This window comes from Bombina bombina, chromosome 2, assembly GCF_027579735.1.
Source record: "Bombina bombina isolate aBomBom1 chromosome 2, aBomBom1.pri, whole genome shotgun sequence".
In the NCBI taxonomy this organism is placed as follows: Eukaryota; Metazoa; Chordata; class Amphibia; order Anura; family Bombinatoridae; genus Bombina; species Bombina bombina.
The window spans coordinates 1,019,816,855-1,020,393,570 of NC_069500.1; positions in this window are offsets into that span (position 1 = coordinate 1,019,816,855).

Here is a 576,716-nt window from a genome sequence, read left to right on the forward strand (position 1 = left end):
CTCCATCGAAAACCTCACCTCCCTAGTCGCCTTGGCCTTCCCCTGTGACGATGCCCTCTGTTTCCCGGACTGTGAAGCCCTACTCTGTCTGCCACTGGGCCCAGCCACTTGTTCATCTTGAACCAAGTGGCTAGGTCCACCCACCGTTTCCACCCCCGCTTCCTGCCCCCCTTCCTGCCCCCCTTCCTGCCCTGTTCCTCTCCCCCTCCCTCTCCTCCCCCCCCTACCTCTCCCCTGCCTGCCCTCCATCTCTTCCCTAAACTAAACCCCAACTAAGCAAACAAAAAGTGAGTGTGATCAAATGAAAGGGGGTCAAAATAAAGAACTAAAAAGACCAAAAAAAGTGCTGAAAGTGTGAAAGGGATATAAATAAAAGAGGGTAAGGAGTATTTAAATGAACAAAATGAAGAAGAAGACTAAAAGGAGGATATGTAAACTAAATGTAACTTGGGGATGGGTATGGGATGGGGTATGGGATAAGAGTAAATGGGATGAAAGGGAATGGGACTACAGGGAATGGGGTATGGAGTTTAGTATGAGAGGGTATGGGGTATGGAGTGTATGTAGTGTTATTGATAAGTGTATGTATGTATTGAATGTGTTTGCGTGTAAATGTGTTAAGTGTACAGAAAAAACACTCGCTCGCTAACTCACACTACTACTAATTCTCACTAACTCACACTACTACTAATTCTCACTAACACACTACCACTAACTCTCACTAACTCCCACTACCACTAACTCTCACTAACTCCCACTACCACTAACTCTCACTAACTCCCACTACCACTAACTCACGCTCCCACTAACTGACTCTATCACACTACCACTAACTCTCACTAACTCCCACTACCACTAACTCACTCACGCTCCCACTAACTGACTCTCTCCCACTACCACTAACTCCCACTCACTCACTCACTCACGATAACACTAACAACTGACTCTCTCACACTAACACTAACTCACTCACAATAATGCACAAACTCTCTAATCTTAAACCTCCAATCTCCAAAGACCCACCAGCAACACAGTCAAAGAAGCCATGCTTGTGTGGTGCTTATATACCATGTGTAAATGTTTAATGATGTACCGATTTGCGTTGTAAATTGTGTTCAGGTGTGCTTTATTAGCAATTAGTATTTGTGCAATGTGTATTAGGTGTGTGAATTTGCGCATGCTCATTTGGAGTTAGTATTTGTGGAATGTGTAGAATGCGATGATGTCATAGTGCTCGTTTTCTATAACATTGACCAATAGTATTATGTTTAAATGTGAATTTGCGATGGTGTGGTATTAGTGAAGTGTTGTATATGTATGTTTGTCCTAATATATAGTGATATTGAATGCGATTATTTTGCTAGTGTATTTTTTTTTTTTTTTTTTCCTTGTTGTTATTTTGCGTATTTCCGCATCTTAAAGTATATGCGTATTCCCTGTATTTTATTTTATTAAAATTTCCCCCACTTGTGAATGTGTAATGCTTATGTGCTTTGTTTAGTGATTGTTGTTGTGACATTTGCGGCGTGTTATTGTTGTGCATGATGTGGTATGCGTCATATGACCGAGCCGTGCGTATTTCTCGCGAGATCGAGTGTTAGGTGAAAAAAGCGTGTTTGTTTGTTTTTCCATTGATCTCTATGGGAGACTGTCAAACGCGGGCAGGATTCCGCGTGTGAAATACACGCGTTAGGAGTATCATTAGAAGGTTTTGTTAGAACTCTAAATACCGGAGTCAAACAATGCCGTGCGTTAGACATAAACCACGCGTAGCGTTAGCACCCCATCTACCGCCAAACTCCAAATCTAGCCGTATGTGTTTTCTTGTTGCTATTATTATATCCCCTTAAAAGCTACATATTTTATTACAGGGAGTGCAGAATTATTAGGCAAGTTGTATTTTTGAGGATTAATTTTATTATTGAACAACAACCATGTTCTCAATGAACCCAAAAAACTCATTAATATCAAAGCTGAATAGTTTTGGAAGTAGTTTTTAGTTTGTTTTTAGTTATAGCTATTTTAGGGGGATATCTGTGTGTGCAGGTGACTATTACTGTGCATAATTATTAGGCAACTTAACAAAAAACAAATATATACCCATTTCAATTATTTATTTTTACCAGTGAAACCAATATAACATCTCAACATTCACAAATATACATTTCTGACATTCAAAAACAAAACAAAAACAAATCAGTGACCAATATAGCCACCTTTCTTTGCAAGGACACTCAAAAGCCTGCCATCCATGGATTCTGTCAGTGTTTTGATCTGTTCACCATCAACATTGCTGGAGCAGCAACCACAGCCAACCAATCAATGTTCAGAGAGGTGTACTGTTTTCCCTCCTTGTAAATCTCACATTTGATGATGGACCACAGGTTCTCAATGGGGTTCAGATCAGGTGAACAAGGAGGCCATGTAATTAGATTTTTTTCTTTTATACCCTTTCTTGCCAGCCACGCTGTGGAGTACTTGGACGCGTGTGATGGAGCATTGTCCTGCATGAAAATCATGTTTTTCTTGAAGGATGCAGACTTCTTCCTGTACCACTGCTTGAAGAAGGTGTCTTCCAGAAACTGGCAGTAGGACTGGGAGTTGAGCTTGAATCCATCCTCAACCCGAAAAGGCTCCACAAGCTCATCTTTGATGATACCAGCCCAAACCAGTACTCCACCTCCACCTTGCTGGTGTCTGAGTCGGACTGGAGCTCTCTGCCCTTTACCAATCCAGCCATGGGCCCATCCATCTGGCCCATCAAGACTCACTCTTATTTCATCAGTCCATAAAACCTTAGAAAAATCAGTCTTGAGATATTTCTTGGCACAGTCTTGACGTTTCAGCTTGTGTGTCTTGTTCAGTGGAGGTCGTCTTTCAGCCTTTCTTACCTTGGCCATGTCTCTGAGTATTGCACACCTTGTGCTTTTGGGCACTCCAGTGATGTTGCAGCTCTGAAATATGGCCAAACTGGTGGCAAGTGGCATCTTGGCAGCTGCACGCTTGACTTTTCTCAGTTCATGGGCAGTTATTTTGCGCCTTGGTTTTTCCACACGCTTCTTGCGACCCTGTTGACTATTTTGAATGAAACGCTTGATTGTTCGATGATCACGCTTCAGAAGCTTTGCAATTTTAAGAGTGCTGCATCCCTCTGCAAGATATCTCACTAGAGCCTGTCAAGTCCTTCTTTTGACCCATTTTGCCAAAGGAAAGGAAGTTGCCTAATAATTATGCACACCTGATATAGGGTGTTGATGTCATTAGACCACACCCCTTCTCATTACAGAGATGCACATCACCTAATATGCTTAATTGGTAGTAGGCTTTCGAGCCTATACAGCTTGGAGTAAGACAACATGCATAAAGAGGATGATGTGGTCAAAATACTAATTTGCCTAATAATTCTGCACTGCCTGTAATATACATTTTTTATCAATATATGTTTTTTTTATTAATATATAATATATATACAAAAACAGGAAAGGGAGGGCACTCTCAGGATTTATATGAATAAAGAATCATTTATTTTTCATCACAGCAACATTGAAGCCTTCATCAGGACACATAAGAAACTCCAATCGGCACTCCGTGCCATATCAACGCACCAGGATAGATAGATGTATATATATACACAGTATATTCAGTTCACGTATGAATTGCTACTATTTAATCTTATCAGTTATGCAATACATTTTTAAACATTCAAATGTTTAGTGTTTTCTAATCCGATTGGCTAATGCAGTGTCTTTAAGGGTATATAAAAGTTGTAAGATTTTATTATTCTTAGAGTTTGAAAAAGGCCTTCTGTGAGCTGAAATGCGTTACTCCTTGAACTGTCTAATTTGGGCTTCCGTAGTCCACATCTGAATGCCGCTAGGCGCTTTTTTATTTCACACTGTGATATCTGAAAACTGCTTCAAAGACGCCGGGAGGTGTTTGTTCCAGTCCTTCAAGGATTACCATCTGCTGCACAGACGCTGTGCGGTGTCCAGCTTTATTGGCAGAAACAACTATTTGGCGGAGACTTCTAATACAACACCTGGTGTAAGTAAGACTTCCCACCTTTTGTTTTTGGTCCTGTTTTCTCTCCTGATTGGAATCTTCTTATATTCCAGCACTCTCGATTTCCACTATATCAAAAGAAATTTGTCAAAGACTCTCTGGCATCTCTAACCGGATCAATTGCTTCGATGTTCCTTTCATTGTAACAACATTTATAATTTTGTTTCTGTCATAATTTTATGGTTTGTTCTAAATGTATCAACTTTTCGCTGATACTACATATATATGAGATTTTTTAGCCCTTTGAAGTTATATTTTTATGAAATTGTGCACAGATTTTAATTTTGTTTGTTCATTAAATAATACTGATGTTTTATCTCACACTTTGGCATCACATTTCCCATTGACAATTTTGGTTCACATTCATTATATATTTATAGGATTATATGTCTTATTGAAATTATTATTTATCCACTACTTCTGAAAGATTAGATATCTATTCACATTTATTTTACATTTTTATTTTTATTTTGTGTTATTCACTCATCCATTCAACACACCACTTTGTCACATACGCATTTGTATTATCATACCTGTAACTATTTTAGCCACATTTCAGTAGCACATAGTATTTCTCTTCTGTTGTAAAAGAAAGATCACTTTTCGATTTACCTATTTAGGGAGGTATAGGGATTCCCCTTTTTTATACTGTGCTTTTAGTTACTATTCAACAGCGCAAATATCTACACACCTTCACTTCACAACTTCTAAAGGGTATCAATAGTGTTGACTAGGTCATTTTAGAATGTCTTTATAGAATAAGAAAGAATTGTGCACAATTTCACAATGTATGGATGACAAAAGATATTTTAATTTCAACACTTCTCAGAACGAATGGTGCATTATCTGATTAAAATGCAAGCTACCAATACAAGCTACAAATGCAATTACTATCAGACACACAAATACAAATCTCTCACTCACTCTTTCACTCTCTCACTCTCACTCTCTCTCTCCTAATTCTGCTGCGAAGCTAAAGCCTTTTCTGCCCAGCGTGCATACCAAATAGTCAATACAGATTCTAAATAAAAACAAAGTATCACTCACTGGGTCTTAACCAAATTTATATTTTTGATTAAGACCCAGTGAGTGCTACTTTTTTCATTACTTGTACTTATATTTTATGACTCAGGACCCCAAATGTATCATGATTATATTATTACAGAAGTCAGACTAGGGTACACATAACTTCTACATTATAGTATACTATATGAATCAAAAAAGAGGGGCACGGTTGAGTTAAAGGAACAAATTAATGAAACAAATTACAGTCCTTATTGTATTAAAGAGACAGGATTCAATTGGAAGAATCTAACCTCGCCAACCCTGAACTGTAATGCATTGTGGTACATAGGCTGGTTAAGACCAATATATGTCTCTTATCTTAAAGGGAACCTACAGACCTCATATGTTTTATAATTATATTATTATAGAAGTCAGACTAGGATATACAAAACTCCTCTATTGCAGTATACTATGTGAATCAAATTAAAGGGATAGGGTCAAGTTAAAGGAAAAATGCACAATCCAGATTATATTAAAGGGATAGGGTCCAATTAAGAGGATAGAATCTAACCAAGCCAACCCTGAACTGCAATGTATAATGGTACATAGGCTGGCTAAGAACATTATATCTTTAATGTAGCCCATTTCAATTTAAACAGAGGAAAAGTATATACAAATTAGTTTAGTCATAATTGTACCCCTATATCCACTAATATGAAGTATTACTTAGTGTAGAGTTCATCATGTCCTAAAGTGACATGGCAGGTCTACTCACTAAAATAAAAATAACCTAATAAGAGGGCATGATAAGGAAAATAGTGGATGCCATCTTGAATGGGGTTAATAAGCTAAGTCATAATGTGTATTGAAACAAATATTATATTAGAGATGAATCCATTAGGAGTAGATGCACATACCTACCATAGTAGAAAACTAGCACTAAATGAAACATAAATATTATAAGTAAGGCATAATTAAAACTAAATAACACTAGACTATTTGTGTGACTTTACAGGAAACAGTGGAAATATACTTAGCTATTCAGTCCATGTGGTGTTTAAATGAAAAATTGATCTGCTTTAAACCTGGAGTAGCTTCACTTGTCTGTCTCCTCCCTTTTTAATGGCAGGACATGATCTATGAGTGTGAATTGTAGGTCACTAAAATTATGTCCCGCCTCAAGAAAATGTTTTGCTACTGGTTGATTGCTTTTATTGTTTGAAAGTTCACTCCTTATAGCTTATCTGTAATTGGCCATTCTTACTCTAGCGCCATCAGAGGTTTTACATAAAGTTTTCCACATTGGCAGCTCATTAAGTACATTACAAGCTTTGTAGTTCAGGTAAGGAAATAGGGAATCTCAAATTTTCTGTTTGTGTGGGGATGGCAAAATATAGAGCCTTGAATCATTTCTTTGCAGGTGGCACAACTTGAACACCAATAAGCTCCTTTCTTAGTGGGTTTTAGCCATCTTGTTGTTTTGTAGCAATGTTCAGGGTCTGTCAACATCATACAGTCTTGCAGGTTTATTCCCCTTCTGTATCCGATGCTTAGTATTTTCCAATTTTTTAAAGAAAGGCTCAGATCACTACATATTATATCCCAATGATCCTTTAAATCTGAAGAAATCTCATATCTGGATGATAAGTTGTAGTGAAGGTCAGTCTAGGAGATGTATCCTGTGTAGGTTACTGTGATAGAAAAGCGGGAGGACCAAACATTCCCAAGTCATGGGCACGGTACACTCGGTATCACCGTTATGTTGATATTTAAACCACCACTAACTACTATTAGCCACCTTGAAAAATTATTATCATATCATGTAACCCCAAATTATATTAAAGGTATGCTCCTTTAACTTATCTATACTGCCAATTAATATAATTTGGGGTTACATGATGTGATAATAATTTTTCAAGGTGGCTAATAGTAGTTAACGGTGATACCAAGTGTACCGTGCCCATGACTTGGGAATGTTCGGTCCTATCGCTTTTCTATCACGCTAACCTCATGTAACATATTATGAATCATAAATGCTCTTACTGTATATTTATTTCTCAATTAAATAGAGACAGGTTTCTTTCCCATGGGTAATAGGAGAAGCTAGTTGTTACATTTAAGCATTTTAGTGTGTTCTTCTTTAACGCACGGTTTTAACACTTTTTTGTTTCTTTGTATAGTTAAGATGGTTTTATGCCATCCACTATATACATATGCACTCACACTTGCCCTACCTAATTCAATTGGTTTCTGATGTATGGTCATATAAGGACATTTAGTAAGGCTCACTAGATCGATTTAGATCCTAAGTCTCTAATTATTTGACACTATATACCTGATAAGTATACAGTTTGTTTTGCGATCCTAGACTGATAGGATTTACGCTAATAACATGTAACAATATATTATAGAGGCATTTCAATCAGTGTCCTGAGATTAGCTGGTGGGTCTCACATTTGTCTAAATTTATAAGAAAGCATCCAAATATATTTTGTGAGGGCATTTTGGTGTGTTTACTATTAATAAATATTTTATACTTATGTTCACACATTTTAACTGTGCTATATTAATAAAAGTTATATTTTATGTTTACTTGCCCTCCAGCTCAATAAAACAAGCTTTCTAGGCTATTTCCCCAAGTGTGCCCAATAATACCTCTATCCCTATCTCTCCATTATTATTAGTTACTTAAATGTTCACTTAGTCATGTTCTTATTTCCCTTGTTGACATGGCAACCTACCCCAAACTGCATGTATATTGCAGACAGCATACAATATTCTTTGTTCTGCCACTGAAGAAGCCTTGTATCTGTTTAACCTCACATGGGAATATTTTGATAGACTTAACATTCAACATGTATATGCAAAAAGAGCAGGATCTGTACATGTGGGTCCCCCTTCCACCAATATTCCCATTAAGATCACTGTTTTGTACAAAATGACTGCTGACTAATTTGTATCTTAATGTAAGTGGTCTCCACCAGCTGGTTTGGATCCTACCACCGATTGCTTATGCAAATACAGCATCACTTTCCAATGCTGGTCTGTGTGTATTTAACCCCTTCGCAACCAAGGACGTGCCAGGAACGTCCTACAAAAAAATACTCTTAATGACCATGGACTTTCCTGGCATGTCCTCTGGGGTTTCAAGTGGTGGAAGCAATCCTGATCGCTTCCAGCTGCTTTCATGGTATTGCAGTGATGCCTCGATATTGAGGCATCCTGCAATACCATTTTTTTACACACCAATGCACCGGTAGCTATGGTGCCAAACATTGGTGGGTGGGAGCCTTAGCAGGGAGGTGGGTGGGCAGCCCATCGCTTCCCGGCATCTGGTTCCTGTATGTGCAATGTGCATGACGGGTGCAAGCAGGGGGCCTGCGGGGGGCGGGGGCACATGCACGTGCGTGTACAGCAACTACTGCCACCAATGTAATTGAATGGGAAGGAGGGAAAGGGAGGGGGAAAAAAAAGATCAAATGATCTGGGAGGGGGTATTGAGGGGGGCAGCTACAATACAGAAAAAACTATATTTTATTTAAAAAAAAAAATTAGGGGGCAAACTGGGTACTGGCAGACAGCTGCCAGTACTCAAGATGGCAGCAAATAGGTAGTGGGGGGAGGCTTAGAGAGCTGTTTGGGGGGGATCAGGGAGGTTTTAGGCTAAGGGGGGTCCATCACAGCTAAATAGATAAAAAAAAATAAAAAGCCTTTTATTTTAGTACTGGCAGACTTTCTGCCAGTACTTAAGATGTCAGGGAAAATTGTGGTGTGGGGGAGGGAAGAGAGCTGTTTGGGAGGGATCAGGGGGTGGGATGTGTCAGGTGGGAGGCTGATCTCTACACTAAAGTTAAAATTAACCCTACAAGCTGCCTAATTAACCCCTTCACTGCTGGGCATAATACACGTGTGATGCACAGCGGCATTTAGCTGCCTTCTAATTACCAAAAAACAATGCCAAAGCCATATATGTCTGCTATTTTTGAACAATGGGGATCCCAGAGAAGCATTTACAACCATTTGTGCCATAATTGCACAAGCTGTTTGTAAATAATTTCAGTGTGAAACCTAAAGTTTGTGAAAAAGTAAATTTTTTTTTTTATTTGATCGTATTTGGCGGTGAAATGGTGACATGAAATATACCAAATGGGCCTAGATCAATACTTGGGGTTGTCTACTACACTAAAGCTAAAATTAACCCTACACACTCCCTACAAGCTCCCTGATTAACCCCTTCACTGCTGGGCATAATACACGTGTGGTGGGCAGCGGCATTTAGCGGCCTTCTAATTACCAAAAAACAATACCAAAGCCATATTTGTCTGCTATTTCTGAACAAAGAGGACCCAGAGAAGCATTTACAACCATTTGTGCCATAATTGCACAAGCTGTTTGTAAATAATTTCAGTGAGAAACCTAAAGTTTGTGAAAAAGTGAACGATTTTTTTTATTTGATCACATTTGGCAGTGAAATGGTGGCATGAAATTTACCAAAATCAATACTTTGGGTTGCCTACTAAAATAAAATATATACATGTCAGGGGATATTCAGGGATTCCTGACAGATATCAGTGTTCCAATGTAACTATTGCTAATTTTGAAGAAAAAAAATGGTTTGGAAATAGCAAAGTGCTACTTTTATTTATTGCCCTATAACTTACAAAAAAAGCAAAGAACATGTAAACATTGGGTATTTATAAACTCAAGACAAAATTTAGAAACTATTTAGCATGGGTGTTTTTTGGTGGTTGTAGATGTGTAACAGATTTTGGCGGTCAAAGTTAGAAAAAGTGTGTTTTTTCCATGTTTTCATCATATTTTATAATTTGTTTTATAGTAAATTATAAGATATGAGGAAAATAATGGTATCTTTAGAAAGTCCAATTAATGGCGAGAAAAACGGTATATAATATGTGTGGGTACAGTAAATGAGTAAGAGGAAAATTACAGCTAAACACAAACACAGCAGAAATATAAAAACAGCCCTGGTCCCAAACGGTCAACAAATGAAAAAGTGCTGTGGTCATAAGGGGTTAAAAAAATCAATATCACTTGAGTTTGAGTTAAAAGAACTAACAAAATGAACAGTATTTCCATGATTTGTTACATCCCTAATTTTAGGTGTAAGTAGAATGTCCCTTGGAGTCTGTAATGCTCTATGATAAGTTTTTTTAATTAGTTTTTCATTCTTTGTCATGACATTTAAAGTCTATGACCTGAGAACAGTTTCTCTGTATCTTAAGAAATTTGTCAACTGGTATAACCTTCTTGGTAGCATAATGGTGACTGATTCCAAACCTTAAGATACTTAGTAGAAGTCTCCTTCCTATATACATCAGTTATTAAAAATCTATCTGATGCTTTTTAAATATTAAAATCTACAAAATAAATGCATGGTTAATTTAAGATTGTAAAATACTTAATGTTATTGACCAGCACAGAAATCACACCACACAAGAAATCAAGTTATTAAGGTTCTCCCAAAAATACCTTAAATAAAATAACTAATGAATTTGAAAGGAACTTAATTGTGCAAAACAATGCTTAAGGTGGATAGAACCGGGTGTAGATAAAGGTCTAAAAATTACACTCTTAAATCTAAGCCAAGGGCTATGATATAATCTCTTGTTATATAGGTTGAAAATACTATAACAGTTTAATCATACATATAAAAACAATTTAAACATTTCATCAAACACAGTTAAAAATCAATTGATACAATACATATAAAAACCGACATTGAAAAAAACTTGAAATTCAAAGTGCTGAATACAATATTACAAACACATGGATGGTATGATTGATGTACAAAACTGGCCGTTCGACCAGAAAATAAAGTCCAAATCCAATAGTCACGCTGAGACTATATTCCCACATAGACTATAATCCGGTCCTGTTAAAGGGAGAAAGAAATCTCCTTAGGGCGATATCAAAGCACAGAAACAAAAGGCCAATCCATATTCTCACATAGGAACGTGATGTCCTGCTCACAGAAATCCTATGTCAGCTGTATGTCACTCAACAGTTGTGTCGGCAATCTGGAACAGGTTTTTAGGATTCCAATACATTTATTACACAGACTCGCTGGCAAGCTTATCTTAAAATCCGCTCATTTTGATTACTAAGCTGAACCTCAGATTGGCCATAAATCGTCCGTTAACACGCTGTTTGCAAGCTGATTCAAAGACAACACAATCAGGCGTGCTTTACTACCGAAGCGCTGGGATCTGAGCAACACGTTTCAAATTTCTTTTTCAAGATTGAAGAGTAATTTTTAGAATGAAAAAGGTGTGGAAGGGAGCGCTATGAGCTAAAAGGCTATTGTGGTCTGTGTTAACAATTTAATACATATACATCCAATTCAATACATAAAATTGCAATAGCAATAAAAACATACAATGACAAAAACAATACAATGGCTAAAAACTGCATGGATCCATGGTGATATCTAAAAGTCAATACATGTAATAAAAATGATCTCTCATAAGAATCAACAGTAGTATAAAAACAGGTATGAATTCAGACTTAAGGTATATGCGACAATCACAGTTGGTGTAAAAGCTAAATAAACATCAAAGAAATCAAAAAGGCCAATGCATAGGAGTGTCCAAATATAAAGTGCAATGTGTGCTACAGTGTCCAAAAAATACGCAAAAAGTAAGCGATGAATGTCCAAAAATATGTGTATCCAAATAATAATCTCCAACCAGTGGTATATGATATTCAATGCAAAATTAGGCGTGTAGTTAAAAAGTGAAAAAAGTTGAAAAAATGATTGTGGTTTGTTACTGTGAAATGTTACAAGAATCCCCAAGAATAATTCCAAATTGTACAGTTTGTTGCTGACTCCTCTAGAAGTGTATCCAGATGAAGAAAAAAGTACCAAAACATTCAATGGAAAGAAAAAATAATAAGAATGGAAATGAAAAAAAGGAAAAAAATGAAAAAATGAAAAAATAGAAAAAACAAAAAATAATAATAAAAATCGATATCCTGGACCTGTGAATAAAATCAATGGAAATAAGCTCACCAGTATGTCAATGCATTTTTGCCTTACCCAGGCCTTTCTCAAGACTATACTGTTATATTCCTGCTGGGAGCTTATATAGGGTAAATTGTGTCAGTTTTGGCGCCACATTTTTTAGCTCCACCCCTTCCTGTTGGCCCTATTGCATTTTTGGAATTTAACTTGGTTAACGATTTTAAGCCTTATTTCTAGCTCCTGTATTGTATGTAGAATGTGTATAAGTTTATGCTTAACATATAGCAGTGTTCATTTATATAAGAAGGTTATAGCCCCGTTAGTTTGTTGTCTAATTTGCCGTTATTGTATTACCGGTATTAGGCATCACTTCCGGTATTTCGTGTCACTTCCGGTATCAGTGTTTATTACGTCACTTCCGGTTCCTGTTTATGTACTTACTACGTCATTTCCGGTTTCAGTATAACTGGATGTTTTGCTTATATCAGGCTACCTCTAGGATCGGGAATTATTTGTGCCTCAATCTAAATATCTAGGGATAAAATAAAATCTGTAGTGCTTCCTATCAGGTAGATTTTGAGGGGAGAGTCATCTGTTTACAGAAGTAATGGTACATCTTAGGATATATCGTATATGTCAAACCAGCATTTATGATAATCTGTCAAAATAGCAAAACTAGTGTACAGCGAGGTACATTTTCCAAAGTAGAATTAATGAAATATAAAATAGCATAAGGCAATGTGAGTGTCATAAATATCTAACATGAGTATAGATTAAACAAACATTTGCTGGAGTTTGTACAGTGGTGAATAGGCTTCTTATTTGGAGGTCATAATAAACCTATAAATAGTTGTAATGAAGATCATATTGAATGTAAAGAATCATCATGCATGTTACAGACAGAAGTGACTCGTCATAAATATAATACAATATCATGGGTCACAATTTTTAGACCTTTATCTACACCCGGTTGTATCCACCTTAAGCATTTTTTGTGTGCAATTAAGTTCCTTTCAAATTCATTAATTTAAGTGTAAACATGTGTTAGGAATTTGAAAAAATTCCCTTACGACATATACATCTCCCTTCCACAAGATAAACAAGTCATAAATATACCGTAACCACAATAACATGTGGTCAGTATATTTGGACCCCAAATAAATATTGGTGTAGGGCAGAGTACAAGCCATGTCAATTACTGTTTCTCTGAATTGAAGATAGTACCTACCATGAAAAACAACTTTATGTGTAAGTACAAAATATAATAATTTGTTCATAAAATAATTTCAGTGATATATGATATATGATATGTATACATCCTGAAAATACCACAAAACATTATTGGCGTAGTCGGCAGGATTTGTAATTGTCTATCATTTGAGCAAAGAAACTAACAACTGCTGACTGCATGTGCGGTGTATGTGAGCAGAGCTGATAGACGCACCTGTGCCCTTTGCTAGCTGAAAGGCTGTGACTGAAGGGAGGCAGAAAGCCAGTGTCAGCTCCTGAGCAAAAGTGAAAGTACAAGTGACTGATTAATGTCAGCAATAACTGAACGTATTACACAAATGTTTAGAAAGAAAACATGAACGGCTTCCCCCTCCAAATTATAGAACTCTGTTGTTTGGAGCGGGACGCCATACCAAGAATTAGCAGGGGAAGTGTTGTCTGGAACTGACCTCCCAGATAAAACTGAAATCTTAGAACCTTGTGAAGTATTAAATAAATTGCAGAATTTAAAGGTTAAAACAAAATCAGACACAGAAAGGATTCATAAGAAATTATGGGTGTTATTACAAGCATACAGAAAGACACACGAGCAGTTAGAAGAAGCTGTAGAACAGACTGTGTGCTTGCAGAGTGCTATTAAAAAAGAGCAAGTGTTATGAAGACGTAGCTCAAAAGGGGGATAAAAGAGAATACGGTCCCCATGGCCCTGGCCAATGCCTTGGAGGCCCAAGGACCTGATTTGGATGTGCTTTCCTTGGGAGACATAGAAGAATTATTCCAGGACCCATAGGAAACAGGCCAAACTCCCAGTATCAAGCCCACCCACTTTGACTGGCCTTTGATTGATACAGGAGTGGAGGCCACTTAGATACAGGGAAATCCTCAGGCATTTAAAGGAGAAAAGACAGTAATTACAGACCTGTGAGGGAAAACCATAGAGGCAAAAAAGGCATGGGTGGATTTGAATTTAGGACATCTTCCTAAATGGCGATGTTCTGTTTTATTCGTACCCATCCCTTAGTACATAATTGGCATTGATGTACTAAAGGGATTGACATTACAGTTAGAAGATGGAACATATAGCTTTGGAATAATTAGGACAATTGTTGATGCCCCCTATTCAGGTCCCATTGGCCTTGAAAAGGGTACACATTCAACAATATCGAATACCGGGAGGGCATAAAGAAATAGGTGACACCATTAAAGACCTAATAGCTGCAGGGGTGGTGAAACCTTTTACCACCTCTTGGAATAATCCAGTATGGCCGGTCAAGAAAAGTAAAGGGACCTGGCGTATGACAGTGGATTATAGGGAGTTAAATAGCAATACTCCCTCATTAATTGCAGCTGTGCTTGACATGGTTATGCTGATAGAAAACATACAGCATCACCCTGGAACTATGTATGCCGTAATTGACCTGGCAAATTCTTCTATACAATACCTATAGAGGAGCAGTGCCAGGAGCAATTTGCGTACACCTGGCAGGGACGGCAATTCAAGTTCACGCTCCTCCAAATGGGCTACGTACATAGCCCCACGATCTGCCACAGGATTGTAGCAGAACAACTGGAGGAGGTAGCTCTACCCCCCAACATGCAGGTCTCACATTATATAGATGATTTAATGGTACAGGGACCTAATGAGCAGATAATACAACAGGTATTAGATAACCCCTAAAGCCAAGCAGAAAATAGTGGAGTTTAAATCCCCTAAATGTTAAAAGGAAGCTTACAGCTTCATTGGGTTATTTGGCTTTTGGCAGCAGCATATGCCCCACCTGAGCCAAATGCTGGCCCCCATCTACAAGGTTACTAGAAAAAAAGCATAACTTTGAGTGGGGGCCCAAAGAGGAATTGGCCTTCGAAACTGCAAAACAGGCCATCCATGGCAATGGACCTGTGGCCGGTTTAGGAGGGACCAATAGATCTAAATGTCTCTGTCCATAATAAGCATGCTAACTGGAGCCTATGGCCGAAGCAAGGGAGGGAGAAAGTCCTCCTGGGTTTCTGGACAAGGAAATTACCTGAGGCAGGTGATAGGTATACGCCCTTTGAGTGCCAGTCATGTGCTTGCTACTGGGCGTTTTGGTAGAAACTGAGGAGTTAATGTTAGAGCATGATGTATTCCTGAGGCCTGAGATTTCCATCATAATCTGGGTAATGGGCAGCCCCAAAACCCATAAGATTGGACACGCTCAGGAATCAAGCATCATAAAGTGGAAATGGTACATACAGAACAGGGTAAAAACAGATGCCAAAGGGGTTGCCGCGCTGCATGAAAAAGTCGCTGAGCAACCCCTTCAGGGCACAGCCCCTGTTCAGGGGAGATTCACAGAGGAGTCTCTGTGCCATTTGATCAACTGTCAGAGGACAAGCAAGCCCATGCTTGGTTCACTAACGGATCCGCAAAATACGTGGGTACACAGAGGAGTTGGAAAACTTTATCTTACAACCCTGTAACCAAACAAATGCTGGTGTCCATGGGAAAGAACAAGAGTAACCAATATGCTGAGTAAGTGGCTGTGCACCAGGCCATAGCAAGTGAGGAAGGTGAATGCCACATATACATTGACTCATGGTTGATGGCCAATGGGCTAGCCACCTGGCTCCCCACCTGGGAACAAAAAGATTACCAGATATACTCAAAGGAGGTGTGGGGAAAACAGATATGGCAAGAACTTAGTTAGGGAAAAAACAAACAGTGACCATTTACCATGTAGATGCTCACACCAATCAGGATTCACTAGAATGGCTGTTCAATTCTATTGCAGATGAAGCAGCCAAAGTCTCAGCTGTGGAAAGTAAGGATGTGGATAAGGAGGCAGATGATCAAAAAAGAAGATACCTTGGAGAAAAGGTGACTCATATGTGGGCATTGCAAAGGGGTATTAAGCTATCTATGGAGGTAATAAAGACAGAAATAGCAAATTGTCCTGTCTGTCAGCATGTCAGGAAAATGACAGATTCCTGGCATGGTGCAAGGGCATATACAGAGAGGCAAGCTGCCAGGTCAGATCTGGCAGATAGATTTTATAGGACCTCTCTCCTTCAGCAAAGGCTGCCAGTACATATGCATGACTGTGGTCATGTACTCAGGCTACTTTATAGCCTACCCATGTAAGAAAGCAATACAAACAAATACCATTAAGACCCTGGAATTGATCACCAAATTAGATGGTATTCCATTGCAAATCCAGAGTGATAATGGTACTCACTTTACAGGACACATATTGGGAAGAACAATACAGTGGATATATCACATACCCTATTATCCCCAGGCAGCAGGTTTGATTGAATTAATGGTTTATTAAAACAGCAGCTAAAGAAGTTAGGGGATGTGTTGAATAACCGTCCTATTACAGAAAGTGTAACCCCGCTGTCTAGAATGATAAGCAGACAGGAGTTCAGACAGGAGTACACTGAGTCTCAGGCTCAACATACTGTGGTAACATGCTGGGAAACTAGCCCTGAGGGTTTAGCGTCAAGCAAACTAGTCTGTTCTAGTGGTGGGATATGCTTGACCATCCAGAACCACGTATCAATACCCCCTGATAGTTCCCAAACAGTATCTACAGGAATACGGGTCCAAATGCCGGACTGACATGTTGCTTTGGTAATTCCAATGCCCTATCTCATAGCCAGAGGCATTAGCATAGTAGAAAGAACCCTAGATCCTGGGGGAACTGAGGAAGTAAAGCTTTCCCTCTTAAATAGGGGGAAAGAACAGGGAGAAATGTCAGCCTTAGAAGCAGTAGCAAAGTTGATAGTTACCTCTACATGGGCCAAGGGCTGTTTGAAACAAGTAAAGGGACTCCAGTACCTGCAGAAAAAATAGCTAAATAAAATAACAATGTGGTAATTGTGGTGAAGCAGGGGAGCAATGATTGGTTGCATGTGCCTGCTATTTTACGGAATTAAGTGAAGTATGTTTCCTTCATAGAGTCTTGTTGGCATGACTTCTATTGTAACAGGTGCTCTGTTGGGACTCCTTTTGGTCGCATGCATAAGCCAACCACTGATGAGCCAGAGTATGAAGCGTGAAGTGTCTGGTGCCAGATATCACACCTTCTATGAGGTAAGCATGGCTGTTCCGTACTGCACAACCTGGGTACCCTGCTTCATCCCATTTACCTTTGATGATGACGTAACTTGCCTCACCAAGAATGAACACGGACGCTGGATGTTCCTTACCAAGCGGGAAAGGGTGGTATTTAACCTATCAGAGGAAAAAATGATTACCTTTGACATCCCTTATACTCCCTCCACTCTCCATTGTCTAACTAAAGACTTTTGCTCTTTCCCAATAACCAGGGAAGACTGTAATGATCATGATGATACGAGCTGGACAATTATTTTGCAGAATGAGAACTTAATATTTTAATAGCAAGAAAAAATAACAGTGGGAATTAAGAAACGCATTTTGGGATGTAAAACAGCCACTGACAAACAGATTTGTGCTGTAATGTTAAACATATCATACACTGAGGGAGAACCAGATGGTCTGACATATGTGTGCACAATTAGAGGACCAGAATAATCTGAACCCCTTCTAATGTATATCAGGTGAACTGTGATAAATTGGAAATTGCCAAAAAGCCAGCCCAAGGGGAAAGGTGACCATGCACCGCTCCACTTAGACTCCCTGCATGCCTCCTCATGGGAACTTAACAATACTTATTTAAAAACTGCTAAAGATGTCTTTAATGTGACCAATTCTCAGGGACCATGTTGGATTTGTGGATTTGTGCCCCACGGGCAGACCAGAGGTTACCCTTATGTAGGTGTCCCTTTAACCATGAGTATCCTTGCAGAAATGATTGGGAATAACACTATCTGGAATTTTAAAGGTGTTAATACACCAGGTAAAGATGACTTACTTTATAAGTTACATTGAGCTAATAATGTGACTACAAGTGCTATTATGTTCCAAAATTTGGACGGAGCTATATATAGTACTAATAACCTAACGCAACTACCAGACATGATAATATTAATGTATAACATAGGGCTACTAGCTAGACATAAGATAGGGGTGTTTAGTATTAAACTAACATTTTAGGATGATTAATACCTGACTTATGCCCATGAGAGGTAAAGTGACAAGTTTGGTGAACCCAGAGACCTTATAAAAGACTGGTACCAAATTAATAGCGAAACTTTCAGCTAGATTATGAGTTGTGTGTTAGGCTGAAAAAGCAGCGATAACAGGTCCTAACGCTGCTTTTTCCCTACCGCTGCTATTACAAGTCTTCCAGGTTTAGGGGCACCGCACACTTCTTTGGCCTTACCGCAAAATGACTTACGTAAACTTTGTAAAGTCTTTTTTCTATGGGACTTCCATAGCGCTGGTATTACGAGTCTGTCCTGGGAGGCCAAAAAGTGAGCGGTACACCCTCTACCTCCAAGATCCCTAATGCATTTAAAAGTCAGTAGTTAAGAGTTTTATGGTACAACGCCGTAACATAAAACTCATAACTAAAGTGCTAAAAAGTACACTAACACCCATAAACTACATATCAACCCCTAAACCGAGGCCCTCCCGCATCGCAAACACTAAAATAAAATTTGTAACCCCTAATCTGCCGCTCCGGACATTAACCCCTAAACCGCCGCACTCCTGCTTTGCAAACCCTAGTTAAATATTATTAACCCCTAATCTGCTGTCCCTAACATCGCCACCACCTACCTACATTTATTAACCCCTAATCTGCCGCCCCCAACTTCGCCGCCGCTATACTAAATGTATTAACCCCTAAACCTAAGTCTAACCCTAATCCTAACACCCCCTAACTTAAATATAATTTAAATACATCTAAATAAAAATTAATATTATTACCTAAATAATTCCCATTTAAAACTAAATACCTACCTATAAAATAAACCCTAAGCTAGCTACAATATAACTAATAGTTACATAGTTGTAGCTATCTTAGGGTTTATTTTTATTTTACAGGCAAGTTTGTATTTATTTTAACTAGGTATAATAGTTATTAAATAGTTATTAACTATTTAATAACTACCTAGCTAAAATAAATACAAAAGTACCTGTAAAATAAAAGCACTGGTATTGAAGTGTGGTAAGGAGCTCAATTTTGCTCAACGCTCACTTCTTGCCTTTTTTGTAAAAACCCGTAATACCAGCGCTGTAGGTAAGTGAGGGGTGAGAAAAAACTGCTTGTTAGCACCTCATAGCCTCTAAAGAAAAACTCGTAATCTGGCCTATTAGCAGGTAACACACGGACTAAGGATGGGAAGAAGCGGATGAATAGGATATGTCCTCCTTTTGTTAAGTTACCAGTGGGATATTATTGGTTTTGTGGGAGGTGGGCAGTGAAGGTAATACCTTATACCCATTATGGCCCATGTTATTTAGGATATATTTTTCCTGCTTTTAACATAACCACAACGCTTCCACCATCCATACTACATAGACATACCAGTATCCCACAAAAGTGAGTACACCCCTCACATTTTTGTAAATATTTTATTATATCTTTTCATGTGACAACACTGACGAAATGACACTTTGCTACAATGTAAAGTAGTGAGTGTACAGCCTGTATAACATTGTAAATTTGCTGTCCCCTCAAAATAACTCAACACACAGCCATTAATGTCTAAACAGTTGGCAACAAAAGTGAGTACACCCCTAAGTGGAAATGTCCAAATGTGGCCCAAAGTGTCAAGTGTTAACTGTCTTAACCCTCTTGGGCATGGAGTTAATCAGAGCTTCACAGGTTGCCACTGGAGTCCTCTTCCACTTCTCCATGACATTATCACAGAGCTGGTGGATGTTAGCAACTTTGTGCTCCCCCACCTTGCAGATGCTTTGGGCTTCAGCTAACCTGCAGGGAGTGTCTAGGGGGTCTGTGAATTTGTGCCAGAACTGTTACATAAGTTAACAGTATAAAGAGAGGTACCTGTGAGCAATCTGATTAGGAGACTTGTGACCTGTCGATGGATGCATTGTCAGTGTTGTTCCCAAGACCATCTTCTCCTGTTCAGATTTCCCAGATGTCTTCTCCAATCGAGCCATAGGACAGGATGATGAAATGGGAGATCACGGCGATGTGTTTCTTATTTGTTTAAAGCTAACTAGGATTGTTTAAGCAGTAGTATAACATAAGATTGTTATCAGTAGTTGCGCAAGCAAGTTAGTTATAATTATTATTGCCAGTAACAGTAATTATAACTACATAGATGTTATAAAGAATAGTAAAGGTATGTGGTATTATGTTATTGTAAATAACAAGGAAAGGAAAGAGGCATGAATGCCTGATGAAACTGTGGTAACCGTGAAACGTGTTGCATTGCTTTATTATGCACATTACCGCATGAGTTGTTTTTAATTTTGTTTTTAATTTGTTATATTAAACAATTTTTAATCAGTAACTCTCATTGCTGTGTGCATTTTACTAGGCTACCTTGGAAAGGTGTGATTTAACCTCTCTCTTTATTCCCCTGTCTGCTACTGTTGGTAGTAGTAAAGCAACACCTGGGCTCAGTCTTCTTTCAAAGCAACACCAAACCTGTGTTTCCAGCGATTGCCTTGGTTCAACTAGCCGGTCTGCTGTTGAAAATCAGCCGGCATCCACTGGCACAATTGGGTGCCTTTACATCATGTGAGTAACTTGGATATTCCTTGTGCTTATACCTAGTGGGTGATTGATTCACACATACGGCGTCTCTTTTATATTGATATTGATATTTTACATATGAGAGTCTGCATATCCATTTAAGATATTGTGGAATTATATATAGCTCCTCCTAAAGACCCTGTCCTCCTAAAGACCCTGTGTCTAGACCCTGTCCTACCTTTATTATTGTTATCATAAGCATTGCAAAAACCTGTGTGACCCGTCATTCATTTCCTTTGCTCTAAGTGATATATATGTATACATCCTGAAAATACCACAAAACAAGTAAGTAACTGAATCAGATACTGAATAATCTGTTACTCTCTAGGGATCTCTTCAGGTGACAAGAAAAATTTCTAGCTAATATCTGAACAAATAATTACAAATTCTTAACTATTTCAAAGATATCTAATTTGGAAGTACGGAAAAAGAAAAGCTCTCTTTTTAAGTGGCGTGTTAACAGTTACGTGCAAGCGATAAGGGGTTTATCGTGGCTGTTTACGCACATCATGTTTTCTGCTTGTATTACAAGATTAAAGTAAATGCAATTGCTTGAGAGTAATTGAAGTTAACACGCATTGGGTTAGCGCAACCTTAGAGATCTAGTTAACTGTTTTGCAAAGCAAAAAAGTCTCACAAACACAAAAACAAAAATACATTACAAAGTACAGTTACACTCATAATAACACCATCTAATGACATTGTAAAAAAAAATATTGTGTCTGAGAAAATATTTTCAGATGATAAAGGAGCATTATCACTCAGCTCTCTTTTTGATACAATGGAACGCCTACTTTCTAAGGAGGTAAGACATCTGTACTTTTGACAGATATATCAAGTCAAAGATGATACCAAGAGGTTTAAGAATCTTCAAGTTTCCAACATTTGAAGTGGATACAAAAGATACGGACTTTGTTGAGGCTTGGAATCAAGTATTATCAGAATGCTCCTCTAGGCTCATGTTATTGCTAATTGAGTATAAAGAAAAATTAGAAAAGAAATCGAACTAACACAATGTGAAATGAACAAAAGGAGCTCAGGTGTGGACTTTCTTATATTTGACAATCTGTTAATGAATACAATATCTACTCTAAAATCTAACATTATGGAGAATAAGCACACAAAATATATAAGGGACAAATCAGATTATATCAATAAAACAGTCTATATATGGCAAAGAAAATAAAGGTTATTTAACAGACGCAGAATACACACAAACACAATAAACAATTAATCCAACAAGAATAAAAATACTAACAAAAATAAAAATAAACAGAATAGTAACAAGGGTTACTATGCACGTAGAGGCAGCAATAGTGGCAAAATAGTATCTTTCACAGACAGTGAAGGTTACTAATCCTCTGATGATAAATCCTCAGGGAATGAGGATATTCCAACTATACAAACAGGAATCCTCAAAAATAGTACACAACATAATACAGTTGAAACAACACAGATAGTAAGACCAAAGGAAAATACGGAGACTAACAGATATATCCCTACAAATATAACTACCAATGTATTCAATATTTCTGGACCCGGGCCCTCCAGCACCCAATTTAGAAACAGCACAAGGGCAGGACAGATATCCACTTCAGGGGGTGAGGTCACATTCCAAATACAAGTAGGCAATGTGATTAATTTATCCCATACAGTTCTAACTGAAGAACAATACAGTGTCTTGGGGTATGGTTTGTCTTTTTCACCAACAGCAAATTTTGATGTTTTTCAGAAAATCATAGATGTGAATCGTCTAGTAAAAAATATCACTCTTACAAAAATTTTTAGTGATGTAAGAGTCACAGATCGACTGGACATATCCACACCCTCTAATGTAATGTTGGGTGAAACTAACAACCTTACCTTTAAAGAAGTATGTGACCTAATTACCTTACAGGAGTTGGCTACTGGCACTATAGAAAAAGGGTACATTGGCAAGAAATCTGGATTTAGACCAACATCAAAATTTTACCCCATACACAGTAGGGGCAATATTGTGGAAACTTTCTTTAATAGGGTCGTAACAGATTTAATTAATCTCAGTATTGACTCTCCACCAACTCAATTAAATTTAACTAATAAGGAAAGGATGGACCTTAAAACCCTCCAGTTGAATATAGAAATAGTCTTCAAAAATTCGGACAAGGGGGGCACAATAGTGGTATTGGATAAGTCAGAATATATCAGAGAGGCTTATAGGCAATTGAATAATGAGGATAATTATTTGATTCTAACTAGAGATCCAACTGGGGATTTTAGTGAGAAATTGCCCCATATTTTGGACGATGGGATGGAGGAGGGTTTCCTAGATGAAAATACGGTTAACTTCATCATAGTACAAAATCCAAGGATTCCCCTCTTCCACCACCTCCCAAAAACACATAAATCACTTGAAAATGTTAAAGGGCATCCAATAGTCAGTGGGATAGGGTCTCTGACTGAGCACCTATCCCAGTGGCTAGACTCCATTCTTCAGCCGCTTGTAGTGCCTCTCCAGTCTTATGTGAGGGATACAAAACACATTCTGAATATTTTGGAATACAAACACTGGCATGACCAAAGCATTTGGGTTACAGTAGATGCCATTTCCCTCTATTCATCAGTATCCCATGAAGAGGGAATTAGGGCAATCAGTTTTTTTCTCCAGTCCTTTACAGATTACACTGTTGATTTTCAGAATTTCATTGTGAGGGTGTCAGGGTGCCAGGAATCAGACTGAGATGAGAAGTGCAAAAATAAACACACCTTTATTAATAGCTAAAAATAATAAAAAGTCCACAAGTCAAATAACAAGCCAGGAGTCAAAACCAGAGCTGGTAGTCAGACAAGCCGAGTCAGGAGCCAAAGCAAATAGTCAGGTGAGCCGGAATCAGGAAAAAGGAGAACAGCAGAGTCAGGAACAAGCCAGGGATCAGGAACCAGGAGGGACATCAGACAGCCAGGTAATACACTGGAACTCACAAACAGGTCTAAGAGAATGCAAGGCCAAAGCATACTGAACAGAGGCCCTTTAAATAATAAGTGATGACATCACAATTCTGAGACTGCAACCTGTCTCACATGGATGATGTACACCAGTCTGGCCATGAAAGTGCATTCAGGAAATGAGCAGCATCACACACTATGCACCAGAGTCAGCAAGAGAGGTGAGTAAAATGGCTGCCAGCAGCACATGGGAAACAAAGCAGGGAAAAACCCTGACAGTACCCTTCCCTCAACGACCCCTCCCCCGCGGGAGGACAAAAGGCTTATTGGGGAAATGGGCATAGAGGGCACGAACTAGGATGGGAGCATGAACATCAGAGGAGGGAACCATGAACGCTCCTCTGGACCGCAGCCCCTCCAGTGAACCAAATACTGTACGCAGCCCCTGGACATACAAGAGTCAATAATGCTGCTGACCTCATATTCTTCATGGTTGTCAACAAAGATAGGATGGGGACGAGGCAACACAGTGGTAAACCGATTATAAACCAATGGTTTCAAGAGGGAGACATGAAAAACATTGGAGATGTGCATTGTCCAAAACATTGGAGATTGTGGAGTATTCGAAAAGGTTCAACATAACGGGGAGCCAGTTTATTGGAAGGCACATGAAGGTTCAAGTTGCTGGAGGACAGCCAAACCCTCTCACCATCCTGGTAGGAAGGCACAGACAGACGCCTACGATCAGCCTGGAACTTTTGACGCTGCATAGAACGATGAAGGCAATCCTGAATCTGCACCCACGTTGAACAGAGTTGCCGGAGATGCTCATCCAAAGCTGGAATACCCTGAGACATGAATGAATCAGGCAACAAGGATGGTTGAAACCCATAATTTGCCATGAACGGGGATAACTTGGAGGAAGCATTAATAGCACTATTACAAGCAAACTCTGACCAAGGTAACAGTTCAGACCAATTATTGTGGTGATCTGAGACATAGCAATGGAGGAACTGTTCCAGAGCTTGATTAGACCGTTCCGCAGCCCCATTGGATTGAGGGTGATATGCCAAGGAGAAGGAAAGCTGGATCCTCATTTGAGCACAAAAGGAACGCCAAATTCTGGAGACAAACTGGCTACCCTGGTCCGACACTATCTCCTTGGGTAACTCATGTAAACGGAAGACCTCCCGGGCAAAAATTCATGCAAGCTCCTGAGTGGTAGGCAGCTTCTTCAAGGGAATGCAATGTGACATTTTAGAACAATGGTCAACCACCATAAGGATAACAGTATTGTCATTGGTAACAGGGAGCTCGACAATGAAGTCCATGGAAAGATGTGTCCAAGGATGCTCACCATTAGCAATAGGTTGAAGAAAACCCACACGTCGAGGAGTCTTATTCTGTGCACAAATTGAGCAGGAATCAACATACGCAGCAACATCAGAACGAAGACCTGGCCACCAGAATTGTCGAGTGACAGACCAAATCATTTGGTTCTTGCCTGGGTGACCTGCAGCTTTAGGATAGTGGTAAGTGTGCAAAAGTTCAGTTCGAAGATTCTCAGAAACAAAACACTTACCGCTAGGTTTCTCAGGAGGTGCATTGATTTGTGCAGCCAGGATCTCCTCTCCCAAGGGAGAAGTCAAATTAGTACATATGGTAGCCAAAATATGGTCAGGAGGTATAACTGGAGTAGGTACAGACTCCTCCTTGGACAGAGGCGAAGATTGTCGAGAGAGGGCATCAGCCCTAACATTCTTACTACCAGGCAGGTAAGAGACCACATAATTAAACTCAGACAAAAATAGCGCCCACTTGGCCTGTCGGGGCAACAAACGTTTGGCTTCAGATAGATAAGTTAAATTCTTGTGGTCAGTAAGAATGAGCACTGGTACGCTAGTACCCTCGAGAAGATCCCTCCATTCCTTGAGTGCCAAAATTATGGCCAGTAATTCCCTGTCGCCAATTTATTAATTTCACTCAGCTGGAGACAATTTCTTAGAGAAGAAACTGCACGGATGCAAGGAACCGTCAGGCGTAGGATGTTGAGACAAGAGGGCACCTACTCCAGTCTCAGACGCATCAACCTCAAGAATGAAAGGCAGGACAGGGTTAGGATGAGCCAGAACTGGAGCGGCAGCAAAGGCAGTCTTAAGACTATTGTTGAAAATAATAAGCAATATCTGTAACTGTTTTTTCTGCAGTGCTTTGTGAGGTCTGAATGGGTTCATTTCTATGCGGGCATTGTTAGTCAGGAGAGGCCAGTCTTGCTTAAGGGGGCAATGTTTTATGGAAGCTAGTGTATGTCTGTTTATTTTTCTCCTAAATCTAATCCCTTCCTATCCTTGTATCTGAGCACTCAAGTCCCTTGTTGTCCTGGTAGGCCAAATATATGTGAGTATATGAATGTATGTATACGATAAATTAGTAAGCTTGTAGAATGATATGCTTTTTACACAACTCTCTGTTAACATAAGAGCAGACATTAGTTCATCCCTGACCTTTGCCCTTTTTTGATATACGGTCAGACAGTTAAAAAAGCTACTTTGAGGAATAGAACTTAGTGAATAGAATTGTGTCTAAAGTGTATTTTTTACTTATGTTATAACCATATTTGGTAAAAACCCTTGCATTTTAGCTAGCCAATCATAAACTGTATTAGTCTAGATATGGAGTCCAGGAATGCCATGTCTCCTGTGTATAAATGCCTGGGAAGGGGACTGACCCCCCAGAGAAAAACTTTGTATTCATTCTCTCCTCACTGCAGTGTGATTTTTCAATAAACAAACCCTCTTTAACCTGTCGTGGTCCTAAGAGTTATTCAGTCCAGGGTGAATATCACCAACAAATGGCTTCATGTACAGGATAGCACAATCTCAGATACCAGTCCAAGTGGCGAAAGATTTTCTGCTCCATGAGGCACTCAATTAAGACTGGTCTTCTGAATGGTAAAGCATGTTTGCTTTTAGTGTAACAGTAATTGAGTGTCTCTGGGTAAGGAGTCAGAGCTGTTTGGTGTTCTGGGTGATGCTATCCTAAGAGGCTCCATTTATTAATTTATTGATGTTATGTGTTGTATTGTGTAAATTTTTTTTGTAAAAAAGTTAAAACTTGTGACCTAGGAGGGGGTCTATTAAAAGGCAACTGGGATTAGGAGACTGGATTTACAGTTCTAGCCGCCCCAACGTGACTGCAAGTCCCACCGGACATTAACCAGTCAGTGTTTGAATGCAAGGGGGACTGTCAAACCCATATCCGAAACTGTGACCTGGCAGACACCCTAAGAGGACACATAGTTACCTGTTATCTGATTATTTGTTTAGGAAAACCTCCTGGATAAGCCCTGATTAGACAGCTTTATTTCTTGTATGAGCACTGATAGTATTCCCAGTGAAGAAAATATTGTTAGTCTTAGTGAAGGGGCTATCCTGGGTAGACGTAGGACTGCAGAGGTCATTTAAGGGCAGACACATGGTGTAGTGTTGCCAGGTTGGGGTGAAGGCTCCCCTGATACAATACAATTCTCTTTTGTTCTGTTTCATTTGTTTTGTTGTTTTAGTTTGTTAAAATTTGTGTTAATCGTAAGTAAAAACCCAAGTGACATTTAAAAAATATAAAAAATAAAAATAGTAAAAAATAAAAAGTCAAATTAAAATGAGACATAGTTCCTCTAAAGGCTGTTCCACTAATCCTAAATGGCTAAAAGGTTCTCCAGCAGAATATATGAATCAACACCATGGCCCTTTTTGTAATATGTATCATACTAAATGGTCCCGACTAACTGAAAACAAAGGGTCCAATATATGACCAGAGGGTGGCTCTTGGAACCTAGATAAAATAAATACCCTAAGTAATGTTTTAACAGAGGTTTCAAAAAAAGAACAACCCTACATCAGAAGAGTAAAAAGCATATTTTAAATGGAATACTGAGGCAGTAAAAAGATAATGTGAGTCGTTAACCCCTTAATGACCGGACCATTTTTCAATTTTCTTACCCTTAATGACAATGGCTATTTTTAAATTTCTGCGGTGTTTGTGTTTAGCTGTAATTTTCCTCTTACTCATTTACTGTACCCACACATATTATATACCGTTTTTCTCGCCATTAAATGGACTTTCTAAAGATACCATTATTTTCATCATATCTTATAATTTACTATAAAAAAATATATAAAATATGAGGAAAAAATGGAAAAAAAACACTTTTTTTAACTTTTAGCCCCAAAATCTTTTACACATCTGCAACCACCAAAAAACACCCATGCTAAATAGTTTCTAAATTTTGTCCTGAGTTTAGAAATACCCAATGTTTACATGTTCTTTACGTTTTTTGCAAGTTATAGGGCCATAAATACAAGTAACACTTTGCTATTTCCAAACTACTTTTTTTCAAAATTACTGCTAGTTACATTGGGACACTGATATCTTTCAGGAATCTCTGAATATCCCTTGACATGTATATATTTTTTTTTAGAAGACATCCCAAAGTATTGATCTAGGCCCATTTTGGTATATTTCATGCCACCATTTCACCGCCAAATGCGATCAAATACAAAAAATCGTTCACTTTTTCACAAATTTTTTCACAAACTTTCGGTTTCTCACTGAAATTGTTTACAAACAGCTTGTGCAATTATGGCAAAAATGGTTGTAAATGCTTCTCTGGCATCCCCTTTGTTCAGAAATAGCAGACATATATGGCTTTGGCGTTGCTTTTTGGTAATTAGAAGGCCGCTAAATGCCACTGCACACATACTTGTATTATGCCCAGCAGTGAAGGGGTTAATTAGGGAGCATGTAGGGAGCTTTTTGGGGTAATTTTAGCTTTAGTGTAGTGTAGTAAACAACCCAAAGTATTGATCAAGGCACATTTTGGTATATTTCATGCCACCATTTCACCGCCAAATACGTTCAAATAAATTTTTTTTTTACATTTTTCTACATTTTTGGTTTCTTACTGAAATTATTTACAAACAGCTTGTGCAATTATGGCACAAATGGTTGTAAATGCTTCTCTGGGATCCCCTTTGTTCAGAAATAGCAGACATATATGGCTTTGGCGTTGCTTTTTGGTAATTAGAAGGCCACTAAATTCTGCTGCGCATCACACTTGTATTATGGCTAGCAGTAAAGGGGTTAATTAGGTAGCTTGTGGGGAGCTTGCAGGGTTAATTTTAGCTTTAGTGTAGAGATCAGCCTCCCACCTGAAACATCAGACCCCCTGATCCCTCCCAAACAGCTATATTCCCTCCCCCACCCCACAATTGTTCCCGCCATCTTAAGTACTGGCAGAAAGTCTGCCAGTACTAAGATAAAAAGGTATATATTTTTTTTTTATAGCATATTTACATATGCTGCTGTATAGAATCCCCCCTTAGCCCCCAAACTTACAGATCCCCCATCAAACAGTTCTCTAACCCTCCCCCTCTAACTTAATGGGCACCATCTTGGGTACTGGCAGCTGTCTGCCAGTACCCAGTTTCTTAAAAAAAAATGTGCTTTTGTGTTTTTTTGTGTTTTTTTTCCCATTTTCTGTAGTGTAGCTTCCCCCCCCAACCCACCCTAACCCCCCCCTTCCCCAACCCCCCCCCCCCCCGATCGTTTATTGAATTAAAATCCGTGTTTTCTGTAGTGTAGCAGTTCCCACCCGCTACCGCCCCGTGCACGCGCCCGCCCGCCGCCCACGTGCACGCCCCCGGACACTGCCGCATCCGATCCGGCCTCCGATCCCGCCCCCCTCCAAATCACAGGCCCTTGGCAGGCCGCCCACCCACCTCCCTGCCTTGCTCCCACCCACCAACGACGCTCCGGTGCAGAGAGGGCCACAGAGTGGCTCTCTCTGCATCGGAGGCTTGTAAAGGGGTATTGCAGGATGCCTCCATATGGAGGCATCACTGCAATACCCTCAGAGCTGCTGGAAGCGATTGTGATCGCTTCCAGCACTCTGTTAGACAACTGACGTACCAGGTACGTCTATTGTCATTAACTGATTGTTAATGCATGACGTACCTGGTACGTCAGTTGTCATTAAGGGGTTAAAGGCTTCGTTAGAGGATATTTATCAAAAAGAAATTAAAAAAATTTGAATTAAATCTCCCAGTAAGGGAAGAAAAAGAAAAAAAAAACAAGCAAAAACCACCTCCTTATTGTGAACCAGATCCTATAATAGAACAGACAATCATGCAGGCACATAACATATATCCTGAACTGCCTCCCCAAGATGCAGAGCCAATATATCAATCTGAAATACCAACTGCTCCTGAACCACAAGCTGAAACATCAGTTAGACACTCTAACAGGCATATAACTGTATCACATAAACTAGCTAACACAGTAGTTCCCAACAACATTGCTAAATCACTACATAAATAGACTGGGGGTGGGAGTCCCACATCAAGCTATTCAGACAGTAGTGATGAAGGGGGATGAGTACTCACTTAATAGCTCCCCTAAGAGAGGTATCCCACAGTGAAGAGGGAGAAGTTAGGAGAATACACTTACCCTGGACCCCCCAGGACATAATGGCTATGCAGAGTAATTTCCCTTCAGCTACCACAAATCCCCAAAAATTTGTAAAAAGATTAAGAATAGTATGTTGCTCGTATTCCCCGACAACTAGGGATATATGGCAACTGATGGAGTCAGTTTTGACCCCTTCAAAGCGAACTAAGTTCATTGCCAGATATTATGCAGATCCTTACAATTGGGGGGATGCAGTTAATCGTGCTACCCCCAATTGGAACAGTCTGCGTGATGAAAGAGATACAACAAAATTGGGTTTGTGGTATACACATTTGCAAACTCTAATTCAAAATACTTATAAAATTGAGGTGAACTGGGGCAGAATTAAAAGTATGAAACAAAGAAAGGATTAGACCCCAGATTAAATTGCAGAAGAGATTCTAGAAGCTATGAAACAGTATGGGGGCAATGAGGATGTTGAGGGAAATGCCACCCCACTAGTTGTGAGTGCTTTCGTGCAGGGTTTACTCCCAAAGGTGGCACAACAATTGCGGGTATCATTACTGGGTTGGCAGTCCTTGCAAAATGTGAGAACAGCAGCTGGTCAAGTATATAGAGAACTTGAGGAAAAAGAACAGAAAAAGACACATAAACTGATGCAGGCACAGGAAGAAGCAGCTAAAATGCAAACAGTTTACTATGCCCAACAGACAAATTTAAATAAAACTCAGATGACACATAACGAAAAGAGAGAAAGAGGTAAAAGAATAAAATGTTTTAACTGTGGGAAGGTGGGACACATGAGAAAAGACTGCTGGTCACTCCAGCAGCATAAAAACACAGACACAAGAGCTGCATGCAAAAGGGATGGGGGAGAGGAGGACAAGGGACTGTTTGACCCTGAGAAATATGCAAACTATGATTGACTAGTTGACACACATACTTTTGTTTCCGTTCCTGTTAGAAAAGGCACAGAAACCCTTGTAGATATAGCGATAAATGGGGTGCAATATACATTTTTAATTGACACTGGAGCTTCACGATCCACTTTGTCTAGTAAATTGTCATCTCATATAAAAATGTCAGATGAGGGGCGGAGCCGGCTGGCGTGAGACATGGCCGCACTTTAATGTGAGCTCCGAGTGCAACTGCCCCTTATCGCATATACAGGGACATATAGAAGCCATCCGGTGCTGCAATCGGCTACAACTAACTCCGGAACGGATGGGGAAATAAAAAGTCGCGGACTTTGCTGCAAATACCCGGACTTTATCACAGCTCCGTTTTGAGGCCTTGAGAACGGCCGCAATCTTTGAAGCCTGAAGGCAGTGTCTCTGCTAACGGACTCATCGGAATAAGCAGCTACTCTGGGGATATTAGAGGCTGCATCGGCACTTACCTGGAGCACTGCTGGGAGCTTATATGCCGTGAGGTACGTTGACCCTTGAGGCGTTTGTTACTGGCGCCATCCCTTTAGTCCATGGGCTATGTCAAACCGGAACTTTCCGGAATAACACCGGAAACTAAGCGAATGATCTAGGACACTGAGGAAAGCACAAGTCATGATATATTCTATATTAACTGTTGTGGATTACACACGTAACATTTTTAATATAAGATCGCCATCTTTGCAGCCTGGAACAGACTGTTGCACATAACCAACATATCCTGCAAAGGGAAATACAGAAACTTCAATAAAAGCAGAGACATTCTTGCATATAATCATACCACTGTGCCTTACATGAATATGTTTTATTACAGAAGATCTGCTTAATGCGTGCCATGCTGCTGTGATATAACTTGTTAACCTCATCACAGCTCACAGTCAGTGAGGGAGAATTCCACACTCACACACCTTTCAGTATCACAGCCCTTGTTAACCACTGTGCCTTACATGAATATGTTTTAATAAAGATGACCTGCTCAATGCATACCATGCTGCTGTGACACAACTTGTTAACCTCATCACAGCTCACAGTCAGTGAGGGAGAATTCCACACTCACACACCTTTCAATATCACAGCCCTTGTTAACTTACTTCTTTTCAAGTCTGAGAGGTGAGTGTGACTGCAAATAAAGAGAAATAAGAAGCAATCTGCAATATCATATAAAATATTATATAAAATGTCTCCAAAAAAGATAAAGTCAGGTAAAGATGCTAAAAAACCTGCTGCCTCACGCAACTCAGTGAGCTCCTTTTTTAAATCTGCAGAACCCTCACAGCTGATTTTGCCTGATCCCCCTACACCAAAGAGGTCTGAGATGTCGCCCTCAGAGAGTGAGGAAAGGGATATAGATGATTCTGTCCAGCTAACTAAGTCCTTCTTGGCCACCATACCATCTAAAAGTGATTTGGATAACATTGTTGTCAAAATGCGAGACTGTATTAAAGAAGAACTAGCTAACCTAAGAAAGGACATGTCAGAGATTGGTAACAGGGTGGAAGCATTAGAGGAGGACAATGAGTTTAACCAACAAGAAATATCTAACTTGCAGACTACAGCCCAGATACATGACTCGCTATTTACGCAGCTACAAGATAAACTAGAAGACCTGGAGAACAGAGAACGGTGCCAAAACCTCAGGGTCAGAGGCATTCCAGAAACAATCCTGCCGAATTCTGTTCCAGAGTTTCTCAAGGATCTCTTTTCCTTTCTACTAGGCCCCTCTTCTACTGCTGACATATCTATGGATCGGGCCCATAGAGAACTCAGGCCGAGACCTTCAGACCAAGCGCCTCCAAGAGACATTATACTCAAATTAACACATTTTCAAACCAAAGAAGACATCTTAAAAGCTGCAAGACAACTTAAAGACATCAACTTTCAGAACTGCCACTTACAAATATTTACAGATCTTGCCCCTTGCACTCTGTAGAGAAGGAAAGAATATCAACATCTGACAATACTGCTTAGATCAAAAGGGATCCCATATCGCTGGGGTTTTCCCTGTTCTCTCAACATATCCCACAAAGGTAATAAGTTTACCTGTAAGACAATGGATGACATACTGGATTTATGTGCGGCATTGGGGATTTATCCCCCCCAACCAACACTACCCACTGATGGCTTAGGATGACCTAAGAGGAGCTAGATGGGTGAGATAATTCCATGTTTCATAACTCTATAGTTGTCAAGGAAAGTTAGCCTTTTAACTGCCTCCTGGACTTTCCCAGTAAAGAGACTGAGCGCTTTAGTACACCTATTCTATAGTTGATTAGAACTGGTTGCCTTAAAATGCAATAATACCCTTGTATTTAATCCCTGTTTATTTAAATATCTAATTTGGGGGTAAGCTATTCTTCCCCTGTGCGGTGACATATTATGTCAAATTGTTTGTTTAAAGTTTATATTACTGTTATTGTTCTTTATGTTCATGTTTTTTTTATTGTTATTAAGGTTTGTGTCTATGCATGTAAACAACAGACTTCGGGAATGGGACTTTTTTACACCATATCAGATCAGATTCTGCTATTTTATGGTTTTATAATAAAACATGCTAATCAAATAGACCCTGACTTAAGGAGTAGGCATGACAGGCTCTAAACCAATTACATTTATGACTCAAAATGTAAAAGGCTTCAATATACCACACAAAAGACGGGTAGCATTCAATGATATCAAACACAAGCATGTTGAAGTTCTATTTTTACAAGAGACACACTATCTAGAAGGACAAGAGCCTAAGTTTTTCACGTCCACTTATTCAAATCACTACCACAGTAGCCACCCGACAATAAAGATCTTAGGTGTCAGTATCCTACTCCACAATTCCCTACAATTCCATGTCCAACAAATAGATAGAGATAACGAGGGGAGGTACTTGGCCCTACTAGGTCTGCTTCATGGGAAACCAATTATGCTAGTAAACATTTATGCACCAAATACACCCCAGGCATCATTCTTCTGTAGGATATCTAATAATATCATGGCTTTTTGCAAGGGTTCTCTCATTCTAGGAAGTGATCTAAATACACCACTAGACCCACTTGGATAGCTCTACTACACAATCACAACTGTCTAAAAAGGCGGGTCCATGACGTATGGCGAGTCCAGCACCCAACTAGTAAGAATTTTATCTTCTACTCAGCACCACATAGTACACATTCCCGTATAGATTATATTTTCATAGACCACAATAGTATTACCTCGGTATTATCTAATGACATCACACCCACTAGTTGGTCTGATCATTCAGCAGTAATTTGTAAGATGCAATGGTCCTCCCTCCCCTTTAAACCATATCAATGGTGCTTTGATGATACGGTGCTTAAGGAAGACCTCATATCCCAACAAGTAGAGAAGTCTATAGCGGAATATTTTGAACACAATGACACCTCAGATGTAGACCCGTTTACTTTGTGGGAGGTGCATAAATGCGTTATAAGAGGCGAGATGATAAAACTCAAATCCCTGCAAAGTAAAAATCATAGACAACAGCATGTGACTCTCACTGATACCTACCAACACATAGACAGTTTATATAAAAACAACCCACATGATCAATCCTTAAAATCCCAACACGAGCAAGCTAGGCATAAACTTATAAAAGTTTTGGAAAACTCAGCCCAAAAACAGGCATTGAAATTACGCCAAAAGTTTTTTTTAAAAGGCAATAAACCAGGTAAACTCCTGGCAAGAGCACTTAAGACACAGCAATTGACACATTATATCACTACGCTGCAAGACACCTCAGGTGCACTCACTGTGGAGACCCAGAAGATGACGGAGATATTTAGAAAATATTATGCTGCTCTATATGACCTGACACCACATAGAAATAATATAACACATCAAACGCATTGCCACCGATACCTAGACACTATAACATTACCCACAATACCTAAAGATGACCTAGAATCTTTCAGTTTGGCAATAACAGTTGAAGAGATTGAGAATGACATACACTCACTAAAACAGGGGAAAAGCCCTTGGCCCGGACGGTCTTACAAGTGGCTATTACAAAAAATATAAACATCTCCTCCTCCCACATTTGCTCTTAGTTTTTAATCATATTGATAAGTCCCATGAGTTACCCCCTTCTATGCTTGAAGCAATAGTAACAGTCATACCGAAACCAGGTAAAGACCCGGCGATCCCATCAAATTATTGTCCAATATCCCTTTTGAACGTTGATATAAAACTTTATGCTAAAATATTGGCCACCAGAATTAATAAAGTACTACCCACACTGATACATCCAGACCAGGTGGGCTTTGTGCCGCAGAGGGAAGCTAAAGATAACACGGTAAAAGTTCTTCACTTAATACAGTACGCAACCACTAATGACTGACGCTGAAAAAGCTTTCGACAGGTTGGACTGGACTTTTCTAAAACTTACCCTACAGAAATTTGGCTTCCCTGACAGTTTTATTTATAAAATCCTAGCCCTCTACTCCAATCCGACTGCCAAAATCAAGGTTAACGGTGCATTATCTAGCCCTTTTTATATCCGGAACGGTACTAGACAAGGCTGCCCTCTATCGCCCCTGCTATTTGTGCTTTCAATGGAGACTCTGGCCACTAAACTACGTGATAACTCTGACATAACTGGACTTTCCATAAACACCACCCAGCATAAATTAGCACTCTATGCAGACGACCTATTACTGACAATAACTCACCCAACTACATCTCTCTCTGTGGCGCAGAGCACCCTGGAGGAATTTGGCCTTTGCTCCAATTATCTAGTTAATAAACACAAATCCGAGATACTTCCCATTAACCTAAGCGAGGCGGACATCCACACACGCAGTTCACAAATACCATACTCGGTACAGCAATCTTCCCTAAAATACCTAGGTGTTTATCTGGCTAAAAACATCCAGCAATTACATGAACTGAACTATGAGCCACTTTTGACGGCTATCTCCAAGGATACATCAACATGGCTAAAAAAGCATATATCCTGGTTAGGCAGGATAGGAGTAGCTAAAATTACCATTCTCCCTATGATTCTTTACCTATTCCAAACACTCCCTATACCGCTCTCAGATCCACTTTGTTCTTGTCGAAAACATATGGAGGGTTGGGTGTCCCGGATATATGTAGATATTGTACCACTGTCTTTTTGAGAAGAATAGTGGATTGGTGTACACTTCCCATAAACCATGGTAAAACCTGGATGACACTAGAACACGACCTGACTAACTCTCCCCAGCTGAGTTTATACTGTTGGCAACCTACCGGAAACCAATCAGCCTTAATAAAAACTTACCCTATAATAAAAGAAACGTTTAATGTATGGCTCCGGATGCTACATACCCACCAACATCTCTCCACAGTTCCCTCCCCCCTGACTACGGCCTTATCGAATCCCGACTTTATAAGTGGGATGTTGGTCACGCCTAAAGCACAACGCAGCCTGGATAGACTCCTTCCACTGTACACATTACTTGAGTCAGATAAGCTTCTATCTGTGCGGCAATTGGCGGAATTAGGACTCACACAATTTACAAACTGGTTTACGTACTTGCAACTTAAGCACTTTATACATACCCATAAGTTAAAACACCTAATAGTGAGAGACCGTACCCCTCTAGAAAGACTTTGTACTCTTGACATGCCCCCAACACATGCTATTTCTGTCCTGTACCAATTACTAATCACACCCTTTGAGTTCATGCAGACTTCAACTGTAATATCTTGGCATAGAGAACTCCCTTATATACTTTTGGAAAAAGAATGGTATGATATTTTTCTACACACCAGCAAATCAGCACATTCGGCCACGCTACTAGAAACTAACTATAAGTTCCTACTCTGCTGGTACCTTACCCCTCACAGGTTAAAACATATATTCCCAGAGGCATCGGATAGATGCTGGAGGAAATGCTCAGGAAAAGGCACTCCCTACCATATTTGGTGGGAATGTCCTAAAATACTTTAATGTTGTGGAAATCAGAAATGGAGACAAACTTATCACTAGAAAGATATTTTTATTACACAACAGGCACACTGGAATTTTATGCTGAAATTATGTTCTTTTGGGAATCCCACTATCACCCTAGGCAGACCTAAGCATCCTTAGTAACACCGGCTAGACTCATATGGCTATGGGTACATATATTGGTTCCAACCTGAAATGAAACCTATGCACACCTCTATTTTCCTAAAGATAGTCAATACTCTCTTAGAGACACAGGCATATAAATATATCCAAGTGCATCTACTATAAGGCAGAACGAGGGTGACGACAGACTTGATTGAGGGGTAGCACAACTTGAGTGGATGTTTACATGTACTTAAGATGACTATAATAGGTGAAGATAAGATAATTGTTGGATGGACCTTCTTCATGGGACAGTTACAAAATGTTAAAAAATTTACTCTGTATCGAACTATGATTGCAGACATGTAGACATTCTTGGAGTCATGTTTTCGATGTAATACGCAAGTTTGTTGTATTGTAAAATTTTGACACAAATAAAAGATTAAACAAAAAAAAAAAAATGTCAGATGAAAAGCCCTTAATGATTACTGGAGTTGGAAATAACAGTATTCCACACCACATTTCAGAACCCCTGAGTGTAACTGTAGGTCCTTTAACAGAGCAACATGCCTTTTTGTTAAGTCCAACCTGCCCAATAAATTTACTGTGGAAAGACTTATTGTGTAAACTAGGGTGTACAGTATACTGTACACCAGATGGAGTCTTCCTCAATGTGCCTGGAGGGAAGCAAGACAGCGTATACGCTGCCTTGGAACAACAAGAAGAAAGCAATGGTGACGTTTCACTCCCTCCTAAATTTGATCAATTGCCAGAATCCCTATGGGCTAAAGAGGATGGTGATGTGGGATTAATAAAATCAGCAGGGGGCATTGTTATTGAACTCAAAGACAATGCCAAATTACCCCGCATTCCTCAGTACCCTCTAAGTAAAGAGGCCAGTGAAGGTATTAAACCTATAATACAGCAATTGCTGAAACAAGGAGTTCTTAAAGAAACTGTAAGCCCCTGTAATACTCCTATTCTCCCAGTTCGCAAACCACATACTAACCCTCCTTTGTACAGGTTTGTGCAGGATTTAGGGCAATGAATGCAGTTGTAAAAGCATCTTTCCCGCTAACATAATGTCATCCATACCAGAAGATGCCAAATATTTTTTAGTGATAGATATGAACTCTGCATTCTTTAGTATCCCATTGCACCCTGACAGCCAGTACCTATTTGCATTCACCTACACCCTAGGGTCTGACCCCCCAAAACAATATACATATCAACATATCCCAATGGTTTACACTGAGAGTCCAGCTATATTCACTAAGATTTTAGCTGAGGATCTGAAAGATGTCCAAACCACCCAAGGAACAGTCTTAATTCAGTATGTGGATGACCTACTGGTTGCTGCACCCACACAGAAGCAGTGTTTAGAAGACACACTAACACTACTTAAAATTTTGGCAGACAAGGGACATAAAGTAAATAAAGAGAAGTTACAGGTAGCGAAGGCAGAGGTAAAATACTTAGGACACCTCATTAGCCATTACACAAGAAAGTTGAGTCAGGACCGAATAGGACCTATATTACAAGCCCCACGTTCAACCACAGTAAAGGGAGTTAGAGCATTCCTAGGAAGGGCAGGATATTGTAAACAGTGGATTCCTACTTTCTCAGAACTAGCTGCACCTCTGCAGGCACTTACACATAAGGGAGTAACACAGCGCCTCCCTTGGTCAAAGGAATGTGAGAATGCTTTCACAGCACTAAAGAAAAGTCTCTCCAGTGCTCCAGCATTAGGTTTGCCTGCATACTCTATTCCTTTCACCTTGTACTGTCATGAACATAATGGGCATGCTGTAGGAGTTCTCACTCAGTCACATGGGGGCAAACAAAGACCTGTAGCATATTTCAGCACAGCACTAGACAGTGTGGCTTTGGGATTTCCCACTTGTATGCGTGCAGTGGCAGCTGCTGCTTTACTAACAGACTCATGTCAGAATTTAGTATTGGGACATCCCTTGAATGTAAAAGTACCACATGCAGTACAGACACTCCTCATGTGCAACTCCACACAAATATCTAATGCCAGACTCACAAAATATGAGTGCATACTGACTGGGAGCGAGAATATAACTACATCTCGCTGTCTACCTTTAAATCCAGCTACACTGTTACCCATTTTACAAGAGGAGGGTGAATACCATGACTGTGTAGAGGTTACAGACATAAAAGAAACAGTTCGCCCAGACTTACAAGAAACCCCTTTACAAAACCCTGACTTGGTGTTATATGTAGATGGTTCTTGTTATTGTACAGAAAAAGGGATGAGAGTAACAGGCTATGCTGTTGTTTCTGACACTGAGATGGTAGAAATGGGACCTGTGAGTATAAACTCAGCACAGGTAGCAGAACTGATAGCTTTAACTTGTGCCTGCATCATTGCAAAAGACAAATCTGTAAACATTTACACAGACTCATGCTATGCCTTTGGGTTAGTGCATGATTTTGGAGCATTGTGGAAACCTAGAGGGTTCATAACAGCGGCAGGTACCCCTATTCAGAATGCTAAGTATGTGAGAGGGCTCTTACAGGCTCTTTTGCTTCCAAAAATGATTGCAGTCATTAAAACAGCAGCACACACACAGGGAACTGACACAATAAGCAAGGGAAATGCTTATGCAGATAAGGTGGCAAAGTATTTTAACACCATGGGTCACTAGATTTCCTTTGAAGCCTAATTAGATGCAAAGGTTGATTATACCTGCTGAGCTTTGAATACACAAAGCTCAGACATACGTCTAGATGAAAATTTAGCCAAGAGACACATGTTTTGCATTGTAACTTGGAAAATTCATTTTTGAATCACAACTTATGTTTAAATCTCAATCATTAAATATATGCCTTAGACTGTATTTAATGTCTATATATGAATTTGGGGAAATGCAATTAAAATTGCAAAGGATCTTGGTGGACAAATTTGGGTTGGTAACTGTTGCAATCCTGCTTGCTGCCATTTTGCTTATAAGAGAGACCAGTGTGCGAACACAGTTTTCAGTAAGACAAATACGATGGGACACTCTTTGTGGATAAGAGACAATCAAGATGAATTCTCTTACAAATGTGCATAATTCCTCTAAGACATATGACGATAGACATATTTGGATATTAACTGAATTCTCAAACTGGGGAACTTATAAAGTATAAGAAATTGTTAAGTATATAATTTGATATTTTAAAGCAAATACATTAATTATTGCTACAGTCAAATTACAGTTAATAGATTTAAAAGTGCACTTAGTATTTTAAGCTTGTGTTTCATAGTCCTGTGTAGTCTTAACTAGTCATTATTGCTAAATAATTTATTTATTAGACAGGGTTTTATACTCCAGATTTATAAGTCAGTTATTATAGTGAACTCTTTCAGAACTCTACACAAACTGGTTATTGTGATTATATCCCTGGTAGTTATTAATTAAGCATAGTAAGTTGGTAATCCATATTGAGCATTGAACTAGAGTTATTGGTTAACAATAGACGATTCTGGTATCTCATTGTGATATTTAAATGCAACAATGATTTGGGAGATTATTGTGAATAAGGTAATTTTTATGATCTTTGTATAGCATATTATAACAGTTTAAACTTATATAGTTTGATTCATATCTGGTTTTCTATAAATATAATTCAATGTGTCTATAAATTTTAACTAATATAAAGAATTTAGGAATTTACATTAATTTTATTGTTTTGAATATGCATTTTATTGGGGGTTTGTTTAATGAATAATTATTAAATATATTGAATTATAACCTGGCCATATACTGACAAATGACATCACAATTGTCATCACCTATGACATCATCAATGGTATAAACAGTGACATTGCCCATGATGTTATTCTACACAAAGAAATGATTGTGAAAAAATGAATTACTATGGTATCTCAGATTACATTTTCCAATATTGTTTATGACATAATTTATAATGTAATCAATGGTACCACCATATACAGCAATGTGAAGAAATGTATACATGTTTTCTTTAAACATAAAAACATGTAGAAATATATTTTATTATGTTATTTGTATTGACTGTAGTGTTTGTCACAAATCTGTTAACTGTGAGCCGAGAAGGCAAGGTGGGATCATGTTTGATAGGTTTAAGGGAGTCAGAAGGATGCTCTTCACTAGGGGGAAGGTGGAAAATGCTGTAAGAGGTAAGGTGAGGCTAATAAAAGTAAGCAAGGGATGTTGTACAAGGAAAAACAAGAGGACAGAAGACTAGTATGGGAAGGGTAGAGTAACAGAGGATTACAGGATTACATTATTATATATTAAAGTAATTAAGGGTCATCAGATGATTTTGTGATGTAGATGTGGCTGATAAAAGGAGCAACATTGAAGGCAAGGGTGTGTGTGACGGAAAGAGGGAGAAATGAGGATCTCCTCATGTGCAGATGAAGATTTGGGCTAGGGTTAGGAGAATAGGGTTAAAGAGGGGAAAGAGATTGCTGTGAGGGTGTGGTGGCTGTGAGTGAGTTATAATTTTAAAAATATAATTTCTGATTTAAATAGTAATGCCATGGGTTATGTCTCCACTGATGCCATTGATGATGTCACTAGTAATGTAATTGATTATTTAGAAAATATAAAATCTTTGTGTAGGGGTGATATCATTGGTTAAGTCACTACTGATGCTGTTAATTATGCCATAGGTGATGTCATTGATGATTTAGAAAATATAATGTCTTTGATGTATAGGATGATGTCATGGTTATGTCACTAGTGATGCCATTGATTAAGTCACTACTGACAGATAGCTCAGCATGCTAAGGCACCAAGCATTGCAGGTTCGATTCCCGGTTAGGTCCTTTCATCATATATATATATATATATATATATATATATATACACTCACGTATATATATATCATGCATGGTGTCCATTATACATTTTTCAAATTATGCAAGAGTTTTGAGATGGCTTGCTTCCTTACCCCTTGCCTTCTACACTCCCTGGTATCTTTTATCAAATCTGTAGGTACACACTGTTAACCTTTAGTGATGTCGCGAATAGTTCCCGGCGAACATAGCTTGTTCGCGTTCGCCGCGGTGGGCGAACATATGCGATATTCGGTCCGCCCCCTATTCGTCATCATTGAGTAAAACTTTGACCCTGTATCTCACAGTCAGCAGACACATTCCAGCCAATCAGCAGCAGACCCTCCCTCCCAGACCCTCCCACCTCTTGGACAGCATCCATTTTAGATTCATTCGGAAGCTGCATTCTTAGTGAGAGGAGGGACAGTGTAGCTGCTGCTGATTTAATAGGGAAATCAATAGCTAGGCTAGTGTATTCAGTGTCCACTACAGTCCTGAAGGACTCATCTGATCTCTGCTGTAAGGACAGCACCCCAAAAAGCCCTTTTTAGGGCTAGAACATCAGTCTGCTTTTTTTTTTTTCCTGTGTAATCTAATTGCAGTTGCCTGCCTGCCAGCGTGTGTGTCAGGCTCACAGCGTATACTGTGCCCACTTGCCCAGTGCAACCACTCATATCTGGTGTAACAGTAGTGTACATTTAAAAGAAACAACACTTTTTTGACTGTGAAATAATAGCAGTCAGTTTCCTTCACACGTGTGCGTTTCAGGGCCTGCCAGGGCACAGTGTCACACCAGTGCAACTCATATCTGGTGTAACAGTAGTGTACATTTAAAAAAAAAAAAACACTTTTTTGACTGTGAAATAATAGCAGTCAGTTTCCTTCACACGTGTGCATTTCAGGGCCTGCCAGGGCTCAGTGTCACACCAGTGAAACTCATATCTGGTGTAACAGTAGTGTACATTTAAAAAAAATAATTTTTTTGACTGTAATAGATTGAATAGCAGTTAGTTGTCTGCAAGCGTGTGTGTCAGGCCTTCAGCGTCTACTCTGCCAACTTCTGCCAGTGCACAGTGCCACTCATATCTGTTGTCACAGTAGCTTGCAAGCATAGTACCACTAATCGAAAAAAAAATGACAGGCAGAGGCAGGCCACCCCGCAGGGGCCGTTGTGGTCGTGGTGCTGTGATTCCCTTTGGCCCTAGAATAATGCAGTGCGGTGCATTAAACGGGGAGTTTGGTCTGTCACTGTGAAGCGGGCGTAACCCTTACACTACCTGATCGATACAACATCATACCTGATGTTTTAAAGCACGTTATTCCAAACAATTTAGGAATGTTAGGTGATTTATGCCCTTTATGGATTAAAACCAGACTCTGCATCAACTATGTAATTTTCCGTGGGAGTTTTGCAATGGATCCCCCTCTGGCATGCCATAGTTGAGGTGTTTAGTCCCCTTGAAACAACTTTTCCATCACTATTGTGGCCAGAAAGAGTCCCTGTGGGTTTTAAAATTCACCCGCCTATTGAAGTTTATGGCGGTTCGCCCGGTTCGCCCATTCGCGAACTGAAATTTTTATGTTCGCGACATCACTATTAACCTTCTGACCACACATACGTATGGCAATAGTAGAGAAGCAATACAGGCAATGAATTTGGTAATAACAATAGAGTAAAATTGAAAGCCACAGTGACCTCTAGTGGCGGGAGTACTCCACTGCACACAATATTATTAAACTTAACACTATCGGCTAGATTACGAGTTGTGTGTTAGGGTTAAAAAGCATCGTTGGCCGGTCCCAACGCTGCTTTTTTTAACGCCCGCTGGTATTACGAGTCCTGCAGGTACAGATGTACCGCTCACTTTTTTGGCCAGACTCGGAAATACCACAAATCCACTTACGTCAATTGCGTATCCTCTTTTTTCAATGGGACTTGCATAGCGCCGGTATTACAAGTCTGACCAAAAGTGAGCGGTAGACCCTCTCCTGTCAAGACTAGTACCGCATTTAGTAGTTAAGAATTTTACACTACAACGCCGTAGCATAAAACTCTTAACTTAAGTGTTAAAAAGTACACTAACACTCATAAACTACCTATTAACCCCTAAACCGAGGCCCCCCACATCGCAAAAACTAAAATACAATTTTAAACCCCTAATCTGCCGAACCAGACATTGCCGCCACTATAATAAACATATTAACCCCTAAACTGCTGCACTCCCACATCGCAAACACTATTTAAATATTATTAACTCCTAATCTGCCATCCCTAACATCGCCGACACCTACCTACATTTATTAACCCCTAATCTGCCGTCCCCATCTAAATAAAATTACTACAATTCACTAAATTATTCCTATTTAAAAGAAAATACTTACCTATAAAATAAACACTAAGATAGCTACAATATAACTAATAGTTACATTGTAGCTAGCTTAGGGTTTATTTTTATTTTACAGGCAAGTTTGTATTTATTTTAACTAGGTACAATAGTTATTAAATAGTTATTAACTATTTAATAACTACCTAGTTAAAATAAAGACAAATTTACCTGTAAAATAAAACCTAACCTAAGTTACAATTACACCTAACACTACACTATAATTAAATTAATTACCTAAGCTAAATACAATTAATTAAAATTTAAAAAAATTATCTAAGGTACAAAAAAAACAAACACTAAATTACAGAAAATAATAAACAAATGACAAGATTTTTAAACTAATTACACCTAATCTAATACCCCTAACAAAATAAAAAAGCCCCCCAAAATAAAAAAAGCCCTACCATACACTAAATTACAAATAGTCCTTAAAATGGCCTTTTGCAGGGCATTGCCCCAAAGTAATCAGCTCTTTTACCTGTAAAAAAAATTACAATTCCCCCCAACATTAAAACCCACTACCCACACAACCAACCCTTCTCTAAAACCCACCCAATCCCCCCTTAAAAAAACCTAACACTAACCCCTTGAAGATCACCCTACCTTGAGAAGTCTTCACCCAACCAGGCCGAAGTCCTCAACGAAGCCGGCAGAAGGGGTCCTCCAGACGGGCAGAAGTGATCATCCAGACGGCAGAAGTCTTCATCCAGACAGCATCTTCTATCTTCATCCATACAGCGCGGAGCAGGTCCATCTTCAAGATATCCGTCGCGGAGCATCCTCTTCATCTGAAGTCTTCTTCAACAATGACGGTTCCTTTAAGTGACGTCATCCAAGATGGCGTCCCTTCAATTCCGATTGGCTGATAGAATTCTATCAGCCAATCGGAATTAAGGTGGGAAAAATCCTATAGGCTGATGCAATAAGCCAATAGGATTGAGCTTGCATTCTATTGGCTGATTGGAACAGCCAATAGAATGCGAGCTCAATCCTATTGGCTGATTGGATCAGCCAATAGGATTGAACTTCAATCCTATTGGCTGATTGCATCAGCCAATAGGATTTTTCCTACCTTAATTCCGATTGGCTGATAGAATTCTGTCAGCCAATCAGAATTGAAGGGACGCCATCTTGGATGACGTCTTTTAAAGGAACCGTCATTGTTGAAGAAGACTCCAGATGAAGATGATGCTCCGCGTCGGATGTCTTGAAGATGGACCAGCTCTGCACCGGATGGATGGAAATAGAAGATGCCGTCTGGATGAAGACTTCTGCCCATCTGGAGGACCTCTTCTGCCCGGCTTGGATTTTTTCTACCTTAATTCCGATTGGCTGATAGAATTCTGTCAGCCAATCGGAATTGAAGGGATGCCATCTTGGATGACGTCACTTAAAGGTAGAGGATGCTCCGCGTCGGATGTCTTGAAGATGGAACCGCTCCGCTCCGGATGGATGAAGATAGAAGATGCCGTCTGGATGAAGACTTCTGCCCGTATGGAGGACCTCTTCTGCCCGGATAGGATGAAGACTTCTGCCCGTCTGGAGGACCACTTCTGCCCGGTTGGGTGAAGACGTCTCACGGTAGGGTGATCCTCAAGGGGTTAGTGTTATGTTTTTTAAGGGGGTATTGGGTGGGTTTTAGAACAGGGTTGGTTGTGTGGGTGGTGGGTTTTAATGTTGGGGGGGTATTTGTTCTTTTACAGGTAAAAGAGCTGATTACTTTGAGGCAATGCCCCGCAAAAGGCCCTTTTGTAATTTAGTGTAGGGTAGGACTTTTTTTTTATTTTGGGGGCTTTTTTATTTTGTTAGGGGGATTAGAGTAGGTGTAATTAGTTTAAAAATATTGTAATTATTTTGTTATTTTCTGTATTTTAGTTTGTTTTTTTCGTACATTAGATCATTTTATTTAATTGTAATTAATTGTATTTAATTTAGTTAATTTATTTAATTATACTGTAGTGTTAGGTGTTAGTGTAACTTAGGTTAGGTTTTATTTTACAGGTAAATTTGTCTTTATTTTAACTAGGTAATTATTAAATAGTTAATAACTATTTAATAACTATTCTACCTAGTTAAAATAAATACAAAGTTGCCTGTAAAATAAAAATAAACCCTAAGCTAGCTACAATGTAACTATTTTTTATATTGTAGCTAGCTTATGGTTTATTTTATAGGTAAGTATTTAGTTTTAAATAGGAATTATTTAGTCATTTTATTTAGATTTATTGTAATTATATTTAAGTTAGGGGGGTTAGGATTAGGGTTAGACTTAGGTTTAGGGGTTATTAACTTTATTATAGTGGTGGCGACATTGTGGGCGGCAGATTAGGGGTTAATAAATATAATATAGGGTTCGGCGATGTTGGGGGCAGCAGATTAGGGGTTCATAACTATAATGTAGGTGGCAGCGGTGTCCGGAGCGGCAGATTAGGGGTTAATAATATAATGCATGTGTCGGCGATGTCAGGGACGGCAGATTAGGGGTTAATAAGTATAAGATTAGGGGTGTTTAGACTCGGGGTTCATGTTATTGTGTTAGGTGTAGACATAAAAAGTATTTCCCCATAGGAATCAATGGGGCTGCATTAGGAGCTAAACGCTGCTTTTTTGCAGGTGTTAGTTTTTTTTCCAGCCGGCTCTCCCCCATTGTTTCCTATGGGTAAATCGTGCACAAGCATGTTTTACCTGCTCACCGCTAACGTAATCAGCGCTGGTATTGAGGTGAGATGTGGAGCTAAATTTTGCTCTTCGCTCCCTTTTTGCGGTTAACGCCGGGTTTCTAAAAACCCGTAATACCAGCGATGTCTGCAAGTGAGCGGTGAGCATAAACTGCTCATTAGCACCACACCCCTGTTAACGCAAAACTCGCAATCTAGGTGTATATTATTATACTATGTTCTAGGTTTTGTTTACAAGTTAAACCATGAATATTAATTAGTAGGAACAAGTAGAAGAAAAAGGGTCTATACCAGAGAAAACCGTACACTTAGCAACTATATATTCTTTTCTTCTGATACCAGAACTATCACTCCAGACAAACACACAAATCCTTTCTATCTTTCTTATGCAAATACCAAATTGGGTGCTGTTGTTACTTGTGCTGTTGCAGAGAGTTATAAAATGCTACTCATGCATTCACTCTTTTATACCTACAGTCCCAGTATTGACAAAGCTGAAAAGCTCAATCTATATGCACACAATATTGTTTTAACTAAAACAGTTGTGGCAGTAGGGATATTCAAGAACTCTTAATATGGGTGTCAGTATTCATTCACACCCACAGAGCATCTGTTATACATCTAAAGCAAACAGTGCAAAAATGTAACCAGCACATGTGAATGAGCATGCAAGCCATGTGATTCAATGCATAGACTTTAAACCCTATGTCACAAAGTCTTGAATTTTAGTGGCGCTGCCTATTTGGACTTTGTGATACATTTATACATCTGTTGGCATCAAACCAGGTATATTCTCTGCTGTACATTTGCAGTACTTTTGCACATGAAGAGCATCTCATTTGATTCACTTATTGCCATTATTCAAACAATATATATAATTTGTTTTACTGTTAGAGCTATTATTATTGTTAGGTTATATTATGCATCTGCTTATGGAGTTCTGTGGGATACCTGTATAGCCCAGTGATAAAACTCTATCCCTGTTGTTATTGTTTATTTTTAATGCTTGTCGACTGGCACAGCGTATATTACAGGGATCTTTTTTGTGCACAGTTTTTGACACTTAATTCTCAGATGTGGCTTATGTTTGTCAATCTGTATGTTTTTTTATCTACTTTGTATCTCTGTCTCATTCAGCGTTTTGCTGTCATTCGTTACATCTCACGTTCATGTTTGTGTTTTATGTTGGGAGGGGGTTTTAGTTTTGTTTGATACATTCACTCCCTCCTTTCTCTCTCTGTAATCCCTGCAGGTAGTTTAGAGGTTTGATCTGGCTTAGTTCATCAAGTCAGGTCACCCTAGATTGTTTTTTCGGCTCCTTATGCCCCACAAACGTAAGTCCCATTCTCTATACAGAGGTATTCATCCCACAGCCCAAATCATAGTTATCACCTTACATTCAGTGCCTCGCCTGTTATTGCCAATAAGTCTTATTTTATTTTGTCACTAAGGGCCTGTCCTTTCATGTCACAATCCTCATAGGCCAAATCATAGTTAGTGCCTCTCTCAGTCGCTTGATTATTAATGCAGGGCCTCATTTGTCACTCCCTGACCCTGATAGCTAATTCCTTTACAACTTGGCTTAGTTAGTTCAGCCATACCCCTGCTTGTGTTAATTTTTGCTGTTCCTGGTCTTTGCTTATGCACTTCTATTTGTTATGCCCTAGTAGCATAGATTTAAATTGTTATGCCTCCTCTTTTTTCCTCTCTATAATTATCATTCAACTCATTTACATCATATTATTATTACACTTTTCTATTTCCTTTTCCTGTTTTATCTGTACTTGTAAGTATCTGCTTAGCTGTATTTGTTGCTGCTTATGTCAGTCTGATGGTGAATGCTCTATGTACTCCATATGAGATGAATTGTTTGGCTTTATTCTTACATTGGTGTTAGCCTGTTTTTTTAACTTTGTTAGGCTCCTTAAAGGGCCATTATACACCAAATTTTTCTTTGCATAAAGGTTTTGTAGATGATCCATTTATATAGCCCATCTAGGAGTGTTTTTGTAACAATGTATAATTTTGCTATTTTTTAATAACATTGTGCAGATTTTCAGACTCCTAACCAAGCCCCTTGGTGTCAGAAGTAGGCGTGCTCCTCCAGCCTACCGCTGGCTTCTCTTTGTATAATCTGTCTCTCCATATGCATGGGAGGGGGGGGGGGGGTCTGCAATTTAGCCACTTTCCCTGGGTGTTCCTGCTTATCTAATCAACAGTGCTAATCTTGGAGCTTCTAAGTAAGTTTAAAAAAAAGTTTTATATTGAATTTTCAGATCAGTATCTGTGCATATTATTCTTTATAGTTGTGTCTATTACATGCAGTTATATGAAAACTGGTGTATAGTGTCCCTTTAATCACAGCTAATTTTGCGCTATACTTTAAGTTCTTAACGTGCTGGTCAACGCTCTTTCCTACCAGTGTCAGTTGCCTGCTCCCTTAGCATTAGGGCTACCTCTCCAGCCTCCATGCTTAGTGGCTGTGTTGTCATCATTAGGTTTCTTGGCTGTTGGGGGTATGTTTCATTACAGCTTGTATGTGAACGCAAATGTTGGATCTTGCTCAGTTATATGTTTTTGTGTTAAAGAGACAGTAAAGTCAAAACTAAACGTTCATGATTCAGATAGGGCATGCAATTTTAAACAACTTTCCAATTTACTTTTATCATCAAATTTTCTTTGTTCCCTTGGTGGTATTTTTGAAAAGCTAAACCTAGCTAGGCTCAAAGTGATTTTCTAAACAGTTGAAAACGCCTCCAAGCTCAGAGCAATTTGAAAGTTTTTCACAGTTAGACTGTGCTAGTTCACATGTGATATAGATAATATCGTGCTCACTCCCGTGAAGTTATTTAGGAGTCTTCACTGATTGACTACACTGCATGTCTGTCAAAGGCACTTAGATAAGGAGGCTGTCTGCAAAGGCTTAGATACAAGGTAATCACAGAGGTAAAAATTATATTAATATAACTGTGTTGGTTATGCAAAAACGGGGAATGAGTAATAAAGGGATTATCTATCTTTTTAAATAAGAAACATTTTGGTGTAGACTGTCCCTTTAAGTTTGTTGGTGGATCTTTTTTGCCCAAACATAAACATATGTAATTAAAAATCTTATTGTTTTTGATTAAATATAAGTGTAAAAATGTAAGTTTAAATAAGTGTAAATATCTATTTTAAAATGTTGTACCTCTATAATGCATTTTCAATATTTTAATTTATATTGTTTGCTCTAATATATAAATATATTTTTAACATGATATTATTAGTGACATATATTAGAGTTACATAAATAGATACAATAACTTATGTAGGAGTATTATGCAATCTTTTAGTTCAATACATCATACTATAACAGACTAAATGACTAAACTAAATAAATTATATACAATGCTTCAATCCAGTACATCATGATATTAAATATAATTATTATTTGAATTATTCATTGTAATATTATAAATATTCCTATATGATCTCTCCGTTTTTTAACAGGATGCCCTTTTAGTTATAAAACACAAAAAAATAAGCACTTGTATAAACGAATTATCAACACATCAAGCAAATTACATCTCATTTTTGTTTTTCCACAAGCAAAGCTGTTTCTTCATATTTAGGAGGTAGTCATGCACTTTATTAACATAATACACAAATCAATATCAGGCTTAACCATAAAATGATGAAGACATTTCAAAAATAGAAATAAAAAATAAATTAAAATTGTCTTGATGCCATAACTGCAATTCACATCTTTATATATTTTAAAATTTCCCTCTGTGATAAGTAAGGTTAAAAAGAAAATTAGATTAAGTAAAAAGAAACCTGACATTCTATACTTCATTATAATCAATTTTAATGATTCTTATTATAATGATGTAAATGTTTTTAGATAAACTCATTCAATTATGTCTAATTGATTGAATCACAATTTTTTTTTTCATGCAAACATATGTATTGGGAATAAATGCATTTAATTGTGAACATTTTTTTTTTTTTTTTTTTTTTAAATTAACTTTTTATTGAGGATGTAGGAAGTGAAATATACATTACAAACATTACAATTCCAGGTATATCCTTCAGTATTGCTTACAATATAATATACAGATAGAAATCACAATGAGCAATATATCATTGGTGCAAGCAGTGTAGTCCATTGCATTATGTTACATTAATTAGTATGAAAACATCTCACATATAGCTTTCCGCGTTCTTTAGTGATTAAGCTTTAATAGTAACTATAATATACCTCATCCTCATTTTAACTTTATAAACTATAACACATAGAATCCGTTAATATGAGTCTGCTGTTGACAATAGTATGCCTTCTAATTGCATCGTTGTGGTCACACTCTTCCGGCCTGAGCGATGGCGGGGGGAAAAAGATAAAAAAAAAAAAAAAAAAAAAAGAGAAAAGAAAATTATATAATGAAAGCACCTTGATATGTCTCTAATCCCTCCCTCCCCCTTCACCGCCTATTTGGTGGTATAGAAATCCCCATTCACCTCTCAGAGAGGCCGTTAGCATGAGTTCAGTATGGGCAAAGGGCGTCAGAATCCGTCTCTGATGTTCAATATCTAGTGTAGCTATATAAACCCGCCATTTATTTAGAAAATGCCATAGGCGCTTCCAAGTGTCCATTTTAGTATCTAACTGTTCTATGAGAAGCTGCCTAAAGAGACTATGTCTAAACTTCACAAAGGAGGGTGTTGTTTTTTCAGTCCAAACCTTCAGTATAATCTTTCTTGCGACTAGTATTATCGTCGTAAGTAAGGGGCTCATTTTGGGGTCTTGCTGTCCCCAGTTCAGAAAGCATACCTGTTCTATTCCAATTTCAACCCTGATCATCAAGGTATTGGTGGTCCAGTAAGCAATGCGCCCCCAAAACTGTGCAATCTTGGGACACTTAAGAAAATAGTGAAGCAAATCAGGATCATTCAGTCTGCATTTACTACACTCATTCACTACTGTGGGATTCCACTTAGATGTCCTACGGGGAGTTAGGTAATCTCTGTGTAGCATTCTGACCAGGGACTCTCTAAGTGTCATAGGGCTATTCGCGATTTGCCTCCCCTCCACAGAAAGCCCCCCACAGCTCGCGTGTATGCAGCCAGGTCTTTCTTTGATATTAATAGAGGTAGCATTAGTAATGGATACAAAATCCGCGGTAAAATCACCATTTTTATCAGGCTAACTCGTCCCGAGAGCGACACAGGGAGCTTCCTCCAGCCCTCTAAAGTCTGTTCGACTTCCCTACACACCCGCGTGATATTGGCTTTGTATAAAGTATCCACGTCTGTGGATAGTCGGATCCCCAGATAAGTCAAGGTGGGAGCGGCCTCCCTGAACGGGAAAGTATTCGGCTTAGTGCAGTGTCTGCGGAGCCACAAGATCTCCGACTTAGTTTTATTTACCCTGTAGCCCGAAAAGGACCCAAAGGCTTCAATGGTCGCCAGTATTTTGGGTATATACTTCGCCGGGTGTTCTACAAATAGAAGCATATCGTCCGCATACAGCGCCAGGTGTAACCTAGCACCCCATACGACGATACCCGGGTATATTTTACGCAGTTTAATTGCCAAGGGCTCCAAGGCCAGATTAAAGAGTAGGGGGGAGAGGGGGCATCCCTGACGGTTCCCCTCTGTAGAGTGATGCATGGTGAGAACAGGCCATTGGCCATAACATGAATCCAGGGAGCAGTATATATGTTGCTGATATAGGCCAGGAAGGCACCTTCGAAACCAAAACGTCTCATGGCGTCAAATAAATGGCTCCAGACCACCCTGTCGAAGGCCTTCTCTGCATCCAAGGATAGCAGGAAGGCCTCCGACTCTGTTTGTACTCCCGCAGTTTTCGACTCACTTGAGAAGTGTGCTATAGCATGTAATACTCGTCTCACGTTAGTCACCGAGGTTCTATTACACATGAACCCCGTCTGATCAGGGTGGATGATGTCAGTTAGTATTAGTTTTAGTCTGTCGGACAGGATTTTCATGAGTACCTTGTAGTCCGAGTTGAGGAGGGAGATCGGACGATATGACTCAGGCAATTCGGGGTCTTTCCCTGGCTTCTGAATCAAAGACACATGCGCCATGGTGAAAGTCTTGGGAGGGAGGATCAGATCCCTATAATATGTATTATACAATTTGGTGAGGGTGGGGGTAACCTGTGCCGTCAGTAATTTATAGAATTCGATCGGCAGCCCATCAGGGCCTGCCGCCTTACCATTAGACATGGAGGAGATTGTCCTTGTAACCTCCTCTGGGGTGATGGAGGCATTCAAAACTGCCAATTGTTCCGCATTGACCTGAGGTAGGTCGAGGTTTTCCCAAAAAGCAGAGATTGTCTCCTCAGGGGCAAACTCTGAGTGGCATACAGGGTGGAGTAGTACTCCGCTAAGGCCTTCACGATAGATTCCGGGGTCTTGTGAGTGACATTATGGTGTTTAAGGGCCGCTATCGGCTTGCGTGCTTCGCAATGTTTTGTCAGCGAGGCAAGCAATTTGCCCGACCTGTCTCCCCCTCTATAGTACCTAGAATTGGATTTAAGGATTTGTGTGACCGCTTGGTGATGGAGGAAGGTGTCCAACTCTCCCTTACTAGTAAGATATTTATCCTGCGACAGGGGGTTCGGGTCACCACAGTATCCTTGGTAAGACTCAGTCAGGGTCTCTTGTAATTTTTGTAGCTTAGCTTGTAGTTTCCTTCGCAGCGTGGCTACATAGGATATGATATCCCCGGTAAGCACTGCTTTAGCAGTGTTCCAGAACAGCTCCAGAGTGTCCAAATGTACTTGATTCTCAGTGTAATAATCGTTCCATGCATGAGTCAAGTGTTTTACAAAGGCATCTGAAGTATATAGATGGCCAGGAAATTTTAGCGTGTTTTTGTTAGAGATAAAGGGACCCGTAGAAATCTCTACCTCAACAGGGGCGTGGTCCGAGATCACTACATTGTGGATTTTGGTCTTGGTTACATTCGGAATGAGGTTGGGTGACAACAGGAAAAGGTCTATGCGGGAGAGTGTTGGCGTTGCCCTGGATATGCATGTGTAATCTCTGCTTTCAGAGTTTCGCAGTCTCCATATATCAATCAGATTCAGAGAGTCAGAGAGTCTAGTGAACACTTTTTTTTCAAAGGCTCCCTTGCTCTTCGGTCTAGACCCTGTTCTAGAGCGTTCTGTATCCTGCAACCTATCGCACATGGGATTAGGAGCCAGGTTAAAGTCCCCTCCCAATATTATGTCCATCCCCAGATACGGTGTCAGTGTTTGGATGAGTGCGGTCCAAAAAGCTATGGATTTACAGTTTGGGGCATATATGTTACAAATTATCATCACCTTTTGGTTGATCCTGATCTTCACAATTAAGTATCTCCCCTCACTATCTTTGTATGTAGCTAGTACCTCAGCCTTCACCCGCTTCCCAATCAGAATCGCAATCCCTCTGCTTGAGCTAGTGTGTGAGACATACTCCACTGCTCCCACCCAGTCCCTCTTAAGTTTTTCGTGTTCTGCCTCCGAGAGGTGGGTCTCCTGTAGTAGTGCTATGCCCACCCCTAAGCATCTTAAATGCGTCAGAATCATGCTCCTCTTAGTCGGGGAATTAATCCCCCCTACATTCCATGTAAACAGTCTAACCGTCATTTATGTATTGGATTTGAGTCCCAGCCACCATCTATTGCGACAAGGTGAGCGTAGGAGAGCAGCAGAGAGGGGGAGGGGGAGGAAAGAAGAGAAGGAAAGAAGAGGGGAGGAGGAAAGAAGAGGAGAAAAAAAAAAAAAAAAAAAGGGGGGGGGGGCACCTACCATCCCAGTTCAGAGTGTGTTCCCCACGGTCTGAGAATGTATCATTTTGGAACGGTGTGACCTCTGCCTGAGAGAGAAGATAATTGTCAACAGTTAAACTTTGGTTAATACTTTGCATCAGCAGCAAACAAATGATTAAAATTAGGTGCTCACTAGGTTGGGGGGTACCCTCCACATTTAAAGTGTCACAAAGATCTGAGCTAAATACCTTTAATTGGTCCGCACCTTCGTGCCAAACCTTTGCCTCAAACCTGTGTGGGCAGCATTGCGATAGAGTTATGATTACACATAATAAACATTTCAACAAATTAAACAGGTTCATTGCTAGTCTTTGATATTGCAATGATTGGGGAGGTTTATTTTCATCATTACTGGCTAGATTATCTAAACTAACATTCACTGGTTGCTCTGTACCGGAGCACAGAATGTTTGTCCCAACATTGCAAGGATTCAACAACAGTAATGTACTTATAACACTTAGAAACCAACCTATAGAGAACAGGAAAAAAACATTAACATTTAAAACTGTAACATAATTTTCAACTGCCACACTCTCTCCTTGCTTACATAACAAAAACATTCCACCTTATTTTAAAGTTTTCTATCATCTATGCTGCTTAGTCGCAGTGCTCAGTGTTGCTCATCCTGGGTCTGAGCGTGAGGATCTGGGCGAGCCTGCTTCTGACCTAACTTGCTCCCTACCCAGAAACTCAGCAACCTCCCGTGGCATGTCAAAAAACTTAGGGCCTGAGGAGGTCAGGAGTTTTAATTTGGCGGGGTATAAGAGTTATACTTTTCTGCCCTCCCCATTGAGCCTAGAGCACAAGGGGGAAAATTCTTTACGCTTCCTCATAAGTTCAGAGGAGTAATCCTGAAAAATGAGTATCTTCGAATCCTCGTACATAATTGGGGAGGTTTTTCTATAGGCACGTAGGATCTCAACTTTAAGCTGAAAGTGTAATAGTTTAACCATTACCTGCCTGGGTTGGGTATTGCCTCTCTCCTGCTGCCTATCCGGACCCACCCTATGTGCCCTCTCGACACTGCCCCTGAACACCATAGGAGTAAGTTTAAGTAATAGAGGTAAGGTGTTTTCTACAAAGTGGATGAGGTCTTTAGGTTTAACGCTCTCAGGTATCCCTAATATACGCAAGTTGTTACGACGGGATCTGTTTTCTAGGTCCTCCAGTCGTTGGTGTAAGATTACATTTTCTTTCATTAAAACATCTATCTGAGTGCCATGTGTGACTGATGTGTCCTCAAGTCCTGATACTCTGTTTTCCATCTCAGTAAACCTAACAGAAAACTGTTTCATCTCCCCTGTTAAGTGATCAAGACCTTTTTTGCAAGCAATCCATTTTAGGGAGAAAGATGGAGGAGAGCTGCTGTACCACCACATGAGTATGCATGGATATCGCATGAGGATCCTGCATAGATGGTGTCATATCCTGTGTGTGATCAGCAGCTCCCCTAGTCTTTCCTGGGCCTTTATTTTTCCCGGACATTTTACCTCCCGCCAGAAATTTATCCATAAAACCCAGACAATCAGAATACAGTAATATCACTCTTATCTGTACCAATATAACACTGTAGGCATGCAAAACAAACTGACACAGGTATCAAACACCAAGGCAATGTTACTTAGCTTCTGCTCCTTTCTTAGAGCTATGTGATGTTAAGAGTTAGTATTGCAATGTTCAATAATAATTCCACAATGTCCCTTGGAGAGGTGTTAACAATAGGAAGCAGTATGATTCCTAAAGTTGTCACAGCATTGATGCCTATAGCAGTGGGATCAAGTGTTGCAGTCTCTAGTTAATAGTCCCACAGCGTCTGTTTGAAGTATGATGCCAAAAGGGTGTAAAACAGTAGGTTATGTCCCAGGGCTGAAGCAGTGTTTAATGTCTATAGTAATAAGGTTGGCTGATTCACAATTGTCCCATCAAAGTCCCACACCAGCCTGATTTTTAGCAGTGAACTCAGGTCCCAAACACCCCAGACAGCTCCCGGGCAGAAGATGGGGGAGTAACCGGCACTATGTATGAGAGATGGGGAGTATGTCCAAGGAATGCGAGGGCTTGAAGCTGTCCCTTCACCCCCCTCTCCTCTCCCCACACACTTGTGTGATACTTGTCCCCTTTACCTGCGCAAGTGAAAAGAGGTTATAGGCTGCTCTCCCACCGATCCACAGGGCCCTTCTGATCAGCCTTTAGTGCGACCTCCCAGGGGTCCGCTGCAAGAGTCTGCTCTGTCGGGGCCGAGTAATCGCCACCGCGTGGCATTGAACAGGGTCTCAGTCTCCTGTTGGAATTCTTCCTCAGCACCTCAAGAAAGATGGCAGCCGTCCTCTTACCGCTGCTTCAATTTTCGCGCCACCGAGGGTTGCCAGCTTCACGCCGCCCGGAGTCAGCCGAGTGTGGTCTTGACTCGTCTTAGCCAGGTAATCTGGGTCCGTTCCTCCCAGGCCCTCTGAAGAAGTTGTAGCAGTGGCTTTAGCGCCTTAAAGCGCCATGTGTCTAGGCCTCAGGGGGTGAGTCTTTGTCCGCTTCGGGTCCCAGCGATCGTGTCTTTGTCGCTCTGCGGGGCCAGTCACCCGGCCGTGAGTGGATGTCTCCCAAGTGTGACCGAGTACTGGTGGCTGGCCACACTCTGAATCCTGCCGACTGCAGGCGCACTTACATGTGCCGATTCACTTTCCGTGGGGGCAGATGATTTTGCCTGTGCTGGTAGCAAGCCGCCGGACACCTGCTGTGTCAAGGCTGAGAAGCACTCGGGCTGTTGTGGGAGGCAGATGCAGTGGTTTTAGGCTGCAATTAGGGTAAAAAAACCCTTTTTAATGCTCCGTTATCACGGAGCTCTCAACTCTTGCTGCCTACTCCTTAGCCCGCCCACCGGAAGTCCTCGTGAACATTTTTTTTTAATAATTTTTTTTTTTTAGATGAGGTTTATTAATATTTCATATCAGATGCAATATTGTAGAACAGGATTGAATATGAACAAACAGGCTATCATGAGAAAATATACATAACAGATACAATGCTCAGTATGATATCAGACAATACAAAAACAACATGGCTAGCATCAGTACAAATCTCCTTAGCTTCAGCATAGAACAAACCTCAACTTTTAGAACTGAGAATGAGGAATAAATAAATAAATAATAACCAGAACAATAAAAAAAAAGAAACAAAAGAAAAAAAAAATAGAAGGGAATTCCTCCATCCTAGCTTCAACTTACAGCACCCCTCACCCTTCCATCCACTTCTATCTGTTTAACTTATCTTATACTCTTCTCTTACAATAGCTTCTTGTATGTAGACTATAAAAGGGGAGATTTACTGTTTCTGGATAGCGGTGGGGTGGGTTTTTATATAGCCTCCCCATTTTTGAAAGAAGTTAGGAATCTCTGTTTGTGAATTATTTCGAGCATCATATTATTCTATTACCATTTTGCTCTTAACTATTTCTTTAAATTTCTTAAAGCTAAGAGATTTCTTTAACTGCCAGCTGGAAAAAAATTACGTTGCGTCCGCATATGAAAATAAAGTTTAGAAATTTTATATTTGGAAACTCTTTGCTTTTTTCTTTAAAAAAAAATTATATCTGATATATCGATCTGGACATTGTAGTTTAATATTTTTATGAGCCAATGCTTGACCATAACCCAAAATTTCTTAACTTTCGGACATGTTCGTAGACAATGTACAATATAAGCATCTGGAAAATGACATCTTTTACATGCGACTGATCTCGCCTGATTCCATTTTGTAAGTTTATCTGGTGTAATATATGTAATATTAATTAATTTCAGATGTGACTTCCTCCAGGAAGATAGTATAGTGGCTTTATGTGATCTTTGAATGCTCTTATTGAGGGGGTCATTCCCTTCTAAGTAGACCACTTTTTCAATTTTAGAGTTAATTTATTGATATTATCTATCCCTTCTTTATTTAATATTAATTTATACCAATATGAGATGGAGAAAGATTTATCCCTGTTTCAATATCTTTCCACTGATCTGGTTGAGGTTTTAATCTGATTGAGGCACAATAGTGTCTAGCTTGCAAATAAGCAAAAAAGCTCTTCTTATTATTGATATTAAATTCTTGTTTAATTTGTTAAAAAGTTTTAGCTGAATCCCAGTTGGTTTCAAGTAATTGTACTGCATAATCTAGCCCTTTCCTCTTCCAATGTCGGAAAACATATGATTTTACCCCTTCTGGAAAATCTGGATTACCATTTAAAGGGAGAAATTTGGAAAAATGAGCGGAGACATCTACAGCTTTAAAAACGCTTAGTTATGCAATGATAGGATTTTTATATACTATCATTTTTTATATAGTCTGGGAGTTTATTTGGTTGTATATGAATTAATGCTTTTATGGGAAAGGGGGACAGAATACTTAATTCATTGCTTTTTAGAGTAAAATGACTCTGCGTTTTAGAGTAAAATGACTCAACTCGGAAATCCAGTCTGGTACAAGCTTGGCCATACCGACCCAATCATATTTTGGTACTGAACGGAGATTAAACCCAGATGAGTTATATGCTTGACTCAATCTGTGTATTGATATTTTGACCTTCCCCTTCTCCCGTAAAAATTCTCTAAACGCTTTATGTAATATTTAGATATGCTTATATTTTAGTAATAATGGGAGGTTTTGAAATAAATATAAGAGTTTGGGAAAAACTATCATTTTTATCAAGTTAATTTTAACCATAAGTGATAAAGGTAACATCGCCAATCTCTTAAGATCAATACATATCCTATTAACAATTACAGGAAAATTATGTTCTTACCATTTTTCCTGAGATCTAGCAATATTAATACCCACATATTTAATATAAGTAATTTATAATCCATGTTTAGAAATGATAAGATTTGTATTATTTTTTTAAAATTACTAATGAACGTTATAAATGATTTAGTCCTGTGCTCCTACTGTGCCTCGTCCTGTGTTGAGAAGCCCTTCTGCTTCAGGAGCCTGGTTCTGCTGCAGAGTGGTGCTTCTGCCAGGTTACAGGCTATTTGGATGACTGCATCTGTGATGTAGAAACTATTGATCCTTTTAATAACAATAAACTATTCCCAAAAGTTGCAAAGGCTGCTTGAAAGAGACTATTTCCAATTCTACAAGGCGAACCTAAAAAAAACCTTGTCCATTCTGGGACGATAGTAGTCACTGTGGAGTAAAAGACTGTGCAGTAAAACATTGTGAGAATAGTGAAGTTCCTTAAGTTCCTTAAGATTTAAGTATACAAAAGATGCAAGTATTGCATATGGTGAAATTGAAGAATGTGTACAGGCCAAAAAACTTGGAGCAGTGGATGAATCTTTAAGATAGATCCCCGTTGCGGTGGTTGGTGTTCCTGTCCACGCGACCTGACGCTGGCGTGTGGTCATTCTGCCTTGAGTCTTTCGGGCGACTCTTTTGGTCCCGTACTGCTCAGTTGGGCACTCCGGTTGTGCCGCCGTGTATGTGAGTAGCCATCTTCAGGGGGTGCTCTTCTGTTATTGTTTATTGTTTCCAACTTTGTTACCCTATGTGGCTCCTCTTTTCCTCCCTGTTCTAATAGGATTTATCTCTCTACATATCCTATTAACAATTACAGGGAAATTATGTTCATACAATTTTTCTGGAGATCTAGCAATATTAATAGCCACATATTTAATATAAGTGATTTATGATCCCAAATTTTCTGGATTTTTATTATTTTTACAAATTACAAATTAACGTTATATATTATTTAGTATATTTCTGTGAGATTTTTCCATTTTTGATATAATAAGTAGTAATGTCGCGAATTGTTCGCCGGCAAATAGTTTCCGGCGAACATAGCATGTTCGCGTTCGCCACGGCGGGCGAACATATGCGATGTTCAATCCACCCCCTATTCGTCATCATTGAGTAATACTTTGACCCTGTACCTCACAGTCAGCAGGCACATTCCAGCCAATAAGCAGCAGACACTCCCTCCCAGACCCTCCTACCTCCTGGACAGCATCCATTTTAGATTCATTTGGAAGCTGCTTTCTTAGTGAGAGGAGGGACAGTGTAGCTGCTGCAGATTGAATAGGGAAATTAATAGCTAGGCTAGTGTATTCAGTGTCCACTACAGTCCTGAAGGACTCATCTGATCTCTGCTGTAAGGACAGCACCCCAAAAAGCCCTTTTTAGGGCTAGAACATCAGTCTGCTTTTTTTTTTTCCTGTGTAATCTAATTGCAGTTGCCTGCCTGCCAGCATGTGTGTCAGGCTCACAGCGTATACTGTGCCCACTTGCCCAGTGCCACCACTCATATCTGGTGTAACAGTAGTGTAAATTTAAAAAAAAAACTTTTTTGACTGTGAAACATCAGTCTGCTTGTGTAATCTATTTGCAGTTGCCTGCCTGCCAGCGTGTGTGCCAGGCCCACTTGCCCAGTGCCACCACTCATATCTGGTGTAACAGTAGTGTAAATTTAAAAAAAAAAAACTTTTTTGACTGTGAAACATCAGTCTGCTTGTGTAATCTAATAACTTTTTTGACTGTGAAACATCAGTCTGCTTGTGTAATCTAATTGCAGTTGCCTGCCTGCCACCGTGTGTGTCAGGTCCACAACGTATACTGTGCCCACTTGCCCAGTGCCACCACTCATATCTGGTGTAACAGTAGTGTAAATTTAAAAAAAAAACTTTTTGGACTGTGAAACATCAGTCTGCTTGTGTAATCTTATTGCAGTTGCCTGCCTGCCAGCATGTGTGTCAGGCTCACAGCGTATACTGTGCCCACTTGCCCAGTGCCACCACTCATATCTTGTTTAATAGTAGTGTAAGTGTACATTTAAAAAAAAAACTTTTTTGACTGTGAAACATCAGTCTGCTTGTGTAATCTTATTGCAGTTGCCTGCCTGCCAGCGTGTGTGTCAGGCTCACAGCATATACTGTGCCCACTTGCCCAGTGCCACCACTCATATCTTGTTTAATAGTAGTGTAAGTGTACATTTAAAAAAAAAAAAAAACTTTTTGGACTGTTAAACATCAGTCTGCTTTTTTGTGTCAGGCTAACAGCGTATACTGTGCCCACTTGCCCAGTGCCACCACTCATATCTTGTTTAATAGTCATGTAAGTGTACATTTGATGATGTTTTAAAGCACGTTATTTCAAACAATTTAGGAATGTTAGGTGATTTATGCCCTTTATGGATTGAAACCAGACTCTGCATCAACTATGTAATTTTCCATGGGAGTTTTGCCATGGATCCCTCTCCGGCATGCCACAGTCCAGGTGTTAGTGCCCTTGAAACAACTTTTCCATCACTATTGTGGCCAGAAAGATTCCCTGTGGGTTTTAAAATGTGCCTGCCTATTTGAAGTCTATGATGGTTTGCCCATTCGCAAACTTTTGCGGAAGTTTGAGTTCTCCGTTCGCGGACCCAAATTTTTAGGTTTGTGACATCACTAATAATAAGAGATAAACAATTCAAGCAATGGGGACTTGATTTGATCTTCCAGAATTTTGTAATATTCTGCTGGCAAACCATCAGGGCCTGTCAATTTGTTAAGAGAAGCTTTTTTTTTTGCTTTATTCACCTCATATAACTCAAATGGTTTATTTAAATTTTTCAGTTTATCTGGGTGTATCTGGGGAAGAGAACATTTATCCCAAAAATCTTCCTTTCTTTTGAATGTCTATTTTATCCTCTTTAAATATATTTTTATAATAGTCTAAGAATTCAGCTACAATTTGTAATTTTTTGTATATCTTATCCCCTTACTTATAATAGCATCTATTATATTAGAACCTCGTGCCTGCTTAAATGTACTTGCTAAATGTTTACCTATTTTACCTCCAAATCTGTGAAATTTGGTACTAACTCTGAGCGCGTCTTGGGTTGCTAACTGTGCTGGGAATACTTCTTTTTTTTTGCCAGTAAATACATTTGCCAATTCTTTGTCAGTGGATATAATAGATCTGTATTATACACATTTCTCAATAGGTTGGATAATTGTGAGTTTCGAGCATTAGTCTTTTTCATCTATTTAATTACGTATGCTTTGATTTCCCCTCTTAGCACCACCTTCAATGCTTCCAAATATATTTCAGGGTTTTTTACTGAGTTTTCATTGGTTATTTTATATTGCCTCCAAGCATTAGTTAACTAGTTTTTTAATTTAGTATTTGCCATGAGATATTTTGGGAAAAAGGAGGAAGATTGAATCACTATCGGTCTTAGAGGGATACTCAAAGTTATTGGAGCATGATCTTATATTATAATTGAATTAGTCAGTTTTTAAGTCCAGGCCAAGCATTTTCTCATTTACCAGAAACATGTAGATCCTAGAAAACGTTTTATATGTTTTCGATTCACAAGTGTAATCTCTCACATCTGAGATCTGGATCCTCCAAATATGGTTTAAATTCAGACATGATCTAAATTTTTTAAGAATTTTAATTCCCCTATAATAATTTCCATGCATCTTATATTTTTCTCCAGTCTATCAATTGAGGATTGGGCTATTAAATTAAAATCTCCCCCCACTATTAAATTTACTATCTGTATGCTCTGTAATTATTTTTGCGACTTTATCTCAAAATAATTTGTCTGGGGAGTTTGGGCCATATTCATTACATAATATAAATGTTTGGCTTTCTATTTTTATATGTAGTAATACATATCTGCTTTCTAGATCAATCTCTTTATTGACTATTTCATAGTTCAGTTCTTTATTAAATAGGATTGCCACTCCTCTTTCTTTTTTGACAGGAAGTCCTCACTACCTTTCCTACCTATCCTGTTTTTAATTTTATAAACTCATTAGATCTCAGATACGTTTCCTGTACAAATGCTATAAATGTCTTTAGACTTCTTAAATGTTTCAACATGTTTTCTTTTAATTGGAATTGCTATACCCCTGATATTTCTTAAGGTCAAATTCAGGCAAGTCATTGCCTAGTCAAATATATGGCTAAGAAGAAAGTTAAGGTCAATTTTCAAGAGTGTAGGTGGGCGAGGAGGTGCTATACCAACAGAACATAGAGAGGGAAGGTGGTCCATACCATCCAGGCCACAAAAAAAGGGAAAAAACCCCTACATATAATAACATATGAACATAACTTGTTTATACATAGTCCTTTACAGACTACTAAAAAATACTTTAGCTTCTTCTGTAGTGTGAAACATGAGGATCTCTCCTTTTTAAACCAGTAATTTAGGATATAACATATATGCTTGAATTCATATTGAACTGATGGCACCACTCATTAAATGTAATGTTGGGTCTGTTACCATTCCTAATAGGGTTAATGGCCCAGGAATTACACAAATATATGTGGTTAAGGTGCTATGTATCCTAAAAAGTTACATTACAGGCTGGTTAGCTTAAGGAACTAACCACAAAATGATACTAAATTAGCACTCAAAGAAGACCCCTAAATAATGGAGTTTGAAAGAGAATCACATAAATTAAAACATAAATCTTTATTAGAATTTATTAAAATCTGGGTAAGTTAAAACTAAAATGCTAGCACAAAATTACCAGTTAAAAACTGTATATCATGGGCTAAGACCTAATATAATATAGAGTATGCTGTCCAATGGCAGGTTAATAGGTCACTGGCTGAAGTCGAAAATCAATCGATATTGTGAATTGTAATCAAGAGGTTCAGAGATATGGTACTAAACTGTCTCTCAAATACCAGATTCTATACACTATTGTCAGGTTGGCATACAGCCAAGTATGAATTTATAATTAGTTCATATGTAGTCCCAATAATGTATAGTACGTCATAAATAAGATGAATTATAGCTGAAGAGATTTGACAAATAACCTCATAAAAATAATGCTTGTGTTAAACACTTAGGCAAAGTAGTATGAGTGGAGCAGCTATACTTTTGAATCAAATTTGTATTCCACCTATATTAGTGAACCTGATATCTTAATCACAGTCTATAGTAAGCTGGAGTAAGAAATTAATAGATAGAAAAGCAAGCATTTGCTTATAAATAATATGTTATAATCTCCTGTAGTAAAGTATTGAATCACTCTAAGATAGTGGTTACATACGATTGTCCTTGGTGAGAGTTAATCGAGGATGCTACAATAATATTATAAATCTCTATATAAGGGATTATATATGGTATATAAATGTAGCTAATACCTTTATTTTAAACACAAAGATAAATAATCAGTTGACTAAGTTTTTGATAGTATCTTGTAGGCAGTCTCCTAAAGAATGACAATAGTATTTCATTCATCCAAATATCTGGGCAAATGTACTATCTAAACTAGTCAGAATAAGATTAATGTATAATAATTACTTATCATACTAATGTGTGTTTGGTCTTATCGTATAGGGTTAATTTTCATATAACTGCCTTGGTTGTATACTGGTTATAAATTAATGTTAGTATTGCACAGTAGGTGCAATACTATAGAATAATTATATTTAAAGAGCTAAAAACAAGCCCAATAATGAATCCTATATTATACATAGTTGAATACTGTTTACCCGGAGTGATCACAAAATATGTTAAACAGCCAGTGACTAATTGGAGTTGGTATCCTTTCTGTGATACTATAATGTGGATCACTGCCAATTTTACAGATTAGGCTGCTCAGTATCAATAACATAAACCACAATGTACTATATTAGCTGCTTTATTGCAGTCTTAGGTAGATATTATGTTATGATAATCACGAAATCACCACAGTGCATTTAAGTCTTAGAGCTAACAGCGTCTTCTGGTTTAGGTAAGTATTGCCAACGCTACTAAGTATCAATAGTATGAGACACAGTATGATTGGTTAGCTGCTTCACTGCAGACTTAAGTAAATATCAGAGTATTATCATTATTGTGTCACCAAATAATATCTAAGTCTTAGAACGAGCAATGTATTTTAATATCAGTAAATAGTACCAGCAAGTATAGGCTTTATAAAACACAACAAGCTCTCATCAGCTCCCCCTCCTCCCTTGACATGTTTCGATGGGTTTCCGGGTTTATCAAAAGGCGAGGCACCGCGGACAACACGGCTATTTATGAGTCTCGCTCCTCCTCCTTGGTTTTCGCATAGTCAATCAGAATCCTCCAGTATTGTATTCACCTAAAGGAGGAATCATGCAGAGGCAGGACTTTTACACATAAGTATTTTCTGCAGAGGTATAGTAACGTTACCTTACAATACAGCCCTAACGTTAAACTACTGAAATAAGTATCGTTTTGATGTAATTCAAGTTAAACAAAAGAAAACTGATCATCATAATAACTATATGATCACTATGGTTGTAAATAAGTGATGCATACTATGAGTAATAAACGCAACTACAATAAAATCCTTGAAGCATTACTTGAGTATGTGAATTGTGTATACTTGGTTTAAGTAACGTCAAAGGATGATAGTAATATTATTAGATTTTATTAATGTGACAACATATAGGTTAAATATAGATTCTTAATAGGTGAATACCTCTAAATACCAATATAACAAAATTAATATATGACCTGTGATACAATTAAAATGTTAAATTAAAAGTGTCACCTATAGTGATGGTGAAAAGTTTGGTGTGAAAATGTGTATAACTAAATGAATTAATGATGTGTAAGTTTTGAGATTAATTCATGTGTATCTTAATAAAGTGCTAAATGTGCCTTGGGTGGTTAGGTGTTATTGTATAATAAATTAATAATACTTTGATAGTTAAATCGGAATATGTGATGTGTTGGTTAATACAGTGATACTTGATAATTAAATCGGCATATGTGGTGTGTTTGGTGTGATACTGTGAATATTAAATGAATGTGCATAAATATAAAAAACAGGGTGGCAAAAAAACTTGCTAGTAGTGAAAGACCAAAAATTCATATTACCATAGCAGGTAATTAATAACTAATAATAAAAAGTAAAATAAAATAAAATAAAAAATAAAAAAATGTTTTTAAAATTTACTAATGATAAAATAAAAAATAATAGTGGATAAAAAGTAAGGGGTCATTACGTCCCCAGAAAAATTTATGGTTTGAAGTTAAATATTACTGTATCAGCTTCCTCTTAGGTGTAATACATGCCTGCATATATGTATATATGTATATTCATATACACATGTGTGTTCATGAATGAAAGAATCAATAACTGTTTAACTATTTACAAATATGTAAAAAGTTATTATTTTCATTTAATCCATAGGGATGTAGAGAATTGAGAAGGTAAATCCAACGACTCTCTGCTCGCAGAAGTTGTTGTTCAATGTCACCTCCTCTGATTCCAAGTGTTAATGTCTGTATTCCAAAACAGCGGAAATCAGAGGTCTTAGATCTGTGTTTTTTGTGGAAATGGGATGCAACAGTGGTAATTACTTTCTTCTCTTTCAAATCTTTCTCAGCATTTCTGATGTTACTCAAATGTTCCAACATCCGAATTCTGAACTTACGTGTCGTCATGCCAACATAGAATTTTTTGCAACTACAGGTAATTCCATAGATTACAGATTCTGTATTGCAATTAATGTGGGAATTGATGGTGTGACTTTGATTAAATCTATCATTAATAGATTTGAGTGGTTGAAGATATTGACAAACTGAACAGATTCTGCACTTTAAAACAAAGCAATACGAACATTAATTTATAACCAGTATACAACCAAGGGAGTTATATGAAAATGAATCCTATACGATAAGACCAAACACACATTAGTATGATAAGTAATTATTATACATTAATCTTATTCTGACTAGTTTAGATAGTACATTTACCCAAAATATTTGGATGAATGAAATACTATTGTCATTCTTTAGGAGACTGCCTACAAGATACTATCAAAAACTTAGTCAACTGATTATTTATCTTTGTGTTTAAAATAAAGGTATTAGCTACATTTATATACCATATATAATCCCTTATATAAAGATTTATAATATCATTGTAGCATCATCGAATAACTCTCACCAAGGACAATCAAATGTAACCACTATCTTAGAGTGATTCAATACTTTACTACAGGAGATTATAACATATTATTTATAAGCAAATGTGTGCTTTTCTATCTATTAATTGCTTACTCCAGCTTACTATAGACTGTGATTAAGATATCAGATTCACTAATATAGGTGGAATACTAATTTGATTCAAAAGTATAGCTGCTCCACTCATACTACTTTGCCTAAGTGTTTAACAGAAGCATTATTTTTATGAGGTTATTTGTTAAATCTCTTCAGCTATAATTCACCTTATTTATGACATACTATACATTATTGGGATTACATATGAACTAATTATAAATTCATACTTGGCTGTATGCCAACCTGACAATAGTGTATAGAATCTGGTATTTGAGAGACAGTTTATTACCAGATCTCTGAACCTCTTGATTACAATTCACAATATCTATTGATTTTTGACTTTAACATAACTCCAGGTTCAAATTTTGGTGTGTCCTTCACCTGATGCCCGTTTGTTTTTCCTTGCTGTGGCTTTGTGAGTACTCATTTTGAAACTTTGCTGCCTGATTTACTGTTTACAAACTTTCGCCTAGATTTAGAGTTTTGTCGGTAAAAACCTGTGTAGCTAATGCTGCTTTTTTTCCCAGCGCACCCTTCAAACAACGCTGGTATTTAGAATTGTCTGAGTGGCTGCGTTAGGCTCAGAAAAGGGTGCGTTTAGCCTAATTTAGCTCCATTTCAACCCTCAATAACAGCGTTGCTTACGGTAGCGGTAAGCTAGAAAAACGTGCTTGTGCACGATTTCCCCATAGAAAACAATGGGGCAGTTTGGGCTTAAAAAAAACCTAACACCTACAAAAAGCAGCGTTCAGCTCCTAACGCAGCCCCATTGTTTCCTATAGGGAAACACTTTCTAAGTCTGCACCTAACACCCTAACATGAACCCGGAGTCTAAACACCCCTAACCTTACACTTATTAACCCCTAATCTGCCGCCCCCGCTATCGCTGACACCTGCATTATACTATTAACCCCTAATCTGCCGCTCTGGACACCGCCGCCACCTACATTATCCCTATGAACCCCTAATCTGCTGCCCCTAACATTGCTGACCCCTACATTATATTTATTAACCCCTAATCTGCTCCCCCAACGTCGCTGCTACCTCGCCCCCACTATAATAAATGTATTAACCCCTAAACTGCCGCACTCCCACCTCGCAAACACTACAATAAATAGTATTAACCCCTAATCTGCCCTCCCTAACATCGCCGCCACCTACATACAATTATTAACCCTATTCTCCCGCCCACATCGTCGCCACTACTATAATAACGTTATTAACCCCTAAAGCTAACTCTAACCCTAACCCTAACACCTCCCTAACATAAATATAATTTAAATTAAACTAAATAATAATTAATAATTAAATAAATTAATCCTATTTAAAACTAAATACTTACCTATAAAATAAACCCTAATATAGCTACAATATAACTAATAATTACATTGTAGCTATTTTAGGATTTATATTTATTTTACAGGCAACTTTGTATTTATTTTAACTAGGTAGAATAGCTATTAAATAGTTAATAGCTATTTAATAGCTACCTAGTTAAAATAAGTACAAAATTACCTGTAAAATAAATCCTAACCTAAGTTACAAATACACCTAAAACTACACTATCATTAAATTAATTAAATAAATTACCTACAATTAGCTAAACTAAAATATAATAAAATAAACTAATCTATAATACAAAAAACACTAAATTACAAAAAAATTCAAAAAAGTACAAGAAGTTTAAACTAATTACACCTAATCTAACCCCCTAATAAAATAAAAAATCCCCCAAAATAAAAAATTGCCCTACCCTATTCTAAACTACAAAAGTAATCAGCTCTTTTACCAGCCCTTAAAAGGGCTTTTTGCGCGGCATTGCCCCAAAGTAATCAGCTCTTTTACCTGAAAATAAAAATACAATACCCCCCAACATTACAACCCACATACCCCTACTCTAACCCACCCAAACCCCCCTTAAAAAAAACTATCGCTAACCCCCTGAAGATCATCCTACCTTGAGTCGTCTTCACCCAGTCGAGCCGAATTCTTCATCCAAGGTGCGCAGAGGAGATCCTTCATCCGGTAGAAGTCTTCATCCAAGCGGTACAAGAAGAGGTCCTCCATCCGGTAGAAGTGTTCATCCAGGCGGCGTCTTCAATCTTCATCCATCCGGAGCGGAGCCATCTTCAAAGGAGCCGACGCGGAGCCATCCTCTTCAACCGACGACTTCCCGACGAATGAAGGTTCCTTTAAGGGAAGTCATCCAAGATGGCGTCCCTTCAATTCCGATTGGCTGATAGGATTTTATCAGCCAATCAGAATTAAGGTAGAAAAAAATCTGAAGGTCCAAAAATCCAGTTATACCCACACACCTACACCTAGACGGAAGGACCGGCGCAAAAGCAAGGATCCATACAGCTTGCTTGCTAAAAGAGGTATGTGAGGTGGGCCCGCCGTGGCATCAACTCTTGTATCGAGTGGACTTTGTCAATAAGTTCCTGAATAACCGGGTCAGACGTCCGGTGATCTACATGTTATAATTTGTTTGTCGTGATATATTTTCATTATATGGGCCTCACATAATCCTCATCTGACGCTACCACCAGACTTGTCTTTACTGCTCTGGAATAGAGTTGCACACTACTGAATTGTGCCAAGTGCTTTACCTCTGCTAATACTAATCTGATCTCCGACTGTGAACTGTGTATATTCATGCATATTTTTACAGTATATACCATAGTTTCTCTCTTTTGCTTACTGTTTTATTAAATTGTAATCATACATATAGCCACACACCACAAATATAAAGATAAAAAGAAACAGTGAGCAATCAACTATGCCAAATTTTGATTTGTTTTATGCAACTTTTTCATTGATCATAACAGTTACAATAGAAAGTCCTTTTTTTGGCAAACAGCATTCTTCTTACTCTACTTTAAAGCAAACTATTTCATGAAATACTAAAGCAGTAAGGAACTAAAAACAATAAATTAATTTCTATCTCCAAAATAGTAGTTTTTGCATATAATATTGATAGATGTCAGTTGTTATTTTTTATTTTTAGCTTTTTGTGCTCTCAAATGACTGGGACTTACAAAACTAACTTTATATTAGTTAAAAACTAAACACTTAAGGGGCCACTAAATACAATATGGTTGAATAACTGGTAAATACACAATAAGAAGACAAGACAATAGCACTTACTTTCAATTTGAAATGAGCAGCAGAATATTGTCTTGCATGTTTCAAAGGTAATCTAGTTTTCTCTCCCCTTGTATGATGTGACAGCATCAGCCATTATCAAAATGCATATATGTATTTACTGTGAACTTTTGCACATGCTCAGTAGGAGATAAAGCCTCAGAAAGTATACATATAAAAACAATGTGCAAGTTTTGATAATAGAAATATATTAGAAATGTTATATACATTTTTTGTATTATTTCATTTTGTGCTTTATCTGAATCATGAACCTTTAATTTTGACTTTAGCAGCCCTTTAAATGTAATGTCTCTGGAGTTTAATACCAGGGTGTTCAATGCTTCCTTGCCTTATTTACTTTGTGGATTTTAATTTTAAAATAAAGGGAGACTGACCATCTTTCAGAAGTTAAAGGACCCAACCCAAGCTCAGGAGTACTTATGGCAGTGTAATAGAGTTGTTTATAAAGCCAGGGAGTCTCATTCTATTTTAAAGAGTGATGCAGGAATGATTCAGCCCATAAAGGCAAAGTATTGAAGTTTTAGGACCAGTCAACATTGGGACACCTTGAAAGTGTCAGATTCCGGTTATTCAGATCTAGGATTCTTTGAATAAGACAAGTCAACATGCACTCCAGAATAAAATGTAACCTTTACTGTAGTAATTAAAACATCCCTAAATCACTTAGGGACTCTCTGCCTCGCTCCACAAGACTTTCCCCTAGTTTTGAAAGCTTCAAGCACTCCTTAAAGACTCTTCTGTTCAGGAATGCATACAACCTACACTAACCTTTCCTAATACCTGTTCCTTTCCTTCATTTCTATCCACCATAAACCCCCTCAGAATGTAAACCTAAGAGCCCAACTGCTTGCAGATCACCTTCACAAGAGCTGACTACAATAGTGTGACTCTAGGCCGGACCCTGTACCCATTTGATCCCTATAATTGCTACCTTGTATACTGCCTATGTTTATAGCTCTGAGGAATCTGATGGCGCTCTACAAATAACTGATAATAATAATAATAATAATAATAATAATAATAATCACTATTAGAGATGTGCAGGGAAGAAAATGTAATTTGGGACAAAATTTTCATTTTGGATATTCAGGGAATTTTCTTCCCCTGAATATTTGCTGCCAGCCCTATTCGATTTTCATTTAGATTAAAACAAAATGAAAATCAAAATTTTTGTTAAACATTTTGCATTTGTTTTCGTTAAAGCTAAAGTTCACCTGTCTCTACACTCTCCAGAGCATGGAGAGCACGTTAAGGTAAGTATTAAGCACTTAAAGGAAACAAATTATGCTGATAATTTTCTCCAGTATTTATTGATTTTCTTTATTTTCATTGAGCATTCTTTCTATTTTCATTTTGTTAAAATTTTAAAGTATTTTCGATTTTCGTGACAAATGTGCATTCGTCCAAAAATGAATGCACATCTCTGCTCACTATAAAGTCTTAGTTCTGTATTAGAACTTTTGACAAATGAACCTATAAAGATGTTCTGCTAAAAAAAAAAATGCTATGGGGAAATAATGATTCTAGATTGGAGTAACCCTTTTGGATAGATATTATATAGGCCCATGTAAAGGCCGAAACATTGGCTTTAATAAATGTATTGAAAAGCTTAAGATGAGCTGAGACATTTATGGACATATTAGAGTTTTGCTGTAGTTTTTTTGTTTTGTTTTTTATCTGTGCCTTTTTAATGGGTCGGGATCTCTCAACAAATACAGGTATCCCTCAGTTTACGCCGGGGTTAGGTTCCAGAAGGAATGGTTGTAAGTCGAAACCGTTGTAAATTGAAACCCAGTTTATAATGTAAGTCAATGGGAAGTGAGGGAGATAGGTTCCAGGCCCCTCTCAAAATTGTCATAAGTAACACCTAATACATTATTTTTAAAGCTTTGAAATTAAGACTTTAAATGCTAAACAGCCTTATAAACCTTATAAAATAATCACAAAAAAAAGAATATATAATTAAACTAAGTTAAATGAACAAAAACATTTGCTAAACAACATTATAAATCTAATAAAAGAATCACACAACACAGACTTCACTTGTATTTTCTGCAAACAGTTCTTTCTATGCATTCCAATCTGGACTGATTTATAGACAGGAAGATCTTATTCCTTTGAAATCTGCTCGATAGCTCAGGTCTGGTTAAACTGATTAATTTCAGCTTGCTTGGCTTTGCTGCAACACAAGCGGACAGCTCCACCTACTGGCTATTTTAATAAATGCACTGCTGTTAAATGCTTTTCAATAGCAATCACATGACTGGAAAAAAAGGTTGTTATTCTGAAATGGTGTAAATTGAACCGTTTTTAAACAAGGACCACCTGTATTCCTTTAATTTTATATATATATCAATACTGATGACAACTTCTTAAAGATATAAAACATATTTTAACAATCCAGTATTAATTTAATCTGTAGAAAAGGATAAAAGTACTGTATATAAGTACAAAATCTGTTTTCTGGCTACTATTCATTCTGCAGCACAATCAAGCAAATATAAATCATTATTGCTTTACAAATCAATATCATGCTATATTAGCATGACATTTTGTTCTGTTTGTGCTGTTCCACACCACAAAATTACCTTACACATACAGAAAGCATAAGTTATATACAGAGTTGATAAATTACATTTAATCAACAGCTAATAATAAGTTCTCTTAAAGCTTAATAAATTTGTCTGGATATGTTTTTATCTTATCATTTTTCATTAGCTGCTGCCATTATATTCATAGCTTAAAGACTTTCAGAATATATTTTGAATACAATGGGGAAGATATTGTAAATATATCTGTTTAAAAACAGAAGGCTAGATTACGAGTTGTGCGTTAGGGTAAAAAAGCAGCGTTTAGAGGTCCTAACACTGCTTTTTTACGCCCGCTGGTATTACGAGTCTTGCAGGTTTAGGGTGACCGCACACTTCTTTGGCCTTACCGCAAAATGACTTACGTAATCTTTTGTAAAGTCTTTTTTCTATAGGACTTCCATAGCGCTGATATTACGAGTCTGTCCTGGGAGGCCAAAAAGTGAGCAGTACACCCTCTCCTAACGCATTTAAAAGTCAGTAGTTAAGAGTTTTACACTACAACGCTGTAGCATAAAACTCATAACTGAAGTGCTAAAAAGTACACTAACACCCATAAACTACCTATTAACCCCTAAACCGAGGCCCTCCCGCATCGCAAATACTAAAATAACATTTTTAACCCCTAATCTGCCGCTCCGGACGCCGCCACCACCTACATTATATTTAATAACCCCTAATCTGCCGCCCCCAATATCGCCGACACCTACATTATATTTATTAACCCCTAATCTGCTGCCACCAATGTCGCTGCCACCTACCTACACTTATTAACCCCTAATATGCCGCCCCCAATGTCGCCTCCACTATAATAAACATATTAACCCCTAAACTGCCGCACTCCCGCCTCGCAAACATTAGTTAAATATTATTAACCCCAATCTGCCGTCCCTAACATCGACGCCACCTACCTGCATTTATTAACCCCTAATCTGCCGCCCCCAACGTTGGCGCCACTATATTAAAGTTATTAACCCCTAAACCTAAGTCTAACCCTAATCCTAACATCCACTAACTAAAATATAATTTAAATAAATCTAAATAAATTCCTATCATTAACAAACACCTAGATTGCGAGTTTTGTCGGTAATGCTGTGCGGTGCTAACGAGCAGTTTTTCCTCACCGCTCACCTACAGACAACACTTGTATTACGGGTTTTTAGAAACCCGGCATTAGCTGCAGAAAAGTGAGCGGAGAGCAAACTTTAGCTCCATATCTCACCTCAATACCAGCGCTGCCTGCGGCAGCGGTGAGCTGGCAAAACGTGCTTGTGCACGATTTCCCCATAGGAATCAAAGGGGCAAAGCCGGCTGAAAAAACACCTGCAAAAAAGCAGCGTAAAGCTCCTAACACAGCCCCATTGATTCCTATTTGGAAATAAAAGTTATTTCTACACCTAACACCCTAACATGAACCCGAGTCCAAACACCCCTAATTTTACACTTATTAACCCCTAATCTGCCGCCCCCGACATTGCCGACACCTACATTATATATATTAACTCCTAATCTGCCGCCCCCAATGTCACAGCAACCTAACTACACTTATTAACCCCTAATCTGCCACCCCCAACGTCGCCGCCACTATATTAAAAAGTTATTAACCCCTAATCCTAAATCTAACCCTAACCCTAACACCCCCATAACTTAAATATAATTTAAATAAATCTAAATAAAATTACTATAATTCACTAAATTATTCCTATTAAAAATTACCTAAATTAAATTAAATTAGCTAAATTACAAAATTAAAAACAAACACTAAATTACTAAAAATAATAAACAAATTACAGAAATTTTAACTAATTACACCTAATCTAATAGCCCTATTAAAATAAAAAAGCCCCCCCCCCAAAATAAAAAAGAACCCTAGCCTAAACCAAACTATCAATAGCCCTTAAAATGGCCTTTTGTGGGGCATTGCCCCAAAGTAATCAGCTCTTTTACCTGTAAAATGAAATACAAACAAACCCCCCCAACAGTAAAACCCACCACCCACACAACCAACCCCCCAAATAAAATGCTATCTAAAAAAATCTAAGCTCCCCATTGCCCTGAAAAGGGCATTTAGATGAGCATTGCCCTTAAAAGGGCAGTTAGCTCTTTTGCCACCCAAACCCTAATCTAAAAAAATAAAACCCACCCAATACACCCTTAAAAAAACACTAACCCCCTGAAGATCAACTTACCGGGAGACGTCTTCATCCAAGCCGGGCGAAGTGGTCCTCCAGACGGGCAGAAGTCTTCATCCAAGTCGGACAAAGTGGTCCTCCAGACGGGCAGAAGTCTTCATCCAAGCCGGGCAGAAGTGGTCCTCCAGACGGGCAGAAATCTTTATCCAGATGGCATCTTCTATCTTCATCCTTCCGGCGCGGAGGGGGTCCATCTTCAAGACATCCGACGCTGAGCATCCTCTTCTGGCATCGACTAAAACAGGATGAAGGTACCTTTAAGTGATGTCATCTAAGATGGCGTCCCTTAGATTCCGATTGGCTGATAGAATTCTATCAGCCAATCGGAATTAAGGTAGAAAAAATCATATTGGCTGATGCAATCAGCTAATAGGATTAAAGTTCAATTCTATTGGCTGATCCAATCAGCCAATAGGATTGAGCTCGCATTCTATTGGCTGATTGGATCAGCCAATATGATTGAACTTCAATCCTATTGGCTGATTGCATCAGCCAATAGGATTTTTTCTACCTTAATTCCGATTGGCTGATAGAATTCTATCAACCAATTGGAATCTAAGGGACACCATCTTGGATGCTGTCACTTAAAGGTACCTTCATTCTGTTTTAATCGTCACCAGAAGAGGATGCTCCGCGTCGGATGTCTTGAAGATGGACCCGTTCCACTCCGGATGGATGAAGATAGAAGATGCCGTCTGGATGACGACTTCTGCCCGTCTGGAGGACCACTTCTGCCCAGCTTGGATGAAGACTTCTGCCCATCTGGAAGACCACTTTGCCCGGCTTGGATGAAGACTTCTGCCCGTCTGGAGGACCACTTCGCCCAGCTTGGATGAAGACATCTCCCGGTAAGTCGATCTTCAGGGGGTTAGTGTTAGGTTTTTTTAAGGGTGTATTGGGTGGGTTTTATTTTTTAGATTAGAGTTTGGGCGGCAAAACAGCTAACTGCCCTTTTAAGAGCAATGCCCATCCAAATGCCCTTTTCAGGGCAATGGTGAGCTTAGGTTTTTTTAGATAGTATTTTATTTGGGGGATTGGTTGTGTGGGTGGTGGGTTTTACTGTTGGGGGGGTTGTTTGTATTTTTTTTACCGGTAAATGAGCTGATTTCTTTGGGGCAATGCCCCGCAAAAAGCCCTTTTAAGGGCTATTGGTAGTTTAGTTTAGGCTAGGTTTTTTTTTCATTTTGTGCTATTAGATTAGGTGTATTTAGTAACTATTCTACCTAGTTAAAATAAATACAAACTTGATTGTAAAATAAAAATAAATCCTAAGCTAGATACAATGTAACTATTAGTTATATTGTAGCTAGCTTAGGGTTTATTTTATAGGTAAGTATTTAGTTTTAAATAGGAATAATTTAATTAATGATAGGAATATTTATTTAGATTTATTTAAATTATATTTAAGTTAGTGGGTGTTAGGTTTAGGGTTAGACTTAGGTTTAGGGGTTAATAACTTTAATATAGTGGCGGTGACGTTGAGGGCGGCAGATTAGGGGTTAATAAGCGTAGGTAGGTGGTGGCGACATTGGGGGCGGCAGATTAGGGGTTAATAAATATAATGTAGGTGGCGCTGATGTTCGGGGCAGCAGATTAGGGGTTCATAAGTATAATGTAGGTGGCGGCGGTGGTGTCACAATGTTGGGGGCGGCAGATTAGGGGTTAATAAGTGTAAGATTAGGGGTGTTTAGACTCAAGGTTCATGTTAGGGTATTAGGTGTAGACATAAATTTTATTTCCCCATAGGAATCAATGGGGCCGCGTTAAGGAGTTTTACGCTGCTTTTTGGCAGGTGTAAGACTTTTTTTTTAGCCGGCTCTCCCCGTTGATTCCTATGGGGAAATCACACATGAGCACGCTACACCAGCTCACCGCTGACTTAAGCAGCGCTGGTATTGGAGGGCGGTAATAAGCAAAATGTTGCTCAACACTCACTTCTTGTCTTTTAACGACGGGTTTCTGAAAACCCGTAATACCAGTACTGCAGGTAAGTAAGCGGGGAGGCAAAACTGCTCGCTAGCACCGTATAGCCTCTAACGCAAAACTTGTAATCTAGGTGAGAGTTTTGTTCATAATAATTTAGATAAATATTTTTTTCTATATGTGAGATCTGCACAGAGTATAGCACTTTAAATATTTTTGTAATAGATAACTTATGAGGGATTGAACAAAATGAGTAATTATATCATTGAAGTCCAATTCCAGTCATTTAAACAATCGGACCATGTTAAATGTTTATAATGGCTCTTGGATTTTCAATTACTTGGCTACCTGCTGCCTGGCCCAGTAATAATGACAACCGGGTAGAAAACAATTCAAATTGTACATGAATCTATAAATAATATTGATTTAAATCCACAGCATAGAACCTTCAACACATATTAGTGTATAACCTATGTTTTATGACAATAATGATCACTTTATTCTGTCTACCTTAAGTAATATAGAAGCCAAGAGAAGAAAATGTTATGCTATGATATTCAAGTAATAATGACTTGTAAAGAAACAATGATTTATATTTGCTCCAGTGCTCCACAGATGAATGCTGCTCAGTAAAATCCAAACATACTTAAAGGGATATGAAACCCAATTTTCTTTCATGATTCAGATAGAGCATGCAATTTTAAGCAACTTTCTAATTTTCTCCTGTTATCAATTTTATTTGTTCTCTTGGTATCTTTATTTGAAAATCAGAAATGTACGATTAGGTGCCGGCCCATTTTTGTTTTAGCACCCGAGTAGTGCTTGCTGATTGGTGGCTAAATGTAGCTACCAATAATCAAGTGTAAATGTGGGTTAAATATCCCTTTAATATACATTATAATTACAATTATAAAGAGTATTATTATTATAATTTATTTGTATAGTGCCACAAGTTTCCATAGGTTATCAAAGGGCCATGATACCCAAATATTGAAACAATTGAAAGTGCTACAGCATAGCTGTTAAAAGCTGACTAGAAAATATCAGCTGCACATCTCTATGTAAAAAAGAAAGATATTTTACCTCAAAATGTCCTAAGTATTCCAACCCCATTGCAAAGGACTTTAAGCAGCAAATCTGTATACCTGTCCCGGGACAGCGAAAGGAGTGAGCTTCGTGCACACTCATGTTATTTCTCTATTCAGTTTAAGGAAGTTTACTATGAAAACTCATGAGAGTTAAATTAAATCTCATGAGATCACAATAAAAGAGTTCATGACCCCAGCACTGCTGATGCTGATTGGATGCTGTTCATTTCTTCATTTATTTTTTTTCCTGCAGCTGGGCAGCAGTTGAAGTATAACTTTTTACACAGAACTTACTCTGCTGAGCTTAGGAAATTGTGGGGTAAAATATCTTCCATTTTTACATAAAGATGCTCAGGTGATATTTTCCTGTCAGCTTTTTACAGTTATAATGCATCCGTTTCAAGTGAATTAGCATATGAGTATTATGTACCTTTAAGTGCAATAAGACATAAAAAATTATTATTGGTATCAGATTCCCCTATTTATTATTGCTATGATTCATACGTTCAGTATTTATTATACATGTTCATGGGCAAAAAATATGGTTCAGCCAAATCTTTCAGGCTGAATATTCAGAAAATTAGTTTTCCTGAATATTCATCTGCCATGCTATTTGGTATTTGTTTAATTTTAAACTAAGCAAATACTGAATATTTGTGGAACATTAGCATTCGTGTTTGTTTGCTGCAGGTGAAAAAGGTGCTATAAAATTGCCTAAAGCATCCTGGAGAGCCACGGTAATCCCGGCATTTCTTCACAGAGCCCAGGACTACACTAATAGGAGGTTTAGCCTCTTATTGGAGCACCACAGGGCTCTGTGCAGAAGTATCAGCATTATATGTAAGTCTTTTTAACCCTTAAGGTAATTTAAATGAAGCAAATTAATATGTTACGTTTGTTCAGATATATCTGGCCTTTAATGTTTCAGTGTCATCATCTTTATTTTGCTTTTTTAGATGAAATAATTTTTTATTTGAGTTTTCAGTTAAAATTACAAACTTAAACATAAAAAATAAAATTAAAATAACAAGAGAATACAAGAAGAAGTGATGCATCACAGTCTTACTTTCTTAGCGTCCTCTTATAAAAGAAATAAATATACATCTGATTACCTTGTGACAAAAAAGAAAAAAAAAATGATGTCCACTAAGCATGGATGTAAAATCAGAGGTCACATTATATACTTTAATATAAGACCGCAAAACAACAGAAAAGAAAAGAGAAAGCAGAAGAAGAAGAAGTCTCCTGTAAAGGATCCAAAGAAAGTAGAATATTACCCTCAGACCTTGGCACATCTTTATAGTTTTTCATACCTTCTTGTATAGAAGCATAGCTACTAACCTCCCCTGTCTTAAAGTTTATCTATATAAGACGTTGCAGCTTCACAGGTTTCTGAGACTAGTAGAGTCAAATATAATCCAATAATACCAGATTTTCTGAAAGGCTTCTTGCTTATCCTGTAATATTGCTGCTGGAGCTGACATGTCATGGTAGTGTCTGATTTTGCGTAGTATATCATTCCATGTTGGGCCTCCCACTTTCCAGTATCGGGCTATACAGATCCTTGTGGCTGTGCAAGTGATTTTGATTTTTTAAATATGCAATTCTACTGTATTTAATGGTCCTTAAACATTTTAAGGGGAGATGAAATGATGAGCTTCACATTCATTTAATTTTCAAAAAAGTAAAGTAGTAGAGCTTTTAACATTGTCTTCCTGGAAACTTAGAAACTCACTCTCAAAATAAGTATTAAAATAAGTATTAAAATAAGTATTAAAATAAGTATTAAAATAAGGAGAACAATGGGAGAAATATCTTAATACACTGTGATAGAAACATAGAATTTGACGATAGATAAGAACCAAAAAGGCCCATCAAGTCTACCCATATTACATGTTACTTTTTCCTTAGGATAGCCTTAGACATGTCCCAGGCATTTTTGAATTCATTTACAGTCTTTGTGTTTACCACTTCAAATGGAAGTTTATTCCATGAATCCACCACCCTTTCTGTAAAAAAATGCTTCCTCAAATTTCTCCTGAATCTGCTACCCTCTAACTTTTGTGAAAAATGCTTCCAGCTTATATTTAATTAAGTTCCTTCATATATTTGAAGGTTTCTATCATGTCACCTCTTTCCCTTCTATCCTCTAAACTATAATATTTAGAACATAGAGTCTTTCTTTGTACGTTTTATATTTTAGACCACGTACCATTTTAGTAGCCCTCCTTTGGACAGCTTCAAGCTTATTTATATCTTTCTGAAGATATGGTCTCCAGAACTGTACACAGTATTCCAGATTTGGTCTAACTAATGATCTGCAAAGTGGCATAAGAACCTTGCTATTTCTGCTACTAATACCTCTTCCAATGCAACCAAATATTCAACTGGCCTTGCTGGCTGCACTGCTGCATTGTGTACCACAATTTAAATCATCTGAGATAATAATTCCCAAGTCCCTTTCTTCTTTAGTTACAGTCAGTAATGTACCATTGAGACTATAATAGGCCTTTGGGTTTTTGGATCCTATATGCATAATTTTGCTCTTGGTAATATTACATTCCAGATCCCATTTATTTGACCAGTCCTCTAGTTTTTTAATATCATTGTTCATTTGATCAACCGCTCCTGGAGCATCTACCCTATTACAATTTTTTGTATCATAAGCAAACAAGCAAACCTTCCCCTTAAGCCCACATCCAAGACTTAATTTTATATACAGCCTTGCTGCTTCTCAAGCTTTGCACACCATTGAGTGTTACCAGCAATAATCCTTTAGTGTGATAACTCCATGTTATTGAAATATTTCCTCAGTGTTTACATACCATATACTCCTACATGCTTTTATGTACATTTTCTTTCCTTTTGCAAAACCAGTGTGATTTGCTTTTCCTTTTCTCTTATTGCTGTTGTTGTTTCTATTTAAAAAATGTTTCTAACAACCAATATATAAATACCAAAAATCAAACAATAATTCTTAAAATGATAAAGACCAAACTGTAACTTCAAAATAATATTACTGTAAATTATATTGCTAGAAAGAATAAACATAGAAATTGTGGTAGAATAAAATATAGACTTGTGCATTTGTTTCACTGATAGAATAAAAATTAGATTCAGTAGTGTACATTTATTTCCTTTAATCTATCTTTTTAAGGTAAATACTTACCTATAGTACACTGGAGAGCCGTGCTAATCCTGAGCCGTCTTCACAAGACCAGGGCGGCGCTAATAGGAGGCTTAGTGCTAAAAGACAAGGTAAGTATAAGACTACAGGTGAACCTTTTTTACCTGTAACAAAGGAACATTTACATTAGTTTTTAAAAAAAAATGTTACCCAATATTCAGTATTCATTTTGTTTTAAACAAAATAAATATTGACTAGAGCAGCAGTCAAATATTCGGAAAACTAATTTTCTGAATATTCATTCTTAAAAATTAGTCTTAAATTCATTTTTTTTCGCTGCTGCACAAGTCTAAAAAATTGTTACCTATTCTTCCAAAATTTTGTAAAACTTTCCATCTGTCATCCAAAAGGTTAAAAAAATAAAATAAGTGAATTATGAGCTGACAAACTTTGTTTTGTGGGCAAACACCATGAAGACACAAATGGAGTAAGAATATTTTTGTATGCACTTATTTATCTGAATACAGTACATCTAATAGAGAGAGCAGAATTTTCTCAAACATTTAACTAAGAATCTATCTATCAAAGTAAATCATAATAATATAAATGAATTATCCTGGGATGTATATAGTTTGTCTAAAATGTGTTATTTGTAAATAATGGAAGTCATATTATTATTATCATTTATATGACATGTGCCAACAGAATCCATAGCCCTATAAACCCATATAGGTAAAATATGCAAAGGTAGTATTTATAAGAACCAAATAGGTAGAGGGCCCTGCCAAGGGTTGCCAACTGTTGTAGATCATCTGAAGGTGATCTACATGACAGCTTGTAGGCTTAAATGCTAAAGAGATTCTGTGGGATAACAGAGGAAGGAGTGGAACTTGTATGCATTCCTTAACAGTAAAGTAATTATGGCTTGAAACTTAAAATTAGGGAAGATTCTTGAGGAGCGAGGCAAAGAGTTCAACAAGACTTGGCCCATTCTGGAGTAGTCCTGTAGACGGGAATGTGAGGAGGTGAGAGAGGAGGAGAGAAGGTCGTCATGAGCAGAGCGAAACGGACAAGAGGAAATCTGGAAGCAAGGTCAGAAATACAGGGGAGAACAGTATTACTGAGGGCTTTAATATTAGGGTCAGGATTTAGTTGTTCATTCTGAAGGTTAGAGGAAGCCAGTGAAGGGATTACAAAGAGGTGCAGCAGATGAGGGGCAAGGAGTAAAGAAGATCAGCCTTAAGCTCTTAATCAGTGGAATGATATAAAATTACATTTAAATCCTGAATTAATGCACCAACCCCATAATATATAGTAGGGAGATAGTTTTCAACATCAGCTTACTGTATGCATCTTTTTAACATATAGGGCCAGATTACAAGTGGATCACTAATTAACACTCCCCCTTGAGCGTTAACTGTGCTAAAAGTTTGGCTTTTTGAGCTTTTTAAGTTGTGCTGGTATTATGAGTTGAAAGTAAACTTGTTTTGCTCACAAGCTAACCCGACAAAGTTATAATAGCGCGTGTGTGTTTCACGTATTCCCCCATAGAAGTCAAATTAGCAAAAAAATTGGGGGAAAATCCATTCAACTTGGCGAAAAAAACGATCGTATAATCTCATGTGCGCTAACCAAACATGCGAATATGAATATTTCATAGTGATGTCGCGAATTGTTCGCCGGTGAATAGTTCCCGGCAAACATAGCTTGCTCGCGTTCACTGCGGTGGGCGAACATATGCGATGTTCGATCCGCCCCCTATTCGTCATCATTGAGTAATACTTTGATCCTGTACCTCACAGTCAGAAGACACATTCCAGCCAATCAGCAGCAGACCCTCCCTCCCAGACCCTCCTACCTCCTGGACAGCATCCATTTTAGATTCATTTGGAAGCTGCATTCTTAGTGAGAGGAGGGACAGTGTAGCTGCTGCTGATTTAATAGGGAAATTGATAGCTAGGCTAGTGTATTCAGTGTCCACTACAGTCCTGAAGGACTCATCTGATCTCTGCTGTAAGGACAGCACCCCAAAAAGCCCTTTTTAGAGCTAGAACATCAGTCTGCTTTTTTTTTTTTTTTCATGTGTAATCTAATTGCAGTTGCCTGCCTGCCTGCCAGCGTGTGTGTCAGGCTCACAGCGTATACTGTGCCCACTTGCCCAGTGCCACCACTCATATATCTGGTGTAACAGTAGTGTATATTTAAAAAAAAAAACACTTTTTTGACTGTGTTAAATAATAGCAGTCAGTTTCCTTCACACGTGTGCGTTTCAGTGCCTGCCTGCCAGGGCACAGTGTCACCCCAGTGCAACTCATATCTAGTGTAACAGTAGTGTATATTTAAAAAAAACAACACTTTTTTGACTGTGTTAAATAATAGCAGTCAGTTTCCTTCACACGTGTGCGTTTCAGTGCCTGCCTACCAGGGCACAGTGTCACCCCAGTGCAATTCATATCTGGTGTAACAGTAGTGTAGATTTAAAAAAAACAACACTTTTTTGACTGTGTTAAATAATAGCAGTCAGTTTCCTTCACATGTGTGCGTCTCAGTGCCTGCCTGCCAGGGCACAGTGTCACCCCAGTGCAACTCATATCTGGTGTAACAGTAGTGTACATTTAAAAAAAAACAACACTTTTTTGACTGTGTTAAATAATAGCAGTCAGTTTCCTTCACACGTGTGCGTTTCAGTGCCTGCCTGCCAGGGCACAGTGTCACCCCAGTGCAACTCATATCTGGTGTAACAGTAGTGTAGATTTAAAAAAAACAACACTTTTTTGACTGTGTTAAATAATAGCAGTCAGTTTCCTTCACACGTGTGCGTTTCAGTGCCTGCCTGCCTGCCAGGGCACAGTGTCACCCCAGTGCAACTCATATCTGGTGTAACAGTAGTGTAGATTTAAAAAAATGGGGAGTTTGCGGTTGTGCAAATGGACTGTTTGCGGTTGTTTGCAGTGCATTAAAGGGACAGTCTAGGTCAAAATAAACTTTCATGATTCAGATAGAGCATGTAATTTTAAACAATTTTCCAATTTAATTTTATCACCAATTTTGCTTTGTTCTCTTGGTATTCTTAGTTGAAAACTTAACCTAGGAGGTTCATATGCTAATTTCTTAGACCTTGAAGCCCACCTCTTGATTGCATTTTAACAGTTTTTCACCACTCGAGGGTGTTAGTTCACGTACTTCATATAGATAACACTGTGCTCGTGCACAAGAAGTTATCTGGGAGCAGGCACTGATTGGCTAGACTGTAAGTCTGTCAAAAGAACTGAAAAAAGGGGCAGTTTGCAGAGGCTTAGATACAAGATAATCACAGAGGTTAAAAGAATATTATTATAAATGTGTGTTAGTTATGCAAAACTGGGAAATGGGTAATAAAGGGATCATCTATCTTTTAAAACAATAAAAATTCTGGTGTAGACTGTCCCTTTAAACGGGGAGTTTGGTCTGTCACTGTGAAGCGGGCATAACCCCTACACTACCTGATTGATACAACATCATACCTGATGTTTTAAAGCACGTTATTCCAAACAATTTAGGAATGTTAGGTGATTTATGCCCATTATGGATTAAAACCAGACTCTGCATCAACTATGTCATTTTCCATGGGAGTTTTGCCATGAATCCCCCTCTGGCATGCCACAGTCCAGGTGTTAGTACCCTTGAAACAACTTTTCCATCACTATTGTGGCCAGAAAGAGTCCCTGTGGGTTTTAAAATTCGCCTGCCTATTGAAGTCTATGGCGGTTCGCCCGGTTCTCCCGTTCGCGAACAGTTGCGGAAGTTCGCGTTCGTAAATGCAAACGCAAAATGTAATGTTTGCGACATCACTAATTCACATACAAATATTCGTTGCATAAAGAAATCTTTTCTATTTATTCATAAATAAATATTTCTATATATATATATATGTGTATTTATGCGTTTATATGTGTATATGTCTGTAAATACATATATACACATATAAATACATAAATACATATGTACATACATATATATATAAATATATATATATATATATATATATATATATATATATACTAGGCGATAAGCCTGCCCAGAGGGCAGTCTATGTTTAAAAAATACAAACCCCCAAGCTAAAGTTACAAAAAAATAAAAAAGTAACATTACAGAAAAAAATAAAAAAAGTTATCCAAAATAAAAAATGTAAACCTAAACTAATACCCCTATAAAATAAAAAAAAAGGCCCACCAAAATAAAAACACCCCCTAAACTAATACTAAACTACCAATAGCCCTTAAAAGGGCCTTTTGTATGGAATTGCCCTAAGTTAAACAGCTCTCTTACATTTAAAAATTACTAAATCCCCCCTAAAAGTAAAACCCCCCACCCACCAAACCCCCAAAATAAAAAAACCTAACACTAAAAAAAAACTAAACTATCCATTGCGCCTAAAGAGGCATTTGTATGGAAGTTGCCATTAAAAGGGCAATTAGCTATTTTCCAGCCCAAAAAAGCACTAATCTAAAAAAAAAAATCCACCCCCAAAAAATAAAAAAAAAACCCCTTAGACTAAGCCCCAAATAGGTACTCACCGTTCCTGAAGTCCGACGGAGAAGGAGGCTCCTCTCGGAGTGGAGGCTCCTCTCCATCCGATGTCCGTCATACACTGAAAATTGGATGCAAGGTACCGCATTCAATTTGAGGTACCTTGCATTCCTATTGGCTGGATTTGGTGGATTCTTTCACCACCCTGCCATTTTTCGGAATCCACCGGGATGGAGCTTCGCTGCTTTCAGGTGGATTCTTTTGGTTGCGCATGCAGCCAACATTCCTTTGGCTGCCTCGCACAGCCAACATTCCTTTTAGGATGCGTGCACAAATGGTGACGGCGACTGACGCGTTACAAACGCGATTATAGTATAGATATGTACAGTTGTAATCAAAATTATTTAACCCTTGTTGCAAATCAGGTTTATTATCAAAATTTACAGACTTTCAGCTGGTTGCAATGAACAAATCAAACAAAAGCAATTGAAATAGCTCAACACAATGAATGCTTCAAGTGGTTTTCCCCAAATTCAACTGAAAATGCCACTTTTAATGAATTCTGCAGTCTCAAAATTATTCAACCTCTTCATGGCAAGCATCTTTAGTACTTAGCAAAGCACCCTTTTGCTGTTATGACCTGCTGCAAATGTGATGCATTGCCAGACACCAGTTTCTGGCAGAGTTCCTGAGGAATCTTAACCCATTCCTCATGAGCAATGGTCTCCAGTTAAGTAATATTCTTGGGTTTAAGTGTTGCAATCGCCTTCTTTAAATTTCACCAGAGATTTTCTATGGGGTTGAAGTTAGGTGATGGTGATGGCCACTGTAGAATCTTCCAGGATTTCTTCTGCAACCAAGCCTTGGTGGAATTTGAGGTATGCTTGGGATCATTGTCCTGTTGGAAGATCCAATGACGCCCAAGCTTCAGCTTCCTAACAGATGGCATGATGTTTTCTCCTAGTATTTCCTGATACTTCAATTAATCTATCTTGCCTTCCACATGCTGCAGGTTTCCAGTGCCAGAGGATGCAAAGCAGCCCCAGAGCATCACCAAGCCACCACCATGCTTAACTGTAGGCAGAGTGTTCTTTATAGCGTATGCTACATTCTTCTTCCTCCACATATACCGCTCATCCATCGGGCTGAAGAGCTACAGTTTTGATTTATCACTCCACAGAACAGAATCCCAAAACTTCTGTGGCTTATTTATGTGATTTTGAGCCTATTGGAGCCGACTTTTCTTGTGTTTTTAGGTCAGTAGTGGTGTACGCCTTGGAGTTCTGGCACAGAAACCTTCTGTGCAAACTGAAACCTCAGTGCCTGTTGCCATCAAGTCTTCCTGCGCGTCTTTTGCAGTCACTCAAGGGTTTTTTTCAACCCGCTTTCTCAGAAATCTGGTTGCAGCTGTAAATAGCTTACTTTTTCTGCCCTATCTAGGTAGTGTAACCACTGTTCCTTTAACTTTGAACTTGGAAACTATGCTTCCAACAGTTTCTCTATGATCATTCAGTGCCTTTGCTATGTTTTTGTATACTTTTCATTGTTTGTGAAGAGTGATAATCTCTTCTATTAACTTTTTGGACCATTATTTCTAGCATACAGTCAAAAGTGACACTCAGCAAACCCCTAGTCAGTTCACGTATTTCATGTGTTTTAGCTCAAGCACACCTGGTGCAACCAATGAAGCTCTTGATAAGTTGCATAAGATGTGCTTGAGAAAACACTTGTTTTTGCATATTTGTGCTGTTGTGCTCTATTTAGGGGTTTGAATAATTTTGAGACTGCAGAATTAATTAAAAGTTGCATTTTCTGTTGAATTTGGGGAAACCACTTGAATCATTTGTTGTGTTGAGCTATTTTATTTGCTTTTCTTACATTTGTTCATTGCAAAAAGCTGAAAGTCTGTAAGTTTTGACAATAAACCTGATTTGCAATAGGGGTTGAATAATTTTGATTCCAAATGTTTATATATATATACATTTAAACAAGAAAACATAGACCCTTATTTCTCCAGCACCCAACCATGTCTGGAAAAATATATACTTATAGACAAGGAAAGATTTTAGAGTGAATAATACACATACTATTTGAAAATGCGTTATAATAAGATTTATATATTGATTTCAGCATAACAATAAATCATAAGCATGACCCCCAAATAATAAAGTTCAAAGTCCACAACCCGGGTTGTTAATGGAAATTGGTGAGTTGGTCCATTCATTGACCAATATTGAATAATTTCAAAATGCCTGAATTGTGGCACATTTGTAATCCCAGAATTGGAAACCAACGTTAATGCAAGGACAGCACCAATTATTGTGTAACACTAACACTGCAGGTGTAACTTGTATCTTCGTACTCCCAATGCAAATTGTAACTGTATCACTTTCAGCAGAAAAAATGGCAACTCTTCCATACCACATTTAACTCGCTGTGACAGTTCTATGTTGCGTGTAGAGGTATAATAAACAAGTACCTGCTTCCTCGATGTTTTGATAGTAACATATTATGGTGCCATATCTACCTGCTCGTTGCTTCCAATTATTTCGATTCAAACCGGGTTAGGAGATATCACCTTTGCTTTTTCCTCCGTGCTTTCTTGGCTCTTTCAGTGCATCCGCACGCCTTAGCTTACACCGGAGTATGATTATCTTTGAAAGTCAGCTGTTGGACGGTGCTCAGCTGCTGCACCACTCCAACCAAACAAACAAGCAGCTACGCGCGTTTCACCCGGGTTCCATTCGGGCTTCTTCCGGCTGTGCATGATTGGAGATTACTCTCCATAACATTTAAACAGTATGCTCCGCCTTTAATTGGCTTTTTCAGATACACAGTATATTGTAGCCGTTCAGGTGAAATGTTAGACAATTGTAAATATTTATATTGCTATGCTATTAACATTTGCAAAATCTCACATTTTCTATATACGATATTCCAATTATGTTCGTTCATACAGTGCAAAGTCTATAATATTAGTATTATATTTTATTTTGTATTCCTTTGAGGGAATGACTTTGTTTGTTATGAGTAATTTTGATAAGATACCTTAATAATGGTATTCTGTATTTATTGCTTCAGTCTCCCAGAAATGAGCCAAAATTTAACTCTTCATTTAGGCCATCTGGTTTTAGACTTTTTAGGTTAAAGATCCATTTGCTTTCTTTACATAGTAGAATCTTATCTAGATTTCCTCCTCTACCTTTCAGGTCTACTATTTCCAAGCCTCTGAATTTTAAAAGTCTTTTGTCACTATTGTGACACTCTGCCAAGTGACGTGCTACACTGCTAGTTTTTGTGCATTTGTTTTTGATATCTCTTTTATGTTCCTTTATTCTTTCTTTGAGCTCCCTATAGGTTTTACCTATGTAATATTGGGGGCAGTTGCAGGAAACCATATAGACTACTCCTTCACTTTTACAGGTTATACGTCCCTTTATTGTATGGAAGGACCCAAATTTATCACAAAAGTTCTTACCTACTAGCATATTGGTACAAACTGAGCAGTGTAAGCACTTAAAATTCCCATTCTTTTTATTGGTTAGCCAGTTTCCTGTATTTTTATTCTCAAAGTGGCTCTGAACCAGAAAATCCTTTAAATTTGGTGCTCTTTTTGGAGTCATTAGTGGAGATTTTCCTACAAATTTTCCTATTGATTTGTCAATCCACAATATGTGCCAGTGTTTATTTAGGATTTCTGTTCCCTCTAATACTGAGGGTATTGCTTCAGCTTCCTCTGAAAATCCAAGCATATACAAATCATTTAAAGAATATAAGAAAAAATTATTTAAAGAACAAAAACTAAAATGGGAGATATCTAGTTTAGAAAAGCTGAAGCAATACCCTCAGTATTAGAGGGAACAGAAAAAGTATCATCCACATCATATTGCCACTCACTTTCATTTAGTTCAGCCATTTTTATTATTTTTATTAGAGACTCTGCACTGTAGAACCACCCCAACCTGGGGTTGTACACCAAATTTATATATAAAAGACTCTAAAGAAATCTTTCGATTGCTAAATTTGTACTTAGTGTGCAAGGTACATAGGGGAAAGACTACTTAAATAGTCAGAATTTAAATTTATATAAATTGTGCCAGCACCACTAGTTTAATAAATGTCACAGTTTTATATACTGAGATAGAATATCGTGTGTCCTGTATAGGACCACACTTCTCAGTATAGTGCACGGATAAGGGTATTTAATTAATATACATTTAAACAAGAAAACATAGACCCTTATTTCTCCAGCACCCAACCATGTCTGGAAAAATATATACTTATAGACAAGGAAAGATTTTAGAGTGATTCTTAAACACTAAGGACTATGTTGATGAATGTCAAAGACAACTAAGAGACAAAAAACAATATAGCATTTTACGCTTTAACCCCACTGAAATCTATAAAGAAAAATTGTTTCAAATTTTAATGAGAGCAAAAGATGAAGGCGTTATAAATCAGAGAGAATTTGACTTTCTGTTTGTTAAATTTCCAAAAACTGCAACCTTCTATAGCATACCTAAACTCCACAAAAACAAGCTGCCACCTCCAGGTCGCCCCATTATATCGTGCAAGGGCTCTCTAACTGAGAAAATTTCACAGTATGTGGACTTTTGCCTTAGACCTAATTTATTAAACCTCCCTTCCTACATTAAAGACACGCTAGATGTATTGAAAAAACTCAATGATATAAGTGTATCTGCAAACACTTTACTGGTTGCAATTGATGTAGAGTCACTCTACTCAAGCATCCCTCATGATAAAGGGGTAGAGGCAATCAAATATTTCCTAATTCAAAGAGGTTCAGAATATGACAAACATACAAATTTTGTATTGGAACTGTTATCCTTCATTTTAAAACATAATTACTTTGTTTTTGGAAATAAATGTTACCAACAAAATCTAGGAACAGCAATGGGGACTTGCTGTGCCCCCACATTTGCTTGCCTCTACCTAGGAAAATGGGAATTTGATCAAATTTTAAATAGTGCTGAGATAAATGACTCCATCTCTTTATGGCTAAGATTCATCGATGACGTGTTCCTCCTATGGGAGGACACAGAGATGAAACTGATAGAGTTTATGCAAAAACTAAACAACAATAATTGGAACTTAAAATTTACCTACACTTATAGTAAAAATGAGATTACATTTTTAGACTTACGCATTATCAATGATAAAAACTGCCTAAAAACAGCAACATTTCGCAAAGACACTGCAGGAAATTCATTAATATCATTTGACAGTCACCACCCTAAAAAATTAATACAAAATATCCCCTATGGCCAATTTCTGAGACATAAAAGAAACTGCTCAGATATAGAACAATTTAAAATTGAAGCAGGTACTCTAAATAAAAGATTCAAAGCAAGAGGTTATACACAACAATGTTTAAAAAAAGCATTTAATAAGACCAAAAGCAAGGACAGGGACGACCTGCTATATGAAAAATTAGATGATACCTCGGAATCATCTTTAGTTCGATTCATAGGAACTTACAATCAAAAATGGCAGGATATCCGTTCAATCCTAAATAAACACTGGCACATATTGTGGATTGACAAATCAATAGGAAAATTTGTAGGAAAATCTCCACTAATGACTCCAAAAAGAGCACCAAATTTAAAGGATTTTCTGGTTCAGAGCCACTTTGAGAATAAAAATACAGGAAACTGGCTAACCAATAAAAAGAATATGAATTTTAAGTGCTTACACTGCTCAGTTTGTACCAATATGCTAGTAGGTAAGAACTTTTGTGATAAATTTGGGTCCTTCCATACAATAAAGGGACGTATAACCTGTAAAAGTGAAGGAGTAGTCTATATGGTTTCCTGCAACTGCCCCCAATATTACATAGGTAAAACCTATAGGGAGCTCAAAGAAAGAATAAAGGAACATAAAAGAGATATCAAAAACAAATGCACAAAAACTAGCAGTGTAGCACGTCACTTTGCAGAGTGTCACAATAGTGACAAAAGACTTTTAAAATTCAGAGGCTTGGAAATAGTAGACCTGAAAGGTAGAGGAGGAAATCTAGATAAGATTCTACTATGTAAAGAAAGCAAATGGATCTTTAACCTAAAAAGTCTAAAACCAGATGGCCTAAATGAAGAGTTAAATTTTGGCTCATTTCTGGGAGACTGAAGCAATAAATACAGAATACCATTATTAAGGTATCTTATCAAAATTACTCATAACAAACAAAGTCATTCCCTCAAAGGAATACAAAATGAAATATAATACTAATATTATAGACTTTGCACTGTATGAACGAACATAATTGGAATATCGTATATAGAAAATGTGAGATTTTGCAAATGTTAATAGCATAGCAATATAAATATTTACAATTGTCTAACATTTCACCTGAACGGCTACAATATACTGTGTATCTGAAAAAGCCAATTAAAGGCGGAGCATACTGTTTAAATGTTATGGAGAGTAATCTCCAATCATGCACAGCCGGAAGAAGCCCGAATGGAACCCGGGTGAAATGCGCGTAGCTGCTTGTTTGTTTGGTTGGAGTGGTGCAGCAGCTGAGAACCGTCCAACAGCTGACTTTCAAAGATAATCATACTCCGGTGTAAGCTAAGGCATGCGGATGCACTGAAAGAGCCAAGAAAGCACGGAGGAAAAAGCAAAGGTGATATCTCCTAACCCGGTTTGAATCGAAATAATTGGAAGCAACGAGCAGGTAGATATGGCACCATAATATGTTACTATCAAAACATCGAGGAAGCAGGTACTTGTTTATTATACCTCTACACGCAACATAGAACTGTCACAGCGAGTTAAATGTGGTATGGAAGAGTTGCCATTTTTTCTGCTGAAAGTGATACAGTTACAATTTGCATTGGGAGTACGAAGATACAAGTTACACCTGCAGTGTTAGTGTTATACAATAATTGGTGCTGTCCTTGCATTAACGTTGGTTTCCAATTCTGGGATTACAAATGTGCCACAATTCAGGCATTTTGAAATTATTCAATATTGGTCAATGAATGGACCAACTCACCAATTTCCATTAACAACCCGGGTTGTGGACTTTGAACTTTATTATTTGGGGGTCATGCTTATGATTTATTGTTATGCTGAAATCAATATATAAATCTTATTATAACGCATTTTCAAATAGTATGTGTATTATTCACTCTAAAATCTTTCCTTGTCTATAAGTATATATTTTTCCAGACATGGTTGGGTGCTGGAGAAATAAGGGTCTATGTTTTCTTGTTTAAATGTATATATATATATATATACTGTATATATATATATACAAACAGTATTTGTGTATATATATATATATATATATATATATATATATATATGTATCTCAATGTTAAAGCCCTTTGCCTGCCTTTTTTTTCTAACACCTGAGACCTCATATCTTTAAACCTTTATAACTTTTGTGTGCAATATTATTTTGTAATATTTTTATTAGATGGTATTATATAAGTGTAAGTGTACTTCATAATTTATTTTTGATGTGTTTTGTGACTCTTTTTAGTTTTGCAAAACAGTTAACCAGAGCACTGAGGATGCAACAGTCATTCTAGCGTAAATTGCAATTCACCTTTACTTTAAACTTGTAATACCAGCGGTAGACCCAATGAGCGCAAACACCAGCGATAAACCCCTTATCACTCGCGTACAAACTTTAGTGCTCCAACTGTGTTTTTACTCTCCCACATATATATATATATATATATATATATATATATATATATATATATATATATATATATATATACTTTATACTTATTCTTTATACTTATGTGTGCTACAGTTTAAATGACCCTGTTATATATTAAATAGTAGACTTGTGCAGCAATGAATAATTTGTTTTGGATACATCATTTTGTTTTTCAGAATATTCATTTGCTTCACTATTCAGTATTAATTTCATGTAAAACTAAACAAATACTGATTATTCGGTAACATTTGCATTTGTTTTTCTTAAAGTGTTCTTTACTACACAGTGAATAGAATGAAAGCTCAATCCTATTGGCTGATTGCATCAGCCAATAGTATTTTTTCTACTTTAATTCCGATTGGCTGATAGAATTCTATCAGCCAATCGGAATCTAAAGGATGCCATCTTGGATGACGTCACTTAAAGGAACCGTCATTCAGTAAGAAGACTCCGGATGAAGAGGATGCTCCGCGTCGGATGTCTTGAAGATGGAGTCTCTCCGCGTTGGATGGATGAAGATAGAAGATGCTGTCTGGATGAAGATTTCTGCCCATCTGGAGGACCACTTCACCCGGCTTGGATGAAGACCTCTCCCGCCTTCGTTGAGGACTTCAGCCCGGTTAGATGAAGACTTCTGCCGCTTCCTTGAGGATGGATGTCCGGTCTTCAGAACAGTAAGTCAATCTTCAGGCGGTTAGTGTTAGGTTTTTTTAAGGGTGTATTGTTTTTTTTTTTAATTTTTAGATATGGGTTTGGGCCCCAAAAGAGCTAACTGCTATTTTAAGGGCAATGTCCATCCAAATGCCCTTTTCAGGGCAATGGGGAGCTTAGGTTTTTTTAGATAGTATTTTATTTGGGGGGTTGGTTGTGTGGGTGACGGGTTTTACTGTTCGGGGGGTTGTTTGTATTTTTTTTTTACAGGTAAAAGAGCTGATTACTTTGGGGCAATGCCCCACAAAAGACCCTTTTAAGGGCTATTGGTAGTTTAGTTTAAGCTAGGGTTTTTTTATTTTGGGGGGGCTTTTTTATTTTGATAGGGCTCTTAGATTAGGTGTAATTAGTTTAAATATCTTGTAATTTGTTTTTTATTTTCTGTAATTTAGTGTTTGTTTGTTTTTGTGATTTAGCTAATTTAATTTAATTTATTTAATTGTATTTAATTTATGTAATTTACTTAATTGTAGGGTAGTGTTAGATGTTAGTGTAACTTAGGTTAGGTTTTATTTTACAGGTAAATTTGTATTTATTTTAGCTAGGTAGTTAGTAAATAGTTAATAACTATTTAGTAACTATTCTACCTAGTTAAAATAAATACAAACTTGCCTGTAAAATAAAAATAAACCCTAAGCTAGATATAATGTAACTATTAGTTATATTGTAGCTAGCTTAGGGTTTATTTTATAGGTAAGTATTTAGTTTTAAATAGGAATTATTTACTTAATGATAGGAATCTTATTTAGATTTATTTAAATTATATTTAAGTTAGGGGGGTTAGGGTTAGACTTAGGTTTAGTGGTTAATAAATTTAGAATAGTGGCGGCGACTTTGGGGGTGGTAGATTGGGGTTAATAAGTGTAGGTAGGTGGCGTTGATGTCGGGGGGCAGCAGATTAGGGGTTAATAAAAATAATGTAGGTGTCGGCGATGTTGGGGGCAGCAGATTAGGGGTTCATAAGTATTATGTAGGTGGCGGCAATGTCCGGAGCGGCAGATTAGGGGTTAATACGTATAATGCAGGTGTCAGCAATGTCGGGGGCGGCAGATTATGGGTTAATAAGTGTAACATTAGGGGTGTTTAGACTCAGGGTTCATGTTAGGGTGTTAGGTGTAGACATAAATGTTATTCCCCCATAGGAATCAATGGGGCTGCGTTACTGAGTTTTACGCTGCTTTTTTGCAGGTGTTAGACTTTTTCTCAGCCGGCTCTCCCCGTTGATCCCTATGGGGAAATTGTGCACAAGCACGTTACACCAGCTCACCGCTGACTTAAGCAGCGCTGTTATTGGAGTGAGATATGGAGCAAAATTTTGCTCTACGCTCACTTTTTTTCTTTTAACGGCGGGTTTGTAAAATCTCGCAATACCAGCACTGTAGGAAAGTGAGCGGTGAGAAAAAACTGCTCTTTAGCAATGCACCCCTGTTACCGCAAAACTCATAATCTAGCCGATAATAAATGATAGATAGAATGACGCATTCAAAGAAACTTTTTTAAAGTTTCATTAGCTGTTTAAATTATTAAATAGTGACAAAATAAGTGTAAAGGTTCAATGTCTTTAAAACAGAGGGTGCTGCCATGTTGTAACTTAGGTTACCTTCTCTGCTGTAGCCAATTAGGGACAGTAATAAATAGGTCACTAGAGTGTGCAGCCAATGATTGTGTGGAATATAGCAGTGCTCTGCATTTCCATTTCTAACAGGAACTAAAAAACTCACAATTTCAGAATGAAATAACAGAAAAAGAGGACAAAGAGTGGAGTTTAGAAGAATGCATGTGTCTTTAGTATTCTATGGCAAATGGTGTGCGTAACTATGTATAACTTTGCTATAAACATTGTTGCAAACACTGCTGACAGCTGGCTAAAGACACGTGGTCGTTACTGAGCTCATCTAGGGTTGCTTGTCAACAAATGAAACCAAAATAACTAAGCAAAATTGATAATAGATGTAAGTTGGAAAGTTGATTAATGTTTCATGCATATAGAACAACTGACTTAATGTGCCTTTAAGAGTAACTTCAGCATTTAAACTATACAATTTAAAGTGACATTGCGCACTAGATTTTTCTTTGCATAAATGTTTTGTAGATCATCCATTTATATAGCCTATACAGCTTTTTTTTAAAAAAAATAAATAAAATGTATACTTTTGCTTATTTTTAAATAACATTGCGCTGATTTTCCGACTCCTAACCAAGCCCCAAAGTTTTAGGAGAATACTGATATATCCTTACCTGTTTGTGTAAAGAGTCTTTTCATATGCAGAGAAAGGGGGAGGGGGTGTCTGCTTTTTTGCCATATAACTACTTTCAGTGGGTGTTCTAGCTAACCTTTTTAAAAGAGCTAAACTGGGAGCTTCTAAGTAAGTAAGTAATGTTTAATACTGGATTTTTAGAGCAGTATCTATGCATATTATTCTTTATAATAATGTCTATTACATGCAGTTAAAATGAAAATTGGTGTATACTGTCCCTTTAATGATCCATATTTATATCACAGAAAAACTTTTTGAAGGGTAGAAAATATGGAAATCCTGTTTGTGTTTTGGAATTTTTGTTTTAGTTGATCCTGTTAAGTTAAAGGGATAGTAAAAACATTAGTATTGTATTGTAAGACAAAATTCTTAGTTATACTGTATATAATAAAACAGCTTTGCTTTATTTGTTTCCTCTCTTTTTCTGTAATATATGAATGAAAATTGTTGATTGTGGGGGCGTGTCTGGGCAGCGGCCATGATAGGTTTGATTATCAGTTGCTGCTTCTTTACCATCGGACACTGCAAATGATAATTTCAAACAGATAATTATTTGCTCTATCGAATAATACCGATATCACCCTAAACTACAGATATATATTTGAGTTTCAACCCGTGGACATCTTGCGGTGGCTTCCTGTGTATCTAACATTCTCCCTGATACATCAGGTAAGGCAGCCTTTCTTAAATGGATCGCAAAACTACATGGGACATGGAACTACTAAAAAATTTGAATTCCCTACTGTAAGTTCATTTTATAAAATCGTCACAGCACCTTACTGAATGTATTGGAGCAAATGAAAATTCCAACTATCTTAAAGATGATGTCCTGCTCCCTACCGCTTCAAACAACATGAGGCTACTAATCAGTGAAACCTATAACCCTCCTGAAGCCTTGTTCCAGATGGAGCAGGAGGATACAGCCTTGAAGGAGCTACCTCAACATGCTTTTGGGAACCTCATAGCTATTATGGACGACGAGGACCGGGGACAGACTGAACCTGAAAAATCAACACAGGAGCTGGCCCACTCACCCCTTTTGAGAGTAGAGGAACTCTGCAAACATCTTGTAACAGCTGCGGTTCTTCTGGCTTGTGAGGGTCGGAAGGGTCGGGGTGTTGCTAACATGGACCACTAACATGAGAAACGAGCACAAACCAAATAACCCCTGTTTCTGGTCAGCATTATTTGTACGCCATGGAGAAGTCCTTTATGCGCATCAAGGTTTACTATTGCGAGGCCCAGTTGATTTTACCAAACAACAGATGCTGTACTGGAAACAAGGGATTAGTTGAGGGGCTTCTACACGTAAATAAGTATTACCCCTTAGGAAACTCTGGTGTTGAAGTGGACATGATGCCTTGGGGTAATACCCTAGATGTTTCTTATTGTCTCTGGGAAGCTATCCACTGATAAGTATTTCAATAATATATTTCCCACTAGAATTGTAATACACTTTAAAGGAGAGACGCTTATACTGTTCGCCACAGTATAAAAGTTTTACTAGCTCCTATAACCGCTCACCTCCTTTCATTTATCACCCTCCAATATAGAGGACTCTAAACGAGGTAGACTACGTTCCCCTTCCTTATTTGTTAAAAGGACCATTTAATACCATCCATTTTAATGTGCAATGTTGACTGTTTAAAAAGTGTTTTGACGTATTGTTTATCATACAGTTCATGAAAAGTATTAATGTTTTTATGAGTTTCTCCATCCTACATAAGTCCCCACACTAAACTACTTATGTTAACTCTTAATAGTTGAGAATGGAATGCTGGTATATTTCTTCCTATTATTCTAGTTAGCTATACCAGGTCTACAGTTAGATAAGCATTTCTACAGGGAAATATAAACTATACTATATTGTTACCAGATTAAAATTGTAGTAAATATAAAATGCAGACACCTAGTTCAACAAGCTACTGAACTATTTATGTTAACACTTACTAGATCAAAATAAGATGCTGCTAAAATCCCTCCTACTATCCTAGTCAGCTTTCAGATCTACAGTTGGATAAGCATTTCTTTAATGAAAGACAAACCTTACTATGACATCAACATTTTAAAACTGTAGTATATACAGACTGCGGACAAATAGTAAACTACCACTAAGACCTATCTGATTCCTAGCTGGGTATAGGGCCCATACCCAGGTGATAAATTCTGAATAGCTAAGTTAAAGGAACGCAGATCTTTATTCATTATAGTACCTCCATTTTGGTCCTTGGACAACGTAGGTTTTGCTGGAGTGTATCCCCCTGAAACTGCAGACCCATTATTTTACTCACTGTTACTTTCCTGCATTATAGCTACTAGTATAAATGGTATTATTAAGTGATTTAAGATAACTATAATCGCTATATACAATTCCCTTTAAGCGAGTATATTTACATTAAGAGGCCTATTTATCAAAGGTCTGTCAGACCTGATCCGGCAGTGTGGATCAGGTCCGACAGACCTCACTGAATGCGGAGAGCAATACGCACTCCATATTCAGCATTGCACTAGCTAACCCTGCCACATATTTGGAGTTTGTTGACCTATTGTTTCATTAGAGATTTCATGAACACAATGGAAGTGGCAAGATCTGTCTCTGTTACAGAGCAAGTTTGATAATTTCTAAACAATTGCACCAAACAAGGTCTTAAAAACTTTTCTAATAACGTTCAGACTCTGTGGATATGTTAATAAATTTAAAAAAAATATTTCAAGTTGTTTACTGTTCCATTAAGGAACATTGTATAGTGGAAACATTTCTATTAAGTCAAGATCAATGAAGGTATCTATGAAAGATAGAGGAGGGGAGGAGCCTGAAGTCATTCTTAGTTTCAGAATAGATAAATTGTTTAAGAGGGTTTTTTTTTATATATTTTTGTAATTGTATGACTATTTGGTTTAAGTTATGTACCCCAAGATATCCCAACTTTTTTAGCCAACACATGTTGCCAGTTTTGATTGCATCTCAGCTGTTGAGCATCATCTGGTATGTGCCAGAACCTAGTAACACAAAACAAGTTGTAGAGATTGTGATTATTTATGCACAAGTAAATGTATTCTACCAATCCAAGAGATAAACTAATTATCCCTTATTATATCAAATATATATATATATATATAAACATAATTTATGTAAGAACTTACCTGATAAATTCATTTCTTTCATATTAGCAAGAATCCATGAGCTAGTGACGTATGCGATATATAATCCTACCAGGAGGGGCAAAGTTTCCCAAACCTCAAAGTGCCTATAAATACACCTCCCACTACACCCACAACTCAGTTTAACGAAAAGCCAAGAAGTGAGGTTATAAAAATAAGGAGTAAAAAAGCATACAATAAGAAGAACTGGAAATATAATTGTGCCTTTATACAAAAAATCATAACCACCATAAAGAGGGTGGGCCTCATGGACTCTTGCCAATATGAAATAAATGAATTTATCAGATAAGTTCTTACATAAATTATGTTTTCTTTCATGTAATTGGCAAGAGTCCATGAGCTAGTGATGTATGGGATAGAAATACCCAAGATGTGGAAGTCCAAAGAAGAGTCACTAGAGAAGGATCAATAAAATAACGATTTCCGCTGAGAAAATTAAATCCAAACCAAAAAATAAGTCTTTCTTAAAAATTTCAAGAAAAAAACTTAAATCATAAGCAGAAGAATCAAACTGAGACAGCTGCCTGAAGAACTTTTCTACCAAAGATTGCTTCTGAAAAAGCAAATACATCAAAATGGTAAAATTTAGTAAATGTATGCAAAGAAGACCAAGTAGCTGCTTTGCAAATTTTATCAACTGAAGTTTCATTCTTAAAAGCCCAAGAAGTTGTGACTGATCTAGTAGAATGAGCTGTAATTCTCTGAGGTGGAGACTGTCCCACCTCCAAACAAGCCTTGTGAATCAAAAGCTTTAACCAAGATGCCAAATAAATGGCAGAGACTTTCTGACCTTTCCTGGAACCAGAAACACAACAAATAGACTATAGGTCTTTCTGAAATCCTTAGTAGTTTTGATATAGTATTTAAAAGCTCTTACAACATCTAAAGAATGTAAAGATCTTTCAAGAGCATTCTTAGGATTAGGACACAAATAAGGAACAACAATTTCCCTACTAATGTTGTTAGAAATCACAACCTTAGGAAGAAATTTAAATGAAGTCCGCAAAACAGCTTTATCCTGATGGAAAATCAGAAAAGGAAACTTGCAAGAGAGAGCAGACAATTCAGAAACTCTTCTAGCAGAAGAGATAGACAAAAGGAACAACACTTTACAAGAAAGTAGTTTAATATCCAAAGAATGCATAGGCTCAAAAGGAGGAGCATGCAAAGCCTTTAAAACCAAATTAAGACTCCAAGGAGGAGAGATTGATTTAACAACAGGCTTGATACGAACCAACGCCTTAACAGAACAGTGAATATCAGGAAGTTTAGCAATCTTTCAATGAAATAAAACAGAAAGAGCAGAGATTTGTCCCTTCAAAGTACTTGCAGACAAACCTTTATCCAAACCATCCTGAAGAAACTGTAAAATTCTAGAAATTCTAAAAGAAGCCAATAGATTTTATGAAAAGTACACCATGAAATATAGGCTTTCCAAATCTGATAATAAATCTTCCTTTAAACAGATTTACAAGCCTGCAACATAGTATTAATCACTGAGTCAGAGACACCTCTATGACTAAGCACTAAGCGTTCAATTTCCATACCTTTAAATTTAGCGATTTGAGATCCTGATGGAAAAATGGCCCTTGAGGCAGAAGGTCTGGCCTTAAAGGAAGTGGCCAAGGTTGGCAACTGCACATCTGGACAAGATCTGCATACCAAAACCTGTGAGGCCATGATTGTGCTATCAGAAACACATGTAATTGTTCCATTATGATCGTGGAGATCACCCTTGGAAGAAGAACTAGGGATGGAAAAATGTAAGCAGGTTGGTAAAACTAAGGAACTGCTAACGCATCCACCATCTCTGCCTGAGGATCCCTGTACCTGGAAAGGTACATGGGAAGCTTTTTGTTTAGATGCGAAGCCATCAGATATATTTCGGGAAGACCCCACATCTGTACAATCTGACAAAATACATCTGGATGGAGAGACCACTCCCCTGGATTTAAAACTGGCAGCTGAGAAAATCCGCTTCCCAATTGTGTATATGTATCGCAGAAATTTGACATGAGTTGGATTCTGCCCAAGAAAGTATCCGAGATACTTCTTTCAGCACTGAGTCCCACCCTGATGATTGACATATGCCACAGTTGTGATATTGTCTGTCAGAAAAGAATGAATGATTCTCTCTTTAATAGAGGCCAAGCCTGAAGAGCCCTGAAAATAGCACAGAGTTCTAAAATATTGATTAGTAACCTCGCCTCTTGAGGATTCCAAACTCCTTGTGCTGTCAGAGACCCCCCAGACAGCTCCCCAATCTGTGAGACTTGCATCTGTTGAAATCACAATCCAGGAAGGATGAACAAAAGAGGCCCCTTGAATAATCCGATGATGGTCAAACCCCCAACTCAGAGAGAGTTGAATGTTGGGATTTAAGAATATCAATTGTGATATCCGATTATAATCCCTGCACCATTGATTCAGCATGCAAAGCTGCAGAGGTTTCATATGAAAATGAGCAAAGGGGATCGCGTCTGATGCTGCAGTCATGAGACATAAACTTCCATGCACATAGCCACTGAAGGCAATGATCAAGACTGAAGGTTTAGACAGGTTGAAACCAACTTCAAACGTCTCTTATCTGTTAAAGACAGGGTCATGGATACTGAATCTATCTGGAAACCTAAAAAGGTAACTCTTGTCTGAGGAATCAAGAAACTCTTTGGTAAATTGATTCTCCAATCATGTCTTTGAAGAAACAACACAAGTTGATTTGTGTGAGATTCTGCTAAATGAAAAGATTGAGCCAGCTGTCGCTAAGCCAAATGAAAGAGCAACAAATTGGTAATGCTTGTCTAGAAACGAGAATCTCAGAAACCGATAGTGATCTGGATGAATCGGAACGTGAAGATATGCATCCTGTAAGTCTATTGAGGACATGTAATGACCTTGCTGAACAAAAGGCAGAATAGTCCTTATAGTCACCATCTTAAAAGTTGGGACCCTTACAAATTGATTCAAAAACTTCAGAACCAGAACTGGTCTGAATGAATTTTCCTTCTTCGGGACAATTAATAGATTTGAATAAATAACCCAGACCCTGTTCCAGAAGTGGAGCTGGTACAATTACCCCTGAAAGCTCCAGATCTGAAAAACACTTCAGAAAGGCCTGAGCTTTAACAGGAGGACATGTAATAAGAGGTGTTATTCTGAAACCTGTTTGATACCCCTGAGAGATAATATTCTGAATCCAATGATTCTGAACGGAACCTGCCCAAACATCTTGAAATAATTTCAATCTGCTCCCCACCAGTAGAACTGGATTGAGGGCCGCACCTTCATGCAGTCTTGGGGGCTGGCTTTGGTTTCTTATAAGGCTTGGATTTTTTCCAACTTGAAGATGGCTTCCAATTGGAGCTGGAGTCCTTAGGGGAAGGAGTGTTTTTCTGTTCTCTATTCTGACGAAAGGAACAAAACTGATTAGAAGCTTTAGGTTTATCCTTAGACTGTTTATCTTGGGGCAAAAAAACTCCCTTCCCCCAGTAATAGTGGAAATAATAGAATCCAACTGGGAACCAAACAAATTATTACCCTGGAATGATAGAGATAGTAACCTATATTTAAATACCATGTGAACATTCCATGATTTGAGCCATAAAGCTCTTCTAGCTAAAATAGCCAAAGACATAGATTTAACATTTATCTTGATGATATCAAAAATAGTATCACAGATAAAATGATTAGCATGTAGAAGCAAATGAACAATGCTATGCAAATCAGAATCTTTTTCCCGTTGTGCTAAGCTATCCAACCAAAAAATGTATGCAGCCGCAACATCAGCCATAGAAATGGCAGGTCTGAGAATATAGCCAGAATGTAAATAAGCTTTTCTTAGATAAGATTCAATTTTCCTATCTAAAGGATCGTATCTATAGGAATAGTAGTATGCTTAGCAAGAGTAGAAATAGCCCTATCAACCTTAGGGACTTTTTCCCAAAATTCTAACTTAGCCACTGGCAAAGGATACAACTTTTTAAACCTTGAAAATGGAACAAAAGAAGTACCAGGCTTAGACCATTCCTTAGCAATCACATCAGAAATAGCATCTGGAACAGTGAAAACCTCAGGAGTAATCACAAGAGGTTAATAGACAGAATTTAAACTTTTACTGGATTTATTATCAAGAGGACCAGACTCCTCAATATCCAAAGTTATAAACTCTTCTTTTAACAAAGAACGAATATACTCAATCTGAAAAAGAAAAGTTGATTTATCAGTGTCAATGTCTGAAGTAGGATCTTCTAAATCAGAGAGATCCTCATCAGAGGTGGATATTTCAGTATGTTGTCGGTCATTACAAATTTCATCAGTATTATGAGAAGTTTTAAAATACCGTTTACATTTATTTGAAGGTGGAATAGCAAGCATAGCCTTCTGTATCGCATCAGCAATATAATTTTTCATATCAACAGGGATATCATGTACATTAGATGTTGAGGGAACAACAGATACTGTACTAGCACTAATAGAAACTTTTTCTGCATGCAAAAGCTTATCATGACAACTGTTACATACTACAGCTGGAGATAAAATCTCCACTAGCTTACAACAGATACACTTAGCTTTGGTAGTACTGTGTTCAGGCCGTATGGTTCCTACAGCAGCTTCTGAGACAGGATCAGATTGAGACATCTTGTAAACTGTAAAAGAAAAAATAACATTTAAACAAAAATATCTTATTACCACATATAGCACTTTCAGGAATGGGAAAAAAATGCAAATGGTAAAATTGACAAAAAAGCAAATAGCATAGCCCTCTGAGCATAAAGAAGGCAAGGAGCCAAGAATGACACAATAAATAACAGCATTTTGCGTCCTCACAAGCCTAATTTGCCCGCAAGTTTTAAAAGACAAAAAAGTCAAATTGGAAAAAAGACTATACCCCAGGTAAGACAAAAACTTCGTAAAACATGATTCCCATATTGAAACTGCCAGACTGCAAAGGGAAATACACAAAGACCTGACTCATGGCAAATATAAGTAAATACATATATTTAGAACTTTATATAAATACATAAAGCGCCAAACATAGCTGAGAGTGTCTTAAATAATGATACATACTTACCGAAAGACACCCAATCCCCATATAGCAGATTGCCAAACCAGTAATGAAAATGAAATCAGCAGAGGTAATGGCATATCGTTGATCTGAAAAGGGAGATGAATCCCTACGACCGATAACAGAGAACCCTTGAAAAGATTTTCCATGAGAAAAACCATAAAAAATCAATAGGCGATACTCTCTTCACATCCCTCTGACAAACACTGTACTCTGAGCGGAATTGGGCTTCAGAATGTTTAGAAGCGCTTATCATAGAAGAATTCATAAAAATCAAGCACAAACTTACTTCACCACCTCCATAGGAGGCAAAGTTTGTAAAACTGAGTTGTGGGTGTGTTAGGAGGTGTATTTATAGGCATTTTGAGGTTTGGGAAACTTTACCCCTCCTGGTAGGATTGTATATCCCATACGTCACTAGCTCATGGACTCTTCCCAATTACATGAAAGAAATATATATATATATATATATGCAGAAGAGTCAAAATTTCTTTAACATTAAAGGACCAGTCAACACAGTAAATTTGCATAATCAACAAAGATAACAAGACAATGCAATAACACTTAGGCCTCTAGTTATCAAGGTCTGTCGGACCTGATCCGACAGTGCGGATCAGGTCCGACAGACCTCGCTGAAACCTCGCCAGAAACACAGAGCAGAAACACATTCGGAGCTTGATACATATGCCCCTTAGTCTGAACTTCAAATGAGTAGTAGATTTTTTTCTGACAATTTTTTCAACCCCTGACTAGTAAATCAAATAAATATTTTGAAACCTCTGTATATACAGTATATATATATATATATATATATATATATATATATATATATATATATATGTATATATATATATATATATATATATATACATACATATTTTCTTGCACTGTGTATGTTTACTGTCTAAAGCCCTTTCATATATACAGTATATAATTTGGATTTTTACACTAAATACATTGTTTATTGATATATAAACTAGATAGCTTGGAATATTTGTTTTGTAATTCATTTAAAGTATTTTCATTTAAAGTATTTTCATTTAAAGTATTTTCACTCTATTTGACAGTAATTTGAAAATATATATTAGGGTAAATACAGTAGATAACAAGCTTTTATGCATCCCATCTTTCTAAGAAGCTTAGTAAATCTTGGCTAATGGCTTAGTGGGTGTATTTATTTCAAGCTCTACAGATTTACATATTTTATCATAAGATTACTAACACCTTCAGTGCTTTCTATAAGCCCAAAAACAAATCTTTTAATTTTTAAGATGAATTAATTTAAGATGGGTCTCTTTTGGACTGTATTCATTTTAAATAATTGATTAAACATATAAAAACAAATACCAATAGCATATATATATATATATATATATATATATATATATATATATATACATATATATATATTCATAATTGCAGTATATATAGCTGGTTGTTTCAATAGACAGAATAAACTATTTCAAATGAAAAAATAAAGGTACATGAGCTATTTTTAAACAATGTAATACTTCCTATAAGGTAAAAAGTGGTCACTGGGAAGAAAATAAAATGGAAAAATAATGTACAGTATCCCTTTAATCTGACATGTGCAAATCAATAGCGCAGGGTATATCTTATACAGAGGGAATACACACAGGGTACTCACATTTGGCAAAGGAATTCAGTCATGCCTATAGAAGCAGGCTAGATTTCATACAGCAGTCCAGCTAGCTGAGCAACGTCCAAGTGAATACCAAAGGTGCAGGAACACAGGAACTCATGTACGGTGGCCAAACAGTCAGAGGGAATAAACACCCTATAGGTAGCATAAGCGTATAGGGTGTTTATTCCCTCTTGCTGTTTGGCTACCATACTTGAGTTCCTGTGTTCCTGCACCTTGGGGATTTGTTTAGACGTTGCTCAGCTAGCTCGACTGCTGAATGAAATCCAGCCTGCTTCTATAGGCATGACTGAATGCCTTTGCCAAATGTGAGTACCCTGTGTGTGTTCCCTCTGTATAAGATATCCCCTGCATTATTGATTCGCATATGTGACGTCTCTTTCTGTTCTATTATCTTATCGCAGAGTTTCCATCCCTGATGAAGTAAGAGTGCTGCCTATCTTCCTCCTATATCAAGTTTATCATAGTTGGGTTTCCTGTGAAAAGACCCCAGAGATATCTGGATTTGGAGCTATAAGTATGTAGCTTACTGACTTTATTGTTCCACACTGCTCCCAGTCTATAATTTACCTGTATATTAGGCTGTTGGGACTTTATTTTGATTGTATTGAATTTGTCATTTTTGCATGTACTGCTCATATTAAACTTTTACTTATCATATATAACTTGTATTGGTTATTTGTTTAGAGCGCCTCCTATAGGATTCATATTAGTACTATATCCTGCTGGTTTCCCTTTAATCTGATAATATGAAAAACGTTCATATCTCTGATCCTAAACAAATTTTACTATGTGCTGTTGGATGGTAGAAAACTGATTAGTTGCATTAAATCCAAAAAATATTTTATATATAATGAACGTGGATGAGTCATCAGTCCTGTAGGGAGCGGTTGAAAAATAAAAAAAATACAAAATGACAGTTTAATATAGCATAACTTTTATGAAGAAATCAATTAAAATAAACCGCATTAAAATAATTAAATTCTACTATGAATAAATCAAACACCTAACATGAAAACAATTTACATTGGAGAGCTTTGCTATATATATATATATATATATATATATATATATATATATATATATATATATATATATATATATATATGATGAAGGGGTTGTGAACCACGAAAACGTTCCATTAAATTGGTTTTTTGAAGAAGTCCTGAAAGTGCATTCTCTTGTTTCTTATTTGATGCTGTATCATTGCACCCAGGCGAGCTGTCTATCGCTATATATATATATATATATATATATGATGAAGGGGTTGTGAACCCCGAAAACGTTCCATTAAATTGGTTTTTTGAAGAAGTCCTGAGAGTGCATTCTCTTGTTTCTTATTTGATGCTGTATCATTGCACCCAGGCGAGCTGTCTATCGGTGGGCTGAACTGGAAATTGTTCACTATATGTATATATATATATATATATATATATATATATATATATATATATATATAATAAATACAAATATTTGCATAGGAAATTAGCACATCTAGGCAAGATTCCCCGCTTACTTTTCCCCATAAATACTCCATATACAATGTTACCAATGCACAAGAGAATTCTGGGTAAGATATGCAAATTAGATATGCAAATTCTCATTTTTTTTGCTTCAAATCAGTGACGTGCAGTAATAGGAGGCAGGGGAGGCAGTGCCTACCCTGTCCAATGAGGGAAAAAAGATTTTAATTCATATTTATTAAAAAAAAAAAAAGTGTTTGTTACTTCATTAATATTTTGTGCATTACGGTACTGCGCTTTGCGCATGCGCTGTGCAAAATATTCACTATCCATATTCCATTGTTGCGCAATTAGGAGGCAGTGAGCCGGTCCGCTGCCCTCCATTAATTGCGCAACATGGATCTGGAGCTGCGCCACCCACTGGTGACTCTTCGGGCCCTGATACAAGCTCCAATGGAGGCGGTTCTCAAAACCGCCTCCATGATGAGCTAGGTCACTTCAGCCAATCACAGCTTCAGCAGCACTGCGGGGAGGCGTGCCTGCTGGGCTGCTGATTGACAGGTGTGGGCCATGTGACCATTTTGACGTGTCACATTGAGCGCGCTGACAGATCTACTGGCGGGAAGACTCAGTGTCAGTAGTGGAGGGAGCTGCTGAGAGAGTCTTGTGCGTGCGTGCTGCAGACCACTGCTGCCTAGTGCCTACTGCCCCAGTTGTTGTGTGGCTGTCTGGTGGACTAGGACTAGTCACGAAGGAGTTGCTGCCAGTGCCTGCCCACTGCCTGGAAGAGACTGAAGTCAGACTCAGGAGGAGCCGGAGCGGAGGACTGCCTAATAGTGCCAGACCCAGTGCCATTGACTGACTACCCTGGACCTGGAAAACACTGGTAACTGTAAGTACTAGTAGTAGTGATCGAGAGTAAATGCCCTGGGGCAGCCTAGCCAGAGTGAGGTGTGTGGCTACTAGTGTAGAATTCATACATGCTGGAGATACACAATGTGTTGGCAGGGCACCCACAACACTGCACCGTTGAGTTCCATCAGGTATACTTTTATATTGGCCATGCTGTGTGCTCACTACTCAGGGCAGGTCCGGTGCAACTGCAAACTGCTGTCTGCCACACTGACTCTGCATCCATTAACTCCTGCAGTAGTACAAGGAGCCCAATTAGTATACAGCTACAGACAGCGTGTCAGTGACAGAATAATTTGTGAGTAATTTACTTACAATAGTCAGCTAATCATTTTTTTCTAACAACTTAGTTAATCACTCACAAATCATCCTGTCACTGACACGCTGTCTGTAGCTGTATACTAATTGGGCTCCTTGTACTACTGCAGGGGTTAATGGATGCAGAGTGTGGCAGACAGCAGGTGTGTAGACTAAGAGAACATAATCTTAATGTATTATTTTGAAAGATCACCTGATCTCCCCCACAGCAGTCATCAGTGAGTGCACGGAATCTTTTTACACTGGTGCTGCTGCAGGAAACATGTGGGTGGAGCTCAGCTTAGACAAGAGGAAACGCTGGAGTTAGCTGTGAGTGAGTATCAGTAACTCATATATTGTTGTCAATGTCAGGGCTATAGAGGTCTGAAGCTTCCCACAGTACCTGGTCTGATCTTTATAGTCTCCCCTCCTCCCTGCTCTCATTTCCCCCATTCTTTCTCAGGGCTGTGTTGTATCTGTCTTCCTGCTGGTAGATATGGCTGCTGTGCAGAGCATGTTTACTGAAGGGAAATCACATGGAAAAGGGGTTTCTGAGGGTAGGAGGTTGGGGATTCCTATTTAAAAATAGATATTTTCTTTACTGAGTCAGCAGCTGCTTGTATTATAGTAATCCTTTAAGACAACTCCAATGCTTCTGTCTAAAAATATGAGGTTGCCTATATGTGTATGTTTTCCCACAGTACTTGTGTTTTTTTTATATAAAGGGACATATTGAGATGTATGGGAGTTGAGAGAATCAGTGTATCTGTGTTTTGTATCTGTATGAGTGTGTGCATCTGTATGAGAGTGTGTGTGTGCATCTGTATGAGAGTGTGTGTGTGCATCTGTATGAGAGTTTTTGTGTATCTGTATGAGAGTGTGCATATCTGTATGAGAGTGTGTGTGCGTCTGTATGATTGTGTGTGTGTGTACATCTGTATGAGAGTGTGTGTGCATCTGTATGTATGAGTGTTTGTGTGCATCTGTATGAGTGTGTGTGTGCATCTGTATGAGAGTGTGTGTACATCTGTATGAGAGTGTGTGTGCATCTGTATGAGTGTGTGTGTGTGTGCGCATCTGTATGAGTGTGTCTGTGCATCTATATGTATGAGAGTGTGTGTGCATCTGTATGAGAGTGTGTGTGCATCTGTATATATGAGAGTGTGTGTGCATCTGTATGAGTGTGTGTGTGTGTGTGTGTGCATCTGTATGAGTGTGTGTGTGCGCATCTGTATGAGTGTGTGTGTGCATCTATATGTATGAGAGTGTGTGTACATCTATATGTATGAGAGTGTGTGTACATCTATATGTATGAGAGTGTGTGTACTTCTGGATGACAGTGTGTGACTGTGTACATCTATATGAGAGTGTGTGTGCATATGTATGAGTGTGTGTGTGCATCTGTATGTATGAGAGTGTGTGTGCATCTGTATGAGAGTGTGTGTGCATCTGTATGAGTGTGTGTGCATCTGTATGAGTGTGTGTGCATCTGTATGAGAGTGTGTGTGTGTGCATCTGTATGAGAGTGTGTGTGCATCTGCATGAGTGTGTGTGCGCATCTGCATGAGTGTGTGTGGGCATCTGTATGAGTGTGTGTGGGCATCTGTATGAGGGGGTCTGTGCATCTGTATGAGTGTGTCTGTGTGCATCTGTATGCATCTGTATGAGTGTGTGTGCATCTGTATGAGTGTGGGTGTGTGTGCATCTTTATGAGTGTGTGTGCATCTGTATGAGTGTGTGTGCCACTGTATGAGAGTGTGTGCGCATCTGCATGAGAGTGTGTGCGCATCTGGCTTCTCCTTTTACAAATAAGGCAAGTTGGAGTTTGACTACTGGAGAATAGCTGCAGTTAAAAGGATGTTAATTTGTTTTAAAACGTTAAAGGAACACAAAATTTTTCTTTTATGTTTCAGTTAGAACATACAATATTAAAGACTTTTACATTTTACTTATGTTATCCAATTATATTTTTTCTTTTAGTATCCTTTGAAAAGCATACCTAGGTAGGCTAAGGATCAGTAATGCACTACTGGGAGCAGCTGGTGAGTGGTGGTTGCACATATATGCCTCTTGTCATTGGCTCATTTAATGTGTTCAGTTAGCTCCCAGTTGTGCATTGCTGCATATCCTTCAACAAAGGATAACAAGAGAATGAAGCAAATGTACTATTAGCCTCCCTAGCCTCTGACCTCACCGCACGTCACTGCTTCAAATACTGTTTTAACACAGCGATCCTTTTAACAGGATTGTGTTAAAACAGTATTTGAAGCAAAAAAACTGAGAATTTGCATATCTAATTTGCATATCTTACCCAGAATTCTCTTGTACATTGGTAACATTGTATATGGAGTATTTATGGGCAAAAGTTAGCGGGAATCTTGCCTAGATGTGCTAATTTCCTATGTAAATATTTGTATTGATTTAATTTTGAGGTATGGAGGATTTTAAGCTCATAAGTTTACATACCCTGGCAGAATTTATGATTTCTTGGCCATTTTTCAGAGAATATGAATGATAACACAAAAACTTTTCTTTCACTCATGGTTAGTGTTTTGGCTGAAGCCATTTATTATCAATCAACTGTGTTTACTTTTTTTAAATAAAAATGACAAGAGAAACTACCCAAATGACCCTGATCAAAAGTTTACACAGCCTGGTGATTTTGGCCTGATAACATGCACACAAGTTGACACAAAGGGGTTTGAATGGCTATTAAAGGTAACCATCCTCACCTGTGATCTGTTTTCTTGTAATTAGTGTGTGTGTGTGTGTGTGTGTGTATAAAAGGTCAATGAGTTTATGGACTCCTGACAGACCCTTGCATCTTTCATCCAGTGCTGCACTGACAATTCTGGATTCTGAGTCATGGGGAAAGCACAAGAATTGTCAAAGGATCTGCAGGAAAAGGTAGTATAACTGTATAAAACAGGAAAGGGATATAAAAAGATATCCAAAGAATTGAGAATGCAAATAAGCAGTGTTCAAACTCTAATAAAGAAGTGGAAAATGAGGGGTTCTGTTGAAACCAAAACACGGTCAGGTAGACCAACTAAAATTTCAGCCACAACTGCCAGGAAAATTGTTCGGGATGCAAAGGCAAACCCACAAATAACTTCAGATGAAATACAGGACATATGGTGTGGCTGTCTCAAGATGCACAATAAGGAGGCACTTGAAGAAAAATGGGCTGCATGGTTGAGTCGCCAGAAGAAAGTCATTACTACGCAAATGACACAAAGTATCCCACTTACAATACACCAAACAGCACAGAGACAAGCCTCAAACCTTCTGGCACAAAGTCATTTGGAGTGATGAGACCAAAATTGATCTTTTTGGCCACAACAAGAGCAGTCAACAAGGCCTATGATGAAAGGTACACCATTCATACTGTGAAACACGGAGGTGGGTCGCTGATGTTTTGGGGATGTGTGAGCTACAAAGGCACAGGAAATTTGGTCAGAATTGATGGCAAGATGAATGCAGTATGTTATCAAACATAACGCCTCATTTTCCACTTCTTGATTAGAGTTTGAACACTGCTGATTTGCATTCTCAATTCCTTGGATATTTTTTTATATCCCTTTCCTGTTTTATATAGTTCAACTTCCTTTTTCCCACATATCCTTTGACAATTCTTGTTCTTTCCCCATGACTCAGAATCCAGAAACCTCAGTGCAGCACTGGATGAAAGATGCAAGGGTCTGTCAGGAGTCCAGAAACTCATTGACCTTTTATACACACACACTAATTATAAGCAAACATATTACAGGTGAGGATGTTTACCTTTAATAGCTATTCAAACCCCTTTGTGTCAATTTGTATGCATGTTATCAGGCCAAAATTACCAGTGTATGAAAACTTTTGATCAGGGTCATTTGGGTAGTTTCTGTTGCCATTATGATTTAAAAAGAGTAAACACAGTTGATTGGTAATAAATGGCTTCAGCCAAACACTAACCATGAGTGAAAGAAAAGTTTTTGTGTTATTATTCCTATTCTCTGAAAAATGGGCAAGAAATCCTAAATTCAGCCAGGGTATGTAAACTTATGAGCACAACTGTATATATATATATATATATATATATATATATATATAATATATATATATATATACAGTATATATATACTGTATATAGTTACTTGCTCAGGTTAATGCTACTTTATGAAATCAATGAATGCCACAACTGGCATGAGCAACCAGCAGTTATTATCTGGCACTTACTTAGTGAATACAAAAACAGAAATAATGAGAGGTTACTTTAACCAAGTTCAATTATACCATGTTAAAAAGGTCTGAAGCTATAAAAGGAAATTCTAAGAAACTTCAACATTCAATCACTAATTAATAGTATCCATGGCAATCCTCATTCTCCAGGAATGTAAAATACAATGTATTCTTTCTAACAAAATGTTGAAAATATATAAAAGTATAAATACTGTATGAATGTATTGACATTATGACCAGAATTCAGATAAATATACATTGATTTAAAAAAAAAAAAGAAATGTTGACATTAAAGTGAAGGTCAATTTGGATGAATTAGTGCCCGGTTTTTAATAAACCTATTAAAAACAAGAGCACTTTAATTCATCAAAATTGACATTTCACTCCTTTTCTTCAAAAACGTACCTTTTAATCCTGAAGGCCGCTCCAGCGATTCCCCCGGCCGTCTGAAGCCTCTTGTTACGTCAGAAATGACGATTCCAGCTTCCTCCAATCACGACTTTCCCCACGGAGGATCATGGCCTGATGCAATGCCGTGATTGGAGGAAGCCGGATTTGTCATTTTGGACCCGCAAAGAGGACTTGCGATGGGCGGAGGAAGTGCTGCAGCGGCTGACAGGATTAAAAGGTACGTTTTTGAAGAAAAGGAGAGTAATGTCAATTTTGATGAATTAAAGTGCCCTTGTTTTTAATAGGTTTATTAAAAACCGGGCACTAACTCCTCCAAATTGACCTTCACTTTAAGGGGTAGTTTTATGAAGCAGTAGATTCTGCTTCCGACCCACTTCGCTTTAGTTCTGACTGAAGCGGAAGTTAAGAAGCAGTAGTTCTTAGACCACTGCTCCTTAACTCGTCCGCCATCTCTGAGGTGGCGGACAGCAATTAGCCAGATCGAATACGATTGGGTTGATTGACACCCCCTGCTAGTAGCTGATTGGGGTCGGTATTGCACCAGCAGTTCACAAGAACTGCTGGTGCAATAATAAATGCAGACAGCGTATGCTGTCGGCATTTATCGATGTGCGGAAGACATGATTCGCTGTAGCGGATCATGTCTGTCCGCACCATGATAAATTTACCCCTAACTGTCACGATTCAGATAGAGCAAGTGATTTTAACCCCTTAGTGACCAGGCCATTTTTAAATGTTCTTACCGTTAGGTACCAGGGCTATTTTTATATTTCTGCGGTGTTTGTGTTTAACTGTAATTTTCCTCTTACTCATTTACTGTACCCACACATATTACATACTCTTTTTCTCGCCATTAAATGGAATTTCTAAATATACCATTATTTTCATCATATCTTATAATTTACTATTAAAAAATTATAAAATATGATGAAACAATTGAAAAAAATACACACTTTCTAACTTTGACCCCCAAAATATGTTACACATCTACAACCACCAAAAAACACAGATACTAAATACACAATGTTTACATGTTCTTTGCTTTTTTTGCAAGTTATAGGGCAATAAGTACAAGTAGCACTTTGCTATTTCCAAACCATTTTATTTTTCAAAATTAGAGCTAGCTACATTGTAACACTGATATCTGTCAGGAATAACTCTACATGTATATATATTTTTTTTTGTCGGCAACCCCAAATATTGATCTAGGCTCATTTTGGTATATTTCATACCACCATTTCACCGCCAAATGCGATCAAATAAAAAAAAAAAATCGCTAACTTTAGGTTTCTCACTGAAAATTATTTACTAACAGCTTGTGTAATTATGCCACAAATAGTTGTAAATTCTTCTCTGGAATCCCCTTTGTTCAGGAATAGCAGACATATATGGATTTGGCTTTGCTTTTTGCTAATTAGAAGGCCACTAAATGCCACTGCGCACCACACTTGTATTATGCCCAGCAGTGAAGGGGTTAACTAGGTAGCTTGTAAGGTTAATTTTAGCTTTAGTGTAGAGATAAGTCTCCCACATGACACATCCCACCCCCTGATGTTTTTTTCCTACTTTTCAAATACATCCGTCAAAGAGCTTTATGTATGAGTATGTCAATAGAGTGGTATGTTTGCATGAAATACATGTGCAAATTAATTTAGGTTATCTAAAAAGGCCCTTTTAAAAACAAACAGTATATAACAAACCAGACACTGCAAACAACATTTTATATTTAATGTCACAAGCCGCAGGAGACACTTCTGCCTATAACACAGAACTATCTGCCTCCATATAAATAGGCCATTACTTTAATTAGTCTTCGTGTTGATGAATTTTATCATAGATTTTATAATGCTTGCTGTCTGCATGAATAATAGTCAGTTTGTTCTAATTTATGCTTCTAGGCCTAAATTCATAACTATAACCCTTATATATAGAGGCCACAACAATATTGTATTCCACTTTATCTCTGATCTCTCTTTACTTCCCTAGCAGACTCCTTTTTCTCTGCTTGCGACCACAGCTTCTTAGTGCCTTTAATCACAAACGCTTATATTCAGAACTTTTCTCGTGCTTCACCTTTCTAAGTCTATCAGACTCACAGCTTTTATTTGTAAATGTACCTCTTCAGAGCAGCATACCAGTTAAACTAAAGTTTATCTCACTTCAGAGGTCGATTTACTCAACTTCAAACTTAGCATCTTCATCTAACCATAGTATACAATCAGCACTCAGCACAAACTAATCCCCTACCTTTTTGTCTCTAACTAGATTGTAAGCTTTCTAGGGAGCAGCTACTTTTAACTTATTTGTTCTTGTTCTTTCCTAGTATTGTTTTTATTTATTTATTGTACCACCTACAGTATATAGTTCTACAGAATCTGTTGATGCATTACAAAGATACAAATTAATGTTAATAATGACCCCAACTTCCTTTTCATGTTTTCTACTGCATTACTATTATATAATATGTTTTATAAATATATTTTTAAATTTGTATCTTATAAAACCTAGGGCTGGTTGTAAATATTGTTATGCTAGGATTATGCTTTATAATAGAATCTACATATCTGAAGAAAAAAAAAAGAATCAGGTTATTGTGTCTGTAAATAATTTTTATTTCAGTTAAACAACATATTTCTTTATTTCTTTTCAGGAGATGCCAATTGTGGGTTAGATTACGAGTGGAGCACTAACTGCAGCTCGCGAATGATACAAGGTATTTCTCGGCTTTTTGTTTACAATGGAAATAGTGTGCGTATAATGAGTTGAAAGTAGATGTGTTCACACATGTCACGTTAGTGCGACTTCAGAGCTCTGGTTAACTGTTACGCAAGATAAAAAGGTTGCATAAAACACATCAAAAACACTTTTAACAGTACAGTTACACTCATATGAACACTGTCTGATACAAATTGTTGTACAAAATTGCATTATAAAGAGCTCAAAGATATGAAAAAATGCCTGCAAAGGGCTTTAACATACATATACATGTCTAAATATTTATATATATATGTATGTGTGTGTATATATATATATGTGTATATAAATATATATATTTATATATAAATCTTTTATTGAAGTAATGCGAAAAATGAGAAAACAAAAGACATACATCAAATCTCACGTATAATACATGTCTACAGTTTTCATGAGGCATAAATCAATAACAGAAACAAAGAAAAAGAAAAAAACGGATATAGAAACTTAAAGCTCTTGAAACCTCCATTTTGTAGTTTTAGAAAGCTTCTGTGGATGACTAACTATCTGGCCTATAATGGCCCCTATGGTATACATAACACTAGTAAGGTAAGTTAGTCATATATATGATATAGATATAGTGCTTTGATCTTACATCAGATCAAAGCAGAGCAAGACAGCTGGTAAACACCGCTTTAAAATAGATGAATAATAATACCCCTAACAATCAAATTCTAAGATGGGTGAGGCCCACCAGAGGCCCACACTAGCATATGGGGGGGCGGGATATTTTGATTAAATTATTATCTAATGAAGAGTAGCCAACAGTACATAGAAAGTTTACTACCATGTTACTGGGATAACAATCATAAATAACAGATCTTGGATGTATGTGAGAATACCTCTAAAAGGCTCTAGAATATAACAGAATATATAATAAACAGCATTGGCAAAACAAAATTGTATCATTCCACATAAATAGTTTCCTCTCTTCCATCGTGGTCTCAACTATCGCGCATTGAGCTATAGTAAAGCATTTAGTAGAAAAAATAATATATCTAACTATGAGGTCACAGTAGTACTCTAAGAAACAGTAAGCTAATGCCTGCTACAAAAAGAAACCTCCCATATTGAAGACTTATTCATATGGGTATCAGGCTTTCCCACTTAGCTATATTATTTGAAGAGTGAATAGGTTATGTGCACTATCTAGCCAGGCCCCCGGAATGGTGCAGTATCATCCATCATCCTGTATGTGTGCTCTATAAATTGCTAATAGCTGGAACATTGGAGAGTTTAATGGGTTAAAGCCACGTAACATATATAGAATAGTACAACAACAAATAGATTGGAATATGGAAGCCTAGCACATTGCTGAAAATAATTTATAGAATAGGTTCCATGTATATCCCAAGTTTCATATTGCTATAAGGGGTACAAAACCTACTTGAGAATACCCTTTAATGGGCAGGAGTCCTCCTGACCTGGGAGCAAGAAAATATAGGATATAAGCATGTACCATGGGAATAGTATTAGACAATACAGTGTATGTGTACTCAAGCTATAGGTAGCGTCTAAACCATCAAACATTCTTATAGGACAGCTGTGTTCACGAATCTGTCACTTCACTCAGAAAATACCTGCAACCATTTATATGCTAGGGATCAGCACTGTTTCACCTGGTACTCTAAGAGTTAAAAAGTCCACAATAGTTCTCTATGAAGGGTTCCATGTGTACTAGGGATATACCTTCTTTACAGTTACAAACATGCCCCTTGTCAAAATGAATAAAGAAGGCTTATACGTGTGTATAATATGTAGCAAGGGGGGACCTGTCACCACACTGCATCCTTAGTTAATTTGACTAAGAGTTGCTTAAGGCCACATGTTGTTCATAGCCCCTTAACACCCTCGCCGACTGAGGAAGAGAGAGGAAATATGTCTCCCAATATTGTACAAGAGTAAGTATGTGTATCTATTATCAGAATAACCATAGCAATTTAAGATATAGTACACCCTAGGAAGGGCCCAGGCATAGATGGGGAATGCTAATGGCTACAGTGAGAGGGAGGGAAGTGTGATATGTACCATAGGTGTCTCAGAGTAACTATGGGAAATGTAGAGAACAGGAAAGTCTATGAGTGTAGATATGTAATAGATCCATTCTTTAGGATGTGTGAAGTGCTGAAAATCTATCCCACACCTACTCTCACACAATACACCTCCAGCAATGGTTGTGAGTTCCTTTCTGAAGAAAAGTCCTTCATAAAAAACACTGCTCTTTCTATCTGACGGTTCAGCAAGTTGACACAGATCCTAAGTGAGAAAATGCCAGTTTATGCCATCTGGGGAGCAGTTTCTGCACCATGTATGACAATTCCGGATTTATTAAGTCTTCAGCGCAGAGCGCAACTACCTCTGCCGTTGTCAGATCAGAAGGGGCCATTACCTGTATAGCTGAATCCAGATCCAATTGTGGTAGGTGCACAACATCTAGTGTAGGAGTTACTTCTGAAGATGTAATCTTCGTGAAAAGGTCTCTGTCTCCTATATCAGCACAATGCAAATCTGCTCCATCATTTGCTAGACAGCGGTATCGTAGGAGGGAAGTAGCGAGTTTGTATGAGTTGCATTCGGATATCAAGCACTCAAGTTCTTGAGTGAGATGCCTTTTCATGCTGCTAAAATGATCATTCAGTAGCTCTTGCACACGGGACTCCCATCTGTCTAAGATGTTCATGGGCCTCAGTATATTAGGATCGTGAGATTCATCTCTCAAAAACATGGTGAATATAACAGCTTAAAAAGGCTTTCAGCTCTTAAGTAAAATTAATGGAGTTGCTATATCTTATAAAGAAAGTGATGGGAAGGAGAGTTTTAGGATTATATCATATGCGAGTAGCACCTATATGGATCTATTATTTTATAATATTAGTGGCTAGGCACAATGGCTTTATTAAACCTGAGCTCTGTATTGTTCTATAAAATATTCTAGGGTGAGTTAGATAACAGTATCACAACTAATGCTTCGATCTATTTGCTGTTTAGAGTCCCATCACCTGGACGGCCACCATGCCGGTGTGGATTAGTCACCAGATCAGGAATCTGGGTCTGCACCGATATATGTAAGGTGGCACTGGCAGCTGGTCTTGGTTCCTTGGAAGCAGTCTGTGTGTAATTCTGCAAGTCTGTGTAGATAACAGCTGTTATCTAGCCACCCGGGAAATGTAAGTGCGTCACAGGAAGCCACACAGCTCAAAGGCCCAACCGCTGGAGTTCAATGGCTTTGTAGACAAATAGTTTACCGGTGCTTCTGTCACAAGTCAGGGTGGGTGCTACAAGGTGTGAGAAAAGTTGTAGAGGTCTCCACTAACTTGAAGCATTAATTTAACTCCAATTATCATTGTTTTCACTCAGAGCTTCACAAAGATGCGTCCATTCTCCATCCCAGTTAGCGCCGCCCCCCTATATATAAGTTTATATGGGTGTACAGATGTTTTCATGTGTATATATGTATTTACAGAAATGTATACACATAAACACATAAATACATACAGTATGTATACATAAAGAGACATGTAAATGCTTTGGAACCCTTTGCAGTCAAAATGCAGAAAACATGAAAAATCTAATTTATGCAATATTCATATTTATTTTTACTGTAAATATTTCACATTCCAATGTTCTTCACATATTCCCCTATGTGAAGAACATTGGAATGTGAAATATTTATAGGGGAATATGTTCTAAGCATTTTTAAATAGATATTCCTATATATGTCTGTAGATATCTATAGCTATATATAAATATAGCGAGAATGTCAAAAACTGAGTTGGCTCAAAACATAATAACAGGAGGGTCAGAAAAACTCTGCTTAGTGTGGCTTGATAGGATGCAGTGGATACAGTGACTGACAACACCGCAGGGTAAAAGTATGTAACAGTCACAGACATTGCCATTGCAGTCCGTGATCTACAATCAGGTAGGTATGAGCACAGATACAAAGATGGAGATGGGGCCCAATGGCAATCTGTCCTAGGAGATGAAGTGCCCTAATCTATGCAGTGATAATTGGATGAAAAATAATCACATATTATGTATAAAAAGATGACGCTACAATTGACAATGGAAAAAAATTGACAATGGAAAAAATGCAGATTCGCTTATATATGCTCACAATTAATTAACGCTATTAAAAAGAAAATGACAAATTTTATTTCACACAATATTAATCTGACAATGTTAATGGTAAAAACATCCTAAAACATATATGAGTGGAACACTGGTGTTTGAATACAGACTAATATAATAAAAAAGGAACTAAAACAATGGAACTTGACACAGTGATGCCCCGTGTTTCTGGCGAGCCTGCAGGCTCGCCAGAAACAGCAGTTATGAAGCAGCGGTCACAAAGACCGCTGCTCCATAACCTGTCCGCCTGCTCTGAGCAGGAAATCAACCCGATCGAGTACGATCGGGTTGATTGACACCCCCTGCTGGCGGCCTATTGGCCGCGAGTCTGCAGGGGGTGGCGTTGCACCAGCAGCTCTTGTGAGCTGCTGGTGCAATGCTGAATATGGCGAGCGTATTGCTCGCCGTATTCAGCGAAGTCTGGCGGACCTGATCTGCACTGTCGGATCAGGTCTGCCGGATTTTAATAAATATGCCCCGATGTGGCTACTGGGGCAAAAAATGTAAACAAAAAATGAAAACAAAAAATGTATCAACCAAATGGGTATTTAGCAGCTGCTTAATTAAAAAAAATAAATACAACTTGCAAACTGTTAGGCGATTCCAATATTTGCACCTTATTTCAGCAAATGCCTATTGACTGAAATCAGTTCTAATGTTTAAAATAGTCCAATCCCTTGAGGCAATCCTTAAATTGTTACGGATAGTTGCAGTTTTTACGGTTAATGCAGTTGAGCTACATAAGTAGTTGAACTAAATATGTTAGTGTGAAAAAGTGTGCCGATGAGTCTTGGCAATTCCTCTGGGTTTCCAAGTACATCCAGGTGTGTAAAGGGCCACTTACCCAATGGGTCTTCGTAGGATCTTAGGATTTTGCTTACCCTGTATGTCCGGGTTCACTGTGTTTGTATTACCGTCCTCTGAGCTAACCGGATTGTATGGGTCTTGCGGGAGCCAATCCCTGCAGCTCCTCCCTGGAGCGCGTTGATTCAAAATTTGAAATTAAAAAAGGTCTGATGACGGATACTCCTACCGCTCACTTGGAATAGATTCACCTTTGTCTGCTTCTGCAGTTGTTTGGGCTTCTGACAATGGCGATCCTGGGAGTCTTATTGTACACTTACTGGCCAGTAAGGATGTGGTGAAGCGGTGTGCTGGAGCTGGTTTCCTTTCTACGTGTTTCAGCTTTAGGAATCAAGCCTTTGTCAAGAGTACCAGATCCAGCTTCTCCTCGATATTTAAAGCATTTCCTGTTAACTCTTTAATTGCTTATTTTTTTGTTCCTTATGTTTTCATTCTTCCTTCATTGTTTTTTATTTCCCAAGAGTCTTTGTATAAACAGAGGAGATCAATCTCTCATTTTGCCACTTTCATTGTAGGATTGAGAAAATAATAATAAATATTAATAAATGATGAAAAATTAAATAATGAAAGAATAAACAAAATAAAGAAAAATTGAAAATAGTAACAGTAGACCACCAGGTGTCAAAAAATAGGGAATGTAAAGCCAACTTATGTCAGTGATTTTTATTATATAAGTTCAATATCTAAAGAAACATTCTGAACTTTATATAAATGTTGAACTTTGTAAGGAGTATAAAAGACTAATTTCCTAGAGAATAATTTGATTTATCTCCATTCAGTAGAAACATTCGCCTAGATTTAGAGTTTGGCATTAGCCGTCAAAAGCAGCGTTAAGGGGTCCTAACGCTGCTTTTTAACGCCCGTTGGTATTTAGAGTCATGCAGGAAAGGGTCTACCACTCACTTTCTTTCCGCGACTTGAGGCTACCGCAGATCCCCTTACGTCAATTGCGTATCCTATCTTTTCTATGGGATTTTCCTAACGCTGGTATTACGAGTCTTGGAAGAAGTGAGCGGTAGAGACTCTACCGACAAGACTCCTACCGTCAAAAAAAGTCAGTAGTTAAGAGCTTTATGGGCTAACGCGGGAACATAAAGCTCTTAACTACTGTGCTATAAAGTACACTAACACCCATAATCTACCTATGAACCCCTAAACCGAGGCCCCCCCACAGCGCCAACCCTATAATAAAATTTTTTAACCCCTAATCTGCTGCTCCGGACACAGCTGCAACCTACATTATACCTATGAACCCCTAATCTGCTGCCCCTAACATCGCCGACACCTACATTATACAGGGAGTGCAGAATTATTAGGCAAGTTGTATTTTTGAGGATTAATTTTATTATTGAACAACAACCATGTTCTCAATGAACCCAAAAAACTCATTAATATCAAAGCTGAATAGTTTTGGAAGTAGTTTTTAGTTTGTTTTTAGTTATAGCTATTTTAGGGGGATATCTGTGTGTGCAGGTGACTATTACTGTGCATAATTATTAGGCAACTTAACAAAAAACAAATATATACCCATTTCAATTATTTATTTTTACCAGTGAAACCAATATAACATCTCAACATTCACAAATATACATTTCTGACATTCAAAAACAAAACAAAAAAAAATCAGTGACCAGTATAGCCACCTTTCTTTGGAAGGACACTCAAAAGCCTGCCATCCATGGATTCTGTCAGTGTTTTGATCTGTTCACCATCAACATTGCGTGCAGCAGCAACCACAGCCTCCCAGACACTGTTCAGAGAGGTGTACTGTTTTCCCTCCTTGTAAATCTCACATTTGATGATGGACCACAGGTTCTCAATGGGGTTCAGATCAGGTGAACAAGGAGGCCATGTCATTAGATTTTCTTCTTTTATACCCTTTCTTGCCAGCCACGCTGTGGAGTACTTGGACGCGTGTGATGGAGCATTGTCCTGCATGAAAATCATGTTTTTCTTGAAGGATGCAGACTTCTTCCTGTACCACTGCTTGAAGAAGGTGTCTTCCAGAAACTGGCAGTAGGACTGGGAGTTGAGCTTGACTCCATCCTCAACCCGAAAAGGCCCCACAAGCTCATCTTTGATGATACCAGCCCAAACCAGTACTCCACCTCCACCTTGCAGGCGTCTGAGTCAGACTGGAGCTCTCTGCCCTTTACCAATCCAGCCACGGGCCCATCCATCTGGCCCATCAAGACTCACTCTCATTTCATCAGTCCATAAAACCTTAGAAAAATCAGTCTTGAGATAATTCTTGGCCCAGTCTTGACGTTTCAGCTTGTGTGTCTTGTTCAGTGATGGTCGTCTTTCAGCCTTTCTTACCTTGGCCATGTCTCTGAGTATTGCATACCTTGTGCTTTTGGGCACTCCAGTGATGTTGCATCTCTGAAATATGGCCAAACTGGTGGCAAGTGGCATCTTGGCAGCTGCACGCTTGACTTTTCTCAGTTCATGGGCAGTTATTTTGCGCCTTGGTTTTTCCACACGCTTCTTGCGACCCTGTTGACTATTTTGAATGAAACGCTTGATTGTTCGATGATCACGCTTCAGAAGCTTTGCAATTTTAAGAGTGCTGCATCCCTCTGCAAGATATCTCACTATTTTTTACTTTTCTGAGCCTGTCAAGTCCTTCTTTTGACCCATTTTGCCAAAGGAAAGGAAGTTGCCTAATAATTATGTACACCTGATATAGGGTGTTGATGTCATTAGACCACGCCCCTTCTCATTACAGAGATGCACATCACCTAATATGCTTAATTGGTAGTAGGCTTTCGAGCCTATACAGCTTGGAGTAAGACAACATGCATAAAGAGGATGATGTGGTCAAAATACTCATTTGCCTAATAATTCTGCACTCCCTGTATTTATTAAACCCTAATCTGCCCCCCAATGTCGCCCCCACCTACCTACACTTATTAACTCCTAATCTGCCGACTGGACCTCGCCGCCACTATAATAAATGTATTAACCCCTAAACCGCCGCACCCCTGCCTTGCAAATACTATAATAAATAGTATTAACCTCTAATCTGCCCTCCTTAACATCGCCGCCACCTGCCTAGAAATATTAACCCTAATCTGCTGCCCCCAACGTCGCCACTACTATAATAAATGTATTAACCCCTAACCCTAAGTCTAACCCTAACCCTAACACCCCCTTAAGTTAAATATAATTTAAATTAATCTAAATAAATGTAATATAATTAAATAAATTATTCCTATTTAAAACTAAATACTTACCTATAAAATAAACCCTAATATAGCTACAATATAACTAATAGTTACATTGTAGCTATTTTAGGATTTATATTTATTTTACAGGCAACTTTGTATTTATTTTAACTAGGTACAATAGCTATTAAATAGTTAATAACTATTTAATAGCTACCTAGTTAAAATAATTACAAAATTACCTGTAAAATAAATCCTAACCTAAGTTACAAATACACCTAACACTACACTATCAATAAATTAATTAAATAAATTACCTACAATTAGCTAAACTAAAATACAATTAAATAAACTAATCTATAATACAAAAAACAAACAAACACTAAATTACAGAAAATAGTAAAAATTTACAAGAAGTTTAAACTAATTACACCTAATCTAAGCCCCCTAATAAAATAAAAAAGCCCCCAAAATAATAAAATTCCCTACCCTATTCTAAATTACAAAGTAATCAGCTCTTTTACCAGCCCTTAAAAGGGCTTTTTGCGGGGCATTGCCCCAAAGTAATCAGCTTTTTTTCCTGTATATAAAAATACAACCCCCCCAACATTAAAACCCACCACCCACATACCCCTACTCTAACCCACCAAAAAAAAACTTAAATAAACCTAACACTAACCCCCTGAAGATCTCCCTACCTTGAGTCCTCTTCACCCAGCCAAGCCGGATTCTTCATCCAAGCGGAGCGAGAAGAGGTCCTTCATCCGGTAGAAGTCTTCATTCAAGCGGGGCAAAAAGAGGTCCTCCATCCGGTAGAAGTCTTCATCCAAGCGGGGCAAGAAGAGGTCCTCCATCCGATAGAAGTCTTCATCCAAGCGGGGTCTTCTATCTTCATACATCCAGAGCGGAGCCATCTTCCATACAGCCATCCTCTTCAACCGATGGACTAACGACGAATGACGGTTCCTTTAAGGGACGTCATCCAAGATGGCGTCCCTCGAATTCCGATTGGCTGATAGGATTCTATCAGCCAATCGGAATTAAGGTAAGAAAAATCTGATTGGCTGATTGAATCAGCCAATCAGATTAAAGTTCAATCCAATTGGCTGATCCAATCACCCAATCGGATTGACCTCACATTCTACTGGCTGATCAGAACAGTTATTCGTCGTTAGTCCGAAGGAACCATCATTCGTCGTTAGTCCGTCGGTTGAAGAGGATGGCTCCACGTCGGCTGTATGGAAGATGGCTGCTCTCCGGATGGATGAAGATAGAAGACCCTGCTTGGATGAAGGACCTCTTCTTGCTCCGCTTGGATGAAGACTTCGGCTCGGCTGGGTGAAGACGACTCAAGGTAGGGAGATCTTCAGGGGGTTAGTGTTAGGTTTATTTAAGGGGGGCTTGGGAGGGTTAGAGTAGGGGTATGTGGGTGGTGGGTTTTAATGTTGGGTGGGGGGTTGTATTTTTATTTACAGGTAATAGAGCTGATTAATTTGGGGCAATGCCCCACAAAAAGCCCTTTTAAGGGCTGGTAAAAGAGCTGATTGCTTTGTAATTTAGAATAGGGTAGGGCATTTTATTATTTTGGGGGGCTTTTTTATTTTAGTAGGGGGCTTAGATAAGGTGTAATTAGTTTAAACTTCTTGTAAATTTGTAGTATTTTCTGTAATTTAGTGTTTGTTTTTTTTGTATTATAGATTAGTTTCTTTAATTGTATTTTAGTTTAGCTAGCTAATTGTAGGTAATTTATTTAATTAATTTATTGATAGTGTAGTGTTAGGTGTATTTGTAACTTAGGTTAGGATTTATTTTACAGGTAATTTTGTAATTATTTTAACTAGGTAGCTATTAAATAGTTATTAACTATTTAATAGCTATTGTACCTAGTTAAAATAAATACAAAGTTGCCTGTAAAATAAATATAAATCCTAAAATAGCTACAATGTTACTATTAGTTATATTGTGGCTATATTAGGGTTTATTTTATAGGTAAGTATTTAGTTTTAAATAGGAATAATTTATTTAATTATAGTACATTTATTTAGATTAATTTAAATTATATTTAAGTTAGGGGGCTGTTAGGGTTAGACTTAGGTTTAGGGGTTAATAACTTTATTATAGTAGCGGCGACGTTGGGGGCAGCAGATTAAGGGTTAATAATTGTAGGTAGGTGGCGGCTATGTTAGGGAGGGCAGATTAGGGGTTAATACAATTTATTATAGTGTTTGTGAGGTGGGAGTGCAGCGGTTTAGGGGTTAATACATTTATTATAGTGGCGGCGAGGTCCGGTCAGCAGATTAGGGGTTAATAAGTGTAGGTAGGTGGCGGCGACGTTAGGGGCAGATTAGGGGGTAATAAATATAATATAGGTGTCGGCGATGTTAGGGGCAGTAGATTAGGGGTTCATAGCTATAATGTAGGTTGCTGCGGTGTCCGGAGCGGCAGATTAGGGGTTAATAATATAATGCAGGTGTCAGCGATGTCAGGGGCAGCAGATTAGGGGTTGATAAGTGTAAGATTAGGGGTGTTTAGACTCGGGGTTCATGTTAGGGTGTTAGGTGTAGACTTAGAGAGTGTTTCCCCATAGGAAACAATAGGGCTGCGTCAGGAGCTGAACGCTGCTTTTTTGCAGGTGTTAGGTTTTTTTTCAGCCAGCTCAGCCCCATTGTTTCCTATGGGGATATCGTGCACAAGCACGTTTTTCCATCTTACCGCTACCGTAGGCAACGCTGGTATTGAGGGTTGAAGTGGAGCTAGATTATGCTCAACGTTCCCTTTTCTGAGGCTAACGCAGCCATTCAGACAACTCTAAATACCAGCGTTGTCTTAAGGGTGCGCTGGAAAAAATAGCAGCATTAGCACCGCGGGTCTTTACCGAAAAAACTCTAAATCTAGGCGATTGTCTTTATGTTTAATCTATGTACAATTAATTAATAACCAACAAAAGCACAGACTATATGTAAATTAGTACATCACCAATGTACTATAGGTTTTTATGATATTTATTTGGTGGTACAAAGATTACCCATAAGTGGATTCACTAACAATGTATACAAAAAGGACTACGGGGAACTATACCTCATAGCCTATATAGCTATCAACTATTTAAAAGGCATATTTGACACTATAGGAACCCAGATGATAATTTTTAGTATAAAGGATTAAATCATAAACAATAGATAAACCCCTAAGTCTATTCATATGGGGTATTGATGGTGTAAAAAAAGAGAAGAAAATATTTTTTTGTTAATGTATAATATTGCTATATTAAGAAATTAAGGTCTAGTTCTTTGTTTAGACCTTTAGGGGGTAATGTACCAAAATTGTAAATAAATTTGGCTTCTTGTTTTAGGAGCTTCCTCTCCATGTTACCCCTTCTACCATCTTTTAATATTTTTCTAATGCCCCAGAATTTTAGTGTATTTAATCTGCCCTGATGTTTTTCTTTGAAATGCCTATACAGGACTGTATCTTCTCTCTGATGTTCTATTGCCAATAGGTGTTCTCTAATGCGGTCTTTCGATATCCTACTCGTTTGTCCAAAATATCTCATATTACAGTCACATTCTATAAGATACACAACATTAGTGTCTGTGTATCTAATAATTTCTGATATCTTAATTTCTTTACCTGTTTTTTCTGATTTAATTTTTTAAGTTTACTACTGTATTTACATTATTTACAACTATGGCATGGATAGAATCCTTCTATTTTCTCTCCTTTAAGATCTAAAATTCCTTTATTGAACATCTTTTTGTTCTCACTCTTGAATTCACTGGGGGCTATTAAAGATTTTAAATTATTGGCCCTCCTATATAAGAATCTTGGATTTATTCCCAATGTTTGACCTAATAGGGGATCTTTAAATAAGAGGCGCAAATGCTTGTTTATTATTCTCTTGAACATTTTATGTTGTGCTGAATATGTGGTGATAATTGGGATCTCTACATCAAAGCTCTTCCCTTCTTTTTCTTTATTTTAAGTATTATTCTTTAGTAAGCTTTCTCTATCCACATTCTTGATTTCTTCTACAGTTCTCTCAATTTTCTCTATGTCATAACCTTTCTGTTCTAATCTCTCTATTAAGACTTTAGACTGTTTTTCATAGTCACATATATCTGTACTGTTTTTTTTGTATACGTAATAGTTGTACCTTCAGAATTTTGTTTTTCCAATTGTCATGGTGACAACTCTTTGAAACAATATAATTATTTTTTTTAAAAAGTCAGTGTTTTAATTTCTTTTTTTATTATTTCTACCTCAACATCAAGAAAATTATTTTTTTGTGTACTACATTCATGTGTATAGGAAAGTCCAAATGTGTTTGTGTTCATATCCTGTATGAACAAGTTTAGAAGTTCCAAATCACCCCTCCAAATAAAAAACATATAGTCAATATAGCCTCTGTAGAGCAAAAGGTTCACACCCCATGGGGATTGTTCCAAGAAGTCTTTTTCGAAAAATCCCATGAATAAATTGGCGTAACTAGGTGTGAACCTTGTGCCCATTGCTGTCCCCTTAATTTGAAGATAGTATAGGTCTTCAAATTTGAAATAATTGTTTTTCAAAATGAATGCTATACATTGGCAACTATTTATCAAGCCGTCATCCGCAAATAAGCTGGAAATTCTGCAGCGTATTTGTGGCAAGCCTTATTCTCCTTAGTTATCAAACCCTACAGACCAGCAAAAGTAGAAATTTATGACGTAACATACGATCCGCCGGACTCAGTCCGTCACAGATCGATGCTTACGTCATTACAGATGTTCTGAATGCAAGTTCGGCACAATCTGACTACTTTTGTTAGTTATCAAATAACTACCAGGTACGCTCGCCACTATTCCGGCCCAGCGTACCTGGTTTTCAATCCGCCGCCCTGGAGGCGGCTGATGCCAAAGGAATCAATGGGAGTCTGAAAGCAGTGAAAGCTTCTGTTCGTTGCTGCCCGATATCCCATTGATTCCTATTGGAATGTTTAAACCGAACACCCTAACATGTACCCCGAGTCTAAATACCCCTAATCTGCCCCCCTACACCGCCGCTACCTACATTATACTTATTAACCCCTAATCTGCCCCCCTACACCGCCACCACCTACATTATATTTATTAACCCCTAATCTGCCCCCCTACACCGCTGCCATCTACATTATACTTATTAACACCTAATCTGCCCCCCCCGCCACCGCCGCCACTTACATTATACTTATTTACCTCTAATCTGCCCCCCTGACACTGCCGCCACCTACATTATATTTATTAACCCCTAATTTGCCCCCCCACACCACCGCCACCTACATTATACTTATTAACCCCTAATCTGCCCCCCCAACACCGCCGACACCTACATTATATTTATTAACCCCAAATCTGCCCCCCCTACACCGCTGCCGCCTAAATTATATTTATTAATCCCTAATCTGCCCCCCTACACCGCCACCACCTACATTATACTTATTAACCCCTAATCTGCCCCCCGACACCACTGACACCTACATTATATATATTAACTCTTAATCTGCCCCCCTACACCGCCGACACCTACATTATATTTATTAACCCCAAATCTGCCCCCTTCACTGCCGCCACCTACATTATACTTATTAACCCCTAATATTCTGCTCCCTACACCGCTGCAACCTACCTACATTTATTAACCCCTAATCTGCCACCCCCAACGTTGCCGCCACTATATTAAATTTATTAACCCCTAAACCTAAGTCTAACCCTAACCCTAATACCCTCTAACAAATATAATTTAAATAAATCTAAATAAATATTACTATCATTAAACAAATTATTCCTATTTAAAACTAAATACTTACCTGTAAAATAAACCCTAAGATAGCTACAATATAACTAATAGTTACATTGTAGCTAGCTTAGAGTTTATTTTTATTTTACAGGCAACTTTGTATTTATTTTAACTAGGTACAATAGTTATTAAATAGTTATTAACTATTTAATAACTTCCTAGTTAAAATAAATATAAATATACCTGTAAAATAAAACCTAACCTAAATTACAATTACACCTAACACTACGCTATAATTAAATAATTTCCTTAAACTAAATACAATTAAATACAATTAAATAAAATTATCTAAAGTACAAAAAACCCCCACTAAATTACAGAAAATAATAAACAAAGTAGAAGATTTTTAAACTAATTACACCTAATCTAATCCCTCTAAAAAAATAAAAAAGCCCCCCAAAATAAAAAATCCCTACCTTACACTAAATTACAAATAGCCCTTAAAAGGGCCTTTTGCGGGGCATTGCCCCAAAGTAATCAGCTCTTTTACCTGTAAAAAAAATTACAACCCCCCCAAAATTAAAACCCACCACCCACACAACCAACCCTACTCTAAAACCCACCCTTAAAAAAACCTAACACTAACCCCTTGAAGATCACCCTACCTTGAGAAGTCTTCACCCAACCGGGCCGAAGTCCTCAACGAAGCCGGCAGAAGTGGTCCTCTAGATGGGCAGAAGTGATCCTCCAGACGGGCAGAAGTGGTCCTCCAGACGGGCAGAAGTCTTCATCCAGATGGCATCTTCTATCTTCATCCACTCGGCGCGGAGCGGCTCCATCTTCAAGACACTCGAAACGAAGCATCCTCTTCATCCAGAGTCTTCTTCAACAATGACGGTTCCTTTAAGTGACGTCATCCAAGATGGCGTCCCTGTAATTCCGATTGGCTGATAGAATTCTATCAGCCAATCGGAATTAAGGTAGGAAAAATCCTATTGGCTGATGCAATAAGCCAATAGGATTGAATTTCAATCCTATTGGCTGATCCAATCAGCCAATAGGATTGAGCTTGCATTCTATTGGCTGATTGGAACAACCAATAGAATGCAAGCTCAATCCTATTGGCTGATTGGATCAGCCAATAGGATTGAACTTCAATCTTATTGGCTGATTGCATCAGCCAATAGGATTTTTCCTACCTTAATTCCGATTGGCTGATAGGATTCTATCAGCCAATCAGAATTGAAGGGATGCCATCTTGGATGACATCACTTAAAGGAACCGTCATTGTTGAAGAAGACTCCTGATGAAGAGGATGCTATGCGTTGGATGTCTTTAAGATGGAGCCGCTCCGCGCCGGATGGATGAAGACAGAAGATGTTGTCTGGATGAAGACTTCTGCCCATCTGCAAGACCACTTCTGCCCGTCTGGAGGACCACTTCTGCCGGCTTCGTTTAAGGCCTTTGGCCCGGTTAGGTGAAGACTTCTCAAGGTAGGGTGTTCTTCAAGGGGTTAGTGTTAGGTTTTTTAAGGGGGTATTGGGTGGGTTTTAGAGTAGGGTTGGTTGTGTGGGTGGTGGGTTTTAATGTTGGAGGGGATTTGTAATTTTTTTTACAGGTAAAAGAGCTGATTACTTTAGGGCAATGCCCCGCAAAAGGCCCTTTTAAGGGCTATTTGTAATTTAGTGTAGGGTAAGGATTTTTTTATTTGGGGGGGCTTTTTAATTTTGTTAGGGGGATTAGATTAGGTGTAATTTGTTTAAAAATCTAGTACTTTGTTTATTATTTTCTGTAATTTAGTGGGGGGGGGTTGTACTTTAGATAATTGTATTTAATTGTATTTAGTTTAGGGAATTTATTTAATTATAGTGTAGTATTATGTGTAATTGTAACTTAGGTTAGGTTTTATTTTACAGGTATATTTGTATTTATTTTAACTAGGAAGTTATTAAATAGTTAATAACTATTTAATAACTATTGTACCTAGTTAAAATAAATACAAAGTTGCCTGTAAAATAAAAATAAACCCTAAGCTAGTTACAATTAAACTATTAGTTATATTGTAGCTATCTTACGGCGAGATTACGAGTTTTGCGGTAACAGGGGTGCGTTGCTAACGCACAGTTTTCCCTCACCGCTCGCCTAAAGTAACACTGGTACTACAGGTTTTCTTAAACCTGGCGTTAGCCACAAAAAGGTGAGTGTAGAGCAGAATTTAGCTCCACATCTCACCTCAATACCAGCGTTGCTTTCGGTAGCGGTAAGCTGGCAAAACATGCTTGTGCACGATTTCCCCATAGGAAACCTAACAACTGCACCTAACACCCTAACATGAACCCCGAGTCTAAACACCCCTAATCTTACACTTATTAACCCCTAATCTGCTGCCCCCACTATCGCTGACACCTACATTATATTATTAACCCCTAATATGCCACTCCGGACACCGCCGCCACCTACATTATACTTATGAACCCCTAATCTACTGCCACCAAGATCGCCAACACCTACATTATAGTTATTAACTCCTAATCTGCCCCCCAACATCGCCGTCACTATAATAAATTTATTAACCCCTAAACCTAAGTCTAACCCTAACACCCCTCTAACTTAAATATAATTTAAATACATCTATATAAATTTACTAAAATTAAATAAATTATTCCTATTTAAAACTAAATACTTACCTATAAAATAAACCCTAAGCTAGTTACAATATAACTAATAGTTACATTGTAGCTAGCTTAGGATTTATATTTATTTTACAGGCAACTTTGTATTTATTTTAACTAGGTACAATAGTTATTAAATAGTTATTAACTATTTAATAACTTCCCAGTTAAAATAAATACAAATTTACCTGTAAAATAAACCCTAACCTAAGTTACAATTACACCTAACACTACACTATAATTAAACTAATTACCTAAACTACCTTCAATTAATTACAATTAAATTAAATAAACTAAATTATGAAAAAAACAAAACACTAAATTACAGAAAATAAAAAAAGTATTACAAGAATTTTAAACTAATCACACCTAATCTAATCCCCCAATAAAATAAAAAAGCCCCCCAAAATCATAAAATTCCCTACCCTATACTATATTACAAATAGCCCTTAAAAGGGCCTTTTGCGGGGTATTTCCCCAAAGTAATCAGCTCTTTCACCTGTAAAAAAAAATATAATACCCCCCCAACATTAAAACCCACCACCCACACACCCAACCCTACTCTAAAACCCACCCAATCCCCCCTTTAAAAAACCTAACACTACCCCCTTGAAGATCACCCTACCTTGAGACGTCTTCACCCAGCTGGGCACAAGTGGTCCTCCAGAGGGTCCGAAGTCTTCATCCTATCTGGCCAGAAGAGGACATCCAGACCGGCAGAAGGTTTCATCCAGGCGGCATCTTCTATCTTCATCCTTCCGGAGTGGAGTGGGTCCATCTTCAAGACATCCGACGTGGAGCATCCTCTTCATTCGACGGCCGACGACTGAATGACTGGTCCTTTAAGTGATGTAATCCAAGATGGCGTCCCTTGAATTCCGATTGGCTGATAGAATCCTATCAGCCAATTGGAATTAAGGTAGGAAAAATCCTATTGGCTGATGCAATCAGCCAATAGGATTGACCTTGCATTCTATTGGCTGATTCTAACAGCCAATAGAATGCAAGCTCAATCCTATTGGCTGATTGGATAAGCCAATCGGATTGAACTTCAATCCTATTGGCTGATTGCATCAGCCAATAGGATTTTTCCTACCTTAATTCCAATTGGCTGATAGGGTTTTAGAGTAGGGTTGGGTGTGTGGTTGGTGGGTTTTAATGTTGGGGGGTATTGTATTTTCTTTTACAGGTGAAAGAGCTGATTACTTTGGGGCAATGCCACGCAAAAGACCCTTTAAAGGGCTATTTGTAATTTAGTATAGGGTAGGGAATTTTATTATTTTGAGGGGCTTTTTTATTTTATTAGGGAGATTAGATTAGGTGTGATTAGTTTAAAATTCTTGTAATTCTTTTTTTATTTTCTGTAATTTAGTGGGTTTTTTTTCGTAATTTAGTTTATTTAATTTAATTGTAATTAATTGTAGGTAGTTTAGGTAATTAGTTTAATTATAGTGTAGTATTAGGTGAAATTGTAACTTAGGTTAGGGTTTATTTTACAGGTACTTTTGTACTTATTTTAGCTAGGTAGTTATTAAATTGTTAATAACTATTTAATAACTATTGTACCTAGTTAAAATAAATACAAAGTTGCCTGTAAAATAAAAATAAACCCTAAGATGGCTACAATGTAATTATTATTTATATTGTAGCTATTTTAGGGATTATTTTATAGGTAAGTATTTAGTTTTAAATAGGATTAATTTATTTAATAGTAGTAATTTAGTTTCGTTTTATTTAAATTATATTTAAGTTAGGGGGGGTTAGGGTTAGATTTAGGGGTTAATAAATTTAATATAGTAGCGGCGACATTGGGGGCGGCAGATTAGGGGTTAATAAATGTAGGTAGGTGGCGGCGATGTTAGGGACGGCAGGTTAATAAAATTTAACTAGTGTTTGCAAGGCGGGAGTGCGGCGGTTTAGGGGTTAATACATTTATTAAAGTGGCGGCGATGTCCGGTTGGCAGATTAGGGGTTAAATAATTTTATTATAGTGTTTGCGATGTAGGGGTGGGCCTCGGTTTAGGGGTTAATAGGTAGTTTATGGGTGTTAGTTTACTTTTTAGCACTTTAGTTAAGAGCTTTATGTTATGGCGTTAGCCCATAAAACTAAACTACTGACTTTTATATGCGGTATGAGTCTGGACAGGAGAGGGTTTACCGATTACTTTTTCAGGCGATCGTAATACCGGAATTAGGCAAATCCCATTAAAAAGATAGGATGGGTTTTAATGTTGGGGGGTATTGTATTTTCTTTTACAGGTGAAAGAGCTGATTACTTTGGGGCAATGCCACGCAAAAGACCCTTTAAAGGGCTATTTGTAATTTAGTATAGGGTAGGGAATTTTATTATTTTGAGGGGCTTTTTTATTTTATTAGGGAGATTAGATTAGGTGTGATTAGTTTAAAATTCTTGTAATTCTTTTTTTATTTTCTGTAATTTAGTGGGGTTTTTTTCGTAATTTAGTTTATTTAATTTAATTGTAATTAATTGTAGGTAGTTTAGGTAATTAGTTTAATTATAGTGTAGTATTAGGTGAAATTGTAACTTAGGTTAGGGTTTATTTTACAGGTACTTTTGTACTTATTTTAGCTAGGTAGTTATTAAATTGTTAATAACTATTTAATAACTATTGTACCTAGTTAAAATAAATACAAAGTTGCCTGTAAAATAAAAATAAACCCTAAGATGGCTACAATGTAATTATTATTTATATTGTAGCTATTTTAGGGATTATTTTATAGGTAAGTATTTAGTTTTAAATAGGATTAATTTATTTAATAGTAGTAATTTAGTTTCGTTTTATTTAAATTATATTTAAGTTAGGGGGGGTTAGGGTTAGATTTAGGGGTTAATAAATTTAATATAGTAGCGGCGACATTGGGGGCGGCAGATTAGGGGTTAATAAATGTAGGTAGGTGGCGGCGATGTTAGGGACGGCAGGTTAATAAAATTTAACTAGTGTTTGCAAGGCGGGAGTGCGGCGGTTTAGGGGTTAATACATTTATTAAAGTGGCGGCGATGTCCGGTTGGCAGATTAGGGGTTAAATAATTTTATTATAGTGTTTGCGATGTAGGGGGGGGCCTCGGTTTAGGGGTTAATAGGTAGTTTATGGGTGTTAGTTTACTTTTTAGCACTTTAGTTAAGAGCTTTATGTTATGGCGTTAGCCCATAAAACTAAACTACTGACTTTTATATGCGGTATGAGTCTGGACAGGAGAGGGTTTACCGATTACTTTTTCAGGCGATCGTAATACCGGAATTAGGCAAATCCCATTAAAAAGATAGGATACGCAATTGACGTAAGGGGATTTGTGGTAAGCTAAAATCGCGGAAAAAAAGTGAGCGGTAGACCCTTTCCTGCCTGACTCGTAATACCAGCGGGCATTAAAAAGCAGCGTTGGGACCCCTTAACACTGCTTTTTAAGGCTAATGCAAGACTCATAATCTAGCTGTTAGGGTTTATTTTACAGGTAAGTATTTAGTTTTAAATAGGAATAATTTATTTAATGATAGTAATATTTATTTAGATTTATTTAAGTTATATTTAAGTTAGGGGGTGTTAGGGTTAGGGTTAGACTTAGGTTTAGGGGTTAATAAGTTTAAAATAGTGGCGGCGACATTGGGGCAGCATATTAGGGGTTAATAAATGTAGGTAGGTGGTGGCGGTGTAGGGGGCGGAAGATTAGGGGTTAAAAAGTATAATGCAGGTTGCGGTGGGCTCCGGGAGTGGCGGTTTAGGGGTTAAAAATTTATTTAGTTGCGGCGGGGTCCGTGAGCAGCGGTTTAGGGGTTAATACATTTATTAGAGTTGCGGCGGGGTCCGGGAGCAGCGGTATAGGGGGTAAACAGTATAGTGTAGTGTGGGTGTTTAGTGACAGGGTACTAAGAAAGCTGTAAAAAAGCCGAAGAACAGCGAGATCGATGACTGTTAGTTAACAGTCCGCTGCTCATTGCCCCGTACTTGGTGCGCAGCTTTTTGACAGCTTTTTTTATAATTTTGGAGAACGTATTCAGGTCCACGGCAGCGATTTTAGGCGATCTTAGACGAGCGTATTGGTGCCGTTGAATGCAAGTAAGTTGACGGCTTGATAAATAGATGCCATTGTATAAAAAAATTACTCTGTATCTCTTTCATATTGTCATCATTAGTCAGGTAATTTTTAATGGCTTTAACACCTAAGTTGTGGTCTATATTGATGTATAGGGAACTAACATCACACGTTACTAAAATCAAATTGTTTTCCCATTTTATATACTTGATATCATTCAGAAAATGTGTTGAGTCTGAAAGGTAAGATGGTAAGTCTTTCACATAATTTTGCAGAAACATATCTATATATTGTGATAAATTTGCTGTGATGGCGTCTATTCTGCCGGCCTGGCGGGTTCTTTAAATTTTTGTGTATTTTCAGGAGAAAATAAAAGATAGATGTTCTAAAATGTGTAATCAACAAAAATTTATATTCAGAGTCTGTTAGAAGGTTAGAAGTTTTTGCTCCTTCCAGTAAAGTCACAGGTTTTTTCTGATAATTATCTCCTGGATCATATTTTAGTTTTATATAAGTCATACTTTCATTTAACAGTCTATATGACTCTTCTAAATAATAGGAGCTATTCATTATTACTACTCCTCCCCCTTTGTCTGCTTGTTTAATTACTATGTCTTTTCTTGATTGTACATCTTTGAGTATCCCTTTTTCTTTCAGAGTTATATTCCAATTTATATTTTTGTTTGTTCAATATCTAGTTTGTCTAAATCTTGTTTTACAAGTTTTTCAAAAGATTCTATGAAATTTCCCTTCTCTTGTGTCGGAAAAAAAGTAGATGTGGGCCTCAGCTCTTTATGTAGATATTCTCTACTTATAAGATTTTTATATGTTACCGGATGTTTAACAAAATATTTCTTCAAGGTTAGCTTTCTTGTAAATTGATTAATATTTATAAGGTGTTCAAATTTATTTAGTTTCTCAGTAGGGGCAAAGGACAATCCTTTGTTAAGGATATTTTCTTGTTTTTTATTTAGAGGTATATCACTTATATTGAAAATTCCTTTATTAATAATATCCTTTGTTGGTCTGATTGTCTTAGTACTCAATTCCCTATTCCCTCTCCCTCTGTTCCCTCTCTCCTTCTTTTTTCCTTTTGGGGGATCGTGGGCTCTCTCCCGCCCCCCTTCTAAAAATCTAACTGAGGGTCCTGGGTTGGAAGTAGCATTTGCTATATGATCATTATCATTTTGTAATATTTCATATCGATTTTGGACAGGTACTCTCCAATTTTGTCTCTGTTCTGTTCTCTTAATATTCATACCTCTTTGTTTCATGTATTCTCTATCTTTATTGAACCAACCCCTACTATTAGGTTTGTCTCCATCCCATCTATGATGATTCTCAATTTGTTGTTTATTGCTGTAATACTCTCTTTTCTCATTTGGTTGTCTATTATTATAATAATTTCTGTTTTCAGACTTTTGATGATAAGAATTGAAATCCCTATGATTAAATAAATGATATTCTTTCTTGTAGTGTGGTTTACGTTCCTCATATTGGGAGTGGTATTGGTCATCATAATTAGTGGACCATTGTCCAGTTGTAATTTCTCATTCCCCCTGTGGAGTTATCTCTTTCTCTATAGTCATTCCAATTCACACTTCCTGTCTGATTTTCTTGTTCTTTATTTTGTCTAGATCCCCATCTAGTGTTATCCCTAGAGTAACCCTGAAATGTTTGGTTTTCAAGGATATGGTGTGGTTTTCCTAACTCCCTTGTTTCTTTATTAAATGTTTCGAATCTTCTTCTTGTGATCTTTTTTCTTTCTTTTTACTGAATAGTGTTACATTTTTCTGAATAGTATTTTCCTGATCTTGTTCTTTATTTAGTTTATATTTATAATCATCCTGATCTCTATGGAATTTTTACCATTTGTTTCTTAACAAATCCTTATTTAATTCTTCCAAATTATGTATAATTTCTTTTTGTTTTTCTTATGAGTTACTCTTTTTTTCTTAGTATCTAGTACCATTTTATGTTTGATAATCTCTTCTCTAATATCTTTTACTGCAATCCCTCTTGATTTAATAATTATTTTAATCAAATCCAGGGATGCTTTTTCTAAGACCTCCAACCATTCTGTTTTTAGTGCTGTTTTAAGCTTGAAGGTACAATCTTTTTTCAGTCTTAGTCCTATAGGTACCATCCCTATCTTAATGTTTTTTTTCCACACATTTCAGTTCTGTTTTGATTTTTAACTCTTTAAAGTAATTTTTCCAAATTTTAAAGAGTCACAAGTCCTACTGGCACTGGTTTCAATTTTGTCATTGAAATGATTTGAATCATTATTTTCAATAGACTCATCTATTGCCAATAGTAAATTATCCCTAGTTTGGAAAATATCCATATTGTGCAAGTGGTTAAATAGTAAGTACAAATATTTGGTTATGTGTTTGTACTGTATATTTGAAATGTCGTGTCTTTGCGAGTAAAGATATAATTTTTTAAAGTGAAAATGCTAATTTATTGGTGTGTAATATTCTCAAAACTGTCTGTGCCCAAACAATAACTGAAGGTGAAAATGAATAAATATGTTAAATAAAGATAAATGAATAAGTTTGATTTCTAACAAATATTCAGTAAAGTTTTTAAAACATCAATAATTAAACATTTTAAAATAGATATGTGAAGAACATTGGAATGTGAAATATTTATAGGGGAATATGTTCTAAGCATTTTTAAATAGATATTCCTATATATGTCTGTAGATATCTATAGCTATATATAAATATAGCAAAAATGTTACAAACTGAGTTGGCTCAAAACATAATAACAGGAGGGTCAGCAAAACTCTGCTTAGTGTGGCTTGATAGGATGCAGTGGATACAGTGACTGACAACACCGCAGGGTAAAAGTATGTAACAGTCACAGACATTGCCATAGAGGACATTTAACCACCATGCCCACCACTTCTTCTGCGCAGCCACCACCGCGCTAGCAAGGATGGAAAGAACTGGTCGTCCTCATGGATCCGCAGTCCGTGATCTAAAATCAGGTAGGTACGAGCTCCAAGAGCACCCCTTCATAGTACAGTGCTGTACTCATGTCCCAATGGCGTTGCGTTGTCAGTAACAGCCTCAAATCCACACCTCCAATCACCAATCACGATTATGACACATGATCTATAGGAGCCACAAATAATACAACTGGAAACACACCTATTCAAAAGGTGCCTTGCTGGTAGGGAATGTTCACAGATGTAACAATAGTAGGAAAGCTGACACACCTTCTTTAAAAATTCAAGTCTTTATTTATACAAAACTAAAAATCAGCAGCATCAGAGATACTAGTCTGACATGTTTCTGTCTTGGGCCTTAATCATAGACACAAACTTGTTAAAATGTTCTCCATATTTAAAAGCAAATGCTGATATCCTATTGACTGTTACCTTAACAGGTGACTTAATTGTATAAACTGCCTACAGCAGAGTTAACCCTATAACCTGTGTTCTATTACTTAAAGTCAAACTTACTCAGTCTAAACATACAATGCCACTTGTGATTTAAAAAAAATATAAGTATATGTATAGAATAGAAATAAGGGCAAGTTCATATACACAACAATGTATACAGATGCTTTTGGGAAGGGAATGAATAAGGGGACTGAAGAGAGCAAATCAGTATACATTCAAAGACGAGTTATGGGAAAAGACGATCCTAAACCCATATATAAACATCAAAATAATGGTATTAATAATATTGAGTATGATGTATATAGGTACCATAAGCAATTATGTTAAACATTTACATTAAACAATAAATTAGATTAGATTTGATCAAAGGATCCTTTATCTATTTAGAAAAAGAGATAAAAGTAGCAACTATTTAATAAATTACATAATACCACCCATCACATTCTTATCCAACCAGTGTATAAAGTTGGAAGCTTGTCCTAAACATACTGATTAATGTATTATACAAAAGATCAGACACAATTCCATTTAAATAGTAGTGGAGGGGGTACTATAGTAAATTAAATTAAATAATACTACCAGTTACATAGTGCTCTCCAGATATAATAGGTGTGTTATAATAATTATGCTAACTATACTAGCTAATTAAGGGGCAGATGGATCCCATAGTCCCTCTATAAAATATTGGTACACTGATGTTATTAATACTGACTCCTTAGATAGTCTATTCCCAGAATCTAATGACATCATAGGGCAAATTATAGCCCTTAGGGATGCGTGATTCAAGTGTGAAAATCCAGTAAGCTTCCCTTTTCAGAAGGAGTTTTGAAATGTCCCCTCCGCGTTTGGATGCTTTAACTTTTTCTATGACCATCCATCTAAGGATAGTGCTAGAACTTCCATGTTCACAAATGAAATATTTTGCCATCTCAGAACAGGGATCGGACCTTTTAATATTTTACAGATGTTGTCTACTCCTTTCCCTGACCTCTCTAGAGGTACATCCAACATATTGTCTGTTTGTACAGGTACACCATATGAGATAGACAGCATTCTTAGTTCTACAATTGACACATGATGTCACTGTATAGCTCTTCCCTGTTGAATAAGATTCAAATGAACCACCTCTTTGGATAAAGCTGCAGGGTATACATGCACTATACCCACACCTGTACATGTCCTTTGAGTCAACTGGTTGCGCTTCGTGTGGGTCGAACACTAGGAGAAACTTGGTTACCAATTGTCACCCCTCTCCTATATAAGAATCTACACCCCTGTTCTATTGTTTTTACCAACCCATCATCGGCCAAGAGCATAGGCAAATTTTTGCAAATGATTTTGCATATGTCATCATAATCTGATGAATACTGAGGGACGAATGTCAATGGTTCTAATATCTTTCTTATGCCCAGAAGTCTTTCTACTTCCATTTTGACTCTCTGTATTACGTCACGTCTATAACCCCTCTGAATTAACCTTTTTGTCAGGCCATCACTTTGTGCTTCATATTTTCTTATTATTCTTTAATTCTAACAAACTGTCCTTTCGCAATCGAATAAGGGACCCATCGGGGATGGATGTAATAGTAGTACCCTCAACTAGTGTGGTTGGTATTTGGTTATTTCCCTGCCTCGCCTCAATGAATAACGGGGCTATTGTGATCTTATGCTTGGTTCTCCTCTTTTTGCCTAACCTCCTCCTCTTCCTAAAGGGATCCCTGGGGAGAGACAAAAACCTGCTACAGTAGGGATGATTCTTCCAAGCTATTCGAGGGATTAGTTTGACCTTGAGCTGTCTGATGGTATTTGTTTGTGGTTTGGTTGGGGTATTTATTCTCATCTCTATCAAAAGTGACTCCCTTTTGAGCTACCTCCTTTTGGGGTTTAAGTATAGACCTGGGTATTGCTCCTATGGTCTTTACTTGTTCAGTGTCTGTGCTACCTGGCTCAGAGTATGTAGTCTCTCCGGAGTTATTAACTCCACATGTCTCATTGTTAATACATTTGTTATCATTGTGGTATCTGTGTCTGCTGTCTCGCAACCTATTTCTATTCGATCTTTGCCATACATAAACCCTATCTTGGTTATAGTCTGTCTTATCACGGATTAATTTATCGTGTTTAGACTGTATTAACTCTTTCTTCAATAGAGCTATGCTGTTTTTTAGTATAGTATCAAACTCCCTATAGTTGGTTTTGAGAACATTGAGGTCTAATTCTCTTTGCAGACTGATTATCTGTTATCTGGTCTCTGTCTGCCAGTAACTGACTGTCTTTGAATTCTATTATAAGAGACATGAGTTTGAAAAAGGTCTGAGAGGGTATTATTCCATCTAGTAACACAATCATTGTCATCCACCAATGAGTCTGCTACAGATAACAGTATGAATAGATAAATAGTAATATTATCAATCTAACTGACTATCAGTTAAATGAAATCGAAAACAAAATATTAAGCTAAGTTTTGGGTTTAACCTGTTTCAGACGATGGTGGATGTGTATAGACTTATTAGAACACTGACCTTGAAAAAACATTTTCACTCAGAGATGGATGTAGATGGTAATACTGAATCAATTGAATAAGTTCAGGAACAAACTTTAGATCCTCCTATTTTTTCTAAATTTTCAGAAAAAAGGTATGTACATAGTTTGGCATTACTATGAAGTGAAAGTGAGCAAGAAGTGGGTTTTATCAACTCACATGTAGGATTCAAGCCCAAATCTGTATTTTATATCCTGCAATCATGAGGGGAAATTCTGGTGAATTTCCAGAAGCGCATAGAGACAAATCGAATTCAACTTTCCAAGGAATCTCCAAAGTGTATATAAAACCTGACCAGGGAAGAAAAGATGGTCAGACAGGCAGAGTTCAGCAATAGTATAGCAATCCAGAGGTTCAAGGGTTAAGCAGGCAGAGTGGTCAGACAAGCAGAGTTCATCAACACTAAAGCAATCCAGCAGTTCAGGGGTTAAGAAGGCAGAGTGCTCAGACAAGCAGTGTTCATCAACAGTAAAGCAATCCAGCAGTTCAGGGGTTAAGCAGGCAAAGTGGTCAGACAAGCAGAGTTCATCAACAGTAAAGCAATCCAGCAGTTCAGGGGTTAAGCAGGCAGAGTGCTCAGACAAGCAGTCTTCATCAACAGTAAAGCAATTCAGCAGTTCAGGGTTAAGGCAAACAGAGTAGTCAAACAGGCAGAGTTCGATAACGGTAAGTCAGCAGTAGATAAATAACACAACACTCAGGAGCACAATAAGAAACACCTATACTTGGGCAGAGTAGTGAAGAAAAGGTAGCACTTACATAGGCGCAGATTGGCGCCAAGGAGAAACTACAGGTGCGATCCAGGCAGCATCCAGGAAGAGACAGCGAGTGGTGATGACGTCATCACCGCATGCTCACCACCACTGAGTCCATGGCAATGGCCATAGCAACGGATGTGTGGTGGTAGCGTTACATAGCCCCCCTCCTAAGGGTTACCACCGGGAACCAAAGCCGGCTTGGAGGGATGTGCAGCATGAAACCTGGAGATCAAAAGATGGAGCATGCACATCACGGGCAGGAATCCAGGAATGATCTGCCATTGAGTAACCCTTCCAATGCATGAGGTACTGCAGTTGCCTGCATCTGTATCTGCAGTCTAGGATCTTAGCAACCTCATACTCAGGTTCACCATGAATCAAGAGCGGAGGAGGAAGAGGTCGGAGCTGAGTATATCTGTTCTTTATGTAGGACTTGAGTAGAGAGATGTGGAAGACTGGGTGTATGCACAGGGTTCTGGGCAAGGGCACTTTGTAGGCAACAGGAGACAGTCTTTTAAGGACTTTGTAAGAGCTGATGAACCTAGGCACTAATTTGTGACTGGGTTGACGTAGACGAATATGTCGAGTAGAGACCCAGACACGTTCACCTACCAAAAGGCATGTACAGAAGCTCTATGATGATCAGCAAACCTCTTGTATCGGGAGACAGCCCAACGTAACTGAGAGCGAATATGTTGGCAATGAGTGGTGAGGTTAGTAACGTGTCGGTCTGCAGCAGGAACCACTGTGGACTGAGCAGAAAGAGGAAAGACAAGGTTGGTAACCTGCTGCGGCTTGAAATGGAGAACATCATAGAGAAGAGTGCCAATGAGTGTTCTTTTCCAGCTCAGCTAGGGGTAACAATTCAAACCAGTTGGTATAAAGAGAATTAACAAAAGTTCTGAGATAGGCTTCGAGATCTTGATTCACTCTCTCTGTCAGCCCATTAGTCTGGGGATGGTAGCCAGAAAACAAGGAAACAGTGGTTCCAATTAATTTGCAAAAGTCTTTCCAAAAAGTAGAGATGAGTTGTGGACCTCTGTCGGACACAATATTCACAGGAATGCCATGTAGTCATACCACATGTAACAGTAAAAGAGATGATAGTTCTTGGGCAGATGGCAGTTTCTTTAGGGGTACAATATGAGCCAATCTGGAAAATTGATCCACCTCAACCCAAACAACCGTATGATGGTCAGAAGGGGGGTCCACAATGAAATCCATTGTTATGTGCATCCAAGGTTGTTTGGGAATAGACAACGGTCGTGCAGGCTTTCACATAATCCTGAGCATCAGACTTCATGGTGGGCCACTATACATGTTGGGAAAGAAGCTTAAAAGTTGTTGTCAAACCAGGATGTCCTGAAAGTTTACTATCATGAGCCCAGGATAGCACAGGGGTGCATAAGTTCATAGGTGCAAAGAAGATATTGGGAGCTGCGGGGGCTTCAGAAGGCTTTCTAGACTTGGCATGCTGCAGTCTTTGAAGAAGAGAGGTGCTAAGCTGAACAACCACAGAGGAGGGGGTATGATGTGTTCAGAAGATTCACTAGACTGAGGAAACTGACAGGAAAGGGCATCAGCCTTTTTATTCTTGGTACCAGGAAGATAAGAGACCACAAAGTTAAAACGGGAAAAGAACAAAGCCCACCTGGCCTGTCAAGGATTGAGTCGATGAGCAGTCTTTAGGTACATCAGATTATTGTGGTCAGTGAGTATCTGAATGGGATTTGCGGTACCCTCTAGCCAATGACGCCATTCAGTCAGGGCCATCTTAATGACTAAGAGTTCACGATTACCCACATTGTGATTCCTCTCTGCAGGAGTAAAGTGTTTGAAGAAAAAGGCTACAGGGTGCAACTTGGAGGTTAAAGGATCCCTTTGGGTTAAGACCGCTCCAGCTCCAATCTCAGAGGTGTCAACCTCTAAAGTCAACTACAGATCAGGATCAGGATGGTGGAGTACAGGAGCAGAACAAAAGGCCTTTTTTTAGAAGAGAGAAGGCATCCATGGCCTCAGGAGGCCAATTTTTGCAGTCTTTGTTTCGTTTAGTCAACTCAGTGAGTGGAGCAACTATCTGGGAAAAGTTCTTTATAAACTTGCGGTAATAATTGGAGAACCCCAAGAATCTCTGTAGTTCCTGTAATGAAGTGGGTTGGGGCCATTCCAGAACTGCGGTGAGCTTAGAAGGATCCATAGCAAAATCCTCCTTCGAGATGACATAGCCAAGGAAATGGATCTAAACTTGATCAAACTCACATTTCTCCAGTTTGGCTACCAGAGAATTGTCTCTGAGGCGAAGAAGTACTTGTCTCACGTGTTCATGATGCTCCTCAAGGGTGGAGGAGAAAATAAGAATATCATTCAGGTAGACAATGACAGTGCTATTGAGGAGGTCACAGAAGACATCATTAACAAATGATTGAAAGACTGCAGGGGCATTACACAGCCAAAAAGGCATTACGAGGTATTCTTAATGCCCGAATCTCATGTTGAAGGCAGTTTTCCATTTATGCCCTGGGAATATATGAATACGATTGTACGCCCCACATAGATCCAGCTTAGTGCAGTAGTGAGCATTTTGGAACAAATCATGAAGTTCAGTGATCAAAGGAATAGGATAGTTTTTTTTTATAGTGATGTTGTTTATGGCTCTGTAGTCGATACAGGGTCTGAGCCCCCATCCTTCTTACTGACAAAAAAGAAGCCAGCCCCAGCAGGAGAAAAGGAAGGGCGAAAAAAAGCTTTGGCTACGTTTTCTTGAATATAATCCTCCATGGCCTTGGTTTCAGCTTTGGAGAGAGGATAAGTCCTCCCTTTAGGAAGTGGTGCTCCAGGAAAGAGGTCTGTTTTGCAGTCGTAAGGGCGGTGGGGTGGCAGCACATCAGCTGCTTTCTTTTCAAATACATTTGTAAAATCTACGTATACTAAGGAAAGGCTAGAAGGGGTCTGAAGAGTGGCTATGGGAATGTGGTGCAGAGGAGTAACCTTAGCCAGTCAGGAGTGGAAGCAGGACGTACCCCAGGAGGCCAACTGTCCCTCAGTCCAGTCGAATTGCGGGTTGTGTATATGAAGCCAACAAGGATGGCAGGCTGAACTGGGGAATGAATGACATTGAACTGCAACTGTTCTGTATGAAGGATTCCTACAGTCAAGGTTAAGGGTGCAGATTCAAAATGGATTAACCCTGATCCAAGGGGAGTGCCATCCAGAGTAGTTATTTTGAGACATTGTCTTTTCTGCAGAAGAGGCAACCATGCCTGAATCATAAAACATGATCAAGAAAATTTCCAGCTGCCCCTGAATCAATGAAGGATTGAGCGTGGACAGAATTCTGAAGGAAGGTAAGAGTAACAGGTACCAGGATCCGAGAGGAGTGAGGGGATTTAGTAGAGACCATGCTTAGAGGTATCCCAGTTTTATCCTCTAAGCATTGGCTTTTACTGGCAGAATATCACAGTTCTTTAGTTGCTGTGAGTTAGAACCACAGTAGAAACACAGTCTCAATATCCTTCTTCTCTGTCTTTCAGATTCTGTGGGTTCCTCTACAGAGGTAACTGGAGATGCTAAAGGGTTAGAGGATGGTCTAGAGACCGGAAGAGTAGGAGGATGAGAGGGAAGGATTCTATGAGTTCTGTCTCTCTCAGATTGTCTCTCTTCAAAGCGAGAATCCAGACTGGTACAAAGTGTTATGAATTCATCCAGGGAAGAAGGAACATCACGATAAGTAAGCTCATCCTTGATGCGCTCATGCAAACCTCTCCTAAAGGCCGCCTTGAGAGCACTGCCATCCCAACTGGTCTCAAGTGATAAGGTGTGAAACTCGATGGCATATTGTGCCACAGTTCTTTTGCTCTGGCGGAGATCCAAGAGAGAGTACTCAGCGTCAGAAGTGTGGCCAGGAGTCCCAAATACAGAGGATAATGCAGAAATGAAGGCACCAGCATCATTCAGGAAATGATCGCTCAGTTCCAAAAGGGGAGAGACCCAGGCTAGGGCCTTGTGTTTCAATAAAGAAATGATAAAAGTGACCTTTGACTGATGAGACTGGAAGGTGTGAGGATCATTGTGAAAGTGCAGCCTGCACTGGTTGAGAAAACCCCTACAGTCAGTAGTACCATTATACTTGTCAGGTAATGGTATTGGGGGTATATTTCCAGAAGCAGGAGAAGAAGGTGCAGTACTAGCAGCAGGGACCAGCTGTGTAATCCAAATTCTGCAAGTGCATGGTATGGGTTCCCAGCATATGTCCCTGAAGAGAGACTGCTCTTGCTACCTCATTTGGGTCCATGGACCAAGTATAATGTAATGCCTGTGGGATATTCCTCTATCAGACCAAACTTGGCCAGTAGTCTTCTTATCCAAGTGTCAAGTGTAATAATAGAAAATATCCCAGAGCAAAGAGAGTTTGTAAAATGAGGTAAGCAGTACTCACAATAGGCAGGGTAGTCCTTGGTGGCAAGAGGAAGACAGTTCAGCAGTATAGCAGTTCAGGGGTAAACCAATAGAAGGACCAGGAACATACAGGAGTCAGCAACACAAGGAAATCCAGCTGTATAACAGTTCAGGGGTAAACCAATAGAATGGTCAGACAGGCAGAGTTCAGCAATAGTATATCAATCCAGCAGTTCAGGGGTTAAGCAGGCAGAGTGGTCAGACAAGCAGAGTTCATCAACAGTAAAGAAATCCAGCAGTTCAAGGGTTAAGCAGGCAGAGTGGTCAGACAAGCAGACTTCATCAACAGTAAAGCAATCCAGCAGTTCAGGGTTAAGGCAAACAGAGTAGTCATACAGGCAGAGTTCGATAACGGTAAGTAAGCAGTAGATAAATAACACAACACCCAGGAGCACAATAAGAAACACCTATACTTGGGCAGAGTAGTGAAGATAAGGAAGCACTTACATAGGCGCAGATTGGTGCCAAGGAGAAACCACAGGTGCTATCCAGGCAGCATCCAGGAAGAGACAGCGAGTGGCGATGACATCATCACTGCACACTCACCATCGATGCGTCCATGGCAACGGCCATAGCAACGGATGAGTGGTGGCAGCGTGACAATAAATCCCTAATAGAACTCAAAGGTAGACCCTTAGGGGCCTATTTATTAAAGGTCTTGCGGACCTGATCCGACAGTGCGGATCAGGTCCGCAAGACCTCGCTGAATGCGGAGAGCAATACTCTCTCCGCATTTAACATTGCACCAGCAGCTCACAAGAGCTGCTGGTGCAACGCCGCCCCCTGCTGACTTGCGGCCAATCGTCCGCCAGCAGGGAGGTTTCAATCAACTTGATCGTACTCGATCGGGTTGATTTCCAGCGATTCCTGTCCGGTTCATCAGAGCAGGTGGACAGGGTTTATAACTGCTTCATCAGAGCAGGCGGACAGGGTTTATAACTGCTGTTTCTGGCGAGTCTGAAGACTCACCAGAAACACGGGCCCACAAGCTCCATTCAGAGCTTGATAAATGGGCCCCATAGTGTCCGGGATCGGCTTATTATGTGAGCCGTTATCCGAGTGGCTTGACAGTATTTTGCAGTCTCTGGTACAGACAGTACATAGTTACCTCAGGGACACCAAGCATGTCTTACAGATTTTTGATACTTTTATATGGGAAGAGAATTTTCAATGGTTAACTATAGACGTAGTATCCCTGTATTCTTCTATCCCCCATATAACGGGCATTCAAGCAATCAATGATGGGTCCCTTTTTCGATTGTGAAAGGACAGTTTGTTAGAATTAAAAGAAATTGTTCTAAGAGTATTGAATATGAAGCACAAAGTGATTACCCTACCAAAAAGGTTAATTCAGAGGGGTTATAGACGTGACATAATACAAAGAGCCAAAATGGATGGTATAGTACATTTATACACTGCAGCTTTATCCAAAGAGGTGATTTGTTTGAATCTTATTTAACAGGGAAGAGCTATACAGTGACATCATGTGTGTATGGTGTACCTGTACAAACTCCTTCTGAAAAGGGAAGCTTACTGGACGTTCACACTTGAATCACACATCCCTAAGGACTATAATTCGACCTATGATGTCATTAATTTCTGGGTATACATTATCTAAAGAGTCAATATTAATAACATCAGTGTACCAATATTTTATAGAGGGATTATGGGATCCTTCTGCCCCTTAATTAGCTATTATGGTTTGCATAATTATGATAACACACCTATTATATCTGGAGAGCACTATGTAATTGGTAGTATTTAATTTCATTTACTACAGTACCCCCTCCATTACTCTTTAAATTGAATTTTGTCTGATATTTTGTATAATACTTTAATTAGTATGTTTAGGACAAACTTCCAACTATATACACTGGTTGGATAAGAATGTGATGGATGGTATTATGTAATTCATTAAATCGTTGCTACTTTTTTCTCTTTTTCTAAACAGATCTAAGGGTCTTTTGATTGAATCTAATCTAAATTATTGTTTAATGTAATTGTTTAACATATTTGCTTATGTTACCTATTTACATCATACTCATTATTATTAATACCATTATTTTGATGTTTATATAAGGGCTTAGGATTGTCTTTTCCCATAACTTCTCTTTGAATGTATACTGATTTACTCTCTTCATTCCCCTTATTCATTTCCTTCCCAAAAGCATCTGTATACATTGTTGTGTATCTGAGCTTTCCCTTATTTCTATTCTATACATATACTTATATGTTTTTCAAATCGAAAGTGGCATTGTATGTTTAGACTGAGTAAGTTTGACTTTAAGTAATAGAACACAGATTATAGTTAAACTCTGCTGTAGGCAGTTTATACAATTAAGTCACCTGTTAAGATAACAGTCAATAGGATATGAGCATTTTCTTTTTAATATGAAGACAATTTTAACAAGTTTGATTAAGGCCCAAGGCTGAAACATGTCAGACTAGTATCTCTGATGCTGCTGTTTTTTAGTTTTGTATAAATAAAGACTTGAATTTTACAGAAGGTGTGCCGGCTTTCCTACTATTGTTACGTATATATATATATATATATATATATATATATATATATATATATATATATATATATCCTCCAATGAAGTGCACTCACAGGAACATTTGGATCTCAAAAAGCCAATATTTATTTAACATTTCAGGGAGATTTACATCCCCTTCATCAGAATAACAAAACATGTGAAAGCACAGCATATAAAGCATTCACTTAAGTGACATACACACACCCTTATGTTCTTGTGGCACCAAACAATCGGTGTTTGGAATGCAATCCTGCATTCCAGCATATTGCGAGCCCGGAAGTAATGATCCGCAACTTCCTGTCAGGAACTTATTAAGTGAAATAAACAAAAATTCTAAAACATCAAACCTGATAGCGGTTATCAACTCAGCAATGAGTGTGACATTATGTGATCTTAACACATTTATCGGTGAATCTCAACTATGTAGCGATCCGTACTTATATCGCTAATACGGGTTGCCATGGTCACCAGCCCAAATGTCAACATTAATTATATGGTCATTATACAGGGTATGACTATATCCCACATCAGTACGTTTCCCCTTAACTATGAACCTAAGTGTGTTTGGGATAGACGATCATATTTAAATTTATATATTTACAACTTATGTGTACTGTTGCTGTAACAACCAATCAAATTCAAACAAGGCCATATTCATTAGGCACTAATTTTTACATACACTTTAAAGTGATCATTACTTTTTCATCTTTTCCTATCTCCCTGTGAGATTCCTAAATCAGTCTGAGGTGTTTACTCACTCTCATCTCAGTAGTACAATTAGCATTATTTACAAATATACACACTCTAAAATAAAAAACACCTAAATGAATCTCCTGCAGGCATACATTTATAATCTCAATATGCTCCATGTTATACCCCCTATGATCAGAGTATATATTGATATATATACAGATGATCTGTAATCACATAATACTGACTTCAAGTAGTGTCCTAGTCCTGACATCTCATAGTGCTGGTTATGTTGACATTAGATGTTTGTTATACATCCTCTTCTGGCTCATCTATTTCTAGTGTACCATGTTAGTTTACACACTTGTGTATATTATTGAGTGACCATGGGTACATGTACATTTGACCGGTCTCATGTGTCGTGGTAGTGATCACAGGGTTAACCTAGTGAAACAAACAGTCGGTACCAAATCCACTGTATACCACTTCAACTCACACGGCCTTAGCACTCCCCACCAGCACCCCAGGTATGTAGCACATAGTGTGTAACCCCAACCATAGTGGTACTCATATATTATATTTTTTAGTACCTGCTCTGATCTGTAATGTCTAACACATGTGTACAAGTGTACGAGTGACCTCAACTGATCCCTCCACCCGGTGACAGGGGGAGGTGATGTTACACATCCCCCCAAGTCACCTTCAGGCTCACAAGTGGCATATGTGTGGTATTTCAAACCCACTAAAGGCCACTCATCTGCCTTTTGGGTATTTTAAGGATCATGCATAGTTGAATGCACTCCTGATCAGTGATACATGTTAGGACTAGATTAGAAGCTTAAAATCTAGTGCAGAATTCAAGCCCCCAGGGTATATGGTGCCCAGTCTGTACATCCATTGGGATTCACAGACATTTAGTTATTTATTAAACTTTATAAAATAAGAGCCACTGAGGCTGTTAAAAATGAGGTGAAAATGCATTAGTTTGGAACTACTGAATACAGATTATGTTAAATGAGAGGAAAATAAAACCTGCAGAAATATTTCTCTTTTTAAAATATCCCATTGCTTCAAACGGATAGAACTAGATGTGTGTTTTATTGTAGTTACCAAGTAATCATTATTCCATGTAATATTGTTAAAAGAAATATATTTCTGTTATTTTTTTCTATGATAAGATCATTAGTAATGGAAATTTTAGTAACCTAATTATATGACTCAGTTTTGTAACATAATAAAAATGAAAGTGAAAAAGCTTTTTATTTTATTTTTTTACACAAAATGTTATCCTTAAATGTACTTTGTGGAAATATAGCCCCTCACTGCAAATTTTTAAAAATATTTATAAAGAATTGCATAAAATTGAACATTATGGAAAAAGTCATCCCTGCAGTTTACTATGCATATACATAGGGGTTTTGTGTGTGTTTGTGAATTTTAACGAGCTCTCTGCTTGACCTATCTTGTGGTTGACATTTTATGTTTGTTCGTCCAAAAATGGGTTATGGGATATAAGTAATTAGCGTAAGGGTTTATTTATAGTCAAGCATTTTGGCTCAGTAATGGTTACTACTAAAGACGACTGTCTTTCTTTCTAATTGATACTTTATCGTTAGGAATCTGAGCCTGCACTTGATATACTACTACCCAGTAAGCGTAACAATATTTAATTATTCCAAGTGTATAACCTGCATTACAAATATTGAACAAACATTTCAGTACCAATTTAATTATCAATCAGCAGAGAAGTGTTTTTAAGTATTTTTCAGCAGCATCTTTCCATACAGTAGATTAATGCTGTCTTTTAAAAGTAATTAAAAAAAGTTACATTTTATATACACTGTGACTCTTTGTGCTTGCAGCATTATCTTTTTGTACCTATTCACTAATAGGTCTTTTTGTATATATAACTAAATTTTGATTCAATCAAGGCCAATAAAATACATTTTCTAATTCATAAAATATTTATTGAAAAAAAAGTTGCCGAAATTCAAATTCAAATCAGACAATAGGATGAAAGGAAAAAGCTTTCATCCTATTGGCTGATTTGAATATGAAGATTCAAATCAGCCAATAGGAATGCAAGGGTTCCCCTATATAAAAGGGGTATCTTGAATTCAATCTTCAGTGTGCAGATGGAGACCGCATGAAGAGGACCTCCGTGTTGATGCTCTGAAGAGGAGGACCAACGTTGCTGCCGCTGACCTCGCCACTGACACCGGGATGAAGATAGAAGAAGGACCGCCGATGGAAGATGATGAAGATGGAGCACCGCCAGGATGAAGATGGAGCACCGCCTATCATCATTGGTGAGTACCAATTTTGGGGTTAGATTTAGTTTATTTATTTTTTGGGGTTTTTTTTTTTTTTTTTTTAAGATCAGGAATTTTTAAAATTTTATTTGGGCAGAAAAAGAGCTGAATGCTCTTTTAAGGGCAATGCCCATCCAAATGCCCTTTTTGGGGCAATGGGTTATGTTAGGTTTTATTTAGTAAGGTTTTTTTTATTTTTGGGGGTTAGGAGGTTTTATTGTTAGGGGGTTATTGTATTTTTTATGCAAAAAAGCTGTTTGCTTTAGGGCAATGCCCTACAAAAGTCCTTTTTAAGGTCTATTTGTGGTTTATTTTTAGAATATTTTTTTTTATTTATTTTTGGGTGGATTTTTTTAAAGGAGTATTAGAATAGGAATATTTTTTTTATTTTTTGGTAATTTTGTTTTTTGGGGGTTTTTTTGTAAATGCTAGTTTTTTTATTTTTTGTAAATGTTAGGTTTTTTATTTTTTTGTAATGTGTTTTTTTTATTTTTGGTAATGTTTTTTTTTTTTTTTTTTGCGGGTGCTAGCATGGTTGCTTAAGCAGAGAGTGCGGGTGCAGTCCTGACTTGTCTCCAATTGAGAATGTGTGGTGCATTATGAAGCACAAAATAAAGCAATGAAGGCCCCGTACAGTTGCGCAGCTAAAGACATGCATAATGGATGAATGGGGGAAAATTCCACTTGCTAAACTTAACCAACTGGTTTCTGCAGTGCCCAAATGCTTCATAAGTGTTATTAAAAGAAGAGGTGATGTTACACAGTGGTAAACAGTTGACTGTCACAACTTTTTTGCAGTGTGTTGCTGTTATCAGATTTGAAATGAGTGTATATTTTTAAAAATACATTGTATTCACAAAGTAAAATATCAAATGTGTTAATAATGTGTTTTCAATATAGTACAGGGTGAATTGAAATTTTAAACTACTCTTTTTGTTTGTTCCTTGGGGTTGTGTATATATACAGTATATATATATATATATATATATATATATATATATATATATATATATATATATACCAGTGGATATTACCCTTTCAATGCTATGGGAAATGCCTCCAATGTATTTTGTGAATGCTATCAAGAACATGGGATTTATATATCTTTAGGAATTACTGTGACTGTGCTTTTAACTTCAAGAGGTGAGAAGGTACAGGAGCTTCCTCAATGTACCAAAAGTGGAAATTTGATCTTAAAAAAAGACTGTGATTGGACAGAAACAGGTATATTTTTATTATGGTTTGTTCCTTTTTCTTTCTTGAAGCCAAAACTTCAAAGGCTAGACTTCCTCTCATGCCGGTGTTTCTAGCTATCAAAATATAATTGGTGTCTGTCTGCCTGAGTCTTTTTTCAGACCCCAGAGCATGAGCAAGCATATATGGATTTTTTTTTATCTCCCCTTGGATATATGTAGAATTAGAGTGATTTATGGACCTTTTTTGAAACTCTAGACTTTATGGAGTTTTTAAAATGTTAGAATAAATTTAATTTTAGGTTTTTGTACTCTATTAATCCAATTTTTATACTTTGTTTCTATTTTTGTTTCTCTAAAAACATCACTTCTCAATTATCTCAAATGCTTTTATAAATCCTGTATCAATTATCATATAATAAAACGTAAAGAATCAAAAACAAGAATCCCCCCTTTAAGACGAATGTAATAACAGTAAATACGTTACGGATGATATTCATCAATTGGATGTGTATAACATAAATTTCCTATGCAGTATTATACACATTTTATAAGTTATTTAGTGATTTACAGAGAAGTTTGCTTGCCATGCATCAGCATCTATCTAGTATGGTGACTCACGTTGAGGGTTTTAGATTAATTTTTCCTCTAAAGAATAAGGTTGTTAATGAAATGAATTGTGATTATGATTTTAATCATTATGAATTGATTGATGGATTTTCATTTTAAAAAGCCCTATAGCTTAAGTCTTCACCAAGGGACATAAGATTGGAGATATTGGATATGAACATTAACATAACATTAGAAATAGAAAGAGTAATGAAGACTAATAAAAATGGTATATTAAAAACATGAACTTTTAAAATAAATGTACTGAAACACAAATGTAATAAAAATACTCATATTATGACCTAAAGTGTAAAAAAAAATATATATTCCTAAACAAAGATACTGTACACATCCCACTTTAGTGCCACTTTTTATTAATCTGTTATATAGCCACTAGCAGCTAAATATTAATATATATATATATATATATATATATATATATATATAAAAAACAAATTAATATGTATATATATATATATATATATATATATATAGTATTTTCAAAACAGGACTGCACTCGCTGGATTTAAGCATAAAACTTATTTTATTTTATTGTGGTAACGTTTCGGAGTCCACAGACTCCTTCCTCAGACCAGTACAAACATGCAAGTGAACACAGTGCCTTATATATACAATAAGCCCCACCCATCTAACAATACCTGTGTGAATTGCGCCAAAAACATGGTTGTCATGGTGATGACCCCCTCAACCAAACAATATTGCCATACTACTAAGCTAATAAAATAGTAAAATATATAGAGCAGAAATGCAAACATATCATTATAGCAATTTGCATTTCTGCTCTATATATTTTACTATTTTATTAGCTTAGTAGTATGGCAATATTGTTTGGTTGAGGGGGTCATCACCATGACAACCATGTTTTTGGCGCAATTCACACAGGTATTGTTAGATGGGTGGGGCTTATTGTATATATAAGGCACTGTGTTGTGCATGTTTGTACTGGTCTGAGGAAGGAGTCTGTGGACTCCGAAACGTTACCACAATAAAATAAAATAAGTTTTATGCTTAAATCCAGCGAGTGCAGTCCTGTTTTGAAAATACTGTGAATATTACTGACCTGGCACCCTGGTTGATGACTGGAGGAGATTGAGAGTGCAGATACACATGGAGGATATATATATATATATATATATATATATATATATATATATATATATATTTATTCAGAAGACATAAAAGCTAATCATAAAATAAATTGTACCATACTGTAAACTTAGATTACACAGAGGAGTGGTAATTTGTGCAAGATTTTGAGCGTGAATTCTGCTCATGTGAAAATGCTACTGTGAGTATAACATGAGCATATGTTCACTTGTATTACAAGTTGAAAGTAATGTTTCCCTCTCAAGCTTTGGTATCGCTTGAGAGCTGAAAATAAACTGTGATTCCCATTGTGAAGTTACCAGAGACCTACCCATTACACCTTATACAAATGCAAATCACTAATACAATGGCCATTCAGCCTGAATATCACTTACAATACAAGTGTTTACAATGATACAGTTGAACAGTGTGAAAGGACAATAGCAGTTTGCATTTCAAAATAAACATTTTCACTTCCAAAATAATAGCAAAGCTTGTAAACGAAATGATATTTGACCTGGGACATTATGGGTCAGATTATAAGTGGAGTGAGCTTGCGCACGAGCAATAAGGGGTTTGTCGGGGGTGTTTGCTCTCATCGGATTTACTGCTGGTATTACAAGTTGAAAGAGAACGCTATCGCTTGAGTTTGATTTACACTAGAATGATTACGCGTCCGCAGAGCTCTGGTTAACTGTTTTGCAAAACAAAAACGTTGCACAAAATACATCAAAAATATATTACAAAGTACACTTACACTTATAATAACACTATCTAATAACAATTATTAAAAAAAAATATATAAAAAATTGCACACAAAAGTTATAAGGGCTCAAAGATATGAGATCTCAGGTGTAAGAAAAAAGGCATGTAAAGGGCTTTAACATAAAGATATATATATATATATATACATGTCTAAAGAAGTACAGTATATATATACAGTATATATATATATATATATATATGTCTATATGTGTGTACATACTGTATGTATTTATGTATTTATATGTGTATATATGTATTTACAGATGTATATACACATATAAAAACTTAAAGTTAATGTAAAGGTTAATGAATAAGTGCCCGGTATCTAAAAAAACACTTAAAAACAGGGAACTTTCATTCTTTAAACTTTACATTAAAGCTTATTTTTAAAAATACTTACCAGTGTTCCTCTGCCCGCAGCTCCTGCAGTAGTTAGCAGATTGATGACGAATCTGGCTTCCTCCAATTGTTGTGTGCCCCCTTTGGCATCCAGCGGTAAATACCGCTCCACTCGTAATCTAGCCCTTTATCAGAGCTCTTTGGTTAATATTTCCAGTGCCAATGCAATACAGAATATTAAATAGCCAAAATCAAACTATTTGCGAACAGCAAATGGAGCCCTAAACTATACTTTTTATTAAGACTTTACAATGTTAATGAAAGTCCTCTTTAGTTATTCTGTTAAAGAAATGCAAATTATCTCATCAATTGGCGTCCAGATGAAAGCATTTAAACCCTGGTTAAATTCTTATTCCAAAATAGCTTATTGATAAAGTATCTAATACTCTCATTAAACTTTAGTGTAATATAGAAGAAAAGCAAGACATATTGACAGTGAAGCTTGAAGCGTTAGCTTTGAATGTACAATGATATAATTATAATTAAAATTTAAATTAAATGAACATCAACGATCAAAAAGTATATGGATGCATAGAAAGATAGTAAATTATAGACAGACCTTAAACAAATAAAAGGAAAAAAAGAGAATTAAAACGATTTAATAGTGTATGGAAATCATTTTGATTGTAGAACAAAAGGGAGCTGGTTTTGAAAAATGACCCATTCCATTTTTCAGTAGCAAGACATAGTAATCCAGCATATCACAATCAAGTAGGAGATTTTTTTCCACCAAATTGTAAGATTTGCTGCTATTAACAATAACAACTTCCTATAACAACATGCACCATAATTAACACTAAAATAACAGCAGAGAAGGTTGCCATGTTAGCACCATGACAGCCCTAAATTAAGCTAACACCTGTTATAAACCATTGGAAAATAATATGAAGTTAAATGAAAAAGCTTATTTTTGTATTTAAAAAAAAAATCTAATTATTCTGTTTAAGACTAAAGGGTTCCATGGGAAGCTGCATAGCATTTATACTAACAAATATAAAGTAAATTGAAAATAATCACAAAATTAATTTTCAATGATTTTGCCAGTTATTAAAAACTTATTTTTAATTATTACATTCTATATAGGTCATAAGAATGTGTTTCCTTTTTTTTTGTTATCTTAAGGCACACAGAAATATTAAATATAAAATACTGAAAAATGTTATTAATAATTATTAATAATAATTATAGATGCTGTAAAAAATAAATATTAAAGGTAAGTCACCCAAATCTTTAACAACACTATAGTACAGAGTGTTATTGTGACAAATGTAGCATACCACTATGATACAAGGAACTTTTTAAGGAGAGTAACAAAGCACACCTCCAGGGTTACTGAGACAATATAAATCAGCTTTTTAACATACTAAACATTATTTTAATAATACTACTTGTGCTTCTATGATCATTATTGCATTTAATCTCTGATAGTGTACTTAAGTTATTGACTAGTGTGAGCAACAGCTGGCAACACACACAGGGCTAGATTAGTGCCGTGGAATCTGTTGGCGCTCTACAAATAAGCAATAATAATAATAATAGATTATGAGTGTATCGCTATTTTTGCCCACGCTCACGCATTTAATTCGCTAGACAGAGTTTTTTCAGTAAGTTGGTTAGCACTCGTATTAGGACTTGAAAGTATAAAGTTAGTGAGCGAGTGGAAACCTGAGTCGCAAAAAGTTGAACTTTGTATATAGCAAACACATTAATGTATTCTCCCATAGACTTTAAACACCTATACTTGCGCACTAACATGATTTTGTTTATTTAAGTGCAATAAAGTCAAGATGAAATATTAATATTTCACATTCCAATGTTCTTCACATAAAGAATATGTTCTATTTATTCTTAAATAAATATTACTATATATATCCTCTGATGATATTTTGGTAAAATATATATCTATAACTATATATTATATATATATATATTTAGCCAAGAAGTTCCTACCCGTATGAGCAATTCATTTGATGTGTATATAGACAGTCAGAAGTTACAAAGATCACTGAGATTGAAAAAATGTTTCAGGGATTCAGAGGTAAATTAATCCAGTCATCCATTTAAATGCAAAAGTTCCTTTGACCCCCACAGTCAGAATTCGAGTATCAAAACTTTCATTTGATTGGTGACACATGATTTGAAAGATCAGAGACAGGGCAACTACCGGAATAATCTTTCTGAAGAAGAGAAACAAGCCATCAAATCCCTGGCATCAGACCCAGAGATAGTGATAAGAACAGCAGACAAGGGGGGTGCGGTAGTAGTCCTTGACTACTCATACTACCGTGAAGAGATACTCCAACAATTGAGTGATCAAACCACCTATTTTGCACTCAATTGTGACCCAACCAGGAGGTTTCAGACCATCATTGAGGAAGCAGTTGAAAATGGCTCTAGATCTGGATGGATCGATGAGAAAACCTCTAAATTTTTGAGGTTGGAATTTCCATCATGTCCCATCCTGCTCACACTGCCAAAAATACACAAGAACATGTAGAGACCTCCGAGGAGACTGATTATCTCAGCTCGAAATTCTATCACTTCAAGATTAGCTGTTTTTTTACCACTACCTACAACCCCTGGTCAGAAACATGCAATCGTATCTAAGGGACTCTTCCCAATTGATTGAAGAAATAGCAAACCTGCATATTGAAGAAACATGGATCCTTGAAACCGCTGATGTCAATAGCTTGTACACCATTATACCACACGAGAGTGGCAAGCAATGCATAATGGAAGCATTGGATAGACCCCTGTATATTGGTCCCCCTAGGGATTTCCTCACTTAGTTGCTTGATTTATGCCTAAGGTTAAACTATTTTCACTTTGAAAACTCCTATTACCAACAAACCTCCGGTACAGCCATGGGATCTAATGTGGCCCCTTCACTGGCCAATTTGTTCATGGAGAAATATGAGACCTATGTGATGGGCATCTATGACAAAACAGAAGTAATGGCCACCTCATAATATGGAGGGGGTCTGCTGATGAACTCAAAGAATGGTTTGAACAGCTTAATGGCATGAACAACCCAGTAATATTTTAGGTATCCGTCTCTACTGATGATATTCACTATTGGTCTGTATATTCAATAACAACCTAATGCTTCATTTTGCTTGTTTTATGTATATATGCCACTGCATGTTTATGTGTTGCTATGACTATGCATTGGTTACCTGTTTACCCTTATCCCCATCCTGATTTGTTATCCTAGTGTTACATGGATGGTGGTGGGTGTATATGCTGCATAGCCATAGTATCTGAGATGCTTGTAGCTGATAGGCTCTCATGGACATGTGACTGCGACACAAACCAGCAAGTGAGTTGTTGAATCTTTTTGGCGAGTGCCGCGGCCTTAATCATGACAGTTTAGGGCTGGATTTGATCTTGCAACAGTCTGCTGCACTGATCTCTGTTATTTGCCTTAAAGTTTATACGATATGTTTATCTAATATGTTAGTCAAAGTAATAACGTGTTTTGGTAAACTTTGTATGTAATCCTGTGTAGCCATCATTGATTACCCATGTAGCTGGTCCTATTTATATTGTCACATAACATTACTGGACTGTATATACCAGTATTTATTTTTGATCACTGATACTCAGACTCTTTCAGTTTTATTATGATCTTATGCAGATTTCATTCACTATGTGATTAAATGGTTTCCATGGTTACCCTTTTGGTGTGTTTTGTTCCTAATTGGGGGTAGAGTTTGGTTGTTTATAGCTATATATTTGTTTGGTTTTGTATACACTGTCTCTGAGGAAGGGGATAATTTGTCCCCAAATTGTCACTATTTTACAGTAAATATTTTTTTTAAAAAAGACCAGAGAGTTTTGTTTGTATCATATATATAAATAATTTTCCATACAGCTGATCCACCCACCTAGGGACAACTACCTGGGTGCAGATATGTAAAAGATATCCTCAAATGAAGTGCACTCACAGAAACATTTGGATGTCAAAAAGCCTAAATGTATTTAACGTTTTGGGGAGATTTACATCCCCTTCATCAGAGTAACAAGACATGTGAAAACACAGCATATAAAGCATACAATTAAGTGACATACACCCCCCTCATGTTCTTGTGGCACCAAACAATCAATATTTGGAACACAATCCTGCATTCCAGCATATCGTAAGACCGGAAGTGACAATCCGCAACTTCCGGTCCGGAACTTATTAAGTGAAATAAACAAAAATTCTAAAACATCAAACCTGATAGCGGTTATGTTATAGATCAAATCAGCAACGAATGTGACATTATGTGATCTTAACACATGTATCTGTGAATCTCAACTATATAGCGATCCGTACTTACATCGCTAATACGGGTTGTCAGGGTTACCAGCCCAAACAAATTTCAAAATGCATGTCAACATTAAATATATGGTCATTATACAGGGTATGACTATATCCCACATCAGTACGTTTCCCCTTAACTATGAACCTAGGTGTGTTTGGCATAGTCGATCATATTGAAATCTATATATTTACAACGTGTGTGTACTGTTGCCATATTCATCAGGCACTAATTTTTACATACACATTAAAGTGATCCTTACTTATTCATCTTATCCTATCTCCCTGTGAGATTCCTAAATCAGTCTGAGGTGTTTACTCACTCTCATCTCAGTAGTACAATTAGCATTATTTACTCATATACACACTATAAAATAAAAAACACCTAAATGAATCTCCTGCAGGCAGACAATTATAATCTCAATATGCTCCATGTTATACCCCCTATGATTAGAGTATAAATTGGACTATGTTGTTTCTTCAATAAGTCATCACCGGGACAAACTATAATGACTTCCCATACAAGTATATACAGATGATCTGTAATCACATAATACTGGCTTCAAGTAGTGTCCTAGTCCTGACATTGCATAGTGCTGGTAATGTTGACATTAGATGTTTGTTATACATCCTGTTCTGACTCATCTATTTCTAGTGTACCATGTTAGTTTACACTCTTGTGTATAGTATTGGGTGACCATGGGTACATGTACATTTGTCTGGTCTCATGTGTCGTGGTAGTGATCACAGGGTTAACCTAGTGAAACAAACAGTCGGTACCAAATCCACTGTATACCACTTCAACTCACACGGCCTTAGTACTCACCACCAGCACCCCAGGTATGTAGCACATAGTGTGTAACCCCAACCATAGTGGTACTCATATATTATATTTGATCTGTAATGTCCAACACATGGGTACAAGTGTACGAGTGACCTCAACTGATTCCTCCACCTGGTGACAGGGGGAGGTGATGTTACACATCCCCCCCAAGTCACCTTCAGGCTCACAAGTGGCATATGTGTGGTCTTTCAACTCCACTAAAGGTCACTCATCCGCCTTTTGGGTATTTTAAGGATCATGCATAGTTGAATGCACTCCTGGTCAGTGACACACATTGGGACTAGATTAGAAGCTTAAAATCTGGTGCCGAATTTAAGCCCCAGGGTATACGGTGCTTAGTCTGTTTATTTTTGCTTTAAAAAAAAAACTGCACAAAGCAGTTAGAAGATCATTAAAGTGGAGGGATGTGTGGTGTTAGAAAACCCCCCCACTGAAAAGTTCCTTTACATTGCGATCTATGGAGACTGTGTTTTAACTGTGAATATATATGTATATATTCATATACATATATATTTTTAATTTGCTGCCCAATGCTGCACGCCTTACCCCCTGTGCTGCACTAGGTGCTTTGCTGTATCTCTCAGCCTAAGAACGAGGCTCCCATTGGAGCCTATAGAAGATCAATCTTGTGAGTGCAAGGCGTAGAAGCAATGTTAACGCGAGGTCGTGTTTGCATTGTGCTTAACTTCACTGGGGTACACAATCAGGAATGAGGTACAGACAAGGATAATGGTACCGTTATCACAGGAGATGCAGTAGCCACAGGATACACAGAGGGTACAGTTGGTGAGTCTGCCATGGGGTATCAGGTAGGTGCAGCAAATACAGTAGGATACAGATGAGCTGCTACTGGTACAGCAAGCATTGAAGACTCAGAATGCACAGGATACCCCGGCAGGTAATGTTGGTAAGGATGTCAAGGGGTACCAGGTAGTTGCAGAAAATACAGCAGGATACTGGTGAGCTACTACTAGTATGGCAAGCATAAGAAACGAAGTAGGCACAGAACACCCAGTGGGTACTTTTGCTGAGGCTGACACAGAATACCAAGTAGGTGAATAAACACGGCAGGGAAACATTCCAGGTAGTAAGAGAATTTACAAAGCACATCTAGCAAGGAAAACACACAAACAGTGACTGGGTTCGGGCAGTAGTTGGCTTATAAAGCCTGCTAATTGGTAACAGGTGTGACATGATTTCTGCAGGCTGCAGATGGGCAGCAGAGCTCAGCTATACAGGAAAACAGGTAATAGCAAAACAGGACAAACAAGTATAAATACCCAGTTGAGTGGAGGCTAGAGAACCTGATTTGGAAGGTGAAAGTCTGGGTCTAATGCCAGCCAGGTCTCTTAACGGGGTGGCCACGTCTGGCTGTCTGCAGGACTCAGTGAACCCTTACAATAAGTGAGAGGAATTAAAAGGCCAGTAAGCTTCCATATAAGGAGTCCAAAAAGTGTCTTGGGAGAACAATTTGCAGCAAACCACAGTGTCCTGGAAAGCTGTACACACACACACAGACACACATATATATATATATATATATATATATATATATATATATAGTTTTGGGGTCAATTTTGTGAATTACAGCCATTGTGTCATTCCAAATGGACCCTGCAACCTTTGCCATAACGTGTTTAAAAATCCTCTTTCAGAAACGTTGTGCACAAGTGCAAATAGCGGCCTTCTGATCACCAAAAGCAAAGGTAAACCCATGCATGTCTGCTAATTCTGAACACAGCGGATCGTTGAGAAGCTTTTCCAAACATTTGACTTATGACTGCACAAGTTATGTGCAATTAATTTCAGTGAGAAACCCAAAGTTTGTGAAAAAGTTTGTCCTATAACAAGAGACGTCCCTCAAAACTCTCTAAACACAGATAAAAGTACAAAAAGGATTAGGGTGGTGCTATACAAAAATGTATTAAAAAAAAACATTAATATGTATGGGTTATTAGGAACAATAACTTTATGATGCATGAAAGTACTGTATATATATTTATATATATATATATATATATATATATATATATATATCATGTAATAGCCACATAACCAAATAAAGTAAAAAATCAGAATTAGAAGAATTTGGATAAAATCCCCACTCAGATGTACACTTACTTCAAATCCCCTCAATCCATATGAGGTAAGTTAAAGATGTATCCGTAAAGCCCTTGGCACCTCCCAGAGTATGAAACTTGAGAATCAAATAGAGAAGACTCCTTCATAGTATTTGAAGAGACAGTCTCCAGCAATCAATAAGCAGTCTGTTATGACATTGTCACCTGTATATACGGTTATGGTAGGTCTCCCAGTCTAAATATAAAAAGAAAGACAGAACCAGAAAACGTCTCATAGTGTTACACTATTTATTTTAAGAAAATATATTCTCAACACACATAGTAATCACACTCACATTAAAAAAAACTCAAAATTATGAGGTATATAAACAGCATAAAATACAGATAAAAACCAAATTAGCAAAACACAGCAACAGCAGTGAGAGTTCTGTTAGACCAATTCAAGTTCCAAGCAAAAAAACTCTAAGAAAAGAAAGAGGTGTAAGAGCCACTATCATCAGAACCGTACGCGTTTCAAAGGGTAATACTGAACTAGGCATTGATACAAATCAGGTATTATTTTAACCATTTGTAATCATTGCTGCTGCAAGATTGTTGCAAAATTTGTATAACCATTGTTATCATTGTTTTTTTAGACAGAATATTGTTTGATTAAATAGAATGAATGAATTTTATTAGTTGTGAAATACACCGGTGTATGAATTCAAATTGTGTGGTTAGTTAGGATTATTAAATATTTAATTGTATGCATGCTTGTAAATCGAATATATATTAAATTGTTTTAGAGTCTTTTAAAATAGAAATTTGGTCTTTGAGTTAATTTAACCACCTTGTTTGTACCCATATTGAATAATACTTTTTATATATCCATAAAGCATAGACATCCTAACGCCTAGATTTAGAGTTCTGTGTCCAAAGGGTGCGTTAGCTACGCATGCTTTTTTCTGGCCGCACCTTTTAAATACCGCTGGTATTGAGAGTTTACAGAATGGCTGCGTTAGGCTCCAAAAAAGGAGCGTAGAGCATATTTAACGCAACTTCAACTCTCGATACCAGCGGTGCTTACGGACGCGGCCAGCTTCAAAAACGTGCTTGTGCACGATTCCCCCATAGGAAACAATGGGGCTGTTTGAGCTGAAAAAAAACCTAACACCTGCAAAAAAGCCACGTTCAGCTCCTAACGCAGCCCCATTGTTTGCTATGGGGAAACACTTCCTACGTCTGCACCTAACACTATAACATGTACCCCGAGTCTAAACACCCCTAAGCTTACACTTATTAACCCCTATTCTGCCGCCCCCGCTATCGCTGACCCCTGCATATTATTATTAACCCCTAATCTGCCGCTCCGTAAACCGCCGCTACTTACATTATCCCTATGTACCCCTAATCTGCTGCCCCTAACACCGCCGACCCCTATATTATATTTATTAACCCCTAATCTGCCCCCACAACGTCGCCTCCACCTGCCTACACATATTAACCCCTAATCTGCCGAGCGGACCGCACGGCTATTATAATAAAGTTATTAACCCCTAATCCACCTCACTAACCCTATAATAAATAGTATTAACCCCTAATCTGCCCTCCCTAACATCGCCGACACCTAACTTCAAACATTAACCCCTAATCTGCCGACTGGAGCTCACCGCTATTCTAATAAATGTATTAACCCCTAAAGCTAAGTCTAACCCTAACACTAACACCCCCCTAAGTTAAATATAATTTAAATCTAACGAAATTAATTAACTCTTATTAAATAAATTATTCCTATTTAAAGCTAAATACTTACCTGTAAAATAAATCCTAATATAGCTACAATATAAATTATATTTATATTATAGCTATTTTAGGATTTATATTTATTTTACAGGTAACTTTGTATTTATTTTAACCAGGTACAATAGCTATTAAATAGTTAAGAACTATTTAATAGCTAAAATAGTTAAAATAATTACAAAATTACCTGTAAAATAAATCCTAACCTAAGTTACAATTAAACCTAACACTACACTATCAATAAATTAATTAAATAAAATACCTACAATTACCTACAATTAAACCTAACACTACACTATCAATAAATTAATTAAATACAATATCTACAAATAAATACAATGAAATAAACTAACTAAAGAACAAAAAAATAAAAAAGAACTAAGTTATAAAAAATAAAAAAATATTTACAAACATCAGAAAAATATTACAACAATTTTAAACTAATTACACCTACTCTAAGCCCCCTAATAAAATAACAAAGACCCCCAAAATAAAAAATGCCCTACCCTATTCTAAATTACTAAAGTTCAAAGCTCTTTTACCTTACCAGCCCTGAACAGGGCCGTTTGCGGGGCATGCCCCAAAGAATTCAGCTCTTTTGCCTGTAAAAAAAACACATACAATACCCCCCCCAACATTACAACCCACCACCCACATACCCCTAATCTAACCCAAACCCCCCTTAAATAAACCTAACACTAAGCCCCTGAAGATCTTCCTACCTTATCTTCACCATACCAGGTTCACCGATCGATCCAGAAGAGCTCCTCCGATGTCTTTATCCAAGCCCAAGATGGGGGCTTAAGATGTCCATGATCTGGCTGAAGTCTTCATCCAAGCGGGAGCTGAAGAGGTCCATGATCCGGCTGAAGTCTTCATCCAAGCGGGAGCTGAAGAGGTCCATGATCCGGATGAAGTCTTCTATCAACGGCATCTTCAATCTTCTTTCTTCCGGATCCATGTTCATCCCGCCGACGCGGAACATCCATTTTCACCGACGACTTCCCGACGAATGACGGTTCCTTTAAGGGACGTCATCCAAGATGGCGTCCCTCGAATTCCGATTGGCTGATAGGATTCTATCTGCCAATCGGAATTAAGGTAGGAAAATTCTGATTGGCTGATGGAATCAGGCAATCAGAATCAAGTTCAATCCGATTGGCTGATTCAATCAGCCAATCAGATTGAGCTCGCATTCTATTGGCTGTTCCGATCAGCAAATAGAATGCAAGCTCAATCTGATTGGCTGATCGGATCAGCCAATGAAATTGAACTTGATTCTGATTGGCTGATTCCATCAGCCAATCAGAATTTTCCTACCTTAATTCCAATTGGCTGATAGAATCCTACCAGCCAATCGGAATTTGAGGGACGCCATCTTGGATGACGTCCCTTAAAGGAACCGTCATTCGTCGGAAAGTCGTTGGTGAAGATGGATGTTCCGCGTCGGCGGGATGAACATGGATTCGGAAGAAAGAAGATTGAAGATGCCGTTGATAGAAGACTTTAGCCAGATCATGGACCTCTTCAGCTCCCGCTTGGATGAAGACTTCAGCCGGATCATGGACCTCTTCAGCTCCCGCTTGGATGAAGACTTCAGCCGGATCATGGACATCTTCAGCCCCCCGCTTGGGCTTGGATAAAGACATCGGAGGAGCTCTTCTGGATCGATCGGTGAACCTGGTATGGTGAAGATAAGGTAGGAAGATCTTCAGGGGCTTAGTGTTAGGTTTATTTAAGGGGGGTTTGGGTTAGATTAGGGGTATGTGGGAGGTGGGTTGTAATGTTGGGGGGGGTATTGTATGTGTTTTTTTTACAGGCAAAAGAGCTGAATTCTTTGGGGCATGCCCCGCAAAGGGCCCTGTTCAGGGCTGGTAAGGTAAAAGAGCTTTGAACTTTAGTAATTTAGAATAGGGTAGGGCATTTTTTTATTTTGGGGGTCTTTGTTATTTTATTAGGGGGCTTAGAGTAGGTGTAATTAGTTTAAAATTGTTGTAATATTTTTCTGATGTTTGTAAATATTTTTTTATTTTTTGTAACTTAGTTCTTTTTTATTTTTTGTACTTTAGTTAGTTTATTTCATTGTATTTATTTGTAGATATTGTATTTAATTAATTTATTGATAGTGTAGTGTTAGGTTTAATTGTAGGTAATTGTAGGTATTTTATTTAATTAATTTATTGATAGTGTAGTGTTAGGTTTAATTGTAACTTAGGTTAGGATTTATTTTACAGGTAATTTTGTAATTATTTTAACTATTTTAGCTATTAAATAGTTCTTAACTATTTAATAGCTATTGTACCTGGTTAAAATAAATACAAAGTTACCTGTAAAATAAATATAAATCCTAAAATAGCTATAATATAAATATAATTTATATTGTAGCAATATTAGGATTTTTTTTACAGGTAAGTATTTAGCTTTAAATAGGAATAATTTATTTAATAAGAGTTAATTAATTTCGTTAGATTTAAATTATATTTAATTTAGGGGGGTGTTAGTGTTAGGGTTAGACTTAGCTTTAGGGGTTAATACATTTATTAGAATAGCGGTGAGCTCCAGTCGGCAGATTAGGGGTTAATGTTTGAAGTTAGGTGTCGGCGATGTTAGGGAGGGCAGATTAGGGGTTAATACTATTTATTATAGGGTTATTGAGGCGGGAGTGAGGCGGATTAGGGGTTAATAAGTGTAGGCAGGTGGAGGCGACGTTGAGGGGGGCAGGTTAGGGGTTAATAAATATAATATAGGGGTCGGCGGTGTTAGGGGCAGCAGATTAGGGGTACATAAGGATAACGTAAGTAGCGGCGCTTTGCGGTCGGCAGATTAGGGGTTAATTATTGTAGGTAGCTGCCGGCGACGTTGTGGGGGGCAGGTTAGGGGTTAATAAATATAATATAGGGGTCGGCGGTGTTAGGGGCAGCAGATTAGGGGTACATAAGTTTAACGTAGGTGGCGGTCGGCAGATTAGGGGTTAAAAAAATTTAATCGAGTGGCGGCGATGTGGGGGGACCTCGGTTTAGGGGTACATAGGTAGTTTATGGGTATTAGTGTACTTTAGAGCACAGTAGTTAAGAGCTTTATAAACCGGCGTTAGCCCAGAAAGCTCTTAACTACTGACTTTTTTCTGCGGCTGGAGTTTTGTCGTTAGATTTCTAACGCTCACTTCAGCCACGACTCTAAATACCGGAGTTAGAAAGATCCCTTTGAAAAGATAGGATACGCAATTGACGTAAGGGGATCTGCGGTATGGAAAAGTCGCGGCTGGAAAGTGAGCGTTACACCCTTTCCTGACTGACTCCAAATACCGGCGGTAGCCTAAAACCAGCGTTAGGAGCCTCTAACGCTGGTTTTCACGGCTACCGCCCAACTCTAAATCTAGGCCTAAGAGTCTTATATGAGTCATTTAGATTAGAGAGGATTTGGGAATTTGTATTGACTTGATTAAAGGTTCCACACGAAAATCAGCTAACAGCTGATATTTGCAGTGAAGTGTTATTTAGCAACATCACATAGTGCCTATTTCATTTTCAACAATTTCAAGTTAGATAATTTTTTTAAACCACACCAGCATTGTTTGCGCCAGACTTTATACCTGTTTGAAATATATTACTGGGATAATTTGTTTAATAAAGAGGCAGAGTGTGAGTTATACAGAATATTTACTTTAAGATTTTTTTCTAACATTGATACAAATCCTCTAGTGGGCGTGAATCTCAGGTTTCCAGAATTGCTACTGGAAAAACGCCACTAGCGTAACCGTCATCATGCATATTAAAAATAACGGATGACGTGAATGCCAGAGGACCATGCGGAGCAACCTGTTGCTAAGGACGCTATTTCAGCTGTCCATACTAAAATGTCCCCTACTATCTCCCTATAGCAATAACGTAAACGGGGATTACTCATTATACAATATATGTTCCCATAATTATATAAATAAAGCTGTAAAATATTTTGACAGCCATTGTATTAAAATACATAGTACATTGACTATTATTTAAAACATTTAGAACAAATAAATAACTGTGAGATACTAATAACATTTTGTTAAAATGTATAGTACAACTATTAAAACATTTAAAACAAATAACTACATAAATGGGAGATAGAAATATAAAATTAATATATATCTACATATTTCTTAAAATGTCATCATCATGAATCATAGAATTACCATATAAATCTGAAAATATAAATACATATATATGTATAAAAGAAAAAATATATACATCTTATAAAATCCATCTTTTTATCTACATAAAAAATTATATAAAGTTTCTTAAAGCTAGGCAAAAAGGATGTAAAAAGGAGGTAAAACACAAGGAGGGGGGGGGGGGGGGACTTCCGGGCAGCGGCCATGACAGGTCGCACTTCTGCAAGCTGCTCCAGCTATCTCACATAATCCTATCATTATCATCTTCTATGTGAAGCATCTGACCCAGAGCCTAGTATATTATATATCTACTAAAGGACATCTATCTAACGAGACTAATATTATGGGAATGGCTGCTGGCTTCAGAGCCCGGAGCTTCACTTGAAGTTTGTGGCCTCCAACATCAGCCACGTGAGATACCCCCCGGCAGGGCGCTCTTGGGCCCCTGTCATTAGCCTGCACCAGGAGTGCATTTACAACAGACATCTTATTTGCAAAGGAGCCTCTGACAATTTGGTCGCCTCTACATTATGGCAGCCGCAATCCGGATTATCCTAGAAGAATTGGAGCGCCTTCTAAGTTTTCACCACCTACAGTTCTGCGCACAGCTGGAATCAGAATGGGGATCATTGTGTACAGTTGCCGCTCAAACTATCTGCACAGAAGCCGGTCGGGACTGCATGAGTGACTCTCAGAATGCAGATGAAATACCCTTGAATAAGCCGGAATTTAGCTGTGCGGCAACAGATAGCGAACAACCGACGCCTATGGGGACCATGCGCTCTCTTACCATTGAAGCCGAAAGCTGCATATCTTCTTCTACAGCTGGCGATCTAACATCCTCATCAACCCCTTGCAAACTGTACCTAACACTGGACTCCTGTATTGCTGATACCAGAGGGGACAGAAGAAGAGACGAAAATGTTGTGGATCGAAAGCTGCAGCAAATCACACCAACCATGCCAGTCCCTTCAGCTCAGCTATATGCACAACTTAGGCTGCTTCTGCTTTATCTCTACACATTCACTTGGTCCCGGCACAGAAGAGTTGGAGTGGGGTGAAATAAACATACCCCGTATTTGACTTGCATATCCCTCAGGTTTGGCAATAACTCTAATAGGGAGGTGATATGTCAGGCTAATTGCATAGACTCGAAGCATCCAACCTTTAAAGCATTGTGTTTTGTACTTCGATCCTTTTCTCCCCATATATAGTGTATTCTCCTGTTACTGCTTATAATAGCACACGGCATGTAAAGACTAGAAGTGCTTCGAAGTACAATAATAGGGGATATTAGCAATGTTTGCATTCCAAATTGATCTTTATTTTTTGCTTTTTTTTATCTTTCTCTTTCTATAACGTTCTTGTATATTGACAGCTTATATTCTGGTTAAACCCTTAATGCAGTGACCCCTGTTTAACATGCTATAGCACTGCGCAGTTGCCCTTTTACTTATTTTTTGAAGGTTTTGTTTAAGTTCCAATTCATGTGATTTAATATGAGTGTATGTTCCGGTTAAACCCTTAACGCAGAGAGCCCTGTTTAGCACATTATAGCACTATAGGTCCTGTTTATTTGCTGGTCTCCCACTTAAAACTCCACTTGGACAGTTTATCTATCCATAATTACCAAAAAATGTTATGTTTACAAATTCCACCTTACTGTTTTCAGCATAAGTTCCAATGCATGCGATTCAATAGGGGTGTATGGTAATATGTGTTTTGAGCAGTACCCACATATGTTTCCCTGCCACAGCTTTACCATGATATTTGCACTATACAGATTATATTGACAAATGTCTAGGTCATTCACATTACAATACTGCACTGTAATCTTCCATGCAGGGGGAACTTCTCAAAATAATGGTATGCTTCTTGATATATACATGCAGCATAGAGAGTATATTTTGTATGCTTTCTACTAGTTATGTAATGGATAGGGGTGGATAATGTATTTTAGGTATGATGTTTTCACGTGAGATTTGGCTGGCACATATATAGGGATCTTACACTAAGTAATCAGTAATAATGTGATACAGTCCTAGGGAAGATAATTCTGCCCACTATATTCATAACTCACATTATATATTCTAGTTTGACTTGGGTGGCTAGTGTTGGACCGTCGGCGGCCGAGGCGGAATGACACGCTCAGATTTTAACTAATATAGCCATTGCCTGGACCCTAAATCCCTTTAGTCACATTTTCCATATGTCAGCTCTTAGATTTAGATTTCTGTTGTGAGGAAAAGATATCACACTATAGGAAACTAATCACAATTTCTGACATAAGCAGGTTCACCCATGTGCCAGAATTCTATCCACCTCCTTTAGTTTGTCCCTTGACACATTACCATAAGTTCCATATCCCTAATCTCATTGGGAGATTGATCTCTAGTTATATACCACTCTTTATATAATTATAGATGCGCATGCCATCTAGTGTTCGGATACTCTCTCAATAATACAAACCAGCTGTTGCCTCATACACTTCCCAGTGCTAAGCTATAAACTACCTGACTAGCAAACCCAGTTTGGGCATGGTTGTTTGGACTCTTAACTACTCTCTTGGCGACCAGGGAGGAAGAATCTAGCTTTACTACCTAGAGGCTCCTTTGCTAACACATTGGATTGCTAATTCATCAGATTGCTAATACTAAATTGTTCTTACTAATAGTTAAAAGGGATTTGGACTGGTTATGTTTCGTGTTTCTCTCCTTTTATAATCCCTGAGAATTTTTTTAATGACTAGTATAAAACTTTATAAAATTGTGGTTCATCATCTGAGATCCATGAGTGGTCTCCTTAATTGGGAATAACCTTCTTCTATTTATGTATTTCTTTTTGTTTTTCAGGGGTCCAAGAGTGGCCTCTAGTGTCATTTAGAAGGTCTCTAAGTAATTGGCATTTTACATATACATTGTTCACGTGATATATATTCTATTAGCTTTGTGCTTTTTATTTCTGAGTTTTACTGTTTGCATTGCTTGTAAAATTGACATCCTATCTCATGTGACTCTATTTTGTTATGACATTGTATGCCTTTAAATGAACCCTGAATAATAAAAAAAAATATCCCCACATATTGATTCAATCTGAAAAAAACATGAGACATTATCTATAGCATTTCTATAGAAGAGCTGCAATGTCAATGTCCTTATTTAAACCTGATTGTATGCTTGTATTAAGGGCATGTATCCAATAAGTCTCTCTGTGCCTAAGCAACATTTCTCTATTTCCCCTCTTTTACCCATCTGGACCTGTTCTAAAATAGAACCTTTTAGGCAACTGGGGTTCTGATTATGAATGAGTTTGTAGTGATCAGATAAGTTATGGAATTTTAGACCTGCTTTAATATTTGTTATATGCTCATGTAGGCATTTCTTATATGGCCTAGTGGTCCTCCCAATGTACTGTAAGTTACAACTACATTGTAGGAGGTATACCACAAACATAGTTTTGCAGTTTACAAGACCTCTAAGCTCACATTTTCTGTCATTGGAAGTGGAGCAGACTGATCTAGTAGGTTTGTTCCCATTGTACCTGTTTGAAATATATTACTTTACTCTCGCTATGCCTTTGGGGTTGTGCATGATTTTGGTATGATATGGAAACAATGTGGTTTTGTTTCAGCAGATGTCAAGACCATCTCTCATTCAGACCTGATTAAGAGGCCATAAAACTCCCAAAGGACATAGCGATCATACATTGCCGTGCACATACACACAAGTCTGACCCTATTTCCTCTTGTAATGCGTTTGCAGATAAATTGCTAAAGAAGCTGCTTATGCTTCTCATACACCCGGACCATCCATCCGTATGTATGCTGTTTTAGCCCCATCTTCATGTCCTACAGACCATATGCTTCTTGAACTCCAGGGACATGCCACTCCTAGTGACATATCTTTCTGGACTACTAATGGGTTAACTTTAGATGAGAATGGTTTGTTTTCTAAAGAGGGGAAGGTGGGCATACCTGAAAGCAGTGCACCACATTTTATAGCACAAGCCCATTGTGTTGGACACCTAGGTATAAAACCAACAACTAACTTGCTGAAACAATCTTTCTACATTAGAAGCATAGGTGATCATTTCAAGGCATATATTAATAGATGTGTATATTGCTTGCAGACCAGTGCAATCATCCCCAATAAAGCCCAGCATGACCACTTACCCCCACCTACAGCCCCATTCACACATCTAAAAATTGATTTTACACATATTCCATAAACTGGCACTAAACAATTATATCTACTTGTAATATTTGACCAATTTTCTAAGTAGCCAAAAGCCTTTGTTACTCAGAGGGACAATGCAAAAACAGTCACTAAAATTTTAGCCACTAAAATAATTCCCAGATTTGGTTGTCCGCTTCAGATTAATTCTGATAACGGTCCAGCATTCTTTAGTAAAATCACACATGAGTTAGTACAATGATTACAGATTAATTGGAACTTTAACATTCCCTACCACCCTCAAAGCTCAGGAATTGTAGAAAGAATGAATCGCAATATCAAGGAAAAACTTTTAAAGGCAACAGCAGGTACATGGTTTAAATGGCAAAATTATTTACCTGCAATTTTAGCAGAAATCAGAATGACCCCAAATCGGACAACCAGGTTGTCTCCATTTGAAGTCCTAATGGGTAGACTATTACCGACTCCATGGGTAAAAGGCATGCTTATCATTAAAAATGGTGATTTAGATTGTATTAAGGAACAATATGAAAAACTATTGTTAAGTTGAATAGCATCTATGGTGATGTGTCTTCCCTCACAGGAACCAACCCATCCTTTCAAGCCTGGAGATCTTTTCTGCATCCACCAGCTGAATAAAGCAAAGAAAGAAGGTTTCCCGTTCATCAAGTCCATCACTGTGATCGCTGTAACCAGGACTGCTGTACTGACTGACGACAAGGACATCTGGATACATGATTCACGAGTGAAACTCTGTCCAAAGAGGGGAGAAGCGGGTTACAAGGTATCAGTCACCCCTCACAAAGGAGAAGTGGGTGATAAGGTATCGATCATACCTCACAAAGACCAGGATGATCTCAATCATGGATCCAAGACATTCCTGCAAAATCTTCCTTTTTCTGATGGGGATTATAATTTTTGTGTATATCCCAATATTATTAATAACGGCATGTTATTACTCACCTGAAGATGCTGGGCACTTTACACCTGTTTGTGAATTATTTAACACAAATAATAACTATTCCTTTAGAGAGACCAAAAAGGTCTGCACCATTACATAGAACACCCCGTGTATCTGTAAAATATTATAATTTGTTTGCTTGGTATGGTGATGCTTCACATAATTATGACATAAACCTATAAGGTAGGGATCCAAAATGGTGTAATATCGAAGAAAGATGTATGGTATTTATTTTGGAATCTGCATCTAAAAATCTATGTTACAATAACATTTCAAATATATTAACATTAACCCAACACAATGATACACAACAAGCATGCAAGTTACTTCTTATATCAACTATACAAGTTACCTCTTGTCGGATCCCCCCCCCCCGTTTTATGGGAATGCCAAATAAATTTAGATTCAAAATGAATTCACATTCAAGTTCACATGCAGATGATACAAAAGAAATCTATAACGTACAATATTTTCTATCTTTTCTTTATTGTAACAATCTATCAACGCCTAACACAACAACCATACAAAATGGTGGAAATCAAACTGCAGTGATTACATGGCCTCAGAATACATACCTTGTATTTCAGACTACACTGTATGTAAGTGGAGGTAAAAGTGTGCATGGTGGTTTTATATAATTCTGTAATCCACACACAACACCCAGTGTTACACAATTACATACAATACCCCTTCCCAACACTTGTCTAAATACTACAACATTATCCCATATGGTACACATTTCCCTGAATATTTCTACCCCAGATGTCTCTTTATGTCACCCTTCACGCAGATGACGTGAGTGGTATGATACTTTGTTAGGGGGAACTGGTGTAAATTTAGGTGTTCTTAATGGTATTGATAGTGAAATTATACGTAACAAAATATCAACTGCTGGTGCAGATATTGGATCAGCATTACATTTGACAGGTCAATGGGCCCCTACAATATATGAACCTCAAAGAAAGGGTTTACAACTTGAATCTAGTATTTATAAATATTTGAATAACATCACAATGGCCGTAGAGAATTTAGTCTCTGATAGTAGTAGTTGGAGCCTTTGTGGTTTACGTTATGTATATATGAGTCAACAACGTTTAGATTTAGAAAACATTCTTATGCTCCCTAAGAGTGATAAACTATGCACCTTGTTAAAATTAGATAACCCCAAGGATAATGGATGGTTGAATATTGACACTTCTAGTGTAAAGTGCGTTGAATGGGAAAATAATGATGATGTTTCAAAACACTATAGTCTAGTATCAATTACTGCTGATACACCTGATGTTGTTAAATTAGCTTGTAAATGTTTTGCTTTACCTCATCCCGTTTTAATCTCTTGGATTCCAATTGGATGTGGTGGAAAACTACATTTTTTTTTTTTTTTTTTATTGAGGTTTTAAGAAAAGTAATACAAGCAGGTGATGCAAAACACCACGCAAACAGAAAATTGACAATTAGATAGTCACCACATAACATTGTCCATTAACATACATATTGCTTGAAATTGTAAGTACACATTGAACAATAAACCTCAGTTTTCTGATACCTCCTAAGATATAATAGTATATGATACAGAGTTAAATTATTTCCCCCCAAAGAAAAATAACGAGGCCTCTCTTGGACCTCCTGAACTGCAATATAGGAATAATGGGGGACTTTAAGGAGGGAAGAAAATAATAAATAGGCCACTCTTGGGCCTAGGGACTGAAATAATATGATATTTAGGGTTCATGTAATAAGTTGTAACACAAAAATTGTACTCATAGACCCTTGGTGAGAATAGATGAATGGAATAACAAGGTAAAAAGACGGACACTATAATATGAACAGGTAACTGGGCTACTAAGACTTGGTATAATGATGGGAATTGAATATGGGGTGGAGTCTATAATATATATGGCTAATTCCAAGAATTTAACTGGGGTCTACCAGCTCTTCTGATATAATCTCATAATACATAAAAAGGGGATACATTACTGAGTACTTGTGTGTGAGGTCATCAAGTTAATGAAAGTACAATATAGGTAGAAGTAGGAGTTATATTTACTGCTGATAGGAGACAACACCTATGAAAGAGTTCAGCATTTTAATATAATATCTATGTGTGATATCATGTCACAATAAATCAGAGTGTAACTAAATCCTGTCATAAAAGCATCGGCCCTATGCAACACAACAGGAAATTGGATAGCATAATCTAGTAAACTCCTATCCATTTTAATAGACCATCTCATCTGAGTAGATATTAAAACTCTTGATAGGGCTCTGAGTATCATAAAATATATATGTATACTGTAAACTGTAGAGATATAAAAAAAATCTATAAATCTAACTGGACCCTATGCCTAGTGATCAAGCTATAATTTGGACTAAGGATAGAAAGACACAGGGGCTTGCATAATTACTACAGGCTAAATACCATTTGGAAAATAACCTAGGGACCATAAGAGATCGATAGAGGGTAAACAATCTTGGGTAGTCTATGCTATATAACTCTATCTGACCGAGACTAAAACAATAGACTAGTTAGCTGACAGTTCTATAAGCAAGTCAGGTTAAACATAATGTATGACCTCCTCTTACCTCGGTATAACTTATTCCTATAATCTTACTGAAAGTGATGGATCTGAGCATAGAGACATGCAACAACATGTTTAACATACTTATTAAAACATACATATACAACCTCATAAACCGTTAACGTGATCAAACTAGGTAAATAGGGATGTGGCAACATAAGACAATCTTCAACAGTAAAATACCACAATTGTAGTGTATGTATTGTAAACTTAAGCAATCCCCTTATTTAAAACAATCAGATACTGTAGTGTAAAATCCTAAACAAGAGTGTATGTCTGCATCAAACAGTCAATAAGTCCACAGATCGATATAGCAGAGCATGGGCTGGGTATATTGAAGATTTGTAAGCTCATGCTCCCCATAAAAGAATTGTCTTAAGAAACAGCAGTCACCCTATTCCGGTTTTTAGAGGGTAGATATAAACTAGATACATAACCCAGTGTAAAATCCAAACCTTTGTGTTGTAATAAAAACTAGATGTCATGTTGTGAGCACTGGGACTTTCCCAAATCAACTGCCTCGGCATCCGTGGTAAGTGCAGAGTTACATCTGCGTAGTCCTCAAAGTGCCACTGTGCTGTTGAGAGATGTATAAGCATATGCTCTCGATCACGGTCGATCACCACCGCTAAGCCGCTCCCGCAATCAGTCCTCTCCAAGATCGCAGATGTCTCCAACTTCACCCCTCTCTCCACACGCTGCACTATCGGCCAATTCTCAGACTCTCTCACCGGACCCCCGACCATAGAAGGCATCCCAGCGGTAGGTGCCAACTGTATGTGGTCATTTACTTGGGCATCTTCTTGCGGCACATCTTTCCCATCTGGTAAATTCACGGCATCAGTGGTAATAGAGAGTACCAGAACCGGAGTAAGCAAATCTTCAATGTCTCTACGGAAGCTGTTAAAGTACTCCCCCATGTTGAAGCATAGCTCGTCTAGGGTCAAATAATTTTCTGTCGCCATGTTAGTGTTTAAGGATTTCGTATTTCAGACACTTGAAGCTCAATAACCCAAATTACCATTCAGTAAAAATTATTATGGAAAATACAGCTCGATTTGGCTGCTATACCCAGATTTACCTGGGGGGGTTAGATGAAGGCCTCAAACGCATACGCGTTGCCACTGCAGGCTCACCGTTCAGGTACCTCTGCACTTGAGTTGATGACTTTTAAGCAGATCTAAATGTTCATTAGATTGTTATAGATAGTCTCACACAAATCTTGATCGTGGATGTAGGGTTTATGCACTGATAAGCAACGGATTTATCAGTGAGTCCTCAGAGTGCAAAAGTAAGTCGGCCATCTTGGTCGCTGCCCGGAAGCATCCCTCGGAAACCTACATTTATTGGTAAATATATAATCCCTGCTGAAAACACCACCACATCCCTTGAGCATAGTGATAGAACTGATCATGGTTTAGCTTGTAGACATGCCTCCCCAATCTTTGAACCTTGTTTATTAGCATCTCAGATTAATTCTTGTACATGGCAGATACATCCTGAGAGTTTTTCTGTCATGCTAGAGACAGCCCCTCAAACTGTGTGTATGTCTACGAGTGTGCCAGTTGACATTTCTATTGTTTACAGTCAGCTACCATTCTCTGGCTGAGTGTTTAATGTTAGCTTTTTGACTTGAGATGATAATAGTTACTTTCTGCACCCTGTACTTACTGTTCACAAACACACTTTCTTTGCACCACATGCCCTACCTATTGCTTCTTATCAATTACCTGTTTCTACCATCCTTCAATTATGGAAGGTCAAAAAGAAATGTTCACTCACCTACAAGGACATGCTAAAGCTATCTCTCATGGGGAAATACAACCCCATTTTGTTAAAAACAAATTATTAACTGTTTCTACAAAAATACAACAAGATTTAAGCCATCACTGGAATGACTTTCTTACAGGATGGTCCCCCACTGGGACAAAAATGGTTAAATTTGCCTTTTATCCTCTGATAATTATTGTGATTTGCTTACTATTATTAACATTGTTTAACTGTTACATGTCCTGTACTTTACGGAAGAAAATATCAGGTATGATACAAGATGCAGAAAAGATGCAACTTCAAAATTTAATTTTAGGTAGTCCCAGATAGTTTATATTATAGGAACTTTATAATGTTATTTATAATACCCTTGTTATTTGTATTAAGGACTCCACGTGATGTTCCAGTCTCCGTGTTGTAGGAACATTACAGGTTTTGTGATCACGATGTGATCAAAGAGGGGAATGATGGGTATAGATTATATATATATATATTTTATATATATTATGTTTATGGGGACTTTTAAACAGACACATAATGGGGATTTTTAAACTTATATGAAATGTCTATAATACAGCAAGAAAAAATTCATGACGTTTTTCACATATATTTCTTATATATACTTGCTGCATTCCACAAGTTTCCTTAGCATTTGTTTTAACATATGGTTCTAATATAATTCTCCAAATACGCTTATATGGGCATATTCTGTTTTGTGCTATAACTGCACATTCCTATACCCTTATTTCCTATGGGCCTTATCCAGATGTGTAACTGCTAACTATCGCCTAGATTTAGAGTTTTGTCGGTAAAGACCCGCGTAGCTAACGCTGCTTTTTTTTCCAGCGCACCCTTAAGACAACGCTGGTATTTAGAGTTGTCTGAGTGGCTGCGTTAGGCTCAGAAAAGGGAGCGTTGAGCATAATTTAGCTCAACTTCAACCCTTAATACCAGCGTTGCCTATGGTAGCGGTAAGCTGGAAAAACGTGCTCGTGCACAATATCCCCATAGGAAACAATGGGGCTGAGCTGGCTTAAAAAAAACTAACACCTGCAAAAGAAGCAGCATTCAGCTCCTAGCGCAGCCCCATTGTTTCCTATGGGGAAACACTCTCTAAGTCTGCACCTAACACCCTAACATGAACCCTGAGTCTAAACACCTCTAACCTTACACTTATTAACCCCTAATCTGCCACCCCCGCTATCGCTGACACCTGCATTATACTATTAACCCCTAATCTGCCGCTCCAAACACCGCCGCCACCTACATTATAGCTAGGAACCCCTACTCTGCTGCCCCTAACACCGCCGACACCTATATTATATTTATTTACCCCTAATCTGCCCCCCCCCATGTCGCCGCTACCTAACTACACTTACTAATCCCTAATCTGCCGAACAGACCTTGCTGCCACTATAATAAATGTATTAACCCCTAAACCGCTGCACTCCCGCCTCGCAAACACTATAATAAATTGTATTAACCCCTAATCTGCCCTCCCTAACATCGCCGCCACCTACCTACAATTATTAACCCCTAATCTGCCACCGCAACATCGCCGCTACTATAATAAATGTATTAACCCCTAAACCTAAGTCTAACCCTAACCCTAACATCCCCCTAACATAAATATAATTTAAATAAAACAAAATAATATTCCTATAATTAAATAAATTAATCCTATTTAAAACTAAATACTTACCTATTAAATAAACCCTAATATAGCTACAATATAAATAATAATTACATTGTAGCTATTTGAGGATTTATATTTATTTTACAGGCAACTTTGTATTTATTTTAACTAGGTACAATAGCTATTAAATAGTTATTAACTATTTAATAGCTACCTAGTTAAAATAATTGCAAAATTACCTGTAAAATAAATCCTAACCTAAGTTACAATTAAACACTACACTATCATTAAATTAATTAATTAAATAAATTAACTACAATTAAATACAATTACAATTAATGAAATAAACTAATCTATAATACAAAAAAAAACAAACACTAAATTACAGAAAATAAAAAAAATTACAAGAAGTTTAAACTAATTACACCTAATCTAAGCCCCATAATAAAATAATAAAGCCACCCAAAATAAAAAAATGCCCTACCCTATTCTAAATTACAATGTATTCAGCTCTTTTACCAGCCCTTAAAAGGGCTTTTTGCGGGGCATTGCCCCAAAGTAATCAGCTCTTTTACATGTAAAAAAAATACAACCCCCCCCAACATTAAAACCCACCACCCACATACCCCTACTCTAACCCACCCAATCCCCCCTTAAAAAACCTAACACTAACCCCCTGAAGATCTCCCTACCTTGAGTCATCTTCACCCAGCCGAGCCGAATTCTTCAACCAATCCGGGCAATGTGGTCCTTCATTCCGGGCAAAGTCTTGATCCAAGCGGCAAAGAAGAGGTCCTCCATCCGGGCGATGTCTTCCTCCAAGCGGTATCTTATATCTTCTTTCTTCCGGTTCCATCTTCAGACCGCCGACGCGGAACATCAACCTTCCCCGATGGACTAACGATGAATGATGGCGTCCCTCGAATTCCGATTGGCTGATAGGATTCTATCAGCCAATCGGAATTAAGGTAGGAAAAATCTGATTGGCTCGCATTCTATTGGCTGTTCCAATCAGATTTTTCCTACCTTAATTCCGATTGGCTGATAGAATCCTATCAGCCAATCGGAATTCGAGGGACGCCATCTTGGGTGACGTCCCTTAAAGGAACCGTCATTCGTTGTTAGTCCGTCGGGGAAGGTGGATGTTCCGTGTCGGCGGTCTGAAGATGGAGCCGGAAGAAAGAAGATAGAAGATGCCACTTGGAGGAAGACATCGCCCGGATGGAGGACCTCTTCTTTGCTGCTTGGATCAAGACTTTGCCCGGATAGAGGACCACATCGCCCGGATTGGATGAAGAATTTTGCTCAACTGGTTGAAGATGGCTCAAGGTAGGGAGATCTTCAGGGGGTTAGTGTTAGGTTTATTTAAGGGGGGTTTGGGTGGGTTAGAGTAGGGGTATGTGGGTGGTGTGTTTTAATGTTGGGGGGGTTGTATTTTTTTTACAGGTAAAAGAGCTGATTACTTTGGGGCAATGCCCCGCAAAAAGCCCTTTTAAGGGCTGGTAAAAGAGCTGATTACTTTGTAATTTAGAATAGGGTAGGACATTTTTTTTATTTTGGGGGCTTTATTATTGTATTAGGGGGCTTAGATTAGGTGTAATTAGTTTAAACTTCTAGTCATTTTTTTATTTTCTGTAATTTAGTGTTTGTTTTTTGTATTATAGATTAGTTTATTTAATTAAATGTAATTCCAGGTAATTGTAGTTAATTTATTTAATTAATTTAATGATAGTGTAGTGTTAGGTTTAATTGTAACTTAGGTTAGGATTTATTTTACAGGTAATTTTGTAATTATTTTAACTAGGTAGCTATTAAATAGTTATTAACTATTTAATAACTATTGTACCTAGTTAAAATAAATACAAAGTTGCCTGTAAAATAAATATAAATCCTAAAATAGGTACAATGTAACTATTAGTTATATTGTAGCTATATTAGGGTTTATTTGATAGGTAAGTATTTAGTTTTAAATAGGATTCATTTATTTAATTATAGGAATATTATTTCGTTTTATTTAAATTATATTTATGTTAGGGAGGTGTTAGGGTTAGGTTTAGACTTAGGTTTAGGGGTTAATAACTTTATTATAGTAGCGGCAACGTTGCGGGTGGGAGATTAGTGGTTAATAATTGTAGTTAGGTAGCGGCGACATTGGGGGGGGCAGATTTGGGGTTAATAAATATAATATATGTGTCGGCAGTGTTAGGGGCAGCAGATTAGGGATTCATAGCTATAATGTAGGTGGCGGCGGTGTCCGGTTGGCAGATTAGGGGTTACAAATTTTTTTAGAGGGTTTGCGATGTGGAGGGGCCTCGGTTTAGGGGTACATAGGTAGTTTATGGGTGTTAGTGTACTTTGTAGCACAGTAGTTAAGAGCTTTATGTTCCGGCATTAGCCCATAAAACTCTTAACTTTTTGCAGCTGGAGTCTTGTCGGTAGAGGGTCTACCGCTCACTTCTTCCAAGACTCTAAATACCAGCTTTAGGCAAATCCCATAGAATAGGTAGGATACGCAATTGACATAAGGGGATCTGCGGTAGTCTCGAGTCGCGGAAAGAAAGTGAGCGGTAGACCCTTTCCTGCCTGACTCTAAATACCAGTGAGCATTAAAAAGCAGCGTTAGGACCCCTTAACGCTGCTGTTGACGGCTAACGCCAAACTCTAAATCTAGCCGTATGTTTTTTTATATATTTCTTGGGGCCTCTTGTATGACGTATAAAGTTACTATAAAGCTTCTTTGAATTCTTTAAATAAACGGAATCTTGTGAGAAACGCTCTCTGTGCATGTGTGTGTGATTTCTCACTGATCACCCCAGGGCCTTGGAGAGAAAGTGTTTTTTGCATCCTGTCAGCCAGAGCTAACAAACAAATGCAGTTACCCAACAATTAGGTTCTTAGATTCCTTCTCAAAGTCATCTGTGCTTGTACAATTCCTTTTTATTCTCTCAAATTGGCCTACAGGTATGTTTTAATCCAGGTAGGGTGATGACCACTATCATCATGGATATATCCATTGCTATCTGTTTCTATTACAAATAGTTTGGTCTTTTTCTCCCCATTTTCATGGTACAGGACCAAATCTAGAAATTCTATTTCGGTTTTACTGTATTTTCAGTGATTTTCAAATTCAAATCATTGTTGTTTAAATACTGGATGAAATCCTTCAGTTTTTCTTCTTCTTTGCCTTTTTAGATTAGAATGATATAATCAATGTACCTGGCCCAAGTTATGATGTTCTCTGTATACGGATTGTTATGCCAAATGCTTTTTTCCTCCCAAAAGCCCATATACAGACCAGAAATTATAGGTCTACCTGGGGGATTGACAGCATCTTTATGTACCTTTTGGAGGTGATAAAAGATGGCTGTTTTCAGTTCTTTTCTATTTATAAACAGGAATTCCTTGTCATTGATGATACCTTCATGTTTTGCTGTTTTCAATAAATCAATATACTGTGGTTGAAATATATTGATAGGATTTTTGGATAGCTTTCTATAGGTTGTATTATCATTGAGAAGTCTTTTGGCTTCTTTGATGTTATCACTCCTATTTTGAATGACTATCAATATATTTACATCCTTTTTTAACTGATCCAGATCCATTTTTTCTTTTTACTTAAATTGTCATGTTTTATTTTATCATTTTTGCAATATTCATCTAGCCCTTGTGTAACTAGATGTTCAAATACAGGAATGAAGTTGCCTTTTGAGGCAACTGGATAGAAGGGGGAAGTTGGTTTCAAAGTTGTATATTTTTTATATTTTATTTATTTATCTTCCCTATCCATGACCATTTTTCCCACATCAGAATCAGTATTTGCCCCTAATTCCTCCAGTGTTATTAGGGCCCCCAAATCTTCATCTGTTAGAGTATTCATTTCAATACTATTTAGTGCCCCCAATCTCTCCTTTTTGGCTTTTTCAAAATATCTATCTAGGGTTAGCTTCCTTACAAAACTTATGTAAGTCTACAAAAAGAGTAAACAGATTTGATCCCCTAGTGGGTGCAAAAGAGAGGCCTTTCTAAATAGATCCATTGTATTTTCAGAGAATTGTTTATCTTTTAAATTAAATATTTTTACACTTTTTAATAATCCCAATTTGTATTTGTTCTTTTTTTTTGTATTTTTTATCTAGAAAATATACATCATATAAAATCCATCTTTTTATCTACATAAAAGATTATATAAAAGGGGGGGGGGGGTGGAGCTGGCTATCTAGGGTTAGCTTCCTTACAAAACTTATGTAAGTCTACAAAAAGAGTAAACAGATTTGATCCCCTAGTGGGTGCAAAAGAGAGGCCTTTCTAAATAGATCCATTGTATTTTCAGAGAATTGTTTATCTTTTAAATTAAATATTTTTACACTTTTTAATAATCCCAATTTGTATTTGTTCTTTTTTTTTGTATTTTTTATCTAGAAAATATACATCATATAAAATCCATCTTTTTATCTACATAAAAGATTATATAAAAGGGGGGGGGGGTGGAGCTGGCTGCCGCAAGGTATGTCCGCACTCTATGTGAACTCCGGGAGCCGATGCCCGTAATCTCCTAGTTGTGGACAATCAGTAGACCACAAGTGGCTATTCCCCTCCACGCACAATTGGAAAGTTGTCCCAAACCAGTGTATGAGGCAATAGTCGCCATACCCAGCAACTTAAACACGTTCCGTGTTGATGCTTATACTGCAGCCGTCAAATTGAGCTTGATGAAAGTGATGCGGATGCCAGCCCACTTTAGACGCTGCCTCATGCTCCACAGAACAACTTGAGAATGATGCCATCCACAGAACCAGCTCCACCTGACCCCGATAGGCACTACACACACAGTTGCCATGAAGGAAAATACCTGCTTTTAAAATATACACAACTAATTGAGCCATAAGGGACATGACAGGGGAATAGAATCCTCTTTAAACAATAAGTTATACCTGCAGTTAATCTATATTTTACCACATATCAGGTTATCTATACTAGCAAGCACATGTATAAACTCAGCATGAAGTAATATCTGTTAATTGCTGCCCAGATGTAGCATTTGTACACACACACTATCACAGTTTACTAAGTTTTTACTGAGGGAGGAATTTACGTAGAGAAGGTGATTATACAACCACTATAAGGAAATAAGGTTGCGATATAGAAATTGAGGAAAACATCCCTTATCTCGCACAAGATGTTGCCCAAACGGCTGCCAAAATCAGATAAACAGCCCAAAAAAGCAACAGCAGCAGGCAATTCTGTGAGCTCTTTTTTCAAAATAACTGACAACTCACAAACCACCTCAGCTGAGCCTACTACACAATCAAGGCCAGTCTTATCAGCCTCAGATAGTGAAAACAGCGCTATGGAAGAGCCCATACAACTTTCCAAAGCTTTTATGGCCTCTATACCATCTAAAAGCGACTTGGATAACTTAGTGGTTAAAGTACGTGACTGCATTAAGGAGGAATTAGCAGGCCTCAGGAAAGATATGACAGATATTGGTAACCGCATAGAGGCCCTGGAAGAAGACAACAATTTCAACCAGTCTAAGATCTCCACACTACAAACCACGACACAAGCACATGATCTACTAATTATCCAACTGCAAAACAAATTAGAGGATCTGGAGAACAGGGAACGTCGCCAGAACCTTCGTGTAAGAGGGATTCCAGAATCAATTTTGCCCAACACCATCCCTGAATTCCTACAAGGCCTTTTCTACCATCTCCTGGGTCCTTCATCTGCTACAGACATATCAATGGACAGAGCACATAGGGCGCTCAGACCACGACCTCCGGATCAAGCACCTATCAACTTTAAGAACTGCCGCCTGCAAATCTTTGTGGACCTAGCTCCCCGCACTCTACAGAGATGAAGGGAGTTCCAACCACTTACAACCATACTTAGAGCAAAAGATATCCCATGTTGATGAGGTTTCCTCTGCTTTCTCACTGTATCTCAATAGGGTATTAAGCACACTCGCAAAGCACTTGAGGAAGTACCAGCTCTATGCGCCAATTGGGCATAGACCCTCCGCAACTCTCACCAATGGAAGAGGAGACTGTGTCTACTAATAAAGTACAACCAAAAAGACCTCCTCAAGCCCCATGGCAACTTTACCATGTCAAGAAGATTAAGAAAACACAGATTGCTACTCCTACCGACAATACTTAAAAGCAGTCATTCAACGGATGGGTGAGATAAACCTTGTATTGTTTGAACTTTGCTCATGTTGAAAAACATTTTTTTCCCTCCTTATTTAGGTTTTGCCTGCTTTATAACAACAGAGACTGAGCTATCCTTTATAGATGTCATCTCAGTTCTAAAATGACTTATAGCTCAATATAAACAATTTGTCCTTGAAATGCTCATCTGGTGTTTAATAATAGATTAGGCTATTCTTTCCCTACTTTGAGAAATAAGATATCATGTTATGTATTTTTGTTTTTGTTGTTTATGTTGTTTTTGTTTTTGTATTGTTCACTTGTTGTTAACAGCTACTACTTACTAATGTTTACTGAATTACCTTTATACTGGTCTAACAACCTTCTGACAAGCTCTGATATACTCACATGCTTTAAAAGTCGGATCATAGTTCTCCTCATAACAAACCTACCTTTCTTATCTAAACTCACGCCAGTAGATTCAACATGACTAATACGAACCCAATAAAAATAATGACACAAAATGTAAGAGGGTTTAACATTCCCCACAAACGATCTATAGCATTTACTGACATCACCCACAAGCAAATAGACATTTTATTTCTACAAGAAATGCACTTTTTAGCCAGACAAGAACCCTCATTCTTTGCTTCCACCTATCCCACTCACCACCCAAGTAGTCACGCCTCAAAGAAAATCTCAGGTGTCAGTATACTACTTCATAAATCTTTACCCTTCCATCTACAGCAGGTGGAGAGAGATAGCGACGGGAGATATTTGGCCCTACTAGGTCTACTACATGGTAGACCAGTTACGTTAGTAAACATATATATCCCAAACACACACCAGGTACCCTTTTTTGCAAGATCACCAATAGCATTTTAGCTTTCTCCAAAGGCTCACTTGTTATAGGAGGAGACCTCAACACCCCATTAAACCCACTGATAGATAGCTCCACAATGCAATCCCACTTGTCCAAAAGATCACTTAAGTCAATAAAGGATGGCCTAGCACTCTTAGGAGTGCACAATGCCTGGCGTACTCAGCACCCTATTAGCAAAAATGTTGCCTTCTATTTGGCACCTAACCACTCACACTCATGTATAGATTATATTCTCATAGATCATACCACTATCTCCTCAGTAATAAACACTGATATCTTTCCTACAGCCTAGTTGGACCACTCAGCAGTCCTGTGTACCATGCAATGGTCATCTTTACCCTTCAAACCCTACCAATGGCATCTAGATGATACATTATTAAAAGACAACCTAATTTTACAACAAATGGAGAAATCCCTATAATATTTCCAAAATAATGACACGCCAAGTATTGATCCATATATATTTTGGGAGATGCACAAATGCTTCTTAAGAGGAGTGATGATAAAAATCAAATCCAACCAGCGTAAACATTATAGGGCACAATATCAAGAACTGACCAATCACTTTCAACACCTAAATCAAGCTTACAAATCAAACCCTAACGATAAACCTCTCAAATCACAACTAGACCAAGCAGAAAATAAACTAACAGAGCTCTTGGATCATTCGGCCCAAACAGAAGCTCTAAGACTACAAAAAATGTTTTTTTTCTAGAAGGAAATAAACCCAGCAAACTATTAGCTAGGCACTCAAAACAAAGCAAGCTACTCACTTCATTACCACACTCCAAGACCCCCCTGATAAACCAACCATAGAGTCCCAGAGAATGGCAGAGATGTTTAGGAATTATTATTCCAACCTCTATAACCTAACTCTTAACAGAAACACTACAGCTCATCAATGCCGATGTTAACAATACTTAGACTCCATATACCTTTCAACTTTCTCAAATGATAGTCTAGACCCTCTCACTACGTCAATCACTGCAGAAGAGATTGAAACTGCAATTCACTCCTTAAAACAGAGGAAAAGGACTGGCCTCGACAGTCTCACATGCTCTTATTATAAAAAATGTAAACGCATTTTAGTACCTTACCAATTATCAGTTTTTAACGATATTGATGGAGAACATGGATTACCCCCTTCCATGCTGGAAGCAATAGTAACTGTTATACCAAAACTGTGTAAAGACCCCAAGGTCCCCTCAAATTACCTCCCAATTTCCCTCTTTAATGTTGACAGTAAGATATACGCGGAAATATTAGTCACAAAAATTACCAAAATACTGCCCCTACTTATACACCCATATCAGGTGGGCTTTGTGCCGCAGAGAGAGGCCAAAGACAATACCGTGAAGGTCCTCCACCTAATACAATATGCCTCAGAACATGACATCCCCCTTATTTTACTTTTGACAGATGCTGAAAAAGCTTTTGACAGGCTTGACTGGACCTTTCTAAAACTTACTTTAAAAATATTTGGCTTTCCCAACAGTTTTATTCAAATAATCTTTGCCCTATACACAGAACCGACAGCTTCCCCAACAGTTTTATTCAAAGAATCTTTGCCCTATACACAGAACCGACAGCTAAAATCAAAGTGAACGCAGAGAGAGGCCAAAGACAATACCGTGAAGGTCCTCCACCTAATACAATATGCCTCAGAACATGACATCCCCTTATTTTACTTTTGACAGATGCTGAAAACGCTTTTGACAGGCTTGACTGGACCTTTCTAAAAATTACTTTAAAAATATTTGGCTTCCCCAACAGTTTTATTCAAAGAATCTTTGCCCTATACACAGAACAGACAGCTAAAATCAAAGTGAACTGTATTCTATATTCTCCTTTACACATTTCAAACAGCACTCATTAGAGTTGCCCGCTGTCCCCCTATTTGTACTATCAATGGAAGCTCTAGCTGCAGCGCTACGTAGTAATCCCAACATGGACTTATCATAAATTCTACCCATCATAAACTGGCATTATACGCAGACAACCTAGTGTTAACATTGACCCGACCAACCATTTATCTGACTGCGGTACAGAGCTCCCTGGAGGATTTTGGCTCATGTTCCAACTATTTAGTCAACCAACATAAATTAGAACTCCTCCCTATCAACCTACGAGGCGGGGATACCCACATACTGCGGCAATAATCACTGTACTTAATAAAACATATCTTCCTAAAGTACTTGGGTGTCCATCTTTCTAACAAATCCCAGCAGCTATTTGATTTAAACTATGAAGCCCTCCTAACCACCCTAACAAAAGATACATTGTCGTGGCTACATAAAAAAAAATATCCTGGATAGGCAGAATCAGACTAAAATGACCATCCTCCCAAAAATACTCTACCTGTTCTAACCTCTCCCTATACCACTCCCAGAGACATATCTCTCTAAACTACAAACAATTGTAAATTCTACGTCTGGAAAAAATGCCCACCCAGAATTGCCAGATCTACCCTATACCTTCCGAAAAAATTCAGAGGATTGGGAGTACCTGACATAACTAAATACCATATAGCAGTATTCCTGAGACGGATTATGGACTGGTGTATGTTCTCCCAAAACCACAATAAAACGTTGATAGTCCTGGAGCATGATGTCACTAACGCTGCTCAACTTGGCGTATATTCTTGGCAACCCAAAGTTAACCAACCACTTCTTATCAGAAATTATCCTGATATAAAAGAAACATTTGCAAAATGGTCATGTGTGTTACATACTCTCCATGACCTCTCCACAATCCCCTCTCCACTGACAACTGCATTGTCCAATGCTGACTTTCCAATAGGTGTGTCTGTAACTCCGAATTTAAATAATAATTTGTATAATCTACTCCCTCTATACACATTGCTAGATGCAACTGATACCTAAACAACATCTGGAAGACATCAACATTGCACAATTTACCCACTGGTTCAGGTACTTACAACTTAAACATTTTATTGATACACATAAACACTTAATACTAAGAGAGCACACACCGCTAGAAAAACTTTGTACTCTTGATTCATCCCCACCACACTCCATTTCTATATTGTATCAGCTTCTTATAACACCTTTGGAAATTATACATACACCAACAATTGTATCGTGGCATAGACAACTACAATGTACCTTAACAGAACAGGAATGGTATATTATTTTCCAAAACATCGCTAAATCCGCACATTCCTCCGCCCTGTTAGAAACCAACTATTAATTTCTACTTAGGTGGTACCTTACTCCTCACAGGTTAAAATACATTTTTCCTGAAATATCTAACCGATGCTGGAGAAAGTGCTCAGAGGAGGGCACTCCTTACCACATCTGGTGGACATGCCACAATAAAATGAAATTCTGGCAGGATATTAATTGTACTATGGGTAAACTTTTGAATTTTGTAATTTTTTTTATTTTTTTTATTTTTATTGAGGAAGTTCAATATAAAACATAGTACGGTATAAACAGGATACAGTTGAAGCAACTCTAGTGGGTCTACAAATCTTCTAAGACATAAAAGTGTATAAAATATAGTTGTACACACCAGCTATCCAAACAAAACATAAATACAGATAAGGATAAATACATCTTTGATACCACAACCTATACCTAGATCAATAGTAAATCCTCTCTGCACTCATAAACTATATCTTCCTCATGTTTTTTATAGGAAGGGGAATATTATGTGCCGTTTTTGAATAACAAACGTCTAGTAGAGAATAGGGAAAAGCTATGGAATCTGCGTTCCTAAGATTACAACAGTAATCAGAACCCAAGGGAAAACCCTTGGGGGGGGGGAATATGGAGCCAGTCGATATGCGAAGTAGAATTAGTCAGATATTACCTTCTCGTACCACATATATGGCGTGTGTTTTCAATATCTTACTAGTAATAGCTAGGAAGTTATAACTAGACCTTCTCATTGGTGTAGCACAGAACAACTGAGGCACGTTACATATCATACAAGCACAGTTTCGCTCTCATATGAGTCTAGATTGGGGACAAGTACTCAGACAGCTCAGAATACTCTAAAACTAGGGTGTACTCTATTCAGGCAAAGAGAGAAGATTAATATATACTACAAAAACAGAGATTCTCATGTAACCAATATACATATAGGATTGAAGATTACAATAAACACAGGGTAGGCCGCCTCGGCCGCAAACAGCCCACCCCTCCGTATGCATAATACATGTACAGTCCATACATATTTTGAAATGACATTAGATTGTTCTACGTGGGTTGAGGTACATATATGTTACACATCAAAATGAATAGTTAAACTTTTCCACATAATATATGAGCGTGAAATGTAGGAAACAGTAGCACTTGCATCTGTAAGCCCTGTGTAAGAAAGTAGGTAGATACAAGTTACAGAGAAACCCCATACCTGTGTAGACATCTTGGACATCTTAGCACTAAATAGCATATCAGAGCACACCAAAATTATACAGCCTTATTAAAGAACAATTGCACTATGTAGCCGCATATCATGTTGAAGAGAATAACAAATCCGATATAGTCCCATAAGAATTATGATAAATTTAAACAAAGACTAATTCTACAGTCACATGCATATGTAAGTATCAGAGAGAACGTACAAATAAAAATAGGAACCTAGTAATCACAGGGACATTGTATATTGCTGTATTATACAGAGGACTACAATATAGACTGCGCACCAATTAGGAACACAGTTAATACGCATGCATGAAATAGCTACGCCTGCTATTAAACTTGCAAGCAAACATTATTTTCGGCCAGGGCTGTGAAGTAATAAAGAACTAGGGAGACTTTTAAACATGTTCAAAATATTGTAGAATAAAGTGAACCTAGTAACTGAGTTTGTTAGATATTGGGGGGAGGTTCCACTGTGTGCTAATCTATTATATACAGAAATTGCTGATATTTAAACGTCAAAAATAAGGAATGTATATTAGTCCAGCAAGTATAGGGTATAACTGTGCAGTCACAATAAACTTTAAACCTGGTAATAGAAATTGGCTGAGCTGTTCGTATGCCATTTATATTATCCAAATAGGCCAATGAAACCAAATGTCCTTAGTGTTATGGTTGCAGGACCAACCTGTACCGCACTTCTGAACTGTGGGCCTTTAAAATGCCTGGCAGCCATGTTAGAAATAATTAGCCTGTGAGTCTCAATTGCAGGCTGCCCAGTATCACACATCGCCAGCTATATATTACCCGACTCCGGATCTCCTGCAGGCAGTTAAATCATGCAGAGGGGACCACTCCACCTGCAAAGTTCTCCCGAGTGGAAAATGGCCACCCCTGAACCCAAGAACCCACATTCTCCCATGTGGGTAGGTAAAGGAGAAGCCAGCGATGCGATGTGAGGGAAGACCTGTATCCAAGCAGAACATCGAGTTTGATTCTATAGCCGCTTCAGGAGACCAGAGTGTGGCAGGCATTTCTTGTGCGATCAGGCTAGGCTCAACAGCAAAGTTCCCTCTCCCTGTTCTGTCAATAGTCATTCCAGCGGCACTTATCTCTCCCCTGATCAGAGTGCCGCAAAGCTTCAAAGCCACATTTGGCAACGGAGGCGGCTCGCACCAGGTAGGTGCTTTTGGTAGCTGACTATCACGTTGATGCCGTCTACTAGACATTTCCAATCCGCAATCCCGGATTATATCCGGATCATCCAGAAACCGAACATTCTCCAGGAGTTCGGCAGACCCATTATTTGTGACCGCAACTATCAGGGTAGTTGGGAGTCCATTAGTCACAGTCTCTGCAGGCTTCCCGGGCAAATCGTGGGTTAGTGCTTGCCTCTGTGTCTCAGTTCTCAAAGTTGCCAACACCAGGCTATCAGTGCTCGCATTAAGGGCTAGGATCACTGCATGTTCCAACTCCAAAAGCTTGTTATTTAGTAGATCTAGCATTATGCGTTCATGACTTAGTAGGTTCTCCATGCCGCCGCGCGGGCTGTAAAATGGCCTCCTATCAGCAGTCCAGGTGCAGGGATCAGTAAAACCATGCAGTTTGCCCTTGCTTGCTAATGTCTTTCAGACTCTGGGTCACAGATTCCAAGTCTATGAATCATTAGAGATGATAACTGCCCAAATCAAGTTAAGCTGAATGGTCAATTATGGTTTTAATTATAGAATAGAGTCGGAGCTCTCATAACATGCGACCATTCAGTATCAGAGCTGGCTCCGCCCCCTCAAAACTTTTGAATTTTGATATACCCTTGGACCCTATAGTATACTTGTTTCATATGATTCCTAAATCTTCCTTTAAACACTATGCATCACTCCTTCAACTAGCCATATGTAGTGCTAAACAAGTGATCCCTAGACTGTGTGGATGGCTCAGATGAAACTTAACTTATCCTTAGAAATATACTTTTATTATACTACTGGAAAACTAGAATACTATGCCCAACAATTGTTCTTTTAGGAATCCCATTTCCAGCCCACACAGATGGAAGGTGACGCTTAGCTGTCCCTAAGACACGGGGGGTCAGTTGTTTCCCCTTGGGATCTTTACACTTATAACCCCCCACGCCCGACCCTGTTTTCTACTCTACCATGGCAGGATATCTGTGAGTATTATTAAATAATATATATGTATGTATATTTATCTACACATAGATATATGATAAGACCAATAACTCATTTTATTTGTGAAACCCCCTCTCGTTCTGAAGCACAGATTTAAAAAAAAAAGGCGTTGCTTACAAATGTTTCCTGCCTATGGTGTGAAGTTAAAGTTCCTATCAGATCACAAGCCAGAATGTCCCAATTATCCATTTCAAATGAGACCTGAGTAAAGATTTTTTCCTATTCTGAAAAACCAGTCGCTCCAGTAAGGATAATGGAATATACAACCATTCTCAAAGGATGTAACTCATCTCATCTAAGTGTTAAATTGTCCCTGCTGAGCTCTAATACACATTCTCATTTGAGAAGGCATCTGAACTCAAGTTACCTACAGCACATGAGAAACTAAATCTCAGATAAAGAAATTGTGTCTAAAGCCTCATAATAATTTAAAATACACAGATCATATCTATACAGGGAGTGCAGAATTATTAGGCAAGTTGTATTTTTGAGGATTAATTTTATTATTGAACAACAACCATGTTCTCAATGAACCCAAAAAACTCATTAATATCAAAGCTGAATAGTTTTGGAAGTAGTTTTTAGTTTGTTTTTAGTTATAGCTATTTTAGGGGGATATCTGTGTGTGCAGGTGACTATTACTGTGCATAATTATTAGGCAACTTAACAAAAAACAAATATATACCCATTTCAATTATTTATTTTTACCAGTGAAGCCAATATAACATCTCAACATTCACAAATATACACTTCTGACATTCAAAAACAAAACAAAAACAAATCAGTGACCAATATAGCCACCTTTCTTTGCAAGGACACTCAAAAGCCTGCCATCCATGGATTCTGTCAGTGTTTTGATCTGTTCACCATCAACATTGCGTGCAGCAGCAACCACAGCCTCCCAGACACTGTTCAGAGAGGTGTACAGTTTTCCCTCCTTGTAAATCTCACATTTGATGATGGACCACAGGTTCTCAATGGGGTTCAGATCAGGTGAACAAGGAGGCCATGTCATTAGATTTTCTTCTTTTATACCCTTTCTTGCCAGCCACGCTGTGGAGTACTTGGACGCGTGTGATGGAGCATTGTCCTGCATGAAAATCATGTTTTTCTTGAAGGATGCAGACTTCTTCCTGTACCACTGCTTGAAGAAGGTGTCTTCCAAAAACTGGCAGTAGGACTGGGAGTTGAGCTTGACTCCATCCTCAACCCGAAAAGGCCCCACAAGCTCATCTTTGATGATACCAGCCCAAACCAGTACTCCCCCCACCTTGCTGGCGTCTGAGTCGGACTGGAGCTCTCTGCCCTTTACCAATCCAGCCACGGGCCCATCCATCTGGCCCATCAAGACTCACTCTAATTTCATCAGTCCATAAAACCTTAGAAAAATCAGTCTTGAGATATTTCTTGGCCCAGTCTTGACGTTTCAGCTTGTGTGTCTTGTTCAGTGGTGGTCGTCTTTCAGCCTTTCTTACCTTGGCCATGTCTCTGAGTATTGCACACCTTGTGCTTTTGGGCACTCCAGTGATGTTGCAGCTCTGAAATATGGCCAAACTGGTGGCAAGTGGCATCTTGGCAGCTGCACGCTTGACTTTTCTCAGTTCATGGGCAGTTATTTTGCGCCTTGGTTTTTCCACACGCTTCTTGCGACCCTGTTGACTATTTTGAATGAAACGCTTGATTGTTCTATGATCACGCTTCAGAAGTTTTGCAATTTTAAGAGTGCTGCATCCATCTGCAAGATATCTCACTATTTTTGACTTTTCTGAGCCTGTCAAGTCCTTCTTTTGACCCATTTTGCCAAAGGAAAGGAAGTTGCCTAATAATTATGCACACCTGATATAGGGTGTTGATGTCATTAGACCACACCCCTTCTCATTACAGAGATGCACATAACCTAATATGCTTAATTGGTAGTAGGCTTTCGAGCCTATACAGCTTGGAGTAAGACAACATGCATAAAGAGGATGATGTGGTCAAAATACTCATTTGCCTAATAATTCTGCACTCCCTGTATATATATATATATATATATATATATATATATATAATATATAATATATATGGAGAGAGAAAGAAATCTGAAAATTATACTATGTTAAATAAATATCTGCTGTATTGTATAATAACTGCATTGGTATATATAAATATTGACCCATTTATTTCAAGATAAACACATTTTTCTTTGTTTTCCAGAAATCTAATGAACATTGCAAGGGAGAACTGATGTGAAGATGAGATTTCTAAATAAGATGCTATGGATTGACATATATATTTCATTAATTGATACTACTAGTACTTCGTAAAAATGCAACGTTTAAGGCATCTTCTAAAATATGATAAGTAATCAACTCAAAATTCATATTAAAATAAGAAAAAGAGAAAATTGTATTATATATTACCATAGGTACTGAACACATACGCCTAGATTTAGAGTTTTGTCGGTAAAGACTCGCGTAGCTAACGCTGCTTTTTTTCCCAGCGCACCCTTAAGACAACGCTGGTATTTAGAGTTGTCTGAGTGGCTGCGTTAGGCTCAGAAAAGGCAATGTTGAGAATAATTTACCTTCTTTTCAACTCTCAATACCAGCGTTGCCTACGGTAGCGATAAGCTGGAAAAACGTGCTCGTGCACGATATCCCCATAGGAAACAATGGGGCTGAGCTGGCTGAACAAAAACACCTGCAAAAAAGCAGCGTTCAGCTCCTAACGCAGCCCCATTGTTTCCTATGGGGAAACACTCTCTAAGTCTGCACTTAACACCCTAACATGAACCCTGAGTCTAAACACCCCTAACCTTACACTTATTAACCTCTAATCTGCTGCCCCCAACATCGTCGCCACCTGCATTATATTATTAACCCCTAATCTGCCGCTCCGGACACCGCCGCGACCTACATTATCCCTATCAACCCCTAATCTGCTGCCCCTAACATTGCCAACACCTATATTATATTTATTACCGTCTAATCTGCCCCCCCCAACGTCGCCGCTACCTTACCTACACTTATTAACCCCTAATCTGCCAACCGGACCCCTAAACTGCCGCGCTCCCGCCTCGCAAACACTATAATAAATTTTATTAACCCCTAATCTGCCCTCCCTAACATCGCCGCCACCTACCTACAATTATTAACCCCTAATCTCCCGCCCGCAACGTCACCGCTACTATAATAAAGTTATTAACCCCTAAACCGAAGTCTAACCCTAACCCTAACACCCCCCCTAACTTAAATATAATTTAAATTAAATGAAATAATATTCCTATAATTAAATAAATTATTTCTATTTAAAACTAAATACTTACCTATAAAATAAACCCTAATATAGCTACAATATAACTTATAATTACATTGTAGCTATTTTAGGATTTATATTTATTTTACAGGCAGCTTTGTATTTATTTTAACTAGGTACAATAGCTATTAATTAGTTAATAACTATTTAATAGCTACCTAGTTAAAATAAGTACAAAATTACCTGTAAAATAAATCCTAACCTAAGTTTCAAAAAAACACCTAACACTACACTATCATTAAATTAATTAAATAAATTAACTACAATTAGCTAAACTAAAATACAATTAAATAAACTAATCTATAATACTAAAAAAAAATCTAAATTACAAAAAATTAAAAAAAATTACAAGAAGTTTAAACTAATTACATCTAATCTAAGCCCCTAATAAAATAAAAAATCCCCCCAAAATAATAAAATGCCCTACCCTATTCTAAATTACAAAAGTAATCAACTCTTTTATCAGCCCTTAAAAGGGCTTTTTGCGGGGCATTGCCCCAAAGTAATCAGCTCTTTTACCTGTAAAAAAAAATACAACCCCCCCAACATTAAAACCCACCACCCACATACCCCTACTCTAACCCACCCAAACCCCCCTTAAAAAAACCTAACGCTAACCCCCTGAAGATCTCCCTACCTTGAGTCTTCACCCAACCGGCCCGAAATCTTCATCCAAGGTGCGCAGAGGAGGTCCTTCACCCGGTAGAAGTCTTCATCCAAGCGGCGTCTTCAATCTTCATCCATCCGGTACGGAGCGGAGCCATTTTCCAAGGAGCCGACACGGCCAAGAGAATGCGAGCTCAATACAATTGGCTGATTGGATCAGCCAATCGGATTGAACTTCAATCTGATTGGCTGATTGCATCAGCCAATCAGATTTTTCCTAGAATCCTATCAGCCAATCGGAATTGAAGGGACGCCATCTTGGATGACGTCACTTAAAGGTACCGTCATTGTGTTCGAAGACTCTGGATGAAGAGCATGGCTCCGCATCGGCTCCTTGTAAGATGGCTCCGCTCCGGATGGATGAAGATTGAAGATGCCGCCTGGATGAAGACTTCTACTGCATGAAGGACCTCCTCTGCGCACCTTGGATGAAGATTTCGGCCCAGAGGGTTAGCGTTAGGTTTTTTTAAGGGGGTTTGAATGAGTTAGAGTAGGGGTATGTGGGTGGTGGGTTTTAATGTTGGGGGGGTTGTATTTTTTTTTACAGGTAAAAGAGCTGATTACTTTGGGGCAATGCCCTGCAAAAAGCCTTTTTAAGGGCTGGTAAAAGAGCTGATTACTTTTGTAATTTAGGATAGGGTAGGGCATTTTTTTTATTTTGGGGGGATTTTTTATTTTATTAGGGGGCTTAGATTAGGTGTAATTAGTTTAAACTTCTTGTAAAAAAAATTTATTTTTTGTAATTTAGTGTGTTTTTTTTGTATTGTTGATTAGTTTATTTAATTGTATTTTAGTTTAGCTAATGGTAGTTAATTTATTTAATTAATTTAATGATAGTGTAGTGTTAGGTGCATTTGTAACTTAGGTTAGGATTTATTTTACAGGTAATTTTGTACTTATTTTAACTAGGTAGCTATTAAATAGTTATTAACTATTTAATAGCTATTGTACCTAGTTAATATAAATACAAAGTTGCCTGTAAAATAAATATAAATTCTAAAATAGCTACAATGTAATTATTATTTATATTGTAGCTATATTAGTGCTTATTTTATAGGTAAGTATTTAGTTTGAAATAGGAATGCAGTATATATTGTTTGGAAAAAAGCGTGAAACTGGGATACTATATCTTTAGGAGACGTATATATATTTTTTCCCGTTGACTTTTATAACTCCAATATAGTTATTTTTTTTCTACTTTTTGCTAGATTGGACTAACTTCCTGATCCATATTGCAATACCTTTCTTCATATGAGGTGACATGAATCTATTTGAAAAAGCTGGAATATAAAATTTGCTCATGTGGTAACATATGACAAGGACTATAATTTGATATTTTAAAGCAAATACATTCATTGTTGTTTCAGTCTAATTGAAGTTAGCAATTTTAAAAGGGCACAATTTGTATTCTAAGCTAATGTTCATAGTCTTATGTAGTTTAACTAGTCATATTTAGTGCTAAGTAATTTATATTTGCAACTATATATATTTTAGAACTTGCCTTAATTGTAGATAAATAAGAATTTATTTCAACTCAGATCAATTGGCATATAAATTGGCTGTTTACATTAATAATTTATATAACTTCTGGTGTTTTTAATTGGAGTTATATAGAATCAATTGTGGGCAAAGTAGCTTAATTATATTTGTCTGAAAGTTAGCAATCAATACTCTAGTATTTCATTGTGGCACGGGCGTATCATGGCCTAGGCCAGCAAGGCTCGTGCCTAGGGTGGCAGCTTTAGGAGGGGCGGCAGATTTGGGAGGGCGGCAAGCACCATTCACATAAGGCTTGCTTGATTATCCCAGGCGCGCTTGCGCTGCACAGCGCACATTGAAAAGACTGAAGATACTGAGACGCATATTCATTTCAAGGTAAGTGTCTCCCACTGACACCAATGCTTTTTATTGTCTACCCAGTGGCTCAGTCTCTCAAAAAATTAGTGGCTGCGCTAGAGCAAGTCGGTTAATTTACTTTATGCACAATTCAACATCACCATGCCATGAATCGGCACAGCGTGAGAAATGTATCCGGTCTCACAGATCAGTCAGTGTAATGTAATTAAACTGGAAGTCGCAGCGCCATAAGAAAACATTGAGTGGCTCCCAGTCCTGCCTCCAGCAAAGGGAAGAAGAAACTATATAAAGTTAAAATGAAGCTTTAAATATATGTATTTATATTTTCAGATTTATATGGTAATTCTATGATTCATGATGACATTTAAAGATATATGTAGATATGTATGAATGTTATATGTCTATCTCCCATTTATATAGTTATTTGTTTTAAATGTTTATAATAATAGTCATACTATACATTTTAACAAAATGTTATTAGTGTCTCATGGTTATTTATTTATTCTAAATGTTTTTAATAATAGTCATTGTACTATATATTTTAATACAATGGCTATCAAAATATTTTACAGCTTTATTTATATAATTATGGGAACATATATTGGCCTCTAGTTATCAACGTGTCTACTTACCTGCCTTCGCCGGCCCAATATGCCGCCTAAGCTCACCTACCATCGCCGCTGCAGACCTGAAAAATCTCGCCAAAGCTATCAAAAAAGCCACGCACCAAGTACGGGGCGATGAGCAGCGGACTGTGATAGTTATCACTCATCCGATCTCGCTGCTCTTTGGATTTTCTACAGCTTTATTGATAAGCTGTCACTAAGCACCCACACTAAACTACACTGTTCTACCTCCTATACCGGCGCCCCCGGAGCCCCCCGCAACTAAATAAAGTTATTAACCCCTAAACCGCCGCTCCTAGACCCCGCCGCAACTATAATAAATGTATTAACCCCTAAACCGCCGCTCCCGGAGCCCACCGCCACCTACATAATACCTAGTAACCCCTATCCTGCCCCCCTATACCGCCGCCACCTATAATAAATTTTTAACCCCTATCCTGCCGATCCCGGCCCCCGCCGCAACTAAATAAATTGTTTAACCCCTAAACTGCCGCTCCTAGACCCCGCCGCCACCTATATTAAACTTATTAACCCCTAATCTGCCCCCCTACACTGTCGCCACCTATAATAAATTTATTAACCCCTATCCTGCCCCCCCTACACCGCCGCCACTATAACAAAATTATTAACCCCTAAAACTAACTCTAACCCTAACACCCCCCTAACTTAAATATTAATTAAATACATCTAAATAAATATTATTCTTATTAACTAAATTAATCCTATTTAAAACTAAATACTTACCTATAAAATAAACCCTAATATAGCTACAATATAACAAATAATTATATTGTAGCTATTTTAGGATTTATTTTTATTTTACAGGCAAATTTCAATTTATTTATTTATTTATTTTTTTTTTTTTAAATAATTTTTATTGAGGTGTATTTAAAGGCATACATTGATCATAATGATAGGTTCTTGCATTGCATTTCACATACAGTAAGGTTTCAGTGTTACAAGAATGATAAGATAAACATAAAGGAAACGTAAAGATAACAATTTACATATCATGCAAACATGGGATACATAGGATGCCAAACAATTAGAAGCCTTCTAAATAATATCATAGGCCACTCTTGGACCATCACAAACATTAAGAGGAAAGAAGGCATATGCAAACAAAGGAGACCACTTTTGGATCACCTTAGTAAACCTCGATTTTGTATTATTTTATCACGTGTTTATATGAAAAGTGTGTATGTTAGGGTAAATGTTATAGGGATACTCAATTTTTTTGGATTATTTGAGTTCTAGCCTCTCAGTTACTAGAGTAAAAAGTAGAAATATGCATATGAGGGTTAGAGGCTCTTTTTTTTTTTAACAATCTTTCAAATGATAAAGTTGCGGAGTGAAATATAAAGGTATATTGCTATATATATTGGAAAGTATACTTAAGATGCGGTATTGGCGAGAGAAACCGCTTAGTTAACCCTCCTGTTGCAGGAGGTATATTATGAAGGGGGGGGGGGAGGTGGTGAGTAAGTAAATTAGGAACCAACCATATAAACTGAAGAGTACACATATAACAAGAAAAAGTAAGCTAGGTATATTCTGAACTAATTTAGAATCTTATATGCAAAGGTGCCCAAACAGGAGTCCTCTAAATTGCTCTATTGCAGAGGTTTTAATCCTTATATAGCGCATACTTTGGCCTTGCTATTCATGATGAACGCAGGACCAGCCTGCCTGAAAGATATATATTAACCTGGAATCATGGTAGGATGACTATAGACTACTGAGTAGGTAGCGCAGCAGATATGGGGATGAACCCTCAAAAGGAGCTGTGAGTCTGAGGTGGCTAAAATAGCACCTACTATAGTAGATATATATTCATATATAACTAGAGTACAGTGAGACGTGAACTATGATGAGAGGAAGATAGTTTTTCACACTCCCATGTAACCTATCCCTGCCACCTGGGCACGGGCCCTATGTCCAGGCGACGGACAGAGCAATTAATTTAGTCTAGTGGGAAATTATGACTTTTTCCAAGAAGCTACCCACTCTCATCAAGGTAGGTATAGTCTTAAATGTTTGGTGAAACATTACGAACATTAAAAAGGAGAAAACAGTTATATCTAGACCATATGGACTAAACAGAGTTACAGTCACTAGTACTATTATAGGGTTGCTTGTAAGATAGCAAATCTCTACTCCCTTCAAGTGAGAGAAAATGGTAACTGCATCAGCCATCCAGAAAATATAAATTTAAATTTCAAAGTGTGGTGTAGGATAAGAAAAGCGGTTTAAATAAATTCAGGACTATGAAGCTAGGCCAATTGACTAAAAGCAACTTCCATATGAATGCACCAAGTGGGGTGAGAAATATAGACAGAGAAATATGGCGGCACATTATAAACCACATTATCACCTTCATATAACAGGACAACAAAATTGAAAAACAACTATGCTCAATAGGGAACAGAACATGTATAAATGTATATAAATGGGAGTACATATCAAGAACATCAGAGCAATTGCATGTGTCTCTGTTAAACTAGGGAGTACAAAATAAATGTGTAGCCTGCAGTCAGCCTGATTCAGTGTTAATTCAGAGAGCACTATTGTTAAGCCTAAACAACGCTATCATCAAGGGGTGAATATAGTGGAAACATTAGATCAGTATTAGCCGCTATATGAGGCAAAAAAAAAAAATAAAAAAAAAAATCAGTGTAATTATATGTAAGGGGATAATGGAAAAGGTAGAGTGTGACATAAGTATGCAAAATAAAATAACTTCCTGGACAATCCCCGCCATAGCCTCTCATAACAGTTGAATATAAGCATTTTTTAAGGTAACATAAAACAGCATATTAAATAAATGAATAGTGAGACATTTAGAGGCTTGTTATAAAGTTCCATAGGGAGAGCAAACAAAGCAAACATTGATATAACTATGGAGTGGTGGACAAATCTCTATCCCATTAAGCTGCGTTGCCTCAAACCTAACCATTGCTTTACAGTAGACGATTTTTCATAAGGTAGCTTAAATTGTCTTATGGGGCTGACTGTCGTTGCTTATAGAAATTAGGTAGGCTTAGGTTATAGCTACACTGGTCTATGGCACAGTTAATAATTAAGGCCAGGATCTGAAAGGGATGCGAGTACAAAAGGATATGTCCCCAAACAGAGTCAATGTGTTCTGTACTACAAAGAATAGTGTCTCCAAGTCCCGGTTACCGCAAGTGTTGTGCTCTGTTAGTGGGCACTGCAGAACTGGTGAAGTCTTTCACGGCCAAGATACCGGGCAGATTTGAGGTCTCGCGGGTCTATCCAATGCCTTTTCTGAGGCATCTCGAGGGAACAGAGGAACTCAAAGACCGGCGCAACACACCCTCAGTCCCGCTCCAGAGATGGCCGATGTCTGCCTCTTTCAAGTCATGTCCGGCGCAATAAGTAGCAGGCACAGGGTCAATCGCCTCCAGATCAGTGCTACGGAGCAGAGGGAGAACTTCCCAAACATGGCCGCATACTGTAGATACCGCACGTCTTGCAGTTGAAGGTGAGTGTGGGGGTGAGGCGCTATTTATTTCAGGAACCAAGGTTACAACGGTCCGTCCTGGTTCTGGGTGCATGACACTTTCTTTCGCCTTCTCCGTTACACAAGCCTCATCGCTTGTCCGCACAGCATATCGGTAAACAGAAGGTTCCTTGAATTGCAGGAGATCTGATAGATCACACGAGATCCCAGGGGATGCCATGTCAGCACTATTACTCTGATCCAGGGTAGTGTCGGCTGTGGTCAGGCTGAAGTCAGCGTGCGTAGACTTGGTAATTGCAGCAAAGTTCTCATATAGTGTCGCCTCCATTTTTGCGAAATGTTCAAGCAGGAGCTGCGCCACCGCCGATCCCCAGGCCTCCATTTCGGTCATATTTTTGTTTGGGTTCCTTAAGTTAGGGATATCCACTGGAATACTCTCCAAGTCTTTGGTGCTAGCATAGGTTAAAGGTTCATCTTGTGATTTAAGAAAAAATATTACTTTAAGGGCAATTAAACATGGTTTTTAAGTCTTTTAGGAGACAGGAGCTCCACACACGCACGTCTGATTCCCTTGGTAGTTGGCTCCGCCCCCATTTCAATTTATTTTAACTAGGTACAATAGCTATTAAATAGTTATTAACTATTTAATAGCTGCCTAGTTAAAATAAAGATAATTTTACCTGTAAAATAAATCCTAACCTAAGTTACAATTACACCTAACACTACACTATTATTAACTAAATTATTCCTATTTAAAACTAAATACTTACCTGCAAAATAAACCCTTACATAGCTACAATGTAATTAATAATTACATTGTAGCTATTTTAGGATTTATATTTATTTTACAGGTAACTTTGTATTTATTTTAGCTAGTTAGAATAGTTATTAAATAGTTATTAACTATTTAATAACTACCTAGCTAAAAGAAATACAAAATGACCTGTAAAATAAATCCTAACCTAAGTTACAATTAAACCTAACACTACACTATCATTAAATTAATTATATAAATTACCTACAAATAACTACAATTAAATACAATTAAATAAACTAACTAAAGTACAAAAAATAAAAAAAATAAGTTACAAAAAATAAAAAATAAAAAGTTACAAACATTTCAAAAATATTACAACAAATTTTAAGCTACTTACACCTAATCTAAGCCCCCTAATAAAATAACAAAGCCCCCCAAAATAAAAAAAAATGCCCTACCCTATTCTACATTAAGCCCTTAAAAGGGCCTTTTGCGGGGCATGCCCCAAAGAAATCAGCTCTTTTGCCTGTAAAATAAAAATACAACCCCCCCAACATTAAAACCCACCACCCACATACCCCTACTCTAACCCAAACCCCCCTTAAAAAAACCTAACACTACCACCCTGAAGATCATCCTACCTTTAGCCGTCTTCAGCCAGCTGACCACCGATGGAACAGAAGAGGACATCTGCAGCGGTCAAAGTCATCATCCAAGGGGTGCTGAAGAAGTCTTCCATCCGACTGAAGTCATCATCCAAGGGGCGCTGAAGAAGTCTTCCATCCGATTGAAGTCATCATCTAGGCTGCGTCTTCAATCTTCATCCATCCGGAGCGGAGCCAACTTCAGATGAGCCGACGTGGAGCCATCTTCTTCCACCGACGACTAGACAATGAATGAAGGTTCCTTTAAGTGACGTCATCCAAGATGGCGTCCCTCGAATTCCGATTGGCTGATAGGATTCTATCAGCCAATCGGAATTAAGGTAGGAAAAATCTGATTGGCTGATTGAATCAGCCAATCAGATTGAAGTTCAATCTGATTGGCTGATCCAATCAGCCAATCAGATGGAGCTCGCATTCTATTGGCTGATCGGAACAGCCAATAGAATGCAAGCTCAATCTGATTGGCTGATTGGATCAGCCAATCGGATTGAACTTCAATCTGATTGGCTGATTCAATCAGCCAATCAGATTTTTCCTACCTTAATTCCGATTGACTGATAGAATCCTATCAGCCAATTGGAATTCGAGGGACGCCATCTTGGATGACATCACTTAAAGGAACCTTCATTCATTGTCTAGTCATCGGTGGAAGAAGATGGCTCCGCATCGACTCGTCTGAAGATGGCTCCGCTCCGGATGGATGAAGATTGAAGACGCCGCCTGGATGATGACTTCAATCGGATGGAAGACTTTTTCAGCGCCCCTTGGATGATGACTTCAATCGGATGAAAGACTTCTTCAGCGCCCCTTGGATGATGACTTTGGCTGCTGCGGATGTCCTCTTGTGTTCCATCGGTGGTCGGCTGGCTGAAGACGGCTAAAGGTAGGATGATCTTCAGGGGGGTAGTGTTAGGTTTATTTAAGGGGGGTTTGGGTTAGAGTAGGGGTATGTGGATGGTGGGTTTTAATGTTGGGGGGGTTGTATTTTTATTTTACCGGCAAAAGAGCTGATTTCTTTGGGGCATGCCCCGCAAAAGGCCCTTTAAAGGGCTGGTAAGGTAATAAAGCTGTTAACTTTTTAATGTAGAATAGGGTAGGGCATTTTTTTTATTTTGGGGGGCTTTGTTATTTTATTAGGTGGCTTAGATTAGGTGTAAGTAGTTTAAAATTGTTGTAATATTTTTGAAATGTTTGTAACTTTTTATTTTTTATTTTTTGTAACTTATTTTTTTTATTTTTTGTACTTTAGTTAGTTTATTTAATTGTATTTGACTGTAGTTATTTGTAGGTACTTTATTTAATTAATTTAATGATAGTGTAGTGTTAGGTTTAATTGTAACTTAGGTTAGGATTTATTTTACAGGTCATTTTGTATTTCTTTTAGCTAGGTAGTTATTAAATAGTTAATAACTATATAAAAACTATTCTAACTAGCTAAAATAAATACAAAGTTACCTGTAAAATAAATATAAATCCTAAAATAGCTACAATGTAATTATTAATAACATTGTAGCTATTTTAGGGTTTATTTTACAGGTAAGTATTTAGTTTTAATTGTAATTGTAACTTAGGTTAGGATTTATTTTACAGGTAAAATTATCTTTATTTTAACTAGGTAGCTATTAAATAGTTAATAACTATTTAATAGCTATTGTACCTAGTTAAAATAAATTGAAAGTTGCCTGTAAAATAAAAATAAATCCTAAAATAGCTATAATTATTCGTTATATTGTAGCTATATTAGGGTTAATTTTATAGGTAAGTATTTAGTTTTAAATAGGATTAATTTAGTTAATAAGAATAATATTTATTTAGATGTATTTAATTAATATTTAAGTTAGGGGGGTGTTAGGGTTAGGGTTAGACTTAGGTTTAGTGGTTAATAATTTTATTATAGGTGGCGACGGTGTAGGGGGGGCAGGATAGGGGTTAATAAATTTATTATAGGTGGCGATGGTGTAGGGGGGGGCAGATTAGGGGTTAATAAGTTTAATATAGGTGGCGGCGGGGTCCGGGAGTGGCAGGATAGGGGTTAATAAATTTATTATAGGTGGAGGCGGTATAGGGTAGGCAGGATAGGGGTTACTAGGTTTTATGTAGGTGGCGGTGGGCTCCGGGAGCGGCGGTTTAGGGGTTAATACATTTATTATAGTTGCGGCGGGGTCTAGGAGTGGCAGTTTAGGGGTTAATAAGTTTATTAGAGTGGGGGTGGGCTCCAGGAGCGGCAGTTTAAGGAGTAATACATTTATTTAGTTGCTTCGGTGTAGAGGGGGGACAGATTAGGGGTTTTTAGACTCCGGGTACATGTTAGGGTGTTAGGTGCAGACATCTCCCATAGGAATCAATGGGATATCGGGCAGCAGCGAACATGAACTTTCGCTATGGTCAGACTCCCATTGATTCCTATGGGGTTGATAACTAAGGCGAATCAGCCTCGCCACAAATACGCTGCGGAATTCCAGCGTATTTGAGGTTGATGGCTTGATAACTAGGGGCCATTGTATAATGAGTAATCCCGGTTTCCGTTATTGCTATAGGGAGATAGTAGGGGACATTTTAGCATGGGCAGCCAAAATAGCGTCCTTAGCAACAGTTTACTAAGTGTGGTCCTCTAGTATTCACGTCATCTGTTCTTCTTAATATGCGTGATGAAGTTTACTCTAGTGACGTTTTTCCTGTAGCAATTCCAGAAACCTGATACTCACGCCCACTAGATGATTTGTATCGGTGCCTCACAGCGGTATTTAAAGGCTACGGTCACCGCTGTTTTTCATACCTCTGAGGAAGAAGGGAGTTCATTCAGTATTACCTTTCGAAACGTGTAAGGTTCACCTCTTTCTATACTTGGAGTTTTTTTGCTTGGAACTTGAATTGGTCTAACTCATTGTTTTGGCGGTAAATTTGCCATTATGTCATTCCAAATGGACCCTGCAACCTTTGTCATACTGTGTATAAAAATCCACTTTCAGAAGTGTTGTGCACAAGTGCAATTAGTGGCCTTCTGATCACCAAAAGTAATGGTAAACCCATGCATGTCTGCTAATTCTGAACTCAGAGGATCATTGAGAAGCTTTTCCAAGCATTTATCTTATGACTGCACAAGTTTGCTCTTTTCACTATTTTAAATATGGACCATTAAACGTTATTTTTTATAGAAGCCCAGCGAGTGCAGTCTTTTATTGGAAAACTGCATCACTTCTGACTGTGTACCCTGGCTGCTGCATAATTAAGTTGTTTACTGGGAGTTCAAAACTACCTTGGGATCATATACCTGGGTAACTATATCAATTTCTTTCTTAGACCCTTTCTTAGCACCATGCCCTCCTTTGAACTTGATACATTTGACTTTCTACGTAAAATAGATGGTTTACCCATCCCACAGGGAGCATTACTTGTATCCTTGGACGTAGAAGGACTATATTCCTCCATTCCACACAAGGCGGGCATACAAGCCTGTGAACATTTCCTCATGACAAGGGGACACTCTTTTCATAAACACACAGACTTTATAGTCCAACTACTGACCTTTGTCTTAACTAGTTAATGGGCGCGACATGCGCCCCCACGTATTCCTGTCTCCACTTGGGTTCCTGGGAGATGAGTGAGGTGTATCAGAACCCTCTTCTTGAAAAGAACATCCACATGTGGCTACGATATGTGGATTACATCTTCATGATTTGGGAGGGTACTGTTGAAAGCTTAAGATACTTTGTCTTTAATTTGAATCAAAATCATAAGAATATCACTCTCACCCTGCAGTAGAGCAAGGAAGAACTTGCATTCCTAGATATCAAAGTTAGGGTAGAGAGAGGAACTCTAGTATCAGAAAATTATCGAAAAGAGACTGCCACCAATAGACTCCTCCTAGCCTCGTCACCATCCTGCCCATCTGAAAAGAGGCATCTCTAGAGGACAGTTTCTAAGACTTTGTAGAAACTGCTCCTCTAGAGAAAAATACATCAAACATGCTACTGAAATGAAGAAACATTTTGTAGAGAGAGGATACTACAAACGAGTAGTAAAAGGGGCAAAAAACGATGCAGGATGCATCAATAGCGGTAGTCTTCAATTTCCAAAAGATAAGGCCACAAATACAAAAATTAGATTCATCACTGAATTTAATTGTCACTGGAGTGGACTACAAGAAGTACTCACTAGGAACTGGAATGTTCTTATAAGTGACGAAAGTGTTGCTCAGGAAGTGGGAGATTCCCCAGGCTTAACTGCAAGGAGGGCTCCCAGTCTACGAGATAAATTAGTAAGAAGCCAGTTTGTTTCCAAACAAAAAAAGGAAAAACTGTCTGTCCCAATACAAACTTTGAGGAAACCACCCATGTGGAAAATGTGTTACATGCAAATATATGGTCAAAACTAAAGAGTTTAGCACCAACACAGGAAAAGTATTCAATTTAAAACATGTTGTCAATTGCAACACTGAAGGGGTTGTGTACCTACTCTCCTGTTCATGTCCCACCTTTAATGTGGGTAAAACCAAAAGAGTAATGTGGCCAAACATTTTGAGAAAGTCCATACCTGTAATCCTGACTCTCTTAGGGTAATAGGTATAGATAGAGGCATCAACAATGGCAGAGGAGGTGACAATGATAAAATACTCCTTAGAAAGGAATGCAAATGTATATCCACTTTGGATACCCAATTTCCCAAAGGACTTAACGATAAGCTTGAAATGGCCTGCTTTCTCTAACAATGATTTTCTTTTAGTCATACATCTATGGCATACCTCTTGAAACATTTGGGGGTTCTGTGTGCAGCAGGGTGTAGTTGTTTGTATCCTCACTCTACCAAATTCTTTCTACCATTTGTTAAGCTTTACAAAGTTTTTCATATGCTTCTTATGTATAATGCAATAATTTGCTCTTATATGAGTATATTACCAATAACTTAGATCCCTTGTTATTAATCTGCCCAGGATATACCTCCACATTATGGGTGAAGGTTCTGTGTGCAGCTGGGTGTAGTTATCCATAATATGTTTTCCTACAACGAAACATTGCTTTGCTTACATGTATCATTAGGTACCTTGGTTCCCCCTGGCCGGTCAGGTTTATTTTACTTTGTTTCAATATTTGACTTCGCTACCTTATAGCAATTTCAGTCTGGTTTAACCTATATTGTGCACTAAATTATCAATTTGCACATCCTTTGTTTTTTGGAGGATGCAGTGTCTCAATATATTCAATTGCCTATGCCAATAAATTGTTACTTTGTTCACTTTAAAAATTGTCTTTATAGAAACAAGTATTTTCTTGGTTTCTTTTCTTTCTATAGTAATTCTCAAAATATATTATATAAGGGTCTGCACCACTAGCCTTATTGTTCTTTGTAGGGTGAGTATATATACTTTTTAATGTACCCGTCCAGCTCCCAGTCCTAGCATTTGCTTCCCACTTTGTCTTTTTGCTCAAATAGATAATATTGTACCTTGTATACTTAAGCCTTGTTGTCCATAGTCCTAGGTTTCCCTAGTGGTAGATCCTTTAGCTAGGCAGGCTACAATACTTCCTCTATCCTATTTTAGGTGTAGCTTTTTTAATATTGGTGACAGACTGCATCCATACCCAAGGATGGCATTCACTTTGTCAGATGAGAATTGGGAAGCAGAATTAACTGCCACTCTGTCTATGTCTAACCTTGAAGAGGGTCAGGATAAAGAGATTTCTCCAACTAATATTTATGGAGCATTTAAAGAGTACAAAAAGCTACTAGTTAAACAAGTGAAAATAAGGGCAGAAACATTAAGCTTCCAAAACTATATACAAACTAAAATCATTCCCAGAGGTTTAAGACTGAGACTTGATCCAGGTACAAACCTTAGAGAAGATGAAGGGGGAGAGGAATTTATGGAAGACTGGAATTCCAGTCTTTCAGACTGCTCTAAAATTCTTATGAATAAAGTGGTGGAATGTAATCAAGAAAAAATAAACAAAACCATTTTAAAGGTCGAAGAGTCATTAAAATGAGTGAATAATTTTGAGAATAATCCCAACTTTGGGAAACTCAATGACGAAATTAAGGAACAGATAGTCAGACTACAAACAGACATCAAGCTGTGGAAGGGACAGAAATTTTCAAGAGATGATGAAGATTACAAAAATAATAGAGTGTTTAGTTACCAAACAGCAAGAGGGTCTTATGACTCTGGGACAGATGGGTCAGATATTGAAACAGACACCCTAAAGAGTGGAGTTAATAGTCAACAAGGTTTTTTAGGGGAAGGAGGAGAGGGGGCAGGAAGAGATGTAGGAGGGGGCAATACCAACTCCAGAGAGAGGCGTTACTGCTCCAGGCAAAGGAGACTGCAGAACTACAATCAGAATCAGGAAAGATTTCAGCAGAGTCGACCACAGAGATTTTGAGGATGCAGGGGATACTAGTATCCCCAATGACAGATCTCCAGGAGGTCAATCTGTCTTCCTTCAAACTTAATGCAGCTAACTATGTCTTAATCATCAAAAGTTGAATAGCATACTTAGGTAGTTCCCCCAACAGTAGGGGCGCTGCATGCATAATGCCATAAAAAGCGAGACTCTCATTGTTCAGTATCCGCCCATACGAAGCCCCACCTTACCAAGAGACGATGGGGGGAAACGTTTTAATCTTTTCTGTGAGCTTGCTGGTGAGTGCAGGGTTTTCTCTATGTGTTGTATTAATTTGTTTTGTAATTCCCCTATGGTTCTTGCACCCACTCCTGTCTGGGGTTAACTGCCTGTGACTCTGGTGACACCACAGCTTTTTGTGAGTGCCACTGAGCACCCAGGGCTGAGCACGTTGCTGGGTCATGGGATGTGTACCCGGTCCGGTCTTGGAGTGCAGTCCCCTTCAGTGTTTTGTATATTTCTGGGTGATTACATAAGCCTGTGCACCCCTCCCTTGTTCCCAGTTTGTTTGGATTTGAGAACTTGCATTGTGTGGCTGTATTAGGGTCTCAGGTATTGGAAAGTACCTTAACATGGTACCTGAGCTTGTCCCATTTGGCCAGATGCGGTAACTAACCTTTCCATTTTTGTTTTTAAATCTTTACTGTGAGCTTGCTGGTGAGTGCAGTGTTTTCTCTATGAGTTGTATTAATTTGTTTTGTAATTCACCTATGGTTCTTGCCCCCACTCCTGTCTGGGGTTAACTGCCTGTGACTCTTATGACAGCACAGCTTTTTGTGAGTACCACTGAGCACCCAGGGCTGAGCATGTTGCTGGGTCATGGGATGTGTACCCGGTCCGGTCTTGGAGTGCAGTCCCCTTCCGTGTTTTGTAAAACTCTAGCTAACTCCTTATCCCCTTCGGATCTGCCATCTAAGTCTAAAAGTACCTGGCTAAAATAGAACACAGGTTTTTTAAGTGTAGATGCCTAATTTGCAAAACATGTTCTCATGTTTTGGAAGGCTCAAAATTTAAATAAAATACCACAGGTCAAGAACATGATATCCAATTTTTTATTAATTGCTCCACCACACATGTAGTGTATTTATTGAAATGTCAAATTTGTCGGAAACATTATACTGGAAAAACTAAACGCTCTTTAAAAGATAGATTTTTACAACATTTATGATCAATAGAGGATATAGAATCTGACACCCCAGTAGCCAGACATTTTAAAGAATGTCATAATTCAGATGTATAAAAACTCAGTATACAGGGTATTGATCACTTTTCATTATGCAAAAGAGGAGGGGATAGGGAAAATAAACTGAATAAACGTGAAATATACTGGATGTTTATTTTTAAGACCAGTAGCCCATATGGCCTTAATATGAGAAGGGACATTCATACCTTTACATAAGCATCCTACATGATATCCTCATGTAATTACCTTTCTGAAAAGTTCTCTCCCATTAAATTGTATATAAAATTAATATGTAGCCTAATATGTTAACGAATATCACAATAAGCAACAAAAATGAACTATTGACTTGATATTTATCAAATTGATTATATGTCTAAATTTGTATAATGTCTTCAATGTAATAGGCAGCATGAAATTAAAATTAATATAACATTAACATGAATTTAATGTATATACTAAGTACTCTTAGGAATTATTATTATTATCAGTTATTTGTAGAGCGCCAACAGATTCCGCAGCGCTAATAATGCACTGTACCTTTAAGAATACAAGGATTGTTTTCCTTAAATAGATACCTATGTAGTAATTAAGTGCGCAGGCACGAAACATGTTTGTAAGTACTCCTGTTCACATTGCAATGTGAATTTATCTGTGTGCTATTTTTGTATACCGTGCTACGGTTTATGTTTTTAATATGGTTCAATAAACTTGGAAGTTTTATACTAGCGGTTTTGGTTTGATCTGCATGCGCTATTCTTATTTTTTGTTTCACATATTATTGCCTCTTTGTTTGGCAGACACTTTTTGAATAGCTGCAGCAGTACCTCTCGCATATACTGTAACTCACTCTCCATTGTGCCGGGAAGCTGAGGTCAAGGTTCACAACGGACTACGCTGAGGAACGGAGGTGAGAATCAGAATATGGTGCTTGATTCAGTATATGTTTATATATATATATATATATATATACATATATATATATATACAGTATATATATACTGTATATATATATATATATATATATATATATATACTGTATATATATATATATATATATATATATATGTATATATATATATATATATGTATGTGTATATATATATATATATATATATATATATATATATATATATATATATATATATACATATATATACATTTTGGGTCAATTTTGAACATTTGGGCCATTCAGCTTTACCAAATAAGAGTTCCCTGAATGCATCATTTTAAAACATGGTATATATGTAGCTGCTGGTAAAAACCTTAACATTTAAAAAAAAAAATGCATATGTGATCTCAGATTAATCAGAGGATGCCATTGTGAATACATTTTCATATTTTCTTTCTACAGTTTTTGGGGAATGTGATAATTAATAATTATATATATATATATATATATATATATATATATATATAAAACTTTTTTGGGGGTAAATTAACAGTAATTAATTATGTGAATAAATAGTTAGTTGCAGCTGTTATCCACTGAAAGCTCGTTTTATGCCAAAAAAAACTTATAGGTTTCATAGTTAAATTTAAAAAAAAAAAAGGCTTTATTTCTGTTTAAATGGAGTGATAGTAAAATGCTAAAGATTCTCTTTTACTTTGAGCAAGTTTTTCTCTAAAATTCCAAGTAGTGAAAGGGTTAAACAGCAGTTTTAAAGTCTATGGGGAGAATTCCTGAAGTTCGCATGCATCGGACTTTCGCTCACCCGCTTACCTTTTACTTTCAACATTTAGAGCCAGATTACAAGTGGAGTGCTAAATATCGATTTCATGAAAGAGATATTTGCTATCCACTGTGTAATACCAGCACATGCTAATGTGCGCTGGTATTACAATTTATCAGCAATGTGACCACAACCTTGTGTTCGCATTGCTGGGAAGAATTGCACTCATTAGAGTGTGCTTCCATAGGCTCCACAGTGAAAGGGGTAAATAGCGCAGTGATGGCAGCAAATTTATATATATATTTATATGCTTATACACATATTAACATAAATATATATGTATATAAGCATATAGTAGCAAAGGAAAAGCCAAACACTAGTGAATTCGGCTCCAGCCCGATCAGAACACTTCTTTAGTGTGTGTGTGCAATGGCCCAATTCAATTCAACAAAACTGGCAAACAATCAGAGCGCTCTTCTGTGGAAAGTCATCAACGTGATCAAAACAAAGACCGGACAAGTAAAACTGTGTGTTCTGTACAGCACTATGGCCATAGACTCCCCAGTACTCGGCACATTCAGTAAGGAAACAACTCTGCTCAGCTTACCACTGGACGACCAGATCCTCACCGATCCTCTGGGTGCAACCAACAAACTTCGTTCCTGTGTCCTCATGCCTCTGGGGTCCGCATAGCCTTTGGTGACGTGCTTCCTCAATCCAGTGGCAAACTGAACAGCGTGTTGTGTGAACTGTTCCTCACTAAACCTCGGTTGAACCTCATATTTGAGGTCTGAGCTGTGATAGGTCAATCACTCATGCGTGACCTCAGCCAATCCAGGACTAAAAATAGGATCCAAAGGTAAAAGCCCAAGGAGGTGCCAGGTATATAGGGAGAAAATGATACAGTTCAAAAAGGATAAACCGGCAGCCTCCAGGATTGGTCACATTTTCTCTCCCTTATCCCTATTTGTTTGTGCTTTATCTTTTTGTATTTTGTTTGCTCTGTTATTATTTCACATCTACCCCCTACCCAGCTAACCAGCCCGCCCACCTTCCTGCTGTATTTAATGGTGATCGCTGCACCACTAAAATAAGTTTTCTCTCCCTTTTCCCTATGTATTTGTCCTGTATCATACTGTATTTTGTTTGCTCTGTTATTTCACACCTACCCCTTACCCAGCTAACCAGCCCGTGCACCTTCCTGCTGTATTTAATGGTGATAGCTGCACCACTAAAGTAAGTTTTCACTCCCTTATCCCTATGTATTTGTGCTATATCTTTCTGTATTTTGCTTGCTCTGTTATTATTTCACACCTACCCCCTACCCAGCTAACCAGCCTGCCCACCTTCCTGCTGTATTTAATGGTGATCACTGCGTGACAGCGCAGCGGGCGCGCCACTGGTGTGCTGAAGGCGAGCCAAAGGCAAGCCGGTCAGCGCCCGTCCGCATCCTGACCGCACCCAATGAACCCTGGCTCCAGAAACTGCCACCACTACAACGCCAGCACCCTCCAAGTGCTCAACACCAGTAGATTGTCTGCCTGCCACCACGCATCCCCGCCCAACACCTTCGGACCTTTCACCTGCCGCAACTGCTCCTTCCCCTCCCTCCGGACCACAACCAAACCAACTAACCCGCCCTAAAACAACTGCAATTACCTCAACTGCATCCTCCTCAACACCTGCTCCATCCACAAGCACGCCCTCGAAATCTGGAACCTGCTAGACTCTAACTCACCTGACGTCGCCTTCCTCACTGAGACCTGGCTAAACCCTGCATCAGGGCCAGACATCGCCACTGCAATACCCGACAGCTGTAAGATCTGCCACAAAGACCGCAGCAACCGACGACTCCATCACTGACCACATCACAACCCATGCCCTCACCTCAATGGACTACATCCTGCTCGGTGACCTCAACTTCCATATTGACAAACCCATTGATCACAACACCTCCACCCTCCTGGAAAACCTTGGAACTATTGGACTAAAGCAACTCGTAAACTACCCAACCCACACAGCCGGCCACACCCTCGACCCGATCTTCTCCTCAGGCAACCACATCTCAGTCAATCACATCACCAAACTCCTCTGGACTGACCACCACTGCATACACTTCCCCTTCAACAAACCCACCACCCACCTCCGACAGTATCACCTACCCCGCTGAAACTGGAACAACATCACCCAAGACCAACTACACCGGACTCTAAACAAATCCTCCCCACCTACCTCCGCAGACGCCAACTCCTCCGCCTGCAACCTCCACCGCTGGATTACAGACTGCTCCAACACCCTCGCCACCCTCAAAAAACCATCTGTCCGCCAAACCACCAATAAAGCTAGCTGGTTCACCCTGGCCCTCCAGGACTCCAAACAGCACTGCAGATGACTGGAAAGAACCTGGAGATCCAGCAAGACCCTTCTGGATAAAGCTGCCTTTAAGGAAGCAATCACAACCCACCACCACCTCATAAAAACCGCCAAAAAAACAGCCATCCAAGACAGAATCAACTCTAATGCACAAAACAGCAAGTAGTTGTTCTCAGTCATCATGGAATTCTCTAAACCCAACAGCGACACCACGAACATTCCACCCTCCCAGGACCTCTGCAATACCCTCACTGCACACTTCCACCATAAGATCCTTGACATCTATGACAGTTTCACACCTCATAACTCAACCTTCACCACCCACTCCCCTACACCCAACACCCCCTCCCAAATTCGCCCCCCCCTCACCACACACTGACTATTTGGATCCCCATTACCACAGATGACACCCTCAGAATCATGAAATCCATCCACTCTGGTGCAACCTCGGACCCATGCCCCCATCACATATTCAACAAAGCAAGCAACATCATTGCCCTTGAACTCCGCCGCACCATCAACTGCTTCATCAAAACCAGCACCTTCCTGGATATCTGGAAGCACGTGGAACTGAAACCCCTGCTGAAGAAACCCTCAGCAGACCCCACGGACACAAATAACTACCGCCCCATCTCTCTATTCCCCTTCCCGGCCAAAGTCATGGAGAAGTCCATCAACTTGCAACTTATTGACCACATTGAGGCCAACCATATCCTGGACCACTCCCAATCCGGTTTCAGAAGCAACCACAGCACCAAGACCGCCCTCCTCGCTGCAACAGAAGACATCCGTGCCATGATCGACCAAGGAGAAACCGCTGCCCTCATCTTCCTAGAGCTCTCAGCAGCTTTTGACACTGTCGACCACAACACCCTCCGCACCCCACTACACGATTCCGGCATCCACAGCAAAGCCCTGGAATGGATTACCTCCTTCCTCACGGGCAGGACCCAGAAAGTCAGACTCCCGCTTACTCCTCCAAACCCACACGAGTCAACTGCGGTGTACCGCAAGGCTCTTCGATGAGCCCCACCCTCTTCAACATCTACATGGCCCCTCTTGCTGCCATCATCTGACGCCAGGACCTCAACATTGTCTCCTATGCTGAAGACACCCAGTTAATCATCTCACTCACCCGAGATCACACCACCGCCAAAAAGAACATCCACAAAGGCCTGACAGCAGTCACCACCTAGATGAAGTCCAACTGGCTCAAACTGAACACAGACAAAACCGAAGTCCTCCTCCTTGGACCCAATAAATCCACATGGGACAACTCCTGGTGGCCCATAGCCCTCGGTCACCCTCCAACCCCAACTGACCATGCACAAAATCTAGGCTTCATTCTGGACTCCTCACTCTCCATGGACCAACAAATCAATGCCATCACCTCAACATGCTTCCACATTCTCCACCTGCTACAAAATGTCTTCAAGTGGATCCCTACCGAAACCAAGAAAACAGTCACCCACGCCCTCGTCAGCAGCCAGTTAGACTACGGCAATGCACTCTATGCCGGCTCCACCATCAAACTCCAAAAGAGACTCCATCATATCCAGAACGCCTCAGCCAGACTCATCCTTGACATCCCTCTCCAATGCCTCATCACCGAACACCTAAGGAACCTTCACTGGCTCCCCATCAACAAGAGAATCACCTTCAAGGTCCTTACCCACGTGTTCAAGGCCCTACACAACATCGGACCTGAATACCTCAACCACCATGTAAATTTCTACACCCCCGCCAGACAACTCCGATCGGCCAACCAAGCACTCGCAGTCATCCCCCGCATCAGCAAATCCACAGTGGGTGGAAGATCCTTCTCCCACATGGCAGCAAAGACATGGAACACCCTCGCGCTTCATCTCAGACAATCCACCTCCCTTACAAAGTTCAGAAAGGAACTAAAAACCTGGCTCTTCAACTTAATGCCCATCTCCTCCCCCCCCCTTCTCCTATCCCCTATCCCCTTTCCCTTAGTGCCTTGAGACCCTCACAGGTGATTAGTTTGCGCTCTATAAGTACCCAATACAGGGAGTGCAGAATTATTAGGCAAGTTGTATTTTTGAGGATTAATTTTATTATTGAACAACAACCATGTTCTCAATGAACCCAAAAAAACTCATTAATATCAAAGCTGAATAGTTTTGGAAGTAGTTTTTAGTTTGTTTTTAGTTATAGCTATTTTAGGGGGATATCTGTGTGTGCAGGTGACTATTACTGTGCATAATTATTAGGCAACTTAACAAAAAACAAATATATACCCATTTCAATTATTTATTTTTACCAGTGAAACCAATGTAACATCTCAACATTCACAAATATACATTTCTGACATTCAAAAACAAACCAAAAACAAATCAGTGACCAATATAGCCACCTTTCTTTGCAAGGACACTCAAAAGCCTGCCATCCATGGATTCTGTCATTGTTTTGATCTGTTCACCATCAACATTGCGTGCAGCAGCAACCACAGCCTCCCAGACACTGTTCAGAGAGGTGTACTGTTTTCCCTCCTTGTAAATCTCACATTTGATGATGGACCACAGGTTCTCAATGGGGTTCAGATCAGGTGAACAAGGAGGCCATGTCTTTAGATTTTCTTCTTTTATACCCTTTCTTGCCAGCCACGCTGTGGAGTACTTGGACGCGTGTGATGGAGCATTGTCCTGCATGAAAATCATGTTTTTCTTGAAGGATGCAGACTTCTTCCTGTACCACTGTTTGAAGAAGGTGTCTTCCAGAAACTGGCAGTAGGACTGGGAGTTGAGCTTGACTCCATCCTCAACCTGAAAAGGCCCCACAAGCTCATCTTTGATGATACCAGCCCAAACCAGTACTCCACCTCCACCTTGCAGGCGTCTGAGTCAGACTGGAGCTCTCTGCCCTTTACCAATCCAGCCACCGGCCCATCCATCTGGCCCATCAAGACTCACTCTCATTTCATCAGTCCATAAAACCTTAGAAAAATCAGTCTTGAGATAATTCTTGGCCCAGTCTTGACGTTTCAGCTTGTGTGTCTTGTTCAGTGATGGTCGTCTTTCAGCCTTTCTTACCTTGGCCATGTCTCTGAGTATTGCACACCTTGTGCTTTTGGGCACTCCAGTGATGTTGCATCTCTGAAATATGGCCAAACTGGTGGCAAGTGGCATCTTGGCAGCTGCACGCTTGACTTTTCTCAGTTCATGGGCAGTTATTTTGCGCCTTGGTTTTTCCACACGCTTCTTGAGACCCTGTTGACTATTTTGAATGAAACGCTTGATTGTTCGATGATCACGCTTCAGAAGCTTTGCAATTTTAAGAGTGCTGCATCCCTCTACAAGATATCTCACTATTTTTTACTTTTCTGAGCCTGTCAAGTCCTTCTTTTGACCCATTTTGCCAAAGGAAAGGAAGTTGCCTAATAATTATGCACGCCTGATATAGAGTGTTGATGTCATTAGACCACGCCCCTTCTCATTACAGAGATGCACATCACCTAATATGCTTAATTGGTAGTAGGCTTTCGAGCCTATACAGCTTGGAGTAAGACAACATGCATAAAGAGGATGATGTGGTCAAAATACTCATTTGCCTAATAATTCTGCACTCCCTGTAGATTGATAGATAGATAGATAGATAGATAGATAGATAGATAGATTTATTGATTAAGGCTACCAAGCCAAAACATGTCAGGCGTGCTCTGGCTGTTGTAATCTATGTGTTCTTTTAATTAAGACCAATAAAGAAGAGCAGGGTGCCGGTTTATCTTTTTTGAACTATATAAGCATATACATATATATTTACTGGGAACACCCAGTTTCAAAAGCCATTTTCAGTGCAGTTTTTTTTTTTCAAACACCCGGCTCCCACCAACTTTTGCCAGTGGAGGTTGTCAATCACCCCGGTCGGACTTCTCTGGGGTGATTTTAGTCCGCAAACTCAGAGTTGGCTTGTAGGTTAGGAAGCAGCGGTGTAATGACTGCTGCTTCTTAACTATCAGCTGCAGTTCGCATATGCAAACCTGAACCGAAGCTTTATAAACTGCATCTCACAGCTTTATGAATTTCCCCAATGTATGGAAAATGGTGAAATGCATGTGATCATAGATTACAGAAAGAGAGAAAAAATAATAAAGATGCATCAAAAATGAAAGAAATTCCACTAATAGAAATGTGGAAATAATTCAATAGTAGCACAGGGATAAAAAAAAGTAGAACCACACCTAGATTTATGTAAATAAGATGAAGGAAAAAGTAGCCTTCAGAACAAAGTTAAAATTAATGGGACAAGTTTCAGTGATAACGAATAGTTAATAGATGAAAGCAAAATGGATTAGATGTCTGTTCACAATGCTAGTGTGCATAATTCTTTCAAGTTAAGAGGGCACATAAAGGTCACCAAAGGTCTTTGTATTGATTACCTGACATAGAGCTAGCAAGTTCCCCTGGGATACTTCCTAATATCAATAAGCCCTCTAAGTAATTTTAATTTAAAAAAATGTATACAGCAAAAAAGCATTTATGCAATTCAGTTTTGCAATATATTGAGTGTTTGTTAATTTAAATAATTGTAAGTAAATCCTGCAGGAGGTTTCATGGATAATAAGTAGACACTATCAATACTGTAAAAATATAGATACCAAAACAACTTATATCAATAAGGGCATTCTTCTTAAATTATTCAACAACTTTAAACAAAATACAAGAAGTGCAGATAAATAAATGTAGAAAATGTTTGAAACCATCATACCAGGCAATTATTATCATTTATTTGTTATTAGGTGATATCAGAATCGATACAAAGAAAGTCCCTGTCGTAGGTCAGTCCATAAGTATGAGAGAGGATCCAAAGGTGGAGTTAGTACCATAGGAGTTTCCGTATTTAGCCATCAGATGTAGTTTACATGGAATTTGAATGAATAGAGTCTATGTGATTGCCTAATCTCACATTTTCTTTTTCTCTTTTTCTATCCCCCCAAATCCATTTGAACAAAAACAATCTAAACATATATATATATATATATATATATATATATATATATATACAACCTATAACTAACATAAGAGTAGAGACAATGTTTGTCTTGTTTAGTCTCTGTGAAGTGTGGGAAAGGAAGAAATAAAAAGGTCTCTTTCCTCCCTCCCACAAGCAGTGAAAAAGTAAAACAGAATATCTATGAAATCAACCCTCAATCAGTATCTCCTCTAGACCAATTTGTTGCGGGTCATTGTGGTAGTCAAATTCAGGGATATTCCAGTCTCCTCTAAGGGAGGCTTTAAGGAATATTTTGTGGTGTAGGAAAGGTCTTAGAAAATGTTGTTGTAATGGGGGGGGGGGCAAGGGTGATAATGAAACCTTGCAATTTTTAGAAATAGTCATATTCTACAATTTACATCCAGTTTGGTTTCTAGTTGTTCAATAAAAAGTTGTTAAAGAAGTCTCTGTTTGAACTGGACTATGGAAGACATTTTTTTTAGAGATCCATAGGGCCAGGATACACTGCCAGGCTAACATAGTGCAGAGTGTAAGCATGAGGTGAATATTGCTGTATTGTCTGTCCCATGCAAATAGGTAAATCATCTTTAAGTCAAAAATTATATTGAGTTTGAAAGTGATTTTAATCCAGTGTTGCAGCTAGTGCCACCGGGAACTGAATGGGTTACCTGACGAGATATCTCAGGAACAGAAATCAGACATGCAGCAAGAAAAAGTCTAATCACTGTTCTGTTTATTAAAAAGCGCACCATACTTTTATAGAAAATGATTACTCTTAGGATATGTTAGCCTTACCGACGACATCTTGTTTTAGTTGCCATTTTGTCTTAGGCATCCATCTTTTCTAAGAAAGGTTTATTATAACAGTTTATTATGTAGTGAGAAAGATGTAGATGTTATGAATCTGTGTATAGCTAGAATGGCCTTGTGAATGTTCCTGCTGATGTGCCTGGAAGCCGTTATCTCTATAAGATACCCACACAGCCTTGCTTTGGGCTGGGCTATGGGCCCAGATGTACCTTTATTATGGTTATAGAAACACTTCTTTTCAAAACTCTATTTTACCCAATTATAATAATGAGCTTATTTCTTTCCTGAGAAACACTGTGTAAAATGATGTAGTCATGAACGCGTCACCATGTTAACCCTATATGCTGTAACCACTGCCTATAAAATATATTGTTCATCTTCTAATAAACAGAGCAGATATTAGACTGATTGCTGTGTGGTCTGGTTTCTCTCCTCTGGGATATCCCGTTATCAAGTAACCCATTCATTTCCAGGTGACAAAGTATGATCCAGGCCAAGTGCTGACTGAGACTCTCCCCCCCTGAAAATAACACCCAACAGTTACAGTATATGTGGTAAAACAATGATGTATCATACATCACACCATTTAACATAGCATAAGTTAGAACAAAGAAGCAGAGTAAAATATTAGAAAAAAAGAAATTATGCAGAGAAACAAACAATTTTAGATAACGGTGTATCTGGGCGCATCGCCAAGGACATTAAAAGGCCATTCTTGAGATACAAGTATTTCAGCATAACTTCTTCACAGCATAATAAACTACCGGGAAGAAGAGTAGATCCGGACCGGCAACCATCTTCTTCCAAGCGGCATCTTCTATCTTCATCCGATGAGGACCGGCTCCATCTTGAAGACCTCCATCGCGGATCCATCCTTCTTCTCCGACGACTTCCCGACGAATGACGGTTCCTTTAAGGGACGTCATCCAAGATGGCGTCCCTCGAATTCCGATTGGCTGATAGGATTCTATCAGCCAATCATAATTAAGGTAGGAAAATTCTGATTGGCTGATGGAATCAGCCAATCAGAATCAAGTTCAATCCGATTGGCTGATCCGATCAGCCAATCAGATTGAGCTTGCATTCTATTGGCTGTTCCGATCAGCCAATAGAATGCGAGCTCAATCTGATTGGCTGATTGAATCAGCCAATTGGATTGAACTTGATTCTGATTGGCTGATTCCATCAGCCAATCAGAATTTTCCTACCTTAATTCCGATTGGCTGATAGAATCCTATCAGCCAATCAGAATTCGAGGGACGCCATCTTGGATGACATCCCTTAAAGGAACCGTCATTCATCGGGAAGTCGTCGGAGAAGAAGGATGGATCCGCGATGGAGGTCTTCAAGATGGAGCCGGTCCTCATCGGATGAAGATAGAAGATGCCGCTTGGAAGAAGATGGTTGCCAGTCCAGATCTACTGTTCTTCCCGGATAGGATGAAGACACTGGACCCTCTTCTGGACTTCTTCAGCCGTCGGATGATGGATGTCTAGCCCCCTCTTGGGTTGGATGAAGATATCGGAGCCAGGACTGATCGGTGTGATACCCGGTGAGGTGAAGACAAGGTAGGAAGATCTTCAGGGGCTTAGTGTTAGGTTTATTTAAGGGGGGTTTGGGTTAGATTAGGGGTATGTGGGTGGTGGGTTGTAATGTTGGGGGGGGGTATTGTATGTTTTTTTTTACAGGCAAAAGAGCTGAATTTCTTGGGGCATGCCCCGCAAAGGGCCCTGTTCAGGGCTGGTAAGGTAAAAGAGCTTTGAACTTTTGTAATTTAGAATAGGGTAGGGCATTTTTTTATTTTGGGGGGCTTTGTTATTTTATTAGGGGGCTTAGAGTAGGTGTAATTAGTTTAAAATTGTTGTAATATTTTTCTAATGTTTGTAAATATTTTTTTATTTTTTGTAACTTAGTTCTTTTTTATTTTTTGTACTTTAGTAAGTTTATTTAATTGTATTTATTTGTAGGAATTGTATTTAATTAATTTATTGATAGTGTAGTGTTAGGTTTAATTGTAGATAATTATAGGTATTTTATTTAATTAATTTATTGATAGTGTAGTGTTAGGTTTAATTGTAGCTTAGGTTAGGATTTATTTTACAGGTAATTTTGTAATTATTTTAACTATTTTAGCTATTAAATAGTTCTTAACTATTTAATAGCTATTGTACCTGGTTAAAATAAATACAAAGTTACCTGTAAAATAAATATAAATCCTAAAATAGCTATAATATAATTATAATTTATATTGTAGCTATATTAGGGTTTATTTTACAGGTAAGTATTTAGCTTTAAATAGGAATAATTTATTTAATAAGAGTTAATTTATTTCGTTAGATTTAAATTATATTTAACTTAGGGGGGTATTAGTGTTAGGGTTAGACTTAGCTTTAGGGGTTAATCCATTTATTACAGTAGCGGCGAGATTAGGTCGGCAGATTAGGGGTTAATAATTGAAGTTAGGTGTCTGCGATGTTAGGGAGGGCAGATTAGGGGTTAATACTATTTATTATAGGGTTTTTGAGGCGGGAGTGAGGTGGATTAGGGGTTAATAACTTTATTATAGTAGCGGTGAGATCCGCTCGGCAGATTAGGGGTTAATAAGTGTAGGCAGGTGGAGGCGACGTTGAGGGGGGCAGGTTAGGGGTTAATTATTATTATTATTATTCTTTATTTATAAAGCGCCGACAGATTCCGCAGCGCTGTTCATAGGTAACAAAGATAAAAGGACAGTACAATATGAGACACCAGACAAAATTTAACAAACAAATACAGGAGGAATTGGGAGCCCTGTTCCCGTGGGAACTTACAATCTAAATGGGTAGGAGGGTGAGAAACAGGAGGTGGGGACTGCAAAGGTCAGAATGATGTTAGTGTGAAGTTAGATGAGGGCAACTATTAGGCAAGTGGAATTCATTAGCTACTGATTTGGTTATAGGCTTTCCTGAACAAGAAGGCCTTTAGGGAGCGTTTAAAGGAGGAGAGGTTGGGGGAAAGTCTGACAGCACGAGGAAGTGCGTTCCAGAGGGTTGGTGCCGCACGAGAGAAGTCCTGTAGTCTAGCATGAGAGGAGGTGATGGTAGAAGAGGCAAGGAGTAGATCGTTGTTGGATCTTAGGGGACGGGCTGGAGTATATTTGTTGATGAGTGAGGACAGGTATGGGGGGGCTGCATTGGTAAGGGCTTTGTAGGTCAAAGTGAGAATTTTGAATTTAATTCTGCTGTGAATAGGGAGCCAGTGAAGGGACTCACAGAGGGGTGCGGCAGATACAGAGCGTCGGGAGAGGTGGATTAGCCTAGCAGAGGCATTTAGGATGGATTGAAGGGGGGAGAGGCGGGAGAGAGGAAGGCCAGTTAGTAGGTTGTTACAGTAGTCAAGCCGGGAAAATACTAGGGAAGGGATTAGCTGTTTAGTAGTTTCAGCACTCAGAAAAGGACGAATTTTGAAGATATTGCGTAGGTGGTTGCGACAGGATGAAGAGAGCGATTGGATGTGGGGTATGAAGGACAGATTGGAGTCGAGTGTAACTTCAAGGCAGCGGACTTGGGGTGATGGGGAGATAGTGTTGTCACTGACAGTGATAGTAAAGTTAGAAACTGGAGTAGAATTAGTTGGGGGGATTAGAAGAAGCTCAGTCTTGGACATGTTGATTTTTTTGGTGGTGAGAGGCCATCCAGGAAGAAATGCCAGATAAGCAGCTGCTGATGTGGGAAAGGACAGACGGAGAGAGTGCAGGAGTGGATAGGTAGATCTGAGTATCATCAGCATAGAGGTGATAGTTGAAGCCATAGCTACTAATAAGTTGACCCAGCGAGGAAGTATAAATAGAGAAGAGTAGAGGGCCTAGAACAGAGCCTTGAGGTACTCCAACAGACAGAGGCAGTGGAGAGGATGAGTCACCAGCAAATGAGACAGAAAAGGACCTATTAGAGAGATAAGAGTGGATCCAGGAGAGGGCAATGTCACAGAGCCCAAGGGAGCTGAGAGTCCGTAAGAGGAGGGGATGGTCAACAGTGTCAAAGGCAGCAGACAGGTCAATTAAGATAAGTATAGAATAGTGGCCATTGTTTTTAGCAGAAAGAAGATCATTAGTAACCTTGGTGAGGGCAGTCTCAGTTAATAAATATAATATAGGGGTCGGCGGTGTTAGGGGCAGCAGATTAGGGGTACATAGCTATAATGTAGCTGGCGGCAGCGTGCAGACGGCAGATTAGGGGTTAATAAGTGTAGGTAGCTGGCGGCGACATTGTGGGGGGCAGATTAGGGGTTAATAAATATAATATAGGGGTTGGCGGTGTTAGGGGCAGCAGATTAGGGGTACATAAGGATAACGTAGGTGGCGGTCGGCAGATTAGGGGTTAAAAAAATTGAATTGAGTGGCGGCGATGTGGGGGGACCTCGGTTTAGGGGTACATAGGTAGTTTATGGGTGTTAGTGTACTTTAGAGCACAGTAGTAAAGAGTTTTATGAACCGGCGTTAGCCCAGAAAGCTCTTAACTACTGACTTTTTTCTGCGGCGGGAGTTTTGTCGTTAGAGTTCTAACGCTCACTTCAGCCACGACTCTAAATACAGGAGTTAAAAAGATCGCATTGAAAAGATAGGATACGCAATTGACGTAAGGGGATCTGCGGTATGGAAAAGTCGCGGCTGAAAAGTGAGCGTTAGACCCTTTCCTGACTGACTCCAAATACCGGCGGTAGCCTAAAACCAGCGTTAGGAGCCTCTAACGCTGGTTTTCCCGGCTACCGCCAAACTCCAAATCTAGGCCTATGAAAATTGAATGACTATATAAAAAGGCACAGAAAATTAGTAAATCTATTAACAACAATATAAACCTAATTCTACGGTATAATATGAATCTATGTGATAATACTGTAGATAAATTAATTCACAATTACTACTATAATATATAGAAAAATTTAAAAACTGAATAGGCCAATAGGGCGCACTTTGTCACTGCACATAGGTATGGTCTCTCCAATACTCTCCGCCTACCTCCCAGCATCCCCAAACTACTGGTCTATCTGCACAAAGAGCCAACCAGCCCCCATCTACCCCCAAACAATGCTGCATCTTTATTTCTCAACCTGCATAGCTAGCATCCCCAAATAGCATTGACAGTTTCCTGCTCTGTACACTCTCCACAGTGAAGCATGGCATGGGAATAGCACAAGTTTCTCTGTGTGGCCTCTGATCACTTTAGGAACAGTTTTTGTCCTTTTAGAGCTCCACCTCCCTCAGACACTCTGCTTCAATACCATAGTCCATTTGCAGTAGGGGTGCTTTGCAAGTGTCCTTCTGCAGGTACATGCTGGAAGTCCGATGGTTTGTTCATGGGGTAGACAAGGAAAGCATGTGGATCCCCATAGCAAGCAGACACTTGAGTCAGAAGGAGTCTAAGAAGCAAACAAAACAGCACAAGATGAGCGCACACCCTGACACAATCACAATTATGTCCAACAAAACTTCTTACACCTTTTTGTATATATATAATACAAACTAAATACATTTAATAACATACAGAGTATAGTCTTTTCTTTTCTCCTTTTTTTTAAACTCCTTGCATGAATTTTACATTACGCATATAACATACTTAAATCAACCTATTAATCACTTGCCAGAAAAAAACCCTCTCTTTTGTAATTACCAGACTTAAAATCACTCCCATCATTTCACTTTCCTTAGTTACTTCACTTGCAAAAACAATCACCTAGATTTAGAGTTTTGTGGCCAAAGGGGTGCGTTAGCTACGCGTGTTTTTTTTCCCCCCACACCTTTTAAATAACGCTGGTATTTAGAGTTCTCTGAAGTGCTGCGTTAGGCTCCAAATAGGGAGCGTTGAGCATAATTTACCGCCAATTCAACTCTAAATACCAACGCTGCTTACGGTAGCGGCCAGCTTGAAAAACGTGCTCGTGCACGATATCCCCATAGAAAACAATGGGGCAGTTTGAGCTGAAAAAAAAACTAACATCTGCAAAAAAACAGCGTTCAGCTCCTAACACAGCCCCATTGTTTCCTATGGGGAAAGAGTTTCTAAGTCTGCACCTAACACCCTAACATGAACCCCGAGTCTAAACACCCCTAACCTTACACTTATTAACCCCTAATCTGCCGCCCCCGCTATCGCTGACACCTGCATATTATTATTAACCCCTAATCTGCCGCTCCGTACACCGCCGCAACCTACATTATCCCTTTGAACCCCTAATCTGCTGCCCCCAACGTCGCCGACACCTACATTATATTTATTAACCCCTAATCTGCTCCCCAACATCGCTGCTACCTTACCTACACTTATTAACCCCTAATCTTCCGACCGGACCTCACCGATACTATAATAAATGTATTAACCCCTAAAGCTAAGTCTAACCCTAACACCCCCCTAAGTTAAATATAATTTAAATCTAAAGAAATAAATGATTTCTTATTAAATAAATTAATCTTATTTAAAGCTAAATACTTACCTGTAAAATAAACCCTAATATAGCTACAATATAACAAATAATTATATGGTAGCTATTTTAGGATTTATATTTATTTTACAGTCAACTTTGTATTTATTTTAACTAGGTACAATAGCTATTAAATAGTTATTAACTATTTAATAGCTACCTAGTTAAAATAATTACAAAATTACCTGTAAAATAAATCCTAACCTAAGTTACAATTAAAGCTAACACTACACTATCAATAAATTAATTAAATAAACTACCTACAATTACATACAATTAAGTCAACTAAACTAAATTACAAAAAAACAAACACTAAATTACAAAAAACCCCACTAAATTACAAAAAATAACAAAAGATTACAAGAATTTTAAACTAATTACACCTACTCTAAGCCCCTAAAAAAATAATAAAGCCCCCCAAAATAAAAAAATGCCCTACCCTATTCTAAAATAAAAAGTTAACAGCTCTATTTCCTTACCAGCCCTTAAAAGGGCCTTTTGCGGGGCATGCCCCAAATAAATCAGCTCTTTTGCCTGAAAAAAACCATATAATACCCCCTCCAACATTACAACTCACCACCCACATACCCCTAATATAACCCACCCAAACCCCCCTTAAAAAACCTAACACTAAGCCCCTGAAGATCTCCCTACCTTGTATTCACCCAGCCGGGTATCACCGATCCATCCAGAAGAGGGTCCGAAGTCTTCATCCTATCCGTCAAGAAGAGGTCCAGAAAAGGGTCCGAAGTCTTCATCCTATCCGGCAAGAAGAGGTCCTCCAGAGGGTCCAAAGTCTTCATCCAGGCGGCATCTTCTATCTTCTTCCATCCGGAGCGGAGCGAGTCCATCTTGAAGCAGCCGACGCGGAGCCATCCTTCCTCACCGACAGACTAACGACGAAGGTTCCTTTAAATGACGTCATCCAAGATGGTGTCCCTCGAATTCCGATTGACTGATAGGATTCTATCAGCCAATCGGAATTAATGTAGGAAAAATCTGATTGGCTGATTGAATCAGCCAATCAGATTGAAGTTATATCCAATTGGCTGATTGGATCAGCCAATCAGATTGAGCTCGCATTCTATTGGCTGATCGGAACAAAAAACGTTGGTTTTGACGGCTACCGCAGAACTCTAAATCTAGGCGAATATATTTTATGTGCATTTAACAGGTGGAAAACACACACAATCTCTCTTCAGTCTTTATTTGCATGAAACAAATATCACTTAAAACTAAAAATGCTATTAATAACACACATAATTAAGAACATACATACGACTTTAAAATCAAGTTAAAACAATAACACTTTAAAATACTTAAAGGGACACTGAACCCAATTTTTTACTTTCGTGATTCAGATAGGGCATGCAATTTTAAGCAACTTTCTAATTTACTCCTAATATCAATTATTCTTCGTTCACTTGCTATCTTTATTTGAAAAAAAAGGCATCTAAGCTTCTTTGTTGGTTCAGGACTCTGGACAGCACTTTTTTATTGGTGGATTAAGTTATCCACCAATCAGCAAGAATAATCCAGGTTACTCCCCAAAAATGGGTCGGCATCTAAACTTACATACCTGCTTTTGAAATAAAGATACCAAGAGAATGAAGAAAATTTGATAATAGGAGTAAATTAGAAAGTTGCTTAAAATTGCTAAAATTGCATGCTCTATCTGAATCACAAAAGAAAATATTTGGGTTCAGTATCCCTTTAATAACAGCATCAGATTTCTTAACTAAGAAATGCTGGTATACAAGCACAGAGCTAAAAAATGCTCCAAGGTCAGCTTTTACAGCGATACACACACAAGCTTATATCAACTTGCATACCGTAAATTCATTCCCAACATTGAGCAATTTTAACATACTGCAAACTTTTTTTAAAGACACTGAAAACATATTTTATTAACGTTCTCTCTCTTTCAGGAAAACATATATTTCAAACATACCAAAGACATTTAGAAATACAATAAGATGAACTCCACCAAATATAAAATGTATCTGAAAGTGTCCGAATTTGCAAGGAATGGCCATTTCCGGGCAGATTGAGACGTAAGCAAATTATTTTTAGACCGGATAATAAATCCTCAGATATTTATTTTTAAACGTGACACGGGACACAGTGAAACATCAGACAAGCACTTATTACACAGCACTGGCCCCCCTTCTGTACCCGTAACATTTCTGAATGCAGGAGAAAACTTTATAGCTGAATTTACAGGGCTGTGAATACTGACAGCTTGGAATCCCCCATCTCCCTCCCTTTTCAGAGTGCACAGCTCCTTCCTTGAAATTAAACTGTTAACCCCTTCATGGACATTAAAGATGCAATGACATTCTCCTCTTCTCTGAACATTATTTAAAGCAGCTAGTGAGGGATACAGTGCAGGCGGAGGAGCTGGTGGCAGTGGTGGGACATTTTGATATGGAGGGGGCAGGGTGTTACAATCACACAGAGAACCTGTACAAAGGAACAGATATGTTTCCTGAGGGTATAACGCTTCTGTCCAGCCTGACAGATTATCATTAAAAAGGACAATGTAATAAATATCTGCAACTCTAATTGCAATATCTCTTGGAGTTTCCCCTTTAACTGGCTAAGGATTTGTGGTATGGAAAGTATTCTAACCAGCGCTGGATGGTACATATTTGACAGTTTTATACTTAATATTACATTTCAGCTTCAGTGACATTAAAACTAAACTATACTATATGCTTATATAAGGAAATTTAACCCTTTAAGGTGAGACTTTAACTCGCACTAAAATTGTGCTAGGACTCAAACCTCCGCAAATGTACAATTACTTATGCGCTACAACTTTCGCTAGGACTCAAATCTCTTCAAATGTATGCTTCCTAGCAGGACTCAAACCTGTCTAGGGGAGTTAAAACAGTGCAAGACTCAAACTTGCGCTATAAATTGCGTAGGACTCAAACATACGCAACCCCACGCTCCACCGCAGGACTCAAACCTGTTTGTGGGAGATTAACCCCTTATATAAGGACTTTAATCCACTATATTAATCCTTTGTATATCACTGACGACATCCAGGCTTTGGGTTCAGATTCACAGAGGGAAAAGCAGAGTAAAAAAACACTTATCTACTTACACAGTGTGAATCCCATGCTCTGACACCATAATTGTTAGGCGTTATCTTAAAAGGGGGGGTGTCAGTTAGCACTTAGCACTATTCTACACCTTCACTTGGAACTGAATGGGCTACCTGACGAGATATCTCGGGAACAGAAATCAGACACGCAGCAAGAAAAAGTCTAATCACTGTTCTGTTTATTAAAAAGCGCAACATACTTTTATAAAAAATGTTTACTGTATATGGAGTTAAACAATGACGTATCATAATCCGGGCGCATCCGGGTGTATTGCCAAGGACATTACAAGGCCATTCTTGTAATACAAGTATTTCTAACATCAGCATAATTTCTTCACAGCATAATAAACTACATTATAATGAAATATAATAAACACATCTTAAAATGATGGTTACACAAAATGGAGTCAGGAATGCTAAATATATTCAAACAAGTAGTTAATAGCATGGAGGACTTTACGCAAGTTGACTACCAAAGATCTGCCAAATACAAACCCGGTTTGTTCAGAATGCAATAGGGAGGGGAGGATTTTCTTTAACCTATTGGCTATGATTTTCATGAGTATCTTGTAGTCTGTATTTAAAAGAGATATGGGGCAATATTATTCTGGGAGGGTATGGTCCTTCCTTGGTTTAGGAATTAGGGTGATATAAGCCAAAACAAAAGAATTTGAGGGTGTCTCTTCTTTGAGGAAAAGAGTGTTATATACCTTAGAGCGAATGGGGGATATTTGAGGGGATAGGAATCTATAGAATTCTTTTGGAAGTCCACCTGGACTTCAGGTTTTTCCTAGGGAGAGGGATTTGATAGTGAATTAAATCTCTTCTGTAGATACTGGGGCATTCAGGGCATCGATTTGAGCTGTCATGAGTTGTGGTAATGTGAGAGATTGACAGAAATTATGTGAGTCATGTAGGTTTGTTTGTAGTTGTTTAGAATATAGGTGGGAGTAATAATTCACTATGCAGTGTGCTAGCTCTGAGGGGGTTTAAAGGGTCTTTCTTCCATATCTAAGCATTGCTATGTCTTTTTTGGTGGACTGTGTTTTTACCAAAGTAGCCAAGAGCCTACCCGATGTATTGCCAAAGCGGTAACATTTGCTTGCTTATTTTTACAAGCCAGCAGCGGTCTGTTGTCTAACGAAAGCATCCAATTCAGTTTTAGCCATGAAATAGGTGTCATAGGTATTGCAAGAGTTAGAAGTACAGTAGTCTAGATAGGCTTGGCACCATGCAGTTTGTAGGGCATTATGTCTATATTGAATTTTTCATTTGAGGTCCGCTAAGTGAGAAATTATATGACCAGTAAGAATTAGCAGCCTCTGAAAATAATTGTGGAATAGATAGGTGTATTGAGTTGTCTGTGTAATAGTCATTTCATGCGTGGATAAGTGATTTCTGAGTATTCAGAGGAGAGAAGATATGAGGGGAAGCATAGGGAATTTCTAGTGGGCCGTTTGAGGGCATAGTTATCTCCAATGGGGTGTGATCAGAGACCACTATATTATGTATTGTTTCTGAGGTGGTCTGCGTAATCAGATACTCCGCAACCAAGAAGAGATCTATTCAAAATAGGGAAGAATTAGCTTTAGAGAGACAGGCATAATCCCTGTATTCCGGATGTCTTCTTTGCCAAATGTCACACACGGCCAAGGTGTCAGTGAGTATTTGTAAGACTTTCTTTTCAAATCTCCCCTTATAATTTCACAGTCTCTTTTTTGTTGTAGTTTCCTGTAGCCAAGTTCTATCTATGAGGGGTTGAGGAGACAGATTAAAGTTGCCCCCTATTATTAGTTTTGTGCCTACAAAGGGAGTCAAATTTTGAGCTAGATTTTCCTAAAAAGATATGGTTTTATGGTTGGATGCGTATATATTATATAGTGTATATTTAACCGAATCCATGGAGATTTGTAAAATGAGGAACCTGCCATCTGGATCTGTGAACCTGCCATCTGGATCGGTGACAGTGTTATGTATTTCTATGTGTAAGCATTTGCAAAGTAGAATGGCCAGTCCTCTACTAGAAGTGTTATAGGAAAGGTAGATTACTCTCTCCACCCAGTCACTCCATAGTTTTTCATGTTCCTCATCTCCCAAGTGTGTCTCTTGGAGGAGAGCCACGTCAGTGCTTAATTTACATAGATGAGTTAGGATCCATTTTCATTAATGCCGCCAACATTCCAGGTAAGGATTTTAAGTGCCATTGTCAAATGTCAGAGGGGCAGGATAGAGGATAGCCAACCCTGTTGAGCCAAGAAAAAATATATATATATTATTATTATTTTTTATTGGTTAATGCATACTTATAGAATATAGTATTGTGTTTAAATGATCTATTTTCTTAATGCTAAAGAAAGACATAGAATAAAAAATCTTTTTAAACTTGCCTTTCTAACAAGGGCCAAAATGCATCCATCTCAGTTACCTGAATGCTCTGAAGCTCACCTGGATTCCAATCACATATTTTGTATTTGATGCAAAGATTGATGAGTGCAAGATTGATAACCATGGAAAATTATAAACTTAAAGGGACACTGTACCCAAAATTTTTCATTCGTGATTCAGATTGAGCATGACATTTTAAACAACTTTCTAATTTACTCCTATTATCAAATTTTCTTAATTCTCTTGGAATCTTTATTTGAAATGTAAGAATGTAAGTTTAGATGCCGGCCCATTTTTGGTGAACAACCTGGGTTGTCCTTGCTGATTGGTGGATATTTTCATCCACCAATAAAAAAGGGCTGTCCAGAATACTGAAACAAAAAAAAGCTTAGATGCCTTCTTTTTCAAATAATGATAGCAAGAGAACGAAGAAAAATTGATAATAGGAGTAAATTAGAAAGTTGCTTAAAATTGCATGCTCTTTCTGAATTACAAAAGAAACAAATTTGGTACAGTGTCCCTTTAAATTCCATTCCCACACAATAAATGCTTTTCAACTACTAAGCCAATCCCTTTTCACGTACAAAAACTAATTAAAAAAATATATATGTAAACCATCAATTATTATTAGTTAGTTATTCAGACAGGGCATGTCATTTTAAACAACTTTCCAATTTACTTTTATCATCACATTTGCTTTGTTCTCTTGGTATTCTTAGTTGAAAACTAAACCTAGGTAGGCTCATATGCTAATTTCCAATACCTTGAAGGCAGCCTCTTATCTGGAAGCATTTTCACAGCTAGAGGGCATTGGTTCATGTGTGCCATATAGATAACATTGTGCTCACAATAGATACAAATACCCTTATGACGGGGAACCCCTTCATGTACTCCTCCTGTGTTAATGGAAGCTTGTGCTATGCATATCAGATTCTACCAAATAAGCAAGTAAAAGTTAGTCTCAAGAGCCCCCACTGTTACTCCTCTTAATCCAGAGCAGACTTACCCTCTCTTCATGGCACTCTTCTTGAAGCACGGTGCGTATGAGAGCTGTTCGGGAGACCTCTCTCTTAGGCTCAAAAGCAGCTCGCCTTCCACAGCTTGGAGCTGCACCGCTCCCACAAGCCGTCAGCTACCGTTCGCAGCTCTGGCGATAGACTCCACACTCTAAGGCCCCGAAAGTGACTTCAACAGATGCAGCCGACTTACGAGGGGGGACGGCTCCTGCCGAAATGCTTCAAATCACGGATGTGGGTAAAATAAACTCTCCAAGACCTGCTTCCCTTGATAGATACTTGACATCCTCCAGGGGCACACCAACTGCAAACGCTCCAATAGATTGGTCTCAGATACAAAAAACACAAAGTCCTGAGCTGCAGTTAAAAATTCCTTATTCTTTTATTCATTAAGAGCAGTTACATGTACAGAAACAAACAAGCCCTTAGTGTCCAAAGCTTATGCGTTTCGGCTGGAATGCCTTACTCATAGTTCCATGACCACCCTCACACTAATGGGCCGTTTAAGAGGATAGAAAACATCTGATTTGCTAAGGTGCAATTGTTATGTTAACCGTTTCATTGCTTACCTTTCTAGTCATATACAATTGTGAAAACAAATGACAGAAATTCATATAAAAGCTAATCATGTAACACACTCAATACGTTCTCATGCAACAAAATTATTCCATTGTAAGACTTTTTTTTTACATCTCCTTTTTTCTACAATCCACAAAATGTTATTGTTTGTAAATAAAACATTCATATTTCATTCATTGTAAATTTGATAATTTTTGAGCAATCCATTTGGCTAGTGCATTTAATAGTAAAGCAACATTAGGTCAAACGGATTAATACAGCCAGTGGGAATAATGATTCAACATTCCCAAACAAATTCATTATTTGCAACCTAAATCTAAGCTATATGTAAATATTATCAAACTCAATTAATTAAGGTTATTATGATAAGCAATGGTATGCTTGCCAAACATTGTTTCAATGAATATACATTGTATCAGTGGAAAAAATAAATAAATAAATCCACTGTGTATTAAATACATTCAAAAAAATCAAATATAATCATAATTACTGAATATGATATATACCTATGAAAAATTAATTCTTCTCCTTTAGATTGTTATGATCCATTACCCAAATCCTATAGTACCAACACCCTAACTGGTTATTAGATACACTCCATATTCCCAGATGAGCTCAAAAAATGTGCAAGTAAAAATGTATCTATCTACAATATTATCCATCAATTGGAGTTCAGTACCAAAAATTAATATGATCATATGATGAATTCAAACCAGTAGGGTGTCTAGTCTGCAAATGACTTGACAATTTCTATAATGGTCCACTTTAAGCTATTCACTTGTTTATTGTGAACCCTATTGAAATGTTGGACCATGGGGGTAGTCAATACACCAGCCTTAATATCCGAGAGGTGCTCCCTAATACGTGTACGTGTTTCTCTTGATGTCATACCCACGTATTGGAGATGACACTCTGAACACCCCGCTAGGTAAATTGTGTATTTACTTCTACAATTCATACACCTTTTGTGCTTGTATACCTTATTTGTGACCTCGCTTTTGAAACCCTCTCCAACTGTTACATGTTTGCAAGCCTTGCATGTGCGGTTGCTACATTTGAACACACCCTTGAACCGTAACCAGGAGCTTGGGTCATCTGATTGAAACAATTTCAATTGGGTGGGTGCCAATATATTGCCCAAGGAAACTCCTTTTCTGAAGGAGCATTTACATCCCTTGTCTACCGTTTCAACCAATGCATCATCAGCTAAAATTTTGTCTACCGTTTCAACCAATGCATCATCAGCTAAAATTCTTTTGAACAATATGACAAATGTTATGATACTGCATGCTGTAATCAGTTACAAAGAAGATCCCCTCATTCCTCCCCTTGTTGGATACAGATTTCTTCAACAAGGTATTTCTGTCTATAGTGGCTACTTCTCCCCTAATTTTAACAATTTCTTGGCGTTTGTAGCCTCTACTCAATAGACGTTCGGATAACTGGTTTGCATGGTCATCATACTGCAAGTCTTTACTACAGTTCCTCTTCAGTCTCGTGAACTGTCCCTTAGCTACCGACCTGAAGACCTGTTTCAGATGACTGCTCCTGGTGTGGAGAAGGGTGTTACCAGTTATAGGTTTCCTGTACACCTCAGTCTCAATCCCAATGTTTGGTATACCTATAAGGGTCAAATCCAAAAAAATTGATCTTGGACTTATTGAGCTCAAAAGTGAACTCCAACCCTATGTCATTGGTATTCAACCAATCCACAAATTCTTTAGCCAATTCCTCTGGACCTCTCCACACCAGGAGCAAGTCATCTATATAGCGTTTGTAAAACCATATAAACTGTCTAAAGGGGTTGCTACCTCCATAGATGCGGGACAGCTCCCACCACCCCATAAAGAGGTTGGTGAAAGAGGGCTCAAATTTAGTGCCCATAGCTGTCCCGCATCTCTGGAGTTAGAAAGACCCCTCAAAGAAAAAATAATTATGCGTCAACAGAAATTTGACAAGCATCAAGACATACTGGATACAATCATCCATTTAACCAGTACCTCTACGCAGAAAAAAAAAATGCTATAGCCTCCAGGCCCTTATCGTGAGGTATAGAGGTATACAAGGCCCTGGCATTAATAGTAAGCCATAAATCGGACTGATCCCAGTCCAAATCTTTCATTAAATTGAGAACATGGGTTGTGTCCTGTAAAAAACTAGTGAAACCACCTACCAATGGTTGTAAGATACTATCTACCCATTGTGAGGTCCTCTCTAATAGGGGCCCAATACCACTTACAATTGGTCTACCTGTGACCCACTCCAGGGATTTATGAACTTTAGGTAGATGGTTAAAAATTGGCATCACAGGATTCTCCACTAGGAGGAAGTCACAGGTAGGTCCATCCAAAACCCCAAGGTGTCTACCTTCATCTAAGATAAAAAACAGAGGCACCACCATGGCCTAGTACCACCAGAATAGAGATATGTGAATACAAGTGAACATATATACTCACAAACGTAAAGCACCCAATTGGTGCCAGTGAGGCAGGCTGGAACTTCACAGTAGTCCAGCTCACTGTTAACCCACGGCAGGGATCCGGTGAGAGTTCCTTAGAAGGTCTGTGGTAAGGTGCCTAGTAGAGATAAAAGGCAAACCAACATGGCCCAGTAATGTTTGAACAAGGGGGAATGTGACCATAAGATTGTACTTGTACAGGATACAAAGCACCATCAGGTGCCGTAACAGCAAACTGGAACCTCAAAGTCGGCCAGTAGACTAAGCACAAGGATAATCACCCAGCTTCCAGCCACAAAGGATGTGTGAGTGAATAGACAGTGCAGTATTAGACCACCACTTGGTAGTTAAATCAAATGCCACAAAAGCAAGTGTATATACAATTTAAAATCTTTAATAACACAGCAACGCGTTTCTCAGCCTCCTATGGGCTGTTTCATAAGGCTATAATAAAACATTAAAAATACACTTGCTATATAACAAAATAGAAAACCCAGAAGTGTCCTGATAGGATGATTAATTGAAGTCTACACCAATAAATTTTCAGCTGCAATTAGTTCCTATGGTAACCATAATTGACATAGGGATGATCAGGTGGATACAAGCATGCATATCATTAGTAACTAAAAACCTTTGGTATAGCAACCTTACAACAATTGGTAACTATAGTTACCACAATTTGATATAAAAAAATCGGGTTAATACATACAAAACATTTTGCATAAAATCTCATTCGTCCATAGTAAAATTCTATTTAAACAAAATAATGAAATAATGAATAACCCAAAATCATTTTTACCAATCTCAGTGTAAGACACGAAAATAAATATATGAGTATCACACTTCCAAAATTGTACATACCTCGGTTCCCCATAATAATAAGACATCAAAAACCCATCTCTAGTGTGTTGGTGTATATATCTAATTGTTGAGAATAAATTGGTAAAGAACCTTTGTTTGGACTGTGATTGAGAACAGAATCTTATTTAATGGATGCAGGTTAAATGTAAACAACACTATATACCATCATAAAAAGGAGATCAGACTTGTGCTTTGTGACATTACCAATGTTCTGCCTCTTTGGCTTCTAAGGTTAAAGGTTCAATAGTAAGTTGTTGATTCGCAGGAAAAATAATGTTGTGTGGTAATGACACATAAGTTAGATTGGTCTCGATCTTTAGTGCAAACCTGAGAAATGCCATCTCTAGCGTATAACCCCCTGCAAAAGTGTGTCATCTGACATCTTATGCAGGTGCCAGGATTTCCTCCAATGGTGATCGCTAGTTTAGGAGGAGTGTAAAAACACTCAAATCAGCATTTGCGTAAAGGACAGGATGTGTTACTGGACCAATCGGTCCCTGTTTTTCGTCCACTCACAGTATATGCAAATTCTCTTAGGGGAGATAATCACATATACTTTGAGGTTCCAGTTTGCTGTTACTGCACCTGGAGGTGCTTTGTATCCTGTAAGTACAATCTTATGGTCACATTCCCCCTTGCTCAAACGTTACTGGGCCATGTTGGTTTGCCTTTTATCTCTACTAGGCACTTCACCACAGACCTTCTAAGGAACTCTCACCGGATCTAGACATCACCACCACCGAACCACCCTTGTCAGCATTTCTTATTACCAAGTCTACATTTTCTTATAGTTTTTTTTAAAACTTTCCTTTCCTTGGCATTCAAATTGTATTGACCTGCTGGGGTGGTTCGATGCAGCTGTGTCAGGTCCCTTTCAATCCAAGCCTGAAAAGTTTACAAGATATTCCCCCTACATTGTATAGGGTAAAACCTGGAAGCTTCCCTAAAACGTGGCATACTGTCTGTTTGTACATTCTCAGTTACAACTCCTTCTTGAAGCAAGTCCTCCATTGTGGCTGCATCAAAGGCCTCACCAAAGGACAATGTATTACTCAAATCTAAGCTATTAGTGTCAACTAACTCAGTGGGGTTTGTAGCCTCCTCCATACTCTTATTAAAAAATAATTTCTTTAGAGTTAAACCTCGAATTAGTTTGTTGATATCTATTAGTGTATTGAAGAGGTTGAATTTTTGTGCAGGGTCAAATCCCAAACCCAAATTTAGTACCCTCAATTCAATTTCCGTAAGCGGACACCCTGACAAATTGCTGACATTATTTACTACTGGTACTTGTTTCTGAACCTCTCTCTTCTGGTTGGGTACCTGTTTTGACCCTGATGACCATCTGTTCCTCCTCTCCCTTGTCCCCCCCCCCTTCCGGTTTTGTGTGGGGAGGGAAAAAAACTTTTCTAAACCCTTTCTATCTTCCTGGTTTAGTGGGGAGATAGTACTCTGACCTTCAATTTGTACATCCTCAGTAGTGTACTTGGATCCCCCTTGTTGTTGCTTTTTAAGAATAGGGGGTATTCCTCTCACTGTCATCTTAGGTCTCACTGCTATGTCCTCTACTGTAGTAGGGACAATTGTGGTGGGTTTACCAACAGTCTCCTCCCCACCTGACGCAGAACTGTTTGTCACTGCACGTGCAATCACTTCCTGGGGTAACAGAAAATGCTCCACCCACAAGATGCTCCTATTATATTACTGCACTGAGGATGCTGCCTGTATCTGTGTGTCCTGCTCCCTGGCCGGAGAGCACAGGGGACACCAGGTCGAGCTGCTGAATGAGGCTTCTGAGAAGAAGAAAAAGAAACTGAGAAATGTTCTGCATAAACTGACCACAAAGAGAGAGGAGACTGAGAAAAGAGTCCAGAGTCTGCAGAAGCACAGGAGAGGGGTGCAAGAGAAAGCAGCTGGTGTAACAGAGAGACTGACTGCCCTGATTAGGGACATCAGGAAACAGCTGGAAGACCTAGAGAAGCGAGTCCTGAGTGAGATCACCCGGCAGCAGGAGCAGGTTTTACTCACAATCTCTGATCTGATCCCGCAGCTGGGAAAAAGAGAACGACAAGCTAACCAGGAAGATTTGTCACATTGAGGAGCTGTGCAACATGACTGACCCATTAACTGTCAAGAACAGGAATCACACAGAGATGAAATGCTTGGTCAGTCCTCCTACTTCCAATGTGCCACCAGATAGGAGTGGTGTGTTAACTAGTACTATTCTTATCAGTTTAATCCCTGTTAGGTCGCCTATCAGGGGGCATGTATATGGCATCGATTTTAGGAACCCGGAGAATATTTTAGGAACCGGGAGATGGAAAAAGATGCTTGGTCAGTCAGGCCACAAGATAGATAAATAGATACATAGATTAGATAGATCAATAGAAGCAATAGATACATTTGATGATAGATATGATAGATAGATAGATAGATTTGATAGATAAATAAATCGATTTAATAGATAGATAATTTCCCAGACAGAGAATTACAAGATGGGCGGTCTGGGACCCATGGTAAGGTTCCCAGAGGCAGTTGCGGTGCCCAAGGCTCTGATTAGAACAGAGCACTCTGTGTATCTGCCCTCGGCCGAAATCGGAACATTCTTTACCTTTCTGCCTGTCGGCCAAATGTCCGTCTGCCAAATGTCCTTCTGCATTTTGTCAGAGCACCGCGTGCAATCTACTGTGCCACCAGATAGGAGTGGTGTGTTAACTAGTACTATTATTATCAGTTTAATCCCTGTTACATCCCCTATCAGGGGACGTGTATATGGCAACAATTTTAGGAACCCGGAGATGATTTCAGGAACCGGGAGATGGAAAAAGATGCTTGGACACCCAGTATAGGTCGTTCTCCTTCAGTCTTTTTATACGAGGGTCCCTCAACAGGCATGACAGCATGAAAGACCCCATATGCCATTACTTCCTTTTGCACAATCGAGTAAAGGTATGGCATCGATTTTAGGAACCCGGAGATGATTTTAGGAACCGGGAGATGGAAAAAGATGCTTGGACACCCAGTACAGGTCGTTCTCCTTCAGCCTTTTTATACGAGGGTCTCTCAACAGGCACGACAGCATGAAAGACCCCATATGCCATTACTTCCTTTTGCACAATCGAGTACAGGTATGGCATCGATTTTAGGAACCCGGAGATGATTTTAGGAACCGGGAGATGGAAAAAGATGCTTGGATACCCAGTACAGGTCATTCTCCTTCAGCCATTTTATACGAGGGTCCCTCAACAGGCACGACCGCATGAAAGACCCCATATGCCATTACTTCCTTTTGCACAATCGAGTACAGGTATGGCATTGATTTTAGGAACCCGGAGATGATTTTAGGAACCGGGAGATGGAAAAAGATGCTTGGACACCCAGTACAGGACGTTCTCCTTCAGCCATTTTAAACAAGGGTCCCTCAACAGGCACGACAGCATGAAAGACCCCATTTGCCATTACTTCCTTTTGCACAATCGAGTAAAGGTATGGCATCGATTTTAGGAACCCGGAGATGATTTTAGGAACCGGGAGATGGAAAAAGATGCTTGGACACCCAGTACAGGTCGTTCTCCTTCAGCCATTTTAAACAAGGGTCCCTCAACAGGCATGACAGCATGAAAGACCCCATTTGCCATGACTTCCTTTTGCACAATCGAGTACAGGTATGGCATCGATTTTAGGAACCCGGAGATGATTTTAGGAACTGGGAGATTGAAAAAGATGCTTGGACACCCAGTACAGGTCGTTCTACTTCAGCCGTTTTATACAAGGGTCCCTCAAAAGAGACAACAGCATGAAAGACCCCATATGCCATTACTTCCTTTTGCACAATCGAGTACAGGTATGGCATCGATTTTAGGAACCCGGAGATGATTTTAGGAACCGGGAGATGGAAAAAGATGCTTGGACACCCAGTACAGGCCGTTCTCCTTCAGCCTTTTTATACGAGGGTCCCTCAACAGGCACGACAGCATGAAAGACCCCATATGCCATTACTTCCTTTTGCACAATCGAGTACAGGTATGGCATCGATTTTAGGAACCCGGAGATGATTTTAGGAACCGGGAGATGGAAAAAGATGCTTGGACACCCAGTACAGGTCGTTCTCCTTCAGACATTTAATATGAGGGTCCCTCAACAGGCACGGCAGCATGAAAGACCCCATATGCCATTATTTCCTTTTGCACAATTGAGTACAGGTATGGCATTGATTTTAGGAACCCAGAGATGATTTTAGGAACCATGAGATGGAAAAAGATGCATGGTCGGTCTGGCCATGAGATAGATAGATAGATAGATACATAGATTAGATAGATAGATCAATAGATACAATAGATACATTTGATGATAGATATGATAGATAGATTTGATAGATAAATAGATAGATTTGATAGATAGATTATTTCCCAAACAGAGAATTACAAGACGGGCGGTCTGGGACCCATGGTAAGGTTCCCAGAGGTAGTTGCGGGGCCCAAGCTCTGAATTTGGGGCACTGCGCGTGCAATCTACTGTGCCACCAGATATGAGTGGTGTGTTAAGTAGTACTATTTTTATCAGTTTCATCCCTGTTACGTCCCCCATCAGGGGACGTGTATATGGCATTGATTTATGAAATTTTGGCCGTGTACCTTCCACTGCGGCGTTCCAATAGCTACAAACGCCTCAGACTCCACCAGCTTGTATGGTAAAAGCTGACTGGCTAAGAGTTCAGACAAGCCAGCTGTCAGACGCCGGGCAAGGGAGTAAGTTTGTGACATTGGCTTCTTACGCTCAAACATGTCCTTGACAGACACCTTGACAGACACCGCGTTAAGGTTCCGAGCGGAAGCTGTAGAAGATTGGGTGTCCTGTGTTAGCCAGTCAAATATGTGCTCTGAAGTTTTCGAGTTCAGGGTATGTGGCCTCTGAACACTGGGCATTATTCTAGGGACAAAGGGAATCACAGCACCACGACCATGATGGCCCCTGCGGGGTGGCCTGCCTCTACCTGTAATTTTTTTTTAATTAGTGGTACTATGCGTGCAAGCTATTGTGACAACAGATATGAGTGGTGTGTTAAGTAGTACTTTTCTTATCAATTTAATCCCTGTTACATCCCCTATCAGGGGACGTGTACATGGCATGGATTTTAGGAATTGGGAGATGGAAAAAGATGATTTGTCGGTCCTCCTACTTCAAATTTGGGGCACTGCACGTGCAATCTAATGTGCCACCAGATAGGAGTGGTGTGTTAAGTAGTATATTCCTATCAGTTTAATCCCTGTTATGTGCCTTTTTTTTTGTTTGATTTTTGAAGCCACAGTGCAGCACCAGAGGCCAGAAAAATTTGGCATGTACACATGCCTGAAAAATTAGGTATTGTTGCAGACGCTGCTGTAGCAGCGGCCAGAAAAATTGATGTTTGTTTCCCTGACAGAAAGTGCCCTAAAACATCACGGCTTGAACCCTAGTTGGTGGCGGATAAGTCACGCAAGTCATCCTGCATTCGGAGATAAAATACAGCAGCGTGTGGACCATTTTTAGCCAAAGGCAGCTCATCTCATCAGGCCTTTTTTACTCGAATGTATCGCCCAATGTCAGTCCCTTCGGGATCCATCCCTCATTCATCTTAATAAAGGTGAGGTAATCGAGACTTTTTTGACCTAGGCGACTTCGCTTCTCAGTGACAATACCTCCTGCTGCACTGAAGGTCCTTTCCGATAGGACACTTGAAGCAGGGCAGGCCAGAAGTTCTATGGCAAATTGGGATAGGTCAGGCCACAGGTCAAGCCTGCACACCCAGTTGTGAAGGGGTTCATCACTCCTCAGAGTGTCGAGATCTGCAGTTAAGGCAAGGTAGTCTGCTACCTGTCGGTTGAGTCGTTCTCTGAGGCTGGATCCCGAAGGGCTGTGGCGATGCATAGGAGTTAAAAAGGTTTGCATGTCCTCTATCAACAACACGTCTGTAAAGCATCCTGTCCTTGCCGGTGTGGTCGTGGGAGGAGGAGTATTACTTTCACCTCTTCCCCTGTTAGATTCCTGTTGTGCTGTGACATCACCCTTATACGCTGTGTAAAGCATACTTTTCAATTTATTTTTGAACTGCTCCATCCTTTTTGGCTTGCGGGAATTCGGTAACATTTCAAGCACTTTATGCTTATACCGGGGGTCTAGTAGCGTGGACACCCAGTACAGTTTGTTCTCCTTCAGCTTTTTTATATGAGTGTCCCTCAATAGGCACGACAGCATGAAAGACCCCATTTGCACAAGGTTGGATGCCGAGCTACTCATGTCCCGTTCCTCGCCCTCACTGATCTCAATGAAGGTATCTTGTTCCCCCCAGCCACGTACAACACCATGGGTACCAGATAGGTGACAACGAGCACTCTGGTATGCCTGTTGTGCTTGGTCTTCCTCCTCCTCCTCAAAGCCACATACCTCCTCTGACTCCTCTTCCTCACAATCCTCTTCTTGCGTTGCCGCTGGTCCAGCAAGCGATGCTGATAAGGCTGTTTCTGGTGGTTATGGTGACCACAACTCTTCCTCTTTACGCTCATCTACGGCCTGATCCAGCACTCTTCGCAGGGCACGCTCCAGGAAGAAAACAAATGGTATGATGTCACTGATGGTGCATTCGGTGTGACTGACTAGGTTTGTCACCTCCTCAAAAGGACGCATGAGCCTACAGGCATTGCGCATGAGCGTCCAGTAACGTGGCAAAAAAATTCCCAGCTCCCCAGAGGTTGTCCTAGCACCCCGGTCATACAAATACTCGTTAACAGCTTTTTCTTGTTGGAGCAGGCGGTCGAACATTAGGAGTGTTGAATTCCAACGTGTCGGGCTGTCGCAAATCAAGCGCCTCACTGGCAGGTTGTTTCGCCGCTGGATATCTGACAAGTGCGCCATGGCCATGTAGGAATGCCTGAAATGGCCACACACCTTCCTGGCCTGCTTGAGGACCTCCTGTAAGCCTGGGTACTTATGCACAAAGCGTTGTACAATCAGATTACACACATGTGCCATGTACGGCACATGTGTCAACTTGCCCAATTTCAATGGCGCCACCAAATTACTTCCGTTGTCAGAAACCACTTTGCCGATCTCCAGTAGGTGCGAGTCAGCCACTGATCCACCTGTGTGTTCAGGGCAGACAGGAGTGCTGCTGCGGTGTGACTCTCTGCTTTCAGGCAAGTCAACCCCAAGACGGTGTGACACTGCCATATCCAGGATGTGGAATAGTACCTGGGGAGCTGGGGGGTGCTGTTTATGTGAAGCAAGATGCAGCAGCAGAAGAGGACTCAGCCGAGGAGGTTATGGAAGAGGATGGAGTAGGAGGAGTAGAGGAGGTGGCAGAAGGCCTGCCTGCAAGTCGTGGCGGTGTCACCAACTCCTCTGCATAGCCAGGCATTACCCAATGTGCAGTGTAGGTGATATACCTGCCCTGACCATGCTTAGCAGACCAGCTATCAGTGGTCAGATGGACCCTTGCCCCAACACTGTGTGCCAGACATGCCATTACTTCCTTTCACACAATCGAGTACAGGTTGGGGATTGCCTTTTGTGCAAAGAAATTTCAGCCGGGTACCTTCCACTGCAGTGTCCCAATAGCTACAAATTTTTTGAACGCCTCAGACTCCACCAGCTTGTATGGTAAAAGCTGGCGGGCTAAGAGTTCAGACAAGCCAGCTGTCAGACGCCGGGCAAGGGGTTGACTTGGTGACATTGGCTTCTTATGCTCAAACATGTCCTTGACAGACACCTGACTGTGGGCAGATGATCAGGAACTGCTCCGGAAGAGAGACGGATTGGCGGATGGTTGAGAGGGGGCAAGGAGTACAGCAGTGGTTGACGTGGCTGAAGATGCTGGACCAGGAGGAGGATGGCGGCTTTGAGTTTGTGTGCTGCTTGTCCTCATGTGTTCATCCCATAGGCGTTTGTGATGTGAGATCATGTGCCTTCGCAAAGCAGTTGTACCTAGGTGGGTGTTGGACTTCCCACAACTCAGTTTCTTTTGGCACAGGTTGCAAATGGCATTGCTGTTGTCAGAGGCAGACACATAAAAAAATGCCACACTGCTGAGCTCTGCGATGACGGCATTCTGGTGGTGGAAACAGCATGCGTTGATTGCTGTGCTGTCTGGCTGACCCTGGGTGCCGATGCATGCTGTCTGACTGTGCCACTAGCTCCTTGTGACGACCTCCCCCTGCTTCCAACTCGTCTCCTCCTCCTGCTCCTCTCTGTCTCCCCATCTGAACTTTCCCCCTGTTCTTCTTCTCTTCTATCGGGCGCCCACATGACATCCACAGATGCATCATCATCATCAACCCCTTCACTTGTATCTTACAACTCAACAACTGAAGCAACGGCGGGTACAACATCATCATCATCATCACACCCTGTGTCATCCATGTCTGTAATGCTGCCTGAATGAGACATATCACAGTTATCTACATCCTCTGTCAATGATGGTTGCTCATCACTCATTTCTTCACACTGTGGTGTACATAACTCCTCTGACAGATCAAGTGAGGCGGCTGTGGTGCTAGTGTCAGTGGTGGCGGAAGACGGACGAGTGGTAAGTTGAGATGTGCCCAAAGCTAAGCTAGAGGAGGAGGATGGTGCGTCAAGGTTACGAGCGGAAGCTGTAGAACATTGGGTGTCCTGTGTTATAAAGTCAACTATTTCATCAGAACTTTTCGTGTTCATGGTATGTGGCCTAACACTGGGCATTATTCTATGGCCAAAGGGAATCACAGCACCATGACCACGATGGCCCCTGCGGGTTGGCCTGCCTCTGCCTGTCATTTTTTTTCCGATTAGTGCTACTATGCGTGCAAGCTACTGTGAGTGGGCACAGTATACGCTGTGAGCCTGACACAAAAAAACAGAATGATTTTTCACAGTCTATTTTTTTTTTTTTTTTAAATGTACACTGACAGTGCACTACTATTAAACAAAATAATATGAGTGGTGGCACTGGGCACAGTATACGCTGTGAGCCTGACACAAAAAAGCAGACTGATGTTTCAAAGTCAAAATAGTTTTTTTATTTTTAAAATGTACACTTACACTACTATTAAACAAGATAATATGAGTGGTGGCACTGGACAAGTGGGCACAGTATACGCTGTGAGCCTGACACAAAAAAGCAGACTGATGTTTCACAGTCAAAATAGTTTTTTTTATTTTTAAAATGTACACTTACACTACTATTACACAAGATAATATGAGTGGTGGCACTGGACAAGTGGGAACAGTATACGCTGTGAGCCTGACACAAAAAAGCAGACTGATGTTTCACAGTCAAAATAGTTTTTTTATTTTTAAATGTACACTTATACTACTATTAAACAAGATAATATGAGTGGTGGCACTGGGCAAGTGGGCACTGTATACGCTGTGAGCCTGACACAAAAAAGCAGACTGATGTTTCACAGTCAAAATAGTTTTTTTTATTTTTAAAATCTACACTTACACTACTATTAAACAAGATAATATGAGTGGTGGCACTGGGCAAGTGGGCACAGTATACGCTGTGAGCCTGACACAAAAAAGCAGACTGATGTTTCACAGTCCAAAAAGTTTTTAATTTTTTAAATGTACACTTGCACTACTATTAAACAAGATATGAGTGGTGCCACTGGGCAAGTGGGCACATTATACGCTATGAGCTTGGCACACACGCTGGCAGGCAGGCAACTGCAATTAGATTACACTAGCAGACTGATGTTTCACAGTCAAAAAAGTTTTTTTTTAAAATTTACACTACTGTTACACCAGATATGAGTGGTGGCACTGGGCAAGTGGGCCGGGCACACACGTTGGCAGGCAAGCAAATGCAATTAGAATTACACTAGCAGACTGATGTTTCACAGTCAAAAAAGTTTTTTTTTTTTAAATTATTTACACTACTGTTACACCAGATATGAGTGGTGGCACTGGGCAAGTGGGCCGGGCACACACATTGGCAGGCAGGCAAATTCAATTAGAATTACACTAGCAGACTGATGTTTCACAGACAAAAAAGGTTGTTTTTTTTTTAATTATTTACACTACTTTTACACCAGATATGAGTGGTGGCACTGGGCAAGTGGGCCAGGCACACACGTTGGCAGGCAGGCAAATGCAATTAGAATTACACTAGCAGACTGATGTTTCACAGTCAAAAAAGTTTTTTTTTTAAATTATTTACACTACTGTTACACCAGATATGAGTGGTGGCACTGAGCAAGTGGGCCGGGCACACACGTTGGCAGGCAGGCAAATGCAATTAGAATTACACTAGCAGACTGATGTTTCACAGTCCAAAAATTATTTTACAAAAAATTATTTACACTACTGTTACACCAGATATGAGTGGTGGCACTGGGCAAGTGGGCCCGGCACACACGCTAGCAGGCAGGCAACTGCAATTAGATTACACTAGCAGACTGATGTTTCACAGTCAAAAAAGTTTTTTTTTTTAAACTTACACTACTGTTACAACAGATATGAGTGGTAGCACTAGTTGGCAAGTGGGCCTGGCACACACGCTGGCAGGCAGGCAACTAGAATTAGATTACACTAGCAGACTGATGTTTCACAGTCAAAAAAGGTTTTTTTTTTAAAGTTACACTACTGTTACAACAGATATGAGTGGTGGCACTAGTTGGCAAGTGGGCCTGGCACACACGCTGGCAGACAGGCAACTACAATTAGATTACACTAGCAGACTGATGTTCCACAGTCAAAAACGTTTTTTAAAAATTTTTTTACAATACTGTTACAACAGATATGAGTGGTGGCACTAGTTGGCAAGTGGGCCTGGCACACACGCTGGCAGGCAGGCAACTGCAATTAGATTACACTAGCAGACTGATGTTTCACAGTCAAAAAAGTTTTTTATTTAAATTTACACTACTGTTACAACAGATATGAGTGGTGGCACTAGTTGGCAAGTGGGCCTGGCACACACGCTGGCAGGCAGGCAACTGCAGTTAGATTACACTAGCAGACTGATGTTTCACAGTCAAAAAAGTTTTTTTTTTAAATTTACACTACTGTTACAACAGATATGAGTGGTGTCACTTAGCAAGTGGGCCTGGCACACACGCTGGCAGGCAACTGCAATTAGATTACACTAGCAGACTGATGTTTCACAGTCAAAAAAGTTTTTTTTTTAAATTTACACTACTGTTACAACAGATATGAGTGGTGGCACTAGTTGGCAAGTGGGCCTGGCACACACGCAGGCAGTCAGGCAACTGCTATTAGATTACACTAACAGACTGATGTTTCACAGTCAAAAAAGTGTTTTTTTATAAAAATTTACACTACTTTTACAACATATATGAGTGGTGGCACTAGTTGGCAAGTGGGCCTGGCACACACGCTGGCAGGCAGGCAGGCAACTGCTATTAGATTACACTAGCAGACTGATGTTTCACAGTCAAAAAAGTATTTTTTTTTAAATTTACACTACTGTTACAACAGATATGAGTGGTGGCACTAGTTGGCAAGTGGGCCTGGCACACACGCTGGCAGGCAGGCAACTGCTATTAGATTACACTAGCAGACTGATGTTTCACAGTGAAAAAAGTTTTTTTTTTTTTAATTTACACTACTGTTACAACAGATATGAGTGGTGGCACTAGTTGGCAAGTGCACCTGGCACACACGCTGGCAGGCATGCAACTGCAATTAGATTACACTAGCAGACTGATGTTTCACAGTCAAAAAAGTTTTTAAAAAAAAAAAAATTACACTACTGTTACAACAGATATGAGTGGTGGCACTAGTTGGCAAGTGGGCCTGGCACACACGCTGGCAGGCAGGCAACTGCTATTAGATTATACTAGCAGACTAATGTTTCACAGTCAAAAAAGTTTTTTTTTTTTAAATTTACACTACTGTTACAACAGATATGAGTGGTGGCACTAGTTGGCAAGAGGGCCTGGCACACACGCTGGCAGGCAGGCAACTGCTATTAGATTACACTAGCAGACTGATGTTTCACAGTCAAAAAAGTTTTTTTTTAAAAAAAAATTACACTACTGTTACAACAGATATGAGTGGTGGCACTAGTTGGCAAGTGGGCCTGGCACACACGCTGGCAGGCAGGCAACTGCTATTAGATTATACTAGCAGACTAATGTTTCACAGTCAAAAAAGTTTTTTTTTTTAAATTTACACTACTGTTACAACAGATATGAGTGGTGGCACTAGTTGGCAAGAGGGCCTGGCACACACGCTGGCAGGCAGGCAACTGCTATTAGATTACACTAGCAGACTGATGTTTCACAGTCAAAAAAGTTTTTTTTTTAATTTACACTACTGTTACAACAGATATGAGTGGTGGTGGCACTAGTTGGCAAGTGGGCCTGGCACACACGCTGGCAGGCAGGCAACTGCAATTAGATTACACTAGCAGGCTGATGTTTCACAGTCAAAAAAAATTTGTGGTGGCACTAGTTGGCAAGTGGGCCTGGCACACACGCTGGCAGGCAGGCAGGCAACTGCTTATAGATTACACTAGCAGACTGATGTTTCACAGTCAAAAAAGTTTTATTTACACTACTGTTACAACAGATATGAGTGGTGGCACTGCAGGCAGGCAACTGCAATTAGATTACACTAGCAGACTGATGTTTCACAGTCAAAATTACACAGGCAAAAAAAAAAGATGTTCTAGCCCTAAAAAGGGCTTTTTGGGGTGCTGTCCTTACAGCAGAGATCAGATGAGTCCTTCAGGACTGTAGTGGACACTGAATACACTAGCCTAGCTATCAATTTCCCTATAAAATCAGCAGCAGCTACACTATCCCTGCTCTCACTAAGAATGCAGGATCAGAATGAATCTAAAATGGCTGCTGTCCAGGAGCTGGGAGGGTCTGGGAGGGAGTGTCTGCTGCTGATTGGCTGAAATGTGTCTGCAGACTGTGAGATACAGGGTCAAAGTTTACTCAATGATGATGAATAGGGGCTGGATTGAACATCGCATATGTTTGCCCGCAGCGGCGAACGCGAACAAGCTATGTTTGCCAGGAACTATTTGCCAGCAAACTATTCGCGACATCACTACTAACAGACAGTATGCCACGTTTTAGGGAAGCTTCCAGGTTTTACCCTATACAATGTAGAAGGAATATCTCTGAATCTTTTCAGGCTATGATTGAAAGGGACCTGACACAGCTGCACTGAACCACCCCGGCAGGTCAATACAATTTGAATGCCAAGGAAAGGAAAGTTTTAAAAAAACTACAAGAAAATGTAGACTTGGTAATAAGAAATGCCGACAAGAGTGGTTCGGTGGTGGTGATGTCTAGATTCCAATTCATTGCAGAAACGGATAGACAATTATTGAATGACGCATATTATTTAAAACTGAGTGGAGACCCCACCACCCGTTTTAAACGAGAACTTACACACATTTTAGATGAAGGTAGACACCTTGGGGGTTTGGATGGACCTACCTGTGACTTCCTCCTAGTGGAGAATCCTTTGATGCCAATTTTTAACCATCTACCTAAAGTTCATAAATCCCTGGAGGGGGTCACAGGTAGACCTATTGTAAGTGGTATCAGGTCCCTATTAGAGAGGACCTCACAATGGGTAGATAGTATCTTACAACCATTGGTAGTTGGTCTCACTAGTTTTTTACAGGACACAACCCATGTTCTCAATTTAATTAAAGATTTGGACTGGGATCAGTCCTCTATACCTCACGATAAAGGCCTGGAGGCTATAGAATTTTTTTCTGCGTAGAGGTACTGGTTATATGGATGATTGTATCCAATATGTCTTGAGGCTTGTCAAATTTCTGTTGACGCATAATTATTTTTTATTTGAGGGGTCTTTCTTCCTCCAGAGATGCAGGACAGCTATGGGCGTTAAATTTGCGCCCTCTTTCACCAACCTCTTTATGGGGTGGTGGGAGCTGTTCCGCATCTATGGAGGTAGCAACCCCTTTAGACAGTATATACGGTTTTACAAACGCTATATAGATGACTTGCTCCTGGTGTGGAGAGGTCCAGAGGAATTGGCTAAAGAATTTGTGGATTTGTTGAATACCAATGACATAGGGTTCGAGTTAACTTTTGAGCTCAATAAGTCCAAGATCAATTTTTTGGATTTGACCCTTATAGGTATACCAAACATTGGGCTTGAGACTGAGGTGTACAGGAAACCTATAACTGGTAACACCCTTCTCCACGCCAGGAGTAGTCATCCGAAACAGGTCTTCAGGTCGGTAGCTAAGGGACAGTTCACAAGACTGAAGAGGAACTGTAGTAATAACTTGAAGTATGAGGACCATGCAAACCAGTTATCCAAACATCTATTGAGTAGAGGCTACAAACGCCAAGAAATTGTTAAAATTAGGGGAGAAGTAGCCACTATAGACAGAAATACCTTGTTGAAGAAATCTGTATCCAACAAGGGGAGGAATGAGGGGATTTTCTTTGTAACTGATTACAACATGCAGTATCAAAAAAATTGTCAAATTGTTCAAAAGAATTTTAGATTGCTGGCAGCTGATGATGGATTGGTTGAAACGGTAGACAAGGGATGTAAATGCTCCTTCAGAAAAGGAGTTTCCTTGGACAATATATGGGCACCCACCCAATTGAATTTTTTTCAATCATATGACCCAAGCTCCTGGTTACGGTTCAAGGGTGTGTTCAAACGTAGCAACCACATATGCAAGGCTTGCGAACATGTAACAGTTGGAGAGGGTTTCAAAAGCGAGGTCACAAATAAGGTATACAAGCATAACAGGTGTATGAATTGTAGGAGTAAATACACAATTTACCTAGCGGGGTGTTCAGAGTGTCATCTACAATACGTGGGTATGACATCAAGAGAAACACGTACACGTATTAGGGAGCACCTCTCGGATATTAAGGCTGGTGTATTGACTACCCCCATGGTCCAACATTTCAATAGGGTTCACAATAAACAAGTGAATAGCTTAAAGTGGACCATTATAGAAATTGTCAAGTCTAATCAAAGAGGGGGAGATAGGGATCAAGCACTCACAAAGAGGGAGGTATTCTGGATTTACCATTTGCAGACTAGACACCCTACTGGTTTGAATTCATCATATGATCTTATTAATTTTTGGTACTGAACTCCAATTGATGGATAATTTTGTAGATAGATACATTTTTAATTGCACATTTTTTGAGCTCATCTGGGAATATGGAGTGTATCGAATAACCAGTTAGAGTGTTGGTACTATAGGATTTGGATAATGGATCATAACAATCTAAAGGAGAAGAATGAATTTTTCATAGATATATTTCATATTCATTAATTGTGATTATATTTGATTTTTTGAATATATTTAATACACAGTGGATTTTTTTTTTTTTTTTTTTCCACTGATACAATGTATATTCATTGAAACAATGTTTGGCAAGCATACCATTGCTTATCATAATAACCTTAATTAATTGAGTTTGATAATATTCACATATAGCTTAGATTTAGGTTGCAAATAATGAATTTGTTTGGGAATGTTGAATCATTATTCCCACTGGCTGTATTAATCGGTTTGACCTAATGTTGCTTTACTATTAAATGCACTAGCCAAATGGATTGCTCAAAAATGATCAAATTGACAATGAATGAAATATGAATGTTTTATTTACAAACAATAACATTTTGTGGATTGTAGAAAAAAGGAGATGTAAAAAAAAAGTCTTACAATGGAATAATTTTGTTGCATGAGAACGTATTGAGTGTGTTACATGATTAGCTTTTATATGAATTTCTGTCATTTGTTTTCACAATTGTATATGACTAGAAAGGTAAGCAATGAAACGGTAAACATAACAATTGCACCTTAGCAAATCAGATGTTTTCTATCCTCTTAAAAGGCCCATTAATGTGAGGATGGTCATGGAACTATGAGTAAGGCATTACAGCCGAAATGCGTAAGCTTTGGACACTAAGGCCTTGTTTGTTTCTTTACATGTAACTGCTCTTAATGAATAAAAGAATAAGGAATTTTTAACTGCAGCTCCGGACTTTGTGTATTTTGTAACATTGTGCTCACGTCAATGGAGTTAGTTATGAGAGGACACTGAGTGAAACTTACTTTTTTATCCTTAAATATAAATTATAGAGAGAAATTAATTTTGCTCTACATCTATCCTTTGTTAAAAAGCATACTTAGGTAGACTCCTGAGCACCAATGCCCTTTTTGGTGCTAGCTGCTGATTGGTGGCTTCACATACGACTCTTGTCATTGGCTCATCTGTTCAGTTAGCTTCCAGTAGAGCATTGCTGCTCCTTCAACAAAGGATAACTAGAGAATTAAGAAAATTTGATTACAGAAGTTGGAAAGTTGTTTAAAATTGTATACTCTATATGAATAATGAAAAAAAAATCATTTTGGTTTCATCTCCCTTTAAAAGGTTCACCTTCTCATGTTATTTACCTAAAAGGAATAACATAGCTATCACAAATGTTCCAGAAGTATTACACTAATATTACTATTTTTTTTTTTGCAAAGTAAAAAATGAGTGCAGTCGGATTAGCTTTGGTATTACAAGTTGAAAGTAGAATGTTAGTGAGCAAGCAGATATCTCAGGCGTGCTATCTTCAGGAATTCAGATATCGCGACCGCGCTAGATCTGTCTCCCCATAGTTCAAGCCCGCTGATAAAATTGTTGTCCTTGATAAAGAAAAATACATAGGAGAGTGTCATAGACAGTTGAAAGACTTGAATAGATATAGACTATTAAACTATACGCCGAATTACATTTTAAAAAGATATTCCATGAATATTTGTAAGTGGGTTTATATAAACAACTAATCAACAAAAAAGAAAACTAATTTAAGAAAAATGATCATCCTAAAATGTTGACATTTGCATTCTCCCCATAATACACAAAGACCAAAGTAATCCGCCAGGAAGACCGATAGTGTAGGGGGTTTAATACCTAACTAGTAAGCCATCTTGTTATATTGATAGACAGCTAAAATGATATATTTTAGAGCCTTAGACACACCTCAAAGACATACCTCCAAATTTTAGAAGACTAATTTGGAACAAGACTTGTGGTTAGTGACAGCAGATTTCACATCTTTGTATACTATTATTAAAAAAAAGAAAAGGGGATAGAAGCAGTCAAAAATATTTTAGGTAAAGATCCCCAATTAAATAAGGATCAGTTGGATTATTTACTCAAAGGTATTGATTGAACTCACTTTAGATACCAACTTTTTCTGTATTTCAGGTTTTCACCCAGTTATGCAAATCTTTATACGTCAGCATGGGAACAGCTTTATGTTTATGAAAATCGTTGCTGGGGTGCAAACCTGGTGACATCTAAAAGGTATATTGATGATCTCTTCTTTATTTGGAAGGGAAATAATGAAGATCTAGATTGTTTTATACAATATTTAACCCCTTAAAGACCAGCAACGTACCCTGTATGTCGCTAGTCTTTCTATGGGGATTGAGCAATTGATAGCATGGTTTTGCCACCAGCTGCAAGACCACTCTATTTTCATTGACAAGAAGGGAGGAGAGAGGGAATAATAACATGGCCCCATCATTCACATCGGGACCCATGCTATTATAAAAAAGAAAACCCTTATCGACTGGCCACGTACATGGTACGTCACAGTAGTTAAGAGGTTAAATAGTAATAACTGTCAAATTAAGTTGAACTGGGAAAGCAGTCAACAATCTGTAATCTTCTTAGATTTAGAGATTTAATATTGAGAATTGTATTATTAATTAAAAAAAAAAAAATTTAAATCCAGTGGATGTTAGTAGTTACATTGAGTTAAATAGTTGTCATTTGGTAATTGGCTAAGAGGTATACCAAAGGGACAGATCCATAGATGCCATCTTACACTCCTGCTTTTAAAATAAAGATAGCAAGAGAACAAAGAAAATTGTTAAGAGTAAACAGTTAAGAGACTCTTGGACTCTTTAGGAGGGGTGGTACTTTTACAGAACTGACTTAACGCTCACTGCAAATGCTAAAATTGACGGCGTATTGCTGATCTGTCAGTTGTTCTAATGTTCTTTTGTTCTGTTCATACCCAAGTGATTTTTAATGTTAAATAAATATTTTAACCTTAGCTGAGTTACAAATGTCCCTCGATCCAACAAGGATTTATTACGTGGGCTATTTTATTTTAGAATTAAGACATATAGGGGCATATGTATCAAGCTCCGTATGGAGCTTGATGCCCCGTGTTTCTGCCGAGCCTGCAGGCTCGCCAGAAACAGCAGTTATGAAGCAGCTGTTATGAGCAGGCGGACTGACATCGCCGGAAATCAACCCGATTGAGTACGATCGGGTTGATTGACACCCCCTGCTGGCGGCCCATTGGCCGCGAGTCTGCAGGGGGCGGCGTTGCACCAGCAGCTCTTGTGAGCTGCTGGTGCAATGCTGAATAAGGCGAGCGTATTGCTTGCCGTATTCAGCAAGGTCTGTCGGACCTGATCCGCACTGTCGGATCAGGTCCGACAGACCTTAATAACTAGAGGCCATACTCTTTACTGTGCAAGTATGGCTCAGTACTTTGCTTCTGTTACATATCTAACATGACTTCACTATTGTGTTTTTTTTTTATTTTCCAAGGACATTATACCAGTAGACCCTTGGAAGTTATATCCTTGATTTTGTTCACATTTGACAAATTTTAGTTTCTTGTTTATCACTTATTTTTTTGTGAAATTACAAGGTTTAATTTTTTTAGTTGTTGTGGTTTCAATGTGTTGTGTTGTAAGCTCAGAAGTAATTTGTATAATAACATTTGATGTATGTATCAGGCTTCTTAAAGTGGTAGAAAGTTACCAATGTAATAAATCAATTGCTTGAGATATCCATAAAACTATTCTGACAATTTATTTAGTCCATAATCCTGAGAGAAACAGAGAAAAATAGATACTGAGTTTGACAGAAGATAAGAGCCAGAAGATGAATTAAACGTGTTCATATTTCTTTCTGAGGTTCTTAGACTTAGTTAAATGTAGGATAACCGTATCTTTATCCCAGGCATTTTTGAAATACCATACACTCTTACTACAAACCACCTGTTTAGAAGATTATTTTATGAATCTGTCAGAGTTTCTGTAAAGAAGTGATTATGTAGATTACTCCTGAACTTCTACCCTCCAACTTAAAGGGATAGTAAACATCTTGTAATACAAATACATTTCTGTTATGTGTTGCTATACAATAACATCAGCCATATCTAAATATTATTTAAACAAATTAACATCTTGTTTGCTGCATTTATTTTTCAATAACCAAACTCATCCCAATTTTTGTCTTATTTTCGAGGGATCAATCCAGACTTGAGTCTCGAGACAACAAGGCTAGCTGTGGTTATAATGTTAGAATAATAGGTGTTGTTTTTTGTGGTTAACAGTTAAAGCCATTTTGAAAGATATGTAGCAGTGTGTGTAAGTGTTGATAATTTTGCAGGGTGCATTTCAATTTTCAGAGCTAAATTACACGAAAAAAGGAAAAAATTATGAAATTATATTTCAGAGTTGTTTAATTACACATTTTATATGAAAATCATAAGGTGTTTAATGCCCCTTTAAAGAGAAATTATAGTCATGTCCAGTCAATGGTACCTTAATCAGCTGGATATACTTTCAAAGAATGCCCTCTTATTTTTTGCCGCCATCCAAAAGGGGGCTTCCTCTTTATCTATCATGCCCGGGCCCCCTGAGCGGTGGCGGATTTCTTCATCTCTCCTTCCTGGTAAAAAAAAAAAAAAAACCTTTCAAAGAATGGTTGCACTGAACTTCACCATCTTGAAGATCATGTATTTTTCTTGCACCCTGTGACAGAAATGGTGAATATTCTAACATATTGGCTTAGCACACAGAATACCGAGTTGGAGTTTTACATTTTTGCAATCTTCATACTCATTTTAAAAGTCACATAAAATATTAAAAAGGCCACATGAATAATATAGGACACTGTAGCAACATCAAAAATGTAAAGATCCTACTCTGTGTCATACACAACACACCCAAAGTGCACATTACAGCTGTTAATGTCACTGATATGTGAATCTGTATTGCTTTTGTCAGAGAGTTCAAGAATACCTAAGCTCCAAGATGGCAGCCCCTCACAAAATGAAGTTGCTAAACTTGACCAACCGGCTTGGGAGGTTAAAATAAGATGAAGGCTTTGAAATGAGGTGCTGACACAGGAAAAAAAACAATAGCATGGTGACTAGTAACCATACTATTGTAATTGTGCCCTATATTTAAAAATCCCTTTAAGAAGCAGATGCACATATATACTACCTATGTAAATCATATTTTTGTAATTGTTATGCAATATGGACTAGGTAACAAGTGGAGTACAAAAATAGTATTATTTTATATTATGCCATATTACATTTCCTTTAATTTATAGTCTATTCCTACCATCTCCCAAACACAAACTGCTGTTCATAAGCAATTCTTGCAGATGAGGCAACAGTGATTGTACCTCAGCAATCTTTGCACATGAGTTGGTGTTCTATAGCTGAGCAGTGCAGTGAAGTTAATTATATTGTTTAACTAATTCGCAAGCAACGAGCATTCAGGCAAGAAGGTAAATACGAAAATATCGCGCTAATTACTGAAGGAAAAACTAAGCCACTCTAAAACAGTCACCCCAGGACTGTCACAGTTAGGACAAAGTTTGAGGAATTGAGAGGGCGCTGAAAGCTAAGTTTTCCACCACACTTAGTCAAATGTTAACATAAACACAACAATATTTTGAGTTGATAACTTTACTTCATAAAAAATTAAAGTGCAATATTATAACAATTTAATATATAGAGATTGAAAAAAGGGGACGTCTCCCTTAACAGTTAAAATAATTTTAAAAAATTGGGTCTGGAATACCACCTTAAAAATGCTCGAGAAAAGCTTGAAAAATATTCAGTATACGCTGTGTTTATATTCAGCAGATGTTGGTTACAATGTTAATATGAGTCTTAGGATTCAATCTATCCCAGTTCTTGATATGTTGTAACAAAGTTCTTATGTTAGCTGATCAAAAAGTATTGCAATTTCACAAATAGTGTCAGCAAAACAATGAATAATTCTGATGTTGCTTTAACCCCCTTAGAATTGATTAACGATGGATATTGAACACCTTAATAAGGGTCTTATTATTACTCACAGTTTCTTTTTCAAAGTAACTTTTTCAAAGTAACTTAATAGTGATCTTTATGCTCACAATGTTGGAGTTTGGCACAGGTAGGCAATGTCTCTCAATATTTTTACACTCTTGCTCGTGTCGGCTGAACCCGGTCAGCGTTATTGGAGACTGCTCGTCACTGCAAATCCTTGTGCGCCAGATGATTCAGATATCGAAGGGGAGAAATGATGTCCACAGACCCGCACTTAGCGTGAAACACGCGCGGGCGAAAATGTAAAAACTAGGTACCTAGATTCTAAGGATGAGGATAAAGTCCGTTGCAGGATACAACACAAAGTCAATCTACGCGTTTCACCCGTTAGGTACCTAGTTTTTAAATTTTCACCCGTGCGTGTTTCACGCTAAGTGCGGGTCTGTGGACATCATTTCTCCCCTTCGATATCTGAATCATATGGCGCACAAGGATTTGCAGTGACGAGCAGTCTCCAATAACGCTGACCGGGTTCAGCCGACACGAGCAAGAGTGTAAAAATATTGAGAGACATTGCCTACCTGTGCCAAACTCCAACATTGTGAGCATAAAGATCACTATTAAGTTACTTTGAAAAAGAAACTGTGAGTAATAATAAGACCCTTATTAAGGTGTTCAATATCCATCGTTAATCAATTCTAAGGGGGTTAAAGCAACATCAGAATTATACATTGTTTTGCTGACACTATTTGTGAAATTGCAATACTTTTTGATCAGCTAACATAAGAACTTTGTTACAACATATCAAGAACTGGGATAGATTGAATCCTAAGACTCATATTAACATTGTAACCAACATCTGCTGAATATAAACACAGCGTATACTGAATATTTTTCAAGCTTTTCTCGAGCATTTTTAAGGTGGTATTCCAGACCCAATTTTTTAAAATGATTTTAACTGTTAAGGGAGACGTCCCCTTTTTTCAATCTCTATATATTAAATTGTTATAATATTGCACTTTAATTTTTTATGAAGTAAAGTTATCAACTCAAAATATTGTTGTGTTTATGTTAACATTTGACTAAGTGTGGTGGAAAACTTAGCTTTCAGCGCCCTCTCAATTCCTCAAAAATTCAGGCAAGAAGGCAAGAGGTATTTGTGTCTGCTCATAACTCTCTACCTTATCTGAGCTGGATGAAGAAGCCTGCCTTATCAAATGTTGCTATTTCTTAAAAATAAATCATCATGGTTGCCTGCTTTCAGCTTGGTACAGTTGTCTCAGCTGCACAGAGAAACAGACCTGCTTTTTTCTCCTTAAAAATATTCTTGTCTGTTCTCAGCTCTGCAAATTGTAGACACAATTGTAGCAAGATTTTTTTTTAAATTATTTTATTTTAATTTAATGTTTATATATATATATATATATATATATATATATATATATATATATATATATATATATATAATGAGAAATAAGCAGATACGATAAGGTATGTGCATTGTTGAGCATAGGCACACAAACTTGGGTTTCTTTTTAGTTTGAAATCTTTTTTATTAACATTTTAAGAAGATACAACAGGTGACACACCATTGACATATTCTTCAATTTAATTTTCCCAGTTACTGAGCTACCAACATAGAGTTTGCTTCCATTGCGCCGTAATTCCATTTGTGTGCACTCTTAAAACGATAAATATGCTGTAGGAAGCAATATCGTTTATCGACTGCTTCCAACAGCCCGTTATAACCCAATTTCGGCAGCCGGACATTATTGTGTCCCATACAAAGTATAGGAAGAGCTAATCTTAAAATAATACCCGGTTTCCAATGCCCACGCAAACCGTAAATACACTGTCGGAGGCTGCTGATACATTAACAAAAATTACACCCATCTCAACTAGGTGTAAAACAGGAAAAAGGTGCTCTTTGAGACCTTTTTCCCATTGAAATCTAACCTGACACTTCAAAACCCCTCTTTCTGCCATCCCCCCCAGGTCGCAACTTATATTAAATGTATTAACCTCTAAACCGCCATGCCCCCACAATGCAATCTAGCTATTAAAACTATTAACCCCTAATCCGCAATGCCCCACAATGCAAACTACCTATTTAAACTATTAAACACTAATCGGCAATGCCCCCACAACGCAAACTATCTATTTAAACTATTAACCCCAAATCTACCATTAACTCACATCGCAATTAACCGAATACATTTATTTACCCCTAAACCGCCAAACCCCACAATGCAAATAACTAATCACTAATCCCCCTAAACTAACACTCCCTAAATTAACCCCTTTACATAAATTAAAATAATCCTAAATTACAATTAAAAGAAAAAAACTAACATTATTAAAAAAACAAAAAAAAAACTACTAATTTTAAATTAAGCTAAAATTACAGAAAATAAAAAAGTCTAACATTACATAAAATAATAAACAAAATTTAAAAAAATTTAAAAAATGAAACCTAATCCCTATGAAAATAAAAATCCCCCCAAAATAAAAACACCCCCTAATCTTATACTAAACTACCAATAGCCCTTAAAATGGCCTTTTGTTATGGCATTGCCCTAAGCTAAAAAGCTCTTATACCTTTAAAAAAAAACGAAATTCCCCCTATGAGTAAAACCCCCCACCCACCAAACCCAGCAAAATAATAAAAACCTAACACTAAAAAATCCTAAACTACCCATTGCCCATAAAGGGGCATTTGTATGGGCATTGCACATAAAAGGGCATTCGGGTCTTTTTCAATTGCCCAAAATCCCTAAAATAAAAAATAATAAAAAAACAGAAATAAAAAAAAGTCTTACTCTAACCCCCAGATAGGTAGTCACGGTTCCTGAAGTCCGGCGGTGAAGTCTTCCTCCAATCGACGACCTCTTCTATCTTCATCCAGGACCGTGGAACTGAAGACCGATGACCGCGGAACCATAGAGTGTGGAGGATCATCTTCGTATGATTGCCGCTGTACACTAAATAGTGAATTTAAGGTAAGAGATTAAATATGACGTCCCTTGCATTCCTATTGGCTGATTTGATTCTTCAAATTCAAATCAGCCAATAGGATGAGAGCTACTGAAATCCACTAATATGATATAATATGAAGAATCAAATCAGCCAATAGGAATGCAAGGGACGCCATATTTAATCGCGTACCTTAAATTCACTATTCAGTGTACGGCGGCGATCGTACGAAGAGGATCCTCCACACTCCATGGTTCTGCGGTCTTCGGTCTTAAGTTCCGCGGTCGTTAGTCTTCAGTTCTGTGGTCCTGGATGAAGATAGAAGAGGTCGCTGCTTGGAAGAAGACTTCACCGCCAGACTTCAGGAACCGTGAGTACCTATCTAGGGGTTAGAGTTAGGCTTTTTAAAAAAATATATATATATATATATTTTTATTTTTTAGATTAGGGATTTTGGGTAATTGAAAAAGAGGTAAAAAAAACTGAATACCCTTTTAAGGGCAATGCCCATACAAATGCCCCTTTAGGGCAATGGGTAGTTTGGGATTTTTTAGTTTTATTTTTTATTTTTTATTTTGGGGGTTTGGTGGGTGGGGGGTTTTACTGTTAGGGGGAACTTAGTTTTTTTTAAAGGTATAAGAGCTTTTTAACTTAGGGCAATGCCATACAAAAGGCCCTTTTAAGGGCTATTGGTAGTTTAGTATTAGATTAGGGGGTGTTTTTATTTTGGGGAGGCTTTTTTTATTTTCATAGGGATTAGGTTAAATTGTTTTATTTTTGATTATTTATTTTTTATTTTATGTAATGTTAGACTTTTTTTATTATCTGTATTTTTAGCTTAATTTAAACTTAGTTTTTTTTAAGTAATGTTAGGTTTTTTATTTTAATTGTAATTTAGGATTATTTTGATTTATGTAATGGGGTTAATTTAGGGGGTTTTAGGTTAGGGCTTAGTGATTAGTTATTTGCGTTGTGGGGTTTGGTGGTTTAGGGGTTTATAGATGTATTGGTTAATTGCGATGTGGGTTAATGGCGGATTAGGGGTTAATAGTTTAAATAGATAGTTTGCATTGTGGGGACATTGCGGATTAGGGTTTAGTAGTTTAAATAGCTAGATTGCGTTGTGGGGGATAGTGGTTTAGGGGTTAATAACTGATAGATACTTTGCGGTATGGGGGTTGGCGGATTAGGGGTTAATACATTAGTTATTGTGGTGGGGAGATTGCGGTTGACAGGTAGATATTGAGCATGCGGTAGGTGTTTGATTTTATTTTAACAGCGAGCGACGGGTAAAATATACAGCGCCACACTTGTATGCAACGCCGTATATGTGATCGAGTGTAGTGTGAGGTTGGGTGACCATAGTAATCTATTAATGTTTTAGAAATCTGGCATCAGGTGGAAGCGTTAACACAACGCTAACTTACACCTACACGAAAAGAGCGACCACTCGCAAAGTGGAAACCTTTTCAATGGAGACCTGGTACTAAAATGGAGCCGTAAATTACTTTTAGCTGTCAGCCACTTCAGTAGCTTATGGCTCATTTTTATCAGCTCAATCGATGTGAGCTCATACTGGGCATACATAATCTTAAGAATTATACATATATCAAGATGAATGCCAAAATATTCCACTAATAAAGATAACCAGATGAACATGATCACACCTTAACTAAAGTCCAGTCTAATAAACATTTAGCCCAAATGTTGATAATACGTACTGGCAGTTTATTCTAAACTCTATGTTATGGGGATGACACCAATAGGGTAAAATGGGGAAGAGAGAAAAAAGTTATGAAGATCCTCACACTCATCTCTTACCCATGGGGTATCTGGGGGGGGGGGAATCTATCTATGGCTGGATGAGTACTTCCCTTCATTCTTTGGGAATATTTTAGTAACTATATTAGGTCTGTGCCTCATGCATAATCCATTAAAACCAAGTTTTTTAAAAAGTTTTCTGGGTATCTTGTATAAATGCTGCTTACTCATACATGTGATAAAAGTATCTAAGTTTGCAAATAATTTCGGTGGGCCTTCCTTCCAGTGATGTGCAATGCATATCTGAATAAACTGATTAATATATTTGTTATATGGTTTAATATTTTCATGTAATGTAAAGCATGTTGTATTGATAGTTGTATGGGTTCATTAAGAATATTGCTAAGACATTTGGAGAGTTGTTCCCAGATATTTTTTGAATGTGGGCAATCCAACCACATATGTTTGTATGTGCCTATACCCCCACATCCTCTGTAGCAGAGATTTGAGCTATTATGTGTAGAGTGAGTAGTGATGACCGGGGTTAAGTACCTTCTGAATATTGTTTTATAGCAATTTTCTATCATGTCAGCACTTAATAGACCTATACTTGAATTATATAGTAGATTGTTCCACTCCTCCCCAGACATTTCATTCTCTAAATCAGGTTCCCATTTAGAATAGAGGGTGGAGTTGGTCTTGTATTTTGCTGTTTGGATAATTAGATATAGTTGTGTGATTGCTTTTTTTGGTCTACTCCTATTGCTACACATTATTTCCAATTTGGTAGGTGTGTTTTCTGGTGGTTTAGCCAAGAACTTTCTTATTGTGGAGGAAAGTTGAAGATACATGTACCAGTGTAGTTTAAGGGGACTGAGCTTGTCTTGTAAGGTAAGATAGGTCATAATCTTTTCTCCCTCCATAACTTGGGTTTCTTTTTAAAGAAAGAATAAACAATTCTTTATTTATTTTTACTTTTTTGAACCTGAGGTTATGGCTGCATTTGAAGAAACATGTTACTGTGTTGACTAGTGTCCAAATGTATCTTTACAAAAAATAAACGAGTAAGCCTTTAACAACAAAACAAAAACAAAAACAAACAAATTAATTAAAGTCACCAAATTTTTGTTTATTAATTACAGATAAAACTATTACTCTAATGGCAGGAAAGGTTTGTTTTACAGTCAGGAAAGATTTCAAATTTCAAATTTGCACTGTTCAGTAAAATTTGTCCTTGTCAGTTAATTGATTCCTTTGGTCTGTCCTGATCGCATTAATAAATTAATTACTATACTTCTATGCTATTGCTGTCTTGACGCAGTAGAACTTTATACTACTTTACTTAAGTTAAAGCATCTCTTGAGCTGTTTCTCTTCTGCCCTGAGATATTCCACCTAGGAAATATAGAATGAATGGATTTTCATTAACAAACAAATTCAGGAAGAAACAACGAATATCAGATGAAATTATTTTCTTAATGAATGACTTGTAAGGATTTTTTTTGGTCTGGACATATATCTATAAATAAACCATGCAGTTAGAAACTTAAAAAATAAACAAACTCTGGCATACATATAAAAGAGCCTTGGAGACTGTTTTCATAAAAGCCTGAACGAATGACCACATAGCCAATGGCCAAACTGAATGTTGTGAAAAATCTGAAACAAATTTGTCTCCTGTGCACATCTGTAATATGAGTCTACAGTCTACTATAGATTTTTTAGTGTTTTAAAAAATAATCTCTTTATTAACCATTCCCCAGTTTTGCATAAGCAAAATTGTTATATTAATACACTTTTTACCTCTGTGATTACCTTTTATTTAAGCCTCTGCAGACTACCCCTTTATTTCAGTTCTTTTAACAGACTTGCATTTTAGCCATTCAGTGCTGACTCATAAATAACTCCACAGATGTTAGCACAATGTTACTGTATCTATATGGCACACATGAACTAGCACTGTCTAGCTGTGAAAAACTTTCAAAATGCACTGAGATAAAAGGCTGCCTTCAAGGACTTAGCACATGAACCTACCTAGGTTTAGCTTTCAGCAAAGAATACCAAGAGAACAAAGCAGATTTGATGATAAAAGTCAATTTGAAAGTTGTTTAAAAGTGCACTACCTATCTGAATCATGAATGTTTAAGTTTAAGTTTTTCCTTTTAATATAATTTAACCATAATTAATTGTGGGCTTTCTAATTTCTGTTGGAATTGCAGACACCTGACGGCTATATTCCACACACAGTCAATGGTCACATTTATAGCTGTCCCTAATTGGTCAACAAAGAAGGAAACCTAGGTCACGTCATGACTGTGTATTTAAGAAGTACAGGTAGCCCTCAGTTTATGCTGGGGTTAGGTTCCAGAAGGAATGGTTGTAAATAGAAACCGTTGTAAAATGAAAGCCAGTTTATAATGTAAGTCAATGGAAAATTGAGGGAGTTAGGTTCCAAGCCCCTCTCAAAATTGTCATAAGTAACACCTAATACATTATTTTTAAAGATTTGAAATGAAGACGTTAAATGCTAAACAGCATTATAAACCTAATAAAATAGATTGTATCATCATCAAACTAAGTTTAATGAACAAAAACATTTGCTAAGCCGCACCTAATAAAATTATCAGAAAGACTGTATCATCATCAATCTAAGTTTAATGAACAAAAACAAAATAATTACACAACAGACTGTATCATCATCAAACTAAGTTTAATGAACAAAAACATTTTTTTACTTGCCTTTTTCTGCAAATAGTTCTCTCAGTCTGAGCTAAGGGAAGTGGCTGCTAGATTTTGTTCATTTAAAAATGGCTACATTGCTCAGGTCTGGTTATACACTGATTAATTTCAGCCTGCCTGTGTTTAATCACACAACAGACTGTATCATCATCACACTAAGTTTAATGAACAAAAACATTTGCTAATCCGCACCTAATAAAATTATCACACAGACCGTATCATCATCAATCTAAGTTTAATGAACAAAAACAAAATAATTACACAACAGACTGTATCATCATCAAGCTAAGTTTAATGAACAAAAACGTTTTTTTACTTGCCTTTTTCAAACATTTCTCTGCATTGAGTCTGCAGCTATGGGAAGTGGCTGCTAGATCGTGTTCTTTTGAAAGCTGATCCATTGATCACATCTGGCTTGCTTGGCTTTGCATGTTTTTGCTGCAATACAAGCGGACAGCTCCACCTACTGGCTATTTTAATGTTTCTCAATGTTTTCAATAGCAGTCAATGCTTTTCAATAGCAGTCACATGACTGGAAAAGAGGGCGTTATTCTGAAATGGCGCAAATTGAACTGTCGTAAACCGAGGGCCACCTGTACATATATTTTTTTAAAACACACCTGTAAATTAAACTCAAGCTTATTTTTGATTTGACTATATCAGTCTATCTAGCACTTATTTAGTGTTTTTAATGTCCATTTTATGTCCCTTTTAAAGAGACTCCAAAGAGGAAGAATCTATTACCCTTCAAAACATTTGTTGTGGGCCAAATCACCTTTACATAAACCGTTATTTTATACTAGTCCTAAAGCTCATTCACACGGGCCATTTTTTGCAGTACAGCAGTTCCACCCCTTGCTCTCTCTCTCCCTCTCTCTTTTGTGCTCTCTCTCCCTCTCTTTTGTGCTCTGTCCCCCTCTCTTTTGCACTCTCTCCCTCTCTCATTTGCACTCTTGCTCCACCTCTCTTTTGCTCTCTCTCTCCCCCTCTTTTTTTCTCTCTCTCCCCCTCTCTTTTGCTCTCTCTCTCCCCCCTCTATTTTGCTCTCTCTCCCCCTCTCTTTTGCTCTCTCTCCCCCTCTCTTTTGTGCTCTCTCCCCTCTCTTTTGTGCTCTCTCCCCCTCTCTTTTGCGCTCTCTCCCCCTCTCTTTTGCGCTCTCTCTCGCTCCACCTCTCTTTTGCTCTCTCTCTCCCCCCTCTCTTTTGCTCCCCTCTCTTTTGCTTTTTACCGTGCAGTTTTTTTCTCACCGCTCACTTGCCTGCAGCGCTGGTATTACGGGTTTTCATAAACACAGCGTTAACAGGCAAGAAGTGAGCGTAGAGCAAAATTGTGCTCCATATCGCACTCCAATACCAGGGCTGCTTAAGTCAGCGGTCAGCTGGTTGTACGTGCTTGTGCAAGATTTCCCCATAGACATCAATGGGGATAACCGGCTGAGAAAAAGTCTAACACCTGCCAAAAAGCAGCGTAAAACTCAGTAACTCAGCCCCATTGATTCCTATGGGGAAACACATTTTAAGTTTACACCTAACACCCTAACATAAACCCAGAGTCTAAACACCCCTAATCTTACACTTAACCCCTAACCTGCCACTCAGGACATTGCCACCACCTACATTATACTTATTAACCCCTAATCTGCTGCACCGAACATCGCCAACACCTACATTATATTAATTAACATACAAAGAGAGAAGCGCTCTACCAGGAACGAACAACAGCTCAGTGGCTTGTTCTATGGCGATTTACCACCCGGAAGCAGCATCTTTTAGACCAGTGTGCTTTTCACAGAAGAAAACTTTCCTGAAGTATATCAGTCTGATCCTGCCAAGTAAGGTCAGTCCAGCCCCAAAATACCAGGCAATTCTCCTCTGAACAAGGAACATGACAACCCCAGATGATCGTTTCGGCCTCCTATGGGCCTCGTCAGTGAGGTGCAGCCACATTCCTCTAAGCACACTGGGTAAGGAGTCCACGTCTGGTTTCCCCATCACCCATAGGGAGACTTCCCCAGGGTCATAATAATTTGCATACAAAGAGAGAAGCACTCTACCAGGAATGAACAACAGCTCAGTGGCTTGTTCTATGGCGATTTACCACCCAGAAGCAGCCTCTTTTAGACCAGTGTGCTTTTCACAGAAGAAAACTTTCCTGAAGTATATCAGTCTGATCCTGCCAAGTAAGGTCAGTCCAGCCCCAAAATACCAGGCAATTCTCCTCTGAACAAGGAACATGACAACCCCAGATGATCGTTTCGGCCTCCTATGGGCCTCGTCAGTGAGGTGCAGCCACATTCTTCTAAGCACACTGGGCAAGGAGTTCATGTGTGGTTTCCCCCATCACCATAGGGAGACTTCCCCAGGGTCATAATAATTTGCATACAAAGAGAGAAGCGCTCTACCAGGAACGAACAACAGCTCAGTGGCTTGTTCTATGGCGATTTACCACCCGGAAGCAGCATCTTTTAGACCAGTGTGCTTTTCACAGAAGAAAACTTTCCTGAAGTATATCAGTCTGATCCTGCCAAGTAAGGTTAGTCCAGCCCCGAAATACCAGGCAATTCTCCTCTGAACAAAGAACATGACAACCCCAGACAATCGTTTCGGCTTCCTATGGGCCTCATCAGTGAGGTGCAGCCACATTCCTCTAAGCACACTGGGCAAGGAGTCCACATCTGGTTTCCCCCATCACCCATAGGGAGACTTCCCCAGGGTCATAATAATTTGCATACAAAGAGAGAAGCGCTCTACCTGGAATGAACAATAGCTCAGTGGCTTGTTCTATGGCGATTTACCACCCGGAAGCAGCCTCTTTTAGACCAGTGTGCTTTTCACAGAAGAAAACTTTCCTGAAGTATATCAGTCTGATCCTGCCAAGTAAGGTCAGTCCAGCCCCGAAATACCAGGCAATTCTCCTCTGAACAAGGAACATGACAACCCCAGACGATCGTTTCGGCCTCCTATGGGCCTCCTCAGTGAGGTGCAGCCACATTCCTCTAAGCACACTGGGCAAGGAGTACACGTCTGGTTTCCCCCATCACCCATAGGGAGACTTCCCCAGGGTCATAATAATTTGCATACAAAGAGAGAAGCGCTCTACCAGGAATGAACAACAGCTCAGTGGCTTGTTCTATGGCGATTTACCACCCGGAAGCAGTCTCTTTTAGACCAGTGTGCTTTTCACAGAAGAAAACTTTCCTGAAGTATATCAGTTTGCCAAGTAAGGTCAGTCCAGCCCCGAAATACCAGGCAATTCTCCTCTGAACAAGGAACATGACAACCCCAGACGATCGTTTCGGACTCCTATGGGCCTCGTCAGTGAGGTGCAGCCACATTCCTCTAAGCACACTGGGCAAGGAGTCCACGTCTGGTTTCCCCCATCACCCATAGGGAGACTTCCCCAGGGTCATAATAATTTGCATACAAAGAGAGAAGCGCTCTACCAGGAACGAACAACAGCTCAGTGGCTTGTTCTATGGCGATTTACCACCCGGAAGCAGCCTCTTTTAGAGCAGTGTGCTTTTCACAGAAGAAAACTTTCCTGAAGTATATCAGTCTGATCCTGCCAAGTAAGGTCAGTCCAGCCCCGAAATACCAGGCAATTCTCCTCTGAACAAGGAACATGACAACCCCAGACGACCGTTTCGGCCTCCTATGGGACTCGTCAGTGAGGTGCAGCCACATTCCTCTAAGCACACTGGGCAAGGAGTCCACGTCTGGTTTCCCCCATCACCCATAGGGAGACTTCCCCAGGGTCATAATAATTTGTATACAAAGAGAGAAGCGCTCTACCAGGAACGAACAACAGCTCAGTGGCTTGTTCTATGGCGATTTACCACCTGGAAGCAGCCTCTTTTAGACCAGTGTGCTTTTCACAGAAGAAAACTTTCCTGAAGTATATCAGTCTGATCCTGCCAAGTAAGGTCAGTCCAGCCCAGAAATACCAGGCAATTCTCCTCTGAACAAGGAACATGACAACCCCAGACGATCATTTCAGCCTCCTATGGACCTCGTCAGTGAGGTGCAGCCACATTCCTCTAAGCACACTGGGCAAGGAGTCCACGTCTGGTTTCCCCCATCACCCATAGGGAGACTTCTCCAGGGTCATAATAATTTGCATACAAAGAGAGAAGCGCTCTACCAGGAACGAACAACAGCTCAGTGGCTTGTTCTATGGCGATTTACCACCCGGAAGCAGCCTCTTTTAGACCAGTGTGCTTTTCACAGAAGAAAACTTTCCTGAAGTATATCAATCTGATCCTGCCAAGTAAGGTCAGTCGAGCCCCCAAATACATTATACATTACATTTTATTAATTAACCCCTAATCTCCCACCCCCAATGTCGCCGCAACCTACCTACACTTATTAACCCCTAATCTGCTGCCCCAACGTCGCCGTCACTATATTAAATGTATTAACCCCTAAATCTAAGTCTAACCCTAACCCTAACACCCCCTAACTTAAATATAATTTAAATAAATCTAAATAAAATTCCTATCATTACCTAAATCATTCCTATTTAAAACGAAATACTTACCTATAAAATAGACCCTAAGCTAGCTACAATATAACTAATAGTTACATTGTAGCTATCTTAGGCTTTATTTTTATTTTAAAGGCAAGTTTGTATTTATTTTAACTAGGTAGAATAGTTATTCAATAGTTATTAACTATTTATTAACTACCTAACAAAAATAAATTCAAATTTACCTGTAAAATAAAACCTAAGTTACACTAACACCTAACACTACACTACAATTAAATAAATTCCCTACATTAAATACAATTAAATAAAATTAGCTAAATTTAAAAAAAAAACAACACTAAATTACAGAAAATGAAAAACAAATTACAGATCTTTAAACTAATTACACCTAATCTAATAGCCCTATCAAAATAAAAAGCCCCCCCTAAATAAAAAAAAACCCTAGCCTAAACTAAACTACCAATAGCCCTTAAAAGGGCCTTTTGCGGGGCATTGCCCCAAAGAAATCAGCTCTTTTTCCTGTAAAAAACCTAAGCCCCCATTGCCCTGAAAAGGGCATTTTGGATGGGCATTGCCCTTAAATGGGCATTTAGCTCTATTGCTGCCCAAAGCCCTAACCTAAAAAATAAACCCACCCAATACACCTTTAAAAAATCCTAACACTAACCCCCAAAGATTCACTTACTTAGAGAAGTCTACATCCAAGCGGCAAGATGTTCTCAACAAAGCTGGCAGAAGTGGTCCTCTAGGCAGGAAGAAGTGGTCCTCCAGATGGGCAGAAGTCTTCATCCACATGTCATCTTCTATCTTCATCCTTCTGACGTTGAGCGGCTCCATCTTCAAGACATCCGTTGCGGAGCATCCTCTTCAAACAACGTCTTCTTCGGAATGAATGTTTCTTTAAGTGACATCATCCAAGATGGCGTCCCTTAGATTTCGATTGGCTGATAGAATTCTATCAGCCAATCAGAATTAAGGTAGAAAAAATCCTATTGGCTGACGCAATCAGCCAATATGATTGAGCTGGCATTCTATTGGCTCTTCCAATCAGCCAATAGAATGCAAGCTCAATCCTATTGGCTGATTGGATCATCTTGGATGACGTCACTTAAAGAGATATTCATTCCAAAGAAGACATCGTTTGAAGAGGATGCTCCGCACCGGATGTCTTGAAGATGGAGCTGCTCTGCGTCGGAAGGATGAAGATAGAAGATGCCGTCTGGATGAAGACTTCTGCCCGTCTGGAGGACCACTTCTGCCCGTCTGGAGGACGACTTCTGCTGGCTTCGTTGAGGACATCTTGCCGCTTGGATGAAGACTTCTCCCAGTAAGTGGATCTTCGGGGTTAATGTTAGGATTTTTTAAGGGTGTATTGTGTGGGTTTATTTTTTAGGATAGCGCTTTGGGCAGCAATAGAGCCAAATGCCCTTTTAAGGGCAATGCCCATCCAAATGCCCTTTTCAGGGCAATGGGGAGCTTAGGTTTTTAGTTAGGCTTTTATTTGGTGGGTTGGTTGTGTGGGTGGTGGGTTTTACTGTTGGGGGGTGTTTGTAATTTTTTTTACAGGTAAAAGAGCTGATTTCTTTGGGACAATGCCCTGCAAAAGACCCTTTTAAGGGCTATTGGTAGTTTAGTTTAGGCTAGGGTTTTTTTATTTTGGGGGGGGGCTTTTTTATTTTGATAGGGCTATTAGATTAGGTGTAATTAGTTTAAAGATCTGTAATTTGTTTTTTTATTTTCTGTAATTTAGTGGGGTTTTTTGTAATTTAGCTAATATTATTTAATTTATTTAATTGTATTTAATGTAGGGAATATATTTAATTGTAGTGTTAGGTGTTAGTGTAACTTAGGTTAGGTTTAATTTTACAGGTAAATTTATATTTATTTTAGTTAGGTAGTTATTAAATAGTTAAAAACTATTTAGTAACTATTCTACCTAGTTAAAATAAATACAAACTTGCCTGTAAAATAAAAATAAACCCTAAGCTAGATACAATGTAACTATTAGTTATATTGTAGCTAGCTTAGGGTTTATTTTATAGGTAAGCATTTAGTTTTAAAAAGGAATAATTTAGGTAACGATAGGAATTTTATTTAGATTTATTTAAGTTAGGGGTGTTAGGGTTGGGGTTAGACTTAGGTTTAAAGGGTTAATAAATTTAGAATAGTGGCGGTGACGTTGGGGACGGCAGATTAATGGTTAATAAATGTAGGTAGGTGGCGGCGATGTTGGGGGCAGCAGATTAGGGGTTAATAAATATAATGTAGGTGTCGGCGATGTCTGGAGTAGAAGATTAGGGGTTAATAAGTATAATGTAGGTGGTGACGATGTTAGGGACAGCAGATTAGGGGTTAATAATATTTAACTAGTGTTTGCGAGGCGGGATTGCGGTGGTTTAAGGGTTAATATGTTTATTATAGTTGTGGTGATGTCAGGAGCGGCAGATTAGGGTTTAAAAATGTTATAGTGTTTGCGATGCGGAGGGCCTCGGTTTAGGGGTTAAGATGTTGTTTATGGGTGTTAGTGTACTTTGTAGCACTTTAGTTATGAGTTTTATGTTACAGCGTTGTAGTATAAAACTCATAACTACTGACTTTAAAATGCGTTATGGATCTTGTCGGTATAGGGTGTACGGCTCACTTTTTGGCCTCCCAGGACAAACTCGTAATACCAGCGCTATGGAAGTCCCATAGAAAAAAGGCTTTACGAAGTTTATGTAAGTAGGTTTGCGGTAAGGCCAAAAAAGTGTGCGGGACACCTATACCTGCAAGACTCGTAATAGCAGCGGGCGTAAAAAAGCAGCTTTAGGACCTGTTAACGCTGCTTTTTTACCTTAATGCACAACTCGTAATCTAGCCGAATGATTTTCATATATACGTAAACTAAAGATAGCCAATAAACATAACAAAACATTTATCAATACTCTGAAGCTAAAGATAATATATATATTATTTTTAAAGGACCCTGGAAGTCACAGTCAAATTTTCATGAGTCAGAGCATTGGTTTTCAACCTGTGGTACATATACATGAATGTCTTGAGCCATCTAGAGCTTTTGCAAGGGGTACTACCAACATTTAATTTATCACAGAAATCAGTTTTCCTCAGTTTTACCCCCAGCATCCTTAAACATGCCATATTCGAATTTCCTGCCTGGTTGGTCAGCTACTCACTCACTCTGACTGACTCACCCAATCTCAGATAAAGAAATCCTCAGAATCTTGATGGCTAGTGAAACACTAATATAAAGTGTGTCACAGGGAAAGCTTTGGGTAAAGTGTTCTATACCCAAGTATGCCACAATGAAATGAGCTGCAAATGTGATTAAGTTAGAGGCAGACATCTGGTATATTACTTTCCTCATTATAAGCTTTTTTCTACCAGAAGTGACATAAAAATGTAATGCTGGAAATCAATAGACGACATTACAAATGTTAGACATGTGCATGGCGAAAAAATTCGGTTTGGTTCAGTTCGGATCGATTCTGATTTTTTAGAATTTTGGTTCGGATCCATTCGAATTCGGAAAAATTTGAATCAATTCATTTCGGATTCGTTTCGGATTTATTCGGATTCGAATAAATTCGGCTGAATTTGGTTCGATTTGGTTCGGAATTTTGGTAAGTATTCGGTGGGATGTGCTGTGTATTAGACTTGTATTATGTACTGTATATCAGGTGTAACCCATAGCAGAGTGATATAACCTAATATACTGTACAATACTAGTGTAATCCATGGCCAGCCAAATCTACTGAATAAATCCGAACTAATTCGGATTTATTCGGTAGATTCGGCACTATTTTAATTCGGAAATTCGAATCGATCCGAATCCCGAATTTACCGAATTCGGCCGAATTTCCGAATCGATCCGAACAGATCGCACATATCTATAAAATGTACAATCCCACAGTTTTAAGGCTAAAACTTCTTCAAACCAAACCTTTCAAGTAACACTGTTAGCAAGAAAAAGAGAGAGTTAACAAAAAAATGTAATGTGCAATGGAACTATTTTGAATTGAAATACTCCTGAATCATGTTAGGCTTTGCTAAATAATTCTCACTGCAGAGGGTTGTGAGATCTGGCCTGCTACTTACAACTGTTGGCAGTAGCAGTTTTAAGGGTCTGCCTGATCCCACTTTCAACACAGACATTCCCACAGTCCACCCATACACACCACTGTTCTCTGTGACTCAACCCTAGAGACACAGACCAATCCGTGACCCACCCCTCCTGGCATCTCGCTGCCCACAAATGTGGGGAGCTTGCAAGAGGGCAGAGAAATATTAAAGGGGCATGAAACCCAACATTTTTCTTTCATGATTCAGATAGAGAATATCATTTTAAACAACTTTCCAATTTACTTCTATTATTTAATTTGCTTCCTTCTCTTGTTTTCCTTTGCTGAAAGGTTTATCTAGGCAAGCTCAGGAGCAGCAAAGAACCTAGCGTCTAGCTGCTGATTGGTTGCTGCATATATAAACCGATTCTCATTGGCTCACCCATGTGTTCAGTTAGAAACCAGTGGTGCTTTGCTGCTCCTTCGACAACTGATACCAAGAGTATAAAACAAATTAGATAATAGAAGTAAATTAGAAATTTGTTTAAAATTGTATCCTCTATCAGAATAATGAAAGAAAATGTTCAGGTTTCATGTCCCTTTAAGGTACAAAGCAATAATCTTTTAAACCCAAATATTAATGAAAAGAAGGAGGAACCAATTTATATGGTGTTTTAGATTTATTTATGTGACAACACTTCTTGTGACATCACCAGATATGAAAATCAATACACAATATCAAATGCGTTCAAAATTTGTAGGCTTGTTTAAAACATATGCACATTATGCCCCCACTGTATTAACCCTTTAACTACAATTAATTTCCCCCCTTCAATTAACACCATGACAAAAATCTGCATTCACGTTTCCTTTATTATTCTGTTGTTTAATAAAAAGTACAATATACTTGTTAATATTTTCTCTAAAGCTGCTGGTTATAATAGATTCCCACCTAATTATAAAAAAATGCTATAATAATAATGTGGTTTCTAAAGGTTTGACTGGGAAAATAATTGTGTAGAAGGATGTTTTGAAGGCATCTGTATGGCTTTGGCTACTGATTTCCAGTTATAGTTTTTATTAGTAAGTGATGTACAAGCACTTTCACACATATAAATGACTCCCTAGAGAGTCCAGTTCTTTTTTGTCTTTTCATTTAGCAGGAGCCTAATAATAGCTAAAATAAAACATATTGCATTGAGTGAAGGCAAAATAGCAGCACATTTAAGTGCACTGTACCATATGAAAAGCAAAACTACACTATGAAAAATTAAGCCCCCCATTGTCAATTCAATCAAAGTCAAACAAAACAAAGGTAATTGTTAAGAATCAAACATGACACTTGGATGCACCTGGGTCACAATTCCTGATTCATGGGATCACATTGCAGTAAGTAATTTAGGGCTAGATTACAAGTGGCATGCTAACATTAGCGCATGCTAGATATAAGAATATCACTGGTGCGTTAATTTGCGCTTATATTACAAGTTGAAAGGAAACACAAATGCAAGAGTGTCATTGCATTTTAGCCCGACTGATGTTGCATAAAGAGTAGTGAATTGAAAAAAATTGTTCCAAACACAAAATTAGTACATTTAAAATTGCAGTTACACTCATATAAACACTATCTGATAAAAATGATTCACATAAATATAAAAAAATAGTAAAAAAGCTGTGACACACTGCAAGCGGAGCGACGCGAGGCAAAGCAGCTTCTTCGCTCCGCGTCACATCGCTTCTGAAGTTCAAATATTTCATCTCTGAGGGCTCAGCTACGCGTCCTGACGCAGCAGAGTGCTCAGAGATGAAAGGCAGGATACACTGAGCGCACACAGCTGCATGTACACGCTGCACGTCGCTCTGCTTGCAGTGTGTCACAGCCTTTATAATAATATGTGTTAAAAGGCTATCCGCTAGATTATGAGTTGTGCGTTAAGGTAAAAAAGCAGCATTAAGAGGTCCTAACACTATTTAAATAATATTAACCCATAATTTGCCATCCCTAACATTGCCGACACCTACCTACATTTATTAACCCCTAATCTGCTGCCCCAACGTTGCCGCCACTATACTAAATGTATTAACCCCTAAACCTTAGTCTAACCCTAACCCTAACACCCCCTAACTTAAATATAATTACAATAAATCTTAATAAAAATTTATATTATTACCTAAATAATTCCTATTTAAAACTAAATACTTACCTATAAAATTAACCCTAAGCTATCTACAATATAACTAATAGTTACATTGTATCTAGGTTAGGGTTTATTTTTTATTTTACAGGCAAGTTTGTATTTATTTTAACTAGGTACAATAGTTATTAAATAGTTTAAAAAAATTAAATGTAAAAAAAAAAATACAAACAACCCCCCAACAGTAAAACCCACCACCCACACAACCAACCCCCCAAATAAAATATTATCTAAAAAAACTAAACTCCCTATTGCCCTGAAAAGGGCATTTGGATGAGAATTGCCCTTAAAAGGGCAGTTAGCTCTATTGCAGGCCCATACCCTAACCTAAAAATAAAACCCACCCAATACACCCTTAAAAAACCTAACACTAACCCCCTGAAGATTGACTTACAGTTCTGAAGACCGGACATCCATCCTTAAGGAAGCGGCAGAAGTCTTCATCCAAGCCGGGCCAAAGTCCTCAACGTAGCTGGGAGAAGTCTTCATCCAAGCTGGGCGAAGTGGTCCTCCAGAAGGGCAGAATTCTTCATCCAGATGGCATTTTCTATCTTCCTCCATCCAACGCGGAGCGGGTCCATCTTCAAGACATTCAACGCGGAGCATCCTCTTCATCCGGAGTCTTCTTACAGAATGAAGGTACCTTTAAGTGACATCATCTAAGATGTCGGGGGTGACAGATTAGGGGTTAATAAGTGTAAGATTAGGGGTGTTTAGACTTGGGGTTCATGTTAGGGTTTTAGGTGTAAACATAAAATGTATTTCCACATAGAAATCAATGGGGCTGCGTTACTGAGTTTTACGCTGCTTTTTGGCAGGTGTTAGACTTTTTCTCAGCTGGCTCTAACCATTGATTCCTATGGGGAAATCGTGCACAAGCACGTACGACCAGCTCACCGATGACTTAAGCAGCGCTGGCATTGGAGTGCAGTAAGGAGCTAAATTTTGCTCAACACTCACTTCTTGCCTTTTAACACCTGGTTTGTAAAAACCTGTAATACCAACGCTGCAGGTAAGTGAGCGGTGAGACAAAACTGCTCATTAGCACCATACAGCTCATAATGAAATACTCGTAATCTGGCCGTAAGTATTTCACTACAGAGGGCTATAATATATATATATATACTGTATAGATTTATATATATAGCTGTGTGTGTGTGTGTGTGTCTAAATAATAATTACATAATACTATTTAATGTGTTTACTGTAAATATTTCACATTCCAATGTTCTTCACATACAGGAATATGTTTTTTATTGTAAATACATATTTCTACATATATTTGTATATACCTATACCTGTATATATATTTCTATAGATACATAGGTATAGAATACCTACTTTAAATTAACATTATCAGATATATATATAGAAATATATATTTAATAATAAAAATGTAATTTTTTCTCTGTGAAGAACATAGGAATGTAAAACATGCATAACGCACTTTGGGAAAGATTGCAAGTCACGCGTTATTAGTTTTCCGCACGTGATATGGTCTTTTTGCAACCAATTTCCATTGCACAGCTATTACAAGTCTTGAAAAATCACAATTGCACGCGCACATTCGCCTTTTACGCAACAATCCTTTCCATGCTCGAAGAGCTGTAGTTTTGTGCAACATAAAAGTTTCACGAAACACTTAAAAAATACATTACAAAGTACATTTATACTCACATTAACACTGTCTAATAAAAATTATTTAAAAAAATATTGCACACAAAAGTTATAAGGGCTCAAAGATATGAAATCTCAAGTGTTAGAAAAAAAAGCATTCAAAGAGATGCCGTCTTCAAGACCATCTAAAATATAACAATATATAGCATTAAAGTATCCCTTTAATATCAATACTTAATAACCGTTTTATTATAACCATTATAAACCCTTCAGCTACACCTTTACTACTTGTTTCCCATGCTGGATGAACCCATACATGGTATACTTTAAAATGTAACACACAGTGCATTTGTCACAGTATCCAAATATCAGTTTCTGCAATGGACTACATAATACCTCAATTGACTATACCTCTAACTTACTGCATCAAAACCAGGCAAAAGCATTAGTGAAATCGTCATCCACATAGCATTACCCATATATTTCTAATGAACATTCTCACAAAAAACGTACCTTAGACTTTTAATGTTCAAATGTTAAAAGTTCGGCATCTGAACCACCATTAGAGAAAGCTGCTAGTTAGCGTGTACACGAGACAGTCTTTTGATCAAGCCACTCGTTTCTAATTGGTGTGTACATCATATGACGCTCAACAACAAGGCTGTGTGTGCCGTGTTTACTACATGACACTCACGTATAAGATACAAACAGGTAACCTTGACAGCATAATACAATATAGGCCAGTTGCAAACGTGACTATTAGCATATATGTCAACCAATAGTAACTGATATATGAATTAAGGGCATCTTCAAAGGTTTTCAACTCCAGTAGGCAATAAATGGATGTATAGACATAGTAAATATTAATCTTAATTAACATACAGCTAGATTACAAGTCTGTGCGTTCGTCTTTTAACGCCGAAAATTGGGTATTTTCAGCATTAAAACAGTAACGCAGACATTACAAGTCTTGTCGGTATTGCTGTACCACAAGCCTTTTAGCCTGTAACGCAACGTCAGTACCGCACTCGTAAAATTTACGTTTTTGCATGGGATTTCCATAGCGCTGGAATTACGAGTTTCTCTAGGAGGCTAAAAAGCGAGCGTTACTCCCTATAATGACAAGATCCGTAACGCCATATAAAGTCAGTAGTTAGGAGTTTTACGCTACAAAGCTGTAACATAAAACTCATAACTAATGTGTTACAAAGTACACTACCACCCATAAACTACCTATTAACCCCTAAACCGAGGCCCTCCCACTTTGCAAACACTATAATAAATGTATTAACCCCTAATCTGCCGCTTCCGACATCGCCACCACTAAAAAAATTATTAACCCCTATTCTGCCACTCCCCGACATCGTCAGCACTGTAATAAACATATTAAACCCTAAACCGCCACCCTCCCGCATCGCAAACACTATTTAAATATTATTAACCCCTAATCTGCCGTCCACCCACATTGCCCCTGCTATACTAAAGTTATTAAGCCCTACACAGCCACGACTATAATAAACCTAATAGCCCCTAAACCGCAAGCCCCCACAACAAAATATACTAATTTAAACTATTAACCCCTAAACCGAAAGCCCCCACATCGCAATAAACTAATTTAAACTAGTAACCCCTAAACCTAATGCCCCCCTAATTTTGTATTAAAATTACAATTTCCCTATCTTAAATTAAATTAAAACTTACATGTCAAATTAAAAAAAACTAATTTTAAACTAACAATTAAACTAATATAATTATTAAACTAATAATAAACTAACTACTAATTAAAATAAACTAAACTACACATTAAAAAAATCCTAACACTACTCTAAAAATTACAAACTAATTACAAAAAAAATAAAATACTAAATTACAAAAAAATAACAAACACTAAATTACGGAAAATATCAAACAAAATTACCAAAAATAAAAAAGAATTAATGTAATCTAATAACCCTATCAAAATAAAAAACCCCACCCAAAATAAAAAAAAACCCTAGCCCACAAAAGACCCTAAAAGGGCCTTTTGTGGGGCATTGCCCCAAAGATATTATCTCTTTTACCTGTAAAAAAAATACAAAGACCCCCCAACAGTAAAACCCACCACCCAACCATCCTCCCCAAAAAAGCCTAAATCTAAAAAAACTTAAGCTACCCATTGCCCTGAAAAGGGCATTTGTATGGGCATTACCCTTAAAAGGGCATTTAGCTCTTTTGCTGCCTAAAACCTAAGCTAAAAAAAAAACACCCAAAAAACCCTTAAAAAACCTAACACTAACCCCCGGCGATCCACTTACAGTTTTTGAAGTCCCGCTTGAACGATCTTCATGCCGGTGGAGAAATCCTCATCCAGGCGGCGAGAAGTCTTCATCCAGGCGGCCTCTTCAATCTTCATCCCGGTGGCAAAGTCCTCATCCAGGCGGCGGGAAGTCTTTATCCAGACGGCCTCTTCAATCTTCATCCCGGCAACGAAGTCCTCATCCAAGCGGCGAGAAGTCTTAATCCCAGCGGCCTGATTTGAACAGCCATTAGGTTTTAAGCAGCTCTCATTCTATTGGCTGATTCATCATTCAATAGAATTAGAGCTGCTTAAATCCTATTGGCTGATTTGAACAGCCAATAGGATTTTAGCAGCTCTAATTCCTATTGGCTAATTTAAATCTTTCAGCCAATAGGAAAGCAAGGGATGCCATCTTGAATCGCGTACCTTGCATTAAAGATTCAGTGTACGGCGGCATCCGTATGAAGAGGATGCTCTGCGCTGGATGTTTTCAGTATGGACCCGCTGCGCACCACTGGGATCAAGATAGAAGATGCCGCCTGGATAAAGATTGAAGAGGCAGCCTGGATGAAGTCTTCTTGCCGCTTGGATGAGGACTTCACCGCTGGGATGAAGATTGAAGAGGCGATCTGGATGAGGACTTTGCCGCCGGGATGAAGATTGTAGAGGCTGTCTGGATGAAGACTTCTCACCCCCTGAATGAGGACTTCTCCGCCGGGATGAAGATCGCTCAAGCGGGACTTCAAAAACTGTAAGTGGATTGTCGGGGGTTAGTGTTAGGTTTTTTAAGGGTTTTTTTTGGCGGGATATTTTTTTTTAGATTAGGGTTTGGGCAGCAAAAGAGCTAAATTCCCTTTTAAGGGCAATGCCCAAACAAATGCCCTTTTCAGGGCAATGGGTAGCTTAGGTTTTTTAGATAGTTTTTTTTTATTTTGTGGGTTTGGGGTGGGGTTTGTAATGTTAGTGGGTATTTGTATTTTTTTTTTTTCTTTCACAAAAAGAGCTGAGATTTTTAGGTTTTTTATTTTGGGATGTTTTTTTAATGGGTATTAGAATAGGAATAATTTTTATTATTTTTGATAATTTGTTAGTTATTTTGTGTAATGTATTTTTTTTTGGGGGTATTTATTTTTTGTAGCAAAAGAGCTGTTTAACTTAGGGCAATGCCCTACAAAAGGCCCTTTTAAGGGCCCTTGGTAGTTTGGGGGTGGGGGTTTGTATACTGTTAGTGGGTGTTTGTTTTTTTTAGCAAAAGAGCTGTTTAACTTAGGGCAATGCCTTACAAAAGGCCCTTTTAAGAGCCCCCAAAAGACCCTTTTAAGGACCCTTGGTAGTTTATTCTAGATTAGGTTTTTTTATTTTGGGGTGGTTTTCTTTTGTTTTTTTTTAAAGGGAATATGAATAATTTTTTTTTTTTGTAATGGTAGTTGTTTTATTTTTTGTAAAGGTAGGTTTTTTATTTTTTGGAATTTTAGGTTTTAGTGTAAGGTAGCTTAGGTTTTATTTCACAGGTAAGTTTGTATTTATTTTAACTAGGTAGTTAGTAAATAGTTAATACCTAGTTAAAATAAATACAAACTTACCTGTGAAATAAAATAAAACCTAAGATAGCTACAATGTAACTATTAGTTATATTGTAGCTAGCTTATGTTTTATTTCCAGGTAAGTATGTATTTAGTTTTAAATAGGCATTATTTAGTTAATAATTTTAAATTTAATTTAGATCTAATTTAATTATGTTAAAGTTAGGGGGTGTTAGGTTTAGCGGTAGGTGTAGGGGTTAATAGTTTAATTTAGGTTGTTGCGATGTGGGAGGCTGGCGGTTTAGGGGTTAATAGGTTTATTTAGTGCTAGTGATGTGGGAGGCCAGAGGTTTAGGAATTAATAACTTTATTTAGTTGCGGAGATGTCGGGGGCACGGCGTAATAGGGGTTAATAACTTTAGTATAGTGGCAGCGATATCGGGAGTGGCAGATTAGGGGTTAATAACTTTATTTAGGTGGCAGCGATATCGTGATTTGTAGATTAGGGGTTAATAACTGTAGGTAGATGTCGGAGATGTCGAGTCCGGCAGATTAGGGGTGTTGAGACATAGGGTTTATGTTAGGGTGTTAGGTTTAAACACTATTTTCATTTTCCCAATAGACATAAATGGGGCTGCGTTACGGAGCTTTTCTTTCTGCGATTGCAGGTGTTTTTTCTGACCCGCTCTCCCCATTGATGTCTATAGGGTAAGCGTGCACAAGCACGTCAAAACAGCGCTTGTTTTTGGTGCATTATGGAGCTTAAAAGCACCATATCGCCCGCACAAGTCGGGTTTTGAAAACTTGTAATGGCAGCGCTATAGGGGATTAAATAACACAACTTTTGTTGCATTCGTTAATTTCCCTATAGGGCTCAAAACTCATAATCTAGCTGTTAGTCATTAATAACAAACAAATTTTAAATACATATGTACAGAATGTTGTTATACACCACTTATACAAAGAAGAAACGAAACACTGTTAGTAGAATAGTGAAACATCTAAATAGGTATTTAACCCTTTCGGGCCAATGTATCCAATCTATGAATCCATTGGGTTTCACTTTTAAGTAGTTCTTCATTTCTATTGCCACCTCTTCTAAGAGGAGGGATTCTATCAATCACTGTAGCTCGTAACATACCTACAGTGTGACCCATTTATAAAAAAATGCCTGACTACTGGTTGATCACATTTTTTATATTTCAATGCTGACCTGGTAGCACTCTTATGATTTGCTAATTTCTCTCTTAAGGGGGTGCTCGCTTTTCTAATATAAAATTTACCACATGGACAGGTAAGAAACTACACAACATAGTCTGATGTACAGGTAAGCCTGTGTCTAATGGTATATTTCTTGGATGTGTATGGATGAAAAAATGCAGATCCAGAGAATAAAGTGTTACATGTCACACAGTTTTCACATTTATAACAACCTGCCTTGCCTTTGGGTAGCCATGTAGTTTGTAACTGACTAATATCATGTTTAACCAGCATAGATCTTAAACTGTGTCCCTTTCTGTACACCATTCTTGGTGGTTTAGTATTTTTAAAGAGTAACGTAGGTAACGTAGGGTCATTAGATATCAAATGCCAGTTCTTAGTCAGGACTTTTTTAACTAGATTACTAGATAGTGTGTAAGTGGTGAGAAAGTTCAAGTTAGTGTTGCTCTCTTTAGCTACTTTCATTTTGTAAATTAACATAGTTTGATCAAGGTCTACAATCTCTGCCCATATAGTATCTGTCTTTAGCTCTGTAACCTCTAGCCAAAAATCTAGCTCTCATAACTTGGTATTGATGCTCTTTATTATTTGGTTCTGTATTGTTACGTATAACTCTTAGTAACTGAGATATCAGAATCCCCCTCTTAAGTTGTGGTGGGTGGTAACCCTGATATTTCAATAAAGTATTTCTATCTGTAGGTTTAGAATATAATTTAGTGCATAATAAACTTTGATTCACATTAATTTGTTTATAGATACAAAGATCTAAAAATTGAATTTCAGTTCTACTGCTTTCCAATTGAACATTAGGTTGATTTAAGTTTAATTCAGTGTACCACTGTTGTAATTCTATCTCAGAGCTCCCCATACCATAAACACATCATCTTCGGTACATTAGTATATTTGAGTTAGTTTGATTGTATGTATATTTGTTCTCATATCATGTCATAAAAAGTTTGGCATATGATAGTGCCATGGGGGACCCCATGGCTGTGCCTACCAACTGTAGGCAAAATATATTTTCAAACATAAAGTAATTATGAGTCAAACACATGTGTAAGAGATCCAATATAAACTCAACAGGGGGACCCAAATATTCATGATTAGCTAGTAAGCCCTCTTTTACTGCTGCAATCCCTAAATCATGGGGAATAATAGTATATAGACTTGTTACATTCAAACTGACTAAAATTATTTGTTCAGGGCACGTAGGCCTAGATTTAGAGTTGGGCAGTAGCCGTGAAAACCAGCGTTAGAGGCTCGTAATGCTGGTTTTTACCGCCCTCTGGTATTTGGAGTCAGTCAGGAAAGGGTCTAACGCTCACTTTCCAGACGCGACTTTTCCATACCGCAGATCCCCTTACGTCATTTGCGTATCCTATCTTTTCAATGGGATCTTTCTAACGCCGGTATTTAGAGTCGTGGCTGAAGTGAGCGTTAGAAATCTAACGACAAAACTCCAACCGCAGAAAAAAGTCAGTAGTTAAGAGCTTTCTGGGCTAACGCTGGTTTATAAAGCTCTTAACTACTGTGCTCTAAAGTACACTAACACCCATAAACTACCTATGTACCCCTAAACCGAGGTCCCCCCACATCGCCGCCACTCGATTAAATTTTTTTAACCCCTTATCTGCCGACCGACACCTACGTTATACTTATGTACCCCTAATCTGATCAGCCAATCAGATTGAGCTCACATTCTATTGGCTGATCGGAACAGCCAATAGAATGCAAGCTCAATCTGATTGGCTGATTGGATCAGCCAATCGGATTGAACTTGATTCTGATTGGCTGATTCCATCAGCCAATCAGAATTTTCCTACCTTAATTCTGATTGGCTGATAGAATCCTATCAGCCAATCGGAATTCGAGGGACGCCATCTTGGATCACGTCCCTTAAAGAAACCGTCATTCGTCGGGAATTCGTCGGTGAAGATGGATGTTCCGCGTCGGCGGGATGAACATGGATCCGGAAGAAAGAAGATTGAAGATACCGCTTGATAGAAGACTTCAGCCGGATCATGGACCTCTTCAGCTCCAGCTTGGATGAAGACTTCAGCCGGATCATGGACATCTTCAGCCCCCCTCTTGGGCTTGGATCAAGACATCGGAGCCAGGACGGATCGGTGTGATACCCGGCGAGGTAAAGATAAGGAAGGAAGATCTTCAGGGGCTTAGTGTTAGGTTTATTTAAGGGGGGTTTGGGTTAGATTAGGGGTATGTGGGTGGTGGGTTGTAATGTTGGGGGGTGGTATTGTGTTTTTTTTACAGGCAAAAGAGCTGAATTCTTTGGGGCATGCCCCACAAAGGGCCCTGTTCAGGGCTGGTAAGGTAAAAGAGCTTTGAACTTTTGTAATTTAGAATAGGGTAGGGCATTTTTTTATTTTGGGGGTCTTTGTTATTTTATTAGGGGGCTTAGAGTAGGTGTAATTAGTTTAAAATTGTTGTAATATTTTTCTAATGTTTGTAAATATTTTTTTATTTTTTGTAACTTAGTTCTTTTTTATTTTTTGTACTTTAGTTAGTTTATTTCATTGTATTTATTTGTAGATATTGTATTTAATTAATTTATTGATAGTGTAGTGTTAGGTTTAATTGTAGATAATTGTAGGTATTTTATTTAATTAATTTATTGATAGGATAGTGTTAGGTTTAATTGTAGATAATTGTAGGTATTTTATTTAATTAATTTATTGATAGTATAGTGTTAGGTTTAATTGTAACTTAGGTTAGGATTTATTTTACAGGTAATTTTGTAATTATTTTAGCTATTAAATAGTTCTTAACTATTTAATAGCTATTGTTCCTGGTTAAAATGAATACAAAGTTACCTGTAAAATAAATATAAATCCTAAAATAGCTACAATATAATTATAATTTATATTGTAGCTATATTAGGGTTTATTTTACAGGTAAGCATTTAGCTTTAAATAGGAATAATTTATTTAATAAGAGTTAATTTATTTCGTTAGATTTAAATTATATTTAATTTAGGGGGTGTTAGTGTTAGGGTTAGACTTAGCTTTAGGGGTTAATCCATTTATTACAGTAGCGGCGAGATTCGGTCGGCAGATTAGTGGTTAATAATTGAAGTTAGGTGTCGGCGATGTTAGGGAGGGCAGATTAGGGGTTAATACTATTTATTATAGGGTTATTGAGGTGGGAGTGAGGCGGATTAGGGGTTAATAATTTTATTATAGTAGCGGTGCGGTCCGCTTGGCAGATTAGGGGTTAATAAGTGTAGGTAGGTGGAGGCGACATTGAGGGGGCAGATTAGGGGTTAATAAATATAATATAGGGGTCGGCGGTGTTAGGGGCAGCAGATTAGGGGTACATAGGGATAATGTAAGTAGCGGCGCTTTACGGAGCGGCAGATTAGGGGTTAAAAAAAATATGCAGGTGTCAGCGATAGCGGGGGCGGCAGATTAGGGGTTAATAAGTGTAAGGCTAGGGGTGTTGAGACTCGGGGTACATGTTAGGGTGTTAGGTGCAGACATAGGAAGTTTTTCCCCATAGAAAACAATGGGGCTGTGTTAGGAGCTGAACGCGGCTTTTTTGCAGGTGTTAGGTTTTTTTTCAGCTCAAACAGCCCCATTGTTTTCTATGGGGGAATCGTGCACGAGCACGTTTTTGAAGCTGGCCGCGTCCGTAAGCACCGCTGGTATTGACAGTTGAAGTTGCGGTAAATATGCTATATGCTCCTTTTTTGGAGCCTAACGCAGCCATTCTGTGAACTCTAAATACCAGCGGTATTTAAAAGGTGCGGCCAGAAAAAAGCACGAGTAGCTAACGCACCCCTTTGGCCGCAGAACTCTAAATCTAGGCGTCAGTTTCTTTAAGTAATTTGATCAAGCTTATAGAGTCAAATAAATATGATTTGTTTTTGTTCACAGTATCTTTTAGATGAAAGTCTATATATTGGGTCACCTCCCAGGAGGTCTCAACATATCTTTATGTACTTTGGGGACAGTATATATGTAGGAATATTTGGGATAGTTATTACTAAGGAATCGATGTATATTTTCATCAATGAAGCCCTGCTGTAAAGCAACCTGTAACTGTGTGTCCAGAAGTACTTTACTTTAGTTGGATTTCTTTCTTTATAGGTTGTAGCATCATTTAATTGTCCTAATAGTTCACTCTTATAATAGTCCCTATCTAACAATACTATCGCTCCGCCTTTATCCGCAGGGCGAATAATCATTTTTAAGTTCCTGCAAGGCTTGCCATTCAGTTTTCTCCATGTTGGATCTATTCTCATCAATTACCATATGTTGACTCATAGTAGCTCTAGTACAAATAGACATGTATGTTTCATATACATATTTCGCTATAAATAAATATATCAGTCCAAAAAACATCACATATATAGAGAAATATGTATTTATAATTAAATAGAACATATTCCGTTACGAAAACATTTTCGCAATATGAAATATTTGCATTTTCATGTACACTATTCGAGGAGAATACGTCAAGGGCTTTGTGCAACATATTAGGGTTCCTGTGGTTTTTTTTTATTTGTCTTTTCCATTGACTTCTATGGGGAATACATGAACGTGCACGCGATTTGGATTATGCGGCCTAACGCACAAGCAAAATAAGTTATTTTGCAGCTTAAAATAGCTGTGCAACCCCAAATGCGAAAAAGCCATAACGCGCGCAGTGTTTTTGCAACTGATTAGTCGCACGACTTATAATCTTGCCTTTTGTGCTTCCTGTTTTGCACTTTAGGTCTAACAGTATCGGGTTAGCACACATGAAAACTTAGTTATCTTAAGGCACATTATTGAAATATTAAATATAAAATATTAAAAAAATATTATTAATTAAAATAATTATTATAGAAACCATAATATACACTCACCGGCCACTTTATTCGGTACACCTGTTCAATTGTTTGATAACACAAATTGCTAATCAGCCAATCACATGGCATCTAGACGTGGTGAAGATGACTTGCTGAGGTTCAAACCGAGCATCAGAATGGGGAAGAAAGGGGATTTAAGTGACTTTGAAGATGGCATGGTTGTTGGTGCCTGACGGGCAGGTCTGAGTATTTCAAAATTTGCTGATCTACTGGGATTTACATGCACAACCATCCCTAGGGTTTACAGAGAATGGTCCAAAAAAGAGGAAATATCCAGTGAGCGGCAGTTGCATGGACTATAATCCTATGTTGCTGTCAGAGGTCTGAGGAGAATGGGAAGACTAATTCAAAATGATAGAAATGCAACAGTAACTCAAATAACTACTCGTTACAACCAAGGTATGCAGAATACCATCTCTGAAAGCACAACACTTCGAACCTTGGAAGCAGATGGGCTACAGCAGCAGAAGACCACACCGGGTACCACTCCTGTCAGCTAAAAACAGGAAACTGAGGCTACAATTCGCACAGGCTCACCAAACTTGGACAATAGAAGAATGGAAAAACGTTGCCTGGTCTGAAATGTCTCGATTTCAGCTACGACATTTAGATGGTAGGGTCAGAATTTGATGTAAACAACATGAAAGCATGGATCAATCCTATCAACGGTTCAGGCTGGTGGTAGTTGTAATGCTTGTGGGATATCTCTCTGTCAGACCAAACTTGGCTAGTAGTCTTCTTATCCCGGTGTCAAGTGAAATGATAGTAAATATCTCAGAGCAGAGTAAGTTAGTAAAATGAGGTAAGCAGTATTTACAGTAGACAGGGTAGTCCTTCAGGGCAATAAGAAGAAGACAGAGAATGGTCAAGACAGGCTGAGTCCGGCAACAAGAAGGCAATCCTGCAGTAAAGCAGATCAGGGGTGAACCAATACAAAGAGCAGGAACAGACGGGTATCAGTAACAACAGAAATCCAGCAGAGTAACAGTTTAGGGGTAAACCAATAGAATGGTCAGACAGGCAGAGTTCCGCAACAATATGGCAATCCAGTAGTTCAGGGGTTAAGCAAGCAGAGTGGTCAGACAGGCAGTGTTCAGTAACAGTATAGCAATTCATCAATTCAGAGGTTAAGCAAGCAGAGTGGTCCAACAGGCAGAGTTTGGCAACAATATGGCAATCCAGTAGTTAAGGGGTTAAGCAAGCAGAGTGGTCAGATAGGCAGATTTAAATATCAATATGGCAATCCAGCAGTTTAGGAGTTAAGCAAGCAGAGAGGTCACACAAGCTGAGTTCAGTAACTAGCAGCAAACAAACAGTTGCAAAGCTCCGTATAGTGCCAGATAGCAAAAGGGTTAATAAGGGAGGCGATCCGCAGTACAAAATGATCAGCAGAGGACAAACAAGCAACAAACAGCCATTACCTTAAGCAGCTTCAGTGGGTGTAAATATTACAGAGAGGATATATATAACACTCACCACTCTAGACCGGATGCCTCTAACTCACGCCTTCCAGCGAGAGGTCTTACCCGTACCGGTGAGTGATTTTTCAGTCCGCCTCTGACCACTTTCACACTCGCGGATACTGCTTCATATAACAGGACTCAGCTTTCAGATGTGCGGTACTGTTACACGCTTCCTGATGTACTTCCTCTAGCTGCCGCTCTGTATCAACCAGGACCCAAATAGCGAGCTCCTCCTTGGTCGCAAATAGTTGATAGTTGAAGAAAGAAACTTGGTCCAATATTGTAAAACAGTAGAAATGTTTATTCTTTATTCTCCATATAAAAGGTGACAATACACACAAAACAAAATGTGTATGCAGGCTCGGTCTTACGCGTTTCGGCGGTAAAGTTACGCCTTAATCATAGACCATACCTGAACCCTATACACCTGTGATTTTATAGCGGAGGGCCAAAACCCTCCCTCTTTTTCCTTTTACTCTTCTCACTTAATTTTAAAGGTACAAGACCACTTATAGAATACCAAATGCCAATTATTAAATAAACATATATAGAGTCTGGTATCATAGTTCTCTTATGAATAAATGTTTTAAAGTAACGGTTTTACCATCAGATGTGCGAATAATAAGTTTTCTATTTTAACACAGCTTCTTATTCATTAATCTTGAGTTGCACGATTTTAAGGGTTTTCAAAATGACTACCAATAACTAGAGAATATATTTAAATTAAACTAGTTGAATTACCACTCTGAATAGATTAGCTAAAGGATATACATATTAAGGAGACCATATTTGGGAACCATATGTGTATTAATATTATTGCATTAGTTGGTCTATAAGTGATCTCAGGATAGTAATTCATAATCTAAAGAGTATAAAATATAGTGATGCAAATTAAACAATATGTACAATAGTCAAAATTTTAACCCTGATCTCAGGATATTCATTACATAACATAGATAATTATACCCAGCATTTAATAACATCATGCTCTGAATTGAAGCCTAATCGAATCATAGTTTTGAACATGAATATCCAGTATGCTTCTTGTTTTTTTTAGGCTGCTCAAACGATCCCCCCCTCTGTGGGATCTATGTATATGTTCAATAGCAGACCAACTAAAGAATTTTAGGTCTTGGTCATGTTCCTCAATAAAGTGAGTAGCAAGGGCAGAGCAGGCAATATTTTTTTCTATATTATAAATATGTTCGCGAATACGCGTTCTTATGTCCCTTGTGGTCATACCAATATATTGCCTCCTATGCTCACTACACTCTATTAAGTACACAACATGATCTGTGGAACACTTGATGCAGCCTTTGATAGCATATTCCTTTCCTGTTACATAGGATTCACATTTTCCACTGACTTTGATATATCCACAGGCTCTGCACCTCTTATTTCCACATTTATGTGTGCCATTTATTTGTAACCAAGTACTTTTATCTCTGTTAGTATCAAGCTTATTTGTCTTTATTTCACTGGGGGATACAATGTTAGCTAGTGATCTACTCTTTCTATGTACAAATTTACATCCTTTCTCTACCAAAGGCTTCAGTACCTCGTCTCCAAGTACCAACGGTAGATATTTTTTAACAGTTTCACAGATTTTGGTGTATTGGTTCTAATATTGGGTTATAAACATAGGTCTATCATCTTTATGTATGGTTTTTGGTTTGTCAGACAATAAGTTAACCCTTTCCATTTGATCTACTTTTTTACTAATGCTGTTAATTTGATTAACATTGTAGCCTCTGTTTATCATTCTCTCAGTTAGTTCAGTTTTGGCTTTTTCATAACCACCCTTTAGTGAACAATTTCTTTTTGCACGGATTAATTGTCCCTTAATTATACCTTTTGTGACATGTTTAGGATGATTACTTTTTGAGTGTAATAAGGCATTGCCTGCTATGGGCATTCTGTAGAGACCAGTCTCTACTTTGTTATTTTTATCAGCTATCAAGACAAGGTCTAAATAGTTGATTTTTTCCTTATTCCACTCAGAAGTAAAACTCATACTCATTTCATTGTTATTCAAGTATATAAGGAACTGATCTTTTTCTTCTCCTTCCCAGACAAACAGCAAGTTGTCTATAAACCTCTTATAAAGGCGAATTGACCGTTTGAATGGGTTGTTATCGTTAGTAATGAGGGTCCTTTCTAGCCATCCCATAAAAAGGTTCGCATATGAGGGCGCAAACCGTGCCCCCATTGCTGTACCCTTTTTTTGTAAATAAAATTCCCCCTCGAACATAAAATAATTATGCTCGAGGAGGAACTCAATCACTTCAAGAATATAGTTCTGGAAGTAAGGATCTAGCGTGGTTTCAAGATTTAAAAAATATTCTACTGCTTTTAAACCTAAAGCATGTGAAATCATAGAATATAAAGATACAACATCTATTGATAACCAGCTATATGTATCCTTCCACTCAAAACTTTCAAATAGCCGTAAAACATGTTTCGTATCTTTGAGATGGCTATCAAGGTTCTGAACAATGGGTTGTAAGATTTCATCAACCCAGTTTGAAAGGGGTTCCAGGACAGATTCTAGACCTGATATAATGGGCCTGCCTTTAATTTGCAATATGTATTTAAAGCTCCCTATTGATCCCACACAAAAAGTTAAAGAAAGACTTTTGTCTGTTTTGGATGATGGTCTAGAATATGGTTATTTAAATAGAGATTCTTTTTATTCTCTGTACGTTGAAAATCCTAAAATCCCCATATCCTACCATCTCCCCAAGACGCACAAAGGTTTAACAGAAATTAAAGGCAGGCTCATTATATCAGGTTATTGGTAGTCATTTTGAAAACCCTTAAAATCGTGCAACTCAAGATTAATGAATAAGAAGCTGTGTTAAAATAGAAAACGTATTATTCGCACATCTGATGGTAAAACTGTTACTTTAAAACATTTATTCATAAGAGAACTATGATACCAGACTCTATATATGTTTAATTAATAATTGGCATTTGGTATCCTATAAGTGGTCTTGTCCCTTTAAAATTAAGTGAGAAGAGTAAAAGGAAAAAAGAGGGAGGGTTTTGGCCCTCAGCTATAAAATCACAGGTGTATAGGGTTCAGGTATGGTCTATGATTAAGGTGTAACTTTACCGCCGAAACGCGTAAGACCGAGCCTGCATACACCTTTTGTTTTGTATGTATTGTCACCTTTTATATGTTGAATAAAGAATAAACATTTCTACTGTTTTACAACATTGAACCAAGTTTCTTTCTTCAAATGAGTTCAGTAACTGTATAGCAATCCAACAATTCAGTAAGACAGCACCCAGGAGCACAAGAGGCAACACCTATACTTGAGCAGTGAAGATAGTAAGTGAGAAACTTACATAGTTGAAGAATTCGCGCCACAGGAGATCCGGACGAGCTTCATAGGGGAAGAGATGTGCGGCAATGATGTCATTGCTGCACGCTCACAGGGACTGTCGCTTTCCTGGCAACAGTCAGAGCAGCAACCGCCGCGTCCCTGGCAACAGCCAGAATGGCACAAGGGAGCAGTGTGACAGTGGTGGTGTAATGGTGTGGAGGATATTTTCTTGGCACACGTTGGGCGCCTTAGTACCAATTGAGCATCGTTTAAACACCACGGCCTACCTGAGTATTGTTGCTGACCATGTCCATCCCTTTATGACTACAGTGTACCCATCTTCTGATGGCTACTTCCAACAGCATAATGCACCATGTCACAAAGCTCAAATCATCTCAAACTGGTTTCTTGAACATGACAATGAGTTCAATGTACTCCACTGGCCTCCACAGTCACCAGACTCTCAATCCGATAGAGCACCTTTGGGATATGGTGGAATGGGAGATTGGCATCATGAATGTGCAGCCAACAAATCTGCAGCAACTGCTATCATGTCAATATGGACCAAAATCTATGAGGAATGTTTCCAACACCTTGTTGAATCTATGCCACTAAGAATTAAAGCAGTTCTGAAGGTATAACCTGATACTAGCAAGGTGTACCTAATAAACAGCCAGATTACGAGTTTTGAGCGCTATAGGGAAATTAACGACCACAGCTTTTTTGGCGGTATTTCACTCACTATAGCACTGGTATTATAAGCTTACAAAAGGCAGGCATTTGCGTGCGAAATGGCAGCGTTGAGCTCCATAACGCACCCAAATAGCAGCGCTGCTTTGAGCTGCTTTAAAGTGCTCGTGCACGATTTTCCCATAGACTTTAATGGGGAGAGCCAGCAAAAAAAAAGTCTAACACCTGCAATATCAAAGCGTAAAGCCTTGTAACGTAGCCCCATTAAAGTCTATGGGGAAAACAAATGTACAATTACACCTAACACCCTAACATAAACCCCTAATCTGCTGCCCCCAACATCGCCGCCATCTACATTACTGTTATTAACCCCTAATCTGCTGCCCCCAACATCACCGCCACCTACATTACTGTTATTAACCCCTAATCTGCTGCCCCAACATCGCTGCATACATTACTGTTATTAACCCCTAATCTGCTGCCCCCAACATCGCCGTCACCTACATACACTTATTAACCCCTAATCTGCTGTTCCTAACATCGCCGCAACCTACATTACTGTTATTAACCCCTAATCTGCCGTCCCCAATCTCGTCACCACCTAACTACACTTATTAACCCCTAAACTGATGCCCCCAATGTCGCTGCCACTATACTAAAGTTATTAACCCCTTAACCTAACCCTAAGTCTAACCCTAACGTAACCCTATCCCTAACACCCACTAACTTTAAACTTATTAAAATCCTTCCAAATAAATATTACAATTAATACCTAAATTATTCCTATTTAAAACTAAATAAATTCTTACCTGTAAAATAAAACCTAAGCTAGCTACAATATAACTAATAGTTATATTGTATCTAACTTAGGTTTTATTTTAATTTCCAATCGACAACTTGAGCACCAGCACTCGACTACAAGATTCCAAGTCACTCAGACACAACCCCAAGCTGTGTACGCTTAACATACAGTCACATCCTATGTGTATATGAATCAAATACAACACTCTCTGTTGAATATAGGTACATTAAAAGCGGACTTACACGAGATGCAGCTCCTGTCAGTTATGCCGCTCCCTTCTTCACCACCGCTGCTCTGAGAGTGCTGCGCTTGTACTTCCGGTTCAATGTCCTTGCAAAAAAGAGAAATTTCCAGACCGGCTCCTCCTTCACCAATTTGCTCTTTATTAGAAACAAACAAAAGTGCGTACTAAACAGCACAATTAATATTGACAATGTCGAAGCACCTACAGGCAAAGTTAAAACACAGATAATGACAGGTACCCCTTCACACTTGACGCGTTTCGGTGGTTACCATAATCAAAGATATTGTGTGTGGTACCTGTCTAACTTTATACTTACTTCTAATACACTGATTGGCTGTTTCCTACACACCCCTATAAATGTTATTGGTTGTTCTCTGAGCTACTTTGACTTATGTTATTGGCTTATAGTGTGGGCTTGTTCGTCACATGTCCTCTCAAACGTTAACTGATAGGTCTATTTACGATACCTATGCTATAAACATTGCTATGTATCCTGCGTGAAATATATTTTCATATATGCATAATTCTTTGTGTCTCCCTGTTCTTATAAGAAATATTGGACTATTTTAGTCGCATATAGTGGTTCGCCAGCACAAGGATCACTTGTTTGTGGCATAATTTAACCGCTTCTTTTTAAAGAACAGATCTAAAGTTTGCGAGTGAGACTATGTGTAGGTGGATGACCCTCTGCAGATTTGCTAAATATTATTGCATAATAAATTATTCCTCTATATTTATTTGTATGCGATATTATACTCTTTAGGACTATTTTAATTTAAATATCTCGCCAATGCAGGTCCCTGTTGTTAGTCGCCATATCTAGTGTAACATATCTCAGCCTAATGTCACTATCCCTTTAAGACTTCCTTCTCTGACTGCTGCATTTGGGCAGTATTCACATTCAGCTTGCTTGCCTGCCTGATTAATCATTCATGCACCTGATTACCTCAGCCTCTTTTTAAGCCTTCTCAGGTATAATGTGCTTGGCATTAACATTGAAGTGTGATCCTGAACAACAGAGGCTTGTGTCAGTTTCCTGCTTGAACTTACCAACTATTCCAAGATACAGCATTTTCTATTACCTATGCTAAATATCATCAAACCGCAAGTATAAAAAATATCCCCATTCTGTTTCCTGGACACAGCTACTTAACAATCTCTGAACTTTATTATAAATCAACTATGCTTTTGCTTACCATCACTCTCTAATTACAATAACATCATCTTACTCAGAACTTTATAACTATTTCTGTGCTTCTAGTTGTCATTGCTGAAATAAACTGCAACAAACCTAGTTTGATCAAACAGTAATTAATGCCTGAGACTTGTAACTTGTCTATCACTTGTGCTGCTCTGATTATACTGATATACAGCTTTACATAATATAATGAACTGTGAACCTGCAAAAAACCTTGGTTTGCATATATATGCACAAAACAGTAATGAATGCCTAAGACTTACAACTTGTCTCATTTGTGTTACTCTGCTTATACTGATATACAGCTCTACATAATATTATGAACTGTGAACCTGCAACAAACCTTGGTTTGCATATATATGCACAAAACAATAATTAATGCCTAAGTCTTGCAACCTGTTTATCACTTGTGCTGCTGTGTTTAACCCTGACATACAACCTTATAAAACATTATGTACTGTGAACCTACAACAAACCTTAGTTTGCATCTAAGTATCAAACTTCTACCTTTTTACTCTGGAGCCTGAACATTGCTATATATTTCTCTCATTGAATCCTGCAGCTACTCCTGTTAACTAATTATAACTCACAGTGAAGCCAGAATATATTGTAAACAAATATTGCACCCTCCATTAATTCTTCAATAACTTCTAACAACTATGAATCACAGAATATCATCTATCCACGTCCAGGATACTCTTCCCCTGGTGAGGGGTCGGTGTCTTCAAATCCCTACCACTGCCCCGAGGCTCTGTTTCCTGAGCGCATGTACACCGGATCATGACATCTAGATTCTAAGGCCTAGATTTGGAGTCTGGCGGTAGCCGTGAAAACCAGCGTTAGAGGCTCCTAACGCTGGTTTTAGGCTACCGCCAGTATTTGGAGTCATTAAAAAAAGGGTCTAACGCTCACTTTTCAGCCGCGACTTTTCCATACTGCAGATCCCCTTACGTCATTTGCGTATCCTATCTTTTCAATGGGATCTTTCTAACTCCGGTATTTAGAGTCGTGTCTGAAGTGAGCGTTAGAAATCTAACGACAAAACTCCAGCCGCAGAAAAAAGTCAGTAGTTAAGAGCTTTCTGGGCTAACGCCGGTTCATAAAGCTCTTAACAACTGTACTCTAAAGTACACTAACACCCATAAACTACCTATGTACCCCTAAACCGAGGCCCCCCCACATCTCTGCCACTCGATAACATTTTTTTAACCCCTAATCTGCCGACCGCCACCTACGTTATACTTATGTACCCCTAATCTGCTGCCCCTAACACCGCCGACCCCTATATTATATTTATTAACCCCTAATCTGCCCCCCACAACGTCGCAGCCAGCTACCTACAATAATTAACCCCTAATCTGCCGACCGCAAAGAGCCGCCACCTACATTATAGCTATGTACCCCTAATCTGCTGCCCCTAACACCGCCGACCCCTATATTATATTTATTAACCCCTAATCTGCCCCCCTCAACGTCACCTCCACCTGCCTACACTTATTAACCCCTAATCTGCCGACCGGACCGCACCGCTATCATAATAAAGTTATTAACCCCTTATCCGCCTCACTAACCCTATAATAAATAGTATTAACCCCTAATCTGCCCTCCCTAACATCGCCGACACCTAACTTCAATTATTAACCCCTAATCTGCCGACTGGAGCTCACCGCTATTCTAATAAATGTATTAACCCCTAAAGCTAAATCTAACCCTAACACTAACACCCCCTAAATTAAATATAATTTTAATCTAACGAAATTAATTAACTCTTATTAAATAAATTATTCCTATTTAAAGATAAATACTTACCTGTAAAATAAATCCTAATATAGCTACAATATAAATTATAATTATATTATAGCTATTTTAGGATTAATATTTATTTTACAGGTAACTTTGTATTTATTTTAACCAGGTACAATAGCTATTAAATAGTTAAGAACTATTTAATAGCTAAAATAGTTAAAATAATTACAAAATTACCTGTAAAATAAATCCTAACCTAAGTTACAATTAAACCTAACACTACACTATCAATAAATTAATTAAATAAAATACCTATAATTATCTACAATTAAACCTAACACTACACTATCAATAAATAAATTAAATACAATACCTACAAATAACTACAATGAAATAAACTATCTAAAGTACAAAAAATAAAAAAGAACTAAGTTACAAAAAATAAAAAAATATTTACAAACATAAGAAAAATATTACAACAATTTTAAACTAATTACACCTACTCTAAGCCCCCTAATAAAATAACAAAGCCCCCCGAAATAAAAAAATGCCCTACCCTATTCTAAATTATTAAAGTTCAAAGCTCTTTTACCTTACCAGCCCTGAACAGGGCCCTTTGCGGGGCATGCCCCAAGAAGTTCAGCTCTTTTGCCTGTAAATAAAAACATACAATACCCCCCCCAACATTACAACCCACCACCCACATACCCCTAATCTAACCCAAACCCCCCTTAAATAAACCTAACACTAAGCCCCTGAAGATCTTCCTACCTTATCTTCACCATACCAGGTTCACCGATCGATCCAGAAGAGCTCCTCCGATGTCCTGATCCAAGCCCAAGCGGGGGGCTGAAGAGGTCCATGATCCGGCTGAAGTCATCATCCAAGCGGGAGCTGAAGAGGTCCATGATCCGGCTGAAGTCTTCATCCAAGCGGGAGCTGAAGAGGTCCATGATCCGGATGAAGTCTTCTATCAACGGCATTTTCAATCTTCTTTCTTCGGGAGCCATCATCTTCCATCCGACGCGGAACATCCTCTTCTCCCGACGCCTACTAGCCGAATGACGGTTCCTTTAAATGACGTCATCCAAGATGGCGTCCCTCAAATTCCGATTGGCTGATAGGATTCTATCAGCCAATCGGAATTAAGGTAGGAATATTCTGATTGGCTGATGGAATCAGCCAATCAGAATCAAGTTCAATCCGAATCAAGTTCAATCCGATTGGCTGATCCAATCAGCCAATCGGATTGAACTTGATTCTGATTGGCTGATTCCATCAGCCAATCAGAATATTCCTACCTTAATTCTGATTGGCTGATAGAATCCTATCAGCCAATCAGAATTTGAGGGATGCCATCTTGGATGACATCATTTAAAGGAACCGTCATTCGTTGTTCAGTCGTCGGCCAGGATGGATGTTCCGCGTCGGAGGTCTTCAGGATCCTGCCGCTCCGCTCCGGATGGATGACGATAGAAGATCCCGCTTGGATGAAGACTTCAATCGGATGGAAGACCTCTTCTGCCCCGCTTGGATGAAGACTTCTACCGGATGGAGGACCTCTTCTTGCTCCGCTTGGATGAAGAATTTGGCTCGGCAGGGTGAAGACGACTCAAGGTAGGGAGATCTTCAGGGGCTTAGTGTTAGGTTTATTTAAGGGGGGTTTGGGTTAGATTAGGGGTATGTGGGTGGTGGGTTGTAATGTTGGGGGGGGTATTGTATGTTTTTTTTTAAAGGCAAAAGAGCTGAACTTCTTGGGGCATGCCCCGCAAAGGGCCCTGTTCAGGGCTGGTAAGGTAAAAGAGCTTTGAACTTTAGTAATCTAGAATAGGGTAGGGCATTTTTTTTATTTTGGGGGGATTTGTTATTTTATTAGGGGGCTTAGAGTAGGTGTAATTAGTTTAAAATTGTTGTAATATTTTTCTTATGTTTGTAAATATTTTTTTATTTTTTGTAACTTAGTTCTTTTTTATTTTTTGTACTTTAGTTAGTTTATTTCATTGTAGTTATTTGTAGGTATTGTATTTAATTAATTTATTGATAGTGTAGTGTTAGGTTTAATTGTAGGTAATTGTAGGTATTTTATTTAATTAATTTATTGATAGTGTAGAGTTAGGTTTAATTGTAACTTAGGGGTGTTAGTGTTAGGGTTAGACTTAGCTTTAGGGGTTAATACATTTATTAGAATAGCGGTGAGCTCCAGTCGGCAGATTAGGGGTTAACGTTTGAAGTTAGGTGTCGGCGATGTTAGGGAGGGCAGATTAGGGGTTAATGCTATTTATTATAGGGTTAGTGAGGCGGATTAGGGGTTAATAACTTTATAATAATAGCGGTGCGGTCTACTCGGCAGATTAGGGGTTAATAAGTGTAGGCAGGTGGAGGCGACGTTGAGGGGGGCAGATTAGGGGTTAATAAATATAATATAGGAGTCGGCGGTGTTAGGGGCAGCAGATTAGGGGTACATAAGTATAACGTAGGTGGCGGCGCTTTGCGGTCGGCAGATTAGGGGTTAATTATTGTAGGTAGCTAGCTGCGACGTTGTGGGGGGGCAGATTAGGGGTTAATAAATATAATATAGGGGTCGGCGGTGTTAGGGGCAGCAGATTAGGGGTACATAAGTATAACGTAGGTGGCGGTCGGCAGATTAGGGGTTAAAAAAATTTAATCGAGTGGCGGCGATGTGGGGGGACCTCAGTTTAGGGGTACATAGGTAGTTTATGGGTGTTAGTGTACTTTAGAGTACAGTAGTTAAGAGCTTTATGAACCGGCGTTAGCCCAGAAAGCTCTTAACTACTGACTTTTTTCTGCGGCTGGAGTTTTGTCGTTAGAATTCTAACGCTCACTTCAGACACGACTCTAAATACCGGAGTTAGAAAAATCCCATTGAAAAGATAGGATACGCAATTTACGTAAGGGGATCTGCGGTATGGAAAAGTCGCGGCTGAAAAGTGAGCGTTAGACCCTTTTTTTAATGACTCCAAATACCGGAGGTATCCTAAAACCAGCGTTAGGAGCCTCTAACGCTGGTTTTCACGGCTACCGCCAAACTCCAAATCTAGGCCTAGGTTCTAGCTGTTGATTGGTGGCTGCATATATATACCGATTGTCATTGGCTCACTCATTAGTTAGAAACAATTAGTGCATTGCTGCTCCTTCAACAAATGATACCAAGAGAATGAAACAGATTAGATAAAAGAAGTAAATTAGAAAGTTGTTTAAAACTGTACTTTCTATCTAAATCATGAAAGACAAATTTTGGGTTTCATGTCCCTTTAATTTGTGTCATACAAGCTACTGCTGACTCTCTGTGAAGGTGGGGTGTTTTAATACTGGTGTACGGGGCCCTCTCAGGATATGTGTATACGCCGCAGAAAAACAGTAATAACTGGACCATAAGCGTTTTTGTTAATGGAAGTTTATTGCAGAAATGCTTCTATTTTAAATTGAAATGTTCCTATGTACATTTTATTTTTGACCTTGCTTTCCATTATAAAAAGACAATGCAATAACACTTTGTTTGAATTTAAAGGACCAATATTTCCTGACAGATTTGAAATATGATTTCCCTGCCTCTGTATCATGTGACAGACATCATTGAATCACAGACTCATATATATATATACACTGTGCACAACTCTTGCACATGCTCAGTAGGAGCTGCTGGAGCCACAGAAAGGGTTCATATAAACAAATTGTGCACAATTTGGTAACAGAAGTAAATTGTAACATTTTTTTTAAATTGAATGTACTGAGTAATGAAAACTTTAAAGTGTCTCTTTGATTCCCTAATGAGTAATGTGAAAACAAATAACTCATGTCTGCTTTTTTCTCAGTGGTGCTACATCAAACCCCTGGAGGCCCATGTATGGACTGTGGGCTATTCCATTGTCTTTTTATTATACATGTGTTAATTATGCAATTCTTCTTTAAGGTAACAATATTACTTTATAATATAATTATTGTAATATTTAACTTTTCATCTTTCTGACTTCTCTGTGGCTATTTGTTTAACTGTATTCAACATATTTACTACTCATAAAAGGATGTCTTTGAAGGAAATTCTAAAACAGCAAACTTATATTTAATCTATTAGTGTGAGTGAATGCATATGCCTATAGATTGCATACTTATTTCTTGTATTCAGTAAGAGGGAAACTACATAGATCACAGAGAGGCTATTTTAGTGACGACTTAACACCATATTTTCTTGTGATAAATTCAACTTATTCTTGACAAAAATATTTAGCTTAGTCTATAAATGTTTCTCGTTTATAAGTAAAGGACATTATTGTTATAATTTACCACAACTTACAGTTGAATATATTATGAGATATTTTACAAGCACACACATACTATGTAGACAAAAGTATTCCACAGATACAACTAAACCTGCATTTGCATAGCCAGATGCACACAGACCGGTGGGCTTTATGCTATAATGTCAGTCCATATAGGATTAATTGGTTATGCTACACAGAGATGGACTGATGAGCTTTGAAAGGGCAAAGTGAATGGTACCACCCGAGATAGCATTGTCCATTGTCACTGTTCTTCATCCCTGTAAAATAAAGCTTACTGCAGATTGTGAAGAAGTTGCACATGTCCACTGCCATAGATCAGGCCAGAAAAGTCACACAAGATAATTGCATAGCTATTTGCACTAGGACAATAGATTGAATGCTCATGGTTACAATGCTAGGACAAATTCATACAAGTCCTACATATCTTCAGAGAGTGCCAGATGACAACTAGAGTAGGGGCTCACTCACCATTTATGGACAATAGAAGAGTGGAAGAGCATCTTGTGGAGTGAGTGATGTGTCACATTACTTACTTTTTAAATTATATGGACATATTTGTGTGGTCTGCATTGTCTCTACAGTAAAGTTGGAATGGGGAAATCTGTGATGGTGTTCAGCTGTTTCTTTTGGAAATGACTTGGTCCTTTGGTTGTGGAGGTCCAAACTAATGGCTGACAGGTATTGAGATTGTTGACTTAATTTCGCAATGTCTACAATGAGCTAGTACTTCAGAACAGATACCTGTCTGTTTCAGCAAGATTGTGTGTCTTTCCATTTTGCCGGGTCTGTCCAGGACTGGTTTGAAGAGCAGTGTTGGCTGGCCCAAAGTCTCAATCCAATAGAACATTGGCGAGAATAACCAGAATACCAAATTCAATCTCAGCTATCTCTGTAGTAGACCCTCATCTACATCAGCTTTGGCAATAGTTTTGATGAAGTAACTGAGAAAAAGTTCAGTACTAACCTATTAGCTTCTTGTTGAATGCTTACTAGAAGGGTTGCTGCAGTCATGAAATATTTGTTATTTATATATATATATATATATATATATATATATATATATATATATATATATATATATAAAATAAGGCCCAAGAGATGCACTCGCCGTGTTACAATTTTTTAAATTAAAATTGAGTTAACGTTTTCGGGGAGTGACCCCATCTTCAGACTCCTGTGAAAAAAATCACTTTTAATAAAAAAAATTGTAACACAGCGAGTGCATCTCTTGGGCCTTATTTTAGATATTATCTGGGTTGCACCCCATACTTTGATCAAGGGAACAGTGAGTGGGAAATTATACACACACACATAAACACATGCATTGAATGTAATAATTTCAATGGCACACATTAGACCAAACATATAGTTTATGAGTAATCTAAATCTGGTGAAATATTAGGGACCTAAAACAAATGGTTAAATTTTTTTAAATAATATTATCTTTGAGATTTTTAAATAATGAAGGAAGTAAAATAAATAAAACATAATTCAAAATGATTGTAGTCAGGGCAACTGAAATAAAATTGAACACTGAGTGTTAATAAACAAAGAATGCTTGTTAAGTAGTTTAGTCCCCAATCACTTTATAATCTTCTACGCAAAAAGCATTATACTATGCAATCAATGATTGATCATTTGAAGGTTTCTAAGCATAAAGTAAGGATTTGTAGAAGAGCACACAGTAGAATACTCAGTTCTGTATAGAGGAATATAAAGAAAAGAAAAAAAAGGGGGAAGTGTGATATAAAAAATGTTAGATTTAATAGCTAAATACAAGAACCATCTACCAATACCTTAAAAAATATTGTCTTATATTTATCCCAAAAGCAATGCAATACATTAAACCAATGGTTGAATAGATTACGTATAAGAGATATTGAGGCCAATTTAACAAATGTCTGTCGGACCTGATCCGACAGTCCGGATCATGTCCAACAGACATCGCTGAATGCGGACAGCAATACGCTCTCCGCATTCAGCATTGCACCAGCAGCTCTTGCAATCGCATTGAATTGTGGTGATTCCTGTCCGCCTCATCAGAGCAGGCGGACAGGGTTATGTAGCAGCGGTCTTTAGACCGCTGCTCTATAACTTGTATTTCTGGCGAGTCTGAAGACTCACCAGAAACACCGGCCTTCAATCTCCGTTCGGAGCTTGATAGATAGGCCCCATTAAGGCAGCCTGAGAAGCAACGGCAGCTTGTATCTTAAGAGACAAGAAGTATGTCCAAAGGCAGTAAACTTAGTATGACTCACTCGGTCACTCTCCCCTTATAGTTTGTCATATAAAGGAATATTTCATTTTTAGAATTTAGCCATTGGGTCCAATAAAACTCCATATCTTTTTTTTAATTTTTTTAATATTTATTTAGCTCCAACAGAGGGTACATCATATCAATCATACAGATAACGTCTCACAGAACGTCACAATAACAAAATACGCATAACTATACATGCTTTCAGTTCGAAAGAAGTAACATCACATGCATAAAACAATGTGTATTAAATTTTCATGTAACCTGACTGTTGCAATTTTCTATTGAAAGTACACAATTCTAAATATGTTTCAAAATGGAAATAAGCCTACCGATCAACCGATTATCTATATAAAGAATAACACACAATACAAAAACAAAAACAATGAGAAAAAAACGCCATATCTAAAAACAATCTTGTTTTTCTTTCAAATTGTAATTGTTTCTTTCTATTCTAAGGGGGTTATTTATCAAGCTGTCAACTATGTTGCATTCACTGGCATCAATACGCTCACCTAACATCGCCAAACATAGCGGCCGTGGATGACAGGGTGATGAGCATCGGACTGTTGTTAACTAAGTCAGCGATGACGCTGCTATTCGTGTTTTTACCAACTTTATTTATGTCACTAAACGCTGCCACTATACTAAAATGTTAAACCCTTATCCCGCCACTCCCCGACATCGCTGCAACCTAAATAAAGTTATTAACCCCTATCCCGCCGCTCCCTGACATCGCCGTAACCTAAATAAACGTATTAACCCCTAAACCTCTGGCCTCCCACATCACCACCACTAACTAAACCCTTTAACTCCTAAACCGTCAGCCCCCCCTAAATTAAGCTATTAATCCCTAAACCTAACAACTCCCTAACTTTAAATTAAAATTACAACATCCCTATCTTCAAATAAATTAAAACTTACCTGTAGAATTAAAATAAACGAATTTAAACTATTAATTACCTACCCTAACTACTATACTACAATTAAATTAAACTGCCAATTAAATAAACTAAATTACATATGAAAAAAACCTAACCCTACTAAAATTATTTAAATATACTATTAAACATTATTAAAAGTACTACATTACAAAAAACAAACACTAAGTTACAAAAACAAACACTAAATTAGAAAAAAGCAAACAAAATTATCAAAACTAAATTTTTTTACACCTAATCTAATAGCCCTATCAAAATAAAAAAGCACCCCCCAAAATAAAAAAACCCTAGCCTACAATAAACTAACAATGGCCCTTAAAAGGGCCTTTTGTGGGGCATTGCCCCAAAGATATCAGCTCTTTTACCTGTAAAAAAATACAAACACCCCCACGATCCACTTACAGTTCTTGAAGTCCCGCTTGAAGGATCCATCCAGCCATGCGGCAAGAAGTCTTCATCCAGACGGCATCTTCCATCCTCATCCAACCGGTAAAGTCCTCATCCAGACGGCAAGAAGTCTTCATCCAGATGGAATCTTTTATCTTTATCCATCCGGCGCGGAGCGGGTCCATCCTGTAGACATCCGGCGCAGAGCATCCTCTTCATATGGTCGCCACCGTAAAACCCACCACCCAACCAACCCCCCAAATAAAAAACCTATCTAAAATAACCTAAGCTATTCATTGCCCTAAAAAGGGCTTTTGTATGGGCATTCCCCTTAAAAGGACATTTAGCTATTTTACTGCCCAGACCCTAATCTAAAAAAAAAAAAAACACCCAAAAACCCATTAAAAAAGCCTAACACTAACCCCCATGATCCACTTACAGTTCTTGAAGTCCTTCTTGAAGGATCCATCCAGCCAGCGAAGTCCTCATCCATGCGGCAAGAAGTCTTCATCCAGACGGCATCTTCTATCTTCATCCAGCCAGCAAAGTCCTCATCCAGACGGCAAGAATTCTTCATCCAGATGGCATCTTTTATCTTCATCCATCGGGCGTGGAGCGGGTCCATCCTGAAGACATCCGGCGCAGAGCATCCTCTTCAAATGGTCGCCACCGTACACTGGAACTTGAATGCAAGTGACGCAATCTAAGATGGCAACCCTTGCATTCCTATTGGGCTGAAAGATTTCAATCAGCCAATAGGGAATTAGAGCTGCTAAAATCCTATTGACTGTCCCAATCAGCCAATAGGATTGAGCTCTCATCCTATTGGCTGTTCCAATCAGCCAGTAGAATGAGAGCTCAATACAATTGGCTGATTGGGAACAGCCAATAGATTTTAGCAGCTCTAATTCCTATTTGATGATTGAAATCTTTCAGCCAATAGGAATGCAAGGGGACGCCATCTTGGATTGCGTCACTTGCATTCAAGTTCCAGTGTACGGCGGCGACCATATGAAGTCGATGCTCCACGCCGATGTCTTCAGGATGGACCTTCTCCACGTCGGATGGATAAAGATAGAAGATTCCGTCTGGATAAAGATTTCTTGCCGCCTGGATGAGGATTTCACCGGCTGGATGAAGATAGAAGATGCCGTCTGGATGAAGACTTCTTGCTGCATTGAATGAGGACTTCGCCAGCTGGATGGATCCTTCAAGCGGGTCTTCAAGAACTGTAAGTGGATCGTCGGGGGATAGTGTTAGGCCTTTTTAAGGGTTTTTTTGGGTGGGTTTTATTTTTAGATTAGGGTCTGGCAGTAAAAGAGATAAATGCCCTTTTTAAGGGCAATGCCCATACAAAAGGCTCTTTTCAGGGCAATGGGTAGCTTAGGTTATTTTAGATAGTTTTTTTATTTGGGGACGTTGGTTGGGTGGTGGGTTTTACTGTTGGGGTGTTTTTTTTTACAGATAAAAGAGCTGATATCTTTGGGGCAATGCCCACAAAAGGCCCTTTAAGGCCATTGGTAGTTTATTGCTAGGCTAGGGTTTTTTTTTTATTTTGGGGGGGCTTTTTATTTTGATAGGGCTATTAGATTAGGTGTAAAAAAAAATTTTTTGATAATTGAGTTTGTTTTTTCTGTAATTAGATTTTGGTTGTTTTGTAACTAGTATTTTGTTTTGTTTTGTAATGTAGTACTTTTAATAATGTTTAAAGGGGACAGTCAACACCAGAATTGTTGTTGTTTTAAAAGATAGATAATCCCTTAATTACCGATTCCCCCAGTTTTGCATAACCAACACAGTTATAATTATACACATTTTACCTCTGTAATTACCTTGTATCTAAGCTTCAGCAGACTGCCCTCTTATTTCAGTTCTTTTGACAGACTTGCATTTTAGCAAACAGAGCTGTCTCCATGGTAAATTCACGTGCATGAGCCTCAATGTTATCTAGTAAGAAACATGTGAACTAAAGCCCTCTAGTGGTGAAAAAAATGCATTTAGATTAGAGGCGGCCTTCAAGGATCATAAGAAATTAGCATATGCACCTCCTAGTTTAGCTTTCAACTAAGACTAGCAAGAGAACAAAGCAAAATTGGGGATAAAAGTAAATTGGAAATTGTTTAAAATTACATGCCCTATTTTAAACATGAAAGTTTTTTTTGGACTTGACTGTCCCTTTAATAGTATATGAAATAAGTTTTAGTAGGGTTAGGGTTTTTTAATATGTAATTTAGTTTATTTAATTGGTAGCTTAATTTAATTGTAGTATAATAGTTAGGGTAGGTTAGTTTAAATTAGTTTATTTTAATTCTACAGGTAAGTTTTAATTTGTTTGAAGATAGGGATGTTGTAATTTTAATTGAAAGTTCGGGGGTTGTTAGGTTTAGGGTTTAACAGCTTAATTTAGTTATTTTCAATGTGGGGGGCTAACGGTTTAGGGGTCAATTGGTTTAGTTAGTGGTGGTGATGTGGGAGGCCAGAGGTTTATGGGTTAATTAGTTTATTTAGTTGCGGCAGTGTCGGGTAACGGTGGAATAGGGGTTAATAACATTATGTAGGTGGCGGCGATGTCAGAGGCGGCAGATTGGGGTGTTTAGACTCGGGGTTTATGTTAGGGTGTTAGGTGGGATATACTTCAATGGGATATACTTAATTCTCTTGCAGCATCGGACATAAGCTTTCGATGCTTTCAGACTCCCATTGATTTCTATGACATCCGTGGCTTCAAGGGTGGCGGATTGAAAACCAGGTACGCTGTGTCGAAAAAGACGTGAGTGTACCTGTTAACTATTTGATAAATGGCAAAAAGTGTCAAATAGAGCCAAATGTGTGTATTCGGAACATCTGTAATGATGTAAGCATCAATCTGCATCTGATCGAGATCACCGGTTCGTATGTTACGTCACAAATGTCAACATTTGCCGATCTTGAGGCTTAGATAATTAGAGTGAATACTTGAGAAAGCTGGGGGGTTCTACCGGCGAAACACATTGAGTTTATTTCTGTCCTTGTTGAGGATCCGTAGGAAGGTGTTGTGACATCATCTGCACTGGTACCGATGCCGGCGGAGATTTTGAACTAGATCCATCTTGCTGTGCTTCAACAGAGAACTTTACCTGTGCGATCACCTTGCATTCCAGTCGGATCCATTATTACTTATGGGCTTGTTGTTTTATACTGTCGAGTGAGTATACTACTTGCGTGACTTTTATCTAACTTGAATAAATACTGCCTTGAATCGAGGATTGTGCTGTCTCCTTTGTAATTTTATTTATTAAAAAAATATTTTCGAAACATAATAAATTTTAGCAATAAACAGGGTTGTATTGACTTCCACAGTTAACATCAGCATATGTATTTTCTGAACAATATTCTTAAACCCTGAAACTATTTGTATAAGTTGAAGGCTAGAAACTCACGTGTTAAAAAATATCACACTGTGATAATTATGTCGCTATAATGGGAAGTTAAATGGCGGGTGCGTGCACGGGGAGGGAGCGGGGTGGGAACCGCTTACACTACAGAAATCATGTTGTATAAGTGGGAGGAAGAGGGGAATAAATGCCCCAAAAACGTAATCTAAGGGATCTGGGAGTGGGGTGGGGTGGGGGGTTGGGTCGTGGGGAAGCTAATTACAGAAAAAAATAAAAAATAGAAAGTAAAAAAGAGTAAAATATTGTAAACTGGGTACTGGCAGACAGCTCCAGTACCCAAGATGGCTGCAAGAAGGTAGAGGGGGAGGTAGGAGAGCTGTTGAGGGGGGGGGCTAGGGAGGGTTGGGGGCTAATGTGGGGATACTACACAGCAGCATATTAAATATGCACAGGGAAAAAAAAGAAAGAAAAAATGATGCCTTTTATTTTAGTACTGGCAGAATTTCTGCCAGTACTTAAAATGGCGGGGACAATGGTGTGGGTGTGGGGAGGTAAGAGAGCTGTTTGGGAGAGATCAGGGGGTGATTGTCAGGTGGAGCCTGATCTCTACACTAGAAGCTAAAATTAACCCTACAACTACCTAATTAACCCCTCACTGCTAGCCATAAGACACGGTGATGCACAGCGGCATTTAGGCAGCCTTCTAAATACCAAAAAGCAATGCCAAAGCCATATATGTCTGCTATTCTGAACAAAGGGGATCCCAAGAGAGCATTACAACCATTTGTGCCATAATTACACAAGCTGTTTGTAAATGATTTCAGTTAGAAACCTAAAATTTGAAAAATTGAACTTTTTTTTTATTTTATCGCATTTGGCGTGAAATGGTGGTATAAATATACCAAAATGGCCTAGGATCAATACTTTGGGGTTGTCTACTTTGGGTTTGTCTACTACACTACACTAAAGCTAAAATTACCCCAAAAAGCTCCCTACATGCTCCCTAAATTAACCCCTTCACTGCTGGGCAGTAATACAGTGTGTGGGTGCGCAATGGCATTTATGCGCCTTCTAATTACTAAAAAGCAACTCCAAAGGCCAATAGATGTCTGCTATTTCTGAACAAAGGGGATCGCAGAGAAAAAATTACAAGCCATACCTATATAATAAAAGGCCAATTGTGGTTTGTCCGAAGCTGTCATGCGCAGTAGACTGCACAAGGACAAACACACCTGGCCTGTGAGAGTCCCTAGTCTCTGCTCTTCAGTGCGAGCAGAAGTGTGCGTGACCGGAGGCGTGGGCCAGGGGCGTGAAGGGGGGCGTGGACCTAGAGTGAGGCCATGAGGGGGCATGGCCAATCGTGAAGGGGTGGGGTCAGGCGGCCCGTGAAAGGCTGTGCAGTGAGAGCTCATAACAGCTCAAAAGAGGGGAGAGAGGGGGTAGGGAAAAGATAAGAAAGGTGAGAGAGATCAAGAGGGGAGAGAGAGATCAAGAGGGGAGATAAAGGGAGCACAAGAGAGGGAGCAAAAGAGAGGAGGAGAGACAGCAAAAGAGAGGGGGAGGGAGAGCAAAAGAAAGGGGACAGAGAGATCAAAAGAGAGGGGGGGAGAGAAAGAGAGGGGAGGAGAGAGAGAGAGAGAGAGAGAGAGAGAGGGGGAGGAGGAGAGAGAGAGGGGGGAGAGAGAGGGGGGAGGGAGAGAGAGAGGGGAGGGAGAGAGAGAGGGGGAGGGAGAGAGAGAGGGGGAGAGAGAGGGGGAGGGAGAGAGAGGGGGAGGGGAGGGGGAGTGAGAGAGAGATGGGAGTGAGAGAGAGAGGGGAGGGGGAGAGAGAGGGGAGGGGGAGAGAGAGAGGGGAGGGGGTGAGAGAGAGGGGAGGGAGAGAGAGAGGGGAGGGGGAGGGAGAGAGAGAGAGAGAGAGAGAGGGGAGGGGAGTGAGAGAGAGAGGGGGGAGATAGATAGAGAGAGAGAGAGAGAGAGAGAGGGGAGGGGAGTGAGAGAGAGAGGGGGGAGATAGATAGAGAGAGAGGGGAGAGAGAAAGGAGAGAGAGAGGGGGGAGAGAGAGAGGGGAGAGAGAAAGGAGAGAGAGAGGGGAGAGAGAAAGGAGAGAGAGAGGGGAGAGAGAGAGGGGGAGAGAGAGAGGGGAGAAAGAGAGAGAGGGGGGGGAGAGAGAGAGAGGGGGAGGGAGGGAGGGAGGGAGAGGGCGAGGGAGAGAGAGAGGGGGAGGGAGAGAGAGAGGGGGAGGGAGAGAGAGAGGGGGAGGGAGAGAGAGAGGGGGAGGGAGAGAGAGGTGGAGGGAGAGAGAGAGAGGGGAGGGGGAGTGAGAGAGAGAGGGGAGTGAGAGTGAGAGAGAGAGGGGAGGGGGAGAGAGAGGGGAGGGGGAGAGAGAGAGGGGAGGGAGAGAGAGAGGGGAGGGGGAGTGAGAGAGAAAGGGGGGAGATAGAGAGGAAGAGAGAGAGAGAGGGGAGAGAGAAAGGAGAGAGAGGGGAGAGAGAGGGGAGAGAGAAAGGAGAGAGAGGGGAGAGAGAGAGGGGGGAGAAAGATAGAGAGGGGGAGAGAGAGAGAGGGGGAGAGAGAGAGAGAGAGAGAGAGAAGGGGAGAGAGAGGGGAGAGAGAGAGGGGAGAGAGAGAGGGGAGAGATAGAGGGGAGAGAAAGAGGAGGGGAGAGAACGCAAAAGAGGGGGGGGGAGAGAGAGTGCTAAAGAGGGGGAAGAGAGAGCGCAAAAGAGAGGGGGGAGAGAGATCTCAAAAGAGAGGGGGAGAGAAAGCGCAAAAGAGAGGGGGGAGAGAGAGCAAAAGAGAAGGGCAGGGAGAGAGCGCAAGGGTTGGGACTGCTGTACCCTGAAAAAAATGGCACGTGTGAACAGGCTTTAGGACTAGTTTATGCCATAATTGCACAAGCTGTTTGTAAATAATTTCAGTGAGAAACCTAAAGTTTGTAAAAAAAAAAAATGTGCAAAAGTGAATATTTTTTTTTATTTGATCACATTTGGCGGTGAAATGGTGGCATGAAATATACCAAAGTTGGTCTAGGATCAATACTTTGGAACTCTTCTAAAAACAATAAATATACATGTCAAGGGGATATTCAGGGGATTCCTGAAAGATATCAGTGTTCCAGAGGTAACTAGCGCTAAATTTAAAAAAAAAAAAGTGGTTTGGAAATAAGCAAAGTGCGTACTTGTATTCTCTTGTTAAGTGTATTCAGTCCACGGATCATCCATTACTTATGGGATATATTCCTTCCCAACAGGAAGTTGCAAGAGATCACCCAAGCAGAGCTGCTATATACTCGCATCCCCTCACATGTCTTACCAGAGATCAGTATCTCTTGCAACGTGACATAGTAGGAAGGTGTGAGAGGGATGTGGAATTTTTATACTTAATTAATTTCTTCAATCATAATGTTTGTTTATTTTAAAAGGCACCGGAGGTGTGCTGTTTTTTTTCTCTCAGGCAGTATTTAGAAGAAGAATCTGCCTGCGTTTCTATGATCTTAGCAGAAGTAACTAAGATCCACTGGCTGTTCTCCGGCACATCTGGAGAGTGGGGTAACTTCAGAAAGGGAGATAGCATGCGGGGTCCCCCTGCAGATGAGATATGTGCAGTAGAATATTTTTTCTAAGGAATGGAATTGACTAAGAAAATACTGCTGATTACCGATGTAGATGTAAGTACAGCCTAAAATGCAGTAGCGACTGGTATAAGGCTGATGAATGTATGTACAATAAGTAATTTTCTAAAGGAATGGAATTTGACTAAGAAAATACTGTTAAGTACTGAAGTAATGTATGAGCCTTAACTGCAGTAGAAGCGACTGGTAGCAGGCTTATAATAACACTACCTAACTTTTAAAGTGGCATGTTTAAAACGTTTACTGGCATGTTATTCGTTTTTGTCAGGTACTTTGGTGATAAATCTTTTGGGGGCATGAGTTTTCCACATGGCTGTCGTTTATTTCTGCATAGAAACGGTTAATCTGAGGTTTCCCACTGTTGTAATATGATTGGGGGGAGGGGCCTATTTTAGCGCTTTTTGCGCGAGGTAAAAATCAGTTAGCAGTCTTCCTGCTTCTTCCTCCTTGATCCAGGACGGTCTGGTCTAGAGAGCGCAGGGGGTCTTCAAAATTCATTTTTGAGGGAGGTAATCAGTCACAAGCAGACCTGTGACAGTGTGTTTGTCTGTGATAAAAAACGTTAATTTTTAAATTGATTATCCGTTTTTGGGTATTAAGGGGTTAATCATCCATTTGGCTAGTGGGTCAATGCTTTGCTAACTTAATATATTTACTGTGGAAAATTTGGTTGCTATAACTGATTTTGTTCATTGTTATTTCAACTGTGATGATTTTTTGTGCTTCTTAAAGGCGCAGTAGCGTTTTTTATATTGCTTGTAAACTTATTTGAAAGGATTTTCCAGAGCTTGCTAGTCCTCATTGCTATCTGTTTAAAATTTCCTGACACAGATGAATCTGTTTGTTCTACTATGTTTGAAGGCCAATGTGAGCCCCATAGAAAGCAGCTAATGTAGCCTAGTGGTTAGCTTTGTGGATTTGCAGCTCAAAAGGTTGTTGGTTTCGAATCCATGTGCCAGATGACCTGTTTTCCATCCGGTTAGCTACGGCCACGAGAATTTTTTACAAAGGTTTCTGGGCTCACTTCTTAGCGGTGCTAAGTACCGCGGAAGGCATAGCGGGTGGCTCCGTACCTAGACGACATTCTGATACGAAGCGTCAAGTTTCAAGATGCCAAGTCTCATACAGGAATAGTTCTGGCATTTCTGGAGGTCGCATGGGTGGAAGGTGAACGTGGAAAAGAGTTCTCTATCACCACTCACAAGAGTCTCCTTCCTAGGGACTCTGATAGATTCTGTAGAAATGAAAATTTACCTGACGGAGGCCAGGTTATCAAAACTTTTAATGCTTGCCGTGCCCTTCATTCCATTCCACGCCCGTCAGTAGCTCAGTGCATGGAAGCAATCGGCTTAATGGTAGCGGCAATGGACATAGTACCATTTGCGCGCCTGCATCTCAGACCTCTGCAATTATGCATGCTAATCAGTGGAATGGGGATTACTCAGATTTGTCCCCTCTACTAAATCTGGATCAAGAGACCAGAGATTCTCTTCTCTGGTGGCTTTCTCGGGTCCATCTGTCCAAGGGGATGACCTTTCGCAGGCCAGATTGGGACAATTGTAACAACAGATGGCCAGCCTTCTAGGTTGGGGCGCAGTCTGGAACTCCCTGAAGCTCAGGGATTATGGACTCAGGAGGAGAAACTCCTCCCAATAAATAGTCTGGAGTTGAGAGCAATATTCAATGCTCTTCTAGCTTGGCCTCAGTTAGCAACACTGAGGTTCATCAGATTTCAGTCGGACAACATCACGACTGTGGCCTACATCAACCATCAAGGGGGAACCCAGGAGTTCCCTAGCGATGTTGGAAGTCTCAAAGATAATTCACTGGGCAGAGTCTCACTCTTGCCACCTGTCAGCGATCTACATCCCAGGGGCGTGGAGACTGGGAGGGCGGATTTTCTAAGTTGCCAGACTTTTCATCCGGGGGAGTGGGAACTTCATCCGGAGGTCTTCGCTCAACTGATTCATCGTTGGGCGCAAACCAGAACTGGATCTCATGGCATCTCGCCAGAACACCGAACTTCCTTGTTAACGGGATCCAGGTCCTGGGACCCGGGAGCGGCCGCTGATAATGCTCTGGCCGAGCACCCCTTGGGTCTTCAACATGGCTTATGTGTTTCCACCATTTCCGATGCTACCTCGACTGATTGCCAAGATCAAACAAGGAGAGAGCATCAATGATTCTGATTAGCGCCTGCGTGCCACGCAGGACCTGGTATGCAGACCTAGTGGGACATGCCGTCCTGTCCATCCATGGTCTCTACCTCTGAGGCAGGGACCTTCTAATTCAAAGGTCCTTGTCACCATCCAAATCTAATTCTCTGAGGCTGGACTGCATGGAGATTGAACGCTTGATCCTATCAAAGCGTGGCTTCTCGGAGTCAGTTATTGATAACTTAATACAGGCACGGAAGCCGGTTACCAGAAAGATTTACCATAAGATATGGCGTAAATATTTATAGTTGGTGCGAATCCAAGGGTATAGTCATGGAGTAAGGTTACGGGATTCCTAGGATATTGTCCTTTCTACAAGAGGGGTTTAGAAAAAGGGCTTATTGCTGTTCATTAAAGGGACCAGATTTCTGCTCTGTCTATTCTCTTACACAAACGCTGGCAGAAGTTCAGACGTCCAGGCTTTTTGTCAGGCTTTGGCTAGGATTAAGCCTGTGTTTAAGACGGTTGCTCCTCCGTGGAGCTTAAACTTGGTTCTTAAAGTTCTTCAAGGGGTTCCGTTTGAACCCTTCATTCCATTGATATTAAGCTTTATCTTGGAAAGTTCTGTTTTTGATGGCTATTTCCTCGGCTCGAAGAGTCTCTGAGTTAGCGGCCTTACATTGTGATTCTCCTTATCTGATTTTCCATTCAGACAAGGTAGTTCTGCGTACTAAACCTGGGTTTTTACCTAAGGTAGTTTCTACACAGGAATATCAATCAGGAGATTGTTTGTTCCATCATTATGTCCTATCCTTCTTCAAAGAAGGAACGACTTTTGCATAATCTGGACGTAGTCCGTGCCCTGAAGTTCTATTTACAGGCAACTAAAAGATTTTCGTCAAACGTTCTTCCCTGTTTGTCGTGTACTCTGGTCAGAGGAGAGGTCAAAAATCTTCTGGCAACCTCTCTCTCCTTTTGGCTTCGTAGCATAATACGTTTAGTCTATGAGACTGCTGGACAGCAGCCCCCTGAAAGAATTTACAGCTCATTCCACTAGAGCTGTGGCTTCCACCTGGGCCTTTAAGAATGAGGCCTCTGTTGAACAGATTTGCAAAGGCTGCAACTTGGTCTTCGCTTCACACTTTTCAAAATTTTACAAATTTTACACTTTTGCTTCTTTGGAGGCTGTTTTTGGGAGAAAGGTTCTACAGGCAGTGGTTCCTTTCGTTTAAGTTCCTGCCTTGTCCCTCCCATCATCCGTGTACTTTGGCTTTGGTATTGGTATCCCATAAATAATGGATGATCCGTGGACTGAATACACTTAACAAGAGAAAACATAATTTATGCTTACCTGATAAATTTATTTCTCTTGTAGTGTATTCAGTCCACGGCCCGCCCTGTCTTTTTAAGGCAGATCTAAATTTTAATTAAAACTCCAGTCACCACTGCACCCTATGGTTTCTCCTTTCTTGTCTTTTCGGTCGAATGACTGGATATGACATGTGAGGGGAGGAGCTATATAGCAGCTCTGCTTGGGTGATCCTCTTTGCAACTTCCTGTTGGGAAGGGGAATATATCCCATAAGTAATGGATGATCCGTGGACTGATACACTACAAGAGAAATAAATTTATCAGGTAGCATAAATTATGTTTTATGGCCCTATAACTTGCAAAAAAAGGAAAGAACATGTAAAATTGGGTATTTCTAAACTTAGGACAAAATTTAGAAACTATTTAGCATAGGTGTTTTTTGGTGGTTGTAACAGATTTTGGGGGTCAAAGTTAGAAAAAGGGTGTGTTTTTTTTTCCAAATATTTCAACAGTATTTTATAATTTTTTTTATAGTAAGTTATAAGATATGATGAAAATAATGGCATCTTTAGAAAGTCCATTTAATGGTGAGAAAAATGATATATAATATGTGTGGGTACAGTAAATGAGTAAAATTACAGCTAAACACAAACACTGCAGAAATGTAAAAATAGCCTTGGTCCCAAACGGTCAGAAAATGGAAAAGTGCTGTGGTCATTAAGGGGTTAAAGGGACACTATACCCAAACATTTTCTTTCATAATTAAGGTAAAGAATACAATTTTAAACAACATTCCAATTTACTTCTATTATCTAACTTGCTTTATTCTTTAGATATACTTTAATGAAGAAATAGCGATGCACACGGTGAAACCCAATCACAGGGAGGCCATCTATGTGCAGCTACCAATCAGCAGCAACTAAGCATATCTAGATATGCTTTTCAGCAAAGAATAACAAGAGAATGAAGCAAAATAGATAATAGAAGTCAATTAGAAAGTTCTTTATAATTGTATGCTCCTTTCTAAAAAAATCTGGGTTTCATGTCCCTTTAATGGAAGTATATTGCAAAAATGCTTCTATTTTAAATTGAAATGTTCCAATGTAACATTTTATTTTTTACCTTGCTTTCCATTATAAAAAGACAATGCAATAACACTTTCGGCTAGATTAGAGTTCTGCGGCCAAAGGGGTGCGTTAGCTACGTGTGTATTTTTTCCCCCGCACCTTTTAAATACCGCTGGTATTTAGAGTTCACAGAAGGCCTGCGTTAGGCTCCAAAAGGGAGCGTAGAGCATAATTTACCACCACTGCAACTCTCAATACCAGCGGTGCTTACGGACGCAGCCAGCTTCAAAAACGTGCTTGTGCACGATTCCCCATAGGAAACAATGGGGCAGTTTGGGCTGTATAAAAAAACCTAACACCTGCAAAAAAGCAAGCGTTCAGCTCATAACGGCAGCCCCATTGTTTCAATATGGGGAAACAATTCCTAAGTCTGCACCTAACTCCCTAACATGAACCCCGAGTCTAAACACCCCTAGCCTTACACTTATTAACCCCTAATCTACTGCCCCCGCTATCGGCTGACCCCTGCATATTATTTTTAACCCCTAATCTTCCGCTCCGTACACCCGCCACAATCCTACATTATACCTATGTACCCCCTAATCTGCTGGCCCCTAACACCGCCGACCCCTATATTATATTTATTAACCCCTAATCTGCCGCCCCCAACGTCCGCCGCCACCTACCTAAAATTATTAACCCCTAATCTGCCAACCGGACCTCACCGCTACTCTAATAAATGTATTAACTCCTAATCCGCCTCACTCTCCCCGCCTCAAAAACCCTATAATAAAATGTATTACCAACCCCTAATCTGCCTAACATCGCCGACACCTAACTTCAGTATTAACCCCCTAATCTGCCGACTGGACCTCGCCGCTACTCTAATAAATGTATTAAACCCCTAAAGCTAAGTCTAACCCTAACCCTAACACCCCCAAAGTTAAATATAATTTTATTCTAACTAAATAAAATAATTCTTATTAAATAAATTAATCCTATTTAAAGCTAAATACTTACCTGTAAAATAAACCCCTAATATAGCTACAATATAAATAATAATTATATTGTAGCTATTTTAGGATTAATATGTATTTTACAGGCAACTTTGTATTTATTTTAACTAGGTACAATAGCTATTAAATAGTTAATAACTATTTAATAGCTACCTAGTTAAAATAATTACAAAATTACCTGTAAAATAAATCCTAACCTAAGTTACAATTAAACCTAACACTACACTATCATTAAATTAATTAACTAAACTACCTACAATTACCTACAATTAAATCAACTAAACTTAAATTACAAAAAAAAAAACCCACTAAATTACAAAAAAAAAAAAAACAACACTAAATTACTAATAATAAAAAAAGATTACAAGAATTTTAAACTAATTACACCTACTCTAAGCCCCCTAAAAAAATAACAAAAGCCCCCAAAATAAAAAAATGCCCTACCCTATTCTAACATAAAAATTGTAAAGCTCTTTTAACCTTACCAGCCCTTAAAAGGGGCCTTTTGCGGGGCATGCCCCAAAGAATTCTGCTCTTTTGCCTGTAAAAAAAACATACAATACCCCCCCAACATTACAACCCACCACCACATACCCCTAATCTATACCCAAACCCCCCTTAAATAAACCTAACACTAAGCCCCTGAAGATCTCCCTACCTTGTCTTCACCACAAGAAGAGGGTCCGAAGTCTTCATCCTATCCGGGCAGAAGAGGAGATCCGGACCGGCAAACATCTTCATCCATGCGGCATCTTCTATCGTCTTCCATCCGGTGCGGGAGCGGGGGAGCCATCCTTCTTCACCGACGGGACTAACGATGAATGAAGGTTCCTTTAAGGGACATCATAAATAGATGGTGCCCTCGATATCGATTGGCTGATAGGATTCTATCAGCCAATCGGAATTAAGGTAGGAAAAATTCTGATTGGGCTGATTGAATCAGCCAATCAGATTCAAGTTCAAGTCCGATTGGCTGATTGGATCAGCCAATCAGATTGAGCTTGCATGCTATTGGCTGATCGGAACAGCCAATGAAGGTGAGCTCAATCTGATTGGCTGGATTGGATCATCCAATCGGGATCGAATCAGATTATTCCTACCTTAATTCCGATTGGGCTAATAGGAATCCTATCAGCCAATCGGAATTCGAGGGACGCCATCTTGGATGACGTCATATTAAAAAGGAACCTTCATTCGTCGGGAGGTCGTCGGTGGGGGAAGGATGTTCCGCATCGGCGGGATGAAGATGGAGCCGGAAGAAAGAAGATTGAATATGCCACTTGATAGAATACTTCAGCCGGATGGAAGACCTCTTCAGCCCCCGCTTGGATAAAGACTTCAGCGGATGATGGGACCCCCCCTCTTCCAGCCCCCGCTTGGGTGAAGCCTCCCGCCGATGATGGACCTCTTCAGCCCCCCGCTTGGATAAAGACATCGCCCGGATTTGGATGAAGAATTCGGCTCGGCTGAGTGAAGACGACTCAAAGGTAGGAAGATCTTCAGGGGGGTAGTGTTAGGATTTATTTTAAGGGGGGTTTGGGTTAGAGTAGGGGTGTGTGGGTGTGGGTTTTAATGTTGGGGGGTTGTATTTTTATTTTACAGGCAAAAGAGCTGTTTTCTTTGGGGCATGCCCTGCATAAGGCCCTTTTAAGGGCTGGTAAGGTAATAGAGGCTGGTATCTTTTAAATGTAGAATAGGGTAGGGGATTTTTTTATTTTGGGGGGGCTTTGTTATTTTATTAGGAGGCTTAGAGTAGGTGTAATTAGCTTAAAATTGTTGTAATATTTTATAATGTTTGTAAATTATTTTTTATTTTTGTAACTTAGTTCTTTTTTTATTTTTTGTATTTTAAGTTAGTGTATTATTTGTATTTATTTGTAGGTATTTATATTAATTTATTTAATTTATTAATGATAGTGTAGTGTTAGGTTTAATTGTAACTTAGGTTAGGATTTATTTTTACAGGTAATTTTGTAATTATTTTATCTAGGGTAGCTATTAAATAGTTATTAACTATTTAATAGCTATTGTACCTGGTTAAAATAAATACAAAGTTGCCTGTAAAATAAAATATAAATCCTAAAATAACTACAATATAATTATTATTTATATTGTAGCTATATTAGGGTTTATTTTACAGGTAGAGTATTTAGCTTTAAATAGGATTAATTTATTTAATAAGGATTTATTTTATTTCGTTAGATAAAAATTATATTTAACATAGGGGGGGGTGTTAGGGTTAGGACTTAGCTTTAGGGGTTAATACATTTATTAGAGTAGCGGTGAGCTCCGGTCGGCAGATTAGGGGTTAATAATTTTAGGTAGGTAGCGGCGACATTGGGGGGGCAGATTAGGGTGTTAATAAATATTTTGTAGGTGTCGGCGGTGTTAGGGGCAGCAGATTAGTGGTACAAACGGATAATGTAGGTGGCGGCGGTGTGCGGCATCGGCAGATTAGGGGTTAAAAAATTTAATAGAGTGGCGGCGATGTGGGGGGACCTCGGTTTAGGGGTACATAGGGTAGTTTATGGGTGTTAGTGTACTTTAGAGCACAGTAGTAAGAGCTTTATGAACCGGCATTAGCCCATAATGCTCTTAACTCCTGGCTTTTCTCTGCGGCTGGAGTCTTGTCGTTAGAGTTCTAACGCTCACTTCAGCCAAGACTCTAAATACCCGCGTTAGAAAGATCCCATTGAAAAGATAGGATAGCCAATTGGCGTAGGGGGATCTGCGGTATGGAAAAGTCACGGGCTGGAAAGTGAGCGTAGACCCTCTCATGATTGACTCTAAATACCAGCGGGCGGTAAAAACCAGCGTTAGGACCCCCTAATGCTGGTTTTGACGGCTAACACAGAACTCTAAATCTAGGCGTTTGTTTGAATTTAAATAACCAATATTTCCTGACAGATTTGAAATATGATTTCCCTGCCTCTGTATCATGTGACAGACATCATTGAATCACAGACTCTATATATATATATATATATATACACTGTGCACAACTCGTTGCACATGCACAGAAAGAGCTGGAGCTGTTCATGTAACAGAAGTAATTGTAACATTTTTTAAAATTGAATGCACTGAGTAATCAAAAAAAAATTGACTTTAGTGTCCCTTTAATTCCCTAATGAGTAATGTGAAAACAACTGATGTCTGCTTTTTTCTCAGTGATGCTACATCAAACCCCTGGAGGACCATGTATGGACTGTGGGCTATTCCATTGTCTTTTTATTATACATGTGTTAATTATGCAATTCTTCTTTAAGGTAATAAGACTACTTTGTAATATAATTATCATAATATTTTCATCTTTCTGACTTCTCTGTGGCTATTTGTTTAACTGTATTCAACATATTTACTACTCATAAAAGGATGTCTATGAAATAAATTCTAAAACAGCAAACTTATATTTAATCTATTAGTGTGAGTCAATGCAGATGCCTATAGATTGCATACTTATTTCTTTTATTCAGTAAGATGGAGACTACATAGATCACAGAGAGGCTATTTTAGTGTTGACTTAATACCATATTTTCTTGTGATAAATTCTACTTATTCTTGACAAAAATGTTTTTCTTAGTCTAGAAATGTTTCTATTTTATAAGTAAAGGACATTATTGTTATATTTTACCACAACTTACAGTTGAATATATTATGAGATATTTTACAAGCACACACATACTATGTAGACAAAAGTATTCCACAACTAAACATGCATTTGCATAGCCATATGCACACAGACCGGTGGGCTTTATGCTATAATGTCAGTCCATATAGGAATAATTGATTATGCTACACAGAGATGGACTGATGAGCTTTGAAAGGGTAAAGTGAAAGGTACCACCTGAGATAGCATTGTCCATTGTCACTGTTCTCCATCCCTGTAAAATAAAGCTTACTGCAGCTTGTGAAGAAGTTGCACATGTCCACTGCCATAGACCAGGCCAGAAAAGTCACACAAGATAATTACATAGCTATTTGCACTAGGACAATAGATTGAATGCTCATGGTTACAATGCTAGGACAGATTAATACAAGTCCTACATATCTTCAGAGAGTGTCAGATGACAACTAGAGTAGGGCCTCACTCACCATTTATGGACAATAGAAGAGTGGACGAGCATCTTGTGGAGTGAGTGATGTGTCACATTGCTTACTATTTCAATGATATTGACATATTTGTTTGGTTTGCATTGTCCCTACAGTAAAGTTGGAAGGGGGAAATCTATGATGGTGTTCAGCTGTTTCTTTTGGAAATAACTTGGTCCTTTGGTTATGGAGGTCCAAACTAATGGCTTACAGGTATTGAGACTGTTGACTTAATTTCACAATATCTACAATGTGCTAGCACTTCAGAACAGATACCTGTCAGTTTCAGCAAGATTGAGTGTCTTCACATATTACCGGGTCTGGCCACGACTGGTTTTTAGTGGGGGTACCCTCTGTCCTGGAACCTTATGTACATTTCCTCCATCTGTTGCTGGGCTTTTTCTTCTTCCGAGTTGTTTTCTTTGGACCCTTTGAACTGGGATTTAGGCAGGGATCTCTTGAGTGATGGTGGATGTCCACTAACAAAAGATAGCAGCAAGTTTCATATCCGTCTCTTTCTGTAAAGTGTACTCTTCAGAAGGCTTCCATCCTTGAATAGATGAAGATCCAGAAAATGAATCGTTTTGTCATCTGTCTCCATTTTGAACTTGAGTGCCGGATTGCCATTGTTCAAGCTCTGAAACCAAATGTCCAATGTTGCTCTGTAGCCTCTCCAGATTAACACCAGATCATCGATGTAGCGTCTATAGAACAATATGCGGTCATCTTTGAATAGTTCTGTATCATTGGTTTCAAATTTCGCCATGTATAGGTTGGTGTAGGATTAGGAAAGCATTGAGCAAATGAATAAGGAGATATTAAACATTAAAGAAAAGTTAGAAGTGGTAAAGGAAGATCAGGCCCTAAAGGAAAGACAACACGTAATTATTGAAAGATTAGAGAACACTAAGAAGGAAATCCTAGTAGCTAAATATAAGAAATTTAAAAGGGATATCACAGAATCAGCGAGTACACAGAGAGACACTGAACCTATGAATGTGGCTAAAGAACCGGGGAATGAAAGAGTGGAGAATAACTCATGGGAACCCAACAATAGGAAAACTTTTAACCATTATAATAGAGGACATAATAACTATGAGGATAGAAATGGAGGCTATAATAATGGGAGCTATAGGAACAGATTTCAAGGAGGATGGAACCGCAATTATGACAGAAGGTTCAATAATTATAATCATTATTGAAATAGATATAATGGGCAAAATTATTTTAGAGGTAGGGATTACCAATGGAAAGAGAACCACAATGGATATAGGGATGAAAGTTCAAGTGATTTTCAGAGAAATAGAAATGGAGGTTATATGAGAAATAGGAATGCAGAACATTATGGGAGGGAAAGGGAATAACTATCAACAAGTGGGGTTTAACCAACAAAAAAGAAGGGAGGAAAATTCATTTGAAAAAAGACATTCAGATATACCAACATCAAATAGATTCACTCCCTTAAGTAATTTGAAAGATAATCAATTTGGGGTAGGTAGTAGTACGAAGCAGATAGAATTAACTAGGGAAGAAAAGGATTTTTTAGACCGAAGTCCCCGAAGGGAGGGACGTCCATTACCCCAAAAAAACCCGAGTACACAAGAAAAAGAAGAAAGGGTTTTAGGATCAAGAGAAAGAAAAAGACAACTAGAGGAGTTAGAGGAGGAAGGGGAAAGAATGGAAAGAATAGAAGCCAAGAGACAGAAATAATTAAAAAAGAAAAAATAGGGATTTTTAATTTGAGTAAGGACAATTTTAAAGATGAGGAAGAGGGTTTTAAATTTAGGATTATCATTTGCCCCATCCAGAACTTTGAATAAATTTGAGACTCACATTAATGTGAAGACGTACGTGAGGAACCTGACTCTCAAACGGTTCTTTCTAAAAAACCCCATTGAAAAATATATATGTAATGAAAGAGCCAATACGAATGTAGATAAATTTGAACATACTAATTTAAAATTAAAGTCAAACTTCTATCCAAAAAATGATAGAGGAAGCAATTTAGAAACCTTCGAAAAGATGGTCCTAATGGACCTAAGGAAAAAGTGAAGGGAGAAAGAATAAATGTAAAAGGAATTTAAATAAAATAGGATAAAGAATTATTAGAACAACTTCAAAATAATAGTGATATCACATTCAAAATGGCGGGATAAAGGAGGAGGCCTGGTCATTATGGACAGCCAAAATTATAAAATGAGGGCTGAGAAGATTACTAAATGATAAAAAGACTTACAGGAAGTTAGATATGGATCCAACTAAGAAGTTTATAACTAATTACTTAAAATTATAGATAAAGGGAAGGGCTAAAGGGATTTTAACAGAAAAGAATATTTATACATTAACCTCAACACCCTAGGATTCCCATATTTTACTTTTTGCCTAAGGTGCATAAAAGTCTAGTTAACCCCCCAGGGTAGGCCCATTGTCTCGGGATTGATTCCATTACATCGAATCTTCCCCAGTACGTGGATAAGTTCCTCCAGAAATATGTAGGAAGCTTAGATTCCTACTTAAAAGACTCTACTAATGTTTTGAGAATATTGAAAGAGATAGAATGGGAGGATGGGTTTTTGGATGGCCACTTGTGATGTGTCATCTTTGTACACAAATATTAAACATAATCTAGATTAGAAGCTGTGGAGTATTTTTTTATCTAAAGATGAGAGTATGGTTGAGGATCAGAAGGATTTTATATTAGAAAGTATTAGTTTATATTGGAGCATAATTATTTTTCCTTTGATGGAAACTATTTCCAGCAAATAGAGGGTACAGCCGATGGGGCACGAGATTCGCACCGAGCTATGCAAATCTGTTTATGGGAGAATGGGAACAGGAGGTTTCTCCAGTTTGCTGAGCTCGGTGCGTATCTGTTTTCTTGTTAAAAGGATACATAGATGATAATTTTAATTATTTGCGTGGGAGTGAAGAGTCCCTCATAGATTTATTTAATACTATGAACAGTAATGATAGGGCCTGACTTTTACAATATAATATTAGTAAGGAAAAAATAACTTTCCTGGAGTTTAGATTTAGTTGTGGAAAAAAAAAGAGGTAATAACTAAAACCCAATTTTAAACCCACGGATGCAAATAACTACATCCATGCTACTAGCTGCCATTATAAGAAATGGATAGACAATATTCCGGTTGGTCAATGTCTAAGGATTCGAAAAAAATTGTTCCAGATTAATGGATTTTGATGAGGCAAATAGGAATATTGGAAGATAGGTTTAGAGATAGAGGCTACCAGGAGAAGAAATATTAAAGCAGCCATATTACAAGAGCTAGGGTTACAGAGAGAAATTCACTTTTAGAATATAAAAATAAGGAATTTGAGAAGAAAGAAATGATAGATGTTCCATTTATCCCCACATATAGTGAGGATCATGGGATGATGAGGAAAATTCTAAGAAAGCACTGGCACCTTATAAAAAATGATCCGGTTATTGGAGACAAGCTCCCCCCATACCCAATAGTATATAAAAAAATGAAAAATTTTAAAACAATCCTAGCCCCTAGCGAATTTAAACGGAAAGAAAGAAAGACCCCAGAAAGATAGAGATCTAAGAGGAGAGGAAATAAGAGGCTTCTTCCCCTGGTCACTTGTAAAGCGTGTAGAAATGGGATTAAAAAGAAGGATATAGTGATCCCAGGTATGGACAAAAGAGTATAAGATCAAGGATACAATTAGGTGCAATAGCAAGGGGTGTAGTGTATATGTTACAATGCTCATGTAAATATCTTTATATAGGGGAAACAACAAGGATGGTTGAGAGATAGAGTTAGGGAACATCTATGGAATATAGAAAAAGGGAAGCTGGATACACATTTATACCAACATTTTAGAGAGATACATAAAAAATAACATCAAGGACCTCAAATTTTTGGGGATTGTGTTTGGTAAGGAAAGATTGGAGGGGGGGCAATTTAGAAAATAAACTTTTAAAAAGAGAAGCTGAGTTAATTTATAATTTTAATACACTGTACCCCAATGGTTTTAACTCAGAATTGGAATTGGCTCCTTTTTTAATGTAATTTTTTAATGTAATTTATAAGGTAATTTTTATGTAATTCAAGGTAATTAATTTATTTATTTTTAAACTAATATATATTTTTTATCCATTTGTGCCATACTATTTCCTCATAGAATGATTTGTCTCAATATAATATTGATTAGATCCATTACATATATTTAATACTAGATTCCTTTGCTTGCTTATTTTATACCCCTATTAATAATATATGAAGATTTTAAAAGATTAAAATGATTTTAGAAATGTCTTTTCACTTCTTGTCCACCATGTCTTTTGATAGTTATGCTCTAAGGTTTTGTATATACTAGTATTTTAATATAACTCCCCCTAGTCACAATTTTTTCCGTATTTCTCAGATTTAAAACTAAATTTATATCTTATTGAAATTTATAAATTTATTTTATCACATTTTTTATTTAATTTATTTATTCTTCAATAAGATATATGTTTTTAGAGTAGCGCTTTTTGTATTTAAGATAGAAATTGAGATAGCCTATATGAATGGATTCATGAATGAATGTTTAAAATTTATTAAGCATGTGTCTTTGTATCGATTCCCACATTTAACATAAGCTGGAAGGTAATGAACAATTGACGAATCAGGAGCTACAGCGGGGTTTTTAAGATAGCACAGGTGCAGGGTAAAGTATCTTGACAAAGACCCACACGGGTTGAAACGCGTAGAGGATTTACCCTGCCATTACACAAAGTTGCCTTTTCTGCTATTAGTCTATTCGATAAACGAAGACTGGAGGAGAATCTTTCACCGCGTACTTGGAAGTACTGAAGAGCGGTAATAGAACCAGGATTAGAGGTCTCCCTACACCTCGTAATAGACTTGCGCAAGTCTGAACCACCTGGAGGTTCCGTAAACTGGGTGACGTAGGAGTCTTGGAAGCCGCCGGTGTGCGGTTGATTGTTTGTAGCAGAGCGGCTGAGATACAAGTGGAGTCACGGTAAGAAGGCGGACAGCCTCAAAATACACAGGATAACAACGGAGATTTACGTAAAATATTGAAGTCTTACAGACTAACTCCCTTGCAAATTATATACAGCGCCGGTGAAAAAAGACCGACGGCTGTTGCCATTTTGGGATAATCAATTTTAAAAGAGACTAAAAACCTGGCACTTTACCCTGCTGTAGCGGACTTGTCATAAATTGTACTGTGCATAATTTTTATCAAAAACTTTTTATCAGGAAGAGACATTATTATTATTTTTAAGTCCTTTCTAGAAATATATTATTCTTTTTGGTTTCGATACGAATCCAACTTACATTTATTCATTGGTTTTTACATCATCATTTAGACTGTTATTGTTTTAGGGAGTGAGCAACTATAGTTGGGAATGAATGTATATTATTTTAGATTTTGATCATTAATTGTGATTTTGGAACTGTTCATCAAATAAACTTTTTTATATACTAGATCTACTTATTAAATAAATATTTTAAATTTATTTAAGACCATAGTAGGTTTGAATTTAATCCCTAAACCTTTGATCTATTCCCTACAGAGGTAATTATATTTGTTTTACATATCTACTGAATCTCCTGCTTTAAGCGCCCACTGTTTTATAATAAATTTGTTATTTAAACTGTTACTATCCAGGAAGGGGATAGTTTCACAGTGAGGCTTTGGAGATTAGATTCAGCGCTTCACCCACACTACTGTTCTAAATTGGTGTAGGATTAGGCCACATTGGACCCCATCGCTGTCCCTGTTTTCTGTAGATAAAATTGGTGTTCAAAACGGAAGTAGTTCATGATGAGGTAGAATTCCAGTAGATTGATTAGAATTTCTACTGGGGGTCCAATAAAAGGATATTTGCCTAATTGTTTACTGCTTGTAGTCCCTCCTGATGGGGAATGACCGTATACAGGCTTCTCACATCAAGTGTAACCAGCAGGTCATCTTCTTCCAGAGGGGGCAGTTCCTTAATTGTTTTCAGTAGTGCCTGTGAGTCAAGAAGGAAAGATTCCATATTCCTTACCACTGGCTGTAATAATCCATCAAGATATGTTGCAATAGGCTGTAGTATTGAACCTATTGCTGACACAATCGGTCTGCCGGGAGGTAAGATCAGGCTTTTGTGAACCTTTGGCAAAGAATATAGTACCGGGGTTCTAGGAAATGGTGTAATCAAATAGTCCAATGTATTTTTGTCCAGATAGCCTTCATTGAAGACAGTATTCAGGAAAGTATCGATCCTTGCCTTGAAATTTATTACAGGGTCTGCTTTGAGACGTGTGTAAGTTTCAGTGTCATTTAACTGTTTCATAATTTCTTCCTTGTATTCTTCATAATTTTGCAGGACAATTGCACCCCCTTTTTCCTCCTGGCGGATCACTATGCTGGTTTGCTGAGCCAAATTTTTCCATGCAAGTCTCTCAATGTCACTGAGGTTATTGTGTGTTGTAGTCTTTGCTTTGTTGATGTTAGCATCCATCTCTGTCTGCATAAGTCTTGCAAAGGTTTTGATGCTGGCGTTATTGCTAACAGGGTCAAATTTTGATGGTGCCCTCAGTGGTTTGTTCATTTCGTCTTTCCTGGGACAGAATTCCCTCGGTCTCATGCTGCGTTGAAATTTCTGTAGGTCAATGTAGAGTTTGAAATCGTCTGTTTTCTATGTGGGGATAAAAGATAGTCCCTTGTTCAAAATTTCATTTTCCATATCCAAGAGCGTGTAAGAACTGAGGTTGATCACAATATTATCCTTCATTATCTCTGGGCGCTCCTCCATGTCCTAGAACATTTGATTGGCTTGCATATACCTCTCCCCTGATTGGGGGCCTTGTATTGTTGATATGGTTGTTATGACAACCACCTGCCAGCAGCAATCAACTTAAGGTATTCACAGCTTATCAAGTACTATTATTCTATCCCTGTGGTTTTTTCATTGTTTTTTTATTGTTTTCTTTGGTTTGCAAACCAGTTCTGTGCAATGTCCTGCATGACTTCTGCTCTATGGTGCTTTCATGCATATGTGTGATTTGGTGTTCACTATATATTTATTGTTTGGTGTCTATATGATTAGTTAGCCACGCACAGTGGGGGCCCTAACCTGTTATATGCTAATTGTGGGAGTGGCATCACAGGTGTTGACCTGAAACTGTATCACTTAGGGTAGTTTAAAAGATACGGTTTGTAACAGGTTGTGGATTGTTATTTTGTATTGTCTGACGAAGGGGGTAACACCCCGAAACATTACATTAAACGGTAACTTTGAAAATCCCAATGAGTACATCACTTTTCTTCACTACTATCAATACTTTGGAAGCACCCTGGGTGGATGAAATGTTAACCATGAGTGCTGGCCTGCCTGCTGTTTATATATATATATATATATATATATATATATATATATATATATATATATGTGTGTGTAAATAAATACATAAATAAATATATATATATATCTTTGACAAAGCGCCAGAAGGGCGTAAAATGCATCAGATGACGTCACACTCCACACACCTGTGTCTCCTGGTAGTCACACCGCTAGCATTTGCCGAGTGTTTGTCCGACATGCCACAATAAAGGTATGATCAATTCGCTTTACTTTGACTCATGTGTCTGTGTTGTGCCTTAAATAGTGGACATTTTTGGTCTGGGAGCAACTTATAAGGAAATTTTCTTTGTTTATTGTATACCTGGAACAGGCAGCCTGGTCTGCAGGTCTGGGTTTGTGCCGGGAGAGGCGCCGACGCAGTATTTCCTGTATGTTCCTGCATAGACCTTACCACTCAGTATCCTTGAACTCTCACTCACCTGTGTGTATATATATATATATATATATATATATATATATGTAAATAAATACATATATATATATATATATATATATATATATATATATATATATATATACACGCACACATGCATTGAATGTAATAATTTCAATGGCACGCATTAGACCAAACATATAGTTTATGAGTAATCTAAATCTGGTGAAATATTAGGGACCTAAAACAAATGGTTACATTTTTTTAAAGAATATTATGTTTATGAGATTTTTAAATAATGAAGGAAGTAAAATAAATAAAACATAATGCAAAATGATTGCAGTAAGGACAACTGAAAAAAAAAACGAACACTTTGTGTTAATAAACAAAGAATGCTTGTTATGTAGTTTAGTCCCCAATCACTTTATAATCTTCTACACAAAAAAAGTATTATACTACGGCAGTCAATGATTGATCATTTGAAGGTTTCTTAGCATAAAGTCAGGATTTGTAGAAGAGCACACAGTAGAATACTCAGTTCTGTATAGGAGGAATATAAAGAAAAGAACAAAAGGGGGAAGGGTGATATAAAAATAGCTAAATACAAGAACCACATAGCAATATCTTGAAAAAAATTAAGTCATATTTATCCCAAAAGCAATGCAATACATTAAACCAATGGTTGAGTAGATTAAGTATAAGAGATATTAAGGCAGCCTGAAAATCAACAGCAGCTCCCGACTTAAAAGACAAGAAGTATGTCCAAAGGCAGTAAACTTAGTATGACTCACTCGGTCACTCTCCCCTTATTGTTTGTCATATAAAAGAATACAAACACCTAGATTACGAGTTTTGTCGGTAATGCTGTGTGGTGCTAACAAGCAGTATTCCCTCACCGCTCACTTGCAGACAACGCTGGTATTACAGGTTTTTACATACCCAGCGTTAGCTGCAGAAAAGTGAGCGGAGAGCAAAATTTTGCTCCGCATCTCATCTCAATACCAGCGCTGCTTACGGTAGCAGTAAGCTGGCAAAACGTGCTTGTGCATAATTTCCCCATACGAATCAATGGGGCAGAGCCAGCTAAAAACAAAACTAACACCTGCAAAAAAGCAGAGTAAAGCTCCTAACGCAGCCCCATTGTTTCCTATGGGAAAATACTTTTAATGTCTACACCTAACACCCTAACATGAACCCCAAGTCTAAACACCCCTAATCTTACACTTATTAACCCCTAATCTGCCGCCCCTGACATCGCCGCAACCTACATTATAATATTAACCCCTAATCTGCCGCTCCGGACACCGCTGCCACCTACATTATACTTATTAACCCCTAATCTGCCACCTCCAAGATCGCCGACACCTACATTATATTTATTAACCCCTAATCTTCCACCCCCAATGTCGCTGCAACCTAACTACACTTATTAACCCCTAATCTTCCGCCCCCAACGTCGCCACCACTATAATAAAGTTATTAACCCCTAAACCTAAGTCTAACCCTAACACCCCTCTAACTTAAATATAATTTAAATAAATCTAATTAAAATTACTATAATTCACTAAATTATTCCTATTTAAAACTAAATACTTACCTATAAAATAAATCATAAGCTAGCTACAATATAACTAATAGTTACATTGTAGCTAGCTTAGGGTTTATTTTTATTTTACAGGCAACTTTGTATTTATTTTAACTAGGTACAATAGTTATTAAATAGTTATTAACTATTTAATAGCTACCTAGTTAAAATAAAGACAAATTTAGCTGTAAAATAAATCCTAACCTAAGTTACAATTACACCTAACACTACACTATAATTAAATTAATTACCTAAATTAACTACAACTAAATACAATTTAAAAAAATTATCTAAAGTACGAAAACCCTCCCACTAAATTACAGAAAATAATAAAATAATTACCAATAGAATGCCAGCTCAATCCTATTGGCTGATTGGATCAGCCAATAGGATTGAACTTCAATCCTATTGGCTGATTGCATCAGCCAATAGGATTTTTTTCTACCTTAATTCCGATTGGCTGATAGAATTCTATCAGATAATCGGAATTCAAGGGACGCCATCTTGGATGACGTCATTTAAAGGACCCTTCATTCTTCAGTTGGACTTTGTTTGAAGAGGATGCTCCGTATCGGATGTCTTGAAGATGGAGCAGCTCCACGCCGGATGGATGAAGATAGAAGATACCGCCTGGATGAAGACTTCTGCCCGTCTGGAGGACCTCTTCTTCCCGGCTTCGATGAAGACTTCTGCACGTCTGGTGGACCACTTCGCCCGGCTTCGTTGAGGACTTTGGCCCAGCTGGATGAAGACTTCTCAAGGTAAGGTGATCTTGCAGGGGTTAGTGTTAGGTTTTATTAAGGGGGTATTGGGTGGGTTTTAGAGTAGGATTGAGTGTTGGGGAGGTATTGTACTTTTTTTTACAGGAAAAAGAGTTGATTACTTTGGGGCAATGCCCGGCAAAAGGCCCTTTTAAGGGTTATTTGTAATTTAGTATAGGGTAGGGTTTTTTATTATTTGGGGGGGCTTTTTTATTTTATTAGGGGGATTAGATTAGGTGTAATTAGTTTAAAAAACTTGTAATTATTTTATTATTTTCTGTAATTTAGTGGGGGTTTTTTCGTACTTTAGATAATTGTTTTAAATTGTAATTAATTGTATTTAGTTTAGGGAATTTATTTAATTATAGTGTAGTGTTAGGTGTAATTGTAACTTAGGTTAGGATTTTTTTTACAGGTAAATTTGTCTTTATTTTAACTAGGTAGCTATTAAATAGTTAATAACTATTTAAAAACTATTGTACCTAGTTAAAATAAATACAAAGTTGCCTGTAAAATAAAAATAAACCCTAAGATAGCTACAATGTAACTATTAGTTATATTGTAGCTAGCTTAGTGTTTATGTTATAGGTAATATTTAGTTTTAAATAGGAATAATTTACGGCTAGATTTGGAGTTTTGTCGGTAACGACCCGAAAAGCTAACGCCGGCTTTTTTCTGGCCACACCATAAAAATAACTCTGGTATTGAGAGTCCACATAAAGGCTGCGTTAGGCTCCAAAAAAGGAGCGTAGAGCATATTTAACGCAGCTTCAACTCTCGATACCAGAGTTGCTTACACAAGCGGCCAGCCTCAAAAACGTGCTCGTGCACGATTCCCCCATAGGAAACAATGGGGCTGTTTGAGCTGAAAAAAACCTAACACCTGCAAAAAAGTCGCGTTCAGCTCCTAACGCAGCCCCATTGTTTGCTATGCGTAAACACTTCCTACGTCTGCAACTAACACCCTAACATGTACCCCGAGTCTAAACACCCCTAACCTTACACTTATTAACCCCTATTATGCCGCCCCCGCTATCGCTGACCCCTGCATATTATTTTTAACCCCTAATCTGCCGCTCCGTAAACCGCCGCTACTTACATTATCCTTATGTACCCCTAATCTGCTGCCCCTAACACCGCCGACCCCTATATTATATTTATTAACCCCTAATCTGCCGCCCAAAACGTCGCCCCCACCTGCCTACACTTATTAACCCCTAATCTGCCGAGCGGACCGCACTGCTACTATAATAAAGTTATTAACCCCTAATCTGCTGAGCGGACCTCACCGCTACTATAATAAAGTTATTAACCCCTAATCCGCCTCACTAACCCTATAATAAATAGTATTAACCCCTAATCTGCCCTCCCTAACATCGCCGACACCTAACTTCAATTATTAACCCCTAATCTGCCGACCGGAGCTCACCGCTATTCTAATAAATGGATTAACCCCTAAAGCTAAGTCTAACCCTAACACTAACACCCCCCTAAGTTAAATATGATTTTAATCTAACGAAATTAATTAACTCTTATTAAATAAATTATTCCTATTTAAAGCTAAATACTTACCTGTAAAATAAATCCTAATATAGCTACAATATAAATTATAATTACATTGTAGCTATTTTAGGATTAATATTTATTTTACAGGCAACTTTGTAATTATTTTAACCAGGTACAATAGCTATTAAATAGTTAAGAACTATTTAATAGTTACCTAGTTAAAATAAGTACAAAATTACCTGTAAAATAAATCCTAACCTAAGTTACAATTAAACCTAGCACTACACTATCAATAAATTAATTAAATAAAATACCTACAATTATCTACAATTAAACCTAACACTACACTATCAATACATTAATTAAATACAATATCTACAAATAACTACAATGAAATAAACTAACTAAAGTACAAAAAATAAAAAAGAACTAAGTTACAAAAAATAAAAAAATATTTACAAACATAAGAAAAATATTACAACAATTTTAAACTAATTACACCTACTCTAAGCCCCCTAATAAAATAACAAAGACCCCCAAAATAAAAAATGCCCTACCCTATTCTAAATTACTAAATTTCAAAGCTCTTTTACCTTACCAGCCCTGAACAAGGCCCTTTGCGGGGCATGCCCCAAGAAGTTCAGCTCTTTTGCCTGTAAAAAAAAACATACAATACCCCCCCCCCCAACATTACAACCCACCACCCACATACCCCTTATCTAACCCAAACCCCCCTTAAATAAACCTAACACTAAGCCCCTGAAGATCATCCTACCTTGTCTTCACCTCACCAGGTATCACCGATCCGTCCTGGCTCCAAAATCTTCATCCAACCCAAGCGGGGGCTGGCGATCCATCATCCGGTGGCTAAAGAGGTCCAGAAGAGGCTCCAAAGTCTTCATCCTATCCGGGAAGAAGAGGCGATCCGGACCGGCAACCATCTTGATCCAAGCGGCATCTTCTATCTTCATCCGATGACGACCGGCTCCATCCTGAAGACCTCCACTGCGGACCCATCTTCTTCTGGCGACGTCCAACTGAAGAATGACGGTTCCTTTAAGGGACATCATCCAAGATGGCGTCCCTCGAATTTCCGATTGGCTGATAGGATTCTATCAGCCAATCGGAATTAAGGTAGGAATATTCTGATTGGCTGATGGAATCAGCCAATCAGAATCAAGTTCAATCCGATTGGCTGATCCAATCAGCCAATCAGATTGAGCTCGCATTCTATTGGCTGATCGGAACAGCCAATAGAATGCAAGCTCAATCTGATTGGCTGATTGGATCAGCCAATCGGATTGAACTTGATTCTGATTGGCTGATTTCATCAGCCAATCAGAATATTCCTACCTTAATTCCGATTGGCTGATAGAATCCTATCAGCCAATCGGAATTCGAGGGACGCCATCTTGGATGACGTCCCTTAAAGGAACCGTCATTCTTCAGTTGGACGTCGCCGGAAGAAGATGGGTCCACGGTGGAGGTCTTCAGGATGGAGCCGGTCGTCATCAGATGAAGATAGAAGATGCCGCTTGGATCAATATGGTTGCCGGTCCGGATCGCCTCTTTTTCCCGGATAGGATGAAGACTTTGGAGCCTCTTCTGGACCTCTTCAGCCACCGGATGATGGATCACCAGCTCCCGCTTGGGTTGGATGAAGATTTTGGAGCCAGGACGGATCGGTGATACCTGGTGAAGTGAAGACAAGGTAGGATGATCTTCAGGGGCTTAGTGTTAGGTTTATTTAAAGGGGGTTTGGGTTAGATTAGGGGTATGTGGGTGGTGGGTTGTAATGTTGGGGGGGGTATTGTATGTTTCTTTTTACAGGCAAAAGAGCTGAACTTCTTGGGGCATGCCCCACAAAGGGCCCTGTTCAGGGCTGGTAAGGTAAAAGAGCTTTGACATTTAGTAATTTAGAATAGGGTAGGGCATTTTTTATTTTGCGGGTCTTTGTTATTTTATTAGGGGGCTTAGAGTAGGTGTAATTAGTTTAAAATTGTTGTAATATTTTTCTTATGTTTGTAAATATTTTTTTATTTTTTGTAACTTAGTTCTTTTTTATTTTTTGTACTTTAGTTAGTTTATTTCATTGTAGTTATTTGTAGATATTGTATTTAATTAATGTATTGATAGTGTAGTGTTAGGTTTAATTGTAGATAATTGTAGGTATTTTATTTAATTAATTTATTGATAGTGTAGTGCTAGGTTTAATTGTAACTTAGGTTAAGATTTATTTTACAGGTAATTTTGTACTTATTTTAAGTAGGTAACTATTAAATAGTTCTTAACTATTTAATAGCTATTGTACCTGGTTAAAATAATTACAAAGTTGCCTGTAAAATAAATATTAATCCTAAAATAGCTACAATGTAATTATTATTTATATTGTAGCTATATTAGGATTTATTTTACAGGTAAGTATTTAGCTTTAAATAGGAATAATTTATTTAATAAGAGTTAATTAATTTCGTTAGATTAAAATTATATTTAACTTAGGGGGGTGTTAGTGTTAGGGTTAGACTTAGCTTTAGGGGTTAATCCATTTATTAGAATAGCGGTGAGCTCCGGTCGGCAGATTAGGGGTTAATAATTGAAGTTAGGTGTCGGCGATGTTAGGGAGGGCAGATTAGGGGTTAATACTATTTATTATAGGGTTAGTGAGGCGGATTAGGGGTTAATAACTTTATTATAGTAGCTGTGCGGTCCGCTCGGCAGATTAGGGGTTAATAAGTGTAGGCAGGTGGAGGCGACGTTGAGGGGGGCAGATTAGGGGTTAATAAATATAATATAGGGGTCGGCGGTGTTAGGGGCAGCAGATTAGGGGTACATAGCTATAATGTAGGTGGCAGCGCTTTGCGGTCGGCAGATTAGGGGTTAATTATTGTAGGTAGCTGGCGGCGATGTTGTGGGGGGCAGATTAGGGGTTAATAAATATAATACAGGGGTCGGCGGTGTTAGGGGCAGCAGATTAGGGGTACATAAGGATAACGTAGGTGGCGGTCGGCAGATTAGGGGTTAAAAAAATTTAATCGAGTGGCGGGGATGTGGGGGGGCCTCGGTTTAGGGGTACATAGGTAGTTTATGGGTGTTAGTGTACTTTAGAGCACAGTAGTTAAGAGCTTTATAAACTGGCGTTAGCCCAGAAAGCTCTTAACTACTGACTTTTTTCTGCGGCTGGAGTTTTGTCGTTAGAATTCTAACGCTCACTTCAGACACGACTCTAAATACCGGAGTTAGAAAGATCCCATTGAAAAGATAGGATACGCAATTGACGTAAGGGGATCTGCGGTATGGAAAAGTCGCGGCTGAAAAGTGAGCGTTAGACCCTTTTTTGAGTGACTCCAAATACTGGAGTTAGCCTAAAACCAGCGTTAGGAGCCTCTAACGCTGGTTTTCACGGCTAACGCCAAACTCCAAATCTAGGCCTTAGTGAATTGTAGTAATTTTATTTAGATTTATTTAAATTATATTAAAGTTAGGGGGGTTTAGGGTTAGACTTAGATTTAGGGGTTAATAACTTTAATATAGTTGCAGCGATGTTGGGGGCGGCAGATAAGGGGTGAAAAATATTTTTTTTAGCGTTTGCGATGTGGGGGAGGGGCTCGATTTAGGGGTTACTAGGTAGTTTATGGGTGTTAGTGTACTTTTTAGCACTTTAGTTAAGAGTTTTATGATACAGCGTTAGCCCATAAAACTCTTAACTACTGACTTTTAAATGCGGTATCAGTCTTGACAGGAGAGGCTGTACCGCTCACTTTTGGTTAGACTGGTAATACTGGCACTATGCAAGTCCCATAGAAAATATAGGATACGCAATTGACGTATGTGGATTTGCGATATTTTCGAGTCTGACCAAAAAATTCAGTGGTACACCTGTCATTTCAAGACTTGTAATACCAGAGGGCGCTAAAAAGCAGCGTTAGGACCTCTTAACGCTGCTTTTTAACCCTAATGCACAACTCGTAATCTAGCCATTCATTTTTAGAATTTAGCCATTGGGTCCAATAAAACTCCATATCTAAAAACAATCTTGTTTTTCTTTCAAATTGTAAGAGTCTCTTTCTATGCTAAGAGTATAAGAAACCAGATTCACCCACTCCGAAAAAGAGGGTACTTCTGTTCTCTTCCAATACAAATGGTTACATTTGTTTTTCAAATATTCTCTATATTATAAATTGTTATAATGGAATGTTTTAATTATAGTTCTTGATGTCTTACAAGTAATCTAATTTTAATTATTAAAAATTATTTTCAAACCATACTAAATTTTACAATAAACAGGGTTGTATTGACTTCCACAGTTATAAATCATCATATGTATTTTCTGAACAATATTCTTAGACCCTGAAACTAACTGGATAATTTGAAGGCAAGAAACTCACGTGTTTATAAATATCACACTGTGATAATTATTTTGCTATAATGGAAGTTTTTCCATTTTAAAAAATGATTGTGAACTATATTGATTTTTCACAGTTCATCACTTTTGCCCTCTCCTCAGGGTCCACTAGTTAGAAGAGTTGACTTCCATCCTCTTTTTTTATAATATAATGAGTTTTTTTATATATAACAAATACAATTTCACAACTTGTGAGAAACTTACAAATTTTGATGTCATTGTGCCAATGTTGCATTTTTCATGCATCAAATACAACAATAGTCCAAAAGCGCCTAAAAGAAGGCAAAGGAAGATTCTAACAAATTCAGTGAAATAAAATAAAATAAAAATCTATTAACAATAGGCGGGAGATGATTTAAAATTATCAAACATTTATTAACAAATCATATATTAACAAATCACTAACATGGATCCATGTGTACTATACAAACATACAAGTACAAATTAAGAATATCAATTAAAAACAGTGTAAATATTTACAATAATTTCTTAGAAAGTCTCTCCAAATGGAGAGATCAGCAAGTATAAAAATAGACAATTGCAGTTCTAAAACCTGGAGTTATGCAATATTGCTTCTAGCAGATGTGTCCAATAATTGTGTCCAATAATTGTATCCAATGGATGTGTCCAATAGATATGTTCTAGTAGTAAGAATTCCAGTAAGACAAGTCCATAAAAAATCAGGTAGTGAAGCTAATAAAATCCAAAGAAAAACTGCTCCAATTCCATCAAGTGGGAAGAACAAGCTATTGTCCTCAAAGAAAAATTCCTAGAAAGGGGTTATGATGAAGAATCCCTAACCCAGACTATGGAAGAGGTTAGGAAGAAAAATCGTAAAGAGCTCCTGACATATAAACCCAAGAAAGCGATTAACTACTCTGAAGATAATCCACTAACTATTCCATTTATAACAGAATACAATGAAAATAGACATATTGTGGAGAGAATTATAGAGAAGCACTGGTCACTTTTAAAAAATGATGAAATAATAGGGGACAAACTGTCGACACGTCCTGTCTTCATATACAGAAAGACTGATAATCTCAAAAATAAATTGTCCCCTAGTATACCTAAGAGAACATCCAACAAAACAAGGGATGTATTTGGCAGGGAAATCAAAGGTTTTTTCCCGTGTCCAAATTGCAAAGCCTGTAAAAGAGGTGTGAAAACTAAAGAATTCACTTCTTTCAACTCGAAGTTGAGATATAAGATCAATGATCTTATAAGATGTAGTGATAGAGGAGTTGTCTATCTGATATGGTGCAGTTGTGGACTTCAATATATAGGACAAACGTCCAGAACTCTTAGAGATCGCATCAGAGAACACTTATTAAAGATTGAGCACGGAAGCACTGAGACAGCACTTTACAGACATTTTACTAATCACCATCGAGCAAGCCATAAAGTTTTTAATTATATAGGCATACAAATAGTGACACCTAATTGGAGGGGGGGCGATTATGAGAGACACCTACTTACCACTGAATCCAAATGGATTTTTAATATTGACTGTCTATACCCTAGGGGCTTGAATAATAGAGAGGATCTCTCACATTTATGGAATATAAAAAACGGTTGACACTCAGATAGAGGCGACATTTAGTTAGTCTGCATGTATTTTCATACTAGCTCTCTATGGCCAAATGTTAATTCCCACTGAGTCTTATCTACACAATGTCTGATCCCATTTAAATAATTTATTCATTGACAGTTCCCGGAATACAGTGTGTGCACTTATATCCCCCTTTTAAATATTTCAAATATTTTAAATATTTTTAAATATATCAAATATTTTTAAATATTTTTAATATTTATTTTTATTATCCATTTTTATCATCTATTGATTATCCCTTTTTATAGATGTTATAGCATTCTAATAGAATATTGATCTTATTTATATCAATACTTTGTTCTATATTAGGGTAACTTTATGTCATTAATTTGTAAGGATACACGACTCTCTACCTAGTTTATGCACTTATGTACATTATCTACTTATGTATTTTATGTATCTTTTATACTTTTGTATTTAATGGATTTTTAAATATTTCTCTATACGGTTTTTTGTAATAATTGATTTTTATATTTGTCTATTACTCTCCCCATTGCTAATATAGTTTTTTCAAATCATGCTAACCGCCATTCAGTATTGAAACCGGTTTGACGCTAACGTGCGTAAACACGGAGCGATCCCCTAAATTAACACTCTATTTCTCTTCATCAACCTTTCTCTACATTAGGGCAGATTTATGCGAATTTATGTAAGGATATAAGATTTATGCAATTATGCACATTTCTAACGTATTTATTTTGAAACATACACAATCCATGCAATTTTATGCAGTTTTATGTATATTGTTTTATATTTTTATATATTTGTACCTAATATTCTAATATTTTTTATGGCAGTTTCTTGTATTTTTAATGTATTTTTAATGTCTTTTTAATGCCTTCTTATATTATTTGAATATCTTACCAGATATTAATGTTTCCCCATTGCCTATATAGTTTTTAAGAAATTGACCCACATAGGTTACTTACCGGTATTCAGTATCAAAACCGAAACCGGAAGTAAACAAACAGTATGTCACTTCCGGTTCGACGCTCACGTGTGCAGATACGGAGTGATGTTTTGAATTACTTAATACAACCCCTAGATAACATAACAACCCACTGGGCTAATAATTGTTGGAATAACAACATAGTTGATTGCAGATGCAACAACAATATTCTGATGAGAAGATTTACCATTGAAATACTAAGGTTCATACCGGAAGTGAAATACAAAGGACACTTCCGGGTTAATGTCAATGAGTTTAGCGCCAAAACCACGATATTCTATTGGTTATCAATACACATAAATAGAGCCACCAGCACTCACCACAAGATAGTCTTGAGAAAGGCCTGATACAGAGGCCGAAACGCGTTGACAATTTGGTGAGCATCATTTTAATAATATTCATATCTGGAAACATTATTGCACTATGTTATATTTTGTAATTCACAGGAACTACTAGGACATTATTGAAAGAATACCAGAAAGAAAAACTTTTCATCACTTACACGGATATAAACAAAACATTCACTCATAAGGAAACACTTAAAAGGAGGATTACTCACTAACACTTAATATTTATTCGGATTACAGCTTTATAATTTTTAATTTTTAATTTTTAATTTTAATTTTTATTTTTTGACACTAGATTTTTAACACATCCGTTTTTTTCACATTTTTTCACTTTTTAACCATATCTTTATATTTTTGTATATACTTTTTTATATATATATTTTTTACATTTTTATATTTTTACAACACTATTTTTTGTTTCTATTTTACATTTTTTCCACCATTATCACAGGATTCACAGAATTTTTTGTTTGAATTTTCTGTTTGGATTTTATTAGCTTCACTACCTGATTTTTTATGGACTTGTCTTACTGGAATTCTTACTACTAGAACATATCTATTGGACACATCCATTGGATACAATTATTGGACACAATTATTGGACACATCTGCTAGAAGCAATATTGCATAACTCCAGGTTTTAGAACTGCAATTGTCTATTTTTATACTTGCTGATCTCTCCATTTGGAGAGACTTTCTAAGAAATTATTGTAAATATTTACACTGTTTTTAATTGATATTCTTAATTTGTACTTGTATGTTTGTATAGTACACATGGATCCATGTTAGTGATTTGTTAATATATGATTTGTTAATAAATGTTTGATAATTTTAAATAATCTCCCGCCTATTGTTAATAGATTTTTATTTTATTTTATTTCACTGAATTTGTTAGAATCTTCCTTTGCCTTCTTTTAGGCGCTTTTGGACTATTGTTGTATTTGTATCTTTGATTAGGGTGAGCTAGATACCCTATTATCCAAGAGCCATAAGGAAGCAGGTTGTGCGCTGAGAGACATTCTGATTATACTATTTTTCATGCATCAGTAAGATTATTACTTATACACCTTGTTCATGCACAGACGCTTAAACGTTTTTGGAATAGGTTATGATACTTTTAAACTTTAATGGATGAACAATATCATTTTATTTAAAATTATTTGTGCTCTAAATAATTATTTATTGATATAATTGTGATTTTAACTATGATGCTATTGATTGCTAAGTATTTTAAATGTATTTGTGTCTTAAAAATCATGCTTACATAATTATTTATAACATTGTTAAGATTCAGTATTCTGAAATAGGTTGGAAGATTGTATTATCTCTTTTTAATAAACACAATAACAATTGTTTACAGAATAGCTTTGGTGGAATTGCTGAAAATAAATAAATAAATATTTTTGTGGTCTAATGTAAAATATAATTTAAACAAATAACTGAAGCTATTTATATGCTTAGTTTTCATATTTTTCCATTAAAGTCAACATTCAATTTAAATCGATTGGATAGAGCATGACATTTTAAACAACTTTCCAATTAACTTCTGTTTTCAATTTTGCTAATTTCTCTTAGTATTCTTTGTTAAAGAGTAATCCGAGGTGAGCTCAGGGGCGCAAACTTATCTCTAGCCATCTGGCAGCGATGTTTGCAACATTAAAAGGAATACGACGTAATTCCCTGTATCAATGTCCATCACTCAATAGTAAACAAATCTCTGGTGCTCAGAGTAAACAATACTGACAAAAACATCAATGTGAATGTCACTGTGATACGAAATGCCTCATACATGGGAGAGTCCACAGAGAGCAAACGGCAAACGAAAAAGTTCCATAGAGTTATAAACGTTCCTCTATGAGGTGTAAATCACACACTTACCCCTCTTCAGCTGTGTTTGCCCAACACTCGCTAGACCCTTGGGACTGGAACAGGTGCCATATCGGGGATCCAGGCTTCGTAGGTGAACCACAACTCCGGTTCTGGGCAAGTCTTGGCTCTATGCGGCTAGTTCCAATGCTGGTCTTGCTCCTCAAGCGTGGCGTGTGACGTCATTGGTGGGGGTGTGTGAGTACTGCTCCAATCCGCTCTCATGGCTTATTCTCTCAACCAAGCAGTCCAGGCATGTAGTTCAGCCAGAAAACTTGTTAGTCGCACCAGGTGAGGTAAGTGAGACCCTGGCAAAAAAAAGACTCCTACTTTAAATAGTAAACAAAGAAGAAGGTCAGATCTCTTGTCAAGTTAAAAACTAAAAAGACTTTATTGAGTACAACTGCATAAAAATTCCAATTCCACTAGCACAAAAAATACAGGAGACATTATGCCATAATCATAGACCTGCTGGATACTTGGAAATGGGCGTTTTTTAAAAGTATACCTTTACACAGCCATTGGCTAGAAGGGAGTCAACACACACTCCCATTTAACCCCCAACATAAAGTTACAAGATTCAATTTAAAGGGGACATGTTTATGTACAAAGGAGTATATATGTGGGATAATTACCAAAGAATCATATTTACTTACACATAAGAGTATTCTGACATAGAACATTTATACAATCCTCAAAACATATTGTGCTATAGTATTATTGTTATGTACAAAGGTGAAATTATATTGTATTATATTATATTATTATTATATATTGCTGTGTACCTGTAGCATTTTATTAACTGGTGAGTATGAGCATCCTTTACCGCAGGTAAGTAAACCTGTCTGGTAAATACCTAGCAAGGATAAGCACTTTATCTATTACCACAAGTAAATACAAAAATATATATATATCTTCATTGTAATATGGATAGTCAAACTATTGAGTATGTCGTGAGAGTAACCACTTTTTTGCTTAAACACAACTATTTTTTGTTTGAAGGGGTTCACTATCTGCAGAGACAAGGTACAGCCATGGGGGCAAAATTTGCCCCCTCATGTGCAAATATCTTTATGGGGTGGCTTGAAAAAAACTTTGTCTGTATAGATAGGAATCCCTTCATCTCATGTATTCGACTTTACAAATGTTTCATTGACGATTTGTTAATTGTCTGGTCCTCTGATTAAACAACCACCAAGAAGTTTGTTGATTACTTGAATGAGAGTGATAATGGGGTGAATTTCACATATGAATGGCGGAAATCAAAAATCAACTTCTTGGATATTGTTCTCAAGGGTGAACCCTCATCAGGTAAAATTACAACTAAACTATATCGAAAACCGATATCAGGCAATACTCTCCTGCACAATAAGAGTGTACAGCCGAAACATGTATTTAAAGGCATTGTGAAGGGATAATTGCTGCGAGCAAAGAGAATTTGTAACAGGGAACTAGTCTTCCTCGAGGAGAGTAGTGCCATTGAACACAGATTACAAGAGAGAGGGTATCACCAAAAAATGATGAGAAACATGGCCAAAGAAGTGACTAAAATGGAAAGAAGAGATACACTCCAACATAAATCTCGAACCAATATAGACAAGCGAACCATTTTTATAACACAATACTCATCTGATTTCTATGAAATTTGTGAGATTTTGAAAAAGTATTTTCCGATTTTATACGGGGACAAACAACTCGAGTCCACCATTGAACAAGGTTTCTAGTGTGTTTATTCCAGGAACAAAACATTAGGTAATATCCTCTCCCCTAGCCAATTACCACAAAAACAGAGAGCCACCACATGGTTGAGTGTAAATGGCACATACAAATGTGGGTTATCTAGATGTAAGGCATGTGATTATCTAACAGAAGGGAGAAGTTTTTACTCCTGTGTTACCAATCAGACGTATGAAACAAATGGTTGCATATAATGTTCCACAACACATGTAGTTTATCTTATAGAAGGCACGGCCCATCATCGCCAATATATAGGCATGACTACACGGGATGTACGTACACAAATGAGAACATCTTGGCTATATCAAGAACAAGAAGCCCTGTTCTGAACTATCTAGGCATTTCTTAGAGGTACACAGTGGTGATGTCAGGGCATTTAAATGGCGGGCAATTGAGGCCATTATGTGACCACCAAGAGGAGGAGATAAGAATGCTATTTTAGCACGACAAGAAGCCTTTTGGATCTTTAAGTTGAGCACACAGGTCCCTAATGGCTTCAACTCCGAGTTCAACCTCATTAACCATTGGTGCTAATAGGTTACATGTACATAAATCAATAATATAAATTAGACATGTCTGTCCATTCTTATCTATACATTTGTTTTGTCTTACCATTGATGTTGATAAGCTATGTATCCCATGAGTTAGTATATTGCTAGGGAAACATAAGTTTATGCATTCAAATGTTTCTAGATATGGACATGTTTTCTGTGAATAATGTGTTTTCTCTTTTCATTACATTTATTGAAACAAAGTTCATTCTATAGATACATAATCAACATGCCCTTTATTGAATATGTCAAATGGAATACCTCTGGATTATACATATATGTGTTCATTCATTGTTAGAGTAATAATTTAAATTATATTGGGTATTTTACTTTGTATTTTAAAAGGATGTTACACATAGACACATAACAATTTTATGTATGACATCTACACTTATTGTGTTATTACTATGGTGTTAACTATAGCCACAATGCGTCTGTGCATACTTTATGCTATTATTAAGTAATTGTGTTTAACAGATTTCTGTTATTATTATTTTTTTTTTAGTTTTTTTTAGTTTTCCAAAAAAGCTTTATTGAATCATATTAATTTTACAACAACAAAAAGTCAAGAGTACAAGATCTCTTACGGTACATTTAAATTGCGAAAATAAATACAAACAAAGAACTTGAAAAGGCATGGCATATGGGTAGGTATATACTTGAAGTTGGTGAATGGTATGGTTTAAGATGTAATTAGGAAGATAAGTCACAGAGTTATAATAAACTGAGAAGAGAAGAACGGGCTTATGAATAGGGTCAATTATCAGGTTAAAGTGTAAAACAAAATGTGCCGGATTGGGGGAGAAAGGAGAGAGGGAGAGAAGGGGAAGAAAAAAACCCACATTAGATCAGGATGACTCTTAGTCTCTCATATTTGCGGTACTATTTAATCAGGAATTTGTCACCTACAACCAGGATGGCTCCAGGTCTGTTAAATTTTTGGATATCTCTGGCAGATTTCTGTTATTATTTTACTCTAACTATTACATCTGCATTGTGGCATAGTTATAACTCTGATATTACATGATGATGATGTTTTGTTACGCTAAGGTCTTTTGTTGCGATAAGATATATATATATATTTTTGTATGTACTTGTAGTTATAGATAAAGTGCTTATCCTTGCAAGGTATTTACCAGACAGGTTTACATACCTGCGGTAAAGGATGCTCATACTTACTAGTTAATAAAATACTACAGGTACACAGAAATAGATAATAATATAATATAATACAATATAATTTCACCTTTGTACATAACAATAATACTATATCACAATATGTTTTGATGATTGTATAAATGTTCTATGTCAGAATACTCTTATGTGTAAGTAAATATGATTCTTTGGTAATTAACCCACATATATACTCCTTTGTACATAAATATGTCCCCTTTAAATTGAATCTTGTAACTTTATGTTGGGGGTTAAATGGGAGTGTGTATTGACTCCCTTCTAGCCAATGGCTGTGTAAAGGTATACTTTTAAAAACGCCAATTTCCAAGTATCCAGCAGGTCTATGATTACGGCATAACGCAGAAACTAGTAAGGCCAGCTGTCCCCTGTGTTTTTTTTGTGCTGGTGGAATTGGACTTTTTATCCAGTTGTACTCAATAAAGTCTAAAGAGATCCGACCTTCTTCTTTGTTTACTGTTTGCAACAATGTTTATAGCAAAGCTATACATAGTTATCAACACTGCTGCCATAGGATGGTAAAAATACATGCACGCTCCTAAGCCTACCTAAATTTACTCTTTAACAAAGGATATAAATGAGCTAAGCAAATTTGATAATAGAGGTAAACTGGCAATTTGATTACAATCACATGCTCTATCTAAATCATAATTTTGACTTTACAGTCCCTTTAATGTTCAAATATCTTGCTTTTCAAAGGACATTCTATATATGTGTGTATATATATATATATATATATATATATATATATATATATATATATATATATATATATACAAAAAGAAGTGTTTACAGGCAATCAGAAAAATAAATCAACTGAAAGACCTACCAGCGCAGTCTAAAAAAGGGGATCCACAGACCACCTGAAAACAAACACTTTCACAGATTTCTCCCTAAATGTTGGTTAAATACATATATATAGCTGCCAATCCAAAAATAAACAAACAAGTGCCTCAAACTTATTTTCAAAGATAAACACAAAAAGAACCTGGATGGCGCTCACATATAAATATAGTAAAAAGATAGATGAATAAATAGCAATATTAATGCATATACACAACCTAAAAATATACACAGATTCTATTTAAGCAAAAATAAACAAATATATATATGCATATAATTAAATGAGTTAAGAATGGTTAAAGTTCATATAAAATATTTAAAAGTGTTGGCTGGTGTGGAATCTCTTAATATGATACCCCCACTCAGATGTACACTTACTTCAATAACCCTCAATCATATGAGGTAAGGATGATTCGTGTCAGTGAAATGCTTAGCACCTCCCAGAGTATGGAACCGGACCACCGTAGCTGTATATCCCCTTGATGTATGTTTAGAAGATCACTGTTCAGCAACCAGTAGTCTGTGTTGATTTAAACTTGAACACTTGTTCCGGTGAAACTCTCAATCACAGATCAGAACAGTCCACCTTCCTCTCGCTCTCCACAAATTACAAGAAAGGTGTTCATCACACCATACGCTCTCTGCTTCAGAGGTTATAGTCTGCGGTTTAGGTATAATGAGGTGGTAAGAGCAGGCTCACTTTTCTATTGTTCTTGCTTACTAGCATTTACAGCGATACATATTGTGCACAGCCCTCTGTTATATTACAAGATGCTTCTGTGAGAGCCCTTTCCTAGTTTAACAGAGGGCAGGCCAAGTGCTAGAGAGTTTATGAGAGTATTCAAGTTTAAATCAACACAGACTACTGGTTGCTGAACAGTGATCTTCTCAACATACATCAAGGGGATATACAGCTACGGTGGTCCGGTTCCATACTCTGGGAGGTGCTAAGCATTTCACTGACACAATCATCCTTACCTCATATGATTGAGGGTTATTGATGTAAGTGTACATCTGAGTGGGGGTATCATATGAAGAGATTCCACACCAGCCAACACTTTGAAATATTTTATATGAACTTTAACCATTCTTAACTCATTTTATTATATGCATATATATTTGTTTATTTTTGCTTAAATACAATCTGTATATATTTTTAGGTTGTGTATATGCATTAATATTGCTATTTATTCATCTATCTTTTTACTATATTCATATGTGAGCGCCATCCAGGTTCTTTTTGTGTGTGTATATATATATATATATATATATATATATATATATATATATGTATATATATATATATATATACACAGTGCTTGAAATTTTCAATAGTTCACTTTGATCTAGCCTCACCAAACAAAAAAGAACCCTCCCCCACCCTGTAGGCTATAAAAAGAAATTATTAACGTCTTCCTTAGATGGTTACAGGCAAACAATAACTTTTTCACAGGAGGAAGTCATTCAATTTATTTTTTATCAGTTTATATTTCAGTCTCATATTTGTTTCACTGAACTAATTACGTTTGTGCTTCTGTATATAATAATAATAGTAATAAATGTTAATGATAATGCCATAAGAGATTCAAAAGCTCAGCACCATCAAAATTGAGTTTATAATAATGTGTTTTATTACAAAAAAAAAAAAAAAGAAACTGTGATATTTTTGCTCCAAACTAGAGCCTTTGTTAAGGTAAGTCATGACAAAAATGTAATTGAAATGTCATTACTATTAATAAAATTACATAATCAGATACTTACATTTGTACTGTGCTGAACTTTCGTTCCTGATAAAAAAAAATGTTTAGGGCTTACACCAAATGTAATTCATGAGCAACCGCTAATGAAAACAACAGAACTGCAATACAGCATCAGCATTTGCTATAATAGTAGCAGTGGTTGCTTTCAATCTGCTCAATTTTACATTTTCTTGTTATTAATATTAGTATTCCATACAAAGATAGATAGATAGATAGATAGATAGATAGAGAGACAGAGAGAGAGAGAGAGAGAGAGAGAGAGAGAGACAGACAGACAGACAGACAGGAAGGCAGGCAGGTACATAGATAGGTGATAGATAGATAGATAGATGATAGATAGATAGATAGATAGATAGATAGATGATAGATAGAAATTATTTTTTATGCTTTTGAATTTTATATATTCAGGATAATTTTACTAAAGCTTGCTGGGACATACTTGGACACATTTGCTAAATTGCTAAATATTAAATGCCATTTGAGTATATATATATATATATATAGATATATATATATATATATATATATATATATATATATATACATCCAAGCCGGTATAGCACTCACAGTAACCAGGAAAAATTAATACATCCAGCCCGGGGTGCTTTAAAAGCAGTGCATATGTATCCAAAAGTAAAAAGCACTCACCGGGTCTTAAGTTCAATAAAAATTTAATGTACGTGACCTCTCGGGGTTACCCCCGTTCGGGTAACCCCGAAACGTCACTTACATTAAATTGTTATTGAACTTAAGACCCGGTGAGTGCTTTTAATTTTGTATATATATATATATATATATATATATATATATATATATATATATATATTTATATATATATATATATATATATATATACACACACACACACAATATAAACAGACAAATATACACTAAAACAAAATTCTTCTAAACAATCCCATCATTGGTAACTTGGATCCTAATTTATTAACCTGTGGTACGTGTACCCCTGGGGGTACTTGGGGCATTGGCAAGGGGTACTCCAGGGATTGACCTTCATTTTTTTCCTGATGTAACTATTGTAAACATGATATATCAATGAAAGCTGTGTTTCTCATTTCTTCTCTTGACCATGCCTAACAGGGCAGAGTGTGAGTATTTTACTGCCTAGGTTGGACCATTGCTCTATCAACCTTAGATTCTGACTTGTTAGTGACATATGAGGGCTGGAGTTTACATTCACTTATATGAAGAGAAAGTGTATTACTGTGAGCAAGTGACAGATAAATGCGCCACTGTGAAATAGGTAAAGTGCATCATACTGAAGTATCTGCAGTATAATAAGACAGATAAACTATGTATGAAATAGTTATCAAAATAAAACAATAGTAAGATAAATATTACTTTCCTGGGGGGGCGGAGCCGACTTCCAAGATGGAGAGTCACATTTAGGAGAAGCTCCGTGCGATAGTTTACATTGGGAGCAGATAAGCATGTAATCGACCGCACTTTTTTGCCCTTAATAGCCTGTTACCCCTCTATAAACAGCACTGATGCTACAAAGCACTTGAAAGGAGAAAGTCCCTGCCCCGGAGCTACACAGACACCGGAGTGCCATACAGATCACACCGGAGCCGGGCCTACTCTTAACCCGCAATAGAAAAGGCTACAGATTATCAGCAACCCGCTCCGGATCACAAGTAAGATTCTGAAGGGGCCAATTTAGCATCTTTACCTTAGAATTGCGCTAAGACACTGGGTGGGGCCCGAAACAAGAACCACGCTACCTCACATGCGCCATCTTTGATTGTAGCAGCACCCAGACAGAGCGCACACAGCGCATTCATTTTAACTGAGGGGTACAGAGAAAGGGCCTAAAAAGCACACGGACATTGCTCATATGTTAAAAACTTGCTTGGGACGTACTTGATACATGGCCAGATACGGGAGACAAGCTAAAGGTACCCCACACGGCCCTAGTTATACACGTGGCCCCCTGAGATACACGCAGTTTTGCACACTGCCTTCAAAACACCTACTTTGGGGCCGTACTCTAAATCTAATCAGAGACAAACTTTATTAAAGGCTCAGACACTTGAAGTGACGTGAGACAGAGATAAACGCATACACCCTCATTAGAAATCCTGTCACTTCCACTAGGCCACAGACCACAAACAAGCAAGCAGCCCAGACTGCACACCAAGTTGCACAGCATTACCTGTATAACAGAATGTCTTCAAAAAGGCTCACAAAAGGGGACAAAGCAGCAAAATCCACTTTAGCTGCAAGTACCAAATTGAACGCATACTTTAAAGCTTTGACTACTTCACAGCACTCAGATGTGGAATTAGATGAAGAGACAGGAGAAATGTCTACAAATACATCCCCTAAATCAACACTATCAGAGAGAAGTGCCCCACTAACAAGGGCTGATTTAGATACCTTGCCAACGAAAGAGGACTTTAATACCATACTGCAACAAGTTGCAAAGATTGTAAAGGATGGTTTGGCAGAAGTAAGGAAAGATCTGGTAGAGATGGGGGAGAGAATTGATTATATGGAAGAGCAAGTGAATGACACTAACACTGTGTTAGATGGTCACTCTAGATGCCTCTCGGTACAAGATATTGAAATTCAGCAATTAAAGAGCCATCTGGAGGACCTAGACAATAGGGGGAGACGACAAAATCTAAGAATTAGAGGAGACCCAGAAAGCGTCACACAGGATCTCACCCCACAATATTTGCAAAGACTTTTCCAACATCTAACAAAGGATACCACTTCACCCCCATATCAGCTAGACAGGGCCCACAGGGCACTTAGGCCCAAGCCAGGAGATGCTGACCCCCCATGGGACTTAATCATTAAATTTCATCAATACCAAGATAAAGAACTAGTTGCACAAGCAGCGAGGAAGGCATCTCCTCTCAACTTCGAGGGTCACTCGATACAAATTTACGCAGACCTTAGTCCTATGACATTAAATAATAGAAAAGAAGCCAGGTACCTCACCGAACACTTGCGAGAGCTGGAGATACCTTATAGGTGGGGATTCCCTTTCTGCTTAAGGGTCAACAAAGGAAACAAAGTCGCCACCTATAAGTCCACTGAGGACCTTGAAGAATTCTGTAAATTGATTGACATACCGCTACCCACCCCACCATCAATACACAAGAAAGCTCTCTCAGGGAGCAACCTACCAGGGGAGGTACAGCTCCCTCAGAGACCCCATTGGCAAAAGGTCAATCGGAAAAGGACAAGAAATCAGATTCCACCAATACAGAATAGATTGAAGGTGGTGGAGGACACTTGATCAACTGAGAGTGAGACTTATAAGAAGGGTCATTGACCATGAATGAGAGCTCACCCTCCATTAATAGGACTTTAAATTAAGAGAATAATGACCTAGTTAAGAGAAGACATAATTGTAGCATTTTGGCTTTGAAGTTTATAACGCTGTTGCCCTTTATAAGTTAGATTAATAATGAGCTAGATCCGTAAATTTCACAAGATATGCATGTACAATAAGATTCTATTACTGTCCATTTCCCAATGTGAATGTTGAGAGTATTTCAGTCTCTATCCACCCCCTATTTAGTTTAGACACTACTGTGTCTGAAGACCACAATATGTTAATTGTTGTTGATAATTCTGTTTCTGTTATGTTATCATTGATTTTTGTTATTGTTGTTCTGTTTTTAAGAAGTCAGCCAGCGATTCACCAGAGATACTATTCCTATGTAAGCGTTACAACTGTCCATGAAGGCGTTAGAATTTTTAGACAGTCGAGAGATAGAGAAAGCAGCGGTAAGTCTCGTGTTTTTCTGGGGGTGGGGGAGGCCGGCCTGCACCACACTACAATACACATCGAAACACTAGCTGAACAGCACAAACCACTTAGGTCTCATAGGTTATGGCTAGCAAACCACTAGTGTTGTTGTCCCAAAACTGCAGAGGCCTCAACTCTCCCACAAAGAGGTCCATAGCACTAAACCACTTTCGTAAACTTAAGGGTGACGTGGTTTTCATCCAAGAGACCCACTTTTTGGGATCTAATGCGCCCAAATTTACGTCACCGGATTACCCTTTGGGTTTCTTTAACGCCAACCCAAACAAGAAGGTAGCGGGAGTAGGGTCCTGTTAAGTAAAAATGTCCCCTTTCAACTACTAGATAAATATGAAGACAGAGAGGGCAGACTCCTCATATTGAGAGGCTCTATATTCGAAACACCAGTCACGCTGGCCTGTGTTTATGCTCCCAACGTGAAACAAGCGAGGTTTATCAGAAGGGTATGTGAAAAACTCCTTGAGATTAAAAGAGGAATATTAATAATGGATGGTGACCTGAATGTACCCCTAGAGCCGAAGATGGATAGCTCAGCTCCTAGATCAAGGGGACCCCATAATGTTAGCATAAGTGTTGCAGACAGCCTTAAATCAGTTGCTTTAGTGGACGCATGGAGACTACAGCATGCACGCTCTAGAGACTTCACTTTTTACTCATATGCAAAGAAATCATACTCCCGAATAGACTACCTGTTGATAGAACACAGTCACCTCACCTTAGCAACCCATACAGAGATCACCCCGGCAGCTTGGTCTGATCATGCGACAGTACTTTTAGAAATAGATTGGCCCACAAAACCCCAGAGACACTCATTTTGGAGACTAGATGACTCACAACTTCACGACCCTGATATAGTACAAGACATTAGGGAGAAATTGGAAGAATATTTTGCTCATAATTCCGACTCAGTAGATACGAAAGGTGTCCTACGGGAAGCTCATAAAGCTGTAATAAGAGGTAATTTTATTAGTCACAGCATCAGACTAAAGAAACTCCATAACTTGACATACAAAGAACTTTCAGCAGAACTACACAGGGCGGAAACCACTCACAAACAGACCCCCACTGATGACAGGTCCCTCACTAAGCTAACAGAGGCTAGATTAGCGCTTAACTCGTATCTAACCAAAGTCGCTCATAGGAGGGCATTATTTCTGAACAGGGTATATTTCCAGGGAGGTAATAGAGCGGGAGCACTATTAGCAAAAGCTCTACGCAAGAAAACAGCCAAACACCACATTTTTGGTATAAAAGACAGCTCTGGAAATAACATTCATAAGAGTCCAGAGACAGCAGAAGTTTTCAGACGCTTCTATGACAACATCTACAATTTGGACAGGTCCATACCTTCCCCTAGTGAAGCAGATATTGACAACTACTTAGGATCTGTAGACCTTCCACAGTTGAGCGAACAACAAAGATTAGCGCTGGAAGAGCCAATAACAATACAATAAATTCTTAAAGCTATTAAATCGCTGCCTGCAGGAAAGAGCCCTGGTCCAGACGGCCTATCAAATAAATACTATAAAACCTTTGGTACAGTCCTAGCGCCCCACCTACTTTTGTTGTTTCAGGCTGTTGATGAAAGAGAGCAGATCCCCATTCTAACCAAAGAAGCGCACATCGCAGTGGTCCCGAAATTAGAAAACCTATCAGATACCCCATCTAAATTCAGACCAATATCCCTCCTGAATATGGATTTGAAAATCTATGCGAAAATCCTGGCAGCTAGAATTAGCCCCTTCCTTCCAACATTAGTACATACCAGGTTGGTTTTGTTCCTGGCAGAGAGGCCAGGGACAACACCATAAGACCCCTGCAGTTAATGGAATACGCCAAGACACAGGGAATAAGCTCCTTTTTATTAGCGTCAGACGCAGAAAAGGCGTTTGATTGCCTTAATTGGTCCTTTTTATTTGCTACCCTGAAAAAATTCGGCTTCGGAGAGTTAGTAATAAATAGAATTCAGTCAATGTATGTCAAACCAACAGCAAAGATTAAGGTGAACGGTGTTTTGTCTGATTCCTTTAAGATAGGGAATAGGACGAGGCAAGGGTGCCCTCTGTCCCCCTTGCTATTTGTGCTGGGTATTGCAACGCTGGCGGCGAGCATAAGACAGAATGAGCTAATCAAAGGGATACCCCTAGGACCAAATAACTACAAGGTCTCGCTGTATGCGGACGATCGCTGCTGTCTCTTACTTCCCCCGACACTTCCCTACCCGCGGTGACAGAGGAGTTTAGGGAATTTGGTAGATTATCATATTTTTCAATTAACCATCAAAAGTCTGAGATATTAAACGTAAATTTGACAGAAAAGGAGTTAGAATCACTAATGAAGGACTGCCCCTACCAATTGCAGTCTAAGGCTATTAAATATCTAGGAATAAAACTAGCGCCAAAAAACAAGCTTCTGTTCAATTTTAACTTTGGGTCACTCTATAATAACACACAGAAAGATTTAAAGGTCTGGGGGATGAAGCCATTCTCTTGGTGGGGGAGGATTCAAACGTTGAAAATGACAGCTCTCCCTAGAATTTTGTATATTATGCAAGCGCTTCCAATACACCTTCCGCCCAGCTTTATAAAAAAACTACAGGCTTTACTGAATAAATATGTGTGGGGCTCGATAAAACCTTGAGTGGATAGGAACACACTCTACAGGACTCTGGCTCTCCCCTGCGTGGAGACATACTACAGGTCAATAGGGGTTCAGAGGGTATTAGATTGGAATAGGAATGAGGCCACAAAAGCCTGGATAACGATCGATTCCCACATATTGAAAACCCTGCATGTAGGAGCCCTGTGTTGGATTCCCAAGTCACATAGACCAGTAGCGACTAACACTTTCAAATTTTACACCTCAGTATTTACGATCTGGGATGAAATTTTGAGGACTTGCCCTATCATCTCCACATTGAGATCACCCCTGACCCCGGTGTCCCCGAATGCAGAATTTTTGGGTGGTATGGAATATAGTCTAGTAAACATAATCCCAGACGAGATTGGATACACGATACCCATACATATGGTTTTGAATGGACAGTGGCTTAAAAACAGACAAGAGCTAGGGGACATCCTGCATGGGGTTTTTGCAAATTGGTTGAAGTATGGACAGTTGCAACACCTTTTTGAAACGTCTAAGCATAAACCTGACTGGACGAGACCCATGACCCGTTTCGAGACCATATGTACTGCTCAAGGCCCCCTCAGGCACACTTTATCACTAGCAAAATCCATGTTACAGGCAGACGGCAGGGTTACACGACCGTCATATACCACCAAATGGCAGCAAGACCTAAATATTGACCTAGAGGACAAAGAATGGAATAGAATCTATGCCCTGGTGGGGAGGTCATCATCATCAACTAGAATGCTAGAACTCAATTATAAGTTATTATCCAGGTGGTACCTGACACCATCACGCCTTAAAAGCATATACCCACACACATCCGTCCTCTTCTGGAGGGGATGCAGCCACAGGGGGTCTATGTCCCATATGTGGTGGTATTGTCCCGTGGTTAGGCCATTATGGCGAGAGATAGAACTTTTCCTAAGGCGACTGGTAGGCGACGCATTCACACTAACCCCTGTTATTGCTTTGCTGAACGCCCTCCCCAGAAATATGTGCCAAATCAGACAAAAGGTGGTCCAGTTTTCTCTAAACTCAGCTAGGTCCTTGATAGCTAGTAAATGGAAAACCCCTGTACAACCTACAGTGCAGGAGTGGATGAAACATGTCGAAGACACACTACTATTAGAGGAATACAGCTATTTTAAAACACAGAGAAAGGCATTATTTTTAGACATCAAATTATATTGGGATCTGACAAGCAGGTTTCAAACAATCATGGCTGGCCCGGCCTTCAACACCCCTGGAATGAGACATGAGGCTAGAAGCGGGGTGCTGAGTGATTACTTCTATAGGTGTATAGGAAGTAGAATGTATAACATGAAACTAGTAAGCATGAAGTTATCAAAATGCTCACCTAGACTATATATATACCAGGAAGAGATGTATCTCAGAAAGTAACTTTCATATGTTAAGCTGACGTGTACCGTGTTGTAAAGTTAAATGTTTTAAAGAAATGTTATCTCACTATCATCACTGTATTTTTGTGATAAAATACCAATAAAACTCTTTGGCCTAGATTTAGAGTTTGGCATTAGCCGTCAAAACCAGCGTTAGAGGCTCCTAACGCTTGTTTTTTACGGACTCCGGTATTTAGAGTTCAGTTACCAACACTCAAAAATCACCCAACGCTCAAATCTCTACCGACAGCTCAAAACTAGTAGTTAACATATACCGACAAAATAAACATCCACGAATCACAAAACAAATATTACACAAAGTACACTTACACTCATACAAACACTACACTATATTTATTTTTCTGATTTAATAATTTTTCATCAAAATACAAAGGATCAAAGTTGCGAGATCTCGGGTGTTAGAAAAAAAACAACACAAATCCATTTTGCCATTGACTTGTTTGTACTTATTGAATATTCACAACAGCATTAAATTGTTTCATACTTTTATATTACATCAACTACAAATCAACATCACTAGTAACAAACATTTTAAACAAAAAAATAACATTTAAACGGACACAAAAATTATTTTTAAATTTCAGGATTCACAAACAGTACACAATGGGAAACACCTCTCGTTTACCTTTATTATTGCATTTCATTTATTCAACTCATATGCTTGCAGCAACTGCATATCTACATAGGCTTAACACATGATCAGTCATGGATGCACATACATAACTTTTAGCATTCACTCATACATGTGCATTCAAATGATGGGGGAAAAACACATTACATTTTCTCTAGGAATCACAAAACAGAACATATGGATTTTACTGTACTTTTAACATCATGATTCCATCACAATAAACCATTAGGAATTACGTACAAGAAGAACATCATTACACCAGATTACAGATGTCACTTTATGGGAAGGAACAACAATGCCAGACTGCTATATAGAAGTCAGCATATGTGGGACACAATCACAATATATACGTACATGTACATAACACGCATCACCCATCACGCAACCACAAAGCACACATTTAGATTTTATTCAGCACACAATAACAATGTAGCACAATACAACAACATAATGAGGATTTCAGAACTACATAGGCAGGTTAATAATATGATTACGTCATTAGAAGATTCAACCATACACATTACAGATTCACGACTGTACCGCCCCTTTCTGAACTTTAACACTCAATACTACAATACAACATATACGTAAATAACAGTTTGGAACAGCATTATTAGGGAGATTTGAATGGGACAATTAAGAAATATTGTCAGATCGCAAATCACTTATATATATAATACTACAGATGACAGCCGGAAGTTATTCAGTATTAGTGCTATTTGAATGGGACGCATACAATATTGACAGCTCGCCAATCACTTATATATACAATACTACAGATGGCAGACGGGAAGTTCGGAATTATTATTGCGATTTTAAAGGGACGCATACAATATTGACAGCTCGGCAATCACTTATATATACAATACTACAGATGACAGCCGGAAGTTATTCAGTATTATTGAGATTTGAATGGGACGCATACAATATTGACAGCTCGGCAATCACTTATATATACAATACTACAGATGACAGCCGGAAGTTATTCAGCATTAGTGCGATTTTAAAGGGACGCATACAATATTGACATCTCGGCAATCACTTATATATATACAATACTACAGATGGAAGATGGGAAGTTCTGAATTATTATTGCGATTTTAACGGAACGCATACAATATTGACAGCTCGGCAATCACTTATACATACAATACTACAGATGACAGCCGGAAGTTATTCAGTATTATTGAGATTTGAATGGGACGCGTACAATATTAATAGCTCGCCAATCACTTATATATACAATAATACAGATGACAGCCGGAAGTTCTGAATTATTAGTGCGATTTGAAAGGGACGCATACAATATTGACAGCTCGGCAATCACTTATATATACAATACTACAGATGGCAGATGTTACTTTATCGTTTACAAACAATGTTGCAGCAACATTGATCGATCACATTCGATGCACATTATACACAACTATGCACTTTCATTCATGTTAGCCTGGACGTGTGCTTGTTACTATAAGATCGCGTTTAAGAAATATTGATTACGCATATGATCAAACATTACAAACATGCACTGTATGTGTGATATTTGACACTTTCACATTGAGATTCATTGGGGGAAAACAACATTTCAGCAAACAACAAAAAAACGCCCACTGTGAAAGCATTCGCGCCGCTCACATACAATCAAGTGAATACAATTAGCAATCCTTACAAACTAACTACCATTGGACTAATTGTACTATAAATCCCCCAAACAACATGGCCAAAGCATCACTTGTGATCCACATCAGATCAAGTGCATACCTTGTTACGCTGTTTTGAAAGATGGATGACGATAACATTGTAGACACTGCTGGTGCTGCTATTGGCGAACTAGCTGTTGATCGAATCAGGCAGCCTCGGTGGCTCAGACTGAGACGAAGGGGTCGTCTGGTTCGAGGTCCTCGTGTCTACAGGGTGAGACCCACCTTGGAAAACATGAGCGACTTTGAGGTTTATGATAAGTATCGGCTCAATCGCGAACAGCTCATTGGCCTTTACGATCTTCTTAAACCTCATTTGGAACCACGTATAAGAATAAGGACTGCTGTTCCCGCCATGAGTAAGATGCTAAGTTGTCTATACGTCCTGGCCTCCGGGAGTTTTCAATCTGGAGAAATGTACATGCATGGCCTGGCTCAAGGTACATTCTCTGTGGTGTTTGATAACTTTCTGGACGCCATGGTACGTATCAGTAAGCAATACATAGGATTCCCACAGAATGATGGTGATTGGAGGCGCCTGCAGTGGGAATTCTTTGATATTGCTCAATTGCCCAATGTCTTGGGAGCCATAGATTGTACCCACATTGCGCTGCGTGCTCCAATTGATGACTTGCCCTTCAGAAATCGCAAACATTTTCATAGTCTCAACGTGCAGTATGTTTGTGACGCACAGATGAGGATTATGCATGTGTGTGTGAATTTTGGAGGAGCTTGTCATGATGCCCGCATCCTCGCTCAGTCGTCCCTGTGGAGACCGTTTGAGGAAAGACAAATGCCCCCTGGTTATCTCGTTGGTGAGTATTTGTGCACAACATGGTTAATTAGTTTGACAATTGCCACTGTAGTTTTAAAATGTTAGCATAATGTTCAGCTATAGGATGCAATTTAACCATTTATTTTTATTTCCGCAAATGTCTAGTTTTGGTTCAATGCAGATATGTAGCATGTCTTACCTTAAATGCTCAGATAGAGAATGCAATGTAACCATTTAGTTTTTATTTTACACAAGGTTTGGTTTAGGAGAAATACGCATGTCTTAGCTGAAATGGGAAGATATTAGCTAATGCAATTTAACTATGTCATTGTCTCTTTCCGCTAATGTCTAGTTTTAGTTCAATGCAGATATGTAGCATGTGTTACCTTAAATGCTCAGAGAATGCAATGTAACCATTTAGTTTTTATTTTACACAAGGTTTGGTTTAGGAGAAATACGCATATGTAGCATGTCTTAGCTGAAATGGGAAGATATTAGCTAATGCAATTTAACCATGTCATTGTCTCTTTCCGCTAATGTCTAGTTTTAGTTCAATGCAGATATGTAGCATGTGTTACCTTAAATGCTCAGAGAATGCAATGTAACCATTTAGTTTTTATTTTACACAAGGTTTGGTTTAGGAGAAATACGCATGTGTAGCATGTCTTAGCTGAAATGGGAAGATATTAGCTAATGCAATTTAACTATGTCATTGTCTCTTTCCGCTAATGTCTAGTTTTAGTTCAATGCAGATATGTAGCATGTGTTACCTTAAATGCTCAGAGAATGCAATGTAACCATTTAGTTTTTATTTTACACAAGGTTTGGTTTAGGAGAAATACGCATATGTAGCATGTCTTAGCTGAAATGGGAAGATATTAGCTAATGCAATTTAACCATGTCATTGTCTCTTTCCGCTAATGTCTAGTTTTAGTTCAATGCAGATATGTAGCATGTCTTACCTTAAATGCTCAGAGAATGCAATGTAACCATTTAGTTTTTATTTTACACAAGGTTTGGTTTAGGAGAAATACGCATATGTAGCATGTCTTAGCTGAAATGGGAAGATATTAGCTAATGCAATTTAACCATGTCATTATCTCTTTCCGCTAATGTCTAGTTTTAGTTCAATGCAGATATGTAGCATGTGTTACCTTAAATGCTCAGAGAATGCAATGTAACCATTTAGTTTTTATTTTACACAAGGTTTGGTTTAGGAGAAATACGCATATGTAACATGTCTTAGCTGAAATGGGAAGATATTAGCTAATGCAATTTAACCATGTCATTGTCTCTTTCCGCTAATGTCTAGTTTTAGTTCAATGCAGATATGTAGCATGTGTTACCTTAAATGCTCAGAGAATGCAATGTAACCATTTAGTTTTTATTTTACACAAGGTTTGGTTTAGGAGAAATACGCATGTGTAGCATGTCTTAGCTGAAATGGGAAGATATTAGCTAATGCAATTTAACTATGTCATTGTCTCTTTCCGCTAATGTCTAGTTTTAGTTCAATGCAGATATGTAGCATGTGTTACCTTAAATGCTCAGAGAATGCAATGTAACCATTTAGTTTTTATTTTACACAAGGTTTGGTTTAGGAGAAATACGCATATGTAGCATGTCTTAGCTGAAATGGGAAGATATTAGCTAATGCAATTTAACCATGTCATTGTCTCTTTCCGCTAATGTCTAGTTTTAGTTCAATGCAGATATGTAGCATGTCTTACCTTAAATGCTCAGAGAATGCAATGTAACCATTTAGTTTTTATTTTACACAAGGTTTGGTTTAGGAGAAATACGCATATGTAGCATGTCTTAGCTGAAATGGGAAGATATTAGCTAATGCAATTTAACCATGTTATTATCTCTTTCCGCTAATGTCTAGTTTTAGTTCAATGCAGATATGTAGCATGTGTTACCTTAAATGCTCAGAGAATGCAATGTAACCATTTAGTTTTTATTTTACACAAGGTTTGGTTTAGGAGAAATACGCATATGTAGCATGTCTTAGCTGAAATGGGAAGATAGATAATAATATTGAACTAGATTAATCTTGTAAAAATAAAACATTTGTTAGTGGATTATCGTGTACACAAACTTTTTTTGGACTCAAAATACTATTTTGAGTATTCAGTTTGAATTATGTTCTGTTCATCATTTATAGGTGATTCTGGGTATATGAGCCGGCCTTGGCTTATTACCCCCTTGCGTAGCCCGACTGATGTGTCTGAGGAGCGCTACAATAGGGCTCATAAGAGAACCAGGGCGGTGGTTGAACGAATGTTCAGGCTCCTGAAGATGAGGTTCAGGTGCCTGGACAGGTCGGGAGGAGCCCTCCAGTACAACCCAAAGAAGGTGGCTAAGATCGTTATAGCCTGTAGTGTCCTGCATAATATTGCACAGCGGGCTGGGATGCTGCAGGGCGTCCAGGTGCAACGAAACCTCCTCAGAGATGAGGAGGATAATCCTGTTCTAGAGGGGCCATTCCGGGACGAGGGGCTCAATGTCAGAGCAGACATCATCAACCGCCACTTTAGATGGTAAATAATAGAAGTTAGACTGGAGTATTGTCAATAGATGTGAACTCTAGGGAAATGACAAGTAGAGAATTGTGCAAACATGTTAGGATTGTTCATCAAATGCTAAAAATGTGTTTCATTTATTAATATAGGTGATGCTCTGGTCATTGGGTCCTGTAGCGAGTCTTTGCCACCTGGTTTTTAAAGAGGACATCAGCTGGTAAGTATAGATGTATGGACTGTTGCTGGCATGAATTGTACACAAATACATCATATGGCATACATTTTCTAAAATAGTATTTAGTTTACACATTACTTAAAATCTAAATACTCAGCAAGGGATCCTCTAGCATAACTATCCTCTAGCATGACTATGGTTCAATGTCACACATTAGAGGTTAGTAAGCTAGTGACAGAAATTGATTCAGAAATGGGGGGTGGGAGAGGGGTACAGAACTGATTCACACACTTGTATTATTAAGTTTAAAAAAAAAAATATGCCATTAGGGAGATGACTTCATGTAAAGACTGAAAGGGGAAGAATTTGAAGAATGACAGTGAAGAATTCCCAGACTGACATTGGAAAAAGACAAGATTGAAATTGAAGAATACCAATGGGATCATGTCTGGCATTATCTTTCAAATCTGCTGACCTTGAAAAGCATACAAAGACATGTTTACATGGTAAGTGCCAACTATTTGATAGAATAAGGCTGTGGAGGCATCCTATTGGAGACACTTAGATGATTTTCTAATTTTTAGATTGGTATTTCAGTCCTCTATTTATGAAATGATGAATAAGACACCTATTGAAGATCAACTGTTGACCCCTGAATTGACTTTCAAAGACCATGCATTATCCAGGTTGGTTTACAAATGCATGCTAGTTAAGAATCACAGGAAGAATGTCAAATATTAGTAGCTTACATACATTAGTCATACTTAGTTCATAATTAGATATTTAGGTATCACAATCAGACACTTAGATGATTTTCTAATTTCTAGATTGGTATTTCAGTCCTCTATTTATGAAGTGATGAATAAGACACCTATTGAAGATCAACTGTTTACCCCTGAATTGACTTTCAAAGACCATGCATTATCCAGGTTGGTTTACAAATGCATGCTAGTTAAGAATCACAGGAAGAATGTCGAATATTAGTAGCTTACATACATTAGTCATACTTAGTTCATAATTAGATATTTAGGTATCACAATCAGACACTTAGATGATTTTCTAATTTCTAGATTGATATTTCAGTCCTCTATTTATGAAGTGATGAATAAGACACCTATTGAAGATCAACTGTTTACCCCTGAATTGACTTTCAAAGACCATGCATTATCCAGGTTGGTTTACCAATGCATGCTAGTTAAGAATCACAGGAAGAATGTTGAATATTAGTAGCTTACATACATTAGTCATACTTAGTTCATAATTAGATATTTAGGTATCACAATCAGACACTTAGATGATTTTCTAATTTCTAGATTGGTATTTCAGTCCTCTATTTATGAAGTGATGAATAAGACACCTATTGAAGATCAACTGTTTACCCCTGAATTGACTTTCAAAGACCTTGCATTATCCAGGTTGGTTTACCAATGCATGCTCGTTGAGAATCACAGGAAGAATGTAGAATATTAGTAGCTTACATACATTAGTCATACTTAGTTCATAATTAGATATTTAGGTATCACAATCTTAAAAAGGAATACATATTATAGTTGATATAGAGGTATTTGAATGGACATGAAATATTACATTTATGTTCAGCATACATATATATTTATTATTGAAATGTGATATACATTATTATGTATAATTAGAAATTCTGATATTTAATTTTTTTTATTATTACACAATATAATGGTGTATGTTTGTTTTTTAAATTTTTAAAATTTAATCAGAAATATCTTGATAAAATTATGCACAAAGTTAGAGCATAGACACAAGATGATTGTAAATGTATTTTATGAATATTTACAACGTGTGTATTAACTTTGTCAAATTTTGTTTTTTAATTTCAGATTGTCATCTGATGACTTCCAGGAATATTTTTTTGGTTTTGTTTAAAAAACATTTTATTTTTAAATGGTAATAATCAACATTTTATTATAAAATACCCTCTTTTGAACAGATTATAATAAATATCCATATAATCTGTCAATAAAAAACAATTTGACTCCCATGACTGGTAGTTGTCTATTTGACAAGCACATGCATAAGATCAAATTATGCATTAATTTTTGAAAATCCACTGATTCAGAGAATCTTAAATTAAACTATCTTTTTTAAATTAATTGGGGAGTGAGATCCATTGATGCTTTTCTTGTGAAAATCTTAGATGTTAAAATAATTTTGGATATGTAGTCAGAATTTGACCTAAATTTATTTTTTTCACTTTTAAGTAGGGGAAGTGGTTCACTTACATTAAAGTGACAGTGTTGTTGAATGTAAAATTAATTTTATAAGATCTTGTATCTCAAAACATTATTTTATAAAATTTATAAATTGTTAAATTTATAAATGGTAGGTCATTTAACTTCATATTTTGCACAAGCTAGTTATTGGATGCCATGTTAATAGATTTTATTTTCTAGTGGAGTCATTTAAAGGGACTTTTAACTATAGTTATTAATATTATGTAGTTTTTAAAATCTTACCTCTTGGGTTAGACATCACATATCTATATATAATTTTCATTCCCCTTTAGTTTCTTTCGACAATGTTAAATCAACATTCCGAATGTTTTTGTCCTTAAAGGGACATTCACAAAATATATTGTGTATTGATTTTTAAAAAATCATAAAATAATTTAAACATATTTAGAAAGTACTATAGAATTACATTCAGTCTCTAAATATACTTCAAAAAATATACATCAATGCACATATCTTATTCAATTACATAAGGCATCTATGTGCAACCAACAATCAGCATCAAAGTAGCCTATGTAGATATGTATTTAATCCAAGAATATATATAATTACAATCTAATGATTGAATACCAAAACATATTAAGTTGTTCAAATATTATAATCTTATCCAAAATGCATAAATAACATATAGCTTAATGTCCCTCTAAGCTGAAGACTGCAAAATACATCCATTACAATATATATTTCAGTCAGTGTGTAAAACAATCCAGAAGTTAATCTAAATATGCTTTACTCATATGTTATACTAATTTAGCAAAAGGAAGGTGCCTAGGTTTCTGATTTTTCAAGCATTATTGTGAAATGTCTCTTTAAAGGGACATGAACTCAAAATATACTTAAAGGGAGACAGTTAAAAAAGTAATGATTTATACATTCAGAATGAGTATTCTATTTTAAGCAACTTTATAAATTGTCTCATATTATCAATGTTCCTCGTGATGTTGCTATCATTACTTTAAAAATAAGGCATTAAATTGATTATTTATTTGCTTCAGTACTCTGGACAGAACTTTTTTTTTTTGGTTGGATTAATTTCTCCAACAATCATCAAGGACAACCCAGGTTTTTTTCAAAAATTGTCCGTAATCTAAAATATCATTATTGATTTGCTAAGAAAGATAACAAGATAATTCTTAACATTTGAGAATCGGATTAAATTATAAAGTTGCTTAACATTTCATGCTCAATCTGAATCACAAACGCTAAATTTGTTTGGACAGTGTCCCTTTAAGAGATTTAAAGAGTGTATTTACTTCTCTTCTTATCTTGACATACTTTGCTTGAAAAGCATATCGAGATAGGCTCAGTAGATGAAGATTGGTGGATGCACAGAGATGCCTTATGTGATTGGCTCAACCATGTGCATTTAAATTTCTTCTGTTGAGGATATCTAAATACAAAGATAAATTGAGTTACATTTTAAAGTCTAAAGAATTTTCTATCACTACAGATCATTTGATACAATTGTTTGTTTGTAATGTCTATTTAAAAATAAAGACGCCATTGCACAATAACATATATGAGCAGTTCAGACAAATACAAGCTCGAGGTTTATTTACTAATAACAAACAAACAAACAGTTTAACATCTATAAACAGATTATCCAAGTTACTGATATTATAACCTGAATTTGAACATTCAGAAATGTTGCGTGGGAAACGGATCTTGAAACACCAAATTTGCATCTTTAAACATTAGAGTCTAATGTCACGCAATAGCACACAATCAATGTGCATTCTAAAATACATTTAATAGAGCAATGTCAATACTTCACAATAAGTAAAAAAATTGATTTTATGAACAATAAAGACAAACAATATTAAATGTGTATTTGTTTTAAAGAAACAGACCGTTATTAAACCGAAAAATGTATACAACATTTAATAATGTGACAGTATTAGATTTTAAAGTTAATTTAAACATTAAGATTTAATGGATCACGGATATTAAATCTGCGTCACACATATCCGCATGACAGGCCCATGAGTTACAAATAAGTCTACATGAAAAATGAAGTAACAGCACCACCAGGAGGTATGTGTAAGGAAGTTAATAAGATATGAAACATTAAGGAACGGCCAATCAGAGTTCATCACACAAACACAACTTGAGTCAGGATGGTCTCACAGACATTCTAACAATATTTCAAACATTTATCCAATCAGATGTACAGATAACTTGTCCCATGGTGCATCTCATGTTTACTTCACCATATAAAAGTCCATTACACGTTGCCATCTTTGTCAGTTCTCTAATGCCTGCAGGCAGTATATATTATATCCCTACATATATTCTACAACCCAGCAGGCATGTCATCTCCCAGGTTCACCAAGCAGGAGAGCGCTGCACTGGTCCACGCCGTCAAGGACTTTTATCCCCAGCTGTTTGGGAACAAGAGGAGGTCGACAGATACGCCTGTTAAGAAGGCCCTCTGGGAGTCTATCACCAATGTGGTTAAATTGGTGTGTGGCGTCCAGAGGAGCCAGGATCAAATCATGAGGAGATTCGGAGATATGAGGTTGCGCTTGTCAAAAAAAGTCAACCTCATAAGGGACTGGGTACAAGCCCGTAAAAGAGGGGGCCAAAGAAAGGCCCCGTGGAAACTATACCTACTCCCTTATGAGGTGACTTTATGCGAGCTCCTCACTCTCCGGGTCCCCAAAAGATTTCGATCCTCGCCATCCTCGGCCTCCTCTTCTTCCCTCCCAGCTGCGGGATCTGAAAGTCCTGACGCGGGGGCCAGGGCAGCTGCTTCTCCGTCCGGTGGCCTGGGAGGAGATGAAAGAGAATCTGAACCAGGTAACTATCCAACTTCATATAATATCTTAATATTTGATTAGACTTTTAGAAAATGTGTATATAGTCAGATACTAAACCTATACAGATCTCACAACATACACTACATATGATGTTTAGATATATGATTTTAGATTAGTGACACATGAAATAGGAATGATGTTTCTTGCGCTCTACAGAATATGCGTCACAGAGCGAAAATGGAATAGCGCATACACGTTAACATGGGTTTGCTGTAAGTGGCATGGCTTTATACATGTTGGTCAAATGACGGATGCGTAATTCCGCTTGGAATCATTGCGCAATGATCGCGAAAATGGAATTGCGCATACACGTTAACATGGGTTTGCTGTAAGTGGCATTGCTTTATACATGTTGGTCAAATGACGGATGCGTAATTCCGCTTGGAATAATTGTGCAATGATCGCGAAAATGGAATTGCGCATACACATTAACATGGGTTTGCTGTAAGTGGCATTGCTTTATACATGTTGGTCAAATGACGGATGCGTAATTCCGCTTGGAATCATTGCGCAATGATCGCGAAAATGGAATTGCGCATACACGTTAACATGGGTTTGCTGTAAGTGGCATTGCTTTATACATGTTGGTCAAATGACGGATGCGTAATTCTGCTTGGAATCATTGCACAATGATCGCGAAAATGGAATTGCGCATAAACGTTAACATGGGTTTGCTGTAAGTGGCATTGCTTTATACATGTTGGTCAAATGACGGATGCGTAATTCCACTTGGAATCATTGCGCAATGATAGCGAAAATGGAATTGCGCATACACGTTAACATGGGTTTGCTGTAAGTGGCATTGCTTTATACATGTTGGTCAAATGACGGATGCGTAATTCCGCTTGGAATCATTGCGCAATGATCGCGAAAATGGAATTGCGCATACACGTTAACATGGGTTTGCTGTAAGTGGCATTGCTTTATACATGTTGGTCAAAATGAAATGTGAATTATTATATGTGAAGAATACAGTATTCTTATTTTCAATATTATACATAATAAAAACCAAATTGCAGAATACCAAAAAATAATAACATATGCCCATCAATTGATGAGAATGAAATAACACTAAAAAATAATTAAAGCTACAGTAAACAACACAAATGATTGAAAATAAGAGTACAGGATATATTTATCATGAATTTAATTGAGGAAACAATTAACTCATGGGACTACCAAAAGATTTATAGTTTTTAATTGATTTGCAAATAATGTAAAGATTTTAAACATGGCATGATTTGTATTAATGATATCCAATCCTCATTTAATATATTACAGATCTGGATGTTGGTGCTGGATCCTCAAGCCAGGGCTTGTCACAGTATGGTATGTCTCATTTTACGTGACATTTGTCTTAGAAACATGGACAGAACATTACATACTAAATCCACATTGTTCAATATTTATATGTATCTGCAAAATGGATTATTAAAATCTTTACAAATAAGAATAAACCAAAAAAAAAACATAGGATTACATTGTAAGACTACTCTGAATTTTTTTAGAATTTAAGATATCCCATCTATTCTGGATATCTTAATTTTAATGTAAGATTCTTTGAATGTCCAATTTATATTCTTCCCTTGTGTATTGCTTAATCTTATTTGTATAAATTTTGAAAAAATTCACACACTTTTGCATATGATTTGATTTTAAAAATATAGATTCCATTATTGAAATTGATCACATCATTTAAGGGACATGCCAACTAAATTTTACATTGAATGATTTTTAAACGTGATTTTATTGTTTTGTTTAAACATTTTATGAGCTACATTGGTTCAGTCTATTGTTTTAGTTCTTCTAAAAACATATTGATTTTGGTTTAGGTTAAACAATGCATTTCTGGTATTATCCTGCTTTTTTTATGCATAAATTGGCATTGGGTCAAAAGTTAAAATCATGTGTTCAGATAACAGTAGTACATAGTTTCAAAAAGTATACAATTACACTTTTCGAGCTTCATGTCCCTTTAATAGATGAAAATTAAATAATTCCTAGGATATCCTTAAATAACATATTAGATTGGAATTGCATGCTCAATCCCATTCATTACATCAACATATGGAGTAGAGCATTCATTAACACCAACATTGTCAAAACAATATATTTTTATATTAAAGGGACACTGATCTAAAATTATTAATGTTGTCATTCAGATAGGATAGAGCATGCAATATTAAGCAACATTTAAATATAATACTATAATCATATGTGAAATATTCTATTGCTAAATGTATTTTAAAATCAAGAATGTACGTTTATCTGCAGCTTGATTTTGGTTGACAAACCTGGGTTTTTATTGATGATAGGTGGATACCTTCAACAAACAATATTTATTGAATCCAATATTGCTTATCTGCCTTTAAGATTAAAATGTAGCAACATTAAAATTATAAGAGGAGTCAATGTTAAATAATTTGGAACACTTTGAACAGTGAAATCAATGATTGAAATAAACCATGTCAGTGTCCCTTTAATAAACAATAGATTCATTAATCCTTACATTCTTTGGATTAGACAATATTGATATATAATTCACATATTCACTGTTGGAGTTACTTTATAGATATAAGCATACTCTAACAGCACCATGATTACATATTTGTACTAATCAATTTGGTTTGGTATTGTGATCAATATGTGTTGTGTCCTAAACAAGATTACTGTACATTGCACAAATGGCTCAATGTGCCACATGTCTTTGTTTATATTTGTCAACAGCTGTTATTCAAAATGTGGTTTGTGTGTATTCTTTTAAGAACATTGCTCAATGGGTATATTTAGATATGCAATAGCATCGTATGAGATGAGTTTGATGTCTAATATAGTCAGAAATTAAACATATGTTCAATACATCATTTTTTACAGAATCCCCTTGATTCAATAAAGCATTTTTTTTTATAATGACTGCTCTATTCTTCACATTTTAAAGTTGATTATTCATATAAATCGATAAAGATGTGATTTAGTGATATCCCAAATGTGTTCACTAATATATATCTATATCATTCATAGAGAGAGTTGGTGTGGGGAGCCCAGAGGAATCCAGCAACGACGCAGAGATGCCCTTGCGGTCTTCTGGTAAGTCCATTGACTCATTTATATGTCATTGAAGGTGTATTGTTAATCAATATTATGAACATGATTCTGATGAAGCATAATATTTAAAACAAACATATAATTTACTCCTCTGATTATATATTCATTTTATTTGAATATTGAAAGATTAATAATTAAAACTTTCTTAGTCTACACCTTTGTTATTCAGAAGATGTATAGCATATGTTTTTTCCATGTTCATTTTTGACAACAATCATCAAGTGATACACACATGAGAAATCTTAAATGTTCAATGTACGGGGGGCGGAGCCAGCTTTCACTCAGGCAGGACGCACATTCTCAGAGCTCCTGAAATATCCCACAATTTTAAAGGATTTATTGCAAATTCTATTCATTTTTTGTTACCCGACTATGAAGATTCATGGAGAAGACCATCTCTGAGCTGCGTTGTGGGCATTTTTGCAGTACTGAATACCTGTGCAGACCCCGTTTCTAATTTCCCTGACACACAGCAACATGGCTGCGATCATCCTCAATCAGATATTGGGACTTCTAGAGAGCCACCACGCAGCGCTTCTAAACACAATTGAGGAGGCTTTCAAGCCCCACGATGCCTATATCACCACCCCAGAAATTTTGGCTGAATGCAAGAAAAGCCGCTCAGACATTGCAGATGAGCCGCAACAACCGCCATCTTGGATGGCAGAAGCAGAACACTTCTCACCGCGCCATGGGTTAGAAGGTTTAGAAGAACAGAGAGAAGCCAGCGCGGTGCTATCTATGAGCTCTTTCATTCTACTGCCCCGCATTTGTAAGAGTCCTACCTTACAGATGGACCCAGTCTTAGCAGCCTCGCACCCAGAAGCAAAGACGCGAGAGCAGGGGTGTCTGCAGAAAGACGCTTTGGCTACTACAGCTGCAGATGAGAGGCGGCAGGGATCACAAACAGCGCTGCTCTCCCCTTCCGCGGAAGCTCCTGCTCCTCTTCTGTTTTCTACAAAGTCTCTTATGCCAGCAGTCTGCTTTGAGATGATCCTCAGCAGACCTGTAGTCACCCAGAAGACAGACATACTTGCCCTGCGGACACGGAGGAAGGGTGTGGGCTAGAACTTTGAGCATTGGCTGGATCTTCCGAGCACAGCCACCCTACTCCTTACAAGTTCTGAGCTTGGAGGATTTGTGCAACTTACTAAATATTAACATTTACACATCAAGTTTGCTGCCCATGTTCCTCTAAATGCCAGTTTTGTACACATGTTTACTCCCATGTTATATGTTATAGAAGGGATAGATCTATATATATGTTTATACAAACTGCCCTATTCAGGACTTACCAGATTAATCTAAGACGGCTGTCACTTTCAGTGCTGCTTTAGTTCTTTGCATGCGCTGCATTAGAGACTTCCTACCAGAAAGCTACAAATTCAGTTATCCCATACAATGAGAGACATGGGCAGATTTTGCGATATGTTTAGTCTATGCAGACTCTGATATTTATAATTACTGTTTTAGGGATATGTTTGCAGCAGTTCTTTTGCATTTAATTGTATGCCTACAGTGCAGCACAGTTATCAATTGTAGTATGGAGGGCTGGTTATAGTCTAGCTCATATTTATATATGTCATCTGTCTACTATATCAGTTGGAGTCTATCTTTATGTTAAGGCATATCAAGATAAAAGTCTTTCCAAATTTCACATATGCTTATATGCCTAACATTATATTTTACCTTGCCATGGGACATAGGGCCCGTGTCCACGTGGCAAGGTTGACAATATGATAACTTATTTGAGGTGATATTGGTATTCCATCTGCAACTATTTATCCATAGTACTATGTCTAACTTTTATGAGATCCCCTAGAGATGAGAATTATACTCTTCTCCATATTTATTTCCTCATATCATATAGCAACATATCTAGAGGGAGTTGTGGGCCTCATCGCCAGCGGCCGAGGCGGTGTGGACCTATACCTCTTTTTAATCATGAACAGAGTGTAGTATAATCTTGCCCCCCCTCCCTATTGTGTGAGCGGAGGAAATAAAACCACAGGGTAATAGTTTTCAGGTGACTATGACATCTCCACCCTTCATAATTGAAGCTAATAATGGTATATCCCTAATGCACCAGGGGGCTCCCAAGGCTTGAGAAGAAATCTGGATGACTCTAGTATCTCCCAGTAAATCCCTCATAATAACCCATTTCCTGGTCTGGGTGTATACGTAACCTCTCAATACTGAACAGTTCTTTTTGCTCCCATACACACCTTGATGGAAGGTTTACCCCAGTCAGCAAATCAAGTTACCCACATACATATAAACTCAGCATTTTTAGTCTGTGGGCATCTTACTGAGTGCTCTCCTGATCTATTTCAAGGCATAGAGTATAAACTTACAACTTGCTAGTATGGTTATAGATACACTATGACGCATTGTTTTAATTTTGCAGCTTAACATAGTGCTTCTAGTGCAGGCAGGCCCTGCATTTCTATAATTACCACTTATGCCCTCCCTGTGTACTACATTACGAATAAGACCCATGCACTTCGCCAATTTTGTTAATACAGAATCCATGGCTCCCTTGATCTAGGTGTAATCTTAATCTATTATCTAATTATTATACCAATAACTTAGTACGCTATAATGACCACCTTCTCCCCATAATACCACCTCCCCCCCCACCATAATATGCCTCCTAATTCAGGAGGACTAACTACGCGGCCTCTCTAACTAGTACTGCAACCATCACTACTTTTTTGCTTGCAGCTTTTCATTTTCCCACAGTGTTGACTTTATCCCTCTTTTTTTTAGCATAATCAAAATGATCAGCTTCACTTACAAATTGAGTTAAAAGTTTTAAATCTAACAACTCTCCCAGTCTTAAACCTACTCAATTTAAAGTTCATCCTATTCATACCCCTTAAAAATGGTTTTACTGTATTATTAGTTACCAGCTGTAACATCATGAAAATGTAAAATCTGAGGTGAATGTTAAGGGATCCATAAGTGATCTCTCCTATTTTAGGTAGCCTTCTACAAATGTTAATTTTTCCTTTTCATGGTTTGAGGCCCAAGAGAGGCCTCATATTTTTGCAGAGAAGGTTTCGATTATCATTGGCATCTACCTACTTTGTCTTTCAATAGTACAATTGATATTATTAACCTTGGTTTTTGCAGCCTATAATGTATACTATATAAGATACCTTGTTATTGTTTCTCTTTGCAGGTGACTGTATATTGCTCAATTGTTTGACTTGTTTGCCGACATTTTTCCCTCAATAAAAATATTTAAAAAAAAAAAAATGTTCAATGTACTATGCTTGTATGAATTAAAAATTAATACAAACAATAAATTGAAAATCTGAATCATTGAGAATAACAAATCTAATGTCATTTGTATGCTCCATCAAAATGATGTAAATCATAACTTTGGGTGTGTATATCTTTAATGCAACATTGATGTGTGTCTTTGAGCAACAGTAACATATGTTATAATATCTGATCTTAACGTGTACACAACATGTTATGTTTTACAGAGATTGATTTAACATGTGGGACGGAGGAGGAAGAGACTCCCTTGAAGTCCGATGGTATGTGAAATATATCTAACATGTTTCCAACATGTTGCTTTATTGGAAATCATTTTTTTGAAGACATTCAAAGTCTACAGCTTTTGCACTTTAAAAAGGAATATTATTTGTCTGTTCAAATACACTACTGCCCCCTTTATATATCAGGCATCATTAAGATATGCTTGGATTTGTTTAAATATTTGGATTTGAAATTCATGCCATCATGATGTCACATGCATATTCTAGGCCAAACCACAATAATAATTTTATAATTGTACAGACAGTCATTGATATTCATCTGAGTGCCTATATGCATACCATATCCTCATGTCATCATTGTTTAGAAATTCAAATACACTTCTAAGTATATTGCAAACATAATCAAGTTGAAATGCGTTGATTTGATTTCATTATGTATGAGGTGTTAATATATTTATTATATTTATTTCAGATGGATCCTCCGCTTCTGGTCATCATTGTTCCTCCCCTGCCCAGTTCCCTGGCCAGCCCCCTGCCCAGTCCCCTGCCCAGCCCCCTGCCCAGTCCCCTGCCCAGCCCCCTGCCCAGCCCCCTGCCCAGCCCCCTGCCCCTCCCGGCCCTTCCCATTTGTCCTGTTCTATACCTCCAAAAAAACGCCCCTTCGTCCCCCTTCGCCGCTCTCCCCGTCTTTTGGCCCGTACAGCTACCCCAGCTGCCCTGCCCCCAACTCACCACTCCCCAGCTGTACGGGCTACCCCAGAGCAGCAGCCCATCCCTCCCCAACCCAATCCCATCCCTCCACAACCCAATCCCATCCCTCCCCCCTGTCTCAACCTTCATTGTCCTGGGTGTCGGATTGTCCTTCCCAGGCACAGCTGTAAGTATTATTCAAAATCAACATTATAAGATACTTAAAGGTACACTGAATGAAAAATTGTCAATTGCGATTCAAATAGAGCATGCAATGTTAATCAAATTTATAATTTACTACTCTTATCAATTATTCTTCATTCTCTTGCTATCTTTATTGAAACAAAGAAATGCCTATATTTTTTTTTATTCCAATAAAATATGGACATCTTTCTTTATTGTTGGATGAATGTATCCATCAATCAGCAGGGACAACCAAAGTTGATAACCAAAAATGGCCTGCCCGATAAACTTACATTCTTGCATTTAAAATATAGCTAGATAATTCTAACATTTAAAGAATACAAGTAAATTTTTTTTTTTTTTAAATGTCATGCTCTATCTGAATCAGTAACTAAAATATTTAGGTTTACTGTCCCTTTAATTTGATATCACTACATATACCAATCACCACTATTTGGATCCAACAATGTATGTACAAATGTTCATACATTATCTCTTGTATAACCCAGTGGGAATGTAATTTCTTCTGGTTGCTATGTTTACACAGCTTGTCCTCAATGCCAAAATGTTTAAGGATAGGTGTGCCTAACACAGTATAACAAAAATCTTTAAATTGCTAATGTAAGTACAATGTAAATCCTTTAACACGATTTTAGACACTCAAGCTGTAAAAGTGGATCATCAAAAACCAATTAAAGGGGACAACATGTTGGATTAAAATGTCCATTTAATGGTTTAGGTCTGTCTGAAGAACATATTTCATGTGTAAATAATCAATGTCAACAAATTAATTTAAAGAATGATTTGTCTTTATGATGACAATGTATCTTTGCTTTTGATTTTGTCTGTTGTGTAATTATCATTAATATTTGTTTTTTTCTTTATTTTAGGCTGTGACTCAACATGGCTCACGCTCGAAGGTCTAGCACGCATAGAGCAGGCCGTGTTGAGGAACGCAGCTGTCCTGAGAGGGATGGCCGACACCATGCAGGTCCAGCTACAGGTTCAGCATATGACTCTACATCAGATGAGGCAGTGGAACTCAATGCTTGAATCTGTAGCTGGACAGGCACAGGACGATGAAGGGGATGACCAGTAGGTGGAGGATCTGGAGATGCTCCAAGGGCGTTGATAAGAATCCTCCGTCCACATGTTGATGTTTGGTTTTATGGTTGCCATTTGGCCTTTTTTTCTGTTTATTGTTGTGCCTGTTGCACTCTTTTACCTTGTCATATGTCTCCAATGGGGCTATGCTGGCCCTTGGCAACTCTCTTCATGGACTGTGATGCACTCTGTTACCTTGTCATATGTCTCCAATGGGGCTATGCTGGCCCTTGGCAACTCTCTTCATGGACTGTGATGCACTCTGTTACCTTGTCATATGGCTCCAATGGGGCTATGCTGGCCCTTGGCAACTCTCTTCATGGACTGTGATGCACTCTGTTACCTTGTCATATGTCTCCAATGGGGCTATGCTGGCCCTTGGCAACTCTCTTCATGGACTGTGATGCACTCTGTTACCTTGTCAGATGTCTCCAATGGGGCTATGCTGGCCCTTGGCAACTCTCTTCATGGACTGTGATGCACTCTGTTACCTTGTCAGATGTCTCCAATGGGGCTATGCTGGCCCTTGGCAACTCTCTTCATGGACTGTGATGCACTCTGTTACCTTGTCATATGTCTCCAATGGGGCTATGCTGGCCCTTGGCAACTCTCTTCATGGACTGTGATGCACTCTGTTACCTTGTCATATGGCTCCAATGGGGCTATGCTGTCCCTTGGCAACTCTCTTCATGGACTGTGATGCACTCTGTTACCTTGTCATATGGCTTCAATGGGGCTATGCGGGCCCTTGGCAACTCTCTTCATGGACTGAGATGCACTCTGTTACCTTGTCAGATGTCTCCAATGGGGCTATGCTGGCCCTTGGCAACTCTCTTCATGGACTGTGATGCACTCTGTTACCTTGTCATATGGCTCCAATTTTCATGATCTTTACCAGATTATTTATAAATGTTGTTGATGTTTTCTGACATACTAATAAAAGACATGTCATTGCACGATTCTTTGTCCTCCTTATTCATGTCATTGATTGAAATCTCTAGTTTATCTTGTTGATCCTTAAAGGGACCTACCAAAAATAATGGTGTTTCCTGAATCATATATGTAATACAATTGTAAATGACTTTAAGATTAACATCTCCAATGTAATTTTAATTTTTGGCTTTATATATTTTTCTAAAAGCTTTATCATTGCATGATTTTGATTAGCATAGTAAATCTTTTATATATGTATATATAGATTTCAAATTTCACATCCATGTGTGTATTTATAAACTCTGCATGAATTGATGCACCTTTAACAAATGATCTGAGGATTGATCCAATGATATAATCCCTGTAAAGTGTTCATTTTATTGAAATAGTATTGTCTCTGTGTATCCTCTTTTTAAAAATAAAAATCATGTCCCTTTAAGTGATGGTGAGCACAATTGTTAATGAATGGATTTCCATTTCTAAAGCGTTTTTGTCCTTTTTACATGAACAAGGACATATAATCTTATTAATAAACAATCTTATTGTAATGTTGACAGCACATGTATTTCATTTTCAATTCTATCTTATTGTAAAAGTGTAACCAAATCAATCTCTGTGTGTAATGCGCATATTTTAGATGAGGAATATGTTTTTCCAAATATTGATAAAAAATACTTCTCCTCCCATATATGGCTATAGGTAGGCTGACCATATTTCAACTTGAATAAATGACACGTTTGATCAATACATGTGTCATTATTGTTATTCCAAAACAATCTAAACATATCTTAAAACATCAATGGCATATGTATTTCTCATGTGTATCTTTTAAATGTTAAAGATATACACCATAGCTATAGTTAAAGGGACAGTCAAGTCCGAAAAGATGATTCATGATTTCGTGACATTCCTAGATAACAATCTAGACACATACTAGTTACTAAAATATAAATACGTTTCTTAGTGATATGCCAAGCTGTCAACTGAGTCCATGTATTGGCTGCGTTTTTTCAGCGATCTCGGATGCGCCATGTTGCTTAAGACGTCACCTGCCAGGCTGTCCAATGATTCCTTGTATTGACTGACATTTTTACGCGATCAAGGATGCACCTTTTATTGGATGGCGTTTTAACACGATCAAGGATGCGCCTTTTTTTGGTTTGCGTTCTTACGTGATCAAGAATGTGCCTTTTATTGGATTGCGTTCTTACGTGATCAAGAATGTGCCTTTTATTGGATTGCGTTCTTACATGATCAAGGAAGCGCCATGTTAATTAAGACGTCACATGCAAAAGTAAAAAAACGTCTGATTGTATTACGTAGTCCCGCAATATTTGTTTGTGCACGTTAAACACATTTGTGAATGAAGCCAAGTTTAAAAACATGGCGAATATGGATTGTTTGCATCATGTTACATTGTTGACCCATAGCTGATAAAGACCACCACATTCTCTTTTGCTGGATGTGTCTGGTTGAATAAACGAACAAAAGCAAAATGTTTTCATGCATAAGATATTTCGAGGCAAGTGCAAATCTCTATAGTCCATGTTGTTTAATATGTTTGTCAACAATATGTTCCTTTTTATGAAAAATGACTCTTGTGTTTAATGTTAAAGATATCTAATTCATAAATATGCGCTATTGTGTTAGAATAAAGTAATCAATATGCATTTATCTTTATTATATGCTAAATATATGATGCCAACTTCTTCTAAATGTAATTTCGTTGTATATTTTATTAAAGGTTCATTAGACACTCACATTATAAATCAAAATATTTTATTTTGTCTCTAGTTAGATAGTCCATTGTTAAAAAATACACGTCTCATTTTGCTTCTGTTCAAATAAAATGTAAGTAATTTTCAGACTCCTCGCCAAGCCTCTAAGTTTCATGTGAGCACCATCTCCAGCTTTCTCCTGTTTGTGTAAAGGGTCTTTTCATATGTTAATGATGGGGTATTGTCTTGTTTTATGTTTGTAATGGGGGTTCATCTATATTTCCAATAGAGCTAACCCAATTTTCTTTGAAAGTGTTTAAAGCTTTGGAATATTGATATCAGTATATGTTAATCTTGTTGTTTCTAGTAGTGTCTATTACATACAGTTCTGTTAAAAATATAGTATACTGTCCCTTTAATGCAAATGTTTATTTTTGTATCATGTATGAGTTCCACATTGGTTAATCTCCAAATATATGATTGTTAGCATATTTTCACCCCCCACTCCTAAAAGGACTTTAAACCATATTCATTGTTAAAACAAATGTCTTTAAAAAAAAAAAAACACAATAATGTCTCTTTAAGAAAATAGACTTTATTTAACACGTCAATATAAATCTGTTTTCAATATTTATTGTTTGAACAAGTACATGTAGATATGCCAACAATCTGCAAATATATGTTAGCATATGTAATTTTGTTTAAGGGACAGTTTAGAAAACAAATCATGTTTTGCATTATTATAAAAGTCAATTTTGTAATATCAATGATATCCTAGGTTTCTCACCAATTAAACATTTGTCTGTGTTTATTTTAATTTGCTAGCTAAACCTATGAGGTTCGTGGGCTCATTTCTTAGAGCTTGAAGAGTGCATGTAATCATTATGCAATTTGACCACTAGAGGGCATTTGGATAGCATTTGTATATCTAAAACCTGGTGCTCATACAGCATATTTACCATGTATTGATCATTGATGTCTAAAATGTTGTTATGTCAGAACAACAAATAAGTGGTAATTTTTCATAGTCATAGATACAAGGGTAAGCACATAAGTCACACGTATTTCTCCATGTTTTGTTGTTTCCAACTTTATAATGCGTAATACAGTGTTTTCTTTGTAATCAATAATTTTCTGACTGTCCCTTTAAGCTGTGTTATTGGCATTCAAACAGTAATATGCCATCATGGATAATTGTAATGGTAATTTTGTTAGCAATTCGGGAAATAGTTTGGACATCAAATCACAGAAACCAATCAATATCATGAACAAGGATAGGTATGTGATGTGGTTTTCACACACTTATAACCCACACTCTGCAAACAATCTGCCTCCATGGACCCGGTCCCATAGAAGTAGATTATATACAGAGTGTGGTCCACAAGTGTATGAAAACCACATCATTACATACCTATCCATTACACATTAAATAAAAATAACATTAAACATGAAAACAAATACTTACTTCCTCTTCCTTCCCCTCTTCCCATGGGGCTGAGGCTCTGGGAGGGTCAACTGCCGACTCCGACGAGTTCTCATTGGATATGTTGTGGGAAGAGTGGAAGGAAGAGTACTGGGACGACCAAGGTGAGGAGGAGGAGATGGCCCGGCAGGAGGAGATGGCCTGGCAGGAGGAGATGGCCCGGCAGGAGAAGATGGCCCGGCAGGAGAAGATGGCCCGGCAGGAGAAGATGGCCCGGCAGGAGGCCCAGCAGCAGGAGGCCCAGCAGCAGGAGGCCCAGCAGCAGGAGACCCAGGACCAGGAGGCAGACCAGCAGGAGGCAGACCAGCATGCACCTCCCGGAAGAAATTAAACATCTCTTGTTGGAGATTAAAGGTTCTGTTTTGGCCTTCTTCTATTCGAGTAAGGATGTTTATTATTTGGTTTTGGTCTTCAATGATTTTGTTTTGTCCTTCAAGAATTCTAGTTCTGCCTTCTATATTTTGTATCCGGGAGTTACGCATCTGGTCAATGTAGTCTAGTAGAACCCGCACCTCCGCTATTTCCTCTTGTTGTGCTTGGCGGGGTGCCCGTGCACGGCGGGGTGCCCGTGCACGGCGGGGTGCCCGTGCACGGCGGGGTGCGGGTCCTTGAGGGGCCTCTGCTTCCGTGGCCTCTTCCTCTGGTTATGGGGCCTCTTCCTCTGCTTCTGTGGCTTCTTCGTCACGGGGGGCCTCTTCCCTCCGAGGTGGATATTCATCCCCACCACTCTCATCCCGGGGAAAAGGAGGAGCCTGTATTTGCTGTGCTGCCTCCTCCCCAGACTCTGTATATTTGAAAAAGAAAGAAATGTATATATTAGCATATTTCCAAATAAAGCTTTAAATGACTTAGCTTACGATACAATTACAAATGCAGCCTCATTAATCCACTTTGAAATCTAACAATCAAAACGATTTCCGCATTTTCTAAACCGTGTTTGTGATATCTCTGGTCAATCTGAATGTTTTAGCGTTTGTTTTCAGTCTGTTTAAATGCACACCTAACCTATAGCCTAGATACTGATGTAACCGCAAAGTAATTGTGAATGCGTGTAAACAACGTTATAGCATTAATCTGATCCTTAAAGGGACATGAAACCCAATGTTTTATCTTTCATGATTTAGAAGCATACAATTATAATCAACTTTCTAATGTACTTTTCTTATCTAATTAGCTTCATTCTCTGGATATTCTTTGCTGAAAAGCATATCTAAATATGCTTAGAAGATGCTGATTGGTAGCTGAATATAGCTACCTCCTGTGATTGGTTCACCGTGTGCATGGCTATTTCTTCATTAAAGTATATCTAAAGAATGAATCAAATTAGGTAATATAAGTAAATTTGAATGTTTTGTCAAATTGTATTCTCTACCTCAATCATGAAAGTAAAGGTTTGCGTATAGTGTCCCTTGAAATACATTCGTATGTGAATTTATTCTTGAATGAGCTTACCGTCAGATGAGAATGGCAGGTTCCCGGTATCAATTCCTCCGATACCGACTACATCCACCTCGGAGATGCTGGGACGCAACATTTCCTCCCATCGGCAGTAATCGATTTCCAGTGCAGGGCTGCCACCGGTTCCTGCGGCATGTCGGGCCTCTAGGCTTAACTTTTTCTTAAGATCCATCTTGCAGTCCCGGTATCGATGTTTAATAGAGTCCATATCTCTGTTCCGGCCACCCACTGCATTGACTGCATTCCTTATCTCATGCCAGAGCTTCCTCTTCTCAGTCGGGGTGGTCTTCTGATGCTGCAGCCTCCTATACCTGGCCATATAGGCTTCTACGAGGGCCTCCTTCTCCTCCATCGAAAACCTTGCCTCCCTAGTCGCCTTGGCCTTCCCCTGTGACGATGCCCTCTGTTTCCCGGACTGTGAAGCCCTACTCTGTCCGCCACTGGGCCCAGCCACTTGTTCATCTTGAACCAAGTGGCTGGGTCCACCCACCGCTTCCACCCCCGCTTCCTGCCCCCCTTCCTGCCCCCCTTCCTGCCCTGTTCCCCTCCCCCTCCCTCTCCTCCCCCCTCTACCTCTCCCCTGCCTGCCCTCCATCTCTTCCCTAAACTAAACCCCAACTAAGCAAACAAAAAGTGAGTGTGATCAAATGAAAGGGGGTCAAAATAAAGAACTCAAAAGACCATAAAAAGTGCTGAAAGTGTGAAATGGATATAAATAAAAGAGGGTAAGGAGTATTTAAATGAACAAAATGAAGAAGAAGACTAAAAGGAGGATTTGTAAACTAAATGTAACTGGGGGATGGGTATGGGATGGGGTATGGGATAAGAATAAATGGGATGAAAGGGAATGGGACTACAGGGAATGGGGTATGGAGTGTAGTATGAGAGGGTATGGGGTATGGAGTGTATGTAGTGTTATTGATAAGTGTATGTATGTATTGAATGTGTTTGCGTGTAAATGTGTTAAGTGTACAGAAAAAGCACTCGCTCGCTAACTCACACTACTACTAATTCTCACTAACTCACACTACTACTAATTCTCACTAACTCACACTACCACTAACTCACACTACCACTAACTCTCACTAACTCCCACTACCACTAACTCTCACTAACTCCCACTACCACTAACTCACGCTCCCACTAACTGACTCTATCACACTACCACTAACTCTCACTAACTCCCACTACCACTAACTCACTCACGCTCCCACTAACTGACTCTCTCCCACTACCACTAACTCCCACTCACTCACTCACGATAACACTAACAACTGACTCTCTCACAATAATGCACAAACTCTCTAATCTTAAACCTCCAATCTCCAAAGACCCACCAGCAACACAGTCATAGAAGCCATGCTTGTGTGGTGCTTATATACCCTGTGTAAATGTTTAATGATGTACCGATTTGCGTTGTAAATTGTGTACAGGTGTACTTTATTAGCAATTAGTATTTGTGCAATGTGTATTAGGTGTGTGAATTTGCGCATGCTCATTTGGAGTTAGTATTTGTGGAATGTGTAGAATGTGATGATGTCATAGTGCTCGTTTTCTATAACATTGACCAATAGTATTATGTTAAAATGTGAATTTGCGATGGTGTGGTATTAGTGAAGTGTTGTATATGCATGTTTGTCCTAATATATAGTGATATTGAATGCGATTATTTTGCTAGTGTATGAATTTTTTTTATTTTCCATGTTGTTATTTTGCGTATTTCCGCATCTTAAAGTATATGCGTATTCCCTGTATTTTATTTTATTAAAATCCCCCCCGCTTGTGTATGTGTAATGCTTATGTTCTTTGTTTAGTGATTGTTGTTGTGACATTTGCGGCGTGTTATTGTTGTGCATGATGTGGTATTCGTCATATGACCGAGCTGTGCGTATTTCTCGCGATATCGAGTGTTAGGTGAAAAAAGCGTGTTTGTTTGTTTTTCCATTGATCTCTATGGGAGACTGTCAAACGCGGGCAGGATTCTGCGTGTGAAATACAGGCATTAGGAGTATCGTTAGAAGGTTTTGTTTGAACTCTAAATACCGGAGTCAAACAATGCCGTGCGTTAGACATAAACCACGCGTAGCGTTAGCACTCCATCTACCGCCAAACTCCAAATCTAGCCGTTAGAAAAAAAAATAAAAAATTACTTTCCTGATTATGAAAAATATTGTTTATTTTGCTCTTTTTTTAATTTAAGAAGCACATTAATTGCATACAATTATTACTATCAATAGACTATGGGGGCCCATTTATCAAGCCCCGAATGGAGCTTGTGGGTCCGTGTTTCTAGCGAGTCTTCAGACTCGCCAGAAACACCAGTTATGAAGCAGAGGTCTAAAGACCACTGCTCCATAAACCTGTCTGCCTGCTCTGATGAGGCAGACAGGAATCGCCGGAAATCAACCCGATCGAGTAAGATCGGGTTGATTGACACCTCCTTGTGGCTGCGAGTCAGCAGGGGGCGGCGTTGCACCAGCAGCTCTTGTGAGCTGCTGGTGCAATGCTGAATATGGAGAGAGTATTGCTCTCCGCATTCAGCGAGGTCTTGCGGACCTGATCCGCAAGTGGCTGGTTATTGCGAACCCGAGCTGAAAATTAACCAGTGCTCAAATATGCTCATATCTTTATTTAAACCCCCAATAAAACTGCATGAAGCAGTTTTTAGAGGTTAAAGTGTGCGGGTGTGGGGTGTTTACATTATGGTGTATGGGGACTGTTGTATCCCTATAAATATATATGTATATGCTTATATACATATATATTTATGTATTAATATGTGTATATATACACATATATCCATATATATATATATATATATATATATATATTTCAATTTGTTGCCCCATTCACTGTTCTCATGCCATGTTTCACAGCATGAGAACAAGACTCCCATTGGAGACTATGGAAGTGTGCTCTATTGAATGCAAAGCTTCCATGGAATAGTAGGATTGCACTCTCGTTAGTGCAATTTTGTACTCCACTCGTAATCTAGCCGTTATTTGTGTACCTTTGTGTATTCTTATGGATTTTATTTGTTTATGTATTACTATCTAAAAAAAACAATAAATATGTTACTGAAACATGGGTATAATATGCAGATCATGTATTGGATTCATGGTTTTATATGTATATATGTAATATATATATATATATATATATATATATATATATATATATATATATATATATATACAGGTACATATACATACATATACACATGTAGGATAATAAATGCTTAAAAATAATAAAATTATAAAATTCATTTAAACTTTTAGTAGTTAGGTCATTTGGAAAGCTTAAAGGGACACTGAACCCAAATTTATTTTGTGATTCAGATAGAGCATGAAATTTTAAGCAACTTTCTAATTTACTCCTATTATCACATTTTCTTTATTCTCTTGGTATCTTTATTTGAAATGCAAGAATGTAAGTTTAGATGCCCATTTTTGGTGAACAACTTGGGTCGTCCTTGCTGATTGGTGGATAAATTCATCCACCAATAAAAAAGTGCTGACCAGAGTACTGAACCAAGAAAAAAAGCTTAGGTGCCTTCTTTTTCAAATAAAGATAGCAAGAGAATGAAGAAAAAATGATACTAGGAGTAAATTAGAAAGTTGCTTAAAATTGCATGCTCTATCTGAATCACAAAAGAAAAAAATTGGGTTCAGTGTCCCTTTAACAAAGTCTTTATTATGTTGTTGTATTTAACCCTTGCATTGCTTATCTACTTTATATTTTTTTGTTTTTAGCCCCTTAATGACATACCCTGCATCCTATGCTGTTAGAGAGGGGTGAGACCACGCAATATATACAAAATGTATACTTTTGTATAGTGGTTTTGGAGTGGGCGACTGACCACTATTACAGTCCAAGCATAGCAAATGTTCACTTTAAACTAGTAATTCCATCCTTTAAATATTTTACCTATATTTGCTATGTGTTATATACAAACCTAGATATATGATGTATTCCTAAACTCAGGACAACATATTAAATCTATTTGAAGGTATTTTTCTCTAGCTACATGAATTCGTAGAAATTGTTATATAATGAAAACTGGAATTTCCCCATTTTCAGTATTGCTATTTATTGTTAGCTGTTTTATTGTTATGCTATTTATTGTGAGCTGCTGGTGCAATGCTGAATACGGAGAGTGTATTGCTCTCCACATTCAGCAAGGTCTTGCAGACCTGATCCGCACTGTCGGATCAGGTTCGCAAGACCATTAGTAAATAGGCCTCCATGACCCGAATGAGAGATATTCACTGCATCTGGCACAGTGATTACTGCTGATTCTGACTCACCAATTTCGAGAACCAATTATATTCACTCTAAGGGGAGTTATGGTAGTGTGTACAGGAGGTAGCTTGGATATTTCTGGTCTTATTTGATCCCGTTCTGCCCTGTGTGCCTTGGTCCTGCTTTGCTTCCGTTACTGACTCTCTTCGTGTCCTGGTTTAGTCTTTTCTTCCCTTTTTTTCCACCATTATTACCAATTCCTTATAGCCCCAGTTCTGCCCTGCACAGTCAATGCTGCTGTCAGTGTTTTGTCAGATGACACATTAAATTCCTCTCACTGCATTGCGTTTTTGGATGGGATGAATAAAGCTATTTGGGCATGTCACTAAGTGTGGCTTCCAATCGGAGGGTTGTGTGGTACTTACAATTCTTTTTGAGTTTAGAGGCGGCATTCGGTGACATACACAGTATAGCATTTCGTCATAATACCGTCCATGTCAGCTATGCTAGCCAATTGCAATCAGAATGTTAAAAAAATGGCTTTTGCATTGTTGGTATTTGTAATCGCGGCACTAGCTGGGACAGAATGAACAATCGGTTGGGACACTGGGACAGCGCCTCCAAACAGGTACAATCCAGCCTTACTTACATGGAATTCACAAGCACACAGGAATTGCTCTGGTTCACTGTAAATTATATTATTAGTGCCAGTGGTGGCACAGACATAGAGGTCTCAGTGACTGGCAAACTGTTCATATATTTTTTTTAACCTCATTAATCAGCTGTACCAGTTGTGGCCCAGCTTCTTTACTGTCATTTCCAGTGCTGTTTCAGCACAGTGTGTTAATTCCTTCATTCAGAAGTTCCTGTGCAGTGACTCACAAAAATGTGAGTGACTGCCTGTGTGAGTCATCAGTTGCTGGACTAATATTCTCTGCTTCCAGCTTGTACTTCTAAATGCTGCTGACAGAAGGGAGGTGCAGAATGGGTATGGGAGCCAGCTGGTGCTTATGTGCACAATGGGTATTTGAGACAGCTAATTCTCAAAATGAAGTACAGCCCCCTAGAGTTTTGCTGTAGAGTGTCAGCAACTGGCAATGCTGGCATGTAAGTGTCAAAGTATCTATTTATATTAAAGTGGGTTTTAAATGTATGTGCCTCTCACTGTAAGCAAGTGTGTAAGTTTATTCCTGTGTGTGTGTGAGCAAGAGTGTGTTTATTCCTGTGTGTGTGAGCAAGAGGGTTAGTTTGTTCCTGTTTGCATGTGTGTGTGTGTGTGTGAGAACAAGAGTGTTAGTTCATTACTGTGTGTGTGTGGGTGTGTGTATGTGTGAGCAAGAGCGTTAGTTTATTCCTGTTTGTGTGAGCAAGTGTTAGTTTGTTCCTGTTTGCATGTGTGTGTGTGTGTGAGAGCAAGAGTGTTAGTTCATTACTGTGTGTGTGTGTGTGTATGTGTGAGCAAGAGCGTTAGTTTATTCCTGTTTGTGTGAGCAAGTGTTAGTTTGTTCATGTTTGCATGTGTGTGTGAGAGCAAGAGTGTTAGTTTATTACTGTGTGTGTGTGTGTGAGCAAGCGTGTTAGATTGTCCCTGTTTGTTTGTGTGTGTGTTTGTGTGTGTGCAAGAGTGTTAGTTTGTTCCTGTGTATGTGTGTGTGTATGTGTGAGCAAGAGTGTGTCGCCTAGATTTAGAATTTTGTCGGTAACGACCCGCGTAGCTAACGCTGGCTTTTTTTCCCTGCACCTTTTAAATACCGCCAGTATTTAGAGTTCACAGAATGGCTGCGTTAGGCTCCAAAAAGGGAGCGTAGAGCATAATTTACCGCCACTGCAACTCTCAATACCAGCAGTGCTTACGGACGCGGCCAGCTTCAAAAACGTGCTCGTGCACGATTCCCCCATAGGAAACAATGGGGCAGTTTGAGCTGAAAAAAAAACCTAACACCTGCAAAAAAGCAGCGTTAAGCTCCTAACGCAGCCCCATTGTTTCCTATGGGGAAACACTTCCTATGTCTGCACCTAACACTCTAACATGTACCCCGAGTCTAAACACCCCTAACCTTACACTTATTAACCCCTAATCTGCCGCCCCCGCTATCGCTGACCCCTGCATATTATTATTAACCCCTAATCTGCCGCTCCGTACACCGCCGCAACCTACATTATACCTATGTACCCCTAATCTGCTGCGCCTAACACCACCGACCCCTATATTATATTTATTAACCCCTAATCTACCCCCCACAACGTCGCCTCCACCTACCTACAATTATTAACCCCTAATCTGCTGACCGGACCTCACCGCTACTATAATAAATTTATTAACCCCTAATCCGCATCACTAACCCTATAATAAATAGCATTAACCCCTAATCTGCCCTCCCTAACATCGCCGACACCTAACTTCAAGTATTAACCCCTAATCGGCCGACCAGACCTCACCGCTACTCTAATAAATTTTTTAACCCCTAAAGCTAAATATAACCCTAACCCTAACACCCCCCTAAGTTAAATATAATTTAAATCTAACGAAATAAATTAACTCTTATTAAATAAATTATTCCTATTTAAAGCTAAATACTTACCTGTAAAATAAATCCTTACCTAAGTTACAATTAAACCTAACACTACACTATCAATAAATTAATTAAATACAATACCTACAAATAAATACAATTAAATAAACTAACTAAAGTACAAAAAATAAAAAAGAACTAAGTTACAAAAAATAAAAAAATATTTACAAACATTAGAAAAATATTACAACAATTTTAAACTAATTACACCTACTCTAAGCCCCCTAATAAAATAACAAAGCCCCCCAAAATAAAAAAATGCCCTACCCTATTCTAAAATTAAAATAGAAAAGCTCTTTTACCTTACCAGCCCTTAAAAAGGCCCTTTGCGGGGAATGCCCCAAAGAATTCAGCTCTTTTGCCTGTAAAAAAAAACATACAATACCCCCCCAACATTACAACTCACCACCCACATACCCCTAATCTAACCCAAACCCCCCTTAAATAAACCTAACACTAAGCCCCTGAAGATCTCCCTACCTTGTCTTCACCACGCCGGGTTCACCGAACCGTTCACCGAAGTCTTGATCCAAGCCTCCGAAGTCTTGATCCAAGCCCAAGCGGGGGCTGAAGAGTGACGTCCATCCTCCGTCTGAAGTCTTGATCCAAGCGGCGGCTAAAGAATTCCATCTTCGGGCAGAAGTCTTCATCCTATCCGGGCAGAAGAGTAGATCCGGACCGGCAAACATCTTCATCCAAGCCTCATCTGCTATGTTCTTCCATCCGATGATGAGCGACTCCATCTTTAAGACCTCCGGCACGGATCCATACTCTTCTTCCGACGACTAGACGACGAATGAAGGTTCCTTTAAGGGACGTCATCCAAGATGGCGTCCCTCGAATTCCGATTGGCTGATAGGATTCTATCAGCCAATCGGAATTAAGGTAGGAAAAATCTGATTGGCTGATTGAATCAGCCAATCAGATTGAGCTCGCATTCTATTGGCTGATCGGAACAGCCAATAGAATGCGAGCTCAATCTGATTGGCTGATTGGATCAGCCAATCGGATTGAACTTGATTCTGATTGGCTGATTCCATCAGCCAATCGGAATTAAGGTAGGAAAATTCTGATTGGCTGATGGAATCAGCCAATCAGATTCAAGTTCAATCCGATTGGCTGATCCAATCAGCCAATCAGATTGAGCTTGCATTCTATTGGCTGTTCCGATTAGCCAATAGAATGCAAGCTCAATCTGATTGGCTGATCGGATCAGCCAATCGGATTGAACTTGAATCTGATTGGCTGATTCCATCAGCCAATCAGAATTTTCCTCTAACACTGGTTTTGACGGCTAACGCCAAACTCTAAATCTAGCCGTTAGTTAGTTAGTTCATGTTTGTGTGCGTGTGTGTGTGTGTGTGAGCAAGATGGTTAGTTTATTCCTGTGAGTGTGTGTGAGCAAGAGGGTTAGTTTATTCCTGTGTGTGTGTATGTGAGCAATAGTGTTAGTTTATTCCTGTTTGAGCGTGGGTGTGGGTGTGAGCAAAAGTGCTCATTTAATCATGTGTGTGAGCAAGAGTGTTTAGTTTGTTCCTGTTTATTGGCGTGTATGTTTGAGTGTGTGCGAGTTTTAGTTTGTTACTGTGTATGTTTGTGGGTGTGTGTATGTGTGAGCAAGAGAGTTAGTTAATTCCTGTTCGTGTGTGTGTGATCAAGAATGTTAGTTTGTTCCTGTTTGAGCGTGTGTGTGAGCAAGAGTGCTAATTTAATCCTGTGTGTGTGTGTGAGCAAGAGGGTTAGTTTATTCGTGTGTGTGTGTGTTTGTGAGCAAGAGTGTTAGTTTTTTCCTGTGTGTGTGTGTGTGTGAGCCAGACGGTACGTTTTTTCCTATTTGTGTGTATGTGAGAGCAAGAGTGTTTGCTCATGTGTGTGTGTGTGTGAGCAAGAGTGTTAGTTTGTTCCTGTGTGTGTGTGTGTGTGTGTGAGCAAGAGGGTAAGTTTTTCCTATTTATGTGTGTGTGAGAGCAAGAGTGTTAGTTTGTTCCTATTTGTGTGTGTGTTTGAGAGCAAGAGTGTTTGCTCATGTGTGTGTGAGCAAGAGTGTGAGTTTATTCATGTGTGTGTGAGCAAAACACTCTTGCTCTCACACACACACACAAGAATAATCTCACACTCTTGCTCACACACACATGAGCAAACACTCTTGCTTTTACACACACACAAATAGGAACAAACAAACACTCTTGCTCTCACACACACACAAATAGGAAAAAGCGTACCCTCTTGCTCACACACACATACACACACAGGAATTAACTAACACTCTTGCTCACACACACAGGAATAAACTAACACTGTTGCTCACACACAAACACACACACAGGAATAAACTAACACTCTTGCTCACACACACAGGAATAAACTCACACTCTTGGTCACACACATGAGCAGAGTGTTAGTTTATTCCTGTGTTTGTGTGTGTGTGTGTCTGTGTGTGTGTGAGCAAGAGTGTTAGTTTATTCCTGTTTGAGCGTGGGTGTGTGTGTGAGCAAGAGTGCTCATTTAATCCTGTGTGTGTGAGCAAGAGTGTTTAGTTTGTTCCTGTTCATTTGTGTGTGTGTTTGTGTGTGTGCAATAGTTTTAGTTTGTTCCTGTGTATGTGTGTGTGTGTATGTGTGATCAAGAGTGTTAGTTTGTTCTTGTTTGAACGTGTGTGTGTGAGCAAGAGTGCTAATTTAATCCTGTGTGTGTGAGAGAAAGCGTGTTTAGTTTATTCCTGTATGTGGCTGTGTGAGCAAGAGGGTTAGTTTATTTCTGTGTGTGTGTGAGAGCAAGAGTGTTAGTTTATTCCTGTGTGTGTGAGCAAGAGGGTAAGTTTTTTCCTGTGTGTGTGAGCAAAACTGTTAGTGTGTTCCTATTTATGTGTGTGAGAGAGCAAGAGTGTAAGTTTGCTCTTGTGTGTGTGAGCAAGAGTGTGAGATTGTGTGTGTGTCAGAAAGAGTGTTAGTTTGTTACTGTGTTTGTGAGCAAGAATGTGTGTATGTGTGAGCAAGAGTGTGAGTTTGCTTGTGTGTTTTAGAAAGAGCGAGTTTGTGTGTGTGTCATTTTGAGTTTGTTTATTTATGTGTCAGAAAAGGTGGGAGTTGGGGGGGCGGATCCTACACTTGGAACGGCAGGACGTGTTTCTGTGAAGCTCCTGCTTATATTTAATTGAATTCAGCTTTCTAGTTATACATAGAATAAACTATTATATTATTACTTTTCTATTTGGAAGCAGAAATAGCCTATACACTCTTCCAGAGTTTAGGAGCTGATAAACTGACAAGCCTGACCTATGCTCTCCAAGTAAGCAGCGCACAATTTTCTCTAACTAGGCCATACCTGAATTATGGACAGAGACACGCGTGGCTGAGGCTGCCGCACACATCTCCCCCCCAGGTCTCTGGGTTAAAAAGTACATAGATACTTTCTTGCACATCAAATTTAAAATCAAGCTTGCTATTTCTTTTGGGGAACTTTAGAAAGCGTCCTTATCGAAGCATTGAAACTACCGCTGTCTATACCTAAAATGGCGGCACTAGACGCATGGGAGCATCGCATGCAATCTATTTTGGATAACTACTTATGTGAACTGACATGGGATCTACACAGAATATTGAGACCACTGCTCTGGAGTACAACATTGAAGGGAGACTTGAATTATATAGTCCCTCAGGAGATTAGGGGCAACACCGGCACCGGAGTTCAGATGATCATAGATGACCATATCCCACATTGGGCAGTGGGTCCGGGCTCATTATTTGCCATGGCAAGTGAAAAACACCCGGCTTCTACTCGCAAAGATGTGACTTTAAATGTCAATGAACAGTCATAGGTAGCCCTGACCATGCTGTCTGAGAAAGTTCCCGGCCGCTCTTTAGATGCGGTATACCTCGGCTCCCTCCATAACTGGCAAGAGGTTGCAAGATACAAGGAGCTATTACAAACCTTCAATCAGGAGATCTCTTCACTCAAACATAGCAGCCTATTTAAACTCCATCTAATTGGTGATACCGCTACAAAGAATTTGTGGGGGACATTCCATTATGGCAGCAAGTACATACTTAAGTATTCTACCCCCAAAAGAAGGAGAAGAGGGGCATTGTTATTAAAATCCCATCATGATGGTGTGGGTTAGTGACTTATCCTTAAGGGAAGTATCACAGCCGGTCTGTGATAATATCATTTATACTAAGTTTATTTCAAAGGTTTTATTAGAGGTGTTGTTCTTTATGTTGTCACTTTCATTATACCATTTGCATAAGGATATTTTGTGCAAGCAGCCTTATTAGTTCACAATGTTATATATCTAGATATGCTCCTCTCTCTCTTAAGGTTCTGTTCTAATGTGAGTTAAAATATAATCATAGGTCACTCAGTTGTTATTAGTGATGTCGCAAACTTAAAAATGTTGGTTCGCGAACGGCGGACTCAAACTTCCGCTATTGTTCGCGAACCAGTGAACCGCCATTGACTTCAATATGCAGGCAAACTTTAAAACCCACAAGGACTCTTTCTGGCCACAATAGTGATGGAAAAGTTGTTTCAAGGGGACTAACACCTGGACTGTGGCATGCTGGAGGGGGATCCATGTCAAAACTCCCATGGAAAATTACATAGTTGATGCAGAGTCTGCTTTTAACCCATAAAGGGCCTAAATCACCTAACATTAATAAATTGTTTGCAATAACGTGCTTTAAAAGATCAGTTATGATGTCGTATCGATCAGGTAGTGTAAGGGTTACGCCCGCTTCACAGTGACAGACCAAACTCCAAGTGTAACGCACCGCAAACAACCGCAAACAGTCCATTTGCACAACCACGAGATAGATAGATTTGATAGATAGATACATAGATTACATAGCTCAATCGATGCAATATACATATGATCGATACAAATTACATAGATCAATAGATGCAATATACATTTGATAGATACGAATAACATAGATCAATAGAGGCAATATCCATTTGATAGATACGAATGTTATCGATCCAAAGATGCAATATACATTTGATAGATACGAATTACATCAATCAAAAGATGCAATATACATTCTATAGATACGAATTACATCGATCAATAGAGCAAAAGATGCAATAATACGTTTGATAGTTAGATAGATTTGATAGATAAATAGATAGATTTGAAAGATATATAATTTCCCTGACAGAGTATAACAATAAGACATGCGGTTTGGGACCCGTGGTGTGTTAAGTAGTACTATTCTTAGCGGTTTACTACTACCTGTTACTCCCCCTATCAGGGAGGTCTATATGGCCTGCATTTTTGCAACAGGGAGATGGAAGAAGATGATTGGTCTGTCCTCCTACTTCAAATTTGTCAAAAACACAAGTGGCTGTCTCAAAACAGTCCGGACACGAGATAGATAGATTTGATAGATATACATAGATTGATAGTTAGATAGAATCGATAGAAGATAAATAGATAGATTTGATAGATATATAATTACCCTGACAAATAATAATTAAACATGCGGTCTGGGACCCATGTTAACTAGGTTGTGTTAAGTAGTACTATTCTTAGCACTTTCATTCCTGTAACTCCTCCTATCGGGGGAGGTCTATATGGCCTGCATGAATACCATGACAAAGTATAACAACAAGACACACGGTCTGTGACCCATGGTAACTAGGTTGTGTTAAGTAAAACTTTTCTTAGCAGTTTAATCCCTCTTACTCCCCCTTTCGGTGGAGGTCTATATGGCCTGCATGATTACCCTGACAAAGTATAACAACAAAACATGCGGTGTGGGACCCATGGTAACTAGGTTGTGTTAAGTAGTACTATTCTTAGAACTTTAATCCCTGTTACTCCCCCTATCAAGGGAGGTCTATATGGCCTGCATGATTACCCTGACAAAGTATAATAACAAAACATGCGGTCTGGGAACCATGGTAACTAAATTGTGTTAAGTAGTACTATTCTTAGCACTTTAATCCCTGTTACTCCCCCTATCGGGGGAGGTCTATATGGCGTGCCTTATAATCCTGGCAAAATATAACAACAAGACATGCGGTCTGGGAACGACTGTTAACTAGGTTTTGTTAAGTTGTACTATTCTTAGCACTTTAATCCATGTTACTCCCCCTATCGGGGGAGGTCTATATGGCCTGCCTGATTATCCTGACAAAATCTAACAACAAGACATGCGGTCTGGGAACCACTGTTAATGTTAACTAGGTTGTGTTAAGTTGTACTATTCTTAGCACTTTAATCCCTGTTACTCCCCCTATCAAGGGAGGTCTATATGGCTTGCATGATTAACCTGACAAAGTATAAAAAACAAAACATGCGTTCTGGGACCCATGGTAACTATGTTGTGTTAAGTAGTACTATTCTTAGCATTTTCATCCCTGTAACTCTCCCTATCAGGGGAGGTCTATATGGCCTGCATGATTACCCTGACAAAGTATAACAACAAAACATGCAGTCTGGGACCCATGGTGGTACTGGTATAACTAGGTTTTCTTAAGTATTACTATTCTTCGCAGTTTAATCCCTGTGATTGGTCTGTCCTCCTACTTCAAATTTGTTAAAAACACAAGTGGCTGTCTCAAAACAGTCCGGACACAAGATAGATAGATAGGATAGATAGATATACATAGATTGATAGTTAGATAGAATCGATAGAAGATAAATACAGGGAGTGCAGAATTATTAGGCAAGTTGTATTTTTGAGGATTAATTTTATTATTGAACAACAACCATGTTCTCAATGAACCCAAAAAACTCATTAATATCAAAGCTGAATAGTTTTGGAAGTAGATTTTAGTTTGTTTTTAGTTATAGCTATTTTAGGGGGATATCTGTGTGTGCAGGTGACTATTACTGTGCATAATTATTAGGCAACTTAACAAAAAACAAATATATACCCATTTCAATTATTTATTTTTACCAGTGAAACCAATATAACATCTTAACATTCACAAATATACATTTCTGACATTCAAAAACAAAACAAAAACAAATCAGTGACCAATATAGCCACCTTTCTTTGCAAGGACACTCAAAAGCCTGCCATCCATGGATTCTGTCAGTGTTTTGATCTGTTCACCATCAACATTGCGTGCAGCAGCAACCACAGCCTCCCAGACACTGTTCAGAGAGGTGTACTGTTTTCCCTCCTTGTAAATCTCACATTTGATGATGGACCACAGGTTCTCAATGGGGTTCAGATCAGGTGAACAAGGAGGCCATGTCATTAGATTTTCTTCTTTTATACCCTTTCTTGCCAGCCACGCTGTGGAGTACTTGGACGCGTGTGATGGAGCATTGTCCTGCATGAAAATCATGTTTTTCTTGAAGGATGCAGACTTCTTCCTGTACCACTGCTTGAAGAAGGTGTCTTCCAGAAACTGGCAGTAGGACTGGGAGTTGAGCTTGACTCCATCCTCAACCCGAAAAGGCCCCACAAGCTCATCTTTGATGATACCAGCCCAAACCAGTACTCCACCTCCACCTTGCTGGCGTCTGAGTCGGACTGGAGCTCTCTGCCCTTTACCAATCCAGCCGCGGGCCCATCCATCTGGCCCATCAAGACTCACTCTCATTTCATCAGTTCATAAAACCTTAGAAAAATCAGTCTTGAGATATTTCTTGGCCCAGTCTTGACGTTTCAGCTTGTGTGTCTTGTTCAGTGGTGGTCGTCTTTCAGCCTTTCTTACCTTGGCCATGTCTCTGAGTATTGCACACCTTGTGCTTTTGGGCACTCCAGTGATGTTGCAGCTCTGAAATATGGCCAAACTGGTGGCAAGTGGCATCTTGGCAGCTGCGCGCTTGACGTTTCTCAGTTCATGGGCAGTTATTTTGCGCCTTGGTTTTTCCACACGCTTCTTGCGACCCTGTTGACTATTTTGAATGAAACGCTTGATTGTTCGATGATCACACTTCAGAAGCTTTGCAATTTTAAGAGTGCTGCATCCCTCTGCAAGATATCTCACTATTTTTGACTTTTCTGAGCCTGTCAAGTCCTTCTTTTGACCCATTTTGCCAAAGGAAAGGAAGGTGCCTAATAATTATGCACACCTGATATAGGGTGTTGATGTCATTAGACCACACCCCTTGTCATTACAGAGATGCACATCACCTAATATGCTTAATTGGTGGTAGGCTTTCGAGCCTATACAGCTTGGAGTAAGACAACATGCATAAAGAGGATGATGTGGTCAAAATACTCATTTGCCTAATAATTCTGCACTCCCTGTAGATAGATTTGTTAGATATATAATTACCCTGACAAAGTATAATAATTAAACATGCGGTCTGGGACCCATGGTAACTAGGTTGTGTAAAGTAGTACTATTCTTAGCACTTTCATCCCTGTAACTCCTCCTATCGGGGGAGGTCTATATGGCCTGCATGATTACCATGACAAAGTATAACAACAAGACACGCAGTTTGGGACCCATGGTAACTAGGTTGTGTTAAGTAGAATATTGAACAAAAAATCTGCTTGGACACCCAGTACAGGTCGTTCTCCTTCAGCCTTTTTATACGATGGGCCACAACCCTCAACAGGCACAACAGCATGAAACACCACATATGCCACCCTTTTGCACAATCGAGTACAGGTATGGCATTGATTTGAGGAACCCGGAGATAATTTAGAGGAACCGGGAATATTGAACAAAAAACGTGCTTGGACACCCAGTACAGGTCGTTCTCCTTCAGCCTTTTTATACGATGGCCCACGACCCAAAACAGGCACAACAGCATGAGACACCACATATGCCATCCTTTTGCACAATCGAGTACAGGTATGGCATTGATTTGAGGAACCCGGAGATAATTTAGAGGAACCGGGAATATTGAACAAAAAATGTGCTTGGACACCCAGTACAGGTCATTCTCCTTCAGCCTTTTTATACGATGGGCCACGACCCTCAACAGAAACAACAGCATGAAACACCACATATGCCATCCTTTTGCACAATAGAGTACAGGTATGGCATAGATGGAACCCGGAGATAATTTAGAGGAACCAAGAGATGGAAAAAGATGCTTGGTCGGTCCTCCTACTTCAAATTTGGGGCACTGCGCATGCAATCTACTGTGCCACCAGATATGAGTTGTGTGTTAAGTAGTACTATTCTTAACAGTTTAATCACTGTTATGTGCATTTTTTTTTTTTTTTTTTGCTTTGAGTTTTGTAGCCACAGTGCAGCAGCAGAGTCCAGAAAAATTAGGCATGTACAAATGCCTGAAAAATCCGGTATTGTTGCAGCCACTGCTGTAGCAGCGGCCAGAAAAATTGATGTTTGTAAAACAGTTAGAAAGTGCCATAAAACCTTGCGGCTTGAACACTAGTTGTTGGCGGATAAGTCACACAAGTCATCCTGCATTATAAGGGAAAAAAAGCCAGCGTGTGTACCATTTGTAGCCCAAGGCAGCTCATCTCATCATCAGGCCTTTTTTACTCAAATGTATCGCCCAATGTCAGTCCCTTCGGGATCCATCCCTCATTCATTTTAATAAAGGTGAGATAGTCAAGACTTTTTTGACCTGGGCGACTTCTCTTCTCAGTGACAAAACCTCCTGCTGCACTGAAGGTCCTTTCGGACAGGACACTTGAAGCAGGGCAGGCCAGAAGTTCAATTACAAATTGGGATAGCTCAGGCCACAGGTCAAGCCTGCACACCCAGTAGTCAAGGGGTCCATTGCTCTTCAGAGTGTCGAGATCCGCATTTAATGCTAGGTAGTCTGCTACCTGTCGGTTGAGTCTTTCTCTAAGGCTGGATCCCGAAAGGCACTGGCGATGCATAGGAGTTAAAACGGTCCGCATGTCCTCCATCAACAAGACGTCAGGAAAGCGTCCTGTCCTTGCCGCCGTGGTCGTGGGAGGAGGAGGAGGATTACTTTCATCTCTTCCCCTGTTAGATTCCCGTTGTGCTGTGACATCACCCTTATACGCTGTGTAAAGCATAGTTTTTAATTTATTTTTAAAATGCTCCATCCTTTGCGACTTGCAGGAATTTGGTAACATTTCAGGCACTTTATGCTTATACCGGGGTCTAGTAGCGTGGACACCCAGTACAGGTCGTTCTCCTTCAGCTTTTTTATACGAGGGTCCCTCAACAGGCACGACAGCATGAAAGACCCCATTTGCACAAGGATGGATGCCGAGCTAATCATGTCCTGTTCCTCGTCCTCACTGATGTCACTGAGGGTATCTTCTTCCCTCCAGCCACGTACAACACCACGGGTACCAGAGAGGTGACAACAACAAGCACCCTGGGATGCCTGTTGTGCTTGGTCTTCCTCCTCCTCCTCCTCAAAGCCACATTCCTCCTCTGACTCCTCTTCCTCACAATGATCGTCCTGCGTTGCCTCAGGTCCAGCAAGCGATGCTGATAAGGCTGTTTCTGGTGGTGATGGACACCACAACTCTTCCTCTTCCTCTTCACGCTCATCTACGGCCTGATCCAGTACTCTTCACATGGCATGCTCCAGGAAGAAAACAAATGGTATGATGTCACTGATGGTGCCTTCGGTGCGACTGACAAGGTTTGTCACCTCCTCAAATGGACGCATGAGCCTACAGGCATTGCGCATGAGCGTCCAGTAATTTGGCAAAAAAATCCCCAGCTCCCCAGAGGCTGTCCTAGCACCCGGTCATACAAATACTCATTAACAGCTTTTTCTTGTTGAAGCAGGTGGTCGAACATTAGGAGTGTTGAATTCTAACGTGTCGGGCTGTGGCAAATCAAGCGCCTCACTGGCAGGTTGTTTCAATGCTGGCTATTGGACAAGTGCGCCATGGCCGTGTAGGAATGCCTGAAATGGCGACACACCTTCCTAGCCTGCTTCAGGACGTCCTGTAAGCCTGGGTACTTATGCACAAAGCGTTGTACAATCAGATTACACACATGTGCCATGCACGGCACATGTGTCAACTTGCCCAATTTCAATGCCGCCACCAAATTACTTCCATTGTCAGAAACAACCTTGCCAATCTCCAGTTGGTGCGGAGTCAGCCCCTGATCCACCTGTGCGTTCAGGGCGGTCAGGAGTGCTGTTGCGGTGTGACTCTCCGCTTTCAGGCAAGTAAACCCCAAGACGGCGTGACACTACCGTATCCGGGATGTTGAATAGTACCTGGGGAGCTGGGGGGGTGCCATTGAAGTGGAGCAAGACGCAAAAGCAGAAGAGGACTCAGCCAAGGAAGAGGTTGTGGAAGAGGATGGAGTAGGAGGAGTAGAGGAGGTAGCAGCAAGCCTGCCTGCAAGTCGTGGCGGTGTCACCAACTCTTCTGCAGAGCCATGCATTCCATGCTTGTCAGACGTCTGCAGGTTTACCCAATCTGCAGTATAGGTGATATACCTGCCCTGACCATGCTTTGCAGACCAGCTATCCGTGGTCATATGGACCCTTGCACCAATGCTGTGTGCCAGACATGCCATTACTTCCTTTCGCACAATAGAGTACAGGTTTGGGATTGCCTTTTGTGAAAAGAAATTTCTGCCAGGTACCTTCCACTGAGGTGTCCCAATAGATACAAATTTTTTGAAAGCATCAGACTCCACCAGCTTGTATGGTAAGAGTTCAGACAAGCCAGCTGTCAGACGCCGGGCATGTGGGTGACTTTGAGAAATTGGCTTCTTACGCTCAAACATGTCCTTGACAGACACCTGACTGTGGGCAGATGACCAGGAACTGCTATGTAAGAGAGACTCAGTGGAGGATGGTTGAGAGGGGGTAAGGAGGACAACAGTGGTTGACGTGGCTGAAGATGCTGGAGCAGGAGGAGGAGGGCGGCTTTGAGTTTGTGTGCTGCTTCTACTCATGTGTTCTTCCCATCAGCGTTTGTGATGTTAGACCATGTGCCTTCGCAAAGCAGTTGTACCTAGGTGGGTGTTGGACTTCCCACATCTCAGTTTCTTTTGGCACAGGTTGCAAATGGCATCGCTGTTGTCAGAGTCAGATACACACTGCTGAGCTCTGCGATGACGGCATTCTGGTGGTGGCAACAGCATGCGTTGATGGTCGTCGGCGTGCTGTCTGGCTGACCCCGGGTGCCGATGCATGCTGTCTGACTGTGCCACTAGCTCCTTGCGACGACCTCCCCCTGCTTCAAACTCGTATCCTCCTCCTCCTCTCTGTCTCCCCATCTGAACTTTCCCCCTCATCTTCTTCTCTTCTAGCAAGCACCCACGTGACATCCACGACACATCATCATCAACCGCTTCACTTGTATCTGACACATCAAGAAAGAAAGCAGCAGCGGGTACAACATCATCATTACACCGTACCTCCATGTCTGTAATTCTGCCTGACTGAGACATATCACTGTTATCTACATCCTCTGTCAATGATGGATGCGCATCACTCATTTCTTCCAACTGATGTGTCAATAACTCCTGTGACAGATCAAGTGAAGCGGCTGTGGTGCTAGTGCTGGTGGTGGTGACAGGCGGGCGAGTGGCACTGGTCACTTGAGAGGTGCCCAAAGCACAGCTGGACGTAGATGGTGTGTCAAGGTTAGGAGGACTAGGAGCGGAAGCTGTAGAAGATTGGGTGTCCTGTGTTAGCCATTCAACTAGGTCCTCCTCAGAACTTTTCGCGTCCCCCTGGCACCTGGCATCTGAACAATGTGCATATTTGTAGGGTCTAAAGGAATCACAGCACCACGACCACGATGGCACCTGCGGGGTGGCCTGCCTCTGCCTGTCATTTTTTTAAAATGTACACTTACAATACTATTAAACAAAACTGGGCAAGTGGGCACAGTATACGCTGTGAGCCTGACAGCAACAAAAAAGACATGTTTCAAAGTAAAAAATGTTTATTTTTTAAATATTAAAAGTACTGTGACAACAAATATGATTGGTGGCACTAGTTGGCAAGTGGGCCTGTCTGGCACACACGCTGGGAGGAAAGCAACTGCAATTAGATTACACTAGCTGAGTCATGCTTCTTAGTCCAAATTTTTTTTTTTTTTTAAATTGACAATACTGTTAGAACAAATATGATTGGTGGCAGTAGTTGGAAACGGCAAGTGGGCCTGGCACACACGCTGGCAGGCAGGCAACTGCAATTCAATGGCACTAGCAGACTGATGATTCACAGTCAAAAAAGTTATGATTTAAAATATTTTCAATACTGTTACAACAAATATGATTGGTGGCACTAGTTGGCTAGTGGGCCTGGCACACACGCTGGCAGGCAGGAAACTTCAATTCAATGGCACTAGCAGACTTATGATTCACAGTCTAAGAATTTGTTTAAAAAAAATATTTACAATACTGTTACAACAAATATAATTGGTGTAACTAGTTGGCACGTGGGCCTGGCACAAATGCTGGCAGACAGACAACTGCAATTCAATGGCACTAGGAGACTGATGATTCACAGTCAAAAAAGTTATGATTTAAAATATTTTCAATACTGTTACAACAAATATGATTGGTGGCACTAGTTGGCTAGTGGGCCTGGCACACACGCTGGCAGGCAGGAGGAAACTGCAATTCAATGGCACTAGCAGACTGATGATTCACAGTCTAAGAATTTTTTATTTTAAATATTTACAATACTGTTAGAACAAATATGATTGGTGTAACTAGTTGGCAAGTGGGCCTGGCACACAGGCAACTGCAATTCAATGGCACTAGGAGACTGATGATTCACAGTCAAAAGAGTTATGATTTGAAATTTTTTCAACACTGTTACAACAAATATGATTGGTGGCAGTAGTTGGCTAGTGGGCCTGGCAGACACGCTGGCAGGCAGGAGGAAACTGCAATTCAATGGCACTAGCAGACTGATGATTCACAGTCAAAAAAATTATGATTTAAAATATTTTCAATACTGTTACAACAAATATGATTGGTGGCACTAGTTGGCTAGTGGGCCTGGCACACACGCTGGCAGGCAGGAAACTGCAATTCAATGGCACTAGCAGACTGATGATTCATAATCTAAGATTTTTTTATTTTAAATATTTACAATACTGTTAGAATAAATATGATTGGTGTAACTAGTTGGCAAGTGGCCTGGCACACACGCTGGCAGGCAGGCAACTGCAATTCAATGGCACTAGCAGACTGATGATTCACAGGCAAAAAATTATTTATTTGAAATATTTACAATACTGTTATAACAAATATGATTGGTGGCAATAGTTGGCAGCAAGTGGGCCTGGCACACACGCTGGCAGACAGGCAACTGCAATTAGATTACACTAGCAGACTGATCTTTCACAGTAAAAAAATTATTATTTTTAATATTTAAACTACTGTTATAACAAATATGAAAAAAAGGGAACTACTGATTTTGATTGGTCCTAAAAACAATTTAAATACTGTGATCCGATTTATATAACATAATTACAATTAGATCTTTGCATCTTTTTGCGCATTAATAATGATCTAAACAGAAATCGGCTGACATTATTGACACCTTAATTTCTGTGAATATTGTAAATTTTGTGAGTCTGGCTCCGGTCAGACCGGAAAAGGAACATTAATTATTTCTGTATAAAAGCACCTGTGTAAATCCAAAGGCAGCATCTTACCTTTTACTGCTCTTGAGAAAGACGAAACATTCGTTGAAACGCGTAGAGCTTTTTGATTATGAGCTTTTTATCTATTTGTCCATAGCAACATTTTAAATAAATTTGTATTTTTAAGAACTCTTGCTTGCTGCCTTTTTGGATTTCTTTCAACTACATCAGTGGGAGTACTGCAAAAAGGAGCCGGATTCCGATTTTATCGGAGTAAGTATACTGCACATTTTGCACCAGTTGTATACTACATTTTAAAGTACATTATCCTATATTCACAGCTACAGTGGATTGTGGGAATACCTAATTACAAAACACCACTCAGACTAGACTTTTGAAAGGAAGCTGGACTCTGAATTCTTTCAGAGTAAGTATACTGCACAATTATATGGTGTTGATCTACACACATAGAAATAAAGTCCTCTCATTCCCAGGCAATTTTGGAGTACAGAACAAGAAAACACCTGCGCCTCTATACCACACACTACTACAATTATCACAGTCTCATTTTGGGAGAGACTGATAGAAGGCAGCGGTACATACAGAGGGGAGTATTTTACCTGTGTATTTTACCTGTGTACACAGATATTGTTTGTTAACATTCTAACATATTTTGTACTTTTGTTTTGTATATCTCTATTGTATTTTTCCCAATATGGCTAAAAACACCCTCTCAGACTGAAGAACTGCACGACAAATTAAATATAATAGTGCCTTTAAATCAACAGACAATGAAAATCCCAACTGGGAAATAATTACAAATAAATTACATAAATTATATATTAAAGAAACTAAAAAATGGTGGGAGATTACTTTTCTTAGCAGATATTTAAATGAAGAAATAGTACAGAGAGGTTTGAGGGTCTCAAAAGTCCCAGCATTTGGCACAGATAATCCAATTTTTATGAAAAAATGGAACACAGTCTTACATAAATGCTCCACAGATTTAGTAAGTTTACTATATGAACATCAGGATTTAGCTTTAAAAAATATTGAAAAAGAAATTTGCACATTAGAAACGGAGCTTATCCCTTTTTTAACCAATAAAATATGTAATGATAAATTTGAAACTATAAAAACAAAAAATCAAAGAATTGGATGATCAGATTGGGGAGAACAAATATAATAAATATCTAAGAGACCACTCTGGGGGGGGACCCACAGAGTAAGAATTTTCACACACACAAATAACTATAAGAATAAGGAACATTTGAATTTCAGGAACAACACGAATCAGCACAGGAGAGAAGTCTCCTTTAATCACAGAAACAATATCACTTCACGAAGGGAACACTCTAGAAATTACGAAAGAGAAGATTTTTATGATAAAAAAAAATCACGAAACCAAAGTTCTAAAGTTCTAATTATCAAGGGAGAAGGGATAATGAAAGAGGGTATCACAATTATATACGCAATAATTCATGGAATCACAGAGACGATAACCAGGATCATAGAAATAGAAATGACAACCAAGATCACAGGAACAACACACATAGAAAATAAAACACAAGATCTCACAATGATCATGGCACTAATATAGATGACACTAAATTTCACCACTCTGGATCAGATTCTACTCACCCTTTTCAAAAAAACACACACAAGGAAAGACACAAATCAGGGACACACCACAACTCCCACCATCAGGAGTGGGTCCATCCCAACCGCTACTCCCCACTACATGTAGACCGAACGAATCAAAGAAAAAGGGAAAGAACACCAGATCATACAGGGGGGGAAGAGGAGGAAGAACAAAGACACAGAAGGAGGTGCCAGAGAGACTAGGCATACACAACATTTCTTCATTTACTCTCACTAACAAAGAACAACAAGTGCTTTCAAAGGGTCTAAAATTTATGCCAACACAAAGTGTAAACACATTTCAACTTTTTATCGATGTACAAAAATTCATTAGAAACCCCACAGTGAAAAGATTTTTTGCAAGGAAAGAAACATTGAATCAGAACCAGCTGATTGCAACACAAAACAAAGAACCAAGAACTTATTTTAAAAATACATCTACTTTTTATCCAAGTCATTGTAAAGGTCCAAATATAGAAGTTTTTAGTAAACTACTACTACAAGACTTAGAAGAATTACACTCAAAACCCAAATATTCGAATTTAACTAAGGAGGAATATGAAATCTATCAAAATCTTAATAAACGACAAGATATAATCATGAAGGAGGCAGATAAGGGGGGAAGTATTGTAATTATGGATCGCAGTTATTATATGGAGGAATCAAATAGAATACTATCAGATACTAACACCTATACAACACTAAGAGAAACCCCCAAAAAGCATATACAACAGAATTAAATCAAATATTATTGCAAGCTTTAGACAGAGAAATTATTTCTCAAGATGAATATGCTTTTTTATACAAAACAGATTCTAAAACACCTATTTTTTACTTTCTCCCGAAAGTTCACAAACATTCAACAAGACCACCCGGTAGACCCATCATTTAACCTGTAATCTTTCAGCCTTCATAGACCATCTATTACAACCATATGCACAAATGGCAAAATCATACCTCAAAGATACCAAACAAGTACTTAATTTATTACAAGATTTAAAATGGGAATCTAGCTATTCCTGGCTGACAATGGATGTAACCTCCCTATATTCTATCATTGACCATAAAAAGGGCATAGAAGCCGTTGAATGGAGATTAAAACAAGATCCAGATTTATCATCAGCACTTTTGGAGTTTATAATTATATCGATTGATTTTATTTTAAAACATAATTTCTTTTGGTTTAATGGAAATTATGATTTACAAGTATGTGGAACAGCCATGGGCACCAGGTTCGCCCCAAGTTACGCCAATATTTATATGGACCATTTTGAACACACTTATGTGTGGTCCAATGGCGTTCTTGGGGCGGGCCTGGTGTCCTGGAAAAGATACATAGACAATATTTTGTGCATATGGAATGATAGTGAAAGTGAAATGAATACTTTTGTTTCTCATTTGAATAATAACAATATGAATATTGTTCTGACACCTGAAACTAGCAAAACAGAAATAACTTTTTTAGACTTAACCATATATATATATTAGAAGGTAACATACACACAAAAACTTATTTCAAAAAATGTGACACTAACACATATATTAGGAAGGATAGTGACCATCATCCAACATGATTGAAAGCAGTCCCCAAAGGACAATTTCTTCGAATGAGAAGAAATTGTGATACTCTAACTGATTTTGATACACAATCAAAAATCATTAAAGAAAGATTTGAAGCAAAGGGATATGAAGCAAATCAATTAGAAAAGGTCAGGACAGAAGTGGCCAACAGAGATAGGACAACATTAATATCAAACACCACCCAAAAACAAGAACTTTTCAAGACTCATTTCCCAAGATTCACTACCACTTTCAATTGTGGTCACAGACAAATAAAACACATTATAAATAAACATTGTAAAGTTTTAAAAAATGATGAATATCTAAAAACCATTTTTCCAAATAGACCATCTATTACTTTCAGAAAAGGCACAAATTTACAAAAGTTAGCACCATCTCTCATTAAGGGAATGAATCCTCCTAAACCGATTCAGATTTCTAATTTGACAGGTTTTTACACTTGTGGGCATTGCAAAGCATGCAACCACACAAAAAAGACATATAAAACTTTTAGTTCAACAGTGACAGGAAAAACATACCCAATTAGAGATTTTATTAGTTGCAAAACTAAAAATGTAATATATCTATTACAATGTGAATGTAAAATACAATATTTAGGTCAAACCTCCAGATTTATAAAAACTAGAATACTTGAACATATGTATAAAATAGAAAAAAAGAAGGATGATCATGGTGTCCCCATTCATTTTAACAACTGCCAATGTTATAAAAACAAAAGTCATCTATTCTGGATAGGCATTGAAAAAGTCTCCTTACATTGGAGAGGAGGTGAGATAGAAAAATCACTAAACAAGAGAGAGCTTTGGTGGATACATACGCTAAAAACCTATGGCCATTACGGATTAAATAAAGATATTAGAGTAGCGGCCTTTATCTAAGAGTATAAAATTTGTAACTAATGAATTACTATTTATTCATATGCATTCGTAACAAATGAGTTACAATTTTCTTCATATGCACCTTTGTATGTATATTTTTTATTTTTATCTTTATATTTTTAATATTGATTTTAATATTATTTAATAACATCATATATATCCGGTTTAGAACAACATAATGATTTTTGAAATACATTTTTTTCCATAAAAATGCAAAGTACTATTGTTGTATGGTTCCTATTTGTTAACTGAGCCCTTAGTGATCTGCACTATTATTTTTAGATCGTTGCACATAAATACTGGACTTTAAACAAAGATTATGGATAAGCCGATGGAGAACTCTTTCACATCTGACGAAAATCGGAATGGAAACAAAAGGCTGGCGAAAAACATCCAGGATTGGCTCTTCCGTTAAACATGTGATCACAAGTCAGAAGCGGACCTGATTTAGAACTTATGTTCAATATGAACTCGAAAGGGAACTACTGTTTAACCGATTTTGATTGGTCCTAAAAACAATTTACATACTGTCATCCGATTTATATAATATAATTACAATTAGATCTTTGCATCTTTTTGCGCATTAATAATGATCTAAACAGAAATCGTCTGACATTATTGACACCTTAATTTCTGTGAATATTGTAAATTTTGTGAGTCTGGCTCCGGTCAGACCGGAAAAGGAACATTAATTATTTCTGTATAAAAGCACCTGTGTAAATCCAAATGCAGCATCTTACCTTTTACTGCTCTTGAGAAAGACGAAACATTCGTTGAAACGTGTAGAGCTTTTTGATTATGAACTTTTTATCTATTTGTCCATAGCGACATTTTAAATAAATTTGTATTTTTAAGAACTCTTGCTTGCTGCCTTTTTGGATTTCTTTCAACTACATCAGTGGGAGTATTGCAAAAGGAGCCAGATTCCGATTTTATCAGAGTAAGTATACTGCACATTTTGCACCAGTTGTATACTGCATTTTAAAGTACGTTATCCTATATTCACAGCTACAGTGGATTGTGGGAATACCTAATTACAAAACACCACTCAGACTAGACTTTTGAAAGGAAGCTGGACTCTGAATTCTTTCAGAGTAAGTATACTGCACAATTATATGGTGTTGATCTACACACATAGAAATAAAGTCCTCTCATTCCCAGGCAATTTTGGAGCACAGAACAAGAAAACACCTGCGCCTCTATACCATACACTACTAATGGCAGCCAGGCTGGCCCGGCAACTAAAATTAAATAACACTAGAAGAGGACTGATGTAAAAAAAAAAATTAAAAAAAATTTACACTAATGTTGTTACACCAGATATAAGTGGTGGAAAAAAGAGCTATTAATCAGTGTCACACTATATGATGTGGGCCAGAAACACATGTAAAGCAGATATGAGTCGTGGCTGCTAGGGCAGCAATTAACCACAGTATGCTGAGTAAGCCAGAAACACACAGGCCTGATAGAAAATGAAATTAGATTACACTAGCAAAATTATTTAAACTTTTTTTAAAAAAATTTAAAATAATGTTATGCAGATATGAGTCGTGGCTGCTAGGTAGGGCAGCAATTAACCACAGTATGCTTGCTGTGTAAGTCAGAAACACACAGGCCTGATAGAAAATGAAAGTAGATTAAACTAGCAAAATTATTTAAAAGTTTTTATTATAAATTTAAAATAATGTTAAGCAGATATGAGAGGTGGATGGCTGCTAGGTAGGGCAGCAATTAACCACAGTATGCTCTGTAAGTCAGAAACACACAGGTCTGATAGAAAATAAAATTAGATTACACTAGCAAAATGATTTAAAGGGTTTTTTTTAATTTAAAAAAATGTTAAGCACATATGAGTCGTGGCTGCTAGATAGGGCAGCAATTAACCACAGTATGCTCTGTAAGTCAGAAACACACAGGCCACACACAGGCCTGATAGAAAATGAAATTAGATTACACTAGCAAAATGATTTAAAAGTTTTTTTTTTAACTTTAAAATAATGTTAAGCAGATATGAGTGGTGGCTGGCTGCTGCTAGGACAGCATTTAACCACAGTATGCTGAGTAAGCCAGAAACACACAGGCCTGATAGAAAATGAAATTAGATTACACTAGCAAAATGATTTAAACGTTTTTTAAAAAAAATTTAAAATAATGTTAAGCAGATATGAGTCGAGACTGCTAGGTAGGGCAGCAATTAACCACAGTATGCTTGCTGTGTAAGCCAGAAACACACAGGCCTGTTAGAAAATGAAATTAGATTACACTAGCAAAATGATTTAAAAATTTTTTTTTAAAATTTAAAATAATGTTAAGCAGATATGAGTGGTGGCTGGCTGGGTAGGGCAGCAATTAACCACAGTATGCTCTGTAAGTCAGAAACACACAGGCCTGATAGAAAATAAAATTAGATTACACTAGCAAAATTATTTAAAGTTTTTTTTTTTTTAATTTAAAAAAATGTTAAGCAGATATGAGTCGTGGCTGCTATGTAGGGCAGCAATTAACCACAGTATGCCCTGTAAGTCAGAAACACACAGGCCTGATAGAAAAGGAAATTATATTACACTAGCAAAATGATTTAAAAGGTTTTTTTTTTACTTTAAAATAATGTTAAGCAGATATGAGTGGTGGCTGGCTGCTGCTAGGACAGCAATTAACCACAGTTTGCTGAGTAAGCCAGAAACACAAAGGCCTGATAGAAAATTAAATTAGATTACACTAGCAAAATGATTTAAATGTTTTTTTGACAAATTTAAAATAATGTTAAGCAGATATGAGTCGTGGCTGCTAGGTAGGGCAGCAATTAACCACAGTATGCTCTGTAAGTCAGAAACACACAGGCCTGATAGAAAATAAAATTAGATTACACTAGCAAAATGATTTAAAGGTTTTTTTTTTAATTTAAAAAAATGTTAAGCACATATGAGTCGTGGCTGCTAGCCTAGGTAGGGCAGCAATTAACCACAGTATGCTCTGTAAGTCAGAAACACACAGGCCTGATAGAAAATGAAATTAGATTACAGTAGCAAAATGATTTAAAAGTTTTTTTTTAATTTAAAATAATGTTAAGCAGATATGAGTGGTGGCTGGCACAGAGCAATGAGCAAGACAGAAATGTTCCAGCTGGTGCAAAAAAAACCTTTTATTGTGCAAACAGGGAAAAGATAAAGCAACGTTTCAGGCCCACAATTAGCCCTTTCTCAAGCTTGACCATATATAAGTGAACAAACATTTAAATAGCCATAATGGCGCCAAATATTGTGATTAAAAGTGATACACTGTTGCCCTCTAGTGATCAGCAACAATATAACATACAAATATGTATTAAAGTACATTTTGATGGCTGAATATATCGCCACCTAGTGAATAATCATCATATTGTCTAACAGATATATATTTAATATATGTGAAAAAATAACATATATATAGAGAAAAATTTATATATTAAAAAATAATAACTGTGAATCAATTTATCAATATATAAGTGACAAAAATTAATATTAATATATTCTTAACAATAAAAATTAAAAATGCATTGAAAATTCAATTAATCATTTGTTATGATAACCACAATATATCAAATTAAAAACATATGTCAAGTGTATCAATCCACAGATAGACAAATTATTTATATTTCATTTTATTTTATCAATCATTTTGATTTTATAATATCTTAATTCACTGTCTATCACATCAGTAAATTGAATCAGTAGACTGACACACTTGCATATTGGTCAATATTGGATATTCAACACTATATGTACAGACAGACACACCCAGAGACATCAATGCGTGTATATGGGCAGACATATTCACATATATAATTTTAACAGTACAATACCTATAAAAAGAGACTTTTAATATCATTCTCATTTTATTGAGTTACCAAAAGGCAGTCCAATTACATTCCCTATTCAAGCCTCTCGGCCACAAGGTGCATAATTCATTTATCCAAAATGTTTCTCTCCTACTCAGTATATTTTCCTTATCTCCCCCTCTTCTAGGTGTATTAACCCTTTCGATAATTTGAAAACGCAGTTGACTTATCCTGTGGCCTGCCTCTAAAAAGTGACCAGCCACTGGAGCATCCTTCTTTCCACAACGAATATTAGACTTGTGCTCCGAGATTCTTTCTCGTGCCTCCCTGGTCGATTGACCAATATACATCATGGGGCACGGACATTTAATTGCGTAAATAATATACTCAGACCTACAAGTCAGATATTCATTGATATAGAAATGCAATTGATGCAAGATAGACATGGGTAACATCCCTTTCGTTTTTGGCCAGTTATTGTACTCTGCATCTTTTTCTTTACACCAATATCAGCTCTCACCAATTTATCTTTAATATTAGGACCACGTTTATAAGCCAACATAGGTGGTAATGAAAAGGCCCCTATATCTGGGTGACATATGGATAAAATATGCCAATATTTCCGAATGATTTTATTAATTTGATTGCTCCTTGTATTGTACTGAGATATAAATTTAATCCTCTCCAGATTTTTAGAACCATTTTTGGTTTTCCTCACTGTTTTGGATTCATCTCTAGTTGCACTCACATTTTGTTTTATGTCTTTAATTAATGATTTAGGATAACCCCTAGAGATAAATTTATCCGACATCTCCTCCAGACGTACCTCCTTAATGGCAGGAACTGACACGATCCGATCAACCCTAAGATGTTGACTCTTTGGGACAGCCTTAAAGGTAGAGGGTGGGTGGAAACTCTCAAACCACAAGGTATTATTTTTATCCATAGGTTTGGAATAAATATTAATTTTCAAACCATCCTCACCTTTATAGACTCTTGTATCCAAAAACTGGATTGAACATTCATCATATGTCAAAGTAAATTTAATGCCATTAACTGAACAATTAAGATCTTCTACAAATGTCAGTAGGGATCCAATGTCGACATACCATATGCCAAACACATCATCAATAAAACGCCACCAAGTGGCACCATATTGTTTAAATAAATGATGTTCATAAACAAATAATTCTTCAAAATTAATCATAAATATGTTGGCATATGTTGGGGCGACATTGGACCCCAAGGCTGTCCCCTTCCTTTGCAAATAAAAAGTGTCCTTAAACAGAAAATAATTGGCATACAAGATAACCTCCAATAGATTTACAAAAAATTGTATCTGAGCCAAACTGTATTTTTTGTCATTAGACAACATCTTAACTACAGCAGCTATCCCACTTGTGTGCTTAATTGATGTGTACAAGCTAGATACATCTAAAGCAAATAGAATAATTTTCTGGTATGGTAAATCCAGGTTTTCTAATTTGCTCAAAAAATCATAGGTATCCCTGATATACGAAGATGACTTAACCACATAGGGCTGTAAGATCTTGTCTAAAAAGATAGAAATATTAGAAAATATGGACCCTGTACTGGCCACAATAGGTCTGCCCGGTGGTAGGTCTTTATTTTTATGGATCTAAGGTAAGCAATATATTACAGGTCTTATTGGATGTTTAATCTGTAAATATTCACTCAGATCTTTAGAAATTAAACCACTCCTTACAGCATTAGATAGAATATTGGTAATTTCACTCTGTATTTTATATGTCGGATCAAAACCGATTTCTACATATACTGACCCATCATTTAATTGCTGCATAATCTCAGCCACATATGTTTCCTGCTTCATCAAAACTAGGGCTCCGCCTTTATCTGCACCCTTGATTGTTAACCCTTTCTTTTCACGAATTGCTCTCAGTGAGGCCAAGTCTGCATCAAATTTAACTTTATTCTTATTGAAAACATAATCTGGTTTCAAAAACAGTTTCTCTACCTCACCAAGAACCAACTCAAAAAAGGTATTAACACTGTTATATGTAACACTGGGGTTAAAACTACTAACTTTTTTCAAACCAACTGATTTGCAAGTTAATATATCCTTATCTACAGTAGAAACAACAGTGCCACCAATATCAGCGTTCTTATCAAAGAATACTTTTAACTTGATAGATCTAAAAAACCTGTGTAGCTCTTGTTTGATTTGAAACAAATTACCTTTATTAACTGGACAATATGATAGACCCTTATTCAAAAAGGACACTTCTATGTCAGAAAAATCTATCCTTGAGATATTATGTACGATACCATCATTTCTTGTAATGACACAATCTTTAAGTGACACATCAGAGACTTTCTCAAATGATTGTCCATCTTGAACATCAATGTCCATAATTTTCACATTATCAACAATATCGCAGTGAGTATTCATATTTATTTTCTTAATGTCCCCATCACAGATTATTTTTTTCATTTTCGCTTGCTTTGCTGTGGAGTCAAATGACTCACTTACCATATCCTGTGCAGTTCTTATTGCATCTGTCGGCTCCTTCCACGGCTGTTCCAGCGAGTCTGCTTGGCTTTTTTCACGCTCTGTACGGGGGGAAAATTGCTTGCAATGTTTCCTGCCACCCCTCCGGCGTCGCCATCCGAGTCCTCTGTTAAAAAACATGCAGATGTTTCTGACTCACTTTGGGTTAAACTGCATATTTCAAACTGCAACGCATCCCAAGAGGCTTACGTATGTCTACTAGACCTACTCTGTTTGCGGATAAACCGGAATATTGTGCTCGCTTTGAAAGTATTTTAAACAAGTGCTCCTTTGATTTAATCACCTGGACGGTGGAATTTGCAAAAAAGGGAAATTGCTGCATTCAAAGATGAAGTGGAAAAATCAAAAGTGGCACTGCAACAGAGTTTATCATTGGAAGAATATAAAACCCTGGTAGAGAAAATTTCTAAGTCTGTGGGTGATTATAAGAAACGTACAAAATTCTTGCGTGATGAGCAAGATTTCTTACAAGGCAATGTTTACAGGTGGGCACAGCGGATGGAAATGGGTAGAGTCCCAAAAATCCACTTCCCATGACAGAGGCACGACAAGCAGCACACACCGGATGACACCCAAAGTGAGTCAGAAACATCGGCATGTTTTTTAACAGAGGAATCGGATGGCGACGCCAGAGGGGTGGCAGGAAACATCGCAAGCAATTTTCCCCCCATACAGAGCGTGAAAAAAGCCAAGCAGACTTGCTGGAACAGCCGTGGAAGGGGCCGACAGATGCAATAAGAACTGCACAGGATGTGGTGAGTGAGTCGTTTGACTCCACAGCAAAGCAAGCAAAGATGAAAAAAATAATCTGTGATGGGGACATTAAGAAAATACATATGAATACTCACTGCGATATTGTTGATAATGTGAAAATTATGGACATTGATGTTCAAGATGGACAATCAATTGAGAAAGTCTCTGATGTGTCACTTAAAGATTGTGTCATTACAAGAAATGATGGTATTGTACATAATATCTCAGGGATAGATTTTTCTGACATAGAAGTGTCCTTTTTGAATAAGGGTCTATCATATTGTCCAGTTAATAAAGGTAATTTGTTTCAAATCAAACAAGAGCTACACAGGTTTTTTAGATCTATCAAGTTAAAAGTATTCTTTGATAAGAACGCTGATATTGGTGGCACTGTTGTTTCTACTGTAGATAAGGATATATTAACTTGCAAATCAGTTGGTTTGAAAAAAGTTAGTAGTTTTAACCCCAGTGTTACGTATAACAGTGTTAATACCTTTTTTGAGTTGGTTCTTGGTGAGGTAGAGAAACTGTTTTTGAAACCAGATTATGTTTTCAATAAGAATAAAGTTAAATTTGATGCAGACTTGGCCTCACTGAGAGCAATTCTTGAAAAGAAAGGGTTAACAATAAAGGGTGCAGATAAAGGTGGAGCCCTAGTTTTGATGAAGCAGGAAACATATGTGGCTGAGATTATGCAGCAATTAAATGATGGGTCAGTATATGTAGAAATCGGTTTTGATCCGACATATAAAATACAGAGTGAAATTACCAATATTCTATCTAATGCTGTAAGGAGTGGTTTAATTTCTAAAGATCTGAGTGAATATTTACAGATTAAACATCCAATAAGACCTTTAATATATTGCTTACCTAAGATCCATAAAAATAAAGACCTACCACCGGGCAGACCTATTGTGGCCTGTACAGGGCCCATATTTTCTAATATTTCTATCTTTTTAGACAAGATCTTACAGCCCTATGTGGTTAAGTCATCTTCGTATATCAGGGATACCTATGATTTTTTGAGCAAATTAGAAAACCTGGATTTACCATACCAGAAAATTATTCTATTTACTTTAGATGTATCTAGCTTGTACACATTAATTAAGCACACACGTGGGATAGCTGCTGTAGTTAAGATGTTGTCTAATAACAAAAAATACAGTTTGGCTCAGATACAATTTTTTGTAAATCTATTGGAGGTTATCTTGTATGCCAATTATTTTCTGTTTAAGGACACTTTTTATTTCCAAAGGAAGGGGACAGCCATGGGGTCTAATGTCGCCCCAACATATGCCAACATATTTATGATTAATTTTGAAGAATTATTTGTTTATGAACATCATTTATTTAAACAATATGGTGCCACTTGGTGGCATTTTATTGATGATGTGTTTGGCATATGGTATGTCGACATTGGATCCCTACTGGCATTTGTAGAAGATCTTAATTGTTCAGTTAATGGCATTAAATTTACTTTGACATATGATGAATGTTCAATCCAGTTTTTGGATACAAGAGTCTATAAAGGTGAGGATGGTTTGAAAATTGATATTTATTCCAAACCTACGGATAAAAATAATACCTTGTGGTTTGAGAGTTTCCACCCACCCTCTACCTTTAAGGCTGTCCCAAAGAGTCAACTTCTTAGGGTTGATCAGATCGTGTCAGATCCTGCCATTAAGGAGGTACGTCTGGAGGAGATGTCGGATAAATTTATCTCTAGGAATTATCCTAAATCATTAATTAAAGACATAAAACAAAATGTGAGTGCAACTAGAGATGAATCCAAAACAGTGAGGAAAACCAAAAATGGTTCTAAAAATCTGGAGAGGATTAAATTTATATCTCAGTACAATACAAGGAGCAATCAAATTAATAAAATCATTCGGAAATATTGGCATATTTTATCCAAATGTCACCCAGATATAGGGGCCTTTTCATTACCACCTATGTTGGCTTATAAACGTGGTCCTAATATTAAAGATAAATTGGTGAGAGCTGACATTGGTGTTATGAAAAAGATGCAGAGTTCAATAACTGGCCAAAAACGAAAGGGATGTTACCCATGTCTATCTTGCATCAATTGCAATTCTATGATTAAGGGTGACACTTTCTGTGACCCTTACATGGGTAAGAACTATTCTATCAATGAATATCTGACTTGTAGGTCTGAGTATATTATTTATGCAATTAAATGTCCATGCTCCATGATGTATATTGGTCAATCGACCAGGGAGGCACGAGAAAGAATCTCGGAGCACAAGTCTAATATTCGTTGTGGAAAGAAGGATGCTCCAGTGGCTGGTCACTTTTTAGAGGCAGGCCACAGGATAAGTCAACTGCATTTTCAAATTATCGAAAGGGTTAATACACCTAGAAGGGGGGGGGAGATAAGGAAAATATACTGAGTAGGAGAGAAACATTTTGGATAAATAAATGATGCACCTTGTGGCCGAGAGGCTTGAATAGGGAATGTAATTGGACTGCCTTTTGGTAACTCAGTAAAATGAGAATAATATTAAAAGTCTCTTTTTACAGGTATTGTACTGTTCAAATTATATATGTGCGTATGTGTGCCCATATACATGCATTGATATGAGACCTAGTGTCTCTGGGTGTGTGTGTGTGTGTACATATAGTGTTGAATATCCAATATTGACCAATATGCAAGTGTGTCAGTCTATTGATTCAATTTACTGATGTGATAGACAGTGAATTAAGATATTATAAAATCAAAATGATTGATAAAATAAAATGAAATATAAATAATTTGTCTATCTGTGGATTGATACACTTGACATATGTTTTTAATTTGATATATTGTGGTTATCATAACAAATGATTAATTGAATTTTCAATGCATTTTTAATTTTTATTGTTAAGAATATATTAATATTAATTTTTGTCACTTATATATTGATAAATTGATTCACAGTTATTATTTTTTAATATATAAATTTTTCTCTATATATATGTTATTTTTTCACATATATTAAATATATATCTGTTAGACAATATGATGATTATTCACTAGGTGGCGATATATTCAGCCATCAAAATGCACTTTAATACATATTTGTATGTTATATTGTTGCTGTTCACTAGAGGGCAACAGTGTATCACTTATAATCACAATATTTGGCGCCATTATGGCTATTTAAATGTTTGTTCACTTATCTATGGTCAAGCTTGAGAAAGGGCTAATTGTGGGCCTGAAAAGTTGCTTTATCTTATCTCTGTTTGCACAATAAAAGGTTTTTTTTGCACCAGCTGGAACATTTCTGTCTTCTTCATATTGATGCTGGGTTTGGTGAACCTGTTCCTGGCTGTGCAGTGAGTGCTGTGTTTCATGCTACATTGTTATAGAGCAATGAGCCACAGTATATGCTGTATGAGCCTGAGAGACACAGGTCTGATAGAAAATGAAAATAAATTACACTAGCGCAATAATAATCAAATTTTTGTTGGTTAAATTTAAACTAATGTTAAGCAGATATCAGTGGTGGCACTAATCACAGTATATGCTGTGAGCCTCACACACAGGCTGAAAGCCAGGCAAATGCAAATAAAAATACAAAGAAAAAAAAAGAAAAAAACGACTGAAGTTATAGCCCTAAAAAGGTCTTTTTGGGGTGCTGTCCTTGCAGCAGAGATGAGATGAGTCCTGCAGGACTGTAGTGGACACTAAATACACTAGCCTAGCTATCTATTCCCTATTATGTCAGCAGCAGCAACACTAAAAACTCCTCTCACTAAGAAAGCAAGATCGTAATGAGTCTAAAATGGCTGCTGCCAAGGAGCTGGGAGGGTCTGTGAGGGAGTGTCTGCTGCTGATTGGCTCAAATGTGTCAGAAGGCTGTGACATACAGGGTCAAAGTTTCATCAATGATGACACATAGGGGGCGGATCAAACATCGCATATGTTCGCCCGCAGCTGCGATCCCGAACAATCTATGTTCGCGGTGAACTGTTCTCCGACGAACAGTTCGCGACATCACTAGTTGTTATTTGAAAATATGAATGTCATAGCACATAGAATGAAGTTAGGAGGGGGTAGTAAGTGCGCTAAAAGGAAGCTAAAGGTATCCTAAAAAAATTATCTATAGTATATATATTAAAATATATTAAAATTGTGAAAAGTATCTAAGTGCAAAAATTATCTTGTGTGATAAAGTGAATGGATATCTATCCAAGTGTTAAGTGAAAAACCATATAATATTTCTGATCCCTACACTGGGAAACTATAAAAAACTCAAAAATATGTTCTATTCTAAAAGGAAATTGCTGAAAATATATGGCATTAAACAGTGGTACAATATACTAGTGGGAAATAATCTATAATCCTATGTAGTAGATTAGTGTAGTTACTTTGTAACTAAAGTGTCAGACAGAAACAATGTGTATTTACTATAGTGCCACAAAATATTGTTAAAAACAAATATACGCTAATAATATATACTATATATCCAAAAGTGAATGCTTGAAAAATAATCTAAAAATACTTAAGACCTTGTTATGATATAAAAAGATATTTTTATTTTTAACACCAAAAAATCAGAGTTTAATTTAAACTAAAAGTAAGGGGACGTCTCCCCAAAAATGTTAAAAACAATATTGAGCAGGTTGATATTCCACAGCAGATATGATATACACAAAAATGCTTAGCTGAAAAATGTATTTGTAATCCACTCTGTTTATACAGGGAAAGTCAGTCTCTTTATATTGTATCAAGTATTTGTGAAATGCCGTTGCCTTGTAAATAGGCTTTGCTGACCAGACTCGAAGGTGAACGATAGAACAATGGTAAGACTTCTTATAACACGATACAGTCAGTGTACCTTATTAATCTTAATATTTTAAGGTTCTTTTTACTCACTTCACCTCTCGTGTAAGACCGATGCCGTCTGTTAGGATCCAAATTCCAAGCCGAATCAGTGCGCCGCGTGTGTCTTGGCGTCTGACGTCATCGGTATACTTGACAGCTTTCAATGCTGGTTATCGGCTTTCTGGATATTCAAATCTTTAGATGTTATAGAGATAGCTACCTCTTCTATTGTAGCCAGATATGATTCCCTGCACTTATTGCTTGATGCACGCAGGAAAAAAAGAAGATATAAGAGGTTGTTAGATACGTGGATAACCCGGGTTATAATGAAATGCTCTGGAGAAACTTCAGATATGGAATGTCCTCATTCAAGTGATATTTTAGCAAATAACACAGCCACTCAGATCAACGCGTTTCGCTCACCAGGGAGCTTTTTCAAGATAGAGGTGACTGGTCAGGTGTATCCTTATAAAGGTATCAGATGGTTCTGATTGGAGGTTCCTTGATTGATATTTTTTAAAGGTGGAATTTCAGAGATGCTTCATATCAGTGTTTTCTTTTAAGAGTGCAAAATGGTGCTCTAGTCAAGTTTCAGATACTACCCCCTCCTAACTTCATTCTATTTGGAAAGATAGAAGGATCTTTCCTCTTTGTAAGTTGTGTGGTATCCTCCCTCTAACCAGCGCTCTGCTTAAACACTTACAATACTGTCATAGCACATAGATCTTCCAGTACACTCTCCTGTAATACAGTCATTTCAGTTCTCTAAAAACAATCACCTAGATTACGAATTTTGCGTTAGAGGCTGTGCGGTGCTAACGAGCAGTTTATGCTCACCGCTCACTTAAAGACAGCGCTGGTATTATGGGTTTTTACAACCCAGACAAGAAGTGAGCGTTGAGCAAAATTCTGCTCCTTACCGCACTCCAATACCAGCGTTGCTTATGTTAGCGGTGAGCTGGTGTAACGTGCTCGTGCACTATTTCCCCATAGGAATAAATGGGGAGAGCCGGCTAAAAAACACCTGCCAAAAAGCAGCATAAAGCTCCTTAATGCAGCCCCATTGATTCCTATGGGGAAATACATTTTATGTCTACACCTAACACCCTAACATGAACCCTGAGTCTAAACACCCCTAATCTTACACTTATTAACCCCTAATCTGTCGCCCCCGACATCACCGCAACATACATTATATTATTAACCTCTAATCTGCTGCCCCCAACATCACCGACACCTACATGATATTTATTAACCCCTAATCTGCCGCCCCCTATGTCGCCGCCACCTACCTACATTTATTAACCCCTAATCTGCCACCCCCAACGTCAGTGCCACTATATTAAAGTTATTAACTCCTAAACCTAAATCTAACCCTAAACCTAACACTCCCTAACTTAAATATAATTAAAAGAAATCTAAATAAAATTACTATCATTAACTAAATTATTCCTATTTAAAAACTAAATACTTACCTGTAAAATAAACCATAAGCTATCTACAATATAACTAATAGTTACATTGTATCTAGCTTAGGGTTTATTTTTTTTTTACAGGCAAGTTTGTATTTATTTTAACTAGGTAGAATAGTTACTAAATAGTTAATAAATATTTACTAGCTACCTAGCTGAAATAAATATAAATTTACCTGTAAAATAAAACCTAACCTAAGTTACAATTACACCTAAAACTACACTATAATTAAATTAATTCCCTAAATTAAATACAATTAAATATAATTAAATAAAATTATCTAAACTACCAAAAAAACACTAAATAACAGAAAATAATAAAGAAATTACAAGATTTTTAAACTAATTACACCTAATCTAATCCCCCTAACAAAATAAAAAAGCCCCCCAAAATAAAAAAGCCCTACCCTACACTAAATTACAAATAGCCCTTAAAAAGGCCTTTTGTGGGGCATTGCCCCAAAGTAATCAGCTCTCTTACCTGTGAAAAAAAATTCCAAATCCCCCCCCAACATTAAAACCCACCACCCACACAACCAACCCTACTCTAAAACCCACCGAATACCACCTTAAAAAACCTAATACTAACCCCTTGAAGATCACCTTACCGGTAGAAGGCTTCACCCAACGCTGCTTTTTAACGCCCGCTGGTATTACGAGTCTTGCAAGTACAGGTGTACCGCTCACTTTTTTGGCCAGACTCGGAAATACCGCAAATCCACTTACGTAAATTGCGTATCCTATATTTTCAATGGGACTTGCATAGCGCCGGTATTACGAGTCTTACCAAAAGTGAGCGGTGTACCCTCTCCTGTCAAGACTGGTACCGCATTTAAAAGTCAGTAGTTAAGAGTTTTACACTACAACGCTGTAGCATAAAACTCTTAACTAAAGTGCTAAAAAGTACACTAACACCCATAAACTACATATTAACCCCTAACCCGAGGCCCCCACACATCGCAAACACTAGAATAAAATTTTTAACCCCTAATCTGCCAAACCGGACATCACCAACACTATAATAAACATATTAACCCCTAAACAGCCGCACTCCCGCATCGCAAACACTAGTTAAATATGATTAACCCCTAATCTGCCTTCCCTAACATCGCCGCCATCTACCTACATTTATTAACCCTTAATCTGCCGCCCCCAACATCGCCACCACTATAATAAAGTTATTAACCCCTAAACCTAAGTCTAACCCTAATACCCCCTAATTTAAATATAATTTAAATAAATCTAAATAAAATTACTACAATTAACTAAATAATTATTTTTTAAAACTAAATACTTACCTATAAAATAAACCATAAGCTAGCTACAATATAACTAATAGTTACATTGTAGCCAGCTTAGGGCTTATTTTTATTTTACAGGCAACTTTGTATTTATTTTAACTAGGTACAATAGTTATTAAATAGTTATTAACTATTTAATAACTACCTAGTTAAAATAAAGACAAATTTACCTGTAAAATAAAACCTAACCTAAGTTACAATTACACTTAACACTATACTATAATTAAATTAATTACCTAAATTAAATACAATTAATTACAATGAAATAAAATTATCTAAAGTCCAAAAACCCCCCCAATAAATTACAGAAAATAATAATGAAATTACAAGATTTTTAAACTAATTACACCTAATCTAATCCCCCTAACAAAATAAAAAGCCCCCCAAAATAAAAAAGCCCTACCCTAAACTAAATTACAAATATCCCTTAAAAGGGCCTTTTGCGGGGCATTGCCCCAAAGTAATCAGCTCTTTTACCTGTAAAAAAAAGTACAAATACCCCCCAACATTAAAACCCACCATCCACACAACCAACCCTACTCTAAAACCCACCCAATCCCCCCTTAAAAAAACCTAACACTAACCCCTTGAAGATTACCCTACCTTGAGAAGTCTTCACCGGAGCATCCTCTTCATCCGACGGCCGACGACTGAATGAAGGTTCCTTTAAATGACGTCATCCAAGATGGCGTCCCTTCAGTTCCAATTGGCTGATAGAATTCTATCAGCCAATCGGAATTAAGGTAGAAAAAATCCTATTGGCTGATTGGATCAGCCAATAGGATTGAACTTACATTCTATTGGCTTATTGCAACAGCCAATAGAATGCCAGCTCAATCCTATTGACTAATTGGATCTAATTGGATCAGCCAATAGGATTGAAGTTCAATCCTATTGGCTGATTGCATCAGCCAATAGAATTTTTTCTACCATAATTCTGATTGGCTGATAGAATTCTATCAGCCAATCGGAATTGAAGGGACGCCATCTTGGATGAAGTCATTTAAAGGAAACTTCATTCAGTCAACTCCCGTCGGATGAAGAGGATGCTCCGCGTCGGATGTCTTGAAGATGGACCAGCTCCGCTGGATGAAGAAAGAAGATGCTGTCTGGATGAAGATAGAAGATGCCATCTGGATGAAGACTTCTGCCCGTCTGGAGGACCACTTCTGCCTGGTTGGATGAAGACTTCTGCCCATCTGGAGGATCACTTCTGATGGATTTGTTGAGGACTTCTGCCCGGTTGGGTGAAGACTTCTCAAAGTAGGGTGATCTTCAAGCGGTTAGTGTTTTTTTAAGGGGGGATTTATTTATTTATTATTTATTATCAGTTATTTGTAGAGCGCCAACAGATTCCTATAAACAAAGGGGGAGTACAACAAAACAATTATAGGGTAGAGGGCCCTGCCAAGAGTTTCACTGTTGTAGTCAGCTCTTAAGAAGGTGATCTACAAACAGCTGGACTTTTAGGCTTACATGCTAAGAGGGTTCAGGGGATTGCAGTGGAGGAGAGGCACTGGTATTAGGAAAGGTTAGCGTAGGTTGTATGCATCCCTGAACAGTAGAGTCTTTAGGGAGCACTTGAAGCTTTTAAAACTAGAAGAGAGTCTTGTGGAGCGAGGCAGAGAGTTCCACAAGATGGGAGCCAGTCTGGAGAAGTCCTGTAAACGGGAGTGTGATGAGGTGACAAGAGAGGAGGAGAGTAGGAGGTCATGAGCAGAGCGAAGGGGACGGGAGGGAGAGTATCTGGAGACAAGGTCTGAGATGTAGGGGGGATCAGTGCAGTTGAGGGCTTTGTATGTCAGAGTGAGAGTTTTGTGTTTGATCCTAGAGGCAAGAGGAAGCCCGTGAAGGGATTGGCAGAGAGGCACAGCAGATGAAGAGCGATGTGTAAGGAAGATGAGTCTGGCAGAGACATTCATTATGAATTGTAAAGGAGCTAGGCGGCAGGTAGGGAGACCAGAGAGGACAGAGTTGCAGTAATCAAGGAGGGAAAGAATGAGAGAGTGGTTTAAAATCTTAGTTGTGTCTTGTGTAAGGAAGTGTCTAATTTTAGAGATGTTTTTAAGGTGAAAGCGGCAGGCTGTAGCCAAGGACTGAATGTGAGGAGTGAAGGAAAGATCTGAGTCAAATGTGACCCCGAGTTGGAGTTGTCGACAGTTATAGAGATATTGGGGGTGGAGATTTTGGAAGAAGGGGGGAAAATGAGGAGCTCAGTTTTGGAGAGATTTAGCTTGAGGTAGTGAGAGGACATCCAGGAAGAGATGTGAGAAAGACGGTTAATGACACGGGTTAGCACGGAAGGAGATAGTTCTGGTGCAGAGAAGTAGATTTGGGTGTCATCGGCATACAAATGATATTGGAAACCGTGGGACTTAATTAGGGAACCTAGTGATGACGTATAGATTGAGAAGAGAAGGGGACCGAGGACAGAGTCTTGCAGCACTCCGACAGAAAGTGATGACGGGGCAGAGGAGGCCCCAGAGAAGGCTACACTGAAGGTACTGTTTGACAGGTAGGAAGAGAGCCATGAAAGAGCTGTGTCACAGATGCCGAAGGATTGGAGGGTTTGGAGCAAAAGAGGGTGGTTGACAGTGTCAAAGGCTGCGGACAGATCAAGGAGGATAAGCAGAGAGAAGTGGCCTTTTGATTTAGCTGTAAGTAGGTCGTTGGTGACCTTAACAATAGTTGTCTCTGTGGAGTGATAGGGACGAAATCCAGATTGCAGCGGGTCAAGAAGGGAGTTTAACGTAAGGAAATGGGATAGGTGTGTATATACTAGTTTTTCGAGAAGCTTTGAAGCAAGAGGGAGGAGGGAAATAGGGCGGTAGTTGGATGGGGAGGTAGGATCAAGGGAAGGTTTTTTGAGGATAGGTGTGACCAGTGCATGTTTCATCGAGGAGGGAAATGTACCAGTGCTGAAAAAACCTTTGGGATTGGGTGGGTTTTAGAGTAGGGTTGGTTGTGTGGGTGGTGCGTTTTAATGTTGGGGGGGTATTTGTACAGGTAAAAGAGCTGATTACTCTATGCCCCACAAAAGGCCCTTTTAAGGGCTATTTGTAATTTAGTGTAGGGTAGGGTTTTTTTATTTTGGGGAGATTTTTTATTTTGTTAGGGGGATTAGATTAGGTGTAATTAGTTTAAAAATCTTGTAATTTCTTTATTATTTTCTGTAATTTAGGTTTTTTTTTCCGTACTTTAGATAATTTTATTTAATTGTAATTAATTGTATTCAATTTAGGTAATTAATTTAATTATAGTGTAGTGTTAGGTGTAATTGTAACTTAGGCTAGGTTTTATTTTACAGGTAAATGTGTCTTTATTTTAACTAGTTAGTTATTAAATAGTTAATAACTATTCAATAACTATTGTACCTAGTTAAAATAAATACAAAGTTGCCTGTAAAATAAAAATAAACCCTAAGCTAGTTGCAATGTAACTATTAGTTATATTGTAGCTAGCTTATGGTTTATTTTATAGGTAAGTATTTAGTTTTAAATAGGAATTATTTAGTTAATTGTAGTAATTTTATTTAGATTTATTTAAATTATATTTCAGTTAGGGTGTGTTAGGGTAAGGGTTAGACATAGATTTAGGGGTTAATACATTTATTATAGTGGTGGCGACGTTGGGGGCGTCAGATTAGGGGTTAATAAATGTAGGTAGGTTGCGGCGACATAGGGGGCGGCAGATTAGGGGTTAATAAATAAAATGTAGGTGTCGGCAATGTTGGGGGCGGCAGATTCTGGGTTCATCGGTATAATGTAGGTGGCGGCGGTGTCCGGAGCGGCAGATTAGGGGTTAATAATATAATGCAGGTATCAGCGATGTCGGGGGCGGCAGATTAGGGGTTAATAAGTGTAAGATTAGGGGTGTTTAAACTCAGGGTTCATGTTAGGGTGTTAGGTGTAGACATAACTTTTTTTTCCCCATAGAAATCAATGGGGCTGCGTTAAGAGCTTTACGCTGCTTTTTTTGCAGGTGTTAGGTTTTTTTTCAGCTGGCTCTCCCCCATTGATTCCTATGGGGAAATCGTGCGCGATCACATTTTACCTGCTCATCACTAACGTAAGCAGCGCTGGTATTGAGGTGCGATATGGAGCAAAATTTTGCTCTTCGCTCACTTTTTTACGGCTAATGCCGGGTTTGTAAAAACCTGTAATACCAGCGTTGTCTGTAAGTGAGCGGTGAGCATAAACTGCTCGTTAGCACCGCACAGCATCTAACGCGAAACTCATAATCTAGGCGTATCTGTTGTTAAAAGTTTAATAAAATGAGGTTCCCCCTGAGTTATATATATATATATATATATATATATATACTGCATATATATATATATATATATATATATATATATACATAGTGAGATATATTCAGACCCAAAAGTGGTCTATTATTTCCTACCTGCTAAAAATGATTTATACAGGTGGTCAAAGGTCCAAGAGTGGCCTAATATAATACAGAGGGAAGGTAACCTTAAAATAAAAATTTTGAGGTACTATATAATATTTTAGGTTATGACTGTTTATTTTAATGTAGGCTCACACGAGAGCCTAACTGTACTGATATAACATGTAATGTATTACAGTTTTTCTATACTTTGTATGTTCAAGAACCTCAATAATAAAAAAAAAGAAAAGGTGGGAGTTAGTGTGTGAGAGAAAGAGTATAAGTTTGTTTGTGTGATGGGGCGGAACTACAGGGGGTGCAGAGGTTGCCAATGCGACCGGACTCCCCGAGGGTGGGGGCCCAGGTTGAAAAAAAAAATCAATAAAAAACATTGACCTGCCACGGCCTGCACTGATATTATGTGAGTGTGACGTGATGCTTCACTAGTGTCTCTGTCTCTGACTATAGGGGTTAGTGTTTCTGTTTTACCCATTGGTGTTTATGTCTGTGTGTGTATGGTCTGTATATATGTGACTGTGTGTGTATTTATGCATGTATGTGTGTGTGTGTGCGTGTATGTTTGTGGAACCAGCAAATTACAGACCTTGTTACTACAACATGGGGGGGTAAACAGTGTCACTATATACAGTACGGGGGACTGGACCATGTCACAGACTACTGTGGTCACTTTATAAAGTACTGGGGCAGGTAGGGTCAGGCCAGCCATCTCACTGACAGATTACAGACTGTCACTAACTCACTATATACAGTACTAGTGGGTTAAACAGTGTCACTACATATAGTAATAGGGGTCAGACATCTCAGACTGTGGGCAAAGGGTACCTTCTTTTACAGACATGTAATCTGATTCACATTTTTTTTCTGTGTTAAATGTAAAAAAATAAAAAGATATGTATCAAATTCACCTTTTTATTTTTTTTTGGGGGTGCCTTCTTAGATTCTTGAACCTGTGCCCTGTGGTTTCTAATTACGCCTCTGTTTGTGTGTGTTTGATTGCATGAGAAACATTGTGAGTTTGTTTGTGTGTGATTATGTGAGGAAGAGTATGAGTTTGTTCATGTGAGAAAGAGTGTTTTTTTTCCTATGTGTGGGCAAGCATGAGCATTGTGGGTGTTGTAAGAAACATATATTGAAGAACTGCGTTACAGGGTTTAGATTGGAATTTGTCTTTAAAAGGAGCCATTACATTTACCTGTGTGCCTAAGACTCTAAGTAGATTAGGAGGATGCTGGGGGCTACAGGGGCTAAAGGGTTTACATTGGGATTTTTAATTTTTTTTTAGGGGCCATTACATTTACCTCTGTGCCTAAGAATCTAAGTAGAGTAAGAGGATGATGGGGGCTACAGAGGGTGTGTACATTATCTAAAATGTAATTTGGGCATATATTTAGTATTAACAATATTAAGAGGTTATGCCTCTGATCTGAACTCAAATTTTGGTTTATAGGTGGCATGATGGGTCAACAGAGTCGATGGGGCCTATTTATTAAAGGTCTTGCGGAACCTGATCCGACAGTGCGGATCAGGTCCGCAAGACCTCGCTGAATGCGGAGAGCAATATGCTCTCCATCTTCAGCATTGCACCAGCAGCTCACAAGAGCTGCTGGTGCAACACCGCCCCCTGCTGACTCGCCAGCAGGGAGGTGTCAATCAACCCGATCGTACTCAATCGGGTTGATTTCCGGTGATTCAGAGCAGGCGGACAGGGTTATGGACCGCTGCTTCATAACTGGTGTTTCTGGCGAGTCTGAAGACTCGCCAGAAACACGGGCCCACAAGCTCCGTTCGGAGCTTGATAAATGGGCCCAATGAATGTGATCTCATTGGGCACAGAGCTGGCATAAAGTGACCTGCAAGAGTCAAACAATGAATAAAATAAATATTAGGTCTTCTCTGGGCATATTGCAGCAATAAAGGGGGCTGCTGAGACCATAAATATGTTTCAATATCTAATTTAGGCTATGGGGCCATGTATCTGACCTGATCTCTCATTAAAACATACAGCTGAGCTGATGTCTTATTTGGATGTATATTTTACACAAATGGGGCTACATGGGCATGAACAGGGATATATATATATATATATATATATATATATATATATATATATATATATATATATATAAAATATATATATATAAACAGCATGAAGCAGGTGCACTCTCACACTCTAGTCCAGGGTGCTAGAATAGGGTTAGGTATAGAGAACAGAAAACAGCACTCTCTAGACTTAAATACAAATAATCAATTTATTTGGTAACATCAGACCAACAATACACAAGTGAAACAAACATTTATACACACATAAGCCCCTCCCCCAGTGTAAAAAAACGCCAAAACATTGATGCCAAGGCAACCAACTTGAAACACATATCTCCATAAACAATTACTTTTAATATCGTTTAGGCATCAAAGAATCAATTAATCAAACCTTATGTACAAGTGGAAACACATACCCCTTAAAGCCATAATAGAGTGCACAGACCCAACCCCTGGATTGCTAGGTTGTGTGCCTCCCAAACATATAATAATTTATACAATGCACCAGTTATAATGTAGCAAAGGGAAAACCGGATCTATAGCCTGTATGTGCAAAAACCCAAGTGTAACAAATCATTGTATATAGCAACATAATAGCATAAACTTCCTGCCCTTAGTACCATTTAAGCAGTCACATATAATTAAACAACCATAACATCTTTACTGCTGCAGGCCCTACATAAATAACACGCACTGTGCTGAATCAAGGTGATTTGGTAAAACGTAATAACATCCTTCATCAGGCTCGAACACTAATCATTGCATGCAATCTACACTGGATGGAACATAAGTGTTGCGCAACCCGATGTTGTATAGAGCCATAGAGATAGTAAACGTACAGGAAGAGGGATCACACACCTGTTGATAGCAAGGCCCCTGTTAGTGGCAAGTGTCGGCACCGCTATGTCGGTTATGCGAATGCGTATCTACTAATACTGTCCCTCCCCCGGTCGCTCCAGTGGGCTAATCTGATACGTTTAGAGAGACAAGCCCCTATGTATATCGTGAAAACTGATGCCTTGTGAGCGTGTGCTGCCCTATTGTATGTGGGGACATAGTGCCGCTACCTAGCCTATTAAGGCTAGTACATGACCAAGACCTACTCACATGTGGAAGTCTGAGATATCAGTAATATAAATCTGAGGTCAGCCACGGAGTGGCCTTTCTCCATGAAGTGTCTGGCCACAAGTTGGTCACTTTTCCCTTTGTCAATAGCAATGCGGATGGCACTTCTGTGGTTCGCCATCCTTTTCTTAATATCATCAGAGGTTTCTCCTATATAAAATAGGCCACAACTGCAGTTCAACATGTATATCACGAGTTTGGTTGTACATACCCCTGATAGGGCAATGATGGACTCAGCTAAATATGAAACTCCCTTGTAGAGATTACCAGAAAATAATTAACTTCATTACGGCATACACTCCCAATACCAGGACATTGGGGGAAACCTTTTCTTAGTCTGGGTACTAATTGATATCTATAGGGGCGTGCCCCTGTCCACCAATCATTATGCCTTTGTGTACTAGATTTCCCTGTTTGACACCCGCTGTTGTGCGTAATACATAACCCTTCTGACCGCCCATACGTCACCCTGGGGGCCCCTAATGGATTGCTGATGTAGTTTTAACGTACCCCACTCTGATACTTTGTCCCGTCATAGTACATAGGTTATTCATTTGTTTGACCAGAGGATCTATATGTGTATCCCAGAGTGGCCCTGCCATTTTTTTACTGATTTTTTAATATATACTGATTTTTTATACTGGTTTTTTAATTAACATTACGTCTGGGTTTTGTACCTGTTCATAGCTTATATGCTACCACATGGTCCTTACTTATAATATATGTCGGGCTCCCGTATTACTGATATCTCAGACTTCCACATATGAGTAGGTCTTGGTCATGTACTAGCCTTATTAGGCTAGGTAGCGGCACTATGTCCCCACATACATTAGGGCAGCACACGCTTACAAGGCATCAGTTTTCACGATATACATAGGGGCTTGTCTCTCTAAACATATCAGATTAGCCCACTGGAGCGACCGGGGGAGGGACAGTATTGGTAGATACGCATGCGCATAACCTACATAGCGGTGCCGACACTTGCCACTAATGGGGGCCTTGCTATCAACAAGTGTGTGATCCCTCTTCCTGTACAATTACTATCTCTATGGCTCTATATAACATCGGGTTGCGCAACACTTATGTTCCAGTGTAGATTGCATGCAATGATTAGTGTTCAAGCTTAATGAAGGATGTTATTACGTTTTACCAAATCCCCTTGATTCAGCACAGTGCGTGTTATTTATGTAGGGCCTGCAGCAGTACAGATGTTATGGTTGTTTAATTATATGTGACTGCTTAAATAGTACTAAGGGCAGGAAGTTTATGCTATTATGTTGCTATATACAATGATCTGTTACACTTGGGTTTTTGCACATACGGGCTATAGATCCGGTTTTCCCTTTGCTACATTATAACTGGTGCATTGTATAAATTATTATATGTTTGGAAGGCACACAACTTAACAATCCAAGGGTTGGGTCTGTGCACTCTATTATGGCTTTAAGGGGTATGTGTTTCCACTTGTACATAAGGTTTGATTCATTGATTCTTGGATGCCTAAACGATATTAAGGGCTCCATGTACTAAGCCGTCAGAGAGCTACCCGCAACAAATCTTGCGTCAAAACTGGCAAACTGATATGTACAAAGCTGTCAATTATGTTAAAACTCGCATTTTTAAAATTGCGAGCGTACTTATCTGCCAAACCTCGCTACCTCTCCATTTTTCACTGTAATTAGACACATTTGACCACCAACTCGCCAAAAACGAATGTACTAAAAAATCTATTTGTCCGCTTGCGTCAATCTCCGCCCCCACCTCGTTATTTTTGCCTCTCCACCTTTTATTGTGGGATTATTAGTACATAGCAACAGCGGACACCATTTCGCCTGCGGCGAGTAACGGCGAGTTTAGCCGCGTCTAAAATGACGGATTAATTGACGGCTTAGTACATAGAGCCCTAAAAGTAATTGTTTATGGAGATATGTGTTTCAATTTGGTTGCCTTGGCAACAATGTTTTGCCGTTTTTTTACACTGGGGTTGGGCTTATGTGTGTATAAATGTTTGGTTCACTTGTGTATGGTTGGTCTGATGAAGGGGAGCATTCCCTGAAACTTTACCAAATAAATTGATTATTTGCAGTATCTCACAAAATTGTATATATATATATATATATATATATATAGTATCTCACAAAAGTGAGTACACCCCTTACATTTTTGTAAATATTTTATTATATATTTTCATGTGACAACACTGAAGAAATTACACTTTTCTACAATGTAAAGTAGTGAGTGTACAGCCTGTATAACAGTGTAAATTTGCTGTCCCCGCCAAATAACTCAACACACAGCCATTAATGTCTAAACCATTGTCAACAAAAGTGAGTACACCCCTAAGTGGAAATTAGCCATTTTCCCTCCCCGGTGTTATGTGACTCGTTAGTGTTACAAGGTCTCAGGTATGAATGTGGAGCTGGTGTGTTAATTTTTGTGTTATCACTCTCACACTCTCTCATACTGGTCACTGGAAGTTCAACATGGCACCTCATGGCAAAAAAACTCTCTGAGAATCTTAAAAAAGATTTTTTGCTCTACATAAAGATGGCCAAGGCTATAAGAAGATTGCCAAGACCCTAGAACTGAGCTGCAGCATGGTGGGCAAGACCATACAGTGGTTTCACAGGACAGGTTCCACTCAGAACAGGCCTCGCCATGGTCAACTAATGAAGTTGAGTGCACGTGCTCAACGTCATATCCAGAGGTAGTCTTTGGGAAATAGATGTATGAGTGCTGCCAGCATTTTTGCAGAGGTTGAAGGGGTGGGGGGTCAGTCTGTCAGTGCTCAGACCATACACCGCACACTGCATCAAATTGGTCTGCATGTCTGTTGTCCCAGAAGGAAGCCTATTCTAAAGATGATGCACAAGAAAGCCTGCAGTTTGCTGAATACAAGCAGACTAAGGACATGGATTGCTGGAACCATATCCTGTGGTCCGATGAGACCAAGATAAACTTATTTGGTTCAGATGGTGTCAAGCGTGTGTGGCAGCAACCAGGTGAGGAGTACAAAGACAAGTGTGTCTTGCCTACAGTCAAGCATGGCGGTGGAAGTGTCATGGTCTGGGCCTGCATGAGTGCTGCTGGCACTGTGGAGCTACAGTTCATTGAGAGAACCATGAATGCCAACATGTACTGTGATATACTGAAGCAGAGCATAATCCACTACCTTCCGAGACTGGGCTGCAGGGCAGTATTCCAACATGATAATGACCCCAAACACACCTCCAAGACTACCAATGCCTTGCTAAAGAAGCTGAGGGTAAATGTGATGGACTGGCCAAGCATGTCTCCAGACCTAAATCCTATTGAGCATCGGTGGGGCATCCTCAAACAGAATGTGGAGGAGCACAAGGTCTTTAACATCCACCAGATCCGTGATGTTGTAATGGAGGAGTGGAAGAGGACTTCAGTGGCAACCTGTGAAGCTCTGTGAACTCCATGCCAAAGAGGGTTAAGGCAGTGCTGGAAAATAATTGTGGTCACACAAAATATTGACACTTTGGGCCAAAATTTGGATTTGGACATTTCCACTTAGGGGTGTTGCCGACGGTTTAGACATTAATGGCTTTGTGTTGAATTATTTTGAGGGGACAGCAAATTTACACTGTTAAATATTTACAAAAATGTGAGGGGTGTACTCACTTTTGTGAGATAGTGTATATATACTAGCTGTTGCCGGCGGATTTTTTGATTTGTAAAAAATAGCAAAAAACGCAACCACTCGCAACAACGTGTGCCCTCACGTGTGTGCCTGTTTGGGTTGTGCATTTGCTGACATGAACTTTGTGAGTTTTCATTAATTCTCTTAGGCCTAGATTTGGAGTTTGGCGGTAGCCGTGAAAACCAGCGTTAGAGGCTCCTAACGCTGGTTTTAGGCTATCTCCGGTATTTGGAGTCACTTAAAAAAGGGTCTAACGCTCACTTTTCAGCCGCGACTTTTCCATACCGCAGATCCCCTTAGGTCAATTGCGTATCCTATCTTTTAAATGGGATTTTTCTAACTCCGGTATTTAGAGTCGTGGCTGAAGTGAGCGTTAGAATTCTAACGACAAAACTCCAGCCACAGAAAAAAGTCAGTAGTTAAGAGCTTTCTGGGCTAATGCCGGTTCATAAAGCTCTTAACTACTGTACTCTAAAGTACACTAACACCCATAAACTACCTATGTACCCCTAAACCGAGGCCCCCCCACATCGCCACCACTCGATTAAATTTTTTTAACCCCTAATCTGCCGACCGCCACCTACGTTATCCTTATGTACCCCTAATCTGCTGCCCCTAACACCGCCGACCCCTATATTATATTTATTAACCCCTAACCTGCCCCCCACAACGTCGCAGCCAGCTACCTACAATAATTAACCCCTAATCTACCGACCGCAAAGCACCGCTACTTAAGTTATCCTTATGTACCCTTAATCTGCTGCCCCTAACACCGCCGACCTCTATATTATATTTATTAACCCCTAATCTGCCCCCCTCAACGTCGCCTCCACCTGCCTACACTTATTAACCCCTAATCTGCCGAGCGGACCGCACCGCTACTATAATAAATTTATTAACCCCTAATCCGCCTCACTAACCCTATAATAAATAGTATTAACCCCTAATCTGCCCTCCCTAACATCGCCGACACCTAACTTCAATTATTAACCCCTAATCTGCCGACCGGAGCTCACCGCTATTCTAATAAATGTATTAACCCCTAAAGCTAAGTCTAACCCTAACACTAACACCCCCCTAATTTAAATATAATTTAAATCTAACGAAATTAATTAACTCTTATTAAATAAATTATTCCTATTTAAAGCTAAATACTTACCTGTAAAATAAATCCTAATATAGCTACAATATAAATTATAATTATATTATAGCTATTTTAGGATTAATATTTATTTTACAGGTAACTTTGTATTTATTTTAACCAGGTACAATAGCTATTAAATAGTTAAGAACTATTTAATAGCTAAAATAGTTAAAATAATTACAAAATTACCTGTAAAATAAATCCTAACCTAAGTTACAATTAAACCTAACACTACACTATCAATAAATTAATTAAATAAAATACCTACAATTACCTACAATCAAACCTAACACTACACTATCAATACATTAATTAAATACAATACCTACAAATAACTACAATGAAATAAACTAACTAAAGTACAAAAAATAAAAAAGAACTAAGTTACAAAAAATAAAAAAATATTTACAAACAAAAGTTCAAACCTCTTTTACCTTACCAGCCCTGAACAGGGCCCTTTGCGGGGCATGCCCCAAGAAGTTCAGCTCTTTTGCCTGTAAAAAAAAACACATACAATACCCCCCCCCAACATTACAACCCACCACCCACATACCCCTAATCTAACCCAAACCCCCCTTAAATAAACCTAACACTAAGCCCCTGAAGATCATCCTACCTTGTCTTCACCTCACCGGGTATCACCGATCGGTCCTGGCTCCAAAATCTTCATCCAACCCAAGCGGGGGCTGGCGATCCATCATCCGGTGGCTGAAGAGGTCCAGAAGAGGCTCCAAAGTCTTCATCCTATCCGGGAAGAAGAGTAGATCCGGACTGGCAACCATCATCTTCCAAGCGGCATCTTCTATCTTCATCCGATGAGGACCGGCTCCATCCTGAAGACCTCCACCGCGGACCCATCTTCATCCGGCGACGTCCAACTGAAGAATGATGGTTCCTTTAAGGGACGTCATCCAAGATGGCGTCCCTCGAATTCTGATTGGCTGATAGGATTCTATCAGCCAATCGGAATTAAGGTAGGAATATTCTGATTGGCTGATGGAATCAGCCAATCAGAATCAAGTTCAATCCGATTGGCTGATCCAATCAGCCAATCAGATTGAGCTCGCATTCTATTGGCTGTTAAAAACTATTATCATTAGTTACCATTAAGTATAACACTATGCATAGGTTTCCAGGGTAAGGGAAACTTATTACAACACAGATGAAGGAAAACTACTGTATGTTTAAGCAATTAGGTTAAACCATGGGTTAAAGATAATTCTCTAGAGTGGAGTGTGTGTAAAAGTGCAGCTGCATGGAGGCAATGTGGAGTTTACAGCTCTGTGGAGTCACAGGAATAAATTCATTTCTGAAATATGCTGCCCCAGTATAGGGCAGAAAAGGCACCTACCAGGTTGCCTCTAGGGCAAGATTACATATTCGTCAAAGGCTTTAGCGTAACTGCTGAAACCCACGTCACCCGTAATTTCACCTTGCACATCGTGGAATCACATAAACCCTGCCGGCAGTTCATAAAGTGCAGTAAGTAGGATAAACTAGCCATGTCCAGAAATGTGCGTAAATACAAATTTCTGGAGTCGTCAATGACTTACGGGACGTTAGAAACTCCCAGCACCTAAGAAAATTTAAAAAAAGTTAAATCTCCTGTAAAAGTCTAACCCGCCTCCCAAAAATAAACTAGACACGTAAAAACCCCTATATCCGCAATCCCCCCACATTGCAGCTATTAATAAAAGTATTAACTCCTAAACCGACAACCCCCACAAAGCAATATGTCTAATTAAACTATAAACCCCTAATCCGCCATTCACCCACATCGCAATCTCCCTAATATATATATTAACCTCTAACCCACCATTCACCCTCATCCCAATTAACCTAAATTATTAACCAATAATCTGCCATTCAACCACATAACAATCTCCCTAATATATGTATTAACCCATAACCCACCATTCACCCACATCACAATTAACCTAAACTATTAACCCCTAATCCGCCAATAACCCACATCGCAATAAACCTAATTAATCTATTAACCCCTAAACCGCCAAAACCCCACAACGCAATTACTCTATTTAAATTACTAAACCCCCTAACCTAACACCCCCTAAATTAACCCAACATAAATTTAAAAAATACTAAGTTACAATTAATAACCTAACATTACTTTAAAAATATAAAAAACTTAGTTTAAGTTAATCTAAAATTACAAAAAAATAAAATAGTCTAACATTACAGAAAATAATAAACAAAAATATCAAAAATAAAAAAATTAAACCTAAAAAATAAAAACACCCCCCAAAATAAAAAATACCCGCTAATCTAATACTAAACTACCAATAGCCCTTTTTTGTAGGGCATTGCAATTAGGGATTTTTGTAGGGCATTGCCCTAACTTAAACTGCTCTTTTGCATTAAAAAAATCTAATCCCCCCTAACAGTAAACACCCCACCCACCAACCCCCCCCAAAATAAAAATCCTAACACTCAAAAAACCTAAGCTAACCATTGCCCCTAAAGGGGCATTTGTATGGGCATTGCTCTTTTACTGCCCTTAAAAGGGCATTTTGCTCTTTTACAATGCCCCAAATCCTTATTCTAAAAAAAAAACTGATTTGAACAGCCAATAGGATTTAAGTAGCTCTCATCCTATTGGCTGATTTGAATTTGAAGAATCAAATCAGCCAATAGGAATGCAAGGTACCCCATATTTAAATGCGTATTTTGAATTCAATCCTTCAAATTGAATGATAACTCGATGGCTCCGGGATCACCGGTCTTCTGTTCCGTGCTCATCTCATCTCTGCTCCTCTCTAGCTTCGTCCTGGATGAAGATACAAGACGTCGCCACGATGGAAGAAGATATCGCCGCTTGGAAAAAAACTTTCTCCTCCGGACTTCAGGAACGGTGAGTACCTATTTGGGGGTTAGAGTAAGGATTTTTTTTTTTATTTTTTTTTTAGAATAGCAATTTTTGGGACTGTAAAGAGCTGAATGCCCTTTTAAGGGCAGTGCCCATACACATTTTCACTAATGTCTTAAATTTTTAATTTTATAAGTGCTAATGTCTGGTAATTTATCTTGCCCATTTGCAAACGTGTGATAAATTAGTGCTCCACTTGTATCTACTATCCCATAGTGTTTATTGCATCATATAACACATTTAACATATCAAACAAGCTGAACCCCAATTGCTGCCCACTTGTTTGTGCTAGTGTGACCCCTTATTTAAAAGTACAAGTTTCCTTCTTCCAAAATAATCAAAATAATCAAATGAGGGGGTCACTTAACCTTGTTATGAACAGGGCATAGAGCTGACGCAGACCAGAGGAATACAATTGTTTAATAATGATGATAATATTAATAATAATAAAATGTTATGATTATTATCCTTTCAGTAGTGTACGCACAAAGGGCTAGATTATAAGAGTAGCAATATTTATCACTCCTGCTCACCTGTACATGTATTACATGGAGAGAGAGAGAAAGAGACTTTGATGGGATCCCAAGATATTTAAGCTCATGCTGAACTCTTATGACAGGGCAAGTTGTAAATATTTTTGATAGAGTGGATTGTGATTCAGAAACATTGAGAAGTTCATACTAAGAAACTACAAATTAAGATGAAAGTTTGATATAGAATCCTCAAATTCAGCCAGCACCGCTGGCAGGGATGATGCAGTGTTGGTTAGTGTGAGCAGTACATTATCTGCATATATGGCTAGTTTGTATTCTTTGTTCTTAATCTTTACCTTAAAGTGAATGTCAATTTTCAGCAATGAGTGCCCGGTTTTAAAAAATACTTTTAAAAACAGGGGCACTTTCATTGATGAAAGTTTACATTGCACTGGATTTGTAGAAATAGTTACCTTTTAGTTCTCCAAAACTGGATCGCCGCTCCCCCGCATTCTTCTTCCTGCTGTACAAACACAGCAATGACGAAACCAGCTTCCTCCAATCACAGCCGGGCATCATGAGATGGACGCTCTGGGGGGAAGCCATGATTGGAGAAAGCCTGTTTTGTAATTTCTGATGACAGTACAGAGGAACCGAGGCTGGGATCGGCGATTCGCTTATGGAGAAGTAAGAGGTAAGTATTTCTATAAATCCGGTGCAATGTAAAGTTTCATCAATGAAAGTGCCCCTATTTTTAAAAGTATTTTTAAAAAAACGGTCATTTATTGTTGAAAATTTACATTCACTTTAATGCCTTTAACCTTAGGATTTGACTGAATTTTGCAGACCAGAACTTCTATAGTCAGGACAAACAAAAGGGAGTACACTGAGCAGCCCTGTCGTGTACCATTTGTGAACATAAAGGAATATGATAATTAACCACTCTGACCTTGGCATTTTGGGAGGAATATAAAGAGAAAATAATATTTCTTAATTTAAAACCATAGATCATTTTAGATAATGTGGATTGCATAAAGGACCAATTGACCAGGTTGAAGGTCTTTCCAGGATCCGTTAATAATAGTGTTAATGAGATAGAATTATTTTGTGCAAACGTAATAAGTTGGAGCAACTTAAGAGTATTATCTCTACCCTTTCTTGCTGGAATAAACCCAACCTGGTTAGTTGATATTAATTTAGGTCAAGACTTGTTTAATCTGTTGGCCAAGAGTTTTACATCTGTGTTAAGTAGTGAGATGAGCCAAAAAATATCAGGATTTGTAGTGGTTTTGCCAGGTTTTGGAATAATAATAATGTGTGCTTATAACATTGTGTTTGGCAGAAAAGCTGAGTCAGAGAGTTGATTAAACATAGAAATAAGATACGGCACCAGGGATTGGGAAAATATTTTGTAGTATTTGGGGTCGAAGCCATCTGGACCCATCTTCCCAGATGGGAGATCTTTAATAACATCAAGAATTTCTGGAATTGTGAATGGGGAATCTATAAAATGAGAGTCTGCCAGGGATAGTTCTGGTAGATGTATATTAGATAGATAATTATGTATATGAGATGTCTGAGGTGTTTGAAATTTCCATTTTCCCTGTAATTTGTCCCCAGATCGTATGTTGTATAGTATTTATAATATCACTAAATATGTTCGCTATAGCTTTCGTGTCCCCTTGTTTTTTCTCCATTTTTATCAATTATGTCATGAACATATAAGTTAAGTTTTCTACAGGTAATGGCATGAGCTTTGTCTCCCTACTTTGTCTCCAGAGCTGCAGAATAGTTAGGATCAAAGGGATGAGCTTTATGTAATACCTCTTGTTGAGACAGTTAAAGAAGGAGAGCTTGATACTGCTCCTTTTTCAATTTCAGGTATTTGGCCCCAAGTTTTATTAATTCCCCCCTCATTACACATATATGTGCCTCCCAAACAGTGGGATGTGGAAGTGAGTCAGTAGTGTTAATTTGGAAGTGCTCAGGCAGTAATTTGACGTCCAGTCTCCACACAAAGGGAAAGACTGGAACATTCAGAATACGACTGGAGCATGATCAAAACCAAGTTATAGATTTAATGTCACAGCAAGAAGTTATTGAGAGTCCTGCAGAATCAGTAAATACATAATCATTTCTGGAATACTTATTATGAGGGTGTGAATACAAAGTGAAATTCCAGCCTGTCGGGTGTAAGACTCGCTAGATGTCATGCACAATCAATGGTGGGAGTGCTGGAGGATCCATCAGAGGTATCTAATTCAGGGTTCAGAGGAACATTGAAATCTACAACAAGGAATAATATCCCCATCAGGAGTTAGAATACTTTTTGGACAAAATTTTTTTTTTTAAAGAAAGAGCCTTGCGAGGTATTTGGAAAATATAAATTAGCAAGGGTGATCAGTCTGTTAAACAGGAGACCAGTCATTAACAAATATCTGCCCTTCTGATCTTTATCAATAGGTTGGAAGGAGACATTGGAGTGAAATACAATTCCTACCCTGTTTTTCTTAGCAGTACCTGAGGCAAAGTAAGCCGTGGGGTAATGTCTGTTAAATCATTTAGGTTCATGCCCTTTTAAAAAAAATGTGTCTCCTGAAGGAAAAGAATGCCCCCCCCCCCCCATTATTTGAAGATCACACGTAACTATAGATCTTTTCCTGGGACTATTTAAACCTTTGACATTCACCAATATTAGCTCTGTACCAAAAGTTTTGATGTAGCTATGTTGTGGTGCAATCTTTTATGGAGGAGAGAAAAAAAGGGGAGTGAGGAGTTAAGTACAGTAAGGCAGAAAATGTAGAAGAAAAAGAAGATAATATGAAGAATAGGATAAAGTATCCTCTCTACAATAAGTATGAATGGAATAGCTGTATGTACCCTAAGAGTGTTAGAGAGACTACTGGTAAACAATCAATTGGCAACAGTAAGATACAAAATTACAAAATATACAGTAAAACAAGGGGGTAGTTCCCCCGGTGCAATTGCTGATATTAAATTTAGTTGTAGATATTAATGAACATGGGTTTGGACTGGAGACTTCCTGTGGGGGCAGAGGCATCAAGCCATGAAGCTTGTCGTCTCAGCTAGCATGTTCATGAGAACTGCATGATAAATCCTTCCCCTAGCCGACAGCCCCTTGGCCTACTGCTATCCTGTGTGCCAGATTTTGGGCACGGAGCTGACCCCAGCTCCCAGTTGGAAGATCTCCATTTGCCGATATTGGCATGGTGGCATGCGCTGCTGCGTATTGACCGAAGGGGAAAAAAGTCAGCTAAGGAGAGAGTCTTCTGTTTGGAGGAGTCCGTAAGGTGTTCCTGGTTCACACGGAAAGGTTTTCTGGAGAATGCGTTATTCTGATACCCCAGAGCCACTGAAGACAGGAGCGATAGTTACCTGGAGGGATCCAGGTCTACCACTCCGGACCCATGGCGACAAAAGTAAAGGAAGCCATACAGCTCCCTGTGCATTACTACAAGGCTTTTTCTCGCCACTCTTCAGAAGCTCTCTACCTATCTGGCCGCTGCCCTATGGGCCACATCTGACCGCAAGTATTGTTTTGTTTTGTAAAGCTGTGTCACCTGTTGATATACCTGTTGCTTGATTTTGCCACTTTTTCTGGTTTCTGAAAGCTGGTTTGGTAATAATATGTAAAGCAAGAAGAGTACCATTTTATTTGGCTTCAAAAAGTACTTTGCAGCACCCAGGAACGTGGATCTCGTGTATGGGAATAACTGTTGCTAGCTTACCTTTATCCTCAGTGAAAGGAAAATACAAGTTTCTTCAAAAGGGAAGAATTTCCTCTAGTTTTGGAAACTCTGTATACAGCTCCCCTCCTGGTATTAAAAGAGCTAAATGTGAAGTTTATGGGCTTTTAAATAGCTGAAAAAGCAATTTAAGGATGCAATATCTTTCTCTTGTTAAGTGTATCCAGTCCACGGATCATCCATTACTTGTGGGATATTCTCCTTCCCAACAGGAAGTTGCAAGAGGATCACCCACAGCAGAGCTGCTATATAGCTCCTCCCCTCACTGCCATATCCAGTCATTCTCTTCCAACTCTCAACAAAGATGGACGTAGTAAGAGGAGAGTGGTGTATTATAGTTAGTTTTTTAACTTCAATCAAAAGTTTGTTATTTTTAAATGGTACCGGAGTGTACTGTTTCATCTCAGGCAGCATTAGAAGAAGAATCTGCCTGTGATTTCTATGATCTTAGCAGAAGTAACTAAGATCCATTGCTGTTCTCACATATTCTGAGGAGTGAGGTAACTTCAGAGAGGGAATGGGGTGCAGGTTTTCCTGCAATAAGGTATGTGCAGTTAATATTTTTCTAGGGATGGAATTTGCTAGAAAATGCTGCTGATACCGGATTAATGTAAGTAAAGCCTTAAATGCAGTGATAGCGACTGGTATCAGGCTTATTAATAGAGATACATACTCTTATAAAAGTGTAATATAAAACGTTTGCTGGCATGTTTAATCGTTTATATATGTTTGGTAACAAAACTTATTGGGGCCTAGTTTTTTTTCACATGGCTGGTTTGATTTTTGCCTAGAAACAGTTCCTGAGGCTTTCCACTGTTGCAATATGAGTGGGAAGGGCCTATTTTAGTGCTTTTCTGTGCAGCTAATAATACTGACAGAGACATTCTTCCTGCATGATCCAGGACATCTCTGAAGGGCTCAAAAGGCTTCAAAGTCATGTTTGAGGAGGGTAACAATCACAGTAGACTGTGGCAGTTGTTGTGACTGTGTTTAAAAAGGCAATGTAGGGCACAATTGGGCCTGGAGCAAAGCTAAGGGTTAAAGCCGTAGGGAGAGATAGGAGAAGAGGGCTGGCTAGGGAGGTTAGTTGCAACAATGTTGCATGCAAGGGAGGGGCCCACTACTCACCTTAAAAGTGGGGATCATCAGCTTCCTGGCCCTCTTCTTCCTGGAATCCGATGCAGACGAGTTCTTTCTGTTATTGTTCAGGGTAATTCTTAATTTCCGTGAACAATGCAGCGATCCAGATGATCCAAACTCCCTCCTCAACGCTTCCACGAGTTGGTGTTTGAGAAACCTGGATCTGGAAAACAGAAAAAACAGATAAGTACACAGGATGACATTGAAGAGCTAGATGACATAATTCCACCTACACAGTACACTACTGAGATTAGGCCTAGTACTAGTATAACACAGACAGACATTATGAGTCACACAGTTAGCAGGATAGATATCCATGCAGCAAGTGAGGGGGTCGAAGGAGACGATTCAGCCTATGCATCAGTGGCAATGGCTAGGCCGGATGAAGAATCAGCCTGTCTCCAAACAACTGGCCCTCAGGCTAGGCCTCAGGCTTTCAGTCCCCCTCCGGCACCACCACATGTACCGGTTGAGGCCTATGTGGAAAACGCAATTTCCCCAGTAGCTAGGCCCAGGTTAGATAGGGGCCCAATACGCAGGGCAATTACAAACCCTGAGACAGATTTAACGATTGCGCAGGGCCCCTCTTTATTGGCGCCTCCTGTTAACCCCCTTTACACTATTCCGGCCCGGCCTGGTGGGTCTTCTGAGTTGGCCTTCCCTCCGGCCCAGCAAGCCCCCGTTTTGCCTACTTCGGTAGCTGGGCCTGATTCTGTGGCCATGACGCCGGCGCAGCATGCCCTTTCAATAGCTGGGCCCGCTTCTGTTGTCTTTTCGCTGGCGCAACAAGCCCCCGTTTTGCCCATCTTAACACCTCAGCCTGTCTTAACACCTCAGCAGGGCTTACCTGAAGCAGCGGTATCCTCCCTCATGTCCGCGATTCCTCCGTCGGCAGTCTCGGCGGTGTCTTCCATCCTGGCATCATTAGTTGCGGCGATGTCCCCGGTGGGTATGCAGGCTCCTCCGTCGGGTCCTCCAGGTCCTCCGGCGGCTCCTCCGATACAGCTCCACGTGACGACGGTGTCTGGTCCTCCAAGCCAGGCCACGGGTCCTCAGGGTCCAATGGTAAGTGCGCAACCGGAAGTTCCGGTCATGCGCCCATCCACTTCCGGTTCCGGTTTCAGCGTCGGGACTTCGAGGGAACGGTCGCATCCTCTGCAGCTCCGTGAAGGTGAGCATCATGAGAGGATGTCGGCCGGGGGTGGGTTATGGGGCCGAAGGGGTCCTCAGGTTCGGCAAAGGAAGGCGCCATCTGGCATTAATACCAGATTGCAATTTACTGGCAACGGGGCTCAGGATTCAATTAGCGGGGTCATGCATAGAGGCCTTAAAAGTAGGAGGGGGGTTTCAACGAGAGCTAACAGGTTAAACCCCTTGGGTAGGGGCATATTAGCGAGAACCAGGGCGATAAATTATCAACCAGGTTACCATCCAGGAGGGCTAATAAGTGAGATTGAACCGCAGGGTCAGCACGCACAGGCTCAGGGACAATTTAATGTGGCACGCCAACATAACGCTCAGGGTCAGGTTAATGCTGCGCTGCAACATAACGCTCAGGGGCAAGTTAATGTTGAAGTTCAGCATAATAGGGCAGATTCTCAGCAAAGTAGGGCAGATTCTCAGCTAAGTAGTGCGCCATCACACACAGTCAGTGGCGCATCTAGCTTGCACGCTCACAATATGAATGCACATGCTGTGGCGCAGTTAGGGATTTCTAGTGTGAATGCACAGGCTGATCCTATGAGTCACAATATGAATGCACTCGCTGTGGCGCAGTTGGGGAATTCTAGTGTGAATGCACAAGCTGATCCTATGAGTGTTTCGAATGTGAGGGTACGAAGTGTTGCAAATGATGCTTTGAATGTGACATCAACACCATGGTCACATGAGATAGGGGACAATTCTGCTTCATTGGTTCAGTTACAAGGTAGCAGTGTGAATGTGGGGCATGGAAGGGCAAATGAAATAGGGCAGGCAAGCTTACATGCAAATACCAGGTCAGGCTTGAGCCCTATTAACCCTCCCTTTGCCGGTGTCCGTAGTGCTCGCGACCTGTTTTCTTTTTTACAGAACGCATCACAAGTGGATCCAAGCATGAAACCAAACCAGGTTGATAGGCCTTCGACTTCGGCTGTTAATCCACAGGAGCAGGCGGATGCACAGCAGCGTGAAAGCACGGCTAATTCCTTACAGCGAGAAGACGGGGCTGTTCCTGGTCCTTCTACTTCCGGTATGGAGCCTCAGGACGGCGCAGTGGCCATTCCTGGTAAGCCCTCTACATTTATACATGACCAACATGACCAGGTTGACTCATCCCTTTCAGAATCAGAGTGTGACAGTGACACTTCACTTGGGCTAAGGGGTAAGGGTCAAAAGCGCATGTTTGCTATGGTAAAGAAAATGTAGCAGGTAATGCAGTCAGGCACAGTTGGGAGCATGGCGCAGGCGCAGCTTGCGATAGGTCCTCCAGAAACTTTGCAGAACAACACTATCTTGGGGGACAAGCGTCCGCCTATTAACTTAATTCCGGAAAGGAAAGTGTCCTTACACGGCGATTCCTTCCCCTCTTACACTCCCTCCTTGCATGGTCATTTGAAGCCAAGAACAATTAAAAAAATACAGCAGGGCAAATATGTGAATATATTTGAATTATCTGCTGAAGCTTGTAGACAGCGAGAGAAAAGTGCGGACGGTACTGGACCTAAAAGGTTTAAGCGTCCTGAAACTTTTGAGGAGTGGCTAATTTGCTTTAGAGTTTTCTCCTCTTGCTACCTGGAGAAATACCCGAGCCAATGCCATGCTATCCTCAAATACACTGATAATATCCATTGGATTCAGAGGAAGTTTGCTGAGGGGGCTTGGAGAGATTATGATGCAGAGTTTAGGCAAAAGATGGCAGGTAATCCTGTGCTCACCTTTGATACAACTGACTCACATCTTTGGCAACGCCTTGGCCCGCAAGGGTCACCCTCCTCCTCCACCCCCTCTAGCAATCAGTCCTTTCGTGCTTCCAAAACGAAGCGCAGAGGAGGTACCTGCTGGGCATTTCAGGATAATAAATGTGACAGAGGTAATTCGTGCGCGTTCAGGCACGTATGCAGATACTGTGCCGGCTCACACTCCGGGAGCGAGTGTGCCAGAAAGAAGGATTCAACATCCGGTAGAGCACAGAACAAGCTCTCTCTTGTTGTTAAAGGCCCCAACACCGGTGAAGGTGCACGCCCTTGAGCCATGGCTTAGGGTGTACCCAGATTCACGCGCAGCGTCTTTAATTTTTCAAGGCTTTACGGAAGGTTTTCATATACCTGTGACGAAAGCCATTAAAGGTTCTAGAGGCTATCGTAACCTCAAATCAGCTTACCAACACCCTTCGGTTGTTAGGGACAAGCTGGATAAGGAAATCTCTATGGGCCGGGTAGTGGGTGCTTTTTCCTCGCCCCCCCTTGCCAAATCTGGTCATTTCACCACTTGGTGTGGTACCCAAGAAGGAATTGGGAAAATTCCGTCTAATACACCACCTATCCCACCCTAGGGGCTATTCCGTCAATGATGCTATTGATCCGGAACTCAGCTCAGTGCGATATCAATCTTTTGATAGCGCTCTGGACTTGGTGCGGGGGGTAGGTGCGGGCGCCTTGTTGGCAAAGCTGGATATTGAATCCGCCTTTCGCCTACTGCCCTTGCACCCTTCATCGTTTTATTTGATGGGTTGCAAATTTCAAAAGGGGTTTTACGTAGATAGGTGCTTGCCTATGGGCTGCGCAATCTCTTGCGCCTTGTTTGAAACCTTTATTACATTTTTGCACTGTGTTTTGGAGCAACAGGCAGTTAATAACCGCATTGCACACTATCTGGACGATTTCCTCTTGGTGGGGAGTCCGGGAACTAATGAATGTCAGCAACTGATGGAATCCATGAGAATCCTTATGTTGCAATTCGGTGTCCCATTAGCTGAAGACAAGACTGAGGGCCCGGGTACTTGCATTACGTTCCTGGGTATCGAAATCGATACCGTCAACAGAATTTGTAGGCTGCCTTCTGGCAAAGTACGGGACATGCTTGAGGCGGTTGAAGCGACTGTTTCCATGGTAACCATTACGCTTAGGCAGCTACAGTCATTACTTGGCCTTCTGAATTTTGCAGGCAGAGTTATCCCCATGGGGAGAGTTTTCAATCGGATATTGGAGGCTAAGCTGAAGGGCAAACTCAGACCTTCTGAAAAAATTTGTATTTCAGAAGGCATGAGAGCTGACCTGCGAGTCTGGAAGACCTTTCTTCAGGATTTCAATGGGATTCGATTATGGCGATCTGAGCCCATTTCCAGTCAGTTGTTGCATTTATTTACTGACGCCGCAGGGTCAAAGGGTTATGGGGCATATTTCCGAGGGGAATGGAGTGCAGGCCCTTGGCCGCCAGAATGGTCGGCCAGGGGCTTAACACGTAACCTTACCCTTTTGGAGCTTTTCCCTATCGTTTTGGCGGTTGAACTTTGGGGCAACAAATTCGCAAACAGGACGATTAATTTCTGGACAGATAATCTCAGTGTCGTCCACGCGGTGAACGGTCTTTCGGCCACATCTGCGGTTGTAGTTTGTTTGCTGAGGCATCTGGTGTTACGCTGTCTTGAACTTAATATCCAGTTTCAAGCACGGCACGTCCCGGGGGTTAATAATGTCTTAGCAGACGCACTATCCAGGTTTGATTGGGTGACGTTCAGACGTTTGGCCCCTCATGCTGCATTAGAAGGCTTACCTTGTCCTGGTTTCCTTTGGCAGCTTCTCCGTCCTGGATATCCTTGCTCCCTCTAGTGCGGGCGTCCCTTGCCCCTAGGACATGGCGCTCCTATGTCAGGCTTTGGTGCGAATGGGAAGAATTTTGCCGATGTCAGAATATGGAGGTGATTGAAGCGTCTCAGGACACGGTATGTGATTGGCTGGTGAGTCTTTGGCGAAAGGGTTCGCGGCAGGGGGCTGTTCATTCTCGGTTGGCTGCCTTGTCATTCTTTTACCGTACACTTGCTTTGCCGGATCCGGGTAGTTCAAAATTTGTGCGTCAAGTTGTTAAAGGTTGGGGCAAGCTCTAACCACAACAAAAGGACTCTAGGGAGCCTATCACGCATGACCGGCTCGAGCGGCTGGTGGACGCTTTGCCGGACATCTGCGCAACGCATTATGAGTTTTTGTTATTCAGAGCCGCGTTTTTATTAGCCTATTCGGCAGCGCTTCGTATAAGTGAGCTCGTGGTGCCGTCCAAATCCTGCACTGATAAGGGCCTTCAGTTTTGCCACGTCAGGGCTGGAGCAGATTCACTTTTAATTTATTTGCCAAGATCCAAGACTGATCAAGAGGGCAAAGGGGCATGGATACCTATATCTCAGTCTAGCGGTCACTGCTGCCCGGTGATGGCGGTGAACCAGTTTTTAGAACAAAGGCCAGAGGAACAGGGTCCTTTGTTAATCCACGCGAACCGGACTTCTCTATCTTTGTTCCAGTTCCGTAGGATGCTTGCGAGGGCTGCTGCGCATGCAGGATTGGACGTGTCGAGAATAGCTCCCCATTCTTTCCGCATAGGGGCAGCTACTAATGCCGCGCTGCAGGGTTCTTCCGTGGAAGCCATTTGCCGTCTGGGTAGATGGCGTTCCAATAAGTTTAATGGTTACATTCGACCGGTTGTTGAATAATATGTTAGTTAGTAGTGTTTGTTTTCAGTACTAATCACATGTGTTTTTACAGGACTTGTCAGCGGCGCTAAAAGGATATGGATCGTGGGGCACTCCTATGTTCATTGGGCCTCCATACGTAGTTCGGCCCTTCCAGGGGGGCAGAATTTAGGTTTTCCTTTCACCCAAGTGTCAATTAGATGGTTAGGTGAGAGAGGGATGTGTTGGCCAGCGCTTCCATCACGCATCTCAGAGGCCCTAGTACGCTGGGGTAAACCTCATGTTATAATCCTTCATTTGGGTGGCAATGATTTGGGCGCCATTCCTGTCTTGGAGCTTATCAAAATCATGCAAGCAGATATTGCATGGATCAGAGCTCGCATTCCGAACGTGTTGGTCGGTTGGTCCAATATAGTTCCCAGGTTGGAATGGCGTCACATGTCTTCCCACAGCGCCGCTTATAAAGTTAGGAAGAAGATAAACTCTTCAGTTGCTAGAACCGTCACAGGTAATGGGGGATTCGTGGTTAAACACGAATCTCTAACAGCCGACAAGGTCCATTACTATAGGAAGGATAGGGTACATTTGGAGACAGTTGCCCTAGATATTTTTATAAAGGATATCCGTAAGGCCATAGTAACCCTCCTTTAAGTCCGGTTGGGTTGTGTTTGTCCTTTATCGGTGGCAGCACAGTTATCATTTTAATGCTATCTGGTGGCGGGAGGTAACTGCCCTGTTGCCTTGGAAAGGGTGAACAGGGGGAGTGATGACCAATCTAAAAGTGTGAGGGGTGGATAGCCTCATGTGCACGTGAGGTGCCCCTCCTTCCCCTTGCGGGTGGGTCACGTGATCTCATTAACCCCTTAGTAGCAATTTTTTCTATGAGCAGAGGTCCCGCTGTCAGGGTTTCATCTTGTGTCATACTGTACCTTTAAGAAAGCGTACTCACTAGCCCTATTTAAGGCACCTCCCAACAGAACTCATTGCTTGGTAATTTGTTACTCAGTGATAAGCTGCTTCTGAAGAGACCTAGCCGTTTATGCAAACATTGTATTTACTTGCATTACTCTTTAAATTCATCTTGAGATTCTATTTGTTTGGATCTACCTGCTCAAGCTTTGACGTAGTTAAGAACCTTTCAGCGTTTACATCAGTCAGAAATCTTTCTGTGTCAGCTGTACTGAAGTTTGCTCTCTGCAGCGTGTGACGTCACGCCCGACATTCTCCCGCCATAGCTGTGTCTCTGGATCTCTCTCTCTCACCGATGGGATTGTTTGCTGTCTGGTAACAGTATTACTCTGCTCAAAACCACTTCTCATAACACTGGTCTGTATATTTTGCATAATATGAACTGCATGTATTGCTACAACTTCATTGCTAATTGTAAGCTTGCCATACAAACTCTGTGAATAACGCTGACACATGCTGGGGAATTATAATTGCTTTCTTGTTGCATTGGTTTACTAGTGACTTAAACTACTTTTCCCAGATAACTATTTCAAATACTACTATCTCTAACAAGGAGATATATTGCTACAATTTTGTTCATAACGGACTTCCTAAACATTCACTAATAAGTTTTCAAATTCACTTTCAATCCTGCTTACAAATGACTGTCTGTATTATATCAACTACACCTGCTTTATAAAAACAACACAGTAACTTTACTTTCTGCTCATAGTTATATTGGACAAGTTTGGATGTAAAAGTATACATTCTCTAAGAGGACTATATTATATTCTCAGCTTGCTATTCATAACTAATCTGCTGTGTGACTGCTGGTGTGTTTGACAAGCTCATTGTATATATTTTAAGTTTGTCTGCTTGTGTGTCTGAATCAAGGCTCCTGCAGTAATTAACTCTCTCACCACATGTGAGTTGCCATCTCTGCTGCTAGCAGATTCTGTTGCGTGAAGGTTCCGTTTTCACTCAGCTACCCTGCTGTAGTGACCCTCAGATCAATGAGCATATCAGGGTTCCCTTAAGTTCAATCTGTGGGAATCTGAGGTTAGCTGTGAGACTGAGTGGTCCTACTTTGGCAGAAAGCTGTTACTGTAGTATTAATCATTTAAACCAATCAAATCCTAACATAAAAAGAACAGGTACCCCCTGCCCCTCATACCTGAACTTATTGAACGTTTACAAGGTGCCACAGTCTTTACCAAACTTGACCTCAGAGGTGCCTATAATTTGATCAGGATGAGGGCAGGGGATGAATGGCTAACTGCTTTCCGTACAAGATACGGATTATATGAATACACTGTAATGCCCTTTGGTTTGTGCAATGCCCCAGCGACATTCCAATGTTTTATAAATGATGTTTTCCATGACTTATTGGATGTCTGTATAGTTGTATACTTGGATGACATTTTGGTTTACTCGAACACTTTGGAGGCTCATATTGTACATGTCAAACAAGTGTTAACACGTTTAAGGGCACATCATCTCTATGCAAAACTTGAAAAGTGTATTTTTAACACAAATACCATATCATTCCTTGGATATTGCATCTCACCAGCTGGAATTTCAATGGAATCGAGTAAGGTGGACGCCATCACAAACTGGCCCATTCCACGTAACAAAAAAGATGTCCAAAGATTCCTTGGCTTTGCAAATTTTTATAGAAAATTCATTAAAGATTTCTCTCTTATTGTCAGACCCCTAACTACGTTAACACGTAAACAAGTTAAGTTTTCTTGGAATCCAGCTGCTGATCATTCTTTCAATACTCTAAAAAGTAAATTCATATAAGCCCCTATATTACAATTCCCAGATCCCACTTGTCATTTTACGCTCGAAGTAGATGCATCTGAGTTTGCTGTAGGGGCTGTTCTCTCTCAGAGACACACTGATAAAGAACCTTTGCATCCTGTCTCCTACTACTCCAGAACCATGAGTTCAGCAGAGATTAATTATGGAATCGGTGATAAGGAACTTCTTGCCATTAAAGCAGCTTTGGAGTTTTGGCGACATCTCCTAGAGGGTGCAACATACCCAATCACTATCTATACAGATCACCGCAATTTAGAATATTTGAAATCAAATAAGACTCTTACTGCACGCCAGGTACGATGGAGTTTGTTTTTCTCTCGTTTTGATTATGTTATTACTTACAGACCAGGTTCAAAAAATATGAAAGCTGATGCTCTTTCCAGAAAAGACCCCATGTCCAATTGACATAGATCCTCCTTCATCCATCATACCCTCGTATAGAATTATTTGTCTAACAACTGAGTTTAAAAATACTCTACAAGAACATCTAAGGCTTGATTCTACTTTGGATCATTTACCTGTACTAAAGCATTCAGATGACTTATACTATCATGGCACTCTTCTGTATATACCATCTTCTTTAAGGAATGAGGTACTTGCCTCTGCCCATGACTCTTTGTTGGCTGGTCATCCTGGGGTTCATAGAACTGCTCATTTACTCAAAAGGAATTATTGGTGGCCTAAGATGCATGATACCATTCAGCAGTATATTGAATCTTGTGTTATCTGTACTACCAAGAAACATCAGCACAAGAGCCCTTATGGTTACCTTCTCTCTTTGCCAGTATCAGATAGACCTTGGGCAGCAATTGCTATGGATTTTATTGTTGAATTACCGTCATCTGCTAATTACAATACCATATTAGTAGTAGTGGACTTATTCTCTAAAATGGCACATTTCCTACCACATAGAGGATTACCTACAGCATCGGAAACTGCTACACTTTTTCTGAATCAGATTGTGAAATTACATGGTTTACCTGAGTCAATTACCACGGATAGAGGTACGCAGTTCACCTCAAGGTTTTGGAATCAACTATGCTCTTCTCTTAATATTTCTAAACGATTGAGTACCGCCTATCATCCACAGACGAATGGTCAAACAGAGAGAACGAATCAAACACTGGAGCAATATCTTCATTGTTACTGCACTCAACAGCAAGATAATTGGCATTCTTTACTTGCTACTGCCGAATTTGCCCATAATAATGCTTTGAATTCGTCAACTAAAATGACACCATTTTATATCAATTATGGATTTCATCCCTCATATAATACAAATCAGATCAACAACTCCGATATGCCAATTGTTAATGACCTTGTTAACTCCATTGCTACCAATTTCACAACTTTGAAACAAGTCTTACAAGAAGCTCAGGCTGTTCAGAAACACCACTATGATTTACGTAGAACAAAGCCCCCAGACTACAAGGTTGGTGATAAAGTCTGGTTAAGCACTAAACACCTTAGGTTACAAGTTCCTTCCAAAAAGCTGGCTTCTTTATATTTAGGACCTTATGTGATACAAAAGGTTATCAATGTTAATGCTGTAACACTGCAGCTACCGGACTCTCTAAAGATACATCCCACGTTCCACGTTTCACTTTTAAAACCGTATGGTACAATGAGAGGCACTACTCAGAATGACACAGTGAATCCTTTGGTTACTGATGGCTTGGAGTATGAGATTTAATCTATATTGGATTCTCGTTACCATCGTAGTCAACTCCAATTTCTTGTCAGTTGGAAAGGTTTTGGTCCTGAGGAGGACTCTTGGGAACCCTCCACACATGTCTCTGCTCCTCGTCTTGTCTCTTTATTTCATCGAAGAAATGACCGTCCAGGTCCATGATCTGCGGAGCGGCTCCTTTGGGGGGGTATCCTATCAGGGTTTCATCTTGTGTCATACTGTACCTTTAAGAAAGCGTACTCACTAGCCCTATTTAAGGCACCTCCCAACAGAACTCATTGCTTGGTAATTTGTTGCTCAGTGATAAGCTGCTTCTGAAGAGACCTAGCCGTTTATGCAAACATTGTATTTACTTGCATTACTCTTTAAATTCATCTTGAGATTCTATTTGTTTGGATCTACCTGCTCAAGCTTTGACATCGTTAAGAACCTTTCAGCGTTTACATCAGTCAGAAATCTTTCTGTGTCAGCTGTACTGAAGTTTGCTCTCTGCAGCGTGTGACGTCACGCCCGACATTCTCCCGCCGTAGCTGTGTCTCTGGATCTCTCTCTCTCTCTCACCGATGGGATTGTTTGCTGTCTGGTAACAGTATTACTCTGCTCAAAACCACTTCTCATAACACTGGTCTGTATATTTTGCATAATATGAACTGCATGTATTGCTACAACTTCATTGCTAATTGTAAGCTTGCCATACAAACTCTGTGAATAACGCTGACACATGCTGGGGAATTATAATTGCTTTCTTGTTGCATTGGTTTACTGGTGACTTAAACTACTTTTCCCAGATAACTATTTCAAATACTACTATCTCTAACAAGGAGATATATTGCTACAATTTTGTTCATAACGGACTTCCTAAACATTCACTAATAAGTTTTCAAATTCACTTTCAAGCCTGCTTACAAATGACTGTCTGTATTATATCAACTACACCTGCTTTATAAAAACAACACAGTAACTTTACTTTCTGCTCATAGTTATATTGGACAAGTTTGGATGTAAAAGTATACATTCTCTAAGAGGACTATATTATATTCTCAGCTTGCTATTCATAACTAATCTGCTGTGTGACTGCTGGTGTGTTTGACAAGCTCATTGTATATATTTTAAGTTTGTCTGCTTGTGTGTCTGAATCAAGGCTCCTGCAGTAATTAACTCTCTCACCACATGTGAGTTGCCATCTCTGCTGCTAGCAGATTCTGTTGCGTGAAGGTTCCGTTTTCACTCAGCTACCCTGCTGTAGTGACCCTCAGATCAATGAGCATATCAGGGTTCCCTTAAGTTCAATCTGTGGGAATCCGAGGTTAGGTGTGAGACTGAGTGGTCCTACATTGGCAGAAAGCTGTTACTGTAGTATTAATCATTTAAACCAATCAAATCCTAACACCCGCTCTGCTGCAGTTTCCGTTTGGGCCGTTTACCTTCTGCTGTGCCGGGTTGTCATTATAGCAATTCGTTCAGCCGCCATCTGACCTTGTTGGTTACCATAGTTACTTAGTTAGTTAATAAATGTTTAACCTGTGACGGTTAAAATTTTACCCATAAAAAGTTGTTGTGTTTTTATTTCATTATAGAGTAATTGTTTTTTATATTCTTTTCTACGGCTAGTGACCGGTAGGCATTTAATCCCTTAAGGCAGTGTAGGGCACAATTGGGCCTGGAGCAAAGCTAAGGGTTAAAGCCGTAGGGAGAGATAGGAGAAGAGGGCTGGCTAGGGAGGTTAGTTGCAACAATGTTGCATGCAAGGGAGGGGCCCACTACTTACCTTAAAAGTGGGGATCATCAGCTTCCTGGCCCTCTTCTTCCTGGAATCCGGTGCAGACGAGTTCTTTCCCCTCCCTCCTTTCCCTGTTACAAGATGGCTTCCAAATTTAATTTATTGTACTAGGTGCTAAGTATGCCTTCTCAGGCTAATTTAGTAGCCACATTATTGATTGAGTATTAACAAATTTAACTTTTGTCCCCTAGTTGGCGACGGGTATGCCTATTCAGGCTAACTTTGTCAGCCTATTTAGTTATTGGCCTACCATATCCGGTCTACCTGGCTTCTGGCGGCTGAGTAGCGGATCCCCTTTTTAGGGGGTAGTCCTTATTTCCATACCCGCTCGGCGGGAGGTAACGGCCCTGTTGCCTTGGAAAGGGTGAACAGGGGGAGTGATGACCAATCTAAAAGTGTGAGGGGTGGATAGCCTCATGTGCACGTGAGGTGCCCCTCCTTCCCCTTGCGGGTGGGTCACGTGATCTCATTAACCCCTTAGTAGCAATTTTTTCTATGAGCAGAGGTCCCGCTCTGCTGCAGTTTCCGTTTGGGCCGTTTACCTTCTGCTGTGCCGGGTTGTCATTATGGCAATTCGTTCAGCCGCCATCTGACCTTGTTGGTTACCATAGTTAGTTAGTTAGTTAATAAATGTTTAACCTGTGACGGTTAAAATTTTACCCATAAAAAGTGTTTTTATTTCATTATAGAGCTAGCGACCGGTAGGCATTTAATCCCTTAAACGTTTTGTCATTTATTATTCTGTTTTTGTTATTAAGGGGTTAATCATCCATTTGCAAGTGGGTGCAATGCTCTGCTGACTTGTTACATACACTGTAAAAATTTTGTTAGTGTAACTGCCTTTTTTCACTGTTATTTCAAATTTTGTCAAAATTTGTTTCTCTTAAAGGCACAGTAACGTTTTTTATATTGCTTGTTAACTTGCTTTAAAGTGTTTTCCAAGCTTGCTAGTCTCATTGCTAGTCTGTACAAACATGTATGAAACAGAGGATACTTGATCATTATGTTTAAAAGCCATGGTGGAGCCCCATAGGAGAATGTGTACTAAATGTATTGATTTCCCCTTAAACAGTAAAGATCAGTCTTTATCTATAAAAGAATTGTCACCAGAGGGGTCTGTCGAGGGGGAAGTTATGCCGACTAACTCTCCCCACGTGTCGGACCCTTCGCCTCCTGCTCAAGGGACGCACCATAATATGGCGCCAAGTACATCAGGGACGCCCATAGCGATTACTTTGCAGGACATGGCTGCAATCATGAATAATACACTGTCAGAGGTATTATCCAGATTGCCTGAATTGAGAGGCAAGCGCGATAGCTCTGGGGTTAGACGAGATACAGAGCGCGTAGATGTTGTAAGAGCCATGTCTGATACTGCGTCACAATATGCAGAACCTGAGGATGGAGAGCTTCAGTCTGTGGGTGACGTCTCTGAATCGGGGAGACCTGATTCAGAGATTTCTAATTTTAAATTTAAGCTTGAGAACCTCCGTGTATTGCTTGGGGAGGTATTAGCTGCTCTGAATGACTGTGACACAATTGCAGTGCCAGAGAAATTGTGTAGGCTGGATAAATACTATGCAGTGCCGGTGAGTACTGATGTTTTTCCAATACCTAAAAGGCTTACAGAAATTATTAGTAAGGAGTGGGATCGGCCCTTTTCCCCACCTCCTATATTTAGAAAAATGTTTCCAATAGATGCCACTACACGGGACTTATGGCAGACTGTCCCTAAGGTGGAGGGAGCAGTTTCTACTTTAGAAAAGCATACCACTATCCCGGTTGAGGACAGTTGTGCTTTTTCAGATCCAATGGATAAAAAAATTAGAGGGTTACCTTAAGAAAATGTTTATTCAACAAGGTTTTATTTTACAGCCCCTTGCATGCATTGCGCCTGTCACTGCTGCGGCGGCATTCTGGTTTGAGGCCCTGGAAAAGGCCATCCATACAGCTCCATTGACTGAAATTGTTGACAAGCTTAGAACTCTTAAGCTAGCTAACTCATTTGTTTCTGATGCCATTGTTCATTTGACTAAACTAACGGCTAAGAATTCCGGATTCGCCATCCAGGCACGTAGGGCGCTATGGCTCAAATCCTGGTCAGCTGATGTGACTTCAAAGTCTAAATTACTCAACATTCCTTTCAAGGGGCAGACCTTATTTGGGCCTGGTTTGAAAGAAATTATTGCTGACATTACTGGAGGTAAGGGTCATACCCTTCCTCAGGACAGGGCCAAATCAAAGGCCAAACAGTCTAATTTTCGTGCCTTTTGAAATTTCAAGGCAGGTGCAGCATCAACTTCCTCTGCTTCAAAACAAGAGGGAACTTTTGCTCAATCCAAGCAGGCCTGGAAACCTAACCAGTCCTGGAACAAGGGCAAGTAGGCCAGAAAGCCTCCTGCTGCCTCTAAGACAGCATGAAGGAGCGGCCCCCTATCCGACAACGGATCTAGTAGGGGGCAGACTCTCTCTCTTTGCCCAGGCGTGGGCAAGAGATGTTCAGGATCCCTGGGCGTTGGAGATCATATCTCAGGGATATCTTCTGGACTTCAAAGCTTCTCCTCCACAAGGGAGATTTCACCTTTCAAGATTATCTGCAAACCAGATAAAGAAAGAGGCATTCCTAAGCTGCGTACAAGATCTCCTTGTAATGGGAGTGATCCATCCAGTTCCGCGGACGGAACAAGGACAGGGGTTTTATTCAAATCTGTTTGTGGTTCCCAAAAAAGATGGAACCTTCAGACCAATTTTGGATTTAAAGATCCTAAACAAATTCCTCAGAGTTCCGTCATTCAAGATGGAAACTATTCGAACCATTTTACCCGTGATCCAAGAGGGTCAGTACATGACCACAGTGGACTTAAAGGATGCCTACCTTCACATTCCGATTCACAAGAATCATCATCAGTTCCTGAGGTTTGCCTTTCTAGACAGGCATTACCGATTTGTAGCTCTTCCATTCAGGTTGGCTACAGACCCAAGAATTTTTACAAAGGTTCTGGGCTCACTTCTGGCGGTCCTAAGACTACGAGGCATAGCGGTGGCTCCTTACCTGGATGATATCCTGATACAGGCGTCAAGCTTTCAAATTGCCAAATCTCATACAGAGATAGTTCTGGCATTCCTGAGGTCGCATGGGTGGAAAGTGAACAAAGAAAAGAGTTCTCTATCTCCTCTCATGAGGGTTTCCTTCCTAGGGACTCTAATAGATTCTGTAGAAATGAAAATTTACCTGACGGAGTCCAGGTTATCTAAACTTCTAAATGCTTGCCGTGTTCTTCACTCCATTCCGCGCCCCACGGTGGCTCAGTGCATGGAAGTAATCAGCTTAATGGTAGCGGCGATGGACATAGTGCCATTCGCGTGCCTGCATCTCAGACCGCTTCAATTATGCATGCTCAGTCAGTGGAATGGGGATTACACAGATTTGTCCCTCTACTAAATCTGGATCAGGAAACCAGAGATTCTCTTCTCTGGTGGCTATCTCGGGCCCATCTGTCCAAGGGTATGACCTTTCGCAGACCATATTGGACAATTGTAACAACAGATGCCAGCCTTCTAGGCTGGGGTGCAGTCTGGAACTCCCTGAAGGCTCAGGGTTCATGGACTCAGGAGGAGAAACTCCTCCCAATAAATATTCTGGAGTTAAGAGCAATATTCAATGCTCTTCTGGCTTGGCCTCAGCTAGCAACACTGAGGTTCATCAGATTTCAGTCGGACAACATCACGACTGTGGCTTACATCAACCATCAAGGGGGAACCAGGAGTTCCCTAGCGATGTCAGAAGTCTCCAAGATAATTCGCTGGGCAGAGACTCACTCTTGCCACCTGTCAGCGATCCATATCCCAGGTGTAGAGAACTGGGAGGCGGATTTTCTAAGTCGTCAGACTTTTCATCCGGGGGAATGGGAACTCCATCCGGAGGTGTTTGCTCAATTGGTTCTCCATTGGGGCAAACCAGAATTGGATCTTATGGCATCTCGCCAGAACGCCAAGCTTCCTTGTTACGGATCCAGGTCCAGGGACCCAGAAGCGGCACTGATAGATGCTCTAGCAGCGCCTTGGTTCTTCAACCTGGCTTATGTGTTTCCACCGTTTCCTCTGCTCCCTCGTCTGATTGCCAAAATCAGACAGGAAAGAGCATTGGTGATATTGATAGCGCCTGCGTGGCCACGCAGGACCTGGTATGCAGACCTAGTGGACATGTCATCCTTTCCACCATGGACTCTGCCTCTGAGACAAGACCTTCTAATACAAGGTCCTTTCAATCATCTGAATCTACTTTCTCTGAGACTGACTGCATGGAGATTGAATGCTTGATCCTATCAAAGCCTGGCTTCTCCGAGTCAGTAATTGATACCTTAATACAGGCACGAAAACCTGTCACCAGGAAAAGTTCCAGACGTTCAGGCATTTTGTCAGGCTTTAGTTAGAATTAAGCCTGTGTTTAAACCTGTTGCTCCTCCATGGAGCTTAAACTTGGTTCTTAAAATTCTTCAAGGGGTTCCGTTTGAACCCATTCATTCTATTGATATCAAACTTCTTTCATGGAAAGTCCTTTTTTGATGGCTATTTCCTCGGCTCGAAGAGTCTCAGAGTTATCTGCCTTACATTGTGATTCTCCTTATCTGATCTTTCATTCAGATAAAGTTGTTCTGCGTACAAAACCTGGGTTTTTACCTAAGGTGGTTTCTAACAAGAATATCAATCAAGAGATTGTTGTTCCATCATTATGTCCTAATCCTTCTTCAAAGAAGGAACGTCTTTTGCATAATCTAGACATAGTCCGTGCCTTGAAGTTTTACTTACAGGCTACTAAAGATTTTCGCCAAACATCTAACCTGTTTGTTGTTTACTCTGGACAGAGGAGAGGTCAGAAGGCCTCGGCAACCTCTCTTTCTTTTTGGCTTCGGAGTATAATCCGTTTAGCCTATGAGACTGCTGGACAGCAGCCTCCTGAAAGGATTACAGCTCATTCTACTAGAGCTGTGGCTTCCACCTGGGCCTTTAAAAATGAGGCCTCTGTTGAACAGATTTGCAAGGCTGCAACTTGGTCTTCCCTTCATACTTTTTCCAAATTTTACAAATTTGATACTTTTGCTTCTTCGGAGGCTGTTTTTGGGAGAAAAGTTCTACAGGCAGTGGTTCCTTCCGTTTAAGTTCCTGCCTTGTCCCTCCCATCATCCGTGTACTTTAGCTTTGGTATTGGTATCCCACAAGTAATGGATGATCCGTGGACTGGATACACTTAACAAGAGAAAACATAATTTATGCTTACCTGATAAATTTATTTCTCTTGTAGTGTATCCAGTCCACGGCCCGCCCTGTCCTTTTCAGGCAGGTCTAAATTTTAATTAAACTACAGTCACCACTGCACCCTATGGTTTCTCCTTTCTCGGCTTGTTTCGGTCGAATGACTGGATATGGCAGTGAGGGGAGGAGCTATATAGCAGCTCTGCTGTGGGTGATCATCTTGCAACTTCCTGTTGGGAAGGAGAATATCCCACAAGTAATGGATGATCCGTGGACTGGATACACTACAAGAGAAATAAATTTATCAGGTAAGCATAAATTATGTTTTTTCTGATTAATAACCAAGAAGCTTTTCTGGATAGCATGATCTGTATGCGATATGTTATTTAAGGACATTTGAAAACCCTACTCTTGGGAGTAGATTTACCAATGTATATTCGACATAATACGCTGTAGCATATCATGTCCAACAGACATCGCTGAATACTGACAACATATGCTTTCAGCATTTATCATTGCACAAGCAGTTCACCAGAACTGCTTGTGCAATACCGCACCCTGCAGATTCGCTGCCAATCGGTAACTAGCAGGGGTGTCAATCAGCCCAATCGTATAGGATCAGGCGGATTGAAGACCGCAGCCTCAGAGACAGCGGACCTGTTATGGAGCAGCGGTCATAAATGCTGTTTCTGACTATTCAAATCAGCTAATAGAATTTGAGTAGCTCTCATCCTATTGGCTGATTTGAACAGCCAATAGGATTTGAGTAGCTCTCATCCTATTGGCTGATTTGAATTTCAAAAATCAAATCAGCCAATAGGAATGCCATTTTGAAAAGGCTCCCTTTCATTGAAGATTCAGTATATGGCTGTGACTGTATGAAGAGGACGCTCCGTGCCGGATGGATCTGCTCCGCGTCGCCGGGATAAAGATAGAAGACGCCGCCGGGATGAAGAAAGAAGATACCGCCTGGATGAAAATAGAAGACGCCGCTTGGATGGATGAAGACATCGCCGCCTGGATGAAGACTTCACCGCCTGGATGTCCGGACTTTAGAAACTGTAAGTGGATCGTCGGGGGTTAGCGTTAGGTTTTTTTAACTTTTTTTGGATGTTTTTTTTTTTTAGATTAGCGTTTGGGCTTTTTTAAAAGATCTAAATGCCCTTTTAAGGGCAATGGGTAGCTTAGGTTTTTGTTAGAGTTAGGTTTTTTATTTTGGGGGGTTGGTTGGGTGGTGGGTTTTACTGTTGGGGGTCTTTGTATTTTTTACAGGTAAAATAGTTGATTTCTTTAGGGCAATGCCCGGCAAAAGGCCCTTTTAAGGGCTATTGGTAGTTTTTTGTAGACTAGGGTTTTTTTATTTGGGGGGGACTTTTTTATTTTTATAGTGATATTAGACTAGGTGTAATTGTTTTAATTTTGGATAATTTTGTTTGTTATTTTTCGTAATTTAGTGTTTTTTATTTTTTTGTAATTTTAGACTTAGGGGCATATTTATCAAGTTCCGTATCGAGCTTGATGCCCCGTGTTTCAGACGTGCCTTCAGGCTAGCCGGAAACACGGAAACAGAAGTTATGAAGCAGCGGTCTAAAGACTGCTGCTCCATAACCTGTCCACCTGCTCTGAAGCGGTGGACAGACATCGCCAGAAATCAACCCAATCGAATACGATCGGGTTAATTGACACCCCCTGCTAACAACCGATTGGCCGCAAATCTGCTGGGGGTGGCATTGCACAAGCAGTTCACAAGAACTGCTGGTGCAATAATAAATGCCGACCAGTGGACATGATCCGCAATATTGGATCATGTCCACTCTCACAATAATAAATAGGCCCTTTAAACTTTTTTAGTAGTGTTAGTTTTTTTTAATGTGTAATTTAGTTTATTTAATTGGTAGTTATTTTAATTTTAGTATAATAGTTGTGTTAGGTTAATTGTTAGTTTAAACTTAGTTTTTTTTTAATTTCACAGGTAAGTTTCTATTTATTTTAAGATAGAGATATTGTAATTTTAATTTAAAGTTAGGGATTGTTAGGTTTAGGGGTTAATAGTTTCATTTATTTTTTTGCGATGTGGGGGCTGGTGGTTTAGGGGTTAATAGGTTTATTTAGTGACAGTAATGTGGGAGGCCAGAGGTTTAGGGGTTAATAACTTTATTTAGTGGCGGCGATGTCGGGGAGCGGCGGAATAGGGGTTAATAGCTTTATTATAGTGTCGGTGATGTTGGAGTGCGGGGGAATAGGGGTTAATAACTTTATAATAGTGGCGGCTATGTCGGGGAGCAGCGGAATAGGGGTTAATAATTTTTATTAGTAACGTCAATGTCCGGAGCGGCATATTAGGGATTAATAACTTTATTTCTGTGTTGGCAATGTCGGGGGCGGCAGATTAGGGGTGTTTAGACTTGGGGTTTATGTTAGGGTGTTGCATTACCGCGATCGCCATTCCGCGCTTCAGTTGTTAGTTTTTTTTCTAACATGCTCTACCCATTGATGTTTATGGGTAAAACATGCACAAGCACGTATTCTCAGCCCTTGGATTTTGTGCAGTATGGAGCTTATCGCCACCATATCACACGCACAAGGTGACTTTTTAGAAACTTGTAATGGCAGCGCTATGGAGGGTGAAATAATGCAAATTTTTGTTGTGTTTGTTTCGCACCCTCTATAGCGCAAAACTTGTAATCTAGGTGAATGTGAAATGGCCAGAGGGGACCTTTGTTCCAAATGAAGAGAATGTTGATCCCACAACTAGTGAAACTATATACAACAAGAGTGCTATTATTATTATTATTATTATTATCATTTATTTGTATAGTGCTGCAAAATTCTGTAGCGCTAGGTACAAAGATAGGGGTATATAATGACAAGGATTTGTGATCAAATGCAAAACATAAACGACTAAACAAATCTAGTACAGGAGGAAGAGGGCCCTGCTCTGGAGAGTTCACAGTCTACAGGTTGAGGGAGCAGAGACAAAAGGTTTTTATTTTTTTGCAAAAGAGCTGTTAACTTTAGGGCAATGCCCTACAAAAGGCACTTTTAAGGGCCCTTGGTAGTTTATTATAGATTAGGTTTTTTTATTTTGTTTTTCTTTTAAAAAACAAAAAAACAAAAAAAAAAACAGGGTATTAGAATAGGAATAATTTATTTTTTTGGATAATTTCGTTTGATATTTTTTGTAATTGTAGTTTTTTTATTATTTATATTTTTTTTATTTTTTTGTAATTTTAGTTTTAATTTTTTAGTAATCCGTTTTTTTAATTTTTTGTAATTGTAGTTTTAATTTTTTAAGTAATCAGATTTTTTCATTTTTAGTAAAGTTACGGCTAGATTTAGAGTTTTGTCGGTAAGGACCCGCGTAGCTAACGCTGGCTTTTTTCTGGCCGCACCATAAAAATAACTCTGATATTGAGAGTCCACAGAAAGGCTGCGTTAGGCTCCAAAAAAGGAGCGTAGAGCATATTTAACGCAACTGCAACTCTCGATACCAGAGTTGCTTACGGAGGCGGCCAGCCTCAAAAACGTGCTCGTGCACGATTCCCCCATAGGAAACAATGGGGCTGTTTGAGCTGAAAAAAAACCTAACACCTGCAAAAAAGCCGCGTTCAGCTCCTAACGCAGCACCATTGTTTCCTATGGGGAAACACTTCCTACATCTGCACCTAACACTCTAACATGTACCCCGAGTCTAAACACCACTAACCTTACACTTATTAACCCCTATTCTGCCGCCCCCGCTATTGCTGACCCCTGCATATTATTATTAACCCCTAATCTGCCGCTCCGTAAACCGCCGCTACTTACATTATCCCTATGTACCCCTAATCTGCTGCCCCTAACACCGCCGACCCCTATATTATATTTATTAACCCCTAATCTGCCCCCCTCAACATCGCCTCCACCTGCCTACACTTATTATCCCCTAATCTGCCGAGTGGACCACACCACTATTATAATAAAGTTATTAACCCCTAATCCGCCTCACTAACCCTATAATAAATAGTATTAACCCCTAATCTGCCCTCCCTAACATCGCCGACACCTAACTTCAAACATTAACCCCTAATCTGCCGACTGGAGATCACCGCTATTCTAATAAATGTATTAACCCCTAAAGCTAAGTCTAACCCTAACACTAACACCCCCCCTAAATTAAATATAATTTTAATCTAACAAAATTAATTAACTCTTATTAAATAAATTATTCCTATTTAAAGATAAATACTTACCTGTAAAATAAACCCTAATATAGCTACAATATAAATTATAATTATATTATAGCTATTTTAGGATTAATATTTATTTTACAGGTAACTTTGTAATTATTTTAACCAGGTACAATAGCTATTAAATAGTTAAGAACTATTTAATAGCTAAAATAGTTAAAATAATTACAAATATACCTGTAAAATAAATCCTAACCTAAGTTACAATTAAACCTAACACTACACTATCAATAAATTAATTAAATAAAATACCTATAATTATCTACAATTAAACCTAACACTACACTATCAATAAATAAATTAAATACAATTCCTACTAATAAATACAATGAAATAAACTAACTAAAGTACAAAAAATAAAAAAGAACTAAGTTACAAAAAATAAAAAAATATTTACAAACATTAGAAATATATTACAACAATGTTAAACTAATTACACCTACTCTAAGCCCCCTAATAAAATAACAAAGCCCCCCAAAATAAAAAAAAATGCCTACCCTATTCTAAATTACTAAAGTTCAAAGCTCTTTTACCTTACCAGCCCTGAACAGGGCCCTTTGCGGGGCATGCCCCAAGAAGTTCAGCTCTTTTGCCTGTAAAAAAAAACATACAATACCCCCCCCCAACATTACAACCCACCACCCACATACCCCTAATCTAACCCAAACCCCCCTTAAATAAACCTAACACTAAGCCCCTGAAGATCTCCCTACCTTGAGTCGTCTTCACCCAGCCGAGCCAAATTCTTCATCCAAGCGGAGCAAGAAGAGGTCATCCATCCGGTAGAAGTCTTCATCCAAGCGGGGCAGAAGAGGTCTTCCATCCGATTGAAGTCTTCATCCAAGAGGCATCTTCTATCGTCATCCATCCGGAGTGGAGCGGCAGCATCCTGAAGACCTCCGACGCGGAACATCCATCCTGGCCAACGACTGAACGACGAATGATGGTTCCTTTAAATGACGTCATCCAAGATGGCGTCCTTCGAATTCCGATTGGCTGATAGGATTCTATCAGCCAATCGGAATTAAGGTAGGAAAAATCTGATTGGCTGATTGAATCAGCCAATCAGATTGAGCTCGCATTCTATTGGCTGATCGGAACAGCCAATAGAATGCGAGCTCAATCTGATTGGCTGATTGGATCAGCCAATCGGATTGAACTTGATTCTGATTGGCTGATTCCATCAGCCAATCAGAATATTCCTACCTTAATTCCAATTGGCTGATAGAATCCTATCAGCCAATCGGAATTCGAGGGACGCCATCTTGGATGACGTCATTTAAAGGAACCATCATTTGTCGTTCAGTCGTCAGCCAGGATGGATGTTCTGCGTCGGAGGTCTTCAGGATGCTGACGCTCCACTCCGGATGGATGACAATAGAAGATGCCTCTTGGATGAAGACTTCAATCGGATGGAAGACCTCTTCTGCCCCGCTTGGATGAAGACTTCTACCGGATGGATGACCTCTTCTTGCTCCGCTTGGATGAAGAATTTGACTCGGCTGGGTGAAGACGACTCAAGGTAGGGAGATCTTCAGGGGCTTAGTGTTAGGTTTATTTAAGGGGGGTTTGGGTTAGATTAGGGATATGTGGGTGGTGGGTTGTAATGTTGGGGGGGGTATTGTATGTTTTTTTTTACAGGCAAAAGAGATGAACTTCTTGGGGCATGCCCCGCAAAGGGCCCTGTTCATGGCTGGTAAGGTAAAAGAGCTTTGAACTTTAGTAATTTTGAATAGGGTAGGGCATTTTTTTATTTTGGGGGGCTTTGTTATTTTATTAGGGGGCTTAGAGTAGGTGTAATTAGTTTAAAATTGTTGTAATATATTTCTAAAGTTTGTAAATATTTTTTTATTTTTTGTAACTTAGTTCTTTTTTATTTTTGGTACTTTAGTTAGTTTATTTCATTGTATTTATTTGTAGGAATTGTATTTAATTTATTTATTGATAGTGTAGTGTTAGGTTTAATTGTAGATAATTATAGGTATTTTATTTAATTAATTTATTGATAGTGTAGTGTTAGGTTTAATTGTAACTTAGGTTAGGATTTATTTTACAGGTATATTTGTAATTATTTTAACTATTTTAGCTATTAAATAGTTCTTAACTATTTAATAGCTATTGTACCTGGTTAAAATAATTACAAAGTTACCTGTAAAATAAATATTAATCCTAAAATAGCTATAATATAATTATAATTTATATTGTAGCTATATTAGGTTTTATTTTACAGCTAAGTATTTATCTTTAAATAGGAATAATTTATTTAATAAGAGTTAATTAATTTCGTTAGATTAAAATTATATTTAATTTAGGGGGGTGTTAGTGTTAGGGTTAGACTTAGCTTTAGGGGTTAATACATTTATTAGAATAGCGGTGAGCTCCAGTCGGCAGATTAGGGGTTAATAATTGAAGTTAGGTGTCGGCGATGTTAGGGAGGGCAGATTAGGGGTAAATACTATTTATTATAGGGTTAGTGAGGCGGATTAGGGGTTAATAACTTTATTATAGTAGCGCTCAGGTCCGCTCAGCAGATTAGGGGTTAATAAGTGTAGGCAGGTGGAGGCGACGTTGAGGGGGGCAGATTAGGGGTTAATAAATATAATATAGGGGTCGGCGGTGTTAGGGGCAGCAGATTAGGGGTACATAGCTATAATGTAGGTGGCAGCTCTTTGCGGTCAGCAGATTAGGGGTTAATTATTGTAGGCAGCTGGCTGCGACATTGTGGGGGGCAGGTTAGGGGTTAATAAATATAATATAGGGGTCGGCGGTGTTAGGGGCAGCAGATTAGGGGTACATAAGTATAATGTAGGTGGCGGTCGGCAGATTAGGGGTTAAAAAATGTAATCGAGTGGCGGCGATGTGGGGGGACCTCGGTTTAGGGGTACATAGGTAGTTTATGGGTGTTAGTGTACTTTAGAGTACAGTATTTAAGAGCTTTATGAACCGGCGTTAGCCCAGAAAGCTCTTAACTACTGACTTTTTTCTGCGGCTGGAGTTTTGTCGTTAGATTTCTAACGCTCACTTCAGCCACGACTCTAAATACCGGAGTTAGAAAAATCCCATTGAAAAGATAGAATACGCAATTGACGTAAGGGGATCTGCGGTATGGAAAAGTTGCGGCTGAAAAGTGAGCGTTAGACCCTTTTTTGAGTGACTCCAAATACCGGAGGTAGCCTAAAAACAGCGTTAGGAGCCTCTAACGCTGGTTTTCACGGCTACCGCCAAACTCCAAATCTAGGCCTTAGTTTTTTAATTAAGATTAGGTTTTATTTTTATTTCACAGGTAAGTTTGTATTTTTCATTTTTAAATAGGTAGTTGGTTAATAATTGTAACTTTAATTTAGGTCTATTTTAATTATGTTAAAGTTCGGGGGTGTTAGGATTAGGGGTTAATATAGTTTAATTTAGATTGTTGCAATGTAAGGGGCCGTCGGTTTAGGGGTTAATAGGTTTAGTTAGTGGTGGCCTTGTGGGTGTACGGCGGTTTAGGGTTTAATAGGTTTAGTTAGTGTTTTAGTTAGTGTTGGAGATGTGGGTGTACGGCAGTTCAGGAGTTAATAGGTTTAGTGTCGGCGATGTCGGGGAACTGTGGTTTAGGAGTTAATAGGTTTATTTATTTAGTATTGGTGCCATTTGGGAATGGCTGTTTATGGGTTAATAGGTTTAGTTAGTGTTGGCGATGTCAGGGAACTGAGGTTTAGGGGTTAATAGGTTTAGTTAGTGTTGGCGATGTCAGGAAACTGCGGTTTTGGGGTTAATAGGTTTATTTAGTTCGGCGATGTTTGGGAATTGGTGTTTAGGGGTTAATAGGTTTAGTTAGTGACAGCAATGTCAAGGAACTGTGGTTTAGGGGTTAATTGCTTTATTTAGTGATTTAGTTAGTGTTAGCGTTGTAGGGAAATTGCGGTTTAGGGGTTAATAGGTTTAGTATCGGCGATGTGGGTGGTGGCGATGATTGGATGATTAATCAGCCAATAGAATGAGAGCTGCTTAAATCCTATTGGCTGATTTGAACAGTCAATAGGATTTTAGCAGCTCTAATTCCTATTAGCTGTTTCAAATTTTTCAGCCAATAGGAATGCAAGGGACGCCATCTTGGATCGCGTACCTTGCATTGAAGATTCAGTGTACGGCGGCGACCATATGAAGCTGTCGGATGTCTTCAGCATGGACCCACTCCACGCCGCCGGGATCAAGATAGAAGATGCTGCCTGGATGAAGATTGAAGAGGCCTCCCGGATGAAGACTTCTCGCCGCTTGGATGAGGACTTCGCCGCCGGGATGAAGATTGAAGAGGCCACCTGGATGAAGACTTCTCGCTGCCTAGATAATTGCTTTAACGCGGGGATAAAAATCGTTCAAGCGGAACTTCAAAAACTGTAAGTGGATCATAAGGGGTTAGTGTTAGGCTTTTTTTTGGGTGTTTTTTTTTTAGTTTACGGTTTGGGCAATAAAAGAGCTAAATGCCCTTTTAAGGGCAATGCCCATACAAATGCCCTTTACAGGGCAATGGGTAGCTTAGGTTTTTTAGATATTTTTATTTTTATTTTGTGGGTTTGGGGAGGGGTGGGGGTTTGTAATGTTAGTGGGTATTTGTATTTTGTTTTCACAAAAAGAGCTGATATTTTTAGGGCAATGCCCTACAAAAGGTCCTTTTAAGGGTCATTAGTAGTTTATTCTAGATTAGGTTTTTTTTATTTTGGTTTTTTTTTAATGGGTATTATAATAGGAATATTTTTTATTATTTTTGATAATTTGTTTGTTATTTTGTGTAATATATTTTTTTAGGGGGTGTCTGTCTAACTTAGGGCAGAACCCTACAAAGGCCCTTTTAAGGGCCCACAAAAGGCCCTCCCTTGGTAGTTTATGATAGATTAGGCTTTTTTTTTTGTTTGTTTGTTTTTAATCGGAATAATTTTAAATTTTTGGATATTTTTTTTTTTTTTAATGGTAGGTTTTTTTAATTTTTTTAATTTTAGGTTTTAGTGTAAGGTAGCTTTGGTTTTATTTCACAGGTAAGTTTGTGAAAAAATAACTATTTACTAACTAGTCTACCTAGTTAAAATAAATAAAAACTTACCTGTAAAATAAAAATAAAACCTAAGCTAGCTACTATTAGTTATATTTTAGCTAGCTTATGTTTTATTTCACAGGTAAGTATTTAGTTTTAAATAGGAATTATTTAGTTAATAATTGTTACTTTAATTTAGATGTATTTTAATGATGTTAAAGTTAGGGGGTGATAGGGTTAGCGTTAGGTTTAGGGGTAGGTGTAGGGGTTAATAGTTTAATTTAGGTTGTTGCGATGTGGGGGGCTGGCAGTTTGGGGGTTAATAGTTTTATTTAGTGGTAGTGATGTGGGAGGCCAGAGGTTTAGGAGTTAATACCTTTATTTAGTTGCGGCAATGTCGGGGAGCGGCAGAATAGGAGTTAATAACTTTAGTATAGTGTGGGCGATGTTGGGGTGCGGCGGAATAGGGGTTAATAACTTTAGTATAGTGGCGGCGATATCGGGAGCGGCAGATTAGGGGTTAATAATTTTATTTAGGTGGTGGCGATATCGGGAGCGGCAGATTAGTGGTTAATAACTGTAGACAGGTGTCGGCGATGTCGGGGGCAGGAGATTAGGGGTGTTTAAACTCAGGGTTTATGTTAGGGTGTTAGGTTTAAACGGTATTTTCTTTTTCCCCATAGATATCAGTGGGGCTGCGTTACCGAGCTTTGTATTCTGCGATCGCAGGTGTTAGTCTTTTTTTTAGCCCGCTCTCTCCATTTATGTCAATGGGGGAAGCGTGCACGAGCACGTCAAAACATCTCTTGTTTTTGATACAGTATGGAGCTCAACAGCACCATATCGCCCGCACAAGCCAGGTTTTAGAAAACTTGTAATGGCAGCGCTATAGCTGATTAAATAACGCAACTTTTATTGCAATCATTAATTTCCCTATAGAGCTCAAAACTCGTAATCTAGCCGCTAGTTCTCTCATTACAAAACTGCTACTCACCCTGCTTAGACATGAAAATATTTGTTTATTTACCGCTTCATTTATTAGCTGGTTGCAGCATTGATGCTTCCTCTACTTATGCAGTTGACTTGAAACCCAAACATTTTCTTTCCTGATTTATATAGAGCATGTAATTATTAAAAAAAAATCCAATTTACTTCTATTAATTTTGCTTCATTCTCTTGGTGTCCTTTATTCAAGGTGCAGCAATCCACTACTGAGAACTACCTTAAAACAATTGTAAACCAATGACAAGAGGTAAATTTGGGCAGCCACCAATCAGCAGCTAGCTCCCAGCTCCTGAGCCTACCTAGGTATCCGTTTCAACAAATAATACCAAAAGAGCAAAGCAAGTTAAATAAAATAATTAAATTGTAAAGTTGTTTAAAATGTCATGCTGTTTCTGAATCATGAAAGAACATTTTGGGGTTTCATGTCCCTATAATAGATGTTAAAATTTATATTCACTTATTTATATATTTCCTATTAAGGTATAACATATTTGTCTACGTATTCTTACTAGTTCTAAAGCTGCTGCCTTCTTATGCATCAAAAAGACAAACAATGTATTCCTTTGTTTATATACGTTAGAAGTATTTACTACAATTCACTATACTACACAATAGTATAAAAAATTGAGGTTTATATAAATGGTCTCCTTTATTTCAGGTTACATTCTCTTAATAATCAAGCCCAAATTATTTGAGGTCCAAATGTGACCTACTGAGTTGTAGAGATGGTTTATCATCTAACTGGCATATCTTTCACGCAATGTATTATCAACACCATTTTCAATGTATTTTCCTGTATCCTGAAAGCAGCTAGATTCTTCTTTTCATTCATGAATTGACTCTTGTAGCACATGTTTTGTTAACACTGAGCCAGATTACGAGTTTTGCGTTATGAGTGTCTCGCTAATAACTTGCAAGTTATTTCCACCGCTCACCTTTTATAGCACTGCTATTACAGTTTTGCAAAAACCCGGTGTTTGCGGGCGATATGGCAGCGCTGTGCTCCATACCACACACAAATACCAGCACTGCTTTGAGCTGCTTTGACGTGCTCGTGCACGATTTCCCCATAGACATCAATGGGGTGAGCCAGCTAAAAAAAACAACACCCTAACATAAACCCCGAGTCTAAACACCCCTAATCTGCCGCCCCGACATCACCAACACCTACATTACACTTATTAACCCCCAATGTCGCCGCCACCTACATAAATTTATTAACCCCTAATATGCCGCCCCCATTGTGGCCACCACCTACATACATTTATTAATCCTTAATCTGCCGCCCCCAACATCACCGCCGCCACTATACTAAAGTTATTAACCCCTAAACTTCTGGCCTCTGACATCACTAACACTAAATAAATATATTAACCCCTAAACCTAACCCTAAGTCTAACCCTAAACCTTACGTAACCCTAACCCTAACACCCCTAACTTTAATATAATTAAAATAAATCTAAATAAAACCTACTATTAATAACTAAATAATTCCTATTTAAAACTAAATACTTACCTGTAACATAAACCCTAAGCTAGCTACAATACAACTAATAGTTATATTGCAGCTATCTTAGGTTTTATTTTTATTTCACAGCTAAGTTTGTATTTATTTTAACTAGGTAGACTAGTTAGTAAATAGTTATTAACTATTTACTAGCTACCTAGTTAAAATAAATACAAAGTTACCTGTAAAATAAAACCTAACCTGAGTTACACTAACACCTAACATTACTATAAAATTAAATAAATTAAATTAAAAAAATACATTTATCTAAATTACAAAAAATAATAAACACTAAATTACACAAAATAAAAAAAGAAATTATCAAAAATAAAAATGAATTACTCCTAATCTAATAGCCCTATCAAAATAAAAAAGCCCCCCAAAAATAAAAAACCCTAGCCTACACTAAACTGCCAATAGCCCTTAAATCAGCTCTTTTACCTGTAAAAAAAAATACAAACAACCCCCCAACAGTAAAACCCACCACCCACACAACCAACCCCCCAAATAAAATCCTATCTAAATAAAGCTAAGCTCCCCATTGCCCTGAAAAGGGCATTTGGATGGGCATTGCCCTTAAAAGGGCATTTAGCTCTTTTACATTGCCCAAACCCTAAGCTAAAAATAAAACCCACCCAATGAACCCTTAATAAAACCTAACACTAACCCCCGAAGATCCACTTACAGTTTTGGAAGGCCGGACATCCATCCTCATCCAGCTGGGAGAAATCTTCATCCAAGCGGCAAGAAGTCATCCTACAGGCGGGCAGAAGTCTTCATCCAAATGGCATCTTCTATCTTCATCCTTCTGGCGCCGAGCATCCTCTTCATACGGTTCCAGACGTACACTGAAGGTTCCCTTTAAGGGACTTCATCCAAGATGGCGTCCCTTGAATTCCGATAGGCTGATAGAATTTTATCAGCCAATCAGAATTAAAGGGACGCCATATTGGATGACATCCCTTAAAGGGAACCTTCAGTGTACGGCTGGGACCATAATGAAGAGGATGCTCCACGTCGGATGTCTTGAAGATGGAGCCGCTCCGCGTCAGAAGGATGAAGATAGAAGATACCGTCTGGATGAAGACTTCTGCCGCCTGGAGGACGACTTCTTGCCTCTTGGATGAAGACTTCTCCCGGCTGGATGAGGATGGTTGTCCGGCCTTCCAAAACTGTAAGTGGATCTTCGGGGGTTAGTGTTAGGTTTCATTAAGGGTTTACTGGGTGGGTTTTATTTTTAGCTTAAGGTTTGGGCAATGTAAAAGAGCTGAATGCCCTTTTATGGGCAATGCCCTCCAAATGCCCTTTTCAGGGCAATGGGGAGCTTAGGTTTTTTAGGTAGGTTTTTATTTGGGGGCTTGGTTGTGTGGGTGGTGGGTTTTACTGTTGGGGGGTTGTTTGTATTTTTATTTGCCAGGTAAAAGAGCTGATTTCTTTGGGGCAATGCCCCGCAAAAGGCCTCTTTAAGGGCTATTGGCAGTTTAGTTTAGGCTAGGGGTTTTATTATTTTGGGGGGGGGGATTTTTTATTTTGATAGGGCTATTAGATTAGTTGTAATTAGTTTAAATATTTGATCATTTCTTTTTTTTTGTGTAACTTAGTGTTTTTTTGTTTTGTTATTTAGTTAATTGTATTTCATTAATGTAATTTATTTAATTTTAGTGTAATGTTTGGTTAAACTGTAAGACAGGTTAGGTTTTATTTACAGGTACATTTTTATTTATTTTTACTAGGTAGTTAGTAAATAGTTAATATTTATTTACTAACTAATCAACCTAGTTAAAATAAATACAAATTTACCTGTGAAATAAAAATATAACATAAGCTAGATACAATATAACTATTAGTTATATTGTAGCTAGCTTAGGTTTTATTTTACAGGTAAGTATTTATTTATTTTTAAATAGGAATAATTTAGGTATTAATTGGAATTTTTATTTGGAATTATTTTAATTATGTTAAAGTTAGTGGGTGTTAGGGTTAGGGTTAGACTTAGGGTTATGTTTAGGGGTTAATAACTTTAGTAGAGTGGCGGCGACATTGAGGGCAGCAGATTAGGGGTTAATAAGTGTAGTTAGGTGGCGGCAATTTTGGGGCAGCAGATTAAGGGTTAATAACAGTAATGTAGGTTGTGGCGATTTTAGGGACAGCAGATTAGGTGTTAATAAGTGTATGTAGGTGGCGACGACATTGGGGGCAACAGGGGTTAATAATATTTAACTAGTGTTTGTGATGCGGGAATACAGCGGTTTAGGGGTTGATATGTTTATTATAGTGGGGGCAATGTCCGGAGCAGCAGATTAGGGGTTAATAATTTTATTTTAGTGTTTGCAATGCGGGAGGGCCTCGGTTTAGGGGTTAATAGGTAGTTTATGGGTGTTAGTGTACTTTGTAACATTTTATTTATGAGTTTTATGCTACAGCTTTGTAACGTAAAACTGATAACTACTGACTTTCAGGTGGCGGTACAGATCTTGTAGTTATAGGCTGTACCTCTCACTTTTTGGCCGAACAGGCAAACTCGTAATACCCGCGCTATGGAAGTCCCATTGAAAAAGGACTTTTTGAAAGGTGCAGTAGTTACGTTGCGTGACTACACCTGTAATACCAGCGGTAGTGAAAAAGAGCCATAACAATGCTTTTTTTCTCATAACACAAAACTCATAATCTAGCTGACTGTATTGTAATTGAGTTTTGCTTCAATTTACTGTTTTTAAGCAAATAATTAAACCTCAAGAAAAAGTATTTAAAAAAAAAAAAAAAAAACTTTTATACGGGAGTGTCTCCAGACCCCTTTAGTGCATCAGAGACACATGACTCATATACAAGCTCCCTTGACCCTCCTTGCCCTGCCACAGTACCACACTCATCCGACTAGATGCTGCTCCAGGACTCCTGTTCTAGCAGACCTCTGCACTCATGCTAGACTCTTCAACACCAGGCCAATCCCTTTTATTCTAGATGTGTAAAATAAATTAGATGAGTGAGTGCATTGGAAAATGAGACTTACTGGGGAATGCTCACAGAATCTGACAGCAAATGTGCAGGAAAAAATGAAGCTTACAGTTACAAAAGACCCCAGATGAGTTGGTGTTTGCCCATAAGATAAAGGATAAGATGTTACCATACATGTTTTCTATTTCACGCCCTGCAATGGAGAGGAAAAAAGAGATGTGTGTAACCTAGGATAGCTGAACAATATATCCCTGCCAACTCTCCCCACACTACAGGAACCAAAACACAATGCATTACTCCCAGAGACATCCTTGTCTCCTTTTCATGATGTAAAGCCCACAAAACTTTTACCATCAAGCCTCCTGGTATTCTGCCCTAGTTGTACATCTCACTCATTCGCATAGTGAAGTGAAAAATCCTGCTAATTTACATTTTGCTCCTCAAGTGATAGCTCACCATTCTTGGTCACACCATGGCCACATATACTCAGATTGGCCTTCTACTACCATGCCCCCTTGTCTAAGTATCAAAAAGAAGATCAGAAGGAATCTGAATTAAAAAGCAGGAACAGGCATGCCTTGCTCTTATAAAGATAAGTACACCATCCACAATAATATTGCACCTATACTCATACACCAGGTCACTTCCTTTTCCTTAAAGAGGATTCTCCTTAAAAGTGGTCAAAGCCCACTAGAGGGAGGGGTTACACTATCATTAAGTTGAGTATGCTTTATAGCATGTTTCTTTAAAAAAATGGTAAAATGGTATACATCGACTACTTGCCTATGTTAAAATGTGTGGATAAATATTACCATAGTCCTACTTATCCTCAGTGATTAAAATGTGCATTACAACATGCCACATGTATTTTAAGAAAAAATAATGTGGAAAACTCATATTTCATTATCTATGGATTAGGATCTCCTGCTAAATCCCCAGTACAGCATAAGCCCCTGATCATTTCCAGGAAAGTAATAAACCACTTTGCATTGTTAGAAGCAATTCTGCCATTTTATGACAAGAGCAAAGAGCATGAAATGTTTAATTCAACCACTTTTCTTCCATAAAACCATTTATCTTCATCACATAAAACCCATGTTTTTTAACTGACAAATTAACAGTCCCCTATCCTTCCATGGGGTTATTTGAATAAATTGTGGTTTATTTATAACTCATTTACATTTATTCTTATATCTTAGAAAATATATAATTTTGGCAAACATATTTAAATGCACTAGTTTAATAAAACCAATACACCTTTTACATTAACCATACAATATTAAGGTAGTTTAAAAGATTTTTAAACAGATGGGCTAGCATGTTCAATTCTATTTTATATTATTCTACATTTTATTCATAAGTAATCCTAGTTGCATTAATTAAGATTTCCTGCATATATTTCTTCCGTAGATCAAATTGTTTCCAAGGAGAAGCAGTCTGTTAGAAAAAAAAGATCTTTAGATATACAGTATATTAAAGAGCTAAAAGTGAATAACACCTAGAGAGGTGGCACACTGATAAGATATAATAAATAAATAAAATAATTAAAAAGGATACAAATGTTGTCACTGTAAACAAATGTAATTTAAATAAATATAATAATGGTTGTTGAAAAAAAATAGTTCAATAATAGAGTCCATAGATTGATAATCCAATTCTGTTGTGGAAATGGCATTCAAGGGTGGAAAGGAAACCAATTTTGTAAATGATGTAAGGCAGCTCCACTTGTGGAGAACGATCTCAATTCACCTCGATAATCTAGATAAGAAATAGAAAGGGGTGCCTCATAGTGGGGGTTATTTATCTCCCCTTAGCAGAAATAGGACTATTGCACCTTAAATGGATGAGACTCTGTGACAGAGAAGGAGTCTCAGGCCCAAAGGCAACCATTCAACTCTTCATTGGATTTAATTTGCTTTCATTAACCAAAGTGTATAGATTAAATACATATAAATACAGTGTGTGTATATATATATATATATATATATATATATATATATGACAATATTAATTGTGAGGGTGATTGGAAGTCTTGGTGAGTTCCCACACTTATTTTTGTAGGACTTGACCATGTTTTTGTTAAATGAAAAGCATTGTATATTATAATGTTATGCTGAGCAGACATGATATGTAGAACTGTACTAATATACTGTATAGATAAGAAATAGAAAGTGGCGCCTCATAGTGAAATCCATATGCAATATGGTCAGAAAAAGAGAGAGTAAAACTCACAATTTGTGATGGCACTTGTGCAGTGCAAACAGGCAGGCTGACAATCACAGTGGTCAGCAAACTGGATACTTCTCCCGTATCAGGTCTTTGGTCTGTCAGTGTCTAAGCCGCAACACCAGCAAACAAAGCAGTATAGAAAGATCACTAATGAAGTGATGCAAATGTAAATAAACTTCCATGGAAGTAAAAGGCAGACACCTCCGTAAAAGGTTAAAAATGTAGTTTTAATATTGCAACGCGTTTCTCGACCCAAATATTCGGTCATTTCATCAGGCAAAAAAATTGGGTATATACAAACAGATGAAACGGCTGCTTTTTAAAGCCGTCACACTGTGTTTCATTGGCTGTCCATAGTTTTCAGATTATCCAATGGGAAGGGAGGTAAATCTGCTAAAAGACACTGTTGTATTCAGTTTCTTATTAACACATAATGTGTAGTATTTAAATTTTACCTAATTTGCAAAATGGGTAAATATTGCATATCACCTTTGGTTTAAAAAGGGGGATTTGCATTGAAATAATTAATAAAAAATATATTTCATATAATACAATTTTGAGTCTAACAAATGACTGATAATCAAAAGGCTGTGAATCACAATGTGTAACAAAGTATAACAAATTGTTCTATTAACTGTTAAAAAAACATATATTACGAGATATAAAAAATTGTAACATATTATGATTAACAAGAATATATACTTATATTGCGAAAAAGTGGGGCATATGGAAACAAAAATAAAAATTAGAAATTGAATCTAAAAAAATAATATTGTTAACAACATTATAAATAGAAGGGTATGAATAGTCTGCTACCAACAGAATACGTAAAGACCCCTATTTGATATTAGACCCGTGGGTCTTAGGTAATGGAGAAACTTGATCTCCAAACTAATAGTATGTTACGAGAAAATAAAGAAAGTTATTAGGAAATCTAAAGAAATTTTGGATTGGTGTGAGCTAGCTATCTGCTATTTCAAAGTGTAAAATGTACTGAACGATACATAAAATACTGAGTTCAAAATTGTTGACTGAGTGAAATGTGATCAGAAGTGAAAAGAAAAGAATATATGCCGAAATGGCATGACCGAAAATTATATGTATATGGTGTTGCTATGTAATGTGTGTAATGTAAACATCAAGTTATGATTGCGGTTATCAAAAGGATATCTTAAAAAAGGAAAATAAGCTTGTATGTTTATATTTAATTTTAGTGGGAGCTAACTGATCGATGTCAGTGATAGTGAAAAAGGTGATGAATATAAAATTTAGGATTGGTGTGAGCTAGCTGTCTGCTTTTAAAACCAAAGGTGATATGCAATATTTACTTATTTTGCAAATTAGGTAAACGTTTAAATAATACACATTATGTGTTAATAAGAAACTGAATACAACAGTGTCTTTTAGCAGACTTACCTCCCTTCCCATTGGATAATCTGAAAACTATGGACAGCCAATAAAACACAGTGTGAAGGCATTAAAAAGCAGCCATTTCATGTGTTTGTATATACCCAATTTTTTTGCCTGATGCCTTTTACTTCCACGGAAGTTTTTTTACATTTGCATCACTTCATTAGTGATCTTTCTATACTGCTTTGTTTGCTGGTGTTGCAGCTTGGACGCTGACAGACCAAAGACCTGAGACAGGATCCACCCTGATACAGGAGAAGTATCCAGTTTGCTGACCACTGTGATTGTCAGCCTGCCTGTTTGCACTGCACAAGTGCCATCACAAATTGTGAGTTTTACTCTTTCTTTTTCTGACCATATTGCATATGGATTTCACTATGAGGCGCCCCTTTCTATTTCTTATACAGTATATCAGTACAGTTCTACATATCATGTCTGCTCAGCATAACATTATAATATACAATGCTTTTCATTTAAAAATGTAAATGGTACATGGTAAATGCTCATATATCCATATCTTTTATTAGTTATGTAATTGAAAGGCATGTAAAATGACACATATGATCAATGTCACAAAGTTAAAGGGACATAAAACAAGTTTAGATAGAGACATAAAATAATAATATGTACTTTAATTACTTTACCTGCATTTTTTTTTTACTGCAGTGCCTCGCCATTAACCCTTTCATTTTAGTTTCTGGATTGTAAAGCTCTAACTCCCCCCACACATTTCCTTCTATGCAGGGGTCAAGTCCTACAAAAATAAGTGTGGGAACTCACAAAGACTTCCACCCTCACTCACAATTAATATTTTCGTATTTATATATATATATATATATATATATATATATATATATATATATATATACACACACACACACTGTATTTATATGTATTTAATATATACACTTTGGTTAATGAAAGCAAATTAAATCCAATGAAGTGTTGAATGGTCGCCTTTGGGCCTGAGACTCCTCCTCTGTCACAGAGTCTCATCCATTTAAGGTGCAATAGTCCTATTTCTGCTAAGGGGAGATAAATAACCCCAGAGCAAGCCACATAGAAATATAAGCACCATGTCTTACACAGATTTTGGGGTAATACAGCAGGACAGCTGACAATCTTACATTTAGTATATTGTAGGAAGTGTTACTGCCCATTACTAGAGGATATCACTACGTGCTCTAGCTGCTCCCAGCAGCAGCAGTGTCTACTGAAATGTTTATGTCCTCTGTCCAGAGGGAACTTAGTTCCCCTTGAAAAAATAGTGCAGGAATGCGTTCCCGCTCGACTTTCACGCTGTGAAATTACTTACATTGTATATTTGATATATCTTTATAAATTTGGTTGCATGCTTTAGTAACATACACTTTACCCCTGGGCGAGTGCATATCTAACTAATGAACATGAGGGTGTGTTCCTCCAAGCCTTCTAATTGGCTACATCACTCATGTTGTTCTCCAATCATCTGAGGGAGAGTGTACCTTACTAATGGCTTAAAGAGCGCATGTTTGGGAGAAAAAGTTATGTTCTGTTTGGAAATCTCTTGATAAAGTCTGCTTAGAATGCAGATGAAACGCGTAGAGTTAAAAAGTTTTAAGCTAAAAGATTTCAAAAGGATCTGCATACATTACTGGTCCTGGAAGCAATCAGCTGTTTAAACCTGAAAAGATTTGACTTTTGAAAGACTGGACTTGCAGTGAATCCTGAGCTGTCAGTGAAGCTGTTTATGGCCAGGATATCTCTGATGTGCCTGTTTTTACCTGCAATCTTGTAAGTGCAATATAGCACACTCTGTTTTAATAAATTTTGTTTTACTTCCTTGAATCTGGGTTGCACTTGTGTTTTTCCACAGAGTTTGTTCCATTTGATGAAACAGCAGCAACTTGTTTCCTAATTCGAGCAGCACCCAGGGATAAGTCCATTGGATAATATTGTTATTGGAAAATACTGCAATTGATCAGACATATCTACTAGCAAGTTCCTTTTGGATATCATTCTCTCAGAATTGGAGCTTTCCTTAAAGCATTATAACAATTTGGTGACTATGACTCTGTTTGTCCTATTCTAATTTTTGGACATTTTTTAATACATATATATATTTTTATACACACATTTTTAAAGGCTAATAGTGGTATCTACTAATATCCATTTGTGCTTCTTCTTTTATATTAATCATTATATTTATCCTATACTGTTTGATTCCCGGTTGCCTTTTCAGCACTGTGTTTTTTGTTTGTTTTTAAATATATATCTTTTTATTTATTGCGATGTGGGGGTTTTGCGGTTCAGGGGTTAATAGGGTAATTAGGTTTATTGCGATGTGGGGGTTTTGCGGTTTAGGTGTTAATAGGGTCATTAGGTTTATTGCAATGTGGGGGTTTTGGTGTTAATAGGGTCAGTAGGTTTATTGCGATGTGGGTGGTTGACGGTTAAGGGATTAATATGTTAGGTTATTTGCGGATTCGGGGTTAATTACTTTATTATTTTGCGATATGTGGGTTTGCGGTTTAGGTGTTAATACTTTGTGTGGGAGGTTAGTTTTTTTTTTTTTTTGCTAAAACTGTTTTCAATTTTATTATTCCAACATTAATATCTCACTGATATATCTAAAGAATGTTTTGTCTCCATGTTTTACTGACTGTGCAATCTTCTCTTCCACATGAACTTTAACCTTCATAACTGCTTAGTCTTTTATGTTGGAGTCTCCATATTTGCATATCATCATCTGACTGTGTGTGTTTGTAATTTTTATAAGCAATTTTGTATGTCTTTACAGCATGTGCTACTTCTTTGTAAAACCATATTGGTTTCCGCTTTCTTTTACTTTTATAGACATGTCGAATACAGTGTGTGTGGTTGCATCTAAAATGGCACCTTTAAAAATTCCTGCTGTTCTTTAACCCCTGTAAAAGTTTTCCATTTTAAATCATTGTTTAGGTATTCTCCCATGTAAGAAAAATCAGCCTTCCTAAAGTCTAGAACTTTTGTTTTAGTCTGGGTGGACAGTTTCTGCACATGAATACTAAACCAAACAGATTGATGATCACTGAATCCTAAGTTCTCACCTAGAGACACATCTAAAATTGTATCACTGTTTGTAAGTATTAAATCTAATATTGCTTCCTTTTGAGTTGGTTCCTCAACTAATCGCTCAAGTGATTCCCCTTGCAAGAATTCAATAATATACCTGCTTCTTGCTGATCTAGCTGAGGGAATCTTCTGCAAATAAAGTCCCCCATTACTATAACCTTACCCAGAATGTGAAAAATTAGTATCAGATATATTTTTATTTTTTATTTTAAAATCCACTAAATGCAAAAGCAGCAAATTTTCTAAACTATGAGAGCAAAAAATATTTAAGAAATTATTATACTGTGATAGCACACACATGCCTAGATTACGATTGGTGCACTAGTATAATGTTACAAACATTACTGCATCTTACTTCACCATAAACACATCAGGCTCATTTCATTATGGCATACTTTGGTATAGACTACTTTACCTAGCACATTTCACCATAGCATATTTTGCTTGTGATGCTTCACTGTTGCCCTATATTTGGCAGATATATATTTTACACTTTTTTCACAGTGACATAAAGGGTGCCATGTACTAAGGCGTAAAATTTTTCGCACAGACCTTATCGAATTAACCCGCCGGCATTTGCACCATGCGGATAGAACTTCGTTACATGAATGTACTAAAAACCAAGCCGTAAAATTTCTCGTCTACTCTGTGTCGAAGACAATCGGATTATTGATAACTTTGAAGCTATGCTCGGCGCGAAAGAACAAAGTTACTTTGCAGTCTACGACCTAATTGGTTTAGTTCTTCACCCACATGACCATCTAGGTGTTATAATCGTCATACAAGCGGCAAAGTTTAGCTGATGACATGTATAAGAATGTGCATTTTCCCAGAAATGTTAGAATATTGTTTATTTACTTTTCGGTATTTACTTTGAGAAGATGGCTTGCTCCGGAGATTCAGCTACTTTCAAGAAGACTCGCAACCCTAACTTCTCGCATCAACAGAATGTTGTACTAGTTGATCTAGATAAAATCATTTGTTTTCTTTATTGATAATGTTTGGAAACATGCGTGAAATTGATACAATTCATACAATTATAAAAGTAAAAAAAAACAGAATTTATGTTTACCTGATAAATTACTTTCTCCAACGGTGTGTCCGGTCCACGGCGTCATCCTTACTTGTGGGATATTCTCTTCCCCAACAGGAAATGGCAAAGAGCCCAGCAAAGCTGGTCACATGATCCCTCCTAGGCTCCGCCTACCCCAGTCATTCGACCGACGTAAAGGAGGAATATTTGCATAGGAGAAACCATATGTTACCGTGGTGACTGTAGTTAAAGAAAATAAATTATCAGACCTGATTAAAAAAACCAGGGCGGGCCGTGGACCGGACACACCGTTGGAGAAAGTAATTTATCAGGTAAACATAAATTCTGTTTTCTCCAACATAGGTGTGTCCGGTCCACGGCGTCATCCTTACTTGTGGGAACCAATACCAAAGCTTTAGGACACGGATGAAGGGAGGGAGCAAATCAGGTCACCCAAATGGAAGGCACCACGGCTTGCAAAACCCTTCTCCCAAAAATAGCCTCAGAAGAAGCAAAAGTATCAAATTTGTAAAATTTAGAAAAAGTGTGCAGTGAAGACCAAGTCGCTGCCTACATATCTGATCAACAGAAGCCTCGTTCTTGAAGGCCCATGTGGAAGCCACAGCCCTAGTGGAGTGAGCTGTGATTCTTTCAGGAGGCTGCCGTCCGGCAGTCTCATAAGCCAATCGGATAATGCTTTTAATCCAGAAGGAGAGAGAGGTAGAAGTTGCTTTTTGACCTCTCCGTTTACCAGAATAAACAACAAACAAAGCCAAAGTTTGTCTGAAAACCTTAGTAGCTGCTAAGTAAAATTTGAGAGCACGAACTACATCCAAGTTGTGCAACAAACGTTCCTTCTTTGAAACTGGATTAGGACACAAAGAAGGCACAACTATCTCCTGGTTAATGTCTTTGTTAGAAACAACTTTTGGAAGAAAACCAGGTTTAGTACGCAAAACCACCTTATCTGCATGGAACACCAGATAAGGAGAAGAACACTGCAGAGCAGATAATTCTGAAACTCTTCTAGCAGAAGAAATTGCAACCAAAAACAAAACTTTCCAAGATAATAACTTAATATCAACGGAATGTAAGGGTTCAAACGGAACCCCCTGAAGAACTGAAAGAACTAGGTTGAGACTCCAAGGAGGAGTCAAAATTTTGTAAACAGGCTTGATTCTAACCAGAGCCTGAACAAAGGCTAGAACATCTGGCACAGCTGCCAGCTTTTTGTGAAGTAACACAGACAAGGCAGAAATCTGTCCCATCAAGGAACTTGCAGATAATCCTTTTTCCAATCCTTCTCGAAGGAAGGATAGACTCTTAGGAATCTTAACCTTGTCCCAAGGGAATCCTGCAGATTCACACCAACAGATATACCAAATTATGTGGTAATTTTCTGGTTACAGGCTTTCAGGCCTGAACAAGAGTATTAATAACAGAATCTGAGAACCCTCGCTTTGATAAGATCAAGCGTTCAATCTCCAAGCAGTCAGCTGGAGTGGGTCGAACGGACCTAGAACAAGAAGGTCTCGTCTCAAAGGTAGCTTCCATGGTGGAGCCGATGACATATTCACCAGATCTGTATACCAAGTCCTGCGTGGCCACGCAGGAGCTATCAAAATCACCGACGCCCTCTCCTGATTGATCCTGGCTACCAGCCTGGGGATGAGAGGAAACGGCGGGAACACATAAGCTAGTTTGAAGGTCCAAGGTGCTACTAGTGCATCCACTAGAGCCGCCTTGGGATCCCTGGATCTGTACCCGTAGTAAGGAACTCTGAAGTTCTGACGAGAGGCCATCAGATCCATGTCTGGAATGCCCCACGGTTGAGTGACTTGGGCAAAGATTTCCGGATGGAGTTCCCACTCCCCCGGATGCAATGTCTGACGACTCAGAAAATCCGCTTCCCAATTTTCCACTCCTGGGATGTGGATAGCAGACAGGTGGCAGGAGTGAGACTCCGCCCATAGAATGATTTTGGTCACTTCTTCCATCGCTAGGGAACTCCTTGTTCCCCCCTGATGGTTGATGTATGAACTTGGCCCTCGCTAGCTGAGGCCAAGCTTTGAGAGCATTGAATATCGCTCTCAGTTCCAGAATATTTATCGGTAGAAGAGATTCTACCCGAGACCAAAGACCCTGAGCTTTCAGGGATCCCCAGACCGCGCCCCAGCCCATCAGACTGGCGTCGGTCGTGACAATGACCCACTCTGGTCTGCGGAAGGTCATCCCTTGTGACAGGTTGTCCAGGGACAGCCACCAACGGAATGAGTCTCTGGTCCTCTGATTTACTTGTATCTTCGGAGACAAGTCTGAATAGTCCCCATTCCACTGACTGAGCAGGAACAGTTGTAATGGTCTTAGATGAATGCGCACAAAAGGAACTATGTCCATTGCCGCTACCATCAAACCTATCACTTCCATGCACTGCGCTATGGAAGGAAGAGGAACGGAATGAAGTATCCGACAAGAGTCTAGAAGTTTTGTTTTTCTGGCTTCTGTCAGAAAAATCCTCATTTCTAAGGAGTCTATTATAGTTCCCAAGAAGGGAACCCTCGTTGACGGAGATAGAGAACTCTTTTCCACGTTCACTTTCCATCCGTGAGATCTGAGAAAGGCCAGGACAATGTCCGTGTGAGCCTTTACTTGAGGAAGGGACGACGCTCGAATCAGAATGTCGTCCAAGTAAGGTACTACAGCAATGCCCCTTGGTCTTAGCACCGCCAGAAGGGACCCTAGTACCTATGAGAAAATCCTAGGAGCAGTGGCTAATCCGAAAGAAAACGCCACGAACTGGAAATGCTTGTCCAGGAATTCAAACCTTAGGAACCGATGATGTTCCTTGTGGATAGGAATATGTAGATACGCATCCTTGAAATCCACCTTGGTCATGAATTGACCTTCCTGGATGGAAGGAAGAAGTGTTCGAATGGTTTCCATCTTGAACGATGGAACCTTGAGAAACTTGTTCAAGATCTTGAGATCTAAGATTGGTCTGAACGTTCCCTCTTTTTTGGGAACTATGAACAGATTGGAGTAGAACCCCATCCCTTGTTCTCCTAATGGAACAGGATGAATCACTCCCATTTTTAGCAGGTCTTTTACCCAATGTAAGAATGCCTGTCTTCTTATGTGGTCTGAAGACAACTGAGACCTGTGGAACCTCCCCCTTGGAGGAAGCCCCTTGAACTCCAGAGAATAACCTTGGGAGACTATTTCTAGCGCCCAAGGGTCCAGAACATCTCTTGCCCCAGCCTGAGCGAAGAGAGAGAGTCTGCCCCCCACCAGATCCGGTCCCGGATCGGGGGCCCGCATTTCATGCTGTCTTGGTAGCAGTGGCAGGTTTCCTGGCCTGCTTTCCTTTGTTCCAGCCTTGCATAGGTCTCCAGGCTGGATTGGCTTGAGAAGTATTACCTTCCTGCTTAGAGGACGTAGCCCTTGGGGCTGATCCGTTTCTGCGAAAGGGACGAAACTTAGGTTTATTTTTGGTCTTGAAAAGACCTATCCTGAGGAAGGGCGTGGCCCTTGCCCCCAGTGATATCAGAGATAATCTCTTTCAAGTCAGGGCCAAAGAGTGTTTTCCCCTTGAAAGGAATGTCAAGCAATTTGTTCTTGGAAGACGCATCCGCTGCCCAAGATTTTAACCAAAGCGCTCTGCGCCACAATAGCAAACCCAGAATTTTTTCGCCGCTAACCTAGCCAATTGCAAGGTGGCGTCTAGGGTGAAAGAATTAGCCAATTTAAGAGCACGAATTCTGTCCATAATCTCCTCATAAGAAGAAGAATTACTAATAATCGCCTTTCCTAGCTCAAACTAGAAACACGCGGCTGCAGTGACAGGGATAATGCATGCAATTGGTTGTAGAAGGGAACCTTGCTGAACAAACATCTTTAGCAGACCTTCTAATTTTTTATCCATAGGATCTTGGAAAGCACAACTATCTTCTATGGGTATAGTGGCGCGCTTGTGTAGAGTAGAAACCGCCCCCTCGACCTTGGGGACTGTCTGCCATCAGTCCTTTCTGGTGTCGACTATAGGAAAACAATTTTATAAATATGGGGGGAGGTACTAAAGGTATACCGGGCCTGTCCCATTCTGTACTAACAATGTACGCCACCCGCTTGGATATAGGAAAAGCTTCGGGGGGCCCCGGGGCCTCTAAGAACTTTTCCATTTTACATAGTGGTTCTGGAATGACCAGATAATCACAATCATCCAAATTGGATAACACCTCCTTAAGCAGAGCGCGGAGATGTTCCAACTTAAATTTAAAAGTAATCACATCAGGTTCAGCTTGTTGAGAAATGTTTCCTGAATCTGAAATTTCTCCCTCAGACAAAACCTCCCTGGCCCCCTCAGACTGGTGTAGGGGCCCTTCAGAAACCATATCATCAGCGTTCTCATGCTCTACAGAATTTTCTAAAACAGAGCAGTCGCGCTTTCACTGATAAGTGGGCATATTGGCTAAAATGTTTTTGATAGAATTATCCATTACAGCCGTTAAATGTTGCATAGTAAGGAGTATTGGCGCACTAGATGTACTAGGGGCCTCCTGTATGGGCAAGACTGGTGTAGACGAAGGAGGGGATGATGCAGTACCATGCTTACTCCCCTCACTTGAGGAATCATCTTGGGCATCATTTTTACTAAATTTTTTTATGACATAAAATACATATAGTTAAATGAGAAGGAACCTTGGTTTCCCCACAGTCAGAACACAATCTATCTGGTAGTTCAGACATGTTAAACAGGCATAAACTTGATAACAAAGCACAAAAAAACGTTTTAAAATAAAACCGTTACTGTCACTTTAAATTTTAAACTAAACACACTTTATTACTGCAATTGCGAAAAAGTATGAAGGAATTGTTCAAAATTCACCAAAATTTCACCACAGTGTCTTAAAGCCTTAAAAGTATTGCACACCAAATTTGGAAGCTTTAACCCTTAAAATAACGGAACCGGAGCCGTTTTTATATTTAACCCCTTTACAGTCCCTGGAATCTGCTTTGCTGAGACCCAACCAAGCCCAAAGGGGAATACGATACCAAATGATGCCTTCAGAAAGACCTTTCTATGTATCAGAGCTCCACACACATGCAGCTGCATGCCATGCTGTCCTCAAAAACAAGTGCGCCATACCGGCGCGAAAATGAGACTCTGCCTATGCTTTGGGAAAGCCCCTAAAGAATAAGGTGTCTAAAACAGTGCCTGCCGATATTATTATATCAAAATACCCAGATAAAATGATTCCTCAAGGCTAAATATGTGTTAATAATCAATCGATTTAGCCCAGAAAAAGTCTACAGTTTAAATAAGCCCTTGTGAAGCCCTTATTTACAATCGTAATAAACATGGCTTACCGGATCCCATAGGGAAAATGACAGCTTCCAGCATTACATCGTCTTGTTAGAATGTGTCATACCTCAAGCAGCAAGGGACTGCAAACTGTTCCCCCAACTGAAGTTAATTGCTCTCAACAGTCCTGTGTGGAACAGCCATGGATTTTAGTTACGGTTGCTAAAATCATTTTCCTCATACAAACAGAATTCTTCATCTCTTTTCTGTTTCTGAGTAAATAGTACGTACCAGCACTATTTGAAAATAACAAACTCTTGATTGAATAATGAAAAACTACAGTTAAACACTAAAAAACTCTAAGCCATCTCCGTGGAGATGTTGCCTGTACAACGGCAAAGAGAATGACTGGGGTAGGCGGAGCCTAGGAGGGATCATGTGACCAGCTTTGCTGGGCTCTTTGCCATTTCCTGTTGGGGAAGAGAATATCCCACAAGTAAGGATGACGCCGTGGACCGGACACACCTATGTTGGAGAAATAAAACAAAATGGTCACTCACAAATTAGATGATGAAAAAAAATATTTTTATTCACAAATTCACAATTTGACATAAAAATAGAAGTCATGTGAATAAAATTTATTGATGAAATCAATCTTTAAAATAGTTTTCAGCAACATCATTTTTGGAGTTAATGGCGTGTCTTGTTGGTGCATCATTACAGATGACCTCCGGCAAGTTCTCAAATGAGATTTCTTCTGCATCCTCAATTTCAAATCCTCTTCTTATTGCAATGTTATGAAGAATGCAGCATACAAAAATTATTTTTGCAACCTTTTCTGGAGCATACTGCATCACACCACCTGAATGGTCAAGACAACGAAAGCGCATTTTTAACAAGCCAAAAGCTCTCTCGATGATTCCTCGGGTGTATCTGTGTGCCTCGTTGAATTTAACCTCACATCTTCTTCGAGGATTGTGATATGGTGTGAAGAACCATTTTCTACTGAAATAACCAGCGTCCCCTATGAAAAAAAATAAATAAACATTAACATTTATAATATGATAAAGATGATAAATTTAAAGACAATTAACTATGCTATTGAGTTACATATATCATCAAACTCAATAACATAATGAAAGTGACAATTCAAATACTACTATATTTTACATTGAAAAAAAAACAAAAATGTACCTAACAGCCATCCTTCAGGCATCTCTCCATCCTCAAACTTCCAATATAACCCAGACTGACGCAAGATATAGGAATCATGACAGGATCCAGGGAAGTTAGAACGGACACTGATTATTTTCATGTTATGATCACACACCATCTGAACGTTGAGGGAATGGTACTGTTTTCGGTTCCGGAAAACTTCCTCACGTTCTTGTGATGGTTTGACTGCAACATGTGTGCAATCAATGGCTCCAAGGACATTGGGTATTCCGGACATTCTATAACAGTTAGACTTCACAGATTGCCAATCTTCAGGAGTCGATGGAAGGCACACGTACCTTGGAAAGACAACCATCAATGCATCAATTACTTTGGTTAGGTGCCTCAAAAAAGCAGATTGGCTGATGCCAATTATAACGCTTGACACAGCTTGGAATGAACCGGTGGCAAAAAAGTGTAAGGCTGACAATAGTTTTAATAGTATGGCTTGTGAACGAGCTGTCATAGGCTCCAGGTATTCTGCTATTTCATTATAAAGTTCCATAATAGCTTCTCAGTCCAAACGGAATCTCTGGATAATCTCCCAATCAGAAATGCCTTCCAAACCCATACATGGAAGGAAAACTCTAGGGACACTGATTCTTCTACCTTGCCTTCTTTGCAATCCATTATTGTTTTCAACCGGTGCCTGTATAACCCTTCTTCCTCGTAATTGAATCAATCTGAATAGAAACATATTTAAAAGTGTCTCCATCTTCATTCAGTGATCCAAAAACCAATAATGAAACTATTGTAGTCTAGTCGTTTCACTTAAGTACTTCAACCTGACGTCAGGTTGATACCCCCTATAGTTTTCTATTGTATTCGCTACCTAAATGGTCGCGAAGCAAATCACGCACAGTTAGAGTGAAAGTTGGAGCGGGCGGATTACTTGTAACATTTATAATTTCCAATTAAAGCGAATTTACGTGCAATTGAACATGTAGTAAGTGGAAAAAAGGCTTAGGAACGATCAGTTGCGTAAAATTACGATAGCTGATGAAAAATATATTTTTTTTCTATTTGATCGCAGATTGGTAAATACGAGATGCAGATCATGAGCGAATTTTGACACGGAAATACAGACGAACGGTCACTTCGATGCTTAGTACATGGCGCCCTTTACCTGTGACAGTTTATATTAGAATTTCTCAGCTCCATCCTCAAATATCGCAAATTAGGCAGATCCGAAGTATTTACCTGTCTGAGTATGAGTAAGTCAGCCACTGTGAATTAGCGGCTGAGCAACCAGACAGGGAGTTAAACTTTGACCTCTTAGGTGTGCTGGAGGGAAGGACTGAAAAAAAGCTGATTTCTGTAATACTTTGTATGTTTACCTTAGCTGCAGCAGGGAAAAAACTTAAGAAAGTGCAAGTGCTGGATTACCCCTTCCTAAGCTCCAGGTAACCCTAAGGTACTACAGGTTAAAAAATAAGGGTACAGGCTATATTAATTTTTAATGTATCCATATTGTATAATTGTTTATATGTCACACTTGTGTACTATCTCCCTTTTTCATAAACTCAGCACTATGGAATATGGTATCTCTACAAATAAATATTATTATTGCTCTTATAATGATGATGATGATTGGTCAACATTACAAAGTTAAAAAATGCAAAATCCAAATGTTTATTACAGACTCAGTAACATATTACTCAATGTTACAAAAAGGAGGGACAGGACTTGGGAATTATTATTTCAGATTATTTTAAACTAGTCCTAAAGCCTGTGTACACAGGCCATTTTTTGCAGTCCAGCGGTCCCACCTCTTGCTCTCTCTCTCTCTCTCTCTCCCTCGTCTCTTTTGTGCTCTCTATCCCCCCTCTCTTTTGTGCTCTCTCTCCCCCCTCTCTTTTGTGCTCTCTCTCCCCCCTCTCGTTTGTGCTCTTTCTCCCCCCTCTCTTTTGTGCTCTTTCTCCCCCCTCTCTTTTGTGCTGATTCTCCCCCCTCTCTTTTATGCTCTTTCTCCCCCTCTCTTTTATGCTCTTTCTCCCCCCTCTCTTTTATGCTATTTCTCCCCCCTCTATTTTATGCTCTTTCTCCCCCCTCTCTTTTATGATCTCCCCCCCCTCTCTTTTGTGCTCTTTCTCCCCCCTCTCTTTTGTGCTCGCTCTCACCCCTCTCTTGTGCACTCTCTACAGACCATGCCCCTGCCATGCCCGCTCTTCCAGGTCACGCCCCCACCACACCCGCATCATGCCCCATCACGTTGTCCCTGCCCACTCTGTTCAGCCCCGCCCAGCAGATCAGGTTAGTTTGTGTAAGGCCAGGTGTGTTTGTCCTCGCGTTGTTTCTACTGCGCATGACAGCTTTGGACAAACACACTTGGCCTTTTATATTATAGGATGTGTTTGCGCATAAGGCCAGTAGAATGCTTGGTGGTATAGGCAGAGACATTTGCAGCAGAAAGAATAAGGTTATTATGCAATTTTATAGATAATTTGATAGGCCTAATTTTGAATATTATTCATAGTTCTGGAGGCCATATCTTCAGAAGGATATAAATACACTTGAATCTGTTCAGAGGAGGGTTACTAAATTAGTACATGGTCTAAAATAATAAAGTTCGCAAAGAAAGGAACAATAGTCTTAATGGGGCATATTTATCAAGCTCGCTGCTCCATAACCTGTCCGCCTGCTCTGAGGCAGCGGACAGAAATCAACCCGATCAACTACGATCATGTTGATTGACACCCCCTGCAGGGGGCGGCATCGCAGCAGCGGTTCACCAGAACTGCTGGTGCAATGATAAATGCCGAGCGCTGTCTGCATTTATCGATGTGCAGCAGACATGATCCGCAATATCGGATCATGTGTGCTTTCACTATAATAAATAGGCCCCAATATGTATAGCTTAGAGGAGATGAGGTAATATAAACTTTTAAGTATATAAAGGGCATGAAGGATAGAACGCTCAGGAGTAATTTGCTTAAGCACTTCTTCACAGAAAGGGTAGTTTATACATGCAATAAACTGCTGTTAGAGGTAATAAACACAAAATTTGTGGGGGACTTCAAGAATGCCAATAATAACTACAAGGACTACAAACTAAAGAAACTTTTTTTCAGGGAAAACCACCCAACTCAGTAACAAATTAATTCTACTTACCTAATAACTGCCCTCATCTAACTCTGTATTAACACCATTTTCACTGTTGCAGTACTCACCTCCTATTTTTCATGCTCCTACCCTTCTAGATTGTAAGTTCCCATGGGAACACATCATAAGAAATGGGGACAGGCTTGTGGAACCTTTGAAATCGTATCTAATGTCAAAATCTGTTTCTATGTTTTAAAGAAGCATACTTTTTAGGGCAGTAAAAATCACCAGAGGCTGCCATGCTTTAAGCATTTTAAAATACTGAAAAGAGGGTGCTTTGACTAAGTATTTGCACATGGAAATGGAGGAAAACATCACCAGAGCTGAATACAACATTTCCAGATAGCAAACTATAATGGATTAGAATGGATGTCCTGTACCATTTAGATAGCAATTTATGCAAGTCAATTTTCTTTTTATGCTGTTACAACAATAAATAAATAAATAAATAAAAAATACAAAACGTTTTGCTTTTTCCCTTTATTAAGAATTATATAATTGTATCTCATTTGCTCTACAAACTGATTGTTCATAAGCAGTTTCTTTTGAAAATGTCCTGTACAATTCAGATCTGATTTAATAAATAATATTTTACAGAAGAAAAAAAATGGCTCGGTAAGTTTCAAAGCATATTATTCTCTTATTATTTTAGGGTTTTGTTTCACAAGGTTTTTTATCCATAACATTCTATTTACAATTAAACTCTTACTCAAGGCTTTTATTGCAGTCCTTAAGGGCTTCACATGGACCAAAGTTTAAATATTTTTCTAGTGTTTATCTCACATTCAGGCAGATACTTAGTTCTGTGCCTGCAGGTAGCCCTCAAAGGTTTAAAAAAACATCTTCCTTTTCCAGTGACGTATTTAGGTTTTGTGCTGCCCTCGGTTTTAGGCCTTTTGTAGCCATAATAGTTTTTGTTTTATTTTTTAAAGACAACATTTCTGAACAAAGGGGTAGGAGGCAAGAGCAGTGTCTAGAGGGGGTGGGTGTTGAATAACCAGAACAATTTGAATGGTTGCAAGACATCTGTATAGGGCATGGCATTTTAATATATATAATTGCCTTTATTTTTCATAAAAATTACATGACCCGACATCAAAGAAATATACTTGTCATCCAGCAGGTCAGGAATACCTTTGGTGCAATGGCAGAGCAAGAAGATTTTTTTTTTGTTATGAACAATTTGACCATGTACAGTAGTTTGCCTATATGCCTATCTATAAGCTTACTATACCCATCCCATGCCTATCATAGCTGAGAGCTGAATTTTCCTGCGCCACACTTTACCACTTAGCAGGGAAGAGTATTTCTTCTACAGTCTACCGTACACAATAGGGAATAGAGTGCACTGACTAGTCACTGGGCCACATGACACAGAAATTAAATAGTGGTAACAGAGAATTAAAATGTAAAGAAATGTAACCACACTTGTATATAAACAGAAGTAGTAGTGTCCAGCAAGTGTACTAGCAATAATATTTTGAATTGTTTACATCCGTGTCAACAAATATAATAAAAACTACTCAGTATCTGATGGAGAGGCTACAATGAAGAAAATGTAAAATATGACTTGCTGCTGGAAATTAGGAAAGTACCTTTGAGCTGATGAGTCCCACCAACTTGCGAGACACCCCGACACATACAGCGCTACTCCTGCTACTCTCTGTCTCCATCTACACAGTTTCGTTCTCAGAAAGTGTGTAGAAAATCACGTGACTCTGGCAACCAGTTAACATTGTGAAGAGACAAGCCGGTCTCACTACTCAAAATACAAATTAGTAGAAATCGTATTTCTAAATTATCGCTCCAATGAAGAAAAGATAATGTTTGAAAAAAAATGTAATGTTTATTGAAACCCATAAAAACTGTAAAATACAAAGGCATACCATAGGGCTCAGCAAACACGGAGCATTGTTTTTACATTTTCGTCTTGTTTCAATAAATGTTATGTTTTATTCACACATTATCCTTTCTTCATTGGAGCCATATTTTAGAAACATGTTTGACTTGCAACATGACCTATGCTCACTGATATAAATGGCTCTGCAGATAACAGCATGTTCTGCTTGAAACATTTCTGCAGCATGTTCTGCTTGGAACTCACCACCACCTGATAGTGATCCAGATGCTCTGGCGAAGCGACTGCACTCTGACGGATGGGGCCCCTGGTGTCAAAAAGTGCCGCCCCCCAAAATCTGACGCACTAGGCCCGGGTGTTGTTGGCCTAGGCCTTAATACGCTCTTGCTTAGAGCAATACGCTCTGCGTATTCAGCATTGCACCCGCAGCTCACAAGAGCTGCTGGTGCAATACCGCCCCCTGCAGACTCGCGGCCAATCGGCTGCCAGCAGGGGGGTGTCAATCAACCCCATCATACTCAATCGGGTTAAATTGTGTGCTCAGAGCAGGCGGACGGGGTTACGAAGCAGCAGTCTTTAGACCGCTGCTTCATAACTGGTGTTTCTGGCGAGTCTGAAGACTCGCCAGAAACACAGGCCCTCAAGCTCCATACAGAGCTTGATAAATGGGCCTCTATATATCTTGTTACAAAGGTTTAGATAGCAGATCATAATACTGGTTACTTATTAAGATTAAGATGGATTAGCAAAAAAGTAAAGACTGGAAAATTGAGAGTCATAAGTATATTAGCTTAAACCAAAAGCTCCAATAGTCTAATAGTGGATTTTATTTTATGTGCCTCTTTAAAGTTTTGCATCTCCCTCACCTTGGTTGTACCATTAAAGTGGATCCTTTTCTTTGATATATATGTCAACTGCAAACGTTGAGCTTGACAGTTGGCTTCGCCCCGGGAGAGACGCTGATGCAGCTCCTGGTAAAAGAGTTTCCACTTCCCTTGACTGTGCACTATCTCCGTGCCAATATATATATATATATATATATATATATATATATATATATATATATATATATATATATATATAATTGAAAGCATTAAAGAACAAATGGGTAAACCAAAATTTCAAAATAGGATCTGAGCTATATATTTAACTTTTTATGAAACTATGACATTATTTTGTTTATAAGCCTGCAAACTGAGCATACATAAAAATGTAACGTGATCAGGCAAATAAGCCATGAGAGAAAGGCCTAAAAAGGTTTTTGAATGGCCAATCCGATTAAGAAATAAAATAAAAAAAATATGTAAAATCATGTTTAAAAAAAAAGAATGAAAAAAAACATGCCATGGTGCATTGAGATACTGTTGTTGAAGGGTCTTAATTATTACTATTATTTTGATAATTATTATCAGGTATTAAAGCGCCAACAGATTCTGCAGTGCTATAAACATAGGCGGTATACAAGATAACATTTATAGGGATCAAATAGGTAGAGGGCCCTGCCGAGAGTTGCAGTGTTGTATCCAATTCTTATGAAGAAAATCTACAAACAACTGGGCTCATAGGCTTACATGCTATGGGGTTGAAGGGGATAGCAATGGAGTTAGGAAAGGTTAGTGTAGGTTATATATATCCCTGAACATTAGAGTCTTTAGGGAGTGCTTGAAGTTTTTAAAACTAGGGGAGAATCTTTTGGAGTATTGAATATGGAGAACAGACATTTTGGGTTTGAAGAAAGAGTAGAGATAAGAGTAGAGAAATAATGTTGCTTATAAAGATTAAGAGCAGAATAGTAGGCATTATTAATTATCTTGTCTGTTTTCAGAGATATATAACAGAAACAAGAGTAAAATAAAGCTTTCTTTTAAGCAAAAATTGATTTCTCCACAATTCAAAGCCAATCACCACCTATGAGAGTGGAGGGCCCTCTAGTGGGTCTGGAACAACATTAAGGGATTATCAACTTGAAGTCTGGAGGAGGCTATAATGTGTTTGTTACAATGTTGCAGGTGTGGAGGTTGGTGTTTTGTGCTTACCTTTATAGGGTCCTGCAGCAGTGAGATAGTCCTCTTCCTGTTCCAGACTTTAAGGAGAAAGTTTCTTCGGATCCTGGATAGAGCTTGGATGATGGATACAGCTAGGAGGAAGGTAATGCCACCAAAGAGATATCGTGAAGTGGTGGAGATGACGGCCAGGAAGAAGGGACCTGCAAAAGAAAGAGAGGATCATTTGTCTGATGAGGCGGTACCCCCCACACTCCAAAAAACACCACCCAGTAGAAGTTTTAATAAGGGAAGGAGGGATGGGGGTGTGGAGACTGGTCCCAGGACACAGGCCCAAAACACTGTAGGTGAAGGGGTAGGCCAGCAAATTTGCTGCCACCCTTGGAGCAAGTTGGCCCCAGTACTGGACAGGATGGCCCACAGCGCTGTCTGGCTTTTCAGGCAGAGAAGGGGGGGCATTCAAGGGGGTTCACGGCGTATCCATTGCCCACCTTGCCACTGGCAGCAATGTCGGCGGTCCTGGCCCTCGCACAGTCACTCGAGGCAGTAATGGGCCCATCAGGCCATGCGCAGGGTCAGGCGGTCTCTGGGGATGTGCGGCGATTTGCGGCCTAGCAGGCAGGAAGCAACAGGGAGCGTGGCAGGTCACTCCCCCTCCGAAGAGGGCAGTGGAGGCTGTGCTGCATGAAGCAGGAAGGCCTCAGGCCCCTCTTGGGTTCAGTGGGCACGCCACAGAGGGGTCAGGGCAGGAGGAGACCATTAGGAGAGCTGTTTCAGTTGCGTTGGGTATGAATGTTGGGGGAAGTTAGAGGGAGACGACTGTGGGCACCTCTTTTGAGGCCTTATTTGTGGACCGGAGTACTCCCCAAATTGCTTTGTCTCCCTAGGTTCAAGACAAAGAGCCAGCAGCCAGGGCAACAGGAGCATCAAGTGCATTGGTGGTTGCAGGGCCCAGCAGGGAGCAGCCGGCGGAACAAGGAGCAGCACCACAGGTCGAAGGAAGGGGAACAGCCGTCGAACTGTGAGTACTATGCACACGCTGACACAGGGTCATCCACTAGCGGGTCAGGCTCAGAGAGTGGGAAGGACCTGGGATTAGTGGGTAAGGGCCAGCGGAGAATGTTTAGATGGATTAAAAACTTGGCGGCTGTGCAGGCGAAGGCTAAGGCAGGGGCTTCAGGTGTGGTGGAAGGTCCCGCAGGGGTGTCGGTGCAGGGCGGCATTGCGCCCTCAGCGGGGCAGGTCCCTAGGAAGGTGGCTGCTCAGGGGGATACCTATCCCTGTCTGGTGCACTCCCTGTATGGCCATCTCAAGACAAAGGTCATTAAGAAAAATTCAGGAGGGTTGATATGTAAATGTATTCAAGTTCTTCCTGGATGCTTTTAGAGCTAAGGAAAGGGCGGCGGACGGCACGGGCCCTAAGAAGATGCGGAGGCCAGAGACCTACAAGGAATGGTTGAAATGCTTCAGGGTCTTGGCCGTATGCTATGTGGATAGGTGGCCCCTGCAGGGGCATAACTTACTCATGTATCAAGATACCATAGAGGATATTCATACTAGATTCAAGGAAGGGGCGTGGCGTGAGTACGATATGGCCTTTCGTAGAAAGATGGTGGCAATACTTTATTGCACTTCGGCATGTAGGACATGCACCTATGGTCGAAGCAGGGGTTAGAAGGGGGTGCCCCTTTACCAGTGGTGGCGCGGAAGGGGCAGCACAACTGGGACCCCGTTTAAAATGGCGGGTAGGGAGTGCTGGAAATTCCAGGACAGGCTATGTGAGCTGGGGAGTGGTTGCTCCTTTCATCACATATGCAAGTTCTGCGGTGGCCCCCACCCGGGAGTTGAGTGCGTCAAAACAAAAGGAGCAGGGACTCGACAGACCAGGTCCTAAGCCGGGAGTTGGTGTCAAGGGCCCCAACCCCGCTTAAGCTCGCAGCCACGGGAACACGGGAACAGGAGGCCGCACAGCTTCTTCGGTCTGGGTTGGAAGGGGGGTTTCAGATTCCAGTGCTAGGCAAGGTAGTGGGGTCTGTGGTACATAGGAATTTAAAGACGGCATACGAATTCCTGCAGGTGGTCAGGGAAATTCAGGTTGATTCATCACCTGTCATTCCCAAAACGGGAGTCAGTAAATTACGCCATTGACCCTGAGCTGAGCTCAGTGCATTATCAGTCTTTCGACGATGAACTGGGAATTGTTAGGAAGTGTGGCCAAGGCGCCCTGATGGCTAAGCTTGACATTGAGTCCGCTTTCCATCTGCTGCCGTTACATCCATCAGCCTTCAGGCTGATGAGGATGAAATTCGAGGAGGCGTACTATGTGGACCAATGTCTACCAATGGGGTGTTCGTTGTCCTGCGCCCTATTCAGGTGCTTCAGTTCATTCCTCCACTGGGTGGTGCAGAGGGCATCTGGGGGTGGGTCGGTGGCCCACTACCTTGATGATTTTCTGCTGGTGTGAACGGCTGATGGAGGTAATGCAGGATATGATGGCGAGGTTTGGGGTTCCACTCGCAAGGGAAAAAACACAGGGGCCCTGCACGTGTCTTACATTTCTGGGAATAGAGATTGACATGGTGCGGGCGGTCTGCAGACTGCCGGAGGACAAGGTGTCTCGCATGTTGCAACTAGTGCAGAAGGTGCGTGGACAAGCACGGGTCCCCATCAAGGAGGTCCAGTCGTTACTCTGGCTTCTTAATTTTGCGTGGCGGGCCATACCGATGGGCAGAGTTTTAACCGCCATCTAGAAAGTCAGCTGAGAGGTCCAGGGGGCAGAGAAAGTGGGCCAGGGTCACATCTGAGGTGAAAGAAGACCTGGATGTGTGGGAAAGGTTCTTGGTGCACTTCAATGGGGTTTGTATCTGGAGGGATCCCCCAGTTTCAAACCAAATGCTGCACTTATTTATGGATGCGGCGGGCAGCTCAGGATATGGGGCATACCTGGACGGGGAGTGGAGTGCGGCTCCATGGCCCCAGGAATGGGTAGCGGCAGGTTGGACAAGAAACCTGACCTTGTTGGAACTCTTTCCGATCATGGTAGCCGTAGAGATTTGGGGTAGGCAGTTGGTGAATAGGTCGGTGGTGTTCAGGACGGATAATATGAGTGTGGTGTATGCCATTAACAGATTGTCCGTGTCCTCACCTGGGGTGGTGTATTATTTGAGGCATTTGGTGTTGCGCTGCTTGCAGCTCAACATTTGTTTCACCGCCAAACACGTCCAGAACCTCATTGCAGATGCACTCTCTCGATTTAATTGGGAGCAGTTTAGGAAAGCAGCACCCAGGGCAGAGAAAGAGGGTCTAACATGCCTACCTTTTCTTTGGAAGCTGTTGAAGGTTGGGAAGGAATCCTCCCTTTAATCAGAGCATTATTGGTGCCGAAGACATGGACTGCTTACATGGGCCATTGGAAAAATGGGAAGTATTTTGTCATCAGAAAGGTGTGCAGGTACAGAGGGCATCACAGGTGCAGGTGCTTGAATGGCTAGCAGTTTTGAGGCAGGAAGGGATTAGTAGAGTAGGTGCAGGAGGCAGATTGGCCGCATTAGCCTTCTTCAACAAAGCATTGGGGAATGATGATCACTCAAGAGCGTTTTTGGTCAGGCAGGTCCTCAAGGGATGAGGTAGGGTAGACCCCCGTCCAAAGGATCGGAGGGAACCCATCACACCACATCATTTGAGACAGTTGGCTTTGGAGTTGAGCTTGGTATGCACTTTGGAGTACGAACAGTTGCTTTTCAGGGCAGCTTTTGCTTTGGCATTTGTAGGGGCTCTATGCCTGGGTGAGCTGGTAGCTCCTTCCAAGTCCAATGGTTCAGGGGGAATACAGGTGGAGCACATCAGTGCGGCAGAAGGGGGGCTGCTGCTGTTAGTACCTAGGTCAAAGACCGACCAGGAGGGCAAAGGGGCTTGGCTGTTCCATTCAAAGCAGGAGTTCAGTGAATGCTGTCCGATGCGATGCGTGGAGGAATTTGGTAAAGTTAGGTACACAGGCGCGCAACAATTTTTAGTCCATAAGGACGGCTGCACCTTGTCGGTATTCCAGTTCTGCAGGGTCCTCACCAAGGCGGCAGGAAGGGCGGGGTTGGATCCAAAAAGGATCGCCCCCCCATTCATTTCGGATAGGGGCTGCTACCAGTGTGGCAGCAAGAGGCGCCTCTCCCCAGGAAATTAAGTGCGTTGGGCAATGGAAGTCAGGCAGGTATAAAGCTTATATCAGACCGACCCAAGGCATATAAAAAAAAGGGGGGTGAAGAAAAAGGGGAAAAATAGTGACAATTTGTTCTGTTTTATTTCTCTTGGTTGCTATATGAATCTTTGCTGTTAGGAGGGTTGTGTAGTTACATACTTAAATGGGGGACAGGAACCTTTGGGGCTGGCAACAAGGGTTAATGTGGTTTACTCCTGTTTTTGCCAGGTATGGTAGTTGTGAGCTCCCCTCTGGTTTGTGTGTGGATAGTAAGTCACTCTTATATCCATTGGGCGTCCATCATGGCATTACGGTCTCCAGAAGGTCAGCAACTTGGATTCTCAACATCCAGGACCAACGTCCGCTGGCTAGGGAGAAGGGGCCTTTCTTGGGCAGTGTTAGGAATTATTGTTAGCATGACTAGCGCCATCTTGTTCTTTGCCACCATTTTGTCTTAGGCATCCATCTTGTGTAATGAATCTTTTATTATAGTGGTTTATTATGTAGTAAGAAATATGCTGATGTTAGGGACATTTGCATAGATATAATAGCCCTGAGAATGACCCTGACGATGTGCTTGGATGCATTGTTATCTCTACAAGATGTCAATCGGCTGTGATTTGTGCTGAGCTAGGAGGCCCTGTTACTGTTTATCTGTAGTTAGGTATTTCTGTAGAAATGACTCCCTAACACTCCTTTTTTTCCAATTATATTTTAAATGAGTTTCTTTGTTCTTATAGAAATACTATGTGAAATGATGTAATTATGAATACGTCATTTGTTAAACCTATATGCTGTAATTCTTGGCTTAAGTTAAGTTTAGCGGGCAAATTGGCATAGCTGTGTTGAAGTTGTCCCTATACATTCCTATAGTAGATTTTTGTTACCTATCATTGGAAATTGGATATTAATTTGTTTGCTTGCTTGCTTTTTATTGCTATATAATTGCTGTGCTGTTTTGTGCTTAAAATATATATTAAGTGACTGTGCATTTTATTACTGCTGCTCTTTTTGTGAGGTGCCACTGTATACCCTTTTATCCACTCATCATAAACAACTGCTGTGTTGTTTTTTTATCTTTGTTTTTAATAAATAGCTACATTTTATTTTAATTGTACTCTGAGTGGAGTTCTTTTCCTACCTTCTGCCTTTGCTGATTGTTCACTGGGACCTACACCCCTGCACAACCAAGAATCTACATCTAGGGTGAGCTGCTACACCTGTCATAAAGTTACAGCCTGCCTCTACCAGCACATAAGTGTGCTACAGGAGTATGTGAGTACCCATCTGTATCATCTAAGAGATATTGCCGGTTATACCTTTAATGGTCTGCACATGTAGTGCTTTCTTTGTTTGTTTTTTAATCTCTCACCAGCTACACAGTTTTGCCTGGAGGGTGAGCTGTCACAACTATCTGAAATTGCAGCTTGTCTCTACCAGCACATAGGTGTGCTTCAATGGTATGTGAGTACTTATTTGGCTCCATTCTGTTTGTTCTGTATCATACCATCTGACTATACCACACATGAGGTGCCCCTCTGTCTTCTTGTACTTTTAAAGGATTTGTTACATGATAAATGGTTAGTCCTTAAAGGGACAGTGTACTGTAAAATTGTTTTATATCAATGTATTTGTAATGGCTTGTTATACAAGCTGAATAGTTTAAAATGTAGGAGAAGTTGCATTTGCAAGTTTGTGTATATATGAAGTAAATTGTAATGGGTTGAATTGCTTGTCTGTAAAATCAGAGCTCAGTGCGTAGACAGAGCACTAGAAATTGTCATTTTATTATTTAAAGGACCAGTTCACTCATGTGAAAGGAGTTCAGGAGCAGCAATAACACTGTATTAGTAGTTTGCAAAATATATTTTTTTGGGACCTTTCTTTGTATTCTTTTTAAATCTGCCATTTAGTTAGCAGATATTTCTTTTGCAGTTTAACTGAATTCTCTCTGTAATGCAAACTGAATTGATAAGTTGTCTACAATCTTAGGCCTAGATTTAGAGTTCGGCGGTAGCCGTCAAAACCAGCGTTAGAGGCTCCTAACGCTGGTTTTGGCCGCCCGCTGGTATTTGGAGTCAGTCAGGAAAGGGTCTAACGCTCACTTTTCAGCCGCGACTTTTCCATACCGCAGATCCCCCTACGCCATTTGCGTAGCCTATCTTTTCAATGGGATCTTCCTAACGCTGGTATTTAGAGTCGTTTCTGCAGTGAGCGTTAGAGCTCTAACGACAAAATTCCAGCCGCCTGAAAATAGCAGGAGTTAAGAGCTTTCTGGCTAACGCCGGTTTATAAAGCTCTTAACTACTGTACCCTAAAGTACACTAACACCCATAAACTACCTATGTACCCCTAAACCGAGGTCCCCCCACATCGCCGCCACTCGATTAAAATTTTTAACCCCTAATCTGCCGACCGCCACCTATGTTATCCTTATGTACCCCTAATCTGCTGCCCCTAACCCCGCCGACCCCTATATTATATTTATTAACCCCTAACTTGCCCCACACAACGTCGCCGCAAGCTACTTAAAATAATTAACCCCTAATCTTCCGACCGCAAATCGCCGCCACCTACGTTATCCCTATGTACCCCTAATCTGATACCCCTAACATCGCCGACCCCTATATTATATTTATTAACCCCTAATCTGCCCCCCTCAACGTCGCCGACACCTAACTTCAATTATTAACCCCTAATCTGCCGACCGGAGCTCACCGCTATTCTAATAAATGTATTAACCCCTAAAGCTAAGTCTAACCCTAACACTAACACCCCCCTAAGTTAAATATAATTTTTATCTAACGAAATAAATTAACTCTTATTAAATAACTTATTCCTATTTAAAGCTAAATACTTACCTGTAAAATAAATCCTAATATAGCTACAATATAAATTATAATTATATTATAGCTATTTTAGGATTAATATTTATTTTACAGGCAACTTTGTAATTATTTTAACCAGGTACAATAGCTATTAAATAGTTAAGAACTATTTAATAGTTACCTAGTTAAAATAATAACAAATTTACCTGTAAAATAAATCCTAACCTAAGATATAATTAAACCTAACACTACCCTATCAATAAAATAATTAAATAAACTACCTACAATTACCTACAATTAACCTAACACTACACTATCAATAAATTAATTAAACACAATTCCTACAAATAAATACAATTAAATAAACTAGCTAAAGTACAAAAAATAAAAAAGAACTAAGTTACAGAAAATAAAAAAATATTTACAAACATAATAAAAATATTACAACAATTTTAAACTAATTACACCTACTCTAAGCCCCCTAATAAAATAACAAAGCCCCCCAAAATAAAAAATTCCCTACCCTATTCTAAATTAAAAAAGTTACAAGCTCTTTTACCTTACCAGCCCTGAACAGGGCCCTGTGCGGGGCATGCCCCAAGAATTTCAGCTCTTTTGCCTGTAAAAAAAAACATACAATACCCCCCCCCAACATTACAACCCACCACCCACATACCCCTAATCTAACCCAAACCCCCCTTAAATAAACCTAACACTAATCCCCTGAAGATCTTCCTACCGGTGCGGAGCGGGTCCATCTTGAAGCAGGCGACGCGGATCCATCCTCTTCTTCCGATGTCTCCCGACTAATGACGGTTCCTTTAAGGGACGTCATCCAAGATGGCGTCCCTCGAATTCCGATTGGCTGATAGGATTCTATCAGCCAATCGGAATTAAGGTAGGAATTTTCTGATTGGCTGATGGAATCAGCCAATCAGAATCAAGTTCAATCCGATTGGCTGATCCAATCAGCCAATCAGATTGAGCTCGCATTCTATTGGCTGTTCCGATCAGCCAATAGAATGCGAGCTCAATCTGATTGGCCTGCTTCAAGATGGACCCGCTCCGCACCGGATGGAAGAAGATCGAAGATGCCGCTTGGAGAAGATGTTTGCCGGTCCGGATGTCCTCTTCTTGCCGGATAGGAGGAAGACTTTGGAGCACCGGATTATGGATCGCCAACCCCCGCTTGGGTTGGATGAAGATCTTGGAGCCAGGACGGATCGGTGATACCTGGATGGTGAAGACAAGGTAGGAAGATCTTCAGGGGATTAGTGTTAGGTTTATTTAAGGGGGGTTTGGGTTAGATTAGGGGTATGTGGGTGGTGGGTTGTAATGTTGGGGGGGGGGTATTGTATGTTTTTTTTTACAGGCAAAAGAGCTGAAATTCTTGGGGCATGCCCCGCAAAGGGCCCTGTTCAGGGCTGGTAAGGTAAAAGAGCTTGTAACTTTTTTAATTTAGAATAGGGTAGGGAATTTTTTATTTTGGGGGGCTTTGTTATTTTATTAGGGGGCTTAGAGTAGGTGTAATTAGTTTAAAATTGTTGTAATATTTTTATTATGTTTGTAAATATTTTTTTATTTTCTGTAACTTAGTTCTTTTTTATTTTTTGTACTTTAGCTAGTTTATTTAATTGTATTTATTTGTAGGAATTGTGTTTAATTAATTTATTGATAGTGTAGTGTTAGGTTAATTGTAGGTAATTGTAGGTAGTTTATTTAATTATTTTATTGATAGGGTAGTGTTAGGTTTAATTATATCTTAGGTTAGGATTTATTTTACAGGTAAATTTGTTATTATTTTAACTAGGTAACTATTAAATAGTTCTTAACTATTTAATAGCTATTGTACCTGGTTAAAATAATTACAAAGTTGCCTGTAAAATAAATATTAATCCTAAAATAGCTATAATATAATTATAATTTATATTGTAGCTATATTAGGATTTATTTTACAGGTAAGTATTTAGCTTTAAATAGGAATCATTTATTTAATAAGAGTTAATTTATTTCGTTAGATAAAAATTATATTTAACTTAGGGGGGTGTTAGTGTTAGGGTTAGACTTAGCTTTAGGGGTTAATACATTTATTAGAATAGCGGTGAGCTCCGGTCGTCAGATTAGGGGTTAATAATTGAAGTTAGGTGTCGGCGATGTTAGGGAGGGCAGATTAGGGGTTAATACTATTTATGATAGGGTTAGTAAGGCGGATTAGGGGTTAATAACTTTATTATAGTAGCGCTCAGGTCCGCTCGGCAGATTAGGGGTTAATAAGTGTAGGTAGGTGTCGGCGACGTTGTGGGGGGCAGATTAGGGGTTAATAAATATAACATAGGGGTCGGCGATGTTAGGGCAGCAGATTAGGGGTACATAGGGATAACGTAGGTTGCGGCGGTTTACGGAGCGGCAGATTAGGGGTTAAAAATAATATACAGGAGTCAGCGATAGCGGGGGCGGCAGAATAGGGGTTAATAAGTGTAAGGTTAGGGGTGTTTAGACTCGGGGTACATGTTAGAGTGTTAGGTGCAGACGTAGGAAGTGTTTCCCCATAGGAAACAATGGGGCTGCGTTAGGAGCTGAACGCTGCTGTTTTGCAGGTGTTAGTTTTTTTTTCAGCTCAAACAGCCCCATTGTTTCCTATGGGGGAATCGTGCACGAGCACGTTTTTGAGGCCGGCCGCGTCCGTAAGCAACTCTGGTATCGAGAGTTGCATTTGCGGTAAAAATGCTCTACGCTCCTTTTTTGGAGCCTAACGCAGCATTTGTTTTAACTCTCGATACCAGAGTTAAATTTATGGTGCGGCCAGAAAAAAGCCCGCGGAGCGTTAACAGCCCTTTTACCGCCGAACTCTAAATCTAGGCCTTAGTGTTGCAATCTGTGAGACTAGCAAAGAAAAAAAAAGACAAACAGAGGAGTGAAAATATTTAAAGGGATACAGGCAAACTTATATAAAATCTGAGATTTTAAGGACATATTTACAGAGAAGACAATGAGGTTTACTGTAAGCCTAACACTAGTATATTTAACTGTGTCAGCACTTTCAATTAAAGATCATTTTTAATTTGAGTAAAATGTCCCTTTAACTAGCCTGCATCCCACTGTGAGTGTGTTTTTAAGCTGGTTATGCTTGTTTAGGCTATTTAATGAATGTCAGTATACATGTTTATTATAAGTAAGGCCAATGACTCATTGGGAATAATCTAAAGGGGAAATTTTATTATTATTTTTTTGAAGAGAGCTTATTTTATTTTTTTTGTTATATACATTTGTTACATTTGGCTAGAGAGCTGCAGAATGGTGAATATCAAATTATAAACAAAGTTAAATCAAATAATTGTGTTGTTATTAAACTTTTGGTTATGTAAAAGTATAGACTGGATTCTAGCAGCTTTTCGCAAATTATTTGTGCCACACCTGACTTACTTAAAGGGACAGTCTACCATATAATTGTTATTGTTTTAAAGATAGATAATCCCTTTATTACCCATTCCCCAGTGTTGCATGGCCAACACAGTTGTATTGGTATGCTTTTTGCCTCTGTAGTTGCCTTGTGTCTAGGGACCTTCTTCCAGCTCCATGGTCACATGACTGTGACTGTTTATGGTCTATTGTCTTAAATTTAGCATTGTTTTGTGCTGGATCTTGGATGACCCCCTGTGCCTGAACACAGTGTTATCTATATGGCCCACGTGTATTTTGTCTTTCTGTGTTGGAAAGAGATTTAAAAAGACTGTGATAAGAGGCAGCCCTCAAAGGCTTAGAAATTAGCATATGAGCCTACCTATGTTTAGTTTAAACTAAGAATACTAAGAGAAAAAATTGATGATAAAAGTAAATTGGAAAGTTGATTAAAATTAAAAGTCCTATCTGAATAATGAAAGTTTAATTTATACTAAAATGTCCCTTTAACAGTGGATTTGCATGGTGCATGCGAGCAGGAGCTATATAGAACAGTGGCTGTATCATTATTATCTAATTATTCCCAAAATTGGATACTTAGGTGTTTGTGTGTTCTTTTGTAAATTTATGGTTAGGGATTTTATTTGTAAATATGCAACTGGAGTTTATTGATCTTCTGAAGTGATTGCATTATTAGTGTGATCTCATAGTATTGTGCATGGTAGAATTTGCAAATCTAGGGCATAGAAAGTTGTTATAGGATTTTAATTATTTGTAGAGTTTTGTTAGAATGTAGGATTTTTCAGTGCTGTGTTTCAGTGAATGTAAGTATATGTGTTGAATTTCAGGTTAATTCTGGTTGTTAAAAGTTTGTGTCGGCTGTTCATGTTTTGTTTTGTAAAATGGACAATTGGTTTAAGTGTTTTCTAAGAGAATGTTGTGTTTTTATTTTTCGTGAATGCGTGTGGTAAGGTGCTGTATGAATGGAATATTGCATGTGGAGGTGTATTTGATTTTGCTTGCTATTGAAAATTGTATTCTGCATGCATGAGTGGAGTGCATAATGTATTTTAGTTTCTTGTTATGTTGTGTTTGTGTGCCACATGGGATGTTTCACGCAAACCAGGTGGAAGTATTGATGAGTATTAATGAGTATCTTTATGTGATAAGGGTGATTGTTTTTAGGTAAGAAGGTGAACCTAAAACATTTTGAATCTCCTCTTACAATGTTATTGCCTAACCACCAGCTGTGCCCTAAATTTCCCTGTCTTATCCCTATGCAGGATGCACTACGTCCCTAGGATTGTCTAGAACTTTCCTTCATTGGGAATCTGGCCATGGACATCATCTACCTTGATGGCTACCCCAGTCGTAGCCTGTATACTCATACCCCACTCCTTTTTCCCTCCCTGGTGGCTTCTATCTCTTCATTGTCTTTCTGTGTTTTGTTTTGCTCTCATATTTCAGATGCCTAAAATGTTTTATTTTTCTATTTGGTTCTTAACACTATATTTGTATTTGCAGGATGAGATCATGCAGCTGTATCCAGCGATTAAAGACACTAACTGAATTCTTTTTGAGTTTTTTCCATATTTAGGTAAAATCTGTACAGATAAAATTCCATAAGTGCACTCTTCAAAAGATTAAAGATGGAATGCAAGTAAACCTTTAAACAAAGAAAAGATGAAGATAAAATACCTTTTGTCAAGCTTGTTTTAACCACCATACTGCAGTAAAAGTTGCTGAACTATCTTTGGATCCATTCTTTGCTTTGCATGCTGGTACCAGCCCCAGAACTGGACTCTGGGTAATCCATGACTGTTTCCTCTGATGTGTGTCGTCAGAACATAAAGACTATCCTTCTCTGGACTGTGCCTTGCCGGTGGATATGGAGGACCTGTTATGCTGTTACAGGGTCAACCAATTAAATTAGGGGGAGTATTGTTTTAACTCGTGTACTTATATTTCTTGTTTTGTACGCTATTGTATTGGTGTTATTTTTTGTTGATCACATTAGTTATAGTCATATAGTTTTGTCTGCAGAAAAGTGTAACCCTTTAGATAAGTGTAAGTCTAAACTTTGCAGTATTGTAACCTATTGAATGGCCCACTGAGTATAGAAAATATGTTTGCACCTTTATAATTTAAAGAAAATGCTGAAATATATCAGAATATTTTAGACCATCCACCCTGTGCAACATAATGAGGACATGTCTCAGCTAGACGTTTATATTAATTAGACAAAGCTATGTTATGAAAGCAAATGTATTTTGTTTCCCTTTTATTAATTGGTATGGTAATTGCAATTTGAATTTGGTAATTCCAGATGTTTGTCAAAGAAAGGATTTATCTTACCATACAGAAGTGTTTACCTTTAAGAGATTTTGTAGTTTTAAATGATGTTATGATTGTATTCTTTCCTCATACAGGAGTGTGAGAGAATTTAGGTTGCATAAAATAATTAGTAAACTATTAAATGTTTATATCAGATGAGATTGTTGACTATTAAGATCATAGTTGGAGAATTATAAACATTATAGATAGTAGCTGTCACTAGGTTCTTTTCCTTTTAGTAGTTAAAAGTAACCGTGTAAAGAAATTCATTTGAGAGAAAATGTTTTTATTGACTGTTTTATTTTTCATTTTTGCTAAAGGGCAGGCCTTAGCATAAGTTTTAGTATAGCCATGCTGCCTCTTGATGAAGTTTAGCCGTTTTCACTTGCTTAATATTCATGAAGTATCATTTAAATTGTATAGAGAAGCTGTGAATTATTCTCTGTAAAGTATCAATGTAGTAAAAAAAGTACGATATAAAATCATACAATAGGGTGCGCTATACTGATGCACAAAAAATGTGCGTGTAAATCTGTGCTAACGTGACAAAAAAAGCGTGTTCGAAATATGAATCTAATAGTGATCATGAATTGTAATATTGTGTTGGTATTGGCACCTAAGTGAATATAAACGCAAAAGAAATACAATGTTTTTAAAGGTGTATACCTAAGAAACTGAATGTGACCAGTTGAATGAATAAGTAACTTCACATAAATGGTGGTGTGTACTCACAAAAACTTCATCCCAAAAAAAGTTCATACGTATGAATCAAGTGATACAGTGTTGCATATATTGACAATAGATAGAATATAATAAAATATTAAAAAAATAATAAAAAATATATATATAAAAATACAAACGATTTCCCATAAAGTGCAGAGTCAATGATAGATAGGTGAAATCAACACTGTTGAAATCAATAATTCTGGAAGGCTGCTCCACTCCAAACCGGTGGTAAATCGGTTGAACTGAAAAATAGTATCAATGTATTTAGTTTGTATTGTATATCCACAATGTTTACATAGGATGAGTTAAGCTAAAGGAATTGTGATGCTTACAAAAAAAGATGAAAAGTTTTATTTGGACATAATTGTGATTGTATTGGGGTGTGTACTCATCTTGTGCTGTTTCTGTTTCCTTCATAGACTCCCTGTGACTTGAGTGTCTGCTTGCCATGGGGATCCACTGGCTGCCTTGTCTACCCCATGAACAAACCATCAGATTTCCAGCATCTCCCTGCGGAAGAACACTGGATAAGCACCCCTACTGCAAATGAACGGTTGGAGAACTGTATTATAGCAAAGTGTCTGAGGAAGGTGAAGCACTCTAAGAGGACAAAGGCTGTTCTTAAAATGATCAGAGGCCACCTAGAGACAGTTGTGCTGTAACCATGTCATGCTTTACTGTGGAGAAAGGAACTGTTGGAAATATTGGGGGTTGCTAGCAATGCAAGTGGAGAAATAAGAGATGCAGCATTGTTTGGGGGTAGATGGGGGGCTGATTGGGTCTTTGTGCAGATAGACCAGTAGTTTGGGGATGCTGGGAGGTGAACGGAGAGTATTGGAGGGAACGCACCTATGTGCAGTGACAAATTGTGCCCTATTAGCCTATAAAATTATACCACTACATATGAATATTTTGCTGTATAGTATTCTCACATAGAGTCCTGTTACTATAGTATTAAGCTTATACTGTTGTTAAAGGCTGTACTGATTTCCAGCTGGTATGGTGTGCCCGATGCCCAGTCCTGAACTGACACCCCCCTCCTGAAACCAACACGTAACAGGCAGATTTGCCAATGCTTTTACAGGAGGTACACAGGAGTTGGGGCAGCCTAATATCATTGTACTGCATCTGGGGGGGGATGATTTGGGTTCACTGCTCGCTTTTGGACCTCATTTAGAGGATGGCAGCTGACTTGAAGTGGGTGCACACCTGGCTCAGTGATATGAGGCTGTGATGGTCCAATGTAGTTGCTCGACTGCAGTGGAGGCTTATAGTGACCCAGAAAGCAGCATACAACGTGAGGAAGAAAGTGAATAGGGAGATGGGTAGGACGGTCATGGCCCTGGGGGGCTTCGTAATCAGACATGAGGCAATTACAGCTGACAAAAAGGACCTATTTTGCCCTGATGGGGTTCACCTAACGGACAATGGGCTGGACTTGTTCTTAAAGGACATCAAGGATAATTTAAGTGGGGGTGTGAGCATTGAAGTACCATTCGGCAAAAAAAAAAAAAAGAAAAAAAATGTGGTTAAGGTATTCCTTGCTGTTGGCGTGGTGTGGCAGCAAGAGTATGTCTGGCTCTTGTGGCCGGTGGTCAAGGCCCTGGGGAGCAGTCTCAGGGAGAAAAGAGTGATGGTCAAAAAAGGGGAGGGGTTATGCCCACTAGATGCCGGCCTAGGGGTCCCCTTCCTTGCGGATGCAGACCGAAGATTTCTGAACATCACAGTTCTCTCCCTGTGCTAGTGGGCATGAACAGCCGGGTGTCACGCTGCAAACATCGAAAGGGGCCTTGGCCGTCTGCTAGTAGGGGTTAGGTTAGGGTTAGATGCCGCCACCGATTTATGACAAACTTGTTTAAAGTTTTAAGTTAAAGATATGTTTGAGTGCCTAATAATAACAATAAAGAATATTAGGCACTAGTTAATCGTTTATTAAATAAACATGACTGTGACTGGTATTTCTCCCAACAAAGTTGTCTGGTCTTATTTATTTAGGGTTGTACTAGAATACGTAGGACGGAATAGGTGGTTTGTACCTTATGAAGCTGAATTAATGATTCATTAAATACAAATATTAATGTATTACATATTTTTTACGAACCACATTTTTTATTTCATGAATTAGAAAGAGCATGCAATTTTAACCCCTTAATGACAACTGACGTACCAGGTACGTCATGCATTAACAAGCAGTTAATGACAATAGACGTACCTGGTACGTCAGTTGTCTAACAGAGTGCTGGAAGCGATTGCGATCGCTTCCTGCAGCTCTGAGGGTATTGCAGTGATGCCTCAATATGGAGGCATCCTGCAATACCCCATTACAAGCCTCCGATGCAGAGAGAGCCACTCTGTGGCCCTCTCTGCACCGGAGCATCGTTGGTGGGTGGGAGCGAAACAGGAAGGCGGGTGGGCGGCCTGCAATGGGCCTGTGATCCCGTGGGCGGGATTGGAGGCAGGAGTACCCAGGGACATGCACGGACGCACGCATGGAACCGCTACCCTACAGAAAAGTAAAATAATACATTGGGAGAAAAGGGGGGGGGGGGGGGCATTTTATTTATAAAGTAATCTAAGGGTTCTGGGAGGGAGGGTGGGGTGTGGGGGGGTAGCTACACTACAGAAAGTAGCTTAAAATTAAAGAATCTTTTTTTTTTATTTAACTGGGTACTGGCAGACAGCTGCCAGTACCCAAGATGGCGCCCATTAGGCTAGAGGGGGAGGGTTAGAGAACTGTTTGATGGAGGATCCATGATATTGGGGGCTAAGGGGGGATTCTACATAGCAGCATATGTAAATATGCTATTGACCCCCCCAAAAAAACAAAAAAACAAATATACCTTTTATATTAGTACTGGCAGACTTTCTGCCAGTACTTAAGATGGCGGGAACAATTGTGGGGTGGGGGAGGGAAGAGAGCTGTTTGGGAGGGATAAGGGGGTCTGATGTTTCAGGTGGGAGGCTGATCTCTACACTAAAGCTAAAATTAACCCTGCAAACTCCCTACAAGCTACCTAATTAAACCCTTCACTGCTAGCCATAATACACGTGTGATGCACAGCAGCATTTAGCGGCCTTTTAATTATCAAAAGCAACATCAAAGCCACATATGTCTGCTATTTCTGAACAAAGGGGATCCCAGAGAAGCATTTACAACCATTTGTGCCATAATTGCACAAGCTGTTTGTAAATAATTTCAGTGAGAAACCTAAAGTTTGTGAAAAAGGAAACAATTTATTTTTATTTGATCGCATTTGGCAGTGAAATGGTGGCATGAAATATACCAAAATGGGCCTAGATCAATACTTTGGGTTGTCTACTACACTACACTAAAGCTAAAATTAACCCTACACATTCCCTACAAGCTCCCTGATTAACCCCTGCACTGCTGGACATAATACACGTGTGGTGCGCAGCGGCATTTAACAGCCTTCTAATTACCAAAAAGCAACGCCAAAGCCATATATGTATGCTATTTCTGAACAAAGGGGATCCCAGAGAAGCATTTACAACCATTTGTGCCATAATTGCACAAGCTGTGTGTATATAATTTCAGCGAGAAACCTAAAGTTTGTGAAAAAGGAAACAATTTATTTTTATTTGATCGCATTTGGCGGTGAAATGGTGGCATGAAATATACCAAAATAGGCCTAGATCAATACTTTGGGTTGTCTACTACACTACAATAAAGCTAAAATTAACCCTACACATTCCCTACAAGCTCCCTGATTAACCCCTGCACTGCTTGACATAATACACGTTTTGCGCTTCGGCATTTAACAGCCTTCTAATTACCAAAAAGCAACGCCAAAGCCATATATGTCTGCTATTTCTGAACAAAGGGGATCCCAGAGAAGCATTTACAACCATTTATGCCATAATTGCACAAGCTGTTTGTAAATAATTTCAGTGAGAAACCGAACGTTTGTGAAATAATTTGTGAAAAAGTGAATGATTTTTTGTATTTGATCGCATTTGGCGGTGAAATGGTGGCATGAAATATACCAAAATGGGCCTAGATCCATACTTTGGGATGTCTTCTAAAAAAAATATATACATGTCAAGGGATATTCAGGGATTCCTGAAAGATATCAGTGTCCCAATGTAACTAGCGCTAATTTTGAAAAAAAAGTGGTTTGGAAATAGCAAAGTGCTACTTGTATTTATGGCCCTATAACTTGCATAAAAAGCAAAGAACATGTAAACATTGGGTATTTCTAAACTCAGGACAAAATTTAGAAACTATTTAGCATGGGTGTTTTTGGTGGTTGCAGATGTGTAACAGATTTTGGGGCTAAAATTTAGAAAAAGTGTTTTTTTTCCATTTTTTCCTCATATTTTATCATTTTTTTTATAGTAAATTATAAGATATGATGAAAATAATGGTATCTTTAGAAAGTCCATTTAATGGCGAGAAAAACGGTATATAATATGTGTGGGTACAGTAAATGAGTAAGAGGAAAATTACAGCTAAATACAAACACCGCAAAAATATAAAAATAGCCTTTGTCACAAACGGACAGAAAATGGAAAAGTACTGTTGTCATTAAGGGGTTAAACAACTTTCAAATTACCTTCTATTATCTAATTAGCTTAATTCTCTTGATATCCTTTGTTGAAAAGCATATCTAAAAATGCTCAGTAGCTGCTGATTGGTGGCTGCACATAGATGTCTCAAGTAATTGTTATTATTTTTTCAACAAAGGGTATATAAAGAATGAAGCTAATTAAAAATTAGAAGTAAATTAGAATGGTACTTAAAATTGTATTCTCTATCTGTATCATGAAATAATTTTTTTGGGGTTTCATGTCCCCTTAATTTGCGGTATGGATAAACATGAAGATATGTTAAAAATGTTTTTTCCTAATTTTATTTACAGTGTTATGTTTTCTACATTTCAGTTTATAACTCAGCTGTGCATCTTATTATAAATAAATGGTTGTATAGCAGGGTGACTTTTGCCACCTTTTTTTACTTTTCTTCTAATACACTTCAATAAAAGGTCAAGCCATGTCTCTGAATGGGAAGGGATGAGAAAAGTTTAGACTTCGGAAAACAGCTACATAAACATATCAAATTCATTAGTACTTAAATCTCAGACACAAACACTATGCTACAACATGAGTAATTTATTTATGCCAGTTACAAAATATACATTATTTAGTGAGTCACACTATGTAAATATGCAACATTTTAAGAAACTATGAATTGAAATAACACAATAAACATTTTGCATCTCTGGCTAGTCAAATTTGTTTCTAGCTTTATCTTCTTATTGGCAAAATATATTTGCAAGTATTTATATGAGCTTTTAATGAAAGTAAATAGGAAAATAACTTTCAATTTTACCTCACTCAAACCTAGTAGTGGACTAGTGGGTGGTGAATTTTGAAAATGGTGAGGTGCTAAACGCCTCCCGTTGAAAAAAGTCCTGCCCCTCAGATTGCCGATAAGAGGTGTGCCAAGTAAAGTGTGTGTCCCAAAAAACAGTTCTTGTCCCAAACAATAATCTTTAAAAGTTCCTTCTGGCGGGACTTCCGGTGGGAGGAGCTGGCTAGGAACAGAGCACGCCGAGTTGTGGCATGGTGCTTCGTCAACTCGAGAACCATTCTGTCTCCCCTACTGTATTTCTCCCGTTGCTGGTGCGGTTCTTGCACCCTAGGGAGCTGGGCGAATTACACCAAGTGCCAAAGTTGGAAGTCTGTGAAAGCTAAGATTAGGCTCCGTTGCTAAGAGCCGCAAGCGGCGCTGCCGCAGGAGACCACCCAGTTCAGGAATAACTTGCTATACTAACTGACGGCGATAGAGGTTTGCATCCCTCCACCCTCTGCCGACTGGTCCCTAAACAACAATCTGCACCGTAATCCTGGAGTCCCGCATGTGTGGGAAAAGAAACAGCTAGACGGCCTGGTACCGGATCCGCTGTGGGATGGGTACTGTCCCCTAGGGTCTGACACCCCTCCAAACCAACTCACTAACAGAAGTGGCAGGCTAAGCTACCTGGACGGATAAATCAGGCGCAGCACGGCGTTGGCAGCTTCAGGTGTACAGCTCAGTTGATGGAGCTCGCTCTCTGGTTGGAGTCACTGTCGCGCTACTGCATTGCCCTGACCCCTGATGCCGTGAGCCTGTAGGTGAGAGTTGTTCCAGTATCCGGTAAGGATCAGAGGCGATTTTGATTTCTGCTGATACTCTGCCTGGGACTGTTTGAGCTCATATCGGCTGAGGTCCCTACAAGTCAAGAAAGTAAAAGCGCAAGTATTGTGCCCCTGCAAAGGGACTGGTTACATGACTGTCTGCAATGTTCCTTTTTCTACCTAAGAGAACGTTTTTCAATATTGCTAATGCCTATATGGTAATGTGAATTCATTCCACCTTGGAGTAACTGATACAACTTGTGGAGTGTGTATATGATGTCTGCCCTTGTATTATTGTTTTGTGCAGTCCAACTAGCATACTGTCTGTAAATAACCTATACATCTGCTCAAGGTCCTCACGGAATAAGCGGCACAAACAGGGGCAAAAAAGGCAACATAATATTAAGATAATCAGAGCTAAAACTCTGGAAGGATGAACTGTCCGTGTCTGATATGCAGTGAACTTGAATAAGTGCTAATCAGGCAGTAAAGGCTCAAAAGAACTACCAGCCAGTTTATAAGAACAGCTTTGTTGTTTTTCTTTGTGTGTTTCTTCTGGCAACTAGCTAAATCTGAGGGTATACCTTAAGCTGTGTGCATATTTCAAGTGAACCTAAGCAAGAGCTGCTTAGGCAGTAAAAATTCAAAAGTTTTTTGCTCTATCATCAGCCAGTTTATAAGCACAGCTATATTGTTTTCTTTCTCTCCTTTTTTTTCCTTGGTTTTTCTTCTTGCTTCTGCTGGTATTTAGTTAAACTTGTGTGTGTACTTTAACCCCTTAATGACCACAATGTACCCTGTATGTCACTGGTCGTTAAGGGTTTTTTCAGGACATAATAGCACAAGTCTAGCAAGAACACGCTATTAATGCACTCCCTCCAGCAGGCTTTGTGGAATAGAGCAGTCTCAACGCTGGTGGCAAGACCGCACTATAAAACAATCAAGTCCCAAAAAAAGGCCAGCGACATACAGGGTACGTCGCTGGTCCTTAAGGGGTTAAGACAAGTTTACCTGATAACATTAAGTTGTGTGGGAAATTTATACTGGGCTATAAATTGTTTGAAAGAATTATGGAAATTATGATAATAACATATAGCAATCTCACTCTTTTTGAGGAAGTCTACTTTATAGGCCATTCTATAGCTGTACTGCACAGCGGTTCCTATCCTAGAATATAAATATCTGAAATATCACTATATTAAGTGCGAAGGTGCTGCATTATAGTTTCTACAACATCTCAAGTAACTTACATTTAAAAAAAAAAAAAAAAGTGTATCTTTAAATACTGTCTTTTCCCCCCCCTAAATCACATGACCCCTCTAATAGGTACTTCCATCAAAAATGACACAACACATAGTATGGGTTACAAAGGCCGCAGCTTTTATTTAAACTTTTAACATATAACCATAAATATATATAACCATAAATAATTGAACATTAAATACCCCCAGCCAGTGCTTGCCCCCACAGCATATCCATTTACCCGCTACCATTTTCCTACTCCTCTCCTTAAAACCGGAGGTACCCATATAAATGCTATTCCATACAGCAAGCACTCCGCCAAGCTGCGACAAAGATATCCATTTTACAGGGAGGGAGGGCGGGAGCTTTCTTCCACACTTACCCTCTGTTCACAAGTTTTGGAGCTCTTTCTGGGACCTCCCCCTCCTTTTATATACAAATCCAAGCCCCACCTCGCTACCCTTAGCCACCCCCACCTAACTCACACCGCTCTGTCACACCTATACAGGGGTCAAATGCCCTTCCCCTGCATAGGTGCCGTCCAGGGCTTCCTTGACCCCTCTAATAGGTACTTCCATCAATAATGACACAACACATAGTATGGGTTACAAAGGCCGCAGCTTTTATTTAAACTTTTAACATATAACCATAAATATATATAACCATAAATAATTGAACATTAAATACCCCCAGCCAGTGCTTGCCCCCACAGCATATCCATTTACCCCCTACCATTTTCCTACTCCTCTCCTTAAAACCGGAGGTACCCATATAAATGCTATTCCATACAGCAAGCACTCCGCCACAGGCAAGGCCTACCGCCGCGCCCCGCCAACCACATCCAAGGCCTTTGCAACCAATTCCTTCACATTAAAATTGAACAAGTGTAAACCGACTTCGTTTAAGTGAACTCCATCCTTCAAGAAAAAACATCTTCCTGACTCCCCTTCGAACTCCACATGTCGTAAAGACATCCCCCCTACCCCTTTTATAAAGCCACTCATCATCCTATTCACTTTTCTCCTTGATGCCTCCAATTTTTTGCCATCCCAAGCTGCCCTCCAGTACACCCTTGGCTCAATCTCAGACCATAAAACCAACAAATGTGGAAATAATGTGAGCAACCTCCTTACATCCCTTTTCATCGCATCCACTAAATCCTTTTGGGACCTGGAGCCCAAATCATTACCCCCCAAGTGTATCAACAGAATATCTGGAGGGCAGAACAACCTAGCATATTGTACAACATTTATAACTAACTGGTCCCACCTCATTCCTCTGACTCCAAACCACCTGATGCTGACTGCAGCCGACGGGAACCCCATTTGGACCCCTTCCTCTCTAACCAGCGCCGCCTTCCTAGCCCAGTAGATATAGGAATGACCTATCAGCCAGCATTGAAGTGGACCTGAAATGAAACAACAAACATTACTAGACTAAGGCAGGTCTAACATAGGAAACATACCTATTAGATGCCCACCGCCCAATCCTCTTAATCCCTTCCGCTCCCAAACCCAATGCATATGCCTCAGTGGCCGCCCCAATACGGAAAGAATGAGTTTCAAAATCCTTTGGGTTCAGGCCGCTCCTCCCCAACCCCTGCTTGAAGATAGCCTGAAATTGGAACAGTGACAGAGATGACCCATCGCTATGCACAAACAAGGGGCCCATCCCCGTAGGTCTTACCACAAGCAAGTCCCGAATGGCCTTCACTGGGCAACAAGGGCCCCCCATAGCCTTCAATACAATCTGTACCCCTTTTCCCACCTGGTCTGTCTTGGATTTCCTCAGCCAGATCAACAGCCTATCCACTTCCACTACCACGTCAGACCTCTGCATCCCCCTTTTATCCTTCCTATTCCTACCCACCAGCTCCGAAACCCTGAACGCCCCGAAAAAGGCCACCACAAACACCGCTCGAAACAACACCTTTTCATACTCGGATCTGCAAATTCCAGGTAGCGCCTCCACCACCCCTTGCAGTATGGCAAACATCACCGGCCTCCTCCCGTCCGCCCCCGGCCGCCCTCTACACAAACTTCGGGCCGCCAGCCGCACTAAGAAATGTTTAGACACATCCTCCCACCCCAACAACTGGAATAAAAAGGCCATAGCCGCCAAACGCCTTCTCACCATGGACCTAGATATTCTTTCCTCCCTCCATTCCTGCATCCATTCTAGCAGAGCCCGTCTTCTCCCTGCTGTAGACTCCGCGGCTCTCATTCCCCGCGGCCTTGAGGCCCATAGCTCCCATACCTGCGTATATGCCCTCCATGTCCTCGGCACTAAAGCTCCCTTTATCATCTCCATCAGGTCGGCAACGCTCTTTCCAACAGATTGTTCGGACACTGCTCCCCATTGAACTCCGCCTCCGGGGCCAGCCGATGGAACCGATCCCACTGCAAACGGGAAAGAGCGTCAGCAATCTCATTTTTCTTTCCCGGAACATGCACAGCTCTAAACAAGACATTGCATTGCATACATTTGAGTACAAATACCCTCAACACCCGCACCACGGGGGGGAAGCTGCAGACAACCTATTTAACGCCATCACCACCCCCATATTGTCCGAATGAAAAGTTACCCTTCTATTGGCCAGCTGCGCCGGCCACACCTGTAATGCTACTACTAAAGGAAAGAATTCCAGAAGAACCAAGTTCTTAGTCAAATTCAAGTCCCTCCATTCCTTAGGCCACTGCCCCACACACCATTTCCCATTTAAGTATGCCCCAAACCCAATTGCTCCTGAAGCATCCGTAAACAGATCCAAATCCGTACTACTGCCTAACTCTTGCACCATCGCTCTCCCATTGAAGTCCCGTAAGAACTCACGCCATACCCTTAGGTCCTCCTTGAGCTCTTTTTTCAACCTGACCCGATGAAAAGACTCTTTCACTCCCACCGTTGCCTGTGACAAGCTTCTCAGGAAAACCCTCCCCATCGGGATGATCTTGCAAGCAAAGTTGAGCTTTCCTATCAGCGACTGGAGTTCCCTCAGTTTTAGCTTCTGCTGCCCAAGCACCCCATCAATCGTGTCCACCAAATCTACTATTTTGTCCTCCGGCAACCTGCATTCCATCTGGATAGCATCAATTTCAATCCCCAAAAAGCTCAAGCACGTCACCGGGCCCTCCGACTTCTCTTCGGCCACTGGGATCCCGAACTCCCCAGCTACCCGCATGAACGTTATCATCAGGTGCTCGCAGACTCTGGACCCCTCCGGGCCCACAAACAAAAAATCGTCCAAATAGTGGACCACTGATTTGGAACCAGCCACCTGGCATACTACCCATTCCACAAAGTGGCTAAACGTTTCAAAATAGAAACACAAAATTGAACACCCCATTGGGAGGCACAAATCCACGAAGAAAGAATCGTCAAATACACAACCAAGCAAATGGTGACACCTAGGGTGCACCGGCAAGAGGCGGAAGGCCGATTCCACATCCACCTTGGCCAATAGCGCCCCCTTTCCCGCCTGCCGGACCAAATCCACCGCCCTATCAAACGACGCATACCGGACTGCTGTCAACTCTGGGTCGATCCCATCGTTAACCGAATCCCCTTTTGGGTAAGACAGATGATGGATCATTCTGTATTGCCCTGGGGCTTTCTTTGGAACGACCCCCAATGGCGAAACTCTTAGATTCTCCAAGGGCCTCACCTTAAAGGGGCCCGCCATCCTACCCAACGCCACCTCCTTCGTCAATTTGCCCCTCACAATTTCTGGAAATTCCCTAGCCGATTTTAAGTTACCCGGAATCCCAGACCCCGACCCCTCCCGAAAAGGAATCCAAAACCCCGAACTGAACCCTGATAACAACAACTCGGCATCCCTCCTCCTCGTTCCCCCTCCCCTAGCGAACCGTTCTAGCCATGGGACCATCCTTACGACCTTCACTGGTGTCCCCCGCACCTCCCGCTAATCTCCGCAGGGCCCCGTGTCCGGCCCTCCGACCGTGGCCACCTTCCCCAATTTAGGCCTCCCGGCCGTCATCTGACCCCCCCAGGCCTGCCACCGCACTTGTGCCTCAGCCTCCTCCAGCCTCCTTACTACTTACCTCCGTCCTCGACGCACGTTGTCCCCTTCGTCTTCCGCTTCCCTACGTGGGCCGTGCTTCCTCCGGCCCCACTATTGACCGGATCGCCAGCCTCCTGCGCCAGCCCAGGCCTCCGTGCGGGCCCAGCCGGCGTCGATGTCCTGCTCCTCCGACTCACTGGCTCCCCAGGTGATGTCGCCTCCACGTTTCTGCTGCGCAGGCTTCTGCCTCTCGCAGCGTTACCGCTACACAGCTCCGGACTGAGCCTCTCAGGCGGCTTGGCCCTCCTCACCGGCCGGCCCTGAGGAGGCCGTGATGTCCTGCCTCTCACCGTCTCGACCTCCGCTGTCGGAGCGGCCCCTGCCTTCCGGAGCTGCTCCAGCACCCAGTCTGCACCCCTGGCTTGGGCCAGGGCCTCCACCGCTGCTACTATGTCCCGATTCCCCATGATGCAGAAGGTAAGTGTGCAACAAAGATAGCTTTCTTCCACACTTACCCTCTGTTCACAAGTTTTGGCGCTCTTTCTGGGACCTCCCCCTCCTTTTATATACAAATCCAAGCCCCACCTCGCTACCCTTAGCCACCCCCACCTAACTCACACCGCTCTGTCACACCTATACAGGGGTCAAATGCCCTTCCCCTGCATAGGTGCCGTCCAGGGCTTCCTTTCACAATATTTTCACTGAACTAATTTGTTCACTTTTTTTTTGTATGTGTATATATATATATATATATATATATATATACATACATACATACGCATCTGTGTGTGTGTAGACACAATATTTCAAATATTTATTTTTTTTTATTTTTTTTTGAGCCACATCCTCAATTTTTTTTTTTTTCCTAATTTTATTTACAGTGTTATGTTTTCTACATTTCAGTTTATAACTCAGCTGTGCATCTTGTTATAAATAAATGGTTGTATAGCAGGGTGACTTCGGCCACCTTTTTTTACTTTTCTTCTAATACACTTCAATAAAAGGTCAAGCCATGTCTCTGACTGGGAAGGGATGAGAAAAGTTTAGACTTCGGAAAACAGCTACATAAACATATCAAATTCATTAGTACTTAAATCTCAGACACAAACACTATGCTACAACATGAGTAATTTATGCCAGTTACAAAATATACATTATTTAGTGAGTCACACTATGTAAATATGCAACATTTTAATAAACTATGAATTGAAATAACACAATAAACATTTTGCATCTCTGGCTAGTCAAATTTGTTTCTAGCTTTATCTTCTTATTGGCAAAATATATTTGCAAGTATTTATATGAGCTTTTAATGTAAAGTAAATAGGAAAATAACTTTCAATTTTACCTCACTCAAACCTAGTAGTGGGTGGTGAATTTTGAAAATGGTGAGGTGCTAAACGCCTCCCGTTGAAAAAAGTCCTGCCCCTCAGATTGCCGATAAGAGGTGTGCCAAGTAAAGTGTGTGTCCCAAAAAACAGTTCTTGTCCCAAACAATAATCTTTAAAAATTCCTTCTTACTCAACTTACCTTAATAAATAAAGGACCATAATAGTCATAAAATTACATGCTGTAATCAGAGCATGTAATTTTAAGATTAAAAACCTTCAGAGCACTGCAGATCCAGAGCAAAAAAACATTGTTGATTGGGAGCTAGAATACAAGGGCATGAGTGATAGGGGGTTAACATGTTCGTTTGAGCGCAATTGAATTTAATGCACCTCGGGGACTTCAGAGCTCTCCTTAACTGTTACGCAAAACAAAAAGTTCCAAATTTTTTTTTAAAAAAAAAATACATTTAAATGTACAGTTCCGCTCATAATAACACTGATAAAAATTATTTAAAAAAAAATGCATTAAAAATAATAAGGGCTCAAAAAACAGGTGTTAAAAAAAGTTATTCAAAGGGCTTTTTGAAGTCCGAAATCCTCATCCAGTCGGCTAGAAGTCTTCATCCAGATGGCCTCTTCTATCTTCATTCAGGCCGCGAAGTCCTCATCCAGGCGGCGAGAAATCTTCATCCAGACGGCCTCTTCTATCTTCATCCAGGTGGCATCTTTTATCTTCATCCTGGCGGCGCAGAGCGGGTCCATCATGAAGACATCCGGCACAGAGCATCCTCTTCATATGGTCGCCCCGTATATTGAAACTTCAATGCAAGGTATGTGATTCAAAATGGCATCCCTTGGATTCCTATTGGCTGAGCAAAACAAAAAACGTAATTTTTACGTGTGCGGGACTGACATTGCGTTACAGGCTAACTGACATTGCGGTACAGCTATACTGACAAGACTTGTAATGGCTGCAGTTCGGTTTTAACGCTGAAATGGCCATTTTTTTAGCGTTAAAACCCAAACGCACAACTCATAATCTAGCTGTATGTGTTTTACGGTATACTAACTGTACATACTTACAGTACATATTTTACTTTCCAATGTTCTTCGCTTACTGAATAATGTCTTTTTTATTGTAAATATATATAACTATATATATCAGTACAAACCAATACCTGTATATCTATAGTTATAAATATGTATTTTACATGATCAGTATCAGATATATATAGCAATGTATATTTAATTATAAAAATGTACATTATTTTCTATGTGCAGAACATAGAAATGTAAAATATGTGCTTTGCGCATCGTGTTTTTCCAGATTTAGATCTTAACATGGTCGGGTTAGCGCACATAAAAATTAGACCTAGATTACAAGTTGCGAAATCCCAGTGCGCAATATGGCTTTTTCGCATTTTGCATATCACGGCAATTACAAGTTTGTGAAAATCTTATTTAACACGCACGTTATGCCGCATACCACACTGAAATCAAGTTCCCAACATGGCATGCACGTGCATGTATTCCCCCATAGAGATCAATGGAGAAAAAAATTTGAAAAAAACCTAAGACCTGAAATTGCGAAATTGCCATCACATTTTCGCATTTCCTATTAACAGCTAAACCGCAATCCACCCACATTGCAAACACTAAATACATCTATTAACCCCTAAACCACCATCCCCCAACATCGCAAAGAATCTAAATACATCTATTAACCCTAAGCCGCCATCCTCCACATTACAAACACTAAATACATTTATTAACCCCTAAACCACCACCCCCCACATCGCAAAGTATTAAACTAATAAACCCTCAAACCTAACACCCCCTAACTTAACACCAATTAAAATACAGATGAATGAAATTAAAAATATACTAACTACCTTTAAAAAAAATACTTACCTGTAATAGAAAATTAAAACCTAAGCTTAAACTAAAAAAAAAAAACTAACATAACAGAAAATAAAAAAAACTAACCTTGCAAAAAATAACAAACGAAAATTATCCAAAATAAAAAAAAATTCCTATTATAATACCAGGAAGAAGAAAAAAATGCAGCAAAATAAAAATAAGCCCTAATCTACAAATAAACTACCAATAGCCCTTAAAAGGGCCTTTTGTAGGGCATTGCCCTAAAGTTAACAGCTCTTCTGAATAAAAAAATAAAACAATTTCCCCATAACATTACAACCCCCCATCCCACAAAATATAAAAAAAACGAATCTACCCATTGCCCCGAAAAGGGTATTTGGATGGGCATTGCCTTTAAAAGGTAATTTAGCTCTTTTGCTGACCATTAAAAAAAAAAAACACCCCAAAATAAAAAAACATCCTAACACTAACCTCAAATTTGGTACTCACCAATGATGAAGGGCAGCACTCCATCTTCATCCCTGTGGCGCTCCATCTTCATCCATCGCGGGACCATCTTATTCAGTCTTCATCCAAGCCGCGGTCTATCTTCTATCTTCATCCTGGTGAAGCCTGTGATGTCTTCGGCGAGGTCATCGGGGATGACGGTGGTCCCCTTCAGATCATCAACAGGGAGTTCCTCTTCATGCGATTTCTGGCCACACACTAAAGATTGAATGCAAGGTACCCCTTTTATATAGGGGTACCCTTGCATTCCTATTGGCTGATTTGATTCTTCAAATTTACATCAGTCAATAGGATGAAAGCAGCTTTTATCCAATTGGCTGATTTGAATTTGATCAGCCAAAAGGAATGCAAGGGTACCGCCAACCTCGCCGAAGACTTCACAGCTGCCACCGGGATGAAGATAGAAGATGGACCGTAGCCTGGATGAAGATTGAAGATGATGGTCCTAAGATGGATTAAGATGGAGTTCCGCCATTCATCATTGGTGAGTACTAATTTTGGGGTTAGTGAGTTTTTTTGTTTGTTTTTTAAAAAAAGGTTAGTTTTTTTTTTTTTTTTTTTAAATGGGCAGCAAAAGAGCTGAATGCCCATCCAAATGCCCTTTTTGGGGCAATGGGTAGATAAGGTTGTTGTTTTTTTAGTTAGGTTTTTTATATTTTTGGGGGTTGGGGGCTGGGAGTTTGTAATGTTAGGGGGTACTTGTTTTATTTTTTATGACAAAGAGCTGTTAGCTTTAGGGCAATGTCCTAAAAAAAGCCCTTTTAAGGGCTATTGGTAGTTTATTTGTAGATTAGGGTTTTTTTATTTTGGGATGGATATTTTTTTTTTGTACGTAGAGTAGGTTTTTTTATTTTCTGTAATGGTAGGTTTTCTTATTTTTGGTATTGTTTTTTTTTTTTTTTCGGTAATGGTAGGGTTTTTTGTTTTTGGTAATGCTAGAGCTTTTTAATTTTTGCATTATTTTTTAAAATTTAAGGTTGGTTTTAATTTCCTTTTACAGGTAAGTTTTTTAAGGTAGTTAGTATATTTTTAATTTAATTTATGTGTATTGTAATTGGGGTTAAGTTAGGGGGTGTTAGGTTAGGGGGTTATTAGTTAAAAAATTTGTGATGTGGGTTTATGGTGGTTTAGGGGTTAAAACAAAAATAAAATAAGGAGAAAAAGTCTGTGGCTTATATACCTGTATAATATAGAAAGGCATGCAAATGTGTGGAAACTTAGTATAGTCTCTTGTGATGCAATAACGTTTAGGTAGGCTATATACCAGACTATCAATTAAAATGTGTATATCTCTGTTGAGAAAGGAGTTGGGGCCGAGGTAACTGCTTCTCCTACCCCAAGCACATGTATGTTTCTTTCAGTACTACCATAAACGTAAGCGTAACCAGGGAACGTTAAACACACTCTTATTGCTTTGCCTAGACTCACCACTATAATCCGTAGCCATTCATCTTTCACAAGGATGTCATTGCACTATACTTAGCTGTGGGCAAGGGAGCAAATATAGTTCCAGCCAGGCTATTCACTGCACACACAGCGTATATACGTAAACACACACAGCTTCCTAGATGTGGCATCCTCCTTCACAAATCCAACGAACGGTAAACCTCAGTTGGAGACTGACGTAGGGTGCTAGACCAAAACAACAGAAGAGTAATCCCCATACTGGGTCTCGCTACCACCAAGCTGCTACAAAAGGTTTTTCTAACCCTATGAAAGCTACTGCAAACAAAAGGTTTTTTCTAACCCTATGAAAGCTACTGGTTTTTCAGGTGGGCCAATCAGCAACCACGGGGGGGGGGGGGGGGGGAGCAACACAGAAGTTCTAAATTCGGGAGCCCCAAGAGTGGATAAACCACAATATCAGTTGAGGGGATACAAGAACAAGCATCACAAGAAATATCAGTGAAGACGGTCACTAATCTCTCTTCATACCAGCTCTCTGAAACAGAAAAGAAAGTCTTAAGCTATGGTTTGGGGTTTGTCAAATCACATGATTTCGATCTGTTTCAGACCATTCTGGATGTGAATAAGCTAGTGAGGGACCAAACTCTAAAAAATACTTTTGATGAAAGATCCCAGATCTGCAACGAACACCCAATTTTCAGGGGATATGGCTTATTATGAGCTATCCTTTGTAGATGTCTGCACTTCCTCCTTGGAAAAACCTGATAGGGCCTATTTTAAAAGAGCATGAACAAGGGAACTCTAACATGAGTTAGCTTACATAATAAATCTAATTTTTACCCCATACAAACTAGGGGTAAGTCCCTTGAAGTTTTTCATAAGAGGGTGTTAGAAAATTTAGACGCTCTCTCCAAGGATACCAAGGTACACTATCCTTACTTGTCTAGAGGGGAAAGGGATGCTATCTCCAGGTTACAAAATAATTTGAATATAGTTATCAAACAGTCAGATAACTATATCAGCATAGTTGTGAAGGGTAACAGATGTATATGGGTGAAGATTTGAGATAACTGAGCGATACAGACACATACCAGCCACTAGGTAGTGAACCTATGGAGATGTATAAGAAACAACTTATGTATTTTGTGGATGATGGTGTTGAGATGAGTTTAATTTATCAGAAAACCAAGGAATATCTCCTGGTTGAGAAAATGATAATACCTATTTTCCACTACCTCCCCAAGGTGCATAAGGGCCTGATATTAATGGGAGACCCGATAATGGTGGGTATCGGCTGCCTTTTGGAATCTCTTTCTAATTGGGTAGACCAGTATCTACAGCCTTTAGTCTGTAATCTTCCCAGTTACATAAGGGATACCACTCATGCATTGATTAAAATGGAAAGTAAGGCTTGGAGGGAGAAATACAGTTGGATGACTGTTGATGTAGTGTCCCTGTATTCCTCTATTCCACATAGCTTTGGGTTGGAGGCGATTAAATTCCTCCTGAAATTGTACACCAATTTGACTACAGAACTAAAAAGATTTTTGATGAGAGTGATCAAGTTCCTATTTGAGCATCATTTTTTATGTTCTTAGGGATGTTTTACCTCCAGAGATGTGGAACCGCAATGGGGGTGAAATTTGTCCCCTCCTATGCCAACCACTTGGATTGTTGAGAGCGGTTCTACGTCTATGGGGTGGACAACCCCTTTTCATCTTACATAGCAAAATATGTAAGATACATAGATGATCTTTTGATCATTTGGCATCTGACCATGTAGAGTCTAGGAAAATTGTAGATCACCTAAACCACAATGGAGTAGGGATTAAGCTTACTTTCAATTGGCACAAGTTAGAGATTAATTTCTTTGATATTACAATGTAGGCAGACAGTCGGAATAAGTGTATTATCTCATTCCTCTACAGGAAGCCTTTCTCAGGGAATATCATCTTGCATGCCAGCAGTAGCCACCCTAAGCATGTTTTAAAGGCATTGCTAAGGGGGCAGTTCATGCGTTTAAAACGTAAGTGTTCCATAGAGTACTTTCCTGAAGGAGGGTAGAGATTTGAAAGGACACTTAATATCTAAGGGTTATTCAAAATGTGCTGTTAAGAATGCCTTTATAGAAGTACATGCTATGAACAGGAGCACTCTTTTGAATAAGAAGCCTAAGAGGCATTTTGAGCCTCCCTATGATAATAGTGTGAAACTGAAATTTATGACTACTTTCTTAAACCAATATGAGAAGGTGTACAACATTGTCAAAGGGAATTTAAAGAACACCTGTCGTATATAACAGGGGAAAGAGCTTGTTCAGCCCTCTCTAAGCATTTTATAGAAATTCATCATGGTAATGTGAGAACATTCAGGTGGCAGGCCATTGAATTGATTTTAAGACCTCAGAGAGGAGGAGATAAGTTTCAAATTCTATGCCGACAGGAGATCTATTGGATCATAAAATTGAACAGTTTTGTCCCTAGGGGATTCAATTCTGGATTCGATATTATAAACTATTGGCATAGATAATGCTAACTATTGACATAGAAAGTCTATATTGGCTATTTGTAGACTTTTTTTTAGAATTACCCCAATCTTAATACTGTTTTGTTAAAGCATATAAACACACTAAGTTTTTCCAAATGGATAATCCTGTATATATCAATATATAAATTAATATCTGGATACCTTTATGGTATATCTTTTGTAGGAGGTTTGAGTTGGAACCACTTCTTCATTTATTCATTTATATATACACTATTTTAGGCATCCACTAATAATATTATCATCAGGTGGATTACCTTTCTATTTATGTATTAATTTATATAGTTTTTTTTATGTTAAATATATATATGTATATACAGTATGCACTACATTATTGTATAAGATTTTCTGTAAATATATATATATATATATATATATATATTATATATATAGATAGATATACTATATATATAATATATATATTATATATATATATATATATATATATATATATATATATATATATATATATATATATATATATAAATAAAAACATGGGCTATTTCTCTCTAAGTGGGCTGATATACTTTCTAAAGTATTGTCCTGATAAATTTAAAGGGTAAATAACTAAATATATTTTTTATCTTTCGTTTTTATAAATATGATGGTTTTATGTTTGTGATGTTCCTCAGTTGAATAATTAACCTATAATAATTTATACTAACCATCAACTATCCTTAACCCTTTGAGTGCTAAACACTTTCCCACCTGGGTGCTAAGCTGGTTTGAGGTTTTTTTTTAATTTTTTATTTTTTAAAAATATATAATGTTTAAGCTTCTAAGCAGCATGCCCCCTTTCCCTATACTTGTTATTGTGATTTTTAAATAAAGTTGCGTGGTGACTTCATCGTGTCATTGTGCGTGACATCACCGCACTTGACTGAGACAGCAATTTGGGACGGCTCAGAGCCGTCGTTAGCACTCAAGGGTGGCCCCAGGAAAACAGGTATTACAGGTTAAGTAATCTGCCCAGAGGCCTAATAATATGTAAAACTATTTTTCACCTTAGTCTGTCTAACGAAGGGTTTAAACCAGGTACTCAATTGTTATGCACCAATGAGATCTGTTTAAATAATGACTCACATGTCTATATGACCGAAACCGCTGACACTTTTCTGCCCCGGTTGTGCCCCTTCCCCTTTTACAGTTTGTGCTGCTTCTTTTAATGGATTACAAATAAACTTCATCTTTTATTTATCTCTACAGATATTCTTTGACTTTCTTTTGCTATTCATTTTTACTTAGTTTAATTTAGTGTTTGAGATGTGCGGGGATGGCGGTTTAAGGGTTAATTTTTTTATTTAGTGTTTGCGATGTGGTGGGATGGCGGTTTAGGGGTTTATAGTGAATTTAGATACTTTGCAATGTGGGGGATGGTGTTTTAGGGGTTAATAGTTTTATTTAGAGTTTGCAATGTGGGGGTTGCGGATTAGGGGTTACATTGTAGTTTATGGGTTTAAGTGTACTTTGAACGGTATTTTTTATTTTTTATTGAGGTTAATGCACAGGATTATAAACAACGTAAACAAAATGGTGCAAACAGTTGGTTCAATGAAATAGTGCTTGTTTCCAATTACCATAGAAAATGCGGTTACAAATTCCACATTTATTCACAAGGTCACAAATATTAGCATTACCTGATTTTGTATCTTAACAGTGTCAGGTATTTGAGAGTGCAGAAATAAAAGACTAGTAGTACATTGTTCAAGGAACCTCAAGTTTTTTTTTTAATTAAGAAATTGCAGAATGTAGAAATTAGAAATAACCCCCACTATCAAGTATCTATACTTATGTAAAAAGAGTCCCCACATGAAGTATAATGGCCCCTCTTGGTCCATTAAAATTGATATATACTAGTAAGGGGAATCACTAGGGGAACATTTCAAATAATAAACATATAGGGCCACTTTTGGACCCTTGACAAATGGCATTAAGTGAGAAATAAATGTAGGACTATTATAATATTAGACATAGTAATAAATATCAAATAATATAAGAACCACTTGGAGGATGTTATATATAGATGAATCTATATCAAATAAAGCAGGTGTTCGTTCAATTAATGGATTTGCTCTAACGGAATTTGCCTGAAGGATTTATTTGAGGTTCTGCTATTTTAGAGGCCTATGAAAATATTCTGAACAAGTTAATCTATTTATCTAACAGGTCCATGGAATCTGTCTCCAGAAATTTCCATTGCTTTTTTCGAAAACTCTCTAAAAACCTTTCATGATCAATAAGCTCCTATATGACATCCCAAATAGTAAAAAACGGTATATCCCATACAATGTGAGTTCCTATGCCATAGTTCCATTACTCCTAGAAAGTTACATATAAGGTTCTTGTATAATGACAACAAACTCTATATAGCTCCATATTATTGGACAATTGAGCCTGTTTATTATGAGGAGCTGAGATAAATTTGTAAAAAGGTTACGCTATTCATAATTATTATGTACTATCTTACTTTAGCTATAGGTTCACATATAAAGTGGTATCGGTAAGACAGCAACTAGGTTTACACAGCATGACCTATATGAAAAAAGAAAAATATAAGCTCTAACAATACTGCAGTAGCTATAGAAGAAGTACCAGTTTCAATGCAATGATACTATACTGTACTGCACAGCTAAGTACAAAAAACAATAAAAAGATAGTACTAGTAAAGTGACTTATGGTTACAGCCACAGGAGAATAGAGATAAAAACCTCCTAAGGAACTCAGACCATTAAACCGTCATGAACTATAGCTAGTAGCCATAAGTCACAGTGGTGCAGTTAAACTGTGGTTATACCCATCTGGACATACAGGGAGTGCAGAATTATTAGGCAAGTTGTATTTTTGAGGATTAATTTTATTATTGAACAACAACCATGTTCTCAATGAACCCAAAAAAACTCATTAATATCAAAGCTGAATATTTTTGGAAGTAGTTTTTAGTTTGTTTTTAGTTTTAGCTATTTTAGGCGGATATCTGTGTGTGCAGGTGACTATTACTGTGCATAATTATTAGGCAACTTAACAAAAAACAAATATATACCCATTTCAATTATTTATTTTTACCAGTGAAACCAATATAACATCTCAACATTCACAAATATACATTTCTGACATTCAAAAACAAAACAAAAACAAATCAGTGACCTATATAGCCACCTTTCTTTGCAAGGACACTCAAAAGCCTGCCATCCATGGATTCTGTCAGTGTTTTGATCTGTTCACCATCAACATTGCTTGCAGCAGCAACCACAGCCTCCCAGACACTGTTCAGAGAGGTGTACTGTTTTCCCTCCTTGTAAATCTCACATTTGATGATGGACCACAGGTTCTCAATGTGGTTCAGATCAGGTGAACAAGGAGGCCATGTCATTAGATTTTCTTCTTTTATACCCTTTCTTGCCAGCCACGCTGTGGAGTACTTGGACGCGTGTGATGGAGCATTGTCCTGCATGAAAATCATGTTTTTCTTGAAGGATGCAGACTTCTTCCTGTACCACTGCTTGAAGAAGGGGTCTTCCAGAAACTGGCAGTAGGACTGGCAGTTGAGCTTGACTCCATCCTCAACCCGAAAAGGGCCCACAAGCTCATCTTTGATGATACCAGCCCAAACCAGTACTCCACCTCCACCTTGCTGGCGTCTGAGTAGGACTGGAGCTCTCTGCCCTTTACCAATCCAGCCACGGGCCCATCCATCTGGCCCATCAAGACTCACTCTCATTTCATCAGTCCATAAAACCTTAGAAAAATCAGTCTTGAGATATTTCTTGGCCCAGTCTTGACGTTTCAGCTTGTGTGTCTTGTTCAGTGGTGGTCGTCTTTCAGCCTTTCTTACCTTGGCCATGTCTCTGAGTATTGCACACCTTGTGCTTTTGGGCACTCCAGTGATGTTGCAGCTCTGAAATATGGCCAAACTGGTGGCAAGTGGCATCTTGGCAGCTGCAACGCTTGACTTTTCTCAGTTCATGGGCAGTTATTTTGCGCCTTGGTTTTTCCACACGCTTCTTGCGACCCTGTTGACTATTTTGAATGAAAACGCTTGATTGTTCGATGATCACGCTTCAGAAGCTTTGCAATTTTAAGAGTGCTGCATCCCTCTGCAAGATATCTCACTATTTTTGACTTTTCTGAGCCTGTCAAGTCCTTCTTTTGACCCATTTTGCCAAAGGAAAGGAATTTGCCTAATAATTATGCACACCTGATATAGGGTGTTGATGTCATTAGACCACACCCCTTCTCATTACAGAGATGCACATCACCTAATATGCTTAATTGGTAGTAGGCTTTCGAGCCTATACAGCTTGGAGTAAGACAACATGCATAAAGAGGATGATGTGGTCAAAATACTCATTTGCCTAATAATTCGGCACTCCCTGTATAAGCTAGAGACAATGATCTAACAACAAGTTGACACAATTCTAAAAGTACAAAATATGAGGTTAATAAACAGCATAGGGTTAATGTAACTTTGTAAAAGATCTAACACCTTATACCGAAAAACAAGAAACACAAATCTTGCATCGTTTTCCTTGTAGAGTATACTGTAACTTAGACAACTCCATGTTTAGGAATTCTTAAGGTTTCTCCTAAAGAAAACTTTACCGGCAGACATCCGACTAGCATCCAGCTTGCAAAGAGATTCTACCAAGTGTTAGTACCAAACCCCATATATACTTGTGAGTAGTTTAGGCGCTCTCAGTGAATGCTGAACTCCTTGCCTTCTGTGGGTTAAATTATATACACGGAAACTTATATGTACAAGTATACGTACAAATACTTTATCATATGGTGTATATTAGTCCTCTATATTGTATGGGCTCTAACCATATACTAGTAATACATTGTGAATAATGATTTTCTATATCATCTATCTCCACATTTTGATATATTATTGATTGGGACTCTGACAGGCTTAGGCACCGCTCCAGTATTGCACTAGCCAGATAGAATATTGTGTGAGGTTAATCCTCTTTATAGATTAGACTTTTTGTGCAATCCGTGAGCATTTTGTGGTGCTTCCCTGCCAGACTTTCCCATTTAACTCACACCATAGATTGTTACCTGGGCATTGTAGCATTCACTACTTATTTTTAATTGATTTTAACTATGCACTGTGTGTGTATGAATGTTTTTCACTAACTTTATTTTAATATGTACAATTAAAAGTTATATTTTAATATCCATCTGGCTTGTACTTAGCCAACTCACTTATACATTTAATTATTCTAATTTAGTAGCTACTGTGTGCTCTGACTATATCCATTTTTTTTTCTTCTTACATTTATTCATGTTCAAGCAAGGATATAGAGCACCTCCCAGTCTATAATTAAGTTAAGAGATTGATTCTCTTCACACAGGGTTTATATACATTTTTTCCCGTGTTGATACATACTATAATTGTGTTGGGGACTTAATGTGAAGTATAGTGTACTCTCTCTTTTCTAACTATACAAACATATACTGTAACTTAGCCAACTCCATGTTTAGGAATTCTTAAGGTTTCTCCTAAAGAAAACTTTACCGGCAGACATCCGACTAGAATCCTGCTTGCAAAGAGATTCTACCAAGTGTTAGTACCAAACCCCATATATACTTGTGAGTATAATAGTTCCATGCCTTTAGTCGTTGTCGCCAGCGATCTCGCACAACCATCTAGACTTATGAGCTCCTCTGCGTCTAGTAGCACACATTGCTTCATAGCAAACAGAGACTGCCACTGCTCATAAGCATGTGTGTTCTGTGTAAGCAGGAGAGTACCTACACCGCCAGGGACTTTCTCCTTTGCCGTATTTAGGTCTGGTAGATTGACAGAAGCCTCCAGGGCCGCCATCAGGGGGTGACAGGGGTGACTCCTGTCAAGGGCCCAATGAGCCAGGGGGGCCCCATGAGGCAAGAACTTAAAAAAAAAATAAAAAAAAAAATAAATTTTGGCAGCCACCAATGGGTACTACAGCAGAGTGCTAATTGATTATGGGAAATGTTATTACAAGTAGTAAAGTATTAGCATTTGAGAGGATTTCTTAGTGTGCACTAAACCACTATGCTCAGTGTGAGACAGACTTTGCACTTTGTACAGTGTGTGCCTGAGTCAGACGGCAGATCACTTTCATTTGAAGAGGAGGTAGGACTTACTTAGCAAATTTTTTTTATTTCTTTGTGCAATTTTGAATTGTAACTTCAGTGTGTTAGTAGTTGTATGGTGGGGCCAGGGGTCCATAAAAACATTTTTTTTAGCAGCAGTGTATTTATGATTATTTGACAATGCTGTAGAAATTCTATATTTAAAACCATGCAGAAATGTTTCCTCCTCAATACACAAATGGTAGATGCACTTTTGGCAGATATGCATTTTATATATATATATATATATATATATATATATATTACATTCCAGTTTACTGCACCTTTATGCAAGGACTTTCCAGATGCAAGGAGGCATTTTATCTAAGATTTTTACATCTGCATAAAATTTTATACTCTCAGACTAAGATTGATCAGTGTTTGAAATGAGACAGGTTAACTTAAAACTGTTCAGTTTACATTACAGCTGACTTAGTTTTGAAATACATACCAACAAGCCTAAATCCTGCATTTAACCAGATCTAATGGTATGAGTACCACAGCTTATGGTCCCACCAAGACCATATAGAGTACAGCATTTTCAAAATCCATAAGTACAGCTGACAGATGGGAAAATTTGTACACTATATTTGAAGTGGTGCTCTTGGTTGGGGAAAATGGGAAAAAAATGAACAAACATATGTCAACCTTTTAAAGGTACTTTTCTTCATCTAGCCATCTACCCAGATCATTAATGTACAATTTTGAATTCACAGAATTATTTTTGTTTGCACATTTAAAATATGATTCTTTAAAAAGTGATCTCTTAATTTCTGCATTTTTTTTTATCATGCATGTCACACACTGTTGATTTAGGGGATGCAAGGTGCATACATGTTTCCTCCTGTGAGTGTTTCTGTGGGTGTATGTGTATGTCTTTGTGCTTTGGTTTGTGTCTCTATGTGTATGTATTTTTTATCTGTGGGTCTCTCTGTGAGGGTGGGTGTGTATGTATTTGTGCATTTTCTGTGGATGTCTGTGAATGTGTCTGCATATGTCTTTGAGCTTTTTCTATGGGTGTTTCTGTGAGGGTGTTTGTGTGTATGTATGTATGTCTGTGTTTTCTGTGGATGTCTCAGTGAGGGTGTGTGTATGTATGTCTTTCTGTGTTTTTCATTTGGTTGTCTCTCTGTGTGTGTGTGTATATGTCTTTGTGTGTTTTCTGTGGGTGTCTCTGTGTGTGTATGTGTGTATATGTCTTTGTGTGTTTTCTGAGGCTGTCTCTGTCGGTGTTTCCTTGGGTGCATGTGCAAGTTTGAGTTTGTGTGTGTGTGTCCATTGTCTGTTCTTTTTTAGGACATTTTGACCTTACTACTGATTATTCACATCTTTCTACAGACTTTGAGACTAACAAGACCTTTCCGGAAGTCACCACTCCACCATTTAACCTTTAAATTATTGTTTAGGCAGTTCAGGGCCCTTCCTTTCAGCCACTGCATGCTGTTGTCATAATTTAGTTGTCATCTTCCTTTACAAAAAGATAATCAGAACTCCATATTTTGTTTTCTAAATCTCCTTTTTTCACAAAACTTTAGTCTACCTCATTACTTGTCAGGTCAATGTAAACAAGTGCTAAGTGTCTGTTTGGGTTTCTGTGTCTGAGTGTGTTTCTTTGTGTGTCTGCTAGAGTGTCTATATGTGAATCCTTATGTGTGAGTGTGTTTGTGTGTTTCAGTGTATGAATGTGTCTGTGTGTGTGTATGTTACTACCTTTACAACATTTCCAAGTTTAAATAGACAATTAAGAATAAAGCGCATATACGTTTTAGTCACTTGGTCAAAAATTGCACATGTCAAAGGAGGGGGGGGGGCCCTGATCAATGGTTGAGTCAGGGGCCCCAAAATTTCTAGTGGCGGACCTGGAAGCCTCTGGGGATGGACGTATGCCAAGAGGGCTGAACACTGTGGGTCCTGCAGTAACTGAAAAATGATCCTCTGCACACTTTTGCGATAAACCTCCACTCTGCTCAGGGGGATAGGCTGCCTGTCCCTCAGTAAGTGCCATCATGAGCCTTCATGGTGTAACCATTTTTTTGTCTACGCAAGGTGTGTTACTCTGTTATTCTCCTGTGTAGCTGCAGGCCCAGGTCTGAAAAATAGGCAGGTAAGGCTATTAATCATTGCGGCTTCAAATTCTTCCAACAGGGTATGGATTTGTAGGTTAACATCCTCCATATTAGCAAAAAAGTGTTTTTATTTAACTGTATCTCTATTGGCTTTACCCCATCTAGTATTTAATGGTGGGGGGGGGGGGGGGTTGAAGGCCTCTCCACCTATATATTCCTATATATATATATATATATATATATATATATATATATATATATATATATATATATATATATATAATATATCTCAATACCTATATATAATAATATACATATATAGGTGTAGATGTTAATTTTACCAAAAATCCATGACATATATATATATATATGTATATATATATATATATATATATAAATAAGCTTGAGAGTAAACGATATCCAAGGCGAAGTAAAAACAAAAAGTATTTATTGAAATCCACGTATGGTAAAAACAATCATGGGAGTACCATAGTGCACATAAAAGGTTATACACACGGAGGATCCCTCCCCACCTCCATACCCGTCTCAGCCCGGACGGAGCTGCAAAATCTTACAGGCTAAGGAGTACACATGATACCGGTCAAGCCGGACTATCTATCTTTGCGACGGCTGAGGAGGGGACAATAACAAGCGGTACTCAGGTAACATGCACCCTAAAGGGATATTGCAGGCTAACTGATTAACTCACTTAAAAGCAATACCGATGGTAACAGACTGCACCTAAGTAAACCGGCCTGCTTTACTTTACCTTAAAAAAAAAAACAACAAAAAAAAAACTTATATCAGGACACAAGTTGGTAAATAACTGGGGGCCTGGGATAGAGAGCTGCAGCGCTGGAGCTGTGAACAAACCCAGCAACTTCTGATCGCACAGGGGCTTGACAAACAAAACATTTTGCCCCATTGCATAGCTGGTATAGCTAAATTTTTTCAGGACTATATCTATGGTCTATATCTTCAGAGCGGGGCAAAAATGTTTTTTTTCCTACTGCGTAGCTGGTATAGCTAAATTTTTACATCTGTCTTTTGTGATCCTGTGATTGTACTCGAGGCCTATAACTTCTAACTGAATAATTTGCCAGACAAATGATGCACTGTTTCATAACTACCTCAGTGAACTTATCTTATTGCACTTGGGACTAACATTTCTAGTGTGAGACAGGAGGGGAGAGGAGCCTGTTGGGCAGGAGCAATGCTTTTGTGGTAAATGCAGCTTACTTGTTTGTTTCTTACTCATCTTGCTTTTTTACAGCCTAAGGGGCCGCTGCATCTCACAGAATTTCAGTGACACTTTGTGGTTTATGCACAACATTCCTGCAATCTTAGTCCTCTTGTATAATTTGTTCTATGAAAGTGGACGAGTATTTTCACAGGCTGCCTTTGCCTTCAAGTAGCACCATGAGTCAAAGATCAAAAAATCAGGAAAAGAGGCACAAAATCCTTATTGAATCATAGGCAAACACCTCACTTGCAGATATTGAAAATAATTCACCAGGTGATCACTCCTCACTCTTGCAGGAGCTTAAAGCATTTTTCTTACCAAAGATGGACAGTTTGCAGGCTGGTGTTGATACCTTAACCAGTGAGGTGAGGCTTTTTTCTACACGTATGTCTGCTGCAGAACAGAGAATTTCAGGTGTTGAGGATAGGCAGCAAGAATCAGATATTTCATTGAAGCACTTGCTGAAACAAAATCAACAGCTAATGGATAAAGTAGAAGATTTAGAAAACTGCAGTAGACGAAATAACCTGCGAATTGTGGGTGTTCCTGAATCCATCAAGGATAAAGATCTATTGGACTTTGCCACCTCAACCCTTACAAAGCTCCTAGGTATGCCTTCAGATTGCCTCCCACTGGATATCGAAAGATCACACCGCATTGGCCCTAACAGATATCTGGACAACTCCAGGGAACAACCACGTCAAGTAATCTTTAAGTGTTTAAATTTCCAGGACAAGCTTGCCATTCTCAGAGCATATAGAACGGCTAAAGAAGTCACTTATGAAGACCACCGCCTCTTGTTATTTCAAGACTTTTCAGTGGAAGTCACTAAAAGACGCAAGGACTTTGCCTCACTCTGTTCCACCTTGCATGAACAAGGGTGCAAATTTGCTCTTATGTTTCCAGCTACCCTGAAGATCCAGACCCTTTCAGGTCCAAAAACTTTCCATTCGCCTGCATCAGTGCAAGCATTTCTGTCCACAGAGCGAAGGCAGGATAATGGTTGATAAGACTCTAACAAGAATTAATGTTCTCAGTTTTTACATAAAATGTATCTCATGATATGCTTGGTCTTTCTCTTGTAGAGACCCTGGTTGTGGTTAATAGTTCTCAGTTGGTGTGTGCGCCTGTGGGGCTTGGGGAGGGAGCACTGGGATGCCGAGTCCCCTTCTGCTATTGGGTACTTGCTTCTGTTTGAAATACTCTCTTACGTCGTTGGCATTTGCAGGTGTTGCAGTGCCTCCTCTCCGGCCTGCGTAGGCGAAATAGATTTCATAGTAAGTATAGTTGTTCATATGGTTTGTTTTCCTAATACTCTCAATGTTTGCTCTAGTCCCAGCTCCTACATACCCCACTTTATTAAGGCCTTTTTAATGCAATACCCCCCACATCACATGAATCATGGTTCAGAAAGGTATGCTACCGGTGGAGTCCCTATTCCTTCTAGGTTTCCCCCTCCCTTTCCTGCATGGTTGGCCCTTGACCTGCATCTAGCACCTTTGGACGGCGATCCCCTGTCTGCCTTCCATCTCCTGTTGTACTGCCGTTGGTGTTGCAGGGTTACTCTGTTCCGGGGGTGTTGATCCTGAGTGTATGCTATGTAATCTCCCACCTCAACCCTTGTCTGGCCATTGTATGTCTGTTCCCTTCCTTCTGCCCTGTGCTGCATCCCTTGAAGTAAAGCCACACCTTGAAATGTTGAGTATGTTTTTCAATACAAATGCAATCGTGATTGGTAATTGTTGGTCCCAATACAGAAAATCTAATCATTGTATATCTGACCCCATTGTCCTGCCCTAAGCTGAGCCTCTTGAGGTTATTTTACATTTTGCAATGTTAAATATGTCTTGCACTGTTTATACAGCTGTGGTTGGAAAACTTCGGCCTCAGCATAATACTAATGCCACTATGTGTTCTCACTTCCTCTGCAGATGCTGTGGAATCGATGCCTGGGGGTCTCTGGCCCCCACACCGCTAACTAACGAAGGCTCAACACTGTCATCATATAAACGTATGTCAAAATACACAGCCTATACACATTGCATTCATTATAACAGCTGGATGGGCTCCCTTATCGAGCCGCATGTTTTTCACCACTATAAATTTTAGACATGATGTACCTGCACCCCTTGCATTTAATGTAACACCTAGATGGGTTTCCCTGCCGGGCTGCATGTTTATTACCACTATAAGCTTTAGATATGTTACCTCCCATTAAAGTCATTGCTTGGAATGTAGGGGGCATCACATCCCCGGCAAAGAGGAGCATGATTCTTCACCATTTAGACTCATTATGGGCTGACATAGCTTTGCTCCAAGAGACGAAACTGACAGCTGAGGAACATGAGAAGTTAAAAATACGTTGGGTCGGACAAGTTATAAGTTCCCCCACGGAGGGTAGGAAGAGGGGGGTTGCAGTCCTAGTGCGTAAAGGCTTAGTAGCTTTTTTTTCTAAGGTAGAGATAGACAAGAAGGGGAGATTTATAATTGCCTTAATCCAGATTGACACTTCCACATACACCCTTTGCAATGTTTATGGCCCTAATGCATACGACCCTGACTTTTGGACGAACCTTCTAGCCACATTGGCCACATATAATGCTCCTATAATTATGGGGGGGTGATTTTTAACTTGGCCCAGGCTCTCCCCCTGGATAGGTTTAGGGACCCTTCTGTCTGAAAAGGCTTGAAGATAAGTATGTATAGATATAAACCCGAGGTATCCCTTGTTGGCTCCTTTAAAGAAACTTTGAACCTGGTAGATGTGTGGAGAGCTAGAAACCCTGTTGAGAGAGATTTCACTTGCCTTTCTAAAATGCACCATACCATGTCGCGTATTGACTATTTTTTGACTGCACCAAGTATCACGCCACAGATCTCGTTCACAAGCATAGGTCAAGTTACTATTTCAGACCACGCCCCAGTCACTCTGATCCTTCAGCCTCAGCTTCCTAAGCCTCCAAATAATACTTGGAGATTCCCTCTTCACCTTTATAACAATATTGAGTTCCGTCGCCATTTAAAGGCCTCCTGGACACACTACGCGTCGGACAATGCTTCCCACTTAAGAACTCCAGATCTATTTTGGCATGCCTCCAAAGCGGTGATGAGGGGCCACATTACCTCTTTCACAGCACATCATAACAAGCAGCTTAAGAGGGTAGATGGGGCTCTTCTTTCTCAGCTCACTGAGGCCTATAATAACTATCTATCTACCCCTACGTTGCTGACTAGGAAAACGTACTATGACCTTAAGCAGACTAGGGATACATACCTCGCTCAACAAGACAATAAAGTCAATATTCACAGGCAGGGACATTATTATCGGCATGGTAATAAGGCTGGCAGGTTACTCGCCAAATTGGTTCACTCTTATAAGCCTAAGTCCCAGATTCTAGCTATTAAATCCAGGGGTACGATAACTGCTGACTCTAAGGAAATCATGGCAGAATTTGTAGACTATTATACCTCCCTATATTCTAAACAATTAATTAATTCATAAGCAAAGCACAATTTTTGGGACGCAGTGCAACTCCCCACTCTTACGGAGGACCAGACCTCCCTCTTGAACTCCAGGATACACCCTCAGGAGGTTCTTAAGGCCATTCGGCAGAGCAAGCTGGGCAAAGCGGCGGGCACTGACGGGCTGCCCGTGGAATATTTTAGGTTACTGGATGAGGAGCTGGCCCCTGTCCTATCTTCCCTATACTCTGCGTATTTGGCAGGCACTGAGCAAATAAATGACAGATTTTCTGAAGCCAACATTTGTCTTCTATTGAAACCCGATAGGGATCCCACTCTTACCTCCTCTTATCGCCCCATTTCATTGTTAAATGGAGATTATAAACTTCTGACAAAGATTTTGGCAGATAGGTTGGCAACGGTTTTACCACACATAGTCCATGCCGACCAAACTAGCTTCGTAAAAGGAAGGTCATCAGTTTTGAACATTAGGAAGACTCTTGGTGTGGTGGCACATTATTGGTACAACGCATATGCACAGCCCCCCTCTCAGCTGCCAGATGCTTGCCTTTTAGCGCTTGACGCTGAAAAGGCGTTTGATCAGATTGAGTGGGACCATCTACACACGTCATTATCTCACTTCGGTATCCGGGGTAACTTTTCAAACTTCTTACAGCAATTATACATGGCCCCCAAGGCATCTCTCATAATAAATGGGGGGCTTTCTCCCTCTTTCACGCTGCAGAGAGGTACGAGACAGGGGTGCCCCCTTTCTCCTCTCCTCTTTGATCTGGCCATTGAGCCCCTAGCATCCTACATTAGACAGCACTGTGCAGGTCTAAACATACATGGCCGACAGCAGCATCTTTCTTTATACGCTGACGATCTGTTGCTCTTCGTAGGTGACCCGGGTACCAATTTGCACCCTCTTTTGGATATTATTGAGGATTTTGGCAAGTTTGCAGGACACAAGATTAATATCGACAAATCTGAAGTCACATGGGTACAGAACTCTTGTAACACAAATATGGCGGGTACTGGTCTCACAATTACTGAAGGCTGCTTTAAATACTTGGGCATTCGCATACATGTCAATCCTCATAAATTATATTCTCTTAATCTTAGTGGGATTGTAAATGATATTAAACAAATGTTGCTGAGTTGGGTGAAGCTCCCCCTTTCTCTTTCAGGAAGGGTGCATCTTTTCAAGATGGTCGCTCTGCCTAAGCTTCTTTACCCCTTGCAAATGTTGCCCTTGCTTCTCACCCAGCAAGATATCGCCTCCTTTCAGACTTCCATTGGTAATTTTATTTGGCAGGGTAAGAAACACAGGATAGGTAAGACTCCTCTGTCAATGCCGGTAGGTGGGGGTGGGCTCCGTCTTCCCAATATCATGTGGTATAATTGGGCAGCCCTTTCTAGGTTTATACTGGATTGGCTGGTAGGGAATGACTTTTACACCGTCCCTGATCTAGAGTCTAACTTCATCAAACCGCTACACTTGGCTTTCTTGCCTCATGCGGATCTTAAATCGTTACCCATGTTTGTACAAAACCATGTCTTATTTAGGGACCCCTTGAGAGCCTGGGCCAAGATTTGTAGACAATCTACTAGTAAAAATCTCCCAATGCAGGGTAACCTCAACTTCCTTCCTGGATACACTACACAGGCATTTCAGACATGGCAAGAATCAAAACTAACCAGACTTTATCAACTACTGCATCCCTTGACCTTTGACATATTACCTTTTCAAGACTTGCGGGTGAGTTACAACCTCCCCAGCACCCACAGGTTTGCGTACTTCCAATGCAGACATTACATCTCTACACTAATTTCAGGGGGACTGTTGTCTAAGGAACCTTCCAATATAGACAGACTTTGTGCCTTGGCAAAACTGGGACATTACAGACTCTCACACACATATAATCTGTTGTATCATCATTTTGAGGACTCCACTTTGCATGGGATCGTATCAAAATGGTCTCATTTTGAAGATTTAGAGGTGGACACAACACTGATTACTTTGAGCTTTGAGAGGGCAATTCAGGGTACCATTTCTGCAAAACTGAGAGAATTGCACCTAAATTTCTTGCACCAAGCTTATATTACCCCTGGCATGCGTGCAAAATGGGTTCGAGGGGCACGTGATTTATGCAGTAAATGTAGCCGGGAGTCCCCTGATTGGATTCATCTGATGTGGGGGTGCCCAAAAATGCAGAAGTTCTGGCAGAAGATTTTGTTTTGGCTGGGCAAACTAACCAAGCAAAATCTATCCCTCTCAGCACAGTATGTGATTTTTCTGATGCCTAGAGACCAGACACATAGGTACAACACTTTTATAATTACAGTCCTCATGCTAGCTAAACAGGCTATTCTTAGGGAGTGGGTGGGTGAAAGAACCCCACCATTTCAGCAGCTGCTTAGAGCAGTACATACTCAGATGCTTATTGAGCAGGCAGACACAAGGGGAGACCCTGAGATAAGAGTGAAGAGGTTTCTTCTTAAATGGGAGGTATATTTGATGCAGTTACCAGACATAGTTAGGGATAGAGTTCTCCTTACCTTTAAAATAGTCAGTATGTCCTAAATGAAAATCTAAAGTGTAACTGGTGTCTCTCCACTGATTCAAACTGTTGAGATTTCCTTTCATTTGCGGAGGCGTGGTGTTGGCTGGATGGGGGGGATCCGGAGGTACCCTGGGTGAGTATGAGCATAATTGTTGTTTGTTGTTTGTTGATCTTTCCATTTTTCCTTCTATGCTATTCTCTTTCTTTCCTTATCTTAGTCATTATGCTTTATATTTTTCCTTTCTTCTTCTTCCCTTTGTTTGTGTGTATATTAAAACATTTTTTAAAAAAGATGAGTCCAAGTGCATGCATGAAGATTTCATTTAAGTATCGGGCCTTATAACACGGTCACTGCCTTATATGTCTTACTATGCATATGTTGATATCGAAACCTATTATACCAATGTGATTGTACTTTTCATGTATGTCTTGGATTCTTTTTCTATAAATAAAGTTTAAAAAAAAAAAAAAAAAAAGGTTATACACACAAGAGCATTAGGCTGACATGTTTCGGCCCACTGCCGTAATCGTAGCTGATTCTATGCAAACATGTCTTAGATTTAAAGAGGTATCTACTCAGTGATAGGTCAATAAACTACCAATCACACGGTTTTATTTTAGGTGCAAAAATGAACCTTTTAGACTAGGTTGCCAGTGTGGATTGTACAAGTACATGGAGGAGGCAGCTTACATAAAACAAAGTACAGATATGAAAAAAAAGATTACAACAGAGAGGGTACTCTAAGAATATTCTAGAGAGGGCACAGACACAAGTTGACAAACTAGACAGATGCTCCTTATTACAGCACTCTAAAAAGGCTAGACTTAACCGAGACCAAACTAAGTGTGACCAAGTCACCTTTGTCACACAATTCAGCAAAGTATACAGTAGTATCTGTGGGATAGTAAAAAAGCATTTCGGACTGCTAGCAGCAGATGATAAAAATCACCAAATGTGTAGAGAAGGGCTTACACTGCTCATAAAAAAAGAGTAAAACCATAGGGAATTATTTATCCCCCTCTGAACTACCAACTATAACTGCCCCCTCCCAGGGCTCTTGGCTAAGACACAGGGGGATGTACAGATGTGGCAGGAAAAGGTGCAGACCATGCAAATTCAGTATCTTCTCGAATAAATTTCACTCAGAAGTGACTGGAGAAGAATTTAGCATTGTGTCCTGTCTCAACTGTACATCCTCCTATGTTATATTTGTTTTGACGTGTGTTCAGTGTCACCTTCAATACGTGGGTTTCACAACCAACTATGTAAATACTAGGATAAGAAATCACCTTTCATCTCTAAAGATTGGTGAGGCCACTACACCACTGGTCAAACACTTTAAAAACATACATGACAAAAGTAAAGTTACTCTGAAATGGCAGGCCATATAATGGATTAAGCATCCTACCAGAGGTGGAGACAGGGACAAAGCTCTGGGCAAACATGAAATGTTTTGGGTCTTTAGACTCCAGACAAGGGTACCCTTGGGCCTTAACTCAGAGTATGACCTGATTAACTATTGGAAATATTTTACAGGCGTCATAATTATGATGCACTTTTGGGTCATGGTCTAAGTTGAAATTTCTCCCTTATTTACCCGCTATTTGCCTATAGTATCGTTTGACATACTTTGATTAGACTATTTATATTTATAACATATCTTTCAATGTGAAATAGGTAAAATATTTTGAAAAGATGTATATATGTCTCAACATTATATATGTTCATGTGTGTGTTCATTTGAACGGTTGTATTTAAATTTGGTACAATATTAATGTAAGATATAGCCTTATATAATATGCTTTATCCATATGATATTTATGATGATACTGTCACCTATACTTTCTCCCTCTATACCTGCTGGGTTACATAATATATAAAATGCATTGAAATGTAAATCTTCTATATTTGCAGTGTCCCTCATAATATATATATATATATATATATATATATATATATAATATATATATATATATATATATAAAAATATATATATAATATATATATATATATATATATATACAATGTAATGAAATGTGATACACATAAAATTTGGACCAATAAAGGGTTATTACTATATATATATATTGCATACAAAGAGAGAAGCGCTCTACCAAGAACGAACAACAGCTCAGTGGCTTGTTCTATGGCGATTTACCACCCGGAAGCAGCCTCTTTTAGACCAGTGTGCTTTTCACAGAAGAAAACTTTTTGTGTGAGTATAATTTTTATTAGGATTAAGCAAGGTAATGTTTAAATGGGGATTAATGTAATCTTGCCCATTAGACATTATTATCATTAATCTGTACATATTTAAGTATGGATAGTCTGTATATACACTACCTTGGATCCTGTACTCAGTAGTATCTAACTATGTACTTTTACAATCCACGTTGGCAACCTAGAGTCTAAAAGGTTCATTTTTGCACCTAAAATAAAACCATGTGATTGGTAGTTTATTGACCTATCACTGAGTAGATACCTCTTTAAATCTAAGACACGTTTTCATAGAATCAACTACGATTATGGCAGTGGGCCGAAACATGTCAGCCTAATGCTCTAGTGTGTATAAACTTTTATGTGCACTATGGTACTCCCATGATTCTTTTTCCCATAAGTGGATTTCAATAAATACTTTTTGTTTATACTTTGCCTTAGATATTGTTTACTCTCAAGCTTATATATTATCCAGGACTTCCAAGAGCGAGAGGAAGCTCGCATACTCTGCTCTATACCCTTGCAGCTGCAGATTCAGCCTTGTATCGGAGACATCGGACTGAGATGGATATTGGCGGTGATTGGCTGGAGCCAGTCATGTGATCGGACACACCTTCCAGCGCTACAAAAGAACGCCACTGCTAGTGGCAGTGCGCAAAACAAATCAAGAGTTTCTGATGTTACAGCGTTTATGAAGACACAACAGGAGCGATGAGTGGGAGCAGCAAATTGCTGTGTTGGGCACGGGCTGCTCTCAAAGGTCCCACTTTTACATTCCGCCCAGTGTTGTTCACGGTTGGTACCGGGACAGGTGAATCCCATACTAACAGAGGGATCTATGGCTATTTGCTTTGTTTTGTTTCTCTAGGATCAAGGGATCCTTTGTTGTTAACTCTACAGCTCTGTACAAGGACTGCATAGGGGAGAGACTGTTATTGTTTTTCTTCAGCGAGTATGCTTATATATAATTGTGCAGTTTTATGAAACTTTCTTCCTTGTTGTTATATATATATATATATATATATAATATATATATATATATATATATATAAATAATTATTTAAGAATAAATAGGACATATTCTTCTATGTGAAGAACATTAGAATGTGAAATATTCATATTTCATGTCGGCAGTGGAGGCTCCTCTATAGGAGCACTTTAGCACGTGAACCCCCTGACTCCTTGATGAAAAAAAAAGAGTGAGAAATAAAAAAACTAATTAAATTTTTTAAACTTTATTTGTTGACTAAATAAAAAATCCTCCAGGCTCCATTGCAGTTTTGACTAAAACACATTAGAATTGCAGTTTTTAATTCTTTAGGCTGAAGTGTGGAATGGACTTTTGCCTAATACTTCTATCTATCGCACATGGTGTGCAGTGAGATAGATAGAAGTATAGGCAAAAGCCCTTTACACTTGCCTGCATTGCCTTCAGCGCCACCTAAAGGCCAGCCCATAGCTTTCCTAACCGCACAGCTCTTAGTGTGCGAGAGCCAGCTGTCACGTGACACTCGCACACTAAGAGCTATGTGTGTGTGGGAGGAGGAGCATCGTGGGCTTCAGTTCAGAGACGAGGTACAGAGGAGAGAAGAGAAGTTGCTGGAACAGACAGTTAGCTCCTGTTAGGTCTCAGAGATGGAAGTGAGATGTACTGTACATGGTCTGGAGACTGGGACCATGCAGGATGACTGAGTTTGTGGGGCAAGTACAGGGCCACTTTTAGGGGCGGGCAAAGGGGGCAGTAGGGGAAAATAAGAGGCGCCGGGGAAAATAAGGGGAAGGCTTTGCACTGGAGAGTTGTAGCTTGGACTGAAGAGAAATGCAGGGATGAGTGATCACAGCCAGGGGTGCAATTTGGGTCCGGACATTCTACCTCTGACACTGCCCACCACTTTTCCCTATTAAGATCAAGCACACATGCAAAATGTATAATTATCGTTGGGTTTGCAGATTAAAAGCAGTTAACACTCTGCAACTGCATAAGGACATATACTTGCTTATTTACTTTAAATTTCTTCTCAAAACAATCAACAATACTTGTAGGAGAGAACAATGGGAAATCATAATTGTACTACATTCATCTCTTTAGAACCCACTGGAGTGTAATTTATTCTAATGCTAACACAGATTTTCATTGATGCCAAAATATATAAAGGGACAGTCAAGAAATTGCGGTTCATTTTTACGAGTGTTAGCCTAACTTTCATAAAACTACTATTTATAACTACTATTTATTGACACTTTCCATTGACTGGCATACGTTACTTGCGACGACTAAAATGTGTATTTGCGCACATTTCAGAAGATCGCCAGTTTGTCCTACTTACGCCAGTTTAGCATATAACGGCGCAATATATGTAATACCCCAATGTGCAAGGTGAAATTACAGGCAATTACGGGTTCCCACGCTTGCGCCGAAACATGCGCAGTATATGTGATCGCGCTCCATGTGTTTTCAACTTCAGATTCTATTTTTTTTTGTTCTGCTTGACTGCATAACTCCCTCCTTTGCCGCAATGATACAGCTGTGCTCCCAATGCATAGGGCTGTTCCCAAGAAATCTAAAGTTTTTGGTATGTATTTTATGACAGCCACCATTTTTTGTTTAAAAGGAGGGAGTTATGCACTGAAACAGAACAAAAATACCAGCATAAGACAACAGCAGTTTAATTTAACTCATACAAAGCATGTAAATGTCCCTTCAAAATGAAAATGAAATAAAAAATGTAAAAACACAATGCAGATAAGTATAGGGTTTATAACTAACTCCTATATAACAGCACAGTGCTAAATAATACTCTGGCAACCATGGGGTTAATCACCACTGTTATGTAATATACCTGTATAAATATTTTATATTATGGGGGTCCAAAGAATCCTGGCTCCTAGATTTCAAAAAAATTTGTCAAGCCCTGAGCCATACATTTATACATGTTCTATGCTAATTATAGTGCAGATACTGACACAAAAGCTCTGTATTTGTTGTTATTACATAAATTTGTACGTGTTTATTTTAGAGATTGCTGCACAATCTTCTAATATGGTTTATGTGTGTGTGTATATATATATATATATATATATACAGTGTGTGTGTATATATATATATTAAATGTATATATTAAATGTAGTGATTTCACAAACCTAAACTTCCGCAACTGTTTGCGAACGGGCGAACCGGGCGAACCGCCATAGACTTCATTAGGCAGGCGAATTTTAAAACCCACAGGGACTCTTTCTGGTCACAATAGTGACGGAAAAGTTGTTTCAAGGGTACTAACACCTGGACTGTGGCATGCCGGAGGGGGATCCATGGCAAAACTCCCATGGAAAATTACATAGTTTATGCAGAGTCTGGTTTTAATCCATAAAGGGCATAAATTACCTAACATTCCTAAACTGTTTGGAATAACATGCTTTAAAACATCAGGTATGATGTTGTATCGATCAGGTAGTGTAAGGGTTACGCCCGCTTCACAGTGACAGACCAAACTCCCCGTTTAAAGGGACAGTCTACACCAGAATTTTTACTGTTTTAAAAGATAGATAATCCCTTTATTACCCATTTCCCAGTTTTGCATAACTAACACATTTATAATAATATACTTTTAACCTCTGTGATTATCTTGTATCTAAGCCTCTGCAAACTGCCTCTTTTTTCAGTTCTTTTGACAGACTTGCAGCCTAGCCAATCAGTGCCTGCTCCCAAATAACTTCTCGTGCACAAGCACAGTGTAATCTATATGAAATACGTGAATTAACACCCTCTAGTGGTGAAAAACGGTTAAAATTCAATCTGAAAGAGGTGGGCTTCAAGGTCTAAGAAATTAGCATATGAACCTCCTAGATTAAGCTTTCAACTAAGAATACCAAGAGAACAAAGCAAAATTGGTGATAAATGTAAATTGGAAAATTGTTTAAAATGACATGCTCTATCTGAATCAAGAAAATTTATTTTGGCCTAGACTGTCCCTTTAACGCACCGCAAACAACCGCAAACAGTCCATTTGCACAACCGCAAACTCCCCATTTTTTTAAATCTACACTACTGTTACACTAGATATGAGTTGCACTGGGGTGACACTGTGCCCTGGCAGGCAGGCACTAAAACGCACATGTGTGAAGGAAACTGACTGCTATTATTTAACACAGTCAAAAAAGTGTTGTTGTTTTTAAATCTACACTACTGTTACACCAGATATGAGTTGCACTGGGGTGACACTGTGCCCTGGCAGGCATGTACTGAAACGCACACGTGTGAAGGAAACTGACTGCTATTATTTAACACAGTCAAAAAAGTGCTGTTTTTTTAAATCTACACTACTGTTACACCAGATATGAGTTTCACTGGGGTGACACTGTGCCCTGGCAGGCAGGCACTGAAATGCACACATGTGAAGGAAACTGACTGCTATTATTTAACACAGTCAAAAAAGTGTTGTTTTTTTAAATATACACTACTGTTACACCAGATATGAGTGGTGGCACTGGGCAAGTGGGCACAGTATACGCTGTGAGCCTTACACACGCTGGCAGGCAGGCAACTGACATTAGATTACACAGGGAAAAAAAAAAGCAGACTGATGTTCTAGCCCTAAAAAGGGCTTTTTCGGGTGCTGTCCTTACAGCAGAGATCAGATGAGTCCTTCAGGACTGTAGTGGACACTGAATACACTAGCCTAGCTATCGATTTTCCTATTAAATCAGCAGCAGCTACACTGTCCCTCCTCTCAATAAGAATGCAGCTTCCAAGTAAATCTAAAATGGATGCTGTCCAGGAGGTAGGAGGGTCTGGGAGAGAGGGTCTGCTGCTGATTGGCTGGAATGTGTCTTCTGACTGTGAGGTACAGGGTCAAAGTATTACTCAATGATGACGAATAGGGGGCGGATCAAACATTGCATATGTTCGCCCGCCGCAGCAAACGCGAACAAGCTATGTTCGCCGGGAACTATTCGCAGGCGAACTATTCACGACATCACTAATTAAATATATATATATATATATATAATATATATAACTATTTTACATAACTGGTCCGTGAACCCCCATTTGAATAACCCACGAGCCGCCATTGCATGTCGGGTGGAGTGCACATGAATAAACGAGATCATGTTAGCACGCAAGTATGGGTGTAAGATTTTTTTTTAGTTTGCATGCTCCAATGAAATCTATAGCAAAAGAAATTAACACGGTAGCAATTTTTTTTAGCGCATGTCGTGTTTTCACTCGTGCAAAAAACTTTTTACTGTCGACTAAAAAGCCGCATATGAGCGCAACCCGACAAGCGCAAAAAGGAGTGCTTCACTCGTATTCTAGACCTGCATCTGCAGTGTTTTCTTCTCTGGATCAGCAGTGCTCTGTGAGTCTCAAACAGTACTTCTACTTTGTGTTTAACCTCTTTGCCGGGGCTAAATACATAGTTGTACAGGGTCACTAGTCTTAAAATTACATACTCTAACAAACTAGATGCATTATTGCATCTCTCTAGCAGCAAATAGGTTAAGCAACCCTTTATCTGTACCATTTATAAGTTTGGCCTGCAGTAAAGATCAACCAGTAGTTTATATTACATGAGCACAGTACAGGTTAACCCTGGGCATGTTAGGAGCTATCAGTGATGCATCCAGATCCCAGAGTGAGTTGTATTGATCCTTTGTTGAGCTTTTAATCCCTTAGATAGACAGCAAGCAAGCTGTGCCTTGCTACGCACTGTTGCTTTGTTGTTGAGCCACACAATCCTATAAAACAATGTTTGCTATTATCTCTTGTGCAGATACCTAAACAGTATCAAATTAATATCGGTTTCCTTTATAACTATTATACCAAAGGCAAAATCCTAAATTAGCATAGTATAGTATACAGCGCCGTGCACATCAAATATCATATATATAACACATCATCTATATACCACCAATAGTGCAGCTCTTAAGGCGTATTATAAACAAGAAGCACAAAGTCCATAACACGCCACAAATTACAGCAACCTGGCCAACTTACCCAAAAAAACTGTATACACAGCTCATGCCACATACCTGTAAACTGACGCTAACCCACAACACACAACTTGATTACAACGCAAACTACACTAACACACAGACTCACGAAAGCTATATTAAAATACAGCACAAAATACAGAACAAATAAAACACATCACAGACTGTAGGCGTAATTTGACAACTACCAATCACCCTCAGTGCAACACACATCACTAAAGTGCAGCACACACACCCTTAGTTAGAGTGTAACCCTTATTTTCTGCTATGTCCTTGAAAATCTACAGCACGAAACCATTACATATTGAAGGTCACTTTCAAAGCTGTTATTCTTCTGGTATGTATGATCACTGAGGCATGAAGATCTATAGCAATGTGGCACAAAGATAAAACCTTAATCAAACCTTTATCCTTTTTATGCATTGTATTCTGTATAATTATTGACCTGTGGCACTCCAACGTGCTTACAATAATGCAGAGTGAAATAATGGAAAGCAGGCAATATGACTTTAAATCTTATTTATTCAAGTCACGTAGCTCTTATAAAACCCACGGATCCAGCAGCAAGTCCCATACTTAAACCTTTGCTCTGTGTTGTCCTAGCCGTGTATATTCCGGGCTGACTGAGCCTCTGTAAAGTGCTCTATGGCAGAGCAAACTAAAAAAAAAAAAAATCTTGGAATTATTTATTATAAGCTTATTATTATTATTGTTATTATTATTATTATTATTATTATTATTATTATTATTATTATTATTATTATTATTATTATTATTATTATTTTAAACTAACCCCCTTACGGTCCCACCTTATAATGGCATTTTTTTTATTTTTTTTATTTATTTGTTTTTTGGCCCAAAAAGCTTGTGGGGCTCTAATGCACCTATGGAGGAACCTCCAGTGCTTTTACCTCACCCTATCACATGCTTTTTATCATCTAATTATAGGGTAAGATGGTAGTCCAATTAAGCCGACTCCATAAATTGTTGCAAATGTGCTGGGTGTTAACAGACCCCTGTCATTGCTGTGTGATGCAAATTTGATTGTGATTGATAATAGTTGGCAATTCCCTAGTATTTAGCTTAAATTGTAGTAGAGATAAATAGATGATAGATAGATGATAGATAGAAAAGATAGAAAGAAAGAAAGATTGATAGATAGATAGACAGACAGATATATATATCATCACTCTCTAATTACTTCAACAGCATCTTACTCAGAACTTTATAACTATTCTCTGCTATAAGTTCTCATAGCTGAAATATCCTACTGCAAATATGTTAATATATTCAGAACTCTGCATCTATGTGTTCAGTTCAAAGCTTTCATGTGATTCTCCATAATATGCACAAACAGTAATTAATGTCTTAAACTTGCAACTCGTCTATCACCTGTGCTGCTCTGCTTATTACTGTCATACAGCTCTATACAATATTATGTACTGTGAACCTGCAACAAACCTTACGGCTATATTAAGAGTTTTTTTGTTTTGAGCTGTGCGGTGCTAACGAGCAGTTTTCTCTCACCGCTCACTTACCTGCAGCGCTGGTATTACGGGTTTTTACAAACCCAGCGTTAAAAGGCAAGAAGTGAGCATTGAGCAAAATTTTGCTCCTTACCGCACTCCAATACCAGAGCTGCTTAAGTCAGCGGTGATATGGTTGTACGTGCTCGTGCACGATTTCCCCATAGGAATCAGCGGGGAGAGCCGGCTGAGAAAAAGTCTAACACCTGCAAAAAAGCAGCGTAAAACTCAGTAACGCAGCCCCATTGATTCCTATGGGGAAATAAAATTTATGTCTTCACCTAACACCCTAACATGAACCCCGAGTCTAAACACCCCTAATATTACACTTATTAACCCCTAATCTGCCGCCCCAACATCGGCGACACCTACATTATATTTATTAACCTCTAATCTGCCGCTCCAGACACCGCCGCCACCTACATTATACTTATGAACCCCTAATCTGCTGCCCCCAATATCGCCGCCACCTACATTATATTTATTAACCCTTAAGCTGCCGTCCCCAATGTCGCTGCCACCTACCTACACTTATTAACCCCTAATCTGCTTTCCCCAATGTTGCCGCCACTATACTAAATGTATTAACCCCTAAACCACCACACTCCCACATTGCAAACATTAGTTAAATATTATTAACCCCTAATCTGCCATCTCTAACATCGCCGCCACCTACCTACATTTATTAACCCCTAATCTGCTGCCCCCATCGTCGCTGCCACTATACTAAATTTATTAACCCCTTAACCTAAGTCTAACCCTAACACCCCCTAACTTAAATATAATTTAAATAAATCTAAATAAAATTACTATAATTTACTAAATTATTCCTATTTAAAACTAAATACTTACCTATAAAATAAACCCTAAGCTAGCTACAATATAACTAGGTAGAATAGTTATTAACTATTTAATAACTACCTAACTAAAATAAATACAAAAGTACCTGTAAAATAAAACCTAACCTAGGTTACAATAACACCTAACACTACACAATAATTAAATAAATTAACTAAATTAAATACAATTACCTAAATTAAATTAAATTTGCTAAAGTACAAAATCCCACTAAATTACAGAAAATAATAAACAAATTACAGATATTTAAACTAATTACACCTAATATAATAGCCCTATTAAAATAGAAAAGCCCCTCAAAATAAAAAAAAAACCTAGCCTAAACTAAACTACCAATAGCCCTTAAAAGGGCCTTTTGCGGGGCATTGCCCCAAAGTAATCAGCCAGGTGTTTTGTGGTTTCTTGCTGGCTACAGTTAGAGGTAAAAGGAAATGAAGGGTAATCAATTCAGGGGTATTAATTATGTGGCTTGGTATAAAAGGTTTAATATGTATCACTTGGATGCAAGGTATGCCACTATGAACAAGTCTCCTAATGGCATAAATGGGTAATATATCAGATGCAAGCAAGCTGCATGTATGCACTATAAAATATCTACCAATGAGGAGATAGGGGATAACCAAGCCTTTTGGATCCCAAACTCCTCCTCTCATCGTCTTCTTCCCCACAGCTTCTTTCACTTTTTTTTAAATGCTCTCGTGCCAGGCAAAGTTGACATCAGGTGGCCAAGCTTTTAGCTTAACACATGCGCATTCTCTTCACTTTGTGTCATACAATGGGAACCTTTCCATAGTTCTGTGCATAAAAAGACTGAGAGCAACAATTTGAACAAACTGTGCATGCACAATTGAACGTGAACAAGCAGGAGTCGTTGTGGCAGACACTCAGGAGATTTGTGGAGAAAATCAGGATCAAAGTGACATAGATGTAGGAGGAGTTTAGGATCCATGTTTTTTCAAAACGGCACTAAACTTTTACAAAAAATAGCTATTCTGTGGGGACTACTCCTGTGAATAATGATGTATAGATTAATCAGGTGGCAACTATTGCAATAAAGTAAGTGTATTTTGGGTGTTGACTGTCCCTTTAAGTAAGTTGTGGCACCATTTTTGGAACTGTTAGCTTATTAAGATAATGCAAATAATTATTAGTCAACATTTATAATGACCACATGAAGTCTAGATGAGAATGGAGGCTGACTTGATAGAAAACCCTGCAAGCACATACAGACTGACTGCAGGTAAAGGGACAGTGCTGGTAATGTTGAAAACAGTTTGGTCTAGATTACAAGTGGCCCACTAACATTTGCATGTGAGTGATACCATCTACAAGTTTAAAATAAACGTGATTGCAAGACCGGAATCACATTTTGCACTCATCGGGTTAGTGCAACTGTAGACCTCGCTTAGAGGGTAGTGCTTTAAAAAAGTTTCTCTAAACACAACATAAATACATTTAAAATTACAGTTACACTCATATAAACACTATCTGATAAAAATTGGTCACATGTCATATATATGTGTGCATATGTATTTATGTGTTTTACTGTATATATACTGTACATATTTCACATTCCAATGTTCTTAACTTACATATATATATATATATATATATATATAAATATTCCTATATATCTTTTCCTATAGATATTTATGTCTAGATATCTATCTATCTATCTATCTATCTATCTATCTATCTATCTATCTATATATATATATATATATATATATATATATATAAACAAGCATGGAAATTGCACTCCTAATAACCAAAGTGCTTATTCCCTGGGTACAGAAACCACCGGGGAGGCCGATTGTCTCCGCGATTGGGTCTTTATTACGACCCATCGCCACTTTTGTGGATCATTTTCTACAGCCTATGGTGGCTAACATGCCCTCATATCTCAAGGATTCAGCCTCTCTGTTATCGTTGCTAACCATGAAAGAGGAGGTTCAGCCGACGGACCTACTCACTCTTGATGTAACAAGTCTATACACCGTCATCCCTCATAAGGAAGGTATACGGGCTGTATCAACACAACTGGCTAGGTATCCTTACGTTGGTCCACCAGCGGAGGTCTTGCTACATCTTTTGGACCTCTGTCTCAGTACAAATTATTTCAGGTTTGAGAACAAGTTCTTCCTCCAGTTAACAGGCACAGCCATGGGGTCCAATGTGGCCCCATCCTATGAGAACCTGTATATGGCAACCTTTGAAGAATTCGAAACAGACCTGTTTGGGAATGAGTATATTAAGGTCTTTAGAAGATACATAGATGACCTCTTCCTGATTTGGAGTGGGAGTACCCAAGAATTGGAACTTTGGTTCAAACAGCTCAATTCTTCCAATGAAGCATTGAAGTTCAAGATACAGTATGACCAGAACCAAATTGAATTTTTGGATGTGCGTCTGTACAAGGGAGATGGTAGGATACAATCTACCTTATTTCGTAAAGAGACCGACCGTAATGCTTTATTGCATTACACAAGTTGCCACCCCCTGCCTTGAAGAAGGCTTTACCCAAATCACAGTTGCAGAGGATAGCCAGAAATAACACCAATGAGGATAACAAGGTAACTCAACTATCGGAGATGCAGTCTAGATTTGAAGCCCGGCAATATCCTGTTAAATTATTACGTGAACAATGTCACTCCATACTGAACAATTCTACAGTATCAACTAGGTCAGATGATAAAAGAATGACTTTTGTAACAACGTATAAGGGTGATAAAAATGGAATGTCCTCAGTAATCAGAAAACACTGGGACATCATAAATAGTGACAATACGTTACCTTTTCACAACTCACCCGCACCGAGAATAGACTACAGGAGGGCAAGATCCCTGAGGGACCATCTGGTGATAACTGATCCGCAAAAAGCGTACAAGAAGACAACATGGTTGGATACGAATAAACCTGGTGTATATCGTTGCCTGGGATGCACAACGTGCAGCGGATTGATCACCGGCTCGTCATTTACGCACCCCCACAGGAGGAAGGTCTACAAACACAGGTACAGGCTAACATGTACCACAACACACATTGTCTACTTGCTTCATTGTACATGTGGCCAATACTATGTCGGAAAGACTGTTGACGACTTGCGTACCCGCATGGCAAACCACCGTTCGGCCATTAGGTTGGCAATAAAGAATGGGTGTTCGGAACAACCCGTCACCATACATTTTCAGCAATTTAAGCATAAGGTGTCGGACCTGAAATACACCATCATCGATCATATTCCGCCTCTTTCTAGGGGGGGTGATCGGGCTGGAGCACTTCTACAGAGGGAAGCAAGGTGGACATATTATCTACAGACATTGGTGCCAAAGGGTCTGAATACCCATCTGGACTGGCAGGCATTCCTGTAATATAGTTTATTGCTCTGTTCGGCCTAAATGGACCTTTCTATTGACCTTGGAGAAGTATATATGATTTAATGAGACTCCTTTGAGCCATAGGGATTGAGAGTCCTGAATCATTTGTGCTGTTTTTTACTGCGGCCCCTTTTGCTGCTTTTGGTCTTCTTTTTTCTTTTTTCTGTTTTTCTGTTTTGCTTTTTGTTTCTTGTTTTCTTTTGTTTTCTTCTGTTCTTCTTTTTGCTTGGTTCTACTGCAAGTTGCTCAAAATTTGTTTTATAATTATTATTGTCTTATTGCTCAAAAGTTATTATTGTTTTACAGTTTGAAAGATTTTTCTTTACCTTTTTTCTTTACCCTATTGCCATTTCCTTGTATAGTTTGCCATACCCAACATAATCTCACTTTGTTTTTTGAAGTTTTGGTTTTGGAGTTGCTATAGCAACCGCTTGAATAATCTGGTTGGAGTATGGCTGCCTATACCGGTGATGGCAAACTTGGTTAGTTATTAGTTGCAAGTTCTACTGTATATGTTTACCTGCCCTTTGGCACACTGGGCTTGGATGTTGCAGTTTAAGCCATTATAACCTATTCCAAGTACTATGTGGTAATTGCTTTGACTCACATGACCTGCACGTCCATGCTGCAATTATTTGTTTAGCAGTTGCTATGGCAACCCTGTGTGGTTCGTGCAGCCCATGTGAATTGTTATACTAATCTCTGTGGATTGTAGACATTGTTTAAACTGTGGTCTAGATCACTGCAAGAATTGTACGGTGTAACACAGACATTCACGCTCAGAATGTTTTGTTTTGTCTAACATGTCATTTAGATTAGTGCTGTATATATTGCAGTTCCTTCATCCTCATTAGATACTCTAACACACCATTCTCTATGTCACCTGGGTTACACTTTCCAACGCTAACTTTATTGTTATAAAGGTTGCTATGGCAACCAAGTTGCGCTTTGTGTAGTCCCTGTGAAAAGAGATTGGTGTCTATAGCATATGTTAAATGCTCCACAATAATGTGCTATTGTATGCCTTGCACACAATGGGGATTTTTTATCCCTGTTGATAGCATGTTTGTACATGTTTATGTTTATATTTGGTTGCTATGGCAACCAGTAACGGCCCGTGTAAGCCATACAAAGCATAATTGCTGTGATATGTAAATATTGTACCCTTAAGTTATGCCACTGATTTGTCATAGCATCGCTTGCCTTTTTACTTTTACTTTGCTTTTGTTATGTTTATTATAGTTGGATACTGGCATGGCCCACGTTGCCCGGGATGATGACGTCACCCCCTGGGGGCGGAGCTACCCGGGAGAGCGTGGATGCTGAGTCAATTCACTGTTTGCTTGATGTATTTAATGGGTGTTGGGTAAGTACTGTGTAAACACTTTTTTGTCTGAAGATGGACTATATTACGTCCGAAAACGTTAACACTGATTAAAGTGATTTTGAAAAGTCCCTTGGAGTGCGCTTGTCCTGCATCTCTCTCTCTCTCTCTCTCTCTCTCTCTCTCTCTCTCTCTCTATATATATATATATATATATATATATATATATATATAAAAGTACAAAAGGATCGCTGTGTATAAAAGTACTCACCAATATCGAAAAAATATGTAGAGAAAAATGGATATAACAGAGCACTCAAATGGTACTAATAATAAATGGTTCTATATGATGAGTTTGCAGGATAGGGTAATATATAAAACGTAACTTTTAATATTTGTTGAAATTAAAATATATTGTGACAAACATTCACACAATCAGGTGTATATAAAAAACATTTAAAATAAATGATAAATGCTGAGATACCGGGTATTAACCATTTACTGTGTGTTAAGTGGGTAGGTCTGGCAAGGAAGCACCATAAAATGCTCCAGTATTGCACCAGTCAGTTAATTTTGTGTGAGGTCAATCCTCTTTTTAGACTAGCTACCATGCAATCCGTGAGCATTTTATGGTGCTTCCTTGCCAGACCTACCCACTTAACACACTGTAAATGGTTAATACCCGGTATCTCAGCATTTATCATTTATTTTAAATGTTTTTTATATACACCTGATTGTGTGAATGTTTGTCACAATATATTTTAATTTCAACAAATATTAAAAGTTACGTTTTATATATTACCCTATCCTGCAAACTCATCATATAGAACCATTTATTATTAGTACCATTTGAGTGCTCTGTTATATCCATTTTTCTCTACATATTTTTTCTATATTTATCCAGGATATTGAGCACCCCCCACCCTATTAATTAGTACAAAGGAAAAACTTATTTCCTCCTGTTTATTAGGAATAATTATGTTGGGGACCTAATATGTATTATATTTCTATAGTATCTCACTACTTTAATTTCTAATACTCACCAATATCACCTGTCATGAATGAAGGGGCTGACCTCTCAAAGCTCTTGCCACGGCACAATGGAGAGTGGGCGTAAGAACGTGTCTGCTCCACACGCTAACGGCTAGATTTGGAGTTTTGTCGGTAACGACCCGAAAAGCTAACGCCGGCTTTTTTCTGGCCGCACCATAAAAATAACTCTGGTATTGAGAGTCCACATAAAGGCTGTGTTAGGCTCCAAAAAAGGAGCGTAGAGCATATTTAACGCAGCTTTAACTCTCGATACCAGAGTTGCTTACGCAAGCTGCCAGCCTCAAAAACGTGCTCGTGCACGATTCCCCCATAGAAAACAATGGGGCTGGTTGAGCTGAAAAAAAACCTAACACCTGCAAAAAAGCCGCGTTCAGCTCCTAACGCAGCCCCATTGTTTGCTATGCGGAAACATTTCCTACGTCTGCACCTAACACTCTAACATGTACCCCGAGTCTAAACACCCCTAACCTTACACTTATTAACCCCTAATCTGCCGCCCCCGCTATCGCTGACCCCTGCATATTATTATTAACCCCTAATCTGCCGCTCCGTAAACCGCTGCTACTTACATTATCCCTATGTACCCCTAATCTGCTGCCCTAACATCGCCGACCCCTATATTATATTTATTAACCCCTAATCTGCCCCCCACAACGTCGCCTCCACCTGCCTACACTTATTAACCCCTAATCTGCCGACCGGACCTGAGCGCTACTATAATAAAGTTATTAACCCCTAATCCGCCTCACTAACCCTATAATAAATAGTATCAACCCCTAATCTGCCCTCCCTAACATAGCCGACACCTAACTTCAATTATTAACCCCTAATCTGCCGACTGGAGCTCACCGCTATTCTAATAAATGTATTAACCCCTAAAGCTAAGTCTAACCCTAACACTAACACCCCCCTAAGTTAAATATAATTTACATCTAACGAAATTAATTAACTCTTATTAAATAAATTATTCCTATTTAAAGCTAAATACTTACCTGTAAAATAAATCCTAATATAGCTACAATATAAATTATAATTACATTGTAGCTATTTTAGGATTAATATTTATTTTACAGGCAACTTTGTAATTATTTTAACCATGTACAATAGCTATTAAATAGTTAAGAACTATTTAATAGTTACCTAGTTAAAATAATTACAAAATTACCTGTAAAATAAATCCTAACCTAAGTTAGAATTAAACCTAACACTATACTATCATTAAATTAATTAAATAAAATACCTACAATTACCTACAATTAAACCTAACACTACACTATCAATAAATAAATTAAATACAATTCCTACAAATAACTACAGGTATACCTCACTTTACAGCGCTTCACTTTACAGCGTTTCGCTAATACAGCGCTTTGTGGAGCTGAAGTTCAACCTCCAAAAATTTGAAACAGTGCTGTAATCTTCGTGAGATTGCGAGAAAAGTGACTGGCACCATTTTGTTATGTGCAGTTCACTTTGTTTACAGCATTACAGTGCAATCTGTGTCTCAGTATTATAGTCTGGCAAATTTTACTACAGTAATTGTCACTATTTTACAGGTACAGTATTTATTGAATACTGTGCTGTGTTAGTGTTAAACTAAACATAGCAATATTGCACCTCTAATATATGTTAGTTTAAACATGTTTTTAAGTTTTTAAACACACTGGCAAGTGAAAAGAAAGCTAAAACTGCCTTGTTTCACTTTAAGGCGGTTTTCACTTTACAGCTGGGCTCCGGTCCCTAACCCGCTGTATGAGCGGGGTATACCTGTACAATGAAATAAACTAACTAAAGTACAAAAAATAAAAAAGAACTAAGTTACAAAAAATAAAAAAATATTTACAAACATAAGAAAAATATTACAACAATTTTAAACTAATTACACCTACTCTAAGCCCCCTAATAAAATAACAAAGACCCCCAAAATAAAAAATGCCCTACCCTATTCTAAATTACTAAAGTTCAAAGCTCTTTTACCTTACCAGCCCTGAACAGGGCCCTTTGCGGGGCATGCCCCAAGAAGTTCAGCTCTTTTGCCTGTAAAAAAAAACATACAATACCCCCCCCAACATTACAACCCACCACCCACATACCCCTAATCTAACCCAAACCCCCCTTAAATAAACCTAACACTAAGCCCCTGAAGATCATCCTACCTTGTCTTCACCTCACCAGGTATCACCGATCCGTCCAGGCTCCAAAATCTTCATCCAACCCAAGCGGGGGCTGGCGATTCATCATCCGGTGGCTGAAGAGGTCCAGAAGAGGCTCCAAAGTCTTCATCCTATCCGGGAAGAAGAGGCAATCCGGACCGGCAACCATCTTGATCCAAGCGGCATCTTCTATCTTCATCCGATGACGACCGGCTCCATCCGGAAGACCTCCACCGCGGACCCATCTTCTTCCGGCGACGTCCAACTGAAGAATGACGGTTCCTTTAAGGGACGTCATCCAAGATGGCGTCCCTCAAATTCCGATTGGCTGATAGGATTCTATCAGCCAATCGGAATTAAGGTAGGAATATTCTGATTGGCTGATGGAATCAGCCAATCAGAATCAAGTTCAATCCGATTGGCTGATCCAATCAGCCAATCAGATTGAGCTTGCATTCTATTGGCTGTTCCGATCAGCCAATAGAATGCGAGCTCAATCTGATTGGCTGATTGGATCAGCCAATCAGATTGAACTTGATTCTGATTGGCTGATTCCATCAGCCAATCAGAATATTCCTACCTTAATTCCGATTGGCTGATAGAATCCTATCAGCCAATCGGAATTCGAGGGACGCCATCTTGGATGACGTCCCTTAAAGGAACCGTCATTCTTCAGTTGGACGTCGCCGGAAGAAGATGGGTCCGCGGTGGAGGTCTTCAGGATGGAGCCGGTCGTCATCGGATGAAGATAGAAGATGCCGCTTGGATCAAGATGGTTGCCGGTCCGGATCGCCTCTTCTTCCCGGATAGGATGAAGACTTTGGAGCCTCTTCTGGACCTCTTCAGCCACCGGATGATGGATCGCCAGCCCCCGCTTGGGTTGGATGAAGATTTTGGAGCCAGGACGGATCGGTGATACCTGGTGAGGTGAAGACAAGGTAGGATGATCTTCAGGGGCTTAGTGTTAGGTTTATTTAAGGGGGGTTTGGGTTAGATTAGGGGTATGTGGGTGGTGGGTTGTAATGTTGGGGGGGGGTATTGTATGTTTTTTTTTACAGGCAAAAGAGCTGAACTTCTTGGGGCATGCCCCGCAAAGGGCCCTGTTCAGGGCTGGTAAGGTAAAAGAGCTTTGAACTTTAGTAATTTAGAATAGGGTAGGGCATTTTTTATTTTGGGGGTCTTTGTTATTTTATTAGGGGGCTTAGAGTAGGTGTAATTAGTTTAAAATTGTTGTAATATTTTTCTTATGTTTGTAAATATTTTTTTATTTTTTGTAACTTAGTTCTTTTTTATTTTTTGTAATTTAGTTAGTTTATTTCATCGTAGTTATTTGTAGGAATTGTATTTAATTTATTTATTGATAGTGTAGTGTTAGGTTTAATTGTAGGTAATTGTAGGTATTTTATTTAATTAATTTAATGATAGTATAGTGTTAGGTTTAATTCTAACTTAGGTTAGGATTTATTTTACAGGTAATTTTGTAATTATTTTAACTAGGTAACTATTAAATAGTTCTTAACTATTTAATAGCTATTGTACATGGTTAAAATAATTACAAAGTTGCTTGTAAAATAAATGTTAATCCTAAAATAGCTACAATGTAATTATAATTTATATTGTAGCTATATTAGGATTTATTTTACAGGTAAGTATTTAGCTTTAAATAGGAATAATTTATTTAATAAGAGTTAATTAATTTCGTTAGATGTAAATTATATTTAACTTAGGGGGGTGTTAGTGTTAGGGTTAGACTTAGCTTTAGGGGTTAATACATTTATTAGAATAGCGGTGAGCTCCAGTCGGCAGATTAGGGGTTAATAATTGAAGTTAGGTGTCGGCGATGTTAGGGAGGGCAGATTAGGGGTTAATACTATTTATTATAGGGTTAGTGAGGCGGATTAGGGGTTAATAACTTTATTATAGTAGCGCTCAGGTCTGCTCAGCAGATTAGGGGTAATAAGTGTAGGCAGGTGGAGGCGACGTTGTGGGGGGCAGATTAGGGGTTAATAAATATAATAAAGGGGTCGGCGATGTTATGGCAGCAGATTAGGGGTACATAGGGATAATGTAGGTGGCGGCGCTTTGCGGTCAGCAGATAAGGGGTTAATTATTGTAGGTAGCTGGCGGCGACGTTGTGGGGGGGAGATTAGGGATTAATAAATATAATACAGGGGTCGGCGGTGTTAGGGGCAGCAGATTAGGGGTACATAAGTATAACGTAGGTGGCGGTCGGCAGATTAGGGGTTAAAAAAATGTAATCGAGTGGCGGCGATGTGGGGGGCCCTCGGTTTAGGGGTACATAGGTAGTTTATGGGTGTTAGTGTACTTTAGAGTACAGTAGTTAAGAGCTTTATGAACCGAGTTAGCCCAAAAAGCTCTTAACTACTGACTTTTTTCTGCGGCTGGAGTTTTGTCGTTAGATTTCTAACGCTCACTTCAGACACGACTCTAAATACCGGAGTTAGAAAGATCCCATTGAAAAGATAGGATACGCAATTGACGTAAGGGGATCTGCGGTATGGAAAAGTCGCGGCTGAAAAGTGAGCATTAGACCCTTTTTTGAGTGACTCCAAATACCGGAGTTAGCCTAAAACAAGCGTTAGGAGCCTCTAACGCTGGTTTTCACGGCTAACGCCAAACTCCAAATCTAGCCGTTAATTTACAACGAGATCCAAAAGTAAAGCGCCCTGTAGCATCCATAATTGACCTATGTTTAGAACATTGGGATGTAAACTATGCGTAACGTGATTCGTGTTTTGCAATTTCAGTCTAACGCAGTGTCGATCTCAAAGCACATTCTTGAAATATTACTTACAAAATATTTAAACATTTTAATAATAATTATTAAAAATTATTATAAATACTGTAAAAATACATATTATATATATATATATATATATATATATATATATATTACAGTATGAAAAATTATTTTTAAACATTATTATTATTTTTTTTAATTTTAAATGTAATATGTTAAAAATGCTCTTTGAGACTAGCAATTCTTCATGTGTGCTAAATTGGTACAGCGGTTGAGCGAAAACGCAAAACACGTTACGCATATTTTACATTCATTTGTTCTTCACATAGAAAAAAAATCTAATTTTTATTATTAAAGGGATGTTGCCTCATTCTCTTGGTATCCTTTGTTGAAGAAACAACAATGCCCATGGGTAAGCCAATATCATGAAGCATATATGTGCAGCCATGAAGCTGCAGCTCCTGAGTTTATCTAGGTATTCTATACCTAAAAACACATTCGATAATAGAAGTAAATTGGTAAGCTGTTTAAAATCATCTGCTCTTTCTGAATCATGAAAGAAAAAAATTGGGTTCATGTCTCTTTAAATATATATTTATATATATTTCTGATAATATTACTGTATAGGTATAGGCATATAAAAATATATATAGGAATTAGGGATGCACCAATACCATTTTTTAAGACCGATTACGAGTACTGATACTTTTTTTCCAATAACTCACCAGTACCAATTACCGATACTTTAATCCCTCCCCATAACAAAATAGGAAGCATTCTGCCTTTTTTTTTTTTTTTTTTACTGCAAAAATATGTATATGAAAGACTAGCATTTCCAAATAACAAAAAATAATTTGAGCGCAATGTCCCTTTAATGAAGAGATTAATATGTCTTAATTGAAAGCAAATAACTGCAATGTTTAATATTTTTACAAATTGTAGAGACTGAGGTTTCCTTTTTATCACAGCAAATAAAGTTCACTTGATGTGACAATGTCTGAAAATTTCCCAATAAGGAAAGAGTGATGAGTAGTAGTATAAGATCTAGCAATCTGAAGGCAAATGATAGCTGTTTCTGTGTTTGACTAGTGAGCAGGGTTTAGTCACGCTGGATTAGGATAGTCTGCCCACTACAAGATAAGTTTAGTGCAGATTACTGGTACCAACATAAATGCCCCAGTATATTAAATGTTTGATTCACAAACAAAACAAGTTTATTAGATTTACTAAAACAAGTTTTCCATATATCTAAGTATATTATCATGAAAAGGCGAATTAAGATGCTCAGGCCTAGATTTGGAGTTTGGCGGTAGCCGGGAAAACCAGCGTTAGAGGCTCCTAACGCTGGTTTTAGGCTACCTCCGGTATTTGGAGTCAGTCAAAAAAGGGTTTTTCACTTTTCAGCCGCGACTTTTCCATACCGCAGATCCCCTTACGTCAATTGCGTATCCTATCTTTTCAATGGGATTTTTCTAACTCCGGTATTTAGAGTCGTGTCTGAAGTGAGAGTTAGAATTCTAACAACAAAACTCCAGCCGCAGAAAAAAGTCAGTAGATAAGAGCTTTCTGGGCTAACGCCGGTTCATAAAGCTCTTAACTACTGTACTCTAAAGTACACTAACACCCATAAACTACCTATGTACCCCTAAACCGAGGCCCCCCCACATCGCCGCCACTCGATTAAATTTTTTTAACCCCTAATCTGCCGACCGCCACCTACGTTATCCTTATGTACCCCTAATCTGCTGCCCCTAACACCGCCGACCCCTATATTATATTTATTAACCCCTAACCTGCCCCCTACAACGTCGCAGCCAGCTACCTACAATAATTAACCCCTAATCTGCCGACCGCAAAGAGCCGCCACCTACATTATAGCTATGTACCCCTAATCTGCTGCCCCTAACACCGCCGACCCCATATTATATTTATTAACCCCTAATCTGCCCCCCTCAACGTCGCCTCCACCTGCCTACACTTATTAACCCCTAATCTGCCGAGCAGACCTGAGCGCTACTATAATAAAGTTATTAACCCCTAATCCGCCTCACTAACCCTATAATAAATAGTATTAACCCCTAATCTGCCCTCCCTAACATCGCCGACACCTAACTTCAATTATTAACCCCTAATCTGCCGACTGGAGCTCACCGCTATTCTAATAAATGTATTAACCCCTAAAGCTAAGTCTAACCCTAACACTAACACCCCCCTAAATTATATATAATTTTAATCTAACGAAATTAATTAACTCTTCTTAAATAAATTATTCCTATTTAAAGCTAAATACTTACCTGTAAAATAAATCCTAATATAGCTACAATATAAATTATAATGATATTATAGCTATTTTAGGATTTATATTTATTTTACAGGTAACTTTGTATTTATTTTAACCAGGTACAATAGCTATTAAATAGTTAAGAACTATTTAATAGCTAAAATAGTTAAAATAATTACAAATTTACCTGTAAAATAAATCCTAACCTAAGTTACAATTCAACCTAACACTAGACTATCAATAAATTAATTAAATAAAATACCTACAATTACCTACAATTAAACCTAACACTACACTATCAATACATTAATTAAATACAATATCTACAAATAAATACAATGAAATAAACTAACTAAAGTACAAAAAATAAAAAAGAACTAAGTTACAAAAAATAAAAAAAATATTTACAAACATTAGAAATATATTACAACAATTTTAAACTAATTACACCTACTCTAAGCCCCCTAATAAAATAACAAAGCCCCCCAAAATAAAAAAAATGCCCTACCCTATTCTAAATTACTAAAGTTCAAAGCTCTTTTACCTTACCAGCCCTGAACAGGGCCCTTTGCGGGGCATGCCCCAAGAAGTTCAGCTCTTTTGCCTGTAAAAAAAAACATACAATACCCCCCCCCAACATTACAACCCACCACCCACATACCCCTAATCTAACCCAAACCCCCCTTAAATAAACCTAACACTAAGCCCCTGAAGATCTCCCTACCTTGAGTCGTCTTCACCCAGCCGAGCCAAATTCTTCATCCAAGCGGAGCAAGAAGAGGTCCTCCATCCGGTAGAAGTCTTCATCCAAGCGGGGCAGAAGAGGTCTTCCATCCGATTGAAGTCTTCATCCAAGCGGGATCTTCTATCGTCATCCATCCGGAGCGGAGCGGCAGCATCCTGAAGACCTCCTACGCGGAACATCCATCCTAGCCGATGACTGAACGACGAATGACGGTTCCTTTAAATGACGTCATCCAAGATGGCGTCCCTTGAATTCCGATTGGCTGATAGGATTCTATCAGCCAATCGGAATTAAGGTAGGAATATTCTGATTGGCTGATGGAATCAGCCAATCAGAATCAAGTTCAATCCGATTGGCTGATCCAATCAGCCAATCAGATTGAGCTCGCATTCTTTTTTGAGTGACTCCAAATACCGGAGTTAGCCTAAAACCAGCGTTAGGAGCCTCTAACGCTGGTTTTCACGGCTAACGCCAAACTCCAAATCTAGCCGTTAATTTACAACGAGATCCAAAAGTAAAGCGCCCTGTAGCATCCATAATTGACCTATGTTTAGAACATTGGAATGTAAACTATGCGTAACGTGATTCGTGTTTTGCAATTTCAGTCTAACGCAGTGTCGATCTCAAAGCACATTCTTGAAATATTACTTACAAAATATTTAAACATTTTAATAATAATTATTAAAAATTATTATAAATACTGTAAAAATACATATTATATATATATATATATATATATATATATATATATATATTACAGCATGAAAAATTATTTTTAAACATTATTATTATTTTTTTTAATTTTAAATGTAATATGTTAAAAATGCTCTTTGAGACTAGCAATTCTTCATGTGTGCTAAATTGGTACAGCGGTTGAGCGAAAACGCAAAACACGTTACGCATATTTTACATTCATTTGTTCTTCACATAGAAAAAAAATCTAATTTTTATTATTAAAGGGATGTTGCCTCATTCTCTTGGTATCCTTTGTTGAAGAAACAACAATGCCCATGGGTAAGCCAATATCATGAAGCATATATGTGCAGCCATGAAGCTGCAGCTCCTGAGTTTATCTAGGTATTCTATACCTAAAAACACATTCGATAATAGAAGTAAATTGGTAAGCTGTTTAAAATCATCTGCTCTTTCTGAATCATGAAAGAAAAAAATTGGGTTCATGTCTCTTTAAATATATATTTATATATATTTCTGATAATATTACTGTATAGGTATAGGCATATAAAAATATATATAGGAATTAGGGATGCACCAATACCATTTTTTAAGACCGATTACGAGTACTGATACTTTTTTTCCAAATACTCACCAGTACCAATTACCGATACTTTAATCCCTCCCCATAACAAAATAGGAAGCATTCTGCCTTTTTTTTTTTTTTTTTTTACTGCAAAAATATGTATATGAAAGACTAGCATTTCCAAATAACAAAAAATAATTTGAGCGCAATGTCCCTTTAATGAAGAGATTAATATGGCTTAATTGAAAATAGGTTTGCTGTAACCAAAAGCCATCTGGATAAAGCAAATAACTGCAATGTTTAATATTTTTACAAATTGTAGAGACTGAGGTTTCCTTTTTATCACAGCAAATAAAGTTCACTTGATGTGACAATGTCTGAAAATTTCCCAATAAGGAAAGAGTGATGAGTAGTAGTATAAGATCTAGCAATCTGAAGGCAAATGATAGCTGTTTCTGTGTTTGACTAGTGAGCAGGGTTTAGTCACGCTGGATTAGGATAGTCTGCCCACTACAAGATAAGTTTAGTGCAGATTACTGGTACCAACATAAATGCCCCAGTATATTAAATGTTTGATTCACAAACAAAACAAGTTTATTAGATTTACTAAAACACGTTTTCCATATATCTAAGTATATTATCATGAAAAGGCAAATTACGATGCTCAGGCCTAGATTTGGAGTTTGGCGGTAGCCGTGAAAACCAGCGTTAGAGGCTCCTAATGCTGGTTTTAGGCTACCTCCGGTATTTGGAGTCAGTCAAAAAAGGGTCTAACGCTCACTTTTCAGCGGCGACTTTTCCATACCGCAGATCCCCTTACGTCAATTGCGTATCCTATCTTTTCAATGGGATTTTTCTAACTCCGGTATTTAGAGTCGTGTCTGAAGTGAGAGTTAGAATTCTAACAACAAAACTCCAGCCGCAGAAAAAAGTCAGTAGATAAGAGCTTTCTGGGCTAACGCCGGTTCATAAAGCTCTTAACTACTGTACTCTAAAGTACACTAACACCCATAAACTACCTATGTACCCCTAAACCGAGGCCCCCCCCACATCGCCGCCACTCGATTAAATTTTTTTAACCCCTAATCTGCCGACCGCCACCTACGTTATCCTTATGTACCCCTAATCTGCTGCCCCTAACACCGCCGACCCCTATATTATATTTATTAACCCCTAACCTGCCCCCCACAACGTCGCAGCCAGCTACCTACAATAATTAACCCCTAATCTGCCGACCGCAAAGAGCCGCCACCTACATTATAGCTATGTACCCCTAATCTGCTGCCCCTAACACCGCCCACCCCATATTATATTTATTAACCCCTAATCTGCCCCCCTCAACGTCGCCTCCACCTGCCTACACTTATTAACCCCTAATCTGCCGAGCAGACCTGAGCGCTACTATAATAAAGTTATTAACCCCTAATCCGCCTCACTAACACTATAATAAATAGTATTAACCCCTAATCTGCCCTCCCTAACATCGCCGACACCTAAGTTTAATTATTAACCCCTAATCTGCCGACTGGAGCTCACCACTATTCTAATAAATATATTAACCCCTAAAGCTAAGTCTAACCCTAACACTAACACCCCCCTAAATTAAATATAATTTTAATCTAACAAAATTAATTAACTCTTCTTAAATAAATTATTCCTATTTAAAGCTAAATACTTACCTGTAAAATAAATCCTAATATAGCTACAATATAAATTATAATGATATTATAGCTATTTTAGGATTTATATTTATTTTACAGGTAACTTTGTATTTATTTTAACCAGGTACAAAGTCAGACAGAAGAAGTGAAAATATCAATTTTAGTATATCCTGTTGAACGGCTGAATTAATGTTCAATGGGAATGAATTACAGGGCTGTGCCAGCAAATGGCACTCAGCCAGCCACCTACAATCTGGATATTGAGTTTGGCATATACATTGAGTACCAGTATTACCGTAATATTTCACATGGATCACAGCCGGGGAGCAGACGGCTTGGACAGGAAGTTATCTTGCAGAAAAATGTGTCAAAGTGTTCCCATGGTAACCCATGTAACACTCTGACTGCCGGGCGGTACGAAGGGGGCAGTACCGGGGCCGGAGTAGGATTGAGGTCACTGGTCAGCTAATTTTCGGCTGTTTCTGTGACCGCTAAGACACTCTTGTGTATGGCACTTCTGCGGTCTCTTTGTCTGTTCCTGTCCGCTTACGAGCGGTAACACAAGTATGGGGGTGGTTTCTGCTGCCTGTTTCCCTCTGACACGGAACTATTTTTTCCTGTATGTGCCCTGCTTGCCTGCGACCACCCCTCCTCCACTTACACTGCCCCACTGTAGCAGGGATTTCAGCGCCAGCATTGACAGGAGACCCAAGGTTGAAGTGAGGACATTGCAACAATATACTGCATTACAGTATCGGTTTAGGTATCAGAGCATTTTGCACAAGTACAAGTACTCATGCAAATGCTCAGTATCGGCACCGGTACTGATACTAGTATCGGTATCGGTGTATCCCTAATAGGAATATATATTTACAATAAAAA